At 33.2% G+C, this 521,316-nt stretch overlaps 53 protein-coding genes, 3 long non-coding RNA genes and 4 pseudogenes across 94 annotated transcripts; 25 read left to right on the plus strand and 35 right to left on the minus strand.

Annotated features, from left to right (window-relative positions):
• Positions 1 to 226: 226 nt before the first annotated feature.
• LOC110645387 (RING-H2 finger protein ATL3-like) lies at positions 227 to 1,988 on the minus strand. The gene has a single exon (XM_021798533.2). It carries the CDS (start codon positions 1,586 to 1,588, stop codon positions 755 to 757), a length of 834 nt encoding a protein of 277 aa, XP_021654225.1. The 5' UTR covers positions 1,589 to 1,988; the 3' UTR covers positions 227 to 754.
• Positions 1,989 to 6,231: 4,243 nt separating this feature from the next.
• Positions 6,232 to 11,278, plus strand: LOC110645397 (uncharacterized). Its single transcript, XM_021798546.2, has 7 exons — positions 6,232 to 6,514; positions 6,899 to 7,312; positions 7,402 to 7,454; positions 8,594 to 8,631; positions 8,913 to 9,231; positions 9,719 to 10,029; positions 10,366 to 11,278. Exons 1-7 carry the CDS (start codon positions 6,502 to 6,504, stop codon positions 10,964 to 10,966), a joined length of 1,749 nt encoding a protein of 582 aa, XP_021654238.1. The 5' UTR covers positions 6,232 to 6,501; the 3' UTR covers positions 10,967 to 11,278.
• Positions 11,279 to 11,866: 588 nt separating this feature from the next.
• Positions 11,867 to 14,096, minus strand: LOC110645410 (bifunctional protein FolD 4, chloroplastic). Its single transcript, XM_021798567.2, has 5 exons — positions 13,742 to 14,096; positions 13,215 to 13,540; positions 12,812 to 13,048; positions 12,528 to 12,695; positions 11,867 to 12,269 (listed from the first exon to the last, which is right to left on the minus strand). Exons 1-5 carry the CDS (start codon positions 13,932 to 13,934, stop codon positions 12,099 to 12,101), a joined length of 1,095 nt encoding a protein of 364 aa, XP_021654259.1. The 5' UTR covers positions 13,935 to 14,096; the 3' UTR covers positions 11,867 to 12,098.
• Positions 14,097 to 14,286: 190 nt separating this feature from the next.
• LOC110645401 (O-fucosyltransferase 36) lies at positions 14,287 to 17,557 on the plus strand. 2 transcript variants are annotated; one of them, XM_021798552.2, is made up of 4 exons: positions 14,287 to 15,832; positions 16,049 to 16,298; positions 16,384 to 16,429; positions 17,134 to 17,557. In XM_021798552.2, the coding sequence occupies exons 1-4, from the start codon at positions 14,484 to 14,486 to the stop codon at positions 17,148 to 17,150; spliced, it is 1,662 nt and encodes a 553-aa protein (XP_021654244.2). In that variant the 5' UTR covers positions 14,287 to 14,483; the 3' UTR covers positions 17,151 to 17,557. The 2 variants fall into 2 exon arrangements, with proteins under 2 accessions (XP_021654244.2, XP_021654243.2); XM_021798551.2 differs by lacking the exon at positions 16,384 to 16,429 and having other exon boundaries at positions 14,288 to 15,832.
• A 1,665-nt stretch (positions 17,558 to 19,222) lies between these two features.
• Positions 19,223 to 23,068, minus strand: LOC110645396 (FACT complex subunit SPT16). 3 transcript variants are annotated; one of them, XM_058151598.1, is made up of 3 exons: positions 22,969 to 23,036; positions 22,748 to 22,775; positions 19,223 to 22,672 (listed from the first exon to the last, which is right to left on the minus strand). In XM_058151598.1, the coding sequence occupies exon 3, from the start codon at positions 22,656 to 22,658 to the stop codon at positions 19,488 to 19,490; it is 3,171 nt and encodes a 1,056-aa protein (XP_058007581.1). In that variant the 5' UTR covers positions 22,659 to 22,672; positions 22,748 to 22,775; positions 22,969 to 23,036; the 3' UTR covers positions 19,223 to 19,487. The 3 variants fall into 3 exon arrangements, with proteins under 3 accessions (XP_058007581.1, XP_058007587.1, XP_058007585.1); XM_058151604.1 differs by lacking the exon at positions 22,748 to 22,775 and having other exon boundaries at positions 19,223 to 22,686; positions 22,969 to 23,068; XM_058151602.1 differs by lacking the exon at positions 22,748 to 22,775 and having other exon boundaries at positions 22,969 to 23,061.
• Positions 23,069 to 24,911: 1,843 nt separating this feature from the next.
• On the plus strand, positions 24,912 to 28,674 carry LOC110645409 (26S proteasome regulatory subunit 7A). The gene is made up of 10 exons (XM_021798565.2): positions 24,912 to 25,131; positions 25,673 to 25,754; positions 26,048 to 26,139; positions 26,214 to 26,291; positions 26,552 to 26,613; positions 26,856 to 27,000; positions 27,148 to 27,366; positions 27,476 to 27,657; positions 27,967 to 28,142; positions 28,328 to 28,674. The coding sequence occupies exons 1-10, from the start codon at positions 25,045 to 25,047 to the stop codon at positions 28,483 to 28,485; spliced, it is 1,281 nt and encodes a 426-aa protein (XP_021654257.1). The 5' UTR covers positions 24,912 to 25,044; the 3' UTR covers positions 28,486 to 28,674.
• Positions 28,675 to 29,082: 408 nt separating this feature from the next.
• On the minus strand, positions 29,083 to 37,467 carry LOC110645408 (protein STRUBBELIG-RECEPTOR FAMILY 6). Its single transcript, XM_021798564.2, has 16 exons — positions 37,079 to 37,467; positions 34,409 to 34,541; positions 34,238 to 34,309; positions 34,086 to 34,151; positions 33,922 to 33,993; positions 33,734 to 33,805; positions 33,186 to 33,257; positions 33,037 to 33,102; positions 32,873 to 32,935; positions 32,475 to 32,776; positions 31,611 to 31,894; positions 30,884 to 31,155; positions 30,310 to 30,442; positions 29,932 to 30,068; positions 29,644 to 29,800; positions 29,083 to 29,433 (listed from the first exon to the last, which is right to left on the minus strand). The coding sequence occupies exons 1-16, from the start codon at positions 37,164 to 37,166 to the stop codon at positions 29,281 to 29,283; spliced, it is 2,142 nt and encodes a 713-aa protein (XP_021654256.2). The 5' UTR covers positions 37,167 to 37,467; the 3' UTR covers positions 29,083 to 29,280.
• Positions 37,468 to 52,491: 15,024 nt separating this feature from the next.
• LOC110645407 (triacylglycerol lipase OBL1-like) lies at positions 52,492 to 55,590 on the plus strand. The gene is made up of 5 exons (XM_021798563.2): positions 52,492 to 52,945; positions 53,587 to 53,831; positions 54,092 to 54,125; positions 54,231 to 54,901; positions 55,135 to 55,590. Exons 1-5 carry the CDS (start codon positions 52,519 to 52,521, stop codon positions 55,411 to 55,413), a joined length of 1,656 nt encoding a protein of 551 aa, XP_021654255.2. The 5' UTR covers positions 52,492 to 52,518; the 3' UTR covers positions 55,414 to 55,590.
• Positions 55,591 to 64,191: 8,601 nt separating this feature from the next.
• On the plus strand, positions 64,192 to 67,231 carry LOC131182079 (triacylglycerol lipase OBL1-like). Its single transcript, XM_058150732.1, has 5 exons — positions 64,192 to 64,624; positions 64,823 to 65,070; positions 65,185 to 65,218; positions 66,133 to 66,803; positions 66,906 to 67,231. The coding sequence occupies exons 1-5, from the start codon at positions 64,192 to 64,194 to the stop codon at positions 67,182 to 67,184; spliced, it is 1,665 nt and encodes a 554-aa protein (XP_058006715.1). The 3' UTR covers positions 67,185 to 67,231.
• A 329-nt stretch (positions 67,232 to 67,560) lies between these two features.
• Positions 67,561 to 71,962, minus strand: LOC131169336 (ATPase 10, plasma membrane-type-like; annotated as a pseudogene).
• A 10,847-nt stretch (positions 71,963 to 82,809) lies between these two features.
• LOC110645406 (triacylglycerol lipase OBL1-like) lies at positions 82,810 to 85,604 on the plus strand. Its single transcript, XM_021798562.2, has 5 exons — positions 82,810 to 83,174; positions 83,373 to 83,620; positions 83,736 to 83,769; positions 84,501 to 85,171; positions 85,274 to 85,604. Exons 1-5 carry the CDS (start codon positions 82,856 to 82,858, stop codon positions 85,550 to 85,552), a joined length of 1,551 nt encoding a protein of 516 aa, XP_021654254.2. The 5' UTR covers positions 82,810 to 82,855; the 3' UTR covers positions 85,553 to 85,604.
• Positions 85,605 to 85,943: 339 nt separating this feature from the next.
• Positions 85,944 to 94,214, minus strand: LOC110645400 (ATPase 10, plasma membrane-type). The gene is made up of 22 exons (XM_021798549.2): positions 93,994 to 94,214; positions 93,231 to 93,313; positions 93,015 to 93,134; positions 92,689 to 92,787; positions 92,431 to 92,568; positions 91,841 to 91,975; positions 91,538 to 91,717; positions 91,074 to 91,280; positions 90,828 to 90,947; positions 90,212 to 90,331; positions 90,004 to 90,126; positions 89,669 to 89,773; positions 89,323 to 89,467; positions 88,953 to 89,114; positions 88,503 to 88,741; positions 88,369 to 88,401; positions 88,159 to 88,240; positions 87,782 to 87,942; positions 87,382 to 87,555; positions 87,007 to 87,189; positions 86,707 to 86,876; positions 85,944 to 86,418 (listed from the first exon to the last, which is right to left on the minus strand). Exons 2-22 carry the CDS (start codon positions 93,294 to 93,296, stop codon positions 86,322 to 86,324), a joined length of 2,859 nt encoding a protein of 952 aa, XP_021654241.2. The 5' UTR covers positions 93,297 to 93,313; positions 93,994 to 94,214; the 3' UTR covers positions 85,944 to 86,321.
• Positions 94,215 to 99,623: 5,409 nt separating this feature from the next.
• Positions 99,624 to 105,838, minus strand: LOC110645402 (uncharacterized). Its single transcript, XM_021798554.2, has 13 exons — positions 105,643 to 105,838; positions 104,803 to 104,862; positions 104,534 to 104,712; positions 103,636 to 103,771; positions 102,874 to 102,970; positions 102,464 to 102,523; positions 102,283 to 102,383; positions 102,075 to 102,109; positions 101,907 to 101,964; positions 101,254 to 101,328; positions 101,028 to 101,185; positions 100,616 to 100,873; positions 99,624 to 100,226 (listed from the first exon to the last, which is right to left on the minus strand). The coding sequence occupies exons 1-13, from the start codon at positions 105,793 to 105,795 to the stop codon at positions 99,977 to 99,979; spliced, it is 1,620 nt and encodes a 539-aa protein (XP_021654246.2). The 5' UTR covers positions 105,796 to 105,838; the 3' UTR covers positions 99,624 to 99,976.
• Positions 105,839 to 106,514: 676 nt separating this feature from the next.
• Positions 106,515 to 108,122, plus strand: LOC110645391 (co-chaperone protein p23-1-like; annotated as a pseudogene).
• A 786-nt stretch (positions 108,123 to 108,908) lies between these two features.
• Positions 108,909 to 115,263, minus strand: LOC110645389 (histone-lysine N-methyltransferase, H3 lysine-9 specific SUVH3). 5 transcript variants are annotated; one of them, XM_021798535.2, is made up of 3 exons: positions 115,152 to 115,263; positions 112,808 to 114,963; positions 108,909 to 109,277 (listed from the first exon to the last, which is right to left on the minus strand). In XM_021798535.2, exon 2 carries the CDS (start codon positions 114,865 to 114,867, stop codon positions 112,858 to 112,860), a length of 2,010 nt encoding a protein of 669 aa, XP_021654227.2. In that variant the 5' UTR covers positions 114,868 to 114,963; positions 115,152 to 115,263; the 3' UTR covers positions 108,909 to 109,277; positions 112,808 to 112,857. The 5 variants fall into 5 exon arrangements, with proteins under 5 accessions (XP_021654227.2, XP_021654229.2, XP_058007616.1 ...); XM_021798537.2 differs by having other exon boundaries at positions 112,808 to 115,003; positions 115,152 to 115,257; XM_058151633.1 differs by having other exon boundaries at positions 112,808 to 115,070; positions 115,152 to 115,257.
• A 1,300-nt stretch (positions 115,264 to 116,563) lies between these two features.
• On the minus strand, positions 116,564 to 120,738 carry LOC110645394 (CO(2)-response secreted protease). 2 transcript variants are annotated; one of them, XM_021798542.2, is made up of 11 exons: positions 120,579 to 120,738; positions 120,307 to 120,413; positions 120,120 to 120,217; positions 119,866 to 120,027; positions 119,335 to 119,446; positions 118,596 to 119,088; positions 118,398 to 118,498; positions 118,053 to 118,295; positions 117,719 to 117,833; positions 117,398 to 117,611; positions 116,564 to 117,169 (listed from the first exon to the last, which is right to left on the minus strand). In XM_021798542.2, the coding sequence occupies exons 1-11, from the start codon at positions 120,660 to 120,662 to the stop codon at positions 116,616 to 116,618; spliced, it is 2,283 nt and encodes a 760-aa protein (XP_021654234.2). In that variant the 5' UTR covers positions 120,663 to 120,738; the 3' UTR covers positions 116,564 to 116,615. The 2 variants fall into 2 exon arrangements, with proteins under 2 accessions (XP_021654234.2, XP_058007631.1); XM_058151648.1 differs by lacking the exon at positions 119,866 to 120,027.
• A 1,750-nt stretch (positions 120,739 to 122,488) lies between these two features.
• LOC110645392 (CO(2)-response secreted protease) lies at positions 122,489 to 127,607 on the minus strand. Its single transcript, XM_021798538.2, has 11 exons — positions 127,318 to 127,607; positions 126,949 to 127,049; positions 126,748 to 126,845; positions 125,981 to 126,133; positions 125,466 to 125,577; positions 124,804 to 125,344; positions 124,320 to 124,420; positions 123,967 to 124,209; positions 123,700 to 123,814; positions 123,393 to 123,606; positions 122,489 to 123,206 (listed from the first exon to the last, which is right to left on the minus strand). Exons 1-11 carry the CDS (start codon positions 127,405 to 127,407, stop codon positions 122,656 to 122,658), a joined length of 2,319 nt encoding a protein of 772 aa, XP_021654230.1. The 5' UTR covers positions 127,408 to 127,607; the 3' UTR covers positions 122,489 to 122,655.
• Positions 127,608 to 128,875: 1,268 nt separating this feature from the next.
• On the minus strand, positions 128,876 to 132,830 carry LOC110645398 (protein NCA1). Of its 2 annotated transcripts, none has more exons than XM_021798548.2 (8): positions 132,601 to 132,830; positions 132,082 to 132,427; positions 131,767 to 131,998; positions 131,392 to 131,537; positions 130,489 to 130,576; positions 130,253 to 130,399; positions 129,532 to 129,681; positions 128,876 to 129,443 (listed from the first exon to the last, which is right to left on the minus strand). In XM_021798548.2, exons 2-8 carry the CDS (start codon positions 132,402 to 132,404, stop codon positions 129,387 to 129,389), a joined length of 1,143 nt encoding a protein of 380 aa, XP_021654240.2. In that variant the 5' UTR covers positions 132,405 to 132,427; positions 132,601 to 132,830; the 3' UTR covers positions 128,876 to 129,386. The 2 variants fall into 2 exon arrangements, with proteins under 2 accessions (XP_021654240.2, XP_021654239.2); XM_021798547.2 differs by having other exon boundaries at positions 132,082 to 132,404; positions 132,601 to 132,829.
• Positions 132,831 to 134,337: 1,507 nt separating this feature from the next.
• On the minus strand, positions 134,338 to 158,333 carry LOC110645395 (uncharacterized). 2 transcript variants are annotated; one of them, XM_021798544.2, is made up of 28 exons: positions 158,174 to 158,333; positions 157,345 to 157,766; positions 156,592 to 156,657; positions 155,667 to 155,784; positions 155,393 to 155,502; positions 154,819 to 154,914; positions 152,109 to 152,232; positions 151,503 to 151,570; positions 150,757 to 150,843; positions 150,384 to 150,536; positions 150,190 to 150,285; positions 149,953 to 150,012; positions 149,739 to 149,857; positions 149,548 to 149,635; positions 143,216 to 143,320; positions 143,036 to 143,137; positions 142,891 to 142,943; positions 142,699 to 142,762; positions 142,462 to 142,596; positions 142,064 to 142,176; positions 141,893 to 141,986; positions 140,982 to 141,201; positions 139,830 to 139,960; positions 138,999 to 139,145; positions 138,702 to 138,830; positions 138,221 to 138,319; positions 135,418 to 135,456; positions 134,338 to 135,023 (listed from the first exon to the last, which is right to left on the minus strand). In XM_021798544.2, the coding sequence occupies exons 2-28, from the start codon at positions 157,744 to 157,746 to the stop codon at positions 134,886 to 134,888; spliced, it is 3,156 nt and encodes a 1,051-aa protein (XP_021654236.2). In that variant the 5' UTR covers positions 157,747 to 157,766; positions 158,174 to 158,333; the 3' UTR covers positions 134,338 to 134,885. The 2 variants fall into 2 exon arrangements, with proteins under 2 accessions (XP_021654236.2, XP_021654235.2); XM_021798543.2 differs by having other exon boundaries at positions 143,036 to 143,140.
• A 7,673-nt stretch (positions 158,334 to 166,006) lies between these two features.
• On the plus strand, positions 166,007 to 172,319 carry LOC110645404 (transcription factor MYB33). 3 transcript variants are annotated; one of them, XM_021798558.2, is made up of 5 exons: positions 166,007 to 166,323; positions 166,953 to 167,079; positions 168,092 to 168,515; positions 169,589 to 170,591; positions 171,702 to 172,319. In XM_021798558.2, the coding sequence occupies exons 3-5, from the start codon at positions 168,153 to 168,155 to the stop codon at positions 172,034 to 172,036; spliced, it is 1,701 nt and encodes a 566-aa protein (XP_021654250.2). In that variant the 5' UTR covers positions 166,007 to 166,323; positions 166,953 to 167,079; positions 168,092 to 168,152; the 3' UTR covers positions 172,037 to 172,319. The 3 variants fall into 3 exon arrangements, with proteins under 3 accessions (XP_021654250.2, XP_021654251.2, XP_058007678.1); XM_021798559.2 differs by having other exon boundaries at positions 166,007 to 166,199; XM_058151695.1 differs by lacking the exon at positions 166,007 to 166,323 and adding an exon at positions 166,342 to 166,623.
• Positions 172,320 to 172,703: 384 nt separating this feature from the next.
• LOC110645405 (inactive protein kinase SELMODRAFT_444075) lies at positions 172,704 to 177,493 on the minus strand. 2 transcript variants are annotated; one of them, XM_058151678.1, is made up of 9 exons: positions 176,396 to 177,491; positions 176,024 to 176,166; positions 175,681 to 175,778; positions 175,153 to 175,367; positions 174,372 to 175,082; positions 174,144 to 174,292; positions 173,848 to 174,069; positions 173,610 to 173,759; positions 172,704 to 173,506 (listed from the first exon to the last, which is right to left on the minus strand). In XM_058151678.1, exons 1-9 carry the CDS (start codon positions 176,550 to 176,552, stop codon positions 173,231 to 173,233), a joined length of 2,121 nt encoding a protein of 706 aa, XP_058007661.1. In that variant the 5' UTR covers positions 176,553 to 177,491; the 3' UTR covers positions 172,704 to 173,230. The 2 variants fall into 2 exon arrangements, 1 of the variants encoding a protein (XP_058007661.1); XR_009150694.1 differs by having other exon boundaries at positions 173,364 to 173,506; positions 173,835 to 174,069; positions 176,396 to 177,493.
• Positions 177,494 to 177,712: 219 nt separating this feature from the next.
• Positions 177,713 to 180,117, minus strand: LOC131169342 (uncharacterized). The gene is made up of 3 exons (XM_058128561.1): positions 179,355 to 180,117; positions 179,072 to 179,205; positions 177,713 to 177,835 (listed from the first exon to the last, which is right to left on the minus strand). Exons 1-3 carry the CDS (start codon positions 179,554 to 179,556, stop codon positions 177,713 to 177,715), a joined length of 459 nt encoding a protein of 152 aa, XP_057984544.1. The 5' UTR covers positions 179,557 to 180,117.
• Positions 180,118 to 183,022: 2,905 nt separating this feature from the next.
• On the minus strand, positions 183,023 to 184,896 carry LOC110645393 (uncharacterized). Of its 2 annotated transcripts, none has more exons than XM_058151700.1 (3): positions 183,740 to 184,896; positions 183,410 to 183,554; positions 183,023 to 183,267 (listed from the first exon to the last, which is right to left on the minus strand). In XM_058151700.1, the coding sequence occupies exons 1-3, from the start codon at positions 184,440 to 184,442 to the stop codon at positions 183,222 to 183,224; spliced, it is 894 nt and encodes a 297-aa protein (XP_058007683.1). In that variant the 5' UTR covers positions 184,443 to 184,896; the 3' UTR covers positions 183,023 to 183,221. The 2 variants fall into 2 exon arrangements, with proteins under 2 accessions (XP_058007683.1, XP_021654232.1); XM_021798540.2 differs by having other exon boundaries at positions 183,400 to 183,554.
• A 2,674-nt stretch (positions 184,897 to 187,570) lies between these two features.
• LOC110667567 (uncharacterized) lies at positions 187,571 to 189,926 on the plus strand. Its single transcript, XM_058151708.1, has 2 exons — positions 187,571 to 188,855; positions 189,667 to 189,926. Exon 1 carries the CDS (start codon positions 187,700 to 187,702, stop codon positions 188,846 to 188,848), a length of 1,149 nt encoding a protein of 382 aa, XP_058007691.1. The 5' UTR covers positions 187,571 to 187,699; the 3' UTR covers positions 188,849 to 188,855; positions 189,667 to 189,926.
• Positions 189,927 to 192,477: 2,551 nt separating this feature from the next.
• LOC110667233 (uncharacterized) lies at positions 192,478 to 198,825 on the plus strand. 3 transcript variants are annotated; one of them, XM_058151717.1, is made up of 3 exons: positions 192,478 to 193,798; positions 198,089 to 198,216; positions 198,325 to 198,825. In XM_058151717.1, the coding sequence occupies exons 1-2, from the start codon at positions 193,009 to 193,011 to the stop codon at positions 198,214 to 198,216; spliced, it is 918 nt and encodes a 305-aa protein (XP_058007700.1). In that variant the 5' UTR covers positions 192,478 to 193,008; the 3' UTR covers positions 198,325 to 198,825. The 3 variants fall into 3 exon arrangements, with proteins under 3 accessions (XP_058007700.1, XP_021683722.1, XP_021683729.1); XM_021828030.2 differs by having other exon boundaries at positions 198,089 to 198,205; XM_021828037.2 differs by lacking the exon at positions 198,089 to 198,216 and having other exon boundaries at positions 192,479 to 193,798.
• LOC131182363 (uncharacterized) lies at positions 195,496 to 197,449 on the plus strand. Its single transcript, XR_009150709.1, has 2 exons — positions 195,496 to 196,454; positions 196,611 to 197,449. It is a non-coding gene; the product is annotated as an uncharacterized LOC131182363 (long non-coding RNA).
• Positions 198,826 to 199,199: 374 nt separating the features above from the next.
• LOC131182362 (nascent polypeptide-associated complex subunit alpha-like protein 1) lies at positions 199,200 to 201,445 on the minus strand. The gene is made up of 4 exons (XM_058151732.1): positions 201,173 to 201,445; positions 200,099 to 200,195; positions 199,833 to 199,966; positions 199,200 to 199,719 (listed from the first exon to the last, which is right to left on the minus strand). The coding sequence occupies exons 1-4, from the start codon at positions 201,230 to 201,232 to the stop codon at positions 199,387 to 199,389; spliced, it is 624 nt and encodes a 207-aa protein (XP_058007715.1). The 5' UTR covers positions 201,233 to 201,445; the 3' UTR covers positions 199,200 to 199,386.
• A 3,916-nt stretch (positions 201,446 to 205,361) lies between these two features.
• Positions 205,362 to 216,346, minus strand: LOC110667210 (transcription elongation factor SPT6-like). Of its 2 annotated transcripts, none has more exons than XM_021827993.2 (17): positions 216,160 to 216,346; positions 215,988 to 216,059; positions 214,774 to 214,885; positions 214,594 to 214,684; positions 214,195 to 214,273; positions 213,842 to 213,956; positions 213,463 to 213,679; positions 213,139 to 213,354; positions 212,931 to 213,056; positions 211,826 to 212,209; positions 211,474 to 211,584; positions 210,599 to 211,378; positions 209,045 to 209,183; positions 207,824 to 208,968; positions 207,506 to 207,715; positions 206,555 to 206,999; positions 205,362 to 206,321 (listed from the first exon to the last, which is right to left on the minus strand). In XM_021827993.2, exons 1-17 carry the CDS (start codon positions 216,212 to 216,214, stop codon positions 205,645 to 205,647), a joined length of 4,974 nt encoding a protein of 1,657 aa, XP_021683685.2. In that variant the 5' UTR covers positions 216,215 to 216,346; the 3' UTR covers positions 205,362 to 205,644. The 2 variants fall into 2 exon arrangements, with proteins under 2 accessions (XP_021683685.2, XP_021683693.2); XM_021828001.2 differs by having other exon boundaries at positions 215,978 to 216,059; positions 216,160 to 216,330.
• A 22,394-nt stretch (positions 216,347 to 238,740) lies between these two features.
• Positions 238,741 to 240,395, minus strand: LOC131182367 (caffeic acid 3-O-methyltransferase-like). The gene is made up of 4 exons (XM_058151759.1): positions 239,967 to 240,395; positions 239,506 to 239,816; positions 239,321 to 239,385; positions 238,741 to 239,138 (listed from the first exon to the last, which is right to left on the minus strand). The coding sequence occupies exons 1-4, from the start codon at positions 240,347 to 240,349 to the stop codon at positions 238,842 to 238,844; spliced, it is 1,056 nt and encodes a 351-aa protein (XP_058007742.1). The 5' UTR covers positions 240,350 to 240,395; the 3' UTR covers positions 238,741 to 238,841.
• A 3,105-nt stretch (positions 240,396 to 243,500) lies between these two features.
• On the minus strand, positions 243,501 to 244,922 carry LOC131182366 (caffeic acid 3-O-methyltransferase-like). The gene is made up of 4 exons (XM_058151753.1): positions 244,516 to 244,922; positions 244,055 to 244,365; positions 243,880 to 243,944; positions 243,501 to 243,797 (listed from the first exon to the last, which is right to left on the minus strand). Exons 1-4 carry the CDS (start codon positions 244,914 to 244,916, stop codon positions 243,501 to 243,503), a joined length of 1,074 nt encoding a protein of 357 aa, XP_058007736.1. The 5' UTR covers positions 244,917 to 244,922.
• Positions 244,923 to 254,087: 9,165 nt separating this feature from the next.
• Positions 254,088 to 255,575, minus strand: LOC131169345 (caffeic acid 3-O-methyltransferase-like). Its single transcript, XM_058128564.1, has 4 exons — positions 255,175 to 255,575; positions 254,714 to 255,024; positions 254,543 to 254,607; positions 254,088 to 254,460 (listed from the first exon to the last, which is right to left on the minus strand). The coding sequence occupies exons 1-4, from the start codon at positions 255,573 to 255,575 to the stop codon at positions 254,164 to 254,166; spliced, it is 1,074 nt and encodes a 357-aa protein (XP_057984547.1). The 3' UTR covers positions 254,088 to 254,163.
• A 7,196-nt stretch (positions 255,576 to 262,771) lies between these two features.
• Positions 262,772 to 266,252, plus strand: LOC131182368 (uncharacterized). The gene is made up of 3 exons (XM_058151762.1): positions 262,772 to 262,927; positions 264,978 to 265,340; positions 265,454 to 266,252. The coding sequence occupies exons 2-3, from the start codon at positions 264,987 to 264,989 to the stop codon at positions 266,006 to 266,008; spliced, it is 909 nt and encodes a 302-aa protein (XP_058007745.1). The 5' UTR covers positions 262,772 to 262,927; positions 264,978 to 264,986; the 3' UTR covers positions 266,009 to 266,252.
• Positions 266,253 to 279,941: 13,689 nt separating this feature from the next.
• LOC110667184 (protein ELC-like) lies at positions 279,942 to 281,593 on the plus strand. The gene has a single exon (XM_021827965.2). The coding sequence runs from the start codon at positions 280,108 to 280,110 to the stop codon at positions 281,368 to 281,370; it is 1,263 nt and encodes a 420-aa protein (XP_021683657.2). The 5' UTR covers positions 279,942 to 280,107; the 3' UTR covers positions 281,371 to 281,593.
• A 1,952-nt stretch (positions 281,594 to 283,545) lies between these two features.
• On the plus strand, positions 283,546 to 284,881 carry LOC110667721 (fucosyltransferase 2-like; annotated as a pseudogene).
• Positions 284,882 to 285,015: 134 nt separating this feature from the next.
• On the plus strand, positions 285,016 to 287,561 carry LOC131182151 (galactoside 2-alpha-L-fucosyltransferase-like). Of its 2 annotated transcripts, XM_058150826.1 has the most exons (3): positions 285,016 to 285,151; positions 285,724 to 285,892; positions 286,090 to 287,561. In XM_058150826.1, exons 1-3 carry the CDS (start codon positions 285,149 to 285,151, stop codon positions 287,505 to 287,507), a joined length of 1,590 nt encoding a protein of 529 aa, XP_058006809.1. In that variant the 5' UTR covers positions 285,016 to 285,148; the 3' UTR covers positions 287,508 to 287,561. The 2 variants fall into 2 exon arrangements, with proteins under 2 accessions (XP_058006809.1, XP_058006840.1); XM_058150857.1 differs by lacking the exon at positions 285,016 to 285,151 and having other exon boundaries at positions 285,561 to 285,892.
• A 2,694-nt stretch (positions 287,562 to 290,255) lies between these two features.
• LOC131169119 (galactoside 2-alpha-L-fucosyltransferase-like) lies at positions 290,256 to 292,959 on the plus strand (the record flags this gene model as incomplete). The annotated part of the gene is made up of 4 exons (XM_058128573.1): positions 290,256 to 290,373; positions 290,563 to 290,652; positions 290,843 to 290,932; positions 291,124 to 292,959. Coding segments are annotated over 4 exons (1,854 nt in total), but the record flags the coding sequence as incomplete, so codon positions are not given.
• Positions 292,960 to 293,052: 93 nt separating this feature from the next.
• Positions 293,053 to 293,781, plus strand: LOC131182194 (uncharacterized). Its single transcript, XR_009150446.1, has 2 exons — positions 293,053 to 293,141; positions 293,250 to 293,781. It is a non-coding gene; the product is annotated as an uncharacterized LOC131182194 (long non-coding RNA).
• Positions 293,782 to 295,715: 1,934 nt separating this feature from the next.
• Positions 295,716 to 298,056, plus strand: LOC131168783 (probable fucosyltransferase 7). Its single transcript, XM_058151767.1, has 2 exons — positions 295,716 to 295,996; positions 296,234 to 298,056. The coding sequence occupies exons 1-2, from the start codon at positions 295,717 to 295,719 to the stop codon at positions 297,892 to 297,894; spliced, it is 1,941 nt and encodes a 646-aa protein (XP_058007750.1). The 5' UTR covers position 295,716; the 3' UTR covers positions 297,895 to 298,056.
• A 1,741-nt stretch (positions 298,057 to 299,797) lies between these two features.
• Positions 299,798 to 309,927, minus strand: LOC110667123 (uncharacterized). Of its 6 annotated transcripts, XM_058151769.1 has the most exons (10): positions 309,692 to 309,924; positions 309,556 to 309,610; positions 309,246 to 309,281; positions 309,111 to 309,155; positions 308,545 to 308,628; positions 308,334 to 308,399; positions 308,114 to 308,152; positions 300,992 to 301,091; positions 300,734 to 300,884; positions 299,798 to 300,157 (listed from the first exon to the last, which is right to left on the minus strand). In XM_058151769.1, exons 1-10 carry the CDS (start codon positions 309,865 to 309,867, stop codon positions 300,133 to 300,135), a joined length of 777 nt encoding a protein of 258 aa, XP_058007752.1. In that variant the 5' UTR covers positions 309,868 to 309,924; the 3' UTR covers positions 299,798 to 300,132. The 6 variants fall into 6 exon arrangements, with proteins under 6 accessions (XP_058007752.1, XP_058007761.1, XP_058007760.1 ...); XM_058151778.1 differs by lacking the exon at positions 300,992 to 301,091 and having other exon boundaries at positions 309,692 to 309,927; XM_058151777.1 differs by lacking the exon at positions 308,334 to 308,399 and having other exon boundaries at positions 309,692 to 309,925.
• Positions 305,786 to 307,415, minus strand: LOC131182372 (uncharacterized). Its single transcript, XR_009150717.1, has 2 exons — positions 306,254 to 307,415; positions 305,786 to 306,017 (listed from the first exon to the last, which is right to left on the minus strand). It is a non-coding gene; the product is annotated as an uncharacterized LOC131182372 (long non-coding RNA).
• A 766-nt stretch (positions 309,928 to 310,693) lies between the features above and the next one.
• LOC110667105 (uncharacterized) lies at positions 310,694 to 316,844 on the plus strand. Its single transcript, XM_021827836.2, has 6 exons — positions 310,694 to 311,001; positions 313,188 to 313,260; positions 313,349 to 313,442; positions 315,260 to 315,379; positions 315,504 to 315,561; positions 315,937 to 316,844. The coding sequence occupies exons 1-6, from the start codon at positions 310,969 to 310,971 to the stop codon at positions 316,465 to 316,467; spliced, it is 909 nt and encodes a 302-aa protein (XP_021683528.2). The 5' UTR covers positions 310,694 to 310,968; the 3' UTR covers positions 316,468 to 316,844.
• Positions 316,845 to 317,378: 534 nt separating this feature from the next.
• On the minus strand, positions 317,379 to 319,666 carry LOC110667114 (cysteine proteinase inhibitor 12). The gene is made up of 4 exons (XM_021827849.2): positions 319,336 to 319,666; positions 318,994 to 319,231; positions 318,686 to 318,831; positions 317,379 to 317,655 (listed from the first exon to the last, which is right to left on the minus strand). Exons 1-4 carry the CDS (start codon positions 319,555 to 319,557, stop codon positions 317,521 to 317,523), a joined length of 741 nt encoding a protein of 246 aa, XP_021683541.1. The 5' UTR covers positions 319,558 to 319,666; the 3' UTR covers positions 317,379 to 317,520.
• A 742-nt stretch (positions 319,667 to 320,408) lies between these two features.
• Positions 320,409 to 329,040, minus strand: LOC110667095 (cytokinin hydroxylase). The gene is made up of 7 exons (XM_021827829.2): positions 328,642 to 329,040; positions 328,059 to 328,258; positions 326,276 to 326,914; positions 322,232 to 322,379; positions 321,630 to 321,806; positions 321,179 to 321,348; positions 320,409 to 321,026 (listed from the first exon to the last, which is right to left on the minus strand). The coding sequence occupies exons 1-7, from the start codon at positions 328,931 to 328,933 to the stop codon at positions 320,937 to 320,939; spliced, it is 1,716 nt and encodes a 571-aa protein (XP_021683521.2). The 5' UTR covers positions 328,934 to 329,040; the 3' UTR covers positions 320,409 to 320,936.
• Positions 329,041 to 333,126: 4,086 nt separating this feature from the next.
• On the plus strand, positions 333,127 to 338,288 carry LOC110667084 (65-kDa microtubule-associated protein 5). 3 transcript variants are annotated; one of them, XM_058151805.1, is made up of 11 exons: positions 333,127 to 333,383; positions 334,080 to 334,283; positions 334,599 to 334,838; positions 334,926 to 335,141; positions 335,478 to 335,633; positions 335,738 to 335,897; positions 336,066 to 336,217; positions 336,804 to 336,891; positions 337,459 to 337,532; positions 337,613 to 337,693; positions 337,862 to 338,288. In XM_058151805.1, exons 1-11 carry the CDS (start codon positions 333,315 to 333,317, stop codon positions 338,114 to 338,116), a joined length of 1,695 nt encoding a protein of 564 aa, XP_058007788.1. In that variant the 5' UTR covers positions 333,127 to 333,314; the 3' UTR covers positions 338,117 to 338,288. The 3 variants fall into 3 exon arrangements, with proteins under 3 accessions (XP_058007788.1, XP_058007782.1, XP_021683500.2); XM_058151799.1 differs by having other exon boundaries at positions 333,128 to 333,383; positions 334,593 to 334,838; XM_021827808.2 differs by having other exon boundaries at positions 333,129 to 333,383; positions 334,593 to 334,838; positions 337,613 to 337,687.
• An 11,622-nt stretch (positions 338,289 to 349,910) lies between these two features.
• LOC110667075 (WAT1-related protein At5g07050) lies at positions 349,911 to 352,559 on the minus strand. The gene is made up of 7 exons (XM_021827800.2): positions 352,195 to 352,559; positions 352,027 to 352,089; positions 351,685 to 351,801; positions 351,244 to 351,493; positions 350,941 to 351,102; positions 350,693 to 350,844; positions 349,911 to 350,405 (listed from the first exon to the last, which is right to left on the minus strand). The coding sequence occupies exons 1-7, from the start codon at positions 352,398 to 352,400 to the stop codon at positions 350,132 to 350,134; spliced, it is 1,224 nt and encodes a 407-aa protein (XP_021683492.1). The 5' UTR covers positions 352,401 to 352,559; the 3' UTR covers positions 349,911 to 350,131.
• An 8,726-nt stretch (positions 352,560 to 361,285) lies between these two features.
• LOC110667050 (uncharacterized) lies at positions 361,286 to 367,322 on the minus strand. Its single transcript, XM_021827766.2, has 7 exons — positions 367,042 to 367,322; positions 366,394 to 366,554; positions 366,080 to 366,318; positions 365,751 to 366,009; positions 364,693 to 364,872; positions 361,671 to 361,826; positions 361,286 to 361,577 (listed from the first exon to the last, which is right to left on the minus strand). The coding sequence occupies exons 2-7, from the start codon at positions 366,403 to 366,405 to the stop codon at positions 361,401 to 361,403; spliced, it is 1,023 nt and encodes a 340-aa protein (XP_021683458.1). The 5' UTR covers positions 366,406 to 366,554; positions 367,042 to 367,322; the 3' UTR covers positions 361,286 to 361,400.
• Positions 367,323 to 372,412: 5,090 nt separating this feature from the next.
• Positions 372,413 to 373,391, minus strand: LOC110667071 (putative RING-H2 finger protein ATL69). The gene has a single exon (XM_058150941.1). It carries the CDS (start codon positions 373,141 to 373,143, stop codon positions 372,586 to 372,588), a length of 558 nt encoding a protein of 185 aa, XP_058006924.1. The 5' UTR covers positions 373,144 to 373,391; the 3' UTR covers positions 372,413 to 372,585.
• Positions 373,392 to 374,028: 637 nt separating this feature from the next.
• LOC110667039 (protein MAINTENANCE OF PSII UNDER HIGH LIGHT 1) lies at positions 374,029 to 377,197 on the minus strand. 2 transcript variants are annotated; one of them, XM_021827758.2, is made up of 4 exons: positions 376,832 to 377,197; positions 376,262 to 376,396; positions 374,572 to 374,905; positions 374,029 to 374,315 (listed from the first exon to the last, which is right to left on the minus strand). In XM_021827758.2, the coding sequence occupies exons 1-4, from the start codon at positions 377,000 to 377,002 to the stop codon at positions 374,305 to 374,307; spliced, it is 651 nt and encodes a 216-aa protein (XP_021683450.2). In that variant the 5' UTR covers positions 377,003 to 377,197; the 3' UTR covers positions 374,029 to 374,304. The 2 variants fall into 2 exon arrangements, with proteins under 2 accessions (XP_021683450.2, XP_021683441.2); XM_021827749.2 differs by lacking the exon at positions 374,029 to 374,315 and having other exon boundaries at positions 374,327 to 374,905.
• Positions 377,198 to 378,011: 814 nt separating this feature from the next.
• Positions 378,012 to 409,356, plus strand: LOC110667020 (DNA-directed RNA polymerase III subunit 2). The gene is made up of 38 exons (XM_021827725.2): positions 378,012 to 378,268; positions 378,361 to 378,454; positions 378,554 to 378,675; positions 378,814 to 378,906; positions 379,349 to 379,421; positions 379,499 to 379,589; positions 379,681 to 379,733; positions 380,586 to 380,650; positions 380,884 to 380,989; positions 381,105 to 381,215; positions 381,925 to 381,984; positions 383,432 to 383,470; positions 383,622 to 383,672; positions 384,238 to 384,336; positions 384,827 to 384,886; positions 384,975 to 385,067; positions 386,102 to 386,203; positions 386,313 to 386,423; positions 386,516 to 386,632; positions 399,090 to 399,206; positions 399,303 to 399,383; positions 400,112 to 400,216; positions 400,300 to 400,380; positions 400,529 to 400,660; positions 400,747 to 400,791; positions 401,823 to 401,900; positions 401,968 to 402,107; positions 402,239 to 402,323; positions 404,737 to 404,861; positions 404,952 to 405,087; positions 405,173 to 405,303; positions 405,684 to 405,809; positions 405,901 to 405,956; positions 406,209 to 406,279; positions 406,784 to 406,868; positions 406,951 to 407,054; positions 408,714 to 408,842; positions 408,962 to 409,356. Exons 1-38 carry the CDS (start codon positions 378,228 to 378,230, stop codon positions 409,010 to 409,012), a joined length of 3,459 nt encoding a protein of 1,152 aa, XP_021683417.2. The 5' UTR covers positions 378,012 to 378,227; the 3' UTR covers positions 409,013 to 409,356.
• Positions 409,357 to 411,468: 2,112 nt separating this feature from the next.
• On the plus strand, positions 411,469 to 420,261 carry LOC110666990 (uncharacterized). Of its 8 annotated transcripts, none has more exons than XR_009150726.1 (13): positions 411,469 to 411,598; positions 411,733 to 411,927; positions 412,201 to 413,115; positions 413,367 to 413,415; positions 413,513 to 413,583; positions 414,111 to 415,194; positions 415,301 to 415,602; positions 416,082 to 416,188; positions 416,776 to 416,926; positions 417,764 to 417,916; positions 418,140 to 418,292; positions 418,840 to 418,892; positions 418,993 to 420,261. XR_009150726.1 is itself a non-coding variant. In XM_058151830.1 (13 exons), the coding sequence occupies exons 1-11, from the start codon at positions 411,476 to 411,478 to the stop codon at positions 418,263 to 418,265; spliced, it is 3,276 nt and encodes a 1,091-aa protein (XP_058007813.1). In that variant the 5' UTR covers positions 411,469 to 411,475; the 3' UTR covers positions 418,266 to 418,292; positions 418,840 to 418,853; positions 418,993 to 420,261. The 8 variants fall into 8 exon arrangements, 5 of the variants coding, with proteins under 5 accessions (XP_058007813.1, XP_058007808.1, XP_058007809.1 ...); XR_009150730.1 differs by having other exon boundaries at positions 418,854 to 418,892; XM_058151830.1 differs by having other exon boundaries at positions 418,840 to 418,853.
• On the minus strand, positions 419,115 to 420,218 carry LOC110667548 (cytosolic sulfotransferase 15-like; annotated as a pseudogene).
• A 3,633-nt stretch (positions 420,262 to 423,894) lies between the features above and the next one.
• LOC110667699 (cytosolic sulfotransferase 15-like) lies at positions 423,895 to 425,109 on the plus strand. Its single transcript, XM_021828632.2, has one exon. The coding sequence runs from the start codon at positions 423,926 to 423,928 to the stop codon at positions 424,964 to 424,966; it is 1,041 nt and encodes a 346-aa protein (XP_021684324.2). The 5' UTR covers positions 423,895 to 423,925; the 3' UTR covers positions 424,967 to 425,109.
• Positions 425,110 to 433,883: 8,774 nt separating this feature from the next.
• Positions 433,884 to 434,744, minus strand: LOC110667536 (protein MIZU-KUSSEI 1). Its single transcript, XM_021828397.2, has one exon. It carries the CDS (start codon positions 434,655 to 434,657, stop codon positions 433,884 to 433,886), a length of 774 nt encoding a protein of 257 aa, XP_021684089.2. The 5' UTR covers positions 434,658 to 434,744.
• Positions 434,745 to 436,228: 1,484 nt separating this feature from the next.
• LOC110666979 (protein LNK3) lies at positions 436,229 to 440,978 on the minus strand. The gene is made up of 6 exons (XM_021827667.2): positions 440,761 to 440,978; positions 439,874 to 440,266; positions 439,115 to 439,391; positions 438,852 to 438,968; positions 438,615 to 438,757; positions 436,229 to 436,844 (listed from the first exon to the last, which is right to left on the minus strand). The coding sequence occupies exons 2-6, from the start codon at positions 440,254 to 440,256 to the stop codon at positions 436,532 to 436,534; spliced, it is 1,233 nt and encodes a 410-aa protein (XP_021683359.2). The 5' UTR covers positions 440,257 to 440,266; positions 440,761 to 440,978; the 3' UTR covers positions 436,229 to 436,531.
• A 1,459-nt stretch (positions 440,979 to 442,437) lies between these two features.
• Positions 442,438 to 445,002, plus strand: LOC110666964 (uncharacterized). The gene is made up of 6 exons (XM_021827653.2): positions 442,438 to 442,513; positions 442,705 to 442,781; positions 442,870 to 442,901; positions 443,701 to 443,942; positions 444,460 to 444,696; positions 444,790 to 445,002. Exons 2-6 carry the CDS (start codon positions 442,729 to 442,731, stop codon positions 444,796 to 444,798), a joined length of 573 nt encoding a protein of 190 aa, XP_021683345.2. The 5' UTR covers positions 442,438 to 442,513; positions 442,705 to 442,728; the 3' UTR covers positions 444,799 to 445,002.
• A 926-nt stretch (positions 445,003 to 445,928) lies between these two features.
• On the minus strand, positions 445,929 to 457,082 carry LOC110666944 (THO complex subunit 1). 2 transcript variants are annotated; one of them, XM_058151865.1, is made up of 22 exons: positions 456,973 to 457,079; positions 456,894 to 456,935; positions 456,549 to 456,632; positions 456,345 to 456,419; positions 455,679 to 455,772; positions 454,526 to 454,671; positions 454,341 to 454,412; positions 453,606 to 453,678; positions 453,443 to 453,508; positions 453,301 to 453,347; positions 452,522 to 452,593; positions 452,251 to 452,376; positions 452,092 to 452,157; positions 451,952 to 451,993; positions 450,476 to 450,592; positions 450,278 to 450,360; positions 448,813 to 448,879; positions 447,872 to 447,943; positions 447,678 to 447,728; positions 446,824 to 446,883; positions 446,590 to 446,739; positions 445,929 to 446,327 (listed from the first exon to the last, which is right to left on the minus strand). In XM_058151865.1, the coding sequence occupies exons 2-22, from the start codon at positions 456,894 to 456,896 to the stop codon at positions 446,067 to 446,069; spliced, it is 1,827 nt and encodes a 608-aa protein (XP_058007848.1). In that variant the 5' UTR covers positions 456,897 to 456,935; positions 456,973 to 457,079; the 3' UTR covers positions 445,929 to 446,066. The 2 variants fall into 2 exon arrangements, with proteins under 2 accessions (XP_058007848.1, XP_058007837.1); XM_058151854.1 differs by having other exon boundaries at positions 456,894 to 457,082.
• A 6,605-nt stretch (positions 457,083 to 463,687) lies between these two features.
• LOC110666935 (putative disease resistance protein RGA1) lies at positions 463,688 to 467,381 on the minus strand. The gene is given in 2 exon segments (XM_058151888.1): positions 463,688 to 465,876; positions 466,023 to 467,381. Coding segments are annotated over 2 exon segments (3,168 nt in total). The 5' UTR covers positions 467,176 to 467,381; the 3' UTR covers positions 463,688 to 463,861.
• Positions 467,382 to 468,217: 836 nt separating this feature from the next.
• On the minus strand, positions 468,218 to 474,506 carry LOC110666929 (uncharacterized). Its single transcript, XM_021827611.2, has 5 exons — positions 474,396 to 474,506; positions 474,172 to 474,254; positions 471,582 to 472,162; positions 469,366 to 469,541; positions 468,218 to 469,116 (listed from the first exon to the last, which is right to left on the minus strand). The coding sequence occupies exons 2-5, from the start codon at positions 474,191 to 474,193 to the stop codon at positions 468,663 to 468,665; spliced, it is 1,233 nt and encodes a 410-aa protein (XP_021683303.2). The 5' UTR covers positions 474,194 to 474,254; positions 474,396 to 474,506; the 3' UTR covers positions 468,218 to 468,662.
• Positions 474,507 to 493,930: 19,424 nt separating this feature from the next.
• LOC110666916 (DNA-directed RNA polymerase I subunit 2) lies at positions 493,931 to 512,262 on the plus strand. 5 transcript variants are annotated; one of them, XR_009150776.1, is made up of 28 exons: positions 493,931 to 494,302; positions 494,400 to 494,479; positions 494,577 to 494,696; positions 494,879 to 494,947; positions 496,472 to 496,548; positions 497,141 to 497,204; positions 498,795 to 498,865; positions 501,080 to 501,175; positions 501,268 to 501,313; positions 501,704 to 501,884; positions 501,963 to 502,015; positions 502,187 to 502,260; positions 502,424 to 502,541; positions 502,738 to 502,822; positions 503,789 to 503,904; positions 505,089 to 505,216; positions 505,359 to 505,438; positions 506,943 to 507,184; positions 507,265 to 507,429; positions 507,580 to 507,744; positions 507,855 to 507,929; positions 509,111 to 509,214; positions 509,285 to 509,360; positions 509,781 to 509,909; positions 510,018 to 510,158; positions 510,418 to 510,630; positions 510,835 to 511,040; positions 511,359 to 511,503. XR_009150776.1 is itself a non-coding variant. In XM_058151896.1 (28 exons), the coding sequence occupies exons 1-28, from the start codon at positions 494,125 to 494,127 to the stop codon at positions 511,764 to 511,766; spliced, it is 3,612 nt and encodes a 1,203-aa protein (XP_058007879.1). In that variant the 5' UTR covers positions 493,934 to 494,124; the 3' UTR covers positions 511,767 to 512,262. The 5 variants fall into 5 exon arrangements, 4 of the variants coding, with proteins under 4 accessions (XP_058007879.1, XP_021683277.2, XP_058007886.1 ...); XM_058151896.1 differs by having other exon boundaries at positions 493,934 to 494,302; positions 510,783 to 511,040; positions 511,359 to 512,262; XM_021827585.2 differs by lacking the exon at positions 494,879 to 494,947 and having other exon boundaries at positions 493,934 to 494,302; positions 510,783 to 511,040; positions 511,359 to 512,262.
• Positions 512,263 to 513,570: 1,308 nt separating this feature from the next.
• Positions 513,571 to 517,939, minus strand: LOC110666908 (probable protein arginine N-methyltransferase 3). Its single transcript, XM_021827573.2, has 7 exons — positions 517,566 to 517,939; positions 516,625 to 517,071; positions 516,409 to 516,506; positions 515,233 to 515,311; positions 514,904 to 515,152; positions 514,656 to 514,823; positions 513,571 to 514,222 (listed from the first exon to the last, which is right to left on the minus strand). The coding sequence occupies exons 1-7, from the start codon at positions 517,869 to 517,871 to the stop codon at positions 513,761 to 513,763; spliced, it is 1,809 nt and encodes a 602-aa protein (XP_021683265.2). The 5' UTR covers positions 517,872 to 517,939; the 3' UTR covers positions 513,571 to 513,760.
• Between the last annotated feature and the right edge of the window lie 3,377 nt (positions 517,940 to 521,316).

The raw sequence follows: 521,316 nt of genomic DNA on the forward strand, positions 1-521,316 counted from the left end.
ATTATGGAAAAAGATACCTCTTTTTTTTTTTTTTCATTTTCACATCTTCTCCTTATGGTCATAGGAAATAGTACAGTGGATGAATTGATTATTTTGGAGAGGATCTTGCCAAAAACAAACCTAATTAAAGCCTATAGAATGATAATCACAGATTAAAGAAGGATCATCAACACAAGACTTGCCCAAGTTTTCAAATGAACCAATAGATGATGATGAAATCTAAAACTTGTTTAAACTACTTGCTGTACTTCAACAAATAAAACAAATTCAATCCATGGATTTTAAATGGATTAACAGCTCTACAACAGATGAATCAATATTTGAAACAAGAATGTAATGGAAATACATCTTCTGCAGTAGAAGATGGATTGCTCCACCTTCTTTAAACAGAGAAGCGTGCCTAGCCTGGTACCCTACTCTCTTGTCTGTTCTCACGCAATACTTTCATTTCAAACAGTTGTTCCTAAACCTCTGCTTCCAAACCATAGTTTACCAGCAACATCTGACTTCATCATCTCAGAATTCTCAGTATCAAAAAGCAGAAAACACTGAGCAAATCTAGCAGAGAGGTTATCTTTACCCCCAAAAGAAGCACCAAATCTGAAGGACGATGTTGAAAAGAGTCCAATTTCAGCAACTCCAACCAAACCAAGCCAATGTTGACGAGATAAAGATAATGCAATATCTTGAGTCATTCACAAGCACTTCTTTCTTTCAAGAACTATATATAAAATACATTTCTTCTCCTCACTGGTTAGACATCAACAGAACCACTAGAACTACTGGGAGCCACCCTTTTTTCCCTGCTCAAAAGCCTCTTCAATGATCTTAACCGTTGTGTAGGCATTGGCGACTTCGATTCTTCGTCAGGAAAATTGTCACTCATTTGCACAGGTATATCGATAACCATCATCTCATCTTGCCTAGCAGAAGAAGAAGAATAAGAAGAAGAAGGTTCTTGAGAGGAAGTTCCTTCTTCCAAGCCACCGCCTCCACCACCGCCGCCAGTGCTTACTTGAGTCTGGTCCCCCCAAAACAACACATTTGTGGGAAAATTTGGAGAATCTGTGGAATACCCAGAAGCCAAAATTTCCTCTGGAGACTGAATATTCTCTTGCAAATCATCACTGTCGAAGCTGGAGCATTCAGGCAATGGCGCTACAGAGTTTCTACAGAGTGGGCAAGTGGAGTGGGACTGAAACCACATATCTATACAATCGACATGGAATCCATGGTTGCATTTAGGTAGCAACCTCGTTTTTTCTCCTTCTGCAACTTCAGATAAGCAAACTGCACATTCTAACCCGTCTGTGAAGTTTTTAGATTGGAAAATTACCACTGGTAGGGATCTAAGGACGGAGAGCTCTAGCCCTCTCCGCACTGGGTCCTGACCAGGGGTAAAAACGAAACGGCGGCGGTTCCGGCGAGAGGGTGGTGAAGGAGTAGGCTCTTCAATGCGCCACCAAAACCATTTTGCATAAAGATGAAGAAAGAGAACAAAAACCACCACCATAAATAGAATTATTATGGCCAACACCATGATCTTTCCTGTTATTTGTACTGTTGCTGAATTGTCCAAATCCCCCATAGCTAATTCTCAAAAAAAAAAAGACGTATCTTCTTGAAATGTACTTGTTACCAAAAAGCAAGTGAGCAAAACCCAGATAAGAATTACGAAAGATTGTGAAAAATGCAGCAGAACCCAAATGGGTCTCTTCGTTTTGCAGTGATTTCAAAGAATCACAGACGAAAAAAAATAAAATTATGATATGAATTAATAAAGATTCAAGAATGAGGTATAAATACAATATAAGAAAGAGAAAGAAGCAGCGAACTCGTTATTTAAGTTGAGAAATCGTAAGAATGGGATAGGATTGGAGTCTAAGAATGATGAAATCAAATTGAGGACTAAAGACTTGGACCTAGCGAGAGGAGACGGACGAAGAAGAAACGAAAGAACCAGACTGGTTTGGGGTCTAAAACAAGCGAATGAAAGGCTTCTCCTTTGATCAACTTTATATTAATTAGAAATTTATTTTTCTGATGGATGGATCTAATAACCTTTCTTTTAAATAAATTTAATAATTTAAAATTATTTAAAAATTAAAAAAAATATTTAATTATAAATAAAGATAAAAAAAATAAAATTATAAAAATTTAAATATTTTCATCTTTTGCCAAAAAGACAAATAGTTATTCTCCGTTCAGTTCCGTTCCGTTCCATTTGTGGGTTTGGATTCCTTGCTTGATTTGACTTTTCCGGTGGCGTTTAAGCATTTTGAAAGTTGAATTGGATTTTTCAATTTTCATAGTTTATTTTTTTTTTGGCTAAATTTGGATTATTTGTCCATATTTATTAATATAGATTGTAAAATTAATGTCATGCTGCGAAAAAACGATGGTGGCATCTCAGGTCTCCCACCCCATCATCATTCACATCTACAAGTGACTGCAGTTTGGTTGAAATCAAAATTAAATTAAATTAAACTAAACCTAGAAAACTTTTTAGTTTGAATCCAATCTCCCTAATTGAAAATAGAAAAAGAATAGAAATTGTACTTCAATTTCGTATGATTTAATTTCTATTGAGTTTGATTTTTAATTCAACTTAAGATAATTAAATTGTGTGTACAAACTCTACCAACCAACATTGATGTTTGCAGGTGACCTGCCGATGTCAAGCCAGCAGCCGTCTAAAAGTCTTCCAGTGCATACTGGGTCTAGGAATTGAGGATATGAGCATTGCATTTATGAAGCTTATAAAAAAAAAATCTCCATCCAATTACTTTTCTTTCATGAAGTGAAGATACACTCACTTTTAAAATATAATTTCTTTTAAAATATAATTTCTTTTAAAAAAGAAGAATTATTTTTTTAAAAAAATAATTTTATTTTTTATTAATATTTTTTTAAGCATTAGATATTAAAAATGTGAAAATATTTTTTTAAAACAATATTTTCTCTAATCACAAAAATATAATTGAAATCAATTCATTAATTTTACTAGCAAGTTTATGTAAAATTTATTTACATTTTTTATATTATTTAATTTTAATATTTTAATATTTTAATTTTAGTTACTATATTTTATCAAAATTTTATTTAATTTCTTTCTAATATCTATTTTTTACGTCCAAGTATAAATTTTTAATCCCACTCCTACCCCGAGCTCTCTTTTTAAACAACAAATCTCGAGAAAATCAGAAACCCAATCCCCGATTATTCATCCGGAAAAGTCGCTGATAACCACCGATATCTGCAGGGCTAGGCAGAATTCGGTTCAAATAGAAAAATTAAATGTTAATTCAGTTCAATCGATTAGGTTTTAAAATTTAATCGGTTTAGTTCAGTTTTAAATTATAAAAATTTCAATTATTTCGGTTCGATTCGATTTTAAAGAGAAAAAATCGATTAATTTTTGAATTGAATAGTGATTTATATAGTCAAATCAAACTAAATCGAATCGAATCGATTTTTGAATTAATTTATTTTTATGAAAAATTTATGAATTATATTTAATTTTATATATATTAATTGTTTAATTTCATTGATTAATAGTTATTAAGTTCAAACCAAAGTTAAAATTAGATCAAATAACTTGAAAATCAAGTCTAAATTAAAAAATTAATAAAAAATCAAACCGATCGGTTTAAATCGAACCGAATCGAAATAGAGCGATTCGGTTTGATTTGATTTTTCTCCCATTTCGATTCGATTCAATTTCTAAAATTTACGATTCAATTTTTATAATTTAATTCAATTCGATTCGGTTCGATTCGATTCGATTTGAACCGAATGCTCACCCTAGATATCTGTCTTCAATTTTCTACTTTCATTTCCCTTTTTTATGCAGTTATTATAAATTTATTTTTATATTCAATTTTAATTTTAATTATTTTTTAAAACTAAATATTTATTATTTAATAAATCAAATAATAATGAATAGTTTATACGATAGGATTTTTTTTTTTAAATTAGATTGAGTTAACCTATATATTCTAAATCTGTTAAAGAATTAATTAATTATTTAAAAAGATACATTTTTTTTAATATACAGGAAAAAATATTATTATTTTTATGTAAATTACTATATAATCCTTAAAATTTGACAAAATTAATAAATAAGACATATTTTTCAATAATTTTTTGAAAATTAATTTTTCAAAAAATTCATTCAATAAATTTTAAAAACAAAAATGTTATAAAAAAATTATTTTGAAGAATGAAATGTTTCAAATGAAAGATTTTTAGTATTTAAATAAAAATTGAGCATGCATATTTAAAAATATTTAAATTTTTTATTATTAATTTTTTAAATAAATAAAATTTTCTTTAAATTTTAATGGGAAAACTATTCTTGAAAAAAATTTAATTCGATTTCTTTTCTTTGGAAAAATTATTTCTTTGTAAAATATTTTTGAAATTTTATTTATAGGAAAATTGTTTTCTTCAAACAAAAATTATTTATGAAATTTCCTAATATTTCAAAATTTTGAATATCATGACTTAATTACTAAAACTAACTAATTTAATTTAAAAGTATATGAATTAAATAATAATTTATTATTTAATTTAATAATAAGATAAAAAGAAAGAAAAGTGACCATCATTCTCTTCATTTGCCAAAATTTTTGGCTTTAATGAAATCTAAAATTAAAAGAAGAAAAAGAAAAAGGAAATTATGCTGAGACAAAATGATGAATTTGGAATAATATTCCCTCTCAATCTATAGCCACTCATAGATGATAATTATAGAGGGTAAAAGCACAGGTACAAAAAGTGGCTGAAGGCCACCTCCTTTTCCTTTTAGGAAACTTCATAATAATAATAATAATAATAATATTAAAATTTATATTTAATTTTAAATTAATGTTTAATACTCTTTAATTAATATTTTTACAAAAATATTTTTTTAATATTAATTTCAATAATAATATCAAACATACTTTTATAAGAGAAATTATTATCTAAATTTAATTTATTATATACAAAAGAATCTACGTATTAAACCGTTAAGATTTTTATATTTATTTATTAAATTTACGATTGATTAGATCTAAGTTAATTTTTTCTTTTTTAATCATAAATTTAAAGATTTTTTTAATGAACTATCGTAATTAATTATTAATCTTTTAATTTATTTTCATTTTAATTAAGATTTAAATTTAAAATAATTTTAATATTATTAAATTATAATTCATTAATTAATTATCAAATTTATTATATTATATTGTAAAATATACACTCAATAATATAAAGTAATGATAAAGTGACAATTAGATGCTATTCTACCCATTGTATACTCTCTCAACTAAAAATAATTGGTAATGTCATCAAATGTGTTAATTTACAATCATGGGTACTATTTCAACATAAAAAAAAAAGGTTTACTGATGATGTTACAATAAAAATTAAAAAGAAAAATTCTCCTATTATTAAAATGGTACAAAAATTTATCCATTAACCATCAAATCACTAAATTGAGAATATTTATTTTTAACATTTATTAATTTTCATTTGTAATAATTTTTCTAATAAAATTTACTTTAAAAAAACTAATCCTACCTCCCACTTTCTCATCACCATTGCCACCCTTCTCTCTTCCATCAAATCCCACCTTTCTCATAGATTAGAGTAGGTTATTAAGTATTTTTCCACCTTTAAAATGTAGAAATTAATATATATATATATATATATATATATATATATATATATATATATATATATATATATAATTAATCTTATTATATTCAAATTCAAGGTGTCATAATCATAGAAATGACTCCAACATTAATAAATTAAAACTCATTAATTAAAATAATTTTAAAAATTTAATTTTTATTATATAGCTCAGGAATTACTACTTAATATGTCAAATCTAATATTTTTTCTTTTTATTCTCTTTTACAATTTTACCTCTTTAAGAGGGTCTATTCAGTATTGCTATTGAAGATGTTGTCGAAAAAAATATTTTTTGTAAATATATTAATTAAAGAGTATTAAAAATTAATATAAAATTAAATTTAATATATTTTAATATTTCTAAAATAATAATTTTTAAAAAATTTGTTTTTAATAGTATTTAAAATAACATAAGCTCAGTGCCAATCAGGCTAAAAAAATATTGAAATCTAAAATGGTGTTGGGTTTTTGGGCTTCACAGGCCCATTAAGCTAAAATATCTGAAATGTTAAAATGAAAATAAGGCTGATGGGCCACAAGATTAATATCGAACGTTATTTGTCAATTCGTTATCTTAACTTTCTGCAACTAAGAGATTCTCTGTGTGTGTGGTTCTCTCGTTGTTTCTTTCTTTCTCTTTCAAGATTCTGCATCTTAGCTTCTCTTCTCCATTTGCAAGTCAAACCCAGTATCTTTTCTTTCTCTTCTTAGAAATAAAGCATTCATAACAAGTGAAAGAACAGTGCCAGAAATTGGAACTTCTAGCTGATTGTCTATTTGAGATTTCTTTTGTGGATTTGGCTGAATGAACTCTCATCAATGCCTTTATTAGGTTCTCTCTTCCCTTCCTCTACTTTCTGTATTTTTTTGTGTGCTTTTTAGTTCTTATCGAATTTTAGATGAATCTGTGTACTTTTTGTTTAGGAATATAACGAGTTCTAATTTTTTTTTTTTTTCGCTCTATTGCATCCCTGAAAGAAAGCTTGTAGCTCTTGCAAGCAAGGAGTTGACTAATTTCATTGTTATGCAATTTGTAAATAAAAGAATTCGTATGGAAATTTTTTTTTCTTCTTTTATGCTTGAATTTAGTATGATTCCATAAAATTTTCTGCTCCTTGAATGAAGTGCTTAGGTCTTTTCTTGGATTTGTATTTCTGCATTGGCTATTGGTGATATATTGATAGGAATCTCATGGGTGTGCTTGATATAATTGTAGATATTGCTACTGCTCAGGCGTCCTTGCAAAATCATCTTAGTCCATTAGGGGTTAAATCCCTCGTTCACTCTAAGGTTTTATCAAGTCCATTTACATTTGGGGATGAGAAGAGACCATTATCTGTGTGGAAATCATTCCACTTCCCTACAAAGTTAAATGCTTATGAGAGGAGTAAACTTCAGATCAAGGCAGTTGCTACCCTTGAACTCAAGTGTGTAGTTCACAAGGAGGATGGACACAGGACCAGTGAAAATGCACAGCTTGATGTCGATTCAGATTCCTCAAAGGTTCAGGCTGAGTTCTCAAGTGCAGACTCAACGGAATTGGATGAGAGAGAAAGGTTGAGGCGGATTAGGATTTCTAAAGCAAATAGAGGAAATACACCATGGAACAAAGGGAGGAAGCACAGTGCTGGTCAGTGTTGGCTAAATGGTTGCATGTATCTGTTTGTTTTCATTATTGTTGTGTGGTAATGTAACTACAAACCGTTGATCCATGTGCAGAAACCCTTCAACGGATTAGAGAAAGAACAAAGCTTGCAATGCAGAATCCTAAGGTGATGTCATGTAAGAATAATTTTACATAATCCTTTGGCAAGATTTTACACATCCTGAATAAAATATGCTCTACATTTGGAGTGAAGTTTTCAATTACAAAATTTATATAAGCTTAAATAAACAAGTAACCATGAAGTTTCTGTGATATTCAGTCAATGGTAAAGAAAAGCACCCCACTTCATCTCTGTCTCTAGTTGCTTTAATACTGTTGTACTTTTCAACCTGCAGAAACTCTTTCCATGGTAACTCATGTTTACTTAATTTGTATATGTTGGTTAACATCTTAAAAGTGGTGTCAAAGTATTTCTTCAATATCATGATCAAAGCTCTCTCAGCTCCAAAAGACCATTGATGTAAATTGGTCAGTGTAAGTGGTCTATGCTCATAAATTAAACTAATTGAATCACCTGAAGGAATTGTTGTGTTGATCATGGTTGACATTTTGGGCGTGGTACCCAACATCTGTGGACCATAATCAATAAACTGGCAGTTTAGAGAAATTTATTCATGTTGCCTCCTCTTTTGAGTTGATACTTGGTCTCAACAAGTTTACTTGATCATCTAGGATATGATGTATGACAAAGAGGAACAAGGAACAAATCCTTAGGAGAAAGGGAACTAATTCTCAATTGTATTATTTTCAATTAATAATCATAGTCCAAAGCTAATAATAATGCAAGATTTAGCCCTATTTATCGAGCTTACAACCCTAATCAATTTAGGATTAAGAATATAAGATAAACTAGGAAATAATACACCTAACAATAATAAACTTCCTAAATATTAAAAATAATTTCCTAAATAATAAGACTCTTAAATTTCCTAATTTTACATTGAAAATAATTCCTAAATTGTATTTGGATCTTCATCTTCCTAAACTGCATTAGGATGACTTTTCCTTTTGTTGTTCACTATAGTCTCAATGAAATTCTTAGCTCCTTTGCCTTAATGTACCACTATACAGTATACACACTTTTATTAAGCAAAAACAAAGGATCCATGCATTATTCAGGTAAAAGATTATGCATATGATGAAATGAAAGAAAGATCAACAAATTCCTTGATTTCATTTCTCACATTTATGATTACTTCAAAAGTTCAAAAGTGAAGTTATTCATTGCAAAATTTGGCTATGCAGATCAAGATGAAGTTGGCCAAACTTGGACATGCTCAGAGGTGGGGGCTGCATTATTTCATTTCAACTCTACTTAACTAAGTTTTTTAGTCTCAAACTAATTGGATTACCACATTGTTAGGATTCGGTTTTGAATTGCCATCTTTATCTACCAATACTAGCAGAGCAGTCTTGCTTGTTGAGTAAAACTTGATGTTTGATAAGCTCTGCTATGTTGTTGTTTATTTGGATGGTTAATGATTCTTATTGAAGTTTTTAAAAACTTTTAATTTTTGATTAGGCTAAATAACAAAAGATTGCAATATTCATAATTATCTTGTAGTGAAGAGACAAGAATGAAAATTGGAGCTGGAGTGCGAATGAGGTGGCAAAAGCACCGCGAGAAGATGACTGTGCAGGAAACTTGTGTCTTTGAGTGGCAAAATTTGATTGCAGAAGCTTCAAGAAGAGGATATCTTGGTGAGGAAGAGCTGCAGTGGGATTCCTACAAGATCTTAAGAGAAAAGCTTGAAGTTGAATGGGTAGAGAGTGTCGAACAAAGAAAAGCAGTGCATAGGCCAAAGGGTAGCAAGAGAGCACCAAAGTCCCCTGAACAAAGAAGAAAAATTGCTGAATCCATTGCTGCCAAATGGGCTGATCCTGTGAGTTCACATTGAAGATTGTCATACTTCATGTTTTCTGCATTGAGCATAACTTATGAAATTGGAGTACAAGCCCAATCTATTGAATTCAAGGGTGAAAGAAAAATAGAGGATGAAAAATTCAATTTGGGATATGAAAAAGGAAAAAGGGATGTTCCCTGGCCAAGAAAAGATGGCACAATACCTAATTTTATATATGTAGCTCTACATAATCAGTGGGAAAAGATGTGGGTTTGGACATGATATACCTACTGAATTCAATTTGGCTCTGAGATTATCCTTTTGCACTTGCCTGAACCTGTCATGGACCTCACTAATCACCATCTGCATGTTTCCTTGTTAACAGTCTACAATCAACTGATCCCTTGTTAGCTGAGTTCATTTGTTGTGTCTCATGGTAGTACAAAGTTATAAATGATTCAGCTCTGCAGCTGGAAACTTGTGCGTGTTTATTCTTCACTTTAATTTATTTTTATGGTCACACTAGGCATACCGAGAACGAGTTTGCTCTGCAATTGCTAAATATCATGGCATACCAGCTGGAGCTGAAAGGAAGCCAAGGCGAAGGCCAAGTACACAATCCAAGAAACAGGACCCAACAAAGAAAAAAACTAGGGATACCAACAACTTGTCTGGAAGTGACACTACAAGCCCAATTCAGCAACTAAGGTCGCAGAGAAGTAAGACACCATTGTACAACGATCCTTTGGCAGGTTCAAAGTTGGAGATGATAAAGAACATCAGAGCACAAAGAGCTGCCACAGAAACCAAGAAAACTGAAGCCATTGAACGAGCAAGGTTAGTATGCTAGAGAAGAAGAAATGACTTATAATATGAACACAAATAAAAGTGAGTTCACTGGCATGCACGATGAAGTTATTGAGAACTCATGGCTTATCCAGTCACCATTTTTTGCACTTGTAGCTGATGCAAAAGTTAAATAAGATTTAACTTTTAAATCCTTCCAATTACTGTTGGAAAAGAAAGTTGTAGATGGTGCATGCCAGAAGAACCATCTGCATTTTCTCAGTTTCATGATAATCACACTTTTTTACCGTAATCTAGATTTTCTGCCCTTGTATTATGCTGCTCAATCAGAGAGAAAATATGCTTATGTTTTCTGATATGCTGCAGGTTGTTAATAGCTGAAGCTGAGAAGGCTGCTAAGGCCCTTGAGGTTGCTGCAACAAAGAGCCCTGTTGCTCAAGCCTCCCTCCTGGAATCTAGAAAGCTTATAACTGAAGCAATTCAGTCACTTGAATCCATAGAAACTGTGCATATCACATCTAGTAAGAATGACTTGGACCCTTCTCTTGGCCCAACTGAACGGGTTAGCCAGGTTGAGATGGGAACGGACATGGGAAATGGAAGCTCTAATCAAGCAGAGTCAAAAGAAGTAAATGGGACCAAAATCCTTGCATCAAGTAAATATGAGGACCTCAATTTCTCCAACTTATCCTTACATGATATTCTGAATGGTGAGAATGAACTTCTCTCTACAAACTCCAGTGGGTATAGTTTGCCTTCAATTAGATTGGAGAGTCTCGTAGAGCAGCTGGGTTTGCCAAATCAATTTGGCCGATTGGAACCACATGGGATTATTAAACCTCAAAAGAATCGTTTACTGAATGGATCCCATGTTCAGCAAGTGAAAGAGGAGTCACCTTCTAAACCAATCTCTAGCACTAAGAAATGGGTTCGCGGAAGACTTATTGAAGTGAAAGAGGGTGATTAGATTCGACTCATAGAAAATTTCAAAGTTGATCACATTATCCAAATTTTATCTTAGCTTGGGGATGACATGAGCAGTGTGATTCCTCATCGTGGTTCTTTCTGATCCAAGAACCCAGGAATCCTGCTAACACAAAGTTGCTATTTCAGCTTGTCACTATATCTTATAATATTTGGTTCTGTAATACATAGTTGATTAAAAGAATTTTTGTTAATACTGAATAGTTGAAGAAACATTGGTATCAGCAATACTTTTATTGTTCTGTATGAGATTAATCATCAGATTTAATTATAAGCATTGGTTCTTTCGCTGTGATATTGTTCAATATTTAGAGACTGGCCAAAGTCTATTTGCTTGCATGCCCAAATTTATGGTACTAATCTCGAGTATTTTCCAGTTTCTTTTGGCTTGTATTCACTTTCATAAATTCACAATTGCTTTGTCTGTTTAAAAGAATCAGATCTCCAACATAAAGGTAATGTTTACCGATTGAAAGAATCAAATTCTAGAATGGCAGAAAAGCGACTGAGGAAAATTTTTATTTAGACTCGGTTTTCATAAGCCAAATGATGTATAAAAGAGATATATATCATGTAAGAACTGCCAATTTTGCATGTAAAGTTCTTCCTCATCCTCATGTGTATTGATCAGGCAAGATAACTCCGCAGCAAAGGAACAGCTGTTAACCCAGTAGCCAGTGGCCTTAAAGTAGGTCCTAATGAATCTTTGCAACTCTCCACCTAATTTTTTCCCCAAAAGGTCAATGCATTAGTCTTGTGAAGAAATAAGAAAGAACTCAAAAAATCCTGTTTTGAGAAAAATAAAACGCCAAATTTACTCAAGATTTTGGTTTGATATAAAATTTGTAATATAATATAATATAATATAACCAAGTAACAGTACTTGAACCCAAAAGCTCCAACATACATTTAGCAGTAACAAGACAATCCAGTATGCCTCAAAACTGGTTCCTAAACCATTATCTAAATTTAAACCAACAAGGTAAAGGGACAGCACATGGACAGACATACTTTCCTGAGAAAAGAACGGAAACTCAAGCAAAACACGGTAAAGGTCAGTCCTACGAGGTCATATTTCCCAAACGGTAAGAGTAACTTTAAAATTCTGATTCAAGTCACTGAAAATTGTGTGCCCTCTTTGCCGAACTAAGCGTATTGGAGAGAAGCATTGCTATGGTCATTGGACCAACTCCCCCAGGAACTGGAGTGACAGCTGAAGCAACCTTGCAGGCCTCTTCATAGCAAACATCACCAACCAACTTGTAACCTCGAGGACTTTTTGCATCCTTTAGTACATGCATGGACACAAAAAAGCAGTCAGTAACCTGAAAAATATTAGCAGAAAACAGGTAACAACTCTGCAAAATCAATTGCATCCCTAGCTACTTCAAAAACAACACACCACTACATCAAACATCTATCCCATGAATAACTTGATATTTTCAAGTTGAAGAAAAACAAACCCAAAATGATAGAGAACATAAAAAGGGTAAATAACATAGTTACAACACCAGACAGCAAGATAAGTATGGTCAGTTGGTCACCTCAACTGGATTGATTCCAACATCAATTACAACAGCACCGGGCTTTATCCAATCCCCCCTCACCATGTTTGGTTGTCCTACAGCAGATATTATGATATCTGCTTGTTTGGTGATCTCCTCAGGGTTCTTGGTTCTAGTATGGACGATACTTATAGTTGCATCTTCCCTCTACCAATAAAAAAAAAAATAAAGAGTTTAGAAAGAGGTAGAGACATATGTGGCCCCACTGACGGTAGAAATAACAGGGGAAAAATGGCTTAGGTTTTTTGGAGGAAAAGAATTACTTGAAGCAACAAAGCAGCTGGCATTCCAACAATATTGCTGCGACCAATCACAACTGCCCTCTTCCCTTTGATTTGAACACCATATCTATGCAACAATTCAATGCACCCTTTAGGAGTACATGGAACAAACAAAGGTTCCCTTCCTCGCATGGCAAGACGGCCGATGTTCAGTGGGTGGAAGCCATCCACATCCTTCTCAATGCTAACAGCGTTCAAGATGTTCTGCTCATTCATATGCTGTTACAAACAGATTGAACACAATAATATCAAGCTCCAGAAATAAAATACTGGACCTTGTAAAATTTTATTTAACGTTTGGGCGAATTAATTATCATTTATGTTGATGTAGCATCAAAAAATAATAATAAGAAGAAAAAAGAAGTGATAAAATTTAGAAGCATACAGATGGTAATGGCAACTGCACAAGGATACCATGAACTGAAGGATCATCATTAAAACCTGAAATAAACTTGAGCACTTCTTGTTCTGCGGAATTTTCAGGTAGGTGGACTTCAAATGAATTAATCCCAACAGATTCACAAGCTTTTTTCTTGTTTCGTACATAAGTAGCAGAATCCTTTCTGTCCCCAACAAGAATAACAGCCAACCCAGGAACAATACCAATTTCATCCTTCATCCTCGATACTTCAGCAGCTATCTCCTCCCTTATTTTCTTGGCCACCAGCTTTCCATCAATCACCTTAGCACCCGACTCGCAACCGATTGCAGCTGTAAAAGTAACAAGTTAAATAACCCACACCTGTTTGATAAAATGCTTTAGAGAAGCGAAGCACCAAATAAACCACCAAGAGTTGAGAAACGCTAAAAAAGACAGAAAAATTCACGCTTGGATGCTAACAAAGAAAGAGACTTTTTTTTTTTTCTGGGAAAGCATTCAGAGGGAAAGTGTGCCTACAACTCTGCATATACCATTTATGAGTGGCAGTGAAGAAACTGAAGAAGAGCCAACCGTGAGGGTTCTGAAAGAGCTAGAGCGCATGGAGAGAGGACCCACCAACCGGCTGAGAAAGAGGGCGCTGTTACGGCGGAAAGTGGTGCGGCTAAAGGGAAGAAGCCGAGTAGCCGTGGAGGAGGAATAGTCCGTGAAGGGGATAGATGCCATTTGATTTAGATAGACGCAGAGTGAGTGGGAAAGAAATCTCTTATTGCAAGTGCCAATTTTGGTTCGAAAAGAGTTTCAGAACGTTAAATCTTAATTGCTTCAAATGAAAATGAAGCAACTTCGGCTGTTTGCTTTAGCCAATTTCCTATTAATTTTTTTTTTCAATTAAAAAATAATAATTTTTGAATAAATTTAAATAAGTGAAAGCTAAAAATAACTATTTGATTACTAATGATTTAGTTTGAATATAATTGAAATTAATTATATTAAAAAATAATTATTTAATTAAAATTTTAAATTATTGGATATGCCCATTAGACTTTTGATTCAATAAAAAAGGCCCGAAACTTGAAAGACACGAAGGCTCAGCCCGAGAAACATGAGGCGGGTACGAGGTCGTTTTCTTGCATCCAACGACTGTTCGACGATATTCATTCTCCAACCATAGACTTCTCTCATCTTCTCCTACGTTCTGAAATCTTTTTCTCACTTCACACTCAGATTCATACACCCATTTACATTTCTTAATCAAATACCCTTTTCCCTAAAATGGATAGAGACTCATCGGACGACGAAGAAGATAGCCAGACGCTAATTGAGCAAAACGACAGGAAATCCCAACCACTCCCTACTTCCTCTCCCCAGCGCCGATCCTCCTCCACCACCTTAGACATTGAGTCTCTTGGAGGTTCAATACGTCGTCGTTTCTTCCGTGACTTCAATAAGAGGTATTATTACTTCTTGTTGGTCATTTTTCTCCCTCTCTTAATCGTCGTCGTTGTTTTCTCGGCCGATGTAAGGAATCTCTTCTCCGCCAATATTTCTGCTCTCAGGCTTGATTCTGTTACTGACCGCATGAGAGAGGCTGAGTTGCAAGCGCTTTACTTGCTGGGTCAGCAGCAAGTTTCTCTCTTTTCTCTCTTGAACCAGTCATTTCCCTTTCACAGTAATAACTACAATAGTACGATTTCGAATTCTAATTCCAATTCTAGTGTTAATTACAATTCCACTTTTGTGTTCAATAACTTTGAGGGAGAAAGTTTGAAATTCAAGATTGAGGATTTGAGATCTGCCCTTCTCAATCAGATTTCGCTGAATAAACAAATTCAACAGGTTCTATTATCCCCTCACAAGTCCGGGAGTGCGAATGTATCTTCTTCAGATTTCGATAACGCTGCTGGGCCATTTGTGGGTTCTGGGTTTGGTTACGATAGGTGTAGGAAGGTGCAGTCGAGATTCTTGGAAAGGAAGACCATAGAGTGGAAACCCAGATCAGACAAGTTCTTGTTTGCCATATGCTTATCTGGGCAGATGAGTAACCATTTGATTTGCTTGGAGAAGCATATGTTTTTCGCGGCTTTGTTGAATAGGGTTCTGGTTATGCCAAGCTCTAAATTCGATTACCAGTATAGTAGGGTGCTAGATATTGACCATATAAATCAATGTTTGGGAAGAAAGGTGGTTGTCACATTTGAAGAGTTTGCACAAATGAGGAAGAATCATATCCATATTGATCGGTTTATATGTTACTTCTCTTCACCTACTCATTGTTACGTGGATGAAGAACATATTAAGAAGTTGAAAGTGTTGGGGATTTCAATGGGGAAGCTTGAGTCGCCTTGGAAGGAAGATGTTAAGAAACCAAATAAGAAGACAGTTGAAGATGTGCAGACCAAGTTTACTTCCAATGATGATGTTATTGCAATTGGAGATGTGTTTTTTGCTGATCTAGAGAAGGAGCGGGTGTTGCAGCCTGGTGGACCTCTTGCTCACAAATGCAAGACATTGATAGAGCCAAGTAGGCGTATAATACTTACTGCCCAGCGATTTATTCAAACTTTCTTGGGGAAGGACTTCATCGCTCTCCATTTTCGACGGCATGGCTTTTTGAAGTTCTGGTATCCTGTTCTTTTCCTTTGCTTCTGTAGCTTTTTGTCTTTAAAATGTTTATTGCTCTGTTTGCTTAAAGCTTACTGGGTTCTAAGCCTGGTGGACTTTTGCCTTGTAGGAGTGATGGCTCCTTTGTAGCGCATTTTCTGCTTGTGTATGTTTATGTAGAGTACTGAGAATACTTGGACATTATGGTGACTAACACTTTTTTGATGTTTTTCCAGCAACGTGAAAAAGCAAAGTTGCTTTTACCCCATTCCGCAAGCTGCAGATTGCATTGTGCGGGTGGTTGAAATGGCCAATGCACCAGTCATCTACCTTTCCACTGATGCAGCAGAAAGTGAAACTGATTTGTTGCAGTCACTAATTGTACTGAATGGGAAAATTGTACCGCTTGTCAGACGTCCATCTCACACTTCAGTTGAGAAGTGGGATGCTTTGTTGTCAAGACATGGCATTGAGGGCGATTCTCAGGTAAGATTGTGTTTCTCTTACTTTCTTTTTCATAATCTTTTATTTGGCTGAGTTTATCATACCTTTCCTTTCACTTCACTGATAGTTCCCAGGCGTTTGGCCAGTATATCAAACAATTGAAAATGCATCAAGTATTTGTCTTTCCCAAACGTGTTAAGGGCAGGCTTGATTGTTTGGCTTCTGGTTCAATCTGGCTGAAGAATTTTACAAGCAGTGTAGCTTGTATAATTGGTCTATTATGGTTTAATTCAATTTGAGGTCTGTTGTTCCTGAATTGTTGAAATTGGTAACAAACAAGAACTTCTCAATTGCACAACGTTCTATTATTTCTTTAAAGACTTACCCTAATACATACAGGAAGTTTACTGACCGCTCAAATCGGAAAATTAATTAAGAAACCTTAGCTGCATGTGTTGAGCTAAGTTTACTATTATGCTAATGTGAATGGGCATTCAACTATTGGTGAAGGATTGAATGCATGCAATTTTTATGTTTCATGTCTAATCTAGATTTTTAGATTCAACTGGATAGTGTGGTTGGACATGGTCCTGCAGTTTGATGTGATTGGGTACTCCTTTTTATCTTTGTAAAATTTTCCAATTGTAATTCTTCAGAGAAACTGAGAAAGTGCTTCTCACATAGCTCAAGCCTGTGTTAGATACTTGGATGTGAGAAGTTTTATATCAGTTTTGAATATAATGGCACAAAAGTATTTTCTGCATGAGCCTTACGCATGCTAATTCCATGAGAAATCCTTTTAGCAGACATGCCATCTTCTCATTAGACAGTTCTTGCACTTGCATGCATTTACATTTAGTGACTCTTGATCTTGCAGGTAGAAGCTATGCTTGATAAGACAATCTGTGCTATGTCTAGTGTTTTCATAGGAGCCTCAGGTTCCACTTTCACTGAGGATATTTTGCGGCTGCGTAAGGATTGGGAATCAGCTTCTTTATGTGATGAGTACCTATGCCAGGGTGAATCGCCGAACTACATAGCAGAAGATGAATGAAGATGAAGGAAATTGTCCTATTATTTTCTGCTATACAATGTCATTCCCTGTGAAGATGCTTTACCATGAATTACCTGCAAGAACGCAATTTATTCTTCCTGGGTTGATGCCTTTTACAGCTAATGAAGCTGAATCTATTGCCTTTGTATATGTTAGTGTATAATTGTAGCATTTCTATTTTGCACATAAGTTTGTGTTGATTTTTGCAAGACGCGTTTAAAATACATCAGCTGAAGAAATTGTTCTCCCTCTGTTGCAACTGATGACTTCTAATCATTGTTTATATTAAAAACCATGAAAGCTAAATCGGGAAAAATAATTTGTGGACTGGCATGTACACTAACCATTTGTCTTTGGGGATTTATTGTTGCAAAGAAGCCATAGTAGCAGACTGCTACTCTCTGTCCTCTACTTTCACCATCTCTGAAGGAAAATCTTCAAATTGCACTGTAATTTTGCTAATTGATACAAGAATGCTTATAGGGATAGTAAATTAATATTTAATTTGGTTTATAAATAAAAAATTACTTAAAATTAATCAGAATTTTTTATTTATAACTTATCTATTTATTTTAAAATTATTTTTTAATTAAATAAAATATTATTATTAATAAAATTATTTTACTTATTTTCAATCATAGCATGATTATTAAATTTTAAGTTTAAAATTACTAAATTTTAACTTTCTTTTCATAAAATCAGTATTGGTAGCAAAATTTGGATAGTGAAATCGTAATTCAATTAATAAAATAGTATATAATATTTATAATTAATAATATTGATAGTAAAAGATTATGATATAAATATCTTAAAACACTATTTAAGATTTTTTATACTATTTTAAAATTAGGAGCTCTTTTGCACTATTTAGAATTGTTTTAATGTCTCATTCTCAATCACAATTCACACTTTTCTTAGTAAATATAAAAGCAGTAATCACACAGATGAGAAGACAACTACAAAAGAAAATAAACCCCACACAAAGATTAGAAAAGCAAAATAACTTAAGCTAAAGGGAGAAAAAAAAAAAAGAAAGAAAAAAAGAAAGAGAAAGCAGATATGTCATTGAAAGAACAAATTTAAACTTATTGAATATAAATAAGAGCTACTGTTGATTTACAGTAGCAATCCCAAATAAAATTAGGGTTAGCAAGACTAGAGGCAAATTTAAGCCTAAAAGTAGTATTGCACATTCAAATTCAACTGCACTCACCAACAAAATGGTGCCGCTTTGAGGAAAAAGGGGTTGGCGTAATCATCTCCCTTTCTTGACCAGATATCTAATGTCTCACACAATCGTATTCAACTTTATTAAACTATCATTAGAAATTAGTCAAGGTTTCAAGAAGACAGTCCAAGTTCAGCAATCAAATTATATGCAGACTTGTGGAAAATTATATGAGGTCCACTACACTGTACCAAGCAAGCAAATGCCAGGATTTAAACGAACTTGAGTTGAAACAACAGAATCTAAAACATCTGCAGATACAAAGCCAGAAATCCCATTTCCATGAATAAACCAATCCATTTCTCAATTCAGCATGTGAATATCCACGAAATAGTATGAGAAATCTCAGTCTTGCGCACAATATGACAAATGACAATTCAAGAATGATAAATTTAGAAAAGAGTGATATTCTTACACCTGCATGATAACTGATAAATTTATTGTAACATTTCCGAAACGGTGCTCAGAAACAATTATTAAACTTTTTTAGTTTCATTTATTGTTAATATTTTCTGATGAAGAGAGCAGAGTGAAGATGGTACAATAATAGTCCCTTTACAGAAGAACCTTTCCTTTAAGCAGTTCAAATTTACTGGTGGCAATCAGCTTGTTTGAACCAAGGAGACTTCCTTAACCCCAATACAATTATTTAATCTTAAAGCATAAAGAAGAGTACACAGATGATTAGTGAATTTTCTTTTCTTTCCAGAATTTCTGTGAACAGTAGTAGAACCTTAATTCCACTAAAACTAATATCACCAACTTACAACCACAAATCTATCTTCCAAGACTCATACTTTGATGTTCAAAAGATGCAATCGATTAAATAAGAACCTTTAAAAACTACCACTAGCTAATGGCTTCAATGCCAGGTCAGGAAACTGCATTCTAAAGCAGCTGCTTGCGGCTGCTACACAATACAAAGAATAGAAAAAAATTCCTATGGCATCTATCTGAACCTGGAACGCTTGGCCATGCTGCTCCTAGGAGGGGCTCGAGACTTCCCAAGAGCCTTTATTTTCCTTCTATTCCTCTCCACCTCACTATCTGACTCATCCCCTTTCTCCCTGTCTGCATTGCTTGCTTCCCTCTCTAACTCTTCCCATGTCTTGCCCTTTTCTTCCTCAGAGTCTTCCTCCTCCTCCTCCTCCTCCCCCTCCTCCTCCTCGGATTCCACCAGTGACTCACTGTCAGAGTCATCTTCTTCTGAGTCAGAGTCGGGTTCTGCTTCTGATGGCTCATAACCCTGGTCTGAATCCACTGAGTTCTCAGAATCTGAATCACTAGCTTCCAAATTCAAAAATTCCCAGCCCCCATCATCTATGAAACTCTGAGGGTCATCAGTTATTGTCTTCAGTATCTGCCGCCAGTTCAGATTCAACTTGCTCTCATAATACTTGATGTCTGTTGTGTCGAGCCATTCCTTTATGCCATCCAGTGATGTTGATGGAATAGAATCAATCCTAAGGACATCGCGCTTGAAATCCTTAAACACAATGGTCATATCAAAATTTTTCTGTCCAAGACCAACTCTCTCCAAGTTCACAATCTCAATCTCACTCAGGGTGACAACAAGGAAGGGAGTCTCAATTAGCTCAACCAAGCAGCTTGAAGTTGGGATGATGAAAGATGAGGTTTTGTAGGGCACCCCATGGAAGCCAAGCTCTCTCAAAGGCTGATCAAACTCAAGGTCGAGTCCACTAAACTGGGGTTGGCTCCAAAGATCATTCACCCGATTTACAAAGCTCTGAAAATCCATGCTGATCTTATTCTTCCTGTCCCTTTCCCTTTGCTCTTCTTCAATTTCATCAGGGTCATACGCAGACCTCTTTCCACCACCCAAAGTCTGGACTGATTCCATCACTTCCACATAGAACTGCACATCTTTGGTCTTCTTGTTCCCCACCATGATATGATTGTGAAGGTGGAAGTGGAGAAGAGTGATCATCTCCCTCTCTGCAGGCTGGAAAAATGCATGTTTAATGTTTACAAACATAACATCCACACGCTCATCATTTCTACTAGTTGAAAATCTAAAGCCATTTACATGAGCTTCCAGAGAACCAGGGAGTTTTCTACCACGGCCACCAAATGCCGGACGGATCCAAAGGTCCGCCAATCTTATTGGCTTGAATCTATTCCCAGCAAGCTGAAGTTTCTCCTGAGTAACCAAGGTTGCCCTCTCAGCCCTCTCAGACTCCCTAGCCACAACATGCCGTCTAAGTGTCTTAATCTGCTGTACCACTTCACTGATGTGCCTAGGGTCCTTGGACCGAAATGAAACCTCCTTCAGGTAAATAGCCCCCGAGTACTTCAGTGAATTCGCATCATGTGGATTAAAAGGAGTTCCTGGCACGTTAAATATAATGCGAATATAGCAATTTCTGTTGGTGTCTTGCTGGCTGGAAACTGTCCTAATTGTAGCAACATGGAAAGGTACCATACTCCCATAAATAGGCAGAAGTACAGCCTCATTCTTCTGGTCTATCTGAATCATTAGATCTCTTGCAGGAGGAATATCATTGACATTCTTGTATGCTATCAAATCAGTTGAGGTCTTTGCAGCTCCAAGATTGTCTCCTGTTGCACTTCCTCCACCAGCAAGTCGCCTTGCAGTTTCTTCATTTTTTTGACGGGCAAGTTCCGCCTGGTGCTGCCTGCGAATCTCCTCTTTTGAGATCTCCCCTGTATCAGATCTTAGTGTTGTCTTGGACATGAAGGCCTTTGTGCCATTAACCCCAGGTTTAGGTTCTGGTTTTACTTCATCATCCTCTTCACTGAAAGAGTAAGCCACATCCTTAACAGCTTTTGAGCTCTTACAAGTTCCCACTTCAGGATTTGTTTGACCTACAATAACAGTATCAGCAACTAATAAAGAAAAATTCCGGATCTTTGGGTTATTTGTTTGGTTTTGTAAGTTCTGAAAACCAAGTGACACATTAAAAACCATATTTGGCTTCAAGAGTCTATCATTCTTGGCATTAAGATTCAGGCCAGACTCACGGAACTCAAGCCCAATGCCTGTCCCTGCAGATTTTGTCAGATTTGGAACTAACTCAGGAGCCTCTTTCTCAACCACTGAAATGGCTGCTTGATACACCACACTGATCTTATTCCCAGGCTTTAATGCACCAATTGCTGCTTCATGGGCTTTGAGCAGCACCTCATAAGCCTTACTCTGAGTTGTATTGGCATCAATCAAGAACGTCCTGGCAAGATTTGAGCAGTAATTGTTATATCGAGCTCCAATAGCAACTATGATGACACTGGCAGGATCATAATAGAGGTACTCTTCATTGCTGGCAGCACTGGGTCTCAGATCAAATTCCCCACCACTCTGAAATATTGGAGGGTAACATATATCACAATTCTCTGCTTTTAACTTTGCCTTAGCTTTGGCAGGATCCATTATGGCCTTCTCTGCCTCATCCATCAAAGAAGAATGGGTGACTTTCTTCTCCTCATCAATAGCATTCTCAAGAGTGGGGATGACAACATTGCTCATCACACTAACACTCAAATATGCAGCTTTCTTCACATTCAAGATCTCTTCAGCATCCTTCAAAGCAAGGAGGTCAGAAAACCCATTGGTTACATCTGCAATCTGCTGGAAACCTGCAGTCTTCAGTTTCTGAGCCCAAGTCTCCAAAAGAGTACCTTCAGGGGCCTCCTTGGCAATGTATCCAATAACAGTAGCATTCGGCTGAACACGAATAGCTCGAAATATAGCTTCCATTATCGAAGTCCCATCATCACCCTTTGCCTTGACATGAATAGCAACGTCTATACCCCCAGCAACATCATGAGCAGGGGTTCTCACAACTTCAAGCAAAGAAGCCTTCTTTTGGCTACACAAAAAATGAATCTGCTTCTTCATAAATACCATTATAGTCTCAGGGAACTCATAACCCAGCAACCAAACATTCATGGCGGACGATTTCAGGTACCGCAAATCATCCGAAGGTGGCGGCGTAGCTATTGTTATCGCATCAGCAGACCCCCACATTTCATTCTTATGTTCATTCCAATGCGAGTACAGTGTCTTAAGCCGCACTTTGAACTTATCGGTGTTAATAGAATAAGCATTTTGGCCCCCGCTAGGGTTCCGCTGGTCAGCCATTTAGGTTCCTCAGCCTTCAAGAGCCAATCTTCAATCAGAAAAAAAAAAAATAATAATAATAATAATAATAAGTAAAAAAAAAAAATCACCAGCAATTAGGGTTTAAAACACCTCCTTCTGGCAGCGGCACATCATAATCAGTACAAAGAAGAGAAGAACGAGAGTTAGGGTTTTGGAACAACCGAAAACACAATTGACACTAGGAAGAAAATACAGAAAACGAATCTAAAACACAAAAATTAAAAGGAAAAAAAAAAAGGAAAAAAAAAAAAACAAAGAACTCAAGATCCAATAGAAGAGAGAAACTTACCAGAATCCAAGAGCAAGCTTTGAAGAAATTATAAGGGAGAGCTGGAGATAGAGTGAGGAAAATTTTTGTTATTTATTTATTATGATATTTAAAATTTTATATTTTAATCTCCTAATTAGTAATTAAATTAATTAAAAAAATAAAAATATATAACAAAATTAAAATTTTAAAAATATATTAAATTTTTTCTTTACAAAAATTATAATATATATTAAAAAATACTAAATGATATTAATTTTTTGGGCTTTCTGGAAGATTCTGTGACGTGGGTAGCTTTGAATGGGAAGTGAGATTTCATTTTGGCGCAAAAAAGCTTTTGTTTTTCCCGCTTTGCGCTAGACTTGAAAAATTAAATCAAATTAATGATATTGCACCCTAATTAGCATATTTTGCATGCTATGTATCAGCAAAATTCTTATATGCACCGGTTGTACAATTGATAAAAAGTTAATAAATTAGCATATTTAAGTAGAATTTACTATATTTTTTATAAAATAATTATAATTTTATATAATATGATATATGCAGATTAATTAGATATACATATTCGCGTGTAAATAATACTCATTTTTATATATTATTAATTATATTTTTTTATATAAATGATAATTTACTGGAGTTTATAGATGGCCTATTAAAAGATACTATTGAGAAAATTAGGGATGGCAATGGGTAGGTTACCCGCGAAAATCACCCTACCCTAACCCGAACCTGATTAACATTATCAAAATTTGAATCCGTCCCAAACTCGATTAAAATTTATTCTTAACTACTCGAATCCATCCAAGTTCAATTATTATTATCCAAAAAAAATACGAACCCATTTGATTTTATATATTTTAATTAATATTTTACATAAAAAATTACTTTGATTAATAATTTATATTTTAAAAATTTAATAATTTCATAAAATATTTAAATTCCATTTTATATATAATAAAATATATAAAACTTTATAAATATTATTATAAAAAAATATATTTTTTATATTTAATTAAATATTTATATAAAATGATTCAGGTAACGAATTTTAATATGTGAAATTCGAATCCGATCGGAACCTATCACGGGTATTATTTTTCATATTCAAATTCATCCTAAACCCGATTATATAATACCCAAACCCATCCTATTAGGATTTGGTCAGATCGGGTATCAGCAAAAACCCGACTCGTTGCCATCCCTAGATAAAACTTAAACTTTCAACTTAATATTGGTGATGAATAACTCTTGTTAATTAAATTAACTTTTATTGACTTAATGAGTATTTTTTCCAAAAAAAGCAATAATTAACATTGATTTATACACTTTAAACTTATAAAAATATCAATAAATTTTAATATTATAATATTAAGTCATCTCTTTTCAAGTTTAAATTTTAATTATCAATAAAATAAATATTATTGAAAAATTTTAATTTAATGATATTAAAATTGTTTTTAAAATTAGTAATTTTTAAATTTGAAGTTGATTTATATCTTAATGAATAAAAAAATATCTTAATTGATTCATTATAAATGGAGATAATTATGCTATTTGATGTTGTTTTTTAATTTTTAATTCTAAGGTTTACTTTTGATCATTCTTAATTTATATTTTTTAAATTTATCATAATATTCTTTTATTTTTATTATACATAATAAATGAAATATAAAATTTGAATAAATAAATTTATTTTAATCATATGTTTAATTCAATTTTGTTTATCATATTGCTAAAACAAATTATTTTACTTTCAAAAAAGTTATATTTTTGGTCTAATGAATTAAATAATAAAAATAATATGGGGCTTAGGGCTCATTGAAGCATTATAGGGAGCGGGCCCAATGGGCTTGATAAGCAGACCAAAGCTCGAAAGGCACCATTGGGCCGACAAGGATGGCACGTGCGAGACACTTTTCCGGCTTTCCTTCTTCAGCTGCTGCTTCTCCTCTCTCTATGTATGCCAAAAAGATCCAAGTTTTTGTTGTTTCTTCTTGCTCAAGGCCGAAGACGGGAGGAGCTTTGAAGGCTCGGGCGGTGATTGAAGAGCTGAGCAGTGTAAAAGAATCAAAGAAAACCCAGTAACATATTGCAATGGCACCAGAGCCCGAGGATGAGATCAAGGACGAGAAGAACCCTCGCCCTCTAGACGAAGACGACATCGCTCTTCTCAAAACTTATGTAATCTTTCTTTCACTTCTTCAGCCCTTATTCTTCTTGTTCAGACTCTAATACTTCTTTCTTTTTCCCCACTTGATCCTCTGATTCGATTTTTCAGTTGATTTATGGTGTTAGAACTGTTAGGATTGAATTTAACTCAGAATTGAAATTTAGCAGTTGCTTCGAAAGTCTTATGGATTTAGTATATTTATTGGTTTTGCGGGTTCTCTGAATTTACTTAAGATTGACTGGTAATTTGGTTTAGTTGTTAGTCAGGAGCATGATATGTACCATAAGGTATCTACGGAATTCTTCGTATTTCTTTAAAGATCTTTAATTTTATCCCTTTCTGAGATTAGGGTGATGCATGAGCCTGATATTTTATTCTTTTATTTGTGTTCCTTCAAGCATTAAATTTTATTGAATATTCCATGCTTATTGAAGATTCGTGCTAGGTGCATCTAATTGTACACTTGATCCCTCCTTTCAGTTTTACCATTTATTGGGTACTTGTTATTTTAACTTATTCAGAAAACATGAAAAAATTTAATGTTTTGTGCAGGGTTTAGGACCATATTCTAATAGCATTAAGAAAGTGGAGAAGGAAATTAAGGAAATGGCTAAGAAAGTCAATGATTTATGTGGTATGCTTTTCTTTTCTGCACTATATGTTAGTTGTTTCCGAAGAATTTGCATATTCAGCTTATATTTGCTTGGCTCATTGTGCTAATAACGAGGACCATGGTAGCAGTCATGACTGCACATGACCCCAAATCTAAAGATAACCAATTATCAGTGTGTTTCAAAATGCTATATATTTGAGTTGAATTTCAATACTATATATTTTACGTGCTCATACTGTTTAAGTTTGGCTAATCTGTGCTTATTTGTTATGGTTATTAGAATGCTATTTGTAATATTTCTTTTATTTATAAAGGTATAAAGGAGTCCGACACTGGCTTGGCTGCACCCAGCCAGTGGGACCTTGTTTCTGATAAGCAAATGATGCAGGAGGAGCAACCTCTTCAGGTATGCTTCTATCAAAAGAGGTTTAGTATGTAGTTGTATTATGTCTTTCTAAAGGACTGACTTCTGTCAACCAGGTAGCAAGGTGCACAAAGATAATAAATCCAAACACTGAAGATGCCAAATATGTAATAAATGTCAAACAAATTGCAAAGGTATACTTTCTTAAAGGCTTTAAATTTTATGCATATTTTTTGGGTGTATTGAGGATGGACTCTTTGAAACCATTATGTGGTGTTCTATTTTCTTTTTTAATTTAAGATTTCACTGCTTGTACACCCTAATCTTCCTACGTAGTAGGATTGTGATTTATGTGAACTATTTTTCATTGGTTATTATTACAAAACAAACTAGGCATAGATTTTTGTCATATGCAGATTTTTATTTAATATTATTTTTATTGTCTCAATTACAGTTTGTTGTTGGTCTGGGTGACAAGGTTTCCCCAACTGATATAGAAGAAGGCATGCGTGTTGGGTATGTTCTCTTTCTATATCCTAAATTGGGAATTTGACTGCACACTAGAACTTCAGACTATGCTCTCTCTCTCTCTCTCTCTCTCTATATATATATATATATATATATATATATATAGAGAGAGAGAGAGAGAGAGAGAGAGAGAGAGAGAGAGAGAGAACCAATAAACATAAAGCATAGTATTCACAACCATTCTACTGGTTTGGTATCCAGTGCATAAAATCTCATATTTTTCCTTGCAGGGTTGATCGTAATAAATATCAGATACAGATTCCTTTGCCTCCAAAAATTGACCCAAGTGTGACCATGATGACAGTGGAAGAGAAACCAGATGTGACATATAATGATGTTGGTGGATGTAAGGAGCAGATTGAAAAGATGCGAGAAGTATGTAAAGCCTCCTTTTTTCTTCACTGTTTTCTTGATGAAAATTGCTTTCTTTCAACCTTTAAATTTTATATTTTATGTATTGGAAAGTGATATGACTAGATGTTTACTGTAAATGTGATACTCATATTCATGAACTGGACATAGGTTGTTGAACTGCCCATGCTTCACCCAGAAAAATTTGTGAAGCTTGGTATTGATCCTCCTAAAGGTGTTCTCTGTTATGGTCCTCCTGGAACTGGTAAAACACTTTTAGCCAGAGCTGTGGCTAATAGAACTGATGCTTGTTTCATTCGAGTTATTGGAAGTGAGCTTGTTCAAAAATATGTTGGTGAGGGAGCAAGGATGGTTCGTGAGTTATTCCAGGTCAAACATTGCTGCATGTCTAGTGGCTTATATTTTTACTTCTCATTGGTCTTTATATAGTATTATTGCATGTTGCCTTGTTACTTAAGTAAAATGTTATCTGCTGCAGATGGCACGCTCAAAGAAGGCTTGCATTGTATTTTTTGATGAGGTTGATGCCATAGGTGGTGCGCGTTTTGATGATGGTGTGGGAGGAGACAATGAGGTCCAGCGTACAATGCTTGAAATTGTGAATCAGCTTGACGGATTTGATGCCCGTGGAAACATTAAAGTTCTTATGGCCACAAACAGGTTAAATTTGATAGCTTCATCACTTTTTTTTTTTTTTTTTTTTTGTGAAATCCTTATCCTCATTGGCTATTTAAATGGAAATCAGTCCACTACGATTTTCCTTTCTTTCTCAGTGGTCTGCATGTGTGGAACCAAGTGCTTATTTTCCTTTGCTTTTTTTTCCTGTCAAAATCCAAAATGATATTTTGGCCCACTTGCACATTTGTGGCTTGTCTATTGTACCGTTTGAGTGATGTTGTAAATTAGACTACATAGTATTGAATACATATTTGATTCTTAAACATTGAGGTTTGTGAATTCTTGTTGCAGGCCTGACACTCTAGATCCAGCACTACTACGTCCTGGACGATTAGATCGTAAGGTTGAGTTTGGCCTTCCAGATTTGGAAAGTAGAACACAGATATTTAAGATTCATACACGAACAATGAACTGTGAAAGGGATATCCGATTTGAGCTTTTGGCTCGGCTATGCCCAAATTCAACCGGTAATGATGGCTTCCCACAGAACTATAGATTTTATGTTCTGCTTTATTTATAAATTTGATTGTTTGTACTTCAAAATGCTTTTTCATTGTTATGGTTTAGATTGATCAAATAAGACACCTATTTCATTGCTGCTACTGTATTTGGGTCAAATGTTTTAATTTTCTGAAGTGGATTTCTTCTTCAGGAGCTGACATTAGGAGTGTATGTACTGAAGCTGGTATGTTTGCAATTAGAGCACGAAGGAAGACAGTAACAGAGAAAGACTTTCTTGATGCAGTGAACAAAGTAATTAAAGGATACCAGAAGTTCAGTGCAACACCAAAGTACATGGTCTACAATTAAGAGCATTGTTTCTTCATGTCGAACAAATTGGTAAGTGATGGTGATGATCTGAACAAAAGGCTCATCGACTTCGTCTTTTTGTCGTTTGTATTTCAAAGTTTTTTGAGTAATTCACGTCTCTGAATGCTGTGATTGTATCAAATTACGTTACCATTTAATTTAAAATTCCTCTCCTCACCTTTTATGATATTTAGCATTTCAAAAATGATGGGTTATGATAATTGGTTTCTTCATGAATGTTTCTCCCACAACAATCTTATCATTTAATACATTAGCTGTTCAGATGAATCAGTTTTGGATTGCAATGTAAAGAATCCTGTGGCAATGTAAAGAATCCTGTGGCAACCATTGATGAATGAATACGGCATTCATTTCAATTTCAGGGACAAAAATGGTTATGTACAAATGAAGGAAAATTTTCAGAGACCCTTACGAGTTTTGGGGTAGAATCCAACTTTCCGAGCTTTTATTCCACTTTTATACTTACAGAGATGATGTTCCATGCAGTTGCAACAGAAGGTAAAGGGGGGGAAGGGGGAGGGGAATCAAGCTTCCACTAATTTTAGCACCCAATCTTAATCTCAAGTCAGCATGCAATGCAACAAGAAGAAAATTAGCTCAACCATAGAAATCTTTAACAAGCTGTATCGAGTTCCTAACTCTACCATGTGTTTGAACCAAGAAGATTAAACTAAAAATCTATGTTCAACAAACTTTAAGAAAATGAGAGGACCGCTTGATGTACTGTAGCCTGTATTTAACATCAGAGCAAGCGACCATGGGTATTGCTTCCATTTAAGACATGTAGTCATGTGCATCAGGGTTGTCAGCTTGCCGAGGCGTTCCCTGATCATTTCCAATTGTTCTCTTGCTCATGTTAGCACGCTGAACAAGACGAACTAATGCCTGAACCACTTCTGACATAGGCGGTCGAAACTCTGGCTCCGGCTGCGACAACACAGAGAAAATAAGCATGAAAAGAGTAATACTTAAGTTTAGAATGAGTAAAAATGCCATTATTCTGCTTCTAAATTGATTCGTGGAAATTCTAAATTTTCATGGTTGCCAACCACTTCGCATAATTTCTACAATAGGTGTTTGGAAGCTGGAACCAACTTAAAAAACAAATGCCTCCCTTCAAAATGTAGCATACATTACCTGGACACACAGGGCAATAACATCAGCAAACCGGGAGAGAGATTTGACAGGATAGAGCCCTTTGAGAGCTGGATCAACCATTTTAGATAGCGCATCAATGTCATGGAGCTGAGGTGTGGCCCATCGAACCAAAGATTGCTCGGATCTTGGCCTTGAGCTGTAAGACATTTCAAACTATTAAGGTAATAATCAAGATTCCTGTCAAACAGAGAGAGAGAGAGAGAGAGAGAGAGAGAGAGAGAGAGAGAGAACAAGACATCATAATATTGTCCTATGTCCACATTTCACCTGTCAAATGGTTTACGTCCGGTAAGAAGCTCTAACATGACAACTCCAAAACTGTAAACATCACTCTTGAGAGTATATTGGCCAGACATGGCTACCTCAGGTGCGCCATATCCAGATCCTGCTTCATGGTTCAATGCCTGCATGTGTGGAAAGAAACTTAAAAAGTACAGCATATACTACAAGACTGATAATCCGTTCTGATACCAAAACTAAAACAATGTGCAAGAGGATCAGCCATTAAATCCACCTTCCATACAGAAAAACACAGTATCCTGGTGTGCCACGTGAACTTAATTTATATGGTTTTACTCGGATAGTTATCCTAATTTTTCACATTAAAAAGTAAATAGCCATTGTCAGAATGATGCTTAATATTACCTGATCTGCATTTGGAAGAAAGCTGGCTAGGCCAGAGTCTGAAAGGTGAGGATTGAGCTCAGTGTCCAGCAGGATGTTTGCTGACTTGATATTTTTATGAATAATAGATGGTGAACATACTTCATGCATGTACCTGAAAAATCCTTTCTTGAGTACCAGGAAGGCCATTCATGAAAATCATAAAAAGAATAACCATGATTTGTAAGATCTGGATTGCAAAGTTTAACCCTATGTCAAAAAACAAGTAGTTGAATGTCATATAATGGTGCTTCTAGATTCCAACATCAAAGCTCTTTTAACAACTACTGGTGCAGCTAAGCAACCTGTGCTGCATCTGGAGTGGTACTTCATTTCACATCATTTTTGTTTCTAATAATAGTAGTAGAGTGCTGCCATCATTCAAGTAGATAATTCAATCTTTAGTATCCCTACATTTTACCCTCAACAAACGAAAAATAACAGGGAAAGAGAGCGGAGGGGACAGAGTATTAATCTTTCCAAATGCAGCTTGATTTTTAGAAGGGGGAAAACTGAGAAAACAGGTTTATTTTAGCTATGCTTTTTGTTAACTTACTCTAATGCACGAGCAGTCCCCAAAGCTATCTTGACACGGGAATTCCATATCAAAGGCTTGCTGTATTCATCTGAAAGATGCAGGAAGTCATTTAGTGACCCATTTTTATGGAACTCATAGACTAGCAGGTGCTGCCCATGCTCTGAACAATAACCCACGAGCTCTGTCACATTTGGGTGATGTAACTCGGAGATTTTTGAAACCATCTCTATAAAATCATCAGTCATGTCATTGGTAAGGGTGGATGAATCTATTTTCTTCACAGCAAGAACCTACAGTATTGAAAGAAGAATAAGGGAAAAAAGTTACAACTTTAATGTCTAAAACCTTTTCAAAGCCTGAGACATTTGAATGAGAAACCAATAAACCCCAATCTAAACCATCTCAATTAGAATTAGGTTAAAAAAGGTCAATAACATGCACATCTATTGTGTGTTTTTGGGCGTGCACACTTTGAGAGAGAGAGAGAGAGAGAGAGAGAGAGAGAGAGAGAGAGAGTTTTGGTGGAGTTTAATTATATCCGCTTTACAAGGCCTGTAACACATATGCAAAATTACCATATAAACATTTGAAATAGGTCCACCTTCTCTCTTAGACATTCTCCTATTGTTGTAGTCACTCCAACATGAGTGTGAAAAGAAGTACAAAGAACCCAGAAGACCATTTGGCCATCGGCCATCCTTGAACTGAAATATTCAACTGAATTTCACAGGTAAGAAAAGTATACCTTCCCATCATCAAAATGAGCTCGATAAACACGGCCAAAAGAACCCTCGCCCAGAAGATTGTCAATACTGAAGCTGCCAGTAGCTATCTGCAGGTCTGCTATGGAGTATGACGTCACATTTGTAGGAGCTTTAACAGGTTTCTTGACAACAATAGGCTTCTTTGAAAAATCATCATCATCAAATGATTTATGGCGATCAATAGGTGGGGGTCTAATATTAATGGAGGCTGAGATATCAAATGTCTTTGCATTGGCTGTGGAGGGAGTTTGTATTGACTTTACTTCTGCAATACAATTCAATACATAAGTCAAAACAGGATATAGTAGTTAAAATCCAAGCACAATGTCTTGCAAAATCAAGAAGCTAATAGTACAGATGTCCAGCTAAGACTAATTTACTTGGTGGTCAAGAAGTTCAAATTGAAAAGATCCAACTGCATATTTAATTATTTTTCTTCAATTGGGTTGGCATATCTTCCCCATACAAGACAATGTTATATTAATATAATTTAACATATAAAGTACACCATGCTTGTGTAACTAATTCCCTGGCAGTTCAAATATTTTATGTACTGGCTTTGCTTGTAACAAATTATCAAGTTGCACTTTTATCATCATTAGCAGCAACAATGAACTTCAACTAATTCATCCACTGGCAAAATAAACTCAGTAAGCAAAAGCATAACGTTGTAGTTTTTTATTTATAACAAACACATTCTGCTCATTTCCAGGATGGAAATAACAAACAACAAATCCCATTATCAATGCAATAGTGCTAGGTGCAAAATGAAACAGAACATACAGATTATTCAATGATGATGCCAAGTTGCCAACTGATAGAAACATGCAGAAAATATAGGTCACCTTGAACTTCATTTGAAGAAAGAGGTGCAAATGGCTGATTATCAAGCTTTTCTATATCTGCCGATGACCTCTTGGATCTTTTCTTCACAAAGAAGAACGCTAATACCCCCCCAACAACAAAGATGGATATGATTATTCCAGCTATGCCACCACCTCCTATTCCTGATTTTTTGCCACCACTACCAGAATCACTGTCAGATGGACTGTTATTCCCACCAGATTTATGACCTGGGTTGTGGGCGGGAGGTGTACCTGGCGGAGGTGGGGGTGCAGGCCCTGAGTTCCAATTGTTACCTTCCATCCTATGATGAAGATAACTCATTCAATTTGTAAAAGGTTTCCTTCTTTATGAAACAGTATGGCAATCAGAGCAATTATTGACGTTTTAAAATGCTTACTGTAAATTAATGTCCTTCAACTGTTCAGGAATCCAGCCAGTAAAATGATTATTTGCAACATTCCTGGCAAACACAAGTGCAAATATAATGAAAGTCCATATAATGGGTCAACTGTAAGGAGAGAAATGTGCCTACTAAATTTAATTTTTATGCTGGCTACCCACAGAGTTTTGAGAGGAAGATCAGCAAGCGCATCAATAGTGCCTGTGAACTGGTTGTTTTGCAAATACCTGTGAAATGATCACTTAGCAAAAGTGAGCAAGACAATCAGCTATGTACTACAATCAGAGAACATGATCTTTCAGAAACTTACATTGAGGTCATGCTTGAAAGGTTGGCGAAACTCTCAGGTAGGTTACCTGTCAGTTGGTTGTAGGAGAGATCCCTGCAGCAGTAATAGAAATTAGCGATTCTTCTTGTCATCTGATCCTAAAACCAACTTGATGTGTTTATCACAATCTGTTACTAAATGAAGAAAATTTAGAACCTCAAAAAATTTCAGAACCACACGCTATAGGAGATAATATAGACACAAAACTAAAACGCCCTCTTTGGCAACACATGACAAAAAGAATCCACAGATATTGCCAATTCACGATCAAAAGTATAAATGCATAATCATTACAAATATTCATAGTCATTTTAATAATTAAGTGCTACAGTGTTATCAGTAATTTTTAAGCATGTCAGCGTAGAAAAAAGGCTAATTTTTTTTTAAGAAAAAAAGAAATAAAATGATACTTCTAACAATATGATGAAGTAATAGTGGGAAGATAGTATATAACTTGATTTATTTGATGAAGCGTAAAAAGGTCTCACAGTATAACTTGATTTATTTGATGAAGTGTAAAAAGGTCTTACAGTGTGGAAAGGGAAGAGAGCTTTCCAAACATGTCATTCAATTGATTCTGAAGCTGATTGTGAGCAACGTTCCTACCCTCCCAAAGAAAGAATGAAGATAGAAGGAATTAATTATGAATTTTGAAAAGGAATTAGTTTTGAATTTTGGATAAGTGGCCTCAAAGAATGAATAACTTGAAGTCACTCACAAATATGTAAGCTTAGTCAGCATAGAGATGGAATAAGGGAGGTCTCCAGTAAACTGATTATTCGCAAGATTTCTGTATACGAAGAGCATCAGAAATTAAAATATATATATACAATTGAAAAAAATAATGGAAAAGAAAAAAACAAATTCAAACATGAAGCATACAATTGTGTCAGGTTTGGAGGAAGTCCATAAGGTATATCACCTGCAAGATTATTATTACTCAAGTCTCTGCAGAGAGTTAACCAGGTCAGTATCTGAAGATAACGCATATATACAAATGCAATCAACACAATGTAAAAGACCATGTATCTCACAGGTTAGTTAATGCTGTCAAACTTGAGAGCAGGTAACCCATTGATCCAGAAAGTTGAAGGCCAGATAATTTACTGACAAAAACCAGTGGAAATGTGTTCCAGAACATCAGTGCTTATGGCAATGCCTAAAAGGAACATGCCAGAAAGAATTAAAAATTCATAGAAACTCACATTACTGTTACTCGTGAGCCTGAGCAAGTAATGCCTTTCCAGGACTCTACGCATGGATCACCACCATTTGAGTTCCATTGACTTAGTTGTCCTGGTGAACCTAAACTGCTATACATGACTCTTAAAGCAGAAGCTGCACATCAAGAAGTAAAAAATCAGATAAATATATAATTTAATAGCAACAGAATTGTCAAATATGTTTCCAGACAACTTAGAATTTTTCCCATGATAATTTTGTGAAGTTCAATATACAAGCAACAAAAGATAATAACACTAGCACAATAGATTCTGGTTGAACAAATTTATTTCATGAGAGAAAATGATTTTCCTGAGAACACGGTGATTAATAAACTCTCTGGCAGAGCTAATAGAAGCTGAATGTAAAAGAACATTAAAAATCCACAGAATGTCTCCATGATAGTAGCATCAGGAACAAAGTGCAGTTAATTCAAAGGATTATGGATTTATTTCTATATACCAATTTACTATTTCTTTACAGTATTGGCACCATAGGGTTAAGAAAACCCATGAAACATGGACCTATCTTTGGTTATTAAATGGAGTAGCTGACTTTCTTGCATAACAAAACAGAATAGAGTAAAAAAATAATGCACAATTCAGCATCATTTCTACCCAAGAATAATATAGAGAACAATCTTTAAATTTGCAGAACTTTTCATTTACACCATTTGCTGCAATAAAAAATAACAGATACAACAGAAGCAACTTAATATTTATAGTAGAACACTTGGTTCAGATCAACTCATAATCCCAATCAGGAACTCAATACCCAAAATTAAAAAGAGGCGAGGAGGGAATTAAAATGGTGATTGATGTCACACATGGAACACAATTATAGCAAATCAGTTTTAGGCATTCTAAGGTTAGTCATGCTTTGTATTTTTCCACTGATTATTGATGTTTGCTAATCAATTGAATATTTTGGATATAAAGGTTCAGCAGGAATTTCCTTTGCAGCTAGTTTTGGGGAGATCAACCATTTCCCCAAAAACAAGTTTTCTGAGTATTTTTCAAGAGCAACAGCAATACATATACCCTAACTTGGAGGCATGTTCTTAGTATCTGCTTCTAAACTTGCCTTGGTTGAGTGGCACTCAGAATAGAGAATTCATACTTTGGTCTTCTCACTTTTTAGAGCGTGGATGCCAACATGTGCCATAGGGAAAAAATTAGTTATTTGTAGATGGAAAGTTAAAAGAGCCGAGAAACTCAGGGTACTTCATCATTTCCTTCAGGGTCAAAGTAATAAAATCCAGTATAGCATCATTAAGAAAGCAACTTCATTCAACACATTTTCTGCATTGGAAGGAAATGAAATTCAAAAGAACACGCTTCCAATTTTCAAACTGAAAAAGGTTCCATCCATAACTGCTGTATAGTCATGTTTGGTGAGACACAAAACCATTTAGGGATTTGTCTCATTTATCTGCTAAATGAAATAAAATACATTCTTTTAGTTTTTCACTCCATTTTCTTGGTATTGGATTTCTGTCCTTCAAGTTCCCATGCTTCCTTCCCCCCTTCCCCTCCACCCCACCACCCCCCCCCCCCCCCCCCAATATGAGTTACGTTTACTTATTCACGATACATAATGATCAGCAGTCATGTGCAATTTAGCATGTGGAGGGCAAATGCAGCACAGCCATCTCCTCAAGTGTGTGAAGAATCTTGAAATTATGCATAATTCTGTTGATTTCCATCAACTCTTAATTTGGTCTCTAACATGACAAGTCAATGTGTAATTCCAGGTTTAATGAAACAGTGACTGCTATTGAAGCCCCAAGAACCCAAAATGGAGTCAATATTCATGTTCAATGAATATAATCACATATATTAACTTGTAGCCAACACCTTGTTTGGATTACTAACTCGGTGTTTCCACCTAATTACAGCCCCTTCAATCCACAAAGATGCAATAAAGATCCAGGCAATTGCACAACTAACACGAGAGGTGGGAACAAACTGTTACAATTAGTTGGATATGAAACATAAAGATGCCAAGATGATAAGTTTTCCAAACAAACATTCTGTCTCTTGGCATCACACTTGATTTACTAAGCCGTGCCTATTCAACTGATAAAGGGTAAATCAAGACTCAAGACAGGGTTATCATAAACCACACCCACCTCTCTCTCACACATACACACATACGCACACAATTTCCAGTCTTAAATGACAGACATCCAAGGGGAAGCACCCATCAGTAATTGCAGACAATTTGCATTGATATTTTTTGGATACCGAAAAATTCCCATCACTATTCAATCGTACTGTCTTATACTGGAAATTGCATCATTTAAAAGGGAAAAAAGAATTTTTCCCAACCCAGAACTGATCTTCTCATTTTTAACCCCAATCTGCGTCTTATAGCAGTGCAAGTACGCTCCACTCAAAAACACAAATGAAAGAGATAGAGAGAGAGAAAGATCTGCAAATGTATCAAAAGTACAGGATCTTTTAAGGTCATAACAAGTCACAAGCGGCAGAATCAACAGTCCAAACCAAGTAGTAACGAAGAAGCTAACACAAAAAAAGAACTAAAAGAAATACAGATGTGGCAAAGATCAGCACATGCAAATCTATCCATGAAACACATATACATATAAAAGCAAAAAAGGCAGAACAAGAGAATAAAGTAACAGAACTCACCATCATTTGGATCTGTCTCACCATTGATGCATCTCAGAATGCAGAATATCACCGTCACAAAAAGGTGTCCCCTCCTCCAAATCTCCATCACCAGCTCCTAAAACTCTCCCTGTCAAGCCTCACCGACAAACCAAGACAACTAGACAAAGGCCTTGGCTTGATGGCTTGCAGCTATCCCTTGTTTATATTTTTTTTTTCTTTCAATTTTTTAGTAAAAAGATTTTTTCATTCTATACTTATTTAGCCATACCCCCACACCCCCAGTCCAACAGAAGCTGGCAGGCACGATTTGCTAGAAGAATCCAAAGCCACAGAATACCCTCTATTTTTTTTTAATCACATTCTCTCTCTCACAGTACTCTCTTTCTCTCTCTCTCTCTCTCTTTTTTTTACATTAACATTTACATATAAAATAAAAACAAGAAATGGTTTAAAGATGCAGTTCTGTTTTTATAGGTCTCTATGTACTGTATGTATTCTGCTATCTTTTATTTCCTTAAAGGAATGAATAGCAATGATATCAGCAAACAGTAGCTCTCAAAAGGGATTTTATTATTACAGCATGGAACACCCTTTCCTTGATTTTACAAGATTCTTCTGCATTGTAAAAGGAATAATACCATTTTTCCTTAATTAACATTTCATTACTAAATTAATATCATAATTTTCTTTTAAAAGAATCAAATTCTTTTTCATTATGTATTAAAAATTTTTAAGCAATTATAGAATATCATAATTATTTGTCAAAAGATCATGCAAAGCAAAAAATGATGATTTGGGCAGATGAAAGATGCTGCTGATAAAGACTGAATGTATGATTGCGCATAAAATAAAGAAAAATTCGAAACGCAGCTATCATTAACACTTCAGGTTATTAAGATGTCACTTTTAAACACGTCATTCTGGCCATACTTAACGGGAAGGTGACAAGACTCTTGTAAATTGACAAGTTCTTTTTTTTTTTTTTCTGAATTTTGGTATTGTTTTTACGTTAGGTTTAGCGTTGGGACGATTTTAATTACAAAAAAACCAAACCACCAAATGTGTCTTAGGATTATAAGAATGTTTGACAGTCAATGTCAGAGCAGTATGTGTTAGGAATCTTGATTCTTGAACTCTGTTTCTTGTTCTTGTTATTTTCTTGATTTTCGTTTATAATAATAATAATAAGGCACAGAGAAAGAAGAGATAACATTGTTAGGTTCAGAGTCAGAATTAACGGATCTTTGATTTGGTGGTAGTTAAAAAAATATTAGCAATTAAAGTCGGTAAAGAACCCTTTTCTTGCGTTCATTTGTTATTTTTATTTTTTAGAATTTAGGGTTCATATTTATCTATGAGAATGAAATTTTAACCATGGCTGCCACCAACCCCCACCACCACCCCCAACAAAATCTTCATTCACTATATTTTTTTTTACTCAAATTTAAGGTATTTTTATACTAATTTACATAAAATGATAAGCTAATAAATTTTAATAATTAAATTTAAAAAAATTTATTTATTAATTATTTAGTAATTATAATTTTATAGGGTTTATTTATTAGTATATGACTAATTTTTATTTATTTGTCATTCTATATAGAATATCACCATTATACTTTATAATTATTTAAATTTATGCACATTAAAATTATATTATTTGTTCCACTAATTTTAAGTATTTATTGTTTGATATTGATTTAATTATATTATTTATTCCACTAATTGGGATAACCACTGAATTCAAAAATCAAGACAAATAAGTAAAGTAAAAGAGTTTGTTGAAAGAAGCCTTTCAATTAAAATTGACATTCAAAAGATTGCTTAATCGTCAAAACTTAGTTTGACTAAAATTAGCAATGGCTTTAAATTGGATAAAAAAAAAAGTATTATATATTTTTAAAAAATTTAAAATTATTTATTTATTTATTTGATCTCAGATATGAATTTTTTTCATTTTCAAGGGATATTATAATTAATTAGTCCTAAAGGAAACCTTGAAGGTCAAGGTGACAACTGTAATCGGAAGCATGAGACGTGGCAACCACCTGTTTCTTCTTAGAATGACAAGAACACATTAATAAATTGCAAAATATATAATTTTTTAAATCAATATATTGAATTTATTTTATGTCCATTTTTGCAGAAAATTTGAAAAAATAAAAATAAAAAGAAAACTGATGGTTAATAATAATATAATTATTATTTTTATTACCCATAAAATAAAAGGGGTTAATAAATTTTTTTATGTTTATACCATACGTGTCCTCAAATAAGTGGATAATAAAAAGTACCAAGTTAAAAATTCCACGTTAGCATTTTTTTTTCTTTTTTACATATTTTTCAATCGCGTCGGCAGCCGGTGGCATTTTTAGATTTTTAGATTTGAGAGACCCTATCGCCTTTTATTGAGGATTAAATTTTTAATAAATATTTTTAATTTTGAAATAATACATTAATAATATTAAAACCATAATAAGAAATTAGTTTTCACTTTGGTGAGAATGCTTAGCTTGGCCAACTCAGTCCCAGCTTGAGTTTTTGTTTTGCTGTAACTTTAAGTTCAGGCCTGCAGTTGGCCCCCAAATGGCTCTATGCCCCAACCATCTGCCAGCTCTCAATTTAATCAAATTATAATATATATTATTTGAATTTTTCCAATTTTTTTATAGTTATTGTTTGTAAATCTACATAGATATATTTAACCTAATTTAACTTTTGTCTCTCTATTATTCTATTCGGTAGTGGCTTTTAAAATATTATCTCTCTTATTTATATTGTTTGATGAATTAATATTTATATTAGTATTTAGAGTTTGAGAGAATGATTTATAAAAAATTAATTTTCTTAACTTTTAAATATTAAGAAAGCGTTAGATTACTATTTTTATATTTAACAATTAATTTAATAATTATTTTTACTAAATATTTTTATTTTAATGACTATATAAATATTTAGAATTATTTCATATTTAGGATATTTGTTGAGAGTTTTTTTTTTCTTTTCTTTTTCAATTCATATACATATAGAATTATTCCATAATTTGTTTCAATTTAAAACTATTTGGAGGCTCTTTCATTATTAAAAACTTTTAATTAATGCAAAACGACACAATTTTTAACAAAATTCAATTTGATTTATTGGTTTTTCTTATATATTTTCACTAGTGAGCACTAAAATGGAAGTATATGAAGAAAAGAAAAGGAAAAACATATGCTAATCATGGATAAACTAAATCATGAGCAGGGAAAATTGATAATTTGGTGTTTTTTTTTTTAATTTTTATTTGTTGAATTACTAAAAACATGCATGTATGCAACCATGCAAAAAATGGCAGATTAATGTAGAAGGAAACAAGGGGGTTTTTTTAATCTCTTAAATTATTAAAAATACATTTATTAATGAAAAAAGCACAATCATACAAATAAAACACTAAACTAATTAATAATTCAAATCAAGTACATAAATGACAATAACATCTTAATTTATTGTACGAAAATCACTTTAATTATTTGTTTCATTCAGAGTATTGCATTATACGAATCAATAGCTGCCATGTATCACAAGTGTTTTATAGTTAGATAATAAATAAATAATGTTTAACTAGACAAAATCAATTAAATTATTTTTTAATTTTTTCTCCCTCAATTTATAAATTAAAATATTATAAAAATTTAATTAAATTGATTTATTTTATTTTTTATATTTAGAATAGAAGAATTTAATTATTTTAAAAAAAATCACTACAAAAAATAATTATGTGTGCAATAAATTGAAATCGATTGCTATTAATGGTTAATTTTGTAACTGATTTATGATTTTAATTTTTTTTAGTAAAATATTTAATTTAAAAAAAAATTAACAACCAATTTAAGAATCGGTTACTAAATCGATTGTTATTATTAACTAAATAGCAACCTATTGCTAAAATTGATTACTATTAACAATTAACTTATAATTTATTATTAAATCAGTTGCTAATCAATATTAAAAACCTTAAATATATGATTTGCAATTGATTTTAAAATTACTATTAGTAATCGATTAAGAAATTAGTTGTTTAAATCTATAGCAATCGATCTTAGGAAATCGATTGCTAAACTAAAAACTTATTTTAATTGCCTCCAAGTTAATAATTGTTTTGTAATTAATTGCTAAAATTAATAATTAATTTATTGTCAGTTATTAATAACAATCGATTTTTATAATCAATTATAAATCAATTGCTAAATTTTTTCCTCAAAAAATTTTGTCCAATTTTTTATTTTCTTTTTGTGATTTGTAACCGATTTACAAATCGGTTAGATTTTTATAACGAATTTTTCTCTAAAAAATTTTTGCCTATTTTTTTATTTTTTTTATTCACGAATTGGTTGCTAAAAGCAACTTATTTTTATAATTAATTTTTTTTCCTAAAAATTTTCACCTAATTTTTTATTTTCTTTTTTTAATTTGCAATCGATTTGTGAATCCATTGCTAATAGCAATCGATTTTTGAAACTAATTTTGTAATCGATTTTTTTCTCTCAAAAATTTTCACCCATTCTTTTTTTATTTTGATTTGCAACCGATTTCTATAACTAATTGCGAATTTGTTGCAAAATTTTAACCCCAAAAAATTTATACCCAATTTTTAAAAGAAATTTATAGCCGATAATCGATTGCTAATTCACTTATTAAACCACAATTCATATTTTTTTCCCATAATTTTTTTTTCTCTTTTTTTTCTCTCGTTTTCTTCATCATATTTTTCATTATTATCTATTTTATTTATCATCTTTTTTTTAATATGTTTCTTCATTATTTTTTCTTTCTCATTTATTTTTTTTTATCTTTTTCTTTCTCATCTATTTTATTTTTCATCATCTTTTTTCTTTATCATATATTTTCTTCATCATTTTTTTTCTTATTTATTTTCTTTATCATTTTTTTTCTTTCTCATCTTTTTTCTTTTTCATCTTCTTTTTCCTTTATTTAATTTATTTTTTTGACATAAAATAAAATTTTGTGTACAAATATATTTTTGTTAGTAAATTATTTGTAGCATTGATTTTTAGTATTTTATATATATATATATATATATATATATATATATATATATATATATATATATATATATATATATATATATATGTTTTTATATTTAATTTTTTGTTTATATTTTTGATAAAAGTTATTATTAGTAATTTTTTGAAAAATTTATTTATTTAATTAATTTATTTGTTATTTGAAAATTTATTTTTTATATAATTTTTTTAAATTTGCAACTGACTTTTTGATTGCTAAATTAGTTATAAATAGCAATCGATTTATAAAATGATTGTAAAAATATAAAGTTAAAGACATTAAATTTTTTGCAAAATTAGTTTCGGTTGTTATCAGTAACTGATTTCATATTAGCAACTGATTTTTTTTATTAATTTTTTTTAAATTTAATTAATTTAGCAATCATTTTGATTATTGATTATTATTTATAATCAATTTAATTGTCGATTACTATTTATAACTAAGTTCATTGTAACTAAATTGGTTGCTAAATCAATTAGCAACCAATTTTGATGGATTGATTTTTTTTTTTTAGTGAGATTATAAGTTTATATATGTAATGTTTCCTTAATCCCTTACTTATAAACTGATAATCTCGCTCATGAACATAAAATCTAATTATAAAAACTCAAAATGATGAATCAATCTCAAGAAAACTCTATTATAGATTAGCAGACATAGCCTCATGGTAGACATATAGCCTCATGGATGAAGCTTGGGCCATATATCGAGGCCTAAAATTGAGGCCCGAATATACTCTTTGAGGGGTTTTAAGAAATTGAGAAACGCTCTTATCATCTGTTTTGATAACAAAAATCTCCTTTACATAGAAATTAAGATGATCGATATATATCATGGCCTTTCAATATTGATATATAGCAATAATTTCTGAAACAATCTAATCGTGACATCAAATTAATTAAAAACACTGAAGGTTTTTTTTTTATATAAAAAAATGAGATTAAATAAAAAAAATTATTTAAGAATGAAAAATAAGAGGTGAATAAATTTTTTAAAAAATAAAAATGATATCATCGTAATAATCATCAGTTTCACGAACAAAAAATAATTTAAAATTATATTTAATAGGTTTTAATTATTAAAATATTAATTAGATATTTTTTTAATAATATTTCAAATTATAGATTATAGTTTTTCTTAAAAAAATAATTTGTTCTTAAAATTTCAATTCCATCGATGAGTTCTTCCAGAAAAAGACTATAACTGTTATAAAGTGAGGTGGGTCACAGTCAGTTACGCCAAATTCCAAATCTCTTCAATGCTTCAGAAATTAAAATCCATCATCACCTATCTATTTTGACTATTTATAATATCTACACATTTTTTTTCATTTAATTTAAAAAATTATTTTGCATGATAAATTAACATATGTTTATCAAAATTCAGAATGTTAGGTCTTCATTCACGAGGAATTAATAAGATACCAGTATACTATCATGGTTAATTGAAACATAATGGTACTTTTGAATTTACTTTTCTAATTTTGCTCAAATTTGAAATCTTTTAATTTTAGAATAATTTTAATATTATTAAATTAAAATTAATTGATAAAGATAACCATACTTTCATTTCTATATATAGATTAAAAAAATAATTATAATTAAATAACTTGGAGAGTTGAAGCATTTTCTTGGTCTAAAAGTGGAATGATCAAGAGATGGATTACTATTATGTCAACATAAGTATGCGAAGAATTTGCTGAAAAAGTTTGGGTTACTTGATTGCAAGCCCATCTAAACTCTTATGGAGGTAAATGCCAAGCTATGTTCAACCGAAGGCAAATACTTGGAAGGTGCAATAATGCATAGATAGCTAGTTGGCATTTTAATCTACCTTACTATGACATGGCTGGATATTTCTTATGCTGTAAGTGTTATTAGTAGGTTTATGCAAAAGCCAAAGAAGCCTCGTTTGGACGCTGCTAGATGAATTTTGTGATATATTAAAGAAATTGCTAATTGTGGTGTATTCTACAAGAAAGGAAGCATATGTAAATTACAAGGGTATTGTGATGCAGATTATACAGGCGATCTTGATACTCGCAGATTAACAATTGGATGTGTTTAATTTTGGCTCAGTAGTAATTTCTTGGTGCAGTAAAATGCAACCAACAGTGTCATTATCAAGCACAGAAGCAGAATACAGAGCAACAACTACAGCAACACAAAAATGCGCTTGGTTAATACAATTATTGAAGGATTTGCGACAACCAATAAATTATATAGTACAATTATACTATGATAATCTATCAACAATACGTTTAGCTGAAAATCCAGCATTTCATGCTAAAACAAAATATGTAAAGGTACATTATTACTATTTAAGAGAAAAAATTTTACAATATTATATTCAAACGATGCCAATAAAAATCAATGACCAATTAGCAAACATTTTTACAAAAGGTCTCAATGGTGTGAAGATAGAAAAGTTTCAGAAGCTACTTAACATGGTTTCAAGGAAAGAGATTATTAGTGTTAAAGGGGAGTGTTGAAGTCAACACTAATTTAATTTCAAGATTTAGCCATATGGTTAAAATCCTCAAATATCTTTGAATTAGATGTTTTGTTAGACTTTCTTGGATTTTCATTAAATGCAATGGGACCTTTATGTGCCTGTAAATAGCCAAGCTCCTTCAAGGTTTTGGGCATAGGAAGTAAAGTGAAATGAGAGATAGAATTCCCTTCCAAAGGAGGGTAAAGAAAATAGTAAAGTGTGATAGTATTGTAATTAAGGCATTAGTATAATTCCAAGTATGTCTTGTACTTAGCACATTGATGAATCTTGTACACAAAAAATGATTATACTTTTGCTATTATCTTATTAAAATTAATAAAATTTTATTATATATATATATATATATTAAAAAAATGTGCCCAAATTTCTTAACAAAATATAATTGTAAAAACTCAATGATGAATCAATCTCAAGAAACCTCTATTATAGAATAGCAGACATAGACTCATGGTAGATATCTAGCCTCATGGATGAAGCTTGGGCCATATATCGAGGCGTAAAAATGAGGCCTGAGAAACCCTCTTATCATCTGTTTTGATAACAAAAATCTCCTTTGCATAGAAATTAAGATGATCGATATATATCATGGCCATTCAATATTGATATATAGTTTTTCTTAAAAAAATAATTTATTATTAAAATTTCAATTCCATCGATGAGTTCTTCCTGAAAAGACAAGAACTGTTACAAAGTGAGGTGGGTCACAATCAGTTACGCCAAATTCCAAATCTCTGCAATGCTTCAGAAATTAGAATCAATCATCACATACCTATTTTGGCCATTTATAATATCTACACATTTTTTTCATTTAATTAAAAATAATAATTATTTTGCATGGTAAATTAACATATATTTATCAATAAATTATGTTTCATGTAATATAAATTTAAAAATTAATTATAATTAAAGTAATAAATTTTATTTCATGTTTCAATAAATTATGTCTCACGTCATTAAATTATTTTTAAAAGTAATGAATTTTAATTTTTCAATAAATATTAAATATAATAAAGGCTTCTTTAAAAAAAATAAGGGATTATTATTAAATTAATAAAAATTTTTCATTTGAAAAGAGAAAATAATCTAATTTGAAAAAGATAAAAAAAAATCATCACATTAATTTGAGATAAAAAATTTATCATGTACTAAGTATAAGACTTAAACAAATCTCTCATCCACTTTTGAAGTGAATTTAAACTCGATTTATTTTCTCTACATAGTATCAGGGGTGACTACTTTAAACCGAATAAATTAAACTAAACTGCTATAATTTGATAATTTGATTCAATTTTTTAAGTAATTTGGTTTGATTAGATTTTAGATAGAAAAAATACTGGAATCTAATCAAACTAAATTATTTCATTGATTTTTAAATTACTTTTTTATAAAGAATTTATGTATTATATGTATGTTTATATATATAAATTATTTAATTTCATTGATCGATGATTATTCAGTTTAAAATAATATTAAAATTAGATCAAATAACTTAAGAATCAATTATAAATAAAAGAAAATCCATCAAAGCTCAAAAATAAATTGATTCGAACTGAATTGAACCAAATTAGTGTGGTTTGCATTTCTGTTCAGTTTAATTTTAAAACATGATAATTCAATTTCTTTTAATTCGATTCAGTTTGGTTCGATTCAGTTTGAATTAAATGCTTAGCCCTACATGGTATTAGAGCCTATACTATTTCAATTTTGGCCATCTATAGATATTTATTCTTACAAATTTTAGGTTTCAGTTGTTTATATAAGACTTACACAAACTTCATTTCCTTAGTTAACTTTTGGGTGCAGTTAGACTCATTTTATTTTTTATTATAAAATTATGTAGATTAATTAAATTTATGTGGATCAATTAAATTGTATAGATTATATTTGATGTAAAACTTTAATTAAGCTGCTTCATCTAAACATACTTCAATTAAACATATTTTAATTTGAATAAAATTAACATATTCGTTATTTCAATAATGTGTACACTTTAATTAATTTACACGAATTTTATAGTAAATATTTAATTATAATAGCTATACCCTTACAATTAATATATTATAACAATAATTAAATCTGAATATAAATAAATTAAAAATATATTCAATTAATAATTTATTAATTTTAAAATATAAAAATTAAATACTTTATCATCATATCGTAATAAACATCCTCATCTCACGCATTCCTAAGCTGTTAAAAAAAATAATAATAATTGAAGAAATTATATTGGAGCATGGAGATGAGCTGCCTCCTCCTAAGAACACAACAACTGTTTAAAAGTGATGTGGGTTTGCCAAAATTAGAATTATCATAATCACCTCTCTATTCTGACCATATTATTACATATATACAATTTTAAGAGATAATCTTAATGTTATTAAATTAAAATTAATTGATTTATTAAAATTATTTTTTAATTTACCATTTAAATGGAATTGATATAAATTTATTCTTATATAAAAATGTATTTAATAATCTGGATATTGAAAATAAAAAATAATATTATTGAAAAAAAACAATTCGTCACACTAAACAATAAAACAGAACATTTGTTGCGTTTGCTGAAGAATAATTGAGGAAAAGAGAGTGCACATTCCTCCTTCGTCATCCTTTCTATTCACTTTAGCAGTATGGGCTGCTGGTGGTTGAAGTCTCAGACACCAGCAGCCACCACCAACCATGCATCCGCACGTGCTACACATGCCTGCAAATCAACTCCAAGTAACCTTCAAATAACATCATTTTCGATACAATTTTAATGATTTCAATTTTAATTTAATGATTTCAATTTTAATAATAAGTTTATTCAATCAACTTAAAATTAAAAATTTCAAATTTACTATATAACTAATTGGTATTGAAGCTATTTTTAGAATGGCAAGTTCTCGGATCCAAATCTTAAGAGAAATCAAATATGTTAAAAATAAAAATATTTTTCAAGTTTTTCAATTTAACTATATATGTCAAATGAGTTGGATTGAACAAATTATATTAATTTTTTTTTTAATTTTAGATTGATTTATGTCGTTCATTATATATGTAGTTAAATACAAATAATATTTGTTTTTGATTTAATTAATTTGTGGATTGTGGATTTTTTCAAATTAAATTTTTTAAAATGATTAATTCTATTTATTTAATTTTAGATGAAGATTCAAGTTTATTTTATTAGTCAACTCAAACAAATATAAGTTCAAATCAGATTACAAGGTCTATTTACTTATGAAAAAATAATTTTTTTATTTTTTATTTTAAAAAAATTATAGTTTTTATTTTTTATTGGAAATAAGGGAAAATGTGTTTACATGAAAATAATAGAAGTGATTTTCTAATTAAAAAAATATAATTCATATCCTTTATAATTAAAAAAAAATCATATTTAAAAATTTATTTTATTTTGAAAAATTTTAATATATTGTGTTAATTTATTTTATAATAATGTGATTAATTTTTTATTATTGTAAATAATTTTTTTTTAAATAATTATTCAATTGTAGAAATTAGCATAATTTTGATTATAAAAAAGTCATGGTTTTCCATGGTTTCCCAATTGTAGAACAGTTTAGAAACAGAATCTTTAGTGGAAAACAACTTAAATTGTTTTCCAAATTTTGGTTCAATTTTGGAAAACTAAAAACTAGTTTTCCAGTTTTTCATTTGAAAAATTGGTGTATAAAAATATAAAATTTTATTTTTTAATTTTATTAGAAAACTTTTCCAGAAAGCTATATCACAATTTTCTACAAGTGAACAGGGCTAAGTATTGTCGAGTTAATCCTTGATTAAACTCTCAATTTTGTGAGTCATTTAGGTTTGATTTTTTGAATAATATAAAATTTTGTGCAAATTAAAATAAATTACTAATCACTTTGAATTTAGTGGCTTTGTCACGACCCAACCTATGGGCCGGACCGGCACTAGGACCTGGGCCAGCCAAAAGCCCCTGAGGCCCGTAGTAAGCCTAACTGTTCATTAATCCAACTCTAAGGCCCATTTGGGCCCAATATCAAGAAATCAATCGGACAGAGTCCGGCCATAAAGTGGACCTTTCAACGGGGAGTTTTTGACTCACCGGACCTGTAAACAAAATATAACATCAATTGGGGAGCTCAGCTCACCCTCCACATACTCATCATCATAAAAATAAATGGGAGCTCAGCTCCCTCATCCAATCCATCAATCATGCATAGAATATTATGTTTACAGGTCCAAAATAACAATTTAGTTTACAGACCCATATCAAATAAATATTTCTAACACATACGGAAATTCTAGAAATTTATAGAATTACACAAGCATGAATAAATAACCTGCGAGGGAGAAAGCAGGTTAACCTCAAAATATCCTCCTGTGGTTTAGAAAAATATTGAACAGGAGTGAGCGTTCGACTCAGAGAGTAAAATATCAATTTTAACCATAATCTCTATAACAATGTAAAACTAATGCATTCTGTAGAGTGAAATACAACATCAATAACATTTTCACATCATAACATCAAAAAGGTAATTTGGAGCACTCACACACCCAGTAACATCAATCACAATATATATGGGAGCTGATCCCCTATACAGCTCTCTTAATTCCAACTGTGCCAGCGAAGAACTCAGCTCGGACTTCCACTTAATAACCAAATCGGGGTCCCAGCGAAGAACTCAAGCAGTGTCTACCCCGAAGGACCGGGTCTCAGCGAAGATCTCAAGCCATGTCTACCCGTCCTATCCATAGTCCACACCACATCACACACACGCCAACGCACGCACACTGCTCTAAATTACCACAACAACATACATGGCACTTTCACAGTTATGAATGCAACATAAATCGTGCCTAAAGTTTATCTACATAGATATATGCATATAAGTGATGCATGGGCATGCTCGAACATATAATAATAGTGAAATTACAATTAAAATTAATATTTTACTCACAGAACGGTCACTGTGGCGGCTGGGCGGAGGAAGAAGGCTGTCCCGGCTCACTTGACAATTACATTACAATTATTTAATTCAAATGACTCAATACAATAAAGAAAAGACCAAATACGTCATAAGTCGTGTCGAAAATCCGGCAGAGTCTCCCATATACCTAGGACCTACCCAACCTGCAAAAGGGCTCAAAACACACTTCTATATTCACAACCCATATATCTACAACTCAATCTCATCACACAGCCCCTCCTGGGTCCATCAAATCAATCATCCATCACAATATGTAAAATTTCAATTTAGTCATTATAATTGATCATTTTTGCAAAAACTACCCAAACAAGCTCTAAAAATTCTAAAACTTTGCCTCGCGGTCCTTAGCAATATTACTAGTCTATTGCAAAAAGAATCATAATTTTCTGAGCTACCACGAATATTTTATGAATTTTTAATCCTATTTAAGCACTAGAAAATTATGAAAAAAGCAAGGTTCGGGTTTACCTTTGCCGATTCTGACTTCGGGAACGCGCTCGGGACGTCTGACAATGGGGGGTAGCCAAAACCTCGGTCCAATTCGGAGACTTTTCCGTGAACAGTGCATGCCTGGAAATTCACAGACCCGGTCAACTGTCGAATTTCCGCGAATTGAGGATACCTACACGAAGCCCACAACACGGGGGTTAGTACATAAATTTTTTAGAATTTTCTAAGCTCATTTAATACTCGAAAAGACATTGCGAAGTTCCGTGGGACCCACCGAAAAACGGTGTCGGAAAAATTTGAAATTTATGTCGCCGCAAAGCTCTCGACGAGTGGAGCGCTCTGGTACTCTCGGTTTTCTCGTGGGATTCACGGTTTGCGAGAAATCTAGCCCAAAAGTCAAAATGGGCTAAAATTTCCCGGGCAAAAATTGGACTAACCGCTCAATGGATTTCGGTGTTCTTGGTGTCTATGGAAAGCTCTCGACGAGTAGATGATTTTAGACACAAGACCCGGTCCAATTGGTGGCCGGATCGGCCGGATTTTGGCCGGGAAGCCGAGGAGTAGAGTGCGCGCTGCGCGTTGTTTCTAGGGCCGTTTTCCGGTGTTCCAGGCGGCGGCCGGCCATGGGGGAGGGCTGAGGCAGTGCGCCGGCGAGGTGGGAAGGCAGAGGAGGTGGCGGTGCGGCAAGGGAGGAGGGAGGAGGGAGGAGAGAGAAAAGAGAGAGAGAAGGGGAGGAGGTCGGGACGCGCGAAAGAAAAGAGAAGAAGAAAAAGGAGCCGGTTCGATTCCACCGGTCCGATCCGGTCCGGTTTGATTCGGCCGGTTCGATTCGAAATACAAAATTTTGAATTTTTTACTCTGCCTCGAGGCCGAAAACGAGGTCCAAAAATTTCGAAAAATTTCCAGAAAACTCAGAAAAATACGTAGACTCTAAATATATTTTTAGTTTTGCCACGTGGTCTTTAAATTAATTTTTAAAAATCATCAAAGTTTATATTTTGGGAAAATCGAACCCGATTTTTAAAATCCGAAAAATCTCAAAAAAATTCCTAAAATTTAAATAAAATTAAAATACCAAAAATGCTCATAAAATAATAACATTTAAAATTTTGGGGTGTTACAGGCTTAGCCTTTAATTTTGAGTCAATTTTGATAAAAAAATTTTGAACGGGAGAAATATTAATAATTAGATAAAACTAAACGTTTATTTTAATCAGTCGGAAAACCTTAAAATAAAATTATTAAAATTGAAACAACTAAAAGCTTGTTTGTTTTAACTATTAAATATAACTGATAATAATTAGCTAATAGCTGATAGCTGGTAGCTGATGATAGTTGATTTAAGTTAAGTGTTTGGTAAAATTATGTTTAATTTTTACTTTTGATATGTGAAATAATTAGCAAAAATATATATCATACAATTTATTTTATTACTGAAATAAATATAAAATTATAAATTTATTATATTATATTATTTATTTTATTATTAAATTAAATATATAATTACTAAATTAATATATTATATGGTTTATTATATTATTAAAATAAATCTATAATTATTAATCTATTACATTATATTATTTATTTTATTATTGAAATAAGAAAATAATTGAATTCTTAAAAAAATAATTAAATAAGTTTAAAAATATAGATAAAATAATAAAGTAATTATTATTGTTGATAAAGAAAAAAATTTATAATCAATTTTAAGTTTTTAGATATAAATAAATATTTTATATTTTATGTTATTAATAAAAAATATTTTAATAAAGTTGAGATAAGTTAATTAAGATGTTAAAATTATAAATAAAAAAGATAAAAGTATTAATAATATTAATTTTTTAATTAAATAAAAAATGATAATATGATCAAAATAAAAAATAAAATCAAATCAGCTGATAAGAAACAGTTTTAAAAATAGAGCTGACACAAATTGCAGCTGCAGCTGATCGATATCATATCAATTTTATCAGTTATCTGCTGTATAAAATAAATAAACTAAATACCCTCTAAATCAAATTGCAAATTCACAAAAAAAAGACTTTTTTTGTGGTCAAGAAGTTCTATGAAATATAAGTTAATGAATTTGATTCATTGACCCTAAAATTATACCCATTCGTAGCCCATCTAAATGATGCTCATTCTGATCAAGGGCCGTTAGTGTCAACTTGTCTCTTTTTCTTTCTCTTCCTATAATTTCTTTGATTTGCTTTAAATATTGTCGCATTGGCTTTTCAAGAAAAAAAAAATTAATGAATTTGATTAAAACCAATTTACTGATGAGATGGGAGACATTTTTGTTGGGATTCACAGGGATAAAAATCAATTCATTCAGCCATAACTAAAATCAAAGTGTGAATCACAATCATGGAACGTGATCAAGAATCAAGAATTGACTCACATGTTTTTTATTATATAATTGCAATGAATTGTGTCAGCTAACAGGTATGTAGCTCTGTCCTTTTGATGCAAAATTTACCTATAAATACAGCCATAGTCCTCCTCTATCACCTCATCTTGAGCATAGTTTTGAATATTTCTTGGGTGAGAAAGAAGAGTGAAGGAAGTTATCAGAAAGCAAAAGCCATGGCTACTCCTTCTCCAAGATTCATGTTAGTGAACCCATTTAAGGGAAGAAAAAGAGACATATTCATGTGCTTGGTTGCCAATAACACAAGCAGTGGAGAGAAATTCTTGGAAAGCTCAGAAGAGGGAATTAGTGGCGGTGCAGCAGATGATCTCAGGTGGATTTTATTGGTTTCTGTTATAATTCGCAGAATCCTTGCCATTATTAATACTCCATTGAAGTTCCTTGGCTGCCTGGTTGATTTCTTCCTCAACCTCCTTTCTCAAAATGGTGGCTTCTCAGGCATAATTAGTAACTCTCTCCAAGGTATCCATTACTCCACCACCCAACCTTTCTTCCTTGTTCATGTTACATAATGTCATATGTCTTGTTATCCAATGATATACAATATTTCCAATATGCATATATGCATTTTAATACTTATTACTCTATTAATAAGTTATTCATATAGTAAGTATAATATATTATTTTTCATATAAGTTTAATGGCTATATATATTTATATTATTATTGTTACTAGTATATAATTACTATATATTTAATTTATATATAGCTAATTTTTATCATTTTTCATGTATTTTATAAAATATGGATTACTATATATTTATAAATAAAAAATTCATATTTACATAAATCCATGATGGTTTCCACCATCTTTATTAAAAAGTAATAATAAATCTGACATGGGTATTTTATTTTTTTTCATATAAAAGTTATTAAAAAATAAAAAATTATCAAAATTTAAATCTTTTAACATGCTTTTACATAATGGCTAGAATTCATATAGATAATCACTAGCTTTTTTTTTTACTTGCTAGATATATAAACTAATGTGAGTTTTAAAAAATTTTTAAATAACAACTATGGAACTTGCAAGATTTCAATATGCATGTAATTTAAATTGGAAATGCATTCCACTTCACATAGCCGCTGCAATTAAACTTGCAGGAAAGCTGATGATACCAAGGAGGGGAACAGAAAACTTTGTAAGCAGTATTGGGCAATTGGATGGCCGAATAGACCTATACAAGACTGTAAGCTTGGCAGAAAAAGTAGATGATTATGTTTCTGCAGATGCAAACATAAGATCAGATTTGGGGAATATATATCTCATGGACCTTTGTATCATGGCATCAAAGCTTGTTTATGAGAATGAGAAAGTTGTCCAAAATGTTGTCGAACGTTACTGGAAGGCAAGCACTTCTCTTTTAAATCTTCTTTCCCTGAAACCTCATAATTATAGAGATACTACGATATTAGTGAACTAAAACTTATCAATTCTTTTTTTCTCCTTTTCTTTTTATTAATTTAGATTTAATAAAGAACTCGGGACTTTATAATTTTGATAATTTAAGCTGATTTTTTTTTTCTCTTCTTTCAATCCGATATATGAATATGATTAATTTAATATGTACATTTGATGGAATTCTTGCAACTTTTGACAATAAAACAGATGCATTTCGTGGACTTCTACAACTGCTGGAATGGTAAGATCAGAAGTTCGAGCCTCTCATTTCCTTCCTTTGTAAAAAAAATAAAAAAGAATTCTGATAATGGTTCCTAATTCATTTTCTGTATAACAATTTTTATAGAAAACCAAAAGGAAAACAACACCCAAATATTCATTTGTTGCGACAAGCCCAAAGATGCAAACTTGATAGTGATCAGCTTTAGGGGCACTGAGCCTTTTAATGCTCAAGATTGGAGCACTGATTTCGATTTCTCCTGGTATGAGGTCCCAAAAGTGGGAAAAATTCATATCGGGTTCTTAGAAGCTATGGGCTTGGGCACCAGAAGAGATGCTACTAGCTTCTTTAATCACCTTCGGAGGAAGCAGACAGATTTCTTCGATTTAAATCAAGAATCTGAAACAAAGATGATGGAATGGGGAAAGAAAAGTGCGTATTATGCTGTGGCGATGAAGCTCAAGAGCTTGTTAAGTGAGCACAAGAATGCAAAATTTGTAGTCACTGGACATAGCTTAGGAGGAGCACTCGCCATACTTTTCCCTTGTGTGCTGGTGATTCAGGAGGAGACGGAGATTATAAGCAGGTTGCTGAATATATACACATTTGGGCAGCCAAGGATAGGGGACGAAAAGCTAGGGATGTTCATGGAAGCTCATTTGAACTACCCTGGTACTAGATACTACAGGGTGGTTTACTGCAACGACATGGTTCCTCGTGTGCCTTTCGATGACAAGGTCTTCGCCTTCAAGCACTTCGGAGTCTGCCTTTACTATGACAGCAACTACTTTGGCCAAGTAAGTACTTAATTAACATGAGTGCTAGTTAGTGTCGCATCTAAGCGGTTGATTCATGTGAGATCTCACAGTCCTGGAGACTGACTCCAGTAGTACTATTGAGCATATAGAACTCATATGAATCAACAATCAAGATACACCGTTGTGTCACCTGTGACTAACGCTAGCCTTTCTTTTACCTGTTGTAATCTACGAAGCTAATGGAATTTTGTGTTGTGAATTTGTTGTTGAAGTTTATGGACGAGGAGCCAAACAAAAATTTCTTTGATTTGATGAACTTCATTCCTATGCGCCTGAATGCCCTGTGGGAGATCTTCAGAAGTTTTGTGATAAGCCACGCATTTGGACCAGAGTATCGTGAGAGTTGGTTCTGCACATTTTTTCGGGTAATGGGCCTGGTGCTTCCTGGTATTGCTGCTCACAGTCCCATAGATTATGTTAACTCTGTCAGGCTTGGAAGGGAGCGCCGAACTCCATTTTCCTCTTTGAAAAGCTTTGCTCGCAAATCATAAGATGGTGAAGACAGATCATTCTAAGAGGAGAAGTATTCATCGGCAATTAGATGTTTTTATTTCTGGCTACAGTGGGTGGCTTTTGTTAAGCAGGATTTTAATCTCCATAAGCCTTGATGGCTTTGAATAATGGCTTGTTTTGCTATTTGAATAAAACTGAGGTCTAGTTTAGTGGTACTCGAATTATCTCTCGTAAGATTTCGAGTTTGAGCATTAATTATAATTAATTTATATAAAAAAAATAATATTGAAGTTTAATATCTCGAGTTTAATTATAAGTGATATAAAAAATAATTTAATTAAATTAATAAGTATTTTATAATAATTTAAGTGATTTAATTATTTAAATAATTAATGTAAAAAAACCTTAATCAGCAAATAAAATTAGACAGAAAAAGTATTATGGTATATGAAACCTTGTGGAGTATAAACCATTTTTATAATGAGTGCAAGAGATTCATTTAATACTTTTTACCCTCATTGAAAGTTTACAAGTTACATTTAATATTAAAATTATACAATCTCCATTCACTTTTAAACTATACCTATAGTTTAAAATTTTTACACGATAATTAAAAAAATAATTAAATTACTTAAATTATAATATTTTTTTTTTAAATTTAATTAAATTATTTTTTATTTCACCTAATTTAGAATCATATAAATTATAAAAATAATTATTATATTTAACAAAAATAAATATAAAAAAATTAATTAATATATTTTAATATTCTTAAAATAATAAATAAATTTAATAAAATATTAAAAAAAAAAGACAAATAAAAGTAAACAGAAACAGTAATTCCTTACTCTAATGGGAGTAAATGGGGTAAATTTTAACCTACTAGAAAAATCGTAGTAGAAAATGGTGATGTAAATTAATTCATTTGTCTTGTACGGAAAAATTAATAATTCGGTCCTTTTCTGTTCTTATTTTCTTTTAATAAAATTAAAGTATAATAAAACAAAATAATTAATAAACATTTTTTTAAAGCTTCATAACTAAATTAATAGAAAAAGATTAATTTAATTAATTAGAAATTTAAAATAATTAATAATTTATAATAATTATATTTGATGTAAACAAATAATAGTATGCAATAAATATTATGCTAGCTACCTGTTGTGATAATTTGCAAAAGAGAAGGGTATTTTCCTCTTTTATGGATTTTTAATATAGATGAGAATAATTTATTTCTCATTGAATTAAAAAATAAATTTAATATGATGGACGAAACTAATTTATGATATCAACTTATCACAATAAATCAAAAAAAAAAAAAAAAGCTAGCAAGCCCAATAAATTTGTGCAAATTAACTAATAGTATGCAATGTGAGATGACCAAAACTCCAATTATTTAAAGAAAATCTCGTCCACGCCATTATTGGGCAGTACAGTGCTTAATAGACTATATATAATTTATTACAGGATAAGCACATGATTAAATAAAAAAAATATAATGAAAAGGCTGTTAAATTTTTTTATTAAAATATAAATTGAAATTTATTATTATTATTATTATTATTATTATTATTATTATGCTTTCCATATCAATCCGATATTAAAACGAAATTATTAATTTCCAATGGATTCTGATAAGATTAAACCAATTGACCACATCTACACCCAGAAGATTGTGATTCTAAATTTATAACTTATAATAATAGCTAATTAAATAGTATTGTTTCTTGTAGCAATTCAAGAGGGGAGGTAAATTTGATGTTAATTTAAAAATTTTAAAGACTAAGAGGGAATGTTAAGAATAAGTATACGAATGAGAGAAAAGAAGAATGAACACAAAAAATTTATAGAGATTCGACTATCCCAAGCCTACATCCTCTCCTCAAGACCCTTATTAAAAGTTAATTCCACTAAAATTTTTCTTTGGGTGAAGAATAAGCCTTTTACAATTATCACAAGAGCAGACTCTTACTTTTCTACAGATCCCTTTATACTCGAGAGTAATTTAAAGTTTTATCACACTCAAGTAATAATAAATGTTTACAACAACCTTGAACTAACTCTCAGAACTAAGAAATTATAGCTCAATCTATCAAACTCTCAACAACCAATTATAAAAGCTCAAGTTCTAGAGAGAGAAAAGAAGAAAATCTTTTGAACACAATAAATTTTCAAGGAAATAATTATTTTCACATCCCTCATAAATAGTCTCTCTTTATAGTTTTGACAAAAAAATAATTATTGGAGGTGCATTAAATGTAAATATAGCCGTTCAACCACTTAAAATTTTGTTTTATCAAGTTGTAAAAACTCAGATTTAGCTGCCGAAGTATTTTACTTCAGTTGTCAAAGATTGGAGCGCTAAAAAATATTATTTAAAAAGTGAACTTCAGCTGTCAAATGTCCCAACTTCGTCTATCGAATCTCTTGATAAAAAAAGCACTTAAACTTTAAAAACTCCAAAACCATCATTTAAAGAGTAAATTTTGGCTGTGAAAATTCCTAACTTTGGCTGTCTAAGTGCTCTCTGGACAAAAGGCGTAAAAAAAGACACTTAAACTTTAAAAACTCACAACTTTTTGACCCAAACTCAAATTTTTGATCTATTTGAACTGTTGAAAAGCTAATTTGATAAACTTTTCAATGAAAACACTTTCAAAAATAAATTTATATTTCTTAAAAGTGAAAATTTCATTTTAGTTCCCCTTGATAAAGAAAAAGTAAAAAATAGAGATACTAAGAAATTTTGAGAACTTACACTTGAGCCACCATAACTAACTAATTGAAATTCACAGGATAAAAGAAAAAAAAAATTATATTGTAGTGTCTCCTTGATTTTTATTTTAATTTTTTACTTTTTCTCAATCTTGATTTGAAATAATTTCTCAAATTTGAGCTTGAGACCTACAATCTATACTTCCAAAATAAATTAGTAGCACACTAATTATTTATTATCATCAAAACGTAGATTAAGACCCTCAGTCTAACAAATAGTATAATTCAAAAGCATAGAAAAGTAGAGAACAAATTTGGAATTTTCTAAAAAAGAAAAATAAAAAATATTAACAATGAAGCCATGTTCTTTATTTTAATATATATATATATATATATATATATATATATATATATATATATAATCATAAATTAAATTTTCATTTTCATTCTATAAAATTCTCATGTGCCAACTTCATGTAGAGAAAATGAACCGAGTCTTATTTTCCCTTAAAAACTAGCTAGTTCAAAAGAAAGAAATTTATCTAAATCTTATATTTAGAATAAAATTACTATTCTAAACTAGAGTGTGAAGATTTAGTGTGTAAAATAACACACCTCCACATTATTCGGCATAAAAATTTAAAGCAAAAAGTTTAGAGATAAATATATTTATGGGTAATCTAATATCGGACTAGAGTAGACTCTGATATTCTAATTCCGTCTTATATTTAAAAATTATAATAAATTTGAATTAAATAAAAAACAATAATTAGAAAATGCTCAAGCATGTGAAAAAGCTATTATAATCAATTAAAGTTCTTTATAATTTGACTAAATTCTCTTTTATTTCACCTAATTAATAGTCATATAAAATTATAAAAATGATTATTACACTTAATAAAAAATAATTTTAAAATAAAAAAAAATAATTAATACATTTTAATATTCTTAAAATAACAAATAATTTTAAATAAAATATTTAAAAAAAAAGACAAATAAAAGTAAACAGAAACAGTAATTACTTACTCTGACGGGAGTAAATGGGGTAAATTTTAACCTATTAGAAAAATCGTAGTAGAAAATGGTGATGTACAAGGAAATTAATTCATTTGTCTTGTACGGAAAAATTAATATTTGGTCCTTTTCTGTTCTCATTTTCTTTTAATAAAATTAAAGTATAATAAAACAAAACACAAAAACAAATTATTGAAAACATCTACATCATGGAAAACATTTAGTACAGAGGTGGACCTCTTATCAATGATGGAGAAGCAAACTGGAAAACTTAATCTTTATTACCCCTTAATTATATATAGTGTTTAATTTAAATTCTAATTTAGCTCACAAATTAATTTAATATATTCAATTAAATAAGGCTTATAAAATGTGTTTACTGTATATTACCACATTGCTTTTAAAAGAAAATAAAAAATTTAATGAAATATTAGATAATGAACCTCAATTGATAGGATAGTTTTTACTGGAAAAACAATTTGATTGACAAATCATTTGACATATGTGAGCATATTAAGTATTGAGTATATTAATTAAAATGTACTTTTAATTTCTACATTAGATGATTATAGAAATTATAGTTTCACATTTAATTGTAGAATAAATTAAAAAAAATAGAGGTTATCTCACTGAAATTGAAATTGAAATTAAAATATATACTCAGAATTAGAATTAAAAATGAAATTGTATTACTTAATTGAAAGTAAATACAGTGACTATAATTTAAAATTACAATAAAAATTAAAATGGATAGTGCTTAAAAATTGAAAATGACTGCTAGAGCTTTGAATTGATTGGACTATTGGGTTTTTGAATAGTTTTTGATTGGTTGCGTTGGTGGATTTGTTGAATTGATTGGTTATATTCTTTCTTGTTGCAAGTCATCTTCAATTTGTAGTCTTCACCTAAAGGAAATTGGAAAGTTCTAAAATCATCTCTATTAACATTCTCTACCTCTGGATGTGATGAAAGTTATCGTTGCTAAAGGCACTTGAAAGCATCTGAAAGTCATCATGTTGTTCAAGCTTGGAAGTTACTACCAATTTATAACTTCTTATTGCAGCTAACTTCCTTATAACTTTCCACTTTAAGCTAAAATTCACTGTTTAATTATCTGTAATATACCAAAATAATTAATAAACATTTTTTGGACCTCATAATTAAATTAATAGAACAAAATTAATTAAATTAATTTTATAAAAAAATAATTTAATTAATTATGAATTTGAAAAATGATTAATAATTCATAATAAGTATTTTTGTTAACAAATAATAGTATGCAGTAAATATTATGCTAGCTACCTATTGTGATAATTTGCAAAGAGGAGGGTATTTTCCTCTTTTATGGATTTTTAATATAGATGTGAATAATTTATTTTTCATTAAATTAAAAAAATAAATTTAATATAATAGACAAAAACTAATTCATAATATCAACTTATCACAATATATATATATATATTAAAAAAAATGCCAGCTAGCTCAATTAATTTGTGCAAATTAACTAATAGTATGCAATGTGAGATGACCAAAACTCCAATTATTTAAAGAAAATCTTGTGCATGCCATTATTGGGCAGTGCAGTGCTTAATAGTAGGGGTGAGCATTCGGTTCAAACCGAACCGAGCTGAAGCGAATCGAATTAAATTATAAAAATCGAATCGTAAATTTTAGAAACTGAATCGTAAATTTTAGAAACCGAATCGAATCAACATGGGTGAAAAATCGAATCGAACCGAATCTTTCTATTTCGGTTCGGTTCGATTTAAATTGATCGGTTTAATTTTTTATTGATTTTTTAATTTAGACTTGATTTTCAAGTTATTTGGTCTAATTTTAACTTTGGTTTGAACCTAATAACCATTAATCAATGAAATTAAACAATTAATATATATAAAATTAAATATAATTCATAAATTTTCCATAAAAATAAATCAATTCAAAAATCGATTCGGTTCGATTTAGTTTGATTTGACTATATAAATTACTATTTGGTTCGGTTCGGTTTAAACCGAATTTTTTCTCTTCAAAACCGTACCGAACTGAAATAACCGAAATTTTTATAATGTAAAACCGAACCGAACCGAATTAATTTTAAAACTAAACCGATTGAACCGAATTGACTCGATTCGATTCGATTTTTCAGTTTGAACCGAATTCTGCTCAGCCCTACTTAATAGACTATATATAATTTATTACAGGATAAGCACATGATTAAATAAAAAAATATATAATGAAAAGGCCTCCAAACTTGTTAAATTTTTGTATTGAAATATAAATTGAAATTTATAATCTATTATTATTATTATTATTATGCTTTTCCATATCAATCCGATATTAAAACGAAATTATTAATTTCCAATGGATTCTGATAAGATTAAACCAATTGACCACATCTACACCCAGAAGATTGGGATCCTGAATTTATAACTTATAATAATAGGTAAATAGCATAATTCAAAACATAGAAAAGTGGAGAAAAAATTCAAAATTTTCTTAAAAAATAAAAATACTAACAAAGAAGCCATGTTCTTTATATATATATATATATATAACCATAAATTAAATTTTCTTGCGATATTCTAATTTTTAATTTAAATTTTATATTTTAAATATACTTGTTAAATTTATTTAAAATGTCAAACAATTTAAAAATATATTATTTTTATTCTATAAAATTCCCATATGCTGACTTTATATAGAGAAAATGGATAAAAATTTACTTCACCCTAAATATTAGCTAGTTCAAGAGAAAAAAATTTATTCAAATCTTATATTTAACACAAAATTACTATTTCAAATTAGAGCGTAAAGATTTAGTGTGTAAAATAACACACCTCCTTATTATTAGGCACGAAGATTTAAAGCGAAAAGTTTTTAAGTAAATATATTTATAGATAATTCAATATTAGATTAGAGTAGTCTCTAATCTTCTAATTTCGTATTATATTTAGTATAAAATTTTTTATTTTTAATTAATTAAGAAAAATATAAAATAAAGAAATATAACATAAAATGCAGAATATATATTTAGCCAATGACGTGAAATTGAGATGATGAAGTTCCAACTCACTAGCAATTAATAATGAAGCGACGATGGGAGGATACTAATTTGTCACCATGTTAATTAAATTAAAATCTAATTATGAATTAAAAAATATAAAAAAAATTAAGAAATAAATTAATATTAAGAACACAACTTGGTCATACCCACCTACCCCAAGACGATTACGAGTATGTATATAATATTATCCTCCATCACTTTGATATATAATTCATTAGTTAATTACAACAACTCACATGGTTAGGTAGTTATATATGAAAGAAAACAAAATTTACAACACCTTATTTTAAAATTAATAAAAAATAATTATTAAATTTTAAAAAAATTATTTTAAAATTTAAAAAAAAATATAAAAGTTAAATTCTTAACATTTTATTACTATACTATGATAATATTAAATAGGATTAAAATTATTTAAAAATTATAATAAATTTTAATTTGAATTAAATAAAAAAAATAATTAGAAAATGCTCAGGCATGTGAAAACCTATTATAACGAGTTCAATTAATTATGATTGCATGACTTCCATAATTAAGTTATTTAAATTAGAATTGTCTTTTTGTGATTCGCAAATTGTAATTTAATTTATAAGATAACATCATCTAAATCAAAATTTTAGATTTCAACTTGGTTAATATTATCAAAATTTTAATCATTTCAAACCTGTTAAAAATTTATTTTAACCTGATTGTTATTCTCTGAAAAGTATTAATTCTATATATTTTAATTAATAATTTACATAAAAAATTATTTTCTTATTAATAATTTTTATTTTATAAATTTAGTCTTTCTAAATTCTACCGAGTCCTTCTATCATTAATTTTTTTTTCCTTAAAAAAAAAAATTTTATAATCATCCATAATTTCGTCTTAAAAATACATAATTTTAGATTCAATAGATTAATTTTTTTTTGCTCCTTGTTGAGAATAATTGCACATGTTTCGTGATCCAGTTTTGTTAAGCTTAGAGGTCCCAATCATTTCAGTATCTGCCAACCCTATTTTCCGAAGTTTACGTGCATTGATCCACAGATTGGGATCAAATCTTAATATCTCACCCTCTCCATTATTGTCTGCTAACAACTATGGCGAGTTTGTAACCCTTGATATTTGAATCTTGATAAAATATTATTGTTAATCAATCATACAAAATATAAAAAAAAAAAAATCATGAATAAATAAAAACATAATCATAATCACGAATGCCTAACAATAATGAAAAATACATATAAGTTATTATCAATCACATTTATAATATCAAAAATCAATAAACAAAAGTCATATCAATTATAACCAACTTCTTATTTTTTAATTTTCATACAGCGAAATTTTATTTATTTGTTATTATACAAATGAACTCTTAGATAGTTTAAAATATAATATGAATTGTTAATTTCTTTTGAGAAAAAACTTTAGATTTTTAAGTACGAGTAATGATCTTCTATCAATATAGTTAGGTATTGTTCCTTCATTGATGTTTGGTATTTTAAACTCTTCGGCATGTCACAAAGGTAACACATTCCCGTAGGTTTCTTTGATCGTTCAAAATAGAAAATGATCAGCTATTATTGAAAGTTTATTTTTCTATACTCAGTTCATCTCTTAATATAAGTTTTTAATTGTCTAAAATTTGTATATTTTTTCTCTTATAAAAAAATTATATTGTACTCACATTATGATGCTTATTCATGAATTATTAAATCTTTTACAAGTGGACAAATGTAAGGATTTATTAATAGTGTCTAATTAACATAGAACATGTGTTCAATGATTCTACAGTAGTGTTTAGAACTATAGACATGAATGCCGGCCACGGAAGCAGCTTGCAAAGCGTCCTATTAGCACACATGATTATCATTTTTGGGGTCACGATTAGAATCTTAATTATTAAAATACTATATAGCAATTATAGTTTTGTCCTCTGCAACATTGAACAAATTTATAAAGAGAGCAAGACAGAGAATATTAATGGATCATAAAAATTTATTGTTCTACTAATTAGGTGTATGCCTCTTCCCAATTGATGCCAAGTCTACCTATAAATACTTTTATACTTCTCCTGGCTCACCCCATCTTGAACATAGCCTTAAATCAAGTGAGGAAAAAGGGTAGTGAAGCAAGTGAGAAGCCAAAAGCCATGGCTGCTACTGGTAGTGGTTCAAGTCCAAACTTCTTGATAGTGAACCCAAATAAGGGTAGAAAGAGAGACATATTCAAGTACTTGGTGGGAAATAACACGAAGAGTGGAATGAACTTCTTGGATAGCTCAGAGGAGAGAGTTAAGGGTGGTGCTGCAGTTGATCACAGGTGGATTTTGTTGGTGTCCATTATAGTTCGCAGGATCCTTCACCTTATTAACACCCCACTTAAATACCTTGGTTATTTGGTTGATTTCTTTCTCAACCTTCTTTCCCAGAATGGTGGTTTCTCTGGCATATTTAGAAACTTTCTTCAGGGTATATCCACTTCCTTCTTTCTATCCTAGGCATCTAATTAATTATTTTGTAATTTATGATATGCTAACTTATCATATTATGCAAGAAGTTATTTTGTTTTATTCGAATCCGTATAGAAAGTCAGTTAATTCTCAGGTGGAGTCCACACACTTTGTCAGTGCGGCAGCTCATGCACTAACATAAGGTTTAAACTCGCAGGAAAGTTGAGAATACCACGAAGAGGCACAGAGAATTTTATAAGCACCATTGGGCAATTGGATGGGCGAATTGACCCATACAGAACTGTATCCTTGTCTGAGAAAGTAGATGATTCCGTTGCTGCAGATACGAATAACATAAAATCAGAATTGGGAAATCGATATCTTATGGATCTTTGCATCATGGCATCCAAACTTGTTTATGAGAATGAGAAAGTAGTTAGAAGTGTTGTCGAAAATCACTGGAAGGCAAGCTCGATCGCTCTTCTCATTCTTTTAGCCCACTTTCTTAATTTTTTATTTTTCTAATGCATATACCTTTATATCTAATCTAATACATGTGTAATTCTCTGTCAAAAACAGATGCATTTCGTAGCCTTCTACAACTGCTGGAATGGTAAGAAAACACAAATTTCACTAAATCAATAAATCACTAACACAAAAAAGAAAAAAAGATTCGCTAAAAATATAGGTTAAGGTCGCTAGAGCATTTTAGTGATGAGACGATCATAATCCAGCAAACCTGGTTAAAATTGAGTTTCAGTGACGCATATTTGTCCGTCGCTAAATCCTCATCACTAATTCCACAGAAGATTAGGATGGCATAGGCGATGGATCAATGTTACTTGCGACGGTATTTTGATCCGTCGCTAAATTTATTATTATTATTATTTTTAATTAAGTATTAAAATTAGAGTCTTATAATATATCAATAATACGATGAAGTTTTAATCTAGATCTTTTGTATTTAAAAATCGTAAAAGTTTGATCCGATCCACTTCGAATTGATCAATTTCTTTTAATTTTACCTCAATCTTAATTTGTGTGAGATGAGAATGAAAAGATTTTTCTTTTTTTCAAATTTCTATAATTCGTTTTGCATAATAATATATTATTTTTTATTAAAAAATAATTTATTTTATATATTTATATATTTAAATATTATAATTTTAATAAAAAAATATAAATATATTTTTAAATAATATTTAAAACATATATTTTTAATTTTATTTTATTTTTTAATAAATAAATTTATATTATATATTAATAAATTAAAATGAAAAAATTAAAAAATAAACTTTGGGAAAAAATGGCCCGCTCTGCTCCCGATCCCAAACTCACGTGGGGCGGGAACAAGAGCGTAATCCCGGCCGATCCGCTCCATTGCCATTGCCATTCCTATATTTCTTTAAATGTAAGATTTTAATCTCTAACACGTAGAACACTCAAAATGTGATAGCCATTTATTGGGTAATCTGTTTGTTTCCTTTAGTCGAACTTTACTATTTCATTCTTTCATTAATTTGATAGAAAACCAAAAGGAGAGCAATACCCAAGTGTTCATGTTTACTGACAAGCCCAAAGATGCAAACTTGATAGTGATCAGCTTCAGAGGCACAGAACCTTTCAATGCTCAAGATTGGAGTACTGATTTCGATTTCTCCTGGTATGAGGTGCCAAAAGTGGGAAAACTCCATATTGGATTCTTGGAAGCCATGGGCTTAGGTAGCAGACGAGACGCTACCACCTTCCAAAGTCACCTTCAGAGGAAGCATACGAGTTTCTTCCATTTAAATGGTGAGTCTGAGGGGTCCATTATGGAAATGGCGAAGAAGAGTGCTTACTATGCTGTGTCGATGAAACTCAAGGACTTACTGAAGCAGCACAAGAATGCAAAATTTGTAGTAACTGGACATAGCTTAGGTGGGGCACTTGCTATATTGTTCCCTTGCGTGCTGGTGATACAAGAGGAGTCGGAAATGATACATAGGTTGCTGAATATATACACATTTGGGCAGCCAAGGATTGGGGACGTACAGCTAGGGACTTTCATGGAAGCCCATCTCAACTATCCAGTTAATAGATACTACAGGGTAGTTTACTGCAACGACATGGTTCCTCGTGTGCCTTTCGATGACAAGATCTTCGCCTTCAAGCACTTCGGAGTCTGCCTTTACTATGACAGCCGGTACTTTGGCCGAGTAAGTATTTATGGCTTGTTTAGTTCAGTGATTGCAGTCAGCTATTAAATGTTTTATTCTATGAAGCTAATGGGATTTTGTGTTGTGAATTTTCTGTTGAAGTTTATGGATGAGGAGCCAAACAGAAATTTCTTTGGATTGAAGCACATCATCCCTATGAGCCTGAATGCCCTGTGGGAGATCTTGAGAAGTTTTGTGATAAGTCACACACATGGACCAGAGTATCATGAGAGTTGGTTCTGCACATTCTTCAGGGTGATGGGTCTGGTGCTTCCTGGAGTTTCCGCTCATAGTCCTATAGATTATGTTAATTCTGTCAGACTTGGAAAGGAGCGCACATTTCCATTGTCCACTTTGAAAAGCTTCGCTCGCAAAGTATAATCAAGATGAGTTTGGAGTCTTCTTCCTCATCATATATGACAAGGTCATACATGCATGTGTGCAGGTGTGTGCACGCACGTGCGTGTTTGTTGGTTAAAATAAAAATAAAATATTTTTTATGTTAATATGCTTGTTCGTACTTAGACTCATTTTCAAAATTATAAAGTCTTAAATTCGAGTTTCAATCAGATGAATTAATAAAAAAATTAAAGTTTAAGCTCCCCTTTTCTTTTTGAACGGAGGCCCTAATTGATTATTAGGGTTAGGTTTTAATTTTGAACTTAACTAACTTTCGAATAATTCCCCATGCATCTAGGTAGATTTACAAGATCTTTGGACAAAGATACAATGCTTTGGTCTGTATAAGGAAGAACCCTGCTCCAAAAGAACTCATCTATGAATGATTTCATCAAATCAAATAGGTGAAATTTCCAGTGTGTCAGGTATATTTATTACATGGGAATTTACCAAATCATTACATGAAAATATCTGCAAACAAGAAGAAGAATTTCAAAAGCTGTATGAAATAGCATCAGCTATCTACGGAAGATACCCTCTTGAGTTTTAGTCCTAACTGCTGGAACTCAAAAAAAATTTCAGGACATCTCTGTATGGATCGTTAACACTATTCCAAATGACTCTTGGACAATAAATTTCAATTCTTTTGACATATTATGCTTAGAATGGATCATGTGAGCAGCTGCTGCTGCCAAGTTTCACTAGAAAATTGGAAGATGCAATGTTCACATCATGGCTTCAAACTGTATGAGATGCTTGGATCACATTTAAGTCCAGGTTCTTAAGCCTTGCTACTGACTCCATATGTCCTCTCAAGGTGTGAATCTCCCCAAGCCTGCAGAATTGACAGAGGTTACTGAGCAGGTATTTTTAGAAATAATAAAAATCCTTGGTGTAGCAAGTCACTACAGTGAACAGTGTCGTAAATTAAATACATAAAGTAAATGAAACTTATGGAAATTGTGTTACTCATTGCGAATACAGAAAGTGAATGATGGAATACAAAACAGGAAGTGAACAAAACATATGAAAATTGCGTAAATCACTACGACATTCATAGGGAGTCACTATACCTGGCAAAATTCTGGAAAGAATCAAACAGTGAACAGAGTTTCAAAAGTACCTGGCTATTTCAGCGCGCCGTCTCGCCTGTTCAGCAATTAAAGAAGATCGGGATCGCCTGCCATTAAACTCCAGGTCTGCAGCCATCATACCTTGCAGACTCCTCTGGGACAGAATCCACTTAGCTGCTCTATCTTCCTTTCCGTAATCTTTCTTTGAAGTAAAAGCAGTCTGTTGGAGCCAAAATAATAATAATAATAATAAGTATTAAGAATCATATCAAGCCAAGGCATAGTCCTTACTCCTTGACTTAGAGATGAATGATTCTTCCAAATTTTGGAACACCAATAGCAGCACTAACCTTTCTATCAAATAAGAGATTCCATGCTTCTCCGCTCAAGGCATAACGAACTGTGAACTTGATAATATCCAGGGGAATGTAGAATATCAAACTATATAACCAAATCACACCAGCCCATCCCCATCCAATGCCTCTAATATAAGCAAAGCTAATATGTGCATATACCGCAATTAAGGTAGCCACCTATACATGGACAACAACGAAAAATTTTAAAAAAACCATTCACAGTATAGCTTGATGAAAAATACACTTCAGAATTATAATTCAAGTGGCAAAAATGCCAATCACAGATCAAAGGTTTGGTTTCAAAATTTTGCAGAACACTGTAGAGTGCATCCCTTTTATAGAAGCATTGCTTGAATAAATTAACCTTACCAGTTGAGCCACCACAAATGCACACATCAAGAGAACTCCGGGCCTCTCCATAAAGGACCAACTTTGACTGCGTGTAACAAATATGAGAGCCTGGCTGATGATGCTGACTTGCAGATAAACTGCAGAGGAAACTTCTTCACTATTGCTTGACAGAGATCTTACATGGAAGGTTCTCTGCACCCACATAGATGATTAATGACCAAAATATCAGTTGCAGGAATAATATTAATCTGTACTGCAAGTTTGCAATGTCCAGGCATAAAACCAATGACTTATAGCTTAGTATTATTGCAGTCGTCTCTACAGCTACAAGGTCTTGAGTTCAAGTCTCATAACCAAATGAATAAAAAAAAAAGTCCAGACGTAAAAATAAAAGAACAGGAACTTCAAGATTGATACCTCAAAGAAATTAGTGCCAATCAAAAGCCAGTAAAACAGGACTGTAACCAAAGCAAGGTATGTCACAATGACAATGCCAGTTACAAATATCTCAGGGAGCTTCCAACTGTCAGGCCTTGGAGATGGCTTAACCCGATCTTGGGAAATAGTCATAATAGTACCTAATTACAACGCACAGGAACAATCTTCAGTGCATTCTTATGAAAAGATTTTTTTTTTAATTACAGTTTCAAGAGATTCCTTAATCAAATTCTTTTGACAAGAATCATACAGCTGATATGAATATAATCCGATGATCTGCCACTTGGTATTGAAATTTGATCCATGTTAACTAGAAAAGAACTGTAAGGGTTGGCATGGTTGGAAACATTACCATCATTGAGTATTGCTATGATCGGAACCATGAAAGGAGGGAAGTCATATTCCCATATCAGGGCAAGAAGCACAAAACCAAGCTGCAAAGAAATTAAGTTTCAACATCAATATAAAGTTGAAACAAAAATAATGTCCAAAATCCTAATGCTAGCTTGTCTTCCTGAAATTCAATATAGCAGTTATATAAGCACAAGGAAACCCAGCTTACCACAATACGAATTGTTTTCGAAACAGCATATATCTGCACATTGCATTCAGTATTATCAGTTTACCTTTTCTTTTTCCTTTTTGTTTTTTCCATTAAATGAATTCAATATGTATATATTTCGATTGATACTTCACCGTATAGTTCTTCATTCTTTGGAATATAGCTGTGCTAGTTAAGACAGCACTAACTATCACACTTAAGCCAGGCTCGGTTAACACCAAATCTGCAGCACTTCTTGCAGCATCTGTAGAATCTGCCACTGCTATACCAATATCTGCTTTCTTTAAGGCAGGAGCATCATTTACACCATCTCCAGTCATCCCAACCACATGCTTCTTTTCTTGTAGGATTTTCACAATCTCATATTTGTGTTCTGAAAGTTGCATAGCAGTCATGATAAGTGGGGTCAAGAGATGAAGAGATGCAGGCATAAATACATAGCCATAAAATTTCCATGCTATATATTGCTTTCTGAACAAAGCAAGCTATATTTTCACATTCCATTGCAACCAAAAATAAAAATAATTAAATAGCCATTGCAAGGAAATGTTGTGATCTAGTCAACATCAACAGCAATTCAAATACCTGGGAAAACACCAGCAAAGCCATCTGCCTTCTCAATGAGCTCATCCACTGGAAGAGCTTCATATTCATCCTTGTCACGACCCAACAGCGATGAAGAGGGGTACATGTTCGTTCCCATGCCAAGTCGTCTTCCTGTCTCCTTTGCAATTGCCAGCTGATCACCTACATTAGCAAATTAAATTTTGCAGTTTTTCCTTCTGCATTTCTGCCAAAGGCACTAGTAGGGGCTTCAAGAAGAACATTAATGACTCTATAACTGTTAAAGAAGCATATTAAAGTTCTACTTAGTTCATAAGATAACATTCTATGCCATGAAATTATTATTTAACATGTAACAGCTCTTTGAATATCACCAGAAATTTGCCGGTACCTGTAATCATCTTAACACAGACTCCAAGGTTTAAGTGCTCTACGGATGGTCTCAGCACTATCATGTCTAGGAGGATCAAACAAGGGCAACAACCCACAAAATGTACAAGGACCTCCAGGACTGTCCTTAGTCTTTTCAGGTACTTCCTGCATAGATGGTTGTATGGAATGAAGTAATCAGAAAGACAACTTTGACATTAGAGAGACAATTTTCATAACTTTTCATTCTAAATTAGAGCTTAAACCACAGTCATATTATTCACTTTCATTGTATGAATATTAAGAGTTCTGTTCTGCTTACATAACCACAAACAATGAACGAAGAAAAAACAGGTTCAAGCTGTATACCTGAAATGCAACTCCAAGAGATCTCAAGCCTCTTTCAGCAAATTTGTCAATAATGGTATGAACTTTTCCAGCAATCTGATCCTTCTCTTGGCACATATTTAGGATCTGATATTATGGAAAATAACAAGATACATCTCAAATATTCATACTCTTATGAACTACAGATAACTAAGTTAGATTTCTTACTCCACAAATGTATAGAAACTTAGGTGATAAGCTGAGGGAAAAAATGATACTCATAAAGAATCAATATCTGGAAACTTAGTGGTCTAGCATTCCAGGAAAGCTGAGAGAAAAAAGCAAATAACTAGGCAATGAGAGATTCTGAATGGTACCTGCTCAGGAGCTCCTTTGCTGGAACGATACCAGTTACCATCAGAATCAATGTATGAAATTGCAGTACGTTTGTCCACTGGATTGAATGGCAGAAAGTGCACTTCCTTGATGTTTGCACGTGCCTGTAGAGAAGAAAGGTGATTTTTTTTTGGTTTAATTACAAATCCTCACAAAAAAAACAATGAATTAAACTTTTGTTTTTACCTCCTTTGGATCAGCAAGCATGTTAACTATAGCTGCATCGATAGCATCCTGATTCTTCAGTCTGGATGCTCTGGCTGCAAGTAAGACAATTATTTCTTTGTCCATATCTTTGTTAAAAACCTGTTGCATGTGCATGTTCAATCATTAGGCTTATCTAACAAACGAGGCACTGGAAAAAGCAGAATCAATTCAGAGTCCAGAAGCTTTCCAATGTTATTGGAATGTTAAAACCAAACTTCCTACATGTGATTTCTGGTTGTTGACTTGAATTGCCTTCTATGTTCAAATTTGAGAATGAGAAACTATGTACTAAGGATTTTTCAATTTGGCTAGTGACATGACTGCCTATGAAAAAAAAGACTCGTGGCGGACTAGATACTCTGTTCAGAAACAGGGTATTCTTGTTCAAGGTATCATAGAAAATGATAAAAATAGTGCAAGGCATTGTGATATAACCATACAGGTAAGAAATCATTGGCCAAAGAAGATATCTTTCATTTGCCTCCGATACTAAATGACCAAATTAGGTCAATGTGAACCCCCCTCAAATATGTGCCATTTTCCCCTCAAAAAGATTAATTTAATTAATTTTAAATTTAAAATAATTAATAATTTATAATAATTATATTTGATGCAAACAAATAATAGTATGCAATAAATATTATGCTAGCTACCTGTTGTGATAATTTGCAAAAGAGGAGGGTATTTTCCTCTTTTATGGATTTTTTATATAGATGAGAATAATTTATTTCTCATTGAATTAAAAAAATAAATTTAATATGATGGACGAAACTAATTTATGATATCAACTTATCACAATAAATAAAAAAAAAAAGCTGCAAGCCCATTAAATTTGTGCAAATTAACTAATTTAAAGTTCTATCACACTCAAGTAATAATAAATGTTCACAACAATTTTGAACAAACTCTCAGAACTAAGAAATTATAACTCAGTCCATCAAACTCTCAACAATCGATTATAAAAGCTCAAGTTCTAGAGAAAGAGAAGAAGAAAATCTTTTGAACGCAATAAATTCTCAAGGAAATAGTTGTTTTCACACCTCTCCAATCACAAATAGTCTCTCTTTATAGTTCTGGCAAAAATATGATCATTGGAGGTACATTTAATATAATTATAGCCGTTCAACCACTCAAAACCTTGTTTTATCAAGTTGTAAAAACTCATATTCGGCTACCGAAGTATTTTACTTCAGTTGTCAAAGATTGGGGAGCTAAAAAACATTATTTGAAAAACTAACTTCTGCTGAATTCGGCTACCGAGTCTCTAGATAAAAAAGGTATTTAAATTTTAAAAACTCAAAAACCATTATTTAAAGAGTGAATTTTGGCTACCGAAATTCCTAACTTCGGTTGTTGTCGAAGTGCTCTCTGGACAAAAGACGCAAGAAGGGCACTTAAACTTTAAAAACTCATAACTTTTTGACCCAAACTCGGATTTTTGATCTGTTTGAACTGTTGAAAAACTAATTTGATAAATTTTTCAATGAAAACACTTTCAAAAATAAATTTACATTTCTTAAAATTGAAAATTTCATTTTAGTTCTCATTGATCAAGAAAAAGTTAAAAATAGAGATACTAAGAAATTTTGAGAACTTATACTTAAGCCACCAAAACTAAGCAATTGAAATTCACAAGATAAAAAGAAAGAAAATTTACATTGTAGTGTCTACTTGATCTTTACTTTAATTTTTTACTCTTTTTCAATCTTGATTTGAAATAATTTCTCAATTTTGAACTTGGAACCTACAATCTATACTTCCATGATAGATTAGTAGCACACTAATTATTTATTATCATCAAAACGTGGATTAAGACTCCTAGGTCTAACAAATAGCATAATTCAAAAGCATAGAAAAGTAAATAAAAAATTCAGAATTTTCTTAAAAAGAAAAATAAAAAATACTAACAATGAAGCCATGTTCTTTATTTTAATATATATATATATATAATCAAAAATTAAATTTTCATTTTCATTCTGTAAAATTCCCGTGTGCCAACTTGATGTAGAGAAAATGGACAGAATCTTATTTCCCCTTAAATACGACTAGTTCAAAAGAAAGAAATTTGTCTAAATTTTATATTTAGAATAAAATTACTATTCCAAACTAGAATGTGAAGATTTAGTGTGTAAAATAACACACCTCCTCATTGTTCGGCATAAAGATTTAAAACGAAAAGTTTACAAGTAAATATATTTATGGATAATCTAACATCAGACTAGAGAATGCTCAGACATGTGAAAAAACTATTATAACGAGTTCAATTAAAATTTTTTTTAATTTGATTAAATTATTTTTTATTTCAATTAAATATAAAATTATAAAAATAATTATTATACTTAATAAAAATAAATATAAAATAAAAAAATTAATTAATATACTTTAATATTCTTAAACAACAAATAATTTTATATAAAATATTTAAAAAAAAAAACAAATAAAAGTAAACAGATACAGTAATTCCTTACCCTAATGGGAGTAAATGGGGTAAATTTTAACCTCTTAGAAAAATCGTAGTAGAAAATGGTGATGCGCAAGGATTAAAAAAAGAACATTATAAAAAGGCAGGACGTGTAGGCAATTAATTCATTTGTCTTGTACGGAGAAATTAATAATTTGGTCCTTTTCTGTTCTTATTTTCTTTTAATAAAATTAAAATATAATAAAACAAAACACGAAAAACATCTACATCATGCAAAACATTTAGTGGAGAGAAGGACCTCTTATCAATGATGGAGAAGCAAACTGGAAAACTTAATCTTTATTACCCCTTAATTATATATAGTGTTTAATTTAAATTCTAATTTAGCTCACAAATTAATTTAATATATTCAATTAAATAAGGCTTATAAAATGTGTTTACTGTATATTACCACATTGCTTTTAAAAGAAAATAAAAAATTTAATAAAATATTAGATAATGAAGCTCAATTGATTGGATAGTTTTTACTGAAAAAATAATTTGATTGACAAATTCTTTGAAATTTGTGAGCGTATTAAGTATTGAGTATATTAATTAAAATACACTTTTAACTTTTGAATTAAATAATTTTAGAAATCATAGTTTCATCATTGATTATAGAATAAATTGAAAAAAAAAAAAAAAAGAAATTGTCTCAATGCAATTGGAATTAAAAATGAGTTGTATACTTGAAATTGCAATTGAAAAATGAAATTGTATTATTTGATTGAAAGTAAACACAGTTATTGAAAATTAAAATTACAATAGAAGTTGAAATGTACAATGCTCAAAAATTGAAAATGATTGTTGACGTCTTGAATTGATTAGACTGTCAGGATTTTTAAATAGTTGTTGATCAATTGAGTTGGTTGATTGGTTGTGTTCTTTCCTGTTGCCAGTCATTTTCGATTTATGGTCTTCACTTGATAGTATTTGGAAGGCTTCGAAATCATCTCTATTAACATTTTTTTACCTCTAGACGTGATGAAAGTTATGGTTGCTGAAGGCACTTGGAAGCAGCATCTGGAAGTCATCGTGTTGTTTAAGTTTAGAAGTCTATGCTAATTTATAACTTCCTATTGCAGCTAATTTCCTTATAACTTTTTACTTTAAACTAACATTCATTGTGAGATTATCTTTAATATACCAAAATAATTAATAAACATTTTTTAAAGCTTCATAACTAAATTAATAGAAAAAGATTAATTTAATTAATTAGAAATTTAAAATAATTAATAATTTATAATAATTATATTTGATGTAAACAAATAATAGTATGCAATAAATATTATGCTAGCTACCTGTTGTGATAATTTGCAAAAGAGGAGGGTATTTTCCTCTTTTATGGATTTTTAATATAGATGAGAATAATTTATTTCTCATTGAATTAAAAAATAAATTTAATATGATGGACGAAACTAATTTATGATATCAACTTATCACAATAAATAAATAAAGCTAGCAAGCCCATTAAATTTGTGCAAATTAACTAATAGGATGCAATGTGAGAAGACCAAAACTCCAACTATTTAAATGAAATCTCGTCCACGCCATTATTGGGCAGTGCAGTGCTTAATAGACTATATATAATTTATTACAGGATAATCACATGATTAAATACAAAATAATAATGAAAAGGCCTCCAAACTTGTTAAATTTTTTTATTAAAATATAAATTGAAATTTATAATCTATTATTATTATTATTATTATTATTATTATTATTATTATTATTATTATTATTATTATTATTATGCTTTCCATATCAATCCGATATTAAAACGAAATTATTAATTTCCAATGGATTCTGATAAGATTAAATCACTTGACCACATCTACACCAGAAGATTGTGATTCTAAATTTATAACTTATAATAATAGCTAATTAAATAGTATTGTTCCTTGTAGCATTTCAAGAGGGGAGGTAAATTGGATGTTAATTTAAAAATTTTAAAGGCTAAGAGGAAATTTTGAGAATAAGCATAAGAAAGAGAGAAAAGAAGAATGAATACAAAAAATTTATAAAGATTCTACTATCCCAAGCCTACGTCCTCTCCTCAAGACCCTCATTAAAAGTTAACTCCACTAAAATTTTTCTTAGAGTGAAGAATAAACCCTTTACAATCACCACAAGAGCAGACTCTTACTTTTTTGCAGATCCCTTTATACTCGATAGTAATTTAAAGTTTTATCACACTCAAGTAATAATAAATGTTTACAATAACCTTGAACTAACTCTCAGAACTAAGAAATTATAGCTCAATCTATCAAACTCTCAACAACCAATTATAAAAGCTCAAGTTTTAGAGAGAGAAAAGAAGAAAATCTTTTGAACATAATAAATTTTCAAGGAAATAGTTATTTTCACATCCCTCATAAATAGTCTCTCTTTATAGTTTTGGCAAAAAAATGATTATTGGAGGTGGATTAAATGCAAATATAGCCGTTCAACCATTCAAAATCTTGTTTTATCAAGTTGTAAAAACTCAGATTCGGTTGTCGAAGTATTTTACTTCAGTTGTCAAAGATTGGAGCGCTAAAAAACATTATTTAAAAAGTGAACTTCAGCTGTCGAAGGTCCCAACTTCGTCTATCGAATCTCTAGATAAAAAAAGCACTTAAACTTTAAAAACTCCAAAACCATCATTTAAAGAGTGAATTTTGGCTGTGGAAATTCCTAACTTTGGCTGTCTAAGTGCTCTCTAGACAAAAGGCGTAAAAAAGGCACTTAAACTTTAAAAACTCACAACTTTTTGACCCAAACTCGAATTTTTGATCTGTTTGAACTGTTGAAAAGCTAATTTAATAAATTTTTCAATGAAAACACTTTCAAAAATAAATTTACATTTCTTAAAAGTGAAAATTTCATTTTAGTTCCCCTTGATAAAGAAAAAGTTAAAAATAGAGATACTAATAAATTTTGAGAACTTACACTTGAGCCACTATAACTAACCAATTGAAATTCACAAGATAAAAGAAAAAAAAAATTACATTGTAGTGTCTCATTGATCTTTATTTTAATTTCTCACTCTTTCTTAATCTTGATTTGAAATAATTTCTCAATTTTGAGCTTGAGACCTACAATATATACTTCCAAGATAAATTAGTAGCATACTAATTATTTATTATCATCAAAACGTAGATTAAGACCCTCAGTCTAACAAATAGTATAAATCAAAAGCATAGAAAAGTAGAGAACAAATTTGATATTTTCTAAAAAAGAAAAATAAAAAATACTAACAATGAAGCCATGTTCTTTATTTTAATATATATATATATAATCATAAATTAAATTTTCATTTTCATTCTGTAAAATTCCCATGTGTCAACTTAATGTAGAGAAAATAGACCAAATCTTATTTTCCCTTAAATACTAGCTAGTTCAAAAGAAAGAAATTGGTCCAAATCTTATATTTAGAACAAAATTACTATTTCAAACTAGAGTGTGAAGATTTAGTGTGTAAAATAACACACCTCCTCATTATTCGGCATAAAAATTCAAAGTGAAAAGTTTACAGGTAAATATATTTATGGGTAATTTAACATCAGACTAGAGTAGACTCTGATATTCTAATTCTATCTTATATTTAAAAATTATAATAAATTTGAATTAAATAAAAAATAATAATTAGAAAATGCTCAAGCATGTGAAAAAGCTATTATAACCGGTTAAAGTTTTTTATACTTTGACAAAATTCTCCTTTATTTCACCTAATTAATAATCATATAAAATTATAAAAATGATTATTATACTTAATAAAAATAATTTTAAAATAAAAAAATAATTAATACATTTTAATATTCTTAAAATAACAAATAATTTTAAATAAAATATTTAAAAAAAAAGACAAATAAAAGTAAACAGAAACAGTAATTACTTACTCTAACGGGAGTAAATGGGGTAAATTTTAACCTATTAGGAAAATCGTAGTAGAAAATGGTGACGGGCAAGGATTAAAAAAAGAACATTATAAAATGGCAGGACGTGTAGGAAATTAATTCATTTGTCTTGCACGGAAAAATTGATAATTTGGTCCTTTTCTGTTCTTATTTTCTTTTAATAAAATTAAAGTATAATAAAACAAAACACAAAAACAAATTATTGAAAACATCTACATTTTGCAAAACATTTAGTAGAGAGGAGGACCTCTTATCAATGATGGAGAAGCAAACTGGAAAACTTAATCTTTATTACCCCTTAATTATATATGGTGTTTAATTTAAATTATAATTTAGCTCACAAATTAATTTAATATATTCAATTAAATAAGGCTTATAAAATGTTTTACTATATATTACCATATTGCTTTTAAAAAAATAAAAAACAATTTGATTGACAAATCATTTGACATATGTGAGCATATTAAGTATTGAGTATATTAATTAAAATGTACTTTTAATTTTTATATTAGATGATTATAGAAATTATAGTTTCACATTTAATTGTAGAATAAATTGAAAAAAATAGAGGTTATCTCACAGGAATTGAAATTGAAATTGAAATATATACTTAGAATTAAAATCAAAAATGAAATTGTATTACTTAATTGAAAGTAAATGCAGTGATTAGAGATTAAAATTACAATAGAAATTAAAATGGATAGTGCTTAAAAATTGAAAATGACTACTAGAGCTTTGAATTGATTGGACTATTGGGGTTTTTGAATAGTTGTTGATTGGTTGCGTTGGTGGATTTGTTGAATTGATTGGTTATATTCTTTCTTGTTGCAAGTCATCTTTAATTTGCAGTCTTCACCTAAAGGAAATTGGAAAGTTCTAAAATCATCTCTATTAACATTCTCTACCTCTGGATGTGATGAAAGTTATCGTTGCTAAAGGCACTTGAAAGCATCTGAAAGTCATCATGTTGTTCAAGCTTGGAAGTTACTACCAATTTATAACTTCTTATTGCAGCTAACTTCCTTATAACTTTCCACTTTAAGCTAAAATTCACTGTTTAATTATCTGTAATATACCAAAATAATTAATAAACATTTTTTAGACCTCATAATTAAATTAATAGAACAAAATTAATTAAATTAATTTTATAAAAAAATAATTTAATTAATTATGAATTTGAAAAATGATTAATAATTCATAATAAATATTTTTGTTAACAAATAATAGTATGCAGTAAATATTATGCTAGCTACCTATTGTGATAATTTGCAAAAAAGGAGGGTATTTTCCTCTTTTATGGATTTTTAATATAGATGTGAATAATTTATTTTTCATTAAATTAAAAAAATAAATTTAATATAATAGACAAAAACTAATTCATAATATCAACTTATCACAATATATATATATATATATATATATATATATATATATATATATATATATATATTAAAAAAAAAAGCCAGCTAGCTCAATTAATTTGTGCAAATTAACTAATAGTATGCAATGTGAGATGGCCAAAACTCCAATTATTTAAAGAAAATCTTGTGCATGCCATTATTGGGCAGTGCAGTGCTTAATAGACTATATATAATTTATTACAGGATAAGCACATGATTAAATAAAAAAAAAATATAATGAAAAGGCCTCCAAACTTGTTAAATTTTTTTATTAAAATATAAATTGAAATTTATAATCTATTATTATTATTATTATTATTATTATTATTATTATTATTATTATTATTATTATTATTATTATGCTTTCCATATCAATCCGATATTAAAACGAAATTATTAATTTCCAATGGATTCTGATAAGATTAAACCAATTGACCACATCTACACCCAGAAGATTGGGATCCTGAATTTATAACTTATAATAACAGGTAAATAGCATAGTTCAAAACATAGAAAAGTGGAGAAAATATTCAAAATTTTCTTAAAAAATAAAAATACTAACAATGAAGCCATGTTCTTTATATATATATATAACCATAAATTAAATTTTCTTGCGATATTTTAATTTTTAATTTAAATTTTATATTTTAAATATACTTGTTAAATTTATTTAAAATGTCAAACAATTTAAAAATATATTATTTTTATTCTATAAAATTCTCATATGCCGACTTTATATAAAGAAAATGAATCGAAATTTACTTCACCCTAAATATTAGCAAGTTCAAGAGAAAAAAGTTTATCCAAATCTTATATTTAGCATAAAATCACTATTCCAAACTAGGGCGTAAAGATTTAGTGTGTAAAATAACACACCTCCTCATTGTTAGACACGAAGATTTAAAGCGAAAAGTTTACAAGTAAATATATTTATAGATAATCCAATATCAGATTAGAGTAGACTTTGATATTCTAATTTCGTATTATATTTAGTATAAAATTTTTATCTCAAATTAATTAAGAAAAATATAAAATAAAGAAATATAACATAAAATGCAGAATATATATTTAGCCCATGACGTGAAATTGAGATGATGAAGTTCCAACTCACTAGCAATTAATAATGAAGCGACGATGGGAGGATACTAATTTGTCACCATGTTAATTAAATTAAAATCTAATTATGAATTAAAAAATATAAAAAAATTAAGAAATAAATTAATATTAAGAACACAACTTGGTCATACCGACCTACCCCAAGACGATTACAAGTATGTATATAATATTATCGTCCATCACTTTGATATATAATTCATTAGTTAATTACAACAACTCACATGGTTAGGTAGTTATATATGAAAGAAAACAAAATTTACAACACCTTATTTTAAAATTAATAAAAAATAATTATTAAATTTTAAAAAAATTATTTTAAAATTTAAAAAAATATATAAAAGTTAAATTCTTAACATTTTATTACTATACTATGATAATATTAAATAGGATTAAAATTATTTAAAAATTATAATAAATTTTAATTTGAATTAAATAAAAAAAATAATTAGAAAATGCTCAGGCATGTGAAAACCTATTATAACGAGTTCAATTAATTATGATTGCATGACTTCCATAATTAAGTTATTTAAATTAGAATTGTCTTTTTGTGATTCGCAAATTGTAATTTAATTTATAAGATAACATCATCTAAATCAAAATTTTAGATTTCAACTTGATTAATATTATCAAAATTTTAATCATTTCAAACCTGTTAAAAATTTATTTTAACCTGATTGTTATTATCTGAAAAGTACTCAAACTTGTTTAATTTTATATATTTTAATTAATAATTTACATAAAAATTATTTTCTTATTAATAATTTATATTTTATAAATTTAGTCTTTCTAAATTCTACCGAGTCATTCTATCATTAATTTTTTTTTCCTTAAAAAAATTTTTTTTTATAATCATCCATAATTTCGTCTTAAAAATACATAATTTTAGATTCAATAGATTAATTTTTTTTTTGCTCCTTGTTGAGAATAATTGCACATGTTTCATGATCCAGTTTTGTTAAGCTTAGAGGTCCCAATCATTTCAGTATCTGCCAACCCTATTTTCCGAAGTTTACGTGCATTGATCCACAGATTGGGATCAAATCTTAATATCTCACCCTCTCCATTATTGTCTGCTAACAACTATGGCGAGTTTGTAACCCTTGATATTTGAATCTTGATAAAATATTATTGTTAATCAATCATACAAAATATAAAAAAAAAAAAATCATGAATAAATAAAAACATAATCATAATCACGAATGCCTAACAATAATGAAAAATACATATAAGTTATTATCAATCACATTTATAATATCAAAAATCAATAAACAAAAGTCATATCAATTATAACCAACTTCTTATTTTTTAATTTTCATACAGCGAAATTTTATTTATTTGTTATTATACAAATGAACTCTTAGATAGTTTAAAATATAATATGAATTGTTAATTTCTTTTGAGAAAAAACTTTAGATTTTTAAGTACGAGTAATGATCTTCTATCAATATAGTTAGGTATTGTTCCTTCATTGATGTTTGGTATTTTAAACTCTTCGGCATGTCACAAAGGTAGTACATTTCCGTAGGTTTCTTTGATCGTTCAAAATAAAAAATGATCAGCTATTACTGGAAGTTTATTTTTCTATACTCAGATCATCTCTTAATATAAGTTTTTAATTGTCTAAAATTTGTATATTTTTTCTCTTATAAAAAAATTATATTGTACTCACGTTATGATGCTTATTCATGAATTATTAAATCTTTTACAAGTGGACAAATGTAAGGATTTATTAATAGTGTCTAATTAACATAGAACATGTGTTCAATGATTCTACAGTAGTGTTTAGAACTATAGACATGAATGCCGGCCACGGAAGCAGCTTGCAAAGCGTCCTATTAGCACACATGATTATCATTTTTGGGGTCACGATTAGAATCTTAATTATTAAAATACTATATAGCAATTATAGTTTTGTCCTCTGCAACATTGAACAAATTTATAAAGAGAGCAAGACAGAGAATATTAATGGATCATAAAAATTTATTGTTCTACTAATTAGGTGTATGCCTCTTCCCAATTGATGCCAAGTCTACCTATAAATACTTTTATACTTCTCCTGGCTCACCCCATCTTGAACATAGCCTTAAATCAAGTGAGGAAAAAGGGTAGTGAAGCAAGTGAGAAGCCAAAAGCCATGGCTGCTACTGGTAGTGGTTCAAGTCCAAACTTCTTGATAGTGAACCCAAATAAGGGTAGAAAGAGAGACATATTCAAGTACTTGGTGGGAAATAACACGAAGAGTGGAATGAACTTCTTGGATAGCTCAGAGGAGAGAGTTAAGGGTGGTGCTGCAGTTGATCACAGGTGGATTTTGTTGGTGTCCATTATAGTTCGCAGGATCCTTCACCTTATTAACACCCCACTTAAATACCTTGGTTATTTGGTTGATTTCTTTCTCAACCTTCTTTCCCAGAATGGTGGTTTCTCTGGCATATTTAGAAACTTTCTTCAGGGTATATCCACTTCCTTCTTTCTATCCTAGGCATCTAATTAATTATTTTGTAATTTATGATATGCTAACTTATCATATTATGCAAGAAGTTATTTTGTTTTATTCGAATCCGTATAGAAAGTCAGTTAATTCTCAGGTGGAGTCCACACACTTTGTCAGTGCGGCAGCTCATGCACTAACATAAGGTTTAAACTCGCAGGAAAGTTGAGAATACCACGAAGAGGCACAGAGAATTTTATAAGCACCATTGGGCAATTGGATGGGCGAATTGACCCATACAGAACTGTATCCTTGTCTGAGAAAGTAGATGATTCCGTTGCTGCAGATACGAATAACATAAAATCAGAATTGGGAAATCGATATCTTATGGATCTTTGCATCATGGCATCCAAACTTGTTTATGAGAATGAGAAAGTAGTTAGAAGTGTTGTCGAAAATCACTGGAAGGCAAGCTCGATCGCTCTTCTCATTCTTTTAGCCCACTTTCTTAATTTTTTTATTTTTCTGATGCATATACCTTTATATCTAAACTAATACATGTGTAATTCTCTGTCAAAAACAGATGCATTTCGTAGCCTTCTACAACTGCTGGAATGGTAAGAAAACACAAATTTCACTAAATCAATAAATCACTACCACAAAAAAGTAAAAAAGATTCGCTAAAAATATAGGTTAAGGTCGCTAAAGCATTTTAGTGATGAGCTAACCTAGTTAAAATTGAGTTTCAGTGACGCATATTTGTCCGTCGCTAAATCTTCATCACTAATTCAACAGCAGATTGGGATGGCATAGGCGATGGATCAATGTTACTGGCGACGGTATTTTGATCCGTCGCTAAATTTGTTATTATTATTTTTTAATTAAGTATTAAAATTAGAGTCTTATAAGATATCAATACGATGAAGTTTTAATCTAGATCTTTTGTATTTAAAAATGGTAAAAGTTCGATCCGATCCACTTGAATTGATCAATTTTCTTTAATTTTACTTTAATCTCGATTTGTGTGAGACGAGAATGAAAAGATTTTTTTTTCTCAAATTTTTATAACTCGCTTTGCATAGTAATATATTATTTTTTATTAAAAAATATTTTATTTATATTTTTAAATAATATTTAAAACTTATATTTTTAATTATAGTTTATTTTTTAATAAATAAATTTACATTATATATTAATAAATTAAAATTAAAAAATTAAAAAAAAAAACTCTGGGAAAAAATGGCCCGCTCTGCTCCCGATCCCAAGTGTGAATCTTTTATTAATTTGATGCATCTGTTTGTTTCCTTTAGTCGAACTTTACTACTTCATTCTTTTATTAATTTGATAGAAAACCAAAAGGAGAGCAATACCCAAGTGTTCATGTTTACTGACAAGCCCAAAGATGCAAACTTGATAGTGATCAGCTTCAGAGGCACAGAACCTTTCAATGCTCAAGATTGGAGTACTGATTTCGATTTCTCCTGGTATGAGGTGCCAAAAGTGGGAAAACTCCATATTGGATTCTTGGAAGCCATGGGCTTAGGTAGCAGACGAGACGCTACCACCTTCCAAAGTCACCTTCAGAGGAAGCATACGAGTTTCTTCCATTTAAATGGTGAGTCTGAGGGGTCCATTATGGAAATGGCGAAGAAGAGTGCTTACTATGCTGTGTCGATGAAACTCAAGGACTTAATGAAGCAGCACAAGAATGCAAAATTTGTAGTAACTGGACATAGCTTAGGTGGGGCACTTGCTATATTGTTCCCTTGCGTGCTGGTGATACAGGAGGAGTCGGAAATGATACATAGGTTGCTGAATATATACACATTTGGGCAGCCAAGGATTGGGGACGTACAGCTAGGGACTTTCATGGAAGCCCATCTCAACTATCCAGTTAATAGATACTACAGGGTAGTTTACTGCAACGACATGGTTCCTCGTGTGCCTTTCGATGACAAGATCTTCGCCTTCAAGCACTTCGGAGTCTGCCTTTACTATGACAGCCGGTACTTTGGCCGAGTAAGTATTTATGGCTTGTTTAGTTCAGTGATTGCAGTCGGCTATTAAATGTTTTATTCTATGAAGCTAATGGGATTTTGTGTTGTGAATTTTCTGTTGAAGTTTATGGATGAGGAGCCAAACAGAAATTTCTTTGGATTGAAGCACATCATCCCTATGAGCCTGAATGCCTTGTGGGAGATCTTGAGAAGTTTTGTGATAGGTCACACGCATGGACCAGAGTATCATGAGAGTTGGTTCTGCACATTCTTCAGGGTGATGGGTCTGGTGCTCCCTGGAGTTTCCGCTCATAGTCCTATAGATTATGTTAATTCTGTCAGGCTTGGAAAGGAGCGCACATTTCCATTGTCCACTTTGAAAAGCTTCGCTCGCAAAGTATAATCAAGATGAGTTTGGAGTCTTCTTCCTCATCATATATGACAAGGTCATACATGCATGTGTGCGGGTGTGTGCACGCGCGTGCGTGTTTGTTGGTTAAAATAAAAATAAAATATTTTTTATGTTAATATGCTTGTTTCTATTAGACTCATTTTCAAAATTATAAAGTCTTAAATTCGAGTTTCAATCAAAATCAGATGAATTAATAAAAATGTTAAAGTTTAAGCTCTCCTTTTCTTTTTGAACGGAGGCCCTAGTTGTAGAATTGATTATTAGGGTTAGGTTTTAATTTTGAACTTAACTAACTTTCGAATAATTCCCCATGCATCTAGGTAGATTTACAAGATCTTTGAACAAAGAAACAATGCTTTGGGCTGTATAAGGAAGAACCCTGCTCCAAAAGAACTCATCTATGAATGATTTCATCAAATCAAATAGGTGAAATTTCCAGTGTGTCAGGTATATTTATTACATGGGAATTTACCAAATCATTACATGAAAATATCGGCAAACAAGAAGAAGAATTTCAAAAGCGGTATGAAATAGCATCAGCTATCCACGGAAGATACCCTCTTGAGTTTTAGTCCTAACTGCTGGAACTCAAAAAAAATTTCAGGACATCTCTGTATGGATCATCAACACTATTCCAAATGACTCTTGGACAATAAATTTCAATTCTTTTGACATATTATGCTTAGAATGGATCATGTGAGCCGCTGCTGCTGCCAAGTTTCACTAGAAAATTGGAAGATGCAATGTTCACATCATGGCTTCAAACTGTATGAGATGCTTGGATCACATTTAAGTCCAGGTTCTTCAGCCTTGCTACTGACTCCATATGTCCTCTCAAGGTGTGAATCTCCCCAAGCCTGCAGAATTGACAGAGGTTACTGAGCAGGTATTTTTAGAAATAATAAAAATCCTTGGTGTAGTAAGTCACTACAGTGAACAGTGTCGTAAATTAAATACATAAAGTAAATGAAACTTATGGAAATTGTGTTACTCATTATGAATACAGAAAGTGAATGATGGAATACAAAACAGGAAGTGAATAAAACATATGAAAATTGCGTAAATCACTACGACATTCATAGGGAGTCACTATACCTGGCAAAATTCTGGAAAGAATCAAACAGTGAACAGAGTTTCAAAAGTACCTGGCTATTTCAGCGCGCCGTCTCGCCTGTTCAGCAATTAAAGAAGATCGGGATCGCCTGCCATTAAACTCCAGGTCTGCAGCCATCATACCTTGCAGACTCCTCTGGGACAGAATCCACTTGGCTGCTCTATCTTCCTTTCCGTAATCTTTCTTTGAAGTAAAAGCAGTCTGTTGGAGCCAAAATAATAATAATAATAATAAGTATTAAGAATCATATCAAGCCAAGGCATAGTCCTTACTCGTTGACTTAGAGATGAATGATTCTTCCAAATTTTGGAACACCAATAGCAGCACTAACCTTTCTATCAAATAAGAGATTCCATGCTTCTCCGCTCAAGGCATAACGAACTGTGAACTTGATAATATCCAGGGGAATGTAGAATATCAAACTATATAACCAAATCACACCAGCCCATCCCCATCCAATGCCTCTAATATAAGCAAAGCTAATATGTGCATATACAGCAATTAAGGTAGCCACCTATACATGGACAACAATGAAAAATTTTAAAAAAACCATTCACAGTATAGCTTGATGAAAAATACACTTCAGAATTATAATTCAAGTGGCAAAAATGCCAATCACAGATCAAAGTTTTGGTTTCAAAATTTTGCAGAACACTGTAGAGTGCATCCCTTTTATAGAAGCATTGCTTGAATAAATTAACCTTACCAGTTGAGCCACCACAAATGCACACATCAAGAGAACTCCAGGCCTCTCCATAAAGGACCAACTTTGACTGCGTGTAACAAATATGAGAGCCTGGCTGATGATGCTGACTTGCAGATAAACTGCAGAGGAAACTTCTTCACTATTGCTTGACAGAGATCTTACATGGAAGGTTCTCTGCACCCACATAGATGATTAATGACTAAAAATATCTGTTGCAGGAATAATATTAATCTGTATTGCAAGTTTGCAATGTCCAGGCATAAAAACAATGACTTATAGCTTAGTATTATTGCAGTCATCTCTACAGCTACAAGGTATTGAGTTCAAGTCTCATAACCAAATGAATAAAAAAAAAAGTCCAGACGTAAAAATAAAAGAACAGGAACTTCAAGATTGATACCTCAAAGAAATTAGTGCCAATCAAAAGCCAGTAAAACAGGACTGTAACCAAAGCAAGGTATGTCCCAATGACAATGCCAGTTGCAAATATCTCAGGGAGCTTCCAACTGTCAGGCCTTGGAGATGGCTTAACCCGATCTTGGGAAATAGTCATAATAGTACCTAATTACAACACACAGGAACAATCTTCAGTGCATTCTTATGAAAAGATTTTTTTTTTTTTTAATTACAGTTTCAAGAGATTCCTTAATGAAATTCTTTTGACAAGAATCATACAGCTGATATGAATAATATCCGATGATCTGCCACTTGGTATTGAAATTTGATCCATGTTAACTAGAAAAGAACTGTAAGGGTTGGCATGGTTGGAAACATTACCATCATTGAGTATTGCTATGATCAGAACCATGAAAGGAGGGAAGTCATATTCCCATATCAGGGCAAGAAGCACAAAACCAAGCTGCAAAGAAATTAAGTTTCAACATCAATATAAAGTTGAAACAAAAATAATGTCCAAAATCCTAATGCTAGCTTCTCTTCCTGAAATTCAATATAGCAGTTATATAAGCACAAGGAAACCCAGCTTACCACAATACGAATTGTTATCGAAACAGCATATATCTGCACATTGCATACAGTATTATCAGTTTACCTTTTCTTTTTCCTTTTTGTTTTTTCCATTAAATGAATTCAATATGTATATATTTCGATTGATACTTCACCGTATAGTTCTTCATTCTTTGGAATATAGCTCTGCTAGTTAAGACAGCACTAACTATCACACTTAAGCCAGGCTCCGTTAACACCAAATCTGCAGCACTTCTTGCAGCATCTGTAGAATCTGCCACTGCTATACCAATATCTGCTTTCTTTAAGGCAGGAGCATCATTTACACCATCTCCAGTCATCCCAACCACATGCTTCTTTTCTTGTAGGATTTTCACAATCTCATATTTGTGTTCTGAAAGTTGCATAGCAGTCATGATAAGTGGGGTCAAGAGATGAAGAGATGCAGGCATAAATACATAACCATAAAATTTCCATGCTATATATTGCTTTCTGAACAAAGCAAGCTATATTTTCACATTCCATTGTAACCAAAAAGAAAATAATTAAATAGCCATTGCAAGGAAATGTTGTGATCTAGTCAACATCAACAGCAATTCAAATACCTGGGAAAACACCAGCAAAGCCATCTGCCTTCTCAATGAGCTCATCCACTGGAAGAGCTTCATATTCATCCTTGTCACGACCCAACAGCGATGAAGAGGGGTACATGTTCGTTCCCATGCCAAGTCGTCTTCCTGTCTCCTTTGCAATTGCCAGCTGATCACCTACATAAGCAAATTAAATTTTTCAGTTTTTCCTTCTGCATTTCTGCCAAAGGCACTAATAGGGGCTTCAAGAAGAACATTAATGACTCTATAACTGTTAAAGAAGCATATTAAAGTTCTACTTAGTTCATAAGATAACATTCTATGCCATGAAATTATTATTTAATATGTAACAGCTCTTTGAATATCACCAGAAATTTGCCGGTACCTGTAATCATCTTAACACCGACTCCAAGGTTAAGTGCTCTACGGATGGTCTCAGCACTATCATGTCTAGGAGGATCAAACAAGGGCAACAACCCACAAAATGTCCAAGGACCTCCAGGACTGTCCTTAGTCTTTTCAGGTACTTCCTGCATAGATGGTTGTATGGAATGAAGTAATCAGAAAGACAACTTTGACATTAGAGAGACAATTTTCGTAACTTTTCATTCTAAATGAGAGCTTAAACCACAGTCATATTATTCACTTTCATTGTATGAATATTAAGAGTTCTGTTCTGCTTACATAACCACAAACAATGAACGAAGAAAAAACAGATTCAAGCTGTATACCTGCAATGCAACTCCAAGAGATCTCAAGCCTCTTTCAGCAAATTTGTCAATAATGGTATGAACTTTTCCAGCAATCTGATCCTTCTCTTGGCACATATTTAGGATCTGATATTATGGAAAATAACAAGAGACATCTCAAATATTCATACTCTTATGAACTACAGATAACTAAGTTAGATTTCTTACTCCACAAATGTATAGAAACTTAGGTGATAAGCTGAGGTAAAAAATGATACTCATAAAGAATCAATATCTGGAAACTTAGTGGTCTAGCATTCTAGGAAAGCTGAGAGAAAAAAACAAATAACTAGGCAATGAGAGATTCTGAATGGTACCTGCTCAGGAGCTCCTTTGCTGGCACGATACCAGTTACCATCAGAATCAATGTATGTAATTGCAGTACGTTTGTCCACTGGATTGAATGGCAGAAAGTGCACTTCCTTGATGTTTGCACGTGCCTGTAGAGAAGAAAGGTGATTTTTTTTTTTTGGTTTAATTATAAATCCTCACAAGAAAAACAATGAATTAAACTTTTGTTTTTACCTCCTTTGGATCAGCAAGCATGTTAACTATAGCTGCATCGATAGCATCTTGATTCTCCAGTCTGGATGCTCTGGCTGCAAGTAAGACAATTATTTCTTTGTCCATATCTTTGTTAAAAACCTGTTGCATATGCATTTTCAATCATTAGGCTTATCTAACGAACGAGGCACTGGAAAAAGCAGAATCAATTCAGAGTCCAGAAGCTTTCCAATGTTATTGGAATGTTAAAACCAAACTTCCTACATGTGATTTCTGGTTGTTGACTTGAATTGCCTTCTATGTTCAAATTTGAGAATGAGAAACTATGTATTAAGGATTTTTCAATTTGGCTAGTGACATGACTGCCTATGAAAAAAAAGACTCGTGGCTGACTAGATACTCTGTTCAGAAACAGGGTATTCTTGTTCAAGGTATCATAGAAAATGATAAAAATAGTGCAAGGCATTGTGTGATAACCATACAGGTAAGAAATCATTGGCCAAAGAAGATATCTTTCATTTGCCTCCGACACTAAATGACCAAATTAGGTCAATGTGAACCCCCCTCAAATATGTGCCATTTTCCCTTGACATAAGACAGCTATAGTTTCCATGGAAAATGAAATCAGATTTTGTACCTCGATAAGGTTTCGATCAACTGTGAGGCGATTCAAGGTGAGAGTTCCAGTTTTGTCACTGCAGAGGACATCCATTCCTGCCATTTCTTCAATTGCAGTCATCCTCTTGGTAATGGCACCCTTAAAAAATGAAAATAAAAACAAAAGGTTTATGAGGGTATGCCAGAATTGGAATATAAATTTGATGATGTATTCATTGTGAAATATTCAGTTATTTGTATGCTTTTGGCAGGTCAAAATCTTCACCTGTTGAGATAGCCGATGAGAACCAATTGCAAGTGTAACGGACAACACTGTTGGCATAGCTATAGGTATTCCTCCAATCAAGAGAACAAGAAGGTTGTTGATTCCATCTCTATAGGAACGGTGCTGTATTGGGAACATGACAATGATTTCAAGAATCATTCCCACAGCTATAGAGCAAATGCAGAAATTCCCAATGGCGGTTAGGACCTGTACAGAACATTTTAACCATGTCACATCATAATTGAATATGGTTTTGGATTTTGTGAAGGTGAAAAGGCTTTCAGAGTTTATTAGACTGAATAAGTTTTAGAACAGCAAGTCTGAAATTATTTAAGACTGGCCTAATGCTGTAATTTAATTGCTTCTCATTTTAACTTCTTTGGACTAAGACATAACAAGCACACAAAAGGAAGAAATTATTTGTCAAATTCTGAGTACAAGTTTTGATAATTCTTTATGATTACCTTCTGAAAATGCCCGACAACTTCAGTGGAATCAACTAGGTGTGCTGCTTTTCCAAAGAAGGTGTTAACTCCAGTTGCTATGACCACAGCTTCAATTTCACCATGCTTACATGTTGAACCAGAAAATACTTCATCACCTGTTCTCTTGGTGACAGGGAGAGATTCTCCAGTAAGAGCTGACTGCACAGAAAATGGTTTACTTCATTACAGGATTCTATGAGACTATCACAAAATGCAGAGGAAAAAACAGGACAATGTAAAAGATTCCAAGAGTACTAATATTAAGTTGAGAGAAGTAGTTGCCTGGTCAATTTTTAGTGGATCTCCTTCGAGCAATCGAGCATCTGCAGGTATGATATCTCCAAGCTTTATGCTAATTATATCTCCTGGTACTAAGATTGCTGCATCTTGCTCTTGCCACTGTCCATCTCTGAGGACCTGCATAAAGAGATGGTAAGTAAGAATACCATTCCTCCACTGGAAACAAACCTAACAAAATAGGCGGTATATTCAATTAATTTTGGAATTTGGGGCTTGCATCAGAAAAATGACTAATATTAAATGGAACATAACTGATTTGATCCTTAATGAGATCAGCTTTGCTTTTTAAATCTCTAAGGTATCTATGATAAGGTTCTGCATTCTCGGACTAACAACAATAGGAACAACAAAGCCTTAATCCCAAACTAGTTGGAGTCGGCTATATGAGTCCTTTTTCATCATTCAACTATATTTGAAACCAATTATGCATCATTTTTTTTAATTCCTCTTCTTAGAAGTTGATTAGAACTCTCAGTTCAATTAATATTCAGGAAAAAGCTTGAAAAACCAATTTAGCCAAAGATAAATGTGATTACTTATAATAATTGAGGGCACCAATCAAAGGCACACACCTTTGTTTTGGGAGCCAAATGGGCCATAAGTGCAGCTGCAGCATTCCCAGCATTATTTTCTTCTATGAAACTAATTGTTGAATTTATTAACAGTAGGCAAATAATCCCTACAAAATCCTGCCAGTCAGGACCTTCCCCCTGAAACATCAATTATGAAGCAAAAGATGCCTCTCAAAAATTATTTCAATTAGAAGCAATAAAAAGGAAGTAATGAATAAAGCAATAAATTAATAATAGAGGCATAATTAAGTCACTCACTCCACCATTAGCAAGGACAATTGCCATTACTGCTGCAGCTTCCATAACCCATGATAAGGGATTCCACATAAAACTGAGGAACTTCAAGAACTTGTTCTCCTGCATCAATAATAACGGATAACCATTAATACATTAATATATTCCCCCTCCCAAATCCAACTGCTCATCTCATTGTATCCGAATGGTTAGCTTTTTATCAAGATTGGTCCATATAGAAAATGCTTCTCTAATTTAGCCTGATTTCTGGGTCAAATTGATTCTTCTGCTTACTTCAAGAACTAACGGAAAGCTCACAGTACAAGATATTCTAAAACTGTAGTACTTACAGGCTTCTCTTCAAGTTTGTTCAGGCCAAAAATCTTCAATCGAACTTCAGCATCTTCAGTTGAAAGTCCTGCCCGTGAAGTTCTCAGTTGTTCAAAAACTTCATCCAGTGGCAAACGTTCCTGTGAAATGAAGTTTCCAAAGTTTACTAGGACCATAGAATGAATAGCCCAAATTAAGATTTAGTTAAATGTTTGTCTGTTTGTTGCTCAACTTACCAAATCGATCCCCTCTCGATTGAAGTCCTCAGGATTTAACAATGGTTTCTGCAGCTCCTCAGCCATGATTCAAGCCTCAGAACCTAAGCAAAGGATAATTAAAATGTTTCTCAAATCTTCACAATGACTTTTCAGTACTGTACAAAATCACAAATTGTGATATATTTCTAGCCATGGAACTTGCTTATGAGCATAGTTCAAACACAATGAGATCAATTTACAAATAAATGGTTGGATTCTTGGAGTTCAAATGAAGTTAAATAAGAAAAGCATCAAGAATCAACAAAGTTCACTGAATGCATTATCTGAAACGCCATGGAAGTATTTAGGTGTCATCTGCAAGATTATGCTCCTCATGTGTCAATTAGCTAAGCTCACTCTTTCTCATGACTTAGAACACTAATCAAGAATCAGATTAAAAATACCAATGAGCTTTAGCTCAGTGGTATTGGAGTTGTCTCTAGTTCTACTTCTTTAAGTTCGAGTCTTGATGAGAGCTAAATGACCCACAAACCTCCCCCACCACACCCCACAACCCACCCCCCCAAAAAAAAGAAAAAAAAAATCCCATTAAAAACAAGTCATACGTAACTTCAATCAGGAAAAAAAAAATAAAGAACACATTAAGAGATTATCACATTATAAGAAAAGGGAAGAAGATAAAGTACTAATTGAAAGTCAAAACTTGCTAATTGATTTGGAGAAGAACGAGAAAAGAAATAGTGTGTTATAAATGAGCATACTCATTAATTTCCTGACTTACTTTTTCGAAAGCTGAGGAGAGTAAGAAGACCCAGAAAAGAGAACACTAGCTAGATGTTGGGGATAGTGTAAGAAGCACCCAGTTTGATGTTGTAGGAATTGAGTGAAGCTTTGGAATGCTTAAGAGGGAGGGGGAGTAGTAGTATTACTAATAGATCAAGATTTGGTAGCTGACCGTTGGTTGGCATTTGAAGACGAGCAGCTGATGATCCAAATCTTACCTGTCTCAATCTGGGTTTTGCCATTTCTTCAAAATCTGAGATAGTAAACGTGTGCCTTTTTTTTTTTTTTTTCTTGAATAGATGAGACGTGTAAACTATCAAAATCCAAAAGACCGTTTGCTTATAACTACCTTTCAAAACTTACCCTTCTAACCTAAAGGTCCCTTCCCATTTCCCTCCAAAAATAGGTCATAGCAACAAAGTGGGCCGCTAGCTTCCACGCCCATCAAACTTGTTAAGTAGACTGGTTTTGAGTTTTGACGCCCACGTCTTCGGAGGATTTATTGTATCTTTGGACTTCATAAAGCTAACTAGTTAGGTGATATATTGGTGATGTTATCCTTTGAATTACTTCTCATAATTATATAATTTGTAATAAAGTTCATAATTTACATGTTAATGGATTAAGATATCAGTAGCTAATTGTATTTATAATTAATGAAAGTGATTAATGTTGTATTGAATAGTTTTTCCCATTTTGAATTCCACATGATGAGATGAAAATGAATTTGCCCATTTGTAGTTCTTTGACCATTTGTTGTGTATTATATAAGAGGTGTACCAAAATAAATGTGAATTTTGTCTCTGTGCTTTAGGAAAGTCAAATCTTTTATTTTCTCTAATAATAATAATGAAAAAAAAAAAAATCCTTGGACTTGTTTAGTGTTTAGGTGCTAATGGGCCAATTGGATCCTTTAGGGGTCATGTTGCGAAGTATTTATTGTCATGTCTTGTAGTTGTTATTGGGCAAATATCAAACAAGTATTGGGCCTCAAGCCCATGGGCTCAAATTCAGAGTTTACCCATGAGAGAGTATTTTACCATCATAGGACTTTTAAGTTAAAAACAATGCCCATTATAAAAAAAGAAAATTCGTCTGCAACATAAATAATTATTAATAATGATATATAAAAAAAATATGCCAATAATTATTATTATCATTAAAAATATTTTGCAGCAATAAATGTTAGCGTTAATAATTTTTTTTAACAATTATAATTTTATTTTAAAATATTTATAATCATAATTTATTTACAGCAACATACAATAATTCATAGATCGTTATCATAAAATTATGATAACAAATTTTATACTTTTTGACAATAAAAATTTTTACTGTTAAATATAACTTTTCTTATAGTGATCTTTATATACAAATTCTAAATATTAAATATATATATTAGCTTGACAATTTATAAAATACAATAATATTATATCGTAGGTGGAAAAATGATGGAACATATTCGGATTTTGTCATTTTTTTTATTTTTGAGTTTTAGTAGAGTTATTTTGAAATTACTCATCTAATTATAAAAAATGTTATGAATTTTAAGAGTTTCGAGTCTTTTTAGACTAAAATATTATTTTAAAAATAATTTTATTTATTTAATTTTCAGATTGAAATAAATAATTTAGTTTTGAGTCAAATTAAAATGATTATTAAATTAATTCTCAATTTTACATGAATTAAAATAAATTATGGATCTTCTCAAGTTGAGCAAAGGTAAAATTTACAATCTCTAAATATAATCAATCACATCTACATATTATAACCCAATTATTAAAAAAAAAACCCTTAAATTTCAATTTGAAAATAGAATTGCTCCAAATTTATATTTGTAGAAATAATGAATCTCATTTAAAAAACTTGTTACATAGATTTCTACATTCATCACACATCTTAAGGTAGTAGTCAACTTATAGACTTCTTTCGAAATAAATCATTCATAAGAGAATAATTCAATTAAATTCTCACACAATTATACGTGATTTTTATTTCTTGTGAAATAAAAATTATTTTAAATTAGAAAGAATTAAATTTTTTTTATTCTAAACATGAGAATACAAAAAAAAAAAAAAATGAATTAAATTCTTGCAAAATTTTAATTTCCATGTAAAGAGATAATCTAAAAAAAAGCCTATAGTATGGAGGAAGATCTTACAAAAGTCTTACTTTGTGTTTGATATCCCAGATGAATTCGTACATTATCTAGTACTAATCAAGCTTCAATTTCCTGTGTTAATGGGCATACATGGACATAGATCATTGTTCACAAGCTTACAAATCCTGCAACTTAGGAAGGTATGTTCGTCGAAGGCAGAGTAAAGCCCATCTTCACTATTCACGAAAGCTAGCTAGTAAATACACCATTAAGATTAATTTACATGCATGTTATCTTGAGGAGTTGAACAACCATATCTATGGAGATAAGACTTGTCCTCATTGACCACTTTCATTTTCATTAAGAAATTCAGATTCCAATCCAAATCAATCTCTAATCTAATTCCTTCTTAATTATTTTTGGAATTTTGATTATTGCTCCTTCTATGTGGAAGCTACACATCATTAGCTCAAGTGCTTCATATAACTAATAATTAGCAAATTATTATTATTATTATTATGATATATGCATGTGATCATCGATCGTATCCATGGATTGATCTTATTTATAATATCAGTCTTCTTTTTCTTTACTTGGAAGAGCAAACTCAAACTTTGTATAATGTGTGAGGAAAGCAATTCATTTAATTTGTACAATACTACTGCATGTAACACATCAAAAGGGTCAATTCTGTATCATCTTAATTATTTTATTTATAAAAATCTTTTTAATTAAACTATTGAAAGTTAGGGTTCATGATGAATCATTAATATAATTTTAATAAAAATATAAATATGTAAAATTTAAATATAAAATAGGTGAATCCAGTCATATATTTTATATAAGAGTGTTATAAGCAAGTGAATGAATAAATTAATTAAAAAAAATTGAATGATACTGAATTATATAATATTATTTTTATTATAAAAATAATTAATTTTAGAATAGCTATAGATGGGGAGTTTAAACTTGAGATTTCTTCACTTCTTACCCCTTAAATGTAGACCTACCTAGAGGTTGGATCAGAATTGAAATCATACCAGAATTGATAAAATTATGGTTAACTTGAATCGTAATTAAATTGGATTAGAATAAGCTAATTCAATTTTAAGCCAAAACTAGAATTTTTCATTTAAAAAAAATAAAAGAAAATGTATAGTTGAATTTGATCAAAATTATACCGAAATGAAATTAAAAAAGAATTTGATTAATTAAAAATAAAATTAAAAATAAAATTGAAATTAAAATCAAAACTGTGAGAGAATTTTAAAGATTAGTTTTAAAATAAAAAATCGAGAAAACCCAATCTACTATCTTGATTGGCATTCATATTAAAATTCTTATTAATTTTGCTATTTGAATCTTGTCTATTTAACTTGTTTTGCATGCAAGTACATAAACATGTGAATGTAAACGCACGTGAGAGTGAACTTGCAAGCGAGAGAGAGAGAGAGATGGGGAGTTAATGATTCATGGAAGAAAGAATCCAACCAAACCAACTTCCTACCTCAAAACTGAGGCCAGCTTGCCGGGAGCCTGTTCCCATAAGCCAAATCCTATGCCTTGTCTTCATTAAACAGCTTTCCCCTTTTCATGCCCACCTTTGCCACTTCTTTAATCTATCATTGTCTAAAATTATTGATCCTTCCTCATCTCTTCCAACTAATACAAATCCACACCCACCTTCAAAACAATTATATATTAAACCAACTCTTGTCTTCTTTAACCTCGGAAACAGTAAATTAACAACCTTAAACCCCACGTTCACTCTCTAATGTTAAACTTTCCATGCAAATCCCTCAGATTTCGAACCCTGACCATGTTCACCCCCCTTGTTTCCTTCAAAACCCAGTTAACCCTTCTTGGCTTTTGAGCTTGCCTTTGTATATATACTACCACTTCTCCCTACAACGCTTCTCAAGCTCTTTGCTGAGCTTTTTTTTCTAGTAAACCCTAGATTTCTTATCCACCATGGCTGATGTTCTTAAGCTCCAACCGTATAATAACAAGTGTGGAACCAAGGCCTCTTCTTCTTCATCAAGAAGAAAGGGCCATGGTTTTACAAAAAAGTGTGCTTCCTTGATCAAGGAGCAACGTGCCCGTATCTATATCTTACGCCGTTGCGCCATCATGCTTCTCTGCTGGTACATCCATGGCGATGACTAGGCATCTCTCTAGCTGCTGCTATATATCTTTCGCTACTTCCTTATTCTTGTTCTATATTCTTCGCAATAAGGCCTCTCACACATCATTGATAGTATAAATGCTGGTTCGGTTTGGTTTCATGGGCTAAGGTGTGGTTTTATCTGCTATCTGTAGCATTATTTTCTCCTGGAATGCAATTCCATTTTTTTACCCAATTGCGAGGAATCCATTAATTGGGTTTTTGGGGAGCACAGGGGATGTCGATAATTAATAGCTGCACTCTTGCTTTTTCACCAGCCGAGCGTCAAGTTTTACAATACATATATGTAAGAAAAATGGAGCGTACATCTGTTGAAATAAACATGGAGGGATCTCATCATCTTCCTCATGCTGTTATTATGTACATTTAGGGTTGTTTAAGGTAGTTTGCCTGTTGATGTAAGGGTTAATTGCAACTTGGTATTTAAGTTTCTCATGTATTCCTTCTTTTTATTTATTGTTCTTCCCAACGTGGCCCTTTTGGGATTTACATGGATAACATGTTATGGAAGTTCCACACTTGCTGTTATTGTAATTGCTTGTAAACATGGATTAATGGATTATCCATATTATAATTCTCTCTCTTTCTATATCTTTAGCTATCAAAATTTCTTTTCAATGAGATTTAACTCAACAGTATTGCTGTTATCTCCTTAAATGAGGTATTAAATTTAAATTTCAGTGCGATAAAAAAATTGAATTAATCCAATTTGGAAATCAAATCCTAAATGTTGATTATGATTTTAAGAGTATTTTTTGATCGAATCCCATTTAGAATTCAAATCCAAGATGTTGATTATGATATCTATTGCTTTTACCTATCACCACAAATGGCAAATAATGGAATGAAGAGAATTTTATGATTACGCAAAGTTGGCCATCTCATGACACAATATGTAGAACTTTTTGGAGGTTGACAAGCTCTTGCATTTGATGATAAGAGATGGTGAGAAGGCAAGTGGGAAAATCGGTGAACATGCATGGGCAGGCTTTGATAATGATCAAATATGACGGTGGGGGACAGCTAGTTGTCCATTGTCTCAATTGATTTCAGATTCTACGCATACGTATCTTGTTCTCTATGTGATCCATAGCAAATGTTGTCCATGCACCTTCATAGCACCTTACCGGTTGAGTTTTTGAGATTTGCATTTTGCAGTTGGAAGCCGTTAATCAAAATTGTAGGTGACATGGTTGAACAATTTAAATCGTTGATTGATGTGAATTTCATGTACTTTATATGGTAGGACATGCATCAATCAATAATCCAAATTACAATCGTAGGTAACATGATTAACAATCAGAATTCATTCATTGTGCATACAATAGCTATATATGATATCTTCGCTGTTAAGAGGCATGAATATGTCTCGGCCATTAAACGCCTTTTGATGAAAACTAATAGTGCCCTTAAAAAGAAAGTCTTCCTCAGATTTCACGATTACAGCAATTGCAAGATCCAACTGCCAAACTGTATCCACCCCAAAACTATAAAAAGGGACAGAAAAAAACCACTATTGAAACTATAGTGATTAAATCGCGATTACATTTTTTAGCTGCTAAAATGCTCAAGCATAACACCATTTGAGCCTCAAATGGAAGATTGCTTTGGCAATGGCATCCTCTTACATATGACGAAAGAAGTAAGAAGCCAACTGAAGCGTAAACTTTTCATGATGCCCTATTCTGAGCCAAGTCACTGGTCGATCCAGTCTTTGAAGAGCAACATCATGTATATAGGCACATTTACAGCAGCAATGACTGTCAACATTCTGAAAGTCCTCATTAATCTTTGGATAATGATCATTGTCTTTGATTTGCTTGTTCTATGTGGTAATTTTATGTTTGGATCATTTCCAACACCTGTGTTAATTTCGAAGTTCATAGAAATCTCCATCTCGTGAGATGTGTTTTTTCTTGCGGTTGGCCGTATCACAGCGTTCCCCCTGCAATCATTTGAAAGAAAAGGGCAAGATATATATCATGTAGATAACCATAACAAAAGTACTTCCCAAGTATATCTAATTGGCATTGGTGTTGGAGCAGCTCCTTAAACATGTTAATTAGAGTATATTAAAAATTAATTTAAAGCTAAATTTAACAAGTTTTAGTCATAAAAACTCCAAAATAACTAAATAATTTTTTCAAACTGCTTTTTTTAAAAACATCTAAAATCGTGCCTTTTCTAAAATGTATTTTTTTTTTTTTAGTTTCCAAACCTCAATCCCAAATTAGCCTTAATAAGTAACAGTTAGCAAGGACTGCAAAAGCTTGTATTATGTATCATATTTACTGGCGGTTACTATATGCTCATAAGAATGCAGAGATGAAACACCTTTCAACTGCAGCTTTATCACTTGGACGAGAAATAGGAGCATCTACTGCTTTCTTCACAAGATGCATTGTTCCTTCTGCATCCCACATCATTTCATATTCACAATTCTCATCTTCATTTTTCTCTTTCCCTCCTCTAAACATGCTGCTGTAGAGTCTAATACATTCCATTAAACCACTCAAGTGATGCCCCAAACTTATCCCACTTGTTGGCCAAAAGAGGAGAGTAAGTAGGGTCAGAACGAAGAGGGAAAGATACCTGGGCATTAATAACATAACATTAATAATGACTAGATACCAGACAATATTATCTACCCATCCCTCCCCCAAAAACTCCCAAGGTAACAACAACAACAACTACTACTACGACTACTACTACTACTACTACACTACTCATCCAGAGTGATAGTTACCATATGTAAATGGGTGTTTGCCACGGAAGAAAGCATAGTTGAGAAATTAATGCATCTTCTGGGGTGGACACATTGGCATTTGCAGAGTTACTGATAGAAAATAGCATGAAAGACGGGTACAAGTTTCCCTGCTGCCAGCTTATAGTCCCTAAAGTGTGCTGCATGTAATTGTCAATTAAAGCCTATCCCCAGAAAACTTATAAATGCCAAAATATCAAATGATTACCTCTGTTATGGACCTAAATTTTGACTCATGTATCACTGTACACTGGTCATGATCATGTCCTGATAAAATTAGTGCCTGCAAGAAACTGTACCTGTTATTGCCAACTAAAGTATCTTCCCCAAGAACATGTTTATATGCATATATTATTTACATATTTGTATGTAGTTTTAGATATATAGAAACAAACGCAATAAATACTCTCTCTCTCTCTCTCTCTCTCTCTCTGTTTTTCCAGTTGCCCAGTTTACAAATACTATTTTAGTAGACTCGTTAAATGTCGAAGCAATGACACTTCTTTGAGCCTCCATGGGCACAAGGCCATGAAAATTGACAAGATACATTCTTGCAACTTAAATCAAGTTCAAACTCGCAAACTAATAAGCATTTGGCTGCCATGCAAGTGGATGCAAAGAAAACACAGCAACCCTATTAAAGCAAACACCATAATAATAGAATCTATATTAATAGAATATAAATTAAATCACAATTAATATATATATATATATATATATATATATATATATATATATATTGTAATAAAATGTACTAAGAGAAATGCAATTGTAAAAAGAAAATAATAATAATAATAATAATAATAATAATAATAATAATAATAATAAATTAGATGAATCAAGGACATGAATGTGATTTACAGGCTTGACCAACTCCAGCAATTTGTATGAGGATTCCTTAGTAACATAATTCTGGTACCTGCAGCAGGGAACCATCTATCAGACCATAAAGCAATAGCCACTGATCAAATTCTACTTTCATGTAATTCTCTTATGCCCGTTGCATTAGAAAAAGGAAAAGAAGCTTACATTATTTCTTGACTAAGAGCAGAATGTGAAATCCGCTGAGCATATAACACGTGGGTGAGTTCAAGCATGGAGAAGAGCATATTCAGATTCACAATCTCCACTAAGGAGAATGAATTCAAAGCACTTGAAAATATGGATTAAACAGAAGTATGAACTAAGAGAGAAATCTGCTTAGTTTTTCACTTCACAAAAGCTCACAAAAGAGTACCTGATTGATGATTGGAGAACTACGGTGAGGACCACAATTAGTGTTATCTCTCCGATACAATGGAATATGGGTCAATAAAACCCTTGGAACTAATTGAATGTCTAGAGAAATGATAAAGAAAAAGTTATGAAAGTTGTAAACACAAACTCTTAGTAACAAAATAGAATTGAATATCATATACCTGTAGAAACATTTTTTACAAACTCCCAAGTCACAGAAGCCAAATTTTCTTGTGGGTGACCTGGAGATGACAAATCAAAATATGCTTAGGTTTACTCTCCTTTAAAATATCCATAGTTGTAAAATCTTTTAACTTGACAGCATATGAGGCAAAGCACAACATAGATAGTAATTATACAATTTTGTATGGGGAAAAGAGCAACTAAAGTAGCCACTTGCCAGTAGCTAGGGAAATACAACAAAATTTGGCAATTTTATAAATCCATATTGCAGATCATGACAACAAATTTAGCACGGGTACTTGGGATTACATGCAACTGCTATATTTCCATTATATATACATAGATATTGCGTAGAAGTATAGCAGTTAACAGAAATGCAAAATTATGGTTGATGAAGATTGGCGATTACCATCAAGAGTTTGAGCATCGACAGCAATAAACTCCACTTTACCAGCTGTAAACCGATAATTTCTAATCCCGAATCCTTCTACGTATCGTCTGACAACCTGGATAAATGCAAAACAATAGCTTATCAAACAAAACTAGCAACAATGAGAAAAAAGATATGTCATAAGTTATGAGGAAGTGAGCCAATAATTGTCAAATATATGACACAAGAAACAGCCAAGAAAATGCACTCAACTGAACAAATATTTTAGCCATAAACATGGAACCTATTGTGAGAAACTTCACCAAGCCACATATTCATTAACCAGTACCAAGATGGACTTTCTATTAAATTTTCATTACAAATATGTGCATAGATTTCACTAATGTATGCAAACATGTTCCGTTAATTTCCATGTACTTATTACTATTAGTCAAACAGAACCTTGTCAAGCTCAATCTGATCAATTTTTATATCCCTTCCCCAATGACAATTTAATTATTGCTTGTTTGCCAAAACCATTTCTGCCAAATTGACTTTACTTAAGGCATATCTTCTGCTCAGCTCTTATAGTTTGGAATATCTGGGGTTATATTTCATTTTCAATTTTTCTTATATTGCTCCTCCATTTTTATTAGTCAATGTTCATCAATAAAATTTTATAACAAAAGCACACTTGACTTACCTACCAATGTTAGACAGGAAAAAAGCACAATTCTTATAACCAATGTGTAGTTATATGAATCAAGATGATGTATCATTACAGATGGCTTGCCAAAATACCTCTGGTTTATGAGAATTGATGCTTGCATAGCCAATATCATGGTTTCCAGGAATGAAATAAACCTGCATATCTGTATATCTGCCTTCCGCATTCATACCAAAGATATGCCTAAATCGGTGCAAGGACTCCTGCCATCTTATAATTGAAAGAATGTCAAGGTGTTGGAATTGAAGGAAGAAAAAAAACTAAGAAATTTAAAGAGATTTATGCTGGAACAAGTTCATTACTAAAATAGAGGATTTACATACACACATTCAAAGATCTTTTTCTTTCTTTTCTTCCTCATTTTGCTAGCTCTCTCAAAACTCTTTTTCCAGCCCTCTGCACTATTTTTCTAGCAGCAACATCTTCCTTTTTATAGGAAAATATTGCTTTCTCTTCTCAACTAATGCCATACTTGCACTATGCTTAGGTATGGCTCTTTTATTTTCTTGTACACATACTAAAAATCACATCAACTTCCAACACAAGGGCATTCTGCAGCAGAAACTAACAAGTAATATGCTGAGGAGATAAATAGTCCCAAGAGTGGAACCGACACATGTTGAGACAAAATTTGGAATAGAAAAATGTAGAAAACAAAGCTAAGAGCAGGTCATACATAGAGATAGGATAACATATATCCAATCAATATGTTGAAAGCCAAAGTGGAGACAAGTGAAGTGAAAAATGGATTTCAAATATCCATTGCAAGGCATAAAAATAAATGTACAGTCCAGCAAAGGTTTCCAGAAATTTTCCATAGTTCAGTTTTGTAATATTCCAAGAATGCCAGAGTTCATGTAAGAAATCATTTAAAGTGGCAGATATTATTTCAAACAGCAAGGTGCACACATTGTGGACCTGTAAGTACAAAGCAGCTAATTGAAGTTTCAAACGGAAATTTGCAGGCCTTACTCTTGATCTGATAAATAAGGGCCTCCATCAAAGTAATCACCCAAAAACAAAATCACATCAGGTTTGAAAGGTAGGATAGATGAAAAGAATGCCCTGCGCATGTATAAATCAGTATAAAATTGAGCAGTCTCCAAAGCAAATGATTTCGGAGGTAGGTGAAGGGAGGTTCTGTCCATAAGCTGTTAAGGATAGAAAACAGATATTACTAACCAAAGGTACATTTTTTATTTTTTATTTTTTATTTTTTAAAAATTGTGGCAGAAAGTCACCTGCGGATCTGCTAGGACAGCAACTTTTACATAATCACTTTGAGCTCCTACTTCTTTGACCTGAAAATTGCAATAGAATTTATCGGTCTTTTAACTACATACTCTTTATGCATATGTTCACACAAATTAATGCACGCGTGCTTATAAGATGATGTACATGTTGCTGAAGTTGTTGCCCATGTTGCTGATTCTCATCTACACTATAGAACTATCCTTGCTGATAATATGGCCCTTCCAGCTAAAAAGTGGAGTTCCAGATTCTTCAGATTTTAAGAGAAGTAAGCTAAAGGGAATACAAAGCAAGCAGAAGGTGAATAGTTGGAATTCTAATCTGGCTGAAATGTATAGTCAATTAGTTACCACAATGCGGCAGATGCTTTGGGTATAGTTTCTGTCGGGTTACAGTTTGTTTCTTCCTTTCTAATGGAGCAAGTTATTAAAAAAAATAGGGCGCAGTAACTTGCACTTGCAGCCCAGTGTAGGAAAATGATTAAAGTTAATCAGGCAAGCTCAATACCATGGTGATCTGCACATGGGCATTAGAATGAAGCAGAGGCAGCTCAAAACATTGGGTCTAGCTAGTCTTTCTGCCACTCCTAACACAATTATTCCTCACATACAGGTGCGAATTTAAGGGGGGAAAAAACATAGTTTATTCCAACAATAGGAACTTTGATGGGGAATAGCATATAAACGGGCACAAGGGATGACCATTGATAAAATAACAAGATCAGAAATGATTCTAAAGGCAGGATTGATAATAATGGTAGTAAGGAATAAAAATGGGTTCTTTCTTTGCTACCAATTACAGAAAGGCTTCTGAGAATATAATTGAATTACCGTGGAATTGGTAGATGAAAGGGGAGAATGATGAAGGTGAGGCCAGGAACAAGACCAGATAGAGGGCACCCAGAAGGCAAGCATCTCGCCGTAAAGAAGAGTGGCCGCCCATATCCCGCACAAAGCCACTGTCAACTTGTGATGTTGCTTCATCTTCCTCCTCCTAAGCGCACAATACAATCTTTCCTTCCACCTTGATTTTGCCTTATATCCGGACAAAATAACTATTTAGCTACTGTATTTTAATAAAATTAATTATTTAATTTTTATATTTTAAATAATATATTATTTAATCTATATAAAATTTTTTGTTAAATTATTTAATTTTTTTTATTAATAATATTAATTAATTTATTATTTAATTATTTTATTTTAATAAAATTAATTAATTAATTTTTATATTAAAAAAATATTAATTAATTATCATAATTTAATTCTATTAATTATTTAATTTTATAATTATTTTTTATATCTAAACTATTTTAATTTTTTTCTCTTTATTTAGATTTCATCCACCAATAAAAATAATATAAATTATCTTTAAAAAAAATTAATTAAAATATTTTCAAAATATATAAATTAATCAATTAATTTTATTAAAATAAAAATTAAATATTAATATTTTTTAAAATATATAAATTAATTAATTAATTTTTTTAAAATAAAAAAATTAAATTATAATATGAATAATATAAAATTTAATAAATAGATTAAATAATTTAATGATTTTTTTTAAAATTAAATAATATATATTTTTAAAATATAAAAATTAAATAATTAATTTTATTAAAATAAATAAAAAAAATAACAATTTTCCCTATATTATACCTGCTCTCTCGCTTAGCTTTTTGGTCTTTGAGTTTGACCTTGTTTTCAAGAAAGGCGCTTATTGTAAATACCGTGTGGTCGAGCACACCCAATAAAATTCCCTCCTTTTGGCTTCTTCCGATCTTTGCACTGTCAAACTTCAAGAAGCTAATGCGAGAAGCATAGGGCTCTCTCATTTCCATGAATGTCTCCGATCACTAGCTTCGTGTCCTGTATTAAGGTCTAGGTAATCTTTTCTCTGTATCTATAGCTGATCTACAACCTTTTTTTTTCAGCTTCATTGCTTCATGATTGTCATTTGTGTTGCACCGGATACTGAAGGCAGCCCCAAGTACTTTCTACTCCACCTGAAACCACGGCCAGACTAATCATTCTGGATAAGAGGGAAAGAAAACACAGGACCTCTCTGGAATGTTCGAGCTCCTTTACTGCCCATTTAAGGATGATGACCATCATCTTCTTTCTTCACATTCCACGCCTAAAGTCCATATCTAATCCAATACTTCTTCTCATATCTCTTCTTCCTTTAAGAAAATGAGGTAAGCCTTCTTGTTTCCCTTTGCTGGGATAGTAATTCCATTTGCTACATATATAGAAGGTGACCCAATTTTCTACTTTGCTTTTGGTGTAAAGCTAAATGGGTATTGAATTATTTCATTTATTATTTGTTCAACATTTGGTTTCATTTTACTCTTAAGTACCATATCAGGAAAGTAGATATTGCATCATGGTTAAAAGTATGTATAAATATTTTGGATGTGGATAAGAAGTTGTATTTATCTATAGAAATTTATGCACGTATGTGTTTGTTGCAGCCGCCACGCATTTGTGAAGTGGGCGCAGAGAAGTGACAAAATTTACATTACTGTTGAGTTGCCTGATGCTAAGGACGTAAAGCTCAAGCTTGAACCTGAAGGAAAATTCAGCTCTTCTGCCATTAAAGATGATGCCCTTACGAGGTTGTCATTGAATTTTTTGATAAAGGTCAATGTGGAGGTAGATGATCATGACCTCTTGGAAGTAAAATAGACTTGTGTATAACGTGAATTAGACATAGCAAAAGGTGGGATTTTTTCGTGCAGGAGAGCACGTATAGTATTGGTGTGAGAATTATTCTGTGTTATAAAGAAAGTAGAGCAGAAGTGGTGGAGCTGGTTGGTTAAGCAGGAAAGAAAGCCTCCTGTGTTTCTCAAAGTTGACTGGGATAAGTGGGCTGATGAAGGTGATGAGAATGGTAGATGTTTATTTTGCTGCTCCTTTTTTTTTTTGGGGCTGATTAGGCTCCAAGCGGAGGTCCCTTGTAGACTACTCTCTTGGTGTTTTTATTAATTAGCTTCATTAACTAAGAGCCTTTCCTCTTGTGATTGTAACAGATGGAGGTTCCTTGAATTTTGATAACATGGATTTCTCGTTGACTATGTAGCTCTAACAGTAGTGAAATTTCCTCAGCTATTAATTATCCTTTTTACCAAACAGTTTGTTAAGGTAGTTAACAAAAGTTTGTTAATTTATAATGTGGATCTTCTTCAGGTTACATGATCGTGTTAACAATCATTTTCACACAGAGATATTGTTTCTGTAATTTAGGCCTTTCACCTTGCTGCTTACTTCTATAAAATTAACGTAGTCTTTTGAGTAAAAGGCACTTATATCTTTTTATTAGATATAAGATCCATCTATATAGATAACATCATTTTACACCCACAACGCCGAATACTTTGAAAGAAGCTTCTAAAGTTTGAGAGAATCTATTTTGACTGGCATGCTTACATAATATATAAATCACACTTTAAAAGAGTGGACAATTAGCTAGAGCTATAAGTGCTATAGCGAAATACCAACAAATAATATTAGATTTTTCTTCCTGCTGATTGAGATTGATAATACCCTGCAGAAGCTTGACATGGTGGGGATGACTTTGATGAGGAAGAATTGAAGGACGAAGAAGGTTAGAATTTTCTCTGTGAGTTGGTTGAATTTCTTGAGAAATTTACTTCCTATCCTTGTCTTGCGATGCATCAAAATTTATACCTGCACATTCTACATCATACAGTTTTAGAATATTAAACTGTCCGAACATGCATGCATTGCTGTCTCCTTGATCTTTATCATTGTTCCTGTAGCTTCGAGCTTCTCCGAAGCGGCCAAAATCAAAGAAGCAAAAGTGGTAAAAAAGCCAAAGAAAGGAATGATGCAGAACCTAGTACATCAGTTGCCGAGAAGGTTAACGCTTGATTGTCTTGGTAGGTGACCAGGCTAGATTGGTGCTGATTTCAGGCGATCTTCGATTAGGTGCAGCCCGTGCTGGACTAAAAAGGGTTTGCTTATTGGATAAAACGGACTCATTGCGATCAAGTTATAAATTACTATTTTCAACAGCATGACACTATTCAAAAACATTTTTTTGATTTAAAACTGCTATGGGATTAGATGTCATCTTACAGAAAAAGAAAGCAAGAGAGAGAAATCCATTAGCAGGGATGGAGATTGGATCATACAAACATTCCACGGCCTGCAAAGGACACTGACTTTGCAGTAAAATACAAAATACCTAGGATAGAAGCAAAATTTACAGAGCAGTACTAATGCGAGCACTAATACACTTCACTACCGTGTGGTCCTGCACAAAATTACAAGGCAGAGGATCCAAAACTAAATCTGCCCTTAGAAGTAGAGCTGTCCTACATGGCTAAGCACGGCTGAGGAAAAACAAAAACAAAATGTGCCCATTTAACTGAGTAACAAACATTGCATTGGTGAATGACAGCTCCAAATATGCATATAGATTTTGCACTCGCCAGGAATTGCTGTCACGTTCAAAGAAACATAAGTATGAGAATACATAGAAGTATACACTAAACAAGAAAAAAGTAAAATAAAGCAGTACGTTGTATCATTTTTCAGAATTTCAATTGGAAATGTTTTATTTCCACAGTTGTTTTCTTTTTTTTTTTTTTTAGGATGTTTTACTTCCAAAGTTCCAGTTAGCAGAACAATAAGAGTTTGTACACTCATCCACATATTGGCCACAGGCAAAACAGGCTCAGAAATGATCAAATCTGAAACATGCGTAGTCATAGGCACATGGACCCAAACTGACCTTAAACCTTACAGAGGGGATCAGTTTCAATCCCCTCCTATCCATGGACTGAAACTGTGTGGTTCAACCTTGCTAGAACCATATAAAAATTGAAAAAAAAAAAGTGACAGGGCAGGCGAAGGAAGGCATGATGTGGATTGAAACAAACTGCTCAAAGGCCAATCCGGTTTTGATTCATTCCCTTTCTCAACTCTGAACAGTTGGTTTCAGAGCCAGCTCAAACCGGATTGATCACCAGGTTGAAAGCAACCATAATAATGCAAGCTGAGCAGCTTATGGAAGATACTTTTAAGGATATTTGCTGTTACTATAAATTAAACAGTCAAATTTAACCAGAGTCTGATTATATGAAAGGCAGAAATAAGTTCCACCCTACAGAGCAACTACGTCAAAAATACAAAAGGCATTTGGTAAATCTGTATGTATAGAACTAAAAGCCAAATTTGGCATCCCACTCTAGAAAAAGAGACAAAGCAGAAGCAAGAATCACCAACAATGCTCAGGTTCCACTGAACCCATAACTCATTGGAGAACCATACAGGGGTTTTCTACTGGAATGTTTATTGAATTCCAAAGTATGAAAGAAGTTCAAGAACAAAAACTTCATCAATCCACTGATCCAGCCATCCTTAAACACAATCTCCGAATTTACAAAAAACGCCCTCCCATCCCCACCCCGCACAGAACTCCCCAGCCCTGAAGAAGAGAGACAGCAACAACCACCAATCCTCAGAGAACAAGATTTATTTCATACACTCCACTGAATCATAAGCCCATTCGAAAGCACCATAACTTGCTGTCAGAATTTTCAACTAGAAGATTCATTCCAACAAATGAAACATTTATTTCAAAAGAAAACTTCAACATTCCAGCCCCCAAATAAAACTGCAAACATTTCAAGTAAACTTGATATCCTTTGCCCTTAATTCCACACAAATTTTGAAATGATACTTAGACAACAATTTTCATTGCTCTTTGATGCTTCCACCATGCTAGCAAATAGTGCACACTTATTTAGCCAATTTCATAAAATACATTTTATGCGTGAGCAAGTTAGATAGGGGCAGGTGGGGGCTCAGGGGGAAGAAAAGCATGCGAAATTCCACACAAAATCTAGGTTATTTTTTCAACTAAAAAACTTCCAGCAAGCACGCCAAAATAACCATGCATAGTCACCGTTGATACAGTAAGGTTCTACTTGTACAGCTAAATAGTAAACAAATTAGGTAGAGTGTAGCAAGTCTCAACAGCTATACAAATGTAGGTTCAGACTGCTTGTAAAATACTTGTATACAAATACATCACCTTGATGTCAAAACAGGAGAGAAAAAAATGAAGATCTGATAATTGTTTTACTAGGATCAAAAGACTATCTCATCTCATATTTCTACTGTTGAAATAGTCAAGTGAAGAATCCCTAGCAAACTAGAGAAAACTTGAACCGAAGTAAAGACTTGTATGCATAGCAAAGTTAATTGGCTTGTCAAAGGTGTGTTTAATTATCTCTAAGGTAATGTTTGGTATAAATGAATTCTACAAATTTTGTGAAATTCATTTATAAATCTAAGATTTTAGTGTTTGGTTTAAATGAAAATTCATTTGAAATTCTTAATTATCAATTCCATGAAATTTATTATAACTAAATCAAATTCCATCAAAATTGATAGAATTTGCAAATGAATTCCAAACTTAAAATCATATATATTTCAAGTGACAATTATTCTCTTATTATATATTATTTAATTTTATTTTATTTATTCCAAACACAAAATTCATTTTATTTGAAATGAATTCCACATTTAATATAAAATATACCAAATAAAAAAATTCATTCGTAAATGAATTTTATCATGGAATTCATTTACAAATCAAATGAATTTTATCGTAGAATTGAACCAAACAAAGTCTAAAATTGAATTATAAAATTGTGCCATCAGCTATATTTCAAGTGCTTCAAAGTTAATAAGCACCAGCAGAATGCTTATACTGCAGCAAAACCATTACTTAAACCCATAAGATGGCTGCAAAGTACCATAGAAGAGGCCTCGGCAAAAGCCAGATGGCTGCAAAGTGCAAAGTACCAGTAAAAAGGCCTCAGCAAAGTCTTTTAGACCCCACACTCAGAACAAAAGTGAACAAATGAATTTGAAAAAGGGGGGAAAAAGATTTAGACATGGTGAATACAGCACAGCAATTGCTCCTAGAATACACAGAAAAAATTGTTCCTTTGCAAAAAAAAAAAATTCTTCAGGAGCTGTTGTGAAACTAAACTAATTCATACTTTGTCAGCACACAATTTTTGGCTGTATCTCTTCTTTCCCCATCCTGTTAGAATCCAATCATTCTTACAGACCGAGGCATCTACAGGTCTATGATATCCTGCCTCTATTTATCCTCAATAGGTGTTGCCCACACCTTAGAAATTTCTTATGTGTTCCCTTGCATGCATCTTAAGTAACAATACTTTTACTACACACCCACTATACATGATTAAGTTCCACTTGTCTACTTATTTATCTGCTACCACTTAAGATCACTTCAGCTATTATAAATCAATGAATCTTCCAATATTTTTATAATTATTACCATCCAAAAAAGAGTATTCAAGTCTCCAACCCATGAATTTACAACATAAATAAATAAAAAATTATTAACATGTAAAATTTGGCACAAAAATCTATAAGTATTTTGGAATCTTCAAGTAAAATGCCCCTTCCCCAAAAAGCTTGCCCATGATAGAAATGGGCCCCGTCCAGGTTTGGATTGGAACTAGTCAAACCCAGATTTAACTAGAACCGTCTTTAACTGGACCATTTTTTAACAATCCAGTTCCAGGTCCAAAAAAGAAAATTTCACTTTAAAAAAAAAATTGAATGTCAATTTGATCAAACCGGATTGAACCGAACCAGAACCGAGGGGGAACCTTCTGTCCGGTCCCTGGTTCCCAGCCCTTAGGACCAGAACCGCTAGTCTGGGTCCAGTTCCAGCCTGGAACTGGACTGCACCCATGCCTAATATGGTAATAGATAAGCTGTGCTATGTGCATACAGCACACTTACATGCAAAGGGATGAGTCTGTGTTTCTTTGCATTTTTTTTTTTTTTTTTTGAGATGCTGTTTTTTTGCATGTTGATGTACACATAAACAGACAAAAATTATATAGAGGAGCACAAACAAATGCAAGACTGTAAGAATCCAAAGTTCACTTAAAACACAAACAAGGAACATATTGCAAACCTTTTCATCCGACCGTGCTTGCAGCCACAATGCTGGATCACAGATAATCTTCAACCAAAATGACCCCGGCATCTTGGTGATCCACATAAACATTTCTTTTTCCCATGAAGTGCATTATTACCATCAGCCTCATCTGTGCAGGTAGTCCCATAGTCATAAGTCAACTCTGTCATAGGGGGGATGTGTCTCAATGCAAAAAATGCAATGCGGACATAGGATTCATTGTTTTGTTCATATGCAACTGGTTGCCAAAAAACATTTGGATTGCAACTATGATTCATAAATCGAGCTACATTTCCAGCATTCTTGGCACTTATGATTAGCGGAGAAGGGATGTTGTATTCCTCAGTGGTGTCATTATTATCCTCCTCTACAATTCCAGGTTCACAATTCCATTTGAATGGCTCATAAACACGTGTTGTATCAAACACATAATCATCATCTTCACCTTCACCATCCTGCCTTGTCTTCACTTTTTCTATGACTTCACCAGAATATTCACAAATAAAAGTGCCAGCACGAATAGGATCCCATGACCGCAGTCCCCAACCTCTGTCCTTTGTTTTAAACACTTCCAAGCGAACCTTTAAACCAGTTTGTGAAACCCGGTTCTTACAGTTGGGAATGCATGGACATGTGGGACCACATTCATGAACCAACGGCCTCCGGCTAACTAGAACCCCGTTGGCAGTATAAGGGAAGTCACCTCCATTTTTCCTATTGCAAGAGCAGTTCAGATCACCTGGGGCACACGCACTACGACAGTTGCATCCATAAGAAGGCTCCATCAATTTAAATGGTTTAATATACTTGACAGTAGCAACATATGTGAAGTAGGCAGGTCCCTTCTCTTCATCAACATCATTAACGAGTGAAACAGGGATACTTTCGGCCCCCGAAGTGAGGTCTGGCAGAATTAGACCAACCCTTGAAGAAAACCCTTCACGCCACTGCTGAATTGATTTCCAAACAGCAAAAGCACTTGGCTGCCCAGGCAACCTAAGCAGCTTATACTTGAATATATTGCAACCAGATTTCCCCTTTTCCACCCATGACTCCTGGATCCTATATAGCCCATCATACACATAGACCTTTGCTGTTGCACTAATGGAATCCTTCATACCCCGAATGACTCTCACTTCATTGTTACGGTGCAAGCTCCTCTCCATTGCAAGGTTACCCCTCTCAAGCTTCTGATCAGCTATTTGCTTATCCTTCTTGTTACTGTTGACATTGCCCCCATGCCCACTATAAATCAAAACATCCTTATCCTCTGCCTCATCATCATACCCACCAGAGGAGACAATGCTTACAGCCAGAAGATCTTCTATTTCACCTCTCACAACCATGCAATCAATCCCAGCCATGGACTGGGCATGCAACCCAACCAACAACATCTCTATTCGGAAAAAGAAAATATCCCCAATTTCAACTCCAGGAACCACTCCAACTCTCTTTCTCGCATTTGTCCTCGCCCCTTTCTTCATCAGAATCTTTCCCGCTTTCAAATCTGCACGGCTAACAGATTCCTTGGGATCCTCTAATCGGCTAAGCCTTCTCCTAAGGGCATCAAACCTCATTCGCACACTATTTACCACTTCCCTATCACCATCCTGCTTCTGAGAGAAAGAAATCCCCACAACGAACTTGGTATTAGCAACAGACAAGGCAACATCCAGGTCTTTCTTGGCTTTCTTTTGAGACGAGGTAGACCTTGGCCGCCCCACAGGGCGCTTTGTTGGGGCATCAATGGAACCATCTGCGTTCCCATCTCTAGACACCTCTCCATTAGACAGGGGGGCCCGGAAAGATCGAAGTGGCGCTGGAGTGTGGGTCTGTTGGTTGAGGTCAGGAGGGTTGGGTTGCGGTCCATTAAAAGGGTAAAACGGGGTAAACCCAGTTGGAAAAGGGCCAGAAGGAGGTGCACAAACAAACGGCGGAGTCTGAGGGCTCGATGGAAACACAGGTACCAAAGTACGCAGCGGTTTGACGTCCAAAACTTTTGATTTGTCAAACGTAGTCGAAGGAGGTGCAGAATTGTTACCAGATCCTCCTTCCATTACCAATTACTCAACCCGGAACAAAAAGTAACCCTCCAATACCCAAACAAAACCCACCTTATACTTTCTCCCAAATCAACACTTCATTTCAAATTCCTTCACCAAGAAAACCAAGAAAAAAATCATTTCTTTTTCCCTGCAAATAAAGTTATGCATGGCCAAGAAAATCAAGAAAGAGAACTGAAGATCCAGAGGCCCCAGAACTTCAGTTACAAAATTAAAAAGCAGATCAAAATAAAAACTTACGAAGAAAAAGGAAACAGGAAGAAAGATTAAAAATTTACCTTGAAGGCGGATTGGTCGACCGTTAGCGCTTAGCAAGAAAAGAGAAAGAGAGTGAAAAGAGAATCGGAAAGGGAGGGTCGTGGTGGATATATGGCGGTGGGCTTTGGGTTTATTTTTTCTTCCCATTTATTCTTTTTACTTTTTTTTTTTTTAAATCTCTTTATTAGAAAAAATCTCTTTATTAGAAAAAATCTCTTTATGAAAAAAAAAATAATTAAAATCTAATAAAAAATTACTAATATAACGTTAATTATATCAAATAAAAAAAGAGATTCTATAAAATATTAAATCTTTTTTGTTTATAATTATATTTTTATTTATGAAACATATTTTTATTAAAAAAACATTTTTAAAGTATCAATGGTATTAATTTTCTATGAAACTAAATTTAAAAAGGCTTTGCGTGATTATCTATCTAAATTATTGTTTTTTGTAAATTTTATTATTTAATATTTATGTAATCCTATATATTCTAATTTTTATTTGCTAAAATAAGCAGCTGAAACACTTGTATATTAAAAATTTTGTGGAAAAAAAAAAAGAAAGCAATGAATTATTGTATTTGCCCAATAATTGCTTTTCTTTTTCAAGGTTTCTTAAGTTGCTTGAGTTACTATTCGTAAAAATATTTATTAAAATTTTTAAATTTTTATTTTTATTTAAATTAATATATTATCATTATAAAAATTTTAAAATAATAAATTATTTTTCAATTATTTTGAATAATATTAAAAAATACATTTTAAAAATAGTTTTAACCTGATTTTTTCAAAAAAAAAATAAAAGCCTTTAAAGGGAACCGCATAAATTTGCCAAAAAATTATAAAATAAAAAAAAATCTGTACAACATAAGTATAATTCCTAATACAACTTTTTTTCCTGTTTATAATTTATTAATGCCTTTCAAAGTGTCTGAAATTATAATATTTTAATTAAATTTATAAATTAAAATGTCAAATATATATTTAATATATAAATATATAAAATATATATATATTTATATTAATATTAGACTATTCAATTTATATATATATATATTATATCTTGCTCTATAATATATCAAGTTTAATAAAAAAAAAGTCTTTATCAATTTTAGAATTTATTTAGTTTATGGAAAATAATTTATAAACGAAAAATATTATTTTTTAAATTATTTTTTTTAAATAATTTTTATAAAATATTATTTATTATTTAATTATAATATTAAATTAATAATATATAATTATATTATATATAAATAAATAATTTCACATTTTAATAAAATTATCAAAATTTAAAAAATAACACTCCTTTTAAAAAAATTATTTTTTTGGTAAAATTGTTTAATTTTTCTTTGATCAAAGAATATTTTCTGTGACCTCATCTTATTAAGTATTCCAAATATTAGAAAAATTTTAGCAAAACAAACGCAGAGCCAAACTCTGATATTTATTTCCTCTATTTCCATTTCCTTAAACGGCATTTTAGTGAACATTAACAGCAAAAACGATACGAGCTCTATGATGGCCGTCAGACCACATTACATATCCGAAATGATAACCCTTGGGAGCTTTCCTACCATCAAACAACACTCTAAACCAAGCCTTTCTCTTACTCTCATTGAAACTAATTTTCTTCGGAGAAACGTTCACCGTTAATCCCCTGGAAGCATACACTCTGGAATAATACGAGGCATTTGTAGACCCAACATTTGTCATCTTCCTTCTAATGATCTGGGCAGGGTGCTTTTGATCAAGCTTGCCTACGGAGATTGATGGGTGGTTGATGCTACTTGTAATGAGCTCTTTGCTTGATCCCTTCGGGCATTTGAATTTTGTCTTTGTCATTTTCTTTACTTTTGTCTCTGAGTATCCATAGTAACAAAGGAAATTCAAGTAATCTTCTTCTGTGGTTTCGAAGACTAGGCCTGGATCAAGAGCTCTGGCTGGGCTGATTTCTCCTACACCAGCTTCATGTGGACTTGCCGGGTAACCTGAGGTGTTTGTCAATGGCTTTTCCATGTTATTAGAAATGGTTGCTACAAAACAGAACGTGGAAAAGAGAATTGTTAGTCATTTTTATTAATTTTCTTGATTATTTAGCTCTCGGGCAAAATCCTGAAAGAAGTATATCAGATGGAAAATAAAAACAAAATAAGGTGTTTTAACTAATGTGCTTTAGCTTAGTGGTCTCCAGGACAATAAAGTCTCGAGTTAGAGTCTGGTCAGAGCCAAATGAAACAAAAAAAAATATAAGGTGTTTTCACCTGTTGTCATGAGAGCTGATCTGATCATTGATGTACTCCAATTGGGATGAACTGATTTTATAAATGCGGCAGCCCCTGATACATGGGGACAAGCCATGGAAGTCCCAGATTTAATGCCAAATTTTGATGGCTTCTTTCCAATGGGAAGACCTGGTTCATCACTCAATGGAGGAATTGCTGCCAAAATATGAACTCCTGGAGCCATTATATCAGGCTGATTAAGAAAAACTTCTATTAGATTGTGCTATATAGAAATTTTTCGGAGAAAATAATAGCATAGATATATGTAATTGAAGATTAATTAGTTCAGTCAGAGAGAACCTTGAGGATATTTTCTGTAAGGTTTCCTGGGCCTCTTGATGAGAAAGATGCAACAACTGGTGATGGTCTAATCCCCAACACATCAACTGATGGAAGAATAGTTGCTACAGGTTTCCTGTTCAAAATGTATAGAAATGTATTGATGTTATTTTTCTAGTCCAAAAATACAGACAATAAGTGTTTGAATCAAAGAAAATTTAGTGGTCCGAATGCCTATACCGTAGTACAGGAGGTCAGGATTTAAATCCTGACAGCCCCCAACCGGCACCTTGAAGAATTTCCCAAGTACCAGAAAAAAAAAAAAAAAAAAAAAAGAGAGTTAAATTAGACTTACTTGCTGGACTTGATGTAGTTAAAGATCTTATACCCTGCATGCTTCTCAACTTCAGTGAAAGGAAAAGAACCTGCCTTATAAAGATAACCTTCTACGTTTTCGCCAACTAAAATCAACCCTCTGGCTTTGACAGATTCTGCAGCATATGCCCTGTCTTCTTTCCAAATAGTTTTGTTACTGGTAACACATACGATTATCTTTCCTGAAGCTTTTTTGGAATCTAATGACCCTGGAACGCAATTCCTGCAGTTGGAGATTGAGAAGATGTTGAATTTGGAAAACACTAACACCAGTAACAATAAATATTAAGAACCAAACTTATGTAAATGCTACAAAAGTATGAACCTTGCATCTGATACAAGTGTGTTATTACTGGCAACATTCTCTCCAAGTGCTAGCGGATACATCTTGGACCGAGTGAGATTAGAAAAATTGATTGCAGATCCCTACAACATCGTTTGCGAGAAGTGAATTTCAGCTGTATATTATTAGGAATTGATTCTGCAGAGTTGAAGAAATCAAATTATATTAATGAAATTTTACTTCAATAGTTCTTCCATTGCCAAGCATCACCCTGGACTGAAAATCCCTGTCAATACTAGAAGCTGCAACTGTAAGGATCCATGGAGCTGTGTGAGAAACTGTGTAAGCATCCGGACCATCGTTACCAGCAGAGCAAATTACCATCACACCCATTTGCTCAGCATGGAATGCTCCAATGGCAACTGGATCTTGTAAAAATCCCAACTGAATATCTGAGCCCATTGAAATTGATATTACATCAACTCCATCCTCAATAGCATCATCAATGGCCTTCAGCATAGCATCAGCCGTGCATCCTGCACGTTCTGAACATATGTTATAACTTGCAATCCTAGCAGAAGGAGCCCCACCTCGGGCTGTCCCTCTTGCCAATCCATAAAAACTAGCATTCGCGACTGCTAAACCAGCTGCAGTAGATGCTGTGTGCGTTCCATGTCCAGAAATATCCCTTGGTGAGCCTGGGAAGTTATAGTATCTTGCACCAATCAACTTCCTTCAATATTTCAGGAAAATAATGTTTTCAGATTGGCAAAATATTTTTGGTGTACTCATGCTCAGGGGTATTCTTGTGCCCTGATGCCTGGAGTGCTCCCTAGCAAAGTAAAATTCTGGTGGATAAGGAATGATTCCCCATCCTATCAACTAGACTAATCTTGTAAGGTGCTTTCTTATTATTTTGCCTTCTACTTTCACTATGCCTTGTACTGTAAAGGAAAGTTATGAGGATTGAAGCAGTCACCTATTACAATTGGACTTCTTGAAGTCAGATCCATCCATGCAGACTCCCTTCCATCTTGAAGGTATTTGCCCCATGTGGTCATCATTAAAACTTGGAGACTCAGGCCATATGCCTGTAACAGAAAAACAAACACTAATGTGAAATCTGCAAGCAATCATTATTTCCCATTTTCTGGTTTTTGATAATTTTGAAAGGCAGAGATGAAAAAAAAAAAAAAAAAAAAAAAAAAAAAGAGATGAAACCATTCTGCTTTATGCAATGTGCACAATCTTGTATTTTGGTCATAGTGCAGTCACAATTAATGCAACCATTATATATACAACAGTTTTATTCTGACCATAGATCATCGCAGATTCTATGCAAATCACACCATAATCAACGGTGGGAGTGCATTCATTATATATACAGTTGTGACACTGAATAATTATCTTACAATTAAAGCCAAAAGAGCTTGGGCTCACCATATCAAAAAAAAAAAAAAAAACTCCAAGAAGATGTTAACGATTCTTTAACAATAATATTAAGAGGCACCTGTGTCTATTATTCCGATTATAACATCATGTGATGAGTGATGGTGTTGATAATAACCAAGCCTTGATCCAATGCCAGATTGAGCATCCAAGAAATCCCAAGAACGAGTTGTATGGAGTTGAAGAACCGAATTAGGAAAGACACAAAGGACCTCAGGATGGTCTGTTTCAAAATAATTTCTCAATTCTTAAGAATAAACTTAGCTATATAGAAACATATTTAGCTGAAAAGGCTTAAATTATAACTAAAATTACCAGATAACAAGGAAGCTTCATCCTCAGTAAGCATTGCAGAGAACCCATTAAAAGCATGGTGATAAGAATGGATCAAAGATATTCTTTCACTCTTTTGGCTGCAAAATATTACCATCATTATCAGACATAATAAAGGTCCTTGAAGTCCTATAGAATCTTTAGTAGAAAACGTAAGTACAAGAACAACCTGGGTATAATGGATGACAACAAATGCAAATGGGCTGATTCTGCAATTCTGGCACCTACTTCTGTCTTCTGATCATTCCATGAACTTCCCATATAAACAATATAGGGCTGCAGAGAGAAGATGATAAATCACAGTCTATATATATAAGCCATAGCAATGAATACTGCAAGTGCTGGACTAGTCTTGGAGGATAATAAAAACCAATATTTGATCAATTAACTTGGTGATAATTTAAATCCCAAAAGGAAAAAACCTTATATTTGACGCCATACCTTGGTGGTTTGAAGTGGTGCTGAGGAAGAAAAGATGGGGCATGACATAAAGGAAAAAAGAAGCAGTAGCAGAAATGAAGCCATGGGATGAGCAGCTTTCCACAGCTAGTGGATTATTGAATATTGCCATTGACTAGTATGTTGGCACCATTTTATAGGCAGACACTTTATTCTTGGGATAATCTCATTTTAATTGTCCAAATTTTGTTTGTGATTGTTTACTAGAGTGTCTTAAATTGTTATTTTTTTTGAAAAAAATATTTTATTTTATTTTTTTAATTTGATCTCTATTTTTTTATTTATTTTAATACTTTAATCATAAATATTTTTGAATCTATTTTTAGGTATCGAAAATAAATCTCTTTTTCGAATGATTTTAAGTATGCACCTAATGCATTCAAAATCTTTAAAACGCCCTCTATTTTAGATCTAATATATTCGGTATAAATAATTTTGAAATGCTCACTAAAATTAAATTTTAATTAATAAAAAATAATAATTAATTATATTAACTCTGGTAGATTTCAAATGAAAAAACAAAAAGAGTATTCACGTGAAATACATATTGGCATCTTTTACAGTTAAAACAATAGAGACCAACATTTAATTCAATATTATTTTTAAAATAAAAATATATGAGACTCATGTATTTAACGAGTGAGTATTATTATAAATTTTATATTTTAAATTTATAATAAATCAGATCTAAATAAAAAAAATCTCTATTTTATAATTAAAAATTATTCATTATAACATAAAATAAAGTAAATAGTTAATCAAAACACATAATATTTTTATTCTTATTATATATGAATAATTCATATATTTTTCATATAGCATCTCATTTTAGTAAAAAATTATAAAAAAAAGTGATTAATATGGTATAAGGTGAGATTACATTTTTTTTAAATGTTAAAATTATTCATATGATAAATTATTACACACATGAAACGTAAGAAATCACTATTTTTTTCTCTTTTTTTTTATATATAAAAATATATATCCAATTAGAAAAATAGATAATTATAAGAATACACAATAAAAAAAAAGCTTTAATTCGATTTAAAATAATAATTTAACCAAAAGATTAAAAATAGTATTAGCAGTTGAAATGTTAATTATTAAGGATTTGTTAAGCATTATTATTTGAGTTATTTTTGAAAAAATTAAGTATTATTATTTGTGTTATTTTTGGAAAAAAATATGATCTTAAAAATGTGTATTGAATATTTTTGAAATTAAAATTAAAATTTGATTTAACATATTTTAATCAAAGTAATAAAATATTTTTCAAATTTTTTACAGAATCTAGAAACGTAATTTTCTAAAAAAAAAAAATTCAATAAACTTTTTCACCTTTTTACTATAATTCCATGCAAAGTCTAATTATAATAGCACATATTTTTATACTGAAAGTTTATCATTTACACTTTGTATTTTAATAAAATTAATTATTTAATTTTTTATTTTAAAAATATATTATTTAATTTTCTATTTATAGTTTATGAACTGTTTAATCCCTTTTATTAATTTTATTATTAGTTAAATTAATTAAATGAGAGAATATTCAAATTACCTATGACGACTGAATAGTTGAGTTGAAAAAAAATTTTACTTTAAAATAACTTCACTAATAAAAAAAATAAATAAGAGAAATTAAATAATTTACAGATTAAAAAAAACTAAATGATAATTTTTAAAAAATAAAGAGATTACAAATTTAATTTTCTTAAAATATAAGAACTACATAATAATTTTCTCTTTCATATACTGATTTTACTTATTTAATTTTATGATTAATTTGTCTTTTTCATTCCATCCTTTCATGAAAAAGTAAGTTTTCTTGGAAATACATATGCAGAGAAAGAAAGAAAGTAAATAATAGACACCAAAAAGAAAAGGAAAATGTCTTGGTCAATCAAAGAATAGGATAGCATCAATCATTATCTTTACCCTCACAAAAGAAAATATTATTGTCCAATCCTACACTATTTTCATTAAAGAAAAGTGTGATTCCAAGTTGTTTACAACTTTCTTCCAATTTCTTTGTCCCTCCAGTGTGACTTCTGTGTTCTTCCTATTCAACATTTACTGTAAACACTAGATGAACAGAATGGCTGCCATCAACCCATGTCACAGACCCAAAGTTGTATCCACTAGGAGCCATTCTGCCATTGAAGGAAACATTGAAAGAGATTCTTGATAAGCCCTCCTTGAAAACAAGCTTCTTTGGTAACACCTTCACAACTAGTCCCTCTGGAGCTTGCACTCTAGCTATGTATGTAGCATTTGGGGATCCCACATTTGTTACACTTCTTTTTATGGTCTGTGCAGCTTGGTGTCTATCAAGTTTGCTAATGGAGATTGATGGGTAATTAATATTGGAGATGAGTTTTTCAAAGCTGATTCTTGGGCAGTTGAAGTTTTTGTTCGCCATGGATCTAATCTTCTTCTCTGAGTACCCAAAATAACAAAGGAATTGAAGATAATCTTCTGTTATTGTTTCGAAAACTAATCCTGGATTAAGAGCTTTGAGTGGGTTTATCTCTCCAACCCCCATCTCATGTGGATTTGAATTTGAATGTGAGCTGTTTGTCAAGGGTTTCCCCAAGTTGTTGTAGACAGTGGCTGCATAAAGAAAGACGAGATCAAAGTTGGCAACTTTTCTGTGAAATTATTAGATACATTATAATTCATTAGACACAGACAAGGGCTTTGGTTCATAATCGGACGAAACCGATCAAAGTTAGTTTGATAAAAAATGACTTTGAATTGGACTGGTATCAGTCAGTTCAGTTCTAGGCCAAAATATACCTGTTGTCATAAGAGCAGATTTGATCATGGAAGAACTCCACTCGCGGTGAATGGATTTGATGAATGCAGCAGCTCCTGTTACATGAGGGCAAGCCATTGATGTCCCAGATTTTATAGCATATCCTGATGGCTTCTTTCCAATTGGAACACTTCCTGATTCATTTTTGGGAATCATGGCAGCAATTATGGCAACTCCTGGAGCCATTATATCTGGCTGAATGGCTAATTAGTGTTAATAATGAATACCTATAAACTGATCACATTAATGTATTATGAACTTGAATGCGTATGAGAAGAGAATTATAACCTTCAGAATGTTTTCTGTAAGCTGTCCAGGGCCCCTGGAAGAGAAATATGCAACAACTGGTGCTGGTTTGTAGTGCGGAACATCAACTGCTGGAAGGATTGTTGCGGTTGGATTTCTGTGAGGACACAGAAACTTAAAGTAAGCATCAAGTTCTGACCATTTAACAAGGTGCTTGTTCATGCTTAAACTTAATTTGGATATCTGTATCTGAAAGGAGAGATTCTGAAATCAAGAAAGACAGTAATGATCATTGATAACAATGCTTACTTGGTAGAATTTATGTATTGAAGGAGCTGAGCTCCTGCAATATTGCCAACTTCTGCAAATGGAAAAACACCAGAATCAAAGGGTACAGCTTTCTCATCCTCATTGATCAAAATCAACCCTTTGGCTCTGGCATCTTCTACAACTAATTTCTTGATTTGTCTAGGAATTCTAAAATCATTGTCAATGCAAACCACAATCTTGCCAGCAACTTTCTGTCCATTTAATGATCCTGGATGGCAATTCCTGCATTCCAGTGTGTAAGGATTTACCGAAGAAAAGCAAGACAAATGTGCTAATTGTTATATTTTGGCACTAGATTATGAACAAATAAGGATTAAGGAAAGACAAAATACCTTGCTTCCGAAACTGGGGTAAACTTGGCAGCAGCATCCTCTCCAAACACTAGAGGATAAGTCCTTGAGCGAGTGAGGTTTGAGAAATTAATGGCAGATCCCTGTGGCAAAAGCTTAATAAGCATTAGGAAAGGCACTCATATCTATGTAAAACGGAATTAAAGAAAAAAAAAACGAACTTAGGAATTTTTTGCCTAGATATGATTCCGCAAGAAAAATTTTAGAATATAACCATTGTATGTATAACATTTTTATAATGACCATTGATTATTATACTGAATTTTACGTGAATTTCATTTTAATTATCAATAAGAGTATATCTTAAGATTCACTTATTTTGTAAGTTTCAAATATCTATGTTATTTGTTTATGATAAATTGAATTTAGACAAAAAAATTCATTTATTTTACATGTAAATCTCACACGTTTGTGTCTGTATTAGATGCAAGTTTTAATTTATGAATCAATCAAATGAATATCTTACTTTGAAAGTCTTCCCATTTCCAAGAAGGACAGTGGATTGGAAATCTCTATCAATATTAGAAGCTGCAACAGTAAAAATCCAAGGAGCAGAGTTGACAATAGTGTAAGGATCAGGTCCATCATTACCACCAGAGCAAATTACCATGATACCCATTTGTTGTGCGTGAAATGCACCAATTGCTATGGGGTCATTAATGTAATCAGATTGAAAAATTGAGTTCATCCCAATAGAAATAGAAATTATATCAACTCCATCCTTAATTGCATCATCAATTGCCTTCAAGATGGTGGAGCCAGAGCAACCATCTAATGTGCAGGCTTTGTAGATTGCTAACCTAGTTGAAGGAGATCCACCCCTAGCTGTGCCTTCTGCTAGGCCATAGTAACTTACATTAGCTACTCGAGCCCCACCTGCTATAGATGTGGTGTGGGTGCCATGCCCAATATAGTCCCTTGGTGAGCCTCCTGGTTTGGCCACATAGGTCTTGTTATTTTTGTAGGTTCTCAGGATTGCGTCATAGTATCTTGCTCCTATCAGCTTCCTGCAACACAAATAAGGGTACCATTCAGACAATCCGACTAGATTCAAACTCGAAACTTTATAGTTTTAAAAATGACTATAATATAATGTTAGTAAGATTGAAATAAAGAGAGAGAAAGTACTTATTGCAGTGGAATTTCTTGAAATCATGTCCTTCCATGCAAATTCCTTTCCATCTAGAAGGGATTTCTCCAATTCCATGGTCACTGAAACTTGGAGACTCGGGCCATATGCCTGGAAAATTAATTATTGGAGTGTGTTAGAAAATAAAAGAAATATATATACTTTTAAGCAGAAACGAGATAGAAGGGGGACTGTGCACATGGATTTTATGTGTAGGTGGGCTACACTTTCATGTGGCTTTTTTTGTTGTCTTGTGGCCTTCCAACAAAATATAGCTGTTGGGGCCATTGGTGAGTTAGTTAAGTACGTGAATGAGTCTTGACAAAAAAAAAGGTACGCGAATGAGGGGACCCTTTTATATCTCCTACCAATTCTTGCTATTTCCACACTATTGAATTGGAAAAAGAATTTAATATTTAAGAGTTATTAAATTTATTATTATATAAATTCCAAACTTGCTTGCTCTTCTGATTGATGTAATAATAATAATAATAATAATAATAATAATAATTACCTGTGTCAATGACCCCAATAATTACATCACTTGATACATGAGGATACTTGTAGCTGGATTGCATGCCTGATTTTCCCTCCAAGAATTCCCAAGAACGTGTGGTGTGGAGTTGAAGAGTTGGATCTTGGAACACTGATACAACTCCATCATGGCCTGTTTTTTCAAGAATTCCATTCAAACATATCCATTAGGCCATAAATATTTCCATTTTCTTGCTGGTTTAGTATCTGTTTCATAATGCAAGATAAGCTGAACATTTGAACTTTGCTAATTTCATTCTCTTCAAGATTTTTCTGTGGTGAATTATCTTTATTTTGCTTTTCTTTTCTTTAAAGATCATGATGTCCCTTTAAAGAAAATTAATTCATTTTTAAACCCAGTCTGTAATGAAAGTGTTCTTTAGTGCTATCAAATTAAGCCAACATATGCTAGGTGTAGTCTTGTCTGCTTATGATATGGACATGAAATTAAGTAAGAACATGACCATTAACTAGTTGATTGATCATGAGCACATATAATATCATTCTTAATTTTTTTGTGCTATTTTTATTTTTTTTATAATAATAATAATAATAATAATAATATACAATATATAATATATAATGTTTTTTTTTTTTTCAAAATTTATATGCTGATACAGCCAAGTTATTATTATTTTTTTCTTTTCCTTTTTCCCATTGTCCATAACCTAGTGTCCAAAATGCCAAAAGTGTCATTCTTATTGAAGGAGAAAAGAATGTACTGAAGTAGAAGACAAGAAGAATTACCAGACAATTCAGAAGCTTCACTCTGTGTAAGCATGGCAGAGAACCCATTGAAAGCATGATTATAATGATGGATTAGAGATATTCTTTCACTTTCATGACTGCCAAAAAAAGCATGCATGAAAATATGGATACCCAAAATCCAACAATATATTTTTAAAGCAAATTAGACGATTGATAGATGATGATGACAATAATACTAACCTTGGTACAATGGAGGATAATGTCTGCAAATGAGCTGATTCTGCAATTCTAGCATCTCCTCCATTTCCATTAGATGAACTTCCCATGTAAACAACATATTTCTGCCAAGATTGAAGAACAAAAATATATATCAATTTTTTACTAAAAAAAATGGAATTTTTAATGCAGATATATGGATAGCTCTTTCTTTTCTTTAGTGGGCAGAAGTCAATCTTCAAAACAAATAAAACAGTAGATGTATCTTCTTCAGTAGATGGCTCTAAAATGCTTTGTTTGGAAGATTGCAGACTATTATTATTTCTCTCTGTTTTCTGATACTGTTGTGTGATGATGATCTTGTTAATATATAACCATGGTGAAAAATTTTACCTGAGGAATTTGATTTGATGAAGTGGGAGTGATAAGAAGCCAAGGTAAAGAGAGGAAGAAGAGAAGTTGGAGAGGAGAAGGAGAGGCCATGAAAGATAGGGTGAAGAGCTTTTGAGAAGTGAATTATAAGAGAAGAAAGATGAAGAAGAATGGACATAAGAGTCACCCATTTGTAGGCTAAATGGGAGAGGAGATATGGCTTTTTCACTGCAAGAAACTTGTAGTGCTACAGACAAGTAAAAGCATCTTTGATTGTTCTTTTCTGGCTTTTCAATGGAATTTATTATATTAGCTTAATTAGTATTATTGATTATTTATTAATTTTCTGTATGACCTACCAAACCATCAATTTTTACACCTAAATTTGAAGACTGTTTAGTATTAACACTGCATCACTGGCAAATACTCTTAACTCTTTATGCCACCAATTATGGTTCTTGGATTTTATTAGTAGTAATTGTACTTGTAAAACATTATATTCTTTAACTGGATTTTTCCTCTAAATCTTGCATTACTGGTGTGGAGTAGTATCATTGCATGTATGATACTGGAGATTTATTGTTCAAGATATTTCTTAAGTAGACATCTCAGTAAGATTGATTTAGTATCCTTTTGATTAAGTGGTTGAAAGTCAGCTTTCAACTTTTAAGATTTCAAATAGTTGATTCCAAGTGTTTGGTAAACATAGCTTTTTGAATCAACTTATTAAAAAATTAATGATTCAAAATTATAATTATATCGTGATTTTTAAAATTCTTCAATCGTCAGCCGATTGTAACAACTAGATCAAACAAAGTAACAGGCCTTGTTTTCAAATGCTTATTTTAGCAGAGAAAATATTTCAAATCTAAGACTTGAAGTTGAAAATAGAATGTCTTGAAATCCTGGAGAAGGCATAACAAAAATTTTGTTTTTCAAATCAATCGTCGTAAAAACGACAAGGAAAAAGCACACTTCATAGTCTGACAGATGTAAGCTACACATATATATAAATATATATTCCTTCTAATATTTATAACATAAAAAGAGAATCGTAGACTTATAATGCAAGTAATCATTTCTCTTTTGCTAAAGATGAAGAATAAACTCTATGCTTCAGTGTCCATGTGCTAATTTTTCTTCTTTATTTCCTTTATTCTCCCTCTTTATCTTTATTTGCTTCTTCTTTCAAGTTTTTTTTTTTTTTTTTACTAGTTTAGTTCATACTTCTATAGTCTTCTGTTTCTCCTTTTGGCATTGAACTCATTGACATGGCCAATAGTATTAATAATACATGCAGAATTTCAATTGAATGAAACCCCCAGCAGCTTTTTGAGATATTCTATTGTTTCTTGCAGAACCAGGCAGCTTCTTCTCATGACTTAAATTTCTAACCTTATCCAATATCCAACTCGAATTGTATAGAGAAGCAACCAGGTCGATATTGATTACTTGCATTATAAGAATAAATAAATAGGAATTTAGATTGATTTCGAGGAAAACACATGCTTTTCAACTAAGTGGATATTCCAATAGGAATTTAATAAATAAATAAATAAGGGAAACCAAGAAAATAAGATGAAGACAACCCAGAAAAAGATAAATGAATAGAGAAAATCTGCACCATATCCATCGTCTGTGATGATTAATAGCATTTTTCACACCACAAAGCCAAGCACATTATTGAGTTCAGTAATGACTCGTGTGTACTTTCTTGTTTCCAATAAGATAGCATAACAAATGCAGTAAGCTGTCCTTACTCATTGAGGGATAATTCTAAGGTGCTTTACAAGATCCACGAAACATAGAATTTCAAGTGTTTAAGCAACTCATACTTGAAAAAAGTGGAGTGAAATCTCATACAGACACTACTTGAGTAATGCTAGATCAGTAGAGCACTCCACTTTTACTCCAGGACTGGCGAACATTCTCTAAATGTTTTCAATCTTCTGGGAATCAAACCACCATAGCTAAAATTAAGCTTATTTGATATGAAGTTGATTTTGTATATATACAGGAAAAGGGCCATTTTATTTAGCTTGATTTCATTCTCTGATAGAACTGCTAGAGGGAAGCTGACTACAACGAGTTTAATCAGATTGTTTCTCTGAAAGCTGATTTTTAAGAAATTCCAGCACTGAAGAGCGCTGCAGTTGGAAACAAAAAGTCAAATCACCACCTTAGGTTACTATCAGGATCCAAATAGTTACAAAATGTCAAGCAATGGAAACTTACCCTTTGCTCAAGAGCAGCTTCTTCAGGTTTTAGTGTCAAGCATTCCAACAATTTTATGGCTTCTTGAAATTTATCAAGTGCTTCATGCTCGTGACCAAGACTCCTATCTGCATCAGCAACTTTTGCTAGGGAAACAGCCACATCTAGAGTCTGTAATTAAATGCAAAGAAAGTAAGCAAATGTGGAACATTTCTGACTAACATGAACATTCAAATATTACAGAACTGTTCCATTAAAAAGAGAACAAGTGGTCCACAGCAGTAGAGATTGAGAAACATATGAAGGCAAATCTGATGCGAAAAATAGCAGTTTTTTTTTTCCCTACTAATTAAAGCCTATACACATAGTATTCTCGTTTCTTTTTCTTATTATGCTTGGCTAATATCTTTATTTTGTTTCCTACTTCCCATCAAAGGCAAGGGAATCACTAAAGAATCATCACACATCATAGACCAACTATTTTCTTCTTCTGACCATCCCCTAAAATGTCTCATAATTTTAAATGTCTCTCATGATAATAATAATTTTAGCAGAACTAGTAAGAAGAATCTTTACAGATACTGTCATTTTGAGGTCATGCAAGGTGCATGGCCACCATGTCATTACTCGCATGGTCCACCAGGCATGGTATCAAAATTACATTTTGTCACAGTACGAGGTAAATGAAATTAACAGCAAACAAGCAGCATGAAATATATGCCCAAAAATAACAGGTTCTGACCTGGGATGAAACATTAGAATGATGTTTCATGGCCTCACGACGCACATTGAGAGAACGAAAATAGTAAGACCTAGCAGCTTCCAAATCTCCATCATAATATTTAAGATCTCCAACTTTATTAAGAGAAACAGATAGTGTATGTGTAATCTGTAGAGGAGTTACTGAAATAATTAGGCTTGACAACCTAAAATCGCATGGAATAATAAAGGACTGTGTACAGGGACTGCAGAGATAACCTCCTGATTATCTGTAGGCAATTGTGAGAGGAACTCTACACTCTCTTCAAAATAAGCAGCTGCAGAACCAGGATCACCCAGTGTGCGGCTGCAACAAAAATGGTGGTCAAAATTTTACTCAATGTAAAAACATCAGGACTCAATGCCTGCTACCATAGATTTTGGAAGTTATCAATGAAGGTAAATGTATCTTTTAACAAGTTTTTTTTTTAAAAAAAAAAAGGTGGTTAGGATTATAGCCTTCAATTTCTACATTGCAACTCCCTATGGATCAAGCCTCTTTTAACATTCAACGATATGATAATCATTTAAGGTTTTCTAAAGCAGATGCACAACACACAAGTATGATCTAGACATGTCATCAAACATTTGATGGGAGTATCTGACTGCCTTAGTCAAGCTTCATGGCATGCTTGGCCAAAATTTTATTTTATTTTTTTATTCTAAGTGTCGCCAATCCACCACCTCCACTCTCTTCAGTCATTGATTTAGCTGCTTTTTGTAAAGAACTTTCTCCATCTTGCTGCAATTTTAACCATTTGGAGAAAGTATTATTCTATGTAGTTCAAGAAAGCCTTCAACAATTGTTTGGTAACAGTTTCTTTAAGCTTTCCCCCCTCAACTTGACTAACCCTTGGTCCCCAACCAGTTGGGATATGTCATGCAATTCTCTTCCCCACAATCCGCTCTATCTAGGACCAAAATTTCCTCATTACCTTCAGTCATCACTCCATCATTGTCCTTAAATTTATTACGATATTGATTCCTCATACTAACTTCACAAAAGTAAACTTTCCACAGAAGCAGAAAGCCTACAGAGGACATCAATTAACAATGTAATCTCCACCAAGTAGAGAATGAAATATAGCTATAAGATGATAAAGGCAAGAAGAAAGGACATACCAGCAGTCACCAAGCATACCCAGGACTGCCCCAAGCTGTGAACACAACTCTGAAGTGTTGCCTGTTTTTTCTATCTGATCTCGGATGTCTTCTGCACATAGACTGAGTCTTGATTTGGCACTTTCCACATTCTTGGAACGAAATGCCTACACTTGGAAAGCCAACATCAAAGAGAAGAGTTAACGCGGAAAATAAACAAATAAATTAAAGAGAAGCTTTTCCAGCAGTTCAGCAAAAGTATGATAAATAATCATCATTAGGGGGGAAAAAGCTAATGTTAGTACAAAAGAGTTTGCTTGAGCTTTTCACTCCAACAAATTTACCCAAATGTTAATAAAGGATTAAAAGAAAAACTATGCATGATAACAAACTCACTCTCATAGCATGTTGCACCAAAAAAGCACCTCTCTCCAAAGATACATCCTCATATATCACTTTTTTATTGTCACCTACTTCTTCCTCTTTGTCTGTGTCAACATGAGACCTCTTGATTCTAGCATGACCCTCAATGAACTGATCAACTATAGCCTGGAGATTGGTATCAGGTTCAATCTTCTCAATGTCAGCTCCACACAATGGACAGTCTTTAAAGCGGGAAATACAAACTCTGCTCCATTTAAAACAAAAAAGTTAACAAACAAACAAAAAGTACATACAATTACAAACAAAATTCCATATATTTCAGCTTACTTGCAATACACATGAGAGCACGGCACACATCTGCTACTGTCAAAGAGAAGAGCTTGGCACAAAACACAACTAAGAGGGCCAATTTTAAATGTTTGAGAATCATATCCTAAGGGACACTTAGGAGAAATGCTGCCAGACTTAGGAGAAGCACTGGCAGAGTCATATCCGAAAGGACACTTGGGAGAAATGCTGGCAGAGTCACCGGACTCTTTCTTCGCCTTCCCTTCGTGCTCCGCCCCATGCTTGTTCGGAATTTCCCCTGATTTCTTCGACGACGAATCATCAGGGCGTGCAGATTTCACAAAGGGGCAAACCGGCGTCATCTGGAGAAGCAAAACAACCAATTCTGCATCAAACACAAAGAATAGAGAAAGAAACAGATCCAAGACATAAAATTTCCAAAGAAGTATCAGATCAAAGTTAATTAAACAAGATTCAAGTGAGGAGAAGGAATTTAAAGCTGATTGAATCTCTTCAAGCTCGAACGACGAATTGCAGAGAAAGAAGGGTAAAGGGCACCTTAGTAGGAAGAATGAGTGGAAAAAGCTCCGAGCTTCGCGTAGGGTATTTATCGTTGTCGTCTTTCTGGGGCTGGGTATCGCTGCTTCTTTCGGAAAATGGCTCCCAGCGATAGTATCTGGAAGAGGAAATTGGAAATGGCAGGTGTCTGCTATCTCTAGTTTATCCTCTTCTCTTATTCTTTTCAATCCTCTAATTGTTTTCCTATTTCAATTTTGCCCCATTTTGTAGATTTTTTTTTTCTTTGTTTATTTATGCTTTCATTATTTAATCGGATTGAAAAAGACAAAAGTAAATTTACATATTTATTATTTTAATTATATATATATATATATATATATATTATACAAATCTCCGTAATTATTTGTCAAAAATAATCAAGAAATTTTGGTTTACACTTGCACCGTTAATTTACTAGCTCTAATCCGTGTTATAGAATTGGAAACAAATTTAATGCATCAATTGTAATTTTCATTTGTTAAAAAAAAATTACACTTCTTTTTATTTTTATTTATCACATTTAAATTTTTATATTTAAAATTACCTATCATATTAAAAAATTAAAAGGTATTAACAATTTTTTTCTGATTTTATCTTTTATTTTTGTTAAATACTATAATAAATACTTATACAATTTTTAAGAAAAAAATATAATTTATTAAATTATTAATGTTTCTATAAAAATAAAAATATACAATAATTATCTTAATTAGCACATAAAACCTAAATCGATAAATAAAAATATACAGAAATAGTAATATTTTAATTCTTTAATATTTATGTTTGATTTTATATATATATATATAAAGAGAGGTTAACTTATCATGAAATTTTTTAAATGCAAATTTAAAATAATTAATTATATTGAATTTTACTATTTTGATTTCACCTTTCTTATGTTTAATGACAATTTTTAATTTATAATGCTAATTTTAATTTAAGTTTTTAGTAATAGAACTTTTTTCAACAATCCTTTTGAATTTCTTTTAAGAGGAGGTAACAAGTGTTTTAGATACATTCTATTTCATATTATGATTAATAAATGAAAAATTAATTTAAAAAATATAATTTTAAATTATATTGAAAATTTATTTAATTACTCTAAAAAAATTTGTAACTAAAATATCATATTTAATTTTAATTCAATTTTTAACATCATCTGATTAACATACTTAATGCCTTCTTTTTTTTTTTAACAATTACAACAGAAATGTAATTAGATTCTAATTTATAATTCGAGTTTAATTTGTTAATGATTTATAGTTACGTAATACAAAATAAAATTCTTCATTATCTTGAGCAAAATATGGCTTATAACCATAATTCAAACAAGTCATCAAACATCAATTACGCAATACATATTCTATAATTCGAATGAATTCGAAAATTATTTGCTCTAAACATGAAGTACATGCATTTTGCGAATATATGCTACCACCAATGAAGCTCTTAATATATCGTTTGTTTGGTATTCACATGAAAAATCAAGACACATGCTGGCGGATATACAGAACCTTTCCAAGCACAATATCAAGCAAAACAACAAGGATAATGCCTCCTTGGGCAGGGGAACTGATCATCACCAATCCACCAGCATCAGGGAGCAATGTCCTTGACAGCTTTGGGGCTTCGAGCTACTTATGTTCTGAAACTGAATCAGAGGATGTAGACATGAAAAATGAAAAATAAATTTATGGGTAGCATGGAGAAAAATAACCACAGGAAGGAAAACAAGAATGGCATACTAAATTTAATTCCTTTGATTTCTATTATCAATAAATACAAAGAATTTGTTGAGGTTAATGTACAAAAGAATTCTGCTTCTGACCCACCTCTAAAACACAAACCTCATGAATGACTGATTTACATCTTTGTTCTGGAAAGAATCAACTCTCTAAAAACATGAACTATCATCAAACCCACTGCTAGCTTCTGCAAGCCTTTTGGTAATCCTCTAGTCATAATATACCATCTAACATTTCTAGTATCTTCCCTCTCAAGCAAGAAATTTAGAAAAGAAAAGGGAAATCTGTACAACACAAAAAAAGAAGTTCATACAACAACTTCATCTATTGCAAACCTTTTATCTTCTCTAGAAATCTGCTTCTCAATGATTCTGGCAACTAAATATAGATACTGCATCAAAAAGATGTTGCTCTCCAAGAGGCAGAAAGAGTCCAGTTATACAAGTCTAATCAATGCATGGTTCTTGGGATTCTTTAAACAAACATCCTCTGGAAATATAATGCAGTACCCAAAACGAGCAGCCATACATGACATTGGAGCTATTTGACACGAAATTCATGCCTGAAAACAGTCAGATTCTGAGTAAACCTGTCCCTGTTTTTTGAATCCAAGCTTCGAGTAACATCAGCCATCAGTTTGTCAAAACAAAGGGAAAGCCGCTGATGTTGATCAATGGGCTGCAATATGAAGAAGAGTGTCACTAGGAGAATAACATTGTGAAAACAGCTAAACACACACAAAGAACCATAAATTTTTAGGAATCCAAGTTCACCAACTCATCAAATGCAACTTTCTATTTATTCCTAAATGCATAACCTCTGATAATTATTTTGGCCCCAATGCTTCAATATTGTTTACATTCACATTCAATTCAACCCAACAGACCTAAGCTATTCAGCATAAAACTTTAGCAGATTCATAATTAAAACAAACTAATGAATCATTCTGAATTATCCTCTACTAGACCAACATATCACATAATGAACTCCAACATACAGGCATTAACTGGACTCCACTGTTCAGTTACAGATAGCATTTTTGCAATAAAAATGCCAGCAGAAACACACTTACCTGTGAAGCTAAAATCTGAGCCTTCAAATCAGAGAATATCTGCATGCAAATGAGAATTGTCTCGATTAAACAGATATAGATAACAGTGAAAGTGAAACCCAGTAACCAAACAAATAAAAAAGAAAGATGATATAAGACTATCAAATCAAACAACAACGGAAAGAACCTGAATAGCCACAATCACAAGTGACATGATACAACATTTTGTGAGCACATGGCTAAACTTATCAGGAAAAGTCGCAGGGAAAAAAAAAATAGAAACCAACACTCCATTTATTTCATGAAAAATAACTTTTTGGTGGAAAATATCTTCCAAGGAAAACATTTATAACTTATTTTCCATTGTTTGGTTGTAATACTGAAAAAAAAAGGGAAATTATTTTCTGCTATTTGGAGTATACCGGAAAATGTTAATTTTCTTCCAATTTATAATAATATAAAAATGTTTAGACTTTATAATTTTTTTTTACTATTTTCTTGTTCAATATGAGAAAAAAAAAAAAAAAATATATATATATATATATATATATATATATATATATATATATAAATGGTATTTGTGCCAATTGCCAGAGGCCAACGGTGGTTGCCGGTGGTAGCCGGTGAAATTATGGGTATGTATTTATGTCATGAATTTGCTAGTTTCTTTACATTTTAAGAAGTTTATCAAAGTCCGGAAAAAAAAAATCCTCTTTTTGGGAAGTCATTTTCCTTTGTTATAGAAAGTCAATCACTATGTTATGGAAAGTCAATCACTATATTATTTCTCTGTATATTTTGTATTCTGTATTCCTATTTAGGATTTCTTATTTAGGATTTCTTCCTAATTAGTATAACACAATTATAGGAATCAATTGTATATATATACCCATGTACAGATTAATTGAGATCAATGAGAATCATCTCTTTCTACATGGTATCAGAGCAGGTCATCAATCTAGGGTGACTATTTGTTCTCATTAGACCTTGGCCGCCGACCGGCCGTTTCAACCCCGATCAACATCGCCGGCGTCGTCTCAACCCCCTCATTCCACCACTGTGTGCTATTGCCTGATCCAGTATAACCATTAAAGGACTTCTGAGGTTTGGCTCTCATATCCTATTTTGGTATTTGCTTGATTTGTGATTTTGGGTTATTTTGCTGCTATAAGCACTTTGGTATGCAAAAGAGTAAGTGTGATCACTCAGTATTTTACAGGCAATCTGAGGCTGGTCTAATTCTCTTGGTAGTCTATGTGGATGACATTGTCATCACTGGGAGTGACTCTGCAGGTATTTCATCTCTTAAAACCTTCCTCCAAACTCAGTTTCAGACCAAAGATTTGGGATTGTTAAAGTATTTCTTGGGTATCGAAATTATGAGAAGTAAGAAAGGTATTTTCTTGTCTCAAAAAAAATATGTCCTCGATCTATTGACAGAGACAGGAAAATTAGGTGCTAAGCCTTGTAGCGCACCAATGACTCCAACTTTACAATTGTTAGCAGGGGATAGTGAGTTGTTTGAAGATCCAGAGAGATACAGGAGATTGGTAGGAAAATTGAACTACCTTACAGTCACTCGTCCTGACATTGCTTATGCCGTTAGTGTGGTAAATCAGTTTATGTCTTCCCCAACTGTTGCTCATTGGGAAGCCTTGGAACAAATCTTGTGTTATCTAAAGGGCGCTCCAGGAAGAGGTTTGCTATATGGTAATCATGGGCATTTGAATGTTGAATGTTTTTCAGATGCCGACTGGGCTGGATCTAAAGTTGACAGGAGGTCAACTACTGGATATTGTGTTTTTATTGGAGGAAATTTGGTGTCTTGGAGAAGCAAGAAGCAGACTGTAGTTTCTCGATCTAGTACTGAATCCGAATACAGAGCCATGGCACAATCAGTATGTGAGGTAATGTGGATACTTCAATTACTAGATGAGACAGGTTTTAAGACCTCCCTGCCTGCGAAATTGTGGTGTAATAATCAAGCTGCTCTTCATATTGCTTCTATTCCGGTGTTTCATGAGCGGACCAAACATATTGAGATTGATTGTCACTTTATTCGTGAAAAGATTTAACAACAGATCATCTCAACAGGACACATCAAAACTGGAGAGCAGTTAGGAGATATTTTCACAAAAACTCTGAATGGAGCTAGGATTGACTACATTTGTAACAAGTTGGGCATGATTAACATCTATGCTCCAACTTGAGGGGGAGTATTATGGAAAGTCAATCACTATGTTATGGAAAGTCAATCACTATATTATTTCTCTGTATATTTTGTATTCTGTATTCCTATTTAGGATTTCTTATTTAGGATTTCTTCCTAATTAGTAGAACACAATTATAGGAATCAATTGTATATATATACCCATGTACAGATTAATTGAGATCAATGAGAATCATTTCTTTCTACATCCTTAAAATTAATAGTTTTCCCTTTGAGTAGGAAAATATTTTTCATTAACAATTATTTTGAGCGCCCCAAACAACAGAAAATACGTAAAATGTTTGCAGGAAAATATTTTCAGTGAAAACAAACAGAACCCACATTTTCGCTGCACTTCAGCCACTGTGAAATTGGTTATTACAATTTCAAAAGAAAAGGCTGTTAATATAATAAGAGCATGGAACATAATTTTAAGAGGGGGAGGAGAATGAAGGATTACTGGTAACTTATTCTCCATATTATAAAGTGAACAGATCACCCGGATATGGATTCAGCTAATAAGCTGGTGTAGTTTAATTAGGACTAATTTGATATTTTATTTAAAACTTGTAACTTAACTCCATGTGTATAATAGATTTCCCGACTCAGATGTACCTGCTCACTAATAAGAATTAAGCTCAGCATAGGTCTACTGAGACTCCACTGGTTGCCACAATCCTCAAATAAAACAATCTCAAACAGGGTCTTCAGTATCTGTAGATTTATAAAAAAAGAATTACATACACATATATTTAGTAAATAATAAATGTTCAAGAAAACATAACTTCCTGTCAACTTAGAATAAGTTTCTAATTTCATAAAAACTGGAAAATTCATAAATTCCAAACAATAATCCTATTCTTTCAAATAGAATCTCAACTGAAGAGACACCCACACACACTAATAAAAAAAATAAAAAATGTATAAAAGGATGCAAAACCAGGAGAAAGCTCCAAAGGACATATCAACTAAATGGCGGAGTAACACAAGAAAGGCAGCAAATTGATTCCAGCATTGTCTTTCACCAGAAAAACATTTTTCCCCTTCGAATGGCACAAGAGAGTAACCTTTGTAATAAAGAAAAATAAAAGCTTACTTCTGGAAATAAATTAGGGCAGTCTGCAATATGTCGAGCAAGATTAATTGCAGCAGGTGAAGTGGGTGCCTCCCCCATTGTGATGTTGTTAAAATAGAAAGCAGCCAAATTATCAACAGCAGATGCACACTGTTATGGCATTCAGATTTGTTAGCTTGAAACAAATGTAAAACATTCAAGATAAAACCAGGCGAGTTATTATGCTCAAGAAAGATGTTTAACTATCTCTATTGTAAAAAGACAAGATGTAGGTAGTTAAGAAGAATAATGGCCATCTGTAGCCTAAGAGTGACACACCTGCGATGAGATATTTGTATCCAAACCTTTAAGACCAGATTCTAGAGAGCCAACAATATGCATGAAGGTGTTTGTGTCCAGATTCAAAATAAAAACAATATGGCTGCTGAACAGAACCTCCAAGAATGCAAAGTAAGCTCTTGTCAGCTGGAAAAAAGAAGAAAAAATATTGTAACTTGCCATTAGAAGATAAAGAACTGAACAATAATGACAATTTAAAAGGTCATTTAAATCAGAAGAAATTCATAGGATCTACAATGTAAGAGCATTCATCCAATAAGGGAAAAAAATCCACAATACCAAAGTTTAAATAAACTATTAACAAGAGCAAGTTTAAGATGGTTCAGTCAAGGCCATAAGATGCAATGATAACCTTTTGTAGCGCAGAGCCCTGACCTTAATTGCACAAGACATGAAAACATACAGTAACCTAAAGAGAGAGAGAAAAGGGAGGGGTGGGGGGTTTTTGGGTGGGTTTGGGGTTGGTGTGGGTGTGGGTGGTTGGGGGGTTGTTGTGGAATCCTAAAGTTTGGCCTAATATAAACTCTGGACCTAATATTCTCAAAATCAAACACTTTGTCCCTTGAACTTTATAAAAATAAAAAATTGTTTAATATCAGGTAATTACAAGACCTAACTGTATGATTCTGAAAAGAGGGGAGTGTATTGTAGAAAAAAACCTCATTTTTCTAAAACCTAAAGGACAGTCTGAAGGCATGCACCAATATGCCTAAAAATAGAAAACTGAAAGGAAATAACAGAAAGAGAACAAGACAAGGCTAAAGGATCCATGAAGTATCCCAACTTGCAGCGAAGAAGTCAACTATATACCTTCCGGTATGCCAATATATCAGCTAGAGGTATTGATAGTGTCATCTTTAGAGCAATATCGAGTACATCAGCAAGGGCTCTATCACCATAAAGTTCAAACACGCCAAAGTTGACATAGTTTCCCGCAAGAGCTGCCAACATTCAGTAAAAGAGAAGAAACTCAGCTTATATCATTCATTTGAAAAATAAAAACAAAAATAACAAAAATTGTTTTTCAATGACTTTACAGCAAATAAGATTAAAAAACAAAATCAATAGATTACATGTTGGTGACTCAAATTAACATCGTCTAACAATGACCTACGCATGGCTCTTCGCCTATTCCTAAAGAAGAGGTAAGAATCGCTGTCTGAAGGCTACCCTGATGATTGTGTCTCTTCAGATTTGGCCATAATCACCGGCGTCCAATAATTCTGTTTATCGACTTCATTGTAAAACACAAGATTCTAGATCCTTACCCTTCCAAAACCCCACTCCTCCATGGGAATATCTTCTGCATACTCACCTAAAATCTATCAATAGGCCTCCATTAGGTTTCTTGATGACCCTATTCTCCCAACTTGCAGAAGATCCATTATTTAATAACAAATTCATCAGGGAAAAAATAACGCAGGAAAAGGGAGATGCCATGTACGAGATGTATAAGAGCCACTAAAATGGGTGAAATCATAAAAATGAACCCACTACATTTTCCATATTCCAAAGCCAACGAATCATCATGGATTCATTGTGCATTGCTTGACACAAATGGAAAAATCTACCTGTTTGTAAATCAAATTAACATTTCTTTTGTAGAACAAGGTTCAGTAGAAGAATTACATCCAAAGAAAGTTACAGAAACAAGGTAAAAGCAGGGTATCGATATGCATCCTATATCCTTCAAGATCAAAAATAAACAAAACATTAACAGTATAAAATTGTTTGTTACATTAATAGGAGAAAAATGCATAAACAATTTCCATGTGTGCATTGTACATGCAAGATTCATCAACACATGAGACATCAAAGAAAATACCAAAGCCCTAATTTTCCTTGTATTTCAAAAATACGAACTTGAAATGAAAAGCACGAAGAAAAAAAAAGTCAGCATCTTTTAACAACTATCATTGAACTCACTAATTTACAAAAGTAAAAGGAGATTTATAAACTAACCTCTAGAGAGAATAGTTAAGCATATCCATATTCCCTTGTATTTGTAGGCATATATATCAGCAGCATTTGGAAGAGCTAAGATCCTGGTGCCATAGGCTACAATGAGCTTGCTGACCTCCCGGAAAAGAAGAATGCCATTAGGAGAAGAAGAATCAAACGTTAAACGTTGGGCTTTGTTTAACACAAATTCAGCCATGAATTTCAACAATGGGGTAGTAACCTGCAGGTTGAGCCAAACAATTTAAGTCCATGAGTATATTTCCTAATATACAAAATCATAGAAATCAAATGCTATCGCTGAATGACATTAAATAACAAAATCTGAAAAGGAATAAATCTCTAAATAATATAATCCACTGCAAAAAACAAATGTACTCGCATAATGAAGTGTTTCATCACCTGAAATGTAAGAGAACTGGGATAAGATTGGTGATCCAAAACAAAAATCATATTGAAAAAAACTAGGCACATACAATTAACAATCAAAGAGAAATGGAAAAGCACCATTGACAGTCATATATAAAACTACAGGTGTTCTACATTACAGCACATTGTTTCATAGAGCTTATTAATCTAATTTACTACTCAAGACAACAATCTAATTATAACCCTCAAGAAGCTCACCTTTGACCTTTCAGAATCCATGTTTAAAGTGATGTACCACCAACCAACATCCCTATTCAATGTATTTTTAGCCTAAAAATAATCTTATCAAGCAAGCTGATCTAGAGATGATTTGGCCACTCGCAACAAGGATTTTATGGCATCAAAAAAGAAAAGCCAGCAGGTAAGGGACATATTGGAAATCTATACAGCAAATCATTAAAATACCAAATGTGGCTTGCGTGTTCAATATTAGAGAAAATATGATTGTGAACATGTAAATAGAGGAATTAACTAGAACTCCATACCTCTGGTGTATCTGCCCAATGTGAGATGCCTTTCAAGAGAAGTGACAAATGAGCAGGATATAGCCAATCAAATAAAAGCCCATAAGTTCTGCGACTGAAAATATTGAAAAAAAGAAGACAATTTTAGCTTTCATCACAAACAAATAATCTCAGACATCGAAATATAGTTACCTATTTGTAGCCATAGCAATTCCTCTAAGATCCCTCATCAAGCCAATTAGAGCATACTTTACTGCTTCAGTTCGAAACATTGAATCAGGTGTTGATTCCAAACTGATAAAAACCTAAAACACCATGAACAATATATCAATGATTAAATTTAAGCAAAGAGGGCAATATAGAAACAATTCATAAACACATCACAAACTTCAACACATGATGATGATGCAAGTAAATGAAATGCGGCATAAAAATCTGTACATTTACAAGTGCGCTTCAAAAGCCCATGCATTAAGTACCAAATTTAGGTGTCATAAGAATGGCTTAAGTAGAGGAAAAGCAAATCTTGAGGACAGTAGAACCACAGAGAGAGAGAGAGAGAGAGAGAGAGAGAGAGAGAGAGAGAATACTTGCAAAAGTGGTTCCATTGAAGACTTGAATTTCACTGGGCTGTCGTCCATAAATATTAACCAACCAATAGTGTAATAAAATGTTGTTCTACTACGAGAGCATCTATACTCTTCTAGAAAAGGAAAGTGCTCCCTCTAACAATTGAAGAGAAAACAATAAGTATTTATTGATAAAAATTTAAAGGAAAAAGTTAAAATCATAATGATGAAATAGAAATATGTTAGAACTGAAATTACAGTATGGTTAGCGACTATAAATTTAATAGCATCCAACTTCAGAAGCAACTTCCCAGTCATATAGCTGTAAAACAGAAATAAAAAATATGAAAAATTGAGATAATCAACCAAGCAACGACTACACGGATTATCAAAATAAAATGAGAAGTGGATGGACTTTTTTTAACTCAATAAAGAGGTAGTAAGACTAACCCAGATGCCAACTCCAAAAACAAATTTAATGTGTGATCAATGACTTCCTCACTCTGAAATAACAACAAATGAAGTAGATGTTAGCAGCCACAAATTGAATAATGAACACAAACCAAGAAACAAATCATTTAACAAAAGATGTCACCTGTGTATAACACTTAAGATTAGTAGCAATCTTCCTGACAATCACATTTAATAATACCAGATGATCGTGTAGTCCAAGAAGCTCAGACAATCGAGCATATAACTGCTGCAACAGAAAGAGAGAGGCTTGAGGATATTAAGATAAATAACGCATATACAGAAGACTAAGAAACTTCATTACCTTGGATGAGTGCACAGCCTGATCACCCACATAAGACTTTCGGAAATGCTGAAAGAAGGTGAGAATTGCTCGATCAAGTCTTTGCTTACTCAGTTCGTCATATCTCTGTTAAATGTCAACATCAGAAAATCACAATAAACACCCAGCTCAACCTTGTTACAAAGAAATTGGCATGGTATATGTTACAAAGACTGTTATGGTCTATTTGCGTAGCATTGATAAGGATAATCACCTTACTAAAGACCCACCTACTGATGATACAAGGAAAACTTGGCTAAGGGAGGATGCTCGGTTGTTTTTGCAGCTTCAGAACTCGATTCACAGTGAGGTAATTAGTTTAATTAATCACTGTGAATTTGTTAAGGAATTGATGGATTACTTAGATTTTCTGTATTCTGGTAAAGGGAATATCTCCCGTATTTATGATGTTTGTAAGGCATTCTACCGTGCTCGGAAAGAGGATAAGTCTCTCACGGCTTATTTTATGGATTTTAAACGGGTATACGAGGAACTTAATGTATTGTTGCCTTTTAGTTCTGATGTGAAAGTTCAGCAGGCCCAATGGGAGCAACTGGCTGTTATGAGTTTTCTTGCAGGCTTTCCTTCAGAGTATGAGACTGTTAAATCTCAGATTTTCTCCAGTTGTGAGATTTCTTCTTTGCATGAAACGTTTACACGGGTCCTTCGTACAGAGAGTACTCAATCTTCACAGCCTGTCAGTAGTGCTCTCATTAGCCGCAATACAAATGGACAACAGAGTAATAGAAGAGGAAGTAGAGGAGGAATTACACGCAACAGAGGTAATCAGCGTAATAAGGAGGCTAGTTTTAATCAGGACTCAAGAGGAGTCATTTGTTATTATTGCCATGAGCCTGGCCATACAAAATATAATTGTCCACAACTTCAGAGGAAAAATCAGCGATCACAGATGGCAAATATGGCAGCAGAGGATTCTACAGTATCTTCCTCTGAGAAAACTGTTTTGGTATCTGCAGAAGATTTTAAATAGTTTTCCCAGTATCAAGCATCTCTAAAGCCCACCAGTTCCCCTGTCACTGCGATCGCTGAGTCAGGTAAATCCACTACATGCCTTGTGTCTTCCTCATCCAAATGGGTTATTGATTTTGGTGCGACAAATCACATGACATGTAATTCTAGTCTTCTATCTGCTTTTCGGTCTAATCTCACTTCCTCTACTGTTACTTTAGCTGATGGTTCTACTTCTTGTGTCATGGGTTTTGAAACTGCGAACTAGACTTCGTCAATTTCTTTGTCATCTGTTTTGTGTCTACCAAAATTCTCTTTTAATCTACTTTCTGTTAGTAAACTTAGTCGTACCTTAAATTGTTCTGTTTCCTTTTTTCCTGACCAATGTTTGTTTCAAGATCTTACGACGAAGCAGATTATTGATAGAGGACGTGAGTCAGATGATCTCCACATTCTGGAAAATCATGTACCGCAGTCCCTTGTTTGCTCTAGTACCTTAACACCTCTTGAAGCTCATTGTAGATTGGGCCATCCTTCTTTCTCTACCATGAAGAAGTTGTGTCCTCAGTTTCAGTCATTATCAGTACTAGAATGTGAGTCGTGTCAGTCTGTAAAACATCATCGTTTGTCTTCTGTGTCTAGAGTCAATAAACGGACTTCATCCCCTTTTGAGTTAGTTCATTATGATGTTTGGGGTCCTTGTTCTGTTACTTCTAAAACTATATTTCGTTATTTTGTTACTTTTGTTGATGATTACTCTCGTGTTACCTGGTTATAGGTTATATTTAATGAAGAATCATTCTTAGTTGTTTTTTATCTTTGGCGCATTTTGTAATGAAATCAAAACTCAATTTAATATTTCTGTACGCATATTAAGAAGTGACAATGTCAAAGAATATTTTTCAGCACAATTTCAGTCTTATATAACACAAAATGGCATTCTTCATCAATCTTCCTGTGTTAATACCCCATCCCAAAATAGTATGGCCGAAAGAAAAAATCAGCATCTTCTTGAGGTAACTCGTGCTCTTTTTTTTTATATGAAAGTTCCTAAACACTTTTGGGCGGATGCAGTTTCTACGGCATGTTTTTTTATCAATCGTATGTAGTCTTCTGTCCTTAATGGGGATATTCCTTATAATGCTTTGTTTCCTACAAAATCTTTGTTCACTGTTGAATCCCGTATTTTTTGTTGTACTTGTTTTGTGCGTGATGTTCGTCCACACCACAGGTTACTAAATTGGATCCGAAGTCTCTCAAATGTGTCTACCTTGGGTACTCCCGACTCCAAAAAGGCTACCGCTGTTTCTCTCTTACTCTTAATCGTTATCTTGTTTCCACAGATGTCACATTTTTTTTAGTCCACTCTATTCTTTTCTCAATCATCTGTGTATGAGAGTCAGGGGGAGGAGGATGATTTCTTAATATATACTGTCTAACCAATGTCTAGTCCTCTCCCACAGCCTGTTCCTTCTGTCTCTAGACCTACTCGACCTCCCGTTGTTCATGTTTATTCCAGGAGATTGGAGATTCCTGACTCAAATCCTCCACCAGCTACTTCGTTGAGAGATCCTGTACCTCATACTGATCATGATTCTGACCTAGACTTACTCATTGCTCTTTGTAAAGGTAAATGTTCATGCACTTACCTTATCTCTTCTTTTGTTTCTTATAATCAACCGTCTTCTTGTTCTCGGTGTTTTGTTACTTCTTTAGACTCTGTTCCTATCCCTAATACTATTAGTGAGGCATTGTCTCATCCTGGCTGGTGTGCTGTTATGAAAGAAGAAATGGAGGCTTTAAATGCTAATGGTACATGGGAACTGTTGCCTTTGCCCACTGGTAAGAAAACTATTGGTTGCAAATAGGTATTTACAGTAAAGATAAATCTTGATGGTTCTATGGCTAGGTTAAAAGCACGCCTTGTGGCAAAAAGATATGCTCAGACATATGGGGTTGATTACTCCGACACTTTTTCTCCTGTAGCTAAACTTATTTCTGTTCGCTTGTTCATCTCTTTAACAGCTACATATGATTGGCCCCTGCACTAATTGGATACCAAGAATGCTTTACTTCATGGTGATCTTCAGGAGGAGGTGTATATGAAGCAACCACCTGAGTTTGTTACTCAAGGAGAGTTGGGTAAAGTTTGTAGGCTTCGAAAGTCTCTTTATGGCTTGAAACAAAGTCCTAGGGCCTGGTTTGGGAGATTCAGTGAAGCAGTACAAGAATTTAGTTTGCAAAAGAGTAAGTGTAATCACTCAGTATTTTATAGGCAATCTGAGGCTTGTCTAATTCTCCTGGTAGTCTATGTGGATGACATTGTCATCACTGAGAGTGACTCTGCAGGTATTTCATCTCTTAAAACCTTCCTCCAAACCCAGTTTCAGACCAAAGACTTGAGATTATTAAAGTATTTCTTGGGTATTGAAGTTATGAGAAGAAGGATATTTTCTTGTCTCAAAGAAAATATGTCCTCGATCTATTGACAGAGACAGGAAAATTATGTGCTAAACCTTGCACTGCACCAATGACTCCAAATTTATAACTGTTAGCAGGGAATAGTGAGTTGTTTAAAGATCCAGAGAGATACAGGAGATGGGTAAAAAAATTGAATTACCTTACAGTCACTCATCCTGACATTGCTTATGCCGTTAGTGTGGTAAGTCAGTTTATGTCTTTCCTAACTGTTGCTCATTGGAAAGCCTTGGGACAAATCTTGTGTTATCTGAAGGGCGCTCCAGGAAAAGGTTTGTTATATGGTAATCATGGGCATTTGAATGTTTTTCAAATGCCGACTGGGCTGGATCTAAGGTTGACAGGAGGTCAACTACAGGATATTGCATTTTTGTTGGAGGAAATTTGGTGTCTTGGAGAAGCAAGAAGCAGAGTGTAGTTTCTCGATGTAGTGCTGAATCGGAATACAGAGCCATAGCACAATCAGTATGTGAGGTAATGTGGATACTTCAATTACTAGATGAGAGAGGTTTTAAGACCTCCCTGTCTGCGAAATTATGGTGTGATAATCAAGCTGCTCTCCATATTGCTTCTAATCCGGTGTTTCATGAGCGGACTAAACATATTGAGACTGATTGTCACTTTGTTCGTGAAAAGATTCAACAACAGATTATCTCAGTAGGACACATCAAAACTGGAGAGTAGTTATGAGATATTTTCACAAAAGCTCTGAATGGAGCTAGGATTAACTACATTTGTAACAAGTTGAGCATGATTAACATCTATGCTCCAACCTGAAGGGGAGTGTTATGAAAAGTCAATCACTATATTATTTCTCTGTATACTCTGTATTCTGTATTCCTATTTAGGATTTCTTATTTAGAATTTCTTCCTAATTAGTAGAACACAATTATAGGAATCAATTGTATATATATACCCATGTACAAATTAATTGAAAGGAGAATCATCTCTTTCTACAGTATAATTCACATTTGACAAAACCAAATATGCCTCAACAAGGAAAGTAAAGGAGAGGTCAAATAAAGTAGAGATTTTTAAAGACAAATTAGCATTTTCTAGGCATTGCAACTAAGTCCAACCAAAGAATCATCTTTTACGGTTTTGCGAAAGGAACACAGCATAACAGTGTGTTTGACTGTCCATGGGAAACAGAACACTGCATTAGCGTAAGCAATTCTCTCCCATCACATATTTTCTTCTTTTTGGCAGTGTTATTAAGGCGAAAGACGACACTAAGGCGATAGGCTACCCCATGGCCTTAGGCAAGAGACGAGAGGCGAGGCAAGGGCCTTTTTGAAGCAAGGCGCGGGCCTTTTTGAAGCAAGGAGCTATAACCTAAATTGTCTAAATTACACACACACACACACACACACACACACACACACACACACACACTTTTAATATAAAAATTCATACGTTTTACCTTTAACTAGTTTAAGAAGTAAAAAAAGCATATTAAAAAGCATATCACACCTCCAATTAATAGAACACTAACCATTTAAAAATAAGTAACCATTTGCAAATACATAACACACCTCAATCTAACATATTAAAATACCCATTTAATAAAAAACATATCACAATTGACAATTACTCATGCTCCAAGTCTCTGATTAATAGGACCTAATTTCAAAATTAAATAACCATTTGCAAATACGCACCTCAATCTAACATATCACAATACTTATTTAATAAAAATCATATCAAAATTGACAATATCCATCTAAAAGATACATATCACAATGCCCATATGATAAAAAATGAAACAATAAATTAAAAAAGAAAAAAAAAATGCTGTTGCTGGGTAATTAAAAATGGCGTGACTGTGAAAGAAGAAAGCATAGAAGAAGAGAGGAGGAGGAGAGAAAAGAAGAAAAGAAAAAAGTAAGAAAGGAGAAAGAACGCAGGAAAATAAGTGTTGCAGATGGGTTAAAAATGGCGTGACTGTGAGAGAAGAAAGCATAGAAGAAAAGAGGAGGAGAGAAGAGAAGAAAAAAAAAAGTAAAAAGGGAGAAAGAACACAGGAAAATAACTGCTGCAGATGGATTAAAAATGGCGTGACTGTGAGAGAAGAAAGAATAGAAGAAGAGAAAAGGAGGAGGAGAGGAGAAAAAAAAAGTTACAAAGAAAAGAAGAAAAACATGGGTGTTGCGACAGACTTGAGAGAAGGGAAGAATTGAAGAAGAGAACAGAGGAGAGAGAGGAAGGAAGAAGCAGAGGAGAGAAAGAGAGGAAGGAGGAGAGAGAGACAAACCTTACTCCTTGGGTCGTTCTTCTTTCCCTTTTTCAAGCAGCCTTGGAGCCATGGGGTGAAATGAGAGTCTCCTCTTTAGGGTTTTTAACTCTTGCAGTTTAAAGTATGAATAAAAAATAAAAAAATAAACATTATGTAACAGAGGCCTCGCCTCACACCCTAAGCCTCTCTCTTCTAGGTGGTCGCCTCATGCAACCCAGGCCAAGAGGAGCCAGGCGAGGCGCTAGAGGGTCGCCTCCCTCGCCTAGCGCCTCGCCTGGCACCTTGGAGCACCTTCAATAACACTGCTTTTTGGGTACAAAAGAAAAAGCATTAAAGCTTGATCGTGCCATCTCTAACCAAAACATCACCCCACATCCACCTAAGCTAGGCCCTAGCTAACACCTGACAATTTTGATAAAACTTAAAGCAATAACTAAATCCTTTCCAGGCTCTCAAAAACAAAAGCTCCATTGCTCCAATGGAGCTTCACCACACTTTTGTCACATCTCGCAAACTGTTAAAGTACAATCAATCAAATAACAGAAACTGGAGTAGCAAATTGGTAACCCACTAAAGGTTCATCCAAACAAGTTCACCTGCACGGTATAACAGACTATTCTTGATCATATACCTGGCTATGTAGCCCACTGTCAGTGACATTTATCAATTGCAAAACACGAGCTGAAAGTTCCGCATCAAGCACTTCTTGTGACTCCGCACTGCATTAGGAAATGTTAAAAAACACATAAATTGTCAAAGTAAAAAAGACTGATGTAGCTCCTGATAGAAAATGACAGTAGAAAATGAAAAACAGAAAATTACCTACTGCCAGTGGATTGTTTGATTTTAAGAATAGCAGCAATAATATGAACAATCCAAGCAAGCTTTGCCTCAATAACAGAGAGTTCATTGCCATCAGTGGTCTGCACTCTTGCTTTTTCCTACCCATTATAATGATTTTAAATTAATTTATCATTAATCCACAAGTGTCAACAATGCGTTCAAAAGCACAATAATCCATCCCAAACTACCATACCGTGTATGATTGCAGAATAGGCTCCACTATGTTTATTAAATATAAACCACTGCTTTCATACTGCCAAAAAAGGGTGGAAAGAATCATAAAGCCAGTAAAGTTAACAAACTTCGAAAATTCATGCACTCAGTTGTATATGCACTTCAGTAACTAAAATGGTACCATTAAGGAATTCAAACCTAGAATCTCCAGTTAAGGAAAATAGTAAAAAGCATGTATAATATATAGCAGATGAACCTGGAATCTACAAAGATAAGGGAAGCAATCTAGCTGATCCTGAAGAAGTTCAACATTGTCTAGCGGATTGTCAGAAAGATCATCCGGGAACCCAGACTACAGAACACAGAAGAAGCAAGTAAAAACACAATTTTTAATGGAACATGAAACAATCACAATCAATAATAAAAAAATATATATATATATATATATACCTGCACAGAGTTAAACCTTGATGTAATAAAGCCTTCAGTAATTTTAGGCACAAATTCATCAAGCAAACTTGGTGCATCACCTTTCAAATATGGTACTGATGTCACTAATCTGGACCATAGCCCTAAAAGGTAGTATACACTGCTGCTGGCCCACTGACAAGACAAACTTAATCAGCAATTCAAGTCTCAAAATGCATCATCGAATCTAAATGTAAGCTCAAGGCTTAATAAAAACAAAAAACAATAACAATCTATGAAATTAAAAACAAGTATTATTATACATGAGACAAAACTACACATGATTATCCATCAAATATTAAGAGTCTATCTCAAAAAAAAAAAAAAAAAAAAAAAGCTGTGAAAACCAGTCAACCTGCCAAGATTGCAAAGACGTTAAAGTGAACTCTGCTACTAATTGTATCCAATCTCCATAGCCTTCCACATTCACAAGCTCAGACAACTGCAACACAATTTTACATGTTGCAAACATCAAGAGTCATGCTTACAGATTTGAAGGAAAGAAACTATAGAATATCATATCAAATTCATGAATAAGTGTCAACAAATAACAAAAAATATATATTGTCAGCAGGCAAATCCCAGAGGTAAGGGGGGAAAAAAATAAAAAGATTATTTAAATTTCCATATGGCAGTCACTATCATACTCTTTTAGTCCCAACAAAATTATGAAAAAGACCTTTTTTTTTGAAATCCCTGACAGATTGAATTCTGCAAGAAGAATTCATGTCTGTGGACTCAAAAGTTCATGTATGTGATAAATTCTAAATAAGTTAGGGATTACATGTACCCTTCTTCATAATCGTCAGCTAAAATTGATCACCAGAAATAATGAAAATCTATTTTTGCTAAACAGCAAAACTAATTAGATGCATCATCATGTATACGTATATGTAAATAGACACACATATCGCTAGAGAAGATTTGATGTTTGTACACAACACTAAAGCAATTTAACTAATTCAGAATACATGAATATAGATAGCAAATCAACAAAACCATACAACGTAATGCCGTTTTTGTTGTCGCCGAATGCAAACAAATATGTAGGCCAATGAGCATGTGCATGCACAAAGAGTTATGTAAGTATACAACAATTACCTGATAATTCACTCTGAAACGTCCAAGAAGACGACAATACTCATGGTAATTATCACGATCAGCAAGACCTGATTCCCAGTCCACACATTATCAGAAAATGAGAAGCCAAATGAATATAGATAGATACACAAACACACACATACAGACAAAGCTGTTTAAAAAGCTCCAATGGCTAGATCCAGAACATTATGTAAGGACTATAAGAGCAACATTCAAGGCAATGGTACAGCTTCAAATTCACATTAATTCGAGCAAATCAGCAAACAGGAACAATATACACCCCATGCTTCGCCAACGGGAATTTCCCTCTCCTCTCCACTCCCGCAAATCAGTAGAAATTTGAGCAAGTCGTCACAACTTATACACGCAAAATAACAGCAATATCAATTGTGAATATATGGTCTTGGTTAAAACTCGTTCTAGATAGGGAAAAAGAGGAATGAAACAAGGAAAAAGAAAGCACAAGAAGAAAGCAAAATAGTTGAATATCAGAAACAAAAATTTATAAAATAAAGCCCACACCTGATTTCACAATACTTTAACTGCCTTTTAGTAACATCAAAGCAACATAAAGGAAACATGAAAAAGGTAACAAACCAACAGCACCTTGTCCTGTTTGTAGGATTTCTTTGGTTCCTGTCATTAAGTGCGCCAAAAACTTAGAACGAGCAGCATCATTAGTGAACAAAGAACGACGTACAGATGCTAGCCGGACCAAACACTCCAATGCCTGGAAACAAATTTACCAAAAATCCTTTTAAAAAATGAGAAAAATAGACCCATATTTTGGTGAATGAAAAAAAAAAAAGAGTTAATAGAAAGGTTAATGAATCAAGTTTCTGACTTTCAATGAAAACAAACCTACAATATATCAAAACATTGCTTTAAAAATAGCATCAATTCATTATTAACCATGTATCAGCTTTAGACACATTTTAGACAACCTTCAAAGTTCAAATATCAACACATAAACCAATTATGCATACATGTTTGGTTTTATTGTATGTTCTTTTCAAGTGCCATGTTAGATACACCACTTATGACGAGCCATTATGTCTAAAGTACAAGTGCAAATTCACTCAATGGCCAATGCTCGTAGTGCATGTTAGCGAAAAACACCCTTGAACACACTAAGAGAAAAAGAGAGAGAGGGGGGGGGGGGGAAGAGAGTGAGAGAGAGAGAGAGAGACTCAAGAAATTTAGGTGTTTCAACAAGTGTGCCTATATCCATGAACAGTCATTGCTTTTTTTTCACTATTAAAAGGAAAATATCACAGTCCCACTCATATAGACCTAATCCTTACCCCAACAGGATTTCTCATAAAAATAGGATTTACATAATTATCCCAATAATAAAAAAATCCCCAGACCATCAGCATCATATTGTACCACAGAAAGTTGCCCCTGCACCCCCCCAACTACCTATTGACAGACTAAAAGAAAACAACCTTTACCTAGGGGGAGCTTCACGACATAAGAGGCATTCTGTCCCTTGTCGCTGAGCTATGTAGCACGAAAATAGAAACGCGAACATTGGTAAACACGAAAACGGACATGGAGAAACGGCATTTTCAAAAATATTGAAAATGGAAACGTGAGGAAGACACATAAATATAAAAAGACACATAAATATAAAAAATATAGGAGCATATTTATAAATGTATAAATATTTATTAACTATAGAAATTATTACAAAAATTTTTAATATATAACTAGTCTATACATAAAACAAATTGAAATAAACAAATTACATACAAATTATTACAAATATATTAAATATATAACCATAGATTATAATTTTTTTTTTAAAACATTCAGTGTGTACATATATATATATATATATATATATATATATATATATTTATTTATTTATTTATTTATTTCCTAATTAGTTGTATTCTAAATTCTAAATGCAATCCTAAATTTTAAATCAAATCCACAAATGCAAAACTAAACACTAAATCAAAACCAAATTTAAAAGAATCAAAAAACCCAATATAAAATAAACAACCAATAAAAGTAGAGACAACCGATCACTATAAAAACAAACAACCAATCACAGCTGCCGCGCATGGGATGGATCATGGGAAGACAAAAGGCGAGACACGGAGCATAGATCGATACCTCACCTCGCCATCGTTGCCGCTATCCATCACCGTCAGGTAAGTCCTGTCCTTCTTCTGTACAGATGCGGCGTCGAGAGTCTGTTTTTATTTTAACCTAACATTTTTGTGAGACACACATGTCCGAAACCAGAAATGCATTTCCCATTTCCAGAAATTCCGGAAACAGCCTAGAAACACATCCCCGGCGTGTTTTCTTCTTCTTCTTCTTCTTTTTCTTCTTTTTCTTCTGCACAGATATGGCGTCGAGAGTCTGTGTTTTTATTTTAACCTAATATTTTTGTAAGATACGCATGTCCAAATCCGGAAACACGATTCCCATTTCCAGAAATTCTGGAAACAGCCCAGAAACGCCTTCCCGGCGTGTCATCTCGTTTCCATGTCAGAAACATTTCCAACACGGGTAAACGCTGCCCATTCCCATTTCCGTGCATCATAGTCTCTGAGCTCCTTACCAAGGCCCTTTAACGTATAGTAAATTCTTCTAAAACAAATAAGAGGCATAACTCAACAGTATCAATTTCTTCAGTGTTTTTCTACCCCATAAAGGAAGAGGTAGGGACTAGGGAGGTTCATTAGGTCTTCTTTCAAAAATAAAAAGTAATGTAAATGTTAAAGATTCTACTCCAATATTGTTTCCTTTTAAATATTTTAAATAAATATTTTAAACTCAGAAAGTGAAATATAATCCAAAACTCAACAATATCATCCTTTATTACTGAAGATTTTAAATTGCCAAAAAGCATAATTCTCAAAACAATAGTTCAGATGCATGATAGGAGAAGTGAATAGTGGGGTGCATAAGAAGTTGAGAACAGAAGAGAAAACAAATAACAAGTTCCAAAATGAATTTTCACAATGGATACCACATCAGTTTGACTTTTCAATTAAAAAAAAATTCAGAACAAAAAAATGTAGGATTATTAGTTATGCAAAAAGGTGAAAACTAGCCAAGCAGGCTTTTAAATATCAGTAATAAACATATTATTTATTAATTATGCAAATAAATGTCATTTCACAATCTAGGGCTACCTGGGTTCTCATTTCACAATCTAGGGCTACCTGGGCATGAGAACTGTCTTTAATTATATTCATTGAACAAAATTTCCAAAACAAGCACCCTGGTGACAGTAACGTTTTTTTGGGGATAGTCAGCAAACATGAATCATAGGACAAGCAAGATTGAAACTAACCTCCTTTGAAAGAGGAGAAGTTGTAATAGCATAGTAATCAAAAAATATCTGCAACGTTGATGGATCCTCTAATATTGGCCTCCAAGATGATGGAATCTGTAGAAATTTCAGCATGTTTATGCACAATTTCAAATACATGAATTTGTTTAAAATCCATTGTTTGGTTGAGAAAAAGCCAAGACAAAATCCATTAGATTTTTCAAAATCCCTCATCAATTGAATTCCTCAAAATGAGGGTTTTCAAAAAAGCTTTCTAAAAAAAGTGGGGTTTTTTGCGAAATCCATCATCTTAATGAATAAGTGATTCTATAAATCTCTTTTTATTTCAAAAATGCCCTTCGATTCCATGTATTATATCAACATACCAAACAAGTGAGAATATACAAATCCATAGAAGTAATTGGTAAAAAAAAAATAAAAATAAAAAAATTATAAACGCCTTGATTTTGAATTTAATAGATTTTAAAAGTCCTCAATCCAAAAGTGGCCAAATATCTTTTGAAGATCAATCAAATAATTATAGGTTATAACTGAAGCACATACATATATTAGTAAAGTAGGTGGTAATCAGTACCTGAACAGTACCAAATTCCTCTGAACTTTCATCAATTGATGTCCCAACAAAATCAAAAGATAAGCATTTGAGAGAAAGAGAAAGTGCCAACTCTTGCAATCGACTTGCAACTATACTCAAAATACAAAATATCAGAACAAAAATACTAAAAATGGCAGAGCAGAAAGCCAAAGAAGAAATAGGTACAGCAAATGGGAGAACAGGGGAGAGAGAGAGAGAGAGAGAGAGAGAGAGAGAGAGAGGGAAATGCAACATGAGAACGTTAAGCCATTACCGTCATTTTTCAATTGTCGGAGTGAGGTTAAAGATATTTGGAATATTTGGTAAAGTGACTGATCCCTAAAGGAGCAGGCAACTCTTCGATGATGCGTTGAAGGCAACCCCGTATTGGGCTGAGAATTTAAGCATCAAAGATACACATGCAAATGTCAGTAAAGAGATATTTATGATAACAGTAATGGCAGTAGTATCAATAATAGCAGAAGCAATGATAGAAGTCATGGAAGAGATTAATATGAGACTTCACATTCAATAAGTAAAATTTTAGCTGCATTGCATATGGGCTAGTGGTGAAGGTCGTAAATCCATAAAGATCATTATATAGGAGGGGCTGTCATCTACGTGTCACAGTAAGTCTGACTGAATTGACCAAAACAATTTGTACAACTAGTTAGCATGCTACAAGAGAACTCTAATATGCAGAAGTTATTGGGCATGTTCATTATGAATATGAAAGAGTTCACTACATAAATTATGATGTTAAACATAGGAAATCAATGTCAAAAACTAGTCAAATTTCTACATTCTCTCAAGCACATGGATGATTCATGCTGCTTTGATTGATTTACAGTTGAATCCTTGTGTTGCACAATGTCAAAACAAGGGCCCAAAGGCACATCAGGATTACCATGCTTGCAAAATTTTTTATCTTTCCTTTTGAGGCCCCTTATGCGGTAGCATAGCTAAATAAAGCATTCATCTTAGGACAATTATGCTACAAAAAACAAATCTTAGAAAATGGTCGCGTCTGATTTAAAAAAAAAAAAATCATAAATATTCCTACGCACCATACTATCAAAACTTTAGAAATATTCCTATGCACTATAATACACTATAGGTATCTTTCTTTCCTCCCGGAGTTTATAAATTGTATTTTCTGATGCAGTTTTGAGAAATTCTGATAAAGGTAATAAACTAACCTGATTCATCTCAGAGACAAGTTGATTCAATATCTTCAAACCAATGGCATAGTGATCTGATGTTGCCTGCTCAAATGAAAAACACAAGAATAATAAAGAAAAATGGTTTATAATCAACATGTCTTTCAAATATTAGCACACTACCAAATGATTAATCATGGCTAACTGCATCTGTTCCACCAGCCAGCACCCTAGACAACCCTTCTTTTCCCCTCAACATTCACATTCCCTTAAAGTACCAACTTATGATTTCAATTCTGTAAATAATGCCTGGCCTATTTTTTGCAGAGCAATCTGAGCAATCGGATTCCAAAGAAATTTTCAAAAGTTAACAAGTAGCATAGAGTATAAACTGATGGAAATGCCAATGCTTACTAGGGAGTAGGGACATGTTATTTCTAATCACAATCAAATGATTAATGAAATGGTGACATGTGTACAGCAAAAATTGAAAAATGAATTACTTAAGGTCGAATTAGTTGCCAGTTTAGAAGTAAAGACATTAGCAATGAAAGAAAACTAATAAAGACAAAAGCAAAGAATCATGTAATACATTCTCATAACATGAATAAATATCAGACAGAAACAAAAACTAAAAACAGTAACGGCAAATATGATCCATTCTGCAAGCGCAGGAAAAAAAAATGCTACATAGAAAATTGCACGAGGAAAACCAAAATGTATATCTCGACGAATCTTGAGATTCAAAACAAAATGCTGCCAGTAGCTAACGTCTACAAAGAAAAACCTAACCTGACTCAAGAAGTTCGTAGACTCCTTAACTACTTCTTTAAATCTATCATCATCAAACCATCCAAACTTGGTAACTCGACACAAAAGCTGGATTAGAGATGCGATTACAAAGGGCTGCAACTCAGGTCCCCTGGTGGCCAGATAGTTAACAAGATAATAACGAATATCTAAACGGAGCTGTAGCGAGAGGCTATGCTCGGTAACTTGCTTTAGCAGACTAGAACTAGCAAGCATCAATGCATAAGGAGTCAATGCATTATCAAGAATGTACTGGCATTGAGAGATGTAATCGGTGTTCATCGAGAAGCATTTCAGAGTGTTCTCCGCGTGAGCTCTCTCCGCAGAATCCTGCGAGTTATAGAGCCTCTCACACAATGCTTCTAGTTGCGCTAAGCTTTCCATCGACGCTTACTTCACCCAACCTGAAAACAAACGCAAACTTTTACCATTACAAGAGATAAAAAAGAAGAAACAAATCGGGTGATCGAAACGAATAATCTGAACAAGTAAAGTCTGCCTCATTTGAAAGGAAAAAAATATAAATTAACAGCAAAATTTCTAGGGTTTTAAAAGCATTAAAAAAAATTAAAACAAACACCGCAAACAAAATCGCCACAATGCAGAATCCCTTCCGTGCGATTCCGGCAGGAAAAATTCGCTTAAAACCACCAATTCCACCATAAAACAAAGCCAAATGATCGAACAAAATGAAATTGAAGGTCGAAATCAAACAATTGATCACAGGCTCGCATCAGTAGAAGCTCACTTCCAGAACAGAGACCCAAAACATAGATAGATACAAAGAGGCTAGAGACGGATTCCAATTTACCTTTGGATCTGAGATCTAAAAACTGAAGATCTCAACTAAATTGAGAAGAAAATAGAGAACATCGAAGAGCGAATCGATTGATTTCTTTTTTATTATTATTATTAAAAGTGAGGGAAGTCTGCGATGGCGAGCAAATGCTTATGTTTTTGTTCTTTATGTTTTCCACGAGTCGGCAAATTCTCGGTGTGATTCGAGAGTACGTTATATCTTTATTTTCTAGCCGTTCGATTAACTCATCAATATTTGTTATATGCTGCCACGTACTCTCTTTTGGTTCCTAGAAAAAATTGTGGGCCCTAGTTGAAATGGTTAATGGCATCAAAAGCCATGAGGTGCATTGAGGTTTGCCATAGAAAAACACCATCATTAGTCGCTAAATTATTTGAAAATTAACGATTTAATTCAAGAATTTTCGCCAATAATAAATATACGAAAATAAAAATGTTATTATTTTTGTCTATTTTTATTTATTATTTTTAAAAAATATTATTTTAAAAAATATTAAGTAATATTAATTATTTTTTTAATTTTATTATTATTTTTATTAAATATAATTAATAATTATATAAGATAAAAAATAATATAATCAAATTAAAAGTGTTACGTTAAAATTTATATAATTTAATTATTTTTTTTAATTACCTTGAAATTTTTTAAATGATGAATAAAATTAAATAGAGGCAATATGAAAATTTAGGATAAATAAAATTGATAATTCCCAAATAGCATGTAACATTATGAAATTTTATTATGTTAATTTTGAAATAGTTAAGGCTTTTATTCTAAGGTTTCATTTGGAATTTTAATTAAAAAGGTCAATTTTATTTTTTAAAAATTAATAATTACATATTAAATAATTTTTTTAAATATGTATTTTATTGTTTTAAATCTTAAAAATTAATTACATATGTAACAAAAGACATAAGTTACTAAAAATGCCTCTAATTTTTTTTTATATCTATTCGATTATTAAATGTAACATGTGTTTTTATTGTTGCTTAATGTCTCCATTTAATTTTTAAGCTAGTTACACGTCGTTTTTATTTTATTTTATTTTATTTTTATATAAAAATAATTATATTAATAAAAATATTTTAATTTACTTTAAATATTATTTTGATTGTAAACGAGCTAGCCCAATCCAAGTTAAATGGGCTAGCCTGGCCTGAATCCATTGCATTTTGTGTTAATTGGTCACACTCCTGAGTCATTAATTCTCAATAATAATATTTATTCACACATTTATTAGAATCTTTAATCTTCATGCATAATATTTATTAGAATCTTATGATGTCTTCTCTCCATTTTTTATATATCCATCCACTCTTATTCTTTTTCTTTATGTATAAACGAAAAAGATTAGCATATATATTTTTAATAAAAATAATTATTTAGATAACATTTTTCAAACAATTAAAACCAATAAATGATGCAAAAATAATTTTTTTTTATATTATAACCAAACCAAACAAAAATTATTATAAAAAACAATCAATTTAATTTAAATTTTTCGACTGTTATCAAATTATTATTCCTATAATATTTTAAAATATCTTATAAATCATAATAACCATAAACACAAAGTGAATTATAAAACTCAACTATCACTTTTAATAATGAATATTGAACAAATAAATTATCACACATCTATAAAGTATATCTAATACAGAATTTGATTAAAGCATACCAATAATTAAGAGATTTTTTATTTAATAAACTGATTTCTTCTCCTTAACTGTTCTTGATACACACATACAAATTTTTGTGATGAAAATTTTTATTGGGATAATCTTGATATCTCTGACTTTATAAAACAACATGTGTAATCTTATATGTAGAGAGAATATTTATTTATATATATCTTTAAATTTTAATTTAATACATCAAAATCAATATTTATTTTTATTGAAATAAATATCAATTACATTAATGAAATGAATTTTGCCCTATTTAGTTATCATTCACGGGCAAAATTTTACATAATATTCAAGTTAATTTTTTTTTTTTTTTTGCAATTCAAATATATATTTTATGTTGGAGACAAGTGATAAAATGAGATTTGATTTGCATGCGCCTCTATGCATCGCATATATACCAAATAATTAGAAAACTTATCGTGCATGGCACAAATTACAGATGCATCATATAAATGGAAGTACTGAAAAAGTCTATACCATAGAAACAAAATATAAAAGGTGATGGGGTCATTTCTATATATTTTATTAAGTTGGAGTCATAGAATTAATTAAAAAGAACAATAATGGAGGTGACTCTCAATAACAAATCGAAGGAAGCAGGCATTTTCTGACATGCTTACATGGTGCTTGCTTGCAAGTTGGCTTTGAGGAAGGATAATGGAAAAAAGTAAACGAAAAGTGGCAACTTTTCTCACGAGAAGCTTGCTTTCATATATAAATTAATTATAAAATGTAAATTCATTCCCTTTTGTTTTGGCTTTCTGCAGACGTCTATCTATCTGTTTATCTTCTTCTAAATAATTATCATTCGCAGTTCGTGCACTACTCATGCACGTTTAGGTCTGGCCATCGGTTCGGTTGCATTTCGTGTACTACTCATGCACATCTAGGCCTGATCATCGGTTCGGTTTGAATTAATTATGGCCAGAATCAGCAATTCAAGATATAGTTAGGATATAAATGGAAACTAGACTGGTTTATATGGTTTCAATAAATTTTTATTCTTAATTGATTTCGGGTTAGCTTTAATTTTTAACAATTTTAATTTTGACTTAAAATAGTAATTTATTGCTTTAATTATATTAAATGTATTTTTTAATATATATATATATAATAATAAATTTATTTTTATGATATGAAAGAAGTAAGATTTTAAAAATGCTATATTAATATTAAATTTATTGCCTTTAAAATTATGTGATAAGGACCTTATAGCCTAGCCAAAGCTTAATGTAAACTTAATAAACTAAATTTCTGACCATGGTGTGAAATGGCTTAAAAAAAAAAGCTGCTTGAAGGACCAAATTATGAAAAGAAAGCAAATTTATCGAAGCCAAATAAATAAATAATCGACCAAAAAAGCAATATAAAAAATTATTTTAGGATTTTTTTTAATTAAAAAAAAAAGAAATAGATATTAATTTACCTTTTATTTTCATCAAGATATATAATAAAAAGAGAGTAAATTTCATAAAGTACGATGAGAATTAGATAGAAAGTCGAGAAAGAGAGAGTGTGTGCGCGAATGGAGAAAGAGAATTATGAGAAAGAATAATATAAATATTTTTTTATATTTTTTTTATGTAACAGTGTATATATAAAGTTGGCTGAAAATATTAGGAATTTCTAGTAAAAAAGATTAAAAGATGGAAGTATAATAATTTTAAAAGTTAATGAATTAAAATATAATAATTTTTAAAATTAAAAATTTTATAATAATAAATTAAAGATTAATAATATAAATATAATAATTTAAAAAATTAAGGAATAATCGATAAAAATTAGTCATTCATCGTCCCACAGTCAGCCATTTGTGCATAAAACACACAACAAGCAGAGATAAGTGAAAGTGAAATGCGTCCATAATTTCATGGTCGAAAATGAGAGGAAGACATAATTAATTTTCTTCTAAAGTCTTTTTTTTTTTTTCTACGCTTTGCATGACCTCATATTATATCCAATTAATTAAATTAAATTAAGTAAAATTAAAATTCAACTAACACTCAATAGAATTTGCTTAATTTTTTATTTTATTTTTAAAATATAAAATATAGAAATATCTCAATAAATTATAGAGTACATCGATATATTAAAATTTAATATATTACGCATTCACATAAAAATGATAAAAATAGAAAAATAAAATCCACTATTTTATAAATGAATGTGTACATATATCAAGTATATCTATATAAAGTACATATACACTATGTGTATTTAATAATTTATTAAAAATATATAAATATTATTATTTATTTTTATTAAATTAATTATATTTATAGAAAAAAAGACTATTTCCTATAATGCAAACTTTTTTAAATAATATTTAAGCCTCATTTAGTTAAATATTTATTTAAATTGATGTCTCGTATATTTATTTATTGAAATTGAATCATTCTTTTTAATGGTTGATATATTTTTAGTAATAAAAAGCCAATTGATTCATATACAGATTTCAAAATATTTATTTTCTATATCTATCAATCATTGCTTTCTATATCTTAAATGTGAATGAAATGAACTAGGTTATCCATTGTTTGATTACTCTCAAATCCCTTTGCCCTTATCCGATGATAGTGTTTTTTTTTTTTTTTTTTTAACTTAATATAGCTACTAAATTCATTGGCATGAAAACCAATATTGTTAAGGAATTAGTATTAATAAAGAATTCAATTATAACCATATTATCAATATACTAAGAAAATAAAATTATTTAGATGTTATTTTTTAAAGAATGTGTGGGATTCAAACCCCATATATCCTTATTATTTAATATTAAAATTAAAGTTGTGGTCCACTAATTTGGCTTCTTTTTAAATTAAGGTTGAGAAGTTAAAAATATATTTTGGAAATTTATTATTTTAAAATTTTATTTAATATTATTATTGGGTTACTGTTAAAAAAATTATATCTTTAAATATGATGTTAAAAATTAAAAATAATTTAAAATTAAATTATATGTTTTAATTAAAAAATTAAAATATCTAAATTGCATTTTAAATAAATAATATTTAAAATGAAAATTGGAAAGAAAATTATTGACATCTCCACTTCAACGCTTTTATATATAAACTAGTCTTGCTCATGGTACAGATTATTAATTATTTTATTTTTAATAATATAGAATAATTTTTTATATTTTATAATTTTAAAATACTTTTTTTATTAAATATGATAAATACAACTTAAATTTTATTAAAAATTTAAATAATTATATATCTATCTAAATCAAATTAAAATTTTTATATCTTAAATAATTATTGATTATTTTTATCTAAATATTATCTCGTTAGAATGTAACGATATATTATATTTATATTATAAATTTAAATAAGAAAATATGTATAATTTAAAAGAATATATACATAATAACAAATATAATAATAAATATACTTGTGTTAAATATTATGTTACTTTTTAAGAAATAATTAAAAAAAAAAGTCATAATCATTCCTAATTTAGAGTAATTAACACAAATTGAATTTATTTTTAATTATTTAAGGGTAGAATTTTGCTGTTGGTCCCATTAAAAAACTGCTATGGTTTAAAAAATAATTAAAGTAAATATTAGCGATATTACAATTATTTGATTTTTTTTTTCTATTATCTACATTAAACTCAAACAATAAATTTACATTCTTTTTATAATTCATACTAATGAATATTCTCATCATATTACATTAGAATATTTCTAATATTATATTACCACCATAATCTTCCAATTTCCCTCATGCATCGTGAAATCAGCTAGCATGTGAAATTTATTTTTCCCTTACTCACATCAATTGCATCAATCAGAAAAGAATAAGGATAAAATAACAGTACGAAAAACAATTATCAAATTTACTTAAAAAAGAGAATACCTGAACAATGCATCTTTAGTTTCTCCAATTGAGAATAAATAAATGAAATAAAAATAAATAAAATAAAAATATCTATACTTTTAATGTCAAGAGAATAAATTATATATAAAAAAAAGACTAAATGAGTTGATGAACACAAAAACTATAATAAAATGTAGATTCCTGTAGCCTTCAGCGATCAAGTTTCAATAATAAATATGATAATGCAGATAATGAATTTGATTATATTTAACGTTTCTGTTACAGGTGAATCCACTAAAAATAATATTTTTAATTTTCAAACGATGGTGTTTGGATTTTGATAAAACAAATTCTATTAACATTTATCTAATAAATTTAATTTTAATTTTAAAATCAAAATTTAAATATTTTACTTACATTAATATCTAAAAAGAATATAAGTAAAAAGGAGTTTCAAATTTTTTATATTTTTAAATAAAATTATTATTTTTTTAAATTATGTCAAGTGTTGATTAATAATAAACACACTTATTAAATTTTAGGTAAGACTTATCTAGTCTTTAGCTTTCACATATATATTAGTCATTTTACTTATACATTAGATGAATTATTTATTGTTTTAATAAGACAAATTATTATTATTTTAATAATATAAATTTATATGTAATTTTATATTTTTATAATTATATTATAAAATTTTATTAATAATAAAATTTTTAATTAATTATAATTTTATTTTAAATATAAATAAATTAATTAATTAATTAATATTATCGGATAAAAAAAATTCACGTCTAATATCTTACTTTAATATAAAATTTTAAAATTAAAAATATAAATTAATTCAAATATATTTTAAATAACCATTATCTTTACATCATTATTTATATATTAATTAATATCTCTTATCGCATAATATATTAATTAATTAATATATTTTATCAAGTGATATTTATTATTGATTTACTTATGTAAATCATTATGAAATAATAATAATAATTAAATAATAAATATTAAAATTTTAAGTTAATTATTCAAATAAATGATATTTATTTAAAAATTTATATGTTTACTTCAACTTTTATATATATATATATATTATACCATCATTAACTAAAAATATAGGAATTTTGAACTTGAAATTCTTTATTTATTTATTTATAATTTTTTTTTTATAATTTATTAATTATTATATAATTTATTATATATCCATTTAAAAAAAAATTTGAGAGTGGGTTGGTAATAGGATCTAAGGCCCAGCACAAAGCAGAAATGGGGCTTTTGCTGGTGTCTTCTTTGAGAGATTAATCATATGTGTCTCATGTGCATGGTGGACGACACTTTTATGATGTGGGTGGGTCACTCTCTGATTTGGTGGGCCCACACTACGTAAACCTTTAATAAAGGACTTGAGCCCACATGCTACTCTATCCTCTTTCTTTCCCTGCACTTGTGATTTTTCTTTCTTCTTCCTTTTTTTTTTTTTTAATTTTTTTTTATTTCAGATGGCCTCTTCATTTACGATTTTATAATGTAAAAAAAATAACAATAAACTTTTTTAAAAGAATATCATTTTAAATATTTTTTAAAAATCAATTTAATAAAATTGTTTAATTAAAATAGCTATCAAACTTTTTTCTAAAAAATAAAACTAATTTAGAATTGTATTTTTTTATTTTTAAATAGATTAATAGGATTTTGAATTGAATAATTCTAATTAAATCTATTTAATTTTGACTTAAAATTCAAGTGTAATCAATTATGTTTAATTATTTTAAAATTTTTCCAAAAGAAAATTTATATATTTGAGTTTAAAATTTTAAGATAAAGACTTAATTAAATTAAATTAAAAAAATTAAATTTATCTTTAATATTATATAAAATTATAATTAATATATTTAAAAATAATTTTTTAATAATAATTTTAATAGCAATATCACACCCACACTTAGTCTTCTTTGATTCGAAATCATGAATTCTTGGTCCTATCCTCGTCCTCAACGGTCATAGAAACATTAACATAGGTCGCATCGCAGATTATCAAAATCCACTTGCCATAAAAAATTCGTTCATTCTTCACATGTGCTACCCGAATATGGCAACAGAGAATGCTTACGATAATAATCAATCAAATCAATAAAAAATTTTTCATTTACGCGGATGCTGATCCCCACTCTCCCCTTTCCTCTCGTGTCCTCCACGCTCCAATAACCCAAAAGTACACCGCCATGGGCCCCACACCACCATCGCTAATCCCAATTTGCCAAATCGTGGTTCTTCCTCCTGTATATATATGATTGCCCATATTGATTTCAGGATCAAGATTGCTTCTTTGTTTTGATTTGGGAATTTTTGCAGAGTTAATAATAACACATTTACGCAGGAAAGGGAAGTAAAGGAAAGGAAAGGAAAGGAAAGGAAATACTTCTGGTTCAAGGGAAGGAAAAGTGAGTGCTGGTTGATCAAGTCAAGTCATCTCTTTCTCTGTTTGTGCAGCAGAGTAGAGTAAGTAAAGGGTTTGGATTATTTCTAGAAATGGCAATGGAGAGGAAGGAATGAAACAGAGCTGAAGAATATAATATTAATTAAGCTAATAAAGATGAATAATTGAGAATCAACAATTAGAAAGGTGGAGCTTTTTCCTTATTTTTCGCTCCTAATTTCTCTCTCCTTCTGCCATTTCTCTCAGCTTAATTAATTACTCTTTTTTTTTTTTCTAAATTTATTTTATTATTATTTTCTTGATATTCATTGGCATCATTTATTTGCTTCCATTTCCATTTTACCCTCTGTGGAAAAATTTCCTTTTTTTTTTTTTTTTTTTTTTTGCACAGTCTGTGTCCTTTTGCTGTGGGCTTTAATTTTTGGATCTCTCAATGTTTTGCTCATTCTACGCTCAGATCTTATTTGTGCTTTTTCACAAATTACGGTTACAATCTCTATCTCTCTTTCAGCTTCTTTTTTCCGTGTATAGATATATATATTTGGTTGGTTGTTTAATTGAGCTAGGGTTTCTGTGTTTATTTTGGATCTATGAATGGAACTCTTTAAGTTCCAGTAGAACTGCTTTACTTGTTTTTTTTTTTTTTTTTTTTTTTTTAAATAATAGATTGGGAAATTTGGGTTTGGCGTTTTAATTCTGGAATGGATTATAACAAATTTGAGCTGATTCTAATTAAGATGCAATGTAGGTTTTTATGTGGGTGCTAATCAATGCATTGAATTTTGGTTTTTCCCTTGTTTTGTTCTTTTTTTCAGGTATTCTGTTTTTACCCTTTTCTCAGCTCTTAGTTCATTTAGAAACTACATCTGAACTTTTCGAGGATTCCAATTTTGGTAACTCAAAGATCTCAACTTTGGGTTTTCGCGTCTTGGTCTGATTCAGGTATTTAATTCTTTGGGGGATTCATTTTTCCATTTTTTGGTACTCTGTTCTCATTTTTCTAGATTTTAGTACTTTATCATCTCTCTCTCTCTCTCTTCCAACCCAATCCCCACCCCCCTCTCCCGGTTAGATTTTGCTTAATTGAGGCAAAAATTTCATTTTTTTTTGGTAGTCTTAATAGCATATTTTCTGCTTTTTGGTAGTATATTCTGTAATATATAGTGTAGCGTAATTCAGTTTGCTAATTCAATATTTATAATAATTAATGCAATATACTGCAATAAAGAACCCCAAGATTTCCTTTTATAGACTGTTAGTCGGCAAACCAATTAAATTGTGTGTAACGAGTATGTTCACTCTCATGGTCTGAGAATCAAGAGTGCGAGAGTGTTATAATTTTTAGTTTCAATTTATGGCTTATCCTTCCATGGTTTATTGGCTTCTGGATGGGGTGTTAAGCATTTACTTCTGCAAGGAGAATATTATTACCTGCCCCCGCGCCCGCCCCCCCACCCCCCCACCCAAAAAAAACAAACCGTTCTTTTTTTACTTTCCCCTCTCTATTATTATTATTATTATTATTATTATTATTATTATTATTATTTTCAGTTTATAAGATCCATGTTTGTTCTACATTTGGGAGCTTATCATCACTCAAAGTATATTGAGCTTTGATTCTGTGCTTAAGTTGTTTGGGCTACCTCCTGAATTTTACATTTGTTGTTCCTTTTCAAGGTAGTTATCTATATATTATTCTTATGCCTGTCTTGATTGGCTTTATTTCCTTTTATAGCTTAATTTTGTTTCTTCATGCTTTGGCTGCTTTTAGATTGTATAATTGCGTAAAGCAGTATTTTTTTTTTTTTTTGCTTTACTTGTAGTTTGTCGTTTTCCATAAAAAAATGCATTGGAAGAATAATGAATGCGTGGGAAGTGGAGTGCAAGTATCCAAAAGCAGTGCCTGCTCATTTATTTGTGTGTTGATTAGTTTCTCATCTTCTTTTTGCTTCAGGTTCTTATCCTGCTTGTTGAATGGTTCTGAGCTGTGAGAGTGGCCGTGTGATTACAAGGAGATGAGTCACACGACATACGAGAGTGATGATGGGGTGCTCTCCAAGGATCAGGCTGAATCCGCATTGGCTGAGGAAGGTAGCTGTGGAGGAAGTGGAAATGGAGGAGTTGTGCTGAAGAAAGGGCCATGGACATCTGCTGAAGATGCTATTTTGATAGAATATGTGAAGAAGCATGGGGAAGGGAACTGGAATGCCGTTCAGAAGCACTCAGGGCTTTCCCGGTGTGGCAAAAGCTGCAGATTACGGTGGGCCAATCACCTGAGGCCTAATTTGAAGAAAGGGGCATTTACTCAAGAAGAAGAACAACTAATCATTGAACTCCATGCCAAGATGGGAAACAAATGGGCACGCATGGCTGCACATGTAAGTCTATTATTTGCTTCTGTTTGATATTGTGTAGAAACGTTCCTTTAATTTTTGGATTTATTTGAATATTAATTTTAGTGGGAAGTGTAACTTAATACAGTTGAACTAAAAATTGTTGAACAAAAAATGTTCTCGACCATCTGTACTTAATGTTTGTGAAGAAAAATGTGATCTGGCAAGGTCTGTATACTTTTTTACAATTTTTAAATTGGGTCTTCTTAAGCAATTGTGTTTCCATTTTGAGAGTTTTGTGCTGCCTTCTCAATTTAGAAAAATCTACTTCTGAACCCTTCTTTTTGCTCATATACAAAATACCCTTTTCTCTAGTTTGCCCCTTCATGTAAATAAAGTTGACTGATTATCTATCTAGCATGCAAAATCAAATGATATTTACTTGATTCTCTACTTAGAGGGGTCCCTCACTCCTCCCCACACGCCTTCCTTCCTTCTTAGGAGCAAGTCAGATGAAATAAAGGATGGGAACTGCAGTACAATAAATTTTTGTTTCAATAGATATTGGTAAACCCTGGTAAAGTTAGGACAAATTTATTTATTTATTTTGGTTGTGCTGAAGAAATGTCATAAAATCCACGATGTAGTAAATTTTCTGAAGTGGGAAAGAAATTCGTGTCTGCCTCCTACTTTAATGACAATTTTCTGCTCAAAATTTAAACTTGAGGTGTTCCCTTCACCCCACACCACACCCCACCCACCCCCCTCCCCCTCCCCCCCCCGGGGCGATTTTTTTTGTTGAGAAATATAGAAATTGGAAAAAAAGAAGAGACTAATGCTCATGCAGTTCCTTGGAATATGAAGATCCTATTCCTCTTGGGAAATAGATTCTGATGCTTCTGTTTCAGGATTTTGGCCCCTATGCTTTTAGTATATTTTTCAGCATAAATTCATGTGTGCAAACTGTCAAAGAATATCAAATGAAGATTTTTATAATTCTCTGTACGGCCTCATTGGCTCACTGCAACCATTCTACATTTTGAGTTTCAAGGTTTTTGTTGTCAAAGATATATCACATCTCAACTAATGATAAGTTTGGTCTCTTCTACTTCTACCAGTTGCCTGGTCGTACAGACAATGAGATAAAGAATTACTGGAACACCCGAATTAAGAGGCGTCAACGGGCTGGGTTGCCTCTCTATCCTCCTGAAGTCTCTTTGCAAGCATTGCAGGAGAGCCAACGAGGCCTGAACATTAGTGGAATCAATACTGGGGACAAAGGTCATCAAGATCTTTTTCAAACCAACAGTTATGAGATACCTGATGTTATTTTTGACAGTTTAAAGGCTAACCATAGCATCTCATCATATGTCCCTGAACTTACTGATATCACTGCAAGCAGCATACTAATGAAAGGTCTTGGCTCTTCTCAATATGGTAGTTTCATGTCACCAACAATGCATTGCCAAAAGCGTCTTCGAGAATCAACAACCTTAATTCCTGGTTACGGTTGCAGTGTAAAACCTGATTTCCCTCTCTTTGACCAGTTTCAGGATAATTCTTGTGATAAAGTTGCTCAATCCTTTGGGTTGTCTTTTCCATTTGATCCTGATCCCACCAACAAGAACGCACAGTCCTTTGGTGACAATCAAGGCAGCCATACCTTTGCAAATGGCAATTTCTCTGCTTCTAAGCCCACCTCTGGGCTTGTGAAGATGGAGCTCCCTTCACTCCAATATCCAGAAAATGATTTAGGTAGCTGGTTGACATCCCCACCACCTTTACTTGAAACTGTTGACACGTTTATCCAGTCTCCACCTGCAGGGGCAGTTGAGCCTTCTCCGCGTAATAGTGGCCTATTGGATGCTTTACTTCATGAGGCTAAAACTCTAAGCAGTGCAAAGAATCATTCATCTGAAAAGAGTTCAAATTCATCTACTGTTACTCCTGGTGAGCTTGATGAAAGTTCTGCCCTGAATATTTGCAAGGCAGAATGGGAAGACTATGGTGATCACCTTTCCCCATTGGGTCATACTGCAACTTCCCTTTTCAGTGAGTGTACTCCTATAAGTACCAGTGGAAGTTCTTTGGATGAACCACCAGCTACTGAGAAGTTCACTGGTAAGCATCTTTTTCACACGTGGATTTATTGTGGATTACATTTGTGATTCATATGTCTAAGACATTGTGATGCACTATTTTATTTTTTTCTTGATATTATTGAATTTGTTGTTTTAAACTAGAGTTGTTGTCTAGGGTTTTTTTGCAAACAGTTACACATTATTTAACAAATGGATTCATATCAAACAATTCTAGTGAGAGAACACATCTGGTTATTGTTTTTTTATTTCCTACATATTTTCTCATCTTTAAATCTAAGTTCATTTTCCAATTTAGGGTTTTTGCTGCCAGCATAGTTATTAAAAGCTCAAGGCGCACTAAAGCGCCAAGAGGTCCTGGAGCCTAGGCGCAAGCCGCAAGGCGAAGGCGCACGCTTAAGTGAGATGAGGCGCAAAAAAAAAAATAAAAAATAAAAATGAATATTCCATCAAACTTCAAATAACATAAAACTAAAAATAATAATAACCAATAAGCATTCAAGTATTAAATTATTAAAACTTTAATAGTCTTTTAATCTTTTATAACTAAAGTTAAAAAATTATTAAGTAACCATATCTTCTTCATCTTTTTTCTACAGCTTCTTCCTCTTAATATTCATCTTCAAAATCAATATCTTCATCATTTCCCTCACCTTTAAGAACTAAAGGAGTATTAGCTTTTTTTTTTTGAAAAAAATAATGAGTGGTAGTGTTGATAATGAAAATATGAGAGGTTTGTAATCCTGAGTATGTTAGTTTGATGAGATTTTGGTGACTAGTTATCATTAATGATACTAATTTTGAAAACTTCTAGATCAACAAATTTCGAGTTTGGTGGTAGTGCTTTTTTTCAATGGAAGTACTCGCCGAATGTAGAAATAAAAAAGGCGTGTCTTTCTAGCCTTGTGCCTGGAACAAGGCGAATGCCTAGGCGCATTAGGCGAGGGCCTGGTGAATGTTGCCTGCCTTTTTCCTGTAGAGGCACTAGGACTGAAGCCTGGTGAGCCTGGAGCCTTAGGCGTGCCTTTAATAACTATGGCTGCCAGTATCTGATTCAAGTTTTTGCTGCACACTCGTAATCCGCACTTGTTTTTGAATACAATGCTTCAACTTAAGTTTGAATGTTCTGCAGGTTGCAATGTAAAATCAGAACTGACTGATCAAGCTTGGAGTCCAGAAAGAGAGAAAGAAACCACTAATCGGTTGGACATCACTCGCCCAGATGCTTTACTTGCTTCTGATTGGCTTGAACAGGGTTCTGGTTATATTAAGGACCAAGTCATTATTACCGATAACATAGTGACCCTGCTTGGTGATGATCTGAGCAGCGATTATAAGCAAATGTCTGCTGGAGCTTCCACGTCAAATCAAGGATGGGGGCTTTGTTCTTGTGCATGGAATAACATGCCTGCTGTCTGTCAAATGTCTGAACTCCCTTCAGAAAACTGCTATCTATCAAATTTATGAACTTTTGATACTTTTGTTGCTTCATTTGTATTGATCATATCTTCAATTTGGGTAGTCAGGTCTGTGCCTGGTACCTGCTTGACCAAGAAAAGGTCATTTAAGGCAAAACTTGTGGTACAATATGTCTGATTCAAGGTTTTTATTTGTGGCTTTTGGTTTCTTCCTTTGTGATAGAGGGCAATGCATGTATGCCAACACGGAACTTAATGAGGTATACAAATGCATCGTGGACTTTTTTAAATTTGTAGAACAACAATGCACTTCAACTCATGATTTTTGGTCATTTGATGTATTGAATTGTTTTGGATGGTATCTTAGATTTTGCAGTAATTCACTGTTCTTGGGCGTGTATTGTCTTTCGGTTGATATGCTTAATTTTCCTATAATTCTTTGTTCTTGGGCAGTTGTGGGAAAGAGCCTTTTAAGACGACATAATGTTTTTTGTTACAAATGGGGGACTGAACCCCAGGACTAGCCAATGCACCGATAGGATGCGTTACACCACAAATATCATGAATCAATCAGCATATTAGGAGGATAATTGACTCTGAGTAATACTTGAACTCGAGATCTCAATTTTAAAAATGACTTAAGTATCGTTGAATTAAAGTTCATTTTCAAATTTACATTTTTAACTGGACTTGTTTATTTTGTGTTGCATGGTGCAGTGGAGTGCTCACTACTCCTCTTTACATATGGCTGCCTCTTTTGAGTTTCCGATGAATATGTTATATTATGTAAATTTATCTTTCTTTTTTATTAGCTTACGTCTTTAAACAGGTGTATTGTATTTTGTAACTTTTGGTATTTTTGTCTGCTTATAATCACATACAAGTATATTTGATTTTGTATCATGTGCACAAGCTTCCCAATGCGCATGTTGGGGATGAAGCTGTAATGAAGCACCTCCGTTGCCCTGTTTGGTGATTTGATCTCCATTGAAAAATTCTTAATGGGGCAATGAATTATTGAAGCTAGTTTTTACGAAGCATAATTATAGAGCTTAAAACTTTAGCTACCATGAAATATTCCAAAGTCTAGGAATAAGAACAAGATAATTAACCTGCGTTAATCATCATATGAAGTTAAGGGGGCATCATATCTAAATGACAATCTCGCCATGAAGCACTGCACCTTATCCTGTGAATTTCCATCCACCTTTGGCCTTCTAGTCCACTGCCTGAAGTTGATCATTCATGAATCCTGGATGTCACTGATCCTTTTATAGAAATGGCTACTGCATAGCATTGGAGGGGAGGGTGAAAATCTTAATGGAGATGATGGTGGCGGCCTTACAATCGTCTGACTCATGCTACTTTTTGATCCAGTTTCGACAGTAAAACTGGAATCATCATCTTGTGAATTATATGAATCTGGAGTGCTAGTTATGGAATTTGATTGTGCTGGTGAGTACCCTCCGATTCCACATGCTGTGTCTCTTTCTATTATATGATTTAAGGCATGTACCACCTGCAAATGCACAGATATAGTTTATAATGTCATAGAGAGTAAAGGATTCTTTGTGCTTTGATGTTGAAACATAGATATGCAGTGCATAGCATAGATGATATGCCTTGTCCATAGGTAATCTCTTGCGAGGATCCTTGCTGAGACATTTTTCTGCCACACGAACCATCCAAAAGAGTTGATGCACATCATGGCAGTCCAAGATCCGAGGGTCGATTAGATCTGGGTAGTTCCTCTCTTTTAATAGTGGCCTTGCCTGGACAGCAAAAAGAATAAAACTAACACAAGGATCTCCTGGAATATTAAGGGTCAAGAGCAAACTAGTAGATACCGTTAGTATTTACCCATCCCACAAGACTTTTCCCTCCGAGAATCTTGTCTGTAGTCTTGAGTCCAGTGATCAGCTGCAATAGCACCACCCCAAAAGAATAAACATCTGTCTTGGTTGATACTCTCCCACATTCTGCATATTCTGGTGCCAAGTATCCCAGAGTTCCTACGACTCTGGTCTCCCATGAGTGATCTGAATCGTCATGTTGAGTTCTTGCAAGACCAAAATCTCCAAGCTGAGACAATGAACAAGTTAGATGCATTACTATTGCCAATTCTTGCAAGTGTAAGAAAGCATTTGTGTTATTACCAGTGCTTCATGATCATGGGTTATGAGGATGTTGTTTGGCCTCATATCTCTGTGGATGATGTTGTTATCATGCAGATATTTTAAGCCTTTTGCAGCTCCCAAAGCTATTTTCATCCTCTTTTCCCAAGTGAGTGGTCTGCGGCTATGTTCTGCATCAAGTTACCAAAAAAAATAACTCTTAGATTAAGCTTATATGATGAATTAGATTCTGGGATGTTGCATTCTTACTTGATAGATGCTGATCCAATGAACCGTTGCAGACATATTCATAAACAAGCAGCCTGTGACTTCCTTCAGAACATGAACCTAAAAGCATCACCAAATTTACATTTCTTGCTTTGCTTAGTACATTAACTTCAGACTTGAATTCCTTCTCTCCTTGGAAGCTAGCACTTTTGTGTTGCTTTACAGCTATCTTCAGCCCACCAAGCTCTCCTCTGTAGACAGAACCAAAACCACCTTCAGATAGGAAATTCTTGTAGCAAAATCCCTCAGTAGCAGCATGGAGCTCTGCATAAGTGAAGTCTTTCTTCCATCCAATCTTTGGTCTCCTGTTATTGCAAATTGAGCAAACGGAATTTTGGAACATTTCATCTGTTGGACCCCCTCCCATCCAATCATCATACTTCCTATTCTGCTTCAGTTCATTTGGGCTCTCTGGATTCACCTCTTTTTGACCTCCCCGATGAGTGATGTTCTCCGCATTCGAAAATGGGGATCGCTCTCCGCCAGTTTCTCGTTCTGTATTTGTATACTCTTCTTCTTGATAATTGAAGGAGTACGTTGTATCAGTTAGACTTGAAGCAGTAGTTGTCATAACCAGATCACTTGAGGACTTGGAAAAAGGAGTCAACTGGCTATAGCTTCCGTGGGGGATTTCTTCACTGTGATCAACATACACTTCTTTGCCTGAGCTGAAGTTTGGTGGTGTCAAGTGATCTGAGGCAAGAAAGGGTTATGTTTTGATTCTTGCATCTATTTAGTTCTTTTGGCAGTTAAAAATACTTACTCTGGGAAGCGATTCTTTTCCTTGGGCTTCCTGGTATCATTTCATCATATGTCACTTGAATTTTGGTCTGCATTCTTCTTTCTGGGACTGGGGGTGTTATTGGGTTTACTCTTGCTTTTGGTCCTCTCAATACTTCAGCAGTGTTGTCGCGCTTCATCCTTGATATCCCACATTGGAGCCTCTCCATGAAATATTTCTTGTCTTTCTTCATTTGCCTGCAGCACAAACGGTACACTATAACATGCTTTTATTGGAAATTGAACTGGAGACCTTATAGCTCTAGAGATGACTCCATACCATTGAGCTAAATCTCATTGGTAATGTGCCCCAGAACTTTAAATAGTTGCATTAGTATGTTTTGTTTAAGTAAAGCTTGAAGCCTTTAGTCTGATGGCCAGTCTTGTTAAGTTCTTGCATAGTTCAGTACAATCAATACATTCTATATGCATCTGAATAAGCTCATGTGCCAAAAAAATTTCATTAAACCTCAACATTCTATAGGATTAACAGCTTCAAATTTTGACAGACCTGTCAAGTACAACCCATGTGGCCTTCAAAGTTCTTGCAGCTTTCAGAGCAACCACCTTTGGAGTATGTCCTGGACGTACCTCTATATGAAATTCAATCTGACAAATTTCCAGCATGAAATCGATCCCATCAGAATACAAAAAGTGAAACGTATGAAAATTTTGTAACTCACTGCAAAATACAAAAACTGGACAATAAAATGCAGAATGCGAATAACAGAATAAAAAAAGTGAATGAAATATATGAAATTTTATAACTCACTGTGCACTATTCATCATTTTGAGTCACTATAGTTAACAAAATTCAAAAAATCAGTCCAGCCATGAGTTTTTAACCAGCTGACCTGTTCCACTTCGCAGTGCTTAGAAATTCTCATAATTTCTACATTGGTAGAGTACTCTTTTTTCTTCCTGTCAACTTCTTCTTGAATATATTTTGGATTCACCCCAAAGATCGAACTCGAGTCCACCTTAACCTTGTACCCCACTAAGAAAAGAGCAAGAAAAGGATTTGGGGGAGAGGGGGAAGGGAAAATAATTAGCAATATGAATTGTATGCTATAAAAAAAAATAAATTTTACCTTTTTGTTTATAAGCATGATTTGAGCTTTACTGATATTATTACTTTCCTTCTTGTCTTTCTTATACCATGAATGAAATGAAAATAATCACATAAATCTTACTCAGTTTTCGAGCTCCCATGTAAGATAACGTACTAGGATTATTAACCTGGTGAAGAACTCCAAAGAGTATCAGAACATCTCCTGCCTTAAATGAAAAGTTTTTAAGTAGCCATCTGATTGCGGTCGGGCTAACATCCCTCGATGCATCTTGGACCACCACTACTTTTTGAGGTTGAGCTTCTATAGACATGATTTAAGCAGATTATTGAAGAGTTCGCACTAAAACTTGTCTGGATGATCTTGTTCTCAAAGAACATATCAGAGGAAATAAAATGATTAAAAATCCAGTTTTTTCTATGGTTTATTCATGTGGTAGTCTCAAAATATTCTTTAGTATATAACATAAACCAGGACCTATGTGATCTAACTGAGAAGAGAAAAACAGCAACAGTATCTATTTAGCTTTGAGATCTCATGAAATGAAATCCTGATGAGAAAGGAAATACTAAAGGGAGGCTGCAGAAAATGAAATGAAATTTCTTAGAAAAAGAACTTTCAGAAATGAATTCCATGACATCAATGCTGCATATAAAGCAGGAAATGAAAAGAATATTGGGTGAGTGGTGAATCCAAGCTTAGCGTCTATGAAGTTAGCCCAAGCACATATTCGAATATCCAAGGCATGAGGTATTAATTAAGCTTTTCTTATACGACGATATTCTCTATGCTTGTTTTAAGACGGTTGTTGCCTGCAAATCAGTAGAGTGTAGCATAAAGACAGGAGGACATTGTGATGGGTACCGATAATCACTAGGCTTTATAGAGGAGGTCTCTCTTTGTAGGCAAGTGATTATGCTAATTGTGGTCTTTGTTGGGTTCATTGTAATGGCAGAAAGTGACCTTGCCTTGATCCAGCCTGACATTGAAAAAACAGCTTATGAAAAGCTGCTTTTGCAGTTGTTTCTGAGGAACCTTTCTTTTGTCCTTGGTATGTGTCTAGCCTTTTTAAGCAGCCGAAAATGATCAATAGTGTCCATATCGAATTCAGGCTCTAATTTAAACATTCATTTGTAATTATTCTCTCAAGAACTTGCATTTGACTATAAAATTTAAGAGAAAAAGTCTCATTGTGATGAAAAGTATATGTCTCGGGCTCTCTATTATAAAATAGCCTAAATTTTGTTTTACACTTTGTTCATCATGATTTAAGATATAAATATGTGAGACGAATGTATTTAATAGGTGAATACCAACGTATATATTATATTTAAGTTTATCCATTTATATAAGATATATTCGGTCTAATTTAATGTTTTGTTTTCTTGATTTAGAAGGAAGCTAAAAAGGTTTTAACCAATGAAGAAATTCGAATTCGAAACTGAAACTTGTGTTTTATTGTATTCTCTGTGCTTATTCCTCTTGAGGAATCATCCAAGCCTTTCCTGTTTGTGGCGAAACAACCTTTTGCTCTATTGGATGAAGTAGCATTGAAGATGCAGGAGCAGGACATTCAAGTAAGCAATCTAACAAACCCTCAAATGAATGAAAAAAACAGATTTACAAGCCATTTGGCATTGTTTTACACAGTATTTTCAGCATCTTCTCTGAAATTTTCACCTAATATATGCTTAAAATAATATTGAGGATGATTTGGCCATTCCCGTTTTGCAATGATTCTAATTGATTAAATGCCCTAATTTATCTTCACTCAGATGTATAGTATGTATCAATTGAATTATTCCTTTTAGTATATTTTATGTCTGACATTTTAATTAATAATATTTATTAACCATCCAGTCAAAGGGCTACATCAAGCACAATACCGTCATTATGGAAATCCAAAAATTATTAATTTAGTTTTCTTTTTTAATATTTTTTTATATATGCTAAGAACATATATTTATTATATTTTATAAATTAATAAATATTTATTAATTATATTATTTAAATTAATTATTTTAATACTTAAATATCCAACATTAATTAAAGGTAATGTCAATTTTTAGTGAAATTCTTATTTTATTGTATATAGGGTTTCTAGTTTGATTTAAAATTTAAAAGAATTGAAATTTCTCGTCCTTCCGGCTTTTATCTCAATTTGATTTTAATCTCATTTTAGTACCTATTTGAAGGTCCAACAATAATTAAAGGTAATGTCAATTTTTAGTGAAATTGTTATTTTATTGTATATGGGGTTTCTAGCTTGATTTAAAATTTAAGAGAATTGAAATTTCTCGTCCTTTCAGCTTTTACCTCAATTTGATTTTAATCTCATTTTAGTACCTATTTGATATTGCGTTTGAAGGTTTAAAATCAAATGATTTTTATGAATAAAAGTACTATTTTAAATTATGTTAAAAAAAGCAGTTTGAAAAAAATTATTTTATTATTTTTAATATTCTTATTACTAAAATTTATCAAATTTAATTTTAAATTATTTTTTAATACTCTCTTATTAGTATTTAAATAAATAATTTTCTTAACAACAATTCTAATAATAATATCAAACAGGTATTTTAGGAGAGATTTCTATTGTATCAACTACCCTACCTATTTAGAGATGGTCGCAGGAATGCTTTCAACTATCCTCGTTGAAGCATATGTTAGTATTACTGTTAATACTTATTTTTCTCGCTTGAAATGAGATTCTCACATCGACATTCGTGTTACAAGACACCATTGAACTTCTTAATCTTGTCAATTATCAAGAATAGATAACAGTAATCAATAAGTTAGTTTATATTAAAAAAAAAAAAAAAAATTCATGACATCAATTACCAACAGCAGCAGCACAAGAACAATTCCAGCAACTAGAAGAGGACCATGCAGGAAAAACAAAAGCTGTATAAGCAAAAACAGAGCCTTTTGCACCCAATGCACCCTCGCAAAATTGTCAGGCAGACCTATAATCGATCATTGTGCAGATTTTAGAGTAATCACAAACAATATCAAGTGATGAGTCAGTTGCTTAACTTAATACAATCATAAATGCAACAAAATCCAAAAGAAAACATTTAACCTCAAGTGTTAAGAGTAAGAATCTGCAACCTACCTTGCTTCTTTATCTCAGAGGGTGCTGGTTTCCAAAGTCGCATCAGACAAAAAGTGCCTGTAATAATCACCCCAGAATCGACAAACACTTGTTTTATTGATATAGTTCCTTCATTGATATAAGAAATCGAAGCTCCAAGCCCAGTGTGAGCTACTCCCAGAAGACCCAGAATTTTGATCATACCATACATTTTCATCATCATACTTGCAGGAACTTCTCTCTTCTCATTGGGGTCTCTTTCCACGGTAGGCTTCTCTGTTTCTTTATGCTTGAGATGGGGTATTTTGCTTGGACATTCACTTTGGTTTTGGGATTTCTCAGGATCAGAATGTGAATCTGAGCTTGAAAAATATTCAGGTTTTTGATTTGTTAATACTTGAACTCAAGGGTATTGTTAAAGTCATTTCCTTCTTAAAACCAGGGATTGGGCTTTCTCCCTGGTAAATGTTGAAAAAGATCTTGACTTTTCCAATGCTGACAGAGCAAAATCATGATTTTTGATAGGGGTAGTAAAACTTGAGTACGATCTAACAAAATGCTTATTGGGGTTGAAGGGTTTTGCTGTTGAGAACAAGGAGAAATAGAGAAATGCGGAAACAATCTAAAGCCATGGTTTTGGGATTCTTGGGAGATGAAATGAGAATAAACACAAGAAGAAGGAGAGAGATTTAACAGCTTAGAAGAGAGCCTACGTGATATCAGAATAGAAGACATCTTGGGTTGCCACAGACACCTGCTTGCAGCGTTGGGGCTCATACACAGCCTGAAGATTAATAAGTGGGGTGCTCATGACTTTCGCGTATTTATCATAATTTTAAATAATTTGATTATTATAAATTAAATAGGAATATTGATCATTATTATATATTACTAAATGTGAAAAATCTAAAGTACCCTTTTACCCGTAAAAAATTAGAAAACAAAAGAACCATCTGATTTTTCAAATGCTGAACTTTTTTAGACACATAGACAATAAACTTTCACTATTTCTAGGGTAATTGAATAAAAATTATCTTAACTTCACTTCCAAAATTAACTTAAAAAGGAATGTTTGTCTAACTCATACATATAGCTCAAATACCTCATTCAAACACCCATGGGCAATGTTGTTCTATTTTTGAAAATGTATAGTTCGGCACAATAAATACATTCTATATGCATCTCTGTATAAGCTCATATGCAGAAAAATTTCATTAAATCACAACATTCTATAGGATTAACAGCTTCAAATTTTGATTGTCCAAAGAAAAAAAAAACAACTTCAAATTTTGATAGACCTTTTAAGTACCACCCATGTGGCCTTTAAAGCTGTTGCAGCTTTTAGAGCAACCACCTTTGGAGTAGGTCCTGGACGCACCTCTTTATGAAACTCAGTCTGACAAAATCGATCCCATCAGCCATGTGAATAACAGAGGTGAAGCACTAGAACCATAAATTTGTATTATGATATAGAAACAGGAAAAGCAAATAGAAAAATACAAAAATTCTTACTGATATTATTACCTTCCTTCTTGTCTTTCTTATACCATGAATAAAATGAAAATAATCATATAAATCTTACCAAGTTTTCCAGCTCCCATGTAAGATAACGTAATAGGATTATTAACCTGGGGAAGAACTCCAAAGAGTATAAGAACATCTCCAGGTTTAAATGAAATGTTTTCAAGTAGCCATCTGATTGCGCTCGGGCTAACATCCCTCGATGCATCTTAGACAGCCACTACTCTTCGAGGTTGAGCTTCTATAGACATGATTTAAGCAGATTGTTGGAGGGCTCACACTAAAACTCGTCTGGATATTCTTGTTCTCAAAGAAGAGAACAGAGGACATAAATATATCCAAGATAGAAGGTATTAGCCAAGCTTTTCTTATATGATGATATTCACTATGCTTGTTCTAAGACAATACGTTGTTGCCTGCAAATCAGTAGCAAAAGGACAGGATGATATTGTGATGGGTACTGATATCATAATACAAATTTTGTTAATTGCGGTCTTTGTTGGGTTGATTGTAATGGCTGAAAGTGACCTTGCCTTGATCCAGCCTGACATTGAAAAAACAGCTTATGAGAAGCTGCTTTTGCAGTTGTTTTCTAAAGAACCTTTCCTCTGTCCTTGGTATTCAGACTGTAATTTAAACACTCATTTGTAATTATTCTGTCAAGAACTTGCATTTGAAAGGAAGATAAAATAACTATCAAATAAAAGATTGCAAAAATCTAGAAATTTTCATTAACCACTGCCCTATAATGGCTTCCTCAAGGCCCAAATTTGGAGTTTGCAAGGTAGAAGCTTTTATGACATACGCACAAATCTAAGGGACACGTAAATGAAGAGGAAGAAAAGAAAAGGAAAATGAAAAGATTTGATGTTCATTGATCATACACGAGAAAAAGTTTACTATTATAAAAGTATAAGGCTCGATCTCTCCACTACCAATATAAATGTCATAAAAAAAAAAAAATCTTATTTCGATATCACTGTAAATTTTTTTAAATTGCATATAAAAAAAAATTAAATTACGAAAAAGTATAATGAGTATAAACAATGTATAGGGTGCATTAAAAAAATATTAATAATACTTAACTATCCAACAATAATTAATGAGTTAACATTAATTTTTAGTGAAATTAATTATTTTTAGTGTGTTGGGGTTTTTAATTTTGTTATTAATTCAATACCGAACATAAATTAAAATATTAAAACACTAAAAACAGGTTTCTAATATTGTTCCAACACCTGCAAAAATGGGTTATTTTGACTTAAAATTAAAGAGAATTGGGATTGAATTGCAAATCGATCTCATTTTAATTTCAATTTCAATAGTTGTAAATTTGATTTCTCTTATGAACAATTAGTATTAGAAGCCACAAGAAGTTATTAGTAAGTAATACTATAGGAATCAAGTTGATCCATATTTATCATGGATTAATGATGTGAAAATTCATCAATGCTTTTTTCTTTTTTTTGAACCTTATATAGATTATAATAATTAATTAAAGGTAGTATTTTAAAGGCACTTAATTTTTATGATAAAATTATTAACTTGATCCACAAAACATATATGTTAGTATTATTGTTATACTTATTTTTCTCACTTTTAATAAGATTGTTATATTGTCATTCGGCTTACAAGCAACAGTTACTCCTTATTTGAATAGAGAATAGAGAAAAAAAATTTAAATTTCTCTAATTTTTCTTATTTAAACATCGATTTAAAGAGAGAAAGAAAGAGAAAGGAAGAGAAAAGGCAATTTTCCCCTCTGTTGTATTAACCCCAAAAGATTTTCCTCCAAATTAGAGGAAAATCAGGAGAAGTTTTTTATGTAAAAATTACTTCAATACCCTTCAAATGCTTCCGCTCTCATCTATTTCATTTCTGCTCTTTTTTTGCTGTAAAAAGTGGCTTACATCTTTCATTATTTCTGCTCTTCTCTTTGCAGATAGATTATCTAGTTTTCTTGCGAGAATGATGCCTGCATTATTCTTGTTATGGAGATATGACTTTGCAAAAGAGGGAAACGAACCATCTTAGTGAGATATATTATTGGGCACTGCTATAGGTAAACTTAATTTGCAGAAAAGAAGAATGCCTCTGAACATCAAACATACTATAATGCCACCTTTTTTTTTTTTCCCTCAAAATATTAAATAATAAAAATTGTAATCAACGAATAACTATTAAATAATTTATATTTAATATATAATAAAAAAATATCACGTAATAAAAAAATATTAAAGGATAATAACATATAAAAAAAATACCACATGTAAGTCAAGTCCTTTGGGAATACATGCATGAGCTTAGATTAAAAAAAAATAAAAATAAAAAAGGTGGATTTCTCTCCTATCCTAATAAATTTATCCATCATGAAGATTGAATTTTTTTAACTTTTCCTTCCTCCTCATTTCCCCTGCACAAATAAGGATGCAAACAAAGAATTAGTCTCCAACACCATTGAACTTCTATATCCAGTCAATTATCAATGATAGACAACAGTAATCAACAAGTTGGTCAATACAAAAGAGAAGTTACTAATACAAACAGAAAGTTACTCTAAAGCATCCATTCCCAATGGCAGCACCATAAGACGTCCAAGTATAACAACTAGAAGAAAACCCCACAGCAGATATGTAAGCTGTAGAAGCAAAATCAGAGCCTTTAGCTGCCAATGCACCACCATAAAAAAGTCGGGCGTACCTATAATCGAACATTGTGCAGATTTTAGAGTAATCACAAATAATATCAAGGGCAGAGTTGTTTAACTCGTACACAATCATAAATGCAACAAAATCCAACTGAACACAAGACAGATAAGAAACACCAAGTACGCTCTCAAAGAAAACATTTAACCTCAAGGATAAGAGTCAGAATCTGCAACCTACCACGCTTCTCTGCTGATTTGCAAAGTTGCATCAGCCAAATAGTGCCTGTAATAATCAACCCGCAACTGTCAAACACTTCTTTTATTGGTATAGTTCCTTTGGTGATATAATAAATGGAAGCCGCAAGCCCAATGCTAACCAGTCCCAGAAGACCCCCAATTTTCATCAAACCATGCAATTTCTTCATTAGCATTGCACCAACTTCTCTGTTCTCATTAGGGTCTCTTCCCGCGATAGGCTCCTCTCTTTCTTGATGCTTGAATTTGGGTATTTTGTTTGCATTATGGGATTTCTCAGGATCAGAAGGTGAATCTGAGCTTGAAAAGCATCTAGGTTTTTGATGAGTTAACTGGGTATCAATACTTGAACTCAAGGGTTTTGTTAAAGTCATTTCCTTGTTCTTCAAACCAGGGATTGGGGATTTCTCTCTAGTAAATGTTGAAAAAAATCTCGACTTTTCCACTGCTGACAGAGCAAAATCATGATTTTTGGTTGGGCTAGTAAAACTTAAGCACGATCTAACAAAATGCTCATTAGGGTTGAAAGGGTTTTGCTCTTGAGAGAAAGGAGAACTGGAGTAATGACGAAACAATCTAAAGACAGGGTTTTGCGTTTTTTGGGAGATGAAATGAGAACAAACACAAGAAGGAGACAGGTTTGACAGCTTAGAAGAGAACGCACGCGATATCAGAATAGAAGACATCCTCCTGGCTTAACCACTTGGAGAATTAGATTTTTGGTTGGGCTAGTAAAACTTAAGGACGATCTAACAAAATGCTCATTAGGGTTGAAGGGGTTTTGCTCTTGAGAGAAAGGAGAACTGGAGTAATGACGAAACAATCTAAAGACAGGGTTTTGCGTTTTTTGGGAGATGAAATGAGAACAAACACAAGAAGGAGACAGGTTTGACAGCTTAGAAGAGAGCGCACGCGATATCAGAATAGAAGACATCCTCCTGGCTTAACCACTTGGAGAATTAGAGTTTATACACAACCTGATTAGGATGATTTAATCCAATCCCATCAGATTTGGAGGTTATCATTCATGAGATTAAGTGTTTGTTGTCAAATTATCCTCCTTTATCAGTAACATATATTCCTAGAATTGCCGACTCGCACGCTAACCCCCCCCCCAGATCAGTTACCCTCTGTTTGGGAGGAGAGAGAGAGAGAAGCATAGAGTTTTACAAAGGAAAGTTTTTTGTGATTTTTAAATATTTATAATTTTTTAATATTTAAGAGAAAATAATTTTTTTTTAAATATTTAAAATTTAAAAATTAAGTACTTCCTTAATTTATTAATTTAATAAGTTAAAAAATAAAAATTTTAAAAAATTATATTTTAGAAAATCTTCTATCCTTTCAAATAAAAATGTAAAGTTTATAAATCCTAAAAAACATTTAATTACTTTAAAAAATTCCTTCCCAATATTCTTTTATGTTAAAAAGAAAATGACCTAATTGCCGTAATTAGAATTCATATCGTATAATTCCTTTACCAGATTTATGTGTCAGTCATTCCATATAACATGACCTAACTACTCTAATTATAATCCATCTAAAATAATACACTTATTCTATTTCCAATCCTTATATATATATATATATATATATATATATATATATATATATATATATATATGTAATTTTAACATATATATTACCTATAATATTTATATAAAATATAAATATGTGAAAGAGAAATATTGATTAAATTACTTTTAATTATTTATATTATTTATAATTATATTTTTAATATTTAATTTAATTTTATAATTTATATAAATTTAAAATTTGTAGGACTTAAAATTTAATTATCTATATAATTTTAGAGTTTATATAAATTTAAAAATTTTAATTTTACTTATATTTAAAGTCTACTTAATTAAATTTTTATTATAATATAATTTTAAATAAAATTTTATAAAAATAACTTAATGATTTATATTATTTATAAAAATAGGAGTATATTTTATTTATATGAATAACTTTTTTAATGAATTCTAATAAATTTTTACCTTTATTTTATAATTACTTATATAAATTTATTTTAATATAATTACATTTGAATTTACATAAAAAAATAAGAAAAAAAAATTAATTTTTATCAGTTAAATAATAAATTCTTTTATTGATATTGTTGAAATAGTCATTTAATTTAATTTCTTATTAGTTTATTAAAAAAAATTCATATAAAATAAATTTATATTTTTCTAAATTATAAATATATTTCTAAAATTTTTAATGATAACATTAATATATAAATTACTTCTAATTAAAATTAAATTTATATATATATATATTCAACAGTGAAAAAAAATTCATATTCTTTGATTTATATAAAATATTTAATTAATATGTAATATATATTAAAATTATATGAATCTAAAATTTTTAAATAATAAATAATTACGTATGAAATATAAAAAGATTATATATAAAAAACATTATTTAAATAGATAAATATATTATTTAAAAAATTAATAATTAACTTAATATATTAAATTTCAATTTAATTATAAAATTAATATAATTAATAGGATAATTATAATTTATAATATTATTTTTTATTTGAAAATGACACATTATTAACAGTTTAAAAATGTTAATGTTGTACATATAAAAATGTATACTAATTTTTTAACATTATAATATTATCGTAATTTGGTAAATAATAAATATATGAAAAAAATTAAAAATCATAGTTTAAATATATAATTTTCATTTTAATTTAATAAATTTATATTTAAATACAAACACAAATTGATAATTTAATTAAAAAAATCACAATTTCCATATAAATATAAGTATTATATCATTTAATATATTTTTTCTTTATTTAGATTCAATATTTTTTTTTCAAATTTGATGTTTAATTTTAAAAAAATTAATTTAAAAATATATTATAAATTATTTTGATAAATATTTTATTATAAATCAAATAATTATTTATACATTTTTTACTATAATCATTTTAATTGCAAATAACAATATATTAACATCAGTGATTTTTATTTTATTGCATGAATTTTTTATTTTTTTTGTAGGAAAAGAATATTTTAGTTATTATTTTATTATTTATAAATAATTTATTAATATTGATATATTTTTAATCTTGTTTTAAAAATTTTTCTCCATATCATTAAAAAAAATAAAATTATATAAAATATTATATATTAAATAAAAATTAATAATATTAATACTTATTGATATGAATGTATACAATTAATTTTATTAAATAAAATTAAAAAATAAAATTAAAAATAATTATAAAAAAATTAATATTATAAAAAATTATATCAAATTGAATTTATTTTATTATTATGTATAAATTTTTAAATAATATTAAAAAAATTTAAAATTTTCAAATTAATTACATATATATTATATAAAAATTATAAAATAATAAAAACTAATTAATTTTAACAAGCACAACACTTCTAAACTAATAAAATAATAAATAATTAAATTTATATATTTATAAAATACTTACCATTATAAAAATATATTATAATAATAAAATTTTCATTATAAATTTCATTTTTATAATTTTTTATTTTTATTAATTTAATTTAAAAATAATAAATATATATAATATATATTATAAAAAAATAAAATATTATATAATAATAATAATAATTAATATATTATAATATTATATTAAATAAAAAAATAAGAAAAAATAATATATAAAAATATTAAATTAGAGTAGAAAACATATAATACATGTTAAAAAAAAAAACACTAGAATAACATTAATCGCTTTGATGGGAATTCAAATTTGATGACTCGCAGCTCTGAAGATAAGTTTAATAGCTAAAATTCATTGGTTAAAGCTTTACAAGTCGACAAAAATCTAGGAAAATCGGGCCATTCCTCAGGAAAACCTAGCAGAAACGCATCCCTGTAGCCATCAAATATAGATTTTATGTTTCTCTTCTAAAGTCTCTTTTCTCCCAATATGAAGAACAGCCTAATCGGAACCCATCTTTCTCAGATACAAAAACGTTTTCTGCGAGCATCTGCAATACCCTTCTCTTCCAATTCTCCATTGCCCACTGCCACTTCCTCACAGTCTTTTACAGTTCAACATCTCGTCAACTCATGTGGGATTCCCCTAGAATCTGCTCTTTCAGACTCCCGGAAGGGTCAGGTCGACGAGAATCACCTACAGAGAGCTCAATCTGTACTGGAAGTCTTGAAAGCTCACAACTTCACTGATACCCATGTGGCCAGATTGATCTCAAAACAGCCCCAAGTCCTCCATTGCAGAGTGAGCGAAAATCTCCAGCCTAAATTTGAGTACCTCATGAAAAATGGCTTTGTAGGTGAGCTTCTGCCTGAGCTTATTGTGTCAAATCCGATAATTTTGAGAAGGGCTTTAGATACTCAAATCAAACCATCTTTTGAGTTGTTGAGGTCTTATCTTTATAGTAATGACAAAATTGTATCGGCTATGAAGCGTAGTTCATGGTTGTTGACGTTTAATTTGAAGGGTACAATGCAACCAAATATGGATTTCTTAAAAAAAGAAGGTGTGCCTCCTCATATCCTCGAAAATCTTATTAAGTCGCACCCAAGAACTCTAATGCAAAAGCATAATAGGATGGTTTATGCAGTGAATACTGTTAAAAATCTGGGCCTTAAATCGACGTCTGGAATGTTTATACATGCTGTTAGAGTGATGATATCAATGAGTGAGTATACTTGGAAGAAGAAAGTTGAGCTGATGAAGAGTTTTGGATGGTGTGAAGAAGAGATTTTGTCGGCTTTTGTGCGAGAACCGCTTTGCTTAGCTTGCTCAGAGGAGAAAATCAAGAATGTGATGGATTTCTACATGAACACTATGAAGTTGGAACCGCATACTATAATTGCGTATCCCAAGTTTCTTATGTATGCAGTTGACAAAAGGCTTCGTCCAAGGTATGATGTTTTGAAGGTTTTGGAGTCAAAGGAACCGATTGAAGGGAACAGAAAAATTGGATGGTTGTTCACAATATCTGAGAAGAAATTCCTTACGAATTATGTTAATAGGTATGCAGATGAAGTCCCAGGTTTATTGGAGATGTATGTTGGCGCCAAGAAATCTAAAAAGCTAGGTACTTCATAGCAAAGTTGTAAGTTTACATCAACAATGCAAAACACAATAGTAGCTATGCGAGTTCATTTCATATCATTTTGGATATTGGTTTCTTATAGTCATATCTTGGTGTTTTTCCATGACAATTTTGGTTCCGTTCCCTTAGTTCTTTGTCACTTTCCCCCTTCTTTTGATGCATGTTGTTAATCTCTTCTTACTTTGTTTTTGAACTTCCAACATTAAGGACACAGCTTAACCATATGCACTCCTCAAAGTTCTTAAATTTTGATGTGAGAAAATCTTCTTCTGTTCTTATGGTGAATTTTTCTTGTTCCTATGGTGAATTTTTCTTGTTCCTATGACACCTTTGGAAGGACTGCCTAACCTTCAACTTTATGTTATCGCTAATCTAAAATCTGTGAGAACTGAAAAAAAATGACAGGCAATTAAATTCCCTTTGTAACGTGGTAATCAATTAGACAATAAAGCCTCACGGTAACACCAAAACACTAGGTTCAAATTTGTTAATTAATACAATAGAAAAATCATGATATTAGGAAAATACAAAAGTTAGAAAAGATCCGGACTTATACAGCTTATAGTAGAGAAACCGAAAACAAAAAGTGCTTCCGTATCTCTCAGCATTTTAGGGAAGGCTGTCCTCTTAATTGGTCAGGTCCATGCAAGCTGAAACTTTGTTTCCATCTGCAGTGTTCAGGGTTTTCACTTTCTTTAACCCGTGACTTCTACTTATCAGATTGGCATACCTCTGAAAAAGAGGTACTCTTGTTTTGTAAAGCATTGGAAGTGGACTACATGTGATAGCTTTCATTGTATTTCTTTGCAAGGGTTTGACAATTGGAAATATACTGGCCAAGGTGGCAACATTTTTGTTTTCAGTTCTAATCTTAATGCTTCTAGAAGAGGGAAGATTACTTCAATTGGTAGTAGTGGATGTAGAAGGGAAATGTACATTAATGTTTTTGTCATAGCTGCCACAACATACATGCACACAAACTAAATGATTGAAAGATGAAGAATCATTGTGTATTCCCAGATTGGGATTGTTTGCATATGAATGTGAAATCAGTAAATCAGTTTTTCAACCTTTTTTATTACTGTGGAAGCTATGCATATACAGACCTTTTTTTATAGTACTTGCTATAAAAGTTTCTCTTAGGTTGGCAACTTGTGCTTTTCTTCTTTTCTACCCTTTCTCTTACTTCTTCACAATCTATACTCTATAGAGAAATAGACTTAACAAATCCATTAGCCAACTTTTAATTTGCATTTAGACACGATGAATGAGGGAGCTGGGCTGTAATGAAGGCAGAAGCTTTGTTGGTAAATTGTACATTTGCAGTTATTTCTTATCTACACAAACAAATATTTCAGGGAGAAAACAGTAGTATAGATGGAACTCCTGTTGGTAAAGACATAAAGTCTCAGGATTCTGCTATGAGCTCTGGCTCTAATATCCCATGATTATAGCAAGGACAGAGGTTAGAAGGAAAGCATTCCTGTGAAACACATGGCTTCCCCTTTCTCTCTCTCTCTCTCCTGTTGAAAGGGCAACAGCATTTTCTATTCCTTTTCTGGAGATTCATTATGGTTAAAATGTCTCTGCTGAGAAAGAGGTAATGATTGGTTTGTTTAATTGTCCAACTGTAACAAAAATGCGTTGCAATGTGTATGCATGCCTGAAGCTTCAAGCAGGGAAATAAAGGTGAGAGAAAAACTGGGGTTGTTGCAGCCCAACGATTCAGTCATTAAAGAAGAAGAAGAGTGTGTGGAGAGGAAGGGTTTTGACATTTGTGAATATGTTGATGTCCCCTCTCCATGGCATCTTTCCTGTGATCTTTATTCCAGCTTCGTAGAAACACAGGCCATAAGGGCTATTTCCTCCAAGAACCCTCTTCCCTATAGCCTTGCAAGCAATACTAGTCTCTTCGTTGTTTTGTTCTGTCTCTCTCTCTCTCTCTCTCTCTCTCTCTCTCTCTCCACATCCCACACCCCACCACCCAACACAACCACCACCAACCCCCACCACCCAATACTAGGGTTTTGGTGAATGCTTTCTCAATGTGAAAAAGCTTGAGAAGTCAGATCCCACTCTAACAAGTTATGGATTAGATGTCATAAGCTCTGTTTGAACTTCATTTGATTGAAAATGTCAGAATATGAAATTCATCAACCAAAAAAGCACAATGATGTTGCTTCTAACACTTCTTGCTCATATATTACAAGTGGCTCCAACAGTGAGGGCATCTTCCAACAGCTGGATTCAAGTTCTTTGGGTACTGTTTTCATGTTGTTGTGGCCATGCAAGGGGGCTCAAGTGGTATGCATGGTGGTGGAAGCCATAGCTGATTCATAGGTTTCACACAATTTGTAAGGCGCAAAACTAATTCTTGAATTTTTTTTTTCTTCTTCTAGTTCTCTTCTTCGACCAGTTTCTTGCACATTGTATTTTTCAAAAAAAGTGAGTGTATTAGGTTATTGATTTTAGTTCTCCGCAGATTGTAATTTTGATTCCTGAAATTCATGGAACTTGTTGATTTGTAATCTTGTCAAATTGTAATTTTAATTCTTGAAATTCCTAGAACTTGTTGATTTGTGGCTGATTTTGATTAATTATTTGTTGAGTTTGTTGATTTTGCATTTGTTTTTTGTCTTTATTATTGAGTTTGGATTTGCATAAAGTAGAGGAGACAAAAATGGAGAAGGATTCAGAGCCAAAGATGGAAAAAGATGGTAGAGACAAAAGGGAAAGAGAGACAAATAATATGGAGAGAGAGAGAGAGAGAGAGAGAGAGAGAGAGTGAGATGGAGATGGAGCGTGACAGGGAGAGAAATGAGGGAGAGAGAGAAGGGAAAATACAAAAATGAGTGAGGGAATATAAGTGTTATGGGAGATTATGGTAAAGCTTAATTAATTATTAACTAATGACAAAAATATAAAAGCTTGAATGGAACGACTAATTACTTAACAAAATAAAAAATTAACTTGTTTTACCTTTCATTGTATAATTCATTGATTATTACTTGATTTATTGGATATCTATTAAATTAAAAAAAAATTAATTTTTTAACATAATTATCAAAATTTATGAATGCGAAATGATAATTTTTAAGAACATTAGAGTAATTCACTCATAATAAAAAAAAATTATAAATTTAGCTTTTTTTTATAATGGATTAGTATTTATTCACTTATACTAGTTTTTTAAATGAAAAATTAAAAAATTAATTTTTAATTTTCATAATTTTACTAAAATTAAAAAAAAACTTAAAATAACATTATTTTTCTTTATAATAAAAATTATGTTTTTAAATATAAAACAATAATTTTATTAATATTTAAAATGAATAATTATTTAAAAAATTATTTATATTAAAAAATTAATCATATTATTGTAAAATAAATAAATAATATATTTTAAAAACTTTTTAAAATAAAATAATTTTTTACATATGTTTATAATGATTTATTTTTTAATTACAAAAAAATATGAATAATTGATTTAAAATTTTTTTAATTAAAAATTATTTGTTATTATTTTTTTTTCATATTTATTCTCTTTTCAATAAAAAAAAATGAAAACTAAAAGTTTTTAGAAAATGAAAAATGGATATGATATCCATAAGCAAAAAGCGTTTACTGTTTATTATGGGTCGAAACGAGTCGACTCAATCTAGCAAACTCGGCCCATTCCTTTGCAACAGGAACCCTAGTGGCCTTGCAGAAACCCTTCTCTGTTACCATCTTTTTCTCTGCAAATCAATGCTCCATTCATTAATCTGGACTTTATGTTCGTCTTCTATAGGCTCTTTACTTCCAAAATGACCAATACCCTAGTCAGAAACTTTCTTTTTCAGCTACAAAAACGTTTTCTGCAAGCATCTGCAATACCCTTCTCTTCCACTTATCCATTGCCCACCACCACTTCCTCTTCGTCATTTACAGTTCAATACCTCGTGAACTCATGTGGGCTTCCCTTAGAATCTGCTATATCAGCCTCCCAGAAGTTTCAGCTCGAGAAGAATAAGCTACAAAAAGCTCAATCCGTACTGGAAGTCTTGAAAGCTCACAACTTTAGCGATACCATGTGGCCAAATTGATTGCAAAGTGGCCTCAAGTCCTCCAATGCAGGGTAAGAGGCAATCTCCAGCCTAAATTTGAGTACCTTATGAAAAATGGCTTTGTGGATGAGCTTCTGCCTGAGCTTATCGTGTTAAATCGGACAATTTTGAAAAGGGGTTTAGATACTCATATCAAACCATCTTTTGAGTTCTTGAGATCTTATCTTAATGATAATGATAAAATTGTAGCGGCTATTAAGCGTGCTTCTTGGTTGTTGACGCATGATTTGAAGGGTAGAATGCAACCAAATATGGATTTCTTAATAAAAGAAGGCGTGCCTCCTCATTGCCTAGAAAAATTTATTACGTTGCAGCCAAGAGCTATAATGCAAAGGAAGCATAGGATAGTTTATGCAGTGAATGCTGTTAAAAATCTGGGCCTTCAACCGACGTCTCGTATGTTTGTACATGCTGTTAGAGTGATGATATCAATGAGTGAGTCTACTTGGAAGAAGAAAATTGAACTTTTGAAGAGTATTGGATGGAGCGAAGAAAAGATATTGTCGGCTTTTGTGCGAGACCCACTTTGTTTAGCTTGCTCAGAGGAGAAAATCAAGAATGTGATGGATTTCTACATGAACACTATGAAGTTGGAACCGCATACTATAATTGCGTATCCCAAGTTTCTTATGTATGCAGTTGACAAAAGGCTTCGTCCAAGATATGATGTTTTGAAGGTTTTGGAATCAAACAAACTGATTAAAGGGAACAGGAAAATTGAATGGTTGTTCACCATAACTGAGAAGAATTTCATGAAGAATTATGTTAATAGGTATGCAGATGAAGTTCCAGGTTTATTGGAGATGTATGTTGGCGCCAACAAAGCTAAATATATAGGTACTTCATAGCAAAGTAGTAATTTTACATCAACAATGCAAAACTCATTAGTAGCTTCGTGAGTTCATATCATATCATTTTGGATACTGGTTTCTTAAGGTCATATCTTGCTGTTTTTTCATAACAATTTTAGTTCCATTCCCTTAGTTCTTTGTTGCTTTACCCCCTTCTTTTGATGCATGTTGTTAATGGCTTCTTACGTTGTATTTGAACTTCCATCATTGAGGACACAACTTAACCATATGTACTCCTCAAAGTTCTTAAATTTTGATGTCAGAAAATCTTGTTCTGTTCTTATGGTGAATTTTTGTTGTTCCTATGACACCTTTGGAAGGACTGCCTAACCTTCGACTTTATGTTATCGCTAATCTAAATTCTGTGAGCACTGAAAGAATATGACAAGCAATTAGAAAAGAAATTCCCATTATAACATGGTAATCAATTAGAGACTAAAGCCTCAGTAACACCAAACACTAGGTTCAAATTTGTTAACTAATACAATAGAAAAAAACCATGAACAAGGGAAAAATAACAAAGTTAAAAAGATCCGGACTTAAACAGCTTATAGTGTAGAAACTGAAAACCAAAAGTGCTTCCGTATCTCTTAACATTTTAGGAAGGCTGTCCTATTAGTCGGTAAGTTCCATGCAAGCTGAAACTATGTCTCCATCTGCAGTGTTCAGGGTTTTCACTTTCTTTAACCTGTGACTTCTACTTATCAGATTGGCATACCTTTGAAAAAGAGGTATTCTTGTGTTGTAAAGCATTGGAAGTGGACTACATGTGACAGCATTTCTTTGTATTTCATTGCAAGGGTGTGAAAGGTCATTTATTGCATCAAACTCAAGAACGAAACATTGGGTATGTAGAATTTTGGGCTGATTAACAGAGTTAACGGGGAAATACACTGACCAAGGTAGCAACATTTTTTCCAGTCTTAATTTTATTGCTTCTAGAGGAGGGAAGCTTACTTCAGTGAGCATTGAGAGTGATGGATGTAGAAGGGAAATTTACAGTAATGTTTTCGTCATAGCTGCTACAACATGCACAGACAAATATTGCAGGAAGAAAACAATGGTGTAGATGTAACTCGTCTGTAGAGTCAAAGGATTCTGCTATGAGCTCAGGCTCTAATATCCCATAATTATAGCAAGGATAGAGGTCAGAAAGAAGCATTCCTGAGCTACATATGGCTTCCCTTTTTTCTGTCTCTCCTGTCTAAAGGGCAATGGCATTTTCGATTCCTTTTCTGGAGATTCATTATGATTAAAATAGTGTGTCTATTGCAAAAGAGGTTAAGATTAAAGGTGAGAAGATTTTTGGTTGTTGCAGTCACTGAAGAAGAAGAAGAACACGAAGCGGAAGGGTTTTGACCTTGGCGACTTCTGACAGGTGATGTCTCCTCTCCATAGCGAGCGTCTTTCTTGTGATCTTTCTTCCAATTTCCAAAAAAACAAGTAATCAAATTAAACATCAGGGTTGAGATAAGCAGCAGCGAAATAATGATAAGATGAAGAATTTGTCATTATTTTCGACTTTGTTCTTGAATTTTAATAATTAAATTAAAAAAAAATTTATTTTCTATGAAAACGACTTAGGCTTTAATTAGTCTCCTGTTTCTATTATCATTGAATCCGATTCAGAAGGCTTTATTTCTGCCGTTAAAAATGGTCACTCGAATGTTTGTTGAGAAGTCCAAGCCTCAGTTCAATACATTCTGCATTTCTCTCATCAGTTTGAAGCAGTTCAATTCTCTTATATCAGAAGCAATGGGGTTGCTCATAACCTTGCAAAGCTTGATTCAAGAACCAGCTTCCATGTAATTGGCTTATAGCCATTCCTTCACCCATTCTGAAGGCTCTTGTCTCTGATGGATGTAGGTCTGTGTAATTAATCCAAAAAAATAATAATAATAATAATAAAATTAGTCTCCTGCTTCGATAGAATTGGAAGGTACAAATCGCTTATATTTATTGTGAAACTACTAGGAATACAGATTGATTGTCTTCAGTAGCTTTGGACTTTCACTTATTTCACTTATTTTAAGTCTTTCCTCTAACTGATGTGAAAAATTCTTGTATCATTTAAGCTTTGTGTTCTCATTTTTAGGTAATGCCGTAATGGTTTATTGTTTATTAAGCAAACTCGGCCCATTCCTCTACACGAGGGAACCCGTGGCCTGGCAGGAACCCTTCTTTGTCACCATCTCTCTCTTCTCTCTCTCTCTCTGCAAATCTATGCGTTGTCCATTAGTCTGGACTTTGTGTTCGTCTTCTAACGGCTCCTTACTTCCAAAATGTCCAATACCCTAATCAGAAATCTTCTTTTTCTGGTACAAAAACGTTTTCTGCAAGCATCTGCAATGCCCTTCTCTTCCACCTCTCCATTGCGCGCCTCCACTTCCTCTTCGTCATTAACAGCCTTGTGAACTCTTTTGGGAATCCCTTAGAATCTGCTCTTTCAGACTCCCTGAAGTGTCAGCTCGACGAGAATAACCTACGGAGACCTCAGTCTGTACTGGAAGTCTTGAAAACTCACAACTTCAGTGATACCCATGTGGCCAGATTGATCGCAAAGCGGCCCGCAGTCCTCCATTGCAGCGTGGGCAATAATCTCCAGCCTAAATTTGAGTGCCTCATGAAAAATGGCTTTGTAGGTGAGCTTCTGCCTGAGCTTATTGTGTCAAATCCGACAATTTTGAGAAGAGCTTTAGATACTCATACTAAACCATCTTTTGAGTTATTGAGGTCTTGTCTTTACGGTAATGACAAAATTGTAGCCGCTATTAAGCGTTTTGACGTTTGATTTGAAGGGTACAATGCAACCAAATGTGGATTTCTTAATAAAAGAGGGTGTGCCTCCTCACAGAGTGGGAAAAATTATTACGTTGCAGCCGAGGGCTATAATGCAAAAGCATCATCATATGGTTTATGCAGTGAATGCTGTTAAAAATCTGGGCCTTCAACAACGTCTCGAATGTTTGTACATGCTGTTAGAGTGATGCTATCAATGAGTGAGCCTACTTGGAAGAAGAAAATTGAGCTGATGAAGAGTTTTGGATGGAGTGAAGAAGAGATTTTGTCGGCTTTGGTGCGAGAACCAGTTATTTTAGCTTGCTCAGAGAAGAAAATCAAGAATGTGATGGATTTCTGCATGAACACTGTGAAGTTGGAACTGCATACTATAATTGCGTAACCCAGGTTTCTTTTGTATGCAGTTGACAAAAGGCTTCGTCCAAGGTATGATGTTTTGGAGGTTTTGCAGTCAAAGGAACTGATTAATTGGAACAGGAAAATTGAATGGGTGTTCGTATTAAGTGAGAAGGATTTCCTGAAGAATTATATAGATAAGTATGCAGATGAAGTCTCAGGTTTATTGGAGATGTATCTTGGCGCCAGCAAAGCCAAAAAGATAGGTACTGCATAGCAAAATAGTAAGTTTACATCAACACTGCAAAACAAATTGCTAGCTATGTGAGTTCATTTCATGTCATTGTGGATATCGGTTTCTGAAGATCATAACTTAGTGGTTTTTCATCATAATTAAGTTCCATTCCATTGATTCTGTCTCTTTTCCCCCTTCTTTTGATGCATGTTGTTAATCACTTCTAACTATGTATTTGAACTTCAAATTGAAGTGACAACTTAACCATCTGCACTCAAAGTTCTCAAATTTTGATATCAGAAAATCTTGTTCTGTTCTTATGGTGAATTTGTTCCTGTGACACCTTTGAAACGACTGCCTAACCTTCAACTTTATGTTATTGCAAATCTAAATTCCGTGACAAAAATATGACAAGCAATGAGAAAAGAAATTCCCAATATAAAGTGGTAATAAAATTACAGAAACTTCACAGTAACACTAAACACTAGATTCTAATTTTTTAACTAATACAATAGAAAAAATAATGGTGGTAGGGAACTAACAAAGTTAGAAAAGATCCAGACTTACACAGCTTAAATTCGAGAAACCTAAAACATTAAGTGTTTCCATATCTCCTAACATTTTAAGGAAGGCTGCCTATTCTAGCTGAAACTGTGTCTCCATCCGGTCTTCAGGGTTTCCACATTCTGTAACCTGGGACTTCTACTTATCAGCATGACATACCTTTGAAAAAGACTCTGTGTTGTAAATCATTTGAAGTGGGCAACATGTGATAGCATTTCATTGTATTTTTTTGCGAGGGTATGAAAGGTCATTTATTGCATCAGAGTCAAAGCATTGGGTATTTAGAATTTTTGGCTGATTAACAGAGTTACTAGATGTGAAAATTACTGGCCAACTTTGCAGTCTTAAATCTTCATTCTTCTATTGGAGGGAGACATACTTTAGTGAATAGTGGTGGATGTAGAATGGAGATGTACATTGATGTTTTTGTCGTGGCTTCTGCAACATTCATGCACAAAGGTTTCTCTTAGGTCCCCAACATGTGCTTTTCTTCTTCTCTACCTGTTCTCTCACTTCTTCATAATCTATGGAGAAATTGACTTAACTGATCAATTAACCAAATTTTAATTTGTTTTTAGACTTGAAGAATGAGAGAGCTGGACTATAATAAAGGCAGAAGCTCCTAAAGTTGAATTTAGTGCTCATGCAGTTGCAGTTATTTCCTATCTACACAAACAAATATTTCAGGAATAAAACAGTATTGTAGATGTAACCACTGCTTGTTGAGTCAGGATTCTGCTATGAGGTCTGGCTCAAATATCCCATGATTATAGCGGGGACAAAGGATAGAGTGAAAGCATTCTTGAGCTCTATATGGGTTCCCCTTTTTTCTCTCTTTTCTAAAGGGCAACAACATTCTCCATTCCTTTTCTGGAGATTCATTATAGTTAAAAAGATAGTATGTATGTGTAATGGCTCATAACATTATATCAAACTGTACTGGTCCACTGAATAGGTAAATATGTGTATTTATTATTTGCCAACAAAAAATCTTCTATCACCTGGTGCATTGCTTGGATTGTGAACAAAACCTGCAAATGTTTGTTAATTTATTTCTTCTGGCAGAGAATTTCTTGTGATCATGTATTGCATACGCAAGAATTCCATCTTATAACCCCCAAAAACTGCTTTTCCTGACAATTATGTTGAGGCTTTAATTTATTTTCAGAAATGGACTACCATATGTTTAGAATTTCAATAATTTATCCTTTTGCCTTCAATTGAAAATAAGGCATACTCGACTATTCATATCACTTGGATGACAATTTTCTTTTTATAATCAAACTTGGTAATAATTTCTAGTTAGGTGAGCCCCTTAATTTGTTTCAACCTCAGGAATCTTTGAACCTTAAGGTCAGCTCAAATTACTTCTTTTGACAAAATTCTTTGCATTAGGCTCTAAAGGAACGATCAAACAGAGTTGTGAATTGAACATGACTAAAGAAATGAAAACTCCACTTAATCACCAAAAGATGCATTTCATACTCGTTTAGTAATACAACAGAACCGAGGTAAATCCATATGAAAATAACAAATTTTGGGGGGCAAAAAGAAAAAAATCCCGACTTCAAATCACACAAATATGGTGAACCATAATAAAAATGCCACTTAATCACATAACAATTTAAGTAAGGCTCCTATCAGTTGGTAAGCTCCATAATAGCAGAAACTATGTCTCCATCGGCTGCCTTCAAAGCCTTAACGGCCTTGGACCTGGAGACTCCTGCTTGTGTCATCACCAATTCAATATCCTTTGGCTCAACTCCAGTTTCATCCACCTCTTCGTCATCCTGAGCCATGGTTGAAGTCTCAGGCTTGGAAATCACGTGGCTGAGATCAGGAGCCTTAAACTGCTCTGCAGCCTGAGTCTGTAGTTGTGAGCTCAAGTCTTCAATCTTGGCCTCCCCAAAGATAACATACGTGTCTGATGTTGGGCTTTTAAAAACATCCGGCTTTGATATAACAAACAAAATCTGATTTTAGTGGCAACCAATTCTGTGTTAGTAGCAAACAATACAAAAATATATAAAAGAAGCAGAAAAAAGCAAAGACAACTGATTAATCAAATGAGGTAGGAAGAACACACATTCTTGCTCTTTTTAACAGTAACACGACTAACACCAGGGATAGGTTTCATTCCAAGCTTCAACATTGCTTTTCTACTCTTCTTTTCACTCCTGCTGTGCTTTGACCTACCACTTGTATCTCCATCTCGTTGTCCTATGAATAAAAGAGAAGGGAGAAAAATTGTAGGCATAAATAAATAGCATAACCAATAAGACATCGATGCCTTAAGGCTAACTTTATATATTTGAAAAGGGCAAATAGAGAATCAATTGCATTGTCTTTTACCCTCAGCTTCATCTTCATCCTTGTCATCGTCATCATCATCGTCATCCTCATCATCATCTTCATCCTCGACCGCATCCTCAACCACAGGCTTATCAGACTTGATGAAATAACAATGTAAAGATTGCTATTAGTAGCCCATAGATGAAAGAACAGTATGGTAGAATGAAGCAGTATAACAGTGTTCTATATCATGAGAATTTGACAGCTATCAGCATTGTTGCCGCTGTTATGCACAGTACCGAAATAACTGATACAAAACAGATTTGAGCAATACTACTACAATCACCACAGTTCTCTAAGTAAACGACAAAAAGGGTGATTATCAGCTAAAGCAGATTCCATATACAGACTTCACAAGATAATTGAAAATAGAAAATAGTTTTTCAACTTGGTGACTTCAACCAATCAAAGGAAGAAAATATTTAAGACTAAGAACACAGTGTGCAACTACATGAAGCTAAATGCCCACAATTAGAATTTGAAAGATCAAAAGACATCACAAGAAGTAAATCACTTTAAGTGTACAAGCAGAGAACTTTCACATATTATCACCATTTAAGTTTTCTATCACAACTATGACAATTCCAGAGGAATTTTGTGACATATAGAGGCCCTATTCACATACAATTTAACAAATAAAAGCCATGTAAGAAGACAACTCATTCATTTATCATCTGTAAACTCAAAACCGAAACTTCCAATATCAACTTAATGTTTGAAGCAAAACACGTCAACAATAGAATAAAAACATGGAAATTGTTCCATTTGGAGAATGAAGAAATGAAAATTTTGAAGTTTTAAAATACCTTTTAACACTAATCCCAGACTAACATCGGGCAACCAAAATAAGGAACAAGTAACAGTATCATATTAGATCTAACAAAAACAGAAGAACAAGAAATGATCCAGAGATCAATCACTATCCTGGTATAAAAAATGAATAAAAATAACTTGGGATCCCACTAGAAATTAATCAAAAGATGTACACAAACACATACACATACAAAGAGAGAGAGAAAGAGGCCGGCCGGGGGGGAGGGGGGCGGTGGGGAAGGTGGGGAATGAAGTGCTTACCTCGAGAATCTTTTGAGCTTCGAACTGAGCAGCGAGCTCTTCCTGGATCTCAGCAGTCATGGTTTGTTCTTGAGTAGGAAATTAGAATAGATAGAGAAAGTATCAGTCCGAACACAGAAAAACCCTAAAACCCCAGAGCCTAAGGATTCTATTACCATTAGCAGAGATGCAATTTATCGTCCGGGCCAGTTGAAATTACAAGACTGACATTCGCAATTTCGGCTGCGTATCGGGCTCCCATGGGCTTGGATTGAATGTCCGATTTACTACAAAAATGCTCCGTTTACTGACTCACCACACGAACAAAGGAATAAGGATGTCATGACCCGGTTTCGGTCTGATTCAAAATTGTTGAATATGAACAGATCAAGTAGGGCGGATTCCTATGGATCTGATTTGGTTATGGGCATGTTTAATAACGGTTTTGATTTTGATTTTAATTTTGATTCAATATAAGTCAAGATAATTTAATAAAAATATTTTATTTTATTTTATTTTAAAAGAAAAATAAATTAAATAATTATATAAATCATCACATTTAAGTTATAAATTAAAATAGAAAAAAATTATAAAAAAAAAGAGTACTTAAAGATAAAGGGTGCTTGATTTCGTTATGGAATCATGAAGAGGATAAAATATTGGATGGTCGAACACTTTTGTGAAAAAAATTAAAGAAAAAAAAAGAAGAAGAAGAAATATTTAATTTAATTTGGTTTAATGATTAAAAGTATATCACTCATCTAATAGGTGTTAGGTTCGAGTTTTCACATTTCTAATCTCCTATAAAAAAAAAAAGAAGAAAAAGAAGAAATAAGAATGCAGCGCGTAATATTTATAGGTACTCAATCCAATCGAATCCTAGTAGAACGGTTTAAATAATATATAATTGAGTTGAAGAAGGATTTGAGTTTGAGAAATAATATTCATGGAGGTTTTAAGTTTTACATGCTAAGTATCCATTATTTGAACTTATTTATATAAATAATTAATTAAATATAATATATATTTTTTACAATAAAATTTATATTTTCTTATATTATATTTAAACAAATAGAATTTAAATATCTTATAAAATTTTTAAATTTTTAGAATATAAGTTATTAATTAAACATTTTTATGTAAAATATTGATTAAAATATATAAAACTAAACGATTTCGTATATTATTCAAGCAGTAATTGTAACACACCTAATTTTTAAATTTATTATTTTGTGGCTAAATATTGATATTTTATTTTATTTAAATTTTAGAAAATTATTTGAAATTTTTAGGATTTTAGAAATCGGGTTCGATTTTTAAAAAATATAAAATTTTGGTGATTTTTAAAAATTAATTTAAAGACCACGTGGCAAAACTAAATTATATTTGGACTCTACGAATTTTTCTGAATTTTCTAGAATTTTTTTTCTAAATCTTTGGGCCTCGTTTTTTGTCCCAAGACAGAGTAAAAATTTAAAATTTTGTATTCTGAATTGGATCAGCCGAATCAAACCGGACCGATCGAATCAGATCGGCCCTCTTTCCCTTCTCTTTTTCTTACCCCCGCACCCCGACACCCCTACTTCTCTTCCCTTTTTCTCTCTCCTCCCTCCACCCTTCGCTGGCCAGCCATCGCCCCAGCCTCCCCCACATACCGGTGCACCTCTAGGCCACCTCCCCGTCGCCGGCCGATGCTCCAGGCGATCGGAAAAAGTCGTGCGAAGTCCTCCCTGCGCACGCGCGTCGTTTCGTCTTCCCGGGCCAATTCCGACCGATATGGCCACCAATCAAACCGATCTTGTGTCAAAACCCATTTACACTTCGAGAGCTTTTCATAGACACCAAGAACACTAAAATTCATTGAGCGGTTTACCCAATTTTTGTCCGAAAAATTTTAGCCCATTTCAATTTTTGGGCTAAATTTTTCTCAAACTGTGGACCCCAAGAGAAAACTGAGAGTACAGAGTGCTCTACTCGTCGAGAGCTTCGCGACAATACTAATTTCAAAATTTTCCGACACCGTTTTTCGATGGGTCACGCAAAATTTTGTAGTATTTTTTTGAGGATTAAATGAGCTTAGAAAATTTCGTAAAAATTATGTACTAACTCCCGTGTTGTGGGCTTCGTGTAGGTACCTTCAATTGGTGAAAATTCAACAGTTGTCTAAGTCTGTAAATTTCAGACCCGGCAAACAGGCTACCGAAAAATTTTCGAAATTGGGTCGAGATTTTGGCTACCCCACCATTGTCAAATATCACGAGCGCGTTCCCGGGGTCAGAATTGGCATAGGTAAACCCGAACCTTACTTTTTCTTAATTATCTAGCGCTTGAATTTGATTAAAAATCTATAAAATATTCGTGGTAGCTTAAAAAATTATAATTTTTTTTGCATTAGCTTAGTAATAATGCTAAGAACCGCGGGGCAAAGTGTTAGAATTTTTAGAGTTCATTTGGATAGTTTTTGCAAAAAGGGTTAATTATAAGGACTAAACTGTAATTTTTCACATTGTGATTGTTGACTGTTTGGATGGGCTCAGGAGGGGCTATGTGATGTGATTGAGTTGTGGATGTGCGATTTGTGGATATAGAAGTGCATTTTGAGCCATTTTGCTGGTTGGGTAGGTCCTAGGTATAAGGGAGACTCTGCCGGATTTTCGGCACGACTTAGAACATCTTTAATCTTTTCTTAGTTTGTATTGAGTCAAATGTATTAAATAATTATAATAAAATTATCAGGTGAGCCGGGACAGCCTTTCTCCTCCGTCCAGCTGCCATAGTGATCTCAATTTAAGTCTGTGAGTAAAATATTAATTTTAATTGTAATTTCGATATTATTATATGTTCAAGCATGCCCATGCATCACTTATGTATCTATATAGTTAAACAGTAGGCACGTTTTATATTGCATTCATAATTGTTGAAGTGTAATGGATGTTGTTTGTGGTAATTTGGAGCAGTGTATGTGCGTGGCGTGCGTGTGGTATGGTATTGGACATCAGGACGGGTAGACACGGCTTGAGAGACACTCGCTGGGACCCCGCATTTGGTTTATTAAGTGAAAGTCCGGCTTGAGAGACACTCGCTGCCAGAGATTGGATTAAGAGGGTTGTATAGGGGATCAACTCCCATATATGTATTGCTTGACAGTGTTAAGTGTGTGAGTGCTCCAAATTGCCTTTTTGCTATTATGATATGAAAATTATGAGGATGTTGCATTTCACTCCACAGGGTGCATTAGCTTTTTAGATAGTTATAGAGATTATGATTAAAATTGGTATTTTACTCTCTGAGTTGAACGCTCACTTCTGTTCATCTATTTTTTCAGGCTACAGGAGGATTATTTTTTGTGGCTAACCTGCTCTTCTTCTCCACAGGTCCATTGATAGTATTTAATATACTTTGTACAATTGAGTTAAATTTTAGACTCCGCATGTGCTAGAATAACTTCTTTTTATTTTGGGCCTATATTATAAAAGTTATGTTGGACCTGTAAAATTATTAACCATATGCATGATGTGATTGGATGAGGGAGCTGAGCTCCTATTTGAGTTATGACATTTTGATTATATGGAGGGTGAGCTGAGCTCCCCAATTTATTATATATTGTGTTTACAGGTTGGGCGAGTCAAAAACTCCCCGTTGAATAGTCCATTTTATGGCTGGACTCTGTCCGGCTGAATTCTTGAAATTAGGCCCAAATGGGCCTTAGAGTTGGGTTGAGTAATAGTTAGACTTACTACGGGTCTCGGGGGCTTTAGACTGGCCCAAATCCTAATGCCGGTCCGGCCCATAGGTTGGGTCGTGACAGTAATAATGGTTAAACTCCCCCCAAGTCAATCCATTTATATTTAATGGTTAAACTCCTCATAGGCTTATAAAATAAGATAAAATTGTCTACAGTTCCAAGAATATAGAGCATCCGTGCTTGCTCATACTCATTCCACAAGGCAATCCTGGCCTCAGAGAGGCTTACTGAAAACAAAAGAGCAGCAACATAAGCAGGGATCAACTCACTTGAAGAAGGTGGCCATAAACAAGTGGAATTCTGCAGGTGTTGGCCAAATTTATATTTGACATAAAATTTTTAGAGTTCAGGTAAAATTTGTATGCACAAATAGAAGTTCTAGAGCAACAAAAATCATTGGAATGGTTACACCCACAACTTAACAGACAAATATCAGCAACCTCTAAAATACTGACAATTTGACAATGGAAAAAAGAGAGTATTTATCATCAAATATGAATCCTTTCCTATCAAAGATCAAAAAGTCGCATAAAGATGTCTCTAATTGACTTTCCATAAAGGGAGGTCAGGCTGTTTTTCTTCTGTTTTTACTTGTTAGCCATGCATTTCAACAATTACAGCAAAAAGATTTAAAAAAAAAAAAATCCAAAACAAAACAAAAGGAGTTGCAGTTGTTCTATATGCCTTGGTATAAGTTTGGAATAGACAATCTAAGTTAGGAGGAATTGGCCAGATCACTACTGGCACTTCAGGACCATCCACTCCCACCACCTGTGAAAGAGGAGCTCTTCCCAGATTTAGAACCCCATCCAGTAGTCCCAGCCTCTGTATCATTGTTAAAACCACCTCCACTACCACCAGAGCTGTTCTTATTTCCCCACCCACCATTCCCACCAAAGTTACTGCTTCCAACCAACCAGTCATTGCCGCTTGCAGCACCACTTCCGAGAATACCCTGTGAATCAGTACCATTCCTGCCCGGGTTGGCTCCATCATCATTCCCAGCTTTCCCAGACAGATTCCAACTGTTTCCACCAGAAGGGTTGGCACCCCAACTTCCACCACTTCCATTACCCTCAGAAAACATTCTCTTTCCATCACCATCCACACCTTTATCCTTAGGATTTGTGCTCCAGTTACATCCAAAATCACTTCCATTCCAACTGTTGCCATGCACCTGCCCCTGCCAGCTTCTGCCCCCAAGGCCATTCCCATTCCAGCTATCTCCATTTCGGTTGCTGCTGTCAGATGGCTCATTATCACTAGAGACACGTCCTGGTCCACATCCACGTCCTTGTCCTCGTCCTCGTCCTTGTCCTCGTCCACGTCCAGCCCCACGTCCATGGCCACGGCCACCATTTGGCAGAGGCAATCCACCTGGACGGCTATTTCTTTCATCTCCATCCCTACTATAATATTTTCTGCCTGTTAATGATAGAGAAGAAACATAGCAAAATTAGTTGATACATTGAACCACAAGAAATTGTTCCCATGTATACATAGCCAGGAATAGAGTGATATTCATTGCTACTCTTTAAAAGAATGGAAAAGAAAAGAAAACACTGAAATTTCAGCATTTCATGCCTACCTAATGGGATATGCTAATTGTTAACGTACCACAACAAAACAGTTATAATAGAAAAAGAGTCTAATTTTACCTCTGGAGCCAGTGGTTGAAGGTTCATCTCTGGTTGAATTTAACTGGCCTTGCCAACCTTCATTACCACTGCCCATGGATGCTCCAGTGGAATAACCAGATGAGGGATTTCCTGTTAGTGTTGGGCCATGCAGTAAATCATCAATGTGTCGTTGGAAATATGCCACAACCTGTTCAATCTTCCCAAAAATCTGCCTCCTAAATTTGAATCCCTCAGGCTGCACACCAATATATTCATGACGTAGGATTGTTCTTATGTAGGACAAGATGAAATTGCCAGGATGCTTATAAGAAATACCAAAACAGTAAACTATCCTCATTGGATGTTCTGACTTCTCAGCTCTTAAGAGCTCATCAACCTCTGCCTCTGAAGCCCTCATAAATTTTTTGAAGTTTATCATTGTCTTAAGGTGAGTTACCAATGGATTAACATATTGATCCATAACCTGCTTATGAAAATGAGGGAAATGGTTTTATTCCTGTCAGGAATCAACAGGCTTAAAAAATTCAATCAGACAAATACATGTTAAGAAAACAGCTAAAGAAGAAAGGTTAATTCAGTAACTACAGCAAATATTCAGACAGGTTAAACTACATTGTGAATCATCCTGAATACCAGAAATATATACTTCCTTAATTCATCTAATTTTGTATATATACCACATTGCATGTAAGACTCCAACAAAATTGCAATTCATTACACCCAAAGATAGCAAATTATCTCATAAATTCATTTATTCTTCAAGTCTTGAAAGTTGAAAATGACAAGTTCTCAATTATATTTTGCAAGGAAAATCCGCTGCATGCCTGATTTGCTCACTCAGTGCAGACAAAAATTTGATACATCAGAATTAGGAACTCATCAATATAATCACATGGATATAATGGTAAAGAAAAGCACATGAGACTGCACATAATAGCCTTTCAAGATAGCTGACATGAAAGCACTGACCTCATCTAAATCCCCAAAAATGCTATCTCCTATCTTCAATTTTTTCCCAATATGGAGCAAGCTTTTGATATCTCTATGGTCCTTCTGACCTTCAATGATGTCTTTGTGAGCATAAACTCCATCATAGACTTTCAGAGTTAGTACCAAATAATAGACGCCTCTTGGACTTGGATGAAAAACATATTCACCAATCTCCTTGTCAGAAAGGAACTAAGCAAAGTAGATGAATGCATCCCTCATCAGTAACATGCAAAATTAATTTAAATTGCAAAGTGACAATATCATAAAAATAAAACATGACACTTCGAACTAACATACCTCTATTGCCTCGTCCCCAGTGATATTTTTAAAGCGTGGATGATTAATAGTCCTCTGCTTGGACTGTTTCTTTGCAAGGTCATTCTTGCAGGCTTCACCTTGCTGTCTTGACAATTTGTTCTTGCCTTCATGATAGTAAGGATCAATCTCACGAAAATTTTGATATCTGCAACTCTTCAGCTCACTTTCTTTGCAAGTTAGAAGCACTTGGAATCTACTCTTTTCAAGTTGTTTAATCTTGCAAGTAACGACATCACCTTCATGTAACTTGTCTGTCAAAGAAAAATCATCAGTCCCATCCAAAAAATCATCCTTCATTATTACTCCAGTCAATCCAAAGTCAAGAGCACAAAATGCTCGTTGTGATAGAACTCGGCGAACAGTAACCTGAATAATTCTTCCTTCAGCGAATGCATCCTCATTTTTGCCTGATATCAAAAAGAATAGCTCATCCTTAGTTGGTTTTTCATAAGGCTTACGAGGATCGAGAAATCCATGCAGCAGTTCATTTTTTATATCATGAAGAGTTTCTCTTTTGTTTTCTCCCTGTTCTATTGCATAATTATCAGCATAATCATCAATATCAAAGTCATTCAACAGCTGTGGATTGTTCTTAATGTATGTTAGGGGCTGTGTTTGAGCAACATCATTATGGACAGCCTTAGACAAACTTTCAGCAAGACCATATGACTCAGGGTGAATTCTTGTATCATCCAATAGACCAAATTCATTGGCAGCAGAAAGCAGCTGATTACCACGGACACGCAAAAAGCCTACTGCATTATAGAAAATCTTCTTTGATCTCAATCCACAGTCTGCCAAATCATATCGATTGTTAACCATTTTACCCCCAATTAATTCCCTATGTAGAAAGGCTGCTGTTTGAGGACCAAGCCCAGAGACAAATTGGAGGGGAGCTAAAAGCCAGTCGTGGCTCATTGTAAAAGTTACATCCATGCCTACCTGATTGGTAACATCCACCAATACCATTTCAATCATGTCATACTTCTCAACAGGAGTCAGAAAATGCTCCAAGGAGTTAAGCTTCCAAGAAACAATATCTTTCTGAGGTCCACACAGTGTTGCAATCATAGCCAACGGATTTTGGAGGTAACGCGCTAGAGCCACAGCTCGTCTAACAATGCCTATAAATTATAGGAGGCATAAGACTGGCTAATAATATTAAACTGAAGAAAACACCAAAGATACCTACGTAATTACCTTGTTGTCCAGGCAGTTGGGATGATGAAATCTTTGAATTTTCATAAAGCTGAGCAAATGATTCATCTCCGTAAACAATGTTGATTTTATCTATCATTTGGCCAATATCTGTAGTGTTTTCTTCCACCTGAAGTATAATCTGATCACAAAACAAAGAAGTCATATTTCAAGTTTCTCCTCAGATATACAAAACACACCAATGCCATAGCTGGAAAATACTGCAGAGCATCCAAACAGTGATTTATACTGATTTTAACTGCTGGAAAGAATACTTTATGGAAACAGTTTTAAGAATTAATCAAAGCGGGGCATATGTTGTACTTTATGAATAAATTCTGAAAATTTCCATAGTGTCTCAGAAATTATAGGCAGAAGCCCAGATATATTTCGCTTTAAGCTATCTTTTAGTCCAATTTAACACCCTGTTTGAATTGGTGGATAGGTGGATAATAAGGAGGAGAGGAAAATAGGTTAGGAAACTGCCATGTGGATTCCATGAGTAACTTTCTCTCCAAATTGGAGAGAAAGTGAACAGTAAATAAATGAAAACATTTTTATCCTTATAATAATTTATTTTATTTACATATAAAAAGGATAAAATAGATATTTTACTATTAAAAAGCTACTTTTCCCTTTTATTTTCCTTTCTAACATCCAAACAAGGGAAGGAAAATAATTTTTCATTTACTTTTATTTTCCCTCCTTATTTTCCTCTCTTTATTTTCTTTCCCCTCAAAAAAAATTTCCCAAATATAGTGTAAAGAGAGCTTCAAGTATTAAGTCTTATATGATTTATTATTATGACAATTATTTGAATGCGAGTCATAAAAAAATGCTAAGAACATTAACAAGTCCAATAACCATAATATAGAGAGTTTTTGAATGCTTATCAACCAGTTGCTTTCTATTTTGTCATCATAATTTTCATGCTAACAGAAAAGACTCTCCTAAACAATCAAAGTAACAATCACTTCAAACATCGGCAAATTTAGACAAAATATTTGAAATTGGACAACTGCTTCCTAACCCAAAAAAATTGCATAAGAAAGAATGAAATAAAGATGAAGATTGTACAAAAACAAAAGTATGGATTAATCAACATAAATAGTGGAAAACATTCGTGTAAGAAGCATGTCAGAGTTATCCCACTGAACTCACTCAAGAATTATCATAAAACTTCTGGACAATTAGGGCTTCATCTAGCCACCCAGCCTAACTTATCAAAAAGAATAACTGCTATCAAACAATAAAAGAAAGGAAGTTTCAATATTTATGTGGAAAAATTAAAGTCCAAAGAGAAGTACATTCCTTGATCTCTAAATCTACAATAACTATAATCAAATGAGCAAGGAGTCAGTTTACAATAGTTTTTCCCATAAATACCACAAGAACATTGGGAAATTTTCTAATCTCTACTTCAAGCAAAAATTTTCATGCCATTCAAGGAAATAGGCACATAAACTATGATGCAATACACACTAATAGAAGATCATGTATAAATCCTAGCTAAGTAACTCATACGTACACCACTGCATGAAATTTAGGAGTGTATACCTCCTCAATATCATCCTTCAACCATGTGCAACACACATTAGCAGCACCAAGGACTATAACGTTTGGCCTATGATTTAATATGAACTTGAAGACACGTTGCTGGTCATATTTCTTCCGTTGCTGGTCAATAACATCCTGTGACCGCAGGCTAAGGGATCTGGCTTCCAACACATCAAGCAATTGTCCAGATGAATTCAACATTACAAATGTAATTGGTGGCTTTCCAGGACCCCAGCAGCAAGCCGCGACTCTTGGTGCAATACCTTCCTCCTGTCCAGCAGCGTATTCCTTCTGCTGATATGGTGCAATCGACACTCTGTTCCACAATTGCTTTCCATATTCCATAAGCAGCCAACTCTTTGCTCTGGTGATCAACAAGGCTCGAGCTTCTTTCTCCAATGAAGGAAGAAGAACCTTTAAAAATGCTTCCTGAATTATTAACTTGCGTTGCTCATCCCATAGTCGAGCAGACCCATGACTACTGCCAGTAAGATAAATTTCTTGAGAGTCGGTGACCAACTTATTCATAACATTTTCTGGTAAGTTTATGGTAACTTGAAGGAGCTTCTCCTCTTCTGCTTTAAGAATAAGAAGCCACTGTGCTTCTTGAAATTGGTCAAGTGGCTTGTCTCTCAGCCACTTAACCCCATAAAACAGATGAAAAGAATCTATTGTCTTGTCTCCTTCTTGGGTTGGGCAGGTGGATACTACAGCTTTATCCATAAAAATTCTACGAACATGTTTCCTGACACATGGCTCACAGCTTATCTCCATTGCAGCCTTAAGCAAAACAAAAAGATAAGCAAACAACAACTAGACAAGCCAACAAATAGGCCTGAATGTCAAGCAGAATCTACACAAACTTAACAGCATACCATGAACCTAGCACCGTTAAGCACTGCTTCAGGAGTTTCAAACATTGGACATGTAAAATCTGAAGCCATTACGTCTGGAGATTCAACAGGATCTTCCCAAAATTCCATTCCCTACAGTCAGAAACTCTACCAATTGAACCAAATATAAAAAATAAAATCAGATATAAACCATAAGCTGTCTCAAGTTGATGGGAGTCTGTAAGAAAGGCGGCTCTTCTTAGTTACTTTTAGTCTCTGTTTAAAAGATTAAGCATAATCAGTGGTTTATCCCTTCAACTTTAGGACTTTCACTCTCTGAATCTGAAGTGATGTGGGACTAGTTTGGGAAAAAAATTGAAAAAGCAAAATTTACCACTTTTTCTAGTGTAAGATGCAATCCAAATTGCTCAGAACTGCATCCAAACTTCCTTGCAAGCTTCCATAGTCCAGCCTTGCTACAGTTACTGTATTCTGATCTCCTTTTTGGCAACTTGAATTTGCTTACGATGCCCTCTTCAGGTGGAGGAAAATGCAACATAAACTTCATGTCCAAATCATTAATATCTGTCTCTGTCTCAGCTAGCTTTAGAGACTTCATTATTGTATCAAATTGCTGCTCAAGCCAACGAAACTTCACCACATCACTAGCAGTGCAACTTTCCTCTTCATAACGTTTGTTGTAACACGTCTCAAGGGCATTCTTTCGCTTCTGAAGAAGCAACCACTTCTTGTCCAGTTCATTCACAGCCCAGAGAATCTGCAAATCATGAATCAAATTGACTGGCGGAAGTAATTCATCCTATCTTATTGTTGTTCCCCACTTATCATTCATTTTATTGTTGTTTCCCTTTTATCATTCATTTTTTTCCTGGGTTAATGGTTTAAAAAAAAAAATAATCCTTACATATATTCAATTCAATTATATAAAAAACCTTTCCCACTAATGTCAACTGAAAACAAATTGGAAAGAAACATACAAAAATTCTCAAATTGCTAAAATGGTATATATTTTATTCCGAAAAACTTTTAATATGATATACTTAAGTGTAAGTAACATATTTCAGTTAACCTAGCAAATAAAAATAAAATAAAATAAAAACTATCAATTTTTCAGTCTTTTTCCTCTTACCCCTCCCCCATCCCCTCAATTATGCTTATGTGAAATTTTTCATGAATAAAATATATGTCAAGTGACGCAACTTAGATTGATATTAATTTTACAGGTTTTGTATATAATTAAAAGAAAAATTAAAAGATTTGGCCATAATTGCAGATTGGAGCAATTTCAAAATGTCATTATCATTTTGTTTCCTCATTGACCAATCTAACAGTTCATTACTATTGTAAATTCCCCTCTATCCCGCCTTCCTCTATATTAGATTCTAGCAATTGATTCAGCCACTCCAAGCAAACAAAATCTACCTGCATGTCTCTGTATTTATTTATTTATTTATTTGTCTTTGTCAAAACAGACATACCTTATGCCACTTCAGTCTGGTACCTTCTATTCCATCATTATCATATTTGTTTTCTATGTCATCTTCCTCGAGATCTTGCAACAGACTAAGGCACTTTTCCTTTCGATACATAGCAATAAATGGAATCTAGAAATGAAAATAGAACCAATTGTTAGAAAATTCAATTCAATAAGTGAATAACAGATACTGATTTACTTATATTACTTACGTCATACTTCTCCAGATGACGCAATTCCAGAAACCTCATGATATCTTCCTTGTTAATCTTCTTAAGTAGATCTATGTTCATCACACTTTCTTCCTGAGCTTTCTTCTTGCACAACAGAATATTTATATTTGCAGCAAGTTGATTAAGTATCCAAGAACTCTCCTCATCTCTACTGATTTCATCAACTGGAGCTGGTCCAGAAATTTCTTCAAATATCTAAATTAACAATATAAGAAAATATTAAATCCACATCACACTGTAAGACATAGCCAACATTTTGTAGAAGACTCCATGAACATCAGTATTAATAATGAAAATTTGAACCTGCATCCTCTCGGGCACATCATTCTCCTTAATTATACTGTAATCCCTCATAGTTGTGTAATTATCCAGCTCAAACTCATAAAAGTTATCTGGTTTGACAATCTTAACTAGATGACGCTTTAGAATTTCATCTGCGTTGCCAAACGTGCAGCCAGCTTCTTCTAGAGATGAAGCCAATGTTACTTGCTGTGGCTTATTTTCTCTCAACCTTTGTTGCCTAATAAGGAATTCCACAACAATGATCAAACTGTAAATTACCAGTGGAAACAAAAAGAAGCCCTTCAAAATTATTATACTAATTCTAGACTCTAGAGTGAATTTAAAATTTTCCTGAAAGAAAAATTTACAATTCAAGGGAACAGTAATGAGAATAATGTACCTTGGGACCCCTTTCTTGTCTCCTAATTCATCGAAAACAATGAAATCTGCCATTTCATCATCTTTATCACTGGACACAGCTTCCTCTTCTTCAGCATCACCATCGTATAATGAAGCTTCAAAACAAGTGAATTGTAATTTAACTAATAAAAAGTGTCAACCTTACAGAAGGTGCAAACTTAGAAATAAAAGATACATACATTAAAACATAAAATGTAGCAACCAAAATAATTAAATTTTAAATAATAACATTTAAAACATGTTCACTGTTTGAAAAGACCATTAGTTGAATCAAAACTCTAAATATAATAGGCATACACCATTAACACTAATTGAAGTGAGAGATAAAAGTACCATCGTCATCAGAAAACCCAAAATCAGCTGTGTTCTTAGAAGATTCAGCTTTTTTGAGCCGCTTGAACTTTTCATTTCCCTGACACAAATTTTGATCAAGCATAGTGTCAAAAGGGAAATGACAAAAATTCTAGTCCTTTTATTATTATTGATTGCAAAATACAAACAATGAAGCGAATATTTGACAACAAAGAGAAAGAATTTCCTTTAATTTATATAAAAGGGACATAGAGAGGGACCATTAGCAAATTTGGTTGACTATATTATCCCTCATGATAATAGAAATGCATATAATTAGAGTGTAATGGACAAACAAAAAATGGTATATTGGCAGAAAGAATTTCAGATGTCCCCATGCCAGGAAAGAACAAAGATGAAGCAAGGGGAATAAACACTCACGACATTATAGGAGTGTACTACTCCAGAGATTTTGTTTTCTCGGAGCAACTCAAAATCATCATCATCAAGAATCACATCCTTTACTAGTTTCCTAAAGAAATTGAAACACGGCACTTCAAAATGGGTAATCATATCAAACGTTTATAAAAGTACATTTTAAGAATTAGAGAATAAATTCACCTTTTCTTCTTTTTCTTCCTTTTTTGTCTGTCTTTCCCACCTTGTTCGCCTTCCTCTTCCTCCTCATCATCAACTATAAACCCATCATTCTCAAACTCATCCAAATCATCCTCTATTCGTCCAAGATGAGCCAGTACCAATAGTTAGTTTGAAAGACTTCCACATAGAGACTTGAAATTAACAATAATAGAACAACCAAATCGAAAAAACTAGACCACTATAAAACAGCACTTATCATCAGCAAAATTGAAATTCCATTAAAAAAAATGCACACTTGGAAAAGCTACAAGAATACACTAACGTTTAGAATGTGGTTTTGAGTTTCACTCTATAGCACTTTTCAACACAAAAACTACAGAGCCGATTAATTATATTATGCTAGAAGTAGAAAGCAGATAATAAATGGTTATGCAAGATCATATTAAATAAAAAAAAGAAAATGGAAAAAAAAAGAAGAAAAACTAACAAAAAAGGAAGAAGCCATCACACAGATAGTGTACCTAAGCTAGAAGAAAATGGGTTACCCGCACCATTTTCAAAACAAAACAGAAGAGCAACGCTAGAAAGTCTAGACTAAGAAACAAAGACTACAAAGAGTAAATGGAAAATACCAACGTAAAGAAAAGTTCAAGCAGGAAAACCACCTCAAAGGAAAGGGAAAAAAAATAAAGTACTTTTGCAGAAGGCAGAAAGTTGCAGAACGAGAATATTGAAGCACTTCAAAGAACCAGACAAAAAGACACTCTAAAAGGAAGAAAACTTTAAATTCTCGGCATTATATATCGCGGGATATTATACCATAGAAGAAGTAGACGAGACAACCCCAAAATATCGAACAATACTACAAAACGGCTGTACCAGCAAATTATCGCCGGCTGTTAAACCCATTTCGCCGAACAGAAAATATCTTTTCTGAAGAGATAATATCATACAAACGAAGCTTGAAAAGCACTCAACCAAAGAGTTCAAATGTCGAAAACTAAACATGAAAACAGACAAACCATTCAAACAGAAAGAGTCACAAGCTATCAGAAAAACCAGATATAGAAACCCTAATAGCCATGCGCACGCAAAGAGGTATCATTTCTGCACTCGTAAACCCGTAAAAATAATTCTCCATAGATGAACTCCTAAACCCAAAATGGAACGATTATAAAGAACGTAGAATCACAAAGCACGTATAAAAATGTCTACGTTCATTTACGTTTCTGTACCATCATACTCTTCGTCTTCATCTTCTAGAATAACATTCTCTCCCTTTCTGTCCATTACTTGGACTCCATCATCTGTCAAAACAACAACCCAAATACCAGAATAAACCAAATATGATATTGCTGTAACGGAAAACGAATTCTGTGTGTGCAAAAACATATAAAAGACTAAAACCGTGTTCATCATCTTCATCGATTAACACGAGTTTCCTCTTGGAATCCTTCATCATGAGTAGCTAAAAATCCAAATGGGTTCTCTTCTTCCTCTTTGTTTTCCCCTCACTTAGGCTCTAGGAGAGAGCTCTGAAAATGGAAACGAGACGAAGCCTGTCAATTACCATGGACGGTGTGATACTGTGCAGAGAGAAGGTACAATTAGTGAAAAAGGAATGACCTTTTGCTTTTATTTACAAAAATGCCTAGTCAAACTAATGCCGCACTGTATTAGGTAAATTAATGATTCGGCGTCGTTTGGACAACCGGATCAGAAGGGTAAAATAGTAGTTTCGCCCAGTAACTTTTATGGAAAACGAAGCGTATAGCATGTGAGATTTACAGCACTTAGCAGAGATTTTTTTATTCCAATCAAAATTCTTTTTTTTTTTTTTATCAAAAATCAATAAATAAATGCTTTAAATATTTTTTAATATAAAATTGATAAATTTAAAATTAATAAGAAAAAAAGGGTAAAACCAGTGATACCTAAGCTGTAAGGAGTTGGAAAAAAAGGCAAACCTCAAAATCTTCATTCCATATATTTAAAAATAGAAAAAAATTAATTAAATTATTTCTTAATTGAGCGATTAGAATCCTTTTAACACATTGACTTTGGATAAGCGTAGTCCTCAATTATTTCAAAGCACCTGTTTTGGGTCATAATTTATTTGTTTTGGTTCATAAAAAATATTAGTAAGATAATATTAAGAGGGTTTAATTTTACTTATAAATTAATTAAATTTATAAATAAAAAATTATAAATAAAATAACTGTTCCATGTTAGAATGGAGAAAAAATAAAAGATATTCAAAATGGCAATGTTTTTCTAACTACGTAGTGCGCATTTAGCCCGATAATTAGGAGGCCTAAAAGACAAATCCATGAAATCAAGTGACCAAAGTGGACAATATTACACAAATGTATAGGGCATACCCTTATGGCCTGTTTAGACGAGGATGAATAAGAGGTAAATAAAAGTAAAAAAAGAAAAACGATTTATGTACCATTGAGGATAAGTAAAGATTCTTGTCTTATCCCTTAAATATCAATGTGAGAGCTAAATTATTTTATTTTTTTCACTTCTCAAATCTATACTTTCTTCGGCTCTTCCCAAGTATAAATATAAAAAATATAAAATACTTTTCTCTATCTTACCATCAATTTGCTTTCCTAAACATGAAAATTTTTTTATTGTTTTCTCCTCCTCCTTACCCTTTCTTATGCTTGTTTTAATTACCCATTCTTCATCCGTCCAAATAGAGCTTAATGATTATCATTGTCATGACCCAACCTATGGGTTGGACTGGCACTAGGACCTGAGCTCGTATAAAGCCTCCGAGGTCCGCAGTAAGCCTTACTGTTTCTAAACCCATGACTAAGCCCACAATTTAGGCACAACATGCATATAAAATAATTTAAATTGAACTATTATAATTTTATTTCGAGCCAACTTAACCCAATAATTATCAGAAATTAAAATTAGGGGAGCCTAGCTCAACCTTGTTACATCATTTACAAACTATTTAAAAATCATAAAAATTTTTCATTTATTAATATAAAAACTTAAATTCATACAGTCCCTGATAAGATCAATGCTACTGCTAGTATATGCGGAATTCTAAATTACAAATGTTGACCCCACAAGCTCAAAGGAGCATAGATTTTGATGATACCAAAACTCAACTAGAATCAAACTAACATTGTTTTAAGTGTTGTTGTCACACCTTACCCCTCTGTAAGGCATAACATGATCCCGTAGAATACCTAATGAACTATCGAACTTCATCTACCGATAACTCATTAGGTACCGTACAAGGGATTTTAAAACAATTTTCTTATTTTTGACAAGTGGTGAGCATTTTCTAGTAAGTACTTAAAACATTTAGTTAAAATTAAAACTAGTTAATATTTTTTGTCCAGTTTAGTTTTCCGCAAATTCTATAAAAATTTTGACAGAGTTTCCTCTGTATTTTGATAAAACCGTTCTTCAAATACCTGTAAAAAGCACTTCTAAAAGTTTTTCTCAACCACTACTTCGGTTTCACAATTAAACTCAATCAATTTTACAATCATTTCAATAAATTTCTCAAGTTCAAAATTCAATAGTCCTCAAGGTACAGTCAATCAATTTCATACATTGATATTTCTTTAAAGATAAACAATTTATGTATACATCACACAAAAATTTACATTAAGAAAATCCAAACTAAAGTTTATTACAAATTTTATACAGATTTTGTACAAGCTGCTCAAAACCCATCTTCACATGTCTATACATTTCTGTGCATTACATACATCAAAATAAATATTTACGATCAAGGTATAAATTATACTCGATAGCTTCAAAGCAGAACGATCCTCAATCCTCAGCAGCTCAGTTTGCTGCTCCTCTAGTCTCTGTATCTGCGACAGCAATAGAAGCTATCGCTGAGTACTAGGACTCAGTGGTGCACAACATACTAAAATAATCTTTATGCAAAACTTAAATCACATTTATTCAAAATTTTGGCTAAACATGTGCATTAAACACAAAACATAAATCATGAGATTTTAATACGAACCAAGTTCATTTCAAAGTATCAAAACACATTTCATAAAACCCACAGTTAGATCATGCCATTCGAAACAAATAGAATCTCAATAGCCAGAGGCTAAAGAGAAATCACATCACAAGGCTAGCTAGCTCAAATATATGGATATCCATTCACATCCTCTTCTACTGGCACACCTCAACACTTCTCCAGAGAAGGAATCAAAATTCGAAACTAATTACCCCCACTAGTCGTGCTAGTGAGGTGTTCAAATATATGGTCATGACACTGTGGTTTCAAAACTTATCTTAACAATTTGCTAAATATTGTCATTTCAAATATACACAATAACTTTCAATAATTTAAGTCAAAACATCATAAATAATGTCACAAATAAATTTTCAACAATTCGAAGCAAATGTAAAATACATATTTCATTCACTTTATCAATGAACTTTAAAACATGGTGATGTTGTGCACAAACCTCAAACGAGTCATCCCTTAGCCTCGACTCGGTTCCTCGGGTTCCTTCCCGATATTCTTTTCAACTGAAGCACACAATTTTATAATATTTCAGTACTAGAACTTAACACAAATCCAAAATAAATTTAGCTTCATAATTACCTAGCTCTAACGTGCTAAATTCGACGTTCTTTAAATTTTGTGTTTCGGGTTACTATTCACTGCACTATTCAAGTCAAATAGTTGACTTTCTAAGACTTAATAGGTATGGGAACTCCAACTTCACCCACATACCACATTTTGGTCATTAAACTTGTTGGTTTTGGTCATTTTCTCAAAGCTTAGGTCATTTTGGCAAAATTGCAAATTTTCGGTTTTGGTGCTCCGAAGTTGCACTGTTCCATTGGTCGATCTACTGTTGGAATTTGACAAAACTTCCTTCATAGAAAATGTTCCTTATTGTCTTAAGTGTATTCTCATTTTTGGATCACCTCAATTGGAGTTTTGTAGCTCAAGTTATGGCCAAAATAAAATTACTGTTCACGTGCACTGTTCATGCTGAGATTTTGGGTTCTGGCAGATTTTGATCCAACTTTGGTCAGTAATTTGATTAAGTTAAGTTCATAATTTGGTCTAACTTTCTTCATATGAAATGTTCTACTATGTCTTAGGTTTCCATCGGTTCAAGAATCGCCTAAATCGGAGTTTTGTAGAGAGAGTTATAACCCTTCAAACATTACTGCTCAATGGAAATTCTGCAGAGTTGCAGGTTTGGTAACTCAACTTTGCTCAATAATTTGAATGGGTTAATGGCATAATTTGGGGTGGTGTTCTTCATGACAGTTTTAGATCTATGTCTTATCTAATTGCTGGTAAAATTTCAGGTCAATTTGACCTTCCTAGCTCGAGTTATGACCAAATGAACAGTTACTGTTTATTTGGTCAGTTTGGTGCAGTGGCAGCCTGCTCTCATTTCACTTTGGTCAATTTGTTCACCCAGTTTTGGTCAGTTTTTGGGCATGGTTCCTTAATGAAAATTGTGCTCTTTTATGTCTATTTTCATCTCCAATTGGTGGCATATCAATTGGACTTGTACAATTTGAGTTTTGGTCCTTCAAAGTGGGTTTGGTCATGCTGCCAGCAGCATGACCATTTGACCTACGAATTTGGTTTTCATTTCAACAATTCCCACACATTTCCTTTGGTCATTATTGACCATTTTTCAGTTCACAAGTGGTCAAAGATATCATTTATGCATTTCTTAAAAATTTGGTTCACAAACCCTAAGTCCCAAAACCCTAACTTACTAAATTATTATATTTAACTACATTTATGCATCTCTATCCTATTACCATACTCATACAAACTTACTAACACCTTTAATTCATTCAAAATACATCAAACTTTCCTACATCCATGGCTGGCCGAAATTTCAGTTTGTCCTTCCCCATATTTTTATTTCATTTTAACACATTACAAGCTAATTCAACAACTAATGATGCATTAAAAATGGAAAGTAACAAATTAACATGCTCACCTCTCTTAAATCCTCAAAACCCTATCTTTAGCTCCTCTTTCTTCTTGAAATTCTCTTCTCAAGTTGCAACTACAAGCTTTAATGAAGTTCTTATGAGAGTTATTAAGGTTGGGTAATGAAAAATTAAGCTTAAAGGTAAGCTTAAATGAAAAGCTTTCATGGAGGATTTATGGAAGAGGGGAGGCGGCAAACAAGAGAGAAGAAGAAGGATTTTTCTAATTTTTTTTTCTTTTGTTTCCTTTATTTATTTAGGCTTAGGGAAGACCATAAAAAAAAATCTAATTTAATAAATATTTAATTAAGTCTTTTATGACATCATCTTTGACTTTTCTAACTTCTTTCTTTTCTTTTTTTTTATTTATTTTTTTCTATTAGTTCTTTAATTTAATTCTTGATTCCGAAATTTTCTTTTCTCCGTTTTTATTTGACAGTTAGGTCAGGAGTCAGCTCTCGGGGTCAATTGACCAAATTGCCCCTCGCCGGTTCATCCCGGTTTGCAAATAATTCCATATTTCTTTCTGCCTCGACCTAATTATTTGACTGACTTAACAGTTCTTTTCGTGATTTTCTTTTCCATCGTGTCCATAATGGTCCTAAGGACCGCAGTCACTTTACGGTTGAAATTTGGGTTTAAAATGACTTCAGCTGTTCAGGAGGTCACTCATCGCTGTGACTCTCGGCTCGTTTAACCTCTTATGTTCTGTTTTTCTTATTTATAGTTAACTAATTAAACATTACTAATTATTTGTTTTTATGGCTTCTCTAATTGACTTAAGTGTGGTTCTAATCCCAATAATTGTCCGGACCGACATCGGTCACCGGAACAGTGAAATATACCAGGCTATGCAAACGGGGGTGTTACAGTTGTGCATCTCAAAGAAAAAGACACAAGGATTTCATGATGGATTCGTGCTTCTAAAGAAAGGATGACATTCTAAGGATAACACAGGACGAATCAAAGGAGACAAAAGAAGAAAAGGTTACCTTCCAAGGCTGCATTGAAAATCAGATTTGAAGGTACATATAGTATAAGAGATAGTTTTATTTTTTAGGATTGCTTGTGAAAAGAATTGAGGAGTAAAAGTCAATAATGCTTATTTTCAATTCCTCAAAAGATTTTTCTTTTAAATATCATTATTGGCCTAAAAAGTATTTGACTATGATTTGGTGTAAAGTTTTATAGCTTTGAAAGTTATGCAGAAAAGTTTTCCTGGTATGCTAACTGGTTTGCTACTTGTTTTAGTATGCTAACTGGTTTGTTATTTTCTCAAGTATGCTAACTGTCTCAACTCTGCACAACATCGCAGAAAACAATAAAATAACGGCTATTTTCTTGAAATTCGTAACTGTAACGTTCAAATGAGTTTCCAAACGGTCAAAAACGTTCCAAAGCTATAAATACACCTACCTTTGGCCATTTTGCACTTAATGAAAGACTCTCCACTGTTCAAAATCATAAAAGCTTTCATTCAAAGTTCTCAAAGTGTTTTTATTGCTCATCATTGGCTTATCTACTCATCTCTTCTTTATAGATTCTGTTGTATTGAGTGAGAGTGAGTTCTAAACACATTATAATCATTTATGAGAGGTCATTCAAGCACCTATTGAAGCTTGATTGTGAAAAGTGTTTGGGATAACACTTGGTAGAAGTGTGAAGCTACTTATAAAAGCTTTGGTGAGAAGATTTTTAAAAGGCTTTTTGTCTCTTGCCTTTAAAAGAGAAGAATAGTGAAGTGAAGACTCAGAGTGGGATCTTTAAGAGAGTGGATGTAGGCTAGTTGAGCCGAACCACTATAAAAATTTCAGTGTTCATTTTCTCAACCCTTGCTCTTTACATTTATGCATTTTAACTCTATGATTGATATGCTTTTACTGATATGAAAGTTGATACCATTTGCTGTTAACCTTGCTGCAAACTGAGAAAATTAGTTTACTGCTAAATCTGCTGATATTTGATTTAATCTGCTTGTTGTTTGATCTGCATCGGCTAGTATATCCGTATATCGCTCTGGTTCTTTGTGTTAAAAACTTATCCAGATTACTGATATCTCTGCTGAATGCTGATATAATTTGTTAGATCAGTATACTGATTACATATAACCTAACTTTGAATCAACTTGTCAATAGAGCTGTATTGTTCATATTTCACATTAGTCAATTGAGTTGAACCTAGCTGCAATTTTCAAAGGTTTTGAGCAAGAACCGAAAATTGTTTTTAAAGTCCAATTCACCCCCCTCTTGGACATATTTTGGGACATCAATTTGGTATCAGAGCTTGTCTCTCTTGCTTGAGGATTAAACCCCTTAGAGTGATCCATACACATGGCTAGTTCATCTAGAAACTCAGCTGGTATACCTGCCCCCTTAGCTGAAGGTTATTCCATCACTAGACCACCACTTTTTAATGGCACAAATTATTCTTTTTGGAAAACTAGAATGAGAAACTTTATACAATCTGTTGACATTGATGCTTGGAGGATAATTAAAGATGGTCATTATATTCCTTATAAAACCAGTGAAGGAATTGTACAAATTCCTAAAGTTGAAATTGAATTTAATGATAATGATTGGAAGAAAATTTCTACAAATGCCAAGGCTATTAACATTCTTCATTGTGCTCTTGATATTAATGAGTATAATCATATTTCAGGATGTCAAACAGCAAAAGAAATATGGGACAAACTAGAAGTCACATATGAAGGAACTGATGTGGTGAAAGAGTCAAAGGCAAACCTCCTCATCCGTGATTATGAGTTATTTGAGATGAAACCTGGTGAAATTATTGCTGAGATGAGTACCAGATTTACAGATCTTGTCAATCTACTTAAAGCTCTTGGAAAGAGATTTGAGGAACAAAAACTTGTAAAGAAAATTCTGAGGTCTCTTCCAAAGTCATGGGAAGCAAAGACTACTGTTATTCAAGACACCAAGGATTTCAGAAAATACACCTATGATGAGCTAATTGGTTCTCTTATTGCACATGAGATGATCTATAAGAAAGATGAGAAAGAAGGTGATCAAAAGAAAAAGAAAGGTATAGCCTTCATATCCGAAAAGGTAGATGAGAAAAAGAAAAATGTTGTTCTTAAAGTTAGTTCAAGTGATGATTCAAGTGCTTCAAGTGATGATGATGAAGATATGGCAATGATAGTCAAAAGATTCAAAAGAGCATTTAGAAAAGGTGGAAGCAAATACAAGAAGTTCACAAAGAAATATGCTCCAAAGACTCCAAATCATTCAAGTGAAATAGTTTGTTATGAGTGTAACAAACCAGGCCACATTAAGCCAAAGTGTCCTACATTGAAGAAGAAAAACAAGTTTAGAAAGGATAAAAGCAAAAAGGCAATGGCAGCAACATGGAGTGATAGTGACTCTTCATCAAATGATGAAACAAGTGACAAAGAAGCTGCAAACACTTGTATGATGGCAATTGAAGAAAAAAGTGAAAGCTCACACATCGAAGATAGTGAAAATGAGGTAAATCTTGAACTTTCTAATGTTGATGAATTAGAACTTGCATTTGTGAAGACATATGATAAATATAGAACCTTTAAAAAGAAATGCAAAATTTTAGTTCATGAAAATTGTGCTTTAAGATCAGAAAATATATCCTTGAGTATGGCTTCAAAGGAAAATGAATTTTACAAATCACAAATGAAATTATTTAAGGAAGTTAATGATGAGCTTCAAAGATCAAAAGAAGTGTGTGAATAACTTCTTGAGAAAAACAGAATTCTTGAAGCAAAAGTTGAGTCTTTGACAAGAGATTTAACTAAATTTACAAAAGGAAAAGAAACACTTGATATACTTCTTGGGAATCAAAGATCCACAAATGAAAAATCTGGAATTGGTTATGATGGATTTATGAAGTATGAAAAATACAAACAATTTTTTGTTAAAGCTACATCCTTTTCTCAACCAAGTATTACATGCTTTTATTGTAATCATAGAGGTCATATGATTAATGCTTGTCCTATTAGGAAAGGAACCTTTAAGGCAAAGAAAGTATGGGTGCCTAAAGGAATCCTACCTAATATTACTAACACACAAGGACCCAAAGTTGCTTGGGTACCTAAGAACAATTAACTGATGTCAGGTCTGCCTAAGGAGTATGCTGGAAACAGAACATTAGTACATTGATAGTGGCTGCTCTAGGCACATGACAGGAAATAAAGGCAAGTTTTCCTCTCTTACTTTGAAAGAAGAAGGCTATGTCAAATTTGGTGATAAAAGTAAAGCTAAAATTATTGGACGTGGAACTATTGGTAAAAATCATTGCATTGAGAATGTTGCATTAGTACAAGGATTAAAGTATAATCTTTTAAGTGTTAGTCAACTATGTGATAATGGTTTTAAAGTCATTTTTACTTCTACACATTATGAGATTCATGGAAATAATGTTATGTTTGCTGGTGCTAGAATAGATAACATTTACCTACTTGATTTAAAAAGTCTTGAAGAAAATTATGAAACATGCTTTATGACTTCAGATGATGGCGCATGGTTATGGCATAGAAAATTAGGACATGCTAGCATGAGTACACTTGCTAAACTCTCTAGAAGAAACCTTGTTAGAGGACTTCCAAAGCTAAGATTTGAAAAAGAATTTCAATGCAAAGCTTGTGCACTTGGTAAGCATACAAAATCATCTTTTAAATTAAAAATGTTGTAACTACGTCTAGACCATTGGAATTATTACATCTTGATCTTTTTGGCCCCATCACACCTAGAAGTCTAGGAGGCAAGGCATATACATTTGTAATTGTTGATGATTTTTCAAGTTTCACATGGACTTTCTTTCTTGCTCATAAAGATGAAACCTTTGATATATTTGAAGCTTTTTGCAAAAGAACTCAAAATGAAAAAGGATATTGCATTACATCTTTGAGGAGTGATCATGGAAAAGAATTTGAAAATAGTTTGTTTGAAAATTTATGCTCTCAAAATGGTATTTATCATACATTTTCAGCTCCTAGAACTCCACAACAAAATGGAGTTGTTGAAAGGAAAAACAGATCTTTGCAAGAAATGACAAGAACAATGCTGAATGAAAACAGTTTACCAAAATATTTATGGGCAGAAGCTGTAAATACAGCATGCTACATTTTGAAAAGAGTTTCCATTAGAGCTATTTTAAAGAAAACTCCTTATGAACTATGGAAAGGAAAAAAAACCCAATAGTGCATATTTTCATATCTTTGGTTGCAAATGTTACATTTTGAATAACAAGGACAACAATCTCAAGAAATTTGATGCTAAATCTTGTGAAGGAATATTTCTAGGCTATTCAACAAATAGCAAAGCATATAGGATTTTCAATAGAAAAACATTGACCATGGAAGAATCAATGCATATACTTTTTGATGATGCTAACACTTCCTTGCAAAGGAAAGATTCTTGTGATGATGAAATTGAGCAGATTATAAACTCAAAGAATTCGAATAATGATGAGCTTGAATCAAAAGAACCAGTGGAGGATGATCAAAATGACAAAGAAGAAGAACTACCTTGCTCCACAAATGTTGAAATTCAAGATGACTCCCAACCAAATGTGGATGAACTACAAATTGAGGAACCTCAACATCAAGCTATTCCACAAGAATGGAGGTACCATAGAAATCATTCCAAAGAAGACATTCTTGATAGTCCATCACAAAGAATGATGACAAGAGCTCAACTTAGAAGATATTTTGGTAATGTTGCTTTTGTTTCTCAATTTGAACCCAAAACATATGATGATGCTCAAAATGATGAAAATTGGCTTTTTGCTATGCAAGAGGAATTAAATCAATTTGAAAGAAACAAAGTGTGGACACTTGTTCCTAAACCTAAAAAGCACTCTGTTATTGGAACTAAATGGGTATTTAGGAATAAGATGGATGAAAAAGGAAATGTAGTTAAAAATAAAGCTAGACTAGTAGCTCAAGGATACAACCAAGAGGAAGGTATTGATTTTGATGAAACCTTTGCTCCGGTTGCTAGAATTGAAGCTATTAGAATGTTGTGTGCATTTGCATGTTTTAAGAATTTCATGCTTTATCAAATGGATGTTAAAAGTGCATTCTTAAATGGATATATTGATGAAGAAGTTTATGTAGCTCAACCTCCTAGTTTTGAAGACCCTCACTTTCCAAATCATGTTTACAAGCTTACTAAAGCTCTCTATGGTTTAAAGCAAGCTCCTAGAGCATGGTATGAGAGACTTAGTAAATTTTTGCTTCAAAATGATTTTAAAAGAGGAAAAGTGGATACTACTCTTTTCATTAAGAAACTAGGAAAAGACATGCTTATTGTGCAAATCTATGTTGATGATATTATATTTGGTGCTACTAACCATTCTCTTTGTAGAAAATTTTCAAATACGATGAAAAGTGAATTTGAAATGAGTATGTTGGGTGAACTTACTTTCTTCCTTGGACTGCAAATTAAACAAATGAGAGATGGAATTTTTATAAATCAGTCCAAGTATATAAAGGATATGCTAAAGAAGTTCAAAATGGAAGATATGAAAAGTATCGGAACTCCCATGAGCTCAACAATTAAATTGGAGAAAGATGAAAAAGGTAAAGAGGTAGATAACAAACTTTATAGAGGTATGATTGGTTCTTTACTCTACTTGACAGCATCTAGACCAGACATTCATTTTAGTGTATGTTTATGTGCAAGATTTCAATAATGTCCAAAAGAATCTCATCTTGTAGCAGTTAATAGAATTTTTAAGTACCTCATTGGCACTCACAACATTGGCTTGTGGTATCCAAAATGTGAATCATTTGATCTTATTGGTTATAGTGATTCAGATTTTGCTGGTAGTAGACTGGACAGAAAAAGCACTTCTGAAACTTGTCAATTTCTAGGTCATGCATTAGTTTCATGGCACAGTAAAAAGCAAACCTCTGTTGCACTTTCTACTGCAGAAGCTGAATATATTGCAGCTGGAAGTTGTGTTGCACAGATTTTGTGGATGAAACAATAGCTTGAAGATTTTGAAATTAAATTTGATCACATTCCCATAAGATGTGACAATACTAGTGCTATAAACCTATCAAAAAATCCTATTCAACACTCTAGAAGCAAGCATATTGAAATTAGACATCATTTTATTAGGGATCATGTTCAAAATGGTGATATTCAAATTGAATTTGTCCCTTCTGAAAAACAGCTTGCTGATATTTTTACAAAGCCACTTAATGAGGAAATTTTCTGTAAAATAAGAAGAGAACTTGGTATGATTGATGCTCTTGATTAAGTTTTGATGCATTCTCATGTTTCTATATGAAAATGAAGTGATATATGTTGGTTTGTAGTGTTAAAAATGCATTCTGATATTTTTGGTGCAATTTGAAAAATTATGGGTCTTATCAGATATGAACAGTATTCTGCAGAATTTGATCACAGTGGCATACTAATCTGTTTGCTAATTTTCGTGATCGCTAAATGCTTTACCACTGCTCTTAACTTTTCGTTGGCAAACTAGAAGTCAGGTTTGATTGTACTAAAACTGTAAAATTATTCTTATTTTCGAGCGCCTATTCTGCATGTTTAAAGCCCATATTACTTAAATACCCCTCTATTTAGAGCATTGCATCTTTATGTGATTTAAGGGCAAAATGGACTTTTAACATATAAACTAGCGCAGGACTCAAAATTTTTTTTTCTGAACCATCAATCTTCTCACTGCTTCTCCACTGATACACGGTACCCATTCTCTGCAAATGTCTCCATTTATGTCTTTTCAGTTTTAAAATTCAAAATCCCTTCTCTCTTTGTCGCATCGTCTTCCAAAAAACCCGAATGAGTGCATTTTCTCTCCACTTGCAAACCCATTTCGTTCGCAACCTTTCAAACCGTCGTCTCCCTTCATCGTTCTTAAATATTTCCGAAACCCATTGGCTGTGAATCAAATCGATTGTTTCAAGTTAGAAAATCCCCAAAATTTTTCATTTCCATTATTTGTCTAAATCTGCCGAAAGAAACCATTTCTTGTTGGATTTTTTTTTGACGCGCTTGGTATCGATTCGCACTCTCTGTCTCTGCAAATCTCAGGTATTAAATCTAAAACTTTAATGGAATCGTGTTTTACATTTTGTTTGTGCTTGTTCTGTTTGTTTTGCTTTCACAATGTGCTATTTGATTTTTTTTTTTTTTGAATATTAGCATTACGTAAAAATGTGGTATATAACAAAATCATGAATCGGTTGCCATTGATTCTTAAGAACCTGAGTATCTCTTACTGTCTGTTCTATTTTTATGACATTGTGCTAAGTTGTGCTAGAAATATATTGATGTGCTTCGAATAATTATATATATTAACTGCTCACATCATTAAATTTGTGAACCCAGTTTTCACTGTCCTTACGGCCTAATTTTCTTCTGGGTTGGTCATAGCGCGGGAAAAAGGAAAAGGCAAAGCAAAAATAACCACATATTCATCATCTTTGGACTCCACTGATGCAAGTGTTCCTGCATCTCCTCCACAAAAAGACGCTCCTCTAGTTATTGGAAAATCAAAAGAAACGCCCAAGAAAAGAACAAGTGAGCCTGTCCAAGAAAAAGGAACCAAAAAGAAAAAGACTTCAAAAGCTCCAGTTATACATATGGAAAGGGCCATTCATGAACCCAGGTATATCCACTGGCCTGCTTTTACTGAAGTTTCTGTTCCTTTACAATCCTTGTTTGAATATTAAAAATGGGACAAATTGTACTCTGACACTGAAGGAGTATATGTGGACTTAGTTCAAGAATTCTATAAGAATTTAAGGGTCGATGATTCTGACAGAGATGAATCTTTTAAAGTGAAAATGAAAGAGAAAGTCTATGAAGTGACGGTTGCTAGATTAGCCAAAGCCCTAGGAATCCCAAACAGTGGGAATAAAATTTGTTCTCACAAAGATGTTTTTGCTGTTGGTGGATTCAATAAAAGAGATTTTGAGGCTGAAGTGTTTAAAGGGGAAGTAAAGGATAAGACTAGCATTACCCATGCTCACCAACACATTAAAATTCTTCATAGTTTTATCATCTATGTGTTGAATCCTAGAACTGGCAGTCCAAACTATTTAAGTACCCTTGATCTCTGCATAATTTGGCATATTGTGAATCAAATTGAATTTAATCTTGCCTACTTTATGCTAAAGCAAATCATGAAATGGAAACCACCTTACAAGCTACCCTATGCCCATCTTCTTAATGGTCTGTTTAGAGACTTTGGGATCCCTCTGGAAACCGAGAAACTTAGGACAAATATGATCCCAATTACAAGTCTGCAAAAAGATGATGATGGTAGAAAACTTAGATTTGAACAAGGTGCTAGTTCCAAGGATAGTGCAAGCGGTACTGTAAATGTTGAAGGAATTCTGGAAGAAGTAAACAACTTGAGGGAATTTGTTGAAATTGAACTTGGAGAGCTACAGAAATTTAGAGGTTTTCAAACTGTTCTTATGAATGCTCTTGATTCTAAAGTTGATTGCACTTTGATGTTAATGTATAAAATTGTGGAAGAATTATTTAAAATCAAAGTTCATCTGGGTATTTCAAGTACTGAAGCTGGAGAAACCAGTAAGGCTGCTACTAGTTTTGTCCCTCAAACAGAGAAAGAAAAAGAAAAAGAGGAAGAGAAAGGAGAAGAGGAAGAACAATAAACAGAAGAGGAAGAACAATAAACAGAAGAGGAAGAACAAGAAACAGAAGAGGAAGAAGAAGAAACAGAAGAGGAAGAAGAAGAAACAGAGGAAGAAGAAGAGAAAGAGGAAGAAAAGGAAGAAGAGGAAACTGAAAAAGATAAAGATGATTCTGATGATGGAAATGGTAATGGAGGCAGCAAAGAAGGAAGTGGGACGGATATGAGTGACTCAGAATCTGAGGTAGAACCACAGACCCCTGCTCCTGTTGCTCCTGCAAAAGACAAGGCAAAAACAGCTCAAAAGGAACAAAGAAGCAAGCAAAAAGAGGCAACTGGTAAACCATCTGGCAAAAAGGCTAAAACTGGCAAAAAGTTGACAGAATGCAGTACTCTGCTGCAATCGAGTTAGCGGTAGCCCTATTATTCCTTTGACACCAGGAACTGAAATGGCTGCTGAAATTCTTCAAACCTTGAGTGATAAACCTGTCAAGCCAAAAAAGTTGAAGATGGCTGCTCCAAAACCAATCAGACGAAGCTCTAGGCTAAAAGGATAAACAAACATTCTGCATGTTTAATGATTGAATTTTGTCTAACAGTCTGTCTCTTAATTTGCTACTTAGTTTGCTACTTTTAGTTTTTCTGAACTTTAATTAGTTTGTTATATCAGTTACTGTTTTGACTGTTTATTCACTGCACTTAAACTGAATTTTGATTTCTACAGATGTGCATGATTTCTCCCATGATCTTTTGATGCTGACAAAAAGGGGGAGAAAAGTAATGGATGAGTATTCTTGATGGTATAACTTGTGGTTGATATAGTTTGTGAATAGTATATTGTTGATACAACTTTATGGTGAGTATTCTTTATGAGTATTCTTGACGGTATAACTTGTGGTTGATATAGTTTGTGAATAGTATATTGTTGATATAACTTTATGGTGTGCATATTATTGATATAACTTGTGAATGATATATAATCTGTGATTAGTGTGCATATTGTGCATATTTAGTTAGTGATTAGTGTGCATATTGTGCATATTTAGTTAGTATTTTCAGTCACACTTGACTCCTTAAGAAAATGCTTATGAATATTTCATTGAAATTATTAAGGGGGAGCTATTTGTGATTAATTGTTGATATAAGCACATACATAGGGGGAGTTATTCTTACATATACTTTCATACACATACTCACACTTATTAATATTTACATGGTGATTCAATTGAGTTTTGTCATCATCAAAAAGGGGGAGATTGTTGACCCCACAAGCTCAAAGGAGCATAGATTTTGATGATACCAAAACTCAACTAGAATCAAACTAACATTGTTTTAAGTGTTGTGCATCTCAAAGAAAAAGACACAAGGATTTCATGATGGATTCGTGCTTCTGAAGAAAGGATGACATTCTAAGGATAACACAGGACGAATCAAAGGAGACAAAAGAAGAAAAGTTTACCTTCCAAAGGTTGCATTGAAAATCAGATTTGAAGGTACATATAGTATAAGAGATAGTTTTATTTTTTAGGATTGCTTGTGAAAAGAATTGAGGAGTAAAAGTCAATGATGCTTATTTTCAATTCCTCAAAAGATTTTTCTTTTAAATATCATTATTGGCCTAAAAAGTATTTGACTATGATTTGGTGTAAAATTTTATAGCTTTGAAAGTTATGCAGAAAAGTTTTCCTAGTATGCTAACTGGTTTGCTACTTGTTTTAGTATGCTAACTGGTTTGCTATTTTCTCAAGTATGCTAACTGTCTCAACTCTGCACAACATCGCAGAAAACGACAAAATAACAGCTATTTTCTTAAAATTCATAACTGTAACATTCAAATGAGTTTCCAAACTGTCAAAAACGTTCTAAAGCTATAAATACACCTACCTTTGGCCATTTTGCACTTAATGAAAGACTCTCCACTGTTCAAAATCATAAAAGCTTTCATTCAAAGTGCGTAAAGTGTTTTTATTGCTCATCATTGGCTTATCTACTCACCTCTTCTTTATAGATTCTGTTGTATTGAGTGAGAGTGAGTTCTAAACACATTATAATCATTTATGAGAGGTCATTCAAGCACCTATTGAAGCTTGATTGTGAAAAGTGTTTGGGATAACACTTGGTAGAAGTGTGAAGCTACTTGTAAAAGCTTTGGTGAGAAGATTTGTAAAAGGCTTTTTGTCTCTTGCCTTTAAAAGAGAAGAATAGTAAAGTAAAGACTCAAAGTGGGATCTTTGAGAGAGTGGATGTAGGCTAGTTAAGCCGAACCACTATAAAAATTTCAGTGTTCATTTTTTTAACCCTTGCTCTTTACATTTATGCATTTTAACTCTATGATTGATATGCTTTTACTGATATGAAAGTTGATATCATTTGCTGTTAACCTTGCTGCAAACTGAGAAAATTAGTTTACTGCTAAATTTGCTGATATCTGATTTAATCTGCTTATTGTTTGATCTGCTGTCAATTAGTATATCTGGTATACTGCTCTAGTTGTTGTGTTAAAAACTTATCCAGATTACTGATATCTCTGCTGAATGCTGATATAATTTGTTAGATCAGTATACTGATTGCATATAGCCTAACTTTGAATCAACTTGTCAATAAAGCTGTATTGTTCATATTTCACATTAGTCAATTGAGTTGAACCTAGCTGCAATTTTCAGAGGTTTTGAGCAAGAACCGAAAATTGTTTTTAAAGTCCAATTCACCCCCCTCTTGGACATATTTTAGGACATCAACAAATTTAGGGAATAATAATATAATTAAGTAATTATCAATAACCTGCGAAAAAAGAAGCAGGTTATTTTGAAAAATGTCTTCTCCTGTAGCCTGAAAAAAATAGGGAGAACAGGAGTGAGCGTTTTTATGTACAATTTTTATAGCTATCTAAAACTAATGCGTCCTAACAGTGAAATACAACACCATCATACATATCCATACAAGTCACATCATAATAGCAAAAAAGTAATTTAGAGCACACACACACCCAATAATATTCAAACAGTACATATACGGGAGCTGATCCCCTATACAACTCTCTTAATCCAACCTCTGCCAGCGAGTGTCTCTCAAGCCGGACTTTCGCTTAATGAACCAAATGCGGGGGCCAGCGAGTGTCTCTCGAGCCGTGCCTACCCTGACTTATCTATAAGAGGACCGGGTCTTAGCGAGTATCTCTCAAGCCGCGTCTACCCGTCCTATCCATATCCAATACCACACAACACACACCACACGCACGCCAACGCACGCACACTGCTCCAAATTACCATAAACAACATCCATGGCACTTCATCAATTAAGAATGTAATATAAAACGTGCCTAGGGTTTTACTCGCAGTACATCAGAGACGACTGTAGAGGTTGGGTGAAGGAAGATGGTTGACCCTGATCACCTATATAATTTTATTGTGAATTTATTAGTGCTAATTCAAATAAAAATAAATTTAAAGAGGCAATCCTAATTTATGCCGAAAATTCAGCAGAGTTTCCCTTATACTTAAAACCTACCAAACCTGCAAAAAGATTTAAATAACACTTCTAAATTCTCAATTTCCACAATCACATCTCATCAACATTATATGACCCCTCCTAGGCTCTCCAAATCAAACAATAGTCATAAACTTGAAAAATTACGCTTTAGTCCCTATAATTGATATTTTGTAAAAATCCACTCAAACAAGCTCTAAAAATTCTAAAATTTTGCCCGCGGTTCTTAATAAAGTTATAAAGTTATCTCAAAAGGAATTGTAATTTTCTAATCACCCATGAATATTTTATTCAAGAATATTACTCAATTCCATAAGTTTCCAATAGCTAACATATTCTTAATTCAACCCAATTCAATATTCACATATTTAAACCTTCATCCTCAAGCTTCAACCAATTATATAAAATTTAAATACCATAAATCCAGATGATCTTATATGCTCAGATGCTAAAAATCTAACTAAAACCCACATATATTTTTCAAAATTTCACAATCACTTAAAAATTCAACAAATACCATAAAACATCTCTAAATAATTTTACTTTCATCATATATTTTTCTTAGAATTTTTCTCTAATTTTTCCTGTTTAAGAAACACTGCAATTAAGCACTGTAAACTGAGAAATAATGAAAATAATCTTACCCAAAGCTTATCTGTGTCTCAAAAATTTCAAAAATTTATGAGGAAGCCTCTGGAAGTTGAATCATCGCCAAAGCTCGCTGGAGCCATTGTGCACGGTGGTCGGCCGTGGGTCGCCGATGACATTTGCCAGATCTGATTATATCATAATGTTCCTCTCCTCTTCCTGAGTCCATAGATGATCTCGGATCGTCGATCTAATGGTCGGATCATCCTAGATCTGACGAAAAAGCTTGAAAAATCCGAAATTTCTCTTCTCCATATCTCGCTCATCCGACCACCAAATGTTGCAAAATGGTTATCATAATAAAGCTCTCGGAACAAGCTCCAAATGTTGCAAAATGGTTATCATAATAAAGCTCTCAGAACAAGCTTTCCAACGCCACCTGAATCGCCTCGATCGGACGTCGAATGAAGCCATAATCGCACCTGGAAGTTTCAGCCAACTGTGCGCGCGTTTTTCTCTCTCCTCCATCACTTGCCGCGGCTTCTGGTGCTTCGCCGGCCAGCTGGTGGTGCACCGGCGATGTCCAGGGTGGGGAACCTCTCGCCGGTCGGCCATGGTGGCTGGAGGCTCGCTGGTCGGAAGAAAAAGGGAGCGGGAGGGAGAGTGATGGGAGAGAGAGTTTTTAAGAGGGGGCTGCTGTTTTTTTTTTTTTTTTAATTTCTGGGAATAATCCTGAACAGACATGTTGTCCAGATTAACTCAACTCAACTCAACTAAGCCTTTATCCCAAAAATTTGGGGTCGGCTATATGGATTCGCTTTTTCCACTCTGAACGATTTTGGGTTAAATCCTCGGAAATGTGTAATGCTTCTAAGTCATGTTGTACTACTCTCCTCCAAGTCAATTTAGGTCTACCCCTTTTTTTCTTTCTATCCTCTAACCTAATGTGCTCTACTTGTCTAACTGGAGCCTCCGTATGTCTACGCTTCACATGACCAAACCACCTCAATCTCCCTTCTCTCAACTTATCTTTAATTGGCACCACTCCTACCTTTTCTCTAATACTCTCATTACGGACTTTATCTAGTCTAGTATGGCCACTCATCCACCTTAACATTCTCATCTCTGCAACTCTTATCTTAGATGCATACGACTCTTTCAGTGCCCAACACTCACTACCATATAACATAGCCGGTCGTATGGTCAGCATTTGTAAAATTTTCCTTTTAATTTATTTGGAATCTTACGATCACATAAAACTCTCGAGGCACGTCTCCACTTCAACCATCCGGCTTTAATCCTATGACTAACATCCTCCTCACATCCCCCATCTACTTGAAGGACTGAGCCTAGATATTTAAAGTGATTACTTTGGAACAGTACCACTCCATTCAAACTAACTCCTTCCCTATCACCAGTTTGGCCTTCACTGAACTTGCAATGCATGTATTCTGTCTTCGTTCTACTTAACTTAAAACCCTTTGACTCTAGAGTACTTCTCCAAAGTTCTAGCTTCCTATTGACTCCTTCTCGTGTCTCATCTATCGGAACAATATCATCCGCAAATATCATGCACTAAGGAATACTCTCTTGTATATGTTTCGTCAGTTCATCTAAAACTAATGTAAAAAGGTAAGGGCTTATGGCTGATCCTTGGTGTAATCCAATTGAGATCGGAAAATCTCTTGTATCCCCTCCCACTGTGCGCACAATAGTAGTTGCTCCTTCATACATATCTTTCAATACTTGTATGTACCTAATAGATACCCTCTTTTGTTCTAACACATTCCATAAGACCTCTCTTGGAACACTATCATAAGCCTTCTCCAAATCAATAAAAATCATGTGTAGATCTTTCTTCACATCTCTATATTTCTCCATCAAGCTTCTAATGAGAAAGATCGCTTCTATAGTTGAACGACCGGGCATAAAACCAAATTGATTGAGAGAGATAGAAGTATCATGACGTAGTCGATGCTCCACAACTCTCTCCCACAACTTCATAGTATGGCTCATGAGTTTAATTCCCCTATAGTTTGAGCAACTCAGATGTCTCCTTATTTTTAAAAATAGGTACTAAAATACTCTTCCTCCATTCATCAAGCATTTTCTTTGAGTTTAGAATCTTATTAAATAATTTAGTTAACTATGCCACTCCCATATCTCCCAAATAATTCCACACTTCAATTGGTATTTCATCAGGTCCACAGGCTTTACCCACTTTCATTCTCTTAAGTGCTTCCTTTACTTCTAAAGATCGAATCCTTCTAGTATAATTTACATTATTTTCTATTGTTCTATAATCTATATTCACGCTATTACCATTTTGACTATTATTAAAGAGATCATTAAAATAATTTCTCCATCTTTCTTTAATGTCCTCATCTTTCACCAACACTTTTCCTTCTTTATCCTTAATGCACCTAACTTGATTGAGATCTTGACACTTCCTTTCTCTGCTCCTTGCTAATCTATAAATATCTTTCTCCCCTTCTTTAGTTCCAAGTTTCTCATATAACTTTTCAAAGGCCTGTGCTCTTGCTTGACTAACTGCCTTTTTTGCCTCTTTCTTTGCTATCTTGTACTGTTCATATGCCTCATTATTATCACATTTAGGTAATTTCTTATACCATTCCCTTTTTCTCTTCACTGCCTTTTGTACTTCCTCATTCCACCACCATCTCTCTTTTGAGTGTGGTCCATGTCCTTTAGACTCTCCAAGTACTTTTCTAGCTACTTCTCTAATCTTTGATGCCATTTGTATCCACATATCATTGGCCTCCATATCTAGCTTCCATACTTCGGACTCGAGAAGCTCATTTTTGAACTTCACTTGCTTTACTCCTTTGAACTCCCACCACTTTGTTCGAGCTACACTATTTCTTCTGACCTTATTTGAATTGTTCCTAAACTTGACATGCAAGACCACCAACCTATGTTGACTTGTTAAAGCCTCTCCTGAAATGACCTTGCAATCCTTGCATAGAGCTCTATTTGTCTTCCTGGTTAAGAGGAAGTCGATTTGGCTTTTATGTTGCCTACTTTTGAAAGTCACTAAATGTGACTCTCTTTTTATAAAGTAGGTATTTGCTAGTATTAGGTCGTATGCCATAGCAAAATCCAGGATGTTTTTTCCCTCCTCATTTAGACTGCCAAAACCAAAACCTCCATGAACATTCTTATAGCCTTGCCTATCACTTCCTACATGTCCATTCAAATCTCCACCAATGAAAATATTATCTTCATTCGGTATGCTTTGCATTAAATCATCCATATCTTCCCAAAACCTTTGTTTACTCTCACTGTCTAGTCCTATTTATGGGGCATAAGCACTAACTATATTTATTATTTCTCCTTCTAGTACTAGCTTTACTAGTATAATTCTATCTCCTACTCTTTTCACAGCTACTACTGCATCTTTCAATGTTCTGTCTATGATTATACCCACTATGTTCTTGTTTCTCTCATTTCCGGTAAACCACAGTTTGTATCCTGAATTACCCACTTCCTTACTTTTCTCTCCTACCCATTTAGTCTCCTGAATGCAAGCAATATTCACCCTTCTCCTTTCCAAGGTATCCACAAGCTCCATTAATTTTCCTGTAAGTGATCCAACATTTCAAGTACCAACCCTGATCCTCCTCCTATCCTGCTCCTTCCTAATTGGTCTCCTTCTATGATATCTTCTATTGTTTTCTATGTCTATCTTGTGTTCTGTTCCACTATTTGTTCTACTATCTGTCCTATGGAATAACTTCTTTACCCACACCCGTCCATGATGTGGGAACCCTTGCTCACTTAACACCACACCCAGGCGCCGGCATGGCGCGTCGCTTTCGGTGAACGCCCTACACCCTTGCATATTTATCACTACACCCGGGCTCCGATGTAGCGCGTCGTTAGTAGAAGACACCCCAACGTTTATATCATTTGAATCCATATCATAGGGTGTGACGAAATTTTTACGCTGGTTGTCACCTACCGCAACCCTCCTCCTTTATCCGGGCTTGGGACCAGCTAAGCGCAAACTACTTAGGCGGAGTTACATGTTGTCCAGATTCATTCTGGAAAATTTTAATTTTTAATTTTTAATTTGTTTATTATAATTTTAAAAAATTTAGGTTGTTACAATCATTTTGAAAGGCTAACTTGTAATAATCTTATTTAAAAGTTAGATTAATATTCCAATTAAGTGATTATAAATTTAAAATTTTAGACTTTCAGCACCAAGTCCTGAGGCCAATAAAAAGTCATATTTTGACTTTTCTTAGCCAACAGCTCTGTTATCTTGCTTACATAATTCAATAGCAAAGACCATGATTGCAATTTTTATAATCCAATGGCTAAGACCACGACTTTTCATCAATTTTATTATTTGTATCATATAACATCGATCGTAGTAGCTAGTACAATTAAATAAATTACTTGTAGGATTCTATGACAGACCAAATACCATGAGCAACACAAGCAACTTTGAAGTTTGTGAACCCAGCTGCTCTAGTCAAGACTTCAAATTCTCTTGCAGTCCTTTCTTTGCCTGAAGGTTGGGTTAACATGGTATTGTCAAGTCTTGAAACATATTGAGAAGCCTTGCTTGTCTCTGGTTCTTCTGGTAATAATACATTCATCACTATAAGTTTCCCATTATTTGGCAGCACCTCATAAATGTTCTTCAATACTTTCACCACATTTTCATCACTCCAGTTGTGGCATATATCCTATACAAAACATCAATATATATATTAATATAATTGTTGGTTATTAATTTCTTTCTCCACCCACCACCACCAGACACACCCACCACCAACCAACAACCAATAACAAATGCAATATGAAGCCCAATGAAAGTGACCTGAACAGAAGAAAAAAAAAAAAGGCAGAGTCACGATAAATTTGTTACCTTTATCATGATTGCTTCTGCTTGTGGAATGCTTGTGAGCATATTTCCTCCCACATGCTGGATTCCTGCACTTAAGAAAATCCCTTCATTAGCCAACTAAATAAATCAGTATATAAAAGTTCATTGGGAAAAAATGACCAAAAAAAAAAAAATCTTCAATGATCATATAAATTTTATCAGTATACCAGGATAAGGTGGTGCAGTTTGGATCACATGAGGGAGATCATAGTTGATGCCTTTGATGGAAGGGTACTTGGAAATGATCATATTGAGAGTCCTGCCAGTGCCACCACCAACATCAACAAGTGAAGTGAGTCCCTCGAATCCTTTGTAAATTGCTAGAATTCCATTCATAATGACTGTAGAGAGACCAGCCATTGCCTGGTTGAAGATGGTGTTGAATTCTGGATCTTTGTTCATGTACTCGAATATAGACATCCCATGAACTTTCTTGAACAGATTTCCACCTTCAAGAATTAGGTCCTTCATATGTAACCTGTAACACCAAAATCAACGCAATAATTGAAATTACCTTCAGGTCTATCCATGAAATTCTCTAAGAATGTGAAGTCTCAGAGTTTCAGTCATAGTTAGAGTCAAATAAACAAAAGAAAAATTAAAGGAAACAAAGGGTTGTTTTCCATACCAAACCTCCAAAGTGGCTCTGTGGTAGGCAAGAGCAGATATGGGAGCGATATTGCCTTCTTCTACAGCCCCAATAAAGAATTTACAGGCAGGTGTTAGGCCATAAAGTTTTTCAATCCTGCCATCTTCGAGAGTTCGTGAGGTGTAGGAGAGGAGAGAGTGAGCGGCGAAGAGACGCAGGATACGATCAAGCATAGAAGGGGCATCAGGATTTGTTGTGGGAAGCTGAGAGGCAATTTCAGAAGCAGAAACATAAGCTCCAGGGCCTGCTTTTGCTATGATATCAAAAAGATTTAGCTCGATAGCTGTGTGAAGAACCAGAGGAAATACATGAGAGCCAGAAAATATCAAGGCATCTAGACATGCTTCCTCTTGTTGATCCATTTCTCTGTAGCTCAAACCTGCTGAGAATATGGCTCTGCTTATGGACTTCTGGTGCCCTTGTCTTTATATGTAAAGCCAGATGCTTAGATGCACCCTCCTCACGTCATCAAGAGCGGTGAGATTAATGTATAGTGACAAATGAAAGACATGACATAATTCTAAAGCCAACTGCATTTAAAATATTTATTGATTAGCCAACTGAGCTTCTGGTTTTTAGTTATAATATGGGGATTCGAAATCTGAACAGTGGACACCTAATTTATGTAAAGGGTATCATGGCCACTAGGCTATGCCCGTGAGCTACTGTTCATATGAGGTCTAAAATTAGAGTTTGCCCGTGAGCTTCCTCTTCTCGATCCATTTCTCTGGAGCTGCGAACGTGGCTCTGCTTATGGACTTGAGGTGGCCTTGCTTGCTTGTATATAAACAGATTATGGACAAATAACAGTTACCTATTAAATCACAATGATTACATCTCCATTTTTGGAATGGAATGATTATTGGAACATTTCATCACATGATGGATTCATGTGTTTAAGAAAATTTCTGAACTAGGCAATTGAGTCATTTGAAATCATGAAAAGAAATCCATTCCACATAACCTAATATTTTAAAATGGTCAATTAAATGATATAATACTTTTTTTAGCATATTTTTAATTTTATTCAATTTTGCGAAATAAATGAATTAATATTAAATTTAAAATAAAATGGTCTTATTAATTTTAAAGGAAATTTGTTAAAATTTATTTCTTAAAAAAAATTGGGAGTGGAGTACAATGTCCCTAGTTTTGAGTTGATTATTTGGTAAAATTCTCAACATTTCAAATAAATTTTAAAAATAGTCTCTCAATTTAAGTAATTTTATTGTCCCTTAATTTAAATTTGTATTATAAAAATCTCTAAATTTTAATTTTAATATCATTAAGATACTGATTACCTGATAATAATGGTTTTGTCAATTAAGTTGTGGCCTAATTTTACTCATCAATTAATCAATTTAAATGGGTGCATCACAATTGTCCTCAAATGTGATTTGCATCACAAAATAAAACTTCATTTTAATATATTTTTTCTCTAAATTTTTTTTAGAAAAATTCATAATAAATAATAAATTATTATTATTATTATTATTATTATTATTATTATTATTATTATATAATTTTTCTTTCAAAATTTTATAGTTAATTTAAAATTTTATTTATTTTCAATTTTTTAAAATAAAAATCATATTTTAAAAAAATCTTCAAATATTTTTGTAAGTATTAATAAGTAATTATTTGTTTAATTTATCTTATTAAAAATTTTTTTATTATTATAATTATATTAAAGAAAAATGAATAATAATATTTTTATTTGTGACTTTTTAATTCGATTTAGATTAGTATATACAGGATTTAAATTTATTTTATCTTAATTTCTTGGATTTTATTTTAATATAAGAAAAAAATCCAATATATATTATTTTACTTTATTTTAACGATATTCTAGATTTTTTGTTTTATAGTTTGATATTATTATAGTTGTCACTATCCAATTCTATGGGCCGAATAGTTATTAGAAATTGGATTAACATAAAGTCCACAAAATTCATAATAAACCTTACTGCTTTTAAACTCATGATCTCACCAAAATTAAAGCCCAACATATAAAATAAAATAAATTAAAATATTATAAATTAATTTAGGCAAATTTAACTTAATAACTTTCAGAAATTTATAATTAGGGAACCCAACTTAATCTTGATATCTAACGTGTAAAAATCATTTAATTTTTATTAATTAATACAATACATATATACACCGGTATTATAACGAAGTTCTAATAATTAAATTAATAGATAAATAAATAAAAACTATAAAATTACTAACCAAAAAGTACCATAACCTCCGAAGAAAAATTAGTGCATCACAATTATCGATTTATGTCACAAAAAATTTAAAACTTCTTTTTAATTTTTTTCTTTGATTTTTTTAAAAAAATAATGAATAATAAATTATTTTTATATTTTTTTTTCAAAATTTTAAATTTAGTTTAAAATTTCATTTATTTTCAATTTTTTTAAAATAAAAATCATATTTGAAAAAATTCTCTAATATTTTTGTAAGTATTGATAAGCAATTATTTATTTAATTTATCTTATTAAAAATTATATTATTATTTTCTTAAAGAAAAATTAATAATATTATTTTATTTATATGACTTTTTAATTCGATTTTAATGATTAAAGGATTCAATTTTATTTTATCTTAATTTATTTGATTTTGTTTTAATATAAGAAAAAATCCAACAATATATATTATTTTATTTTATTTTAATAATATTAAACTCTAATTAAGTATTTTTTTTTCTGTATAGATCAATGTTATTATAGTTTTTAATTTTTTTTATATTAGCAAAATAATATATCCAATCTTAAAATATAATTGAACGCATTTTGTATTAAAAATTATTTATTTATTAAATTAAAATTTAATATTTTTTATGTAAATTAAAGTTGAGAATATATGCTACACAAGTTTGACGGACGAAAATTGAAATTTAACCATAAATTAGTATGTAAACCTGTAATAGCATGTGGCATAAATTTTAATGATACTTAAATAAAAAATTTAAAGACTTTTATGATACAATACTAATGCAACTATTTAAGAGTGAAATTAATTTCTACATTCCTTTAAGTTAAGTAAAATTATTAAAATATTTTATTAAAATATTATTCTATAATAAAAAATAGCACGTTAAGTCCAAATTTATTCTTAATTTTTTTTTTAATAAAGACGTTTCAATTTATTCTATTTTTTTGAATTACACTTCAGGTAAAACTAGAAAGTATAGAATTTTTTTTTTCCTTTCCTTGAAATTTTAAAAAGAAATTCCATGCACATGCAAAAGGGAAATAATTATTAATTGAGGAAAAAGAAAGATAACCATCTTTCTTGGAATGGGATTTATTTAATTAGCTAAGAGGGCCTCTCAAGAATAGAACAAAGAGAGACTTTTATACAGTGCACGTAATTATTGTATATATAATAATATGTTTTTATTATTAATTATAGTGAAATTAGTATAAAATTTATTATTATTATTATTATTATAGTAAATCTCACATAGGATTTACCATAACCATTACGACTCTTGCAACTTAAAAATTACTTGTAGGATTCCATGACAGCCCAGATTCCATAACCAACACAAGCAACTTTGAAGTTTATGAACCCAGCTGCTCTAATCAAGGCCTCAAATTCTCTTGTGGTCCTTTCTTTCCCTGAGGGTATCGTTAACATCATGTTATCAAATGCTGAAACATTTTGAGAAGCCTTGCTTGTCTCTGGTTCTTCTGGCAATACTGCATTCATCACTATAAGTTTCCCATTATTTGGCAGCACTTCATAAATGTTCTTCAATATTTTCACCACATTTTCATCACTCCAATTGTGAAATGTATCCTGTATAGATTTATATAATTAGCTCGTGTAATCTTTGTGTTTCTGCAGTCATTAATAATGATGGTATTTGCCTTATAGTCACCTTTATCATAATTGCTTCTCCTTTTGGAATGCTTGTGAGCATATTTCCTCCTACATGCTGGAGTCCTGCACGTAAAAGAAAGTTAATTTTCATTAATCAACTGAATATCAGTATTCAAGGTAATATAAGAAAAAAAAAAAAAATCTATGATCATATAAATTTTAGATCATTATACCAGGATAAGGTGGTGCAGTTTGGATCACATGAGGGAGATCATAGTTGATGCCTCTGATGGAAGGGTACTTGGAGATGATCATATTGAGAGTCCTGCCAGTGCCACCACCAACATCAACCAGTGAAGTGAGTCCCTCGAATCCTTTGTAAATCGCTAGAATTCCATTCATAATAAGCGTAGAGCTACCAGCCATTGCCTGGTTGAAGATGGTGTTGAATTCTGGATCTTTATTCGTGTACTCGAATAGAGACATCCCATGAACTTTCTTGAACAGATTTCCACCTTCAAGAATTAGGTCCTTCATATGTAACCTATAACACCAAAATCAACACAATAGTTGAAATTACCTGCATGACTATGAACTGGTAGTCTCCTACTGTCAAGTGTCGAGTTTCAGTCATAGTCATAGTCAAATAAAGAAAAGAAAAATCAAAGCAAATAAAGGGTTATATTTTCCATACCAAACCTCCAAATTGACTCTGTGGCTGGCAAAGGTATACAAGGGAGAGATGTTGCCTTCTTCTACAGTGCCAATAAAGAATTTAGAGGCAGGTGTCAGGCCATAAAGTTTTTCAATCCTGCCGTCGTCGAGGGTCCGTGAGGAGTAAGAGAGGAGAGAATGAGTGGCGAAGAGACGCAGGATACGATCAAGCACAGAAGGGGCATCAGGATTTGCTGTGGGAAGCTGAGAGGCAATTTCAGAGGCAGAAACATGGGCTCCATGGCCAGCTTTGGCTATAATCTCAAAGAGATTTAGCTCGACAGCTGTGCGAAGAACCAAAGGAAAGACATGAGAGACAGAAAATACTGTGGCATCTAGACATGCTTCCTCTTCTTGATCTATTTCTCTACTGGGGCTCATACTTGCTGCGAATATGGCTCTGCTTATGGACATCAGGTGCCTTGCAAGCTTGCATATAAAGCCAGATTCCCCGTCGAGTGGCCGTCATTTATTTTATTTTAGATAATTATTTTATTTTACTTTTCAAAGATTATAGTAAATTTTTTTGACCGACATCTTATTGGAAAGTTTGAACACCTTACATCATTGAGTCCATCGACTTTATTACCCAAAATGGCAAATAAATCTTACTTACGCTTAAATATAAATATAAATAAATAAATAAATATATATATATATAATTAATTAATTAATTTAATAATTTTTTATTAATTGGGTGTCTGAACATCCGAGTATTTGCTGCTTTAACGATACTTTTATACTACCCTCATTCCATTTACCCTCAAATTCTTCCCCTTACAATTTCTTTGGAAGAATTAGGTTCCCAACAATTTAGTACAAACTTTATTATGACTATATTCATATTAGTCTTTTAAATTAAATCAATTCAATTATTTTATGGGTATCGTATTGACGCAAACAACTATTTTATTTATTTTACAGAATTTTAATTTTTTATGAATTTTTTATTATTTAATTTACTATGTTAATGAAAAGGTAACATTTTAATTATTCAAATTAAAAATTATTTTTAATTTTATATATATAATCCCTCTCTCACTCTCTCTCTCTCTCTCTATATATATATATAATAAAGCTAAAACCAAAATAAATTTTAAATTTGACTCTATCTTTGTTTAATATATTATTTTCTTTTTTATAAATTTTTAAACTTTTTTATTGGATGAAGATTTTTTAAAGTTTAAAAAATTAATATTTATTTATAATTAATTACAAGTTTAAAAATCTAATCATATTTAATTATATCATAAAATACTGAAAGTTAAATATACTACTTATTTTTCTTTCTTGTAATTTTTAATATTTAAAATTTTATAAATTATTCTATTATTTTATTCTTAGGAGTTTTTTCAGTTTTTCTAATTTTTCTATGCATATTTTGATTGAATAATTAAGATTTTTAAGTTTAAGAATCAATATTTATTTATAATTAATTGTGAATTTAAAAATCTAACTATAGTAATCATATCATTAAATATTTAAAATTTATTATATATTACTATATTTTATTTTAAAATTTTTAATATTTAAAATTTTAATTTTTGCATTATTAAATTAAGATAAAATTAAGAAGTAAAAGTTATTTGAATAGTTCAAAGTATAGAGAGATAGTAAAAAATTTAATAAAAGTATTATATAATAACGTGCGCATTTATATCTTTTATGCCTAATTTTATTCCATATTCAGTTTTAATAATATACATTCATTAAAATATAAAATAAAATAATTATATTATTAAAATATTGATTGTCTTGTGTATCACATCATATGAAAATATTAAAAAAATTATTTTAATTATAATTGATATGTATAATTATAAAAATAATTTAAATATTATTAAATTAAAATTTATCTAATTAATAAAAATAAAAAATTTTTAATTGAGATTGCTCATCATTCCATAATTAATTCTTATCTTCTAAAATAGAATTTTTTTTTTGGAAACAAGTAAAATTTAAATATTAAATAATAATTTTTTAATTAATCATCATATCAAAATAATTTTTTTAACTTAAATCTAAGACATAATAATTATAATATTGAGATAATTTTAATATTATTAAATTAACATATATATAATTAATAAAAATTAGATTTTTTGAATTATGAGTCCTCTTCATTCCATGATTAACTCTATCTTCTATGTCATCTTACAACTATCTCTTGTAGAAAGTCCAATAAGTCAAAGATGAATACTTCACTTTTTTAAAACATATATTATTTTATAATATTTATTATATTAAAATTTAAATTTTATTATTAAAATAATTAATATTATATATATACATATATATAAATTTCCTTCAATGCCAACAATGCATATTCTAGAAAAGAAAAATCATTGATTTTTTATTTATTCTCCAAGAATTTATATCATAATTGCATATGCATTTTGGAATTATTATGAATTATGAACATATTTCCTCCTATCTTACGTGATTTTTTAAATATTTCTTAACTAGACAATCGGTTATCATTTGAAATTATGGGTGGAAAACGAAAAATAATAATGTTTTAATATTATTAAAAAAATTATTTTGGACTCATTCTTCATTCTTCCACATAACGTGGGAGAATGAATTGAAAAGGGTTTATAGTCAAAATTACGTACGTTAATTGTTTTGAGCCACATAATTATGAAGTTTGAAAATTTTTTAAGCCAATATAAAGCGTTGATACAAGCTCCGTTTATTTTTTTTTTAAATAATTTATATATGAAAAATTATTTTATAAAAAAATTATATGAAAATATTTTTTATTTATATGAAAAATTATTTTATAAAAAAATTATATGAAAATATTTTTTATTATTTAATTATAGTGTTAAATTAATAGTAGGGATAAATCTATATTACTAGTGAGAGGAACCTAACCCTAAATTTTTTATGATATGATAAGCAATTTTATATCAAAAAAAATTTGTAATTTTTATATTTTAATTATTAAAAATTTCCCTCTAAATTTGAGAATCATAATTTTATTAAATTTAATATTACCATTAATTATGAAAATAAATTAAACAATAAAGCTAAAAATTTATTTTTTAGCATAAAAATTTGTAGTTATTATTTATTATAATAATTATATATTATTATTTTAAAATAATAGTTCATTTAAAATTAATTTTATGCACACTTAAACTCTTAAACTTAAATTTTTTTTTAATACTTGAAGTCTTTAAATATAGCATTATTACACATTTAACATTTTTAATGTTTTGTTTGACTTTCTATTTATTAGACAATAAATTCAATGATTATGTGATAAAATTACTTATTCTAGTGGAGGAGCTTTGGTTGACAAGACATCAGATGAAGCAAGGAGGCTGATTGCTAACATGGCAGAAAATTCTCAGCAGTTTGGAATGAGAATGGATCACGCACCTAAGAAGGTTAATGAGATAAGTACATCTAACCTTGAAAAACAAATTTCTGATTTAACTTCTTTGGTGAGGCAGTTGGCTGCAGGGAACATGCAAACTGTTAAGGTATGTGGAATTTGTTCAAGTTCAGGTCATGTTACTGATATGTGTCCTGCGTTACAAGAGGATGAATCAATGCAACATGTTAATGCAGGAGAAAATTATGGACAACCACAACACAGGTATGATCTCTTTTCTAATACTTATAATCCAGGATGGCCAGATCATCCCAATTAGAGTTATGGGAACCAACTAGTGCAAAACTGATACTAGCAACAAAGACTACAAGTGAATCAACCACCTCCACCTCCACCTCCACCTCTGCCTCCCTCAAATCAAAGTATGTCACTTGATGAAATTGTTAAGGCTTTGGCTAACAATACCCAACAGTTTCAACAGGAGACCAGAAATAGCATTCAAAACATAGAGATGCAGATTGGTCAGTTAGCCTCATCTGTGAGTAAGCTGGAAGCTCAAGGTTCTGGAAAGCTTCCATTACAAACAGTCATGAACCCCAGAGAAAATGCGAGTGCGATACTGTTGTGGAGTGGGAAAGAAGTTGATAACCAGAGTCCACATGAGCCAATGAAAAAGAAAAAGCAAGGAGCAAAAGAGCCAAAAGAGTCTGAAGTTCTGGAAATTGAGGTAAATACTGAACCTAATGTGGATAAGGTTAATAATTCTGTTCTTCCTCCATTCCCATGCAGGTTGGCTAAAAGTAAGAAAGAAGAACAAGAGAAAGAAATTTTGGAGACTTTCAGGAATGTAGAGGTTAATATACCTTTACTTGATGCGATCAAACAAATCCCCGGGTATGCTAAATTCCTTAAGGAATTATGCACTACAAAATGCAAGTTAAGGAATAATGAGAAGATCAGTGTGGAGAAAAATGTGTCGGCATTAATTTAGCGAAAATTATCCCCTAAGTGTAAGGATCCAGGTTCGTTTTATATTCCCTGCAGAATAGGTGATTCTAAATTTGAAAATGCAATGACAGATTTAGGAGCATCCATTAATGTTATGTCAAATTCAGTTTTTCAAACTTTAAATTTGGGTCCTTTGAAAGAAATGTCATTTTTCAGTTAACTGATCATTCTAATGCTTACCCATTGGGAGTAGTTGAGGATGTATTGGTGCAGGTTGGAGGATTGATTTTTCCTGTCGATTTTTACATTCTGGATATGGAGGATGATAGTGCTCTCTCATCAAATTCAGCTTTGATTTTGTTTGGAAGACCTTTCCTAAAAACTGCCAAGACAAAAATTGATGTGGATGAGGGTACCTTAACTATGGAGTTTGATGGAGAGACTGTCAAATTTAATATCTTTAATTCCATGAAGTATCCTGCTGGTGATCATTCTGTCTTTTCTGTCTTTTCTATTGATGTTGTTGATACATTTGTGTAGGATGTTTTTGAGGATGAGTTAGAAAGAAAATCACATTTGCATGAATTAGAGGAAATTCGCCTTAAGGCTTATGAGAATTCTAGGATCTATAAAGAAAAGACAAAGGCATTCCATGACAAAATAAGGAAGCAGTTTGTGATTGGGCAAAAAGTTTTATCGTATAATTCCATATTGAAGCTGATGCTTGGTAAGTTGCATTCTCGTTGGATTTGACCCTTTGTTGTTACTAATGTGTTTCCTTATGGTGCAGTTGAAATTCAAAGTTTAGGAACTAACAAAGTGTTTAAAGTTAACGGTCATGAACTTAAGCCATTTTATGAGGGATTTCAGGAGCATTCAGTGGATTAAGGAGTTTTTCCATGTCGAGCTAATGACGTTAAACAAAGGCACTTCTTGGGAGGCAACCCATGGGTGGCTTGTTAGCCACAATCAGATTTGTTTTCTTTCGTTTATCTTATTTTATTTTCTAGCATTTTTTCCTTTTCTTTTGTATTTGGGCTTTACATTGGGGACAATGTAAGTTTTAAATATGGGGGAGGGGAAATTTATTGCTTAAAAAAAAAAAAATAATAATAATAATAGTAAAAAAATTTGTTCTTATAAGCTTGATTCATAATTCTATATTAACTCTTGGAGAGAAGTGTTTTGTCCTTGAAATGGCTCTTTTCTATTTTAGATTGAATTTTTGAGATTTTAGGCAAGATAATAGTAACTTTAATGATGGATTTTTCCTCTTCTCCATATCATAGAGTAATTTTTTCTGCATAAATTATTCAGGCTTGATTTAATGGTGAAATGATTAGTTATGTGTGCTTTAAGCTAGTGTCATGCATATTTCAGAACTTTGTTTAATCTATCAGGATACTTTATAATATGTAGATGCATAAATTAGGGGAAATAAAAGATTGAACTTGAAAATTGCTCCGCTATTTTAGTTAAGCAAACTAACCAGGGGTCTTCATGAACCCCATGTCGATTCTCAGGCCAAAAGCTAGCTAGGATATGAGCAAGGTACTTTTCTGAAGGTGACGGTTAAAATAAAGAAAAAAAAAAACTGTGACAAGAGAGAAGTACCACTTTCAAATATATATATATATATATAAACAATTTCTATCTCCCCTAAGATTTGCAAAGAGCTATAATTATTGTGCCTTGATAAATTAACCTTGTGTTTTGGTATGCATTGACTTAAAATTTTATGGAACTTTAATTGTGTGAGCTTAATTGATTTCAAGCCTTTTGTTTTCTGTTGGAAAACTATTGATATATTGGTATGGTGTTAATGGAATTTGTTGTGATTGTTATTACCTTACTTGACTCTTCTTTCAAACTTTTAATCTTTTGTTAAAGAATTTTATGATAGGGTGAAGTTATGTTAAGGAACTTCTAAATAGAGTTGATTGAGAATTTAAGTCATGCTTGAGGACAAGCATGGAATAAGTGTAGGAAAATTTGATAAGTGCATAATTTATTAATTTTACTTTCAGCATATTTAGTGTTTTTAATGTATTTTTATGTTTAATTCAGTTTGTTAAGTATAGTTATCTATCAGGCATATGTTTAGAGAGTTATTGAAATAATTGTGTTAAATGGAGAAATTTGACTCTTGCTGTATTTTTTAGGGTTTTGGTGAAGTCTCAGAGCATAGAAGTGTGGAAGGAAACTTGGAAAGGTCGAAGGATTAAGAAGCGCTGTTGATACAAAATACACAAGGCGTGTAAGCACAACCACAGACCCGTGTAACATTCTGCCATAAGGAATCCAGAGAACCGAGAAAGAAACAAAGTACATGGGCTGTGTAATTTGACCCTTGACCCTTGTAAATCTTGGAGACCCGTGTAACTTTCTGTGCCGATACAAAATAGACCCACTCAGCTCCAGTAAGTTACACGGCCCTGGGCCGTGTAGTGATACACAGGCCATGTATCCGTCGACAATCAGTTTCCTAATTTTGCTCCAGTTGCAATTTTTGACAGAGACTCTAAAAAAACCTAACCCTAGACCATTTATTATAAATAGAGGAGATAGCAGCCGACTCAAAATCCAATTCAGACGCCTCCAACACAATTCAGCAACCTCTCCATTCTCTTTCTTTTAGATTTCTTTATTTTATTTTTCTGTAAGCCATGAACATGAGTGGCTAAGTTTTTAATTCAGTTCAAGGGATTCAAGTTCTTTTGCTTGATTTGTAAGACCAAGTTCTTAATTTAATTTATGTTTTTTTGCATATTTATTATTTTCTGATTTATTTGTCTTTGATCTATTGAATGATTTGCTAAAAAGGCCTATTAGTTGATTGTTTGATGAGATCAATTGCTAGTTCATCTTCAGAATCCGTAATTGTTGTGTTAGATTGAATATGAGTAGCAATTAGGTTTTATTAATTATGATCCCAGTTTTCAATAATAACCTAAAGAAACAATAGGGTGGATTAAATGATTTATGTTTCATAAATTGTTGTTCAGCTTAACTACTTCCTTTTCTTAAAGCAGTTATTAATTTGATGAGGATTGCTTAATACCAACTCAGTTAATAATTAAAGTCAATAAGGGTGCTGGGCTCGAATTGATGAGTATAGGGAAGTCAGAGATTTACCTCGCTATTTGGTAAATCTACGTTAAGTATTCAATAAGAGATAATTGTATTTCTTTTGTCTATGATCAAATCAATGCATTGGAATGAGAATTACCTTAGACTGAAGTTTGTTTAAATTGAGATTTTCATATTTAGTTCTTGAATTTCTGATTTCTTATGATTTTGTGTTACAAACCCCCCTCTCCCCCCCCCCCCCCCCCAATCTTTGTTGCTTTCGTTTTCTATTACACAAGTGCACAAAATTTAATAATTCAGTCTCTAGGGTTCGACCTGAACTTACCACTTATTGCAAAAAATATTTCATAATTGATAATTTGAGTAAATTTAATTTCTGATGGATTCGACACCCATCATATTATTTTTATTTGACTTCTTAATTCAATTTTAGATTAATATATACAGGATTTAAATTTATTTTATCTTAATTTCTTCGATTTTTTTAATATAAGAAAAAATCCAGTATATATTATTTTACTTTATTTTAACGATATTCTAATATTTTTTTTTATAGTTTGATATTATTATAGTTGTCACTATCCAATTCTATGAGCCGAATAGTTATTAGAATTTGGATCAGCATAAAATCCACGAAATTCATAGTAAATCTTATTGCTTCCAAACTCATAATCTCACCAAAATTAAGACTCAACATGCAAAATAAAATAAATTAAAATATTATAAATTAATTTGGGTAAACTTAATAACTTTCAAAAATTTATAATTAGGGAGCCCAACTTAATCCTGATACCTAGCATATATAAATCATTTAATTTTTATTAATTAATACAATACATATATACACTTGTATTATAGCGAAGTTCTAATAATTAAACTAATAGATAAATAAATAAAAACTATAAAACTACTAACCAAAAAGTACCTCAACCTTGTGAAGAAAAATTGGTGCATCACAATTATCGATTTATGTCACAAAAATTTTAAAACTTCTTTTTAATTTTTTTTCTTTGATTTTTTTTTAAAAAAATAATGAATAATAAATTATTTTTATATATTTTTTCTTTCAAAATTTTAAATTTAGTTTAAAATTTCATTTATTTTCAATTTTTTTAAAATAAAAATCATATTTGAAAAAATCCTCTAATATTTTTGTAAGTATTGATAAGTAATTATTTATTTAATTTATCTTATTAAAAATTATATTATTATTTTCTTAAAGAAAAATTAATAATATTATGTTATTTATATGACTTTTTAATTCTATTTTAATGTTTAAAGGATTCAATTTTATTTTATCTTAATTTATTTGATTTTGTTTTAATATAAGAAAAAAATCCAACAATATATATTATTTTATTTTATTTTAATAATATTAAACTCTAATTAAGTAATTTTTTCTGTATAGATCAATGTTATTATAGTTTTTAATCTTTTTTTATATTAGCAAAATAATATATCCAATCTTAAAATATTATTGAACTCATTTTGTATTAAAAATCATTGATTTATTAAATTAAAATTTAATAGTTTTTATGTAAATTAAAGTTGAGAATATGTGCTACACAAGTTGACGGACGAAAATTGAAATTTAACCATAAATTAACATATAAACTTGTAATAGTATGTGGCATAAATTTTAATGATACTTAAATAAAAAATTTAAAAACCCTAAATAAAAAATTTAAAGACTTTTATGATACAACACTGATACAACTATTTAAGAGTGAAATTAATTTCTACATTCCTTTAAGTTAAGTAAAATTATTAAAATATTTTATTAAAATATTATTCTATAATAAAAAATAGCACGTTAAGCCCAAATTTATTCTTAATTTTTTTTAATAAAGACGTTTCCATTTATTCTATTTTTTGAATTACACTTCAGGTAAAACTAGAAAGTATAGAAATTTTTTTTCCTTTTCTTCAAATTTTAAAAAGAAATTCCATGCACGTGCAAAAGGGAAATAATTATTAATTGAGGAAAAAGAAAGATAACCATCTTTCTTGGAATGGGATTTATTTAATTAGCTAAGAGGGCCTCTCAAGAATAGAACAAAGAGAGACTTTTATACAGTGCACGTAATTATTGTATATATAATAATATGTTTTTATTATTAATTATAGTGAAATTAGTATAAAATTTATTATTATTATTATTATTATTATTATTATTATTATTATTATTATTATAGTAAATCTCACATAGGATTTACCATAACCATTACGACTCTTGCAACTTATAAATTACTTGTAGGATTCCATGACAGCCCAGATTCCATAACCAACACAAGCAACTTTGAAGTTTATGAACCCAGCTGCTCTAATCAAGGCCTCAAATTCTCTTGTAGTCCTTTCTTTCGCTGAGAATATCGTTAACATCATGTTATCAAATGCTGAAACATTTTGAGAAGCCTTGCTTGTCTCTGGTTCTTCTGGCAATACTGCATTTATCACTATAAGTTTCCCATTATTTGGCAGCACTTCATAAATGTTCTTCAATATTTTCACCACATTTTCATCACTCCAATTGTGAAATGTATCCTGTATAGATTTATATAATTAGCTCGTGTAATCTTTGCGTTTCTGCAGTCATTAATAATGATGGTATTTGCCTTATAGTTACCTTTATCATAATTGCTTCTCCTTTTGGAATGCTTGTGAGCATATTTCCTCCTACATGCTGGAGTCCTGCACGTAAAAGAAAGTTAATTTTCATCAATCAACTGAATATCAGCATTAAAGGTAATATAAGACAAAAAAAATCTATGATCATATAAATTTTAGATCATTATACCAGGATAAGGTGGTGCAGTTTGGATCACATGAGGGAGATCATAGTTGATGCCTCTGATGGAAGGGTACTTGGAGATGATCATATTGAGAGTCCTGCCAGTGCCACCACCAACATCAACCAGTGAAGTGAGTCCCTCGAATCCTTTGTAAATCGCTAGAATTCCATTCATAATAAGCGTAGAGTTACCAGCCATTGCCTGGTTGAAGATGGTGTTGAATTCTGGATCTTTATTCGTGTACTCGTATAGAGACATCCCATGAACTTTCTTGAACAGATTTCCACCTTCAAGAATTAGGTCCTTCATATGTAACCTATAACACCAAAATCAACACAATAGTTGAAATTACCTGCATGACTATGAACTGGTAGTCTCCTACTGTCAAGTGTCGAGTTTCAGTCATAGTCATAGTCAAATAAAGAAAAGAAAAATCAAAGCAAATAAAGGGTTATATTTTCCATACCAAACCTCCAAATTGACTCTGTGGCAGGCTAAGGTATATAAGGGAGAGAAGTTGCCTTCTTCTACAGTGCCAATAAAGAATTTAGAGGCAGGTGTCAGGCCATAAAGTTTTTCAATCCTGCCGTCGTCGAGCGTCCGTGAGGAGTAAGAGAGGAGAGAATGAGTGGCGAAGAGACGCAGGATACGATCAAGCACAGAAGGGGCATCAGGATTTGTTGTGGGAAGCTGAGAGGCAATTTCAGAGGCAGAAACATGGGCTCCATGGCCAGCTTTGGCTATAATCTCAAAGAGATTTAGCTCGACAGCTGTGCGAAGAACCAAAGGAAAGACATGAGAGAGAGAAAATACTGTGGCATCTAGACATGCTTCCTCTTCTTGATCTATTTCTCTACTGGGGCTCATACTTGCTGCGAATATGGCTCTGCTTGTGGACCTCAGGTGCCTTGCAAGCTTGCATATAAAGCCAGATTCCCCGACATCTTATTGGAAAGTTTGAACACCTTACATCATTGAGTCCATCGACTTTATTGGAATATGATGTGTACCCCCAAACGTAAGGCTGAGCAGAATTCGGTTCAAATCGAAAAATTGAATCGAATCGAATTAATTCGATTCAATCGATTTAATTTTAAAATTTAATTAGTTCGATTCGGTTTTAATTTATAAAAATTTCGGTTATTTAGGTTCAGTTCGGTTTTGAAGAGAAAAAATCTGTTAAACCGAATCGAACTAAATAGTAATTTATACAGTCAAATCGAATTAAATCAAATCGAATCGATTTTTGAATTAATTTATTTTTATGAAAAATTTATGAATTATATTTAATTTTATATATATTAATTATTTAATTTCATTGATTAATGGTTATTAGGTTCAAATCAAAGTTAAAATTAGACCAAATAACTTGAAAATCAAGTCTAAATTAAAAAATCAATCAAAAATCAAACCGATCGATTTAAACCGAACTGAACCTAAATAAAGCGGTTCGGTTCGATTCGATTTTTCTCCAATTTCAATTCAGTTCGGTTTCGTTTCTAAAATTTAAGGTTCGGTTTTTATAATTTAATTCGATTCGATTTGGTTCGGTTCGATTTAAATTAATTGCTCACCCCTACCCAAATGGCAAATAAATCTTACTTACACTTAAATATATATATATATTAATTTAATAATTTTTTATTAATCGGGTGTCTGAACATCCAAACGGTACTTCTATACTTACTTCTCTCTCTCTCTCTCTCTCTCTATATATATATATATAAAAGCTAAAACCAAAATAAATTTTAAATTTGACTCTATCTTTGTTTAATATATTATTTTCTTTTTTAGAAATTTTTAAACTTTTTTATTGGATGAAGATTTTTTAAAGTTTAAAAAATTAATATTTATTTATAATTAATTAAAAGTTTAAAAATCTAATCATATTTAATTATATCATAAAATACTGAAAGTTAAATATACTACTTATTTTTCTTTCTTGTAATTTTTAATATTTTAAATTTTATAAATTATTGTATTATTTTATTCTTAGGAGTTTTTTCAGTTTTTATAATTTTTCTATGCATATTTTGATTGAATAATTCAGATTTTTAATTTTAAGAATCAATATTTATTTATAATTAATTGTGAAATTAAAAATCTAACTATAGTAATCATATCATTAAATATTTAAAATTTATTATATATTACTATATTTTATTTTAAAATTTTTAATATTTAAAATTTTAATTTTTGCATTATTAAATTAAGATAAAATTAAGAAGTAAAAGTTGTTTGAATAATTCAAAGTATAGAGAGATAGTAAAAAAATTAATAAAAGTATTATATAATAACGTGCGCATTTATATCTTTTATGTCTAATTTTATTCCATATTCAGTTTTAATAATATACATTCATTAAAATATAAAATAAAATAATTATATTGTTAAAATATTGATTGTCTTGTGTATCACATCATATGAAAATATTAAAAAAATTATTTTAATTAGAATTGATATGTATAATTATAAAAATAATTTAAATATTATTAAATTAAAATTTATCTAATTAATAAAAATAAAAATAAAAAAAATTTAATTAAGATTGCTCATCACTCCATAATTAATTCTTATCTTCTAAAATATAATTTTTTTTTGGAAACAAGTAAAATTTAAATATTAAATAATAATTTTTTAATTAATCATCATATCAAAATAATTTTTTTAATTTAAATCTAAGACATAATAATTATAATATTGAGATAATTTTAATATTATTAAATTAACATATATATAATTAATAAAAATTAGATTTTTTGAATTATGAGTCCTCTTCATTCCGTGATTAACTCTATCTTCTATGTCGTCTTACAACTGTCTCTACTAGAAAGTCCAATAAGTCAAAGATGAATACTTCACTTTTTTAAAACATATATTATTTTATAATATTTATTATATTAAAATTTAAAATTTATTATTAAAATAATTAATATTATATATATACATATATATAAATTTCCTTCAATGCCAACAACGCACATTCTAGAAAAGGAAAATCATTGATTTTTATTTATTCTCCAAGAATTTATATCATAATTGCATATGCATTTTGGAATTATTATGAATTATGAACATATTTCCTCCTATCTTACGTGAATTTTTAAATATTTCTTAACTAGACAATCGATTATCATTTGAAATTATGGGTGGAAAATGAAAAAATAATAATGTTTTAATATTATTAAAAAAATTATTTTGGACTCATTCTTCATTCTTCCACATAACGTGGGAGAATGAATTGAAAAGGGTTTATAGTCAAAGTTACGTACGTTAATTATTTTGAACCATATAATTATAAAGTTTGAAAATTATCATTTGAAATTATGGGTGGAAAATGAAAAATAATAATGTTTTAATATTATTAAAAAAATTATTTTGGACTCATTCTTCATTCTTCCACATAACGTGGGAGAATGAATTGAAAAGGGTTTATAGTCAAAGTTACGTACGTTAATTATTTTGAACCATATAATTATAAAGTTTGAAAATTATCATTTGAAATTATGGGTGGAAAATGAAAAAATAATAATGTTTTAATATTATTAAAAAAATTATTTTGGACTCATTCTTCATTCTTCCACATAACGTGGGAGAATGAATTGAAAAGGGTTTATAGTCAAAGTTACGTACGTTAATTATTTTGAACCATATAATTATAAAGTTTGAAAATTATCATTTGAAATTATGGGTGGAAAATGAAAAAATGATAATTTTTTAATATTATTAAAAAAAATTATTTTGGACTCATTCTTCATTCTTCCACATAACGTGGGAGAATGAATTGAAAAGGGTTTATAGTCAAAGTTACGTACGTTAATTATTTTGAACCATATAATTATAAAGTTTGAAAATTATCATTTGAAATTATGGGTGGAAAATGAAAAAATGATAATTTTTTAATATTATTAAAAAAAATTATTTTGGACTCATTCTTCATTCTTCCACATAACGTGGGAGAATGAATTGAATAGGGTTTATAGTTAAAATTACGTACGTTAATTATTTTGAACCATATAATTATGAAGTTTGAAAATTATCATTTGAAATTATGGGCGGAAAATAAAAAAATAATAATATTTTAATATTATTAAAAAAATTATTTTGGACTCATTCTTCATTCTTCCACATAAACATGGGAGAATGAATTGAAAAGGGTTTATTGTAACACCCCTAATTTTTAAATTTATTATTTTTGGATAAATATTGATATTTTATTTTATTTGGATTTTAGGAAATTATTTGAAATTCTTCGGATTTTCGAAATCGGGTTTGATTTTCCAAAAATATAAAACTTTGATGATTTTTAAAAATTAATTTAAAGACCACGTGGCAAAACTAAAAATATATTTGGAGTCTACGAATTTTTCTGAGTTTTCTAGAATTTTTTTGAAATTTTTGGGCCTCGTTTTCGGTTTCAAGGCAGAGTAAAAATTTAAAATTTTGTATTCTGAATCGAACCTGCTGAATCGAACCAGACCGGATCGAACCAGCCGAATCGGGCAGGCTCCTTTTTCTTCTTCTTCTCCTCTCCGGCGCGTGTTCTCCTTCCTCTCTCTCTCTCTCTCTCTCTCTCTCTCCCATTTTCTCTCTCCTCTCACCTCCCCTCGCTGGCCAGCCGCCTCCCCAGCCACTCCAGCCCACTGGCGCGCCTCCCCAGCCACCCCAGCTCGCCGGCCGCCGCCTGGAACGCCGGCAAATGTCCCACGAAGCGACGTGACGCTCAAGAGCGCCGCTTCGTCTTCTCGGCCGAAATCCGGCCCATCCGGCCACCGATTGGGCCGGGTCTTGTGTCTAAACTCATCTACACATTGAGAGCTTTCCATAGACACCAAGAACACTAAAATCCATCGAGCGGTTTGTTCAATTTTTGTCCGAGAAGTTTTAGCCCATTTTCACTTTTGGGCTAGATTTCTCGCAAACCGTGAACCCCACGAGAAAACCGAGAGTACCAGAGCACTCCACTCGTCGAGAATTTCGCGGCAATATAAATTTCGAAATTTTTATACACCGTTTTTCGGTGGGTCCCACAGAACTTCGCAGTATTTTTTCGAGCATTAAATGAGTTTAGAAAATTCTGTAAAATTTATGTACTAACCCCCGTGTTGTGGGCTTCGTGTAGGTATCTTCAATTCGCGAAAATTCGACAGTTATCCAGGTCTGTGAGTTTCCGACCAGACACACCGGCCACCGAAAAGGTCTCCGAATTGGATCGAGATTTTGGCTATCCCACCATTGTCAGAAGTCCCGAGCGCGTCCTGGAGTCTGAATCGGCAAAGGTAAACCCGAACCTTGCTTTTTCGTAATTTTCTAGTGCTTAAATGGGATTGAAAATCCATAAAATATTCGTGGTAGCTCAGAAAATTATGATTCTTTTTGCAATAGGCTAGTAATATTGCTAAGGACCGCGGGGCAAAGTTTTAGAATTTTTAGAGCTTATTTGGGTAGTTTTTGCAAAAATGATCTATTATAAGGACTAAACTGTAAATTTACATATTGTGATTGAGGACTGTTTGGATGGGCCTAGGAGGGGCTGTGTGATGTGATTGAGTTGTGAGTGTATGATTTGTGAATATAGAAGTGCGTTTTGAGCCATTTTGCAGGTTGGGTATGTCCTAGGTATAAGGGAGACTCTGTCGGATTTTCGACACGACTTAGGACGTATTTGGTCTTTTTCTTAGTTTGTATTGAGTCAATTGTATTAAATAATTATAATGAAATTGTCAGGTGAGCCGTGACAGCCTTCTTCCTCCGCCCAGCCGCCTCAGTGACCACTGTCAAGTCTGTGAGTAAAATATTAATTTTAATTGTAATTTCGATATTATTATATGTTCAAGCATGTCTATGCATCACTTATATGCATATATCTATGTAGTTAAACTCTAGGCACGTTTTATGTTGCATTCACAACTGTTAAAGTGCCATGTATGTTGTTGTGGTAATTTGGAGCAGTGTGCGTGCGTTGGCGTGCGTGTGACGTGGTGTTGGCTATGGATAGGACGGGTAGTCACGGCTTGAGATCTTCGCTGGGACCCGGTCCTTCGGGGTAGTCACGGCTTGAGTTCTTCGCTGGGGCCCCGATTTGGTTTATTAAGCGAAAGTCCGACTTGAGTTCTTCGCTGGCACAGGTTGGATTTAAGAGAGCTGTATAGGGGATCAGCTCCCATATATTATGATTGATATTACTGGGTGTGTGAGTGCTCCAAATTACCTTTTTGCTGTTATGATGTGAACTTATTGCTGATGTTGCATTTCACTCTACAAGGTGTATTAGCTTTAGATAGTTATAGAGATTATGGTTAAAATTGATATTTTACTCTCTGAGTCGAACGCTCACTCCTGTTCAATATTTTTCCATGCCACAGGATGATATTTTTTGAGATTAACCTGCTTTTCTCCATCGCAGGTCGTTTATTAATTTTTGTATAATTCTGTTAACTTCTAGAATTTCCGCATGTGTCAAAAATATTCATTTGATTTGGGTTGTAATATAATTACCATGTTGGGCCTGTAAACTTATTATTTTATGCATGTTGATGGACTGGATGAGGGAGCTGAGCTCCCATTTATTTTATGTTGTTATGAGTATGTGGAAGGTAAGCTGAGCTCCCCAAATGATTATATATTGTGTTTACAGGTCGGGTGAGTCAAAAACTCTCCGTTGTAAGGTCCATTTTATGGCCGGACTCTGTCCGGTTGAATTCTTGAAATTGGGCCCAATAGGCCTTAGAGTTGGGTTAAGGAATAGTTAGACTTACTACGGGCCTCAGGGGCTTTAGACTAGTTCAGGTCCTAGTGCCGGTCCGGCCCATAGGTTGGGTCGTGACATTTATAGTCCAAGTTACGTATGTTAATTGTTTTGAACCATATAATTATGAAGTTGGAAAATTTTTTGAGCCAATATAAAGAGTCGATTCAAGCTCCGTTTATTTTTTTTTTTAAATAATTTATATATGAAAAATTATTTTATAAAAAAATTATATGAAAATATTTTTTATTATTTGATTATAGTGTTAAATTAATAGTAAGGATTAATCTATATTACTAGTGAGAGGAACCTAACCCTAAATTTTTTATGATATGATAAGCAATTTTATATAAAAAATTTTTTGTAATTTTTATATTTTAATTATTAAAAATTTCCCTCTAAATTTGAGAATCATAATTTTTTTAAATTTAATATTTAAATTTAATTTTACCATTAATTATGAAAATAAATTAAACAATAAAGCTAAAAATTTATTTTTTAGCATAAAAATTTGTACATATTTATTTATTCTTATAGAATCAAAATTTGTAGTTATTATTTATTATAATCATTATATATTATTATTTTAAAATAATAGTTCATTTAAAATTAATTTTATGCACACTTAAACTCTTAAACTTAAATTTTTTTTTTAATACTTGAAGTCTTTAAATATAGCATTATTACAAATTTAATATTTTTAATGTTTTGTTTGACTTTCTATTTATTAATAATATAGGTTTGTGTTATATATGTATAAGTATTTTTTATATTTTAATAAAATTAATTTTTTTTAAATAATTTAATTTTATTTTAATTATAATTTTTTTTATTAATTTATTTTTTAGAGTGTCATAAATATTAAAAAATTATAAAAAAATATTACAAAACAATAAATTTTATTTTTATAACACTAAAAATTATTGTTGTCAAATTCAATTCTGTTAATCTTCAATTTAATTTCAATTTTGAGTTAGTTTAGACTAATTTCGGTCCGATTCTAACAGGAATCGGACGGTGGCTAGGCCCAGGTGGGGGGAGCCATGCTGCTGCTGTCTCCTCCTCGGAGCTTTTTCTTCTGGGTAAAGTTCCGCAAATAAGTTTATTTCTGATGCACGTGGCGGCGAGTATTAGGAAGTAAGTTTAATCTTGTCATACGTGGCATCCAATGATAAGTCTTTCACGTATAATCATTGACCTGCATGTTACCATATCATTTCACACCTAGGAAAATTAAACTTTTCTCTCCACGCGTTTGGTTTTCGAGAAAGTGCCATTGCTCGGGAAAGTTTTAACTCTTATTTTCTTTTTCCTCGAGAAAAAACCCTAACCATTGTACTGATTCCCCAAATGAAGCCTCACAGTTCCCCTCTCTTATCGTCTTAGTGGCTAAGATCCCTCTTCCGGCGATCCTCCGGTCGCCGATCCAACCGGTGTCACCACTTTCCCACATCTTTCTCATTTCCTCCAGGTTGGTTTATCTCTCTCTCTGTATATGTATACATGGATGGATGTGGTTTATAGCTCAATCCAGAATAAGCTTTTGTTGCAGATTGTTTTGCACCTGTGAAGTTAATGGTTGTGACTGTTTTTTGGTAGTTTTCGGGAGTCTCAATTTACTCCTTTTCCCGATTAGATGTTTATTTTCAGTATATGATGGAAAGTTTGAATCACTTTTAGCAAAAAATGTTATTTTTTTTCTAGCAAACTAAAGGGACTTGCTGATATCATTGAGATGCTAGTTTTGTGTGTCACTGCATGTTACTCCTCATGTGCGACTATGGGTTCTGGAAGGTGAATTCAAGTGTTGTTTTTTGTTTATGATGCATTCTATCTATTTTATTAAAGGGCACGAGTTTTATTTCTATGGTGAATTTGTTGACTGCTCTCTGAAGTAGCACGATCAAGTTCCAATCTTATATTGAGTTTGGCAATATTGCTGTTTCATTTCAGGGCACTAATCATTTTTATTGTTCCAATGAGATTTCCCTTGGAAAATGGAAATTGGGATGGGTGGGTTTAAATGTCAAGACTATTTCTTTATCTATGAACAAATAACATTTGTTTTATTTTGGCCAAATGCATGTAGGTTAACAAGTTTAATGACAATAAGTGGCTCAAAGTTCTAAAAATCCTGGCATGAAAAACTATTTTGTCCAAGCTTCATCAATTGCTATTTCTTCTTTTACCAAGAGCATTTAACTGATTGATTTTAACTGGAAAATGAATAAAATGTCAAAACTTTTCTTGGTTTCACTTGTTTCAGAACTCTTGAAGTGGTAAGTTACTGCAGTTAGGTTTACATCCAAATTTTGCTTATATGATGGATTTGGGAAGCCTGTGTCTCTCCATCTTTTCTGATGACATGGGGGTGCCTTTGGTTGGTCACATTGGTGTTCTTACCATTCAGCAATGATAGCTGTCGCTGTCTTTCTAGTTGTCTTGCAAGGAGAACTTTCAATGACGCAAACTCTTTTTTTCTTTTTTTTTTTCTTTTTTTAAGTTTTGTTGCTATCACACATGTAGTGTCACATTTTTAAACTTGTATGTTTATTTTAGTTCCATTATATTTAGAGTCTCATTGACTGCTATGTAGTCATGTTAATATGAAGATGGCTTTATTGAAGAGTGATAGATTTTATAAGATTCTTCAGCAGCATTTTGGAGTTGAATATTATTCATCCAAGGCTTCGTTTGTTTTATGGAAGGAAAGTATTTTCTGCATTTTTTAGCATTTGGGGCATTTAGGTAAATGAGCCAACGAAAAATATTTTTCTGATCAAAGGAAAAATTAAATGATTTTTAAGGAAAATAACTTCATCTTTTTAAAAAAAGAAGTCATTTTCTATTTTCTAGATTTTGATAATCTTATTAAAATGTGAAAATACTTATACATGCGTGACATAAACACATATCATTAGTTTAATATTATAACCAAATAACGGAAAATATTTTCCTAGAAAATATATTTTTAGAAGATATTTTCCATGAAAAGCATTTTCCATATATAAGTTATTTTCTGCGAAACAAATGGAGCCTAAATCTTAGAATTGCCCTTCTTATGTGCACCATAATCTGAAAGCACCATTGGAAATAATGGAGGGCTGTGCAGCTATAATCTTTTTTACTTTTCTTTTTTTTTTTAAAAAATTTATTATGTTGTTCACATCGCATGCATTGATCACGATTGGTTTTGTTTCCTGAAATTTGAATTTGTATATCATATTTCTCAATATCTGAGCAATTCCTTTTTTTTTTTTTTTTGGAAATGTTGGGGTTATTCTTGAGTAATTGTCAAAAGCATTATGCACCATAACCATGTAATTGTTGTTGAAATCGTTGTATGCTATTCTTTTCATTAATTATTGCCTTTCATGATTTGTATGTTCAATTAAAGTTTCTGGAATAATTAGTTTTTACTTAAAACTTCTGATGATATGATTTTTGCCAATTGTTGTTTAACTCTGTTTCAGCATATAAAATAAATTCATGAAGGTATTTGTTTTTATTTTTTTCCCTAGTATCAGTAAATGGACCACTATGACTTTCAAGCACAGAGAAGGGAGATTAAGCATAAAGGAAGAAATGTTGTTTGGTCTATTGCCATGGACAAGTGCCTTATTGAAGCTCTTGCTATTCAGGCTAGAAATGGAAATAAAATAGACAAATGTTTTAACGAGAATGCTTACACTGCTGCTTGTTTCGCTGTGAACTCTCGCTTTAATTTAAACTTGAACAATCAAAAAGTTGTTAATCGTCTTAAGACCATCAAGAAAAGGTATAAGGTAATAAGGGATATGCTAAGTCAAGATGGGTTCAGGTGGAATCCCAGTACAAAGATGATTGAATGTGACAGTGAAGATCTTTGGAAGAGATACATTGCAGTAAGTCTTTATTTATAAATATAGTATTTTGAGGTAGTTTTTTTTAAAATTTTTTTTGGTCATGCTCTTGTTTACAATATTTTTTTTTGGTGTTTTTCAAACATGTTTCATAGGCGCATCCTGATGCAAAAGGCATTCGGGGTAAGCAGATTGAGATGTATGATGAACTAAAAATTGTTTGTGGAAATTACCAAGCTCCTAGTCGCTGGGCTAAGATGAAGGATGGAGGTCATGTAACAAAGAATTTTGAAGAAGATTCTCCTTCATTCCTCTCACCAAGTTCAGAAGATGCGAGTGAGACTGATGGTACAGAATCATATACTGGACCACCAGATTGCGTGCCAGTTGGTAGTCAGGACCCTCCACTGATCCAGCCTGTTAGACAACTTCCCAAAAGAGCCCGTGGATCAGAAGCTCTTCAAGATGCAATGTTGGCAGTGGCAACAAGCATTCGGCGTTTGGCTGATGCACTGGAGCAGAGCAAAACTGCAATCAATGCCTCAGAACTATTACAGGCTGTGATGGAGATTGATGGCTTAGAAGAGGCTAAACAAATGTATGCCTTTGAATACCTGAATGCTGACCCCATTAAAGCCAGAGCCTTTATGACGTACAATGCTCGAATGAGGAAGATTTATTTGTTTCGACAGTTTTGGTGGTGGAAGTAATATTTTCATGTATAGTTTGCAAAATTGTGAAGGGATTGTTCCATGATGTTTGCACATTATACCTTAATTGATGTTTGGGGGTGAATGTACAGATACTAGATGATCTCAGGATGAAAATTTAGAGCTAGAAGCTGGTATTGTAGAGACATTGACCAGCCTCTTTACTTGCGTCTTTTCAGAGTGAAGATTAGATAGCACTTTGTGTAAGATCATCCCTTCTTGGTTTATCATTTTGAAGAGGTCATTTGTTGCTTTTTGTTCTCTTAAATTTTGGATATAGCGGCTGAATATCTAACCTGTGGCCCCATCATGGAATTGAAGGTTCTAATTGGTTGCCATTAAATGTGTTAAGCTAAGGTCAATTGCTTGTTACTTTGCAACCATTACTTTCATCATTGGTAAAGTTCTTTGATAGTTTTATTTGCAGACCATCTTTGTCAATGCCTGCGAAACTTGAAAGTGTGCTCTCCTCCTAAAAATAAAGTAGTGTGGAATCTGTGGGACTCCAATATTTTAGGTATGGTGTAAAATAATTTATTTCTTGATAACTTTGCTTTTAATAAGATTGAGACATAGACCTAAGTAAATTTATTAGCAGAGAAGCACAAGTGGCATTTGGTCATTGCTCTATTGACGTAGAACTGGCTTGAAGCCTCTCAACAGCGCATAAGAGCAAGTAGAAATTTATTGATTCATTGATGAAAGTTGAGCTTTTAGAGGATTCTCATCAATCAAATCTTACAGATCAAGGCCAGAACCCTCAAGTTTTGTGTGTGTAATCTGATCAAGTTGCTCAGTCATCTCAGGGGTTAGAGAATTCTTCCAATCGCCAATGATACCTAGCCTGAAGAAGGCACTATGTGGCTGGCATCTCAACCCCAGGATCCACACCATTTTTGTTCACCTCCAAGTTTTTCAGCCTCTGGAGTCTGGAAATCACACCTTATAAGCACCTTTCTCCATGAAGGGTAAAAATTTTGAATTATATTGTTTTTTTATTATATGTTTTATTAGAATAATAATAATAATAATTATTATTATTATTATATAAAAATAAATAAAATATAAATAAGTCGAGCTAACTAAATTTTAAATAATTCATTTAATTTTAATTTTATTGAATTTTAATTCAAATATTAACTTTTATTTGTTAAAAATATATACTTAATTTTTATTCAATTTACTAATTGAATTTGTAAGTATAAATTTATTTTTTTTAATTTAATTAGTTCAATTATTCAAATATTATAACATTTTAAATTAGAAACATTTAATTTTCTCTCTGCTTCTTTGGGATACCTGGCGGAGTATTTTAGCGGGTCGTGATGTTTTGCTTCGGGGGATTCGATGGCAGGTTGGGAAAGGGCAGAGTATTCCAGTGTGAAGTGATAGATGGGTTCCTTAACCGCAGCAGTTTAAGGTAATTACGCCACCTAAGGTGTTGCCATGCACTCGTTTCGTCCCTCATTGATAATGATACCCGAATGTGGAAATGGGAATTAATTGCACAAGTTTTTTTCGTTTGTTGATATTGAGCGTATTCGAGCTGTCCCGCTGGGCTCTATTTCGAAGGATAATACGTTGGCCTGGCACTGAGCCTTCCACCAAAGGTTATTAATGTCACGACCCAACCTATGGACCAAGACTAGACCTCGCCACCTAAAGCCCCGAGGCCCGTAGTTAGCCTTAACTGTTCATTTACCCAATTCTGAGGCCCATTGGGCCCAAATTCAAGAAACCAAACGGACAGAGTCCGGCCATAAAATGGACTTTCCAACGGGGAGTTTTTGACTCACCCGACCTGTAAACACAATAAATACTCAATCGGGGAGCTCAGCTCACCCTCCACATACTCATCAACATAAAATAAATGGGAGCTCAGCTCCCTCATCCAATCCATCAACATACATAACATATTTAAGTTTACAGGTCCAACATGATAAAAATATTACAGACCAAATTCAAATAAATACTGCTAACACATGCGGAAATTCTAGGAGTAATTAAAATTACACAAACATGGATAAACAACCTGCGAAGGATAAAAGCAGGTTAACCCAGAATAAAATATCCTCCTGTGGCCTGTAAAAATTTTTGAACAGGAGTGAGCGTTCGACTCAGAGAGTAAAATATCAATCTTAACTATAATCTCTATAACTATCTGAAACTAATGCAACCTGTAGAGTGAAATGCAACATTAACATCATATTCACATCATAGCATCAAAAAGGTAATTTGGAGCACTCACGCACCCTGTAGCATCAATCATAATATATTGGGAGCTGATCCTGCATACTCTCTTAAATCCAACTGGTGCCGTGAAGAACTCGCCGGACTTTCGCAATAAACCAAATCGAGGGTCCCAATGAAGAACTCAAGCCGTGACTACCCCTCAAGGAACGGGTCCCAATAAGAACTCAAGCCGTGACTACCCCGTCCTATCCATAGTCCACACCACATCACACGCACGCCAACGCACGCACACTGCTCCAAATTACCACAACAACACTCATGGCACATTAACAGTTATGAATGCAACATAAATCGTGCCTAGAGTTTAACTACATAAATATATGCATATAAGTGATGCATGGGCATGCTGAACATATAATAATATCGAAATTATAATTAAAATTAATATTTTACTCACAAACTTGACGACAAATTAATTACTGGTGGCGGAGGAAGAAGGTCATCGGCTCACCTGACAATTATATTACAATTATTTAATACAGTCTGACTCAATACAAACAAAGAAAAAGATCAAGTACGTCCTAAGTCGTGCCGAAAATCCGGCAGAGTCTCCCCTATACCTAGGACCTACCCAACCTGAAAAAGGGCTAAAAACGCACTTCTATATTCACAATCCATATATCAGCTCAATCATATCACACAGCCCCTCCTGGGCCCATCAAATCAATCATCCATCACAATACGCAAAATTTCAATTTAGTCCTTATTATTGATCATTTTTGCAAAAACTGCCCAAACAAGCTCTAAAAATTATAAAACTTTGCCCCGCGGTCCTTAGCAATATTACTAAGCTATTGCAAAAAGAATCGTAATTTTCTAAGCTACCACGAATATTTTATGGATTTTTAATCCTATTTAAGCACTAGAAAATTACGAAAAAGCAAGGTTCGGGTTTACCTTTGCCGATTCCGACACGTCTGACAATGGGGGGCTAGCCAAAACCTCGGTCCAATTCGGAGACTTTTCCGGTAACGGGTCTGTCTGGCCCGAAATTTGCAGACCCGGTCAACTGTCGAATTTCCGCGAATCGAGAATACCTACACGAAGCCCATAACACGGGGGTTAGTACATAAATTTTTCAGAATTTTCTAAGCTCATTTAATGCTCGAAATTACACTGCGAAGTTCCGTGGGACCCACCGAAAAACGTTGTCGGAAAATTTTGAAATTAATATCCCGCAAGCTCTCGCCGAGTGGAGCGTGCTGGTAGCCTCGGTTTTCTCGTGGGATTCACGGTTTTAGAAATCTAGCCCAAAAGTCGAAATGGGCGAAAATCTTCCCGAGCAAAAATCGGACAATCCGCTCGATGGATTTCGGCGTTCTTGGTGTCTATGGAAAGCTCTCGCCGAGTAGATGATTTTAGACACAAGACCCGGTCCAATCGGTGGCCGGATCGGCCGGATTTGGCCGGAGAAATTGGAGCGACGCGCGCGCAGGGGAGAGGAGGAGAGAGAAAAGAAAGAGGAAAGAGAGAGACGCGCGCGGGAGAAGAAAAAGGAAAGGGAGCCGGTTCGATTCGACCGGTCCGATCCGGTCCGGTTCGATTCGGCCGGTTCGATTCGAAATACAAAATTTTGAATTTTTACTGCGCCGGGACCAAAACGAGGTCCAAAATTCAAAAAATTTGAAAATTCAGAAAATACGTAGACTCCAAATATATTTTTAGTTTTGCCACGTGGTCTTTAAATTAATTTTTAAAAATCATCAAAGTTTATATTTTCGGAAAATCGAACCCGATTTTTTTAAAATCCGAAAAATTCCTAAAATTTAAATAAAATTTAATTTTGTTTTGGACTCATAATTAATAAAATTTTGGGGTGTTACATTCTTCCTCTTACAGAAAATTCGTCCTCGAATTTTTACACAAGCGAGAATAAAGTACATGATTATACATTGAACAAATAAGAGTACTTGCTACGCATGTCCCGCTCGACTCAGTGCACTCTTCCACCGATCGACTCCTCCACAAAACCTTAACCATAGGGATCTGCTTAGATCTCACTGCCTCACTTGGTAGTCCACTATGGCTCAGTCGCTCCTCAAATGTCAAATTTTCCTTTAGTTCTATCACATCCAGCGAGACATGAGAAGGATCGGAATGTATTTCCTAAGCATGGAGATGTGAAACACGGGATGAACGTGAGAGAGGTTGGGTGGTAGCTCCAACCGGTAGGCAACTGCTCCAACTCTATCAGTAACCTCAAAAGGTCCGATATACCGAGGTGCCAACTTGCCTTTCTTTCCAAACCTCATGACTCCCTTCATTGGAGAAACCTTCAGGAATACATAGTCGCCCACTGCAAACTCCACATCCTCCGTCTAGGGTCTGCATAACTCTTCTGCTTCATCGAAAGTCCGCCTCGTGCTCTCGATTAAAGGAACTACTTCTGAAGTGTACTGCACTAGGTCTACATCATGCACCCTTGCTTCCCCCATTTCTGTCCAACACAGAGGAGACCTACACTTTCTTCCATATAGTGCCTCATAGGGTGCCATCCCTATCTTTGGAGTGATAATCGTTGTTGTAGGCAAACTCCACTAAAGCTAGTGCTCATCCCATTGACCTCCAAAATCCAAGACACTCATGCGAAGCATGTCTTCCGATGTTTGGATTGTCCTTCGATTTGTCCGCCTGCTTGAGGGTGGAAAGTCATCAAGTTCAATTGTGTGCCAAGTGCCTCCTGCAACTTTCTCCAAAATCGAGAAGTGAATCGGGGCCCTCTGTCCGGATATTATGGAAGGAACTCCATGCAATCGACTATTTCTCGAATGTAGAGCCGCATATCGTGCGCTGAGTAGGTAATCTTTACAGGTAAGAAGTGAGCTGATTTGGTCAACCGGTCCACAAATACCAAAATAGAAACATATCCTCGCTTGGTACGAGGCAACCAATTCACAAAATCCATAGTGATCATTTCCCACTTCCATTCTGGGATAGGGAGCTCTTGCAGCTTCCCTGACGGTCTCTGGTGTTCAAACTTCACCTTCTGACAAGTCAAGCACTTGGACACAAAGTCTGCTATGTCTCTCTTCATGCCATTCCACCAGTAGCTATCTTTCACATCATGGTACATTTTGGTGGAACCTGGGTGGATACTGTACAGTGTGTAGTGTGCCTCTCGCATGATGTCATTCCTGAGGTTGTCCACATCGGGCACACATATCCTAGAACCTTGCACTAGGGCGCCATCATTGGCAAACCCAAACTCACCACCTTCACCTTGCTGTACTCTTTCTATGATCTTCATCAATTGTTGGTCTCTGTGCTGGGAAACTCTAACTCTGTCCCTCAAGTCTGGCCTCACTGAAAAGTGAGCCAACAATACCCCCTCATCTGACAGATCTAAGATTAAGCCTTGATCCATCAACTCATGTACCTCCCGAATCAACGGTCTCTTCTCTACCGAAATGTGCGCCAAACTGCCAGAAGATTTTCTGCTCAAGGCATCTGCCACAACATTGGCCTTCCCAGGGTGGTACTGGATGGTGCAATCATAGTCTTTCAGAAGCTCCATCCATCTCCTCTGTCTCAAGTTTAAATCCCTCTGTTGGAAGATGTACTTTAAACTTTTGTGGTCGGTGTATATCTCGCACACTTCCCCATACAGGTAGTGTCTCCAGATTTTTAGTGCAAAGACTACAGCCGCCATTTCCAAATCATGGGTGGGGTAGTTCTGCTCATGCCTCTTCAGCTGCCTTGAAGCATAAGCCACTACCTTTCCATTCTGCATCAAAACACACCCTAGGCCAACTCTGGAGGCGTCACAATACACGGTGTATCCTTCACCACTCACAGGTAGTGTCAACACAGGGGCAGTGGTTAGACACTCCTTAAGCTTCTGGAAACTCACCTCACAGTCATCTGTCCAAATGAATGGAACATTCTTCCTGGTCAACTTAGTTAGGGGAGCCGCTATCCTGGAGAAATCTTGCACAAAACGCCTATAGTAGCCAGCTAAACCCAGAAAACTTCGCACCTCAGTGACTGTGGTAGGCCTAAGCCAATCAGTTACAGCTTCAATTTTCTTGGGATCTACTTGAATACCGTCACTTGAAACCACGTGTCCCAAGAATGAGATGCTTTCTAGCCAAAATTCACATTTTGAAAATTTGGCATATAGCTGGTGCTCCCTCAACGTCTGCAACACCATCCTCAAGTGCCACACGTGTTCTTCCTCGGTCTGAGAGTATACCAGAATGTCATCTATGAATACGATGACAAAACGGTCCAAAAATGGCTTGAACACCCTGTTCATCAAGTCCATGAAGGCTGCTGGTGCATTAGTGAGTCCAAAAGACATCACCAAGAACTCATAATGACCATATCTTGTCCTGAAAGCCGTTTTGGACACGTCCTCATCCCTGATTCTCAACTGATGGTAGCCTGATCGCAGGTCTATCTTGGAAAAGAATCTAGCTCCTTGGAGCTGATCAAACAAATCATCGATCCGAGGAAGTGGATACTTGTTCTTCACTGTCACCTTGTTCAGCTGTCTGTAGTCGATACACAACCTCAATGACCCATCCTTCTTTCTCACAAATAAAACAGGAGCACCCCAGGGTGAAGTGCTCGGACGTATGAAACCCTTGTCCAAAAGCTCCTGTAGTTGCTCCTTCAGCTCTTTCAATTCCGCTGGTGCCATCCTGTAAGGTGGCATGGATATGGGGTTTGTACCCGGAATAACATCAATGCAGAACTCTATTCCCCTTTCTGGTGGCAACCCTGGAAGCTCTTCAGGGAAGACATCCATGAATTCTCTGACAACAGGAACATTTCCCATGCTGACACCTTCTACAGATGTATCTCTCACCAATGCCAAGTACCCTTGGCATCCACGCCTCAACATTTTTCTGGCACTAATTGCTGACACCAAATTATATGGAGCCACGCTCCTGTCACCATCAAAGCTAAACTCTTCCACACCAGGTATGTGGAAGTACACCTTTGTTCTCGCAGTCTAAGGTGGCAGAATGAGTTGCCAACCACCCATCCCGTGATTACATCGAAATCCATTACTGGTAGAGGAACCAAGTCTGCTGGGAGGATCTTTCCATCCACTACCACTGGGCTACCCGGAAATACCATGTCTACATCTATGTTGTCACTAAGTGGGGTAGCTACTGACAAAGGGCACTCTAAAGTTGTAGGGTTTCTACCCAACCTCATGGCAAACACAGGGGAGACAAATGAGTGCGTAGCACCCGGATCTATCAAAACACGAGCCTCATAAGAATGCAGACTAAGAATACCGCCACAACCGCATTTGAAGCTTGAGCATCCCGGTGGGTCGTGGTGAAAACTCGAGCTTGACCCTACCGAGTGGCGTAACTCGACATCGACTTCTACCTCTGACCGCCTCCAAATCCACGCCCCTTGTCCTCGCCTGTTGGCTGATCGATCACCGCCATGTTGGAAGCACCGGATACAACTGCCGAGGAACATTCGCAGTAACCTGTGACCCCATCCGTGGCTCATCAAAACGGGCGATCCTAGCAAAGTGACCCGGTTGGCCACACCTGAAGCATACTCCTGAGCCCATCAAACAAGGTCCCGAATGTCCTCTTCCACACTGTGCACAAGGTGCCAAGGAGGATCCTGAGCTGCACCAGGCTGCTTCGAATCGTGACCACCGCTGGATCCGCACTGGTTCAATCCTCGTGGTTTGTGTCTAAAACCACTTTTCTTGTTCCTACTCTTTCCTCTGTAATTACTCGCCACCACTATCCGAGTACCCATGGAAGGGACACTGAGGAACCTCTCGCTCTTTTTCTTTGCTCTTCCATTGTCATCCACAAAGATAATCGATCTCAATCTGTCTAGCTCGATCAACCACCACATCAAAAGACCGATCGGACATCATGGCCGTGTTTGCATATCTCTGTCAAGCCCCTTTAGGAATCTTTTCACCTTCATCTTTTCAAGAGCTCTGCTGCGGGGGCATATCTGCTCAATTCGAAATTCAGAGCATATTCATCTACTGCACTGCCATTCTGCCTTAAGGCCTCAAAGGCCACCGCTTCGATCTCTCAAGCTTTCGCACAAACCGATTGATGAACAGTTCCACAACCGAGCCCATGTCAAACCCTCCATCCGGTAACACGTAGTCATTCATCCATTGTCTAGGCATGGGCCCCATGACGTCTTTGCATACACTCTATCAATCTTCTATCACCAATCAGACTTCGCTCGCCGTCTGCAGAATCCAAAACCGATATGCATCGTCGACACATCATAGGTACCGTGCACCAACTTCTTGAAATTTATAACTGCTTGTAAGATTTCTCTCTTGGTGCGCGATCTTCTTTGTGAAGGGTGGACCATATAATGCGCCATCATGTCGATGGTTCTCTGCAGACCAGCTAGAGTAGCTGCCATGGGGTCCATGGGACCTGTGCCATGAAAGACGTTTCTCGAACCGGGGTGGCTCCTCTACTTGAGCGACTCTAGGCCTCCTACCCCGCCTCCTGGCAGGCGCCTCATCTGCGTGACACCTCGTCGGGCACATCTGCTTACAGTGCAAGGCGCCTCTCCCGCTTCTACGCATTTTCTGAAATGCAGCAGATTAGCCCACAAAAATTCAAAAGCGCACATTACATGCCTCTATAGACTCATATTTATACATAACATATGGAGCAGAAACTAGAAGCAAAGATGACAATGCAAGACGAATGTGGACCCTATATTTCCGCATGTGACTCCTAGTAGACTCTTCCCAACACTTTAGACAACATTCCCTAAGAATCTGGAGCCTAAGTAACGACCCAGCCCAGCCCAGTCAGTATTGTCCGCTTTGGCCCGTGGGCCTCACGGATTTGTCCCTTGGGAGGTTTCGCTCCCAAAAGCGCACGACCGCTTTAGGGCCCCACATATATGGCCCATTCCCTTCTCCCATTTCCGATGTGGGACGGGCGGCACTGCAGCGCATCGCCGCCCCCACACCGTTACAACCCACCAACTTCCGGGGCGTCCTCGCACCCACTGCATCGGAGGAGTCCGGCTCGATACCACATTTGTCACGACCCAACCTATGGGCGGACCAAGACTAGGACACAGGCCACCTAAAGCCCCGAGGCCCGTAGTAAGCCTTAACTGCTCATTTACCCACTCGAGGCCCATTGGGCCCAAATTAAGAAACCAAACGGACAGAGTCCGCCATAAAATGGACTTTCCAACGGGAGTTTTGACTCACCCGACTGTAAACACAATAAATACTCAATCGGGAGCTCACCACCCTCCACATACTCATCAACATAAAATAAATGGGAGCTCACTCCTCATCCAATCCATCAACATACATAACATATTTAAGTTTACAGTCCAACATGATAAAAATATTACGGACCAAATTCAAATAAATACCGCTAACACATGCGGAAATTCTAGGAGTAATTAAAATTACACAAACATGGATAAACAACTGCGAAGGATAAAAGCAGTTAACCTGAATAAAATATCCTCCCGTGGCTGTAAAAATTTTTGAACAGAGTGAGCGTTCGACTCGAGAGTAAAATATCAATCTTAACTATAATCTCTATAACTATCTCAAACTAATGCAACTCAGAGTGAAATGCAACATTAACATCATATTCACATCATAGCATCAAAAGGTAATTTGGAGCACTCACGCACTCGTAGCATCAATCATAATATATTGGGAGCCGATCCTCATGTGACTCTCTTAAATCCAACTCGTGCCGTGAAGAACTCAAGCCGACTTTCGCTAATAAACCAAATCGAGGGTCCCAGAAGAACTCAAGCCGTGACTACCCTCGAAGGAACGGGTCCCAACAAGAACTCAAGCCGTGACTACCCGCCCCTATCCATAGTCCACACCACATCACACGCACGCCAACGCACGCACACCGCTCCAAATTACCACAACAACACTCATGGCACATTAAGCTTATGAATGCAACATAAATCGTGCCTAGAGTTTAACTACATAAATATATGCATATAAGTGATGCATGGGCATGCTGAACATATAATAATATCGAAATTATAATTAAAATTAATATTTTACTCACAAACTTGACGACAAATTACTGTGACGGCTGGGCGGAGGAAGAAGGCTGTCCCGGCTCACCTGACAATTATATTACAATTATTTAATACAGTCTGACTCAATACAAACAAAGAAAAAGATCAAGTACGTCCTAAGTCGTAGAAAATCCGGCAGAGTCTCCTATACCTAGGACCTACCCAACCTGAAAAAGGGCTAAAAACGCACTTCTATATTCACAATCCATATATCAACAGTTCAATCATATCACACAGCCCCTCCTGGGCCCATCAAATCAATCATCCATCACAATACGCAAAATTTCAATTTAGTCCTTATTATTGATCATTTTTGCAAAACGCCAAATAAGCTCTAAAAATTATAAAACTCTGCCCCACGGTCCTTAGCAATATTACTAAGCTATTGCAAAAAGAATCGTAATTTTCTAAGCTACCACGAATATTTTATGGATTTTTAATCCTATTTAAGCACTAGAAAATTACGAAAAAGCAAGGTTCGGTTTACCTTTGCCGATTCCGACTTCGAACGCGCTGGACGTCGACAATGGGGGCTAGCCAAAACCTCGGTCCAATTCGGAGACTTTTCCAGAACGTCCGTTCGCCCAAATTTGCGAACCGGTCAATCGTCGAATTTCCGCGAATCGAGAATACCTACACGAAGCCCATAACACGGGGGTTAGTACATAAATTTTTCAGAATTTTCTAAGCTCATTTAATGCTCGAAATTACACTGCGAAGTTCCGTGAGACCCACCGAAAAACGTTGTCGGAAAATTTTGAAATTAATATCCCGCGAAGCTCTCGTCGAGTGGAGCGTGCTGGTAGCCTCGGTTTTCTCGTGGGATTCACGGTTTTCGAGAAATCTAGCCCAAAAGTCGAAATGGGCGAAAATCTTCCCGAGCAAAAATCGGACAATCCGCTGGATGGATTTCGGCGTTCTTGGTGTCTATGGAAAGCTCTCGCCGAGTAGATGATTTTAGACACAAGACCCGGTCCAATCGGTGGCCGGATCGGCCGGATTTGGCCGGAGAAACTGGAGCGACGCGCGCGCAGGGGAGAGGAGGAGAGAGAAAAGAAAGAGGAAAGAGAGAGACGCGCGCGGGAGAAGAAAAAGGAAAGGGAGCCGGTTCGATTCGACCGGTCCGATCCGGTCCGGTTCGATTCGGCTGGTTCGATTCGAAATACAAAATTTTGAATTTTTACTCTGCCTCGGGACCGAAAACGAGGTCCAAAAATTCCGAAAAAATTCCAGAAAATTCAGAAAAATACGTAGACTCCAAATATATTTTTAGTTTTGCCACGTGGTCTTTAAATTAATTTTTAAAAATCATCAAAGTTTATATTTTCGGAAAATCGAACCCGATTTTTAAAATCCGAAAAATCTCAAAAAAATTCCTAAAATTTAAATAAAATTTAAATATCAAAATTTCTCATAATTAATAAAATTTTGGGGTGTTACAATTAATTATATTTGGCGGGCTTGTTTAGATGTGCTTCCCACTCGGGTGATGTTAAGCAGATGGATTTCCTCTTTCGCACGAACTTATTTATTCTGCACAGGTGAACAAACTTTTCTGCATTTGCTTAGGGACTGTGATTCTTTGAACTCTGTTTGGTCTCTTATGGGACTTCCTCAGGTTGGTCAGGTCAAGACATCTCTTTTGAATTGTGGTTTTATGAAGTGATGCAACTCTTGTCAAGGGATGATCTTTCTTGCTTTGTTGTGACCTATTATAATATTTGGTATGTCCGAAATAAGTGTTTGCACGAGAATGTGAGTTTGGATTGTTCAAGCACTGTTTCCAGTTCCAAGTATATGCAGCAAGAGTATTACGAGTTTTTTTGGCTTTCCAAGAGTTGATAATAATGTTGTTCATGGGATTAGTGTGAAGAAATGGATCCCTCCTGCTGGTTTAATGATTAAACTAAATGTTGATGCTAGAGTTAGGGGGGTAATGGGTTCATCAGTTGTGGTGCTGTCTTCCGTGATGTTCAGGGTGTAGTCCTAGCTTAGACTTCTAAAACTGTTGTGGGAAGTTGGGATGTAAGCGTTGCGGAGGCTCTAGCAATGTTTATGAGTTGAAGTTGGCTGTGTATTTACATTTCTTTCGTCTTGTGGCAGAATTTGATTATAAATTTCTCACTGATAAATTGAAGGCTGGGGTGTTCATTTGTATAATAGTCTTGGGATAGCTTTGGCCATTTATTTCTTCTGTCAGCAACAATTTCAGTATTGTGAGTGGTCTTTTGTGCCGAGATCTGATAATACAATGGCCCATGAAATGACAAAGGTGTATGGTGATGAAGTGGGCGAGCTGGTTTGGGTGGAGAAAGTTCACGTCTCTGCTAAAATTATGTTGATTCTGATGCTTTGTTTTTGTATTGTGTAATGCTTTTGGCATTTATTTAAAAAAACATTTAATGATAGATTTAATGATTTATAGTTATTGAATTAATAATTATAATAATATTTTGATGTACTTATTAAAATTTATTCCATACATTTTATTTATATGAAAAATTATAATTTTAATGCATTTATATAAAAAATTAGAGCTAGTAATTTTTGACACAATTAGATTTCATGACACGACTCGACACGTAATTAAATAGGTTTGGATTTAACATAAACAGATTCGAGTAATAAATGAGTCAGCCCGTTTATAACACATTAAAAATAAGAGTTTAATCGAGTTGACCTACTTAATTTGATTTCGATATGACATATAATAATCTATTTATTTAATCAAATTAATAGATTAATCTATTTTATTTTGATCCATTTAAATTTATTATAATTTTTTTATTTATAATTAAAAATATAATTTTATTCTTAATATCTTATAATTTATATTTTTTTATTATTTTTATGAAACATTTATTATTTAAAAAAAATTAAATTCTCGATTAATATCATCTATATTAAACAATTTACTCAGTGCGCAAAAGGAAAAAATTTAGAGTCAAACATTATAATAGATTTCATTATAACTACTCATTTTATATTATAACTACTCATTTTATATATAAATAAATTATATGAGGCTGAAAAAATAAACTTCTTTTGAAGATTGTTAATATTTAAAAATAAAATTTTATTTATTTTATGAATAAAAATAAAGGATTAAATTTAATAAAATTTTTATATTGGTTAAAAAATAATTTTTACAAATATACTAATAAAATAAATTAATGGTATTATTAATTAATTATTTATTTTAATATAATTTTAATTTAATTTATATATGAAGAATATCATAAATAAAGTTAAAGTATAATGTATTTAATTATTAATTATACCGAATATTAGATAAACACAAGTTCAAATCATATCCTCTTCCTTTGCAATTATCTCAAATTTTTTTAATAAATAAGTAATATGAGCCGTTTAAATGACTTATTTATTAAAGAGATTATACAACATAAATAATATAATATAATTTATTTAATAAATAATTTATATTTAAATTAAAAATTTATGATATAATTAATAATTATATTGTGTTGAAATCAAATACAATCGTGGACGCACATTGCCAACTCTATACAAAATTATACTAAATAAATATAAATTATATTTAATAGATTACAAATTATAATTTTTCATGTGGATGGAGCGCACGAGTACATATTTGCACTCAATAAAAAAAAAACAGTTTCAATTAAATTATAGCGTACGACTGTACGCGCAAACCCATTACTTCTCCTCGTAAGCTTCCTCTGGTTTCCTCCAACTCGCAGTTGGGTCTCAGTTTCTCCCTCGTTTCTCTCTGCAGAAATCCAACCCAATCCAACCCAATCCAACCCCATCACCGATCGACCCAAATGGTTCAACCAGCCGCAACGCCGCCGAACCACCAAGCCACTCAACAATTCCTCTCCTCAGTCCTCTCTCAACGCGGTCCCTCCTCCCTCCCTTACACCGAAGACACCAAATGGCTAATCCGTCAGCACCTACTCTCCCTCATCGCCAACTACCCTTCTCTCGAACCCAAAACCGCTACTTTCACACACAACGATGGCCGCTCGGTCAACCTCCTTCAAGCCGATGGCACCATCCCCATGCCGTTTCAGGGTGTCACTTACAACATTCCGATCATCATCTGGCTCATGGACTCTTATCCTCGCCACCCTCCTTGCGCCTACGTGAATCCCACGCGCGATATGATCATCAAGCGCCCTCATCCTCATGTTAACCCTTCTGGGTTAGTCTCTGTTCCTTATTTGCAGAATTGGATCTACCCTAGCTCTAATCTCGTCGATCTAGTTCGCGAATTGAGTGCGGTTTTTGGTCGTGATCCTCCTCTCTATTCCCAACGCCGCCCAAACCCTAATCCTAGTCCTAGCCCTAGCCCCACCCCCAATTTTGCTGCGAATCCGTCCAGTATATCGCATTCTTCGAGTTTCGGGTCATTGGGTCCCTCTGGAGGACATACTGGATATCCTCGTCCGATGAATAGGCCGTACCCCCCATCGCCGTACGGTGGTAGCAGTAGTAGCGGTGTTATGCCAGGGCGGCAGCAAACGGAGGATGCTGCGGAGGTTTATAAGAGGAATGCAATCAATAAGATTGTGGAGACCGTTCATGGGGACATCATGCAATTGAGGAAGGCTAGGGAGGTGGAGATGGAAGGTTTGTTCAGTGCGCAGGCTGTGTTGAAGAGGAGGGAAGAGGAGATAAATAAGGGACTTATGGAGATGCAAGATGAGAAGGAGGGTTTGGAGGCGCAATTACAAGTTGTATTGATGAATACAGATGTTTTAGAGGCGTGGGTGAGAGAGAACAATGAGAAAACTAAAGTGAATGCAGGGGATTTGGATGTGGATAATGTATTTGAGTGCATTGATCCCCTATCAAAGCAGATGTTAGAGTGTACAGCAGCAGATTTAGCAATCGAGGACGTAGTTTATTCCTTAGATAAGGCAGTGCAGGAAGGGGCAGTGCCCTTTGATCAATACTTAAGGAATGTAAGGTTGTTGTCAAGGGAGCAGTTTTTCCATCGGGCTACTGCCACGAAAGTTAGGGCCGTGCAGATGCAGGCTCAGGTTGCTAGTATGGCTGCTAGAGCTCCACATTATGCTTCCTAATCATTAAAGGCGTTTGTGCTACATTTTGTAGCAATTGGAGGGATATTGTAAGAGATAGTTTAAACGTTAAATTCTCGTCAAGAACTATTCTAATACTTTTTCTTATCTTTATTTTTTTTTTCCTTGCTGTTAAATTGCTGCTTATTGATTTGTATGGATGGGAAAATAATACAATTTTCTGTGAATTATATTGCTATCATTCAGTAAATTATTTGTTGAAACTTACTGTTGCTTCATTCCAATTTCTTCATGAATTTTGAAATTGTGGTCATACAGGGTTGAGTGTTGAGTTTAATGGATTTGGTTTTGGTTTTGGTTTTGGTTTTGGTTGGAGTAATGTTTAAAAAACAATGTATGCTGTATCCCTAGTTATGCCTATTGCATTCTTAACTAGTGATTAACTTAATGTAGTTTGGCTTCTATTTTGTTCTGTTAGAACAGTACTTGGTATTATTTAAAGGTATTGCAATTTGAGGACATTGATTTTTGTGTTTAAACTATCAAGGAGTGGTACCAAATAAGGGCATCTTGATTATTGGCTTATTTACGATCTGGGTTTTATGTGTTTGATGCTAGTATGGGAGAAAACATAATTTGATCTTGTCATCTGGATATTTGCATGTAAGAGGTCTGTGGATATGTATTGTAATCTTGATAAACATAATTTGATCTTCTTGTATGTATTGGTAGGAGGAAAGAACATAGTCGAAGGCAGAGATTGAGTCTTTTTGTTGTATCAATGTTCATGATAATTGCTATCAGATTTTGCTTTGGTGATGCTGGGCCTGTCCAGGCTGATTAAGAGCATCCTCAAAGGTCTGCAGATGTTCGGATTTCAGTGCACGTATAATGATAATCAAAGGGTTTTAAGTCAAATCATCTGGCTTCAGGACCTGCATTAGTAATGTAGAAGTCTTGAGGGATCTGTTTTCTTAATAAACACGAATTCATATGAATTTGATGGTTGAATATGGATCAATATTTGAGTGCGTAGAACTTATCCCATATTTGGTCTCTATCTGTATCATCAATCCATGATTTATGGATTTGGCTAAAATTTGCAAAGAAAATTCTGAAATATCAACCCAAATTTGACGTCTCAAATACGGATATGATATAAAAAAAATTCAGAAGCTTAAATTATTGGTTGAGAGGTCAAATAATATATTTATTTTTATATTTGTATATTCACTTTTCAATGCAATATTTTTTTTAATCTCTAGTAGTATTAAAACTGAAATATAACCAAGTTTAAATTGGTAATAAACAATTAAGAATCATGGTGATTATGGTTTGGTCTGGCTTTTCTTTTTTATCACTCTATTGATGGTAAAACTAAAAACATAATTGAAGGTTTATAGAAATAAAATTTGGCCCATTGGATCGAACAAATTATGATGCAGTAAGAGTTTATTCGGAAAGGAGAAAACAAAAGTGGAAAAGATAAGGTTGGTAAGACATTATTATTTAAAAATTAAAAGAGAACACGATTAAGAAAACTATGAGTCAAGGAACTATATATATAAGAAAGCAAAAAATGAATTGAAAATAAGCAGCACCAATGTGAAGATGTCATTAATGATTTCAAAAACAATGAGTGAAGGAACAAATTACAGTAAAAACAGTATAATTGAAGAAAACTTTAATTAAAAAAATCATCATATCAATAGACTCTCAATTATTATAAAAAAAAAGGAAAAAAAGGAAACAGAAGCGAAGTTTAATGATTTAAAATTGACCAAAACAAGGTATGATATTAATTTTTAGCAATACATATAGGAAACTACTTTTTGTATGAATTAAGGTACCTTATCAAAGATAATCCAAATGGTCCAAATCCTGACATGCTTAAGCAACCTCAAATCCACTCTCCCCTGTGGCAATTTGTCCGCCATTTTGGCAACTAGGGCCTTCTGCTTACTTCCCTACTTAATTAACAAGGTAATAATGCCGCTTTTCTGGATCTCTCTACAAGTGTTCCTTTGTCTAATGCTAGAGATGACCCAGAATATGGTCACTCAAATTTGCTCATCTTCTTCTATTCCGGTCTTTGTGAAGAAAGTCCTGAGGTTTGGTATGGTGAGGACCTTTTCTCCAACTTTAATCATTCTCTCAGTGATTTACCAAGTTCATGTGTTCAATCTAATTGAGGGATTTGGTAAAACTACAGGCTGATACTACATTGTCTGGTGGCCTTCTAATGGCCTTGGGAATAGAATTGGAAGCATGGCCTCTGCATTCCTATATGCCTTCCTCACTAACAGGTCCTACTTTTTCATCACCGAACTGACACGGTTGATCTTTTCTGCGAGCCATTTCTGAATACATCATGGTTATCATCTGCAGATTTTCCCCTTTAAGAATCAGTTTGATAGCTTCGAAATGAGAAAATATTCATAGTTATGGAAACCTGCTGAAGAATAACAATATGAACAGTTCAAGTTAAACCATTTTGCCGCAGCCTGCATTTCTGCTTCTCTATCTATTTCATGACTATGGGGATCATGACAATCGCTTTTATCTTGATCAAAATCAAGGTTTTCTTCAAAATGCGCCTTGGTTAATCCCAAAATCAGACCAGTACTTTGTCTCTTTTCTTTTCTCAATCCTAACTTTCAGGAAAGAGCTAAGCAGAGAGAGTTCCTGACAAAGAAACTGTCTTCCACCACTCAGGTAATTATTTTTTTCACCCATCAAATCAAGCTTGGGGACTCATCACCAGGTTCTTCCAGGCATACTTAGCCAAAGAAGATGAGAGAATTGGCCTGCAGATGAGACTATTACATCCTGAAGCGTGTCCAAGTCACCTTGTTATGAATCAAATTCTGTCCGGCACTGAAAAGAAAATCCTGCTACCCCAACTAGATAAGCAAAAACATATAGCTTCATCAGCTTCTCCATTAAAAACCAGACATTAAAAGCAATTCTAGTAGCATCTTACATTCATCCACTATGAAAATTTGAGGACTATGTATCGGATAAAACCAACAGTGAATAGGGAGGCAATTGGGGTGTACCAGCCAAGCCATGAAGAGTATCAGCAATTTAATAATAATAATATGCACAATATAAAGTCATGGGCTGAACACTGAAATGTATATACTAAGCATGAGTGATGTGTTGGTGACTAGCAATTAGTCTACTTCTTGGAGGTCTGAAGCCATGGATTCTATGCAAAACTAATAACCTGATTACTCTTGATCCTCCTTGTTGGCGAGCCATGTCCATGGAGCCCTGCTTCCATTTTCCTCCAATCTATGACAGAAAGGCAAATATCATAGCTGATAATGATGGTCTTGGTACTCACGTTAAGCATTGTGAAGATGTGGATTGGGGACTACAACTGGTTCACAATGAACATTTGGCCAGTAACCCTCAGGGGTCGAGTGCTTAACAATTTACGAAGTAAAAGAAAAAATAATCTTGATGGAGTCCTATGGATGTCATGATAATTATTTAGGATTAGCTACTATTTATGTAATTAATTGCATTATTTTCTCCATTTTAATTCGTTGTTATAAATAGAATCATAATTATTTACTTAATTTATTTACTTGATAATTTTTTTTACCAGACCATTTAAGGAAAGAGATTTTAAAAATTGAAAGTTCCTCTTCAATTCCAAAATTTGCTAAAAATGGTGAAGAGATTGTAACTTATTAGGGTTTTAGAACTCTTAGAATTATATCAAGAAATAGGATTCAAAAAAGAAAAAAAAAATCCAGTTTCCTAGAAAAGTTGCAGAAGCAAGAATCTTCTCCGATCCCTCCCCATTTCCATGGTATGTGTTCCTTTAATTTTTCTATAATTTTTTGGCCCAGTTGTGATTCATTGAAAATATTCTTCTGATTTAATCCTTATTTTAATTAATTTGCCCTAATCATAATTATTTCTGTTGAATCATCTCTTAGACCACTGCCATGGATGTGATCAACTCTTTCTCTCCCTCATATGAATGTCAAGACATGGCTGTACTGTCGTACTTCCCCACTTTAAACGACTCGTCGTTTAGTTTACCATCAATCTTTTTTTTTCCAGTAATAATCGTAATTAAGAATTCTAATTAATCAAATTAATTATAATACTGCTAATTACCACCTTACTCCAATACCAATAAAGAAAATCACTTAAATTCATAGTAAATTGAATGAAAGGATATAAACCAATAATTCAATGGTTGAACACTAAGACCTGATAATGTGCTTGTATTTGAAATGTAAATTTAGATATGTATTACTCAACAAAAACAGTTACTTAATCTTATCAGTGTGTGATAAGGGTAATTAACCAGCTTTTCTTTACTGCATTTTATTATTGGTATAATTGACCTCGCCATTTTTAATATCTTTTCAGGTCACAATGGAGAGATCCACAACAATCTTGGTTGTATGTTCTATAGTTTTGCCTGTTTTGTTCATGGTCTCAACGATGTATCGAAACTCAATATCAGATCTATTTGGCACCCTTTCTAAAGCAAAGTTCTTGACAAGAAAAGTTCAGAATGTTGCAGAATTAGAAATTGGTAAGACTATTCCTTGCAGCTTCAGTTTATCATTTTCATATTTTCAGCTATTTTCCCATCTCTTTTCAATCTCGAACTTGACATCCCACAACTCAACTCCAGTATCACTCGTTGGTATGTTCTTGATTTGATTTGCCTTGGAAATTCCTATATTCTGCACCTGCTAATTTCTGTTTGATCATTTCCTGACTTTTCAGATGATAAAAATGGACTTGTGAATCCTGTATTTGATGAAAGAACATGCTTCAGCAGGTTTCAATCTAATTTATATCGCAAAATTTCACCCCAGAAGCCTTCTCCTTATCTCATTTCAAAACTACGTAGCTATGAAGATCTTCATAAGTACTGTGGACCTCATACTGAATCCTACAACAGAACCCTAAAGAGACTTGATTCTAAGAACATCACTAGTACTAATTGTAAATACATTGTCTGGATTCCTGCTAATGGCTTAGGAAACAGGATTATAAGCATTGCTTCTTCATTTCTTTATGCTCTCCTCACTAATCGAGTCTTACTTATCAATCATGGAACTGACATGGATGATCTCTTCTGCGAGCCATTTCCAAATACATCATGGTTATTGCCAAAGGATTTTCCTCTGAAGAATCAATTTGCCAGTTCTAAACTGAGGTATGCTCATAGTTTAGGAAGCTTACTAAAGAGCAGTGCTACTATTAACAATTCCAAGGAATTGAAATCACCATCATTTTTATATCTTAATTTAGGTCATGGTGATTATGATCTTGATCAGGCTTTCTACTGTAATCAAACGCAGCAGGCTCTACAAAAAATTCCTTGGTTATTTCTTTTATCAGATCAATACTTTGCCCCTTCATTTTTTCTGGACCCACCTTTCAAGCAAGAGGCGAGCAAATTGTTCCCTGAAAAAGAAACTGTTTTCAATCACTTGGGTAACTATCTTTTCAATCCCTCAAATCAGGCATGGGGACTTATCACCAGATTCTATCAGGCTTATCTAGCCAAGGCAGATGAGAAAATTGGTCTTCAAATAAGAGTATTCAATGTTAATGCTACCCCATTTGAAAGGGTAATGGACCAAATTCTGTCATGCACGATGCAGGAAAAACTACTGCCAGAAGTAGATACAAAAAAAGAGTCTCTGCCTTCTCCGTCCAAAAACCCGATTCTGAAAGCTATCCTGATAACATCCTTGTATCCTGAGTTCTATGAGAATATAAGCAACATGTATTGGACTAGACCTACTGTGAATGGAGAAGTTATTGAGGTTTACCAGCCAAGCCATGAAGAGTATCAACATTTTGGGGATAATATGCATAACATGAAGGCTTGGGCAGAAATATATCTTTTAAGTTTGAGTGATGTTCTGGTGATTAGCAGTTGGTCCACATTTGGGTATGTAGCCCAAGGTCTTGGAGGTGCAAAGGCATGGATTTTGAGTAAACCAGGGCACAGAAATCCCCCTTGTCAAAGAGCCATTTCTATGGAACCTTGCTTCCACTTTCCTCCCAGATATAACTGCAGTTCAAAGAACAAAATTGATTCTGGTGATCTTGCTCCTTACTTGAGGCATTGTGAAGACAGGAGAGGGGGAATAAAGCTGGTTAAAGATCAAGAAGAATTGCAACAGTAATATTATTGGTAACAACATTGTTATAACTTGATTGATTTTGACATAGATTTGAAAGTTCAGGGCTCTGCTCTATATTCGCAGCTGACATTTTTTTCCCCTATCAAATGCTGAAATCTTAGTATGAGATAATCTGATAAAAAGGAGGAAAAAATATTTAAATTGGTATGCGATTACAATTTCTACATTATTTTGTCTTATCATTTTTAAACCTTTATTTATGAATTTATGTATTTGGAACCTAAAGAATTGAAATATGTATTATAGAAAATCTTAATTAATCCTTAGCAATAAATAAAAACATATGAAGGGCTGTTTTGCTTAGCTGTTAAATGCAGTTAATAGGTGCTAACTAATGACTGTAATTACTAATTGATTTATATTAATTGTTTGGTGAAATAATATTTAACCATTGTTGTTATATATAAAATGAATAATAAGGTGTATATATCTTATAATTAATTCTATTATTAAAATAAATATAAAATAATAAATTTATTATATTATATTATTTATTTTATTATTAAAATAAAAAATAATTAAATTCCTTAAAAAATATTTAAATAACTTTAAAAATGTAGTTATAAAATAATAAAGTAATTATTATCGTTGATAAAGAAGAAAATTTATAATTTTAAGTTTTTAGAAATAAAAAAATATTTTATATTTTATGTTATTAGTTAAAAAATATTTTAATAAAATTATAGTGCGTTAATTAAAGTGTTAAGATGATAAATGAAAAAGATAAATAACAAAATAATGTTAATAATATTGATTTTTGAGTAAAATAAAAAAAATAATATAATCTAAATAAAAAATAAAATTAAATCAGTTATTGATTGATCATTCACAAAATTTAATAAAATAATTAAATAATGAAAATATTATATTATAAATAAAATATTTTTTTACAACACCAACAAAGAATAATAATAATAATGGTGGGATTTTTTTTTCTTAATTTTGATAAAATTATAGTGATAGGGAGGTTTATAAAAATAGGCTTATAAATGTTTATAAGTTAATTTAAATTTATTAATATTTAAAATTTTAAATAATTATATATTAATTAAAATATTTATAAATAATTAATAATTAATTAATATATTTAATAAAATTATATATATATATAATTAAATTATAAAAAAATTATTAAATAAGTTGCGTAACAAAATTTTAAAATTAAATAAGAGATATATGATAATATATTTAGATAAATTAATTTATAAATTAATTTATAAACATCAAAGCCGACCTACTATCTCTTAATATAAAAGTTAAGAAAAGTAGAAAAGAAATATTCCTCTTGTCTTAATTATTATTTTTTTGAAAGCTAATTATTATTTAAAAAAAGAACAGAAAGAAATGGGGCAAAATCGCTTTCTCTTTATCAATGGGCTAATCAATTATGCTGAAAAAAAGACGAGAACGAGGGGATAATGGAGACTTGCATAATTGGTCCAGTGACTAACTGTTTGTGGTTGTGATCTTAGATTTCGATTGCAGGTAAGTATAATTTCTCTAAACCCATCTTTATCTGCATCTTATAACAATTAAAGATTCCATTGTTAAATGCATTTCATGGGTGTGATGGATCTCAAACTTAGAATCACACTATTTAGTGGAAAATTCATGAAAGTTTTATTCAATTCAAAAAGTTTCCCATCGCAAATTTTTGAGCTATTGTTGTGGAAGAGTTAATAACCTGATTTTTCTTGTTGATTTTTGGCGAGTTGATATAGCTTGTTCTTCTAAGAATTCTAAAGGATACCCATTATCATGCCAATTGATTTCTTGGAATCTCAACGATGCAAGTGGCAATTCTTGCAGTTTAGTTCCATAGAAAAACAGTAACTGAAATTTTTGTTAATTTGTATTTGAAACATATAGTTAGTTTTCTTCTTTCATTATCTTATTCAATGTAGAGAATTTATTCCAAGCATGTGAATTCTATTAAAAAATCATGGGAATGTGATTACTGTCTTTCATAGAAGAACTTGAATAGTTTTCTCAATAGTTCTGCTTGGATTTGAGTATGTCCCGTTTTATTTCCTTTACACCCCTCATTGTACACTCACTGCAATGGTATACCACAATTAGGCAAAACATCTGTAATATTATATGCAGAAGGGAAGAGCAAAGAAAAATCTCTCTCTCCCTCTCTCTCTCTCTCTCTCTCTCTCTCTCTCTCTCTATATATATATATATATATATATATATATATATATATTGCATACTGTTTTGCAACACATGCATATGGTAGGTGAACTTACGTTACATGTATTTCCCAGTCACCTCAAACTTTTAATGATTACAGGTAGACACCTGGAAAATCATGGAAATCTTTCAAGTCACCAAGGAAAGATTGGGGTTCATATCCAAAAGATTCACAACAATCTTAGTCATTTTTTTCATAGCTTTGCCAGTGTTATTCATGGTGTCAATGATGTCTAGGAAATCAAAGTTTGAAAGTGCAATCCTTGGGGTAGAACTTCAAAATGCCACAGCATTAGATGTGGGTGAGACCAATTCTTAATTACAGTTTAATTTTCAACTATTTCTGATAGTTGTTATAGATGATGCATTGCATGCACTTACATGTTGATCTTGTTTCATGGTAATAAATCCTTTTTCATTGAAGAAAAAATACAGTGGATTCGCTATTGTAAATGTATAAATAATCATCTCATAAAAATAATAATCTCATAACATCAATCTGCCGGAAGTGGCATGTTGTTCTATATTTGCTAATTTGTTGTATTTTCCTCCAAATTTACATACTTAAAGTATGATTCCTCTCAGCCTACCAGCATACCAGATGACAAACTAGTTAATGACACTCTGGCTCATGAATTTGGAAAAGGATCAGGTACTACAAATAAATCCATTTACATTAAATATGAATAGATTAGTTTCAACTTCATAAACTACATTGGATTTGCTACACTACAAATGCAAATATATTTGAAATCATCTGAAAAAAAAATTAATTGGATGATAAAGTGGCTTGTTGTTCCTTAATAACTAATTTGAGTTTGTTTCTCTTCAAAATATTCAGATTCAAAATATGAGCATTCTCAACTTATCAGCACTCCGGATAGCAAACTGCTTAATGAAGCTCTGGATCCTAGACATGGCAAAGCATCAGGTTTGAGAAGTGAATCCATTACATTAAGAAATAACCATATTAGCATCAAGTTCATAAACTGCTTTTAATTCCCCGCACTACAAAATGTATATGTTTTTCAATGGCCTTCTCATAAAACTTCAATTGGATGTTAAAGTGGCACGCTATTCTTTATTTGCTAATTTGAAGTTTTTCCGCCCTGAATTTTCAGATCCAGAATACGAATCCTCTCAGTCTACCAGCATACTCAATGACAAACAGCTTAACGAAACTCTAGCTTCCAGATCCAGTGAAGGATCAGGTTCAAGAAATGAATCCATTTACATTAAACTGTGCTGAATTAATTTCATGTTCATGAAGTACATAGGATTTATCACATTTCAAATATAAATATATTGATTGTCATGGCATAAAATTTCAATTGGATGGTACAGGGCATGCTATTCTTTAAATTATATACTAATTTGTGCTTTTTCATCCCCAAATTTACAGTTTCAGAAAATGATTCCTCCCAGCCAACCAGCATTCCCAATGGCAACTTGCTTAATGGAACATTTGCTTCCAGATTTGGTGAAAGACCAGGTTCAAGAAATGATTCCTCTGAATCTACCAGTGTGGCTAATGATAAAGTGCTTGATGAATTAATCCCTCCAGAATTTGATGAAAGATCCTGCCTAAGCAGGTACCATTCTGTCCTCTATCGTAAAATTTCATCCCATAAGCCTTCTCCGTTGCTCCTGTCAAAACTGCGAAATTATGAAAATCTTCACAAACTCTGTGGGCCTTATACCAAACCCTACAACAGAACCTTAAAGAGACTGAAATCTGGCCACGTCCATAGTACCACAGAGTGTAAATACATTGTCTGGAGACCTGATAATGGCTTGGGAAACAGGATGGTAAGCATAGCTTCATCATTTCTTTATGCTCTCCTCACTAACAGAGTCCTGCTTCTTGATCTTGGGACTGACATGGTTGGTCTCTTTTGCGAGCCATTTCCCAATACATCATGGTTATTACCTATGGACTTTCCTCTTAGGAACCAATTCCGTAATTCTGAACTGAGGTATGCTCATAGTTTCGGAGGCATGCTAGAAAGAGACCGCATAAACATTTTAATGAAATCAACTCCATCGTATCTATATGTTACTCTTAAAAAACGTGATTATGAACTTGATAAAAGAATTTTTTACTGTGATCAAAACCAAGCTCTTCTCGGAAAAGTCCCTTGGTTGATTCTGTTATCAGAGCAATATTTTGCCCCTTCTTTCTTCTTGATTCCATCTTTCAAGAAAGAGGCAACCAAATTGTTCCCTGAAAAAGAAACTGTTTTCCACCATTTGGGTCGATATCTTTTCAATCCCTCAAATCAAGTATGGAGGCAGCTAATCACCAGGTTCTATGATGCATATCTAGCCAATGCACATGAAAGGATTGGCCTCCAATTAAGAGTATTCCATGCTAATGCTGCACAAATTCAAACTGTGATGGATCAATTATTAGCATGTACCCTAAAGAAGAAACTTCTACCAGAAGTAGACACAAGAAATTCTGTTGCTTCCTCTTCTAAGAATCGGACAGCATCAAAAGCTATTTTGGTAACATCTTTATATTCTGAGTTCTACAGGAATTTAAGTAATATGTATTTGGCGAACCCACCTTTGACTGGGGAAGTCATTCGGGTTTACCAGCCAAGCCATGAAGGGTATCAGCACCGAGGAGATAATAAGCACAATATGAAGGCATGGGCTGAAATATATCTCCTGAGTTTGTGTGATGTGTTGGTGACTAGTGCTTGGTCAACCTTTGGCTATGTGGCTCAAAGTCTTGGAGGTTTGAAACCATGGATTTTGCATAAGCCAGGGCATGGAATATACCTTCCTTGTAAGCGAGCTATGTCTATGGAGCCTTGTTTCCATTATCCTTTCAGTTATGATTGCAAGTCAGAGAACAAACTTGATGCTGGTAATCTTGTTCCTTATATAAGGCAATGTGAGGACAGAGAGTTGGGGGTGAAGTTGTTTGATGATCATAAAGAACTGAAGTAGAACTTTCTGTAAATAGTATATCCCAGCTTGATGGATTTTAGCCTGCACAGGTTAGTGTAGCCGTAGAGTTTGAAATTGGAATTTGCAATGTACTGTCATATTGTGAATTTGAAGCCTGATTAGCTCAAACTCTTGACTTGTCAGGGTTGCAGGTACCCAAAATTTACTGTATACCTCGAAGACATTGACAAAGTAGAGCCCAAAAGATTTTTCTCATTTTTATGTATTGTTAATGCATTTTTAATGAAATAATTGTTATCAAATGTTAATATTCTTTGTTTATCGTCTTGTATTGTTCTATTCAGATTTTTTGTGTTTTTTTTTTTTCCAAGGCTCGTTTATCCCTCTTCTTTTCTTTCTCTGTCTTTTATTTTTTTCTTTCTTTTGTATAGCTAATAGCCCACAGTTCGCTTACCACTAACCGAAGGGAGATTGAGATTTGGTGGATAAACCAAACCATTGGTAATTACATCTTTCTTTGGAGATATTGTTGCATGGTTTCTATCTACCTCAAACAAATACCATTCTTAATTCGTTACTTGTGTATTTTCTTTTCCTCCAATTCTACAGGCTCAAAAAACAATTCCTGATTTCTCCAGGCTGCTAACAAGTCTTAAGGATAAACTGCTTAATGGACTTTTGGCTCCAGGATTTGATGAAGGTTACTGCATAAGCAGGGACTGGCATTTCCCTCTATCACAATACTTCACCCAATGAAACTCTCCCTATGTCTTCTCAAGATTGTGCAATTATGGAAGTCTTCTGTCTATGGAGCTTTGTTTCCATTTTCTCCCATTTTTGGCTGCAATGAGAAGATCAAAGCTCGTGCCCTTGTTCCACATACAAGGCAGTGTAATAACCAGAACTGATGATTGAAGAAGACAGAAAATGGATGCATTGATGATTCTTGCTGAAATCATATTGTACAACATTTTGTAACTTTGAAATGGGATTTTGCATTTTCTTTATGTTAATGGATATTACCAGAATATGATTAATTTGGAGCATAGTCGTTGCTTCATGTTAACCTCAAAACCATAACAAATCAAAACAAATGGTGGGTACATGAAATCTAGAGCCATAAGATGTTTTAAATACTTTATTGGAGTCTTGATGTATGCATTCTCAAAGTTTTAGATCTTGATTAAAAAAAAAAAAGAAAAGAACAGCATTGTGATTTTAATTCAAAAGGTATCTCACTTTTTTTTATTCATTGCCATGGAGTCTACGTTAAGTTAGTGGAGCATTGACAAGGTACTTGGATTTCCTCCATTAAAAAAAATAAAAAAGAGTACTTCAAATTCTGTGTAAAAGTGAATTTAATAATTTTTAAATTAAATATTTATATAAATTTATGTATAAATATTTAATTTAAGAAATATTAAATTTATTTTTATATAAAATTAAATTTACATTAAATACATTTCATGTGACTTTAGGCATAAATTAATTGAATTTAACCTACCAAAGAAGAGGAAAAAAAATGGATTTTAGGCAGTGATTTATTACTTCATTAGTTTATTTTCATATATTTTATTCATAATTATTTGTCATTTTAAAAAAATCAATAAGTATTAATTATTTTTTTTAATATTATATTTATTTTTATTAAATATAATAATTATTTATATAATTTTTTAAAATAGATAAAGGTTAATTTTAAAATATTTTATCATAATTTAATTAATTTTTTAATTATCATAAAAAATTTAAACGATATATAAAAGTAGATGGGTGAAGTATTAGACCTTGAATTGAATTTTAATATTAATTAGAAATCAAATAGAAAAACTCTAAATGAGATGGTTAATTAATCATATGATCAATCTTTTTAATAAATGAATAAATTCTATTATATGTATATGAAATAGGAAATAAACTTTGTTAAAATTCATAGAGTTTTAACAGTGGTCTAGTCCTGTCTTTGATCTGTGTACTGTGTTCTTTACTTTTAATTAAAAAAAAAGAAACAAAAAGATAATAAGACTACTTTATTTATTTATTTTTTTTATTATTGTAATAAAGTACCTATATATTGATAACTCAAGATTCTAATATTAATTTATTAGATTTTATTTTTTTTAATTAAATTGGTAAAATATACTAGAAATTCGAATTTAATGCTAAAAAAGTATAGCTTCTGGATGAATTTTTTTAATGAAGATTAATTGAAAAGCTCATTCAAATGGGTAAAACTCAAACCAACCTTCAGCATTTCCACATGGGGAATGGCCTCGTGGGAAACAAAAGAAGTGGTCAAATACTTAAATCTCTCACACTTCTATGTAATCTCCACGTTGATCACTTGGGTTGCTTAATTTAAACTCTCTAAATACATCCCATAAGGAGAGCAACTGAACTATAACTCTTGGCATTCTTGTCATCTTCAGAAATGGAGGTACGTTTGGCTTCTCTTCTCTTCTCTTTCTGCAAATTACAGTCTTTCCACGGATATGCTCCTTATTAAGTAATAAACTAAAGAATAAAGATTTTCAGTTTATGAGAATATAAATTGATTATTATTCTCTGAGGTCTCGAGTTTCAGTATTCTTAATGTTATAGCCGTGATATTATGTCAGCAAATGATTTTGATGTACAATGATCACAAGTTGATGGATTCCATAGGTAAATTCCAAGAGTTGCAGAAGATTAATCAGTTTCCAAAGAAAATTTCTCTGTCTTTGATCTAAATTTTTGGAGAGTTTCAGTGAAGATTTTGCGGTTTGACTGTGTAGTAAATAGTCACATTTTTACGGCAAAAATGTAGCATATGTTTGTCATGTTTAATTTACTTAAGTGCATTTACATCCATACCCTCTTCTATATATTTTTCTTTCTTTATAGTAATACTTTTTTTTTTTTCAAATTAATGAAGTTTGAAAAACATTTTAATTGGAAAATGATAATGGCTTTAACGCTTTCTACAGGTTGATCATGGCACAGGATTTCAAAGGTTAAGAACATGGAAGAAAAGTTCTTAGGTTCTTGAACAGGAATTGGGAAATGCACTTTTTTCTTTTGCTGGTATGTCTAGTTTATGCATATATATATATATGTGTGTGTGTGTGTGTGTGTTTTCTTTTGTATTTTATTTCTATGTCTTGAATACATTTTAATGTATACAGGTAGAGACATAGAAACGATGAAAATCTTTCAGGTGAGCAAAGAAATGTTGGGGTTTGATTCCAAGAGCTTCACAACAGCTCTCGTTGTGTGTTTAATAGCTTTGCCTGTGTCAATAATGGTGTCAATGATTTATCGAAACTCAAAGTTTGAGATAAGTCCAGTCTCCGGAGGAAATGCTCATTCTGGAGTTGGTAAGTGATCATCGACTTGTTAATTTGGATTTGGTGTCAATGATTGAAATCTCACAGTACTGGTGATCAAGTGATGAAGTCCATGTTATTTCTGATATACAAAACAAAAAATGAATGACAGATATAGTTTTAAGTTCATAAACAACATTTAAATGGTTAATTAATGCAAATATAGAGATTGTGTGAGGGATATGGACTTGATTGGAAAGCTGATTGATTATTTTTGAGTTCTGACAGAATCAGAAATCCATTCTGCCGAATCCGCCATCTTTCCTACTGGAAAACTGCTAAATGGAACTTTGGAACCCAGAATTAACCAAGAATCAGATTCAAGAAATGTTTCCTCTAAACCTACCAGCAAGAATGCTGACAAACTGCTGAATGGAAATTCAAATCCAGAACTTGACAAAGAATCAGGCTCAAGAAATGACTCTCCTCAGGCTCAGCCTACCAGAATAGCTGATGATAAATTGCTTCAAGGACTTGTACCTCCTGGAATATTGGATGAAGGATCCTGCTTAAGCAGATACCAATCTATTCTATATCGAAAACTTTCATCACATAAGCCCTCTTCCTATTTCCATTCAAAACTGCGCGAGTATGAAGATCTTCATAAACGATGTGGACCTTACACGAAATCTTATAACCGAACAGTAAGAAGACTAGGAGCTAGCCACACAAGTAGAAGTACCAGTGGGTGTAAATACATTGTCTGGATACCTGCAAATGGCTTGGGGAACAGGATAATAAGCATGGCTGCAACATTTCTCTATGCTATCCTCACAAATCGAGTGCTACTTGTTGATCATGAAGCCGATATGGCTGATCTCTTCTGCGAGCCATTTCCTAATTCATCATGGTTATTGCCTAGAAACTTTCCTCTCATGCAGCAATTTGGAGTTCAGAAAATAAGGATTGCTCATAGTTTTGGAAACATGTTAAAAAGTGGCATTATAAATATGTCAATGGATCAATCACTGCCTTCACATCTATATCTTAATCTTGATCATAGTAATTATGATCTTGATAAGAAGTTGTTCTACTGTGATGAAAGTGAAGCACTTCTCAGAAAGGTAGATTGGTTGATTCTGTTGTCAGACCAATACTTTGCCCCTTATTTCTTCTTGAGCTCAACTTACAAGGAAGAGGTAAGTAAATTGTTCCCTGAGAAGGATACTATTTTCCATCACTTGGGTAGCTATCTTTTCAATCCCTCAAATCAGGCATGGGGTTTAATCACCAGGTTTTACGATGCATACCTAGCCAAGGCTGATGAAAGGGTTGGCCTCCAAATAAGAGTATTTGCTAAAACTACCCCATTTCAAACTGTTATAGATCAAATATTTGCTTGTACTCAGAAGGAAAAGCTCCTACCAGAAATAGAAACACAGAAATCTGTAGCTTCCCCTTCCCAGTCCAAAAGCAAGACATCAAAAGCTATTTTAGTAACATCTTTATATTCAGAGTTCTATGGAAATTTAAGTAACATGTATTGGACAAGACCAACTATGACAGGTGAAATCATTGGAGTTTTCCAGCCAAGTCATGAAGAGTATCAACAATTTGGGAATAATATGCACAACATGAAGGCATGGGCTGAAATATATCTGCTAAGTCTGAGTGATGTGTTGGTGACTAGTGCTTGGTCTACTTTTGGCTATGTTGCTCAGGGACTAGGAGGTTTGAAGCCATGGATTCTGTACAAGACAGATGATAAAACTATCCCAAATCCACCTTGTAGAAGAGACTTGTCTATGGAGCCTTGCTTTCACTTTCCTCCAACTTATGATTGCCAAGCAAAGGTGAAATTTGATGCTGGTTCTCTGTTTCCTTACTTGAGACACTGTGAGGATTTGAATTGGGGAGTGAAGCTGGTCACTGACCGTAAAGAACTTTAGCTGTTAATTTGACAAATGAAATATTGCTTATAACTTCAGCTCATTAATTGGAGCCTTGCCTCAGTTTTGGGGTCTCTTTAATTTAGCCGTTATTGCAGTTAGCGCTGTAAAGAGACAACTTCAATTGCTTAATCAAACAGACACTTAATCCTCAATAGTCAATTTCAGTTGCTCAATATATATATATATATATCTCAAATCAACTCAACTCAACTAAGCCTTTATCTCAAAAATTTGGGATCGGCTATATGGATTCTCTTTCTTCACTCTAAACGATTTTGGGTTAAATCCTCAGAAATGTGTAATACTTCTAGGTCATGTTATACTACTCTCCTCCAAGTCAGTTTAGGTCTACTCCTTCTTTTCTTTCTATTCTCTACCCCACTCTACTTGTCTAAATGGAGCCTCCGTATGTCTACGTTTCACATGACCAAACCACCTCAATCTCCCTTCTCTCAACTTATCCTCAATTGGTACCACTCATACTTTTTATCTAATACTCTCATTACGGACTTTATCTAGTCTAGTACGGCCACTTATCCACCTTAACATTCTCATCTCCGCAACTTTTATCTTAGACACATACGACTCCTTCAATGCCCAACACTCACTACCATATAACATGGCTAGTCGTATGACTGTACGGTAAAATTTTCCTTTCAACTTATTGGGAATCTTGCGATCATATAAAACTCCCGTGGCACGTCTACATTTCAACCATCCAGCTTTAATCCTATGACTAACATCCTCCTCACATCCCCCATCTACTTGAAGGACTGAGCCGAAATATTTAAAGTGATTACTATGGGATAGTATCACTCCATTCAAACTAACTCCTACCCTATCACCAGTTCGGCCTTCACTGAACTTGCAATGCATGTATTCTGTCTTCGTTCTACTTAACTTAAACCCTTTGACTCTAGAATACTTCTCTAAAGCTCTAGCTTTCTATTAACTCTTCTTGCATCTCATCTATCAGAACTATATCATCCGCAAACATCATGCACCAATGGATACTCTCTTGTATATGTTTCGTTAATTCATCTAAAACTAATGTAAAAAGGTAAAGGCTTATAGCTGAAACTTTGTGTAATTTAATTGAGATAGAAAAATCTCTTGTGTCCCCTTCCATTATGCGCACAATAGTAATTGCTCCTTTATACATGTCTTTCAACACTTATATGTACCTAATAGATACCCCTTTTGTTCTAACACTCTCCATAAGACATCTCTTAGAACACTATCATAAGCCTTCTCTAAATCGATGAAAACTATGTGCAAATCTTTTCTCGCATCTCTATATTTCTCCATCAAGCTTCTAATGAGAAAGATTGCTTCCATAGTTAAACGACCAGGCATGAAGCCAAATTGATTGGGAGAGATAGAAGTATCATGACATAATCAATAATATTACAAATGTCTCTAAGATTATATGAGGTCTCGAGTTCATGATGTAGCAAATTCTTAATTCTAACTTTCCAGCGTTCACAAAAATCTAAGACATGTTGAAATTGAAGGTTGACCACTTCTTAATTAATCATCTAACTCTCCATTGACCTTGCTGATTTGACACCAAGTACTTGAAAATTAAAGATTTATACTTTCAGCAAAGATGTTTACATAACTAAGAATCCAATTTGACAATGACATTATTGCTTTGCCTTTCACCCTAGTTTCACCCTTTTCTTCAATTTTTATTTTGCCTTGTTTGCATTTTTTTTTATTATTATTGTTATTTAGCATTTAGCAGCACAAGATTCATGGCATACAAGGCACAAAACCATTCTTCCGCGCCCCACCCCCCGAAAAAAAAAAAAAAGCTAGAGTAAATAGTGAGATGAAATAGCTCATCAAAAGATTATTGCAACTACCAATATATATAGTATGAATAATTGCATTTGAATTTGAAGCATTCGAAAGTAGTTCTTTTTTATATGATTTTATGTATCTAATATAATCCAAAGCATCCCCTATGTTATTATTCACTATCACATTATATTTTCTATTTTCCGTACATGCAAAAACTCAAGAATATTTCTATCAAAAAAACTTTGGCATAACAAAAATCATAAAACAAATGAAATGAAAAGGTAAACGCCTTATGTGCATTTACCATTCTCAGTCAGTAATCTGTTCCCTGTCCAAAGGCATTCACACCATCAGAAAACCTTACTGATGCTTTTAAACTGGTCAGGTATAGACAATGCAGAACAGAACCTTTATGCTCATCTGAAGCAATTAATTTGGGTTGTAATTCCTCTTTCTGCAAAACAATCAATTGTTATATCAAACTAAGAAATATTGTCAAACATGAGTAATGTTCTCAGCGAGCATGCAGAACCTTGCCAGCTGTTGATAGATGAACTATAGCATATGGAGATGCCTAAAAACCAAGGTATGGGAAAAGTTCGATTATGCCAAAGAGAATTCAGAAGTGGGATAGAAAATCATGATCGTGACCTAATTCGGCTGTAAATTGTAATTAGTAAGCAAAGCAAACCCACACTTGCCAAAGTAATAATTCATCGATCAGTTAAACAGTCAAAATGGACAAATTACAATTAACAGTGGGCATGCATAACAAAAATATTGAATAACAAATGGAACTTGATTCATGGCCTATAACTACTAAATCAATTGCTCTTTTGGAAGGTAAATTTTCATAGAAACTTGATTATTGCATGTTAAACGTGAAATTGATGATTATGTGACATGAGTAACTTATTACCCCAAGAACCTTGAGATGCAAGAGGAAAAACTAAGAAATCAACAATAGCTATTGCTGAAACATGGAAAAGATGGTGGCCACTCATATAAAATAGATGATGCTAAAACTCACCGTAATACAGCTTCTTTTCCCTGCAGAGCAGCAAGGCTTGCAAGTTGATATATTGCATTGAAATTTTTCTGAGCCATTGCCTCTTTATTAAATATGGCATCAGACAAAACAACCGATGATGCCCCACATGATATATAGTCACGTACAGAATCTACATCAAAATTAAATGTCATTCAAATGCTAGAAGACATGGGAATCAATGCTGTCTTTCTTCAAAAACAAATTACACTGCAGCCAGAGATGGTGTCAATCACAAACCTATCATTATGCCTTGAGAAGCAAGCACTGATATGTGAGGGAATGGTTTCTTCAGTGCTGAAATAAAATGGATACCACCTAATGCAGAAACTGGATAGACCTAATTCACCAAATAAGATGAAAATATAATTCATAAGGTGTTTGTTGGCCTACGTAATTCTAACATCCATAGCATAAAGAATTTTTAAAGTAAAAAATGGACTAGCAAAATAACTAATTCGACATGCAAATTCTTCATTTGTTGACTGTCTAGCCCAATTCAGAGTAAATGCATCCAAGGGCCCATTCAAACTGTAGAAAGAGATGATTCTCCTTAATTTCAATTAATCTGTACATCGGTATATATATACAATTGATTCCTATAATTGTGTTCTACTGATTAGGAAGAAATCCTAAATAAGAAATCCTAAATAGGAATACAGAATACTAAACTCAACTCAACTAAGCCTTTATCCCAAAAATTTGGGATCAACTATATGGATTCGCTTTCTCCACTCTAAACGATTTTAGGTTAAATCATCAGAAATGTGTAATGCTTCTAGGTCATGTTGTACTACTCTCCTCCAAGCCAATTTAGGTCTACCCCTTTTTTTCTTTCTATCCTCTAACCTAATGTGCTCTATTTGTCTAACTGGAGCCTCCGTATGTCTACGCTTCACATGACCAAACCACCTCAATCTTCCTTCCCTCAACTTATCTTCAATTGGCACCACTCCTACTTTTTCTCTAATACTCTCATTATGGACTTTATCTAGTCTAGTATGGCCACTCATCCACCTTAACATTCCCATCTCTGCAACTCTTATCTTAGACGCATACGACTCTTTCAGTGCCCAACACTCACTACCATATAACATAGCCAGTCGTATGGCTGTACGGTAAAATTTTCCTTTCAACTTATTGGGAATCTTACTATCACATAAAACTCCCGCGGTAAGTCTCCACTTCAACCATCTGGCTTTAATCCTATGACTAACATCCTCCTCACATCCCCCATCTACTTGAAGGACTGAGCCTAGATATTTAAAGTGATTACTTTGGGACAATACCACTCTATTCAAACTAACTCCTTCCCTATCACCAATTTGGCCTTCACTGAACTTGCAATGCATGTATTCTATCTTCGTTCTACTTAACTTAAAACCCTTTGACTCTAGAGTACTTCACTAAAGCTCTAGCTTTCTATTGACTCTTTCTCGTGTCTCATCTATCAGAACAATATCATCCGCAAACATCATGCACCAAGGAATACTCTTTTGTATATGTTTTGTCAATTCATCTAAAACTAATGTAAAAAGGTAAGAGCTTATGACTGATCCTTGGTGTAATCCAATTGAGATCGGAAAATCTCTTGTGTCCCCTCCCATTGTGCGCATAATAGTAGTTGCTCCTTCATACATATCTTTCAACACTTGTATGTACCTAATAGATACGCTCTTTTGTTCTAACACATTCCATAAGACATCTCTTGGAACACTATCGTAAGCCTTCTCCAAATCAATAAAAATCATGTGTAGATCTTTCTTTACATCTTTATATTTCTCTATCAAGCTTCTAATGAGAAAGATCGCTTCCATAGTTGAACGACCGGGCATGAAACCAAATTGATTGGGAGAGATAGAAGTATCATGACATAGTCGATGCTCCACAACTCTCTCCCACAATTTCATAGTATGACTCATGAGTTTAATTCCCTTATAGTTTGAGCAACTCTGTATGTCTCCCTTATTTTTAAAAATAGGTACTAAAATACTCCTCCTCCATTCATCAGGCATTTTCTTTGAGTTTAGAATCTTATTAAATAATTTAGTTAACCATGCCACTCCCATATCTCCCAAACACTTCCACACTTCAATTGGTATTTCATCGGGTCCACAGGCTTTACCCACTTTCATTCTCTTAAGTGTTTCCTTTACTTCTAAAGATCTAATCCTTCTAGTATAATTCAAATTCTTTTCTATTGTTCTATAGTCTATATTCACGCTATTACCATTTTGACTATTATTAAAGAGATCATTAAAATAATTTCTTCATCTTTCTTTAATGTCCTCATCTTTCACGAACACTTTTCCTTCTTTATCTTTAATGTACCTAACTTAATTAAGATCTTGACATAATATACAGAGAAATAGGAATACAGAATATACAGAGAAATAATATAGTGATTGACTTTCCATAACACTCCCCCTCAAGTTGGAGTATAGATGTTAATCATGTCCAACTTGTTACAAATGTAGTCAATCCTAACTCCATTCAGAGCTTTTGTGAAAATATCTCATAACTGCTCTCCAGTTTTGATGTGTCCTATTGAGATGATCTGTTGTTGAATCTTTTCACGAACAAAGTGACAATCAATCTCAATATGTTTGGTCCGCTCATGAAACACCGGATTAGAAGCAATATGTAAAGCAGCTTGATTATCACACCACAATTTCGCAGGCAGGGAGGTTTTAAAACCTGTCTCATCTAGTAATTGAAGTATCCACATTATCTCACATACTGATTGTGTCATGGCCCTGTATTCCGATTCAGCACTAGATCGAGAAACTATACTCTGCTTCTTGCTTCTCCAAGACACCAAATTTCCTCTAACAAAAACGCAATATCCAGTAGTTGACCTCCTGTTAACCTTAGATCCAGCCCAGTCGGCATCTGAAAAACATTCAACATTCAAATATCCATGATTACCATATAACAAACCTCTTCCTGGAGCGTCCTTCAGATAACACAAGATTTGTCCCAAGGCTTCCTAATGAGCAACAGTTGGGGAAGACATAAACTGACTTACCACACTAACGACATAAGCAATGTCAGGACGAGTGACTGTAAGGTAGTTCAATTTTCCTACTAATCCCCTGTATCTCTCTGGATCTTCAAACAACTCACTATCCCCTGCTAACAGATGTAAATTTGGAGTCATTCGTGCACTGTAAAGCTTAGCACCTAGTTTTCCTGTCTCTGTCAATAGATCGAGGACATATTTTTTTTGAGACAAGAAAATACCCTTCTTACTTCTCATAACTTCAATACACAAGAAATATTTTAACAATCCTAAGTCTTTGGTCTGAAATCGGGTTTGGAGGAAGGTTTTAAGAGATGAAATACCTGCAGAGTCACTCCCAGTGATAACAATGTCATCCACATAGACTACCAGGAGAATTAGACCAGCTTCAGATTGCCTATAAAATTCTAAGTGATCACACTTACACTTTTGCATACCAAATTTCTGTACTGCTTCACTGAATCTCCCAAACAAGGCCCTAGAACTTTGTTTCAAGCCATAAAGAGACTTCTGAAGCCTATAAACTTTATCCAACTCCTCCTGAGCAACAATCCCAGGTGGTTGCTCCATATACACCTCCTCCTGAAGATGGTGAAGGAAAGCATTCTTGATATCCAATTGGTGCAGGGGCCAATCATATGTACCTTCTAAAGAGATAAACAAGCGAACAGAAGTAAGTTTAACTATAGGAGAAAAAGTGTCAGAGTAATCAACCCCATATGTCTGAGCATATCCTTTTGCCACAAGGCGTGCTTTTAACCTAGCCACAGAACCATCAGGATTTACCTTTACTGTAAATACCCATTTGCAATCAATAGCTTTCTTACTAGTAGGCAAAGGCAACAGTTCCCATGTACCATTAGCATCTAAAGCCTCCATTTCCTCTTTCATTGCAGCACACCAGCCAGGATGAGACAGTGTCTCACCAACAGTATTAGGGATAAGAACAGAGTCTAAAGAAGTAACAATACACCGAAAACAAGAAGACAATTAATTATAAGAAACAAAAGAAGAGATAGATTAAGTGCATGAACGCTTACCTTTACGAAGAGCAATGGGTAAGTCTATGTCAGAATCATGATCAGTATGAGGTACAGGATCTCCCAATGAAGTAGCTGGTGGAGGATCTGAGTCAGGAATCTTCAATCTCCTAGAATAAACATGAACAACGAGAGGTCGAATAGGTCTAGAGACAGAAGGAACAGGCTGTGGGAGAGGACTAGACATTGGTTGGACAGTATATATTAAGAGATCATCCTCCTCCCCCTGACTCTCATACACAGATGATTGAGGAAAGAAAAGAGTGGACTCAAAAAATGTGATATCTGCAGAAACAAGATAACGATTAAGAGTAGGAGAGAAACAACGGTACCCTTTTCGGAGCCGGGAGTACCCAAGGAAGACACATTTGAGAGACTTCAGATCCAATTTAGTAACCTGTGGACTAACATCACGCACAAAATAGGTACAACCAAAAATACTGGGTTCAACATGGAACAAAAATTTTATAGGAAACAAAGCAGTATAAGGAATATCCCCATTAAGAACAGAAAACGGCATACGATTGATAAAAAAACATACCGTAGAAACTGCATCCGCCCAAAAGTGTTTAGGAACTTTCATATGAAAAAGAAGAGCACAAGTTACCTCAAGAAGATGCCGATTTTTTCTTTCGGTTACGCCATTTTGGGATGGAGTATCAACACAGGAAGACTGATGAAGAATGTCATTTTGGGTCATATAAGACTGAAATTGTGCTAAAAAATATTATTTGGCATTGTGACTTCTTAATATGCGCATAGAAATATTAAATTGAGTTTTAATTTTATTACAAAAGGCATCAAAGATAGAAAACAACTCAGAACGATTCTTCATTAAATATAACCAGGTAACACGAGAGTAATCATCAACAAAAGTAACAAAATAACGAAATCCAATTTTAGAAGCCCAAACATCAGAATAAACTAACTCAAAAGGGGATGAAACCCTTTTATTGACTGTAAATACAGAAGGCAAACGATGATGTTTTGCAAACTGACAAGACTCACATTCTAGTACTGATAAAGACTAAAACTAAGGACATAGCTTCTTCATGGTAGACAAAGAAGGATGGCCCAATCTACAATAAGCTTTAAGAGGTGTTAAAGTACTGGAACAAACAAGCGACCGCGGTACATGATTTTCCAGAATGTAGAGACTACCTGGCTCACGTCCTCTACCAATAATCTGTTTCATCGTAAGATCCTGAAATAAACACTGGTCAGGAAAAAAGAAAACATAACAATTTAAGGTATGAGTAAGTTTACTAATAGAAAGTAGATTAAAAGAGAGTTTTGGTGGACACAAAATAGATGACAAAGAAATTGACGAAGTCGGGTTCGTAGTTCTAGAACCCATGACACAAGAAGTAGAACCATCAGCTAAAGTAATAGTAGAGGAAGTGAGATTAGACTGAAAAGCATATAGAAGACTAAAATTACCTGTCATGTGATATGTCGCACCAGAATCAATAACCCATTTGGATGAGGAAGACACAAGACATATAGTGGATTTACCTGACTCAGCGATCGCAGTGACAGGGAAACTGATAGGCTTTAGAGATGCCTGATACTAGGAAAACTGTGCAAAATCCTCTGCAGATACCAAAACAGTTTTCACAGAGGAAGATACTGTAGAAACCTCTGCTGCCATATTTGCCATCTGTAATCGCTGATTTTTCCTCTGAAATTGCGAACAATTATATTTTGTATGGCCAGGCTCATGGCAATAATAACAAATGACTCCTCTTGAGCCCTGATTAGAATTAGCCTCCCCATTACGCTGATTACCTTTGTTGCCTGTAATTCCTCTTCTACTTCCCCTTCTATTACCCTATTGTCCATTTGGATTATGGCTAATAAGAGCACTACTGGCAGGCTGCGAAGATTAAGTACTCTCTGTACGAAGGACTCGTGTGAACGTTTCATGCAAAGAGGAAATCTCAGAACTTGAGAGAATCTGAAATTTAGCAGTCTCATACTCTGAAGGAAGGCTTGCAAGAAAACTCATAACAGCCAGTTGCTCCCATTGGCCCTGCTGAACTTTCACATCAGGACTAAAAGGCAACAATACATTAAGTTCCTCATATACCCATTTAAAATCCATAAAATAAGCCATGAGAGACTTATCCTCTTTCTCAGCACGGTAGAATGCCTTACAAACATCATAAATACGAGAGAAATTCCCTTTACCAGAATACAGAAAATCTAAGTAATCCATCAATTCCTTAACAAATTCACAATGATTAATTAAACTAATTACCTCACTGTGAATCGAGTTCCGAAACTGCAAAAACAACCGAACATTATCCCTTAGCCAAGTTTACCGTGTATCATCAGTAGGTGGTTCTTTAGTAAGGTGATCATCTTTATCAATGCTACGCAAATAGACACTAACAGTCTTACTCCGCTCCAGGTAATTCGAACCATTAAGTTTGTGTTCCATGATCTTAGTCATCACCGGAATCACATCAGAAATAACATTCTTATTGTTTGCCATTTGTTGAGACAAAGAAAATTAATCGAAACACTAATCCAAAGTGCTTACAGCCACAAAATAATCCAAAATCACAAATCAAGCAAATACCGAAATAGGATATGAGAATCAAACCTCAGAAGTCCTTTAATGGTGTATTGGATCAGACAACAGCACACAATGGTGGAGTGAGGGGGTTGAGGCGACGCCGGCAATGCTGATCAGAGTCGAAACGGCCAGCGAACGCTCCTCCACGCTCTGGCGAGTGAAGAAACGGTGAGAACCTGAGTTGAGCGCGTGAGCCTCACGCGCTTGGATTCCGGCAACAGAATCAGAGGGGATGGCCGGTCGGCGGCCAAAGTCTCTTCTGAGCTGGGTGGTGAGAACAAATAGTCACCCTAGATAGATGACCTAGGGTAACAGTGGGTTTCAGTCTAGAAACAGAGGGGAAAGAAATTTCAGATTTAGATTCCTCAATAAATCTGCTCTGATACCACGTAGAAAGAGATGATTCTCCTTAATTTCAATTAATCTGTACATCGGTATATATATACAATTGATTCCTATAATTGTGTTCTACTAATTATGAAAAAATCCTAAATAAGAAATCCTAAATAAGAATACAGAATATACAGAGAAATAATATAGTGATTGACTTTCCATAACACACAATACATTAAACATTAATGAATGAATTTTGACAGTAAAAGCCATCCTTGTGTGCATCAAGTTGTGTAAACATAGATATGATGATAGCATCTCCATACTGTCACCACCAACTACAATATCTTAAGCATTATTAATAGCTAAGAACAGGTAAATCTCACCTTAACAATTTTAGAACCAGCATCATAAGCAGATAGTATCTGTAAAAACAAGTTCTGGTTAAAATGACATCGAAGGGAAAATGTCTCAAAATCTCCAATTATCAATTGAAAAAGTAGCAGACGGTGAGAAGATGAACTATATAATAATTAATAAGGTTTAAATAGATACACATCCAAACCCTTAGAAATGAAAGACAGTCTAAGTGAAGATGTTTCTTACTTCTGTTGGTGTCATTGCACCGGGTATGTACAGAATTTCACCATCCCGGGTGACATCCATAATACCCTAAAGAGAAATAAGTGTGTTTAGTAAAATACACAGCATTGCAGATTTAATATATGTTTTTGATAAATGCTTCAACTTTAATATTTCAGTTTTAAAGTTAATCAAGAAAAAATATCATTTAACTCTCAGAATACCGAAGGCATACCATCACCATCGCAGGACTCATAAGAAATTTGGCTCCTGCACTCTTTGCCTTCATGGCATCCTCCACATTTAGAAGTGTACCAACCTGTAAGATGCCACCAGCACCAAAAAGAACCCTTGGATTTTCAGTCAGTCAAATATATGTTATTCAAACCTAAGTGCATCTCTTATAATTGACACCAACAGATTCAAGACCTGTAAACAGACCATGCACCACATTTGTCCCAAGCTAGATTGCAGCAACTATAATTTACAATTGTACAAAATGACAATATGCATAAGGGAAAGTAAATTGGCCCTTCTTTAAAGAAATCTATTACAAAGAAAATACTCCACTGTTTTGAGTCAGCTAGGATGTATTCACAATAAAACTTATAATTCACATCAGAAGAAACATAAATATGATAAATAGCCCTTGTATATGAGTGAAAACCACATTTGCATACCCTGTATTCCAAGATTCAGTGGAGTTACTTTTTTACAAATTGTGTCCAATACTGCACCACAAGAAGACAAAACAGAAAATAAATTGTCACGAAAACCAAAAGGGTGTAGAAAGAAGATTACCCCTAAGGCCACTGTGGGATGGTCTTGCACCAGCTGTTGTAAAACCTGAACACAATGCAGCAAAAGGACGTTAATTGACAATCTGGATTAGCAAAGACAGTTAAAAGCCAAAAAGACTGGCATATCAAAAACCACCTGAAACACACCTGGAGTGGACATCACAATCTCCAGCTGCATATCAAGGAGAAGAAGACATAATTACAAAACCCATATATTTGAGGAGCAAGATTCATAATCTCTACAACACATGCACTCGACATTGCTACCGACGATGTAAAAGTGTGTCCAAATATCCAACTTCTTTTTTTTTTGTATAATATCCTTCCAAAATTGCCACAATCAGAAGTCATACTACTGACAGGAAGTCTTGGCAATCATACTTATCTTCAATTAAAAAATAAAATAAAATAAAATAAAACAACCCATTAACATGAAAAAGACTCACTACTGAGATTCCACCTCTCAGTGCAGCAGAAGCAGCTTCAAATGCGAGCTCTGCACTAAATTTGAAATTAAAAAGATTAACTTGAAATTTCGATTTACAATGAGTAAAAGCTAAAGAATCCAAAAGAAAGGAACACCTATTGGCGCGAAGGCAAGCAATAACACCAGAATTGTGAATTATAGACAAGGTAGTTTCGCGGGTAGGACAGAGAGACTGTGGAGAAGAAGAGCTATAAACCCCAAATCTTTTCAAACTTGGTGGTGATCGTGGCAGCAAACTCGGTGGCCATGAGCATACGCTTACCCCCATCATATCCAAGCTCAAGCTTACAGCCAGTCTCCCTCTTATCAGTTATCAGTTAATCATATTTTTAACGGGACTTCGTCGTACTATTAAAAAAAAATTAACTTGTTATTTAAAAAAAAAATCTAGGATATTTAAAATAAATACAAATAATCAATAAATTAAGTGATAAATTTCGAGAGTAACTTTAGCCGTTGTAAAAATTATTGAAGTATTTATATTCAGTTCTCTAAGAATTATCTTTTATTTTTTATTAAAAAATAATTTTTTATATTATTATCTTGATTATATAAAAATCAAATAAATTGATTAATTTTTCATGTATATCATTTGTGTCAATTTCTATTAATAAATATATCAATTTCTTTAAACAAATAAAAATAGAGAAAAATTAGACTAAGACAAATATAAATATGAAAAATAAAGATATTAAAAAATAATAAAAGAAAAGAGAGAGCAATATAAGAAATTAAAAGTTAATCGAATGAAATTATATAAATAAATTAATATATATTTTTTTAAATAAGAATCAATTAATTAGTATCATAAAAAAAATAATCAAATAATAATTTAATTAGTATTAAACCTTTTTATTAAGAAAAAATTTGATAAATAAATTAAATAATTTAATAAAAATAAAACATCAAAATCAAATAATATATTTTTTAAAGTATGAAAATTAAATTGTTAATTTTATTAATATATAAGAGTTAAATGATAATTTTTTAAATAACAAAATAATAATATAATACTTTGTGGGAAATAAGGAGAGTTTTGCACACGTGTATTTATCAATGTAGACTGTTCTATAATTTAAAGAACAGACCTGTAACTTTACCTGAAATATTTAAATTTCCTTTTTCCAATATTTTGTCAAAACTGTACGGACGGTATTCGATGGAAACGAGACTTAACTTGTTTTTGGATCTGAAGACGGATAGCATATAGATTTTTCGTGCGATATCCAAAATTCAATTATGAAGAACTGATTTTGATTTGAAAAATATAATTTTGATTTCTGTTTTTGGTTGTTTTAGCTTTCTGCTTCTGCTGTTGTAACTATTTATTTGGGATTTTTTTTTTAATTTAAATGCTCCAAATCTGACAGCCATGAGGAAGAAGCTCGACACCCGTTTCCCAGCTGTAAGTTTCTCTATTCCTCTCTTCTTCTGTCTGTCTCTCTTTCGTTTTACTCTTTTGTTAGTTCAGGAAGTGAAAACTTTTTTATCGATCGATTGATTTGGGGAAAGGGATTGTAATTTCAATTTTGATTCCATTTGCTTTAGATTTTTGGGGCGTTGTTCTAATTACGATATTTGGAGCATTGGGTTATTGATTAGAAGCAGAATTAGAAGTTAGGTTTTTTAAGACTAGGTCAGTTATGGGGTTATACGATCTGGGTCGGGTTTTCTCTTAATTTGGTGCTGGGTCTGGCTTGGATAGTGATTTACAGGAAGAAACAGCTGATGGGTATTTCATTTTTGGATGAGTTAAGTCACTTTTTGCTTGGTCAATGATTATAGTTAGCTTCAGAATATGTTCATAATCACGTCAATTATTGAATTGGCTATATATGGTCTCGGTTGCCTTTTTTTCTAGGTTAAGTGATTTGGTACTGGAATCAGTTGATGGCTGCTTCATATTTTGGGATATTATGAGATTTATGGTTTACATTTGTTTGGTGTTAGTATTCTGCAGCAGTTTTCCTTCCATGACCGGTTAGTATTGAAGTAAATAAATGGATGGTTAATTTGTAAGCCTTTTCATGGGAAACTATTAGTGGTATGGTTTGCTGGATGGGTAATTTACACGCCTTTGGTAGACAATTAGTCAATATGAGTTCTATAGGGTTTGGTTAACTCTCTTTGCTTGATTTTGCTGTTCAGACTTCAGAGTGACTATTGGTTATCGGTTAATATTAGAAATGGTTAGTCAGTCCCTTGTTACAAGATCTTTGTTATCTTTAAGTCTTGGGATTAGTTTTGCTTATTTGATCAAGGATTTAGTGCCATCTACTGGTTCTTACTCTTTCACCTTCTGTTATGATCCAACATCGTTAAGGATCAACCTTGTGGAGAGGTTAATAAGTCACTAGGCACCCTTCTATTGCAAGCCGGTTTTCAAGAGTGAGTCCTACGTAGGTGGTTATTATATATAGTAGAAAAAAGAAGAGACATAATAATGTTAGGCAGAATAAGGGTCAGGTAGAGAATTTTTTGGAGGGAAATGTTGTTGAGAAAGTTAGAAGGAAGAACTGAATTTGTTGATTGGTTAGTCATGAAATTGTTGTATAAAAGGAAAGATCCTCATTTGTATTCATTCATTCCATTAATGAATCAATAACAGAACTTCTTTCTGTTTGATTCTACTATCTTCTCTTTGATTCTACTTTCTATTCTCTAGGTTTGTTTCAATCTCTGAAACCAGAAGTTGAATTAGGGTTGATACTTAACAATGGCCTATTCTCGCATAGTTCAACCTCAACAACTCATGTTGCTCAACAATTCATATCAATGGGTATGAGAGCCAGCCCTATCTTGCAAGACCAACACTCGGAGTGGTAGCTCACGTGGTGGTAGCCTAGACCCATTGTGTAAGGATAGATGATCCGATGTGTTGGGTTTTAGCCGTAACCAACATGACCGTGACTAACGTAGTAGTAACCAATGAGGACATTGGTTCTCCAAGCGTGGGGTATTGTTTCGATCTCACATTGCTAAGGAATAACCTTGTTGAGAGGTTAATAAGTACTTAGGCACCCTCCCCTTGCAAGTCGGTTTTCAAGGGTGAGTTCTACCTAGGTGGCATATCCTTACATGGTTCAACCTCAACGACTCATGATACTTAACAGTTGATGTCACCTTCTTTACCATAGAAGGTGTCTGTGATCTTGTATTGCATCCTTGAAATTCGCCCATCTAATGGTTAGATATTATCTGTTGGGTTGTAGAAACTTATGCTATGCCTACAGACACTAGTAGCAGCTACAGTGAAAATAAATGGCTGTTGGAAATGTGCTAGTTGAATTCTGCAACATCAGAATGCTTAAATCCTAGGAGCTGCTAATGCTTTTAAATCATGATGTACTAGGCAGCTCTACTTTGATTATAGGGTTGATTACCTCATGTAACTTCAACTATTGCCCAGAGAGGCAAGCTTAAATCCGAGTATGGCATGCTTGATATTTGAATTATTGGAAAATAGAATAAAGAAATCTTTTTGAACTGAAATTCTTGTATTTTTTTTATGGTTGGGTTTTCTTAAATGTTGTTGATGGGTGGATTTTCTTAAATCACTTGCTAAATGATGGACAATATTAATTTTGGCAGGCTCGCATAAAAAAGATAATGCAAGCAGATGAGGATGTTGGGAAGATAGCGCTGGCTGTGCCTGTCTTAGTTTGTAAGTGGCAGTGACATTCCATTCTTTGACTTCCGAGATTATCAAAATATATTTGGTTTCTTATGCTTTTTCTTGTATGTTATTGCAGCTAAAGCATTGGAATTGTTTTTGCAAGACCTTTGTGACCGTACATATGAAATCACCCTTCAGCGAGGAGCAAAGACTATGAGTGCATTGCATTTGTAAGTGAGAACTTGCCCATATCCATTGGAATTTCTACTGCCTTGCTAATTGTTGGCTCGCTGTTTTCTCACTAATTAGTAATGTTGTGTTTGTCGTCTGGATTTGTTTTCCTTTAAGTTCCTTTTGCTAGTTGATTTGGTTGGATATAATAATATAAATCAAAATAAGAGGGCAATATACTTTTTCAGATGATAAATAAAAGTTGAAATGTTTCAAACACAATTTTTTTAACTAGTGAAGTAAAGGAACTGTAATGCAGGTGAATGTGATGAGTGGGCCCACACTTCCAAGTTGCTTATGTTAATAGGTTTCATTAAGTTGGTACATAGATGGTGATTTGCGAGCTATAAGAAGTCCTATGCTTTGGTGTTAGCATATGATAGATCACTGCTATTATAGTTGAGTATATGTGGCATAGAGACAATTAGATAAGTTTTTGGTGATCTTATTGGAGAATCTTATCTACTGCTGTTCTAATAGAGTTTCATGTACTAAAGTAGTTACACAAAATAATGCGGCTAAAATTTATCCAACTAGAATCTATCAAGTTCTTTATACTTCATAGTGAGTTTCCTTTCTGGAATGCAAATGAGTATCAGACCAAATCTTTGAGATTGGTAGTACTGCTTATGACCTTAATTGATGGGACCTTGTCGTGGGATGGAAGTCAAGATCAAAGAGGGGTGTATGGCAGGGAAAGTTTCCCTCTTTGCTTTCTCAGACACACTTTGTAATGAGAGATATATAAGGGTTTGCAACAATGTACATGTAGAAAATGAGATAATGGAAGATGAGCAGTGCCAACTGCCAAAATTTTGTTAGTTCTTTTGCCTTTTCTCCCAACATTTTGAACAACTTAGTACTGTAGATTGTCAAGCAGCTTGGTTCTCTTTATTGCTAAATGATACATACCTTGTAATTGACAAATGAAATGTATACAGTTTCCTTATTCTTGCAAAAGGAAAGCTGCATGAACTTGAATTTAAATGGTGAACGTGATCCACTATTCCCGGTTGCTGCATTTCATCTTTAAAGACTCTCTCTAGCAGTTGATGTTCGATGCTAATATAAGGCCATATTGCAAGCTCTTACAGTGTCACTAGCTCTCTTGCAAATTATTTATAAAGATAACTCTACAAAAGCAGGTGTGAATAGCTCAAAATTACCTGCTTGGTTTTTCATCCTCAGAGTCAGAGACTTAAAGAGAAGCACATGCACGTGTGTGTATTTGTATGCTTTTAGGTGTATATGTATATTTTTTGCTGTCTGAACTGATTCTGAAATGAAATTATCCTGTTGACTTCCAGTCTTATACACAGAATACTGGGATCTTGTTATAAATTTTCACATTCTGTAGGGGCTTGTATATGAATTTCTGACAGTTCTATAAATTAGTTATAAAAGTGTGTGTGTAATATTTATGGTTTGGGTTGGGATGATAACCATATCATTCCTATCATTTTCTTTCCACCGTTGTTGACCTGTTGACATTTGTTAGGCTACATTTATTTGGCATTCTTCTCCTCTCCTCTTGCCCCCCAACTCAGCTTTACTTCTTTCCTTTCTGATGTACGTTTCTAGATGATAAAAAGAGAAGAAGAATAGCACTTCGTTATGTATTTACATTCCTTATTTATTTTCTTTCCTCTCTTAACTTTTGTGGGTAGATTAGGGTGTACCCCTAAAATGAATTTTCTATTAGATTGCAATTCCATGATGCTGTTTCCATTCTTCCTCTTTCTTTTTCTTCTTCTTCTTTATTTCAATTTTACAATATGTGGATATGATCTAATTGAATTTATTGTTTAACCTGCAGAAAACATTGCGTACAGAGCTACAATGTTTTTGATTTTTTGAGAGAGATAGTCAGCAGGGTTCCTGACTATGGACATGGTCATGCTGACAATGCTGCAGATCATAGAACCCTTCAAAAGAGGTGGTTAATGCAAATCTTGTGATCTGTTTTTTTCGCTCTCTCTTAATCCACACCCTTCCCTCCTCTCTTCTTCCCCTGTAATCTAAGATTACCAAATTAAGCTTATTTACTGATGTTGTGCTAGGAAGCCCATTGTGGATGAATGCAATGACAGTGATGAAGAGTTGAAGAGAAGCAAGATGGTAAGATACCCTCCAAATATTTCTCTAACCACATTGTGTTGATGAATATTGATGTCACCTGTAGTTCATCACCAATAGTTCTTCACATGAGCTTACATTAGTATTTCTTTTAATAGTTTCCAACAAATGGTTGGTTGATTTCTGATTCCTCCATTTTTCAGATTTAACATTTAAAGGGTCAATTACCGTCCCTGTTACCTTTTTCAATATTTTTGTCCATCACTTTTTGGGCTGATACTCATGAGTAGAGGGCGAAAAAAGAAAATAGTGTGAAAGATGTTATGATCAGCAGTTTGAATTTGACGTATGCAGTGTCTTGAATTAGAGTGGCATATTAAAAAAAATGTTAATAGAGGAATTTTATGATGTATGCAGCATGAGATGAGCCATGCAGGTAGCAGTGGCAGAGGGAGAGGCCGTGGTCGAGGAAGGGGCCGAGGACGAGGCGCTCGAAATGTGGAACGAGAGTCTTCTCATCATGAGATTGAATCTGAGCCCAGCACAACTCTTCAGCAGAACATAAAAAATAACTCAAATCCTGGAATGGTGGTGGATAATGGTTCAGATCAAAAGGAATTGTTGAAGGAAGATATGGTAGTCAGTGATGTTGCCAATGCCTCAGAAAGAAACTTTGATCTGAATGCTGACGTGAATGAGAATGAGGACACAAAGGCCGCAGCAGCAGCTGCGGCAGTAGCAGCAGCAACAGCAACAGCAACAACAATAACGGCAGCAACAACAGTGGTTGATAACTCATCTTCAGTGCCTACTACTGAAACTAATCATGAAGAATATCCAGGTTGGTCTCTCTCTGAAATGGACAAGATGGCCATTGACCCTCTTCAGCTTGCACAGTTTGGCACAAGAATAGATGAGGAAGAGGAAGATTATGATGAAGAAGGCTAATCTACTGTTAGTAGGGGCTTGTAGTAAATGGTTAGTGGTTGGAATCTGATTAACGGGTGTGAATACAAGGAGAGGAAAGCGGTAGATGGTGAAGACTAGAAAGACAAGTACTCATTGGAGAATGAATGTGTGCTCTGTGCCATTCTTCCTGGGAAAGGCCGAGAAGATACGATGTTCTTGGTTTTCCTTCGTCTCTGTTTAATCTCCTGTCGTGCTATCTTCTAACAACCCGTTGCAGTAGTAGATTTGCTCAGAACTTTAGCTGTGTGATTTGAATATCTAATGTAGGATGAACATGGCAGCCTTGGTATAAGTTGCTGTATAAGATTGTTGTGTATGATTTATTTTCAGTTTAGTCCAACCCCATTTCAGTAGCATATCTCATGTTTGGTTGGCTGCTTGATGGCCCAGCGTTAAATGTACCAATGCATGAGAAGAATAATTTAAACACTGGATATAGAAAGAATAGGTTCTAGATGGCTTCACATTGAATGTTTTATTCATTAGGGAAGAGGAAAATGCAGGAGAAAATTTCATAAGCTTGTGGAACTACAGTGAGCAGATTTTCGGTATTCATACCTAACTAAAAGTTAAGAAGTATGCATGCCTAACTATAATTAGGTATGCATAACTATAGTTAAGCACTAAAAATTCAATTACCAAAACGGAGGATTTAAGAAGAAATTCTTAAATTATTTATTCTTTTGCCAAAACAATATTTTTTTTTTCTTAAACGGTCCATATATGAAGGTGGTTTTGTTAGAAGATGAGGATATCATTATATTATATACATGAGAAAACTTATTATTATAAATTGTTTTCCTAACTAAATGCTTATAATATGTTATGTTAATAACTTCACCACCAATTATTCTGCAAAAGTATTAACCATATCACATGATAAAAGCACAGACAACAACACATGTATCATAAAACAGAAAAAATATTACAGAAGTAGGACCAAACGAAGCATCGTATGGTTTAAAGTTGTCGAACCAAAACAAGCTTTTAATAATCCATATTATTTTAAATACATGTCAGTAAATTCTGCACTTAGGCGTGTGGCTGCATCTGATTGAGAAGGAAGGTTCCTTCATTGTTCTTGTGCACCTCAACCTTGTACTTCTCTTCACTGGTTCCCCTCTTGACCTTGAGAATGATATCAAATTTTGCATGATCATCTACTACCTGTTCACAATTCAGTCAGTTATTAGCTCCTGGAGGGGTGTGGTGGGCAGGGGGGAGGAAATCAAGAAGAAATTTAGATGGTGCTGGTTTTCTTGCTTGTATCAACCTCAATTCTCATTAGAACAAACTCCACAATGATGGTTATAATAAGCAAGAAACCAAATGGTCTCAGCTTAGAAAACAATGCATACTAAAATATCAATAGCCATTAAACATAATGCTCCCATTCCCAGAGTAAATTACTGCATATTAAACCTCCAAATCCACTAAATTATGAGAAGGGGACAGGTTATAGACAGTCCAGAAACCAAATTTACATATAATATAAGAACTTTTGGTTTGCTTGAAAATGTAATAAAAATATAAATGAATGCATTCCCTAATTTGCATTCTTATTTCATTTTGGGCAATTTCAAAATTTATACTAACCCTTTGGATTGAGAGAAATGGAGAGAAGAGTTTCTCTTGTTTGGAGATCAAACAAAGGAGAGAAAGGAAGATAAATGAGGAATAAAGGAGGAGAAATTCTATTTCTCAACACCTTATCTTTATTTTACCCAAAACATTTCCCTCCAAATGGGTGGGAAATGGAGAAAAACCGGTTGTTTAAATACTTAAATGTCCTTTTACTATATAATGGACACAGAAAAAATTAAGGATGTAATAGTTATTTTTTTTTTCTTTTAAGAGAGATATTCTATCCAAACAACACAAAATAAATTCAATTTCTTTTCTTTTCTCTCAATTTCAAGGATCCAAACAAAGGGTAAATTATTACATTTCCACTTCTACTAGACTGTATTTGGGTTCCTTGCAAAAAGGTAAAATGGAATCCTATCTCAGGATTCACATTCCAATTCTAAGACAAACCTATCAAGACAACTGCTTTTTTTATTCCGGAGTTGTTTGAACAAGGATTCAAGCCAGTTTGGTTTTATTCTACTTATGCAATGAAAAAATTGTCAAAGTGAATTTGGTGCTACTGATAATCCTAAAGAAAGGAGAAAAAAAAAAGAAACAAATGGAGTACCTCAGCTTTAGCATGAACAATCTCTTTAAGTTCATAAGGAAACAATGAGTTGGACCTCTGCTGAATGGTCTTCACAGCATGACTGGCTGCATCTTGCACTGCAGGATCATGTGCTGGTACTTCTTTCCATCCAGGACCATGCCCGTCTGTTTTGCAAAAGCCCAAGTCAATATCTTGATTCTAACACAGAAGAAGAATAAAAGCTAAAATCTAAAGCTTGAGAACAATAGAATAACCCAAATATGATACATTTTTCAAGTTTGTAATCAATACAACCAGCAGAAGCCTAAAAACGAAAGAGAGATAACCTTTCTTCACACCGAGATCTGAGGAGGTAAAGGAGGGAGCACCTGAACCACCGTCAACATCACCGGCGTGTTTGAACTCCTGCAATTCTTTAAAATTAAGCCAAGGCTTCACCCAGACCTTAGCTTCATAAAGCTTCTTCTTCCCGGCCTCAATCGCTTCAATAGTAAGGTGATGAAGAGTCCCAGTCACCACTTGTTCTTTCGCCTTCACGACCCTAGCAAACTCCAGCACCGCATTCTACACACAAATACAATTTCAAACACCATCAAACCCTGAAAAAACAAACAAAATAAAAACACAAAAGAAACAATTTGATAATATACTGATAGTGATAGTGATACCTCTTTCTTGTTGTGCTCTTCGACAGCGAAGCGGGCGAGGGCGTCGATCTCGACGGAGTTGGGGGCGACTTGGGAATCGCGAACTCCTCCGAGAGTGGTCATTTCGTCACGGCAAAAAGCAGAGGCGGCTCCGATTACGAAAGAATGAGAGAGAGAAATTAAAGAAAGGAGAAAGAGAAGAGAAGAGAATGATGATAATATTGGAGAGGTGTAGCGTTTCATGGGTTATATAGATTGCTGGTTTACTCAGCTCCTCTTCTTCTTCTTCTCTCTTCTTGTTTGATGCTAATTGCTTACTGTGCAAGCCTCCACAGTGCTCTCCTCCTCTCTTTGTTTAATGATTGCATAAGATTTTGACGCGTGTAAAAACGTGTCGATCAATGATCTTGAATTGCGTGAATACATTATCTTTTGCTTAGGTAGGAAGCTTACAGATACGTAAATGTGGGGCCCTTTGGGAACTTAATTAGGGCAAATTTAATAAAGGAAAAAGTAAAAAGGAAAAGTGAAATAAAGCAAAGAAATGAGTATGATTAATCACAATTTATAAATAAAAAAAAATAATAGCAATTTTATAATTACGTCTGATATTATTTTTCTGAAATAAATTACTCATAAGAAAAAGACGCAATATGTTTACTTTTATTTTTTAAAATAAAATTTTAATATAAAAATTGTTAAAAAAATTAATTAAATTAAATTTTTATAAAATTATAAATTTTAAATAGGGGATTAAAATTTTATAATTAAAATATATTTTAAAAATATTATTTTAAATTTGATTAACAAATAATTTCTTTTAAAGATAATTAATCAATTTTACAATAAAATGGACTAAAATATATTAGGAACAGTTAAATTTGCTCTTAAAGATAGTATATTAAAATATATTTGTTCTCCTGATATAAGTTGATAGAACCATTTAAGTATAGAAAACGTAGGAAATGCATCATATGATGCCTGTTCTTATAATCATCTTGAGCAATCAATAAGGTAACACGTATACCCATCATCATCCTGCAGCGTCAAGCGCATAAAATAAGAGAAGAAAATTTAAATGTGTAAAACAAAAATGAGAGAAAATGAAAGGAAATTGTGCTTTCCTTCTTGAATATACCAAAATTAAAATAAAAAGAACAACATTATTCATGAAAATCAACAGTAATATTGCTACACAATGTCGTATAAGCATCAAGTTACAACATAAACCCTCTCTTGGAGGGAAAAAAAAAAAAAGGTTCATAGGAGAGAACAATAGAAATTGGTAATAATAGTAACTTCAAAGATGAAGGATGGGGAAGAAAACCGTTAGGCTCGGTAGCGAATACATGCCCAGAGAGCTTCAAAACCAAGCCAATTATCATGGCATTCAGGACAGCACTCAAGCTATTCTAAAAACGAGAAAGAGAAGCAGCACGAGACATAAAACACACTCATGCAACATCCTCCTCTTTCGTAGCTACAGAGCAAAAAAAGGAAAGGACTCCCCATCGATCCTCGAGACAGAGGAAGGATAAAAAGGGATTGTTCGATTAAGTGTTTATACAACAATAATTTGATGAACAATAAAAAAGCTTGTCCATGCACAGTAATCTTCACATTTAGTCATTCTTTTGACTGTTTCTCCTCAGAAACACTATCTCTGGAACAGTTGATTTGAGGTCATTTCCCAGTCTCGGTTGAAGCCTTACCTATCATTTTGTATCAAAGAAGAATCAGAGTCCACTACCAATCTATGTGAAAGCTCACAAAGCAAAGCCAGTTATAACAAGCACGCAGCATTCATACATGAAAATATATAGATAAAAAAATAAAGAAAACAATAGTAGTATATCTGACAAACCTTATAGCGTTCAAGCAATGACGCAAACAAAGTGGCAACTCCCCGGATTACAAACTTCTGACCCACACATGCACGCATACCAGCACCAAAGGGAAGAAAAGCTGCATTGTCATTTGGATCATTCAAAACGAATGAGGTCCGAGTTGTGTCAACATAACCTTCAGCAACCCCTGAGAAGAGCACAATCAAAGATTGGTTAATCAAGAAGCTTTTTGATTAATGTTATGTTAAACTTGACCAGAACTTGTTACAAGAAATACTAGATGTGGGAGTGACTTAAAAATAAAACGTGATGCAAGTAAAAGCTATTGGTAAGATACCCACATTATAGAAGATACTTAGAGAGCTAATTAACTATATTGTGATCATTACATAAAAGCATATGATTGAGGTGCATGTAAATTCCACTTATATTGGGGAAAAACGCACTGGAGACAGGCAAGAGTAGAACCTGTAAATGAATTATCCTGCTCTGAATCAGAAACCTTTCCAACTTTTGGCAAAAACCGATATGGATTAAATTTGCTAGCATCACTGCCCCAACTAGCATCATCCATCTGCAGCAGATGCACAGGCACAACCAATCCTGCTCCAGCGGGTATAATTACACCATTTTTGAGTCTCAAATCTTGCAGCAAAGGGAAAGAGAAAGAATCAGTGACTAGCAATTATGAAAAGAAGCAGTAACATCATCACAGCTGATTGATAAAGCTAAGCTGCTCTTTTGAAAATTGAACGAGACTCTTGTAACATAGATCTAAAGTGCAATCTTCATTGTACTCATTGGCAAACATATCATAAAAGAATACATTCCATAAATAAATAAATAAATAAAAATAAAAGAGATCACATATGGCAAAGTTGAGTGATATAGACCATCTGGTTATCTCCCATTTTCTTCTCACTTGACATAAACGATACTCAGAATATGGGTATCAAAATTCATGACGACACAGGCATCAAAACAAAGCAGCTCATTGTGATATTTCTACCAAGGAGCAACACTGACAATAGTGAAAACAAGATACATATCCTGCTGCGCCAATGCCTTACCATCTTTCAAAGAACATCTCTGTAGCAAAGGTCCAGGTGGCAGAAGGCGAGCTGATTCATAAATAGTTGCCAATAGTAAGACCATCTTATCAACGTTTTGAGCATCTTTTGTTGATCCTTGCCTTACCATAATAATCTCCAAGTATATCTGTAGACATTAGACATTAATTTACAAGTAAATTACAACATACAATCTCTAGAATGGCCATCCAAAATAATTGAACACTGTACCTTCCCATTACCAAAAAAGGGGAAAAAATGTAATCATAGCTCCAACTTAATGCCTATTGCATCAATATTGACAAATTATACAACTTCATCAGAATATAAAGAAGACCAACATGCAACCCAAAACGAATAATTGAAAAACAAAACTCAATTAAATTTTAATAAATAGCACATATGGTTAAATTATGAAAAAGACAAGAGATGGGGCAATTGAAACATCAAGTTCACAAAAGCATCATCACTTAGCAACAAATTATATAGCAACTCAACTCAACTCAACTAAGCCTTTATCCCAAAAATTTGGGGTCGGCTATATGGATTCGCTTTTTCCACTCTGAACGATTTTGGGTTAAATCCTCAGAAATGTGTAATGCTTCTAAGTCATGCTGTACTACTCTCCTCCAAGTCAATTTAGGTCTACCCCTTTTTTTCTTTCTATCCTCTAGCCTAATGTGCTCTACTTGTCTAACTGGAGCCTCCGTATGTCTACGCTTCACATGACCAAACCACCTCAATCTCCCTTCTCTCAACTTATCTTCAATTGGCACCACTCCTACCTTTTCTCTAATACTTTCATTACGGACTTTATCTAGTCTAGTATGGCCACTCATCCACCTTAACATTCTCATCTCTGCAACTCTTATCTTAGATGCATACGACTCTTTCAGTGCCCAACACTCACTACCATATAGCATAGCGGTCGTATGGTCAGGTAAAATTTTCCTTTTAATTTATTGGGAATCTTACGATCACATAAAACTCCCGTGGCACGTCTCCACTTCAACCATCCGGCTTTAATCCTATGACTAACATCCTCCTCACATCCCCCATCTACTTGAAGGACTGAGCCTAGATATTTAAAGTGATTACTTTGGGACAGTGCCACTCCATTCAAACTAACTCCTTCCCTATCACCAGTTTGGCATTCACTGAACTTGCAATGCATGTATTCTGTCTTCGTTCTACTTAACTTAAAACCCTTTGACTCTAGAGTACTTCTCCAAAGTTCTAGCTTCCTATTGACTCCTTCTCGTGTCTCATCTATCAGAACAATATCATCCGCAAACATCATGCACCAAGGAATACTCTCTTGTATATGTTTCGTCAGTTCATCTAAAACTAATGTAAAAAGGGTAAGGGCTTATGGCTGATCCTTGGTGTAATCCAATTGAGATCGGAAAATCTCTTGTGTCCCCTCCCACTGTGCGCACAATAGTAGTTGCTCCTTCATACATATCTTTCAATACTTGTATATACCTAATAGATACCCTCTTTTGTTCTAACGCATTCCATAAGACCTCTCTTGGAACACTATCATAAGCCTTCTCCAAATCAATAAAAACCATGTGTAGATCTTTCTTCCCATCTCTATATTTCTCCATCAAGCTTCTAATGAGAAAGATCGCTTCCATAGTTGAATGACCAGGTATGAAACCAAATTGATTGAGAGAGATAGAAGTATCATGACGTAGTCGATGCTCCACAACTCTCTCCCACAACTTCATAGTATGGCTCATGAGTTTAATTCCCCTATAGTTTGAGCAACTCTGTATGTCTCCCTTATTTTTAAAAATAGGTACTAAAATACTCTTCCTCCATTCATCAGGCATTTTCTTTGAGTTTAGAATCTTATTAAATAATTTAGTTAACCATGCCACTCCCATATCTCCCAAATACTTCCACACTTCAATTGGTATTTCATCGGGTCCACAGGCTTTACCTACTTTCATTCTCTTAAGTGCTTCCTTTACTTCTAAAGATCTAATCCTTCTAGTATAATTTACATTCTTTTCTATTATTCTATAATCTATATTCACGCTATTTCCATTTTGACTATTATTAAAGAGATCATTAAAATAATTTCTCCATCTTTCTTTAATGTCCTCATCTTTCACCAACACTTTTCCTTCTTTATCCTTAATACACCTGACTTGATTGAGATCTTGACATTTCCTTTCTCTACTCCTTGCTAATCTATAAATATCTTTCTCCCCTTCTTTAGTTCCAAGTTTCTCATATAACTTTTCAAAGGCCTGTGCTCTTGCTTGGCTAACTGCCTTTTTTGCCTCTTTCTTTGCTATCTTGTACTGTTCATATGCCTCATTATTATCACATTTAGGTAATTTCTTATACCATTCTCTTTTTCTCTTCACTGCCTTTTGTACTTCCTCATTCCACCACCATCTCTCTTTTGAGAGTGGTCCATGTCCTTTAGACTCCCCAAGTACTTTTCTAGCTACTTCTCTAATCTTTGATGCCATCTGTATCCACATATCATTGGCCTCCATATCTAGCTTCCATACTTCGGACTCAAGAAGCTCATTTTTGAACTTCACTTGCTTTACTCCTTTGAACTCCCACCACTTTGTTCGAGCTACACTATTTCTTCTGACCTTACTTGAATTGTTCCTAAACTTGACATCCAAGACCACCAACCTATGTTGACTTGTTAAAGCCTCTCCTGGAATGACCTTGCAATCCTTGCATAGAGCTCTATTTGTCTTTCTGGTTAAGAGGAAGTCGATTTGGCTTCTATGTTGCCCACTTTTGAAAGTCACTAAATGTGACTCTCTTTTTATAAAGTAGGTATTTACTAGTATTAGGTCGTATGCCATAGCAAAATCCAGGATGCTTTTTCCCTCCTCATTTCGACTGCCAAAACCAAAACCTCCATGAACATTCTCATAACCTTGCCTATCACTTCCTACATGTCCATTCAAATCTCCACCAATTAAAACATTCTCTTCATTCGGTATGCTTTGCATTAAATCATCCATATCTTCCCAAAACCTTTGTTTACTCTCACTGTCTAGTCCTATTTGTGGGGCATAAGCACTAACTATATTTATTGTTTCTCCGTCTAGTACTAGCTTTACTAGTATAATTCTATCTCCTACTCTTTTCACAGCTACTACTGCGTCTTTCAATGTCCTGTTTATGATTATACCCACTCCGTTCTTGTTTCTCTCCTTTCCGGTAAACCACAATTTGTACCCTGAATTACCCACTTCCTTACTTTTCTCTCCTACCCATTTAGTCTCCTGAATGCAAGCAATATTCACCCTTCTCCTTTCCAAGGTATCCACAAGCTCCATTAATTTTCCTGTAAGTGATCCAACATTCCAAGTACCAACCATGATCCTCCTCCTATCCTGCTCCTTCCTAATTGGTCTCCTTCTATGATATCTTCTATTATTTTCTATGTCTATCTTGTGTTCTGTTCCACTATTTGTTCTATTATCTGTCTTATGGACTAACTTCTTTACCCACACCCGTCCATGATGTGGGAACCCTTGCTCACTTAAACCACACCCGGGCGCCGGCATGGCGCGTCGCTTTCGGTGAACGCCCTACACCCTTGCATATTTATCACTACACCCGGGCTCCGATGTAGCGCGTCGTTAGTAGAGGACGCCCCAACGTTTATATCATTTGAATCCATATCATAGGGTGTGACGAAATTTTTACGCTGATTGTCACCTACCGCAACCCTCCTCTTTTATCCGGGCTTGGGACCGGCTAAGCGCAAACTACTTAGGCGGAGTTCAACAAATTATATAGCAGATGCCCAAAATCAATGAAAGGAATTACATAGCAAATACGGTACGGAAAAGAGACTAAAGGTAAGGAAAAATATGATAACACTCATACAGGAGTTCCCAGAGCCTCATAACAAAATTTGAGAAATAACAATTATATACAGCAATAATTTAGTAAAGCATTCAAGAAATATGACAAAAGGTCAAAAATCAGAATCAATGTTCTCAGCATTGCATATGCATGAACACCACATTTAAAAGAACAAAAAGCCCCTACCTTATCCTGTATCTCTGGATTTGTAGCAAGCCTTTCCAAGATATTAGTCATCAAACCTGCAGTGGCTAAGCATCCATGAAACATCATACCCATTATATTCCCACATGGCTCTTCCCTTGAATTAAGATGGCCATCAAGCTCCCTTGAGAATTTATCTTGCAGCACAACACCAGAAGGTGGTATGCCAGATGCAGCTTTCATCCCATATTTGACAGTTTCATCATTGGAGTTTTGATCCACATGGTGAAAAATTTTACAATTTTTTCTGCACTGTTGAACAATATCCTGGGTTAAACATTTCAAGTTTGCGCACAAAGACTGGTATCTCCAAAATCCTTGTTTCCAGAAGGGAGTAACTCTATAAGAGGCCCAAAAGGAAGCATCCTTAGCAATCGTCATTAGAAGCTCCTCATAGAAATTTGCCTTAGACCATGCCAAGAATGCATCTCCAAATAGTGTGGCCCCCAAAATGGTAAAAGCCATATGTTGAGAAACCATTTTACAATCAACATTTCCTTTGCCCATAATCTCTTCTATTCTTTCCATAATACAATCTATGACATATTTAGGAATTACATTTGCTCTCCCAACCAACTTTTCATTTAACTGCAGTGCCAATGATTCCCTCCTCTTTTCTGCCTGTATATGAAAAAGACACATATGGGCATCATGCAGAACATAAAATATAATCAAATTGTCATTGTTAAACCAAATTAAAGGAAAAGAACAATGAATGCTGTATATCTTCCAATATCGTTCAATACTGTCATGAATCATGATAAAGTCACAAGATGACGATATAGTATTTTAGTTCAATAAACTGAAAGCTCCAAAACACCTAGCAATCAGGAATATAAAATTTAATCAACATGATCAACAAAAAGAAAGTACTTTTTTTTCTCATGCCAGCAAAATTTTTACTTTTTTAACTGTAACATGAACTCAGAATAGATTAAAAAAAAAAAAGAAAGGAAAAAAAAATAACGATCTATATCAACTATTTACAACAAACAATGACTCTCTTTGTTTGGCTACTTCAATGATAAATTCAAAAGCATCTAAAAATGATTAGTTTTCTGAAAACTAGACAATTTGATGGTAAACCCAAGGGCTTGAATTCAAAACCTGCATCCATTTGGCATGGGAATTCCATTAAAGGAAATTATAACCAAAATTACCAGCTAAACCTCCCTAATGACGAGGGAAACAGCCCAATATTGTCACCTGCAGTCAAGTTGATTTAGATGTTCTCCAAGGCATGTGTTATAAGCTAAGGAATTTCTTAGTACGTTCTAAATTGAGGGAAGGTTGCATCTGATTAAATCCTCAAGCCATCTAACTTCTAACCATGAGAGAAACCCAGGCTAATACAACAGCACTACCTTAGTGCTTTCATGTGAAATTATGCTCCCAAATTATCAAGCTTAATAGTGTTTTCATGTTTTCATTTTTGTGCTCTTTCTTCCAAATTAATTCTCAACAATTTCACTCTCATAAGTGCCCTTCAACTTACCATGTCTAAATACAAAAAGTTATAATAAAAAAATATCAAAAAAATTCTATGCATAGAATATCTCAATACTGGCACAAATATAATTCTAAAGTAAACCAAACACATTATATCAGATAGAATAATAATGATCCAACTAATTTCACCGATATGATGTGACAAATTTACCAATTAACAAAAGGCAATTTGTGCGGTTCAAAAATGATGAAAATTTGTGCAAAAATAACATAAGCAATAATGATTGGGAGGAGGGACATAAGGAAAAGTTTCTACCTGATCATAGGAGCAAAAGAAAAGGCTTGATCGTCCAAAGGCTAATCGAAAAGCCTTTCCAGTAAAAGGCAATTTGTCCTCAGCCTTCAAAAGCATCTCTTTGATAAGTTCTGGATCTTTTATGGATACCAGAAGCTGAGTAGGCCCCAACCACAACTTAAAAACTGATCCATATTCATTGTGCAGCTCCGACAACAGGTCTGAGAGCCAATAAGATGAGTAAAACATCATATTCAATCTTTTCATTCAGTTAAGAACCCAATTTAAATACACCCAAAAAATTAAAAAGCTACTTCACTCCTAAGAAAAATGATCTAATTGCCATTTTTTTCCTTTTTTGTTTACTATTACATACTAAATTTCAAATTTTAAATCCTGAACAAACTATAAATTTCACTTCATTTCCTCTGCAATCAAATCAAATTTCAAAAGTATTCAAACATTGAGTTTTTTTTTCCTCTTCATTTCCTTTTCTGTCAACCAACTTCCAATTTCAAATACTAATCAATTTACGACTTCTCCTTCGCTTTCCCGGCAACCAAACGGAGAATCAAAACCAAAACAAAAACAACCGATCACTCACCGATGAAATTCCCGCGGGAACCAAAGTTATTATGCCCGAAGAAGGAAGTACAAGGAGGCCCAGCGATTCTCCTCGCTTTAGACCATAATCTACACAACTTGAAAACCTTCTCGAACAAGAGAGCTGTGACAGTGACGAGAGAAATCCAGAGGAAAGCATTGAATTCCCGCGTCGCATAATCTTTTAGCAATTGAGAACTTCCCTCAGAATCACAAGTTCTATAATAGTTGGATTCGGATGACGATAGGAGATAGGAGATAAGGCTGTTTGGTAATCTACAAGGAAACTTCATTTTCTTCTGCAGCGAAATGAGAGAGAGAGAGAAGGAGAAGGAAGAGAGAAGGGAACCTTGACTTTTGGAACTCGAATCGCATACTATTCTTCTTCTTCTTCTTTTTTTTTTTTAATTTATTTTCTGCGCTTTATTTAATATTTTTTGAAAATTTTTTATTTTATTGTTTAATAAATTATAAGCATGTGTATCACTTAGGTGTAAGAATTATTTTTTAATACAGTAAAAATATTTTACAAGTTTTTATGCATAGTTATTTTTAATATTAAAAAAAGTAAAAAAAAAAAGAGTTAATAAAAAATAATAATATTGGCAAATAATAATAATAATAAAATATGGCCCTACAAGGGACCACGTTGGTTTGTGGGGCCCACTTCTTCCAGAATACTTGTTAACCACAGTATTCCTGTGTCTTCCTGGGGAGGCGCGATTGAGAACCTGGCAAGGGGTAAAGCCGAATTACCCCTTATCCGAGGCCCAAGGGCATTTTCGTACAAAAATTATTTGGTATTACAGTTTTAATAATTATTAAGAAAAATATTAAAAAAATATTTTATAAATTTAATAACCTTTAGATTTTTATTTAAAATTATCATATATCCAAATAATAAAATAATACATTTGATTACTCCATAAAATTATGGAGAGAGAACAAATCCCCAATTAAAATAGACAATTCCATAACAATCAAAACAAAATAAATAAATAATTATTAATAAAATAAATAATTAAAAATTTATCAATAAAAATAGATATAAGTAAATATATTAATAATTTATTTTGAAATGATACATATTTGACAATTATTGTAAAAAATAAAATCAAGAAAATAAAGAGTAAAGGAAGCTAATCAATGGTGAGAAAACTTATCCATTGCCATCAAAATAAATGAAGATAAAAGAGGAAAGAGGAGAGGGATTTTCAGGATCCCTATATTTAAAAAAAAAATTAATTAAGAAGTATTAAAAATTAATTTAAAATAAAATTAATATATTTGAATTTTAAAAAATTTAAATAATAAAACAGTATTTTGTAACTTATTTTTATATTATTTAAAATAATATTTATATACGTTAAAATTACATTTAATTTTTTTTACAATATTAAAAAAATAACAACTAACTTTTAGTTAGTATTATTATAGTATTATAAATTTAAATTATAATTATAATTAAATAAATAATAAAATAAACTGCACAATATTGTTTTTGATGCAACTCGTAGTTATTATCAATCATATTAATGCATTCATAATTATTACTAATCTTAATGAAATTGATTTTAATCAAATAAAAATGTTTATGAAATAAATTAATTTATTAAATTATAATAATTTAATACCCCCTCGGACTAAAAAGATTATCATGTCTATCTTTATTTTTTACACAATTTAAAAAGAATAATAATTTAATTTTTATTTTCATTTTTGTACTCTAATTTTTCAAATATTATTTATTTTTTTTTTACCTTAAAATTATGTAAAATTATAGTTAATATCACATTTATTATAAAAGTTAAATGTATTATAAAATAGAGAAATCACTCTAAAATTTGTTTGACTTCAAAAAATTGTACGTTTTGAAATATTTTATAAATAAATAGTGAATAATTTTTATGTGGTGGATGGAATGTATTTTTAATGTATATATGTGTAATACCATAAATAATATTAATTACTTATTAATAATAATAAACATCAATTTAATGGTAAAATTATGAAATGTTAATTAATTAATTAATTCTTTTAAATGAAGAAAAATAATTAATATAATTTTAATTTTCTTTTCCCTCAAAGCTAAGGATCATACTTTATTATTTTTTAATTAATAGATATAACATATGAACATGCAAATTAATGATAAAAAATATATTATTGTTAAAATTATAATAATTTTAAAAGAATTCTATTAAGATGCAACTCTATTAAGTAGATACTTACATTGGAAAAATCAAATCCTGCATGTTGCCTCGCTATCCGATCAACCCCAGTTTTTTTTTTTTTTTTTCAGTTGGAATTTAAAATTAAGATTTTATAATTTTAAAAAATGATTAAATTAATTTATTTATCAATCAACTTAAATTTCTTGTACTAAGTGATTTTTAATGTGAAAATTAATAATTTTAAATACAGAACGTTTTAGCCATATTTTATATAAAAATAAATTTAATAATCTTTCAATTATATATTTATATAAAAATATATACACTTATTATTTTAATTATGTAAATGTTTTAACTATTTTATATAAATATAAATACCAATAATTAATTTAAAGACTATTATACTTATTTTTATATAAGCTCAAATTTTAAATGCATGGGTCTATTTTTACCTTTTTTTTCCATTTAAATGATGGTAAAATTACTTTTGCATTAGTAATAATAAATCATACAAATTTATATGGAATAAATTATTTATAATAAATAAATTTAAAAAAAATTCACATATATGAATTCTAATTTTTTTTATATCTTTTAATTAAAAAAATTAAATTAAAAAGTGTTAAGATGATGAGTAAATTATAAGAGATTATAGTTTTTTAATTAATTTTGATTAATTAATTTTTTTATTTTTTTATTTTAATTATAGTTTCAAAAAATATAATATTTTTATAAATGCTATTTTTTAATAATAAATTTATTTTATATTGAAGTGGGTAATATGACAAACTTCATTGTGTAATATATGCATTTATAAATTCCTAAGATATACTATTAGTATTTTCATAATCTATTTTACTTTATTTCACTTTCTCACAATCTAACTAAATAAAAATATAAATTAAAAAATGATAATATTAAATTAATAATATGTAAAATTATTCACTTGTGATAATTTGAGATGGTTAAGAAAATGAAAAATATAATTTTGTATTTACATGCGCTAATTATTTTATAATAATTTATTGAAAATTTATATATATATAATTTTAAAAAATAAATTTAAATGAGTTTTCAGTATTTTCTTTTATAATAAAAGCCATTTTTTTAAATATTTTTTAAATTTAAAACAACTTTTTTATAATTAAAATTATGGCATAACTTTTTTTATAATTAAAACAGAATAATTATAAAAAAAAAACATTTATTATCATGATAAAAAAATCAAATTTTATTTGATAAATAAATAACATATATTAAAATTTTTTGAAATAAAATAAGCTTATTTACATATATTTTTATTAATTTATTTTAATTATAAAAATGTGAATATATATATATATATATATTTTTTTTCTAGTTAAAATTTTATTTATATTATTAAGTGGCCTACACATTTTTCATATTTTTATAAAATAAAATTAAAATTTTCTTAAAAATATAAAATAAAAATTTTAAAAGCGGTAATTCCATCATTTTCACAATCATTAATAGTAAAAATGCAACACTTTTAATTGAGTGACTTGTTAATGAAAATAAAATACAAGTAGTTTTAGTGACTTTAACCTAATCTTTAAGATAAAAGTACCAATTTACTTTTTTCAAATTTTTACACTTAATTTGCAATATATATATATATATATATATATATATATATATATATATATATATATATATTATGTGTATCTATATATTTTTGGGGCAAGTAAATAGTGGACTAAGTTATTTGTAAAAAATATATATATAACGAAATTATCTAATTAGTTTTAAAAATAATTATAATTTATTTTATTTTTTATTAAAATAGGTTAATAACCGAAATAATTATGTTTAGTGCATTTGTTTAATTTTAAATTTTTATTGGGTTTTGAATAAAAATAAATAAATAAAAAAATAATTTTTTATGATTATATTTTGTGTAAAATAAAAAAATAACTTCGTTTCAAAAATTTAAACTTTATAAAATTTATGTATTTTATCTTATTAATTTTCATTAAAATATAATATATTTTTCACAAGATGCTATAAAAATTTATTAAATTAATAAAAAATAATGAAACTATATATAATATAATAAAATAAATAATTTCATTTTAATAATGGTATTATATTTTTTGCTTATTAAAAATAAATAATTAAATTAATTATAATATATCAATTTATAAAAAATTTTATTTACATTTTTATTTGAATAATATAATATATATTTATATAAAAATTAAATATGTAGGTAAAATAAATAAATAAATAATACGGGTGTTGGCGCCAAAACAGCAATGAAGGCCGCTTTGAAAAGGGGATTCTGTGAGCGCGTCTCATATATGAACATTAAATCTTCGGGATCGTCTCTAGTCTCCAAATGTAATGCAGCATTGGACGAGAAAAAGCTACTAACGCACGCTCTTTCTCTCTTGCTCTCTCTATCAATTTCTAGGGTTTCGAGTTTCTCTATTCAGTCCTGCACTGTTACCCAATCCTTTTTCCTCTTCTTCATCCACAAATGGCGACAGTCTTCTCTCCGGTGTCTCCGTCTCGCACTACTTGCGGATCTCTCCTTCAAGAATTGCAGGTTCTCGCTCTACTTGGATTGCCTTTACTGATTGATTTCATGTTTGGTTTGCTTATTCAGAAATTAGAATGAACGGTGAGAAATTAACGATTTGAACCATATCATAACAGACATCTAGAAACATACAAGTGGCCAATCTAGTGTTTGGTAGATGTTGTAACTGTAGTTCCTGACAACTATCGAAGGTATCAAGATGGTGCTTTATGCTTGATAAATAATTTGGTATGCTGGAAATTGATCAACTGCTGCATGATTGTGGGAATTTTAATGCATTTTCTTAAACATTATCAGAATCCATTGTGTAATAGCTTTGGAATTGGATAATCTGTTCCTTTTTTTTTTTTTAAAAAATCTAGGATTGACTGCTCCCCCATCCCGCCCTGCCCCCTTCTTTCAGATCATTTACTATTAAGCAACTAAATGGAGTTTGAAATTTAAAATAGGGGCTGTAATCTATTTTAAATTTCGGGCTCTAATTTAATGCAAATAAGTATTTTTTTTTTCTTGATCTCAATTGTCACCGGTTGTGATTATAATTATATATTAAAGGTTTTCCCTAAGATCTATTTTTCGGGTCATGAATGGAGTGTGGCCGTCTGACAGTGACTTGTAGCTTCAAAATCATTTTTGTCACCCCTCTGCTGGTGCTTTCTATTTCTTAGTTTCTGCTTTTATTAATCAGTTTATGTTATCCAGAAAATTTGGGATGAAATTGGGGAGGCTGATAATGAAAGGGACAAGATGCTTCAGCAACTTGAGGAAGAATGTCTTGATATTTACCGCAGAAAGGTTGAAATGACTAGAAAGTATAAAGCTGATTTGTGTCAATCGTTGGATTATGCGGAAAATGAAATTTCTGGCCTTGCTTCTTCTCTTGGGGACAGTGTCTCCTTTTCACGGGTTTGTGCTTTATATCTAGCATGGTTAATATTGTTGGCATCATCACTTAAGTTATTGTAATTAAAATAAAAAGAAAAAGATGGGGAAAACAATCTGTTTAGATATTAGATGTTCAAGAAATATTCATAAATGGTCTTATTATTTCTCAACATTTAATTAAAATTTTAAATGGAATGGGTGAAACGGGAGCCACATCATTATGCACATGCATTCTCCTCATTCATTCTGTTTACATTCAGAAACTTTCTTTACAGGGATTCTATTCTGCATAATGTGCACTGATTAGGTTTTGTTGTCCTATTTGTGAAGTGCAAGGGCACACTAAAGCAGCAAATATCTGCTGTAATACCTGTTTTGGAAGACTTGAGGTTGAAGAAGCAGGGAAGAATGAAAGACTTTTTTGAGACTCAGTTGCAGATTGCTGGAATTTGCACAGAAATAGCTGGCACTGGTCATTCTATAAAGCCTACTGATCCAAAAGTTAATGAACAGGATTTGACATTGAAGAGATTGGAGGAGCTTAAGGCACGCCTTAAGGAACTTCAAAATGAAAAGGTTCTCTAGAGAATTGTGATTCGAATTTGCAATTGTAATAGAGTTCTCTTCTCTTTTCATTTAATTCTTTCTATTGTTAATTTTCAGAGTTTAAGGTTACAGAAGGTTATCAGCAACATTAGTACGATCCATGATCTGTCAGTTGTGATGTCAATAGATTTCTTTGAGACTGTTAATGATGTTCACCCTAGCTTGATTGATTCTGCAAATGGTCAGTCCAAAAGCATCAGCAATGACACGCTTGCTAGATTGACGGGTGTGATACATTCACTAAAACAGGACAAGCAACAAAGGCTACAAAAGGTGACGTTATAATGAAATTCCGATTCCAGATACTGTCTTTAGCTTTCATGGTATATTATCACTGTAGTTGTCTTAATATTATTTTCTTTTTTTACATGCATGTATATTGCTTTGAATGGTGAGATTTGGCCAATGAAAAAGTTGCTATGTGAATAGTTTTTCTACTATTTATAAGGGTATAGTAAAATGATTGGTAGTACATTTGATCATAAGATGATTTACTGTTTCAGTAAAATGTCAAATTGAAGCTCTCATGCTTTATTGAATGTGTCAAAGGTCCTTAATTGTATTTTTGGTGTTCTTTATTTTTATTTCATGATTTTCTTCTCATTTCAGCTTCAAGTTCTTGGACGTATGCTGATAGAGCTGTGGAACCTCATGGACACACCTATTGAGGAACAAGGAAAATGGGACCGCATTACTACCTTAAGTTCTTGCTCAGTGAATGAGGTGTCAAGACAAGGGTCCCTTGCTCTTGAAGTTATTGAGCAGGTAACACAATCTTTTGCCTTTCTAGGAATTACCTATGCTCACCAATTCTTCTATTTGATTTATTATGTGTTTTTATTGTTTTTTTAATCTACTGTTATTTTTAGACTGAGGTTGAAGTTGTGAGGTTGAATGCTCTAAAAGCCGGAAAATTGAAGGAATTGGTTTTTAAGAGGCAAAATGAACTGGAGGAAATCTACAGAGGATGTCACATGGATGAAGATAGTGATGCAGCAAGGCAGATTCTTATAGGCCTCATAGAATCTGGTTTCCTCCAAAACTTGTCTTTTGTTGTAACTCTCATACAATCTGGTTTCCTCATAGATTCTTATAACCCTCATAGAATCTGGTTTTAATTGAGCTTACTTTTATGTCATGTTAGACTTATTTTTGTTCTTGTTGCTCATGTTCAGAACTTAAACTATGCTTTTACAGGTAATGTTGATCTTTCTGATCTGCTATCAAGCATGGATGACCAGATTAGAAAAGCCAAAGAGCAAGCTCTTAGCCGGAAGGAAATTTTGGACAAGGTAGAGAAATGGAAATGTGCATCTGAAGAAGAAAAATGGCTTGATGAATATGAAAAGGCAAGTATAATTGAGAAATTAAAATTAATTACAATTGTCTGTATACTTTTTGGCCAGTGTGGGATGTGTAGTTTTTTACGCCTCCACATTATTGCACATGTATGATGTATCACCATGTTACAATTGGTCATGCGGTAGGTTTTATGTGCATTAATGTGTTCAGAGGTGACATTATATCTTGCAATCTGTATAAAATTAGTTTGAAATATTTAGTTCCAACAGGACAGCTACTTCTTACAATAGCAACAATACATTTTAAGAGTACGATATGCACCATTACTATCTTTGTCCAAGTTGACCTTTGGTTAGGTATTCAATACTGTAGTTATTTTCATGCGGTGCAATGTAAACCATTGCATTGGAATTGGACACGTTTTGCCCCCTTTGCTTGTAGACTGCACCTGTAGTTTAATTATGTCAAACTAGAATAAATTTACAGGACAATTTTATTTTTTAAAAAGCGAATTTTGGTCATTTTTTTCTTATTGTATTATTGGAATCTGTCAAAGATATTGAGAACCATTACATTTGCTGCCAGTTAAAAGTCACTGAATCTTTCCTCTGGGTTTCTTTTCTTGATTTCCAGGATGAAAATCGATACAGTGCAGGAAGAGGAGCACACAAAAATCTGAAACGTGCTGAAAAAGCAAGGATTCTGGTCTGCAAAATACCATGTAAGCTTAATTATATCCAAAAAAATTTCATTTTCGGTTGATTTTTTTATGGTATAACCATGAAAACTGCTTCATGAAATATCATCAATTGTATCTGCATTATCAGTCATTAGTCATGCGAATGATCAGAGGGAAGGAATTTTGAAATATCCTGAACTTAATTACTTTTTTTTTAGAAAAGTGTGCAGGATTAGCCATTCACTGAGATTTGGTGGTGGGGGAAAAGTAAAATTTGATTTATGCTAACTATATATGCTCAAAAGCAATAATTATATTTTGGGTTGTTAACATTATGCTATTAATGGTCTTTGAAAATGAAGTTTCTACAACATGATAATGTGAGTTTGAGCATACAAAACAGATTATTGGTATTATTGTATATGAACTTAAGATAAAATGTCGAACAATATGAATAAAAAATGTTTAATTAAATAGTTTATGCTTTATAGTGTAAATTTAAAGAGCAAATTTGCCTTTGCCACCGAGTTGGTTGCTGTTTTTTTACTGGAATCTTACTTTTGGAGAATCAAGCTAGCTCTCATATCTTTCGAAATCTTTGTTGTGTAGCTATTCTTGAAAATTTGACTGCAAAAGTGAAAGCATGGGAATTGGAGAAAGGAATCCCTTTCTTATATGACAAGGTGATTCATGATCTTCATGTTGTTGTGTGCTTTAGTGTTGGCTATTTGCAGCCAGCTCTTAAATTGTTTTGAACATTCAGGCTTCCCTCTTAAAAACTTTAGAGGAATATGCTGTGCTGAGGCAGGAAAGAGAAGAAGAGAAGCGTCGATCGCGGGTATGGGTATACTTTTTGAACTTTTAGTTACCTGTGAATTTGTTTTGTTTAGCCTTTAGGTCCAATACAGATTAATTTATTCCAACTTCCATTGCTATGGAGTTGAGCTCAGGTGGTTAATGCTCATGCTTCATGTTTTTTTATTTTAAATAATTTTTTATAAAATGGTTACAGGAGCAGAAACGTCAGCAAGAACAGTTTGTTGCTGAGCAAGAAGCACGTTATGGTTCTAGACCAACTGTAAAGAAGCCGTTGGGTCAAAGCGCCAGTGCTAACACCATGGCCGGAACACCAATTGGGCTCCGTCTGGCCACTCCATGTCTTCATGCAATCTCTTCCGGCAAGGAACGTAGAGAGAGCAAGGTTCTCAACGTAACACCAATAAACTACGTTGCTCTTCCCAAGAATGATTCAGCTTCTCGAGGGTAAGCTGGTACGTATACTCGCTTGATTAGGAGACCTTATGTAAATAATTCTCCATTTTTAGGATGCTTTTTGCAATGTTTCCTTTTCCTTTTGATATTCTCCTTTTAATGTTTGGATTTTCTGATAGCAAATTACATTGTCTATATGGATTAGCCCAAAATTAACTTTTTCTCAAGTTTTGTTTTCGGCAAATAACAAAACTACAAGCCCAATGGGGAGGCTTTCATGGGGCTTGTATTGCAAGAGCGGCCCAGTAAGCTCTTTTTGGTAGCCCAAATGCCCGAATATTTTGGATAGCGTATTAACATTATTTAGAAATTCAATAATGCAATTAATTATTTAGGCTCTAGTGAGACTAGGAAATAAGCTCAGTTTGCTCTCTATATTTTTAGGAATATTTAAATTAGCTCATTTTTAACTTTGATTCAATTGAGTCCTTTTACTTTTGGTTTAAATTCAAGTTGGCCCAATGTGTAACTCACCCACCACTTAGTGCATGAGTTTTTTTTTTTTTTTTTTAAATAAGCTCAATTTGCCCTCTGTTTTTTTTAGAATTGTTCAATTTAGCCTTTTTTTTTCAACTTTTAGTTTAATTTAGCTCTTTTACTTTTGGTTTAAGTTCAAATTGACCCAATGTGTAATTCACTCGTCACTTGGTGTGTGAGTTACTTTTTTTTTAATAATTTTAATATTAATTACTATGTTAATCATTTTTTAATGTTAATTAAATAATTATAATTAGCTCCTATATTTATTGGAGAAATTTAATTTAGTCCATTTTTAACTTTTTGTCCAATTTAGTCTAAAAGTTTTAATTTAAGATCAATTTAGCTCAAAACTTAAACTTTATGAGCTAAATTTCTTTATTTTTTGATTTAAATAAAAAATTATAAAATTGTGTTTTAATTTTGGGACTGAAATTTTTTATTTCTTAATTTAAGCTCAAAAATTAAGAAGTTTAATTTATTTATTTTCTTTATTTTTGAGCTAAATTGAGCTTAAATTGAAATTTCTGGGTTAATTAGACAAAAAGTTAAAATTGGGCTAAATTGAACTTTTCAATAAGTACAAATTGAGATTAAATCCTTTAAAAATGGCGCGTGTATATTAATTGGGCTAATTTGAACTTAAATCAAAAGTAGAAGGGTTAAATTGAACCAAAAGTTAAAAATGAATTAAATTAGACATTTCTAAAATGTAGAAGGGCAAATTGAACTTATTTCCGTGAGATTGGCAACAGTTGCTAAAATTGAGATGGCAAAGGAAGCAAAATGGACAGGATTGGGCGTCGCAAATCAAATAGAAATTTAAGTTTTTAAGCAAAAAGAAGAATCCAAGTCATTATCACCATAAAATTTTAGGTTTTGATACTCTTGTAGGATTATTGATTTATTGTGTTCGTCAAAAGAGATGTAAGTAAAATTAGTGTATGAGAGAAACATTATCTCGGATTAGTGTGCTTGGTCAGATTCATGATCTCAATTTCCCCATTTGCCACTTATATTCCCCATTCACATTATTAAGTTTTAAAAGCATATTACTGGTAATCCAACACAATAAGCAACCCAAGCAAATCAATATTCTAATGAAAATGTCTCTAAATCTCTATGGCTTTTTCTCTCATCATGGCCAAAATATTGTTAGAATAGAATGTCAGTGAATCTTTAGGTTCAGAGCCCCTTTGCGACACTCGATGGATATATTGGAATTTGATTTGCAGTGTTTTGGAGATTAGGTTAATTTCTAGATTAGCTTTCTTCTCCCTTTGTAAAGATGTTTCATATAAAATAATATTAGAGAGAGATTCACTTTTCTGTAGTCTTATAGAAAATCAGATGCCATAAAAGTTAAGAAAAAGAAAGAGAATAAATTATTCTAGTGGAAGAATGCAGGAAGAAAACAAAGTTGATGAGATGCCACCTAACAAAGAAACATTCATAAATTTTAAAGAAACTGTTTTATGGTGTCTTGTGTAAGCAAGAAAGAGAAACCCATTTTCTATAATTAGTGTGATGAGTAATGAATTACTATATAATTAAGAATGCAAGTATCCAATGATTCATCCCCTTCATGGAAACTTCTAGGATTAATGAAGGTTTGCCGTAGTGCAAAGAAGCACAAAACGGCAATAGAAAAGGTGAAGATGACGAGGAGCATAGCAACCACAAAAGAATGAAGCAATAATTTAATAAGAATGGTGTAAGCGTAGATTTGCAAAGTGCATGATATCCATTGAGTGCTATTATAAAGTGCATACGTATGTGCCATATGGGACATAGCAATTATATGTGGAGAATCGTCGTCACATAATATTTTATCTATAGTACGTAGCGTAGGCATCAACCAAGTGATTTATGGTGCAAGACTAATAAAATACTGTTTCAAGTGGGCTTATGTGCTGTTTACATTATCCTTATTGACATGGTAGTATCTGCTTTATGAAAATGACTTACCATTATCTCATTGTGTTTCCTACTTGGCCCTCATCTTATATATTTCCGATTCTTTGCATATTATTATTATTGTTATAATTATTGGCAACTGAATTTGAAAAAACAATAACCAAGTGATGATTAGATTCTCTCCTTGTTAATTACTAAAAGTATATTTTTAAATTGAAAAAAAAAATATATATATATATATATATATATATATATATATATATATATATATATATATATATTTATTATAGCTTCAGATGGAAATCTTTGGAAGAGACAAATTGAATTGAAAAAAAAAAAAAAAAAAAAACTTGTATGCAATAGCACAAATTGAATTGAAAAAAAAAAAAAAAACTTGTAAGCAGTAGCAGTTTTCTTGTTTCTCTTCTTCAAATTAAAATAGTGTTTTGGTTAAATTATAAAAATAAACTTATAGGTATATAAGCTAATTTAAATTTATAGTTATTTAAAATTTTAAATAGTTAAGTGTTTGATTAAAATTTTTATAAATAACTAATAAATAATTAATATATTTAGTAAAAAATAATTTATAAGCATATTTATTATTAAAATAACTAAAAAATATTAAATGAAATTTATGATTAAATTTTAAAAATTAAATAAAGATAATATAATAAAATACTTAATCAAATTAACTAATAAGTGTAGAGCTTATAAGCACTAAAATAAAAGGTTAAGTTTCCCAACTTATTTTTTTAACTCATAAATTTAACTTTTAAATTCAAAAATTATTATAAATAAATCAACTTATAAACTAATACAAACGAGGAATGCAAGATTTTATTTTGAATTTTACCTGTAACAATTTATCTCTTCTAATATTAAAAAAAAAAAAAGGATTTTGATAACTCTAGCAAACAAGGAATAAAATCACAAGTTGACTTGATGTATTTGCAGCCAAGAATCTATTTATGTAGTGTCCATTTCTATGACATTACCCATGTGGGAATATTGAATCAAAATGCAAAAAAGAGTTAGTAGAATTTTTAGCTTTTATTATTCACTTATGAGATACAAGAATTAGAATATTCCATACGTAACACATGTTTTTTGGTTGGACAAATGCCTGTATAAGTACTTTACAACATTTAAGAAAAAAATTATGAGAAATTATTATAAATTTTCTTAATTAAAGAAACTCATTATGATTAACGTGGGATTTTTAGGGATCATAGATTATATTATACTGTGATTGTTATCCTCGTTTAGAACATTCTATTCTTTTTTACTTTGGGTTTAAAATATATATATATTTTTTATATAATTATAGATAGATGGTTAGTTACAATTGATACATTTTAAGAGAAAGTATATCTTATGTGTATTACCATAGATGCTAATTTTTTTTAATCTATTAAAAATTTTAAATGATTAAATTGTTAGGGTTTAAAACTCACACTTGCACTATAAGGCATGTAAGCATCATTCAGTGTTATCAAAGTGAAAGATGACACTAAGGCGATAGGATATCCTATGGCCTTAGACGAGAGGCAAGAGATGAGGTGAGGGTCTTTTTGAAGTAAGGCGCTATAACCTTAATTGCCTAAATTATATATATATATATATATATATATATATATATATATATATATATATATATATATATATATATATATATATATAACATAAAAATTCATACTTTTAACTAGTTTGATAAGGAAAAAAGCATATTAAAAAAAAAAAAAACATTATTTACACTATGTCTAGATGCAATATAAGGGAAATTAAAAATAGTGTATACTTGCATTTTCAGCTTAAATATAAGATACAAGTGAGATTGTAAAATTAAAATTTATAGCATAAATAATAACACAAATAATAATAAGATATGTTAGAAAAAGAAATAGTTCATATCTACATTATCAACTTATATATAAGATAAAAGTGATGTTATAAAATTATACATAATAAATAAAAAATTTGAAATAAGTCATAAGTCATAGAATCTCAACTCAACTCAACTAAGCCTTTATCCCAAAAATTTGGGGTCGGCTATATGGATTCGTTTTTTCCACTCTGAACGATTTTGGGTTAAATCCTCAGAAATGTGTAATGCTTCTAAGTCATGTTGTACTACTCTCCTCCAAGTTAATTTAGGTCTACCCCTTTTTTTCTTTCTATCCTCTAACCTAATGTGCTCTACTTGTCTAACTTGAGCCTCTGTATGTCTACGCTTCACATGACCAAACCACCTCAATCTCCCTTCTCTCAACTTATCTTCAATTGTCACCACTCCTACCTTTTCTCTGATACTCTCATTACGGACTTTATCTAGTCTAGTATGGCCACTCATCCACCTTAACATTCTCATCTCTGTAACTCTTATCTTAGATGCATACGACTCTTTCAGTGCCCAACACTCACTACCATATAACATAGCCGGTCGTATGGCTGTACGGTAAAATTTTCCTTTTAATTTATTGGGAATCTTACGATCACATAAAACTCCCGTGGCACGTCTCCACTTCAACCATCCGGCTTTAATCCTATGACTAACATCCTCCTCACATCCCCCATCTACTTGAAGGACTGAGCCTAGATATTTAAAGTGATTACTTTGGGACAACCACCCCATTCAAACTAACTCTTTCTCTATCACCAATTTGGCCTTTACTGAACTTGCAATGCATGTATTCTGTCTTCGTTCTACTTAACTTAAAACCCTTTGACTCTAGAGTACTTCTCCAAAGTTCTAGCTTCCTATTGACTCCTTCTCGTGTCTCATCTATCAGAACAATATCATCCGCAAACATCATGCACCAAGGAATACTCTCTTGTATATGTTTCGTCAGTTCATCTAAAACTAATGTAAAAAGGTAAGGGCTTATGGCTGATCCTTGGTGTAATCCAATTGAAATCGGAAAATCACTTGTGTTCCCTCCCACTGTGCGCACAATAGTAGTTGCTCCTTCATACATATCTTTCAATACTTGTATGTACCTAATAGATACCCTCTTTTGTTCTAACACATTCCATAAGATCTCTCTTGAAACACTATCATAAGCCTTCTCCAAATCAATAAAAACCATGTGTAGATCTTTCTTCACATCTCTATATTTCTCCATCAAGCTTCTAATGAGAAAGATCGCTTCCATAGTTGAGCAATGGGCATGAAACCAAATTGATTGAGAGAGATAGAAGTATCATGACGTAGTCGATGCTCCACAACTCTCTCCCACAACTTCATAGTATGGCTCATGAGTTTAATTCCCCTATAGTTTGAGCAGCTCTGTATGTCCCCCTTATTTTTAAAAATAGGTACTAAAATACTCTTCCTCCATTCATCAGGCATTTTCTTTGAGTTTAGAATCTTATTAAATAATTTAGTTAATCATGCCACTCCCATATCTCCCAAATACTTCCACACTTCAATTGGTATTTCATCGGGTCCACAGGCTTTACCCACTTTCATTCTCTTAAGTGCTTCCTTTACTTCTAAAGATCGAATCCTTCTAGTATAATTTACATTCTTTTCTATTGTTCTATAATCTATATTCACGCTATTACCATTTCGACTATTATTAAAGAGATCATTAAAATAATTTCTCCATCTTTCTTTAATGTCCTCATCTTTCACCAACACTTTTCCTTCTTTATCCTTAATGCACCTAACTTGATTGAGATCTTGACATTTCATTTCTCTACTCCTTGCTAATCTATAAATATCTTTCTCCCCTTCTTTAGTTCCAAGTTTCTCATATAACTTTTCAAAGGCCTGTGCTCTTGCTTGACTAACTGCCTTTTTTGCCTCTTTCTTTGCTATCTTGTACTGTTCATATGCCTCATTATTATCACATTTAGGTAATTTCTTATACCATTCCCTTTTTCTCTTCACTGCCTTTTGTACTTCCTCATTCCACCACCATCTCTCTTTTGAGGGTGGTCCATGTCCTTTAGACTCTCCAAGTACTTTTCTAGCTACTTCTCTAATCTTTGATGCCATCTGTATCCACATATCATTGGCCTCCATATCTAGCTTCCATACTTCAGACTCGAGAAGCTCATTTTTGAACTTCACTTGCTTTACTCCTTTGAACTCCCACCACTTTGTTCGAGCTACACTATTTCTTCTAACCTTACTTGAATTGTTCCTAAACTTGACATCCAAGACCACCAACCTATGTTGACTTGTTAAAGCCTCTCCTGGAATGACCTTGCAATCCTTGCATTGAGCTCTATTTGTCTTCCTGGTTAAGAGGAAATCGATTTGGCTTTTATGTTGCCCACTTTTGAAAGTCACTAAATGTGACTCTCTTTTTATAAAGTAGGTATTTGCTAGTATTAGGTCGTATGCCATAGCAAAATCCAGGATGCTTTTTCCCTCCTCATTTCGACTGCCAAAACCAAAACCTCCATGAACATTCTCATAACCTTGCCTATCACTTCCTACATGTCCATTCAAATCTCCACCAATGAAAACATTCTCTTCATTCGGTATGCTTTGCATTAAATCATCCATATCTTCCCAAAACCTTTGTTTACTCTCACTGTCTAGTCCTATTTGTGGGGCATAAGCACTAACTATATTTATTGTTTCTCCTTCTAGTACTAGCTTTATTAGTATAATTCTATCTCCTACTCTTTTCACAGCTACTACTGCGTCTTTCAATGTTCTGTCTATGATTATACCCACTCCGTTCTTATTTCTCTCCTTTCCGGTAAACCACAATTTGTACCCTGAATTACCCACTTCCTTACTTTTCTCTCCTACCCATTTAGTCTCCTGAATGCAAGCAATATTCACCCTTCTCCTTTCCAAGGTATCCACAAGCTCCATTAATTTTCCTGTAAGTGATCCTCATAAGTCATAGAATAAAAAATATAAATTATAGAAGTTCATCAATATTTCCAAATCAATAGGTGTTGTGATATCCCCAAAAGTGTGTCAGCGCAGCAATGCTCTATTGTACTTCATATATACCAAATTGTCTAAGTGTTCTTGAAATAGTCGATTTCTTTTCTTATTATGAAGCTGCCATTAATTTTATAGTAACCACTTGCACTACATGTGAGACTCAGGACCTTTATAGCAAACTTTTATAGGTTTGGACTTGAAGAACCATATGTTTTCCACCAAGCAGCTATTAAAGTATAAAACCAATGATGGTTAAGTTCATAATATAATTTAATACATGAGCAAGATGAAGAATTAATAAGAATTTAAATTAATAATCTGAAGATTTGGTTGTTCTTCCTCTAACAGCAGAAGGAAAACCAAAGGTCCCCGTAGCTGCCTTGTATCTCTCAATTTCACCAAGAATCATGTCAACTTTTGCTAAATATTTTTCTACTTAATGAATGCACGAAAGTAATCATGTATTCACCTCTTCATCACACTCAATTCTCATCTTGTTTGGATAAAAAAATTCAGGATTTAGAAAGTATCCGGCAGCACACAAAGGACGATGCAATTGAAATGACCATCTCACATCAATAATCTCAAAAATATTCTTGTATTTCTCTTTATTGCCATTGAGTAAGTTGGCAATGGCTTCTTTAGCCCTATCCATGGCTTTATAAATATATCTCATTGCTTTTTTTTTTCATTATCAACCATTTGAAGCACACGAACAAGAGGACCAGTAACTTTAAGAGCATAAATAACATGATTCTGGAAGGCAGGACTCAAAACCGTTCTTTCACACTTTTTGGTTTTTACCTCTTTAGCCCATTTACTAGTTATCCAAATTTCTAAAGTAAACATTTTTCTAATATTGGCCTTCTGAAGATGAATCATTCCCAGTGTAATAAAAGCAGTAGCAAATTTAGTTTGCCCTGGCCTTAGCAATTTTACTCTATTAGTAAACTTCCGCAACATATTTAGAACTCCTGAAGAGTCGTATATGAAATCAGTAAGCTCAATAGTTTTGGGAATGTTTCTTTGAAAACATGGATCTTAAAATTATCCTTCAACATCAAATCTGTAGAATAAGCAGCACATGGAGTCCAATATAGATGAGGAAAATTTGCTTCTAGTATTCTCCTTATCATAAACAAATAGATAATTCATTTCATTGATAATAAAAATAAAATGATATATTTTTTTTATTGATAGAAAATATTAAATAAAAATTTTACTTACTGTAACATTATTTGATATATTATCTGTAACCACTCTAACTACTTTTTAAGGATCAATTTTCATCAATTTTTTCTCAATCAAACTAGCCAACAATGCTGTTGTCTTTGATTCATCACTTGCATCAAATGATTTAATAAATACGCTTCCATTTGGACTATTAACCAAGAAATTGATCAAGGTTCTCCATTTTCTATTCGTCCGTCCATCATATCAATGAACATCCATAATTCTCCTATTCTTCTTTATGAGACTCAAGAAGTTCATTTATGGTCTGCACTTCTTTGTTAAGTAACCGAACTCTAAATCTCTAACCTCATGAAAACTTGGAGGTTTCATTTCCCTCCCACAATTTGCAATTGCTCAAATCATTTCCCCAAAGCCATCATAATTCACAGCATTGAAAGCTATTCCCACATCATACATCTATCATGCTATGGCAACACAAACACGCTCCCTTAACTCCTTCTTAACTAGACTATTTTTATCAATAGTAGCATGTCTCATATTTTTTCTTATAACTAGCAGTTTAGGGGAAAAAAAACTGTCAATAGGCCCTCTACTGCTTTGCATTGGTAGAACTCTTGATTTTTTTTGAAGCACTAGTACCAGTGTCACTAACATTAATTATTTGTTTTTGTTTTTCACTGCTAATTTCTTGTATCTACTCTTTCTCTTTCTCATTGTCATCAATTCCCAGTATTTCAACGTTATCAAATTTAGGTGGTTTTTCTATATTCATAACTGATTTCTACTCTCTTTTTTTAGTAATGAATTCCTACATTTGATTTCTTATATTTTCTAGACATTTTGGACACCGAACTGTTTTTGTAGCCTCCAGCAAGGTATTGTTTGATTCTATTAACTCCTCCTTTATAAACTTTCATACAGTACATGCATTAAAGATCATTAGTATTATTTTCACTAACTTGAATTACATGTGTCCATCTTGAGTCCGTTCTTTTAAAGCTAGTAGAAGATCTCGTTGTATTACCCTTATCACCCATCTATAATCTAAAAAAAAATTAACAAGAATAAAAAAAGTCAATAAATTAACAACAAAATAACAATACCCAATATAAATTAAACAACTAATTAACAAGAATGACAAGTAAAAAGTAAACTAATTAACAACAAATTAACAATGCTCATATAAATTAAATAATTAATTAACAAAAATAAAAAGTAATCAAATTAACAATAAATTAATAATACCCATATAAAATAAATAACTAATTAACAACTAATCTCTAATTAATAAGAAAAAAAAGTAAAACTAATCAAACTAACAATTAATTAACAAGAATAACAAGTAAAAAGTAAACTAATTAACAACAAATTAACAATGCCCATATAAATTAAATAATTAATTAATAAGAACAAAAAGTAAAATAATTAAATTAACAATAAATTAATAATACCCATATAAAATAAATAACTAATTAACAACTAATGCCTAATTAACAAGAGAAAAAGTAAAACTAATCAAATTAACAAGAATAACAAGTAAAAAGTAAACTAATTACTAATAAATTAATAATACCCATATTAATTAATCAACTAATTAACAAGAATACAAAGTAAAATAATCAATTTAACAATACCCACAAAATTTAAACAATTAATTAACAAGAATAAAAAGTAAAATAATTAAATTAACAACAAATAAATAACTAATTAATAATACCCAAGAGAGGAGGAGGAAAAAAAAAAGAAAAAAATAAAAAAAAGGACAACTGTTGTTGTACCGTGAGGAAAGAAGAATAAGAGGAGAGGGAGAGAGAGAGAGAGGAAAACAGAGTAGAAGAGAGGAAAGAAGAAGAAGATGAGAGAGAGAGAGAGAGATAGAGATTTGTTAGAGAGGAAGACAGCTGCTATGCGAGGAAGAGAGCTCAAGCTGCTGCCTTTTTTCTCCTATTTTTGGTGTGAGGTTAGTGGGCTGCTAGGGTTTTAGTTGTATTTGTTTTAAAAAATCAAAAAAAGTAAAAAAAAAAAAAAAAACGGCTGCCTCTCACCTTGCTAGCTTGAGGCGTCGCCTCTCAGAAGATAGGCCAAGCGTACCTAGTAGAGACGGCACAGGGGTGTCTTGTCTCACCTGGTGCTTCTCTCGTTTTTAATAACACTGGCAACACTAGATTGTCAATGATAAAATAAGAGTTTTAATTTTAATTGAGAGATTGATTTAGATGAAATTATTTTAAAGGAAAAAGAAAACGACAAATCATTAGAATAATATAGGATTAAGGAAATTAAATTAGTTTTTAATCTTTAATAAAAGAGATTAATATGTATGAAGGTTCACATTTCTCAGTACAAAAAGGGTTGAAGACCAATAGTTAATAGTTGAATAAGAACATGAAGTTTTAATAGTTTTAATTAGTAGTGAATTAAGAAAAATAAAGGGAGAAACAGTACTTAAGCAACATATATACTTTGTAAATTAATTGATTATTAGATGGAAATTGAGCGTTTGTGAAGGAACTAGAATAAACTCTAGCAGAGCTGCCACTGAGACAAATAATCTTCGTCTAATGGGGCAAACAATATGAATTATGGGTCCCAAAACTAGTGGAAGAAGCAACTAAAAGAAGCAACTAAACTATTTCATTTTCATGTGTATCTATCTCAGATACTTTCCTCAAGAACCCTCTATTCTATGGAATAGGAATCACTAGTGATTTACTTGTCAGCAACCACACCAAACCCAATGTTCCTAAAGCTGATAAATTGCAGAAAAAAGAGAAAAACAAAGCAAAAGTCATCAAAGCTCAAAACATAAGCTCAGTGATTGTGACATTAGAATTGTTTTTAGAATTGTAGATTTTAAATTTCAATTTTAATTAAAATCAAATGAATTTAGAATTATGAAATTTTAAGTTTTAATTACAATCGGAATTAAATGAACCGAATAGAATTAAACCTCAAAACATCTTTATATCCTCTCCCCATTGTATCTCACTGCAGTACCAGTACTGAGTATGTGCATAAATGTTGCTTTTTTAAGTTAGATGGAAGCATCAGATGCAAAAATAGTGCAGGTGAAAGCAATCATGAAAGACTCTTAGAATACTAATAGCTAGCCGAAAAGGATTCAACTAGCCCAACATACATGAAAATGTCAACCCACTAGCATCTTTAGTGGAATCTGCATCAGACGACAGGCCATAAGTACATATATATATATAATTAAATAAAATTTTATTTAAATTTAATTTATTATAAATTTAGGACAAAATATAATATCATATTCCGAAAGTTTTATGCAAATGGTAATTTCTGGCTTCTCTCATTTAATTTCATCGTACAAAATATACCACAGCGCAAAGAGGAAAAATTGAAAAAGAAGAAACACTGCAAAGCCCCATGTTTATATCACTTTAAAGAAAAAAAAAAAAGATAATAACAAAATGGGGGGAATGATCATAAGAAAAAAAAAAAAAAAGAAGCCTAGTCCCAATAGAATTTTCTTCTGCTTAATTAGTCTTTGGGCTCTTGAGTGGCTTTAATTGGAAGCTCTGGCATGGGCATAGGCATGCTAATGGCCAATGCAGACAACTTGCTGTTGGCTTCTGCTTTTTGTAGATCAATAACTTCATTAGCCTCAATATCTTCTATTGTTGTCATTGAATTGCCATTCCCTTGAACACCCTTTACTGGTTCAGGTATCTCATAAGGATCCTCCATCCTCTCCTTGTGCTTCCCCCACAGGACTGAGTAAAGCCCTATTACTATCAAGATGGCTCCAATCACACTGCACCCACAAGTGAATTAAGCCCCATTTTAGTCACTTGAGTAAATTAAACCGAGTGATGAGAATTGAACTAATTAATATTGATAATTTTTTTAGAAAAATTTTAGAATCTGTACTTCTTGTGAGATTCTGTTGAGACTAATGAGCAAAAAGAGAGAATATTCGAATTCTAGCTTAGAAAAGGATGCTATATTACTGGATACTGCTAAGGGATATTGTAGGCTAGTATACTTGCAGGCATCCATGAATGTGCATAAAATGTAAAAAGCAATGAAGAAGAAAATTACCCTCCAAGATTTATCTTTTCTGCCAAGATGAAAGAACCCAAAATGGCTACTATGATCATCATCAAGGGGCTAAAAGCAGTAGCAAAAACTGGACCCTTTTTCTTTATCACCAATCCTTGGACATAGTATGAAATGCTTGATGTCACAATCCCCTGTTCATTGAAAGATAAAAACTTAATTATAGTACCAGAAAAATTATAAGAAAATCAAGGAGGGTATGATAGAGAGAGAAAGAGAGAGAGAGTTACAGCATAGGCAGCAGCAAGAAGGTTCATGTCCCAGCCAATTCTCCATACAGAGGCTTTGTGCTCCATCACAAAAGTCACAGCTATAGCTTGTAGGGTGCCCATAAAGCACACAAGTGATGTTAGAGAAAGCTGATGATTCTTGTACGTCTTCAAAGCTTTGGTCTGTACCATGTCACATGCAAAATTGCATATTATTATTATTATTATTATTATTATTATTATTATTATTATTATCGCTCTCTAAGAAAAAAGCAAAAAACGAGAAAAGATAGTACATATTATGAATTTTAGTAATTCACTAACTTGTAAAACGAACAATGAGGCCCAGGCAAGGGTAGCAAAGATAAGGAGGATGGAGCCCTTGAACCAGTCCTTGTCAGTGGTTCCAGTGGTATCGGTAACATAGGATTTTCGAGGATGAACATGCTTAGACCACACCATCTCCACTATTGGACCCTTGTATAAGGTCATGAGCATTGCTCCAGCTACTGTCACCAAAGTCCCCGCTATTTTTGCTTGGCACCTCAACTTCTTTAGGTCTAATTTCTCCATCCTGTGCACGTAACCCACAATTTAAAATCTCCTTAATTTTCCCTAATGTGACTAAACAAGGAAAGTCGATAAGTTAATTAAGTATTGCTTGTGGTATTTAGACCCAAAGACTTATAAAGAGATATATACTATGTTAAACTTATTAATATTTATGTATTGATTTAGATAAACTGAGTTATTTGATATAATTACCTGAATATGACTGCCATTACAAATGTCATGGCAGGAAGCATGTTGCTCATTGCACAAGAGAAAGTTGGAGATGTAAATTTCAGCCCAGCATAGTAGAAGTTCTGATCTATCACAGGTCTATATCAAACGAAATAAATTAATTAGCTTGGTTAGTTAATTCCAGTTTTAAGCCATATAAGTTAGAAAGACTTTTATTGTATAGACCAGGTAGACTTGCGACACAAGTCTAATTATTAAATACAAGTACCCATGTATTTAGTTCTTGTATTTATGGTGGAACGGTCCAGGCAGAAGACCAAGTAATTAATGAATGAAAAAGAAATGTCTGACTAAGAGACTAACCCAAGAAGGCCAAGGACAAACAGTTGCAGGAAAATGGGAAAGGTAATCCTCGGCTGTGCTTTCCTGGAATGTTGGAAAAGATATGAATTCAATAAGGATCAAGAATTATTGAAAATTACAGCAAACACAGATGAAAAGTTTACAATTTCTTGAGTTTGGATTTTAAACCTCTCAAAAATGAAAGCGAAGGGGGCGATAACTGCAGTGGCAAAAGCATGGCGATAAACTACAAGAACATAGTGGCTCATGCCACGGTTCAGTGAGACTTTGGTAATAATGTTCATCCCTGCATAGCCAAATTGTAAGGAGATCATAGCAAAGTAGGGTTTAGAAGTCTCAAGAAACTTGAGGCAGCAACCCAGTTGGTTCTTCATTTTTCTTGGGACAAAAACAGTGGGATCGGTTTGGTTCTTTCTTTCTTTCTTTCCCCAAAGAGAGGTCAAGGAGAAGGAAAGGAATGAAGAAGTAATGAGGAAGAGAGGGAAGAATACCCAAAAGAAGGTTTTGTGTGCTTCTCCCTGAGGAAGAAATTTACAAACTCTGCTATTTATATTGGTTTGGAGGGAACTATACCGATTTGATATCTTAATTAATTTTTAAAAAAAAAAAAAGAAAATTTGAAAAGACAAGAGAATTAATTCTAATTATCCATTTTGTTAAAGAAGCAAGTAGTATAGAAATAAAGGGAGAGGTGGGCTACACGTAGTAGCAGAGTAGTGAGTATCTGAGTCACATTTCATAGATGGGCAATGATGGAAGCTTTTTATTTTTCAGAGAGAGCCCATTATTTTTTATTTATTGTTTATTTAAATTGAGAAAAAATTTAAAAAACAAAAAAAGAAAGAAATGGGACAGGAAGAGATGAAAAGGTGCGTGTAGTAGCCCACCTATCATCACCATCACACCCATGCAAATTCCCATGACGTAGTCATTGCCTTTTCAGATTAATTACAACCGTTGGATCAATCGAAATTCTTAGTACAGCATGAAAGATTCATTTCTTATTAAAAAGAAAATAGCAGGTGAATAAGTTATATATATATATATATAGAGAGAGAGAGAGAGAGAGAGAGAGAGAGAGAGAGAGAGAGAGAGGTGTGTGTTGAGATATCACATGTATAATATGTGCCTTGTGTGACCACAAGAATCGAACTCATTTGAAGAATTAGTAGGAAATTTGCCTACATTATCACCCCAATATTGGTCGGGATACCTTCCCATCCCTAACCACTTTTTAAAGACACCATATATTCCTATGAATCTCATATACATGATTCGATTTAAAAAAGTCTGTAATACGGTTCGAATGAAATATTTTATAAATTATTGAGATTGAAAAGTAGCAAGTTCTAAGCAATTGCAATTTATTCTTTTCATAAATCTTGTGTTTTTACTTATTTTTTATATATATTATATTTATACTATTGTGTGTGCTATAAAACTCTATTTATTTCGTAAAAAATAATTTATATATGAAAAATATTTTTTTAAAACATTTTTCATAAAAATATTTTTTATTATTTGATTGCAATGTTAAACTAATAATTTATATTATATATGTATAAATATTTTTACATTTTAATAAAATCATCAAAATTTATAAAATAAAAAATAACTTTACTTTTTAAAAAAAAAGTTATTTTTCTTAAAAATGACTTAATCTTCTCTTTACGAAAAAAATATTTTTTATTGACTTAATTTCTGAATGCTAGAAAATATAGAAAATATAAAAAATATTTTTCAAATAGTGCCTTAAATTTGTGTCTATTATAATAATAAAAAATATTAAATTAAAGAATCAAAGCCAAGAGTTAGGTCTTATTTTGGAACATCTAATTTCTAATGAATAAGAATAATAGAATGCATATATTCGGTTCCTTTTAATTTCCTTTGTTGATTTCTAATCACAATTTGATGATCGAAAGCAAAGAACAACTTAATTAAGAGTTCATCTATTAGTCTTCCATTGTACAGTTACCAAAAGTTACCCTTTAATTCCATATTTTCATTCCTTGTTTGTTCATCTTAATTGCCTTTGCCCACTCATCATGTAAAGCAAGAATCTTTGATTCAATTTTTGGTACTCATTGATTTATTTTACTCAAATTTAAATTTAAATTTAAGAGTTTATAATTCTAGAAATAATGCTAATATCACTAAATTAAAATTTAATTTATTAATTATCAATAATAAAAATAGGAAATTAAAAAAAATGAGAAAACTCTCGATACTAAATTTTTATTTAATGTAATCATTATATATATAATAATTTAATTATAATAATTGATTGTGATGGAGTTCATATAGAACTTACAACCATTAATGGTTGCAATGAAACCGTTATATTTATCGATTTTATTGTATAATTTGTTATTAATATGCATAAAATTTTTAAGATTGGGTGAACTCTCCTTAAAAAAAAAAATATTGATAAATGAATGAAATGAAGGAATTTTTTTTTTCCACTTCCAATCCATTGAAAGCAAGATATATGCATGACACATAAAGAATTATATATACTTGATGTTGAGCAATAGATATTCTGGATCATAGAATTTGCTTTTATATATATATATATATATATATGTGTGTGTGGCTAACAAAATAAAATTTAAAAAAATCCCAAAAATAAAATAAAAATAAGCATGATGACGAAAACAACTTTGTATGCATAAACTTGAAAAGAGAGGTGTGACATAACACAAGCAAATGCAAGTGGAGCATGCACCATCTTCAATGGGCGTCTAATCATCCATTTGATTCCTACACCCTACCCAAAAGCAGCAGATTCCACAAATTCCAATCCATTCAAAACCCTTAGAAAGAGCGTGCGATTACCTCTCTTACCTATAAATATACGAGAAATTGTTACCAAGACTATATATTTTATATGTTAAATTAAAAATATTTTTATATAAATTATGTTTATCATGATTTTAAAATATAAATATATAAAATTTTATGTATTTAATAAATAAATACTATCATAATATTTTATTTTGGATATATAATAAATCCAGTCTAAGTAAAAAAATTCTTTAAATTAATAATAAATCAAATATAAATGAGAAAAATCTAAAATCTATGGCTAGCCACCTCGTCGTTTTACTTTCATTTTGTAAGAACATAAGTCAATTAATTTTTTTTATTTATTTTAAAAGAAATAAAATGTAATTATGTGAAAATTTTTAAATTTTTTTATAAATAATTTATTCCAAATGAATTCTATGTGATCTGTGTAGTTTACGTGCTTTAGAAATGTCTGGATTGAAGACTTGCTCGCTCTCTATCTCCACCATACAAATGGGGAAAGCAAAACATAGATTTGTCAATTATTTCCCTTCCAAGTTGAATGAAAGAGAAAGAGAAATGATTTTGTGCACTTATCTTTTCATCTTCGCATGATATATAACATCGAGTCTTTCTTTACTTTTAAAGTAAATGTGAAAGTCTTAAGGTTCGAATTTTTTTATCTATTTATTTTAAAATTATTTAATTTTATAATTAAAAATAAAAATAATTATTTTTTATTATATAATGTATCAATTATTACTCGATTCATTGTGTTTTTGGCGTATGTGACGAGAGGGCTTAAGTGTAAGTGCAAAATATAATGGTGAGAGGAATGGTGCCCCACAGGGTGTATGTGTCGGAACTTCTGAGGCAGTTTTGAAAGAGAGAAGAACAAAGTTATTCTTGTTGTTTCAATATTGTCTTCCTTTATATTATTCTTTTTACATTTCTCATTTTCTTTTATCTACTTATTAATTTCTTCTTTTCTGTAATTTCTTTTCATTTCATTTCCTGATGTAATAAATTAGATTTTCTAATATTTTTAATAAATTTTAATTTAATTAATAATGTTAAAATTATTTTCAAAAATGAAAATAATAAGAATTTGAAAATTCTTTTCTTTTCTTGACTATTTTAGACAAAGCTGCCTCTATACACGTTTAAAGAAAGCAGTGTTGGACCCAGTTAGCCTAGACTAAGGAAAAACAAAAAATAAAGATCCTTTTAAGCTCTTGAGAAATGGCTATTGGGTTAATTCTTAAGAGCTTGAATATTTTTTTTTTTTAATTTTTTAATTGAGATTTAATTATGTTAAGTTCTCAAATTTTTTTGAATTATTTTTAAAATTTTAAGAATTTAAGTGACTATTTTAAAAAATTTAAAAATTTAAGTGATTCATTTAATTTAAGTAGAGCTTAAGTGATTATCGATTTATTCATCAGAAACTCAAAAGGGCTTTTTTGCAAATAAAAAAAATATGAATGCAATTTATGTGGGGAAAATTCAATCAACCATTTGTATAGAGATGATGCAAGTCTTTTTTTATTTGAAATTAATTAATTTCTCTAAAAATCTCTTTTTACATGAATAAAAATAATTAATAATTAAATTAATGTTCCTTGCCATTTGAGTTGTAGCAAAGAGATATAGGAAGGGATTTTAATTTATGGAGGACCAGCAAGCTGAAAATTAATGGGTGAAGTGACGAGTTGGAAATATTTTTTAAAAAATATACTAGTGGGAATTCAATTAATAAGCAATAATGGACCCATTATCAAGGTGTTATTCCATAATTAATAAGCAATAGTGCCTTCACATGATCATTTGGATTAATTAATTAATTAATTAGGCTTAATCATCAACATGAAAAATGTTTAAGAAAATTTGGCAATTATCTCAAACAAATTACAGTCTATATATATAACAACAAGATTAATCCAATCCCACATTGTATATGCTAAATCAAAGAAAGAAATTAAATTCAAGAAATCAAAGCTTAAATGGCATGGATAGCCATAATGAATGAAATTAGCCAATGTAATTTGATTTCTTTTTCCACTAATGATGATTAATTATTTAATTAAATCCATCAATCTTCATTATAAGGTAGCTTTTCAATCCAACAAACCCCATTTTGCAATTCAATCAATCCAATACAAACACAAAAAATTTGTTGGCTTCCATAGATCCAAATTAATAAAAGGTTCTTTGACTTGCCACCTTTTCCTACCACCTTAAACTAATTACTCTTTTATTTAGAGAAAAATAAAATAAAAGAAAGATCGCCAATTGCCTCTATGTGACACTCCTTTAACAAAGCAAAGCACACACATTGGTATTGGCTTTTGTACAATATTCTTGACCAAAAAGCCTTCAATTATTGAATTCTTGCAAATTCATCATCTTTCTTAAAGGGTTTACTCAAAGATTCAAAGATTCAATTCTAATTACTTAAGCATACAAATCTCCATTGAAATCAGTACTCTACACTCTAGCTAGCTTTACAGCTTTCTGTGTGCACTATTTTTTGGCTTATATGTGTCATTATAATTTCTGTCCTTATGATTAATGAAAAGGGAAAACAAGATTAAGAAAAAAAAAAAAAAGGAAAATAGAACGATTGAAATATAAAGAAAATGCATTTTTGCCTTTTCTTCAAAAGCATGGCTTGCTATTTGAGAGTTTACTAACCCTTTGTTTAATTTTTCTATCATATTGTAAAGTAGTTCTTTCCTTTTGATGTCTCTCAATGAAAGAACAAATTAGAAATCCAGAAACCCTAATTCATTAAATCCATTCCAATATTCATATATTGAAACCCATTGCATAGTACATAGACCAAACAAATTGGAAGGAAATCAATCAATTATATTGGATGCTTTTGAATTTTGATTGTTCAGTCATAACCCTTAATTAGCTTTTGATTGGTAGAAGTACTGGAGGTACTAAGGTAAAGCTAGGTTTTTTTTTTTAATGATATATTAGAAGGAAAAAAAAATATGAAAAACTATTTAAGTACAGAAAAATATATAAAAAATAAAAATAAATCACTGTTAAAATCATAATAAATTTAATAGAATCTTTATTTCTATATAATTCATACACATGCATTCTCTATATTTGATGTGAGATCCCGAAGGACTAGTCCTCTGGACACGCTTCAAGATGGAACCTTAACCAGCAGACACCTACATATCGACATTTGACTAAATTATTTTTTATTTTTAATTTTTTTATCAAAAAATACACACAAACGAGTGATAGAAATGAAACCAATACATAAGATTTCAATTATGAGACTTGGCTATTGGGTTGATGCTTAATATATCTAGTATTAAATGCAAACCCAATAGCATTTTCTTTTTTTTTTTTTTAAAAAAATTTTCATTCTTATGGTAATCTCTTTTTTAGTATTTGTTCCCTTCACTATGTTTTTAGGGTGATTAGGATTTTTTTTTTTTGAATTTGAGATTAGAATTTAATAATCCATTTTTTTTAAAAAAATATTATTTTAAATTTTAATAAAAATAATTTAATTATGTTAATATTTTATATTAAAATATATCAAAATTAATTTTAAATTAAATTTTAATATTTTTATTTAATATATTTGAAATATGTTTTCCTTAACAATAATCTTAATACTTTTATCAAATAAACTCTTTTTTTTTTTTAATAAATTGTTAAATAGACTCAAAATAACATATGATTTTCACTTGCAAATAATTTTGTTAGCTTAGCTTTCTATTTTCTAAAAAATTCCAAAAGCTTACTTACATTGATTAATATAATTACCTTTGCTATATATTCATGGGTTTTTTTAAGTTTTCAAGTTCTTCATGAGTTTTTTTTTTTTAATTTTCTTATTAAATTATGAGAAATTCTTACCCAAACTCGATTTATTATAAACTTAAGAAATAAATATGGAGGATTTATATATTTAATAAGTGAGACACATTATATATTTTATATCTTAAATTTATGATAGACTGAATTCAGATAATAAAAATTCCTTATTATATATATAATATAGAAAATGATTCTTAAATTTCTAAGTGGAGAATAGATTAGACAGCACAATAAGGTCTCCACCAGGTTCCGTATGCTAAAGGAACCTATTCTTATTCTTACTAATCTATAATTAATGAAGTTATTTTATCCATAATTAGATAATAATACACTAAACTAATCCTTCTTTCCTCATCCAAATCCAAAGCCAATCGCTCAATCAATATATGCGTGGCTGACCCATGGCAGAAAATTACTAGCACTACTAGTTTTAAATTTAATTAATTAATTATAAGAGTGTGCAGTTTTCGGTTTGGACAAAAATAGACTTAATTTAGTTTTGATTTGATTTAAAATTTTAGATATTTTTAATTCTTGATTTATTTTGAATTTTAAAAAAATGAAAAAATCAAATTGACTGAGAATATATATATCGTGTAGATCTATCTCATAGACTAATTAATTAATTTTTATGTATATTGCTGTTGATTTTTTTTAATAAATTCAGTTTGATGATATTTGTTGGTTTGGTTTAATTCAATTATTCCTTAAATATAAATTTGATTCGATCTGAATTTGAACATCATTCAATTTGTCAATTTTACTTAATCAACCGAACCGATCAAATGCACCCCTAATTAATAATGACTACAAAATGTCTATAATAATGACTACAAAATGTCTATCTCATTTTATTTAATATTTTTATTTTTATTTTTTGTAAAAGAATTTGCAAGCTTGTAAATCAGATTCACATACGGTGTGATAGCATGTGTTCATCACTGAAATTGAAGTTACATTTGAAGTAAATTGGTGGACTATGTTAAGGATCCCTCATTTGGACAATGTAGTGGGGTGTGGATTTAGATATGTAAGAACAATATCATTGGTTTAAACTATAGTTTGTAATAAAAGCCTTGCACTTCATATCTTCTTCTACTATTGGATAATCAAAATCATTCAAGAAATCATCACCAAACTCAGAAGAAGGGCAAAGTCATGGATTTTTATGTAATCTGTTATTTAATAATAAAGGTATTCCTTAATGAGTTCCTCGTGTTCTTTGCCAGATTAGGTTTCAATTTTTCATTTATAAAAGCTGTGCCGACCTTCATAAAGATCAAATAAGAAATCATTTTTGGAGATAATCAAAGAAACATTGATTATAATAGAGATATGGATTATAATCCCTTTTTGCTTCTTGAAAAGGGTTAGGGTTTAGATAAGCATTAAACATATCCATATCCATAATCTGGTTTTCTTGAATTTGATTGCACAATTAACACATTGGTATTACACCATATGCATGGCGGTGCAAAAGTAATGTAATAGTGGTGATTGCATAAAGCAGCTACTTTCGACTCGCTATTACTTATAGTTCTGGAGACAACTTCAATAATCGAAAGTTGATTGGAAAAGTCTGTCAAACAAGGGCAATTGGTGATCAAATCACACCAAAGGGTAGCAAGCAAGAAATCCAGCACCACCAGCAGCCCTCTCCATTGCCACAATTCACATCTTATCTTGTCAGCCTTTCATAAAGGAAAATACATATAGCCAAAATAGAGGTATAGTATGGCCAAGACAAGTTCTAATAAAACTTTTCATCCAAAGAAACATATTGAATGAATAAGATCTCATAGAATCTATTCTGATCACTCCCAACAAAACATGCTCAAAAGATTCATTTCATAAAAACTGATAAAGAAAAAAAAAAAGTGTGAAAAGTGCCAAGAACATGGTAAAGAAGTAGGAATTGCCTTCCTCCTTTAAGTACACACACAAAAAAAAAGGTAGATAGCTGTCTATGATTTAAGCAATATCAAAAGATTTGTTAATTTGATTCAGCTATGATGAACAAGAATGGATGCGTCATTTTTTATCAATTAGGATTTGACTCTATTGATTCTCATTTTAGTTTTATTTAAAAATTTTAAATACATCAAACTAATATGAAAGAGTGCACCTTTAAGATCGCATAGGAAGGTACTTAAATTTTGTTCATATAAACTAGCTCAAAAATATTTTGACAAATAGTGTAAAAAGTTAATCATAAATTGATGACTTTCTTGATCTAATTCTTTTTTTTTTTTTTTTTTACTTCTTCAGTTCCTCTAACACTGCAAACTAAAAAGCTCCAATCAAAGAAACAGATAGAGGCAGCCAACTTATCCCACTTGTTCCCGTGTATGCAAATTGCACTTCAAGGCCTGATACCATATGTACTCTAACATAATAGTGAATGTGCTTCCAGAGCAATTCTTGACAAGGAACGGGAGAGACAGGCATCCACGCAAATATTCAATTCCTAACATTTCTTCTTAAGTTGAGATTTGGATATGGTTGAAGACATAGTTACATCTTTATAGATTGAATTGGATACTCTTTGGAGTACGTCTTTCATCAAATTATGGCGTTGATCTTCTCCTGGAGAAAACCTAACAAGATAGGCAAATCCTTGTCAAAAGACATTGTCTTCCTTCTCTACTCTTCCATTCAAATTACAACAAGATGTTGGAATTTTTCATATTTGTGAAATTTACAGTGCACCTATCCAGAAACCAGAATTCAAACTATGAAATATTATCTGGGTAGCGTAGCAAATATTCATATTTTGATTCTTGAAGTGTCCTATAAACTTCCTGCCAATTATTAATTTGTTCTGAAAGAGGTTTGACATGAATCTTCACTTGGCGGCTCACTAGCTTTCTAAACGGAACTCTAAGAAACTCTTGAGCATCATATAAAGCCTGCGTACAGTAAAATTGATATAAAATATTCATATTTCCAATAAAAAGCAAGAAAAGAGATGATGTCACGTTGGATTCATTTGCCAAGTTTACCTTCGGATTTTTCATGAGGTCCTCATAGTACAAAACTAAATGGCGACAGTTCTTGAAGTATTCCAAAGCTTCTGCCTTGATAAGCTCAGCATTGGAAAGGTCTGATATCAAGGAACTAACATTAAGTGTAGGCTTATATCGTGCAAGTAAATCAGCCTGTAATAAACCATAAATGGATAAGTGCATGGAAAGTTGGAAAAAATACTGATAAAGGAGAAGCATTTTAAAAGATTCTAAGATGGAATGAACTGACATCATTTTATTCAACTAAGAATCTCATATACAACCAAGTCGACAATAAAATGAATCACAATCCCATGACTACCAGTCTCCTAATATCAAGAACCAAATATTAACTTAATAGTTCCTTAGTAACTCACCTTGAATCCTTCAAATTAACATATTCGTGTATTATTCACTCACATGGAATGATTCATAGGTACTTAATGAACAACAATGAACCTTTTTTCTTTCCATCTATGACATGAATTAGAATGTGATTTCTTTCATTCTGCCTGGCAAAATTTGAAGTTAAAGATCATTGAAATAAAAAGAAAGATAGTATTACACAGAAAAGCTGCCAATTTCTCTGTCACTTACATTCTGTCATTGATTACCATGCTTTTGTATTTTATATCTAGGATAAGTATACTGAGAACAATGAAACAAGCATATCAAAATTCAAATGAGATGGAGAAAGAGTCCACCTAACGCCAAAGACATAATAAATTAGACATTCTCTTGCTGGTGATATTCAAGCAAAACCCAAATTGATAAAAAGAATAAACAGAAATTCCTTTGAAACATAATAATAAAGTCCTTGCAACTATACAAGGACAAAATTTTATTCACATAAACAAGCTGCTATTTTCATGCTTCTCCTTTAACTTCAAGAGGGAACGCAAGAAAATTTTCTTACTGAACCCAAAAACAATCACTCTTCAAGCAATGATAAGGATGCGATATAAATTGAATGCTGGTTGTGTTATACACTATATGTTTGTTTCAAGGCACTCTAAAAGATGACTAAACTCCCTAACACAAGCTGCATAGGAACAACACAGTCAAGGAAAGTTCAATCATACAAAAGCAATCTCGTTCTGCTAGAGATATACCAATTCTCCACCTGTCATGTTAGCAGAGCAGCAAACTTTCATGGAAATGTGAGATTTTTTTACTGTTTATCCTTTCACACAAACCCAATTATGAAAATGAAGAAAAATTATTAAACTCCCCCTCATTCAGGGATTTGCTACAATTACAATTCCTTCATTTGCTAGAGTGCACTTCCCTCACAAGATATCTTCAATTCTTTAAGGTCTCATGTATTTTTATCAGTGCAGTAAAACCAGCACCAGCAAACTGGTTCTCTAATTGTTCTCCAGCAAATTATTCTGGGATTTAAAGCATTGTATGCATCAACAAAGGATCCGGGAAGTTGCTGGCACTTAACATGGTGAATACCAGTCTTGCAATCAGAGTACAATAGTATCTTAAAGAACATCACTGTGTCAAAATGCCAGAAACACCTGGGAAACATGGCATGTGAAAGAAGCCAAAGTTGTGGTGAAGGTTAAGTGAGAGAGTGAAGAAGAAGAAGCTATGCTAAAAATGCCTTCATTGAGGGATTTTTTCCATAAAATGCTGCCCAAGAGATTTCCCCTGAAGCTTTCTCATTCAAGTCCCTTAAATGTTGGTTCTAACGGAAAGATGCTACCATTAAGATGGGTATGATTGATAAGGTGACATCATCAAGCATGCCATCCTCTTGAAATGGAAGTATTTCTGCTTTCTGATCTAGTGGAAACACATCTGGCATCCAAATAAAAGTTGCAGATTAAAGTAGAGAAGTGTCCACATCAATAGGCAAAACCTTTTTGAGCCTAGGACCCCGTTTTAACAGGCTCCCAGCCCCACAAAAAACTTTTATTTTCATAAAAGACCACAAAGAATTGAAAATGAACAAACAAAATCTATAGTCATTGCTAATGAAGCAAAGCTCAAACATGACCGAGTTCAGTGGGACCAGAGTTTAAGAATGTAAGATCTGTAATTGAGTTGAGGCTGAATTCAAATAACAATTCTACTCGGTTCATTCATTCACCTCACTAGTTGATCATGTGAGATAAAGAGGGAACCAGTAATGAGGTTATAACCAAAAGATATCCCAGAATGCGATCTCTATTGTGTTGGATCTACCAAGGCCGACCTGATCTGAAGTAGGTCGGCTAATGATATAGTCCATCCCAAAATCCATTTTCTGTTAGGTCGGATCCATTGAGTCCGAACTGATCTGAAATAAGTTGGATCTAATGACAAGTCAGCCTGTGTACAGGTGATTTGGTATTAGTCGAGGACTGGCCATCTCCAAATATAAAGAGACAGGTTAGATCATCCAATTAGGTTGCAGCTTGGACAACATAAAATTGATCAAGATAGAGCTAGGAATGGTAAGACTGTGCTTGGTATGATGTGGCATGAAGACAAATGCCGTTGAAAATGTTAAGTGTGATCCTCGCTGAGAATCACACTAACATAATACAATTCCGTTGCATACGGAAGCAAAAAGCTCGGGATTGGCCAACAGATTCCCTGGATTAGAGCTATCTATCTCTTATCACAATATAAATAGGCCTCAAGAGCCTACTCAGGTACGTTTTACATTCTCTAGCATTGTTACTGTTCTGATGCTTTCAAGCAATAAAATTGAGCATCGAAGTGTTTACCGTCAAGCCACTGACCTCACCTCTTTTTTTGTTTCAGGCAACACAATAACCATCCAACAAAATCCATCCAGTGACCCAAGAATCCATTACAGCATCACCAAACAATCAAGAGTTGTTTCTATGATACAAAATATGTAATGAAAGTGACAAATATACCATGGGTTATCAGTTATGGAATGGATTCACATAGGGCACAGAAATTTGCAGGCACATGAGCATAATCACACAAACACTTGGATGGAGGGGACAGAGAGAGAGAGAGAGAGAGAGAGAGAGAGAGAGAGAGAGAGAGAGACCTCTTCCCTTGTATGCACATGAGACTTATGGGTGCCATTAATTAGCTTTGCATCTCTATCATAGGCATTGGCCAGCACAGATACAAGCCTCCCCAAAAGATTTCTTCGAAATAGAAATATCACAGATACACCATTCTGCTTAAAATAATTGACAATTTCTCTGTGATAAATCATTACAGCCTGAAAAAAAAATGCAAGAAGAAAAGCAGTGAATGTAATTAACAGAAGAAGCATCCTTATCTCAAACAGAAATTTTATTATCACAAATAGAAACTTTATTATCAAATGAAAGTTAAATGATTAATATCATTTATTCAGCTCCTGGGAAGATCTCAATATGTAGGAAAAAAGAAGGGAGAAAATCTCACTCTAACCTGAAGCATATAGGAAACAAGATGCTAAATAGAACATATGGATGGCCCAATGAAAGCAACCTGAGGCTAAGAGAAAATATGAACAAAAGGACCTGTCCTAGTCCCTATATGGCCTATACATCTGAACTTAGTGTATAATTGAAACATAAAATGTAAAAAGTGTCACCCTATTAGAACTTCGCAAGTCATCTTCAAGATACACACAAGCAAGCTCATAGGAATGTCCTGCTACTACAGGCAATTCTCATTCTTATTTGTTAAAAAATAAATCACCTTATACATTAATATTAATCATATATTCATATAAGAACACATGAAGAAAGGATAGAAGAAAAATAAAAAGAGAGCAGAAAACAAGTTTGAGAATTTCAATAATCACTCCAATTTCAGCAAAACTTTTAGGTGAAGATCAATTTGATCATTATAAGAAATTCCCCCCAAAAAGAAACTTAGAAGTTTTGTAGTCAGTGTGGAACTCAATGAAACTCTTTTATTTATGCCAGCATTGCAAAGACCCACTTCAATAATTCCACAAGCAACAGAAGTAATGCACAATGGGACAGAACCACAAAGACCCATTTAAATAATTCCACACGCGACAGAAGTGACGCACAATGGGACAGAATCATATTTTTGGCATCATAAATACAAACAATAGGACAAGGAAAAAGAGATTCATAAAACCTGATTAAGCATCCACTTGAATCCAACTGCAGCAACACAATCATTTTTTGCAGCACTGCTGACCCATTCTAAGCCATAGACGGTATCTAAAGTTGCTTTGATAGTTGACATATTGCTTCTTCTTTGTTTCACAGAAAAAATTTCCCCGTTTGAACTTACATTGGGGTGACTGTTTAACAAAGTCTCAAACCACCCACTTCCACATCTCTGCATAGACATGATAACAAAGGACCGAACTGGAGTACACGCACATTCCTCCCTGTTAGAGTCATGTAGATAAGTCAGGGCTAAACATTAAGAAGCATGTGCTAAGTATAAGAAGGATTGACCTCCTATAAGTCCTGGGATTTGGAAAATGCATGTAGTGGATTTCTTCAGATGGGATGTCATGGGTGTAACAAGTTGCCTTCGTGATATCATTGATGAATTCTTCCTTTGGTTTTAAAGGAATAGGGATCTGCTGGAGGCATAGATAGCAAATGTATAATCCAAATCCCATTACAGTGAAAAGAAAAACCAACCAGAGAAGAGTTGGTGATTTCTTTGATAACTTGGAAGAAAATATACTCTGCACAAAAGACAACTGTCAACGATTCTTAAGACTTAAATGGGAACTTAATATTATGACTGTTGTAGGATTTACCTCCTTGTTCATTAGTGTTCTTGTATAAAGACAGATGCTGACAGAAAATCATTTCATTGAGCTAGTTATGGTAACTGAAATAATAAATAGCCACTCTAATGCTCTCTTGAGATATCATAAGCAAGCCATTTCAGTGCCCTTCCAAGATATCATCAATAACGCTGAAAAAAGGAATCAGAAGATAAAACAATCTGTTGACTGAGCATGTAAATTAGTGCACGAATTATTGAAAAAAAAAATGCATCTGCCTTGGAGACCTATACAGGGTTGCAAAACAAATAAAATTGGCGGCCAATTATTTCATTTTCCATAACCTAAGCACTCTTAATAAACAAATTTAATCAATCAATCCTGTTCCTCTGCTTCAGCACCAAAGAAACCAGAGTACAATTTGCTATTGGGATTCCAAGAAAATGCAAAACCAATAATCCAGTATACAAAGCAGATACTCAAGAAAACAAAGAAAAAGGGAAAAGCTTGAAAGATTTTCCTAAACCAATAGCAATGGGATTCTAAAACAAACCAAAGAACACAAGAATCCAACTAGACCATAAAGATGCATTTATGGATGGAACCCAATTGCAATATCAAGAGAAAATGAAAGAAAGAAACTGCTAAAAGGAAATAAATGAAAGCAAAAAGACATACCCAGTAGAAGAGTTCAAGCACTAAGCAGTCATTGTAAAGACCTCTGGGGTTGATGACGTGGTGGGTGAACTGCATATATGTGCAGCATTGGAAGACTCACCCCAATTACGAATCAATTGAGCGATGAAAGCAGGTATTTAATAGATAGAAAAATAAAATCTTGAATAAGTAAAGGGTTTTGAGGAGGTTTTATCTAATGGATAGGGAAACGTAAGTCAATGAATAAAGAGTAAAGAAACACTATTGAACCCGTTAGGCAGTGTTTGTGAGTAGGCTGCTGCACCAGTGTTTGATTAAAGAAGATTAACGCGTCTTGTGCTCCAAAAGCGCAATACAGCTATAATATCTTTTATAAAAAGCACATAAAAAAGTGCCAGTTTGGCATCATTTTAAATGTTATAAAAAAAAAACAATTCGAAAACTTTTGTTTTATAATTTAATGTTTTAATATCTATAATTTATCACATTTAATTTTAAATATTTTTTAATTAATATATTTAAAATATTATTTTTAACAGTAACCCTAAATAATAAAAAAATAATCTCAAACAAATCAAAGAGTTTCATTTTTTTTTTCCAATAAGCCGAATGTGATGAATAAGACGAATAAGACCAATTGCTTGATCCTATTTTTCTTTTTATTGAGGTTTTTTTTTCAGTGGAATTTTATTTTTTTTAAATATTTGAATAAATTATTTAATAATTTAAAATATAATATTAATTATTAATATTTTTTAATTAGAGACTCAAATATAAGTAAAGATTTTTTTTAATAGAGTTTGATAATATAATTCATTCTCTATTGACATTTAGTAATTTAATATTTTTGTGAGTTATCGAGATAATAAATTTCAAAAAAATAATATTATAAAAAAAATTTTTAGTCGTTCAAAATCAAAATGAAATGATTATTATTCTACTTTATTTAAATTTATTTTTGAACATGATTTATATTTTTATTTTTTTCTCTTATGAGAATATTATTTTATACTTATTTTTAATGAACCGTCAAATTTGATAAAAAAATAAATTAATTTATTTTAAGCATGTTAATATTTATAGAAATATTATATAAATTATTTTAAATTAAAATATTGTGATATTTACGCCAGCCATCCAGAAGAGGATGCGCCAGCTTTGAAATAGTTGGAATCCTAATTTAGAATTTAGGAATTAATTTCGAAATCACCAAAAATAGCCATTATATTAGTTCTCTATTTATCATATATACGATATTGTTGAATTTATTAATTCACTCGAAAATTTATCATATTAATATTATCTTGATGTTTTCATAATATCGCTACTTTATTTTTTTTTTAAATAATTTTTGCAAATAATTTTTTTAATTTGCAAATCCTTATTCGCCATTTAATATAAATATTTGAAGTGTTTATCAAGGAGATAGAGAAACCAATTAAGCACAATTGAAAAGGTAATTAGTATGAGACGGGGCTACCTATGAAATGGATTCCCATGGCGATTACACCAATGTGTTTGACAAAATGACAACTTATCATAAAGAATTTACAGCAGAAATTAACTAATGAGACAAAGATTAACGCGTATTAATTTGTATACCATGCATTATATAAGTTGCATAAATTCATCATAATTTCTTAATTAAGTTAGAAAGCTGAACTGGGTTTTCGTTAATTCTTAGTTGTATAGCAAAAATATATAGCAGCATGATTAAATCCAATAAACTGACAAAGATGGCAAGAAGGTGGCACAAGTCAGCTGCCAGAATTAGGAAGAGATTTGTTGTCTCTTCTCTGTCTCGTGGAAACAGCAGGAGGAGGAAGAGAATTTGGCTGAGAAAAGCCATTCAACATCTGCGCTCCGATGATGATGATGATCATCATCATAATAAGGGCCATTTCAGCAAGACACTTCCTGTTCTTGGCGTCAATATTCTTGTTGATCTCATACAGCTAGTTTGGCAAGTGCAGAGCTAAAAAATTATTTTTAAGATCAAAAATAAATATTAAAAAAATTATTTTCCACCGTGCTCTGTCTAATTGTTAGAGAGTTTTTATCTTTATTTTTATGAGACATAGGGTCTCTTTATTTACCGGAGGCAGGAGATGGCTCTCCTCCTCAGTCCGGACTTGTGTTTTCCTTCCCCAACTTCGAGTGGACTGTATATATCTTTTGGTTTAATTTTTGTTGCTTGCAAGTTTGGTATTGATAGCGTAATTATATTTTAATTCAATATTTTTAATTTTGATAATTTGAAAATAATTTTTAAAATTAAGTGTAATTTTATCAACTAATGTATAATATGAGTCCCACTTAAAATAAACAAAATATTTCACTTGACAAGCCATATAAGCAATAACACTCCTTGCTTTAGTCTTCACCAAAACAATTTCGGTCACTGGATAAATCAAAATTAAAATTATTTTATTAAAATGTAATTATGCGCAAATACTTATAATTTATTTGTAATTAATCCTCCGTCCCATTTCAAATACTTTTTAAGATTTTTGTACAAAAATTAAATAAATAACGGGATAGTCTTATTTTTGTATAAATAAATATATTAACAATTAACTAAAGTACACTTAAAATGTAGAAAAATAATAAGAAAAAGATAACTGCATTGGGAAAGCATTCAAGTTCAAGTTGCCCCCTCCATCATCTCAAGGGATCTCTTCTCTCCTGTCGAGAGGTTGCATTAAGCTCAACTTTGATACCGCTGTTAATGTCAAAGAGGCGGAAGGTAATATAGCTGCCATCGCTAGAAATTGTAATGACAATTTTTGTAGATGGACTTTCAGAAAGGTTGAAGACATAGTGAACCCACTGGTTTTGGAATCTTTGGCCTACTAAGAAGCAGCTTTTTGGGCCAGAGCAAAAGGAATTATTGAAGGAGATTATCATATTGTTGTTAACAACTCCCATGGTGGTGCTTAGCCCAGTTTGATTCAAAGTATTCTTTAAGATATCAGGATGGTTACTGGTTTACTTTTTTCTGTATCTTTTGTTTTCATTAAACATTCTTTCAATCAAGCATTTCATTGGCTAGCTTCTTTAACTGACAGGAAAACTTCATTCTTATGTAATCCCTATGAGCAAATCCATATTATCTTCGATTCTAGCCCTTTGGTGCCTTCAGTGCTTTTTTTTTTTTGAAAAAAAAATTAAGAATAATAATAGATAAAGGTAAAGCTAGAAAAAAATAATTAATACTTTCTTATTTTTTTTAAAGTATATAGTATAAAGAACTTGAACTCATATAAGAATGAACTCATATAAGAATAAACTCATCAGTCGTCAGATTAAATATTTATATATAGATTTGTGCATTCTATATATACACTTTAATTAATTTTACAAACATTTTGATACAAAAATATTTAATCTAACAATTGTTGAACTTATTTTTATATGAGTTTGAACTTATATTAGATGCGCTAATTTTTAAAATGACAAATAAGATAAAAAAATAATTATGAAACATCACTTGAAATGGGTGGAGGGCATAATTTTTTTCGTTAATTAATATACCTACCTATATGTGTTGTTCCTATCCAGTTACATGATAGAGCAGAGAGGGAGTTCATTTTTCTGTCTTATATTTGTAGAACAAGATCAAATAGCAAGTCCAGGCGGACAAAAATTGAAATCTTTAATTTATTGAGTCTTGTTGCTATTAACTTGACAAAGTGAGTTTAAACTTGGAATATCCCTAACACACTTGTGATGGATTCTGCAGATTTTATATAATTAGCAAGAATATCATAAAAGTAATCAACTCTGCATTGTCCTCTTATATATGCCAACAGCACACAGACAACTAATTAATTAACCATATATATGATCTAACATAGGTAATACGTACAAAATTAACTTGAAATCTCACAATTTTTAAAAATAATTTTAATTATTGAGTCAATAGAGAGCTAATTATTTAGAGCTGCAAGGCTAAGCTAGCTACTTGACGTAAGCCTTATTATTATTATTAAAGTCTAAATCAAGGAAATTAGAGTTGCTATATGCATTGTAAATCCAGTTAAAAATCACAGGAATGATCATGTTCCAACCTAACAAGAAATCATACAGTAATGAGAATCAAAGACCAGAGTTATTAACTAATATTGTTATATTGTGAACATATATATCAAGATAGACTAAATGGTTAATATTACGTATGTAATGAAGGATAGATCATCATACTCTTATGCCATATTTAACAAATGGAAATTCAAATAGCCTTCGTTATCTAAGAAAATGAGAGAACAATTAGACTACTCTATTGTAAATCAATAATCAGTTGAATTAATGTAGTAAAACTAACTCTTTAATAAACTTTACCTATAAAATTAGGAGTTTGAACTTTATAATGGTCATTGTTATGAGGAATTTACTTCAATAAATGTGAACACAACTCTGATTAATTAGTGATTGATTTAGATTATAAATGATTAATCATACAACATACAATTAAAAAAAAAAAAAAACCATAAAACATGCATGTGATGAACTAGATTCTCATAAAAAATTTCCAAATCTTAATAATTCTCTTGGATGGCTTATGTCTTTTCACAAAAATTAAAGCATATGGGCAACACCTCAATTATTAGTTTTTCAATTATTTTAGAGATCTTGCCATAGGAAGGCAATAAATTATTCCTCCTAAATTTGATGTCCCTTCCAACTATAATCAGAAATGCATCATTAATGTGAACCTAAATTCAATTGGATACTTTAAAGGCATTGTCCTACGAAGAGAAAAATAATAAATAATTACTATATATAATTATTACTATCTTTGCCTGTTTTTATTTATTTATTTTTAAAAATTATTTTTATTTTATAATTATCTATTATTTTAAGAAGATAAAAAAGTATCAAATATATTTTTTTTCAATTTTACTCTTATTTCTACTAAATATAATAAATATTTATATAATTTTTTAACACCTTTTTAATACTTTCTCTTAATTAATAGAGATAAAAAAATAATTTAATAAAATTAAAAAATATTTATTAAAATTTAAATAATTTGATTTTTTAATTATCATGTAAAAACTTTAAACGATCAATAAAAGTAAACAAATGTAATATATTTCTAATAAAATTATTTTAATTATTAATTATGATAAAAAATATTAAAATATATTATAATTAATAATTATAGCTAAATTTTTCTGCATATAATAATTACATTGAATACTTATTTTTAAATGATAAAAGAAAAAAAAAATATAATTTACTCTTATATACATTGTTTGTTGGCATGCCAACTACTATGGTCTCCATCAACTTTATAGGAGTAGAAACATGTATTAATTAATATTCATTGCCCTGCATGAGGGCCACTTGGGATATTAATCATGTTATTATAATCATGAAATGCAAGATAAAAAACAATAATATAATTATAATGTGGCATAAATAGTTAAAAATCCTTTTTATTGGGGCCAATTTCTTAATTCTAAAAAACCAATTCAAAAAATTAAATATTAGAGACTAAAATTAAATAAATTTTACAAATAAAAATTAAAATGAGAAAACAATTATCTTGGTACAAATTAATCACCTGGAGTGGAAGGATAAAGGCACTAACTCAGACAGAGGAGTGGCCATAGGTGTGGAGCCCGCCGAGGGAGCAGGAGAATTCCTACACAATGGACACGTGGCACTCATCTTAAGCCATTCATCAATGCAATCAGCATGGAAACAGTGATGACAATCTGGAATGCACCGTATGGTATCTTTAGACCTGTAATCCGATAAGCAGATTGAACATGGACCGTTGTTGGGCTTAGGAAGTCGCCGGCTGTCGCCTAACACCAATTTCGGGTATGATTCAATCGTCGGTCCATCGAGGCCCACTACTATCACGGGCTCCAGCGAGTCACGGGGAATGAATCGGTGGTTAGGCCTATATACATCGAGCTCATCCTCGTTACCATCACCATTGCCACTATGACCATTGGAATTACCTTTAACTCTTACACAAGCATAGGAAGCAAGCATTATGGTGGAGATGAGGACAAGAATGCTAACGGCAATAGCGATACCATAACCAAGGCCGACAGCAGTGGCTGTGGCCGGGACCGATGCCAATACAGGCGGATCAGCTGTGGACATATAAGAGAGATGGAGAGAGAGAGAAATGATGAGGAGAAGAAGATGTGAGTGCGAAATGGGAAGTGGAAAAGAGAGTGATACTTAAAGATGAGTGGGATAAGGCCCAGCGGGGTCCGCGGTAAAAATATAAATGGCGATATGGGGATTGGAGTTAATGTTCAACGGTTTAAAATTGAAGAGTTGAAAAGTAGTATGAAAAGAAGTAGGCAAGCATTTATGGTGGTTCATTGAAAATTCAATTTCACTCTCTGGATTGGAGTTCTCTATTGTGATTGATGCTTAATAGTAGTTTTCTTTTCTTCTGTTGTATTATTTTGTTTGATTCAAGTGCATGAGGGGGTGATTTCAAGGTAATCTGCCTCAATTTGTTGAATTTAAAGCATATTTAGAAGTTTGCGAAGGGCCTACAAAAGAAATTACTACATCATATGAGATACCTGGAGCTTGTCAAGCCCGTTGACAAGGAACATTTCTTATAATAAAGATAAAATTTCAATACTGTTGAGAAATACTTAATTTAATACAAAAATTTAAATTTATGATTGAGACAATTACACTGAAATAACACGCATCAAATCTTATTAACATGTGATGACAGGCGCAATGAAACAATTGGAATATAGAATAGACTTTGATATCATGTAAGAACTAAAAAGCACTCAATGTAATAGAGTGAAAGTTATGCATATCTTCTAGTTGATCCAGCACTTTTGAGGTTAATTGTTAAGAACTTAATATGTTTTGTTGTATGGTATTAATATACTGATTAATACAAGTAATTCAACCACATATGTAAACAACTGTAAACTTTAAATGTGATTGAGACTTTAAAATTAAAAATAACTGAATACATGTGCAATTAATGACGCGACCAGCCAACCAATGTTTACTACTTAAATATTTATTTCCCTTAACTTCCATAATAATAAAATATTCAAAATCAAACTTTTTAGGTTTTAATTGCCACTTAGCAGTGTCATTCTCTTTCTTTCTTTCTCAAAATGGGCAAAGAAAGGAAGAAGAAGAAGAAGTAAACAAGAAAGGGATGGTTATTTTCCTTTTGTTTAGTGAAAGCCAAGAGATGAGAAGGGAGCCAGTAAAGACAGCAATCTGAATCTGAAATACTGACCACCACTACCACTACCACCACCATCACCATCATTAATTTCCAACTAAAAGAAAATAGACATCAGAATTCCAATTTCACAATAAATATAGCAAATGAAGAAAACTTTTTACAACATTTGGGGCATTTACTTTTCAGTTCAATGAAAACCATGTTTGATGTTTCCCTTCATCTTCTTGTGTTTCATGTAATGTAAATAACCTCAGATTTAGTATACATCAGTGGTATAGAAGAACAATCTTCAAGTTTCTAAATTCAAGAAAATAAGCCAACTTAATTAGCCTAAGAAATACTGTTCTCACTTGAGGTGGAAGGAGATTGAACCAGTATCTGGGGAGCTTCTGATGCAGAGTTTTCTGGTTGTACTAATGGGGAGGATTCAGCTTGGCTTGGCATTGCAGCCTGGACTATTTCTGGTGGTTTGAACTTGTTGATATAGTAACTGAGAGATGGTCCAGAGTATTCAACTGTTTGCATCGCAGTTGGTGCCTTACCAACTTGGATGAGAATTGATGAAGCTGCAGCCACAGAAATCAGGGCAAGGCCAGCAGAAATTGCTTTTGTGTTTTCAGCTCCATCGGCAGAAGTACCTGCAGTTCCTGAGCTTATTGCACTTTTTGCTATGTATACCGTTGGCTGAAAATATTAGAAGCCATTAGATGAACAATAGCACAATTCCTTACTGCATAGAAACAAAAAAGAGATATACAGAGAGAAACTGGATGAATACATGCATGGGAATCAGGAACATTGATTAAATTGAAAATTATCTACGTATCTCAGAAAATAACCATATCAGGGACTGCTGATTATGGTTTGCAATTCACATTGGTCTTAGTAATGCAAAAGAACATGCAGCTGCAATCAAGAATCTTTTCCCAAGACCTCTTAATGCAACAACAGAACCTTAACTTCCTATATGAAGTGAATAAAAGACAAACAATTGCCTATTGCCTCAAGAGCATAACTGCTTATCCAGGATGAATAGCACTACACCATGAGCACCTATTACAAAAAGATGAATAACAAAATAGCTTCTTGAAACACATATATAATTTGCTTCTTTCGTTAACTGTAGTTACAATTGAACATGGAACTGTAACACAATGCCATGAAACATTAGGGTAATTCACTTGGAACCCCATTGGCCCTACAACCTGTCTACAGAATGGAAAAAAAATGATGTGGCCCAAAACCTTAAACTTCATATTTTGGGTGCCAAACCAGATTGGCTATCTCTCAAGAGGTATCCAATGACTAAGCTAAAATCTTCTAAAAAGGTAAATTACAATTAAACCACAAAAAAGATCTCCAATGTGTTGCACTCTCAGTGATTGTTAATTGATATGCAGGAAGTCAGCATGTAGCTGCTGTCAAAAAAAAATGTAGCTTGGTGTTGAATCAGCCATTTCCTCTTACACTCCTATAGAAAAATGCCACCTCACAAAGCTATTAAGATATCAGTTACACTAGTTGGAGTAAAGGAAGACACTTGTAGGGGCATTCAGTAAACCACAAACTATACATGGTGAATTCTTTTCCGTAGTGGCTTGTGCACTTTATGGGTTGGGTTTGGGGGCACAAATTCAGAGCAAATGTCAGATTTAATTAGAAGCGTATTATAACATTATTGTTATTGGCTTAAAAAAATGCAGACCGATTTATGGATCTTCATCAGCTAAGAAACGTAACAAAATCATAATTGTGGACCACTTAAAGAACAGAAAGTGATGCAATGAAAATTTATATTTGAGTCATAGAATAAACTCATCAACATTGGCACATTGCCCTTCTAATAACTAATTGAGCAGCATTCATTATCTTATATTTTTTGGTTATTTGGATTTTGTCAGTACTCAGTACCAATTCTAAACAATTTGGCAGCAACAGGCTAAGCTGCTTAGGTGCTGTGTTAGGGAACAAATAAACAAATAAAGGGAGCATTAACAAGAAAGCTTGATCAATATATTGGAACATTTGCAAATTACCAACCTCAACAGAGTAAATATTTGTCTGCCCTGCAGTATCCTTCTCAACATATCCAGTCCAACCACGAGTTCGTGGTGGGAATGTTCCAACCACTCTGGTTTTCTCCCCAGCCAGCCATTCCACACTCACCTTGCCAACCTATTTTTTCATCATAAAAAGAAAACCAAAACATCACCAACGTAGAACAACATTTTCTTATGATTCTTCACCTTAAGGCATACCTTTAGAAATCAAGTGCCATAATTAATAGCAATTAATTATTATTTAGTCCCTATTTTCAACAAAGTTATAAAAGCATACAAAATATAAGATGTAAATGGTCTGCAAAAACAAAAAAAAAATCAGATTGAAACATAAGTTTTGGGCTAATTGTTAATAAAAAAATTATACCAAATTCCAAATAATTTCCAACTTTTCCATCATATTCATTAATTCAAAAAGAAAGAAACTAGCTTAGACTCTTAACCAATAGAGAAAGACAACAAAAAGCAAGAAACAAACTTGCACAGATATATAAGAATAAATTAAATACAAGAAAAACAACGAACTAGAAAAGTTTAAGAATAAATATACCTCCTTATCAGGAGCACATTCTTCATCGTTGCAATCAGCATCATCAGATGAAACTCTAACTGTAAAAAGCTTCAAATTTTGCCTATTTAAGGATCGGCAATTCTTGAAGAGCCGCGGGGATGTGAATGTGCATGTGTTTGCTGGTATCATTGCCTGTGATGCACATGCCATTTCTTCTTCTTCTTCTTCCTCGAATCAGAGAATCAAAAGGGTTAGCAGAAATTGCCTCAAAACACTTCAGTGGCAATCGCAGACTCGTGGGTTCCTCTCTGGGTTGTAGTTAAATTAGCGCACGCGAGAGTGAGAGAGAGGAACGGAGTTAGAGATTTTTTTTAGAGGCGATGGATGGCTCATGCGTGGTCGACTTTGAGTGGCTTTTGTATGACTTGGATTTTGAGCTCTACAAAGAGTCATAATTTACTATTAATTATAATTATTATTTGTCATTTTTAAAAAATCAATTTTAAATAATTTAATAATTATATTTTACACTCATCCAATTATTTTATTTTGATTTTGAGATATGTTTTAATATGCAAAAATTATATACATAGAAAAGTTAATTTTAATTATATATATTTAAAATTTTTAATAAATTAATTATTATATAAAAATATATTTTAATTATTCACCAAATCAGACTAAATTTAATTGAATAAATTCAATTAGAGTTTTAAAAATTAAATTAAATAGAACCACATATAAAAAAATAAAATTAACCTTATTATAAAATCAAAATAAATAAAATAAAATTTTTTATTTGATTGAATTTTTATTAAAAATATATAATTTATTACAAAATATATTAAATTCTGATCGATTTAATTATTTTTTTTAAAAAAATATTAAATACACCACAAAATGAAATCAGCTCATCTTATGGCCACATGGCTCGACTGTGGCCCCATTGTGATTCTAGGACGGAAAAGCACTTTTTAAAAAAATATTATTTTATATATCATTGATTTTTTAAAAAATTAATTAATTTTTAATATTCTTAAATTAATATACTTTAATTTGTTTAATAATTTAATTAAAACTGCACTGAATTAGATTGAATAAAACAAAAATTGAAACTGAAATTAAAATTATGAGAGAACCTTAAGAGCTGATTCAGATTCATACCCGATGAACCGGAACCGCCGGTTCAGGCCGCCACTAGCATAGGGTTTTAGCATAGAAAGGGGGTTTATGGTGGTAACCGACCTACAAATTAAACCGCTTTCCCTTCCACAACTCTTCCATTTCCAGACTGAAATTTTCTCATCCAAAGAGAACGGGAGGGAGAAGAAAAGAAAATCGAACAGAAAACAAGTAATTCGATTCCAATTCTATTAAAATCGAACGTTAAATTATTATTATTGCATTTGGTTTTAGCAACAAGAGCAAAGCATCCATGGGTCTCATGCGGACAGACCCTTCTACTGGAAACCAAGAGTAGGGTTCTTCTTATTCTCCTTCGTTCTGTGGGTTTTTTGTTTATTTAGGGTTTTATTTTGTTTTTATTATTGATTAACTTTGTAAATAAGGCCAAATGTGGGGGAGCTCATTGATAAGCAAAAGCTTACTGCTCCCATCAAATCCGCTGTTGATAAATTCGCGCTTCTTCCTGAGTTCTTAAAGGTAAACATCAAGTGAATATTTGTGTAATATAAAGCAATGCAAGTGAAAGGTAGTGTGTGTGTGTATTTTTAATTTTTTAAATGCGTTTATTATTTTCAGGTGAGAGGTCTTGTGAAGCAGCATTTGGACTCGTTTAATTACTTTGTAAACATTGGTATAAAGAAGATTGTGCATGCCAATGATCGCATTGTATCCACTGTTGATCCTGGCATTTATCTCAGGTGCCCAAATTTCTGATTGTTGGGTTGATATTTTAAATATCCTCATCTTTGGTTTTGAATAATTTTAGTTGGTAAACTGACATTTCTTTTGTTTTGTGTGTGTGTGTGTGTGTGTGTTTGCCGCGGTTAATTCTCCAGGTTTAAAGATGTTAGGATTGGTACACCTTCGGTGATGGTGGACACTATCAGTGAACAGCTTAGCCCTCATACATGCCGGTTATCTGATTTGACGTATGTAGCCATTCATCATCACTTGTATATATTATTATTATTACTTGGATTTTTCATTGCTATTATATGCTTTTGTTTTGTTCAATTGAGCGATATGATGATGAAATTTAATGCCAGAGTGGGATAACAAAAGAATGATATTTTTCCACGGTACAATCTTGAAAGAAGCAAGAAATTCTTTATCATCCTTGTCCTTTGCTTCCCTGTTTTAAAATTTAACTATGTTTATGTATGTATGCCATCAGTTACTCTGTGTGCTTGAATATATATATATATATATATATATATATGTGTGTGTGTGTGTGTGTGTGTGTGTGTGTGTGTGTGTGTGTGTGTGCGCACATGTGAGGCTTTGGATTGCATGCTGATGAGTTAGAATTTGCAATTGTTTGGCACTTGTAGTATTCATATTTGAAATTGTGTAAAATGTTGTTAATTTCAGATATGCTGCACCAATAATGGTCAATGTAGAGTATATTCAAGGAAGCCATGATCAAAAGACCAGAGTTGAAAAGGTAGTTAGAGCATCATTGTGATATCTATTATCGTGGAAATGTAATTTTGAATGTTAAATGTATAACTGTTCTTGTAGAATGATGTTGTTATTGGAAGAATGCCTATCATGTTGAGGAGTCGCTGCTGTGTATTATATGGAAAAGATGAAGCAGAACTTGCAAGACTTGGTTTGTGTGCACTAACTCTTAAATGAATTTCCATTTTCATTTGTTTTCTGTTCATACAGAATTGTTAATTACTTTTTGCTGTTGGCTTTAGGTGAGTGTCCCTTAGATCCTGGAGGATATTTTATTATAAAAGGGACTGAAAAGGTGAAATTCTAAATCATTTATTCCAGTTGTTTGATTTTGTGAAGAAGAAATAGTTTTTAATACGACAAACTATGCATATGCATGTTGTATGCTTGTGTGGTTGCCTCATATTTTGTTGGTTTGTATAATATGCCTTCATCTTCTTGATGATATGCATTACTTCTATAACATGTTCTGCAGAGTTCTTACATATAGTCTGCTGTTGTACTAACACTTCTGGTGGAATTCTTCATGGTCCAAGTTTTGCTTGTGGCTTCTATTGTGTGTTTAAAGAAGAAAACCGAGTATTCAAAATACTGTTCAGGATGTTTTGATACTATATTGGTTTTATAATGCTTCATTTTTTTTAAAAATAATTTTGTTATGTTTTCTGATTAACTGATTAAAGCGATGAATTTAGGCTTAGGCCTATCAGAATGTCTTTAGTTCATTAGTTGCAGGAACCTTCTATATCAAATGGCAATTCCTCTTCAATTTCAGGACCACAGCTTCTTACCTGAATTCTCCTGAGTTCTGGTTCTTATTTAGAAATAATGTGTACAAATAATAATAACTGTAAAACATGTTGCAATTGACTTTTTTTTTCCCCTTTTATTTTTCTTTATTTTATTTTTTTTATTTTTTTTTAAGATAAACCAAGAGGATTTTAGAGGTTGGCAACAGGTATATGCTGCTAATATCAGTATAAATTTAATAATCTTGTGTTTTTGTTGTTGTTGTTGTTGCTGTGTTTTGTTTTGTTGTTGTTGTTATTGTTTTAATGAGCTTACTTAACTGCACATTATCTGTCTCTCTGTTTTCTTTTTGATAGTTTTTCAATATGCGTATTTTGACACTGCCAATATCTTTCAGGTGATTTTAATTCAAGAGCAACTTTCAAAGAATAGAATAATTATTGATACTGATAAGAAGGGAAAGTGAGTTCCTCTTATGTCTATTTTTTTTTTCTTTTTTCTTTTTACATCATGATATCCTACAGGTATCTTCCATGTTTATTTTTGTTACCAGGATGGTCTTATTCCTGCAATGGTGTTTTTGGCAATGTTTTGGCTATTCCGAATGACGTTTTTTAGTTGATATTGTTATTTTCTCTTCCTGAATTGGTTTGTGCTTCATGTGTTGGACTCCTTTGTTTGCTCTCTGTTTTCAGCATAAATGCATCTGTTACAAGCAGCACAGAAGCAACAAAAAGCAAAACAGTCATTCAGATGGAAAAGGAGAAGATTTATTTATGTCTCAATCAATTTGCAAAGAAGGTCTTCTTTTCAGATTATTTCTTTTTTGTCCAGTTTCTTTTAAGTTTCACATCAGTCTTGTTCAAATAGTTGTCTTAGGTTGACCAGGGTTTAATACTTTTAAATTGTTATATAGATTCCTATTATGGTGGTAATCAAGGCTATGGGCATGGAGAGTGATCAAGAGGTTGTACAGATGTTGGGAAGAGATCCTCGATATGGTGCCCTACTCTTGCCATCTATTGAGGTAAACAGCCTTGAAATTCTTTGAAGTTAATTAACTTCTCAGACAACTTTATTGCACATCAATGGTATTGGTAGTAAATTGGGTATTACAGTAAAGCATTTTTCACATCCAGGTCACTTGGAATTGTCATCAGGAAGTCCAGACTTAATGAAGCTATTATATTACATTTGCAATTCTGATGTATATAACAGGCTATAATTATCTGAAATTGGAAAGAAAATTATATATGTATTTTGGAGGAAACTAGCATGTCTTACTGACGGCTCCTGTAGGACACCAACAATTTGTACCTTGTGAGATGGTTTAAGGGTTTATTTAGTCTGCGGAACATTTGCTGTTTTCTCTTTTGGACTCAATATAATTTTCAAGTTAGCTTATTGTTATTCTAAAGTATGCTGCAATTGCAATACAGTTGGAAGCACATTATCCTTTTCCCTTTTCATTTGATCCATCTGGATAACATTACCAAACCTTTTGATTCAAGATGATATGAAACACTAAAACTGTCACTAGTGAAAAATAGCAAGTATCCTCTCTCTCTCTCTCTCTCTCTCTCTCTCTCTCATCATTCACATTCATTTGTGTCCTACTTCTTATCTTTTCTGAATTTCTAAAATATGGACTTTAAACCTTGTTCCATGCATTTTCTTTCTATATTTTCTTTATCTTTTGGGTTGCTGATCTTTAGAGTTTTTTGCTCTGATATCAGGAATGTTCAGGTCTGAATATATACACGCAAAAAAAAGCTTTGGAGTACCTTGAAGGAAAGGTGTGATACACTTGTTAATATGCTACAATAATATTTGGTGATTTTGGCTTTTATTTCCACAATTTTATGTACTAACTAAACCTTGAAGTGAGCATAACCGTATTCGTGGGTTTGCAAATCTCTTGCTCTTGAAGGACCAACCAAGGATTTAAATAACAAAATTGGAAATGATGTCGTAGAATCAGGCTAAATCGGCTTTTGCTTCCTCCTTTTTTTTTTTATTTATTTTTTTTAAACCATTAGCAAAATGATCCAAATCAACAATAAACCAAGCGTTGGATTAAATATTGTCAATAAACACGTAAAGGAGCATTTATTAAGTTATATAACACAACTTATGTGAAAGGGTTGGTGGTCACCATGAAAAGGAGTGTCATGGAGGATCTTGGTAATTCTGCCATCATTATAATTTTCTTTAATGTGATTTTGATAAAGTTTTTTTAAGGTTGGGGAAGCCAAAAAAGGATAAGAGGTAAGGGGTGTTGGCAGTGGGTGAGAATAAGGGAAGAAAGCAGGGAAGTAAAGGCTTGTCTGCTCCCCAACAAAAATTTTGGCTTTTGTGGGAATGATCATGATGGCTGTTTTGGCAATTAAACATTTATTGAAATGGGCTCTAACATGGAGATTGCTTGAGTCCACAATCAAAATGTTAGTTTGGCATGTTTGCTAACTCTAAATTTAGGTTTTTCTAGCTAGGCGAGATTGTTTACTTCTTTATTTTGCCGTTTCTGTGAACATGGAGAGCATGCAAGCCCATTGGTGGAACCCCACTAGAATAGAACTGATTATCATCTGTTTGCATAGCGTAGATCAATCCTAGCTAGACTGTGCCAAATTGCCAATCATCAGAGATGATTCCACATGTAAGTTTTGACTTCTGAGTATTTGACGAATCAAACACTTTCCACATGTATTCAAGAAGTCTGGCATTAGTATCTTGTCCATTTAACTTGGCATTGTTAGACTTATGGTAGAGGCATCACTAGGGATGCTATCCTCCAATCTCTGCACAGAAACATCACTAGGAGACTAAGATGATAAAGTCGGTCATTGTATGCTCATGGTAGCAATAGTTAAAGTGTGTGCGATATCTGAAGAAGGAAATACTGGATGACCTCCATAATCCACGTGTAGTTTGCTTATCCTTGACACATGATGCGTCCATTTAGCATTATCAACAATTTAGATCAAGGCTTTGTCCACTTTGTCTGATTATTTTGCTTCTACTTTGTGCATCTTAAGATTCAACATGTGTATTAAGTAAGCTCCTGTACTATTTGTTTGTGCATCTTTTAAAATATTTTCCTATTGTTAGATGGTTTCTATAGTATATATATATTTTTTATCTCATAGTGCTATATATTCTAGCTTGCTTAATTTGATTGTTCCTGTGCACTATATGGACATAATTTTAGCTCCTTCTCATATCAGTTGCTTGCTGTTGCAGGTGAAGGTGTCTACATATGCCAGTTATTCATCTGCTAAGGTCCTCCCTTCCTCATTCTCTCTTTATGTGTAAATGTACAAAAAAGACACTACATCTTATCTATCACTGAATGTATGTATAATGTATTATTGCTAGTTTTTTTTTTTTGTTGAAATTGAGTTTAACATGTAATATCTTGATGTTTTCTCAGGAAAATAGAGCTTTGGGTATACTTCGAGATGTGTTTCTTGCTAATGTTCCGGTAGGATTTCTCTTACATTGTGTAGGGGACTAGGGGATGGGTAGTGGGAGTTAGAACATGGAATGTAAATGGAAGTTAACCTCCTACGTCCTACCCTTTTGTTGGAATCTATTTTTTAGAGTATGAGGGAAGGTTAACAGTAGTACAACATGACCTAGAAGTATTACTCATTTCTGAGGATTTAACCTAAAATTGTTTAGAGGGGAGAAAGCGAATCCATATAACTGACCCTAAATTTTTGGGATAAAGGCTTAGTTGAATTGAGTTGAGTTTATGAGAGAAGGTTAACGTTCACTGTTTACATCTATTAACCCCCAAATTTGGTGTTACGAGGGTGTAATGTGAAGTTTCTAAATTTTTTTACACCCGTCGACACCCATTCTCTTTTGGAAAAACAGAGTGAAGTTAATTAACCTTCATGTACATTTCAGTACATTCCCTTCCTTTACCTTTATTAGTTTTCCTTTCCACCAGACCTAAAACTTCTGCACAATGCCTTAGATTTGCATCTTAAATACGCTTTTTTAATTGGCAGTTGTTCACCCTTTGTTTTCCCTTCTTTTAGGTGCATAAAAATAATTTTCGTCCAAAATGTTTGTATGTTGCGGTAATGTTGCGGAGGATGATGGAGGCTATGTTAAACAAGGATGCAATGGATGATAAGGTGATTGATTTTGTTCTATACAACATGAACATATCGTATTTTTGTTTATAACATTAGATTAAGTCATTAAGCTGAAAACACCCTAAAGCTTTTTGTGTTTGATGGGTTGTACTCAGTGTTCTAAGAAATAGTCAACTCATAGAACTGTAAGAGTTCATGACTCAAGAACTGGCAAACTATTGAAATTGTGTAAAGAATTGCAATTGTTTGGGATCGCTTTAATATCATGTGTTGGCTTGATGAAAGTGTAGGATCATTCCCTTGTTTTGAGTTTCATATCATGTAGCTGCCTTTGATGCTGTAACTATTTTTGTCCTTTCTTTTTGCTTTTCAAGATGTTCTAGATTTGTTTGGTAAAACCTGTATCAGTGAGCAATACCCATTCATTTAAATCAGTTCCAGATTGAGCATTTGACAAGCTTAGGAATCTGTGTGTGTGGGTTGGTGTGTTGTTGTATATTTAAATGAATTTTCTTCATTAATTTTACAGGATTATGTGGGTAACAAGAGATTGGAGCTATCTGGCCAGTTAATTTCTCTGCTTTTTGAGGTATTATGCTACAATTTATTCGTGTAATGATATACATTCCAACTCAATGTTGCTCAAAAACTCTCTCTCTCAATCACTCAAATTGCAGGATCTGTTTAAGACTATGATCACTGAGGTTCAGAGAACAATTGATAATGTGTTAACAAAGCAAAACCGATCTAGTCGGTTTGACCTTTCCCAAGTAAGTTTTGGATACTATTGATTCAAAGCCTAGTCTTTGATTCATTATCAAATCTAGATATTTGTATAACTTCCTTGTAAAGATCACTGTATTAATACTTGGATACAAAAATACATGTCTATGTAAGCGCATAATCATGCATTTTTCATGTGCTTGTGCATTTCTATGTTATGTATTTCACATTCTTCAGATCATATGCATAGATTCTTCAACCACAATAATACAATATTTGAGAAACGAGGAATTTCAGAAATGATTTGTAGGTTGGTGGCCATTGTAGGTTGCTGGATTTATTTTTGCTCCTACAATAAAACATCAAGAGATTTGCAGTTTTGAGATCCACTAGTTTAACATACCTTCTTTCAGCCAACTGTTTGCTGTTGCATTTTGTGGCTGGTGAATTGCTTTTCCACTTGAAGCTGTGGATGTCTTTTAGCTAGAGTTTGCACTTGGTTAACAGCAATAAAGTCATTTCTATTCCATATCAATGACTTCATAAGCTATATTTGCAATACACAAATCTTTAATTATAATCCATGTTTACTTGTAAAGCATCAGCCTTCTGACTTGAATTGATCATGAAGGGATTTCTAATAACAATAGGAGGGGGACAAATCTAGTGTAGACCATAAGAGTACTAACAGTGCCAACCCCTGCCAATGTTCCATTAATCCACCTTAATGTTCTGGTTGTCTTATCAAAGGCCTCTGAACCATTTAAAATAAACTAAACAGTATTACTTGCAAAGAGAAAGTTATTAGCTTGAAGCTTAGTATTGTTTCCTTACAGTTCCACAGGTGACAGATTCATTGCTTGAGCATAATGAAATGCTTTTACATGCTAAAATTTTGGTCTCTAATCCACTTTCTTGTTGTAGGAGGAGCACCGTAAATGAAATTTCAAATATCATTTACAATGTTTGCCTTTTATTTCCCCTTCTTCTGACTTATATTTCACAATGTTTGCCTTCTTCCTGAAATGAGTTTCTTTTGATATTTCTTTTTTCTCCTCCTTTTGATTTCTTCTGGATTTAGTATCTAGTCAGAGATAGCATTACTAATGGGCTAGAAAGGACACTTTCTACCGGCAACTTTGATGTCAAACGGTTTAAGATGCACAGGAAAGGCATGACACAGGTTTTTTACTCTATCCATTATAATCACACAATAGTAGTTTTCACTTCTCATATTTGCTTTATGTATTTATCGGTATACGTTAAACTGATGGAGAATACTTTGCTGAAAGGTGTTGGCTAGATTATCCTTTATTTCATCTTTGGGCCACATGACAAGAATTTCACCACAATTTGAGAAGTCTAGGAAAGTGAGTGGACCTAGAGCATTGCAACCAAGCCAGGTAGCGTTAATGTTTCTGTTACTTCGCTTATACTTTGAATTGCTGAACTTTTTAAGTTACTTGATCATGAACATTCTGCATTTTTGTTTTAGTGGGGCATGCTTTGCCCTTGTGATACTCCAGAAGGTGAAGCTTGTGGACTGGTGAAGAACTTGGCCCTAATGACTCATGTTACAACCGATGAAGAGGAGGGTCCATTAATTTCTTTGGTATGTCTTGAGTTAGTTGAAATTGTTTTGGTTGGGAATGCTAATCACAATGTTTCTGCAGAAAACAGAGAATTTGAAATTTTTTTTTTTTATATTTCTTCATACTAAAATGATTTACAAGCATTTTAATTTATATACAAAGGCTAGGACTAACTAGGAAACTAATAATGGCCAATAAATATAATGATTCCTAATTATATTCTAATTTACAGCTAATTTACACTGATTAAGGGATTTACACTAATTGAGGGATTCTAACACTCTCCCTCAAGTTGGTTCATGTATGTTGCACATGCCCAACTTGCAAACTAGGGTATGAAACCCCTTACAACTTAATCTCTTAGTGAACACATCAGCTAACTGGTCTTTCGACCCTACGTAAGAGATAGTTAAGGAACCATTGACAACTTTTTCTTTTATGAAGTGTCTGTCAATCTCTATATGCTTGGTCCGATCATGCTGAACTGAATTGTGAACTATACTAATGGCAGCTTTGTTATCACAGAACAGGGACAAACCACTAGTTTCTAGCAATTTTAATTCCTCCATCAACTTTTGTAACCACAATAGTTCACAAATACCTTGAGCCATTGCTCTAAACTCAGCCTCTGCACTGGATCTAGCTGTCACATTTTGCTTCTTGCTTCTCCAAGTGACTAGATTACCACCAACAAAAGTACAGTAACCAGATGTCGATCTCCTATCATCAAGAGATCCACCCCAATCTGCATCTGTAAAGGCCTTAATCTGAAGATGGCCATGCTTTGAGAAAAGAAGTCATTTCCTAGGTGCAGATTTCAAGTATCGCAAGATGCGGAAAATAGCCTCCAAATGAGGTTCACGAGGATCATGCATATACTGACTCACTAGACCCACTGCATATGCTATATCTGGTCTAGTATGCGAAAGGTAAATCAGTCTGCCAACCAACTTCTGATATCTCCCAATATCCACGGATTCCCCAACTCCAGCTTGCAATTTGTGATTTGCCTCAATGGGAGACTCTGTTGGTTTACAACCTAGCATTCATGTTTTCTCCAACAGATCTAGTATGTACTTCCTTTGAGAAATAAAGATTCTTTTATCTGATCTGGCAACCTCTATTCCAAGAAAGTACTTTAGCCTTCCCAAATCTTTGATTTCAAACTCCTGTGCTAGTTGTTCCTTTATATGAATCAATTCTTCCCTATCATCACCAGTTACCACAATATCATCCACATAGACAATAAGCAGAGTGATCTTACTCCTATAGTATTTTATAAACAAGGTGTGATCAGCATTGCTTTGGCAGTAACCAAAAGAAACCATAGCCTTACTAAACCTGTCAAACCATGCCCTAGGTGACTTTTAAACCATACAATGCTTTCTTCAATTTGTAAACTTTTCATTTGTTCTTCCCATTCTCAAACCCTGGAGGGATTTTCATATATACTTCTTCTTCCAAATCACCATGTAGAAAGGCATTTTTTTACATCAAACTACTGCAAATTCCACTCAAGATTTAATGCACATGATAGTAAAATTCTGATGGTATTCATTTTAGTAACAAGAGCAAACGTTTCCTGGTAATTTACCCCATACGTCTGTGTGAAGCCTTTTGCTACCAGCGAAGCCTTTTGCTACCAGCCTAACCTTATACCTTTCAATTGAACCGTCTGCTCTATGTTTCACAGTGAACACCCACTTGCATCCAGTTGGTTTTTTCTCTAGTGGAAGAGTAACAAGTTCCCATGTCTCATTCTTTGCTAGAGCTTTCATCTCCTCCACCATGGCTACCTTCCATTTTAGATCAAGATATGCTTTCTTCCAATCTTGTGGAATAGAAACAGAGGAAACAGACAATAGGATGGAGACAAAGAATTATAGGAAATAAAGTTAGAGATGAAATGTATGGTATAAGTTCTAACACATTTTCTGAGAGCAATAGGAATATCAAGATCATTATTAGAAGAAGGAAAAGTAGACTGAGAATTAAAATTAGACTCTTCAGGAACTAAAGTAGACTCATCACATACCTCAGGATGTTCAGGAATTGAATCCAGAGATTCTGTTTGATCAGCAGTCTCCTGCTCGATGGCTATATTTGTCTTGTTCTACCGAGTATAGATTCTCAAATCTGGTCCATTCAATCTCCCTCGAGATTTAGGTGACTCCCCCTGAATATCATTATTAGGTATAGGCTTTAGACCCAGATTTTCTCTTTGAAGTTGAAAGTTGGGAGAGCACAAAGAAGAAGGGAAAGGGAAAGACACATCTTCTTCCTTCCTATGCTCCCCTTGAAGAGGTGGATGGAAATACGATTCAGATTCCTTAAAGGTAACATCCATGCTCACAAAATATTTCCGTGTAGGAGGGTGGTAACACTTATACCCCTTCTGAGTACTGGAATAACCAACAAAGACACCCTTGAGGGCTCGAGGTTCTAACTTCCCCCCATTAGGCTGATGAACAAAGCAAACACAACCAATGACCTTTGGAGGAATAGTATATGAATTTTTACCTTACAAAACCTCTAAAGGACTCTTAAACTCCAAAGTCCTGAGTGGCATCTTGTTAATAAGATATGCAGCAGAAAGAATTGCATCCTCTCAGTAAGGTTTGGGAATATTCATTATAAACATAAGAGACCTAGCAACCTCAAGTAAATGTCAATTTTTTCTTTTTGACACTCCATTTTGAGCACTAGTGTTAACACAATTAGTCTGATGCAAAATTCCTTGTGACTTTAAATATTCCTAAAAAACTCCATTCATATGCTCTGTGCCATTATCAATTCTCAGTATTTTAACATGAGCATCAAATTGGGTACTAATTATTTTGTGAAACTGCTGAAAACATGAAAATACTTCATTTTTCCCTTTCATCAGATATACCCAAGTTAACCTACTGCAACAATTAATAAAGGTTACAAACCATCTATAATTTGATAAAGACACAGTTTGAGTAGGCCTCCACACATCAGAATGGATAGTCACAAAAGGAACTGAAGCTTTATTATTTATTGTAGGATAAGATTGTCTAGTATGTTTGGCAAACTCACAAGCATCACATACTAACAATTCAGTTTTGCATTGCTTAAAGAAAAGAGGATAAAGTTTCTCTAAAACAGTAAATGAATGATGTCCAAGTCTCCTATGCCACTGAATAATTTCTTCTTCAGCACCCATAGACTGTCCCAGCATGGCCTGATCAACACAATCATTCAATAGATATAGCCCATCTTGCAATCTACCATTGACAATCATTCTCCCTGTTATCAACTCCTGAAACACACAGTGAGTGGGAAAAAATTCAATTTTGCAGTTGAGAGCTTTTGTGATAAAACTGAAAGACAAAAGGTTATTAAGAAAGTTAGGCACATGTAAGACAGAACTAAGACTTATAGTAGAATTGCATTTAACAGAACCTGTCCCAGAAACATTAGATAAGGATCCATTTGCAATGGGGACTTTTTCTTTGCCTGATGTAACAGTTCGGAAGTTCCCCACTCCTATTCTTGGCAGTTGGCAAGGCTGTCACAACCTATCTCTTGCCCTATGGGGCTAGAACTCCCGTCCAACTGTCACGGGACTTTTGTTTTGCTAACCCAAAACCACAAGACCTCGTGTGGCACTTGCACTCAACAAAGCAAGTCAGCCTCTCCAATGGTCCCTAGGATCCCACGGTCACCAATCTCACCACCAAGATTCACGACAACCAATCCTTACACCAATCACCCAAGGATGCTCACAGCAACAACCCAACAACAAGAGGTTCACAATAGCCGAAACTCAACTCAAGCAACACAAGCAACCACACAAGTAACCAACCTCACGCAAGGCAACACTCAACAATGCGCAATACACCACAATCAACACAAATGGCCAGCCGCATCAACAAGCAACCAAGCCTCAACACAATGCGCATCAATTAAGCCACAACAACCATCAACACACAACCAACAACCATGCAAGCCATACACATTAAGCAAGCATAAAGAAAAGTAGAAAGCAAGAGAAAACGAAGTAGGGGTCTACTTCTTTTATTCCTTCAAACTGGCTTTACAATTGCCAAAGAAAGGAAAATAAAGCTCTCAAATTGCTTCTCCCGCACACTCACTCTTTCACACTCTCTATACCTATGAACAAGGGAACATATCCCTTATATACACAAGGTGTGGCTGCCTCTCATGATAGCCAACATGTGGCTGAGCTTGAACCAATCCCAAAGGACACTCATAAAATATTCATTGGGCAGAAAACTCATCATGGAAAAGCATGGGACTGCTGCTGGTCTTGCCACCTAGCTCCCGCCTGGTGCAATTCAAATGGCCATGAAAATATTTGGGCGCCAAGCATTGGGTCCCACCAAGTTGGTCCTTCATTAAGCCTCACGCTGCATGGCTGAAGCTTGCCATGCACGTAGGCCAAGCATCCCACCTGCCGCTCCATGAACAAGCCGCCTAGCAAGCTTCATGCGCTGTCCAACTTGGTCCCATGTGCGCTGCACCTCACTTGGCCCCTTGGCTTCACGCTGCATGTTTGGTCTCACTTCACATTGCATGGTACCACTACTCACTCTTCATGCATGTTGTCTTGGCTCCACTTGCCAATTCACATGTGTCCCACCTTGCAAGATGTCCCCCAAATGCTGCGCTACACTTGGGCCACTTTGGCTTCCACATGCGCCCCACCTTGCAAGTCCCATGTGCTGGCCACTTTTGGATTTCATGGTACGCTCCACTATCCAGCAATTTGTCCCCACGTCCATGCATCATGCACGTAAGTGCTGGTTCCACTTAGGCATAGCACACGGCCATTAGTCCCACGTCCATGCAAACTTCACGCAAGAAGTGGGGCGCATGTGGAAGCCAAAGTGGCCCAAGTGTAGCGCAGCATTTGGGGGACATCTTGCAAGGTGGGACACATGTGAATTGGCAAGTGGAGCCAAGACAACATGCATGAAGAGTGAGTAGTGGTACCATGCAATGTGAAGTGAGACCAAACATGCAGCGTGAAACCAAGGGGCCAAGTGAGGTGCAGCGCACATGGGATCAAGTTGGACAGCGCATGAAGATTGCTAGGTGGCTTGTTCATGGAGCGGCAGGTCGGATGCTTGGCCTACATGCATGGCAAGCTTCAGCCATGCAGCGTGAGGCTTAAGGAGGGAAATCGTCCCACCCAATGGAGGACCAACTTGGTGGGAGCCAATGCTTGGCGCCCAAATATTTCCATGGCCATTTGAATTGCACCAGGCGGGAGCTAGGTGGCAAGATCAGCAGGAGTCCCATGCTTTTCCATGATGAGTTTTCTGCCCAATGAATATTTTATGAGTGTCCTTTGGGATTGGTTCAAGCTCAGCCACATGTTGGCTATCATGAGAGGCAGCCACACGTTGTGTATATAAGGAATATGTTCCCTTGTTCATAGGTATAGAGAGTGTGAAAGAGTGAGTGTGCGGGAGAAGCAACTTGAGAGCTTTATTTTCCTTTCTTTGGCAATTGTATAGCCGGTTTGAAGGAATAAAAGAAGTAGACCCCTACTTCGTTTTCTCTTGCTTTCTACCTTTCTTTATGCTTGCTTAATGTGTACGGCTTGCATGGTTGTTAATTGTGTGTTGATGGTTGTTGTGGCTTAATTGATGCGCATTGTGTTGAGGCTTGGTTGCTTGTTGATGCGGCTGGCCATTTGTGTTGATTGTGGTGTATTGCGCATTGTTGAGTGTTGCCTTGCGTGAGGTTGGTTACTTGTGTGGTTGCTTGTGTTGCTTGAGTTGAGTTTCGGCCATTGTGAACCTCTTGTTGTTGGGTTGTTGCCGTGAGCATCCTTAGGTGATTGGTGTAAGGATTAGTTGCCGTGAATCTTGGTGGTGAGATTGGTGGCCGTGGGATCCTAGGGACCATTGGAGAGGTTGACTTGCTTTGTTGAGTGCAAGTGCCGCACGGGGTCTTGTGGTTTTGGGTTAGCAAAATAAAAGTCCCGTGACAGTTGGTATCAGAGCAAGGCCCCAGACGATCCGAATCACGCCAAGCGCCCCAATGGGACCGGGGTAGGCAGGGTGCCGATGGCGACAAGGGTGTTGCTGGAATCGGGTGGGGGAGAATGTCAGACCTCAATGGGACAGAGGTAGACAAGGGTTTCTTAATCCCACATCGGACAAGAAAGGGGTCGATCCGAGGGACAAGTGCGGCCTATCATGCAGCAGCGTGTATGCATCTGGCGAGCAACATGATGAATCTTGGCAAAGGCATTTTGGAGGATGTCTGCGTGCGGAAGTGGGTGAGTGGACTCACATGAACACCACTCAATGGAATTGGCCCTCACTATGCGCCCCATTGGTGCCTTGCCATGCACATGCATAAATCCTCACGTGGTCCACTCCAATTGCCCATGCAATTCACGCCCTTTTTGCCCATGCCATGCAAGCTTCACGTCCACTTTAAGGAATCCCATGCAAAACAATTCACGTCCCAATTTCCACACTTGGCCATTATGTTCCACACACACAAATTGGCTTTCATTTGGGCAGCCTTCAAGCAAAATATGTTGGACTTCTCGGGGCAACAATTTATGGGGTGACACTCTCCCCCACTCAACCTGGCAACGCCCCCGTTGCCTCAAGTTGACGGCTCCTCACTGGCTCTTCACGCTGCCTCCACCTAGGCAGTGAACCTCGCCTCTTGCCCCATGAGCCCGTGGCATTTCCCGACTGACCAATCTCCCTCTGTTGATCGGCTTGCTTTCCCTCAAGCAACTTCAGTCTGTTTGCCACTAAATTGGCCAATTGACCTACCCATTCGGTCAATTGCCATGAATGACCTCCCCGGTCAGATTTGCCTTGGAGTTGCCCTTGTCGCCTAAGACTTCTCTCATGTCCATGCGACCCGTTGCCTTCGGCTTTCTTCTGTGCTTCAGTACCTTCCCCGTCCTTGTGGCTAGGTGTCTTCGCCTTTCTCTTGGCCTTGCAGCTATTCCTGCTCCTCCTTGAGCGAGGTTGCCTCGGCCTCTCTTGCTTCGGCAATACCACTTCTCTTGGACTTCCGGCTACTGGAGGTTCCTCCCTCGCACAGCCCACCTCTTCCTCGGGTGGTAGCTCCCTCTGCAACTTGGACTGCTCTTGAGTCCCACACACATCCTTGGCAACTTCCTCTTCATCGGCATCCTCCATGCCATTGTCCCTCTCCCCATCATTGCTAGGAGCATCACTCGGGCCACCTAACCTCATGGCACCAAGTGAACAACAATGCAAGCTCTCCACGCTTGCTGGCTCCGATGGTGGAGAGGGTTGTTCCGGCTCTTTACCCTTGGCCAAAACCACTGCCTTCTTTGGACAGTCCCTCTTCTTGTGCGGTCCCTTGCACCGGTAACACTTCAACACATGCCTCGAACCTCTTCGGTCTTCCCTCGGCCTATGGAAGTTCTCCCTTGCGCTTCCTTCTCCCTTGGATGCGCACGGCTTGGGTCTCTCCACCCTTGCCGTAGGGATTGAGAATGTAGAGTGAGGATTGGTCCCACTCCCTTGGGTCACCAATCTTGTAAGCAACACAAGTTTCTCCTGCATACCCTTCATTTCCTCCTTCAACTTTTCTACCTCTTCTTTAAGCACACGGTTGTCTTCCTTCATGGTGGGCATCTCCTTGGCGTGAGCAAGTTTCAGAACCTCACTTTCGTTGGCCACCTTGTCAAGGGTTTCTTTGAGTGTAGCTTGAAGTTTACCTCGGGTCTCCTCTAACCCTTCTCCAAGCTCCCTTAGCCGGCTTTCCTGCTCCGCAAATCTATCGTCCCCTTGCACCAAGTGGTCTTCTATCTTGTCCAGCCTCGTTTCAATGTTCCCCAACTCCTCTCTCAACCGAGAAGAGCTTATGAATTTGGGCAGCACCTTACTCCTTGCACCAGCCGATTGTTCCATCAACAAAGGACTTCCTTGCGCCTTGTTACTTGCTTCAGCCATAGTTGCCGAGACACTCCTCAGACCGCTCTGATACCAACTGTCACGGGACTTTTGTTTTGCTAACCCAAAACCACAAGACCCCGTGCAGCACTTGCACTCAACAAAGCAAGTCAGCCTCTCCAATGGTCCCTAGGATCCCACGGCCACCAATCTCATCACCAAGATTCACGGCAACCAATCCTTACACCAATCACCCAAGGATGCTCACGGCAACAACCCAACAACAAGAGGTTCACAATGGCCGAAACTCAACTCAAGCAACACAAGCAACCACACAAGTAACCAACCTCACGCAAGGCAACACTCAACAATGCACAATACACCACAATCAACACAAATGGCCAACCGCATCAACAAGCAACCAAGCCTCAACACAATGCGCATCAATTAAGCCACAACAACCATCAACACACAACTAACAACCATGCAAGCCATACACATTAAGCAAGCATAAAGAAAGGTAGAAAGCAAGAGAAAACGAAGTAGGGGTTTACTTCTTTTATTCCTTCAAACCGGCTATACAATTGCCAAAGAAAGGAAAACAAAGCTCTCAAGTTGCTTCTCCCGCACACTCACTCTTTCACACTCTCTATACCTATGAACAAGGGAACATATCCCTATCTCATGATAGCCAACATGTGGCTGAGCTTGAACCAATCCCAAAGGACACTCATAAAATATTCATTGGGCAGAAAACTCATCATGGAAAAGTGTGGGACTGCTGTTGGTCTTGCCACCTAGCTCCCGCCTGGTGCAATTCAAATGGCCATGGAAATATTTGGGCGCCAAGCATTGGGTCCCACCAAGTTGGTCCTCCATTGGGCGGGACAATTTCCCTCCTTAAGCCTCACGCTGCATGGCTGAAGCTTGCCATGCACGTAGGCCAAGCATCTCACCTGCCGCTCCATGAACAAGCCACCCAGCAAGCTTCATGCGCTGTCCAACTTGGTCCCATGTGCGCTGCACCTCACTTGGCCCCTTGGCTTCACGCTGCGTGTTTGGTCTCACTTCACATTGCATGGTACCACTACTCACTCTTCATGCATGTTGTCTTGGCTCCACTTGCCAATTCACATGTGTCCCACCTTGCAAGATGTCCCCCAAATGCTGTGCTACACTTGGGCCACTTTGGCTTCCACATGCGCCCCACCTTGCAAGTCCCATGTGCTGGCCACTTTTGGATTTCATGGTGCGCTCCACTATCCAGCAATTTGTCCCCACGTCCATGCATTTTTCATGCACGTAAGTGCTGGTTCCACTTAGGCGTAGCACATGGCCATTAGTCCCACGTCCATGCAAACTTCACGCAAGAAGTGGGCTTGTTCCACTCTAGCGCGCCACATGTCCCACTAAAGCCCATGTGACTGGTTTTCATCTCCACTAACCACTCCATGTGCTGCCCATTTAGTGGCTCACATGCACCACACCATAAGGCCACTTAGTGCGCCCCACTAGTGCCCAACTCACTTCCCATGCAAAAGTGACAAGTCTTCACACAAACCATGCCATGCCATTTCCACTCTCAAGGCTTCACATGCGCTGCACTTTGGCTGGCTTGGTCACCTTAGTGCGCCCCACTAACTTGCTCCCCATTTAGTGGGCTTCATGGCTCATTCCTAGTGGCTTCCTCTCATGCTCATGCATGCATACCTCACGTCCCATTTTGTAAGGCCTTATCCAGCATGCTTCACGTCCCTCTCTTAAGGACTCACATGAACACCACTCAATGGAATTGGCCCTCACTATGCGCCCCATTGGTGCCTTGCCATGCACATGCATAAATCCTCACGTGGTCCACTCCAATTGCCCATGCAATTCACGCCCTTTTTTCCCATGCCATGCAAGCTTCACGTCCACTTTAAGGAATCCCATGCAAAGCAATTCACGTCCCACTTTCCACACTCGGCCACTATGTTCCACACAAACAAATTGGCTTTCATTTGGGCAGCCTTCAAGCAAAATATGTTGGACTTCTCGGGGCAACAATTTATGGGGTGACACTGAACATGGGGAATAGGATATGAATTTATTCGAAGAGCCTGCCATATGTTTGTTTGCTCCAGAATCTATAACCCAAAATGAATTATTATGATTGGCAAGAAAAGCATTACCTGAGTTGACGAAGTTAGAAGAGGCAACTATAGTGGATTGTGATTCAAGCTGTGATAGGAATCGTCTCAGAGTTTGTATCTCTTTATTAGAAAACATCCCAGTGATAGCAGTATCTTCAAAAACACTCACAGCCTCTGATACATTTGCTTGTAATCTAGCAGAGCCCATCCTTTTTCCTTCATGCCCTTTAGTTGATGTGAGTGTTTTTCAACATCAACTAAAGAACAGTGCAGCTTGCAACATTGTTCCTTGGTGTGCCGAGATTTCCTATAATAGTCACAATATAAGTGATCCTTATTTGATGGACCATATGACTGTTCTCGTAAGGAGTTAGCAGCCAGCCCAGCCTTATCAACAGCTGTAGAATTGATCATGACACTCCTTCTGCTCTCCTCCTGCTGAACATAAGAGTCTGTATGCCTTAAGGTGGGCAAAGGATCCTTACCAAGCACTTGGACCCGAATCTAATCATACTCCACATTTAGCCCAGCAAGAAAATCATATATGTGCTCATTCTTAACTAATTTCTGGAACTTAACTGCATCAGCCGGACATGAAGCCTGAAAGTCCTGATAGAAATCCAACTCTTGCCATAGACCACTCAGTTCCGCATAATACTGAGCAACAGTCAACTCCTTGTTTCATTCCATGAACCTTGTTCCTAAGCTCATAAACTTGTGCATCATTCCCAACTTGAGAATAAGTCTGAGAATTAGCACTCCAAATGGTAGCGGCACTGTCCAACAGTAAATACCCACGAACTATATGAGGTTGCATAGAATTGATGAGCCATAATATAACAAGAGAGTTCTCCGATTCTCACTGGCTGTAGGTAGAACTAGTACTTTCTGGCTTTTTTGTATCTCCAGTGATATACCCCTGTAGTCCTCTCGCCTGAATGAACAGTAGACAAGATCTAGACCATGCCAAATAATTAGTTTCATCCAACTTTACAGGACTAATTTGTAAAGAGGGATTATCACCAAAAAATCCAGCCTTTGTTTCGGAGGAGCGTCTGATAGGAAAGGTCGTCTACAAGAGGCGCGGTCGGAGAAATCACCGAAAAAAAAGGGTGCACACGCCAGCGTGTGAAGAATGACGCGAGACTTCTGGAGGCGCATGAGCTCACGCGCTTCACTGGACGGCGGCGGAACTCCGGGCGTAGGCCGATTGGCTGATGTCCTTCCTCCTCAAGTGGGTGGTGACAGTCACCTCCCTTCCTAGAACGACGTTGAAGCTTGAACAAAAAAAAAAAAAATTACTCAAAACTACATTGTTCACGCCGATAAATTTTGGCACTGCTCTGATACCATGTAGAAAACATAGAATTTGGAAATTTTTCTTTTATATTTCTTCATACTAAAATGATTTACAAGCATTCTAATTTATATACAAAGGCTAGGACTAACTAGGAAACTAATAATAGCCAATAAATATAATGATTCCTAATTATATTTTAATTTACAACTAATTTACACTGATTAAGGGATTTACACTAATTGAGGGATTCTAACAGTTTCAGATATTGTTATCGGTGAGTTATGTTTCTTAATATGTTTCAGGTATTATAATATTGAATTGTTGGTAAATTTTGTGATAAGTCAATATTCTAGATATGAATCTAATTGATAGGTAAATTAGGACTAGGATATATGCAATCCAGGTCTAGCAAGTAATTGGATTGAATTCTTTACATCCACATATCTATCAAATTATTTGATTGTGTATTCTCTTGAAATTGGGATGTCTGGATGCACTCTATTTTTTGTCTTGCAAGTAATTGGATTTGAATTCTATATATCCACATATCTATCGAATTATTTGATTGTGTAATTGTATTCTCTTGAAATTTGGATTTCTGCATACACTGTATTTTTTGTTTGGCATGCTTTACCTGTACTCATTGATATATTTGTGGTTGAATACTGTATTTCTGCATATGCAAGCCTATATTAATTGTCTGCTGTGTATCAAATAATTTACTGGGGAAAAAAAATGCTCCTTTAGCTTCATTTGCAGTCCTTTTCACTGTCGATCTCTTTTATTATTCAAAATGTTTCAGAAACTAGATTGAAAATCTTTGTGAAATCCACACGTAATAATTTGGGAGAGGTGAAGCCTTGTAAAGATGGTATAATTAGATATTTATTTGCTGGGGATTGTATTTTCAACTTTCTCAAGATTCTTATGGCAGTTAAGAAACAGGAGACTTGACAGTTTGCATAGTTTTCTACTTTTTTGCATATGAGTTAGGATGCTTCATTTTTATTTACTAGCTCTCTGGATACATATGTTTGCATGCATGATTTGTTTGTTTGCATGCATGATTTGTCTGTGTGCATGCATGCATGCATATATGCTTTTCTTGGTATTTTAGTAAAAGAATTACCAGAGTTTGTGATTTTGGCTGCAATAGTGTTATTGTTTGGGTGTTGAAGACTTGGAACGTCTTTCTGGGGAAGAGCTTCACTTACCAAATTCTTATCTAGTTATATTTAACGGGCTGATTCTTGGCAAGCACAGGAGGCCACATGTAAGATATGGTTTCATTAAGGTCAATAAAGTACAAGGTCTTTTGTTCCTTCCCATTAAATTTCTTGTTCATCTTCTTCCCTAAACCATTCTGCAGCATTTTGCTGCTGCAATGAGAAGGCTGCGAAGAGCTGGCAAAATTGGCGAGTTTGTAAGTGTCTTTGTGAATGAGAAGCAGGTAGTTTCTTGTGCCACATCTTCGAAATACAATGTCAAAATAAAAAGTTTCTTGTGCCACAATGCACTTGTATATTTGAAATGTATAATGTGCCTTGCCTTTTGCTATGTGGTTCTAATGTAGGAGTGGTTACAGTTTAAATTATAGATGAAAAAGTCTGAGATCTAAATCTGAATGTGGAGGTAAATACTAACAAGAAGATGATTACAAAGTGGCAATCAGTTTCCTAACATGGGAATAAAAAAGAACCAATAAATAAGTATATTAATCCTAGCAAAACTGGATTCTAACCATCTTTGGCTGTCCAATCAGCAATAACAAGAGAACTTAATATAATAGTGACAAGTAGGCTGAGTTTCTAACATAGAGCTATAGAAATCAAAATTCTGCTGACTTGATGAAGAAATTCTAGTCACATAAGGATGAGTATATGATTAAGTCTTGGATTTGAGTGGTTGGATACTCTTAAATCTTATCTTTGCCTGGATTTAAAACAATTTTCTTGAAGGGGTCAATTAAGAAATACAATAACAATCACAATAAACAATTCTGTGGAGCTTCTGGCTGTAACGTTTAGCCTCCAATTGTGTATAACATTTGTCAATTGTAAAGAGAAATAGAGGAAAGAAAGAGAAATTTCTTTATTACGGTCTAATTAACTTTGTAATTTTTGGGCTTATGAGGTTTAAGTAAATAGCTGATCTTGTGAGAGTATAAATATTTGTCAGTGTGCTGTATATATTGCTTCGGATGGAGGTCGAGTTTGTCGTCCACTAGTTATTGCAGACAAAGGTGTATCAAGGATTAAAGGGCACCATATGAAAGAGTTGCTGGTAAGTTTGATCAATGTGTTGTGTCCTATGCAAAGATTGGTTACCTTACCTCGAAGTTAATATGCTTTGTTCTTCCTTTGAAGGATGGTGTCCGTACTTTTGACGACTTCTTACGCGAGGGATTGATTGAATATCTTGATGTCAATGAGGAGAACAATGCTCTGGTTGGTTCTCATCTAACAATATCCAAAGTCTTTAGCTGTTATAAAGTTGTACTTGAATTTCACCCCTTTTGTTGGGATTTACAAATTGCACTTATACACTAGACAGTATAGACTATGATATTTTAATGTATAATTTTTTATTTTACAGATTGCTCTCTATGAAGGGGAGGCCGCACCGGAGACAACCCATATTGAGATAGAACCTTTCACCATCTTAGGTGTTTGTGCTGGGCTAATACCATTTCCTCATCATAATCAGTCACCAAGAAATACATATCAGGTTTCATTGCATAATTCCTTAATATTTAGGATGTTGTATTTCCATGAACTATTTTCACTCCAGTTCTGCTTTATATCTTGTTACAGTGTGCTATGGGGAAGCAAGCTATGGGAAACATTGCATACAACCAGGCGAGTATTTTTTTTCATCATTTTCATAATTTTTATGCAGGAATGAAACTATTCTTGCCTTTCCCATATTTTATTTTTCAATATTTTGCAAATATGTATTGATTGTGTTATTGCGATAATATGTCTCGATTAGTTGACCTTTCTGTACATACATGCATATAGCCATATGTTTATAATTCTTACATGGATGTTTTAATGTGTACTTCAATTTACTTTGCTACTGTTACTGTATGTGCTATAAAATGACATGTTTAGTGCTGTTATTGTTATTGCTTCTGCCTAGATAGCCTACATTTTGTATCGTGAGAACGGTCAACATTTGGTTGCGTTTTCTCCTTAACTTAGTTGAAGGTTAAAATTTTGATTCTTATGTGTTCCATAAATAAATTTAAACCATGCATCCGAGAATTCAGGCATGCTTTTAATTGTGGGTAACTTAGCTGAGTTACTGTATGGCCATCACAATGGGATTTTATACCCTTTTCACTTTTGGAGGAAGAGGCCATGAGCTCAACCTGAGTGACAAGTGCCATGCTGGAAATGAGTTGTTAAACCCCTTCCCCCTCTCCCTCCACACCTAAAATGAGTTTGATCCAACAAAATTGACCAAGTTACTTGTTTCCCATCTTGAAATGCCAAAAATCTCTGATGTAAGTGTTATTTTTCATAATTTTCCAATTTAAATTTACTAGAAGCATGCAGGTCTCATAAGTAATAATTATTATCTAAATGACGGCTCTTTCCATTGTATTTTTTGCTGTTCTATTATTATTTTTCATCTTCACCAGCTTGGACGTGCTGGGAATTTTTTATTGTTCCAGTAATAAATGTGGATATGAAACTATGAACGTAGGGCATTGTATTTTATTTCCTTGTGTTGTTTTTATGTTACTGCCTTTGCCCCTAAACTAGTAGGCATTATGATTTTCTTGACAATCTATGTATAATTGTATTTGCTTATCTTTTTACAAGTTTTCATGGTAAAGAATAAGTTCTCTGCATAACTTATGATCTTAATGTCTTGATTGTAGTTATTTCGGATGGACTCATTACTTTATCTGTTGGTGTATCCTCAACGGCCTCTATTGACAACAAGGACAATTGAACTGGTAATTAAGCTGCATAACATAAACGTGGTAGAGATTATGGGCTGTGAATTAATTAGTTTACTTACAGGTTGGTTATGATAAGCTTGGGGCTGGTCAGAATGCAACTGTTGCTGTGATGAGTTATAGTGGCTATGACATAGAGGATGCAATAGTCATGAACAAGGCATCTTTGGATCGTGGTTTTGGACGTTGTATTGTTATGAAAAAGTACACAACTTTGTGAAACTCTTGTTTCCTTTCTTCCCCTGAATGAATTGTCACATCATTTCCATGCCTGTTTCCATTTTGCACTAATGAAGTATATGTGGTTGCTTACTTCTGTTTTGCTCCATTGACAGGTATTCTGACACCGTCAATTATAAGTATGAAAATGGTGCAGCTGATAGAATATTAAGGCCACCAAGGACAGAAGAAAGGGAGAGGGTAGTGCATATTGTTATGATAATTTTACCTTTTTTTTCCCAATCATTTCTTAATTGGTTTGCATAATTTTGATCCTCATTTATTCTCTTAGCTATTTTATTAAAAATTTAGTAATTTGTGGCTTTTGTTTTCCATTTTTTTTGTTGGGAATAAAATGTAAATCTTAAAACGAAAGAGAAAGGCACATCAGTATCATCACTATCAATGTTTTGGGACCTAGACCAGACAAAAAAAAAAAAATCTAATGAACCAACCTTCTTTCTGGTCAGGTTACCCATCTAACCCTCAGTGAACACTGTTCAACTGTTTTGACAATTATTCAACAACTCCCGATCTTAAGATTGCACTCAAAATTTAATTTTGGGAACTAGATCGAATAGTGCGGTGAGTTTTGGAAAGCATGCCATTCATTTTGTGAACTAGATTGAGAGTTTAGCTCTGTATTCTTTGTTTTATGTAATCTAATACATTCAAAATGGCATACCATTTTTGTTTCCATAATTGTTGATATATAAAATGTGCAAAAAGAGATGGATGAATTTGAAACAATAAAAATACACTTCCTCTTTAATTAAGCCTCAATCGTTAAATAGTTGGTTCTATTTATAGATCATTTTCCCAGTAAGCTCCATTAAGGGTCAATCTTTCAATTAGCTGTTAAGATAATTTATTTTTTGGCCACTTCAATCCATACCATTTTTTGTTTACCTTTCCTCTTTATCTCTCCTGTTACACTGAAACTTTTGCTTCACCAAATCCTTTGTAATTGGTTTTTGTGAGTTTTGCAGTCTAATATTTCACATGTTGTTTTCTGTGAGTTTTTTATAGTCCAATATTCCACATGTTCTTCCAAAAGAAATGACTTCACTGTCAATCCCTTGGTAAAACATAGATCTTGCTTCTGTAATATTCTCATACTTTTGGTTGCATAACAGAATAGCTATATGGGCCATGAAATGTCCCTTTTTCAAACGTGTGGAATAACTGTTCTATGGTGTAACTGTTTCACTTCTAAAATTTTAACTGAAGTTGAGATTGTGGATAGCTATTATGTGAAACAACTTTTGCGTCTAAAATTTGAATCAAAATGGAGAATAACTATTTAATATGAAATTGCTGTTTTGTTCCCCTACCATTCCATGAAGGCATGAACCAAACAAAGCCTTAATGTTGTTGAATGTGATGAATTGGCTCCTTGATTGATACTATAATAATTGCCATGTGCCATAATTGGTCAAACTTTTGTCTTGTATAGCTTTCCCTTTAACTTAGCAAGGACTTTGCCATTACATCAGACTTTTGTCGCACTTCTCCATTTCATCCATCAATCCTTCAAGTTTTCTTCTTATTTTTTTTTTTATCAAAGATGCAAGGAATTGAATGATCACATTGGTGGGACTTGTGCTCCAACTAGATTCACATCACTCCACTCTTTTCCCTTACATTGGAGAATGCAATTTGGACTACTCTTATCTTCAATGCCTTAATGTTCTAGTCAGTCATGTTCTAGCTTCTTACCCTAAATCAGATTTTTTCTATTGGCACTATGTCATCGTCAAAGCATGCTCTAAGAATTATTGCATATACTTTGTCAATCAGAGAGAGTCCTTTCCTTTCCAACACCTATCATAAATTATCTTTCAGAACAATATTTCAAGCCTGTTTTAATCAGTAAAAACCATTTGCATTTCTCTTCTCTCTGTTCTATACTTTTGTACTAATTCATTCCTTTATGAGAAAGATGGACCGCTAGTGGATTTTTTCTAGCATGAAACCAAACTGATTCAGAGATTGCGGATGGACTTCTTAGTCTATACTTCATACTCTATCCCTAAATTTCATATTTTCCCTTATTCTTAAACCTTTAGGATAGGAAATGAGGCTCCTTCTGTTAGAGCCATATGCTTTTTTTCTTATAAAATACAATCATTGATTTGACTTTATTATAGTTAATTATGTTAGCGAAAAAACACCTATAAACTTATGCAGATCAGAAAAATAGAGAGAAACATGAACTCAAGAATTTAATGTGGTTCGGCAAGTATGCTACGTCCACCCATAGTTGCTTGCTTTCACCATTGAAAGGAGAATATTACAGCCCTATTTATATAGACTTAACCCTCGTACAAATAGGATTCCTTAAATAAACAGGATTTACATAATTATCTCAATAATAGTAAAGGCCCTAGACCATCAACATTTTACTGTACTGGTGTTCTTTAGTGAACAATGAATTCTTCTCCAACAAATACAATCCATAACTCAACAAATTACTTTAAAGTAACGCTCAAGTGGTGCCTGGCTGGTAGACCAACGTGAATGGATGTGAATGTTTCTTATTGCAGTGTTAGATGATTCTTTGTTCAACTTTTACATTGCAAAAGCCTACTCATTTGTTTACTCACTTGCGTAGGTGTTGGATGATGATGGACTTGCTTCACCTGGGGAAATTATTAGACCTAATGATATCTACATCAATAAGGAATCCCCAGTGGAAACAAGAGGGCAGTTAAAATCTGCTTCAGCATTAGCAGACATGTCAGTACTTTTATCCTTTATTGTTATTATTATTATTATTATTAGTAGTAGTAGTATACATTGTCATTTACCCCTTCTTTCAATTTCCAGCAAATATCGGCCTAACAAAAGTATATTCAAAGGTCCTGAAGGGGAGTCATGTGTGGTTGATAGAGTTGCTCTTAGTTCAGATAGGAATAACAATCTATCTATCAAATTCATAATTCGCCATACTCGTAGACCAGAGGTAAAGGCTTTAGTATTAGCTTGTGTGATACTGTAAGCTTTTTTGCATGCATTTGCTCATCATTTAGTTTTACTCACACGTTTAGGTTGGTGACAAATTTAGTAGCAGACACGGGCAGAAAGGTGTTTGTGGAACAATCATTCAACAGGAAGATTTCCCTTTTTCTGAACGTGGCATATGCCCTGATTTGATTATGAATCCTCATGGATTTCCAAGGTAAAATTTGTTTTCCTTTCATTTATTTATTATTTTTCACATTATTTAAAGTAAAAAGTTACAATACAATTATAAATTTGTAATAAATAGTTTTATTTTAAGATGTCAAACTGAAAGTTGAAATTTCTTAAATTTAAGTCATAATTGAATTAAATTTCTGAAAAACTGAAACATATTATTTGAAACAGTGGCCATGGATCAGGAATGCAAAATTTTTTGCCCTCTTGATTAATTACATCTGTGCAGAAACCTTTTCAACTTAAAATAGTTAAGATCCGTATGGAGCATGTGGAAATTGGACAATCATATTTTTTTTTTATTTCATTATTTTGTAAGCTCGAGTATGTTGATTAGTATATACATATTCTTACTTGATTTAGTCGAATGACTGTTGGAAAGATGATAGAACTTCTTGGGGGAAAAGCTGGGGTTTCATGTGGTAGATTTCATTATGGTAGTGCTTTTGGAGAACCAAGTGGTCATGCAGACACAGTTGAAGCTATAAGGTGCTTTCTTTTTCCCTACTATGGCTTTCCCTCCCTTCATCTAAGTATTCTGGATTTCATGTTCTTATATCTGTTTCTGCATGTATGGCAGTGAAACGCTTGTTAATCATGGCTTTAGCTACAATGGCAAGGACTTCATTTATTCAGGTTCCGGTGCTTTTACACTGAGAGATCATTTCTGAAATGCAATTTCACGTACATAGATGTAGGGAAATTCATTTGTTCTTCTAGGGCTTGCTGAAAATAATTTTTTAAGTTCTTGGATGATGTAACAGCATACTTTAAATTTTACTTAGAAGAGGATACTTGTGCTATTGAGGCAATTCCATGTGGTCGACAGGATTAATAGATGCATGAATCAGTGAAAGGATGCTGATTTCCCTATTTTTTTTTGTCCAGGTATTACAGGTTGTCCACTACAAGCGTATATTTTTATGGGGCCAATTTACTACCAGAAGTTAAAACATATGGTAAGATTTTCCTCCGTTTTATTTTTTAGTAGTCCGATTTTGCTTATTATTCCTAGATTGCTTTCCATAGTTGCGTTTGTTTTATAAATTTTTTTTGGACACTTACAATTTGAAGTATAAACGATTACCTTTGCATGAAACATATGCATCAAACCACATGATTTTAAATTATTCATTGCAGTGGATTGGCTATGTCTGCAAATTTCATTTTGTGAAGATATCAGATTCTTTCACCCTTTTGAAGTTATATATATGCCCTTATTTATTGTATGTAGGACACTAGGACAGTGTTTATATATTGTACATGTTCACTCTCATCATGTTTTCAATGCACTATGTTTTTATTCATTCATTCAATATTGTCAAATGCCTTTATATGGATGGAGACTTACAAATTAGACATATCGTTAATCTTTTATCATGCTGTGCAACCCTACTTTATTAAATTAACAAAGTATTGTTGTACCTTTCAATGGTCAATAATTTATATCTTTTGATGCTTAGGTCTTAGATAAGATGCACGCTCGAGGTAATGGACCTCGTGTCATGTTAACCAGACAACCTACTGAAGGGAGAGCTCGAAATGGAGGTTATGATTTCCTTTGTCAAGATATCTCTCTATTTTACTTTCACTTAAGAAGACTGCACTTTGATAAATATTCATTTTGCAGGACTTCGAGTAGGAGAAATGGAACGTGATTGTTTGATTGCTTATGGTGCTAGCATGTTACTTTATGAGCGCCTAATGATTTCTAGTGATCCTTTTGAAGTTCAGGTTATTCAAGCTACTGTTTATTAGTCACTATTTTAATCTTTTAGGGAATGGTTTAAAATCTTCCTATTTTGTTTTATTAGATCAACAACTTTCTCACATTCCGAGAACATCAATTCAGCTTGTTCATTCTGTTTTATGGTCTCCATGTTCACTTACCCACTTCACACACAGGAATTTGCTCCACTTTTTCCCCCTCCAATTGAAAAGGTACCCTAATGCATTATTACAGGATAAATTTCATCTGTTGTCAACTTAGGGTGTTGTTATATTATCGTCTCAAACTTTAATTTGTAATATAAAACTCCTCTAACATTAATCAAGTGAATATAAAAGTACTTTTTACCTATTATTATCAGTTTACTCATTACCAATATTGAAAATGACCTAAGTACCCTCATAATCTACTGTTCTCTCTCTCTCTCACCCTCTCCTTCTTAAACCCAATAACCACCTCTGAGGCACTATCATCGTCGGCCAACCACCTCTTCCACTACCACTACTAGTTGATTCTAATCATTCTATAGATGCTTTTGATTCCCTCCCAATCCCTCCCCTTGATTCCATTTTCCACTTTGCATAAAATTCCTCATCCATCACCATTACTGAAGGAGAAAACTTCGTCTCAAATCTACTTGTATCAGTGTTCTTCTTCTTCTTTTAATTTTTCCCTGTTTTTTATTTTAATTGAGCTCCCCATGAAATTGAATTTTAATTAGCCTTTCTTTCTTGCTCTTTCTTGAAATTTTTCATTTGGAATTTTGGGAACTGAACACTTTCCATTTCCAACAACCCAAAAATTTTAGGCTACCTTTTGGATTGGTAGCTCAATGAAAAAGAAAAAGCAAATAAAAAGAAACCCAAGTAGGAAATGATTTTCTTTATGTATTTGTTCCCTTTCCCATCAATGATTTTAACCAGTTGGGGTTGATGATAAGCAACAATGTAATCTGCAAATGAAGAGGACAATACCTGAAGAAGTGGGACTTTGTACTTGAATCATGATTCTAGTGTAAATCATATGGCCCATGCTTGAAGATTTTCTTTTGATTTCCTATTTTACCTTGAATATTATGGATTGTAAAAGCTAGGAAGAGGAAATTTATTGGACCTATATCTCTCAGATTCTCTATGTTGGTTTGATTGGTGGCTTGTAATTAATTTACCAGTTCTATTACACAGGCTATGCCTATTTTCATGTTAATTGTGAGTTTGAAGATGGTGATTCAATGGGTAGGGAAGATTAGAACCGAGAAATGGATGATACGGTTGGGTGAGAAAGACAGGAGAGAGGAGAGGACAGCGAGTGTAGACAGGGAAAAGGGTATTTAAGTAATTTTCCTTTTTCTTTATTTGTAAAATGTGCATGTACTAAAGGTAACCAGAAAACTGGTTATCAAAGGTTAAAAGGATTTTATTTTTAACTAAATTGAAGTTGAGGGAGTTTTATCTTACAAATTAAAGTTTATCGATGATACTAATACATCGCCTCAAGTTCAAGGACTATGGCTGAAATTTATCCCATTATTACATGATGGTAATTTCCTGCTCATGTGCAACTGTTGCATTTCTGAAAGTCTCTTGATTATTAATGTTGTCTTGATGGACAATTCCACCATTAAATTTGTGTTTGATTGTTCATAGCATTACTTATTTCTGCAGGTTTGTAGAGTTTGTGGTTTGTTAGGTTATTTCAATCAGAAACTGAGGACTGGGATTTGTTCTACCTGTAAAAATGGGGATAACATTTCTACTATGAAACTGCCATATGCATGCAAGCTCTTAATTCAGGTAAATTCTCGTTTGATAGTGCCGTTATGTAAATATTTCCATTACAATATTTCTTTTATGTTGCCTAGTTTCTACCACTGAATTAATTATATTTCCACCACTGAATTACTCCACTTCAGGAACTGCAATCGATGAATATTGTTCCTCGTTTAAAACTGGCTGAGGCATGATCTGATGGATGATGAAATATGCTTCTCACTTGAAGCTACACAAGGCATACTGATTGTGTTTGAACTAATGCCTCAAGTTTATAAAAGCCAAAGAGAAGAATCCAAACTTGTGGGATTCCCATTCTAACCTTTTCTATTTGGTTGCTCAAGAGGCTCATTGCTGCAAATATAATCTACTTCTGGCAGACGTTGCAAAATGGTTCCATTTTGTCTCCAAAATTGTTTTCTATAGCATGTTATACATTGTGTATATAAGATTGGGATGTGTTAAACTGGACAGCCTGTTTTCGGAACAATAATGTATTTTTTTGGTCCATTAAGCTTCGATTAGGGTTCGAACTCGAGACTTTGCAGTTCTACAAACATTTTAATACCCATCAGATTAAAGCTCATTATGTTTTTTTTTTTTAGAATGGAGAAAGCGAATCCATATAGCCGACCTCAAATTTTTGGGATAAAAGCTTAGTTGAGTTGAGTTGAGTTTTTAAGTTATTTCATTCCTGATACTAATACCAAAACAAATCTGTGTATTGTCACTTTGTATCATCTCCACTCTCATCTGGCTTGTAGGGTTTTGTACATTTTGTGTGGTAGTAGTTATGTTTGGGTCTAACCCTTCAATTGCTGATGTAATGCACAATCAACGTGCTTCATTTTGTCTTGAATTTAGCATCTCCATGCGCGCTTCTCCCTGTCAGACAACTTGGTAATCATATCAATCTGAATACTACTTTGTTTTACAAATCAACAAAATCATGCAAATTATTTAGAACCTATTTGATATTGTTATTGAGAAAATTACGTTTTTTTTAAATATACTAGTTTGAAAGTGTTAAAAAATAATTAAAAATTAAATTTGATCGGTTTTAGTCATAAAAACGTTAAAATAACAAAATAATTTTTTTCAAACTACTTTTCTCAATAGCATCTAAAATTATACTTTTATTCAGAAAAATAATTTTAGACTTTAAAACTTAATGCTAAACAGGGCTTTAGACTCCGTTTGATATTATAGTTTAGGAGTTAAAAAGTTGCTTTTTAGAAAAAGTAAGATTTTAAAAAAAGAAAAGCTAAGATGTATGTAGTTATTTTAGAATTTTATGATTAAAACATCATTTATTATAAAATAATTTTTAATATCTCTTTTAATGAATATATTTAAAAAACTAACGATAATTTTAATAGTAATACTAATTAAATAAATTTTAAAATATTATTAAGTAGAGATCACATCATAAATAAAATGTTTAGACTTAATTCATTATGAATTTAAGATATAAGATATATGATATTCTCTTATTATTATTAAATATATGAGTTTTACATGCTTGTGTCTTGAGTCTATAATGAATTGAGTCTATAATGAATTAAGTCTATGTAAAATTTTCTCTTCTTTTTTAAAATTTTTATTGCTTAGATCTGATTCATCATGGATTTAAAATATAAGATATATAATGAGATTTACTAATAAAATACATAGATCTTATATGTTTATGTCTTGAGCTTATGATGGATTGGATTTAGACAAAAATTTCATTTCCTTTTAGGTTTTTTTTTGTCTAGTTTTGGTCTATTGTAAACTCTATAAGATGTGTGATAATATTTACCTATTAAATATATGAATTCTACATATTTATGTCTTATATTTATGATAAATTGATTTTAGGTAAGAATTTTTTTTAGTATGCTTAAATTTATAATAATTAATTATGATTAATTTCATAATAATTCATGATTTGTGCTTAACTAGCAATCAATTGTATTTTACCCGACAGCAAAAATAAAATTTTTAAATTCAATTTGAATATTGTGAAATTTTAAATGCTGATTATTTATGTTTGATTTTAATTAAAATTTCACTAATATTTATATTAGTTAAATTATTTTATTTATTTATAATCAGTTTCTTATTTATTTAAGTCTTTTTGAAAAAGGAACAGTTAATTATAGGTTATTAAAATTTATTTTTAAATAAAATTTAATATATTTTAATTATAAAAATGTTAAACATTTAAGTAATATTTTGGATTATTTTTTAGCAATATTTAAAAGCGTGATTTTTTAATAAAAAAAAAAAATAGCCTTTGCTGTGTGGAAATTTAATATCAAACTGTCCCTAGTGGGCAATCAACATCTAGACCAGAGCTGGCCGATGATCTGGTCCGGACCGAAATTATTGGATTTAATTTATGGGTCTAAAATAATTAACATCAAATTAAAAGTTTCATTAATCTCAATTTTGATTTAAAATTCAGTTTAATTTAATTTTGATTAAATTTAATAATTAAAATTTTTAAATGATAAATAATTTTGATATGAATCGGACCGACTAGTTTTAATCTAGTTTAAAATTGATTTTAATTAATTTAAATTTAATTAATTTCAGTCTGATTTAAATTTTAAATTGAACCGATTTAATCATGGTCTGATTCCGGTTTTGATAGGGACTACTACCACCAGCGTATGTACCATATAAGCAGAATCGCAGCGAGTGTATTTGTGGCGCGAAAGTCCACTCTTGACATCTCGCGCTCTTTCCAACTTTTCATGGCCAGCTTAGGGTTTCGTCCTCCTCAATTCTCTGAGGTATGCAATCAACAAAGCAATCTTTTCTATTGGGCATTCCATTCGATTATTTTGTGTATTTTCTTTCCCTATTTCTTCAACATAATTGATAATCTTCTGTCCATTTTCTTTGGTCGTATTGAAATTTGTTTCAGGATTTAGCTTGGCTACCTCCTTGGCTTCAGAATCTTCAAGTAGAATCATCTGATACTAACCACTTAAAGGAACCCCAAACTATTATTAGTCAATTACAAACTTTTTCAAGGGAAGAGGGTAGATACAATAGTTGTCACTTGTTCTTGTCTGGAGAAGATACTTCCCAAAATAGTGCTTCTCTTTCGCCAGGGAATGTGAGTTCTTCAATGTCCTTACTAATTGTGATTTATCTCTGATTTTTCTTTGTTAAACCTATTATCGTATTTTTGTTTTGTTGCCCATGTATTGTTATTTTTTTTGTATTTTAAATTCATCAAACACCTAACTTCTAGTGAACTTATCTTTATGACTGACAATTCACTGGTGCAACTTGATTTTGTTTCAATTCATTAAACCCATAAAGATTTTATTATCTTGTTGGAATTGGTTATTGGAAGCTGGGCTAATATATATCTAATGTCACATAGGCACTGCATCTTCGTTTACATCTATCTTCATACGGGGAATCAATACATAGCCAAACCCAGGATTTGTGTGCATCTCAAGCCCTGCATGGCTCTAGTAAAGTTCTGTTATTGCCACAAGTTGAAGCATCTGGTGGCTCACAACAGAAAGCATGTCAATCAAAAGTGGTTGATGGTGTAAAAATTTCAAATCTGACTTCTGTCCCAATAGCTGTCGAGAAAGTTTGTCCAGAGTCTCCAACCAATAATGAAGAATTTGCGAGGCATTATGAAGAAGAAGTTTATCATAATGCTGGTGCAGTAATAACAAAATCCGACTCTCCAATAATGGAGAATGCTGGTCATTCATCTCGCGCCAAGTGTATGGACAGCAGACAGCATGAAGAAAAATTCAATGTTAGACACATCAACGATGCTGATGTCAGTGATGCAGTTGAACTTTCTATAGCTGCATCTGAAGCATTGGCTATACATGAATTGATGATAACTGGATCAACTTTAGAATTTTTGCCAACAGGAACTATTCTTGAAGCTGCACTTCAGGTTAAGCAAGCACGGTTGGAGGCTTTAGAAGATGGCATCTGCTCCTCGTCTGAAGAAATTGATGAGATTGATTTTCTTTCAGACTTAGATGACTTAATTATGGAGAATGCCTTTCTAGATGTGGGGTTATCTCTCAACAATCCTGATGGTCAGCATGCTTGCGGTTCAGATGCCTCTCAAGTGAAGGATACTCCTGTATTGGAAAATCATTATAGGCATAACAATGAATCCAATATTGTACAGCTCATGTCTCAACAAGATAAAGTTTCTGATGGTTCGGCTCTGGGTTTGGAGTTCTCTAATGTGGCAAGCCTTGTTGATCCCATCTTACATCAGCCTGCTGAGAAAATTTCACATGTTTCAGCAATGGCTCAGGTAAAATTTTTCTCCTTTTAGCCACTGCCAATGCTTATCTATCTAGAAGAGACAGGCATAATGGAAATTTATCTTTTTGTTTATCGAGTTCTCCTTTTATTCAGTTAATTCAGCTATCTTCTCCTTATATGGTTCAAATTTAATAAAGATGGGAGTTGAAGATCAGCAGGTTCTGGAGTCAGTACCTGCTGCTTTTCTTTCATATAATTTCCCTCTCTCAAGGTGTTGACTTTAATCTGATGAAATTTCAGCCTTCAGATGATATAAGCTCATCTCCAGCTTGTATTTCAGAAAATGCTGGTGAGCTTGTCTTATCTCTTTCCATGTGCTTATTTTATAAATGTTGAAAGATAGCTATCTGTGCTCAATTTCTCCTTTTTCTTTTTTCTTGCGGAAGAAGAAGGTAGAGAATGTTATTTAGTTGCAGATAGATTCAGAAGCCGCTGGTTGGGTGGCTGGACAGTGAAGGTGAGGACTGCATTTAATCTCAGTTCACTCTGGATCTTCCTGAAATCTCTTTTCCTGTAACATTTCTCTTATTATGCACATTTCATGCCGTGATGAGAATAGGAAGCTACTTACAAAAGAAGAGAGAAAGATAGAGTCTGTACATCCACAATTACTTGTAGGTTGGCCTCGGAGCTCAGATCCTTAAGTATCAAAAGGAAAAGAAAAGAGCTAGATTGCTTATGTTCTTATAAAATTGAAATTTAATTGCAATTCAATTGAATTGAAATGAAAATTTTATAATTTTATACTCAATGACTAGAGTGTAGAGTCATTAACAAACCACTTAACCAAACAAGGCCTTAGTCTGTATTAACAAAATCCCTATTATTGAAAATTTTGCTGTCAATTGTGTTTGACTTTGGTAATTTTCTGCTTATCTTTATCTACTTCATATACATACATGAAATGATGTACTTCATCAGTCTGACTGCTTTGTTCCCTTCTTGTCGGTACATTTTTTCATTGTTCATTTTCCCTCTTGGAAGGAAGCGGATGCGTCTGCAAAGTTGAAGCAGAACAACACGAAAGGCATGCTGAATTTTTTTGATGGTGAGACAAGCTTTCTCTCTGAGTCTGCAGATGTTGCTGCTGATGAGAACTCTTTTGTCCGGAAACTTGAAGCTGGATCCAAGATAGCTTCACCATCTAGCATACCCTTTGAAGGTGTACTAGAAAAAGCTGATGAGGGGATTTTGATTTCCCAAGAGGTTGGATCTTGTAATCAATCTTTGGTGGATCCTCTTTGTTCTGTTGTTCCTTGCAGTATCTCTTCAGAGAATGCAAGTTCTCCTTCAGCTCGGAATCAAGATAATAGAAAAAATGATGCCCAAAACTGCTTCAGCACCGAATCAGGACATAAGATGGAGAATTTCCAGAGACAGAGGATGTCAGCTCTTAACGTTGAATCTGTCTATGTGGATAAGGAAGTTATGCCCATAATTACTGGTGATTGTTCTGAGGCTCCAGTTCGAAGGCAGCTGGCCTCTCTTAGGACTTACAGCACATTGTCACCAAAACATGATACCATTTTGAAGGGGCAGAGACTTTATCAGAATCAACAGTTATCATCAGAACACGTTGAACTGCTTTTGTCAAATCAGTTTGATCATTGTCATAATTCTGATGATCAGAAAAGCTTTAAATGTTTCTTGCCTCCCAGGTCTGAATTTGAGTGTACTGTTGGTAGAGATCATGAACAAAATCAGGACACCATTGTTATCAGGAGTCCAGTTTCAGATCATGATGAACCTGCAAAGGATGGGGCTGAGCTCCAACTTCAGCCTTCAGTACCAAGGAGGTCACCTCTTATTCTAAACCGAAGGACGCGCTGCCATCTGCAGCCTTCTGAATTTCTTGATAAAAAGTTATCTGGCAAGAGAAGTCCTGAACAGATTTCAGCACAAGGAACTGGAAGGAAGCCTATTCATAGTTGTCAAAAGATAAAATCTAAGTTGCAAAATCCCCCTAATGCTCCAAATTTGGTTAGGAAGCGAGTTTGTTTCTCAGAGTTTGAAATTGAGCTTCAGCAGGATAAGGATGTCCAAAAGCCAAAAAGTTCACATAGAAATTGTAAGATTGTGCTATTGATTGTCTAAAATACCTTTTCTGTCATCTTCAAGAAGTTATCAATTCTTGTATTCCTTTTTTAATTGTTCTTCTTAATACTGTTTCTTAGGTTTTGCTGTCAGAGCTAATAAAAGGTCAAAATATTCGAAGTTGCGGTCTGACTCTTGGACTCAAGATGTGAAAAGTTGTTTCAGAAGTCACATAAATGATGTGAAAATATTGATATTTCATGGTCTAGAGTTCTTGCTTACAGGATTTTCTAGTCGAAAGGAAAGAGAAATTGTCAGACTAATACAAGAATATGGTGGCATGGTTCTCTTGGATGTCCCATCTCCTCCTTTAAATTCTGGGGCCAAGAGAAGGACAAAATCTAATTTCCAAAAGCTTCCTATTGTTATATGTTCAAAGAAGGTTGTTTTCAACTGAATTTTTATTTTCAACTTAATTAATTAGGCTTGTGAGCCACTTAAAGAGCATTGTAGTACTTGGAATTCAGCTTGACTTGATTAAAACCAAGTCCTACTGGAATATTTGGCAAGCCAAGTTTGAGGAGCTCATGAGTAGCTTTACTCATTTACACTCCTAGGGCCATGTTATATAATCAAATAGGTGCTGAAGTAGAAAGTTTTGCAAATATTTACCCAATCTTTTAATTCTTGATCATCAATCTATTAAACTACTTTGCTCAGTTAAAAATTAGAATACTTTCTTGGAAATTTGGGAATTGTTTTTAGCTACGTAGTATCTTTTCATGTTTCACTGTGTTATCTGTTAAATATGCCACCTTCAACTTTTTACTTAATGTCTGTCATTGCTACTTTGCAAATTGCTATGTGTTTCTTATTAAGAATACAATTATTTATGTCATTACTGTTGATATGTTCTTCCAGCTACAAACTACCAAGTTCTTGTACGGTTGTGCAGTTAATGCTCCCATTCTGAAAGTAAAGTGGCTTGCTGATTCAATTGCCGCAGGTTCACTTGAACTTCCTGAAAAGTGAGTTATGCTATATCTTTAACTTTTGTATATATCATTGTTGCTGAAATTCATATTCTTGGACGTATTCTTCGTAGTGTTTCTCATATCAAAATAGCGTGTTTTTCCGATCCTAAGACGATAATGGAAAAGCATAAATGGCAGGAATGGTTTATAAGCTAGATATGTGTGGTTGGAGTTTTCTAGATCAGTGTTCTCTGGTATTATGTCTTTGACATGGTCTAGGTCACATATACAGAATGATTTGAGGCATTATGAATGAAGAGAGAAAAAGGAGGAATTTTTTCTTGCTGGAGCCTGCAAGGAAGGAGAAAATGAGGGATATTCATGACATTTATTGGGGAAGAATCACTTGAAAGAGTGATAGCCTTGCACAGTATTTGCTACAATGAATTAAAGTATTATTTTTATGAATGAAAGACAATGAAAATGAAAACTGTTTTGGACCTTCGTATGCTTAATATTATAGAAAATTGGCACTGGACTGGAATGCTTAATATTATAGAAGATGCTGCCTTTGGGAGATTGGTCTTTCACCTCAATGTTTATTTTTCAATGGTTTACTGATTTGTGGTTGATCTTTTCAGATACATGGTTCTACCCAATCAGGCTGGTTCGCAGTATAAAAAAATTGGGAAGTCAGATTATCTTGATGATAGTAGTCGTATTTTTCACAGAGTAGGGATCATGCTCCATGGGAAGCACAGTTTCTGCACCAAATTGGCAACAATAATCAAGGTAAAGATTATCTATGCCTAGGCAATTTAATTCCTCCTACCAATTTGCAGAGGTCCTATGAGATTTAGAAACTATTCTGTTTATTCTTGTAATAGGTACTGCCCTTTAAGCAGAATTGTTTTGAATATTCAAGTGTTCCATTAATGGATTATAATTAATGATTGATTTTACAGGTTGAAATCCCTTAGCAGTCTTTTTAGCTTAAGATTTTAGTACCATACAATTCAATTATGTTATATCTGTCAACTAACTTATCATTTATCTTAGATGTGAATTTTGAAAATGGTGCAAATGGTATAAATTGGCTGTGGTGCATGATGTAACTGCATTCTAATCACAAGGAGTGAAAATAAAACCACAAAAACATGCTTGTGCTTGCTCATGGCCAAGGTTGAGAGATAAATGAGCTAAGTTATCAGGTCCTGTATTTGTGTATCGATTTGGGAAGTTCTACGCAATTGTATTGGCATCTAATTAGGGAGTCTTGACATCAAAGTCCCATTCATCAAAGAGGTGTTTTTAGACAATAAAAGCATATGAAACAAATGTAAAAGTTGAGAGGCATTCCAGTTTATAGCGGATGCCCAAATACTTCTTTGCCAAGAACGTTTCTATAATCTATACCCCACGAAGACGACTTTGATGCAAATGATTGCAAGGACGGCTTTACCTGTGATGTTATGTTGACGACTAGTCAATCAGCTACTTCCATGCTATATCATTCTGTTATGTTAATTTTTTTTCCTGTTAATTTCGCTGTTCATTTTTTTCTCTCTCAACATTTGAATGGTTAATTACAGTCTGACTAAATCTTGATTCCTTTGTTTGGGCGCCCAGCATGGAGGCGGGCAGGTGTTCAAAACTCTTCAAAGGTTGTTTCTAAGTCTTGAAGCTGAAAAGATATCTGTGGGAGCTATTGTTGCTGAGGATGAGTGTAGAGCATCGCGCCACTTGAAGCACTGTGCCTTAGAGAGGAAAATACCTATGATGGTTGGTACTTTTTTTTTTTTTTTTTTTGCTCCTTTTTTTTCTGCCTTTTTTCCTTTCTTCATTTTCTTATTCCCTTTGGAATTTGGAGCTGTTGACCCACTGGGAATTATTTGAGGCTTCCAAAGTGCATAATCTGTTGTGCTTTCATGTTAGAATGACTAATTGTTAAGGTTCTGCCTTCCATTTTACATATTGTAAATACAAAGTTGGTGACTTTCTGCAGCCAGCCAGCTGGATAGCAAAGAGCTTACATTTTGGTAAGCTTCTTCCTTTCAAAGAAAGGGACGATACTCCAACAATTAAGGCGCCAAAGTCTTCTGCCTCCTTTGATTGGAGTGAAGAGATCTGAAGGTTGCTTTTCAAATGCACAAATGAGGTAAATGTAAAAGCACTTGATAGTTCAGTGCTATTTTGCCATATGGTGCGTGTATTTATTTATTTATTTATTTTATGGTGTATATTGTAGTAAGTTCATTTTTTTTCTCTTTAAAATTTGTTTATTTCAGTTATTTGATTCGTAATAAAAGAATGCTTAAGAGCATCACTGTCCACCTGCTTTATTATTATTATTATTACTATTATTATTTAGTAGACTACACTTTTCTGTGTTTTTCTAATGTCAATCTTGAGCTTTTCTTCTGTATCTATAATGAGACTTAAGCTTCTTGATTTTGAAAAGAAAAAAGAATGATGGTGAATGGTTGGATCGGACTGTTTTAAATTTGGGTTCTTGGATTGATTGATAATCATTTTGGGTCATTTTGTTTGTTTGAATTATTTTTGTAATTCTACATTTTTTTTTTGGGTTTTCTTGCAATTCCTTGAATTTTAGAAAAGCTATTCAGAATCAGTTAGATTTAATCTTTATTTTTATATATATATATAATTTTAGTTCCCTCCCTTAATAATGCATTTTGATCAAGTTTGCACCCTGTAGGTAAGGAAATTGCGACTTCAAATGGCTTGGAACTTCATAGTTAGTTATACCCAATATTACATGCTTTCATGTGCTCTAAGAAGGAGGGTTGAATAAGGAAAAGTGGATTTGATACTGTCATACTGTTTATTCTGTTCAGGGAATACAACGACATTGTCTTATCTGCCAGAAAACACAATAAATACACCAAGCAAGATGCTGAACAGAACATGAGGGAGGAAGCCATTTGAATATATGCTATGCCACTCATTGTTCTGTATTCTACACTGCACTATTCTTGAACACCAGAGAAGAACCAGCCAGCTTTTGTTCCATGGTCTTGTTTAGACGTTTCACCATTGCTGGGGTAAGAAGATCGACCCAACCCCCTACCTCACCTCTTCTGAATAAGGTCTTATTCTCAAAGTTTAAGAAAGATTTACCGTTCTTGTTTGCCTCCATATCCTTCAAATTGCTGAAGCTACATAAGTTGGATATCACTTCTACCACTTCATCTCTCTTCATCCAAAGAACACGGGAAACCCGAGAACTTGGCCAACTTTTTCACCTGAGAATTTATGTCCTCCTTCAAGTCCTCATACTTCAGAAATAACACCTTGTCTGATCTCTTTAAACTTTCCTTTTAGTATCCTTTCACGTGGTCAAAAAAGGGACCATACGCTAGAACCCCCCGGCAGAACTTATCAAAACAATCATTCAGTGGAAGTGGTTCAAAACTTGCAGGTCTTGCTTTGTTGGCGAAATGCCAGTAAGATACGAAAGTGTCGAAGGGGTCTCGAGATAAATAAACTCTTCGGAAATTGGAGTTCTTGATGGATTCTGCAACGATGGATATGGTATGTGAGTGGCAAATATCCTAGGAGACAGAAACGTAGACAGGTCAGGAATTTGGTTATTTGCATAAAGCTTTTGCTCAAAGAAAGGTACAAGCTCATGAGGATTGAAGGAATGCAATGGGCTTTGTGAGGGTGTGTACCTTGCACGGTGGACAATAGCAAATGCCAAGGCCTTCAACCAAGTGGTGCTTGATTTAGGCGTGGTGATGAGTATGATATCTGTGTGCTCTGCTTGAAAATGCTTTTGAAATGAAACTATGGAACGAATCTCGTTTGGGGTGCGCCAAAAGCCTTGGTAAAGATAGAAATAATTAGGTCGCCATTCCCTTTTCTTTGGGAAGGGATGACGATAGATCATCAGATTTATCACTCTCTCGCTCCTGTTTCTTTGAGAGTTCTGTTCAAGTACCCTGTCTTCCATGGGAGGTGTTTGGCTAGATAGGCAAATCAAGAGCAACTCTTTAAATTCTTTGAAGTTCACATCACCATGTACATGTTTATAGATTAACCAAATAAAACAGTAACGCATTATGAGGAAACTTCAAATTTCTAGCCAAACAAAATATTGTGTCTATTATTAGATATAAAGAAGAACCATGAAGAAGAGATGAGCTGACGTGGAGTGAAGGAGTTGAAGTTTAACTTATTCTGTTAATTAGTTTTAAATTCTGTTAGTTTTCAAAGTTAGCTTCTGTTAGTCAATGACTTGTATATAACAGATGATTGATTAATGAATGATCAAGATTTCAGTTTCACTTTCATTTCTTGTTAGTATCAAACATTGCTTGCTTGGAAATCCATTAAAAATTGAGTTCTTTATTTTTATTTCAAATTAATTGTGATCACAATATAAAACCAAATCAAATCTATGTGGGGATCACCATTATCATTATTACTATTTCCAGAATCATATAGCGTTGCCACTGATCTCTTCTATGGTTTATGCTTAGTCAATCTCCGTGACTTCCATGGTAGGTTTATGCATGTTATTAAGAGAATGGATGTAATTAACCTGGCCGATGGGCCTCGCATGCTCAGTTCTAGGTTGGAACTGGCGGTTCCAGTTCCTAGAGCTGAGGGCTTGAGATTGAATCAGAGTCCCTCAGTTTTGGTTCGATGTAATTTGAGTTGATTCAATAGTTGATTTTTTTTTTTTTCTTTTTTAAAGAAAAATTTTTAATTTGAACCGGATTGAATTAGCTGATTCAAGAGGAGAAAGAAAATGGTTGTTCTAGATTAGACCTATGGAGCTCCAATTTTGTTATGATCCGAGATTAAATTGGGCTGATTTTGAACTCAAATTGGACCATGGTTGGGTCTAGGACACCCCAACAGTGGATTAATTTGGGAATCAATATCCCATCTTGGGAATCATACATTAATCCTAGTTTTGTCCTTGTAAATTATTCTCCATTTCCATGTATTTCTTGCTGTATATTTTTAGACCCCATCTTGAGATATGCCTTGGCTCTTCCCTCTTAAGACTGGATTAAATTATATAGGGCACCAATTTGTAAGTATTTTATTAAAAGTCCTTTAGAATTTTGATTTTATCAAAGGAATTGACAACATTTTAGGAAATACAGACTTCTAATGTTGATTGTTTCTGAACTTTAAATGTTATAATCAACTAGTAAATCTTGAAATGGATGCATAGGACTAGTAGGGGCTTTGACTGCTCTTGTGGGGTTGGAGTTGCTTAGGAAGCTGCTGGGTATTGGAAAAGTAATTCTTGAAATGGATGCATTAGATGTGTTGCAAGTGATTGAGATTGGGATGTTCATTGCTTCAGGAATATGTATAGTTCTGGAGACGAGGAATATGACGAGCAAAGACTGAGATTTAAGTGCCCGTTCGATTAAAGTAGTTTAATTAAAATTAACGGTTTAAAATTATTACTGTACCATTCGAAGCGCTGATCTTCAGTTGCAAAAGGTTTCAATTTTGCCAGAAAAGTTCAGTTTAGCATATTTTTAATTTTTTTATTTAAATTAATTTATAAATTTACTTTAAGCTTAATTTAGATTTGATAATTGATATGCTTGTTTAAATATAATATTTATTAAATAATTGATATGTCTTTAATTAATAAATTAAATTAAATTAGATAAATTTTTAATTTTATTTTATAAAAAAAATTAATATTATACAAATATAACATCTAAATCGAAGCTTAAAGTCATTCATTGATTTTTTTTTTATTTAACTTAATTAATAAAAAGTAATCTATCATTGAATTTGAAATATTATTTTTTTTTAGGTGTATTTTTAAGAAAGTATTCCAGGCCTTTACACATTTTGCTCAGCTCAGATTAATTTCCCTGTGCCAACTTGTGGATGCCTCTAAGGGCAGGATGGCTGGCCCCAAATTTTAAAGCGCTCCATACACAACTCTGAATCAAATTCGAAACGTTGCTTAAGGGAGGACGAGCCCCAATCGCTCAATCACACCCCTGAGGTTAAATTCGAGATATTATTTACAATATTAAGTAATTTATCATTGTTTCATTTACAGTTTAAGTAAAAATAATATTTAATTATAGATATTGATATAAAAAGCTGAAACGGAATGGGATAAGATCATTTGAGCAGGATAATTATAAGGCTTGATGATCAGGATAATTATAAGACTTGAGGTTTAACTTGGGAAATGTATAGTGGTCATCGAAGTAGATAAAATGAAAACAATGAATGACCAACAACCTAATCCATCACACTGCCCCCATTATTTTAATAAGTGACATGATGTGATACAGCAGCCAGCCAATGAAAACAAGATAGAAACAGGTGAAAACCACGTGGGATACAGCAAACTCCAAACGTGATGATGAAGCCATGTCACGTGATATAAAATTGAAATAACGCATATAAATGTACTTTCACATGCCGTGCCACTGACATGACATCTGCCTCTGCAAAGCTTACACCTTTGATGGCTGTCTCAATTCATTATCCATTCAAACTTAAAAAATTTTATAGTTTTAAATTATTATTTTCAATTAATGCTTTATGGATGGATAATTTTTATTAATTTTAAGAATATTTTACTTTCATCCCTTATTTACATTTTATTATCATAAATTCTTTAATTTTAGATTCTCTCACCATATAGTTTGGTCAAATTTCTGATCAGCATTGTAAGTGAACAATTTTGAGTAAAGCAAAGAAAAATTAATCTGTTTTATGAAAAAAAATTATGGCAAAGAAAATATAGTGGTAATTTCTTTTTTATTTTATTTTATTTTAATTTTAACAATGAGACATTGTCACATGAACATCTTACCAGCAAAATAATCAGATTTTTCTATCAGAAATTTTAGTGAGTGAAATACTCTTAAAGTTGAGCAACGACAGGCATAAATTAAGGTGAGCATATCTTAGATATTTTGATAAGGACCACATATATGTACAACCAGGCTAAGTATGGAAATTATACTGTGGCTGTTGGGTGCCACTTTTTCAAGCATTCCCTATTATGGCAACACCCAAGAGTTGAGTCCTTTTTTCCAAGTCCTATTGGTGTTTTTGGGACCGCAACCTGTACACTCTGCAAGGCACATGCGCCTATGATATTGTGGCGGACCACCCTTTAATTATTGTGAAAATAACATTTCAAAAACACTGGTCCCTTTTCCAATTTTTTCAATATGGAATTGAGCTTTAGTTAATCCAATTATCCTTTGATTTGAAATCAAAATCAGATTAATCCCAATCAAAATTAAAATCTGAACTATTAAATTTTATCAAACTAGAACTGAATCGAATAGAAATCAGAATTGAAAGAGATCATGTAATTTCAATTCTTCTGAACTTTAAATTAAAATCATCGATTTTAATTCAGAATTAATTCGATATTCATCTCTAGTTTAACTCATGCAAATTCTCAAGATACAAATATGTGATATTCATGTATGTTAGATTTATAATGAACTAGATATAGATAAAAAAAAAAATCCTTCAACATGAAATTTTATAATTTTAAAGATGATGTTATTATTAATGAATTAAAGCTTATTGATATAAAAAGTATGTGCTTACATATGTGAACATTTTTGGAAAGTAGTAATTTCCCTAAATGGAGCAAGATTCAATAATGTAGTTACACATATTGGACTATTATTGCATGCATACAATAAACATGTCAATAATTCCTTTAGAAGTAAAGAAACTAAATGCAAAAATATATAAAAGAAGGCACCTGCCAAGTCATAATCATCTCCCCAAGAAAAACACAAAATGCCAGTTTCTACAACCACTTTCACTTCCATGTCTATCTCCCATTTCTCAATGAATCAAGTGTTGGGAAGTGGAGAGGAAGAGAAGTTAACCCATGAGTGCAAGGAATTGCTGCTTTCAATTCCTAGAGAGAGAGGTTGGAGAACTCCTTATATCTATCAATTTCAGGGCTTTTGGTGCCAGCCAAAGGAGATCCAGGCTATTTTGTTGTTCCACAAACACTTCCAAGCAAGAGAGAGTGATATTATTCTGGCTACAATACCAAAATCAGGCACCACTTGGCTAAAAGCTTTGGCTTTTGCCATCCTGAACCGCAAGCAATTTCCTGCATTCTCAAATAACCATCCCTTGCTTGTTTCCAATCCTCATGATCTTGTTCCTTTCTTTGAGTACAAACTTTATGCAAATAACCAAATTCCTGACCTCTCAAAGTACCCTGAACCTAGAACTTTTGCCACTCATATTCCATTTCAATCCTTGGAAGAATCCATCAAAAAATCCAACTGCAAAATTGTTTATATTTGTAGAAACCCTTTTGACACTTTCATCTCCTCATGGATTTACTGTAACAAGCTGAGGGCGGAAACTCTTCCTCCATTGCTACGAGAAGATTGTTTCAACATGTATTGCAATGGGGCTATTGGGTTTGGTCCATTTTGGGACCATATGTTGGGGTACTGGAAGGAGAGCCTAGAAAGACCAGACAAAGTTCTGTTCTTGAAGTATGAGGACATGAAAGAAGACACTTCATTTCACTTGAAGAAACTAGCCAAGTTTCTTGGTTGCCCATTTTCAATGGAAGAAGAGAAGGAAAGAGTGATTGAGGATATAGCCAAACTTTGTAGCTTTGAGAAAATGAAGAATTTGGAGGTGAACAAATCTGGCAAGTCCATTATGAACTTTGAAAATAGACACTTGTTTAGGAAAGGTGAGGTTGGAGATTGGATGAATTATTTGTCCCCTTCAATGGTGGAGCAACTGACCCAAGTTATGGAGGAAAAATTAGGTGGTTCTGGTCTTGAATTCAAGTTGATATCCTAAAACAGTAAGTACTCTCTTGATAGCCATGATAGATTGCAGCTTCTATTTGGGTAATGAATGATATGCACATGCGTGTGTGGGGACTATATGGAGTGGAATGTTGTCCAGTGTATATACTATGTGGAGAATGTAGAATAAAATAAGTAAAGATTTTCCATTTATTTTCAAATCATCAAGTTGATTTGCCATTACTTCAATTAATTTAGATTTTACTCTTAGTTAAGTATGTCAAAGTGAAGTTGATATGTTGAAATCCATTAGAGTTGTGTCCACTGAACTGTCTCGAATTCAAATCTTATTCATAATCAATTAAACAAAAAAAAAAAAAAAAAGATTCATAGATATATGATTCTCTTCCAAAGATAAATAGCCAGCCTATCCAAACAACACTCCCTTGCTAATTACAGGCTTTTACACTTTCATTAGGCACAAACTAGGTTGCCCCATTTAAATCAAAAGGCCATTGTCCTTAAGGAAGCTTCCATTTTTCTATTTGTTATTGTTTATTATTATTAATTTAATTTTCATAAAAATTTAATTTTTTATAAGAATTAAAAATAAATTTAAATTTTATATCAAAATTACACTTTCCTTAGAAAATTAATTTTATTTTATTTACTTTTAAATTAAATAACAAAATTTATTAGTTTTCATTCCTCACTATATAATACTTATTGTATCATTATATAATGTTTATAAGCATTAGCAGTGTATGAAATATGATTGGATGAAAAATGATGCAGGAGGGGCATGATGAAAATATTGGTATGGGATAAAGGCAAGGGATTAGGTTCACTTCAGTAAAATTAAATAAAATGAAAAAAATATATATCTTAAAAATAATTTTAAAAACTCAATATATATGCATGAGATTTATAGAAAATTATTTTATTTTTTAAAAAAATTTTATTTATTATTAATTTAAAATTATTAGTATTTTAATTTTTATTAAGTTTTAATTTACATTTTAATTTTTTTAAAAAATTAATAATTTTAAATTAAAATATTAATTTTCATTATAAAATTAATTCTAAAATAAATTTTATTTATTGAAATTTTAAATCAAATACTAGTGGAGGGCCAACCTTCACCATCCCAATAAGATTAGTGAAGAGCTCTCGTCCAAGGTCTATTGATTTAAGTCTTTCTATCATTATCATAGATTTTGTAAAATATTTAATTCAAAACACAGTGTAAACTTTTAAAATCAAATTATAATTCGAATTAAATAAAATCATATTAAAAAATACAAACTACATCATAATAAAAATGTATGATGATGAAGTAATAACAATAACAATAAAAAAAAACAGTACGTTCAGAATTACATTAGAACACGAAGTGGACAAATTCATGGAGGGAAAAAAAAAAAAAAAAAGTCCATTTTCTTTTATGGTTGGACATCGATATATATCCAGACCAGTTATATCTATTTTGTCCAATTATGTGCATGCAAACTTGCAAGTTGCAAAAAATAGAAAACGCTATCAACCCTCTCTAAAAACAGCGCTTGTTCAGTGAAGTCTTTGGGGAGATCCGGCCATCTTGGCCGTGATTCTCCCCCTACTCTTCCTTTAGTAATGTTTTCTTTTGGGTTTTTTAAGCTTTTTTTTTTTGTCTAATTTTGTCTCAGTCTCCAACTTTAGAGTTCTAGTGCCTCTCTTTGGATGGAATTCAGTTAGTTTTCTGCGGTGTTGTCATTCTTGTTGAAGGCATCTCCCCTGCTGGCCAAAAGGTTCAGGAATTGCTTGTAATTATATGAATACAAAATTATAAGGTTTAAAGCGTTTAAATGACTGAGAATTGCAGTCTCATGTATGCATGTCTGCCAACTGAAGAAAAGGACTGAATTCGAACTGAAATATGTATATGTCAAGAAGAGCTATCAGACGCAAGCTAGAAGACCATTTCAGATGCGAAACCTAGTTTTTGGAGTAGATAGGCAATTAAAACTGAAGCGGTTTTTGAAGATGGAATTATTATATATAATTTAGTTCAGACGGCAATTGTGGCCTCTTCCCTTTGTCTAATCTCCATTGATCAGATGTATAAGGATGTAGTATTTGGAATTCGAGACAAAGATCAGAGAGCCGCTTGCTTCCCTTCCTAAATCAGAGAAATGGAGTTATGATCTGCACTTATATGAAGGCTTTTGCTGCCAAGTCAGAGTGATTCGTAATGTGACCACTTCCAAGCTCAAGATGAAGGTCTGGCATCACTTGGCTCCAGTCCTTTACCTTTTAACCATCTAGTAATGGCAACCATTAACGTTGATACTTTCTCTTACTTAATCTTCTTGTTCTTTCTGTGGCTCATCTCAGGCTATCTACTTCAATACCTCTTCAAGAAACCCATAAAACCAATCCTCCACCTTCCTCCAAGCCCACCATCACTTCCACTCATTGGTCATCTCCACCGCCTCGGTAGAGTGAGATTCAAATGCTTCCATGTTCTCGCAACTAAACATGGTCCTCTCCTCTATCTCCATTTTGGTTCTCTTCCTCTCCTTCTTGTCTCATCAGCTTCATGTAATGCTGATGAATATGTGGTTCATTATAACCCATTTGCTGCTTAAACTTCCTCTATGGTGTCTGTCTAATTCTCATACGAATAACAATAAAAAAGAAGTCCTTAATCCATTGCTACTCGTACTCGATATACTTTGTTAAATAACTCTTTAATTATCTCAAACCCTCATGATCTCGTACCCTGTTTCGAGTCCAACGCGTTTGATTAAAAGGAAGTTCCTGCTCTTACTACCATTCCATCTCCAAGGATTATTTCCACTCCTATTCCCTATGCATCTTTAGCAGAGTCCATTAAGAGGTCTAATTGTCCAATTGTGTACATTTGCTGCAACCATTTTGATGTTGTGGTCTCCACTTGGCACTTTCACTGTCAACTTAAGAGAGCAATACAGGTTTCTGTGGAGGAATTTTTTGACACGTAACAAGTTGGTTTGGACACTTTTGGGGTCATGGGTTAGGGTATTGGAAGGCAAGCTTGGAGAAGCCAAATAAGGTGTTGTTTTTGACGTATGAGGATTTGAAGGAAGACACTTTCTCTCATTTGAAGAGAACAGCTGAGTTCATAGGATACCCTTTTTCTTTAGAGGAAGAGAGACAAGGTGTCATTGAGGAAATAGCAAAGCTGTGTAGTTTAAGCAATTTGAAGGATCTTGAGGTCAACAAAAATGGGAAATTCTGTTCATTAATGGCTAATAAGGCCTTCTTTAGGAAAGGTGAGGTAGGTGATTGGAGCAATTATGTGAGCCATTCCTTTAAAAAACATCTAGAAAATATGATGCAAGAAAAGTCAAGTGGATCCAGTTTGTCTTTCAAATTTTCTTGCTTGCTAGGTTTTATAGATCATAAGAAGAACAAGGTAGGGAGGGCAATTTTCCTCAAATCTAATCAATTTTTTCTAATATCAATATTATGTGAGGTGAGAAGGTTTTCTCTTTGCACTGAATTCCCGTAATAAGCTCAACATAATAATATATTACTATTTTTTTATTAAAAATAATTTATTTTTATATATATAAATATTATAATTTTAAGAAAAAATATGTTCTAACTCATAATTTATTTTTTAATAAATAGATTTATATTACATAATAATAAATTAAAATGAAAATATAAAAAATACTCAATTCAACTCAACTAAGCTTTTATCCCAGGAATTTGGGTTGGCTACATGAATTCTCTTTCTCCATTCTAAACGATTTTTTGTTAAATTTTTTAAAATGTGTAATGCTTCTACGTCGTACTAGTCTTCTCCAAGTCAGTTTAGGTCTATCCCTTTTTTTCTTTCTATCATCTAACCTAATGTGCTCTACTTGTCTAACTGAAGCTTTTGTTTGTCTACACTTCACATGATCAAACCACCTCAATCTTCCTTCTCTCAACTTATCCTCAATTGGCACCACTCCTACCTTTTCTCTAATACTCTCATTACGGATTTTATCTAGTCTAGTATGACTACTCATCCACCTTAACATTCTCATTTCTGCAACTCTTATCTTAGACACATACGACTCCTTCAGTGCCCAACACTCACTACCATATAAAATGGCCGGTCGTATGGCTGTACGGTAAAATTTTCCTTTCAACTTATTGGGAATTTTGCGATCACATAAAACTCCTATGACACTTGGCTTTAATCCTATGACTAGCATCCTCCTCACATCCCCCATCTACTTAAAGGATTGAGCCGAGATATTTAAAGTGATTATTTTGGGGCAGTACCACTCCATCCAAACTAACTCATTCCCTATCACCAGTTCGGCCTTCACTGAACTTGCAATGTATGTATTCTGTTTTCGTTCTACTTAACTTAAAAACCTTTGACTCTAGAGTACTTCTCCAAAGCTCCAACTTTCTATTGACTCCTTCTCGCGTCTCATCTATCAGAACTATATCATCTGTAAACATCATGCACCAAGGGATACTCTCGTGTTTATGTTTCGTTAATTCATCTAAAACTAATGTAAAAAGGTAAGCGCTAAAATAAATAAAATGAAAACATAAAAAATAAATAAATAAAAAGGTCCTGTGGGGAAATTCGCCCCAGCCCTTGATCCACCCGATTGCTATTCCTTAAAAAAAAAATAAGCATTATAGATCACCTAGCTTTCTTTAGAAAATATGCATATAGCCCCTATTTTGGCATATATTTATGTGATAGGTCATTAGTAATTAGTATAGTATTACATAGATGTGGCGAAGGCCAAATTTTAGGCCAAAATCAATAATTTTGGTTTTAAGGTTTTAGGAGATTGAAGTCGAATGCATGGTTTTCTCTTATTTCAATTCAGTTCAATTTTAACAATTTAATTCAATTTTGATCAAATTCAATAGTTATAATTTATTTTTAATTCAATTTAATTTGATACAATTCAACAAATTCAATTCCATCTTGTCATTCTCACTATTTGCATCTGCCTGTGAACAGTTATAACCACAACTCCCACAGAACAACTCATTACATCTGACTTAGTTGAGATCACTCTGGACAGGCCAAGCAAGTCCCATGGAGCCTCAGAATAAAAGAAGACATTTTAAACCAACTTTATGCATGTAATACACATCACATAAATCAAATGCAACGAAAGAACTGTGCTTTTATTTGGACAAGAACATGCTACAAGAAACGCTAAAACTTTCAAGCATTATATCCCCCACAAAGAACCCCAACTGCAATTCAATTTTGAGGTGTGAAAGCTAGCTTTTTTTTGTTATGACCTGATCCCATGGGCTGACATAAAGCCCCCAAGGCCCGTAGTAAGTCTTACTGTTCCTAAACCCATGACCAGACCCATAATTTAGGCCCAACATGCATATAAAAATAATTTAAATTAAAATATTATAATTTTATTTCGGACTAACTTAACCCAATAATTATCAGAAACTTAAATTAGTGGAGCCCAGCTCAACCCAGTTACATTATTTATAAATTGTTTAAGTATCATACAAATCTTTATTTATTAATCTTAAGAATTTAAATTAACACGATTTCTAACAAGGTACATACTATTATTAACACATGCGGGGTTCTAGATTTTAAATTTAGAAAAATAATAAAATAATTAAATAATCGACGTTAAACCTGCAAGGAAGAAAGCAAGTTGCTCTGTTAAAGAACTCCCCCTATAGCCTGGAAAAATAGGTGAATAGGAGTAAGCGTTCAACTCAGAAAGTAAAATACTAATTTTAACCACAATTTCTATAGCTATCTAAAGCTAATGCATCATAAGGAATGGAATGCAATATCATGATAAATTTCATACAAATCACATTATAACAGTAAAAAGGTAATTTGGAGCACTCACACACTCAATACTACTTTCGCTTAATAAACTAAATGGGGGGTCCCAGTGAGTGTCTCTGAAGCCGTGTCTACCCTGACTTATCTATGAAGGACCGAGTCCCAGCGAGTGTCTCTCAAGCCGTGTCTACCTGTCTTGTCCATATCCAATACCATACCACGTGCACGCCAACGCACGCACACTGCTCCAAATTACCACAAACAACATCCATGGCACTTCATCAATCATGAATGCAATATAAAACATACCTAGTGTTTAACTATATAGATACATATTTATAAGTGATGCATGGACATGCTTGAACATATAATAATATAAAAATTATAATTAAAATTAATATTTTACTTACAGTACACTAGAGACGACAGTAGAGGTTGAGTGAAGGAAGATGGTTGACCCTGATCACCTACATAATTTTATTGTGAATTTATTTGTGCCAATTCAAATAAAAATATATTTAAAGAGGCAATCCTAATTTATGCTAAAAATTTGGTAGAGTTTCCCCTATACCTAGACCTACCCAACATGTAAAAAGATTCAAATAACACTTCTAAATTCTCAATTTTCACAATCATATCTCATCAATATTATATGGCCCCTCCTGGCCCTTCCAAATCAGACAATAGTCATAAACTTAAAAAATTACGTTTTAGTCCCTATAATTGATATTTTGTAAAAATCCACTCAAACAAGCTCTAAAAATTCTAAAATTTTACTCCGCGATTCTTAATAAAGTTATAAAGTTATCGCAAAAGGAATTGTAATTTTTTAATTACCCATGAATATTTTATTTAAGAATATTACTCAATTCCATAAGTCTTCAACAGCTAATATATTCTTAATTCAACCCAATTCAATATTCACATATTTAAACATTTATTATTAAGCTTCAACCAATCATATAAAATTTAAATATCATAATCTCAGATAATCTTATATGCCTATATGCTAAAAATCTAACTAAAATCTATCTATATTTTTCAAAAATATTCTACAATCACTCAAAAATTCAACAAACACCATAGAATATATCCAAATAATTTTACTTTCATTATATATTTTTCTTATAATTTTTTCTAATTTTTCCTGTTTAAGAAACACTGTATTTATGCTCCACAGACTGAGAAATAATGAAATAATCTTACCAAAACTTATTTGTGTCTCAAAAATTCTAAAAATTTATGAGAAAGCCCCTAGAAGTTGAATCATCCCTAAAGCTCACAGGAGCTACCGCCAGAACCACCCGCACGGTGGCTAGTTGCCGGTCGCCTGCGACATCTGCCAAAATTGGTTACACCAAAATGTTCCTCTCCTTCTCCTGAGTCCATAGGTAGTCTTGGATCGTCGATCCAACGGTTGTATTATCGAAAATCTTGTTGGAAAATCAAAAGAAGTCGATTTTGTCTTTCCTCGCCGGCGTCAGAAACGGGTACCAAATCCGGTGAGGATGGTCTTATCTGAAAGAGATCACTATTAGGAGTCCATAGCCTCTGGAATCACTCCAATTGGACGTCGGGATCGCCGGATACGAGCGTTCAAAGTTTTGGGACCCATTTTTCTCTCTTCTGCCTTGCCGCCACTGCTACCGCCGCTGGAGGTCACTGGTGGTTGTTGTGCCGCCTAGGGTGTAGCCAGCTGGTGGGAGGGGTCACCGAAGCAAGAAAAGGGAGAGAGAGAGAGAGAGAGAGATGAGAGGGAGAGTGGTGGTGGTGGTGGTGGAAGAAAGAGAGGGAGAGAGATACACCCACTGCTACAAGCCACTGTCACCTCCCAATTCTCTTTTTTTTTTTTTTTTTTTGAGTTGTTACATATTTTTTCCTTAAAAGTGATAAATGTTAAAAAAATATAATTACTTTAATTAATAATTAAGATAATATATGCTAAATTCATGTATATAGGGTAATGAAAGATTAAGTGCGTAAATTAAGATGATTACATAATGATTCATATACCCAGAGATGCGTATAATGCATTTATTAAAGGGTGTAAAAATTAAAAATGAAATGAAAATGGAAATGAAATGAGTGATTTTGGAAATGAAGTAAATGTTTATGATCTTGTTACCTTATCTGTCTTTTTTTATATCAAAACATAATTGCGAATAATAAGCAATAGGCATTTTATTTATTTATTTCACATAAATTTTCACATGAACGTTTTAGGTATGAATCTATCATGAAATTAATTATCTGTTTTTAGAAGAAATCGAATCAGAAAGAAAAATTGGAAAACTAGTATGGAAAATGAAAATGTGAAATTAATAAATAAAATTCATTTTCAGTTACTTATAAGTATTTTAATTAAACATGTTTAAAATTTTAAATGTTTATAAGCTAAAATTAACTTATAAGTATTAGGTGTTTATAAGCTGATTTTTATAAATTAAGTAAACACCCTCTTAGTCTACAACATTTATATGAACAAAATTTTTAGTAAAAATATTGAAAAAATAAATTAATTAATTAAGAGTTCAAGTTGACTATTTTGAAAGGCTTTGTGCTTTTGTTTGATACTTGATGATAATTTTAAAAAATTTGAGTTTAACAGATGGAAGCCCTCAAATAAATAAAAGATGGCCAAGAATGAAAAACAAAGAAAAAAAATTCTGGCTAATGTTTTTTTTTTTTTTTTCTTTCTATCCTTTCCCAAGTAATTAACATTAATTACATTAATCAATTGCAATTGGCACTAATTAATATGGTATTCGCCATAACTTTGAGTTAATCTTTGAAAGTCCATATCCCTATATGCACACACGCACAAATCAAGCGTTAACTAGCCAGCTAGCTACTCATGAACTAATCATGATCACCAGCAAGGGGACATGGCCTTCAGCTTTTCTTACTAACCTCAACGCCAACTGGGCTTGGGAGATCACTTAATTATGGCCTTGCCATGCATAATCACTTAATTATGGCCTTGCCATGCATAATCACCCAAGGTTGCCATGCATAATCACGCAAGGTTAACACCCAAAGTATGGCCAGTCTTCTTGTCCAGACTTTATCCATCATGAACTAAACATGCGAGACCCACATATATCTTGAGTCTTAATCCATGATTAATAAGATGTAAATAAGAATTTCTATATCAAATCCTAACAAAGAATATGGTAAGTTCTGGTCCACTGTTTCCATCAGGATTCATCATATAGTAAGTCTCTGAATCCTTAGACCCGATTACACGTTCGAAATGGGATCTCATGTACGTCAGTTCACCGTCCGGATGCTCAGTTCCGTCGTCCGGTAGCACACCTGCCCCCATGGATATCACACGCAAGATTTGCATTACGATCAAATCTTCATCTGTTGGTTCTCTCTTCACCCCATATCCTGATTTTCTGCCATTACAATACATTGTCCAGATAGGTTCATCTACGATCTTGGTCTTCTCGTTTGGTTTCTTTTCGCATTCCAGGGCAATCCTCACCAACCCCATTCCCATATCTTGGAGGAGTTTTCCGGTGGATATTGTGAGTTCAAGCAAAAGAATAGGGAGGGAGCTTGGATTTTCTTGAATGGCTAGGTTAATCCTAGCTTTACGGTGGCCGAATAAGGTTCCAGTCATGCGTGTCCCACCGTGGATGTGCCCGTCGTGGAGGCGGTTTCCGTGGAGTGATACAGGAATCTTGCAAGTGGGTGTTATGATAGGAAATGACCGGAAAACTGCTCGGAAACGGCGGAAGAGCTTGGCAGACTTAGAAGGGCCTTTCTTGTTGGTTGGCTGTTGGAGGGAGATTGCTGGCCGAGGAGGAGATGGTGGTGATCTTGGAGATAAGGGCTCGGACTTGGATGAAAAGGGAGTGTGTTCCGGCGAGGATGGTGGCAATTGTAGTGATGGTGGTGTTGGGGAAGCGCTAGCCATGGTAGGTAGAGCCGTAGAGGGGAAGAGAAGGTGAGTGGGCAAAGTGTTCGATGGTCTAAATGAGCTAGCTTAGTAAGAGATGGTGGTGGGGTGAGATAAATAAGAAGAAAAAGAAGAAAGAGAAGGATATAAGAGTAGAGGCATGCACGTTGAGATTTGGCAAGAAAGAGAGAGGAAAAGAAAAAAGAAAGTTTTATTGTATTGTTTTAATTAGTACTGAATTATGGTTGAGAATTTGTTTAGTTAACCAAAGATAGATAAGAGAGAGTTGTGGTTAGTTTTAATTAACTGTAGAATTCTGTAGCTTAATTTCTTGTCTCATGGCCATGGAGCCATTAAAATCCACTAAAATAGGTCAAATTCTGAGGGGAATTAGTGTTAATTAATTGCCCTTTTGGTCATAATGAAGATCCAGTTTCTCTGGTAAACTGTTGCAAAAACATTGCCAGCAAATTCACCCTCTTCCCTTCTGACTACACTCTGTTTTTGTTAATTAAGAAGAATAAAGTGTTAATCGTTTGTATAAACTGGTAAAATACACACATGTTTAAGAATCTATTAACCTCTAATCGGTTTTAGAGAAAAACTCCCCTTTCTTGTTTCTTCTGGCCATATAATTAATTAATTCCTGGTATTATTTTAAACAAACTCATCAACATCTTAAAATTGTCATTAATTAATTCTATTATTTCAACTATTTAGTAATTTGGAATTTCATTAATATAAATACCTTTAGACTTGAGGTAGAAAGAAGATTTTTTTTTTTTTTTTAAGAAAAGAGAGAGAGAGAGAGAGAGAGAATTTAACAGGATCAAGAAGAGATGATTTTAGGTTTAAAAGAATAATTCCATGAAAATCATATTAGTTGGACCAGATTTGATTAAAATATTTGTAGCCTTCCATCAAGTTGACCTTTCAGCTTTGACTTTGATATGTCCCGATTCCTGGGGATAGAACTTTCTTTCATTTCTTTTCAACTATCAGTATCATCAGAGGGTAGGTAGTGAAAGCCAGCAACCTTCGACTGAATTTCCATGTCCTACAGGCCACACAGTGTACGGTGTGGATTGCATGTATGCCCTTCAATTTCAACCCCATTAAACAAGTAAAAGAACCCTATGGGTATTGCTATTACTTTATATATATATATATTGCCATATAATCTAAAATTTTTTTAATGATAAGTAACAGTTGACATTCTTAAGGTGACGATTGCATTGAAGAAATTAAATTTAAAAGCACTGGGGAAAAATAAATTAAATAGAAAAGATTGATATAGTGAATTTTAAGAATTTTCTCAAATAAAAACCCAAAAGGCAATTTAGCCCCAAGAATGTGGCGCCAATTCATTGAAGCTTCAAGCTTGTATTTGTCAGTCAATGAGGTAAAATTAACCCAGATAAGATTAAGAAACTAGTTTAGTGGTAAAATTAGCCAATATTGAGAGCTTGAAAAAAAAATAAAAATTCCAGATTCAAGTAATTAATGTTTTCACTTTGCTTTGCAATCTCATATTCTTATACCTTCAATCCTAAAGCTTACAATCAGCAGCAATCAACTCTAAGAAGATCTAGAACAATAAAGCCAGATTTCAATTAAAAATACAAGTAACAGATGCACTATCATTTTTCTTGCAAGTTAATAAAATGGTCTATAGGCATCTTTCAAAATTGAGCTCAGTAGCAAGTCCTGTAGACTAGCATACCTACCTGCCAGCATAAAGAATCACTTGGAATATATACATTAAGAAGTGAAACGCATTCCAGAGAATTTCTCAAGCTTTCTTTTTGCTTGACACGGTACATATTTCATGGAACCTCAATGGTTGTTTCATTCTTCAAACAAACATCCCCAAAACATTACCATAAATTTTATTACATCTTCTCCTCTGCTGGATTTCTTGAGATATACACATCTGGAATCGCCCTTGTTTGCAAGTATCCTGGACAGAGAATGGGAACCTGAGTATCACTTGAGAAATTTGGACCATGAGGAAAATCATGGATTTGTTGTTGATTTGAGCTGTAGATAGATGATCTGGTTGCTTTGAGACTTTCCATTCTAGAACTTGCTAATGCTGAGACAGGAAAATCACGTACATTTAAGTCCATCTTGTTGAACATGAGATTTGCAATAGCCCTGTCAATGGTGTTGGTCTCCAATTCCATAGTTTTCTTTCCTCCAGGCCTGAATATAAAGTAGGCAAAACACATCTTTTAGTTCATGAACTTCACTTTTATTTGACCACTTTGCATCCCTGGACTTCTTTTTTCTTCTTTTTTTTTTTTTTTTTCATTTTGTCCTTTTTAACAAAAATTAAGAGAGTAATACAAGTGTTGTTTAAGGAGTGTGAGATAAGAAATCTATAATTAAAAAATTCTCTTTTTTCTCTCAAACAATCTCACGCATCTAAGTCTCCTCATCTGCTTCTCTCTCTAATGAGCAATTTTATGGTATTACCATGATCCCACGTGGACATATGTACATGAATGGATATAATTTCTCCTCTCTAACACATGTAATAGGTAAAACCCTCTTTGTGAATCATATCCAAGCCCTCCATTTGAGAATTGAAGCCAAACTCTCCCTAGCCAAGCCCTCCTTTTGTGAATCAAAGCCAAGCCATAGCCAATATGTTCCCCCTAGCTATGTCTAGAGAAGACAAGGCCGTACAATACCTAGACAACTTCGTAGGATGCTAACATGCCAAGGGGAGGGGAATGGTGATACTAGAGCTTCGGGTCCCCTCTATCTCTCAAGCATGTGATTTTGGGTGGAGTTTTGAGTTCCCTCTCTCTTTCGATTTTTTAAGATCATTGAAGCCATTGATGCACATCTTCAGACAACAATGAATTGAAGATGTTTAAGCCTTTGATGTGAAAAATGTAAAATTTTAACTTTTCCTTTTTAAATTTTGCTTTGATTTGCTTAGATCATTGAATGATTTTAATTTTTTGACATGGTTTGTTTATTAGAGAGAGTGAGGATATGTAGGAGACTATGATTTTGTAGGAGATAATGTGGAGGTTTGATTTGTAAGACATGATGTGGTTTGCAAGATAGAAGGTGATTTGCAGACACAGAAAGAGAGAGAGAGAGAGAGAGAGAGAGACGGGGAGACAGACGAATGGGAGAGAACAATACTCGGGAAGAGAGGGGGGGAGGGGGGAGAAGCAAATTTTCTTCGTATATTTTTTAACAGCGTTTAAGTCAATTTAATATTTTTTTTTATTAACTTCGTTAAAAAGATGATACAATATAAAAAAAAAAAATGGTATCCAGGGGCTCAATGTCAAAACAAATAAAAGTCTAAAGATGCAAAATGATCAAATAAAATTATGAAGACTCAATAAAAAAAAATAAAAATTCAAGGACCTAAAGATGCATTTTGCCTATGAAGTATACATTTTAATCAATGTACAGCTCAGCTGCTAATGCAACAAGGACAAGGACACATAACTCGAACAGAAGAGGCTCAAATTAACCAAATGGTAACCAATCAATAGGCTTGTATTTGCTTGAAAAATAACTAATAAGGGAACCTCCCTTTTGAATCATTGATGGAATTTGATTCTTGATACTAATAAAGAATCCTCATTGATGTGACATTTCAATAAAACTACTTGAGATGAAAATAAATTAGGTCAATACTATAGCCAAAAAGTTCAGGGCTACTACTGGAGCCTTCATCCATGTACACAGACAAAATTAGTCTCTCTTCAAAGAAATTAAGGTAAGCAATAATCCAAAAATAAACCATTTTGGGCTCAAAACAAAATATCAGCATCACATTTCCTTGGTTACCTATTTGGATTGCTAATCCACATCACAACCAACTCGCATGGAAAATCAGAACCACCTTAAAATATTGCCTTCAGGCAATCACAGCCTTGACATGCAAACAAGACAAAAAGAATAGAAAATAAGATAAATAAATGGCAAATAATACACAAGTACCTAATTTTCTCTTCTTGACCAGTCCATGCGGTAGTTCCCATGGAAAGATTTCCATTTTGGTTGTGTGTTACCACATGTTGCCTTGAGTTCTTGGCCAGACGGTAAAAGGCATCACGAAAGCAAATTCGAGTCTTCTCTGTCAACTGAAAAGATTAAAATGCAAAACTATATTAACATTTATGGGTTGCATATAAAGTAAACAGACTGCTTAGGTTGTTATACTGTTATTTAATGTACCTGTGCCATCACCATTTCCAGCTCCTGTAAAACAGATTCTTCAAGAGATGTTTCCTCATCCTCATGTTCATTCATATTTTTATGCTCAGAAGGGGCCAAGACTTTGATTAACGGTTCCTTGAACAAAATCATGCATCTCGAAGAATTAAAACGGGTATAGTAATAAACACAATTGTAACAGAACTTAAATCCTAGTTTTGTTGCTAAAGTAGGATTAAACCAATTGTTACTGCCATGAGTACCAAACAGGTGGAAAATCTCACTTTTAATGATGGCCGATTCTTTCGCTCTGCATTGGATGGAGTAAAGGGCAAAGCCGAAACTTTGCACTTCTCCTGATCTACTGAGGGAGAAAACACATGTGTTTTGAGATACTTAGAGCTTCCCATACTATATGCTTCACTGGAAATACTTTGTGTATCTAACATTGTGTCTGTCGAGATATTATCATCTCTTACCATGTAATTTTGCAATTCAGGCTCAAAGCAAAATGAGCTGTGAATATTTTCTGTCCCAAGAGGATCTTCCATTAATGAACTCCTGAATTGATGGCCAAAAAAGAATGAGTGAAAAAGAGACGGGCAACATCATTCAAAAATGTAAAACATGTAACAAGTAGGGGAAAAAAAAAAAAAACTAGGAATTTCCATGGATACTGAATGGCTCTAGTATTTCAGGTGTAGCATTAAAGGTACAGAAGATTGTCATATGATAAAGGTCACATAAAGAAAATGGGTGCCATCACCTCAACAACTAAATATATATGAGATCCATTTGTAGGATATTTTCTCAAAATACATCTACCATTTTTGTGATGAAGGCAGCCATGTTCCATAATTAACGCAATCTCAGCAATGGCATAATTATACCATGCAAGAAAATTATTGAAGCACTCAATTTCCATGGGATGTTTGGGCTTGGCGCTAATAAAAATATATATATGACAGGCTAAAGCACTTCTGATGCTACACGATTTCCTACAGGCATTAAAAGTATCTTAATCCCAGAAGTTATGCTTGTACAAGAATAGGTCATCCATCTGTTGGAATCCTGCAAGCCCATCAAGCTGGTAATCCAGCTGCTGGTCACAAGAAAGAGCAGTTTGGTGATGAATAGACTCCTCTGATGATATTCCCCCACCAATACTTGAACTAGATTGATCTTTATCATCATGGGCGGAACTCTCCATCTCAACTTCATTGTTGGAGAGAATTTCACAATTGAAGTTGAGTTCTTCCTGATTCAATTTTGAATAAATAACAAAGCCTTTGTTAGGAAACCCGAAAGTTTCTGACTCATTTATTCCCCATTTTGACCAATTTTCTGGTGATGGGAACCTGTCAGATATTTCTTCATCCTTTGGGACAACAAGGTCCTCAATAATGCTCCCAAAATACCAGTCCATGATAAATTATCTGAGATAAGGAAAAGAAAATATATGAGAAAACAAAGATAAACAATAAGACAATCTCTGTGACAAATACCATGAAAATTTCAAATTATCGATTCATATTAAATAACCAAATAGATAAACCATACAAATAAGGATAAATGCTCAAAATTGTCTTATTAAACAATACAAGCCTGAGGAGTTTCAACTCTCTCAACAATATATCTTTTGTATTCCGCAAGGAAATAAAAGAATAAGCAGGTTTAATGATTTCACAACTCCTTTCCTTTCCTTTCCTTTCCTTTCCTTTTCCCTAACTCTTCCCACCAACCACACAATTCCCAAATAGACAGCGTGTTAAATCGTCAAAAGACAAAAAAAAAAAATGATATGCAAATTCATAACCCACAAACCAGAGATTCAAACTTTTTAGTTACAATTTAAAATCAAGAAACAAGAATTAGATTTCCCAGTAAAATCAGTCATCAAAAGCTGAAAAAGGTGAAGGAAACAGCATACCTGGCAAGCTGCAGTTGCAAATTGATTAAGAAAACAATGAACAAGACCCAGAAGTTCAAACAGAGAAATGAAGCAAACCCAGATGAGAAAAACTGTCAGAAAGAGTAAACTTGGGGAGGTCAACAAGCAAGTTTAACTTTTATCTGTGCCGCTCTGGGTTTCTCAGGTCTGTTTATAGTATTTTATTGATTTTATTAATTTTAATTTTAATAAAGAAATGTATATTTGGAAGAAGAGTCAAAGGGGAAACAAAAGAGAGTTTTGATAGAGAGAGAATGTGTTTGTGGCTGAGAACTCACGCTGAGATTTGTGGTGGAGAGCCCCCCATCAAAAAACGCAATCTTATTGGTCCACGTGGTTTCACTGGACCCACGAATAAGAAATCAATGGTCCAGAGATTTGGTTTGTGATGCCGCGCGCATGTGGATTGCTTATTTATTTTATACTCAATTTCTCGGTAATACCCCTTCGTTTGGATGAGGCCGTGAGCGTACCTGGCAGGATAATTTGGTCTTTTTATGACACGTGGACGTGGACGGTTGAGAAGGACTCGTGCACATCAGTTGCTGTTTAGAGATTTTCTGGGACTAAAACATTATATGCGGATATGTTGTGAGACGTGGCGGAAGAAGAGAGAATCTAAGCGAGGTTAATTAGCCGAGTCGAAGGGCTACAAGTACACCTGGCTACGTTCGTGGCCTATATAATCTTAACCAACTAGAGGAGTGGGTTGTCAACCGTTTGGACTGCCACTACAGTTTGGTTCTAGTGTTATGGACAGTTTTGATTTAATTTATCCATATTGAAATAATTCAATAATTAAAATATTTCCTAATTTTTTTCAAAATTTATAACTGAAATTAAATTAAATCATTAAATTGATAAATCAATTTTAATTTTATTCAATTTAATATTTAAAAAAATTCATTGGTCAAATAAATCAATGTTTATGTTGCTAGTTAATTATATCTAAAATTTTTAATTTTAAATAATTTAATTATAATTTTTAAAATTAAAAATTTTTTATTTAAAATTTAAAAATAATTTTAAAAATTTTAATTTTTTACACTTAAATTATCATATAACATGTAATGTTATATATATATAAGTATCACAATTAATTACATGACATGAACCCTCAATATTTTTAGTCAAATCTAAATCACATGTACCATTTAATTAAGTCTAATTATCAACTGTCAATTATCATGAACAATGAAATGAAATGAGCCTTTAATTAATTATTTAGGTAAAGTTTACATCAAATATGATCATTTAATTAAGTTCAACTCAATTTATTAAGAAAAGTTTCATTTATTATATGTCCACATGCTGAACCAAACCAGAGCTTAATTAACAATTTAATACTAATACTTATTTTTATTTATTTGTTTATTTAAATTGAATATTCATATTGAAATTTATAAAAAAAATTAATTAATATATATATAATTAAAATAATAAATATATGAATTTCTATATAAATATTTAATAAAAGTTGTTAAATTCATAATGAAAAATTTTAAATTTCGAGAAATAGTTATCATTTGATATAATTTCATAAAAAAAATTTTTTTTTCCTTAATAAAAAAATTGATAAAATAAAAATAAAAAGAAAAGGGTGAAGACCTGAAGATGGGCCTCAAGCCCAGAATGAAGCCCATCTATGGATCCATTCTGACCCCATAATAAGAATAAACATTCCCAGTTTCCCTCGGCAAAATATTTTTTTTCCCGAGAAACAAACGGACAGGTACGAATTATTTCACGATGTTGTCAATCTAGGGTTTTTGCCGTCATAATCTTATTTTATCGCATAGATGAAGCTAAGTTCATTTCAATAGCAGACAGTTAGGGTTTTCTTGTGTTTGGTTTTGCTTTATATGTGAATTGGTGATCTTGTAATGTTAATTGCTTCAGCTGGTTCTGATATTCTATCTGCAGCATGAGTTCTTTAAATCACTGAAGATGTTTAAGAACACATTTCAGTCTGGATTTTTGTCCATCTTATACAGCCTTGGGTATGTTCCCAATTTTTGTTACGTGTGTTTAATCATCATTTGGGTTTATTGATGTGAAATTTATGTACTATGTATTTTGGTTCTGTAGGAGCAAACCTTTGCAGATATGGGATAAAGAAGGTAAGTAGCTGGAGTTATGGTAAAAATTTTGAATTGTTGTAAGGCCGTTTATCCTCCTATGTTTAATTTTGGGATGCTTCCTCTGCTTCTGATTGGAAGTTTTCTTCTGTTCTACGCGTCATTGTTGGTCTGAAAGGTTTTTGCTAGTTTATTATAGAAATGTTTTTTTCCGAGCAGCAATAACTCGTGAAACAAACTTATGTTCTATATAGTACACGTTCTAGGTGTAAGTTCGAATACTGTATTTTTTTGGTTTTGAGGGCCGCTTGTTAACTGCAGTTTGTTGTTTCCCACTGGAGGACTTTGCTTGGTTTTCAGTTATTTGTAGTTTTGATATTGAATGAGGGTGTAGAAACGTATGAGGTGACTGTACTACTAATTTATCTGCATATAAGAATCTTTAGGATGTCCAATAAGGAGAACTACAGAAGTGTGTGACTTCCAGAAACATTAATCACTTTAGTGAATGTGGCTATGAAATATTTATTATTTTTTAAGCAATTGAGATTATTTACAAAATCAACTTTGTAATTAAACCAAATGACCGTAAAAATGATAAAAGGAAAAAATCTCCAGTAATGCTTGCCATATGGTTAACATGGTAACATATGCTACAGTTTTTGCAAGGGAAGTTTTGTATCTAGTGTACCCCTGCTGAACAAATTTTGGTGTTGTACGCAAATGAAATAGCTGGTTATTTGTTTTAGCTGCTGTTCACATATTGATGCATTAATATTACTTGACATGACAACCACATTGCAATTTAGTCTGTGGTACCTTTTATCTTTGCCTTTTGCAGTTTCCAATGGTCATGTAAAACGGCCACATGATGAAGACATACAATCTAATGTACTCGAAATTATTGGATCAAATATCCAGTCCACATACATTACATGCCCAGTGGACCCTGCCGCAACTCTTGGTATAAAACTCCCATTTTTGGTTATGATTGTGAAGAACTTGAAGAAATACTTCACATTTGAGATTCAAGTGCTAGATGATAAGAATGTCAGGCGACGTTTCCGAGCTTCAAACTTTCAAGTGTGTAAGTTTGCCCATGATTCTAATGTAGCTTTTTTCTGATGCCCTTTGATTTAATTTTTTTCCCCTTTTCTTTCATTTTTCTCCATAGAATATTGTGGGTAACGTGTGGTAGCTCCTTGTTTATTTTAGTGCTTTAAAATATCTTCTTCTGGCATTTTCAGTCATTATAAATGCAATTTTTGTAAAAATAAATATTGAACTAACTAACCAACAAGAGTATTTGATCAAAACTCTAGACTGGGATGCTGGGAACATGGAGTTTAACACGTGGCCAACTACTATCATCTAACCATATAGTTATCACCTGTGTGGATGTGGCTTTGCTGGTTGTTCTTGTGTTGTACTGTTTAAGGAAGTATGCTTACTTTAGAATGGAAGAATGGATTGTGGGTCCTTATATGCCTTCCAAAGCATTTGATTTGTGGAGCTTAATGCTAACATGATAATAACAGTTGCCATCTGCATGAACTGAAGTATAGCATTATGATTGATGTTTACTATTTGAATGTTTTAGGCCATCACTCGAGTGAAGCCATTCATCTGCACCATGCCGCTGAAGATGGATGAAGGCTGGAATCAAATCCAGTTGAATTTGGCTGATTTTACCAGGAGGGCATACGGAACCAATTACGTTGAGACTTTACGAGTTCAGGTTCATGCCAACTGCCGCCTAAGGAGAATATATTTCTCTGACCGCCTCTACTCGGAAGAGGAACTCCCTCCAGAATTTAAACTCTATCTTCCGATGCAGGTATGGATGGTCCTGCACCGTTTTATTACCCATTAAATGGGATGTTGTAGTTTCTTGGTGTTTAGCTCTCATTCTTTATCTGTTTGATTGCAGAAAGTATGAAAAGTTCCAGGCTTCAGAATCACCACATCTAAATGAGCTAGAGTTGGAGCTGGATTGAGTTTTCTTCTGTTTTATATTATTAATAGAGAGAGAGAGAGAGAGAGAGAGAGAGAGAGAGACAAAATTCCAGAAGTGATGTCTGGCTTCTCAAGACAACGGAAGTGGAACTTTGTTTTGCAGCTGAATAACCATTTGAATTCTTTACGAGTTCTCTTGATTTGTTGCGTTGTTTTTGTTAATCTTGGTTGTTTGTGTGGGTAGGTAGGCCTTGTAGTGACAGAATATCTATGATTGAGCTAAAATAATCCATTAGGACGCTCTCTCATCATTCAAATTCGGCAAGGTATTTTCCACAGAGACCTCTCCAGAATGGACTACGGATTAACCATAATCCAACTCATCCTCAGTCCTCCCTGAGATGTACTGGCTAAAAGTATCTAGACCCAACAAAAGATCGATCCAGAATTGAAATAGTACTAATTCAATCCAAAAATTGATTTAAATCAAATTGATCAAAATGGATTTTGAATTGCAATTGATTGGTTCAAGTCAAAATTAAAATCAAAGAGATTCTGTAATCCCATTCCATTCTTTCTGAATCACCGGTTGAACAACTAATCATTAAGCTTGGCCTCAATTGTTTTGCTTGGATTGGCAAACTCGAATTCAATGAGTCTTGGAAATCTAATTGCCATATCGTTTGGTTCCTCTGTTTCCCACAACAAAAGTCATTGGCGGTAGGGATATAAAATGTGGGCCATAACATAGACGCTAAGTTTAAGAATGTCATCTGGTTCATGGTATCATTATAATAAATAAATAAAAAAAACAAGAGGATATTTCATTTCAATACATGAAAATTATAATGATACCATGAACCAGATGACATTCTTAGTCTGCCAATTCAAGGGCACCCAATGACACTTAGTCTGCCAAACAAGAGATCCAAACCCAACCCATAAAACAAAGCTCAAGAGCTATTGCTAGCTTGAGAAGATCCTCTGACTTAGGAAGAACGCTGCTATTCAGCCCCCAAGGAAGGAATGAGACGGCAATAAAGCTTGCAAGGATTGAGTCAAAAAGGAGAAACACCAGAAAGGATTGTCAAAGGATCCCAGCAAACACGAAAGTTAATGAGGCAACTTCGGAGAACTTCATTGAGTAGAATAAATAATACAATCCTCGCCTTTTCTCAGTTAGATCATTATAATCACTTTCATAATCAACTTAATGAACCCAAAAAATAAGAAAAAGAAAACATTGCAGATTCAACTAACTGCTTCTAAATCTACTTCTGCATCTGTCTCTCCATCTATCATCCCTGCCTCTACCTCCCCATCAGCTTCTAATTGGCCTGCCTCTTGACCAACATCCGTGTCAGGGCTTTGCTTTTGATGTTCTTCAGGTGTTGGAGTGCCACCTTGGGAGGTACTGACTGCTGTAGCCATTGCATCAGTGTCCATTGGAGCAGCAGAGGATTCATCAGCTCTGACTCCTTCACCATCAATCTCACTTGCAGGTGTTGCAATCTTACATCAAAGCAGAGAAATAATCATAAAAACCTTAGAAAATCAAAATAAACATCATCCCAAGAACAATGATCTCATAGACTAATCACCAAAGGTTAGGTGCAATAAAATTTACATTTGAATTTTAAGCTGCAAGCTACAATGACGTATGAAACCACCACAAATTCCAGATTTGGATATTTCTACCATGTCTTTGCTGGCACCAAAAGTACATCTCAAATCTACTAAGAAAAAGGCAAAGTACAAGACGGTGAGCAAATACCTGATTCTCTTCTGCTTGATTTGATGCACCCTTTGCCTCTTCCTTTTTGGCACGCTTAGTTCTGTCACTAGGTTTAGCTTGGTATCTGGACCGGACATCTGGTGGCAGTAGTTCTAGGGGAACAACTCCTTCAATACCATGGTCGGTAAACTGCAAGAAAATTTCCATAGCTTCTATTAGGTCAAGTGATTTTACCCAAATCATACATCATATACATCTTGGTTAGGGTCATACTCTGGAAAATCCGTCCAAGTCCTGCCTAGCTGAAAAACGCAGACCTTTCCAGCAATATACCTGCAGAAAAAAGATAATAATAAAAAATATTAAAAAAAAACTTCTCCACATTACTCATGAGAAGTCAAATTGCAGCAAAAACTAAGAAATAAGTTTCTTTTCTTAAAAAATATAAAATAGGAAACTAAAAGCAAGCATGCTTATTGACCAAGTTGCTCTTCATGAAAGCACCTATGGAATTTGGCCACCTATAAGTGCAGTCCATAGAATGATTCCTGTGATAGCTTCTCTGATTAATATCTGGTACACTTCTATGTGCTAACCTACTCACCAAAGATATTTTACACCCAAAAAAAAAAGGCTATTTGAAAACCTTCGTACTTGAATTCCCAATGTAAACACATCGTATTAGTCAATAAACCAAACACATTCTAGTCATTGGCACACCTTTGGGCCCAAAATTGAGCATTTAATCTCAAATAGGAATAGGTTCTCACAAGATATACAATAACCGTCTGTATGCATATAGTTGGAAGAGAAAAGTAGCAAGTCCACGTGCAGAAATTTTATTCTTCTACTTAAGGTAGTCACAGTTGCAAGAGATCCTCTGACATTCTAATAGTCTTAATCATATTTCCAACCTACAATTCAATAGTATTATCTAAGTAAATTCCATATGTCCAAAGGTTTAGACTGCTTCCCTCATTTTCAAGAACAATGTATCCAGAAGGCAATTCTACAGAGCATGTATATATTCAGTGTTATTACTAGCATCAAACCCCAGTTGTATAAAATAGCAGTACACGTTAAAAGTGGATGAGGCTCTGAAAATGAAAGAAAAGACCAACGCTCACCCGGTTATTTTTGTGGTGATATTCAGCTTCTATTCCAGCTGATGGGTCCATCTGCAATTTCAATAAAGAAATTTGACTTATTGTGATATGCAATGTAATGAATGGGATCATATCTCATTATATATGAGGGAAAAATGAAACACAAAAAGTGAAGGTATTAATTCAAACATCAAGAAGCCTGTTGTGGAGCTTACATCTTCGGCCAAGGGTTTCCAATATTCTGTGATGGCAGGAGTTCGAACGCGTTGAGGATCAGTCAAAGCATTCTGGACATCAAAATAAGATACTTGAATTGAAAAGATGAACCAACAGTTTTAAAATAACGTAACTAGACTAAATAAGTTCACCCAGATAAAAAAGAAGGAAGCAAAATCACTACAGATCAGCACGATAACCACACCCTAAACTTTTCTCCTTAACTTTTTGAATATATATTTTTTTTATTAAATAACTGTGCAGCATAATTTCCTTTGTGGGTTTATGAAAAATCAAATTAAATGATAACTATTGATGCCTACTCATTCTTATTCCACAAAGATCAACAAAGTTGAGGTAACTATTATTCAAAACAGAAAAAATCCATTCCCAAATCAAGTACTGCTTGGGCTCAAATAAAAGCAAGCCATTCTCTGTTTCCCGTTCTGTTTACTGGTTTGCAGACCACAGAGAGTATTTGATATTCTTTTCACACAAGACTTGTTTTTACAGAGCATGTGAGTGGGATTTCAACTCCAAACCCACATTTGTGTGGTACTAATCCAAGGGCATTTCCATTAACCAGGAATTCATTCTCCAAATAAGGAAGAGACATGGTGTAGTTTAATTTATTTTGTTTCCTTGATATTTTCTGAAATGGTCTGGAGAAAAGAAAGAATATTGATATTATTTTCTCTTTCATTTTCTTTACTTTTCCTCACTTTTTCTTTCTATTTTCTCCAAACCAGCCACTGTCTCAGCATAATAGATATGCATGCAATGATGTTGGATGCCACCACTGACTATAATATTCAACAATCCAGTTTGATTGTTACATAATGAAATGATAGTTTTGATGTTAAAGTATGATATGATGGAGACTAAAGCTGAAAATAAATAATGGTCATATGTTGCAATGCCATCTTAATATAATACACACCGGATTCTGATCTGCCCACTTCCACAGTTGGGAGAGTTCTTTATTCCCGAGTCTCCACCTTGGCCTACTGAAGGATTAACAAAGGCACACATTTCAGATGAATAGTAAGAAACTAGAAACTTAATATATATATATATACCATTAATGCCAGACACGGAGGAAAAAAGAACGACAAGAAGATGCTGAACAAAATTTCCCAATGAAGGGTTTTAGAACAAAATAAAACCATGCAGATGAAAAAGCAATAAGTGTAATATTTTGTATAGAAAGATGTAGACCCAGCCACCGGACTGGTTCTGGATCAAACCGGCCCGGAACCGTAAACCCTGGTTCTGGTCCCTGTTCCAATTCGATATAGTCCAAATCCAACCGTCCAGATTTTTTTCCAGGTTTTTTTTTTAATTTTTTAAATAAAAAAGGCAGTTCGGCTCAGAACAATCCAGTTCAATTCTGGTCTGGTTCATTTATGGTCTGAGTCAAAGACAGGTTTAAAGGTTCCACCAATTCCAGTTTTGAACCAGCCCTTGGCCGGGTTTAGAAAGATGGATGCTTCATCAGCGTAGAAGAGCATGCATTTATGTTGTGAATGAAGAGAGAATAAAGAAAAATGATAAGATAAATATTAACTTTTTCAAAGTCAGCACATTTTCTGGTAAAGCAACTATAATCAACATATCAGCAAAAAAAATTAATTATAATTGATTATTGGATGTGGGCATTTACTCCATGTGTGCAATGTGCATGAACTTTAAGGACCAATATATCTTATTCAGTGCCAATACGCGTTGTTTGTATGATATAGAAGATAATATGAAGGTCGTATAATGTATCATAATATAACACCCAGTCCACACTAGAAGAACATTTCCCATATATGATGGAAGAAATAGGTGAATAAAGAGATCAACTCCACATAAGATACAAGCTTCCTAAGCTAAAATTTCTACTATTCACACACACAAACAAAAGAAGAATAAGTCCATCTATCATTCAAAATCCACCAAACTCAAAGATACTTGTAGTAGTAATATTATTCTCAAATCACCTAATATCATCAAATATGTCTCAAGAAAGTTGCCATCCTTGCAAGAAAAGCAGGATAGACACAGAGGTTCAATCTGTAAAAGACTTTAATACCTGTGTCCTGTATAATATGGAGTAATGTAGAGTTACCAAATGTTACTTCCAAAGTGAATCAATAACCTAAGCTTATAAGCCCATAATAGATGTTTAATTTCATACAACTACCAGTATCAGCTGACTGACCCCAACTTGTATATAGACTATATAAAAAATGCAAATGGAATATTTAACAAATTACTTCCTGTTCTCCCATCTCAAGTATCCTTCTTCAAACACATCGAGTGTCTAAAAACAGAAACAGATATTTCATAAATTTAAACTTGAAAGAACAATAATCATTTCATTTTCAAGGAAATAATTATTAAATCATTAAGTTGCATACCGTTTTTTATTTCCATCTTGGACTGTTTTGTTCTCTATTGGCTGCTTTTCAAATGGAGGACAACCGTCTCGTTTCCACCATACCTAAGAGGATCATCACAATTTTTAGAGACAATGTAAATAGTGAGAGAGAGAGAGAGAGAGAGAGAGAGAGAGAGAGAGAGAGGCAACCACAGAAGAAAGAACAAAGAATGCTTACCCAATTCTTTTCACGTTCAAGTATATGCTCAATTTTTTGAAGAAAATCCTTTCCTTTAGGTGGAGTTGTTTCAAGTAGTTTCTTCACATGCTCCTCACAAGTTTTTATTTCTTCTTTCTGGAATAAACGGAAAAGAAGACAATAATTGCAGATTTTATGATTTTATATACGTACATATATGCATCTAATAATATTTATGCAAACATAGGTGTCTCATCCAGCATGTATGTGTAAAGTGTAAACAAAACAATTTTTTACATGAGGGATGGTAAATGAACTTGTCAATTCCCAATCTCAAACAAAAATAGTTTTGACTTTTTTCAGGAGGGGCAAAAGAAAAATAAGGCTGGTAAGGAAAAGGAGGGTGGTCCTGGATAAGGATAAGTTATGCAATAAGATCAGCTGCTTGGCAATAAAAGAGCATAGAACTATCCAGAAGCAACGTCCTACATGCATTACATGACCTAACAAGACAAACATACTAACGTTTATTAAAAGGCACTCAACCCTGGACAGTAATGACACAAATACAGGAAACTGATAACTAGAGGCTCTCAACCTCTACACAAATGAGCCAATGGAAAATACGACAATTTACCAGGGAATGGAAGGAATATTTTCCTTCACCAAGTTCCTTTCTTTTTTCTTTTGTTTTCGCTCTCATTTAATGTTATGACTTATGAAATTCACCCGTCAAAGAGACTTTTGGGAATAAGAACTCTAGTTAGTTTAACACTATCACTCGTCCTAAGTCCTATGATGACAGTTTAAATTGAGCACAAAGTTTACATGAGATCTATGAAACAAGAGTACAGATAATTTTTAAATGTAATGTGAAATCTTTTTGCTAGAAGCATACCGAGCAAGAGATCCTAGAACGACAACAATGGAAGACACATTCATATTTCACTTAAGTTCCTGACATGCCTACCAAGTTGGCATAGTAGTTCACACATGTTACAACAGGAGTAACATATGCACATTGGACTTGGATAAAATGAAAATTTCAAACAACACAAAACAAAGGTTAATAACAATAAGGACACTTAATGAATTTAATATATCCTACTGAAACCTAATGTTTGGAGATAAGAAAAGAGACACTTGTATGAAGTTTCAACACTTTAAACTTTCAGCTTACATTTGAAGCCAAAATCTAAACAGAATTTGATCAAGTGTAGCATCAATTTCCACAAGTTAGCAGCAACTGATACTGAAGAAATTTGCATATTTAAGAACTTCCATTAATCAAAAGAACTAGGTGGACATGAAGTTGCAGTAAACCATGTATGCATGCATACATCCACAAATGGATGTCTGTAGGCGTGCTAGCATGTATATGGCCTAATATGGCAGGATATTAATTATTGTACAACTATAACAACCAAGAAAATGTTTCTTACATGCATGCACATTTAACTTCATGAAAATAGAAGATTGTACAACTCAAAAAATAAATAATAGAACAACACTAACCATGCTTTCAGATGTCAAATCTTTGTCATTCTTTCCAGGAGCCTACCAAGAAAATCAGAGATACTTCAACTATTGAGAGAGATTAAATTAAAAAAAATGCAAATATAAGACTTCCATTCAAAAACTCCAGTAATCGCTACCTTAAGATAGTCAAACAATATAAGGCACTGCACAAGAACATGGCGTCGAAAACTTGGATCTTTTAACTGGAAAATAAACAAATAAATTTATAACATCAGAATTAAATCAAGATGTTCTGTGCAGATCATTTTCATTTTATACCTTTCAACACCAGTTACCTCTAAACCCATCAATTTACTGCTTGTGAGATATTTTATGTTAAAAGTTGCTGCCTCTTCCTCCAAGTTGTTAGCATCTCCTTCTTCCTCGCTCAAAGGCTGAGCTTCAAAGGTATTCAACACAACCTATACATCTCAAAGTTTAGGGAAAACATTAGATGTAAAAGCCAAATGGCAAACAGCAATAACACATTTATGATCATGATGAAGTTACAGCACAATATTTTCTATCGAGCAAAAAGCTAAAAATCACAGCAAGAGAAGAAGTTACCATCAAACTGGATGTAAATTTCTGCCACTTGGTTGGAGCAAGCGTTAGAGAAGCTGGGTTACAGAAGTGTTCCTGAAACACAAGCGGACATGTTCATAGAAAACTCAGCTTAAGTATCAAGGCAGTTAAGAAAATTAACTTCTATTAACTGTCTAATAAAAATAAATAAATAGATTAAGGTTTTAATCTCCAGATCACAATCTTGTCAGCATCAACCATCCTTAATAGAACTCAACTCTAGTCTCAAACTTGTTAGGATCAACTGCACCAACACTTCTTCCTCTGTTATTTCCTCACCCATGCAAAACCATCCGTTAAAAAATAAACCTTGAGTAGCTATTTTCCAACTCATGATTATTTGCTGCAAAGCAAACCCTCTAGTATTTCATTTTTAATAACGATATTTTATTTTAGAAATATTAACAGGAATTCCCACACAAATATATGCCTAGGCTCAAAAGAAATGAGAAAAGTGGGTGATTTTGTTTAGTAATATTATTTATGGTATTAAACATAAATTTGGCAGCAGCAGTAGATAACTAAAAAAACGAGCGAGCAGACACAGTTACGTTCTTGAGACCAAACCAGCCAAAAGTGCAGTTAGTTTACAATATAGTTATGGCTCCAAGATAAAATTTGGATTAAGATGATTACTTTGAAACCAAGCACAATAGTAACTCATATAAGGAAATACCCAAAGAGTGAGAAGGTTATGATTGCACAAAGACAATCAGTTCCCTTCCCCCCAACTAAAAATTATACCAAGTGGCATAGTTTACCTGTAAACTCCATAAAGTTTTATAGAAGTTAAAGTCAACAGAAATACCTGATAGGAAGTGAACAGATCAGTACACAGGATCATAAAGTAAAGCTATAGAGTAGATACAAAGTTTACTAGAAAGCTGTGCAGCAAGGTTGTACCAGCAGGTGGGTCTTTCTCATATTTAGTCTCATTTGATGTGTTGAAAACTCCCTTTATATTCACAGCTGCAAGAAATAAGGGAGGGGAAAAAAAGGTGACATGACCACCAAATAAAAGAAACCTACACTAAAGTGAAAATGAGTGTTGAACATCAATCCATACCTGAACGTTCAGACAGTGGAAAAAAATGTGCCAAAAACATGAGAATTCGTCCACAAAATACAACATCATTAGCCTGTAAAGTCATATTCAAGCATATTAGCACAAAAGGTAAAATTTAGAATGACAATGCTAAAAACACTAAAATTTTACCACTACCTGCCTCTATACCAAAATTTCTATTTCCTGTTTGATGATTTTAATAAATAAGAAGGAAAAAGGGAGAGCAATTAAGAGTAAAATCTCCAAATATACAAAGTCAAACATTATGTTTCAAACAATTTGTAAATCTAACTCCTTTTCATAATTGCAATTGCTGAACTTTCGTATAAATTTGTCATTACATTAATTGAAACCAAACAAGATTATTAAAGGGCTGATTAGGTTGCAAAAGCTTTACTAGTTCAATTTACTTTCAGAATTACTGAAATTCATGGTCTGAAATATCCTTCCCACCAAAAGAAGGATGGGAACTGGAGCAAGTCCCACCCTTAAATTCAAAACGCAGAGTCACCAAAAGCTTCCTTGTGAGGAATACAAGATTATGGCTATTTGAAGAATAATGTATCACACCACAATATCACTCTTTAAATGTAATCTTATCAAGCTGATTCACAAACAGCTTGGCAAAAATCAGCAAAAGAGAAATTAATGTACAACCACTGGGCCTCCCAATGAACCAAAAAAAAATAAAAGTATGCATATCTATGTATTATATACATTAGTCCATTGAAGTACCTTTGAAAGACGACGAAGAAGTTGGTTACACGTTCTCAACATCACAAGTTTTCCACGAGCAAAAAGTTCTTGCTGTATGAAACACAGCCATCAAATATAAATGCAAGTATTAATCATGATAGAACATGGAGGACAAGTGCAAGAGTGTTCAATTGAAGCTTCAAATATTGGTAAAAAGGGCATACCTTCCCAAGTATGTCTTGCTTGCTCTCTATATAACCAAAAGTATCTTTGCAATTCCTCATTGTAGACATTTCTGTCAAATCTTCCAACAACTGGAATATCATACCGCCCTCAACATGTTCTCTCTCACAAAGATACAACACAACATCTAGCAGCACCAGAAAAAGGGAAAAATCAGTGTGGGAGAGAAGCATCAAACTAAAAATGCATAAAGCAAACAAGCATGCAGTGGGAGAGAAAAAGTATCACAATAACTGCAAAAGGTTAACTCATTATTGATTTCAAGCTCTATGCAAGCCAACCACAACAAGAGGCTCGCAAAGTGATTTCCTTAGGAAAAGTAAGACACAACAACCAGAGTGCAGGGAGACTCGTACAAAAACATATTGGAAAGTTCAAACAAATTTCAAGATCTCCCATCCTAAAGGAAATATATGATTCTTATAGATGCTATAATATCAATTGTTTTACAATTCCTTTTAACTTTATGTATGTGGCAGGCATCTGAATACGCAATTCAAAAGCTCAAGACATTTCATCTAAAATGCTACCTAATCGTTAATATATCAATAAACAGATAGTGGAAAATACTCTTGAACAAACACAAGAATTTTACATGATATGGCAAGTGTGCCTACATCCACAGTCATAGTTGCTTGCATTTTTCACCTGAGAATGAGAATAATACAGCCTAATTATAGTGACCTAATCCTTATACACCCAGGGTCCCTAATACAAGTAGGATTTACATAATCACCCCCAATTACCTACTGATGGGCTAAACAAAAAGTATCCTTTACTTGGGGAGCTCCTTGACATGGGGGGCATTCTGACCCTCGCCATGGAGCTCCTCCCCTTTGACGGGGCCTTAGAGAACAGTAAATTTCCCTCTAACAAATATGAGCTATAACTCAACATAAACATCGCTTTATAGTTACCATTTCTATCATTAGCAATGCACTTCCCTAAAACTTATGTTACTGACAAATTTGCATCTTTTTTACTGCATATTTGCAAATTAACTATTTATACACACACACACACACACACACACACACACACACACATTCTTATCTTTCAAATATTTTTAGCAATGTTTAAACAAAATTACAAAAAAAAAAAGATACAGAAGTGAATTTTATCATCTCATCATACCTAAAAGACGAGGAATCTGACCCTGAAAGTTTTCCCCATCATCAATTGATTGCCCATACTGCATTATTTCCTCCCCTGACTGTACTGCAGAAGACTGTACCAAAGTGAAGCCAAAATTCTCCATTCAATGTAAAGAAAAAAAAGTCTAGGTTATAAACAGATGATATAGAAAAACAACTGCACTCATTCTTAGTTTGAAATGCATATTTTTACACGGTGGCAGACAGGTTTTAAAACAGTCTTGTCTTCAAAAACATGCATCTCTCTTTGCTAGTTGCAACTAACAGATCATCTAACTGCAAAGATTTCCCACATTCAACACGGACACAGGCACTCAAAAGACACGTTTGCATGTATGTCTATAATATAAACTAACAATGAAACTGCATTTTCTTAAACATTCAATATTCAACTTATTGCAGAGGATGCAGATGGAGGAGAGGCGAAGATATATTGAAAGTAGAGTAGAAATAAGAGTAACAAAGTGGAGGGTAAGTGTCAATCTTGAACGGTGAACAACAAGTAATAAATACACTAAATCACTTTAACAGTGAAATGGATTTCCATTGTGACCAACTTAATTTATCCCTTCAAGGACAATCTTAAAGTGCAGATAAAATAAAATCCATGGCCATAATACACATAATGTTAAAAATTTATTCATACCACAAGCTCCTGAAGCAATGTCCGAAGCATATTTTCTAACAATTGATTCTCGTCTTGGGCTAGTTTGGTTTGCCTCTGTCATTTAACAATTCAATGAATTGAATAAAAATTGACTATAATGTGCAGGACTAAAAAATAAAAAAGGATTATAATTGCCTGTCATTTTCATATCTACATATATATGGATGAAAATCCAAGTCTCACCTGGGGTTTAATGAATTCTTGAACGGTCTGGAGAGCAAAGCTTTCAGGTGGTCCAGGCTGCAATATGGCCCTTCTAAATTCTTCCTGAGAACAAATGACAGATAAAATAGTCATAATAGAAATTATAGAATGAAAACATACCAAGTAACTAAATTTAGTAGTACTAGAAAAAATTTTGCCATCACAGAAGCGAATATGAATCCAAAAACAAGTGTAAAGCCCAAAAATCTAAACTAGAAAATCTTTTCTCTCAAATAGTAGCTAAAACTAATCAAAGAGTGCTGAAATTCCAAAAGAAAAAAATTAAAACCCTAATGAAATTACAAAAGATACAAGAAACCTTACCATTTTCAAGATTCTACCACGCAGCAGACTCAAGCAAGCACGAAGCAAAGTCTCAATACCAACCTATAAACAATGCTTCAATCTGCAATTACGAAACTGCTGAAGCTGGGAAACTGCTGAAGCTGGGTACGTAATCGAAGTAGACCCAAAATCAAAACGAACAAAGGGGAAGAGAGAACCGCTGGGTGATTTTCAAGCCAGAAAGAAACCAAAAACGAGACAGTGGGTGCGGCCCGACCCGTTAACGTTAAAGCCCACGGACGTCTTCACCTTTTGATTAAAAATTTAAAAAATTTTTTTTAAATATTAAAAAATTATATTAAAAAAGATTTGAGAATAAGTAAAATATATATAATTTTTAATTAATTAGAATCATATTCAGAATTATATTTAAAATTTTTAACTCTAATTAAAATTAAAGAATAATTATAAAAACTTTGAAATTTATCATAATATATAATTTAATAAATTTGAGTTATATTATTTTAAAATATTATTTTAATAATACTTTACAGTGAGCGATGTAGAGGAAGTTTCGGATCTTGAGTGCGGCCCGACCCGTTAATATTTAAGCCCACCGGCATCTTCACCCTCTTGATTAAAAATTTAAAAATCTCTTTTTTTTAAATATTAAAAAATGATATTAAGTAAGATTTGAGAATAAGTAAAATATATATAATTTTTAATTAATTAGAATCATATTCAGAATTATATTTAAAATTTTTAACTATAATTAAAATTAAAGAATAATTATAAAAACTTTGAAATTTATCATAATATGTAATTTAATAAATTTGAGTTATATTATTTTAAATATTATTTTAATAATACTTTACAGTGAGCGATGTAGAGGAAGTTTCGGATTTTGAGTACGGCCCAACCCGTTAATGTTTAATCCCACGGGCATCTTCACCCTCTTGATTAAAAATTTAAAAATCTCTTTTTTTTTTAATATTAAAAAATTATATTAAGTAAGATTTGAGAATAAGTAAAATATATATAATTTTTAATTAATTAGAATCATATTCAGAATTATATTTACAATTTTTAACTCTAATTAAAATTAAAGAATAATTATAAAAACTTTGAAATTTATCATAATATGTAATTTAATAAATTTGAGTTATATTATTTTAAAATATTATTTTAATAATACTTTACAGTGAGCGATGTAGAGGAAGTTTCGGATTTTGAGTGCGGCCCGACCCGTTAATGTTTAAGCCCACGGTCATCTTCACCCTCTTGATTAAAAATTTAAAAATTCCTTTTTTTTAAATATTAAAAAATTATATTAAGTAAGATTTGAGAATAAGTAAAATATATATAATTTTTAATTAATTAGAATCATATTCAGAATTATATTTAAAATTTTTAACTCTAATTAAAATTAAAGAATAATTATAAAAACTTTGAAATTTATCATAATTTAATACATTTGAGTTATATTATTTTAAAATATTATTTTAATAATACTTTACAGTGAGCGATGTAGAGGAAGTTTCGGATCTTGAGTGCGGCCCGACCCGTTAATGTTTAAGCCCACCGGCATCTTCACCCTCTTGATTAAAAATTTAAAAATCTCTTTTTTTAAAATATTAAAAAATGATATTAAGTAAGATTTGAGAATAAGTAAAATATATATAATTTTTAATTAATTAGAATCATATTCAGAATTATATTTAAAATTTTTAACTCTAATTAAAATTAAAGAATAATTATAAAAACTTTGAAATTTATCATAATATGTAATTTAATAAATTTGAGTTATATTATTTTAATAGTACTTTACAGTGAGCGATGTAGAGGAAGTTTCGGATCTTGAGTGCGGCCCGACCCGTTAATGTTTAAGTCCACGGACATCTTCACCCTCTTGATTAAAAATTTAAAAATTTCTTTTTTTTAAATATTAAAAAATTATATTAAGTAAGATTTGAGAATAAGTAAAATATATATAATTTTTAATTAATTAGAATCATATTCAGAATTATATTTAAAATTTTTAATTCTAATTAAAATTACGAACTATTGAAATCTATTGAAATTTAATGTCAAGTAGACCCAGAATCAAAACGAACAAAGGGGAAGAGAGAAACCGCTGGGTGATTTTCAAGCTAGAAAGAAACCAAAAACGAGACAGTGGGTGCGGCCCGACCCGTTAACGTTAAAGCCCACGGACGTCTTCACCTCTTGATTAAAAATTTAAAAATTTTTTTTAAAATATTAAAAAATTATATTAAATAAGATTTGAGAATAAGTAAAATATATATAATTTTTAATTAATTAGAATCATATTCAGAATTATATTTAAAATTTTTAACTCTAATTAAAATTAAAGAATAATTATAAAAAATTTGAAATTTATCATATTATATAATTTAATAAATTTGAGTTATATTATTTTAAAATATTATTTTAATAATACTTTACAGTGAGCGATGTAGAGGAAGTTTCGGATCTTGAGTGCGGCCCGACTCGTTAATGTTACGCATTAAGTTAAGCCCACGGGCGTCTTCACCCTCTTGATTAAAAATTTAAAGTTTTTTTTTTAAATATTAAAAAATTATATTAAGTAAGATTTGAGAATAAGTAAAATATATATAATTTTTAATTAATTAGAATCATATTCAGAATTATATTTAAAATTTTTAACTCTAATTAAAATTAAAGAATAATTATAAAAACTTTGAAATTTATTATAATATATAATTTAATAAATTTGAGTTATATTATTTTAAAATATTATTTTAATAATACTTTACAGTGAGCGATGTAGAGGAAGTTTCGGGTCTTGAGTGCGGCCCAACCCATTAATGTTTAAGCCCAAGGGCATCTTCACCCTCTTGATTAAAAATTTAAAAATTCATTTTTTTTAAATATTAAAAAATTATATTAAGTAAGATTTAAGAATAAGTAAAATATATATAATTTTTAATTAATTAGAATCATATTCAGAATTGTATTTAAAATTTTTAACTCTAATTAAAATTAAAGAATAATTATAAAAACTTTGAAATTTATCATAATATATAATTTAATAAATTTGAGTTATATTATTTTAAAATATTATTTTAATAGTACTTTACAGTGAGCCATGTAGAGGAAGTTTCGGATTTTGAGTGCGGCCTGACCCGTTAATGTTTAAGCCCACGGGCATCTTCACCCTCTTGATTAAAAATTTAAAAATCCCTTTTTTTTAATACTAAAAAATTATATTAAGTAAGATTTGAGAATAAGTAAAATATATATAATTTTTAATTAATTAGAATCATATTCAGAATTATATTTAAAATTTTTAACTCTAATTAAAATTAAAGAATAATTATAAAAACTTTGACATTTATCATAATATGTAATTTAATAAATTTGAGTTATATTATTTTAAAATATTATTTTAATAATACTTTACAGTGAGCGGTGTAGAGGAAGTTTCAGATTTTGAGTACGGCCCGACCCATTAATATTTAAGCCCACGGACATCTTCACCCTCTTGATTAAAAATTTAAAAATCATTTTTTTAAAATATTAAAAAATTATATTAAGTAAGATTTGAGAATAAGTAAAATATATATAATTTTTAATTAATTTAAATCATATTCAGAATTATATTTAAAATTTTTAACTCTAATTAAAATTAAAGAATAATTATAAAAACTTTGAAATTTATCATAATATGTAAGTTAATAAATTTGAGTTATATTATTTTAAAATATTATTTTAATAATACTTTACAGTGAGCGATGTAGAGGAAGTTTTGGATTTTGAGTGCGGCCCGACTCGTTAATGTTTAAGCCCATGGGCATCTTCACCCTCTTGATTAAAAATTTAAAAATCCCTTTTTTTAAAATATTAAAAAATTATATTAAGTAAGATTTGAGAATAAGTAAAATATATATAATTTTTAATTAATTAGAATCATATTCAGAATTATATTTAAAATTTTTAACTCTAATTAAAATTAAAGAATAATTATAAAAACTTTGAAATTTATCATAATATATAATTTAATAAATTTGAGTTATATTATTTTAAAATATTATTTTAATAATACTTTACAGTGAGCGATGTAGAGGAAGTTTCGGATCTTGAGTGCGGCCCGACCCGTTAATGTTTAAGCCCACGGGCATCTTCACCCTCTTGATTAAAAATTTAAAAATCTCTTTTTTTAAAATATTAAAAAATTATATTAAGTAAGATTTGAGAATAAGTAAAATATATATAATTTTTAATTAATTAGAATCATATTCAGAATTATATTTAAAATTTTTAACTCTAATTAAAATTAAAGAATAATTATAAAAACTTTGAAATTTATCATAATATGTAATTTAATAAATTTGAGTTATATTATTTTAAAATATTATTTTAATAATACTTTACAGTGAGCGATGTAGAGGAAGTTTCGGATCTTGAGTGCGGCCCGACCCGTTAATGTTTAAGTCTACGGACATCTTCACCCTCTTGATTAAAAATTTAAAAATTCTTTTTTTTTAAATATTAAAAAATTATATTAAGTAAGATTTGATAATAAGTAAAATATATATAATTTTTAATTAATTAGAATCATATTCAGAATTATATTTAAAATTTTTAACTCTAATTAAAATTAAAGAATAATTATAAAAACTTTGAAATTTATCATAATATATAATTTAATAAATTTGAGTTATATTATTTTAAAATATTATTTTAATAATACTTTACAGTGAGCGATGTAGAAGAAGTTTCGGATCTTGAGTGTGGCCCGACCCGTTAATATTTAAGCCCACGGGCATCTTCACCCTCTTGATTAAAAATTTAAAAATCCCTTTTTTTTAAATATTAAAAAATTATATTAAGTAAGATTTGAGAATAAGTAAAATATATATAATTTTTAATTAATTAGAATCATATTCAGAATTATATTTAAAATTTTTAACTCTAATTAAAATTAAAGAATAATTATAAAAACTTTGAAATTTATCATAATATGTAATTTAATAAATATGAGTTATATTATTTTAAAATATTATTTTAATAATACTTTACAGTGAGCGATGTAGAGGAAGTTTCGGATCTTGAGTGTGGCCCGACCCGTTAATATTTAAGTCCACGGACATCTTCACCCTCTTGATTAAAAATTTAAAAATTCCTTTTTTTTTTAAATATTAAAAAATTATATTAAATAAGATTTGAGAATAAGTAAAATATATATAATTTTTAATTAATTAGAATCATATTCAGAATTATATTTAAAATTTTTAACTCTAATTAAAATTAAAGAATAATTATAAAAACTTTTAAATTTTTCATAATATATAATTTAATAAATTTGAGTTATATTATTTTAAAATATTATTTTAATAATACTTTACAGTGAGCGATGTAGAGGAAGTTTCGGATCTTGAGTGCAGCCCGACCCGTTAATATTTAAGCCCACGGGCATCTTCACCCTCTTGATTAAAAATTTAAAAATCCCTTTTTTTAAAATATTAAAAAATTATATTAAGTAAGATTTGAGAATAAGTAAAATATATATAATTTTTAATTAATTAGAATCATATTCAGAATTATATTTAAAATTTTTAACTCTAATTAAAATTAAAGAATAATTATAAAAACTTTGAAATTTATCATAATATGTAATTTAATAAATTTGAGTTATACTATTTTAAAATATTATTTTAATAATACTTTCTGATGGCGATGTAGAGGAAGTTTGGATCTTGAGTGCGGCTGGCAGTTAATGTTTAAGCCCACAGGCATCTTCACCCTCTTGATTAAAAATTTAAAAATCCCTTTTTTTAAAATATTAAAAAATTATATTGAGTAAGATTTGAGAATAAGTAAAATATATATAATTTTTAATTAATTAGAATCATATTCAGAATTATATTTAAAATTTTTAACTCTAATTAAAATTAAAGAATAATTATAAAAACTTTGAAATTTATCATAATATGTAATTTAATAAATTTGAGTTATACTATTTTAAAATATTATTTTAATAATACTTTACAGTGAGCGATGTAGAGGAAGTTTCGGATCTTGAGTGCGGCCCGACCCGTTAATGTTTAAGCCCACAGGCATCTTCACCCTCTTGATTAAAAATTTAAAAATCCCTTTTTTTTAAATATTAAAAAATTATATTGAGTAAGATTTGAGAATAAGTAAAATATATATAATTTTTAATTAATTAGAATCATATTCAGAATTATATTTAAAATTTTTAACTCTAATTAAAATTAAAGAATAATTATAAAAACTTTGAAATTTATCATAATATGTAATTTAACAAATTTGAGTTATATTATTTTAAAATATTATTTTAATAATACTTTACAGTGAGCGATGTAGAGGAAGTTTCGGATCTTGAGTGTGGCCCGACCCGTTAATGTTTAAGCCTACGGGCATCTTCACCCTCTTGATTAAAAATTTAAAAATCTCTTTTTTTTAAATATTAAAAAATTATATTAAGTAAGATTTGAGAATAAGTAAAATATATATAATTTTTAATTAATTAGAATCATATTCAGAATTATATTTAAAATTTTTAACTCTAATTAAAATTAAAGAATAATTATAAAAACTTTGAAATTTATCATAGTATATAATTTAATAAATTTGAGTTATATTATTTTAAAATATTATTTTAATAATACTTTAGTGCTTGAATATAAATTATATATTTTTTCATTACATTTTAGTTTATAATATTTTATTTTATTTTTGTCTTTAAAATTTGAAGTTCAATTACATTTTAATTTCTAAATTAATATTTTATAAAATATAAATTATATCTTGCTTGCAATTTCTGATTTGTAGTTCAATAGCACTGATAAACCTGATACTTCAGCATTTCAAACAATTAGGCAGACATAAATAGCTAGAAGTTGGTGCGTGAAAGTATACTTTATACAAACAGCGAGAATATAGAATGCCTTGATTACATTGTTCTTCATTGGATTTCAATCTCTGGGATGTGAACAATCTTAAACTAATCCTTGCCTGCAGAAGCTGGGACCATTGACAATCTTCAGTTTCTGTAAAGAGGCAAGCTCACGTATCCCTTCAGGTAGTGTTTGTAGGCTAGAGCAATCTGAAATTTCAAGTTCTTGAAGCAATGAGAAGTTCCTTATCCATTCAGGCAAAGCCACTAGATTATAGCAACTTAAAATCCTGAGTTCTTGCAATGAAGTAACATCCTGAAGCCTTTCTGGGAGATCAAAAAGTCAAGGAAGATAATCAATAATCAAATGACGCGGGCTCCTGAGGCCTTGCCATTGGATGCCATTGTCATTAAACAGATCAAGCGTGCTGCATTCACCGATCTCCAGACTTGTGAGTTGAGTGAGAAAATTGATTCCTTGTAAAAGAAATTTTAGTCTAGGACAATTTTTAATCCGCAATTTCTTGAGAGAAGTGAGGTTCTGCAGCCCTTCTTTTGGCAAACACTCAAGATCTTCATCTTTATCAATAAACAGAAACTCTATAGTTGAAAAGGCGGATAAAGAGGAGAAAAATGTAGGGAAGGTCGATGATGCTGTCACCAGCATACTAGAATTGATAAGATGAAGAGATTCCAGACAAGAAAAGAAAGGCATCATAGTCATTTTGGAACACCTCTGAATGGTTAATTGAGTAAGGCATGGAAATAGGTGTTTCAGATATAGATTGTGGCTTGCTGTTAATGCTTCTGTCCCATCATTCTCATTAATCAATTCCCTCTGTTTCCATCCCTTGAAATTAGGCAAATTGTAAAGCCAAAGCTCCGCTAGTGATGGAAAGAAAGCCGTATCTGGTGGTGATGAAGAAATGATCTCATTAATACCATATTCTATGTATTCCAGAGCAGCTAATTTGCGAAGATGAAGAAACCTGAGAGATGGAAGATGCTCCAATGGTGGGAGATGCTGGCATTTGGGACAATTTCTTATGGTAATTCTAACAATATTTCTAAGTGAGGGAAGCCAACTTGAAAATTTTACACCACCATATCCTTCCACCCATAAATGTTTCAGATTTGGATGAGGTTGGAGGATCTCCAAAAGTGATTCATCACTCTTACTAACATCAGCCTCTGTTGGGATCCATTGTAATCCTAGGAACTGAAGGCATTTCTTTTCCTTCAAGTTTGCTTCCTTTGATTCTGAATCAGCATCAGTCAAGCATTCAAGGTTCTTAAACCATATCTCACCCTTGCGAAGATTTAGGCCATTAAGTTCATTAAGCTTTGCTCTATCTAACCCGGCCCCTTTATCTCGTGGCACAATGAATCTTGATAATGTCCGCAGAGAAGTCAATTCTCCCAGTCCAGGTGGCATGTATGCCAAACTAGGACATTTGTTGATCACTAGATGTCTGAGATTGATCAATTTTCTAATGTCCCTGGGCAGCTCTACAAGTCTTTCACAACGTGAGAGCAGCAGAGTTTGCAAGTTCTGCAAATTGCAAATAGAACCTGGAAGTCTTTCTATGAGATTATTACCAGAGATGTCAAGATACCTCAAGTGCTTCAACTTACCAACGGAGCATGGCAGCTTTTCAATACCTAAACAATGCATGTCCAACACACGCAATCGTCTAAAATTTGAAGTAAGAATGGCTTGACTGGATTCATTTATCCAACGATCATTAACAGGTAAAAGGAAGGTCCTCAATCCCTTTACCTTCCCTAAGTGCCTTGGAACTTCCCATGCATAGTATAGAGACCCTTCAAATGACAAATGGCGTACTCTTCCAGATGTATTTTCAACATCAATTCCTGAAATTGAGCAATCAGTCCCTGCTACAGTTTGTGCAAGATCATGTATCAGGTCATGCATTTTGCAACTTATTATGTTATCACAATCATCTTTTTCAACCTCTTGAAAAAATGATCTCAACAGCAAATCATTGAAATATTGATCACCAATTTCCTCTAAATTCTGATTTCCACCTGAAGATAGAATATAACCTTGTGCCATCCACAGCAGGATCAACTGATCTTTACAGATGCTGTTGCCCTTGGGGAATATTGAACAATAGGCAAACATTGACGCAGATTAACGGCCAAGTGATCATAGCTCAGCTTCAGTACTGGTAAAATATCATTAGATTCTTCAGATAACTTCCAGATTTCGCTATTATCAATGGCCAACCAATCACTTTCTTCTGTTTTGAATTGCATAACACTCCCCAAAGTTTTTACAGCTAGAGGGACTCCTTTGCACCTCTCAATTATTCTTTTACCAATTGCTTCCAGGTTTGCATCAACTGTCTCCTGTCTCTCTGGAAATGCAACTTTCTTAAACAATGTCCAAGATTCTTCTTCAGTTAGACCTTTCAACAAGTATGAGGATTCCACACCCATAACAGATGCAACTTTTCTACTTCGAGTGGTCACAAGAATCTTACTCCCCTTAGCACCACCTACTAACAAATTTTTCAAGCAGATCCATCTCTCAAGGTTCTCATTGCACATATCATCCAAAACAAGAAGGTACCTCTTATCAATCAATTTTTCTCGAAGGCGAATTTGCAACAGATCCATATCTAAGTTACCCACTTCATCATTTGTCATGGAAGTTAAGATTTTTCGAACAACCTTTTCTACATCAAAATCTTCAGTAACACACACCCACATCCTCTTTTCAAAAAAGTTAACCACCCTTTCATCACTATAAACGAATTGGGCAAGAGTAGTTTTACCTAAACCTCCAATACCAACAACTGGAATAATGGAACAATTTTCCTGCTTGCCAGAGGACATAAGCAATTCTATAATTTCCTCTTTATTCTTATCTCTACCAACAACTTCTGAAGTCAGAACAAAAGAGTGAGTTTGCCCCCTCTCCCTATTCCCAACTTGCAAGTTTACGACTCTCTCCCTGAAATTGAACCTACCCATATCTTCTGCAATTCTATCTAATCTCCCTCTGATGTTCTTAATTTTACGGCTAATTTTGCCTCTAAAAGCGATTGAATTTGGAGATACCTTTTCGATTTTCCAACCATGAGTCTCCACCTGAAGCTGTGAAGCTCTGGTTGCAGCTGCATCCAGCAAGTCATCAGCATCAAAGACAACATCTTTAAGCTTTCTTATCCAGTCTTGCACCAAATGGCTCTTTTCTTGTCTCTCCTCAGCATCAAGAAGAGCGGCTTTGATGGTGGAAAGCGTGTTCTCAAGCTCCTGCAAGTCCTTTTTCACACCATACAAAGACCCGATTTCTTGGAAGAGAGAAGAGCCCAGCTTGGTCAGTATCTCAGTAGCTACACCAAATGGAATTGCCTCTGCCATCTTGTGTGAACCTGAAGCTTCAGGCATGAACCAGAATGGTCAACGAGATGCAAATGGCTGAATACAAAGAAAAGAGCCAAAGGGCGAGCTTAAAAGTCAGGCTGAGAGGATGAAAAGCACTAGCTATCCGCAAAAATCACCTGTTAGTTTTATAAAAAAAAGTCAACTCAACTGAGGCATGAATTTGCTTTTTCCCCCTAAACCTAATTAAAATTTATTTTTTAATTATTTAAATATATTTTAATTTTAATTAGTATTATTATTTATAAAAATTTTTAATTAATTTAATTTTATAAATTTTAAATAATAATTTATATAAAAAATTATTTTAATTAATAATTTAAATTTTAAAAATTTAATAATCCTATAAAATATATAAGTTTTATTTTATATAAAATAAAATATATAAAAATTTATAAATATTATTATAAAATAAATAAATAAATATATATATATATATATATATATATATATATATATATATATATTCATATTTAATTAAATATTTATATAAACTAAAACCTAAACCCAACCTAAACCTATCATAATTATTATTCTTAAAATATGCATCCACTCCAAATTCAATTATATTTGACCCAAACCAAATTCAATTATATTTAACCCAAACCTATTCTATTAGTGACATTTGATTATCTCTAGAAGTATGGTCTTAAATTCGAGATCATACAAACCAAACACACATAAATATAACCATATGGTTAGCTCCAAGCCTATGAATATGAATTAGGATGCCCATTGCAGTAAATAAAATAAGAAAACCCTTTTCCTTACAACAATCACGCGTGGCTAATACCAGTTATAAAAGGAAAAGAAAATCATCTGTTGTTTATATAGGTTTGGATAGGTTATTGTATTCTGTTCTGATGCCTCCCATGGCTGTTCATCCTAATATCTTCCATTCTATAAAAGCATAATTTGTGTGGTAATAAACAATCCCATTCATTCTTTAAAAATGGCCATGTAGTTGTTCATGTTGGGCAAGCCAAGGATTAAGTGAAAAGAAAAAGGAAAAAAAAAATCCAGAGAGACCAACAGTACGCAGAGAAGATCAGCAAACTGAGGGCAAGCACTTCTACCCATATTCCCATTAAAATCCATAGGAAGCCCAATCGTCTCTATCTCACAGATTATTTATGATAAGATAATTTAGCATGTCTGAGCATGTAAAAACTCAATCAGCCTAACTACCCATTCCTCGCATTCCCAATTTGTTCCCCTGTCACTGTCAACAAGTCAGCTTTACAGGTTGTAGCTCCCTACCTTCCATGTTTACCACACTCTTGAACAACTGAGCCAACTAATTTATATTTTACTCTCTCTAAAGAAGCAGAAACCTCACCAAGCAGTTGAGGCACATAAAAGCCTCTACTAAGAGACAACCCACTAGGCCACTCCCTTTCTTTCCATCCCTTTTTTTCATTTTTTACATACTACATCCCAAAAGACTTTAGGATGCATAGACGAAACATAAAGAGGTCTTTCCATAGTTTCAGTCAGGTTGATGCCCATTCAAAGTAATGACAGAGGGCACCTCTAGTGGCAGTCCAGTTGCCACAGCCAAAGAAAAGGCTCCCTTGCTTTGGCCCGGGCTTCCTAACCATTCCTTTGCTGCTCTTCACTCCACAGTAACAGAAAGGGTGATACTGGAAAACAGGACTATGCATTTCCTTCAGCTTGTAGGGTTGATGTGGTGAGAAGGACAGATAGTCAGGGGACGGCTTCCATGACAATGAACCATCAGTTGTCTGCCACATTAGTGAGTTTGTGATGGAGAATTTGATACCCCTGCGCATGAGGAGGGCAAGTAGGTGAGCAGTGTTTTTGGCATCATCCAGCCCGCAGTGAGCACGGCCTTGCCATGCTAGGCCTGCGATCTCCACAGCCTCCTTTAGATTGCACCCAACACCACCAAATACCTCACGGAAAGGAATTTTCAAGTTGATCCACCTAATAAATGTAAACAAATGAGAAAATCAGTCCATACTAATGCCCATATTACATGTATTTTTTTAGATATATATGAAAGCATCAATAAAAAGAATAGAGACAGAGATAGAGCTTGCAACGTGGCCCCTCATATCCATAATGCAGAGTGTAAATCAGCAAACTTTTGTCAATTAAAAAATGATTTGCAAAACAAACATACATTTACCATGCAAGGGTTCAAATCAACAAAGTTTTATCTGATCAACTCACCGATTAAAATAAGGGGGCTTCCTGATCTTCTTAAATCGGCACTCAGATTCCAACATCACCCGGCAATCCCAGTTTGACCATGTAACCACAGCAAAGTTAGTGTTTTTTATCCCCTTCTTCTCAAGCCATTTATCATGCCTAAGGAGTGCCTCACTAAGAGTGACACCTCTGTCCACCTGAAGCCCCACAGAGACATAAAAACAAGATCAACATCACAGAAATTTTCTATAAAATGATAAGGAGAACTAATCATGGTACATACATAACTCAAGATCCAAACCCCTTCCATTTCTATAATCCACATTCACTCAATTTGTCCTTTCTTCTTAATATCTCCAACTTCCACAATCAATTATATAATCAACATTTTTAATCAAACTATGCGGGCTGTTCGAAATTTTGAGACTCTTAAAACCTAGTTCTACAAAAGTATACTTTTGGTGAAACTTTAGTTTACAAATTACAAATCAAGTGACAGGGAGGTCTGAAGTTTACTCTCTGTGAAGAAATAAGGGAGGACAAAAATACATGTATAGAAAATAGAGGAAGAAAAAGTCAGGAAGAGAAAATAATCTTTCTCCCTCCTGTTTGATGAAGTAAAATTGGTTTTTTTTAAGAATAGTAAAATTATGATTTCAACTTTAACTTTTTCCAAAAATTATATATATAAAAAAATATGTATGTATAGAGATAAAAACTTAGTTTAACAAAATTTCCCCTCACTCTCTCCAAATTTCGAGAGAAAGAGGATTCTGGGCCTAGCATTTATTTCCCACCCACAGTCCCAACACTTTCCATATTCCCCACTTTCCCTTCTTTCACATGCAAGAGAAAAGTGAAAACTAGCTCTATTTTATTTCCCCTTGCTTTCTTCTGATTTTCCACCTTCCCTATCATAGCCTTAAGCTAGACTCTGATTAAGCCTTCAAATGGCCAATAATTGTGAAGCGCAATAACATGGGCTCACAAACAGGTGTCTCAATAAGATCACAGAAAGATCATGGCTCAATAAGGCCACCTCCACTTACCCAGTAAAGTTTACTTGATAGTGTTAGCTATTTTTCTTTTTGGTCAGCTACAAAATAGGTAGGGTACAAGATATAATTATTGTCTTCAAACTCAGCTGCCCCCTAGGAAACAAGTACAAGTAGAAAGCTCCCAAAATGTGTCATTCAACAAATAAAACTGGTCTTTTCATACCCAAAACATATATTAAGAACTCAACAACTCCTAGATTCAGAGTTTGATTCAGCTAAATTTTCATATACTTAACAAACATTTGCAAGAGTTAACTAGTCCCTAAATGTACGGCCTCTACTGGTGACCCCAATATCCTTTTTTGAATCAAGTCAAGCAACTGTACATTTTAAATCCTCCGCCAAAACATACCACTGTGTAACAGATACTTCACCCGGTTACGTTAAATTTTCTGCCCAGTGTTTGTCAACTTGGAGTTTTCAAAGCAATAATGTTTACAACTTTTCAAGTGTGCACTTCACTTATAATTATTAAAATACCAAAAGCAAGAAACGCCTCAAAAATCTTAGAATCGTATATTAATAAACTATTAATTTTCCTTTCAGAATTAATGACACAGAAGAATGACCAAAAAGAAGAAGGGCACAAGAAATACTTTCTGAAAATGATCATTCAATGCCTCATCATAATTATTTTCCAAAATAACTACTTCCTTAGCCATCACACCACAGAATACATTTCATGTGAAAAGAGCATGGCATATGGAGACTATTGGCAACTAATTGTGCCATCCAAATCAACCACTTCTTATAGCCAATCCTCCATGCCTTCATGTCCTTGATTGATGATTGGGTACCATTGTGGTTCAAAGGTTTTAGTCTCCAACAGAGAGGATAACTTGCACAAGTCCTTAAAATATCTAAAAAAATTACAACAGCATATTCATAGAACTTTCCTTTTGACAAATCTCCAGCCTGTCAGAAGGATATCCTTCCTTTGGAGAAAATAAAAATCAATCTAATCTGGCTCTTACAGAGAAATGCCTCATTGACACTAGGGAATCTAACAGATAGCAAAAAGATTCCTAGAACAAAGGGATCTGACAAACTATCTAGTATTTTAAATGCAAAATAAAGGATATCTACAGTACAATGTAAACTGAATACTCCCAGTAAACACTACAAGAAACATGCATATTTAGGTCTCATTTCTACAAGGTAATGAATGCCCCAACTAACCTGGATTTGCTGGATACCAGTCAGATCCTTGCAGAAATCACTTAGAAGCTGATTGCAAGTTGGCCGCACATATGTCTGGAAACAGGCTTCGAGTTGGCCAGTTACACTGCTCACAATGACAGATGGAAACTCGATTATCTCTTGTGGATGGGGATTTTTTTCCTTGTCACAAGTAGCCTCAAAGTCTATGACTACAAAATACTGAAAATCTTGGAATTGGAACTCATTGGGGTAACCTTGGGAGTACGTATTAAATGGGGCATACTGAAATCGAGTTTCCATATGAAAAGGATAAAATTGTCCCTCATAGCAATTCATTTGGCACTGCTGAACCTTTTGAGAGTCAGGGTAGAAGGTTGACCGTGAGCCAAAATCATGATGGTAGGTCGGTTTGCTGTGAAATTCACTAGGAAGTTCAAGAAATTCACTGCTTATTGAGTGCACAGGTTCCACAACATCCCCAACTGAGTGCACACTAATTTCTTCTTTGAGCTCTGTAAAGCGATCATTTGAATTCCCATAAGGGAATCCATTGGTCTGGAGGCATTTTAAGGATGCCTCACAGCTCCTTTGAATAGTTTCTGCAATAGAAAATCAAAGCAACAAACATCTAAGAAAAAAAAAAATAATTATAATCTGGAATTTCTCACCATCATCAGCCATAATTAACCATCCAGCAGAACCAAATTACAAAAGTACAAACAAGAGATGCCAGATATAAGCACACTTGGCATATGGGCACCCATATTCAATTAACCCAAATAAACTCCTGTCCACCCATTCACCCAATTATTATCAAATGTAGCCATTTTAATGTATTACAATATATAGCTCTAAACAAGGATAAGCATGGATGGGCCCAAGCCAGGATAAGGCCTGGAGTCCTACACTCCTACTACGTCAGGGCCTAATTTGCCTGAATCCTTTGAGCTTAGGCCTGACCCTAAGGGAAAAACAAAGACCCATGTCCAGGTGAGACCAACCTTAAGTCTTCCAAAATTTTGCTTGCAATCTTGATTAGTTTAGTTACTTCTATTACTTTCACCACCACCATCACTATCACTGCCACCACCACCATCGCTGCCACCACCACCAACACCAACTGCACCCCAACAAATACAACCAATGCATGCTACCACTACTATCAAATAAACTAAATATACTAATAAAAATTGTTATTACATTCGTTGTTTTATTTTCCTACCAAGCTAGGATTAGAATATTTCAAAATTCCCATTCCATTACATTTTTTACTACATTTTTTACTGCATCTCAATTCATTACATCCTACCAAACATTGCCTCAGGAGATCCATGAATTGGTGTTAACCGACAATGATCCATGAGACAATAACCTCAATAGACACTATGATGCTTTATGGCTTATGTTGGTTTGTCCCCTTGGTTACCTGATATCACATTGGTTTATTTTTTTGGTCTATGCCCAACAAAATACCTGTGACTTGATTGTTAATTCCAAGAAGGTTGAGTTATTTTTATTGGACACAACTTTACCACAGTGGCACAAATATGACAGATTTTTCCCACGTAAAGAATCCATCCCATAAAGAGTAAAATTAGCCCATAACACTCATTGATTGGATAAAACAAAGAGAATCACACAAGATGTTAAAAGACAGCGTTATTCATCAATCTCCAATGAACATGAGCACTGAACACCAAGTTAAGTTCAAACAACCCCAGAAGAAATAACTTCCAATACCAGCACTTCAGAATCACTAAAGAGGTAGATGACCTCTATCTTTGCCAAGCCAAAATCCTCATAGCTAAGGACAACTGGTATACTATTCTGATAAATTAAAGTAATTATAATATTATATACTCAATACATTTTAAATGACTAGTAGGGACAGAGTAATCTAGTCAAATGCAGCTCTGTGTCAGATATCTGCACATAAAGTAAGCCCAGAATGAGATGCTTATGAGTAGACATCTACACAACCAAGCCAAGGACAGCACTAAAATTAAGTTCAAATCAACAAATATGCAACCCCATAACCAGATCTTAATTTTGGTATCGGCAAAACTACATTCAATACCAAAGTGTATGAGTTCAAATTGTGCACACATTTACAATGGCGATGCTTAAATTATAAGCATTGCAACTGCAATTTCCTCCTACAACAATAAATTCTTACTCGGAAAGGGAAAAAAAAATCATGAAATTTCATATACATTATCCTTTCAATTCATTAGTAATTTTCCAATCTCTGATGAACATAAAATTACACATTCCCCCAATTCTACTAGCAGTCTAATGTCTAAACATTCAAGTCTTAGCAGCATCCCCACTACCCAGCGAACAACAAACTGAGGCTTTAAAATAAAACCCTAAATAATTTACAGCACCAAATATTAATAAACTCCTCCTATCCACGTTCACCAAACCCGATAAGTAAAAGCCAAGAATTGCATTCTTGCATCACAAAAGAATCAAATAAACTCATAAATCCGATTGCAATTGGACACACAGAATTGAGCAACATACTCAAATAGATCACAAATTGAACCGTGAATTCACAAAGCTAAAGGCATAACCGAAAAGAAATTAAAGAAGCAAAAGAAGTTACCTTTATTTTCAAGGGCCATCATGATCTTCCGATAAATAAAGATCCACCAGCGAGTACATGAGATCTTACTCTGTTTTGCCCACCTGTACCCACCAATCACACAGAATCAAACACACGTAAAACCACATAAGAGTAAAATTTCCAGAGAGAAAAAGGAGAGAAAAGGCGAGAAAGATAGAGACTGAGAGAGGGAGAGAGAGAGGGAGAGAGAGAAGAGGAGAAACCTGGTGTGATTTGGGGATGTGGGAGAGAGCAGGAAGCTAACTCTTTATATATATATATATTTTTTTTGAATTACTTTATAGTTTTTTTATGAAAAATACTTTATAGTTTTACTTATTAGTTAATTAAAATATTTCCAATTTATATACTGATTTTTTTGAAAAAAATTATATATTAAAATTTATCATTATAATATACCTAAATATAATTAAAATTATATATGAAATATACAGTTGAGATTTAATTTTCATTAAAAAAATTAATTAATATATACATAAAATTGATTGACACTATCAATGGCACATATAAAAATTAAATGTTATATAAAAATAAATTTATTTCCTAACAATTACTAAAAAAATACTGTATTTTTATGATTTATTTTTGTTATAAATTAATTTAGATTATGCTGGTTCTAATTGACAAAATATATTTAAAATGATTAAATTAAATATTTTTTATTGAAAGTTGTATAAAATTTATTTAAATATATATAATAAATATATAAATTTAAATATAAATATTTAATTTAATAATTATTAAATTCATTATTACACAGATTTTAATGACACACTCATTATTAGATTTTAATCAAATTTATTGCATTTGATATTAAAGTTCATATGTTTAAACAAAACGTTTTTATTAATTAATATATTTAAATAATTTTTAAATAACAATTTAAAAATAATAATATTAAGTAAACAAACAAAAATTGACTATTTATTTTTTATTTAATTATAGATATATTGAGAAAAAATAAAGGAATTGTGGGTTGAGTGGGGACCAATCAAGAACAGTAAAATTTAGGAAGAGAATAGAGACCTGTAGTCACGTGTCGAATCTGTGGTGGTTTTACTGTGTCTCAGTCGTGGGGGCGCGGGGGTTTAGATATTTTATTTTTCTGTGTACAACAGTAAACATGACAAAAATGTGAGTTGGAAGATTCTCGGCCGTTGGATCTTTTAACTTTTTGTTGGATATTTTTATGCCTATTCCACATTTGATTTTGTTTTTGGTATATGCTATTTTAGATTTTCCCATTTTTTCTTTTGGGGTTATTGGAATTTAATTTTTTTTAGAAATGTAGGATTAGGAATTTCAAGTAAAATACATATTTTTTAATAATAATACAACTCAATAATTAAAATTATATCATAAAATAATTATCTTCTTTGATTTGAAATGAAAAATATGAAATAACTCATAAATTATGGAATCAAATAAATATGTAAATTATAATTTAGTCTTTAAAATTGATTAAATTTATAATTTAGTCTATATAATTTTAAAATTAAATAATTTAATCATTGACATTTTAATAGTCCTAAGAATCATTTTTCGTCATTAAAATTCAATTAAGTTTTTATTAATTATAATAAAAGTAACTAAAATACCCTTAATTATATTTTCAATATAAAAAATATTTAATCAATAAAGTTTTATTTTATTGATAATTTAGGCAATATAAAAATAATTTAATCAATAAAGTTTTATTTTATTAATAATTTAGTTCTTATGATCTTATTTTATTAATAATTTAGCCCTTAATTTGGTAAATGTGAGTCCATTAAATTTAAAATTTTGAATTTAAATTATAAATACAAAAAATATGTATTAATTACTTTAAGATATCTAAAAATTAAAATTATAAGTATTAAAATATGAATTAATTATTTGTAAATAATTATAATATTTAGGGATAAATTTATAAAATATATGGGTGATTTTATAATTAATTAAAATTTTTAAGGATTTAAAGTAATTAATCCATTTTTAATAATTTAAAATTTTTTAATTTAAAGGATTCACATTTTAAAAATACAATAATACATTGTTAATAAAACAAAATCCTACATATTAAATTATTTTCAACTTGAAAATGGAGTTAAAAGTCCTTTGGTTATTTTTGCTAAATTTAATCATAAATTAAAATGATTCTAATTACATAAATTAACTTATAGGTATATTACAATGTTGATTACTAAATTGATTAATTTTAAAATTACAGTGACTAAGTTATATGTTTAACTAAATTTAAGAGACTAAATTATAGTTTACTCAATTTGCTACCTATATAATAAACTCAACTCAATTAAGTTTTTATCCCAAAAATTTGGGGTCAGCTATATGGATTCGCTTTCTCCACTCTAAACCATTTTTGGTTAAATTCTCAGAAATTTGTAATGCTTCTAGGTTATATTGTACTACTCTTCTCTAAGTCAATTTAAGTCTATCCTTTTTTTTTTTATTTCTATCCTCTAACCTAATATGCTCTACTTATCTAACTAGAGCCTCCGTATGCCTACGCTTCATATGACCAAACCACTTCAATCTCCCTTCTCTCAACTTATCATCAGTTGGCACCACCCCTATATTTTCTTTAATACTCTCATTATGGACTTTATCTGGTCTAGTATGGCTAGTCATCCATCTTAACATTATCATTTCTACAACTCTTATCTTAGACGCATACGACTCCTTCAATGCCCAACACTCACTACCATATAACATAGCCGGTCGTATAGCTGTACGGTAAAATTTTTCTTTCAACTTATTTGGAATCTTGCGATCACATAAAACTCCCGTGGCACGTCTCCACTTCAACCATCCGGCTTTAAATCTATGACTAACATCCTCCTCACATCCCCCATCTACTTGAAGGACTGAGCCGAGATATTTAAAGTGATTACTTTGGGACAGTACCACTCCATCCAAACTAACTCATTCCCTATCACCAGTTTGGCCTTCACTATACTTGCAATGCATGTATTATGTCTTCGTTCTACTTAACTCAAAGTCCTTTGACTCTAGAGTACTTCTCAAAAGTTCTAGCTTTCTATTGATTCCTTCTCGCGTCTCATCTATCAGAATAATATCATCCGCAAACATCATGCACCAATGAATACTTTCTTATATATGTTTCGTCAATTCATCTAAAACTATTGTAAAAAGGTAAGGGCTTATAGCTGATCCTTGGTGTGATCCAATTGAGATCGAAAAATCTCTTGTGTCTCCTCCCACTGTGCGCACAATAGTAGTTGCTCCTTTATACATATCTTTCAACACTTGTATGTACCTAATAGATACCCTCTTTTGTTCTAACACACTCCATAAGATATCTTTTGGAACACTATCATAAGTCTTCTCTAAATCAATAAAAACCATGTGTAGATCTTTCTTCACATTTCTATATTTCTCCATCAAGCTTCTAATGAGAAAGATCGCTTCCATAGTTGAACGACCGGGCATGAAGCCAAATTGATTGAGAGAGATAGAAGTATCATGACGTAGTCGATGCTCCACAACTCTCTCCCACAACTTCATAGTATGGCTCATGAGTTTAATTCCCCTATAGTTCGAGCAACTCTGTATGTCTCCCTCATTTTTAAAAATAGGTACTAAAATACTTCTCTTCCATTCATCAGACATTTTATTTAAGTTTATAATCTTATTAAATAATTTAGTTAACCATGTCACTCCCATATCTCCCAAACACTTTCACACTTCAATTGGTATTCCATCGGGTCCACAGGCTTTACTCACTTTCATTCTCTTAAGTGTTTCATTTACTTCTAAATATATAATCCTTCTAGTATAATTCACATTTTTTTTTATCGTTCTATAGTCTATATTCACGCAATTACCATTTTAACTATTATTAAAGAGATCAATGAAATTTATTATTGATATTGTCGTGGTTTCCCAATTGTTGGATCTAGCTGAATTAAGGGTCTCCTCAATGTTAAATAATAAATTAGAGTCGGTGGTGGTTAACAGCCACTTCGATACTCAAGTTAGTAATCAGATTATAAACCAAAATGTTTAATATAATCGAAGTGAGTTTGTTTTATTTGCATACCTGTTTCTAGAGTTTTACCTTGCTTTATTTAGTAATTGGGATAAAATTTTGGTTAGATTTTCGCTAATTCCTATTTAAGTTGTAACAGTTATCATCATAAAATTATGTTGAGAATTAAGCGTAATAGGTGGCATGATCTTTGTTTGGCCTAAACTCAATGAGAATGCTGATATCTCTGATTTATCTGATATGGCAAAACAGGTCGGAATACTTTAGAGATCGCTTCCGAAATCGAATCCTTTAGGTGTTCGGTTTTGAGCTCAAATGGGCGAGCTCTGTCCTTGTCTATCCCTTTAAATGTTCGTTTTTGAGCTTGGATGGGTGAGCTATATCCGGATCGATTTATTGGTCTTTTATATCATTAATTACACAGTGCATTATGATTATTTCAAAATTAATTATATTATAAAAATTAATTTCAACAATATATATATATATATATATATAAACTAAAAGAATTTCAAAACATAGTAGTAATTCTTTTTATATTATTATTTTATTTATTTTTATTATTTCAAAACAGGATCATATGGTAAAAGAAATTATATAACCGACTTTAATTTATTTAAAACTAGCTAACTACTTAAGTTTAATAGAAATTAATATTTTTATATCTAATTTAAGTTTTAATATTTCACTTTTTTATTAAAAATATTTTTAGTATTTTTTATATAGTTTAATTATTAAAATTTATAGGATATAATTATAATATTCTCATTTTAATATTTTATTTTTAATCTTGATATTATTATTATTATTGAATAATTAATATTATAATAAATAAATTTATTTTTTTATTAATTAATTCTATAAGTTACAATATATGTATTAATCTTAAGTATAATTTTAATGATTAAAGAAAAATTGAAACATTAATATAATAACGTTTAAAAAAACAAGTAATAATTAATAATAAAGAAATCAAGCTCTTTTTGCACCACAAGAAAAATTTGATTTATTTGAAATAGATAGGTAGATTATGACTTAATTAATGCTATTGTTTTATTCCTTTTCATTATCTAACTTTTTAAAAGTTATAATTAAAACTCAATTTTAAAACTATTAATGCATACCTTTAAGGTTTTCTAAAGTTGTAACATTAAACTCCCAAAATATTTTCAAGATTTTTGTGATTTGTAGAAAGGCAAATTAATTTTTTTTAATATAAATCTAAAATAAATAAATAAATTTCTAAAAATTTAAAATAATATATATATATATATATATATATATATATATATATATATATATATATATATAACCTCAATAGTAAATGTTGCGAATAAACTAACTAAATACTCGTGTGCAGCATAATATATTTAAAATTTTATTTTTATAATATAATTTTTAATTATTTTATTAATTTTAATATATATAATTTACAAATTTATAATAAAATGATATATTTCTAATATAGCTCTGATAGATGAGAAGCGAGAATAAGTCAATAAAAAATTATAGTTTTGGAGAAGTACTCTAAAGTCAAAAGACTTTAAATTTGTCTCGACCCAACCTATAGGCCAGACCGGCACTGAGACCTGGGCCAGCCTAAAGCCCCCGAGGCTCGTAGTAAGCCTAATTATTCTTAACCCAACTCTAAGGCCCATTTGGGCTCGATTTTAAGAATTCAACCGGACAGAGTCCAGCCATAAAATTGATATTTCAACGGAGAGTTTTTGACTCACCCGACCTGTAAACACATTATATAATCAATTGGGGAGCTCAGCTCACCCTCCACATACTCATACAACATAAAAATAAATGGGAGCTCAGCTCCCTCATTCAGTCTATCAACATGCATAAAATAATAAGTTTACAGGTCTAAAATAACAATATATATTACAGACCCAATTCAAATAAATATTTCTAACACATGCGAAAATTCTAAGAGTTAACAGGTTTATACAAAAATAAATAAACGACCTGCGAGGGACAAAAGCAGGTTAACCTCAAAAATATCCTCCTGTGACCTCGAAAAATATTGAACAGGAGTGAGCGTTCGACTCAGAGAGTAAAATATCAATTTTAACCATAATCTCTATAACTATCTAAAGCTAATGCACCCTGTGGAGTGAAATGCAACATCAGCAATATTTTTCACATCATAACAACAAAAAGGTAATTTGGAGCACTCACGCACTCAGTAATGTCAAATCATAAATATGTAGGAGCTGATCCCCTATACAGCTCTCTTAAATCCAACCTATGCCAACGAAGAACTTAGCTCGGACTTCCACTTAATAACCAAATCGGGGTCCCAGCGAAGAACTCAAGCCATGTCTACCCCGAAGGACCGGGTCCCAGCGAATATCTCAAGCCGTGTCTACCCATCCTATCCATAGCTAACACCACATCACACGCACGCCAACGCACGCATACTGCTCCAAATTACCACAACAATATCCATGGCACTTTAATAGTTATGAATGCAACATAAATCATACCTAGAGTTTAACTACATAGATATATGCATATAAGTGATGCATGTGCATGCTTGAACATATAATAATATCGAAATTACAATTAAAATTAATATTTTACTCACAGACTTAACAGCAATCACTGTGGCGACTGGGCGAAGGAAGAAGGTTGTCCTGGCTCACCTGATAATTTTATTACAATTATTTAATAAATTTAACTCAATACAAACTAAAAAAAGACCAAATACGTCCTAAATCGTGACGAAAATCCAGCAAAGTCTCCCCTATACCTAAGACCTACCCAACCTGCAAAAGGGCTCAAAATGCACCTCTATATTCACAAATCATATACTCACAACTCAATCACATCACACAGCCCCTCCTGGGCCCATCCAAACAGTCCTCAATCACAATATGTAAATTTATAGTTTAGTCCTTATAATTGATCATTTTTACAAAAATTACCCAAATAAGCTCTAAAAATTCTAAAACTTTACCCCACGGTCCTTAGCATTATTACTAGGCTATTGCAAAAAGAATCAAAATTTTCTGAGCTACCACGAATATTTTATGGATTTTTAATCCCATTTAAGTACTAGAAAATTACGAAAAAGTAAGGTTCGGGTTTACCTATGCCGATTCCGACTTCGAGGACGCGCTCGGGACGTCTGAAAATGGTGGGGTAGCCAAAATCTCGATCTAATTCGGAGACCTTTTTGATGGCCTGCATGCAGTGGAAATTCACGAACCGGACAAGCTGAATTTCCACGAATTGAAGATACCTACACGAAGCCCACAACACGGGGGTTAGTACATAAATTTTACGAAATTTTCTAAACTCATTTAATGCTCGAAAAAATACTACGAAGTTCTGTGGGATCCACCAAAAAACGGTGTCGTAAAAATTTGAAATTTATATCGCTGCGAAGCTCTCGACGAGTGGAGCGCTCTAGTACTCTCTGTTTTCTCGTGGGGTTCACGGTTTGCGAGAAATCTAGCCCAAAAGTCAAAATGGACTAAAACTTCCCGGACAAAAATTTGACAAACCGCTCCATGGATTTTGGTGTTATTGGTGTCTATGGAAAGCTCTCGAGGTGTAGATGTTGTTTGACACAAGACCCGGCCCAATTGGTAGTCGGATCGGCCGGATTTCGGCTGGAAAGACGAAGTGACGCGCTGCTCATCGTGTCGCCCGCGCGGCGTTCTGCAGCGTTCAGCGGCCGGTGGTAGGGTGGGTGGGAGAGGCCGCCGTGGTAGGGGGGGGAGGCAGCTGGCATGTGAGGGGAGGTGGGAGGAGAGAGAAAACAGGAGAGAGAGAGAGAGAGGAAGGAGAACGCGCGCGGGAAGAGGAGAAGAAGAAGAAAAGGAGCCATGCCACAAATATACTTTGCCGGCGTGCCGGTTCGATTCAGGATACAAAATTTTAAATTTTTACTCTGCCTTGGGACCGAAAACGTGGTCCAAAAATTCCGAAAAAAATTCTAGAAAACTCAGAAAAATTTGTAGACTCCAAATATACTTTTAATTTTGCCATGTGGTCTTTAAAATGATTTTTAAAAATCATCAAAGTTTATATTTTTCGGAAAATCGAACTCGATTTCTAAAATCTGAAAATTTTTAAATAATTTTCTAAAATTCAAATAAAATAAATTATCAATAATTACCCAAAAATAATAAATTTAAAAATTAGGGGTGTTACATTCTTCCCCCCTTACAGAAAATTCGTTCTCAAATTTTTACACAAGGCATAATAAAGTACAGGATTACACATTGAACAGATAAGGGTACTTGCTACGCATGTCCCGTTCTGACTCCCAGGTACACTCTTCTACTGATTACCTCCTCCACAAAACCTTAACCATAGGGATCTATTTTGATCTTAGCTGCCTCACTTGGTAGTCCATTATGGCTACAGGTTGCTCCTCAAACGTCAGGTTTTCTTTTAGCTCTATTACATCCGGCTGTAGTACATGAGAAGGATCAGGAATGTATTTCCTGAGCATGGAGATGTGAAGCATAAGATGAACGTGAGAAAGGTTGGGTGGTAGCTTTAACCGGTAAGCAACTGCTCCAACTCTATCAGTAACCTCAAAAGGTCCAATATACCGATGTGCCAACTTGCCCTTCTTTCCAAATCTCATGACTCCCTTCATTGGAAAAACCTTCAGGAATATATAGTCGCCTACTGCAAACTCCATATCCCTCCGTCTGGGGTCTGCATAATCTTCTGCCTACTGAAAGCTGTTTTTAATCGTTCCCTAATTAAAGGAACTATCTCTGAAGTATACTGCACTAGGTCTACATCATGCACCTTCGCTTCTCCCATTTCCATCCAACACAGAGGAGACCTACACTTTCTTCCATATAGTGCCTCATAGGGTGCCATCCCTATGCTGGAATGGTAAATGTTGTTGTAGGCAAACTCCACCAAAGCTAGCTGATCATCCCATTGATCTCCAAAATCCAAAACACTCATGCGAAGCATGTCTTCCAGTGTTTGGATTGTCCTTTTGGACTGTCCGTCTGTCTGAGGGTGAAAAGCAGTACTAAAGTTCAACTGTGTGCCAAGTGCCTCCTGCAACTTCCTCTAAAACCGAGAAGTGAACTGGGGCCCTCTGTCAGATATTATGGAAACAGGAACTCCATGCAATCTGATTATTTCTTGAATGTAGAGTCGGGCGTACTGTGCCACATAATATGTAGTCTTCACAGGCAAGAAATGAGCTGATTTAGTTAGGCGGTCTACAATTACCCATATCAAATCATATCCTCGCGTGGTACGAGGCAACTCAGTCACAAAATCCATAGTAATCATCTCCCACTTCCATTCTGGAATAGGGAGCTCTTGCAACTTCCCTGACGGCCTCTGGTGTTCAAACTTCACCTTCTGACAAGTCAAGCACTTCGACACAAAGTCTGCTATATCTCTCTTAGCTATCTTTCACATCATGATATATCTTGGTGGAACCTGGGTGGACACTGTACAGTGTATAGTGTGCCTCTCGCACGATTTCATTTCTGAGATTGTCCACATCGGGCACACATATCCTAGAACCTTGCATAAGGGCGCCATCATTGGCGAATCCAAACTCTCCACCTTCACCCTGCTGTACTCTTTCTATGATCTTCATCAATTGTTGGTCTCTGTGCTGGGAAACTCTAACTCTGTCTCGCAAGTCTGGCCTCACTGAAAAATGAGCCAACAATACCCCCTCATCTGAAAGATGTAAGATTAAACCTTGATCCATCAACTCATGTACTTCCTGAATCAACGGTCTCTTCTCTACTAAAATGTGCGCCAAACTGCCAAAAGATTTTCTGCTCAAAGCATCTGTTACTACATTGGCCTTCCCAAGGTGGTACTGGATAGTGCAATCATAGTCTTTCAGAAGCTCCATCCATCTCCTCTGTCTCAAGTTTAAATCCCTCTGTTGGAAGATGTACTTCAAACTCTTGTGGTCAGTGTATATCTCGCACACTTCACCATACAGGTAGTGTCTCTAGATTTTTAGTGCAAAGACTACAGCCGCCATTTTCAAGTCATGGGTGGGGTAGTTCTGCTCATGCCTCTTTAGCTGCCTTGAAGCATAAGCCACTACTTTTCCATTCTGCATCAAAACACACCCTAAGCCAACTCTGGAGGTATCACAGTACACGGTATATCCTTTACCACTCATCGGTAGTGTCAACACCGGAGCGGTGGTTAGACACTCCTTAAGCTTCTGGAAACTCTTCTCACAATCATCTGTCCAAATGAATAGAACATTCTTCCGAGTTAACTTAGTTAGGGGAGCCACTATCCTGGAAAAATCTTGCACAAAATGCCTATAATAGCCAGCTAGACCCAGAAAACTTTGCACCTCAGTGACTGTTGTAGGCCTAAGCCAATCAGTTACAGCTTCAATTTTCTTGGGATCTACTTGAATGCCTTCACTAGAAACCACGTGTCCTAAGAGTGAAATGCTTTTTAGCCAAAATTCACATTTTGAAAATTTGGCATATAGCTGGTGCTCCCTCAAAGTCTACAATGCCATCCTCAAGTGCCACATGTGTTCTTCCTTGATCCGAGAGTATATCAAAATGTCATCTATGAATACGATGACAAAACGGTCCAAAAATGGCTTGAAGGTGTTCATCAAGTCCATGAAGGCTGTTGGTGCATTAGTGAGTCCAAAAGACATCACCACGAACTCATAATGACCATATCTTGTCCTAAATGCCGTTTTGGACACATCCTCATTCCTGATCCTCAACTGATGGTAGCCTGATCGCAGGTCTATCTTAGAAAAGAATCTAGCCCCTTGGAGCTGATCAAACAGATCATCGATCTGAGGAAGTGGATACTTGTTCTTCACAGTCACCTTGTTCAGCTATCTATAGTCAATACAAAACCTCAATGACCCATCTTTCTTTCTTACAAATAGCATAGGAGTGCCCCAGGGTGAAGTGCTCGGACGTATAAAACCCTTGTCCAAAAGCTCCTGTAGTTGCTCCTTTAGCTCTTTCAATTCTGCTGGTGCCATTTTGTAAGGCGGCATTGATATGGGATTTGTACCTGGCATAACATCAATGCAAAACTCTATTTCCCTTCCTGGTGGCAACCTTGGAAGCTCCTCAGAGAAGACATCCATGAATTCTCTAACAACAGGAACATTTTCCATGTTGACACCTTCTACAGATGTATCTCTGACCAATGCAAAATACCCTTGACATCCACGCCTCAACATTTTCTTAGCACTAATTGCTGACACCAAATTATATGGAGCCACGCTCCTATCACCATCAAAACTAAACTCTTCCACACCAGGTATGTAACACCCCAAAATTTTAGATTTTATTATTTTATGAGTATTTTTGGTATTTTAATTTTATTTAAATTTTAAAAAATTATTTGAGATTTTTCGGATTTTAAAAATCGGGTTCGATTTTCCGAAAATATAAACTTTGATGATTTTTAAAAATTAATTTAAAGACCACGTGGCAAAACTAAAAATATATTTGGAGTCTACGAATTTTTTTGAGTTTTCTGAAATTTTTTTCGGAATTTTTGGACCTCGTTTTCGGTCCTGAGGCAGAGTAAAAATTCAAAATTTTGTATTTCGAATCGAACCGGCCGAATCGAACCCGACCGAATCGGACCGATCGAATCAGACCGGCTCCCTCCCCTTTTTCTTCCTCCCGCGCGTGTCCGACCTCCTCCCCTTCTCTCTCTCTTTTCTCTCCCCTCCCTCCTCCCCTTGCCGCGCCGTCGCCTCCCCTGCCTTCCCACCTCGCCGGCGCCCCACCTCGGTCCTCCCCCACGGCCGGTCGCCGCCTAGAACGCCGGAAAACGGCCTCGGAAAGGACGCGCAGCGCGCACGCAACGCCTAGACTTCCCAGCCAAAATCCGGCCGATCCGGCCACCAATTGGATCGGGTCTTATGTCTAAAATCATCTACTCGGCGAGAGCTTTCCATAGACACCAAGAACACCGAAATCCATTAAGCGGTTTGTCCAATTTTTACCTGGGAAATTTTAGCCCATTTTGACTTTTGGCCTAGATTTCTCACAAACCGTGAATCCCACGAGAAAACCGAGACTACCAAAGCGCTCCACTCGTCGAGAGCTTCGCGGCGACATAAATTTCAAATTTTTCCGACACCGTTTTTCGATGGGTCCCACGGAACTTCGCAGTGTCTTTTCGAGCATTAAATGAGCTTAGAAAATTCTGAAAAATTTATGTACTAACCCCCGTGTTGTGGGCTTCGTGTAGGTATCCTCAATTCGCGGAAATTCGACAGTTGACCAGGTCTGTGAATTTCCGGCCAGACAGACCCGTTACCGGAAAAGTCTCCGAATTGGACCGAGGTTTTGGCTACCCCCCCATTGTCAGATGTCTCAAGCGCGTTCCCGAAGTCGGAATCGGCAAAGGTAAACCCGAACCTTGCTTTTTTGTAATTTTCTAGTGCTTAAATAGGGTTAAAAATCCATAAAATATTCGTGGTAGCTCAGAAAATTATGATTCTTTTTGCAATAGCCTAGTAATATTGCTAAGGACCGCGGGGCAAAGTTTTAGAATTTTTAGAGCTTGTTTGGGCAATTTTTGCAAAAATGATCAATTATAAGGACTAAATTGAAATTTTACATATTGTGATGAATGATTGATTTGATGGGCCCAGGAGGGGCTGTGTGATGCGATTGAGTTGTGGATATATGGATTGTGAATATAGAAGTGTGTTTTGAGCCCTTTTGCAGGTTGGGTAGGTCCTAGGTATAGGGGAGACTCTGCCGGATTTTCGGCACGACTTAGGACGTATTTGGTCTTTTCTTGATTGCATTGAGTCATTTATATTAAAAATTGTAATGTAATTGTCAGGTGAGCCGGGACAGCCTTCTTCCTCCGCCCAGCCGCCACAGTGACCGTTGTCAAGTCTGTGAGTAAAATATTAATTTTAATTGTAATTTCACTATTATTATATGTTCAAGCATGCCCATGCATCACTTATATGCATATATATATTTATGTAGTTAAACTCTAGGCACGATTTATGTTGCATTGATAACTGTTAAAGTGCCATGGATGTTGTTGTGGTAATTTGGAGCAGTGTGCGTGCGTTGGCGTGCGTGTGATGTGGTGTGGACTATGGATAGGACGGGTAGTCACGGCTTGAGTTCTTCGCTGGGACCCGATCCTTCAGGGGGTAGTCACGGCTTGAGTTCTTCGCTGGGACCCCCGATTTGGTTTATTAAGCGAAAGTCCGGCTTGAGTTCTTCGCTGGCACCAGGTTGGATTTAAGAGAGCTGTATAGGGGATCAGCTCCCATATATTATGATTGATACTACAGGGTGTGTGAGTGCTCCAAATTACCTTTTTGATGTTATGATGTGAATTTATTGCTGATGCTGCATTTCACTCTACAGGGTGCACTAGTTCTAGATAGTTATAGAGATTATGGTTAAAATTGATATTTTACTCTCTGAGTCGAACGCTCACTCCTGTTCAATATTTTTCCAGGCCACAGGAGGATATTTTTGAGGTTAACCTGCTTCCTTTCCTCGCAGGTTGTTTATCAATGTTTGTGTAATTTTATTAACTCCTAGAATTTCCGCATGTGTTAGAAGTATTTATTTGATTTTGGTTTGTAATATTATTATCATGTTGGACCTGTAAACATATAATGATATGCCTGTTTGATGGATTGGATGAGGGAGCTGAGCTCCCATTTATTTTTATGCTGATGAGTATGTGGAGGGTGAGCTGAGCTCCCCAATTGATGATATATTTTGTTTACAGGTCGGGTGAGCCAAAAACTCCCCGTTGAAAGGTCCACTTTATGGCCGGACTCCGTCCGGTTGATTTCTTGATATTGGGCCCAAATGGGCCTTAGAGTTGGATTGATGAATAGTTAGGCTTACTACGGGCCTCGGGGGCTTTAGGCTGGCCCAGGTCCTAGTGCCGGTCTTGTCCATAGGTTGGGTCATGACAAGGTATGTGGAAATACACCTTTTTGTTCCTGCAGTCTAAAGTGGCATAATGAGTTGCCAGCCAATCCATTCCTAAGATTACATCGAAATCCATTACTGGTAGAGGAACCAAGTCTGCTGGGAGGATCTTTCCATCCACTACTATCGAGCTACCCGAAAAAACCATATCTACATCTATGTTGTCAATAAGCGAGGTAGCTACAGACAAAGGATATTCTAAAGTGGTAGGGTTTCTACCCAATCTCATGGCAAACACAGGGGAGACAAATGAGTGCGTACCACCCGGATCTATTAAAACACAAGCCTCATAGGAATAGACCAGAAGAATACCTGCCACAACTGCATTGGAAGCCTGAGCATCCTGATGGGTCAGGGTGAAAACCCAAGCTTGACCCCTACCCTGGGTGGCAGAACCCTGATACTGACTTCTACCTCCTGATCTGCCTCCAAATCTACGTCCCCCTTGTCCTCGGTCCTGTTGGCCACTGAACTGACTGCCTGCCATGCTGGAAACACCAGGATACAATTGACAAGGAATATTTGCAACAGAGCCTTGTGACCCCATCTGTGGCTCGCTAAACACGGGGCATTCCCTAGCAAAGTGACATGGTTGGCCACACCTAAAGCATACTCCTGAACTCATTATACAAGGTCCTGAATGTCTTCTTCCACACTGTGCACAAGGTGCCAAGGAGGATCCTGAACCAGACCCAGAACTATTATACCCCGAATTGTGACCACTGCTGGATCCGTACCCTGGTCTGAACCCTCGGGATTTGTGTCTAAAACCACTCCTCTTATTCCTGCTTCTTCCTCTGTAATTAGTTTGGCCACCACTATCCGTAGTACCCATGTGGAGAACACCTAAAGAATCCTCTGCTCTATTTTTCTTTGCCCTTCCGCTGTTATCCACAGCATAGCTAATCTCTATCTGTCTGGCTCGATCAACTATCACATCAAAAGACTAATCAGACATCATGGCCAGGTTTGCATACCTCCTGTCCAGCCCCTTTAGGAATCTCTTCACCTTCATAGTTTCTGTAGCTACTGCTGTAGGGGCATACCTACTCGATTCGAAATTGCAGAGCATATTCATCTGGACACTGCCATTCTGTCTTAAGGCCTCAAAGGCCTACTGCTTTTGATCTCTGAAACTTTTTGGTACAAACTGGTTGATGAACAGTTCCATAAACTGAGTCCATGACAAACCCTCCATCCGAGGTAATATGTAGTCATTCATCCATTGTCTAGGCATAGGCCCCATGACATACTGTATACATTCTATAAGTCTTCTATCAGTCAACTGCAACTCTGTTCTTGCCTGTCTGCAGGAATCCAAAAATCGATATGCATCGTCTGACACATCAGAAGTACCAGGTACCAACTTATTGAAATTGATTATCTGTTTGTAAGGTTCCCCTCTTGGTGCGGTGGACTGCTGCTGCTGTGGAGGGTGGACCATATACTGTGCCATCATATCGATGGTTCTCTGCAACCTGACTAGAGTAGCTGCCATGGGGTCCATGGGACCCTGTGCCATAAAAGACTGATCCTGAACTAGTGGCAGCTGCTCTTCTACTTGAGCAGCTCTAGGCCTCCTACCCCGCCTCCTCGGGGCAGGCGCCTCATCCTGTGCTGACACCTCGTCAGGCACATCTGATTCTGGTGCAGTGGCAGCTCTCCTGCTTCTACGCATTTTCTTGAAATTCAGTAGCATTAGCCCACAAAATTCAAAAATGCACATTACACAGCTCTATAGACTCATATTTACACACAATATATGAAGCAGAAACTAGAAGCAAAGATGACAATGCAAGACGAATGTGGACCCTATTTTCCGCATGTGACTCCTATTAGACTCTTCCCAACACTTTAGACAAACATTCCCTAAGAATCTGGAGCCTAAGCTCTGATACTACATTTGTCACGACCCAACCTATGGGCCAGACCAACACTAGGACCTGGGCCAGCCTAAAGCCCCCGAGGCCCGTAGTAAGCCTAACTATTCCTTAACTCAACTCTAAGGCCCATTTGGGCCCTATTTCAAGAATTCAACTGGATAGAGTCCGGCCATAAAATGGACCTTTCAACGGGGAGTTTTTGACTCACCCGACCTGTAAACACATTATATAATCAATTGGGGAGCTCAGCTCACCCTCCATATACTCATACAACATAAAAATAAATGGGAGCTTAGCTCCCTCATCCAGTCCATCAACATGCATAAAATAATAAGTTTTCAGGTTCAAAATAACAATATATATTCCAGAACCAATTCAAATAAATATTTCTAACACATGTAGAAATTCTAAGAGTTAACAGGTTTATACAAAAATAAATAAACGATCTGCGAGGGAGAAAAGCAGGTTAACCTCAAAAATATCCTCCTGTGGCCTAGAAAAATATTGAACAGGAGTGAGCGTTCAACTCAGAGAGTAAAATATCAATTTTAACCATAATCTCTATAAGTATCTAAAGCTAATGCACCCTATGGAGTGAAATGCAACATCAACAATATTTTCACATCATAACAATAAAAAGGTAATTTGGAGCACTCACGCACCCAGTAATGTCAAATCATAAATATATGAGAGCTGATCCCCTATACAGCTCTCTTAAATCCAACCTGTGCTAGCGAAGAACTCAGCTCGGACTTCCACTTAATAATCAAATCGGGGTCCTAGCGAAAAACTCATGTTGTGTCTACCCCGAAGGACCGGGTCCCAGCGAAGATCTTAAGCCGTGTCTACCCGTCCTATCCATAGCCAACACCACATCACACGCACACCAACGCACGCATACTGCTCCAAATTACCACAACAACATCCATGGCACTTTAACAGTTATGAATGCAACATAAATCGTGCCTAGAGTTTAACTACATAGATATATGCATATAAGTGATGCATGGGCATGCTTGAACATATAATAATATCGAAATTACAATTAAAATTAACATTTTGCTCACAGACTTAACAGCAATCACTGTGGCGGCTAGGCGAAGGAAGAAGGCTGTCCCGGCTCACCTGACAATTTTATTACAATCATTTAATAAATTTGACTCAATAAAAACTAAGAAAAGACCAAATACGTCATAAGTCGTGCCGAAAATCCAGCAGAGTCTCCCCTATAACTAGGACCTACCCAACCTGCAAAAGGGCTCAAAATGCACTTCTATATTCACAAATCACACACTCACAACTCAATCACATCACACAGCCCCTCCTGGGCCTATCCAAACAGTCCTCAATCACAATATGTAAATTTATAGTTTAGTCCTTATAATTGATCATTTTTGCAAAAACTGCCCAAATAAGCTCTAAAAAATCTAAAACTTTGCCCCGCGGCCCTTAGCAATATTACTAGGCTATTGCAAAAAGAGTCAAAATTTTCTAAGCTACCACGAATATTTTATGGATTTTTAATCCCATTTAAGTTCTAGAAAATTACGAAAAAGTAAGGTTCGGGTTTACCTATGCCGATTCTGACTTCGGGGACGTGCTCGGGACGTCTAAAAATGGTGGGGTAGCTAAAATCTCGATCCAATTCGGAGACCTTTTCAGAGTTTGTCATTCGCCGGAATTCACTGCACTCGGACAACTGTCGAATTTCCACGAATTGAAGATACCTACACGAAGCTCACAATACGGGGGTTAGTACATAAATTTTAAGGAATTTTTTAAGCTCATTTAATGCTCGAAAAAATACTACGAAGTTTCATGAGACCCACCGAAAAACGGTATCGAAAAAATTTGAAATTTATATCGCTGTGAAGCTCTCGACGAGTGGAGTGCTCTGGTACTCTCGTTTTTCTCGTGGGGTTCATGGTTTGCGAGAAATCTAGCCCAAAAGTCAAAATGGGCTAAAACTTTCCTGACAAAAATTGGACAAATCGCTTGACAGATTTTGGTGTTCTTGGTGTCTACGGAAAGCACTCGAAGTGTAGATGTTGTTTGACACAAGACCTGGCCCAATCGGTGGCCGGATCGGCCCGATTTCGGTCGGGAATACGAAGCAGCGCACTGCACGTCATGTCGCTTGGCGAGATGTTTGCCGGCGTTCCAGGCGGCGGCCGGCGAGGTGGGGTGGGGTGGCTAGGGAGGCGCGCTGGCGGGCTGGGGTGGCTGGGGAGGCGGCTGGCTGGCGAGGGGAGGTGGGAGAAGAGAGAAAACGGGAGAGAGAGAGAGAGGAAGGAGAACGCGCGCAGGAAGATGAGAAGAAAAAGAAAAGGAGCCGGCCCGATTTAGCTGGTCCGATCCGATCCGGTTCGATTCAGCCGGTTCGATTCAGGATATGAAATTTTAAATTTTTACTTTGCCTTGGGACCGAAAACGAGGTCCAAAAATTCCGAAAAAAATTCTAGAAAACTCAGAAAATTTTGTAGACTCCAAATATATTTTTAATTTTGTCACGTGGTCTTTAAATTAATTTTTAAAAATCATCAAAGTTTATATTTTTTGGAAAATCAAACTCGATTTCTAAAATCCAAAAAATTTCAAATAATTTCCTAAAATTCAAATAAATAAATTATCAATAATTACCCAAAAATAATAAATTTAAAAATTAGGAGTGTTACAAAATTAAGTAGAACGAAAATAGAATTCATGTATTACAAGTTCAGTGAAATACAAATTGGTGATAGGGAATGAGTTAATTTGGATGGAGTTATATTGTCCCAAAGTAATCACTTTAAATTATCTTGGCTCAATCATTCAAGTAGATGGAGAATGTGAGAAGAATGTTAGTCATAAGATTAAAACTGGATAGTTGAAGTGGAGACGTGTCACATGAGTTTTATGTGATTGCAAGATTCCTAATAAAGTTGAAAAAATAAATTTTAGCGCACAGCCATACGACTGGCCATGTTATATGACAGTGAGTATGAAAACTCCATTTAGGCTAGTAGAGCACATTAGCTTAGAGAATAGAAAGAAAAGAAAGGAGTTTGACCTAAACTGACTTAGAGGAGAGTAGTACAACATGATATATAAGCATTACACTTTTTCGATGATTTAACTCAAAATTGTTTAGAGTGGAGAAAGAGAATCCATATAGCTGACCTTAAATATTTAGAATAAAAATTTAGTTGAGTTGAGTATAATAAAATAAACTGTTAATAAATTTTAAAAAATTAATTAAGAAATTTCTAAAAATTTAACCACAAATATTGATTAAATATGTACAACACTGTTATCATATTAAAACCATATATATATATATATATATATATATAATTTTTTAAATTTTAATTTCAATTTTATTCAATTGTGTTATTTTAAATTAATTATTATTTCTTTCAAAATTAATTTAATAAAATATGATTCAACTAACATTAGTAAAAATGTATTCATTAATCTTATAAAAATAATGTTTAACAATTGATAAACATATTAAGGATTTGTAAAAAAAAAATCTTAATAAAAATATTTGCATATTATAAGGTGTATGAGTATTAAAGAAAAATAATATTATTGTTATTTTTTATAAATTAAAATAATAAATTTAATTAAGAAAACTTTGAAATTGAATTAAATTGTTAAAGAAAATAACATTTCAATTATAAAAATTGAGATAATAATTGCAACAATAAAAATATTTAAAAATAAAATAAAAAAAATTAAATAAAGAAGATTTAAACATTTACCATGAACGATATTAACTACGCACATGATAATATCAAAATTTATTCATATGATAACGCCAAAAAAATTACGATAAATAGATAAATAAATTTAGATTTAGATATTTCAAGCTAAATTGACCTCTCTCTTTTTTTAATTATATTATGTGAATGTCCCATACCATTTATTGTATACACCAATTTGAAACCCATCATCCATTCTCCTAAAACCCTAACCCCTAGTTCCGTGGAGAAGACCAAAACGCTGTCTCTGCAAAAATCTCTCTACTGAGCCAATAAGCTTCAATTGCAGTCGTCAATACCCAACGAAAGCATAAAAAAAGCTAGCTTCTCTGTAGAAGCTAATGGCGAACAAGAAGGAAAGGTCAGGCGCAGCAATGGGGGACTACAGAGAGTTGCAGGAGCTCGCCAGGCACCACATAGATTCGTTCGATTATATGGTTGATCGAGGATTGGAAATTATGCTGGATAATATCAAGCCTGTGAAAATTTCTGATTCTATCACCAATACAAGTCTCAAATATATCCTTTCTTTGCAACAATTTTTTTTTTTTTCATATTTTGATTCTTTGCTGTTTGGTTTCTTCGAATTCATTTGTTTTCTTGACTGTTGTCTTACTGTATTTGAGTAATCCAAGAATATACGAGCCTCTAAAGGAAAGTTCGAGGACGAAGCACAAACGTTTAATTCCGTTTGAAGTTGGTTTTCCTCTATACACTTGCTTACTCTGCTTTGTATGTTGCTTTCTTTTTACGTGTTAATTGGGTGAATTTTATTGTTTTCTTTTTGAAACAGTGTCGTCAGGCGAAGACTTCATACACTGGAAAGTTTGAGGCAGATGTTTGCTTCGAGTATCATGGCAGAGCGGTTATAAGGGAGAAGTATAATTTCGGGCAGTTTCCTATAATGTTAAGGGTTGGTATCCTTGTGTTAGTTTCTACTCTTTCTCAAAAGTTGGGATTTCCAATTTGTACTTGAGTTTTAGCAGTTTTACTTCGCGTTGATTAATTGCTATTTTTACTATCTACTTACTTTCCTTTTGGTTTGTATTCGTTGGGTTTATATTTTACTTGGATTTAAACGCTTGCCTTTTGGAGAGAGATTTATTGTTGCGGGAGGAGGAAGAATCATGTAACCTGGAGAGCAGTTACTTCTCGTTTAACATGGTGCGTTTGTTTGGAATGCAACTATAAAGCATATTGTGATGGAGAACATCTCTATCCAGGCTTCGCTTAATTAATCCTATCCCATGTATTTTGGGCAGGAATTGAACTAATTAGATCCACCGGGAGACATCTGGTGGATAGGCCTTTGGTTGAAAGGTTTCATGAGTATCTGACTCTTTAACATTGCAATGCTGGGAAATGGTTGTGAATTGGTAAGGAGAAGTGGTTGGTAGCAGTGGAAAAATTTTTGGAAGTGGGGTCTACAATACTGGTAGTTGGGAGCATTAAGAATTCAGATTATGACAGGAAATCAGGAAATCCTTAATGTATTTTTTTAAAGAAATATTTGTTCTAGACTAGGAAATGGGAGTTTTTTTTTTTTAACAAGATGTGTACCAAGGGGTTGCTGTGCTGTTGCAGATTCAAAGAAGGTAATGAGATGACAGACATAAGAACAGGAAATTTTATTTTATTTTTTAATCCATTTGAATTTCATAAAATCAGGCAGCCTGAACAGTTGATCACGCAAAGTCTTTTTGGCAACACAGAAACACCTGGAGCCTGTGTTGTTATCTGCTAATCAAAGGTCCAATGCAGTTTAACGGATGTAGGCTCAATTTTGTGATTGTGGTTGGAAGGTCAAAAAACTGTTTTGGAAAAGCACCATTTTACATGCCATTGAAAAATTAGTTTGAAAAAAGTTGTTTTGGAGTTTTCATGACTAAAACACATAGGATCAATATATTAATCTTGCTTATGCTAATATGGAAGTTTCATCATGTTCTGTTATGATGCCAAGTGATCAACAGCAGGAGTTAAGTTTTGGTTTGTCTTTTCTGTAGTGAGCTCCAGAAATTCAGTGGCCTGATGTACTGAGGCATTGAATTTGAGCTCAACAGTCTGTTAAGTCTAATTTACTTTTGGCAATTGAATTTGCAATATTGTGGCAAATGCAGAAGATGAATCATTATCAACATAGCCAAGTGGTCTTTCTCATGCATATATCAGTGCTTGAAGTACTCGCTGCTTTACTACTTGCTATGATTTACTTTTTCTCTTTGATTTTTTTTAACCATTTATTACAAATCCTCAAATATCTTTATATACTGTTTTTTTATTTTTTGCATGTGTGAGGAGATGGTTTGCTATATTTGAATTTTGGAATGACTGTTATTCTTTGTTGAAGCCATCTTACTGATGTCTGTAGCATCATTTGTTTTTAGTAAGACAGCATTTAGTTGGCTACCAGGTAGAATGTAGGAGCATTACATGCGTATAAATTTGTGCTTGCATGCTTAATTTTTAATTGATATTGAATTTTTGGTGCATACCTAATGAAACTGATGGAAAAATTGGAAAAAAGCTATTAGTGGTTGGCTATTATTGATGTAAATCAGCAACCTATAAGTGGTTGATTATTATTTTCATTATCAATTGATGTATTTATTATGGTAGAATTCTTATTGTTTTTGTTTGCTTGGATATTGATGTGCTAAGTACTAACTGCTAATCGTATTGATACAGTCAAAGCTTTGTCACTTGTATGGTGTTGATTCCCGAAAACTGGTTTCCTTCAAGGAAGAATCATCAGAGATGGGTGGGTAAGTAGTCTTGGCTATGAATTGGGGCTTCTTTTTTTGGCGTTGGTATTATGATCCTGTTAGAATTTGGATATATTTTTCATGCCTTGCAGTTTACGGTCTTAGAGCTTTCAATAGTTATAAACTCATGTTTGTTGTACTGGGGTTGACATTTGATACGCTGCTATTGAAGCCAATCTGCACCAAACTTGGATATAAGTTTAACTAATATGAAGGATAACCAGAAAATTCTGCCTGTAATTTTATAATTGGGCATTTCTTCATGCCTACTTGATTCATAATTTCGTATACTGAAGTTTTAATGCATGATGCTGATATCATAAATTAATTAATAAGCCATAAGCGTTAGGACTTGCTAAGTATAACATCAGCTGGCAATTATTCATGTGGTAAAAACTTGATGCCTATTTAAGTTATATTTGTTGGCCTTATAGATTTTGCTTTATTATTGCATGATGTCTCTATCTTTTGATTTTATGTTTTTTATCGCAGTAGATTTCCTTTAAGAGAACCATAGTATTTCCTTTTGTTACTATAAGCCGATTCAAGTCAACACTTGCTTTTTAACCTTTTTTTTTTTAATGGAATGCAGCTACTTCATTTTGAATGGGCTGGAGAGAGTTGTTCGACTTCTAATAATGCCGAAGCGGAACTATGTAAGTGAGGGCTTTTGTTTTATTTTTGTTGTGATAGGCAAGAGGCTCAAGTGCTTAACTATGGTGGATATTTTCTTCAGGTGTAGTTAGACTCTGTTACATGGTCATCTAGTTGATAATGATATTACTGCTCTAATTGAAAAAAATTATAATCCCTGCTCTGAGAACATAATAATGAGGTTGACAAAAGTACCTTGCCTTAATTTTGGAATGCAGTCATACCTATGTGGATAAAGAAAGAATAACAGACATATATTTCTTCTCCTCCTTTCTTCCAATAAATGATTGGCTTAATGACCAAGAAAAGTCAATCATTTTATTGTTTTTTCTGTTTTATCTAAAACTTTTAATTTGGCAAATTTATCCAAATTTCCAAAGGTTGTTGCTATTCTATCCAATTTTTCTAACTTGTTATTCAACTCCATTTTTCAATTGATCCATAGCCACTCATGATGATCCAACCCCACCACTATTTACCAATACCTCCCAAGTTTCATTTTGATATTCACAGTGTGTCTAAATTCTTAGTTATTTTGCCAAATTGTATGGTTTTACTTGACCATTTGCTCTCCTCAACGCCACCAAATCTCATCACCATTTGATGTCCTATGGGTATCAAAATGAAGTTTTGGAGGTGTTGTTGGTAGTGGTAATATTGAATCTTCATGGGTGGTCATAGACTCAACTCAACTCAATTAAGCCTTTATCCAAAAAATTTGGGGTCGGCTATATGAATTCTCTTTCTCCACTCTAGACGATTGGGTTAAGTCCTCAGAAATGTGTAATGCTTTTAAGTCATGTTATACTACTCTCGTCCAAGTCAGTTTAGGTTTACCCCTACTTTTCTTTCTATCCTCTAACATAATGTGCTCTACTTGTCTAACTGGAGTCTCTGTATGTCTGCGCTTCACATGATCAAACCACCTCAATTTTCCTTCTCTCAACTTATCCTCAATTGACACCTCTCTAATACTTTCATTACGGACTTTATCTAGTCTAGTATGGCCACTTATCCACCTTAACATTCTCATCTCCACGACTCTTATCTTAGACACATACGATTTTTTCAGTGCTCAACACTCACTGCCATATAACATGACTGGTCGTATGGCTGTACGATAAAATTTTCCTTTCAACTTATTGGGAATTTTGCTATCACATAAAACTACTGTGGCACGTCTCTACTTCAACCATCCGGCTTTAATCCTATGACTAACATCCTCCTTACATCCCCCATCTACTTGAAGGATTGACCGAGATATTTAAAGTGATTACTTTGGGGCAGTACTACTCCATCTAAACTAACTCCTTCCCTATCACCAGTTCGGCCTTCACAAAACTCGTAATGCATGGGTGGTCATAGACAAGTCAGAAAATGGAGTTGAAGATTTGTTTGGCAAAAATTGGATAAAATTTCAACGACCTTTGGCAATTTGGATAAAATTGCCATAATTAAAAGTTTTGGATAAAATTAAAAAAAAAGAAAAGGTTTGGCTCTTTTTTTGTCATTAAGCCTAAATGATTTTTCACTTTTGTTCCATTTTGTGATTTGATAATATAACATAACTGAATTTGTATTTCATGTTTCAGCCAATGAGTATGGTTCGAGGATCATTTCGTGATCGGCGGGAAGGATACACTGATCAGGCAGTTGTTATAAGGTTCTTACTTTCAGTAACTTCCTGTTCTATTTTTAATATTGATTCTTCAATCTTCACACTTATTATTTAATTTTATGAACAATATATGATGTATTTTATTATTTAATTTTTGTCAAGTGCTTGAAATGATGGTATCAAACTTGGATTTCGTTTCCTTCTTTTGGGGGTTTTTGACATGGTCCTTAATTTTTTCTTCTTGAATTTGTTCTTGAACCTTTGTCATTTACATGCACTTATTAAATAACAAGAAAGAAAAATTAGAAAACTATTGGGTGCTCAATGGTTGAGTGGTGTTTGATTCATGGGAGAAAATAATGTTTTCTTCTCATGTTCTCTCATCCATACTCATACTCCCTCCCAAATCAATTTCTTGTTATTTTTTTATCAGACATTGATAGAGTTAGGATCTTTATAAACTTGAAATTAGAGAGAACAAGGCAGCTGGAATTTCAGATTAATGAATAACAAGAGCAATTACACTCAGAGTCTGTACTCCTGTCACTGGTATGGTGGTAACCAATTACAACTGAAAATGAGCAACTCAATACAAAATGAAAATACTACTATATCCAAGACTAGTTCCCTGAGACTGGAATACTCGGGCCCAAGCAAAACAGCCAAATCAATTCTAACTCTCTCTGCATGCCTTTCTCCTTCATTCTCTTCTTTATTTATAGATTCTTCTCTGCTTCATTTGCACATGCTGTTTCGTTACTCATCAGCTGGCTACTCTTCTCGTCTCTCTACCTCGCAACTGTTTCCAGAATCTTCAGCTGATCTTCTAGAAACTTCTGCCAGCTCATTTTTTCTTAGCCTTCTTCTTGTATATACCTTTAAGGTGCCTGGCCCTTTACTTGTTGAACCCGTCCTTGCAGTCTGGTTTGTATCAGACATCAATTAATGCACCTAGCCATATTTTCTATAACCTCACCATTACTCCTATCAATCGGTTATGCCGCATACTCTCGGGAAATAGCTACTCTTTGTTTATTACTTTATTCTTAACATCTGATTGCAGAGAAATTTTTGTAGTTAAAATCACTGGTGCTCCTTGTCATTGTCTTCTTCTTCTTCACGAAAATTTCTTAGGGCACCTATGATGGAGAAGTTAAGTGTTTAGCTTAGGTTAAGTGTTTAGCTTATCACATCACTTATGGACTATCCATTTAGAAAAACTCAACTCAACTCAACTCAACTAAGCTTTTATTTCAAAAATTTAGAGTCTGCCATATGGATTCTCTTTCTCCTCTCTAAACGATTTTGGGTTAAATCCTCGGAAATGTATAATGTTTCTAGGTCATGTTGTATTTCTCTCCTTCAAGTCAGTTTAGGTCTACCTCTTCTTTTCTTTCTATCCTCTAACGTAATGTGCTTTACTTGTCTAACTGGAGCCTCTGTATGTCTACGCTTCACATAACCAAACAACCTCAATCTCTCTTCTCTCAACTTATCCTCAATTGGCACCACTCTTACCTTTTCTGACTACCTATTTAGAAAATGCTACTTAAATACTAATTCAAATAACTGCCTCCTAAAATCACTCAAATGGATTATGTGGCATGTTATTATAGGTTTAGTTCATGGTACACATGGCAGACTTACTTCATGTGTGCTTTTCTTCCCATGATGGGTCAATCCAACCCAAAGTCAATTAATTCAGTAGCTGCTAAAGCTGGTGCCTGACAAAATTAAGAAATTTGAAAGCTTAAAAGAGAGAATCTTCACTTAGTGAAATTACTGAAATTCATATCCGTAGTTCTCTTTCTAAAATTAACGGATTACAAATTGGGTTTTGGACCTTTTGTTGTTGTTGTGTTTTTTTTTTTCCTTAATTGCACCAAGACCTATGAGTGTGGAATCATTTGAATTCCTGGCATGTTTTTATTATGGATTACATTCAAAATGTTTTATAGAAAGACAAATTAGGAACTTATTATGTAAAGTTGGGATTCCAATCTTTTGTAGCAAAATTGCAAGCTTACTGCAGCATGCTTGCAGGTGGAATGGTTTCATTTTTTTCAAGACTAAGCTTCCTTATCCCTTCCTTATGGCCTTCCAATAGTATAAGAAATAATGTTTGCGTAGTTATAATATCTTGCTGGAAGAACAAAAACCTCGTTCCTGTTGTTGTTTATGTTCTTAAATGTTCTTTCTTTTAACAAAATCAATTATCAGATTATTATTGTTTAGCTACTTTTTCAATTCAAATTCCAGGTGTGTACGAGAAAATCAATCTTCCCTATCGGATCAATCTTCAATAACAGTTAAATTGTATTACCTTCGTAGTGGAAGTGCAAGACTTGGATTTTGGTAAGACATTCTATGCTTTGTTCCTAGAGTAAACAATTTTGGCTTTGTAGTTATGATACCAAATTGTAATTGTCTTAAATTTATTTTTGCAGGATACAAGGAAGGGAGTATTTGCTTCCTGTTGGCATTGTTCTGAAGGTGTTCTGTTTGCTTACAAGTCTTTCAAATATAAAACAACAATTATATTGTTATTCACTTATCTTGGAGCCAGCCTTTTGTAATACAAGAGAAGTAATTGGGAATTTTCATATTCTTATACAAATACAGGGGAGTTCTCCTGGGAAGATATGGTCTCTCACTTTCCCTGAAAATAGGGCAAGAAAAGAATGGTGATAGGAACTTGATTTCAAATTACAAGTCAAAATTCCCTATCATATATTTAGTTGAATGGTGTGATAGTAAACTTGTCCAGCCCCAATGCATGATAGAATATTATTAATTTAATTGGCACATATTTTGTTGTATTTTGGGTTAGATGCAGTAGTGCTTCTTTGATGCTTAATGTATTGTATTGATTCTTGTTACTAGGCACTTACTGAGACTACAGAGCTAGAAATTTATGAGAAGTTGACATGTTGTTATAATGAGAAATGTGAGAAGGCAAAGGGAGCTGTTGGTTCTCAGCTTGTGAGTGCAAGGGCAATGATTATTCTTGATGAAGTCCGGGAATTGTCTCTTTTCACTCAGGCTGATTGTCTACAGCATATTGGTACTTATGATGGCCTTACTGTTAGCCTCATTTTAATGTTATTTAATTCATTAACTAATGTTACTGTTCCTTGCACAGGAGAACACTTCCAACCTGTCATGGACGGGATGGAGAGAGAAAATTTCTCTAACGTAAGTTAAATTCAATAGCTCAAGCTACCTTTTGTTTTATCATCTTAGAAATTAGAAAGTGAAAAACAGGAACCAATTTTGAGAACATTCTGTGAAGTAAGTTTATGAGATTTGTTACTTGAATTATATGCACTGTTGACTATTTAATTCTTTGTTTTTTCCTGGGTGCAGGTGGCCCATGCAGTTCTAAGAGATTACATATTTGTACATCTTAATAATTATGATGACAAGTTCAATCTGCTCATGTTAGCTACAACTCTCTCTCTCTCTCTCATTAATTTGTTCCAGTTACATTGTGGGAATATTTGCTACTTCCATTTGTTCTTAAAGCATTTAGTTTCTTTCTTCGGGTTGAAGATGTTATGCTATTTCGTCTCTTCACATTTGTATTTGACTTTGTTTCTTTAGCTTCATGTTGCAGAAACTTTTCTCCCTTGTAGACCAGACTTCTGTGCCTGACAATCCAGATTCCTTGCAAAATCAGGAAGTGTTACTTCCTGGGCACCTTATTACCATTTATCTCAAGGTAGAATTTTGAGTCGATTTAGATTAAGTTTTAAGGATAATCAGGAAATGCATGGTTGATGGTGCATGTATGCTTACTCTGAGTAAATTTGAAGGGGACTTGAGTATTTAAATTTGCTGATACTGAGATGATTTATGATGTTCGAACTCTATGTTATATTGTTCATTACTACCTGTTCTCTCTTTCTTGGTTCTAGGAAAAACTAGAAGAGTGGCTTCGTAAAACCAAGAAGGTTATTCAAGATGAGATGGCAAAAAACAACAATTTTAATTTTTTGTCAGGTATATCTTAATCATACGTGTTCTGCCTTTAATGGCTCGTCCTTCTCTCCAACTTAGCTCGTCCTTCTCTCCAACTTATCTCTTCCCTCTCCTCTGCTTCTTTTGGTCTCTTATTCAAAAGTGTAACAAATGTTTTCTTCTCTTGGAGGATTACTTAAGGAACTCGGATAAGTTGTTGTTATTCAATAGTGTAACAAATGTTCAGTGCCATTTACGATGCACATGTTCAATTCCACATGATTCATTTGAGTTGCTATTTATTATGTGTTTCATTTCCTTGGTCCATCTGTTGTTTCTTTGTTCTAGAGTTTGATGTTTGGGTTGAAGATGTAGCTCCCCCTTCCCCCGGATACCCCCTTGAGTAACGTGGGAAAGAATGTTAACCACTAACAATCTCCAAAAGGAGAGAACATTGGTCAGTTGATGCTTTTGTTGTAATATTGAAATAACATCTATTCTTCTTGGGCTTTTGCTTTGTGATTGGATTAGAAAGTTATAAGAGTTGGCAATAAGGATGTCTTGGCTAGTAGCGGGTTCAGTTGAGATCATCAGATTGGGGGTGTCAAGGGGTTAGAAAGAAGCAAAATTTTTGCCATGCTCATGCTCACTATTCTTTATTTGTGTGGGTTTGATGGGAACACATACATATATAACTTTTGGAGGGAATCCATGGGGAATTTAGAGAAATTGAATTTCTGTAGTTGTATCTGTTTTAAACTTCTGTAGTTGAGTTGAGTAGAGTTGTAGTATCTGTTTTAAACTCCTATACCAAGTCCTGGTAACATAGTGCTGAATTAACTGATTAGCCTTGTGTGAGTCTTGCTGAAATTTTCTGGGCAACTGATATGTACATGTTCTGTATGTTCTCTAAGATAGATACAATTTTTTCTTTTTGGTACCAAAGATGGGCACAATACAAACAAGTTTACCTACTGATTGCTGTTTTTGTTGCCTGATACAATGCAGTTTCAGATGTCAAGAGGATCATGGATAGAAATCCATCAACAGCAATCAGTTTAGCTGTGGAAAATATGCTGAAAAGCGGAAGACTTGTAACACAAACTGGCCTAGACTTACAGCAGGTATTGACTTACAAGTGGTTTTACTTCATTATTTCCTAATAAACCTTCGTCTAGTTAGACTATGAAATTTTAACCTTGTCAATAAGAAGCTAAGGTATAAAATGACACTCATGTACATGATAGACTTGTTTTGGAAAGAAAAAAAAATTATCATCAAATTCATTATTTTGATTGAGAGCATCAATTCTTGCAACAGAGTGTGGGTGAGATGCATTCTAAACTGAAACCAGTTAATGAATAATCTTTGATTTTTACGGAACTTGTAATGTATGTGTACATCTTCATGTGGTTGTATGCTAATTATGGAAGGTTGAAGCAGATCATTTGTCTTAAACTTGTGATGCAGATTCTATTCCTAGAGATTTTAGGAGTACTTACTTTGGGAAAAAAATATAGAAAATAAGAATTTTTAGAGATTTTATGATTGTGTATCCCTAAGTGGATTAGGTTTCCTAATTAAATTGGGATTCTTCAAATTCCTAAATAGATTGGGATCCATAATTCCTAATTAGGGTTATACAAACATTATATATAGGCATAGTGGTTTCATTATTTTTCAAGCTTGGTTATGACAATTTTATGAAATCAATAATATTTTGAGAATTAGTTCTCTCTTCAAGGATTGGTCCTTAATTTCTCCTTCTTCTTGGTTCTTTCCCTTTGTTCTGCATCAACTTGCCTCTTCTATTTATGTGTCTGCATGCATTGCATGTGATTGTGCACCTTTGTCTTTTTTCTCTGTGCAAGCATTTGCACCTGAAGCCCCAACACTAGTTTGTGAAGTGTCAAAGAAACTTAAACAAATGAGGTGATAGATATCAAATATGCAATTGTTAATATTATATTCTGATATATTAACAATATAAGTGGAATTTTCAATAGGTTATTGTATGATCAATATCTGCTTGTCTTCAAATATTATATCTGTTTTGCTTGTATGTCCACCCATCGGTGGTTTAGAAAACTTGAATCATCTTGGATGGATGGTTTAAATACTTTGCTTCTGGTATGATCATTTCAACTTTAATCAGTCTTTAGCTTTAACAATAATTAGGGTCTGCAATGCATTTTTCTATAATTAGATGAGGATTTCAGTTAGTTTGGTATGTGCATACTTTTTGCATATTTTGTATGTGTTATTTGTGCTAAAATAGATTGCTAATGGGTGTATTGTGCTTCACTAGAGAGCTGGTTACACAGTTCAAGCAGAGAGGCTCAATTTTCTACGTTTTCTTTCCTTTTTCCGGGCTGTGCATCGAGGGGCTTCGTTTGCTGGACTGCGCACAACAAGTGTGCGGAAATTGCTACCTGAGTATGCATCTGCTTGCAATTTATGCAGCAACTTATAAAGATTCTTTTTACAATTTTTATTTCTATTTGCATTTATGTTTTCACTTGCTTCATCCCAAAAATATTGTATGTATTCATGTATCTGTATGTTTGTGCTTTAACAGATCTTGGGGTTTTCTTTGCCCTGTCCATACACCTGATGGTGAGCCATGTGGGTTGCTGAACCATATGACTCGTTCTTGTCGTAAGTCCAATATTTTATAAAAATTTTGTTTACCTTGGACCTGTTTAATTCCGCAAGAAGTTTCTACAATTTCAATCTAATTTTTATTCACATGGTAATGGAAATTTACTGGAAATTTGAGCTGTGTACCGATTTGTCATGAGAAATTGTCTTTGGGGTGGTTGTGCTTATAATTGTTCTTGAGACTTGAAAATCAATTATATAATCTTGGGAATTAAGGAGATTAAGGAGTCTAGTAGCTGCTTATTGAACTTAAATTATTATTGGCCAAATGATTATGGATTGTTTGGTTTTATCTTTTTCTCTCTTAATGATGAAATCATTCTCAATGTTGGAAAGAGCTGGTAAATGTGAATTGTTCAGTTTATTGATCAAAAACAGATATAATTGTCAAATTTCTTAAATTCATGCTAGGTAGAGAGAGAGAGAGAGAGAGAGAGAGAGAGAGAGAGAGAGAGATTTAAGAAATTCACAATCTTGTAGCATCATTATAATGCGTCATGATAACAAAGATTTAAGAAATCATTTTATAGCTGTAGCATGGTGGGTATGTATGTATGTATCAGCTCTTTTCCTAAAATATTGATGCTGTGGAGAGAAAGGCAGCACGTTGATGCTGCTGGGACTGCATGTTTCAACAATATGTTTCTAAATTCTTTTTTTTTTAACCTTTTGACGTGTACGTTGACTGCTGCTTGCAAATGACAGTTGTTTGGGCTTTGCATAAATATGAAATTATATTGCAACTTAATGGAGTAGCCTATTTGTGATGTATAATCCACTAAAATTATGATATTCTCACCAATTGAGATGGTATTTTATTCTTTATACAATTTTTCTTAATAAAAAATAAATCTCTTCATTTGAATTTGTTTTCAATTATATGCTTTCCATTCCTTTAAAATGAAAGCATTTTGTGGGTATCAAAAATCCAATACAAACATGTGCTTAGCCTATGTTTTGAAAAAACAAAAAAGAATTACTTGATGAGGGAGTAATTATAGCTAAATTGTATTCAATGGAAGTGGACAGCATTTAAAAGTTTTGCTCATCAACTGTGTCCTGGTCATATTTTGTTTGGCGACCTTCGAATATCTTTAGAATGAATGGGATAAAAGAACTCCAAATATTTCAGCCTAGTCATTTAGATGCATGTTTTCTTATTTTCAATTTCTCATGGCATTCAGTTTATATATGTAGTTGATCCTTGGCATCAGTTAATTACTTAATTGGAATGTATGAGTATTAATAATTATATTCTCATGCTTATTCATGCGTCAACACATTATCTTTTTGTGTATCATATCATTGTGTTTATTTTAATTTGTATCACAACAACAAGGACATGGGAATGATCTTATTTACCATTTCTACCTGGTGAACTTTTTGTTAGCAGTAAGATGCAAATAACTTGGTTAATCAAGGACATTTAAATCTTCTTAATTTGAGTTTTGTTTTGGATATTAGTTTCTAATTCCCTCTCCTTTTCTTTCCTTTATATCAGGAATTACTTCATACTTTGATTCACAAGGAGCTGTTAAAGACTTTTTTGATATGAGGAAGTCGATCCTTGGTGTTTTGACTGGTCTTGGAATGACTTCTTCATTGCCAAAGCTTGTTCAAGCTGGCCCTCCGCAAGTTCTTTATGTTCTTTTAGATGGTCGTCTTGTTGGCTCGATACCTTCTGGTGAGGTTGAGAAAGTTGTTACTCACTTGCGAAGATTAAAAGTGTCAGCTGCTTCAGTGGTTTGTTTTCCTCAAATTTCTTCACTGATTTTCACACTAAATTTCCTTTGTCCATGTCATTTATAAATAATATATTACAGATTCCTGATGATCTGGAGGTTGGATATGTTCCATTGAGCATGGGTGGTGCATATCCTGGTTTATACCTCTTCACATCTCCTTCCAGATTTATTCGTCCAGTTAGAAATATTTCTATCCCCACTGAGGACAGTCAAAACATTGAACTTATAGGACCGTTTGAACAGGTGAGTGCAGATAGTGCCATTAATATTTTATTTCACGTCAAGCACTTCTTTAGATAAATCGAGGCTATGGATGTTAGATAAGCTTGTCCTTGCGGTGCTGATAAGACCAAGGGCTATTAGTTGCTGACATGCTTGTATATTTCATGTTAGGTTTTTATGGAAATAAGATGTCCAGATGGTGGAAATGGCGGTAGAAGTGATGCTTTTCCTGCAACTCACGAAGAAATTCATCCAATTGATATGCTCAGTGTGGTGGCTAACCTTACACCTTGGTCTGATCACAATCAAAGCCCACGAAATATGTACCAGTGTCAGGTGTGTATTGTGCTTTGTTAATGGAAGTCCTATAACGTCCAATAATTTTTTTTTTCCCTTCACCTTGCTTAACATGTGATATTTTGCTTCCATAATTTGTTTTATTGTAGATGGCAAAACAAACAATGGCTTTCTCTTTACAATCTCTTCGCTTCCGTGCAGATCAGAAGCTATATCATCTTCAGGTATGGATCACTTCTTTCTTTCTCCTTTTGTTGTTTTCTTGATTGGAGACTTTGGAGAAAACTATTCTGATTGCAAATTTTTTCATTGATAATAGTAATTATGTTCCATCATGTTTTTTCATATAAATAATTATATCTCCATTGACTGCCCTCTGCCTGTGTTCTGTATAATCGTGCATCTTCTTAACCCATTGCCACTTCTTTATTGACTTTACCCTAAAATGCCTGTGTTAAATAAGTATTACTTGGAATGGGTTTGGCACTTCAGCCTGTGGACATGTACCCATATCGAATACTCATATTCAAGTCCAAATGATATAGCTTTGATCATATTTCTTTCCTCCAAGAAGACGATTCGGTAGTTTTTGAAAAATGACTGATAACAAGTTGTTGGTCGCTTTGATTAATGTGAGCTAAGTAGTAACATACTAGTTAAGAATGGCATTGTTAGTTTTGAAAATTTCTTATGTGTAATATTATAGGCAAACCCTTGTGACTAAATTGTAATTTACCTTCATTTGTTATTTTGGAGATCTGAGAGTTTTGTTTTTATGTGCTCCTAATGCAATGAAAGAATTACCCATTGAAGATATCTGTGAATGCCTTCCTTGATGAATATGGGTGTTCAGATGAAATCAGGGAACTGCTCCAAAGTATAAAAAGTGGACAAACCTGAATAATTTATTGATCTTAGGGCTTAGAATTTTAAAATCTGTACCTATCATGTTTGTGTTATCAAATTAATAAAATTTATAAATGATGAATGCTAACGATTATTTATTGATTTTTTTCCATGAAATGAAAACTTGTTTCAATTTGGAATTAACAAAGTGATTGCTGATTGTGTGGTGGGAAAAGAAATACAAGTATAGTATTTTTTCCGTTAATTAATTTTTGTTTGTGTGTGTTTTAGAGGAATATCAGTAAAAACGGAGAAATCAATTAAATGGATACTGGGTAACAGCTATTACATGGTGGGGTCAATATTTTTGAATCCTACACACACCCTTGTAGCTGAGAAGCAAATTGGCTGTAATTAGTAGTGTGACAATCCGAAATAAATGCCACATTTGTTTAGTTCTATTGTTTATCCCTTTTGCCCTCTCCTCTAAACTGTGTATTTGTGATTGTTCTTCATTGCTTTTTTGCTGTTATGATGAAAATACTCTGGGCATTTTCAGACCCCTCAAACTCCTATTGTGCGCACAAGTTCATATACAAAGTACTGCATAGATGAGTATCCAACAGGGACAAATGCAATAGTTGCAGTGCTTGCTTATACAGGGTAAGTATTTTAGACGAGCATATTTTAAGCATTTAAGCATTTCTAAGTACAATTGTTTTTTGTTGTCCAGATATGATATGGAGGATGCCATGATTCTGAATAAGTCATCTGTTGAACGTGGTATGTGCCATGGACAAATTTACCAGGTTTGCATCCTTTATGCTTGAGGATTTATTTATTATTATAGTTTACTGTTGCTGTTTTCTTACTGATGGACCCATTTTTGTCTTAGTCTCGACTTTTAATCTCTGTATTTGCTACTTAGAGAACATTCTGAAAAATGCTTTACACATTCCTAATTGTATGTCTACATGTGTGAATGAATAATTTTGAAGTTCATACCTGTTTATATATGTCTGTGTATGGATGTTAAACTCATATTCATCTGCTAATTGTAGATAATAATTTATGTTCTTTTCCCTATCAATATATTTAGTGTTCTTATAATTTACTGGGCATGCTAACACTTGTGGTTGAGTTGAGTTGAGAGCATGCTAACACTTGTGGTTGTTCTTTTGGTTATTTAACTTGTGTCCATCCGTTGAGTGTTTGAACATTCTTTGCAGACAGAGACCATTGACTTATCTGAAGAAGGTAGCAGGTCTGATAGAGACCAAAGAATGTTTAGGAGGAGTAACATTGATAAGTCATTGCAATCTGTGATTGATTCAGATGGACTTCCATATGTTGGTCAGGTTAGCATCTTAATTCTTAATTCTTCTTCCCACCCCTCCCTATCCTTTTCTTTTTCTTGGTTGATCTTTGTAAAATTTATGTTGACAAATTCCTTGATTGAAATCCAGATAATACATCCAAATGAACCCTACTGTAGCATTTATAATGAGATAACAAATACAACAAGAACCAACAACCGAAAAGGTTCAGACCCTGTTATTGTTGATTATGTTGCTGTTGATACCAAAAACAAGAAGCATCTTCAGAAGGTAATTCATATTTTTTTTTATCTCAGCCACATTTATTCTTGGAGTGAATAGGAAAACATATGTCGATTCTAGGCTGTTGGAGTAAGGAAAAATGACTATCAAGAATTTTGACTTTTGCTTTGTATGAGAAATTTGTTCGTTTTGATTTGTCTATTTGCTAATTTATTTTTCCAGGACATGTTGAGAACGTGTGATCTCATTTCATATGATTCACTTGCATATGTTATTGGCTTAAATTTCTGTTTCTTTGCTTGAGCAGGTGAATATACGTTTTCGACATCCCAGAAACCCTATCATTGGTGATAAATTTAGTAGTAGACATGGACAGAAGGGTGTTTGCTCCCAATTGTGGCCAGACATTGATATGCCATTTTCTGGACTCACTGGAATGCGTCCTGATCTGATTATCAATCCTCACGCATTTCCTTCAAGAATGACAATTGCAATGCTTTTGGAATCTCTTGCTGCTAAGGTATAGTAACTGGGAACCAAAATCATCAAATCTGTTGGTCCTTCAAAAACAATACATCAGTTACTATTCTTGCATTAGCAGAATATTCTTATATTATGCTTAGCAACTGCCTGGGAAATAATTGATGGATGCTTGAACATTTAATGCTTCAGGGAGGTAGTTTAAATGGAAAATTTGTTGATGCTACACCTTTTGCTAGTTCAGTTAAAAAAGCTAATGGGGGAGAAACCAAATCAGAATCTGAATCGCTTGTTGATGATCTTGGTGAAATGCTAAGATCTCATGGTTTTAACTATCATGGTGTGGAGGTGCTATATAGTGGGGTTTATGGAACAGAACTCACATGTGAAATATTTATTGGGCCTGTTTATTATCAGCGCCTTCGCCACATGGTTTCAGACAAATTTCAGGTAAGAACTTTCTTGTTATACTTGAAATTGAAAGTCAAGCACATTATTTTTGAATTATTTTCATTTCTTCCTTGAGATTTTCTGTCCATGACTTGGCATTTATTTGTAATGTCATTCTTTTGAATATCATCCACCAACATATAACCTAAAGGTAGGTAGTCATTCAGATAAGTAAATTATATACTTGAGTTTGACTCTGAACCTATAAAGTTTTGATGATCATGAAATGCCTCACGCATTGTTTGATGATGGTTAATGGGTTTACAGATCAAGCTTTTCAGTAAATTACTATATCCTTTATTTGTAATTGGCGTGCAGGTGCGGTCAACTGGAACTGTTGACCAGATTACTAGACAGCCTATTAAAGGAAGAAAGCGTGGTGGAGGTATACGTTTTGGAGAAATGGAACGAGATGCCATGCTTGCTCATGGGGCAGCATATTTATTGCATGATAGGCTTCACACATGTTCTGATTATCACATTGCTGATGTATGTTCTCTATGCGGAAGCATACTCACAACATCATTTATCCAGCAACAAAAGCGGGTAGTGCGGGATATCGGTGGATTACCCCCAGTGAGGGCTCCAAAAAAGGTGGCATGTCATGCATGCCAAACAAGTAAAGGGATGGAAACTGTTGCCATGCCTTATGTATTTAGATATTTGGCTGCCGAATTAGCAGCGATGAACATAAAAATGACTGTCCGGCTAAAAGATGGTGCTTGAATACGGATTTTGCTGCTCTTGGAGATAATAATTGAGTGTGTGTGCAATTTTGGTTTTAATCTTCATGGCGTCCCAAGTTATTTATAAAGAGGGTAGATGCAGCTAGATATATTTCACAGCACAGGGGTTGTGGGAAAGGGGAATCTGAATACCTGCTGTATCATGAGCTGGGGAATCAGTAGTGGCTTGACTTGGCCTTCCGGTAACTGTATTCATCCTCTTGTAAGCAATAACAGTTTGTTAATGTTAACTCCTGATGGCAAGCAATTTTCCCCTTTGAAGTAAACTATTGTTGTACTCTAATCTTCTTTTTTCCTTATTGGTCTTTTATCTTTTTGGTATGTTTGAATCAGGGCTGTGTCTAAACCGGATTGAAGAATCGTACCGAACCAAATTTAATTTGATGCTTTGGTTTTGTTCGGATTTTTCACTAAAATCTGAATTGGAAGTGTACTGAAGTGAAAATCAATATCATACATCTGTTTTAAAATGATTATTTAGGTGTATTATATTTTTTTAATTTAATTATATATTTACATGCAATTATGATTATAATATTTATAATTATAATTTATGCATAATCTAATGTTATCTTTTGTTTTTTGATATTTTCTTGATAATTTTAATTATAAATGCATAAAGTAATTTTATAATTTTTAATTATAAGTATTATTATGCTTTATAAATATATTTAATTCATAATTATATTTATATGTTGTAGTTAAAGATTATGTAATTAATAAATAGTTAAAAGTTATATTATATGATTTTTTTATACAAAGATATTTTATATTATATAGTATCTTAAATCTTAAATTATATATATATGTATATACTTTGTAGTTAGATTATATAATTTATAAATAACTAAAAGATCTATGATATATTGCACATTAATAATTTTCTTCAAAGTTTAAATGTTAATTATAGTAGGACTTTTGTGAAATAATTGTATAAAATCGTTTGTAAATTGAAAATTGAATGGAAGAATTAGAACAAAGAAGAATTGAATTAGAATAATATTAAAATTTTGATTTGATTTTGATTTCTAAATAGATACCAAATCAAAAATTAGAACTACAAACCCCTAATCTTAATCCATGAGAGCGTTACATTGCAAGATGCCATCTGAGATGTGCACCAAATGGCTTAGTTAATTTAAAATAAAAAAAATAAAGAATAAAAAAGTATTTTCATTCGGTTTTGAGTTGTAATTGGCAGTTTTGATATGTGGAGTTGGAGGTCCTAAATCGGACTGTCTGGGGTTAGTTCTTAACGATTTCAATTCTAATGATTTTGGTTTATTTTTGGTTTGGGCTAAGAGCAATATCAATTCCAGTCACGTGGTTAGCCCAAGTGTTGACATATATTTTTTTCTGAAAAAACATTGTTTATTTTTGGATTGGATCAGACCGACAAATTGAACCATCGGTTTCAATCTGATCCAATTTAAGGGCTAGGGACAGAATGCCAAGTTCAGCCACAGGGTCTCGGGTTGGTCCTAGAATCAATCCACTCAATTAGATATCTTCCAAAAAAATTAATTACATATTTTTTAACATATTTAGGATCTCTTTGATAACATACCCAATCATCCACATATTTTTCATTGAACTTCTCCTTTCATTTCATTTGTTTTTACCAAATAAATTTTAATTTCTTGTCACATCAAATTAATTTGGTGCAATTAGATGAGGCTCCCAACAAGAAATAAAATTAAAATTTCAAGACCTAATTGCTACAAATAAGAAAAGTAATAAATTCAATTAGCATTAGTATAATTAACCTAATTAGACTTACACAATTTAAGAAACAATAATATCCAAAACTTATCTAGAGAAATATAATGGTGATGCAACATCAAAAAATTCATGAAAAGTAATGCTTATCACCAAATTTCCATGTGTTATAAGCAAGGATACAAAACTGATAGCAATACAAGCTACAACAACGCCGAATGGTATAATCTTAAAGTTTGCTCTACTCTAAATATTCTAAGAAAGATTAAACATTTGAACAGGCCAACTGCGCTTCCGACCATCAGGGCCAACACTAACAGTTTCCATTGATATGTCAATGCTCCGATGTTGGGCAGCACGGACGATGCTAATACGCAACTGAATTGTTGCAGCAGGGAATGCATGTGTGCCAACAGCTGCAGATCTACCATCAGCAGGGAGATTTTCTGGTGCCATTGCTATTGGTTCCCGGAAGGTGAGGATAGTTTGCGACCAATGCGTTTTAGGAGTGCAGGGGGATGTCGACAACACAGCTGGTGTTTCTTTGCAGAACCTGGTGGTAAAACCAGTATCAAACCACAGTACAACCCCATAGCAACAAATTGTTTTGGACGCCATTTCAATGGAGTTGCTAGCCAAACTACATGACTTTGGTTTGAGTTCAATGCTTGCAGTGAAATCCACCTCTCCAGGCTTCATGGTTGCCAGGTCAAAAGTCTAGAGAAAGACACAAATGGACATGTCTGTCAAAAAAAATTTATAGCAGAAAATACCCATCCGGGATCCAAACATCTTGTACAGTTAGAGCCAACCCTTGGCAAAATATCAGGCAACTGAAAAAAGCTCATAAAAAAATCCCTGCAGCTTTCCCAGCTCAGAAAGTTCAGCCAAAACTTTTTCCTTTTTATTTTTTAAACAAAGGATGAAATTGAAGGGCAAAAGTAGGTGCCAAGGCAAACGCATCAATGCAAAAAAGAAGAGAAATGGCCCCTTTAACTTGGTTTTGAGAAAAAAAAGGGTGACTGAAACATCAATCAGAACATTTTCTTGTTTGGCCAAAATATGAGTCAAGAATTCCAATTTTCAATGACTGTAGGATGGCATAATTTTGCCACAGTTCTAAGATAGACAAGAGGGGATGGGGACAAACCTGGAGAACAGTAGCATCAGTCACTAGATCACAATCATCCACAACATCAACAACAGGAATTTGAGCAGCATCCTGAACAAGTTCTTTGCCAATGCAAGACATATTGAAACCATACACATCTTCCCAAAATGGAAGACTAGTACCACCCCTTCCAAAACCCGCAGCATACTGAAAATGTCATTGCAGAACTAAGGATAAGAAAATGAGATCACATTGGACAAGCAACAGAAAAAAAGAAAAGAACTCACAATAGTTGCTGTGTCAGGGAGAATGGCACCTCCAGGCTTCAACCATTTATCTCTTGCAAGGAGCACTGAGCTAAGCATTGACTCATAGAGTAGGCAATAACCCATCCATTCACTCAATAACACATCAATGCTATGTGGTTCGATTTGTATGTATTTATCAAGCTCTTCAACCATTCCTTGAACTACCTCTATTACCCCAGTGCACTGATCATTGCTTTCATTATGCCAAAGGCCATTGTCCTTGGCAATCTATACTTGGGAAAAGTAAAGGAGTCAGAGCTGCAAGAGGAAATACAGAAATAAATTGAATTACAAACAAGGAAATGTACCTGAGTTGCCACTGCAGCCATCTTCTCACTGGCTTCAACTGCAATCACTCTTGAAGCCCCTGCTTGGGCTGCAAAAAGACTGTACAACAACAAAGAAGAGAGAGAAAGTTCACAAGGTCCTAGTGCACTGGGAATGTCTAGAACAGATCACTAAGTTTCTAAAAAAACAAATAGACAATCAGACTAAAGTAACAAATTCTGTGAGATATGAGGGCTTCTTTTTTCCAAAGTTTCATCCATATAGCCATTTTGATAGATGATACGGATAAACAACTACTAGCAAGCAGTCTTCAAAATTTTTCATGAGAGTCTATTACAGCATCCCCAGCAATGAGAAGAGCAAAGGCACCTAGTGGGGAAAGTACAAAGGGGACCATTCACCTGACTGTGGTTAAATTTGATGGCTTGATTAGGAAATGCTTATAGGGATTATATCCTAGAATCCGCAATAAAGCATTCCCTAATCAAGCCATAGAATTTCTAGGTCATGTGCAAGAATCAACTGGCTAGAGCTTTGCAAGCAATTAATAGAAAAATTTAAGACAAGATTGTAGCCAGAAGTCTGAAAGATTGTAGTACTCCCACCATTAAACTCCCAACCCAACTTAAGCGTTGATTTTATCCCACTGCATAACAACCAGGTAAGCTGGTTATCACCTCAAAGCAGGGGAGGAGCTTGTTGGACATAGCCCCCAGCACCCCCACCCCACCACCAAAAAAAAAAATAAAAATAAAAAACAACTAACAAATATATATGTTTTTAGCCCTCCAAATACAAAAGCTAAGCCTTCATAATTTTTTGGCCCCTGCAAAATAAAGCCCAAACTCCGCCACTGCCTCAAAGGCCAGTGGCACTTTAACAACAAGAATGGCCAGCATCCTTCAAGGTGCAAGCATATTTTGCAGGGCTCTGACCTTATTACGCTTGTCCTTTTATTGAACTTGGAAAAGAAGATACTAGGAAAACTCCATCATTCTGAGCCACACTTTATATTGGCCATAAGCAAATGTGAGGAAATCAGTTAAGAGATTTTGTCAATGATGAAGAGTTGAGCCATTGACAATGAGAAACAATAAATCTAAGATGCATATAAAAAGAGTGCATAAAAGGAAAAAAAAAGGGAAAAAGATAAGAAGTGCTTATGCTACTGATCATTAAGCATATTGCCACCTCACCTTAGTATGCCAGTTCCGCAACCTAAATCCATCACAACAGCACCAGTCAGGAGTGCAGGATTTTTCAAGATAGCTTGGCTATAAGCATCCATCCTTACCTGCATAACCAGAAAGTAAAGGTCTTAAAAGAACTGCAAGAGAATCTAAAATCAAACTCACATATTTCACACTTTATCCATATTCTGGCATGAGATATCACAATTAAAAGCTTAGTACCTTATCACTTATCATCTCTCTGTGGATACCAAATGAACTATAAGCACCAAAATAATTGTCATTGACTTTCTTTATATCCTTTGCAACAAGATTCAAAGGGCCCTTCGAAACAGATGCAACCTCTTTCATTTCGTTTCTTTCAAAACTGTTAGAACTAGCTTCAGAATTCTGTCCAGTGTTGTCATCTTCAAGACAAATTTTTTCAATATTCGCCAAATCCCTTATGACCTCCTCTTTATACACTGACGAGGTAAAATCATCTTCACCTTCTTCATCTTCAGCAAAACTGTACAAGAGTGAATCATCTTGAATAAAAGGCTTAAGATATTTATCATCATCCCATAAAGGCTTAATGTCTTCAAGGTTCACTGCGTCATGTAAATGACACTGTAAATCTCTGTTGGACTTACAGGTAAGCCCACAACTCCAACATCTGTTTTGTGCCACCTGGAAAATAAAAGCAAAAGACAGACAAAGACATCAAGATATGAACTTTCACGTTAAACACGAGTTTTTAAAAAATATAAAAAGCATAGCATAACATAGACATTGTTTTTTCTTCCACAGTTCTACAATCCACCTTCAGCCAGACCTCAGTACCAAAAAGAAAATGCGAGAAAATAATATGGCAAGACTGATATACTACATTTAGTGACAGAGAGTAAGAAACGAACAGAAAAAATCATTATACTACTCATTAAGTTAGATTAGCCTACCTCTAAACATAAAAAAATGTTTCCTTTATTATTGCTTCGGATTTCTTAGCAACCACATATAACCTAAATCATAATCAAACTGAAAAATCCAAGGGCCGAACGTAACAATTTAGCTCAATGCAGTTCCACCCGTAAAGATTCCAACTTTTTCATACTTTATTTCCCCCATTTCCTCAGCATCCAAATAAACAAAGCAAAAACCACAACAAGCATTAAGTAATTTACCTGACAGCGGACATAGTTGATGAGCTTGAATGAGCTATAGAAATCCAAGCTCAACTGTTTCCTTATGCCCCGAAAATCAAATTTATGAATCAAACTACAATGATCGAGTAATTCAGTGCACGCACTATACTTAGAATCACAAAACAAGCAGCGAAAATTCGATTCCGATTCCTCTTCTCCATCATCGTCTCTCCAATCTTCCCAGTCACCGTTTTCTTCTTCTTCCTCTTCTTCTTCTTCTTCAGATTCTAGTTCGATTAATGTTTTGTGCATTTTATTGATTTCCATTGGATAGCTTTTGGCCATGATTTTGTGCAGCGACAGAGACAGAAAGCATCAATTTATTTCATTAAACCCTGTCAAAAACCCTAATCCAAAATCCTTTTATTTTTTATATTTTTTAAGCTTATTTTTTGATACGTCAGCATGTGGGACCCACAAACAGCTGGATTTCTGTTTTTTCCTTAAAAAATAATTTTCCCTAAAAAATAATTTTCCTCTGAAAATTATTTACTTTCAATTATTTTTTTTATTTAATAAAAAATTAATTAATTTTTTAATATAACCACCATAATTTATTTTTTATATTTTTTTAAATATTATAAATTAAAAAAATAATATTTTTTGGTATACATTAAACAATTAAATTTTTTTTTTTTATATACTTATATATTATTATTTTTATAATATATAATATAAAAAAATAATTAATAAATATTATATATACTTATATATATATATAATATAAATAATAAAAAAAAAAAAAAAAAAAAATAATATAAATAAATTATAAATTTTTTATTTAATTTAAAAAATAAAAAAAAAAATAAATAAATATAAGTAATTAATTAATTTTTTATTAATTAGTGTTATATACTAATTTGAGAATACCTAATATCGCAAGTATATAAAAAAAATTTAATTGTTTAATGTATACCAAAAAATATTATTTTTTTAATTTATAATATTTAAAAAAATATAAAAAATAAATTATGGTGGTTATATTAATCGTGTACTAATAATTAGAGAAAAAAATTAAATAACTCTTTTAATGTATATAAAAATAAAGTATCATAATTATTAATTTTTTTAAAAGATAAATAATTTTTTTTTGAAAAATAAATAATAAATTTTATATAAATATAAAAAGAATACATGTGTTTTTGAAATATTAAATAATTTTCATGATTAAAGATTATAGTTGTCACGACCCAACCTATGGGGGCGACACACACTAGAGGACCCCTACCTAAAGCCCCCAGGCAGGTAGTAGCCTTTTCTTTAACTTAAACCAACTCTAAGCCCCATTTGGGCCCCAAAAAAAAAAAACAACAAACAGGTCAAATATAAAAATGGACTTCCTTTTTCGAGTTTTCACACACGTAAACACAACACAAAATCATCAATTGGGGGCTCATCCTCCACTCACTCATCAACATATATATATATAAATGGGAGCTCAATCCATCATCCAATCATCAAAAAAAACTTAAAATATTAAGTTTAAATATTAAGTATATAATAATAATTAAAATAATAATTTCAAATAATCAAATAATTAATTCAAAAAAAATAAAAATAAATAAAATTACACAATAATATAAAAATAAAACTAAGCGATATAAAAAAAAAATAAAAAAAAAATAAAAAAAAAAAAAAAAAAAAATTTTGAGCGTTCGTTTTGTTTTAAATAAGATCAAATATCAAATATAAAATAACTATCTAAACTAAAACTATAACTAAAAACAAATGCAATGCAACATACAACACATACACACATATACATCATATTCATAATAAGGTAATTCACACACATACACACATACATATACCAATCATATCATAATCTCTTCTATCATCTCTCTTAATCCAAAATCTCCTTCCATCTCAACTTCTCTCTCAAGCACTTCTTTTAATAACTAAATCGAATCGAATCCCAACGTCCCACCCCAATTACCCTCGTCTCTACCCCCCCTCAAACCCAAGTCCCCGAATTACATTCCACACATCACCACACCACCACACCACACACACACACACGCCACGCACGCCGCAACTTACATCAACATCATCCACATTACATGAACAACATATATGATGAATCATCATTAATATTACATAAATATATATATATAAAAATATATAAATATATATAAAAATATATAATATATATATATATAATAATTAATTAAAATTAAATAAATACTTTATTAAAATTAATTATAATAAGAAGGAAGGGTGCGAGGAAGAAAGGATTTTTATTTTAATAAATTTTTTTTTAAAATTTTATAATAAATAAAAAAAAAAATTAAAAAAAATAAAAAATAAAATCAAAAAAAAAAAAAAAATAAATATATCTAGGACCTAAAATCCTGCAAAAATCCTAAACTCCTATACACACAAATCAAATCAATCCTAATATCCATCCACACAATATCCACCACAAATCAATACAATCATTCAATCAATCACAAAAATCATTTCAAAATCATCAAATTCATCATTTCATTTTTTCCAAAAAAAATGAAAAAAATTCAAAAAAAAAAAAAATTAAAAAAATTTAAATTATTAAAAAATTAATAAAAAAAAAAAATAAGCTTAATTTAATTTTATTGAATTATTTTTTTATTTTATTTAAAAAATTTTTTAAAAAAAAAAAAAAAATTTTTTTAAGCTAAAAGAACGAATTTTGATTAAGCGATGAAAAGCAACGAAAAAAAATGCGATCGACTTTTATTTTGCCGATTCGAAAACGAGAGCAGAATTTCGATGAAATTGAATTTCCAATTCCCGAGTCGCAGAGAATTTTACGAAGCCATATAATAATAATAAAAAATATAATAATATGATAAATATAATTTTATATTTTATTAAATTTATTAAAATCTTCAAAATGATTTTTAATTTAAAAGTAAAAGCCATTTTCTCTAGAAAAAAGAGTAATTTAATTTAATTTTAAAATAATAATATTTATAATTTTAATTCAATTTTAGAGAAATAATAACTCACCATGATTTAAAAAAGTAATTAAAAAGTTTAACTATAAAAATATCCCTTTTATTTAATTTACATTACTAAATCAACTTTTCAGAAATTGATTATTTTATCTCTTTTATATAAGGGATTCAACTTATTTATAAAATATTTAATAAATTACATTTTCTTAATTACTTAAAATATAATTTATAAATTTATTATTTAATTTATTATATTTTTAAGTTAGATTATAGTATTATTGCCTTTATAACTATACTCTTTTTATTTTATAAAAAATACTTTCTTAAAAAAATGTTTTTCACATTTTATAGTTTTTAAGACGTTCAAAAAATTGTATTAACGAAACATATTTTCTAAATTAAATAGGATAGTAAGTATTTTTAAGGAAAAAAAATATTTTTTTCATTAAATAAAATATTTTTTTAATTTTAATAATTTTATTAAAATATAAAAATATTTATATATTCATAATATAAAATATATATCATTAATTTAATATTATAATTAAATAATATAAAATCTTTATAAAAAAAATTTTCTTTTGAAATGATTTTTATGATAAATATTTTTATATATAAATTACTTTTTATAAAAAAAATGAAACCTTACCCTTTATTTGAATCAGGAAAAATAAAGAGAATGGAAAAAAAATAATTTCTTTAAATTAAAATAAAATAAATAGAAAAAAATATTATTAAAATACTTAAATTTTCTTTTGTAATATAAATATAAAAAATAAAATAAGTGTATAATA

Source organism: Hevea brasiliensis, chromosome 1, assembly GCF_030052815.1.
Source record: "Hevea brasiliensis isolate MT/VB/25A 57/8 chromosome 1, ASM3005281v1, whole genome shotgun sequence".
In the NCBI taxonomy this organism is placed as follows: domain Eukaryota; kingdom Viridiplantae; phylum Streptophyta; class Magnoliopsida; order Malpighiales; family Euphorbiaceae; genus Hevea; species Hevea brasiliensis.

What these genes read in the sequence shown, in the direction of transcription:
- LOC110645387 (XM_021798533.2), bottom strand. Translation starts at nt 1,588, where the DNA reads ATGGGGGATTTGGACAATTCAGCAACAGTACAAATAACAGGAAAGATC.
- LOC110645397 (XM_021798546.2), top strand. An exon ending in AGGGAGGAAGCACAGTGCTG is followed by an intron (nt 7,313 to 7,401) that starts GTCAGTGTTGGC and finishes ATCCATGTGCAG; the next exon opens with AAACCCTTCAACGGATTAGA. An exon ending in CTGCCAAATGGGCTGATCCT is followed by an intron (nt 9,232 to 9,718) that starts GTGAGTTCACAT and finishes TGGTCACACTAG; the next exon opens with GCATACCGAGAACGAGTTTG.
- LOC110645410 (XM_021798567.2), bottom strand. Translation starts at nt 13,934, where the DNA reads ATGGCATCTATCCCCTTCACGGACTATTCCTCCTCCACGGCTACTCGG. An exon ending in CAGCTGCTTTGTTGCTTCAA is followed by an intron (nt 12,696 to 12,811) that starts GTAATTCTTTTC and finishes TTTTATTGGTAG; the next exon opens with AGGGAAGATGCAACTATAAG. An exon ending in TTGGAATCAATCCAGTTGAG is followed by an intron (nt 12,270 to 12,527) that starts GTGACCAACTGA and finishes CATGTACTAAAG; the next exon opens with GATGCAAAAAGTCCTCGAGG.
- LOC110645401 (XM_021798551.2), top strand. Translation starts at nt 14,484, where the DNA reads ATGGATAGAGACTCATCGGACGACGAAGAAGATAGCCAGACGCTAATT. An exon ending in CATGGCTTTTTGAAGTTCTG is followed by an intron (nt 15,833 to 16,048) that starts GTATCCTGTTCT and finishes ATGTTTTTCCAG; the next exon opens with CAACGTGAAAAAGCAAAGTT. An exon ending in GCATTGAGGGCGATTCTCAG is followed by an intron (nt 16,299 to 17,133) that starts GTAAGATTGTGT and finishes TTGATCTTGCAG; the next exon opens with GTAGAAGCTATGCTTGATAA.
- LOC110645396 (XM_058151604.1), bottom strand. Translation starts at nt 22,658, where the DNA reads ATGGCTGACCAGCGGAACCCTAGCGGGGGCCAAAATGCTTATTCTATT.
- LOC110645409 (XM_021798565.2), top strand. Translation starts at nt 25,045, where the DNA reads ATGGCACCAGAGCCCGAGGATGAGATCAAGGACGAGAAGAACCCTCGC. An exon ending in AGGAGGAGCAACCTCTTCAG is followed by an intron (nt 26,140 to 26,213) that starts GTATGCTTCTAT and finishes TCTGTCAACCAG; the next exon opens with GTAGCAAGGTGCACAAAGAT. An exon ending in GTTCTTATGGCCACAAACAG is followed by an intron (nt 27,658 to 27,966) that starts GTTAAATTTGAT and finishes TTCTTGTTGCAG; the next exon opens with GCCTGACACTCTAGATCCAG.
- LOC110645408 (XM_021798564.2), bottom strand. Translation starts at nt 37,166, where the DNA reads ATGGAGATTTGGAGGAGGGGACACCTTTTTGTGACGGTGATATTCTGC. An exon ending in CTCTCTTCCCTTTCCACACT is followed by an intron (nt 33,258 to 33,733) that starts GTAAGACCTTTT and finishes TTACTGCTGCAG; the next exon opens with GGATCTCTCCTACAACCAAC. An exon ending in GATCTTCCTCTCAAAACTCT is followed by an intron (nt 32,936 to 33,036) that starts GTGGGTAGCCAG and finishes TGTGTTTGCCAG; the next exon opens with GAATGTTGCAAATAATCATT.
- LOC110645407 (XM_021798563.2), top strand. Translation starts at nt 52,519, where the DNA reads ATGCAAAATTTACCTATAAATACAGCCATAGTCCTCCTCTATCACCTC. An exon ending in CTTCTACAACTGCTGGAATG is followed by an intron (nt 54,126 to 54,230) that starts GTAAGATCAGAA and finishes CAATTTTTATAG; the next exon opens with AAAACCAAAAGGAAAACAAC. An exon ending in ACAGCAACTACTTTGGCCAA is followed by an intron (nt 54,902 to 55,134) that starts GTAAGTACTTAA and finishes TTGTTGTTGAAG; the next exon opens with TTTATGGACGAGGAGCCAAA.
- LOC131182079 (XM_058150732.1), top strand. Translation starts at nt 64,192, where the DNA reads ATGCCAAGTCTACCTATAAATACTTTTATACTTCTCCTGGCTCACCCC. An exon ending in TTGTCGAAAATCACTGGAAG is followed by an intron (nt 65,071 to 65,184) that starts GCAAGCTCGATC and finishes TGTCAAAAACAG; the next exon opens with ATGCATTTCGTAGCCTTCTA. An exon ending in ACAGCCGGTACTTTGGCCGA is followed by an intron (nt 66,804 to 66,905) that starts GTAAGTATTTAT and finishes TTTCTGTTGAAG; the next exon opens with TTTATGGATGAGGAGCCAAA.
- LOC110645406 (XM_021798562.2), top strand. Translation starts at nt 82,856, where the DNA reads ATGGCTGCTACTGGTAGTGGTTCAAGTCCAAACTTCTTGATAGTGAAC. An exon ending in CTTCTACAACTGCTGGAATG is followed by an intron (nt 83,770 to 84,500) that starts GTAAGAAAACAC and finishes TTAATTTGATAG; the next exon opens with AAAACCAAAAGGAGAGCAAT. An exon ending in ACAGCCGGTACTTTGGCCGA is followed by an intron (nt 85,172 to 85,273) that starts GTAAGTATTTAT and finishes TTTCTGTTGAAG; the next exon opens with TTTATGGATGAGGAGCCAAA.
- LOC110645400 (XM_021798549.2), bottom strand. Translation starts at nt 93,296, where the DNA reads ATGGCTGAGGAGCTGCAGAAACCATTGTTAAATCCTGAGGACTTCAAT. An exon ending in TTGTCCTTGCTAATGGTGGA is followed by an intron (nt 92,569 to 92,688) that starts GTGAGTGACTTA and finishes TTGATGTTTCAG; the next exon opens with GGGGAAGGTCCTGACTGGCA. An exon ending in CTCTTGGAGTTGCATTGCAG is followed by an intron (nt 89,468 to 89,668) that starts GTATACAGCTTG and finishes CCATCTATGCAG; the next exon opens with GAAGTACCTGAAAAGACTAA.
- LOC110645402 (XM_021798554.2), bottom strand. Translation starts at nt 105,795, where the DNA reads ATGAAGCAACATCACAAGTTGACAGTGGCTTTGTGCGGGATATGGGCG. An exon ending in CTGTCCTAGCAGATCCGCAG is followed by an intron (nt 104,713 to 104,802) that starts GTGACTTTCTGC and finishes TATCCTTAACAG; the next exon opens with CTTATGGACAGAACCTCCCT. An exon ending in GCTCTTAGTCAAGAAATAAT is followed by an intron (nt 101,965 to 102,074) that starts GTAAGCTTCTTT and finishes TCCCTGCTGCAG; the next exon opens with GTACCAGAATTATGTTACTA.
- LOC110645389 (XM_021798535.2), bottom strand. Translation starts at nt 114,867, where the DNA reads ATGGAAGGAGGATCTGGTAACAATTCTGCACCTCCTTCGACTACGTTT.
- LOC110645394 (XM_021798542.2), bottom strand. Translation starts at nt 120,662, where the DNA reads ATGGCTTCATTTCTGCTACTGCTTCTTTTTTCCTTTATGTCATGCCCC. An exon ending in AATCGGAATAATAGACACAG is followed by an intron (nt 119,447 to 119,865) that starts GTGCCTCTTAAT and finishes TTTCTGTTACAG; the next exon opens with GCATATGGCCTGAGTCTCCA. An exon ending in TTACAGAAAATATCCTCAAG is followed by an intron (nt 117,612 to 117,718) that starts GTTCTCTCTGAC and finishes TTTCTTAATCAG; the next exon opens with CCTGATATAATGGCTCCAGG.
- LOC110645392 (XM_021798538.2), bottom strand. Translation starts at nt 127,407, where the DNA reads ATGGCCTCTCCTTCTCCTCTCCAACTTCTCTTCTTCCTCTCTTTACCT. An exon ending in TTACAGAAAACATTCTGAAG is followed by an intron (nt 123,607 to 123,699) that starts GTTATAATTCTC and finishes TTAGCCATTCAG; the next exon opens with CCAGATATAATGGCTCCAGG. An exon ending in ATCTGCTCTTATGACAACAG is followed by an intron (nt 123,207 to 123,392) that starts GTATATTTTGGC and finishes TTCTTTATGCAG; the next exon opens with CCACTGTCTACAACAACTTG.
- LOC110645398 (XM_021798548.2), bottom strand. Translation starts at nt 132,404, where the DNA reads ATGACGCCGGTTTGCCCCTTTGTGAAATCTGCACGCCCTGATGATTCG. An exon ending in TGGTGCAACATGCTATGAGA is followed by an intron (nt 131,538 to 131,766) that starts GTGAGTTTGTTA and finishes TTCCAAGTGTAG; the next exon opens with GCATTTCGTTCCAAGAATGT. An exon ending in AAGCTGCTCTTGAGCAAAGG is followed by an intron (nt 129,444 to 129,531) that starts GTAAGTTTCCAT and finishes TTCCAACTGCAG; the next exon opens with CGCTCTTCAGTGCTGGAATT.
- LOC110645395 (XM_021798543.2), bottom strand. Translation starts at nt 157,746, where the DNA reads ATGGAAAGCTTAGCGCAACTAGAAGCATTGTGTGAGAGGCTCTATAAC. An exon ending in CTATTCTGCAATCATACACG is followed by an intron (nt 149,858 to 149,952) that starts GTATGGTAGTTT and finishes TATAATGGGTAG; the next exon opens with GAAAAAGCAAGAGTGCAGAC. An exon ending in ATTGCTATGGCTACAAATAG is followed by an intron (nt 141,987 to 142,063) that starts GTAACTATATTT and finishes CAATATTTTCAG; the next exon opens with TCGCAGAACTTATGGGCTTT.
- LOC110645404 (XM_021798558.2), top strand. Translation starts at nt 168,153, where the DNA reads ATGAGTCACACGACATACGAGAGTGATGATGGGGTGCTCTCCAAGGAT. An exon ending in GGGCACGCATGGCTGCACAT is followed by an intron (nt 168,516 to 169,588) that starts GTAAGTCTATTA and finishes TACTTCTACCAG; the next exon opens with TTGCCTGGTCGTACAGACAA. An exon ending in AGCTACTGAGAAGTTCACTG is followed by an intron (nt 170,592 to 171,701) that starts GTAAGCATCTTT and finishes AATGTTCTGCAG; the next exon opens with GTTGCAATGTAAAATCAGAA.
- LOC110645405 (XM_058151678.1), bottom strand. Translation starts at nt 176,552, where the DNA reads ATGTCTATAGAAGCTCAACCTCAAAAAGTAGTGGTGGTCCAAGATGCA. An exon ending in AGCACTGCGAAGTGGAACAG is followed by an intron (nt 175,779 to 176,023) that starts GTCAGCTGGTTA and finishes GAAATTTGTCAG; the next exon opens with ATTGAATTTCATATAGAGGT. An exon ending in AGAGATTACCTATGGACAAG is followed by an intron (nt 173,507 to 173,609) that starts GCATATCATCTA and finishes GTGCATTTGCAG; the next exon opens with GTGGTACATGCCTTAAATCA.
- LOC131169342 (XM_058128561.1), bottom strand. Translation starts at nt 179,556, where the DNA reads ATGATGATGAAAATGTATGGTATGATCAAAATTCTGGGTCTTCTGGGA. An exon ending in CTCTGAGATAAAGAAGCAAG is followed by an intron (nt 179,206 to 179,354) that starts GTAGGTTGCAGA and finishes GATCGATTATAG; the next exon opens with GTCTGCCTGACAATTTTGCG. An exon ending in TGCTGCTGTTGGTAATTGAT is followed by an intron (nt 177,836 to 179,071) that starts GTCATGAATTTT and finishes CATTCATTTGAG; the next exon opens with GGTTTGTTAGATTGCTTACT.
- LOC110645393 (XM_058151700.1), bottom strand. Translation starts at nt 184,442, where the DNA reads ATGTCTTCTATTCTGATATCGCGTGCGTTCTCTTCTAAGCTGTCAAAC. An exon ending in CAAATCAGCAGAGAAGCGTG is followed by an intron (nt 183,555 to 183,739) that starts GTAGGTTGCAGA and finishes GTTCGATTATAG; the next exon opens with GTACGCCCGACTTTTTTATG. An exon ending in TTGGGAATGGATGCTTTAGA is followed by an intron (nt 183,268 to 183,409) that starts GTAACTTTCTGT and finishes TTATTTGTGCAG; the next exon opens with GGGAAATGAGGAGGAAGGAA.
- LOC110667567 (XM_058151708.1), top strand. Translation starts at nt 187,700, where the DNA reads ATGAAGAACAGCCTAATCGGAACCCATCTTTCTCAGATACAAAAACGT.
- LOC110667233 (XM_021828030.2), top strand. Translation starts at nt 193,009, where the DNA reads ATGAAAAATGGCTTTGTGGATGAGCTTCTGCCTGAGCTTATCGTGTTA. An exon ending in CAACAAAGCTAAATATATAG is followed by an intron (nt 193,799 to 198,088) that starts GTACTTCATAGC and finishes CCAACTTTGCAG; the next exon opens with TCTTAAATCTTCATTCTTCT. An exon ending in TGCAACATTCATGCACAAAG is followed by an intron (nt 198,206 to 198,324) that starts GTTTCTCTTAGG and finishes ATTTGTTTTTAG; the next exon opens with ACTTGAAGAATGAGAGAGCT.
- LOC131182362 (XM_058151732.1), bottom strand. Translation starts at nt 201,232, where the DNA reads ATGACTGCTGAGATCCAGGAAGAGCTCGCTGCTCAGTTCGAAGCTCAA. An exon ending in GGATGAAGATGAAGCTGAGG is followed by an intron (nt 199,967 to 200,098) that starts GTAAAAGACAAT and finishes TTTTATTCATAG; the next exon opens with GACAACGAGATGGAGATACA. An exon ending in CTGTTAAAAAGAGCAAGAAT is followed by an intron (nt 199,720 to 199,832) that starts GTGTGTTCTTCC and finishes CACTAAAATCAG; the next exon opens with ATTTTGTTTGTTATATCAAA.
- LOC110667210 (XM_021827993.2), bottom strand. Translation starts at nt 216,214, where the DNA reads ATGATGAAGGATTCCAAGAGGAAACTCGTGTTAATCGATGAAGATGAT. An exon ending in TGAAGACGAAGAGTATGATG is followed by an intron (nt 214,886 to 215,987) that starts GTACAGAAACGT and finishes TTGGACGAATAG; the next exon opens with AGGATGATTTGGATGAGTTT. An exon ending in TGGGTTTTCTGATGACGATG is followed by an intron (nt 213,957 to 214,194) that starts GTACTTTTATCT and finishes CTTGTTTTGAAG; the next exon opens with CTTCATTATACGATGGTGAT.
- LOC131182367 (XM_058151759.1), bottom strand. Translation starts at nt 240,349, where the DNA reads ATGGATCAACAAGAGGAAGCATGTCTAGATGCCTTGATATTTTCTGGC. An exon ending in AACTGCACCACCTTATCCTG is followed by an intron (nt 239,386 to 239,505) that starts GTATACTGATAA and finishes TCTTAAGTGCAG; the next exon opens with GAATCCAGCATGTGGGAGGA. An exon ending in CAGAAGCAATCATGATAAAG is followed by an intron (nt 239,139 to 239,320) that starts GTAACAAATTTA and finishes TGTTTTGTATAG; the next exon opens with GATATATGCCACAACTGGAG.
- LOC131182366 (XM_058151753.1), bottom strand. Translation starts at nt 244,916, where the DNA reads ATGAGCCCCAGTAGAGAAATAGATCAAGAAGAGGAAGCATGTCTAGAT. An exon ending in AGAGTCAATTTGGAGGTTTG is followed by an intron (nt 244,366 to 244,515) that starts GTATGGAAAATA and finishes TTGGTGTTATAG; the next exon opens with GTTACATATGAAGGACCTAA. An exon ending in AACTGCACCACCTTATCCTG is followed by an intron (nt 243,945 to 244,054) that starts GTATAATGATCT and finishes TTTTACGTGCAG; the next exon opens with GACTCCAGCATGTAGGAGGA.
- LOC131169345 (XM_058128564.1), bottom strand. Translation starts at nt 255,575, where the DNA reads ATGAGCCCCAGTAGAGAAATAGATCAAGAAGAGGAAGCATGTCTAGAT. An exon ending in AGAGTCAATTTGGAGGTTTG is followed by an intron (nt 255,025 to 255,174) that starts GTATGGAAAATA and finishes TTGGTGTTATAG; the next exon opens with GTTACATATGAAGGACCTAA. An exon ending in AACTGCACCACCTTATCCTG is followed by an intron (nt 254,608 to 254,713) that starts GTATAATGATCT and finishes TTTTACGTGCAG; the next exon opens with GACTCCAGCATGTAGGAGGA.
- LOC131182368 (XM_058151762.1), top strand. Translation starts at nt 264,987, where the DNA reads ATGGACCACTATGACTTTCAAGCACAGAGAAGGGAGATTAAGCATAAA. An exon ending in TTTGGAAGAGATACATTGCA is followed by an intron (nt 265,341 to 265,453) that starts GTAAGTCTTTAT and finishes CATGTTTCATAG; the next exon opens with GCGCATCCTGATGCAAAAGG.
- LOC110667184 (XM_021827965.2), top strand. Translation starts at nt 280,108, where the DNA reads ATGGTTCAACCAGCCGCAACGCCGCCGAACCACCAAGCCACTCAACAA.
- LOC131182151 (XM_058150826.1), top strand. An exon ending in TGTTGCAGAATTAGAAATTG is followed by an intron (nt 285,893 to 286,089) that starts GTAAGACTATTC and finishes CTGACTTTTCAG; the next exon opens with ATGATAAAAATGGACTTGTG.
- LOC131168783 (XM_058151767.1), top strand. Translation starts at nt 295,717, where the DNA reads ATGCATATATATATATATGTGTGTGTGTGTGTGTGTGTTTTCTTTTGT. An exon ending in AAATGCTCATTCTGGAGTTG is followed by an intron (nt 295,997 to 296,233) that starts GTAAGTGATCAT and finishes GAGTTCTGACAG; the next exon opens with AATCAGAAATCCATTCTGCC.
- LOC110667123 (XM_058151769.1), bottom strand. Translation starts at nt 309,867, where the DNA reads ATGATGGGGGTAAGCGTATGCTCATGGCCACCGAGTTTGCTGCCACGA. An exon ending in CCACTCCAGGTGTGTTTCAG is followed by an intron (nt 309,156 to 309,245) that starts GTGGTTTTTGAT and finishes CATTGTGTTCAG; the next exon opens with GTTTTACAACAGCTGGTGCA. An exon ending in ATCCCACAGTGGCCTTAGGG is followed by an intron (nt 308,629 to 309,110) that starts GTAATCTTCTTT and finishes GGCATCTTACAG; the next exon opens with GTTGGTACACTTCTAAATGT.
- LOC110667105 (XM_021827836.2), top strand. Translation starts at nt 310,969, where the DNA reads ATGAGGAAGAAGCTCGACACCCGTTTCCCAGCT. An exon ending in TCGACACCCGTTTCCCAGCT is followed by an intron (nt 311,002 to 313,187) that starts GTAAGTTTCTCT and finishes TAATTTTGGCAG; the next exon opens with GCTCGCATAAAAAAGATAAT. An exon ending in ACTATGAGTGCATTGCATTT is followed by an intron (nt 313,443 to 315,259) that starts GTAAGTGAGAAC and finishes TTTAACCTGCAG; the next exon opens with AAAACATTGCGTACAGAGCT.
- LOC110667114 (XM_021827849.2), bottom strand. Translation starts at nt 319,557, where the DNA reads ATGAAACGCTACACCTCTCCAATATTATCATCATTCTCTTCTCTTCTC. An exon ending in AGATCTCGGTGTGAAGAAAG is followed by an intron (nt 318,832 to 318,993) that starts GTTATCTCTCTT and finishes TTTGCAAAACAG; the next exon opens with ACGGGCATGGTCCTGGATGG. An exon ending in TTGTTCATGCTAAAGCTGAG is followed by an intron (nt 317,656 to 318,685) that starts GTACTCCATTTG and finishes AATTGTGAACAG; the next exon opens with GTAGTAGATGATCATGCAAA.
- LOC110667095 (XM_021827829.2), bottom strand. Translation starts at nt 328,933, where the DNA reads ATGAAGTTTCCTTGTAGATTACCAAACAGCCTTATCTCCTATCTCCTA. An exon ending in GAGATGTTCTTTGAAAGATG is followed by an intron (nt 321,807 to 322,231) that starts GTAAGGCATTGG and finishes CTTTGCTGCAAG; the next exon opens with ATTTGAGACTCAAAAATGGT. An exon ending in GCAGGATAATTCATTTACAG is followed by an intron (nt 321,349 to 321,629) that starts GTTCTACTCTTG and finishes TGCTCTTCTCAG; the next exon opens with GGGTTGCTGAAGGTTATGTT.
- LOC110667084 (XM_058151799.1), top strand. Translation starts at nt 333,315, where the DNA reads ATGGCGACAGTCTTCTCTCCGGTGTCTCCGTCTCGCACTACTTGCGGA. An exon ending in AGCAACAAAGGCTACAAAAG is followed by an intron (nt 335,142 to 335,477) that starts GTGACGTTATAA and finishes TTCTCATTTCAG; the next exon opens with CTTCAAGTTCTTGGACGTAT. An exon ending in TCTGGTCTGCAAAATACCAT is followed by an intron (nt 336,892 to 337,458) that starts GTAAGCTTAATT and finishes TTTGTTGTGTAG; the next exon opens with CTATTCTTGAAAATTTGACT.
- LOC110667075 (XM_021827800.2), bottom strand. Translation starts at nt 352,400, where the DNA reads ATGAAGAACCAACTGGGTTGCTGCCTCAAGTTTCTTGAGACTTCTAAA. An exon ending in CCTCATTGTTCGTTTTACAA is followed by an intron (nt 351,103 to 351,243) that starts GTTAGTGAATTA and finishes GACATGGTACAG; the next exon opens with ACCAAAGCTTTGAAGACGTA. An exon ending in GAAAAGATAAATCTTGGAGG is followed by an intron (nt 350,406 to 350,692) that starts GTAATTTTCTTC and finishes TTGTGGGTGCAG; the next exon opens with TGTGATTGGAGCCATCTTGA.
- LOC110667050 (XM_021827766.2), bottom strand. An exon ending in TCAAGTGGATGCTTAATCAG is followed by an intron (nt 364,873 to 365,750) that starts GTTTTATGAATC and finishes TTTTTTTTTCAG; the next exon opens with GCTGTAATGATTTATCACAG. An exon ending in ACCTCATGAAAAATCCGAAG is followed by an intron (nt 361,578 to 361,670) that starts GTAAACTTGGCA and finishes TACTGTACGCAG; the next exon opens with GCTTTATATGATGCTCAAGA.
- LOC110667071 (XM_058150941.1), bottom strand. Translation starts at nt 373,143, where the DNA reads ATGTCCACAGCTGATCCGCCTGTATTGGCATCGGTCCCGGCCACAGCC.
- LOC110667039 (XM_021827749.2), bottom strand. Translation starts at nt 377,002, where the DNA reads ATGGCATGTGCATCACAGGCAATGATACCAGCAAACACATGCACATTC. An exon ending in AATGTGCTCCTGATAAGGAG is followed by an intron (nt 376,397 to 376,831) that starts GTATATTTATTC and finishes ATGAAAAAATAG; the next exon opens with GTTGGCAAGGTGAGTGTGGA. An exon ending in CAAATATTTACTCTGTTGAG is followed by an intron (nt 374,906 to 376,261) that starts GTTGGTAATTTG and finishes TAATATTTTCAG; the next exon opens with CCAACGGTATACATAGCAAA.
- LOC110667020 (XM_021827725.2), top strand. Translation starts at nt 378,228, where the DNA reads ATGGGTCTCATGCGGACAGACCCTTCTACTGGAAACCAAGA. An exon ending in CAACAAGGACAATTGAACTG is followed by an intron (nt 401,901 to 401,967) that starts GTAATTAAGCTG and finishes GTTTACTTACAG; the next exon opens with GTTGGTTATGATAAGCTTGG. An exon ending in ACCAGAAGTTAAAACATATG is followed by an intron (nt 406,280 to 406,783) that starts GTAAGATTTTCC and finishes TTTGATGCTTAG; the next exon opens with GTCTTAGATAAGATGCACGC.
- LOC110666990 (XM_058151825.1), top strand. Translation starts at nt 411,476, where the DNA reads ATGTACCATATAAGCAGAATCGCAGCGAGTGTATTTGTGGCGCGAAAG. An exon ending in TCACTTGAACTTCCTGAAAA is followed by an intron (nt 416,189 to 416,775) that starts GTGAGTTATGCT and finishes TGATCTTTTCAG; the next exon opens with ATACATGGTTCTACCCAATC. An exon ending in AGAGGAAAATACCTATGATG is followed by an intron (nt 417,917 to 418,139) that starts GTTGGTACTTTT and finishes GACTTTCTGCAG; the next exon opens with CCAGCCAGCTGGATAGCAAA.
- LOC110667699 (XM_021828632.2), top strand. Translation starts at nt 423,926, where the DNA reads ATGCCAGTTTCTACAACCACTTTCACTTCCATGTCTATCTCCCATTTC.
- LOC110667536 (XM_021828397.2), bottom strand. Translation starts at nt 434,657, where the DNA reads ATGGCTAGCGCTTCCCCAACACCACCATCACTACAATTGCCACCATCC.
- LOC110666979 (XM_021827667.2), bottom strand. Translation starts at nt 440,256, where the DNA reads ATGGACTGGTATTTTGGGAGCATTATTGAGGACCTTGTTGTCCCAAAG. An exon ending in TGGAAATGGTGATGGCACAG is followed by an intron (nt 438,758 to 438,851) that starts GTACATTAAATA and finishes TAATCTTTTCAG; the next exon opens with TTGACAGAGAAGACTCGAAT. An exon ending in GGTCAAGAAGAGAAAATTAG is followed by an intron (nt 436,845 to 438,614) that starts GTACTTGTGTAT and finishes CTTTATATTCAG; the next exon opens with GCCTGGAGGAAAGAAAACTA.
- LOC110666964 (XM_021827653.2), top strand. Translation starts at nt 442,729, where the DNA reads ATGTTTAAGAACACATTTCAGTCTGGATTTTTGTCCATCTTATACAGC. An exon ending in TCCATCTTATACAGCCTTGG is followed by an intron (nt 442,782 to 442,869) that starts GTATGTTCCCAA and finishes TTGGTTCTGTAG; the next exon opens with GAGCAAACCTTTGCAGATAT. An exon ending in GCAGATATGGGATAAAGAAG is followed by an intron (nt 442,902 to 443,700) that starts GTAAGTAGCTGG and finishes TGCCTTTTGCAG; the next exon opens with TTTCCAATGGTCATGTAAAA.
- LOC110666944 (XM_058151854.1), bottom strand. An exon ending in TATTGTTTGACTATCTTAAG is followed by an intron (nt 451,994 to 452,091) that starts GTAGCGATTACT and finishes TTTTCTTGGTAG; the next exon opens with GCTCCTGGAAAGAATGACAA. An exon ending in ATCACCACAAAAATAACCGG is followed by an intron (nt 446,884 to 447,677) that starts GTGAGCGTTGGT and finishes TTTTTTCTGCAG; the next exon opens with GTATATTGCTGGAAAGGTCT.
- LOC110666929 (XM_021827611.2), bottom strand. Translation starts at nt 474,193, where the DNA reads ATGATGGCCCTTGAAAATAAAG. An exon ending in GATGGCCCTTGAAAATAAAG is followed by an intron (nt 472,163 to 474,171) that starts GTAACTTCTTTT and finishes TTTCTATTGCAG; the next exon opens with AAACTATTCAAAGGAGCTGT. An exon ending in AAGCCCCCTTATTTTAATCG is followed by an intron (nt 469,117 to 469,365) that starts GTGAGTTGATCA and finishes TACATTTATTAG; the next exon opens with GTGGATCAACTTGAAAATTC.
- LOC110666916 (XM_058151896.1), top strand. Translation starts at nt 494,125, where the DNA reads ATGGCGAACAAGAAGGAAAGGTCAGGCGCAGCAATGGGGGACTACAGA. An exon ending in GATCAGGCAGTTGTTATAAG is followed by an intron (nt 498,866 to 501,079) that starts GTTCTTACTTTC and finishes TTCAAATTCCAG; the next exon opens with GTGTGTACGAGAAAATCAAT. An exon ending in GAAATATGTACCAGTGTCAG is followed by an intron (nt 507,745 to 507,854) that starts GTGTGTATTGTG and finishes GTTTTATTGTAG; the next exon opens with ATGGCAAAACAAACAATGGC.
- LOC110666908 (XM_021827573.2), bottom strand. Translation starts at nt 517,871, where the DNA reads ATGGCCAAAAGCTATCCAATGGAAATCAATAAAATGCACAAAACATTA. An exon ending in TCAACTATGTCCGCTGTCAG is followed by an intron (nt 517,072 to 517,565) that starts GTAAATTACTTA and finishes TTTATTTTCCAG; the next exon opens with GTGGCACAAAACAGATGTTG. An exon ending in TGCGGAACTGGCATACTAAG is followed by an intron (nt 515,312 to 516,408) that starts GTGAGGTGGCAA and finishes GTTGTTGTACAG; the next exon opens with TCTTTTTGCAGCCCAAGCAG.